General features: G+C 40.2%; 3 protein-coding genes and 1 long non-coding RNA gene across 4 annotated transcripts; 1 reads left to right on the forward strand and 3 right to left on the reverse strand.

Moving 5' to 3' along the window:
• Window positions 1-18,853: 18,853 nt before the first annotated feature.
• LOC140710556 (uncharacterized) lies at window positions 18,854-21,008 on the reverse strand. Its single transcript, XR_012091625.1, has 2 exons — window positions 20,608-21,008; window positions 18,854-19,278 (listed from the first exon to the last, which is right to left on the reverse strand). It is a non-coding gene; the product is annotated as an uncharacterized lncRNA (long non-coding RNA).
• Window positions 21,009-21,294: 286 nt separating this feature from the next.
• Window positions 21,295-101,241, forward strand: RELL1 (RELT like 1). The gene is made up of 7 exons (XM_008017661.3): window positions 21,295-21,489; window positions 57,639-57,863; window positions 59,715-59,786; window positions 68,416-68,473; window positions 71,509-71,745; window positions 75,126-75,264; window positions 98,893-101,241. Exons 1-6 carry the CDS (start codon window positions 21,402-21,404, stop codon window positions 75,259-75,261), a joined length of 816 nt encoding a protein of 271 aa, XP_008015852.3. The 5' UTR covers window positions 21,295-21,401; the 3' UTR covers window positions 75,262-75,264; window positions 98,893-101,241.
• A 15,502-nt stretch (window positions 101,242-116,743) lies between these two features.
• PGCKA1 (PDCD10 and GCKIII kinases associated 1) lies at window positions 116,744-252,900 on the reverse strand. Its single transcript, XM_008017663.3, has 4 exons — window positions 252,201-252,900; window positions 149,941-149,989; window positions 121,442-121,495; window positions 116,744-120,238 (listed from the first exon to the last, which is right to left on the reverse strand). Exons 3-4 carry the CDS (start codon window positions 121,471-121,473, stop codon window positions 119,323-119,325), a joined length of 948 nt encoding a protein of 315 aa, XP_008015854.2. The 5' UTR covers window positions 121,474-121,495; window positions 149,941-149,989; window positions 252,201-252,900; the 3' UTR covers window positions 116,744-119,322.
• A 4,856-nt stretch (window positions 252,901-257,756) lies between these two features.
• On the reverse strand, window positions 257,757-471,899 carry NWD2 (NACHT and WD repeat domain containing 2). The gene is made up of 7 exons (XM_008017665.3): window positions 471,744-471,899; window positions 393,570-393,658; window positions 358,510-358,626; window positions 275,605-275,808; window positions 272,054-272,198; window positions 266,785-267,374; window positions 257,757-262,902 (listed from the first exon to the last, which is right to left on the reverse strand). Exons 1-7 carry the CDS (start codon window positions 471,892-471,894, stop codon window positions 258,970-258,972), a joined length of 5,229 nt encoding a protein of 1,742 aa, XP_008015856.2. The 5' UTR covers window positions 471,895-471,899; the 3' UTR covers window positions 257,757-258,969.
• Window positions 471,900-576,716: the final 104,817 nt, after the last annotated feature.

Below are 576,716 nucleotides of genomic sequence, written 5' to 3' on the forward strand. Positions count from 1 at the left end.
GCAAAATAAGATATGTAAATAAGATACAAAAAACACACATCAAAAACACAAGAAAAAAATCATGAATTGATTATAGTATAAAATTTTTCTTCGGCCAGGCGCGATGGCTCACTCCTGTAATCCTAGCACTTTGGGACGCCGAGGTGGGTGGATCACGAGGTCAGGAGATCGAGACCATCCTGGCTAACAAGGTGAAACCCCGTTTTTACTAATAAAATACAAAAAAATTAGCCGGGCGTGGTGGCGGGCGCCTGTAGTCCCAGCGACTCGGGAGGCTGAGGCAGGAGAATGGCGTGAACCCGGGAGGCAGAGCTTGCAGTGAGCTGAGATCACGCCACTGCACTCCAGCCTGGCAACAGAGCGAGACTCCTTCTCAAAAAAAATTTTTTTTCTTCAAGATACTAAGAAGAAAAAAGTAAAAACAAAGATAGAAACTGAAAGAATATATTTGAAACACAAATGTATCTGACAAAGGATTAGCATTTAGATTAATAATAATAAACTCTTTTGAATAATCAAAAGCCAAGGAACACCTGAGGCTGCCATAACCTGGAAGAGGCAAGGAAGATTCTTCTAGAGGATTCAGAGAGAGCATGACCCTGCCAAGACCTTGATTTTAGATTTCTATCCTCCAGAACTCTGATATAATAAATTTCAGATAAATAAATAAATTTGGCCGGGCGTGGTGGCTCAAGCCTGTAATCTCAGCACTTTGGGAGGCCGAGACGGGCGGATCACGAGGTCAGGAGATCGAGACCATCCTGGCTAACACGGTGAAACCCCGTCTCCACTAAAAAATACAAAAAACTAGCCGGGCGAGGTGGCAGGCGTCTATAGTCCCAGCTACTCGGGAGGCTGAGGCAGGAGAATGGCGTGAACCCGGGAGGCGGAGCTTGCAGTGAGCTGAGATCCGGCCACTGCACTCCAGCCTGGGCGACAGAGCGAGACTCCGTCTCAAAAAAAAAAAATAAATAAAAATAAATAAATAAATAAATAAATTTCTTTTGTTTTAAGCTACCCAGTTTGTGTGTGTGTGTGTGTGTTTTTTTTTGTTATAGCAACTCTAAGAAACTAAAACTGATTTTGGGCAGGGCATGGTGCCTCACGCCTGTAATCCCAGCACTTTGGGAGGCCGAGGCAGACAGATCACGTGAGGCAGGAGTTCGAGACCAGCCTAGCCAACATGGTGAAACCTCATCTCTACTAAAAAAATACTAAAATTAGCCAGGCATGGAAACCTCATCTCTACTAAAAAAAAATACAAAAATTAGCTGGGCATGGTGGCGGGCGCCTATAATCCCAGCTACTCAGGAGGCTGAGGTACGAGAATCACTTGAACCCAGGAGGTGGAGGTTGCAGTGAGCCATGATCGCGCCATTGCACTCCAGCTTGAGTGACAAGAGTGAAACTCCATCTCAAAAATTAAAATAAAACAGATTTTGGTATTGGCAACTGGAGTGCTTCTGTAACAAATACATAAAAATCTGGAAGTGGCTTTAGAATTGGGTAATTGGTAGAGGTCTCAAGAATTTTGAGATCCTTCATGAAAAGGAAACCTACATCCCCTTGAAGAAATGGTGGGTGGAAATATGAATGTTTAATATGCTTCTGGTAAGACCTTAGAAGGAAATGAACATGTTATTAGATATTGGAGGAAAGGTGATCCTTCTTATAAAGTAGCCGAAAATCCATCTGAATTGGTTCTGCAGTTGAGTGGAAGGCAGAACTTGTAGGGATGAATTTAGCTGAGAAGAGCTTAGGGTAAGGATATAGAGATGAATGTTCAATGCCTGCCTAGAGAAGAAAAAGAAGGGGGTAACTCTCATGTAATGAAAAGAGTACCGGACTTGCAGTCAAAAGAACTGGGTTCAGGCCGGGTGCGGTGGCTCACGCCCATAATCCCAGCGTTTTGGGAAGCCGAGGCAGGTGGATCTGTTGAGGTCAGGAGTTTGAGACCAGCCTGGCCAACATAGTGAAACCCTGTCTCTACTAAAAATACAAAAATCAGCCAGGTGTGGTGGCATGCGCCTATAATCCCAGCTACTTGAGAGGCTGAGGCAGGAAAATCGCTTGAACCCAGGAGGCAGAAGTTGCAGTGAGCCAAGAATGACCCTGAGCAAATGTATTGTTTCTGATCCTTACTTTCCCCGACTGCAATGAGTATGAAAACTTTCCTTGCCTTACCTTCCTTGCCCACAGCTGCAGGTCTGTGTGAGAGAGGAGAGCATTAGTCAGGGGAAGTGACCTTTCTTCAGGGAGTTGGAAGATGGGTAAATGTCATCCTGTTGAAGACAAGGGAGGCAGGAGGCCGGGAGCGCCTTCCAAATGGGAGAATGTAAGATGCTTCTGTGGCCTTTGCTGATGTTGGCTGACTCAGCAGTGAAGGAGTTGGTGATGGGATCTGAACTGAATGTGAGTTAGGTAAGATCACAGCTCAGAGACAGTTTTTTTCCTAAAAATGCACAACTTGTGAGTTTCTTCCCAAATATGAACCAAAATCCCATTTAACTACTTGATAGATGTGAACTAAGAACCACAAAGTAGGCTGCTTTTGTACTTCTGCCCCCCCACCTGCCCCCCAGAATGTGGAACACTTAGGAATATTCTGGGGTAATGAGTCTTTCAAATCTCTCTGGTGTTCTGAGTGCCATATTTTCATTATGCCTGAAACTACTTCACAAAATCTGAATAACATAATTAGTCTTTGTCAAACATAATTTCTTAAGAGTCTTTAGATCCTTTGTGGTAATTAAAATCACTGCAACTTCTGAAAATGTATAAGATGTCTTGGTTGTTGGATACCATTTGTATACTGCCATTCAACAAAGCCTATCATTAAGCTAAATAATAGGTAGGTGATATAGCTAAAAAATTTTTAAAAATTAAAAATTAAAGTTGCAATTGCCATTATTAGAGAGAGTATAGATTTTGCACTTAAAGCAAGAAAATGCTTTTAAAAATATTACTTGGTAACCCCAGGTACAACCAAATATATTCTTTTTTCTTTTTTTTTTCTTTCTTTCTTTTTTTTTTTTTGGACCCCGGGTATCAATCCATCACCCAGGCTGGAGTACAGAGGTGCTATCTCGGCTTACTGCAGTCTCAATTTACCAGGCTCAAGCAATCCTTCCACCTCAGCCTCCTGAGTAACTGGGACTACAGGTGCTCAACACCACACCTGGCCAACTTTTTGTATTTTTAGTAGAGACGGGGTTTCACCATGTTGCCCAGGTTGGTCTCGAACTCCTGGGCTCAAGTGATCTGCCTTCCTCGGCCTCCTAAAGTGCTGGGATTACAGGCCTGAGCCACAGTGCCCAGCCTCAGATACATTCTGCTGTTTTCCATTGTGCTGTCCTGTATGGCAGCCACTAGCCACATGTGGTTATTTACATTTAGATTTATATTAATTAAAACTAAATAAAATGTAGCATTCAGTTCTTCATTCTCATGAGTCACATTTCAAATGTTCAATCGCCACACATGGCTGGTGGCTACATATTAGTGCAGATGAGGAACATTTTATCGTCACAAAAAGTTCTTAAGCACAGAACAGCTTTAAGGGTCGAGCTAGTAGAAAGAGCTAGGACGCACCCTCGTTTAAGTTTTGATTGAAATGGGTTTTCCTTTATTCCCATTTCTGTCTACGGGAGCACAAAGAGTATTTAAGATGACTTCTAGAAATACGTCTTTTAAAATGTAGGTATGCAGTTAATGAACAAGGCTGTTTCTCTTGGCATTAGTATTAGACTTAATATTGATGTCTGCTCTAAAAGAATGGTTCATGTTTTACAGTCATTAAAGTCATGTTTTTGGAGGCCATTTAATGATATAAGGAAGTGCTAATGCTATAATATTAGTTCAAAAAACCCACAGACACAATAGGATACCAAAATATACTCAACATGGTAATCTTTTAGCAATTAACTTGTGGTGATTTTTCTATTTTTCCATAATTTTTAAAATAACTTGTATTATTTAGTTAACAGAGGAAAAATATTCTTTTAAATGTACGTATTTGAGGTTTGGAGTGGATAGATAAGTAAAATCCAAAGCACAAAACAGATCCCTGGGGGGCTTCCTTTTCTGTTTTGATGGGTAACTGAAAGGTTGGTGGCATTAAAAGCACTTGGGACTGGGTGCAGTGGCGCACACCTGTAATCTCAGCGCTTTGGGAGGCCAAGGCGGGTGGATCACCTGAGGTCAGGAGTTCCAGATCAGCCTGACCAACAAGGTGAAACCCCGTCTCTATTAAATACAAAAAATTAGCCAGGCATGGTGGCACATGCCTGTAATTGCAGCTACTTGGGAGGCTGAGGCAGAAGAATTGCTTGAACCCAGGAGGCAGAGGTTGCAGTGAGCCAAGATGGCACCATTGCACTCCCACCTGGGCAACAAGAGCAAAACTCCATCTCAAAAAAAAAAAATAAATAAAAATAAATAATCAGCACTTGGTTGGCTAGCAGTTTCCATGAAGGACCTAATAAGTGTGATTCAGAAAATAAGTCTGTGGACTGGAGCTGTTGAAGAAGGTGATACTAAAGCCAATATCAATGTACCAGGCCATCTGCAGACTGCAGTAAGGAACTAGATTCAAACGCAGAGAAATCAACATGTCAGGGCATAGAAAGCAAGCTAGGTCAAAACCTCACAGCTTTATTGCATTAAAAAGCATCAAGTTATTTAAAAAGTTATTTTCTGTACTTAATTTTGATTATTTTAAAATTGCTATCTTAACTTTTTTACAGGTGATTTTGGACAATCTGCTTTTTCACTTTTTCAAGCCTTTTCCTAACATTCAGACAGTACTTACCTATCATTGTGCAGATGAATCAGCCAAATTGAAATTATAGTAATTTTATAAATGAGCTCTAATCTCACACACTCTGCATTTTATTTTATTATTTATTTATTAATTATTATTATTATACTTTAAGTTCTAGGGTACATGTGCACAATGTGCAGGTTTATTACATATGTATATATGTGCCATGTTGGTGTGCTGCACCCATTAACTCGTCATTTACATTAGGTATATCTCCTAATGCTATCCCTTCCCCCTCCCCCAACTCCACAACAGGCCCCAGTGTGTGATGTTCCCCTTCCTGTGTCCAAGTGTTCTCATTGTTTAATTCCCACTTATGAGTGAGAACATGCAGTGTTTGGTTTTCTGTCCTTGTGATAGTTTGCTCAGAATGATGGTTTCCAGCTTCATCCATGTTCCTACAAAGGACATGAACTCATCCTTTTTTATGGCTGCAGAGTATTCCATGGTGTATATGTGCCACATTTTCTTAATCCAGTCTATCATTGATGGACATTTGGGTTGATTCCAAGTCTTTGCTATTGTGAATAATACTGCAATAAAAATATGTGTGCATGTGTCTTTATAGCAGCATGATTTACTGGGTCAAAAGGTATTTCTAGTTCTAGATCCTTGAGGAATCGCCACACTGTCTTCCATAATTGTTGAACTAGTTTACAGTCCCACCAACAGTGTAAAAGGGTTCCTATCTCTACACATCCTCTCCAGCACCTGTTGTTTCCTGACTTTTTAATGATCACCATTCTAACTAGTGTGAGATGATATCTCATTGTGGTTTTGATTTGCATTTCTCTGATGGTCAGTGACATACTCTGCATTTTAGATATATTTTAATGTACATACACATATACAACTGGGTTTATATAAAGATAAATTAAATAGGTTCATGTATAAGTACTTAAATGTTAGCTATTGTAATATATCAAACTACACAATTTTGCTTAACCTTGTTTTCCATGACTATATTACATACATGGATGCTTTGTAGTTACCTACTGGGTCTCATAGTCAGTTGAGAATAATTTTAATTATAGGTGAATTTAAAGGTTAAATTCCTAGTGAAAATTAGAATACTTAAGAGGAAGACTGACAGTCAATCAGTGAAGCACATTTCATCTGGCTGAGACCAGCAGCACTGACTTTTGGGCAGCAGAGCCGGAGAAGGCACAATTTTATGCAGCGGAGAAGAAGTGTGGAGGGGTGAGGGATGGGGACACTTCTTGAGGGTAGGCAGGGAAAGGACTGGAAGAAAGTGAGTTAAACAATACAAAAAAGCACTAAAAGCAAATTTTATCCCTTTTGCAGTGTTGCCCAACACCCTGATGAAGGCAAACCCCTGTCACAATCCTAAATATCATCTTGCCTTGGAGCATCTGTTAGGCAGCTTGGAAAGTGCTATAGACCAGACAAAGGGCCCTTACCATCCATTGAGAGCCTGCCACGTCATCTTTGGGTCATTAGATGATCAAATAACTTACAGTTTTCATTTGAATCTCCCTGTGGAGACAGTGTTTGATGTATTTCACAATATTCTGCATTTTCCCACAATTTAGGTACCAACTGCTTAAGAAAGGTCCAGGAATATATTTCCTCAAGTGGTGTTTTCATCTACTGTTTTGTTCCTTCATGGCCAGGACCAAACTCCTTATCACCTCTGACAGTCCTCAGCTACAGGAGCAAGAATTAAAACAAACTGCACTAAGTTTGCAGATGTCAAGTTTGAATACACGGCTTTGCTGGGAAAATCGGAGTTTATTTATCATTATGCTCCCAACTGAGAAATTAAGTTAAGGCTCATTAGAGAAAGAGGCACCATTTGTTTGTTCTTTACTGCTCCGAGACTTGCCATAATGATCTTGGCTTAGATTGCCATTTAAATTCACATGGCTCATCGCAGGACTGTTAAACTTATTCATATCACAAAGGAAGTCTAAGACACGATGTCAACACATTTACTGAGGCTGGTCTGAAGGTAGTGAGTTATCTCAGCTGGTCACAGTTGGTTATGATTGCACTCCTTGTTCTACTCTTTCCTCCCTTCTCACTACTGCACTTAACTAGCCTTATAAGAAAAAAAAAGAAAGAAAAAGAAAAAGTCCATACATTTATTGAGTGCGTAGTGAGTGCATAGCACTGTGTTCAATACCAGGAACACAGTGACATATATAAACAGCTTCAACATTTGTAGGCTTATGATGTTTCTCCAATCAATAGGCTGACACGATACTGGGACTTTTTATCCCTGGGGAGAAAGAGAAGAGAGGAGACACGGTCTGGTCAGTGCACCTGTTCTGTATCTTGGTCCCTGCAGTAGTGATGATGACGGGACCTTTTGAAAGTTGGGGATGCTTTTCCAGGACCCCTGAGATCCATGGCTGGTCTAGACTGTAAGCATCACACTGGTGTTGCTCAAAGGTTATATTAATATATAGCTGTGAATTCATGCATACGTGCCCATACTTTACTTCTAATGTAGGGCCCGTAGGGCTGGGTTCAAGAGGTTTGCAGTCTTATGCCCTCTTCAATAACCCTTCGAGAACCAGCTTTCTTTTACTAACCCTCCAAGAACCATTGTGTAGAGGCTGAGTTACCCTGCTGCACTGGTTCTGTATTGCTGCTGTAACAAATTACCACAATATAACATCTTAACACAAATGTATGATCTTACAGTTCTGTAGGATAGAAGCCTAAAACGAGTCTCCCTGGGCTAAAATCAAAGCATTGCCAGGGTACTCTCCTGTCTGGAGGCTCTAGAAGAAAATCCAATTTCTTGTCCTTACAGTTTGCAGAGACCTTCTGTCTTCCCAGACTCATGGTCCCTTCCCTTCATCTTCGAAGTCAGCAGCGTAACATCTCTGTGTCTTTCTTTCATATCCACATGCTCCTTTGACTGACTTTACTGTTGTGCCTCCCTCTTTTCTTTTTTTGAGACAGAGTCTTGCTCTTTCACCCAGGCTAACACATTCACAGGTTCCAGAGATTAGAACATGGGCATCTTTGGAGCCACTATGCTGCCTACCACGCCAACCCACAGGTTTTCCTCCCTCAGGGTCATCTCCTCTCCAAAGCCCGTTCCAGAGATTTTTGGAGCAAAGAATATTTCCTGTGGTGCAAGCATGGAAGGGCTTATCTTTGAGGTGGCCCAAAGGGGCAAGCAGTCCTTGGGAGAAAGAAGCTGGAGGTAGCACTGGGTGTCCACAGCCTGTAGAAGATGTGAAGAGTCAGCCAGAGCAGATGTTCCTTCTCTTGTTTGTTTGTTTGTTTTGAGATGGAGTCTTGCTCCGTCGCCCGTGCTGGAGGCAAGTGGCGCTATCTCAGCTCACTGCAACCTCCGCCTCCCGGGTTCAAGCGATTCTTCTGCCTCAGCCTCCCCAGTAGCTGGGACTACAGGTACACCACCACGCCCGGCTAATTTTTGTATTTTTAATAGAGCCGGGGTTTCACCATATTGGCCACGCTGGTCTCCAACTCCTGACCTTGTGATCCACCCATCTCGGCCTCCCAAAGTGCTGAGATTACAGGCGTGAGCCACCATGCCCAGCCTGTTCCTTCTCTTAAAAGAGAATAGAGGGAGGTAGATTTCCAGGGATAGAGGGGCAGTGGGTGGGGGGAGGGGAGGGCAGGGAAGATCTAGAGATGTCTCCAAAAAACCATTAGAATTCTCAGGAGAAAAAAGTCTGCTTTTGGCTTGGCACAATGGCTGGTGCCTGTAACCTGGGAGGCCAAGGTGGGAGGATCATTTGAGGTCAGGAGTTCGAGGCCAGCCTGGCCAACATGGTGAAAACCTATCTCTACTAAAAAATACAAAAAATAGCCAGGTGTGGTGGCAGGCACCTGTAATCCCAGCTGCTTGGGAGGCTGAGGCATGAGAATCTCTTGAACCCGGCAGGTGGAGGCTGCAGTGAGTCAAGATTGCGCCATTGCACTCTGGCCTGGGCAACACAGTGAGACTCTGTCTCAGAAAAAAAAAAAAAAAGTCTGCTTTTAACACATTCCAATACCATTTAGCTCTGATGAGGGTACCAAAGTAGAACTTTCTTGCTCTTTTTCTTTATCTTTCTCCCACAACCCAAGCCTGTGGAGGTAAAACAAACAAACAATATCAAAACCAAAACTGGTTAGCAAGATGGGGAATGAGGAGAAGAAAAACTTGGCAGAAAAGGAGAAAAAAAGGCTGATTTCTTCAGGATAAAGACGGTGAGAAGATTTATAGATTCGTCAGGGTGTGCCTGGTGGATTGACACCTGTGTGTTGGGGCGGACGGAGTAGGATTGGGTAGAAGAGACAGTGAACTGGAATGCAGTTGTAACAGAGGCCTCAGCCTTTCCCATGAGAGAGTCCTGCAGCGGGGTGGCCCTTCTTAAGTTGTCTGACCTTAAGAGGGTGCTCGACACTTCCTCACCCCCATTAACCAGTCATTGGATGAGGGCTGTCCCTAGGGAAGAGGCATGACCTTGGCTGAGGCATTTTCTTTCACTAAGGACAATTTCCAGAGAGCCACTCAACTGAGAACCATCAGGGCCAATCTCAGCAGCTGAGGGATGACTGGGACATCCCTGTGGGCTGTGCACAACGGCATCCACTACACCTTGTGCTGGGACACAAGCAGCGGGGAGAGAGAGAGAGAGTTTTAAAGTATTGCAAGGAACTTGGTTTTCAATTAGCGTCCAGAGTAGTTTTATTATCTTAAAGATTTATTACCAGGAAAATTAAGGGATTTGCTCTAAACTTCATCTATGAGCAAGGAAAGAAATATCCCCACTGAATAAATATTCTGTGTTGCTAAATAGCTAGCTAGATAAAGTTACTTACATTCCTTAAGCCTTGGTTATAATTGCAGCAGTTTCCAGAGAAGCAGCATCTGGGAAGGTTACCTTTGCATAAGAAAATTCTACAAGGGGTATGATTATGCAAAGGGAGGCCTAGACCAGTGGTTCTAAACATGTGTGTGTGTGTGTGTATGCATGTGCCTCGGATCCCTTTGGCAGTCAGTATAGCCTATGGAATCTCATCTCTGAATCATGTTTTCCTATGCATAAAATAAAATACGTAGTATTACAAAGAAAACCAATTCTATTTAAATAATGTCAGCTGAGTACAGTGGCTCACGCCTCTAATCTCAGCACTTTGGGAGGCTAAGGCGGGCACATTGTTTGAGCCCAGGAGTTCAAGACCAGCCTAGGTAATAAAATGAGACCCTGTTTCTAAAACAAAAACAAAACAAAAACAAAGAAACAAACAAACAAAATAGCTGGGTGTGGTGGCGCGTACCTATAGTCCTAGCTACATATGTTAGTGTCATCGATACTGCTAATGTTACTGAGGTTGTTGCCTACATTCATAGTTAAAGGAAACGCCAAACTTCACGTTGAAGTTATTGAAAATAACCTCAATAAAGGGTTGAAAATAAAGGGGTGATTTTTTTTCTACTCAAGTGTACAACCCCCCAAATTCAATTTGCAAACTCCCTGGGAGTCCATGGACTCCAGGTTAAAACTTTTGCATCTGGAATAGGCTCAGCTGATCTTCTACAACATAATAAAGTAATAACAATTTTCAGGGTCTTTTTTGGGGAAGGTAGGCTGATGGTGAGACATGTTGAAGGTCTTAGAATTCTAAGAGAGAGAGAGAAAGAGAAAGGGGAGGAGAGAAAGAGAGAGAGAAGCAGGGCTACAGTAAACAGATAAGTTAAGACCAGGGATCTATAGATGATATTGGCCAAATCATCAGGAAAAGTCTGTTACACACAACTCCTTTTTGTCAGTATGTTGTAAGGGGGAAAGAAATGGGCAACTGTATATGTTTGGGGTGGGGCAACAAAGAGAAGTGCACCCACCCATGTGAGGCCAGAGTGGCTACCCGAGAACTACATCCAGAGGGCAGTTAGGAGCCAGTTGACTATGAATAAACAGCTGGCAGTGTGGGCTGAGTCATGGTGGCCAAAAGACCAACCTTCTTCAACCCAAATATGTTAGAGGCATGTATCTGTTGCCTGAAAGGGAGAAGCCGGATCCTGCATGGACAGGAGCTACCCAGAGGCTAGACGCTGAGGTTACCTCTAGCTAAACAGGTGAATGTGATCCTGTAGGCAACCAAGGGCTAGGGCCAGGAAGGATGTAGCAAAGGAGTGTCTACTGTAAGTAAGATCATAGAAGGAGCATTCTGCCACGGTTGTGGGATAAGATGGGACAGTCACAGGTAGAGACATAGTATGGTAAAAAGAATGATAAATATCTCATGAGTAATTTTAATATTTTGATTACATGTTGACATGGTTTGGCTGTGCCCCCACCCAAATCTCAGCTTGAATTATATCACCCAGAATTCCCACGTGTTGTGGGAGGGATCCAGGGCGTGGTAATTGAATCATGGGGACTGGTCTTTCCCGTGCTAGGCTCATGATAGTGAATAAGTCTCATGAGATCTGATGGGTTTATCAGGGGTTTCCTCTTTTGCTGCTTGTTTATTCTCTCTTGCTGCCACCATGTAAGAAGTGCTTTTTGCCCTCCACCATGGTTGTGAGACCTTCCCCAGCCATGTGGAACTGTAAGTCCAATTAAACCTTTTTCTTTTGTAAATTGCCCAGTCTTGGGTATGTCTTTGTCAGCAGCATGCAAATGGACTAATACACAGATTGAAATGATATTTTGGATATATAGGATTAAATGAAAGCTATTGTTATAACTAATTTCACCTGTTCTTATTTTTTAATGTGGTCACCAGAAAATTCAGAACTACTTATATGGTTGGCATTATATTCCTATTTGTAGAAATAACATGTAGTTATTTCACCGAGACATGACTCATGTCATTAACTCACGTAACTCCTATAGTTATAATCTGGCTTAGACTATACAAACACTTTGTAAGATTCTGTAATCTTCTGCATGTTCCCTCTTTCCTTATTTTCCCTCTGGTTTTCGGGAAATCCTTTAATAGAAAAAGGGCCCATATGTTGTCTTCCTAGTGTCATAGAAATGGGACCTGTGGGGTTGTGATGGTCCATGCTAAACCCAAGGTAGAATGAGAAGATTATCCCCTATAAAGGGACAGATTTTGTAGTAGCAGGAACTAAGAAGCTATCAAAATAGACTAACTTGTTGGCAATGCTGAAAGGAAGAAAAGGAGAATTTGTGTTGTTAACCTGTGCCTTGGCAACAGAATGGCTCATATGAGATTCTCAAGATTTCCAAAGACATTAGCAGCAAGGACTAGGTTGAGAAAGGTTCAGCTCTCTCATATCTTCCTTCCTGCTATCTCTATCTCACACCTTATAGACTACCAGACCCTCGAAATTCTCTCAGTAAATCAGTCCTTTTGTGTCCTAACCAGCCTATCCTGAAGCTCATCACCTGAACCCCTTATCCTCCAAAACCGCAAAATTCCTTGAAAAGCCTCTAGAATACCAGGCTCCTTCCTGGAAAAACCCCAACCATGGATCTATTTCCTAAACTGCCTTCTCCATGTCTACCTCTGAGTTTCCAAGTACGCATACAGAGCATCACTCAATCCTGTAGATTGGCCCATGAAAAATTCACGGGCTGCAGTCCCAGCTGTACCCTCTGCAATGCACAGCAGTGCACACGCTGGACAGCTCTCCCATTCCTTTCAGTAATCGTTCAAATCCTTACAACTCTCAGGGGCCCTGAGGATTGGCAAAAAGTGCCCCTTCCACCAGTTAGTTTATTATGGTATTATGGCTCAATTTGGACAGCTGTGACCTTGGGGTAGGGGGAAATGGGGGATTTCTAGGGTCCCTGTGGGAAGCTTCCTTGGCTGCACACACATTCTTACACACATTCTGTGCCTACATTGTAACAACCCGCCCCACTCCCCACTGTTTGGTTTCCACAGTGTCAGTAGCTTGTATATTCTGTGCTATCTGTACCCTCCTGTCACAGGGAAAAAGAAGCAAGATTGGAGTCTGGTAGATTAATGAGTCAGACCTCCGAGGGTGGGAGCAGTAACCTCAGGGGATGCTTGGAGCGTGATTCATACAGGACACAGCCATGCATGGGTAGTCAGTGACAGCATACATTGCAAACTCTTTTTCCAAGTATATGCATGGTCTTATGTATATTGTGGGATTATATTCAGGAGGAGTATATTTTCTGCTTTTCCGTGACTTGATCAGAAGGCCAGAATCTCTGGCCTTCACATTCTGGGATAAGTTAATATATGGTGCCCTTGTGCAGTACACAACCCAGACACCTTTACTGGGAGCCTTAACGTAGTCTCCTCAAAACCCTTGCACCATTCCTGTCTATTCCATTGTCAGAGGATGGCTGCCTTAGTCCATTTTCAGCTTCTATAACAGAATGCCATAGACTGGGTGATTTCAAAACAATAGAAGTTTGTTTGGCTCACAGTTCTGGAGACCGGGAAGTCCAAGAGTATGGTGCCAGCATCTGGTGAGGGCCTTCATGTTGCATTATCCCATGGCAGAAGGCAGAAGATAAGTGAGCACAGGAGACGGAGTGGAAATTGGGCAGAATTCATCCTTTTTATCTGGAACCTACTCCCTCAATAACTAACCCACTCCTGAGATAAAGGCCTTAATCTATTATTAAGGGCAGAGCCCTCACAACCTAATCACCTTTTAATGGTCCTACTTCTTAATACCATCACAATGGCAATTCAATTTTAACATAAATTTTGGGCTGGGACATTCAAATCATAGCAACGGCTTTGCCGCTATTAATGTGAACTTTCTCAACTTTCTGTTTCCCACCTGCAAATCTATACACGTTGGTGCCCTTCTCTTGCCTCTCGCTTCCATTTCAGAGCATCAAATGTTGGTCTTTGTGAGGTCAACAACTCCTATGCTCTTGATGCTATCATCGAGTTCCTCTGGATCTCGCTATATTAGTTATTCTCCTTGCTCTGATTTCTTCACATATTTCTCTCCAGGTGCCTTTCAGTTGTCCCAGAAAATCGATTTCAATCCACAAAAACCTTCTCTTGACTGCCAAGTCCTTACAGCTTTTTTTTTGTTCTCTTTCAGCCAAGTTTCTGAAAAGAGAATTCTCTCTTTTTTTCTCTTTTCTTTTTTTTTTTTTTTTTTGAGAGAAGGTCTCACTCTGTCACCCAGGCTGGAGTGCAGTGGCATGAGCGTGGCTCACTGCAGCCTCGACCTCCCTGGGCTCAGGCAATCCTCCCACCTCAGCCTCCTGAGTAGCTGGGAATACAGGTGTACACCACGACAGCCAGCTAATTTTTGTACTTTTTGTAGAGATGGGGTTTCACCATGTTGCCCAGGCTGGTCTCAGACTCCTGGGCTCAAGTGATCCTCCCACCTTGGCCTTCCAGAGAGCTGGGATTACAGATGTGAGCCACTGTGGTTGGCCCAAGAAAACTCTCTATTACTATTTTCACTCTTCACCCACTATACTCTGGGCTCCATCTCTATCACTCAGCTTAATGTTCTTCCACAAGGGTCTTCAAGTACCTCCACATTGCCTGATTTGCTGGGTAACTTTTTGGTCCTTATTTTACTAAACTCCTCTATTGGGAAAACCCACTCCCGATGTTTAACGTGGGTTCTTTTCTACTTCCTAAGTGTCTCGGCTGGGTTGAGAAATAAAAGGAAAGAGCACGAGAGAGAAATTTAAAGCTGGGTGTCCGAGGGAGACATCACACGTCGGCAGGATCCATGATGTTCCCCGAGCCATAAAACCAGCAAGTTTTTATTAGCGATTTTCAAAAGGGGAGGGAGTGCACAAATAGGGTGTGGGTCACAGAGATCACATACTTCACAAGGTAATAAAATATCACAAAGCAAATGGAGGCAGGGCAAGATCACAGGACCACCGGATGGGGTGAAATTAAAATTGCTAATGAAGTTTCAGGCACACATTGTCATGTCATTGATAACATCTTATCGGGAAACAGGCTTTGAGAGCAGACAACCTGTCTGACCAAAATTTATTAGGCAGGAATTTTCCTCCTCCTAATAAGCCTGGGAGTGCTACAGGAGACTGGGACTTATTTCATCCCTTCGGCTTCGAACATAAAAGACAGCACGCCTTAAAAGGGGCCATCTATAGGCCTACCTTCAGGGCGCATTCTCTTTCTCAGGGATGTTCCTTGCTGAGAAAAATAATTCAGCGATATTTCTCCTATTTGCTTATGAAAGAGGAGAAATATAGCTCTGTTCTGTCCGGCTCAACAGTGGCCAGTTCAAAGTTACCTCTCTTGTCCCCTGAACATCGCTGTTATCCTGTTCTTTTTTTTAAGATGCCCAGATTTCATATTGTTCAAACACACATGCTCTACAAACAATTCATGCAGCTGACACAATCACAGGGTCCTGAAGCAACATTCATTCTCCTCAGTTTACGAAGAAGATGACGGGATTAAGAGATTAAAGTAAAGACAGGCATAGGAAATCACAAGGATATTGATTGGGGAAGTGATAAGTGTCCATGAAATCTTCACAATTTATGTTCAGAGATTGCAGTAAATAAGGCATAAGAAATTATAAAAGTATTAATTTGGGGAACTAATAAATGTCCATGAAATCTTCACAATTTATGTTCTTCTGCCACAGCTTCAGCCGGTCCCTCCGTTAGGGGTCCCTGACTTCCTGCAATACTCCTCAGTATATCTGACATTGATGATCACTTCTTTCCCCAGAAAACTCTTGATAGATTCTATTGGCTTCCATGATACTTTCCTATATAGAACCTATCAGTCAGTGGGAGGACCATGTCCAACATCCTTGTCTAGGATGAACAGTTACACTCAGAGTCCCTGGCTGGGCAGCCCCATGGTCTCCTAAGTTGAGGGAAACCGATCTATTGCCAGTTTGTGGAGGTCATGCTGAGTAGGGTGTGGGTTAAGGCAGCCATGGGAAGTCTTGGCTTGAGGGTTTCAGGCCTGGCCTTCTTTATATTTGTAAGAGTGCTTTATCCTTATACTACATTTACTGTTAAAGTTTCTGTTGGTTGTGATCAAAAGGAAGCTTGTCTAAGAGAAACATCATGCACTTTAGAGTTTATCCTCTGAAATGTACATTTGTGGGTTTCACTGGTCTCGAACCACGCAGTTTCTTACTGTAATTCTCGCTTGCTCTTTACTGAGAACAACTATATCAATGTTATATCCACCTGATTTTGAGGATCTGGTTGCAAATGGTCTGAATCACTTATCTGCAATTTTGGGGAGACGATGTGCCCATGAAACATAACTCAATGTGGTGATCTAGGTAACTGGACAGAGATTAGGAACACCATTGCTATTGATTAGATTCCTCTGAATTTTACTTTTTTGAAGCTTCCTTTTTTTTTTTTTTTTCAGATAGGGTCTTGCTATGTTGTCCAGGCTGGTTTCGGACTCCTGGCCTTAAGATATCCTCCTGCCTTGGACTTCCAAAATGCTGGGATTACAGGAGTGAGCCACTGCACCCGGCTGAGGCTTCTTAATGTATGATGGAATATATCTAATTGAACAATGGCAATTATTCTCATCTTCCCTTAAAAAATCTACTTTGGTGATAAAATTATTTATTATAAAGTAGGACAAATTCCTGAGCATTTGAAGCTGTCCATCCTCCTTTTGTCGACTATTATGCTCAGCTGTGACCCACAGTTATTGCTGACCTATCCTCGTCTTTTCCTCATGCATATGTATGATTGTGCAGTCTGTACCATGCACATTCTTTTACTGTACATTCCTCATTTCTCCATCAATCCCAGTCCTTCAAGACCCAGCTCAAGATGCACCTCTTCCCTGAAACCTTGGTCAAGAGCTTCTAGTTACAATTCTTTTGATCTTCTTGGGATTCCTCCAGCCCAGTGGTCATCAACTGGGAATGATTTTTGTCCCCTAGAGTCATTTGGTAATATCTGGAGACATGTTTGGTTGTCACAGCTGGGGTGGGAGCTGCTGGCATTTAGTCAGTAAAGGTCAAGGATTGTAGCTACCCATCTTACAGTGCACACAACAGTCCCCCACAACAAAGAATTATTGGACCAACAATGTCCGTAGTGTTGAGAAACCCTGCAGTGTAGCCTGACTTACCACCCCCTATCATTTGATTGCTCATTATGGTATAGAATCTGAGGGCTGGATGGGAACCTTTAGAAATCATCCTATCGGCCGGGTGCGGTGGCTCAAGCCTGTAATCCCAGCACTTTGGGAGGCCGAGACGGGCGGATCACGAGGTCAGGAGATCGAGACCATCCTGGCTAACACAGTGAAACCCCGTCTCTACTAAAAAATACAAAAAACTAGCCAGGCGAGGAGGCGGGCGCCTGTAGTCCCAGCTACTCGGGAGGCTGAGGCAGGAGAATGGCGTAAACCCGGGAGGCGGAGCTTGCAGTGAGCCGAGATCAGGCCACTGCACTCCAGCCTGGGTGACAGAGCGAGACTCAGTCTCAAAAAAAAAAAAAAAAAAAAAAGAAATCATTCTATCACCCTCGTATTTTATAGGTTGGAAGACCAACCCAAAAGAAGCTGCAGAGAGTCACAGAGTAGAGTGAATCTTTGGCAGGGTTGTGTCCCTTGACCCCTGGGCCATTGGCCATTCCTGTTCACTTATGCAGCTGTTCCCTTCCTCCCAGGTAGGTTTAAAACTTTAAAAGCAAAGTTAGAATCTTTTTCTTCAGCTTGTAGTGACTCTCCCCTCCATCCCTTCACCCTCAGCCCAGTACCAGAAACACAGCATATATTTGTTGTCATATCAAAATAGTCCCAGATTGTATAAAATATTTTATCCCCTGCAGACATATTTTTAAAAAAGAAATGTAAGCCTATCTCCTGGATATAACCTCTTAAAAGGAGAGATGATTACATCTAAATCACAGAAGAAATCCTACAGAGACCTTCTGCGGAAGCGTGTTCAACATTAATTAGAGTAAACACCAGCCAAGTGAGGCTTATGTATTTAAATGATGGTGATGAAAATCACCAGCTAGCAGTTCAGAGGAAAACAGGAAAGGTTTCTACTAAGGGGAATGATTAACTGAATCCTTACAGAGAAACTGAAAAACAACAATGAAAATCAGAAAGGACCTCACATTGTATATGTTTGTAAATTTGATCCTATACACTCTGACTTATAATCCATTCCCATCAATCAATAAATTATTCTCATTGAGGAAAAATATGTAAGCAAGTGTTGAAACGGAGTTCAAAAAGGCTAGGTTAAACATGCAATGAAGGAATATCAGAACAATAATTTAGATTGCGAAAGAGGAGCTGGTTGACTAGAGTTCTGCATTTCAGAGGCAGAACAGCGTAAGAGGAGGGTGCAAGTATGGGCCTGAGGGAGCTGATCCTGGATTTGCATCCTGGTGGTGCCAGGGAGAGGCCATGTGACCCAGGTAAATGCCCTAATCCCTCAGCTTTGAAGTGAAGATTGTTAACAATGATTCCCTAAATATAAAATCGTTGTGAGGAATTGATCAAAGAATACAAAAAGAGTACCCATCATAGGATTGGACTAAATCTAAGGGCTGAATGAGGATTATTGTTTTCAATTAATGACAGTTATTAAGAATTATTAAAACTTTACTTTTGTTTCTGAAAAAATGGAAATATAACTTAGTTTTAAAATTTCCATTTTATGTTCTCAGAAGAAATATGACATCCCCTTCATAATAGAGAATAAAAGTTCCATTACATTGGAGTTTTTATTTTTAAAATAAAACTGGATTTTTAGATATACATATGTAGAAGCTATTTAAATTGTACGAATAAATCTGTAGGGTTAAGGATATGGAAAATAATTTAAGCTGGATTTTCTTTCTTTCCTCTCTCCTTCCCCTCTTCACTTTCCTCCCTCCCTCCCCCTCTCTTCCTCCTACCCTTCCTTCATTCCTTTAACAAGACATACAAATGCATGTATATGGGGTATGTGAAAGTAAGACATTTATAGAGAATGTGTCAAGCAGGTGTTATGGAAAGTTTAGGAAGAGAAATTTCAGAGCCCTGGGTTTCAACCCTGGCTTATAGTAGATATAAGATGTCAGGCAGATCACTTAACCATCTCTCATCTGTAAAACAAAGGGCCTGGTAGATAATGGGTAAGGCTTAAGTACTAGATTGTATTTTTATATTTGAAGAGCCGTAACAGACATACAATTCAAATGTGTTGCTAAAAATGATCCCGTCTTTTTTTTTTTTTTTTTTTTTTTTTTGAGACAGAGTCTCATTCTGTCGCCCAGGCTGGAGTGCAGTTGGGCAATCTCGGCTCACTGCAAGCTCCGCCTCCCGGGTTCACATCATTCTCCTGCCTCAGCCTCCCAAGTAGCTGGGACTACAGGCGCCCGCCACCACCACGGCTACTTTTTTGTATTTTTAATACAGACGGGGTTTCACTGTGTTAGGCAGGATGGTCTGGAACTCTTGACCTCGTGATCCACCCACTTCAGCCTCCCAAAGTGCTGGGATTACAGGCGTGAGCCACCGCGCACAGCCAAAAATGATCCCGTCCTTTTAATAGTAAGTTCAATCTGTGGGAAAAGAGTAAAACATGATTCAATTTTGAAATGACATTTTACATTTTGAATAGATTTCTTGATTCAAGCATTTTGTCACATTCTAACTTACAAAACCAGAGCTGGCTGTATAAGTGTGTGACCTGTGCAACTGTGTGTTTAGGAGGGCTCCACAATTGATTTAATGCTGTGTTGTTGCCATCTTGAAATTCTTAATGATTTTTGAACAAAAGGCCCTGCCTTTTCATTTTGCATTGTGCCCTGCAAATTTTGTAGCTCGTTCTGGCTACGACTTCTAATTTATAGTTTAATTTCTAGGTCCGGGATTCTCTCCCTTTTTAGTTAGAAATCCACATGGATTGCTTTCCTCTGCATCCATTCTCAGTGTTTATGTTGATATAAAACTAGCAAAGGCTGCCTGCTAAGCCTGCCAGACTGCAGGATGCGCAGCCAACTGAGCTCAGGACGCGCAGTGCCCCCCTTGGGCTTCAAAGGTCAGGGGCTCCATCCTTCAGCCTCAGCCATCTGTACTGTAGTGGCCTGAGCTTCTGTCACCGGCAATTCCCACATCAACGCAATGTTTGTAATAATAGTCTCGCAGACTGCGTGGAGGGCTCGGTGAGAGAATAAATAGTTCTTTGAAAACTAGAGGCTATCAATCACCTCAAGGATGAGACCCATCCTGTGAAAACCCACAGCCCCCATGCACCCCCTCTTCTTGCTGGTGTTGAGTATTTGCTCAAGTCCTGCCCTCATTTCCTTCAACCAAATGCTTGATGGCCCAGTAACAACAGTCCCTACAGGGCAGTAAAGAGGAACTATTCAGAGAGCGCCTCTGAGTCCTATCAATGCTTGTGAAGATGATTCAACTTCAAAAAACACTTCTGACCTCTTAGCGTGTGCTGTCTGTCCTCCATCCAGGCGCTGAGGGCACAGCAGCGAGCAAACACAATGACAATGAGATAATTACAATTTATCATGGTGGCCCAGACATCGTGGGTTTACTCCCTGGCCTCTAATAGTCACCTCACAGAGCTGATGTGAGGATGTGAGGAGATAATAAGTGCCTGGGCACCTAAAGATCTACTTTGCAGGAGTATGCGCAAGGTGCAATACAGGCACACGATTTTAAACAAAGGCGTTGCTCCTGAAAATACACAGAGGTATCTTCCCCATAGGAGCAGCTTAAATGCAAACAGAGGAAGAAATTTAAGTTATTTATCTTTTCTGCTAGTTTTCAAACAACAGAACGTGACGTCCAGCAGAGCATCACTCCCTAGACCTGCAACCGAGGGGAATGCTAGCTGGATAGACATGCCAACAGCGAAAAAAGACTGGGCTCACTCCAGTGCTGGCCGCTTCTGGCTGTCCAGTGCTTCTCCGGGCGAGCTCCGTCTTTCTCTTCCCACGCCCGCCTAGTCTCAGCTCCGGAGGAAGGTTGCACCCAGGCGACCCTTCTCCAGCCCCAGGCTCCCGCGTAATCACCGCCGGGCTTGGAAAGGAAGCGGGCGTAGCAAGTAGAGGCAGGACCGGGCCACGGTGGGCGGGGAACTAGGGCGGGGCTATAGCCTAACTGCACCGCCCAGGCTGCTGCTGGGTTTGGAAAGGAAGCGGGAGTCGTAGGGAGAGGAGGGGTCAGGCTGAGCTGTGGGCGGGGAAACGGGCGGGGCCATGGATGGAACACGTGCCTTCTTAGGTGGAGTCCGGGGCGCGGCAAGGAGAGGCGGGGCCAAGCCGAGGTGGGTGGAGAAACGGGGCGTGTTCATGGCCTAGCTGCGCCGCAGAGGCTGCTTCCTGGTTTGGAAAGGAAGCGGGATTGGCAGGGAGAGGCGGGATCAGGCTGAGGTGGGCGGGGAGTCGGGGGCGGAGCCATGAGTGGGCCTCGTGCCGTCTTAGGTGGAGCCCGGGGCGTGCGGGAAGAGGCGGGACCGAGCCGAGGTGGGTGTGGTGTGGTGGGGCGGGGCCATGGTGGGCGGGGACGGGCGGGGCCATGGCGGGGCGGGGCCATGGCGGGGCGGGGTTCGCCGCTCCCTGGGGCCGAGCCCAGCCACTCGATCAGCCCGCCGGCTCCGGAGCGGCTCTGCCTTCCCGAGCGCGGGACGCGGCGCCCTGGGGGAGGAGGGCGAAGCGACGCGGCGATGGCTGTGCGGGCACTCCCGGGGTCCACCGTCCTAGTCGCTGCTGTCTTCGTGGGAGGCGCCGTGAGTTCGCCGCTGGTGGCTCCGGGTGAGTGTCCGGTAGGAGCCGGGGCGCCGGGTGCTGAGCCGGTTCCCGGGAGCGCGGAAGGAAGCGAGGGGGTCGGGACCGCAGCCCTGCGGCGCTCCGAGGAGCCCGCTTTCTAGCACAGCCTCGGGATCCTGGCGCTGAACAACTGGCTGTCCCGGGGCGGTCCGGGCAGGGCGCGGTGCGTGGCAACGGCTCTCGTCCCTCCCCTCCCGCCGGCCCCGCTCCCGCCTGCCCTCCCCGGGGCCTCCGCCGAGGGTCTGTGTCCCCCAGCCCTGAGCTGTGCGGGGCGTAGGGACCAGGGCTTCCTCGGGGGCGCTTCCTTCATGGCCGCGCGCCTCGGAACCCCGCGGACCCCTTTTCCACCGCCCTTGTCCTCAAAGGCGCCGCGAGCGGAAGATCGTGACAGAGAGCACCGGGTGCGCTGTCGGCGCCTCCTTCTCCCTTTTAAATACCTTAAAATATCCTGAAACCTAGAGGACTTGAATCTCTTTCCAAGTTTCCATTTATTTTGGTAGTTGATGGATTCTTGTAACAGGTCAAGGAGTTCACATTTCTTCCCATATATCCTGTAGAAATCAGGCTCGGAAAAAGGGAAGGCGCTTTGGTAAACTTAAATATTTTTCTTCTTTGTGTTGATTCCTGTCGTCACAAAAGGAACCTTGTGTGGTCAGGGCAGGAAGCCATCAGCAGAGATGCTAAAGTGTCACCAACGATGAAGCAGTTTTTAATTGAAATCAATCTTAAGAGGAGGTAGAAGTTTTATGGAAGTCCTATGTCATATTCTTGCTTTTATAACTGCAGACACTAGGGATTCCTTACCACCGCTTCCCCTCTTAATTGCCACCTAACAGCCTCAGTTAAAAAAAAAAAAAAAAAAAAAAAACCCCGCATACCTGCTTGGCCATTTGGGGTTACTACAGATTGGAGTCTGACGTCAGCAAGCTCTTCCAAGCTTGATTTCAGGGGTGGCTCCTCTTCAGGTCCAAATAATAAGCAACTAGAAGCCTTTCAACAGTGACTGTCTCCTCCATAAACATCCATAAACTCTTCCTCCTGAGAACATTTCGGTCGCTTAAAACTTTTACACTGACTTAGCAGTTTGGCCTTCACTTTTTCATAGAAACCAGAACAGGTTTGCAAGGGAACCAGGTAGGTAGTATTGTCTCCTGAGTATTTTTAGCAGGCCCGTATTTCCATTAGCCATCCACCTGGGAAAATGGCAGCTAGTGACATGTTTTATTGGATGGGACAATTTTTTTTTTCTTCTTCTTTTTTTGGATACAGGATCTCACTCTGTCACCCAGGCTGGAGTGCAGTGGTACCATGTCGGCTCACTGCAACCTCCAGTTCTCTGGTTCAAGGGATTCTCCTGCCTCAGTCTCCTGAGCAGCTGGGATTACAGGCACGTGCCACCATGCCTGGCTATATTTATTTTCGTATTTTTAGTAGAGACGTGTTTTGCCATATTGGCCAGGCTGGTCTTGAACTCCTGCCCTCAAGTGATCCTCCTGCCTCGGCCTCCCAAAGTGCTGGGATTACAGGCATGAGCCACTATGCCCTGCTGGTTCATTTTGATTTTCATCCTGCGTTTCATTGCTGAGACACATAGGTGCATTATCAGGTTCCACTTGGATGTGAGGTTGGAGACATTCCTTAGAGGGTTGGAGTCAGTTGCTCCAGAATTTGGGGAAGAGTTTAATCTGGGAGTAAAATTATTTAAAAATCAGCACATGATGCATGTCATTAGCCATCATCAGCAGGAGAAATCCATCCCTAGAGTGGGTGTGTGTTTTGTCTGACCTCTGAGCAACACCCAGGTCTCAGGACTGGAATGTTACTGATGAAAGCACTCACCTAATTGCATGACAGCCTTTGTTTTTTTTTTCTTTTTGATAAAAGTTAATGCGGAAGAAGAAACAGGTGCCTAAAAAGGAAAAGATACAGAGCACAAATTTGCCAGTATCTTGAGGCCTGTGTAAAGAGAAAATGCTCTGACCAGCCAACATCTGATCCCCTTGGAACCGAAGATGGTGTTAATGTTTGTACGTTACGCATAGGGAAGTAGAGGGAAAGAAATGGGAAATACTGTTGAATGCCAGCTGTGTGCCAGGCTTTGGGTTGAGTATTTATATGCATTTTTATTTTTATTTATTTTTTTCTTTTTGAGATGGAGTCTCGCTCTGTCACCCAGGCTGGAGTGCAGTGGTGTGATCTTGGCTCACTGCAAGCTCCGCCTCCCGGGTTCACGTCATTCTCCTGCTTCAGCCTCCCAAGTAGCTGGGACTATAGGCGCCCGCCACCACGCCTGGCTAATTTTTTTCTATTTTTACTAGACATGGGATTTCCCCATGTTAGCCAGGATGGTCTCGATCTCCTGACCTCGTGATCCGCCCGCCTCGGCCTCCCAAAGTGCTGGGATTACAGGTGTGAGCCACCGTGCCCGACTGCATTTTTATTTATTTGTTTATTTTTATTTTAAAATTGTTTTTTTTGAGACAGAGTCTTGCTCTGTTTACCAGGCTGAGGTGCAGTGGTGCGATCTTGGCTTACTGCAACCTCTGCCTACTGCAACCTCTGCCTTCTGGGCTCAAGCAATTCTGCCTCAGCCTCCCAAGTAGCTGGGATTATAGGCGCCCGCCACCATGCCTGGCTACTTTTTGTATTTTTTAGTAGAATTGGGGCTTCACCATGTTGGCTATGCTGGTCTCTAACTCCTGACCTCGAGTAATCCACCCTCCTCGACCTCCCAAAGTGCGGGGATTACAGGTGTGAGCCACTGAGCACAGCCTTCATATGCATTTTTAAACTCATTGCTCATAACTGGATGAAGTACTTACTTCCAGTAAGGCAACTGAGGCAAGAGAGGTTAAACAACTGGCTGAACATCACACAGGGACTGTGCCAGTCAGCAGTCAGAGAAGCAGAACCACTAGGAGGTGTCTGTGTATGTGTGTACCTTTATATGTATCTGTATCCGGGATAACCCAGCCTGCTTGATTCCAAAGTTCATTCCCTTTCCACTGTACCCCACTGCTCTGCAGAGAAAAACAGAATATGAGTCAACCTCTGCAGTCTCGCTGAGATTCTAAGATAGTTTAGAACATCATAAAATTATAAGCATGTGGTTATCACAAGTTGTTAAGCAGAGAAAAGCAGGACAGATAGCTTCACGGTGGGTAGTGGCAGTGCCTTTTTCACTTCCTTCCTAGTAGAAGAATCTCATTAAACTTGTCTCTTAGCAGCAGCATTGGAAACTGTATACCACAAGCACCCAAAGGGATGATTTTCCACATCTTGGCTTATTTATGTCCGTAAGTTCTCTGGTTACTCAACCTTCAGTCTTACTAGTTTCTCTCTCAGACAGTGGGCATAGCCCTGGAGTAAGGAGTGGGTGGAAGAGGTCCTGTGGCGGATAAGAGGAGAAATGCATTGTCCTTGGGCTGTGGGCTTCCCTCCAGCATTCTGACTCCCTTTTAGTTGCTAAAAATAAGTTTTATTAAATTCCAGGTTCTCCCTTAGCCAGGTAGCTGCAAAGCTGTACATCCACATAATATACAGTGTTTGGAGAGTTTTGAAAAAGCACACCTTGGAGCTTCGGATTCCACATCTACATTTAATTTAAAAAGGAAATGAAAACTGTGAGAAAACTCTGTCAATTCCCTGCCCCTAACCCCTCTAAACAAAGAAATGAAATTAATCTATTTGGAAGTTTGAATAGTTGAATTTGAATGTGAGACACCAAAGCCCCAAGTGAACAAACAACAAATTTTATTGTTTCTTTAAAAATAATTCTTTGGCCCTAATGTTGAAGTGTAATGACTTATTGAAACAATAGAGAAATGATTTAAAGCTGACAAAAAGAATAAATTAAATCGTCATTGGTATAAACTATTAGGTTGAGTAGTTCCTAATAATTTAGGATACTTCAGTGGTTGTAAAGATTTGGTGTGCTACTGAAAGCAGATATATTAATAATTATATTATTAGAATTAATATAATAATTATTATATTAATAGAATTAATATATTAATAATTCTGGTGTGGTTTATAAAAGCTAAAATCAGAATTTGGTGTTACTACACTGTAGACACTTTACTCTTGTAGGAAAAAGGAATTCAATTTTTATTATTACCTGTTTTGTGGCAGGCAGTAGTCTAAGTGCCTAGATCATTTCATTCTTACAATGAATTTCCTGTCAGTTATATATGTAATTTTATTCCTGTGTTTGTAGATGAGGAAATTGAGCCTCAGAGAAGTTGAAAAAGTCACTCATGTGTAGGTTGGATTTTGGCATGGAGTCCATTGAGTCAGATCTGTTTGATTTTGAAGTCCATGCTTATTATTACTAAACTATTTTTTTGAGGAAGAAAATTCTTTTTATTCTAAGATATTTATAAAGAATCAGTAAGTAACAAGGTCATGGGATGATATGGTGGAAAGAACACCAAGCCTTAAGTCAGGGCCTTGGATTTGAAGTCAAAAATCAGAAGGACGCCGGGTGCGGTGGCTCACGCCTGTAATCCCAGCACTTTGGGAGGCCGAGGCGGGCAGATCATGTGGTCAGGAGTTCAAGATCAGCCTGGCCAATACGGTCTCTACTAGAAATACAAAAATTAGCTGGGTGTGGTGGCATATGCCTGTAATCCCAGCTACTCGGGAGGCTGAGGCAGGAGAATCACTTGAACCTGGGAGGCGGAGGTTACAGTAAGCAGAGATCATGCCACTGCACTCCAGCCTGAGTGACAGAGTGAGACTCTGCCCCCCTCCTCTGCAAAAAAAAATCAGAAAGAGACCCTGATGCCTGTAGCATGTGGTTCTGTCCACCTCCATTTCCTCACTTGTAAATTGGGCATTGTGCCAATGCCTGTCTATCTGTCTTACTGTCTCTGAAAGGTCTGGGTAGATGGCAAAGTGGCATATATCTTTTTATCTTTAAAAAATATAGTATTTTTTTCCTCCAGAGTGCACATTAGGCTTGATTTATATTATGTCATTTAAATTGTCAAATAAATGTGGACCACATATATTATACAGTTTTTATTCTGGCGGTGGTGATAGCTTTGCAATGATAGGGATTTTTAAAAAGCCCAGAGTGACACCTCAGTTTAGAATTTGCTACTGTTGCATGGGAGTTAAGTAGCCAAGCCATCTTTTCCCATTTCCCTTTAGCTACAATAGGTATTTTTGGAAAATTTCCCCAAAGATTTAAAGTTTGTGGGAGGAGGAAGTGAGAATCACCATTGATCCTATTACTCCAAGGCACTAGCCATTGTTAGCATATTTCATTCTGGTCTTCTCTAATTGCTTTTTTTTTTTTGAGATAGCCATTCTTCCGCCTCGGCCTCCCAGGTAGCTGTGCCTACACGCGCCCACGACCATGCCTGGCTAATTTTGTTTTTGTATTTTTAGTAGAGACGGTGTTTCACCGTGTTAGCCAGGATGGTCTCTATCTTCTGACCTCATGACCCACCTGCCTTGGCCTCCCAAAGTGCTGGGATTACAGGCGTGAGCCAACGCACCCAGCCCTCTAATTGCATTTTTAACTCCCATAGGTTCATAATGCAATATAACTTTGTATCATGACGTTTTCAGTTTATGTTACCCAGAAATGTTTCTCTATTTCCCTACACACCCAAAAAAGGGCTGCCTACTGTTCCACTATATGGATTCACTGTATTTTACTTTACTGTGTACCTATTTGGGAGATTTCAGTTGCTAATTATTTTTAAGTGAGTTTTAAAACTCATTGTTTCGGTGAATGCGTCTGTGCGTGAAACTTTGCCCAAATATCAGAGGACTTCCACAGAAAATGGGTTCCTGAATAGGCACTTTGAGGGTCAAAGATGTTCACATTTTTGAGGCAATTGATGACACCAATGTTGATCTGAAGGTCATCCCAGGTTACATTCTCACAGCAATAGCCAAAAAGACTCAGTTTCATATTCTTGTTATTTTCCCTGAAAAACATATTCACTAATTTGTTAGGCAAAAATTGGTACCTTGATTGTTTTACTTTGTACATTGTTGGTAACTATCAGGTTGATTTTGTTTTCTTCTAGTTTTTGAGCCATTTGTAAGGGTGTAATCCTTTATGGACAATTCTGAAATGTGAAAAGCTCTGAAAACAAGTTTTTCTTGTAGGCTTTTGATACACTCTGTAGGTCGTAAAACTTAACTTGAACTAATGTGAGGTTTTTTTTTTTTTTTTTTTTTTTTGAGATGGAGTCTCTGCCTGTCACCCAGGCTGGAGTGCAGTGGTGCAATCTTGGCTCACTGCAAGCTCTGCCTCCCGGGTTCAAGTGATTCTCTTGCCTCCGCCTCCCGAGTAGCTGGGATGACAGGCATGCACCACCATGCCTGGCTAATTTTTGTACTTTTAGTAGCGATGGGGTTTAACCATGTTGGCCAGGCTGGTCTGGAACTCTTGACCTCATGTGATCCACCCGCCTCGGCCTCCCAAAGTGCTGGGATTACAGGGATGTGCCACCGCACCCGGCCTAATGTGAGGTTCTATAGTATATATTATTCTCTCTTGACTATTTGCATGTTTTGCTGAATAATATTAATTTGATTTGAGTGTTATAGGATGTGTGCTAAATGCATTGCATTACTTTCCTAAAATCACAAGGTCTGAACTTCGAAGCACATCTGACCTCCAAGTTTTCAGATAAAGATTATGGTCCTCTTCTGTGACTCATCTGTGTCTGTTGGGAAATAAATATATAAAGCTGCTCAAAGGAGCAAAATTTCCAATGGAGAAAATAAGTCCTTAAATGAGTGGCACTTCAGAAAAAGAAGTACAACTTTGGTATTCTAGTGTGAAATCTGAGAAAATAAGGATACCTGAAAAAACTAAGGTTTTGTTTATTCCAAGTGACTTTATGAATGGGTGCCAATTAGAATGGAAACTTGTTGGCTAGTTGGAGAGTTTGGGCCAATTTCTCCTCTGCTTGCTTCTGCCAGTTACTAACACACTTCTCTTTGTAAGAGAAACTGAATCTACTCAAGGGACTTTCTGGAGGATGGATGGGTAGAGGTGTCAGACATCTTACCTTGGGAATCCTTTTGCCAAACTTGTTGAACTCAGAGGACCTGGTTTTCCATTCCCACCTGCAATACCCCAAGGCCCCCAGCTTCTTTTCTTCACTTGATAGCACTGTCCCAGGATCTCAAACAGAGAGAACCCCCGAGCCAGGTGTCTCCCATTTCCTGTGCCAGCTGCCAGCCCTACTTGATCCCCCTCTCCCATTTTGTTTGTGCACTCTTGTGAATAACTGCATTCCAGCCACTAATAAAAGTGCCTGTTGTACAGAGAGAAAAAAATCTTTAGATTACTTTCCTTATCTGTATTATAGAGAAAATATGGCTGAGCTGCCTTACGGCATTGTTTCGTCAGTTACACGAGATAAAACTAGTGAGTGCTTGGCACATACATAGTAAGTGATGAAAAAGTATATTATTATTGCCTACCCTAAACTAAATACTCACCTATCACAGCTAAAGGATGAGACAAAGTTCCTTACCACTCCAGAATTTTCCTTTTTGGGCCTCTGCCATTACTGGAGGGGTTTCCTGTCACCTGTTCTTCCTGAGCCCTGGGTGCTGGTGCTGGTTGTGTAAAAGAGGGGGCTTTGAGGAGGGGGTGTTGGGCATTGCCTGAAGGAGTAGGGTCCGATGGGCTTGGCAGAGTTCTCTTGGGAGGCAGGGGTTTTGTGGGGCAGAGCCATTAGCCACCAAAACTAAGCAAAGAAGGAAGGAAAGCATTACCTTTATAAGGTGATATAGTCTGTATATTTGTCTCTGCCTAAATTTCATGTCGAATGGTAATCCCCAGTATTGGAGGTGGGGCCTGGTGGAAGGTGATTGGATCATGGGGGTTTATTTCTCATGAATGATTTAGCACCATCATGAGAAGTGCTGTCCTCACAATAGTGAATGAGTTCACAAGAGATCTGTTTATTTAAAAGTGTGTGGTACCTCCCTGCAACTCTCTCTTGCCCCTGCTTTCGCCATGTGATGTGCCTGCTCCTCTGTTGCCTTCTGCCATGATTGGAAGTTTCCTTAGGCCTCCCCAGAAGCAGACGCCACTATGCTTTCTATACAACCTGCAGAACCATGAGCTAATTAAACCTCTTTTTAAAAAAAATTAATTGCCTCAGGTGTTTCTTTTCTGGGGGGACAAGGTCTTGTTCTGTCGCTCAGGCTGCTGGAGTGCAGTGGTGTGATCTTGGCTCACTGCAACCTCTGCCTCCTGGGTTCAAGTGATTCTCCTGCCTCAGCCTCCCAGGTAGCTGGGATTACAGGCGCCTGCCACCATGCCCAGCTAATTTTTGTATTTTTAAGTAGAGACTGGGTTTCACCATGTTGGCTAGGCTGGTCTGGAACTCCTGACCTCAGGTGATCCACCTGCCTCGGGCTTCCATAGTGTTGGGATTACAGGCATGAGCCACCGTGCCCAGCCTCAGGTATTTCTTTATAGCAGTGCAAGAATGGCCTAATACATAAGGGTAGAACATGACATTTTCTTTTGGAAGGACTTTGGAAGATTCACCAATTGGTTTATTCCTAGACAGCTGATCCATAGGTGTAGTCACAAAATTGTGACAGTTTTTCTTTAGTATTTGATGTAATTGTCACACTGACATGCTTTGTGATTATCCAGGGTCTGACTGCTTATTGTTCATCTTCTCATGGCTCTGTGGTGAGTGTTTCGATGAAGGAGACTCTTAGGATGAGGAAGCAGAGTCCTGTAGTATTAGGGCTGGAAGGGACCTTGACTGTGTCCTCCAAGCTTTTATTTAGCAGATGAGGAAACTGAGTTGGCACAGCCAGGACTTAAGTGGGTGTCTTTCCTCATTCTGGGACTCTTCCCATTCTGTTAGGCTGTCTATGGAAGTGGATCCAGCCTTGCTGCCTATGGCGTTTTCTTGGTTTACATATGCCCTTGATCCTCATGCTCAGGGGTCTGGTTTCTCAGCTCCTTGGATGTGGGATGAGGAGAACCAGGAAGAACTTTGACTACCTAACTCATGGGAGTAATTGTGTTATTCTTAGTCATATTTTAGATTCAGAAGGGACCTTGATGGTCATCTTGTAATTAACACCCTGTCTTGGCAGATGGGGAAACTAGCCCAAAAAGGTTCAGTGTCCTGTGGGAGTCAGGAGTGGCTGTAGCCCATAGCAGACGAGCAGACCTTTGGGTTTGGTGAGGGAGGAACTATGTGTATGTCTTGTTCACCATTGTAGGCTTGGATCCAAGCACAGGGCCTGAGAATAGAGTAAATATTTAAATATTTGAATGAAGGAAGGAAGCCAGAGCTAGAATGCAGGTGTTAGGACTCTTGGTCCAAAGCTTTTTCTTTACAATAAAGTGAAGAGTTATTGTTTTCAATATTCACCCACAAATCTTAGATGTAAGCCTCCCCACAGCCCTTCCCCTGCAGTGGTGAGAGGCTGTTTTGTCTCCCAGCCTCTATGGGCCAGATTGCTCAAAGGCAGAAAAATCTGGTCATGGAGGAAAAATGAATGATAATAACAAACAAGCAATACAACCAAGAATGATAATAACAAACAGTCAACGCTACCTTATCAGGTGATATGGTGTGACATTGGTAGCATTTTCAATGAAAAGATTTTCAAAACCTAAATCTCTTCATGAAACTCTTCTCAAAGACAAACTAAACTCAGTTGTGTTTCTACAACCACTACTTCAAATGCATCTATTAATTGTATATGTATCATATTCCTGATATTATAATACTTTATACCATTCAAAACCAATTATTTCATGGCTGCTTTGATTTGCTTATCTATCCAACAGATATTAACAAAGTGCCTTAGAGTGTGCAAGACACCGAGAATGAAGTGATGTGAACAAAATAGACTCAGTACCTGCCTTTATGGAGCTAGTAGGTTATCAGGAAGAGAGTTAATTAAACAAGCAAAATGATGTGTCCCTGAGTCCTTGTCAAGGAAAGTATGACACAGGGCCAGAGTACCTAACCTGGGGCTATGCATGGACAAACTAGACTCCAGTGCAGGTTGGGCATGCTCTCTGGAGGAAATGAAAGTGAAATTTACAGCTGCAAAACTGCAGGAGTTGGTCAGGTGGAAAGAACTTGTGGTCACCGAAGAGAGAGGAGGAGGTAAAATCAAGAAAAGCAACAGCAGTGGTTCCCAAACTTGAATGTTCAGAAGTCCAGCTGTAGGGCTGGTTAAAACAGATTCCTGAGCCCCACCCGAGAGTGCTGAGTCCATAGGACTGGGATGGGTCTGGAGACTTTTCCTCTCACGTTTCCAGGTGATGCTGGCTAAGTATCAACTGTGAGCAGGAAAGTGAAAGAGATAAGAGGAGGTGGAATCCCCTCCCCTCTTCTTGGGGCTATAGGTATCCTGTCCTCTGCCCATCCTTCAAGCTGAGATCAAGGATAGGATTTCCAGGAAACATTTCCTAGGTATTCTCACTGCCTTTATTGCCTCCTGTGAATATACTGTCCACAAGTCAGTGGATACATGTTGCATCTTTTCCATGTTGTTTAGCCCTCAGTTACATGCAATTGTTTCCACCATGTTTGTTTTGTCTAGAGCTTCTTGAGGTGGCTGAGCATAAGAAATGTGTACAAAACATTTGCCTGATCAAATTTAATTCTTGCAACTGCTATGAGGTGCAGGTTGCATGTTATTCCCTGTTCTATGGAGATGTGGAAACGGAGACTTACAGGGAATAACCAGGAAGAAGAGAAGGGGAATTCCTTGCTCAAGTCAGAAGAGGGGAAGTCAATGTGACATGTATGTTCATTGTTCTCAAATGCGCTTTGCATTATGTGAAATTGCAGGTATTCTGTGCCCAGCACCACTAGTAGAAGGAAAGTTTTATATTTAATTTGTTTTTGAGCTTTTTCACTATAGGCTCATCTTCTTAAAGAGAAACAAAGGCATCTTATAAATTGAATGTAGATTTTGTTTTTAGCAGGAAATGATTATCTTAGGAATTCTACAGAAATTGTCCGCTTGCTTTTGGAGTAAATATTTGGAGGGGGTAATTCAATTTACATGTTATTAGGTTTAGAAATGATTTTTATAAAATTTTGGCATGAGGGAGATAGGAAATATCAATTTCAATTTCCTGAAAGACACACGTTAGACAATTATGCCATTACCAATCTTTGAGTGGCTGGATGGATTTAGCTGAGTGGTACAAGACTTACAAAGAGCCTGTACATTACACATTCACAAGACAGGTAGGGTTAAAAACCGACTAAAAAGAATTCCTTTCGATACCAGTAATCTGCCAAGCCTTCCTTCCCCATGCAGAGATGTAAACATAATCTGGCTCTCTCAGATTCCTGTAAGAGGTGGAAGTTTGAAGAATTCACTGGGCTTTTCTATCACAGTATAACTTGGGAACACTAATTTTCAAATGTTCTAACTGTTTTTCATAGCTGGAAGTCCCCAACACAATCATGTGAATTATCCAGTTTATAAAAAACAGCAGCCCGGAATTTCCTGGCATTGGTGAAGTGGCAGATGGCTAATGAGCAGGCATTCCTTCATTTTTCTTTGCAAGTTCGTGCCATATGCTTGTATGGCCTGAATGCTTTTATTGCTCCCTCAGTTCTTTCCATCCTCCTTTCCCTCTACTAAAGGCAAAACACAGAACAACCACCAAAAGAAAAAGGGAAGCATTGGACATTGTTTAAAGCTATGGGATAGAGCCGAGAAGCTGGGTTTTGAAGGAGAAACTCATTTCACAGGCATGATTGTCAACTCAGCCCTTTTTAATAGTCATTGCAGATAAAACTTGTAGATTATTCTTTACAGTGTGCAGTTAATTTAAAAAGGAGGTTTCGCTTATTTGAGATATCGTTAGGTGCTGTGAAGGTATGTAAAATGAATAACAAACTTCGTTTTTGTTCTCCACAAACTTGTGATAGAGAAGGGGGAGATAAGCTATGAATACAAATCATTATAGTATAGTAGAGAATGTGTTTGGTGTAATCAGAGAACTACAGACAAAGTGCTGTGTGGGATCAAAGGGAGGGAGACTTTCTTTCTGATAAGGGGGATGGAAAAGACTTCATTCATAGCCTGAAAGTTGGCATTTTCAGTGGACCTTAAAAGGGAGTGTATGGAATGATGTGCTGAGCAAAGGAAACAGCCTGTGTGCAAAGGCATAGAGGTAGGAATAGAGAAGTTAGTGCAGACTGGGTGTGGCAGAGACTCCTCGGAGGAAGTCACACGAGATGAGGCTGCAGAGGAGAGACTGAGGCTAGGCGACAGAGCTCCTGATACTGCACTTTATTGTGTAGTTGTGGAGAACAGGGGACAAGAAGAGGCCCCCAGGCGTTGCCATGTGATAGAAGAGACCCAGAGGCTGAGCTGAAGGGGACAGGGACCTGTGCTGTCAGCAGGGCGGTTGAGATAGCTGTTCCCATTTCCTTATCTGCAGAAGTGTAGGTGGTAGGAAGGCAGAGGGCGAGCCATCAAACAAATAATGCAGTCCTTTGTAAGTAACACAAATAGGATCTATGCAGCAGAATCGATTTAATGCAATCCATATGATATGCAGATAGAAACAGTTTTTCAAAGTTTAAGGAGTGCTCAGAAATGAGAATCATGAAACAAGTGCTCAGTGTATGGTTTTGGCCTAGCGTGGTGGCTCACACCTATAATCCCAGCACTTTGGGATGCTGAGGCAGGAGGATCGCTTGAGGCCAGGAGTTCAGGACCAGCCCGAAAATCATAGCAAAATCCTGTCTCTACAAAAATAGAACAAAAATTAGCTGGGCATGGTGGTATGTGCCTTTCATCCCAGCTACTCAGGAGGTTGAGGCAGGAGGATCGCTTAAGCCCAAAGGTTCAAGGCTGCAGTGAGCTGTGATGGTGCCACTGCACTCCAGACTGGGCTGCAGAGTGAGACCCTGTCTCAAAGGAAAAAAAAAAGTATACAGTCTTGATGGCTTGATGGTGTGAAAGCCAAGAAGTGTTCATTAATGGTTAAAGCTCACTGATTATGTATTTTTCTTAAGTTAGAGTAAACACCTTGAAATTATACAAATCAGCTTGTCTGTTGAGTTCTTGATTACCGGCACGAGCCACCACACATGGTCCAGACTATTGAATTCTCAACCATTAAACATTTATTTTTTGGAAGTATGTTGGTGTATTTTCATTTTTTGGCCCTATTGTGGGTCTTGTCCTTGTTTACTTCTCTTTCCCAGGCTGGAGAGCTGTCAGTGTTAAGGCAATCTCTAAATAAACCATGCGTATCAGCACTGGGATGATTTGTAAGTCCTGCTTGGCTAAGGGCTCCATCTCTGTCACTTCTGGTGAGTTTTCTCAGTCTCTTAATTTCTTATGATGTGATGAAATAGATTTTGGGGGAGGAAAACTAACCAGCTTCAAAGTAATTCAGTGTACATCCAATGCCGACATATGGAAACAGTAGTTACACAAACTAAGTAGATCTGATGGATCTTAGTTCCTGGGTGGGTGGGAGAGATAGGGATGGGAGAAGACGTGAAGGAGGGAAAGAGAATTATTTTGCTTGAACCATATGGTAGTTGATCTGTTGCCGCCACAAACTTGTGATTGAGAAGGTTGATCTTTTCCACACTGGTTCAGTGCGTCATCTTGATATATTAATGAGTAAAGACTCTTGACTTTGAGTCAATGTGGTATAATAAAAATGATATATTTGATCTTGTCCCTGATTCCTGGGACTCTTAAAAATAACCCCTGGGATTTCTTGAGTGATAGGAACATTGTTTGTTATTCATAATGAGCTCCTTTAGACCATACCTGAGTTTGTGCTAATGTGATCCTTGGACTCTTGGTGGGCCCCCAGGTAGCTTGCGGATGGGGGCTAGTTGCCAGGGAAACCAGCCATGTGATTACAGGTTTAGAACTTTCAGCTGCAATCCCTGATCTCTGGGAAGGGAAAGGGGCTGGAGATTGGGTTCACTCAACAACAGCCAACAATTTCATCAGTCAAACTTGTGTAGTAAAAACTTGGTTAAAACTCTGCAGCAAGGAGGCTAGGAGCTTCTGGGTTGGTGACATATGGATGTGTTGGGAGGATGGCGTTCCTGGAGGGGGCTTGGAAGTTCTGTTTTCATGGCTGTTCCCCAGCCATACCTTGCCCTATCAATCTCTACCATTTGGCTGTATCTGAGCTGTATGCTTCATAATAAAACTTCATAATAAAACTGTATGCTTCATAATAAAAACTTCATAATAAAACATAATACAACTTCATAATAAAAATAAAAACATAAATAAAACTTCAAAATAAAACATAAGTGTAGGGATTTTCTGAATTCCGTGAGTCATTGTTACCCAAAGGAATCCCGATCTAGACCCCAAAAGAGGGTTCTTGGACCTCGCGCAAGGAAGACTTCCGGGCAAGTAAGTCCAAAGAGTAAAGTGAAATCAAGGTTATTGGAAAGTAAAGGAATAAAGAATGGCTATTCCACAGGCAGAGCAGCCCCGAGGGCTGCTGGTTGGCTATTTTTATGGTTATTTCTTGATTACATGCCGAACAAGGGGTGGATTATTCATGAGTTTTCCAGGAAAGGGGTGAGCAGTTCTCAGAACTGAGGCTTCCGACTTTTTTTAGACCCTATAGGGTAACTTCCCAACATTGCCCTGGCGTCTGTAAACTGTCTTGTGCTGGTGGGAGTGTTTCTTAGCATGTCAATGTATTATAATTAGCATATAATGAGCAGTGAGGATATCCAGAGATCACTTTCATTGGCATCTTGCTTTTGGTGGGTTTTCACCGGCTTCTTTAGGGCACCCGTTTATCAGCAAGGTTTTTGTGACTTGTATCTTATGCTGATCTCCTATCTCAATCTGTGACTTAGAATGCCTGACCTCCTGGAATGCAGCTCAGTAGGTCTCAGCCTCATTTTACCCAGCCCCTATTCAAGATAGAGTCACTCTGGTTCGAATGCCTCTGGTAATTCTAGCAAAATGCCAAACTTATTGATGGGGGTCCTAGAAAGTCCCCAATTTGTAGTCCCTAGGCAGAAGTGCAGTTAGCCTGGGGACCCCATTTGCAGCTGGCATCTGAAGTGGGGTCAGTCTTGTGGGACTGAGCGTTTAACCTGTGGAGTCTGCACTAAATGCCAGGTGGTGTCAGAATTTAATTGAATTGTGGGACACCCAGTTGATGTGGGAGAACTGGGTTTTGGAAAAATGGAACAGACAAGTCTTTCCTATTGGGAAAAACCAACTCATAATATGAAAACATTGTGGCTGGAATAATCTCTCTGAAATTGCATAGTTTACTATTTAGAAGATAAACGCTCAAAAGTGTTTTTTAAAATATTTAGTGGGGTGGCCAGGCCCGGTGGCTCACGCCTGTTATCTCAGCACTTCGGGAGGCCAAGGCAAGCAGATCACGAGGTCAGGAGATCGAGACCATCCTGGCCAACACGGTGAAACCCCGTCTCTACTAAAAAAATACAAAAAATTAGCTGGGTGTGGTGGCGGGCGCCTGTAGTCCCAGCTACTTGGGAGGCTGAGGCAGGAGAATTGCTTGAACCTGGGAGGCAGAGGTTGTGGTGAGCTGAGATCATCACACTGCACTCCAACCTGGGCGACAGAGCAAGACTCCATCTCAAAAAAAAAAAAAAAAGATTTAGTGGGAAAGAAAAAAAATTGTCAGGCTGTTTCTTACTATTTATGTGTTTACATGGTGTTTTATAGTGTAATAAAGTAGAAGTTATACTACTATATGGTTTTCTTTGACTGTTGTTTCCTGTGGTTTTGACCAAATATTTCATAACACTGTCTCAGCCTGCAGCCAATGGAAACATCTAAAATGTCAATATGATGGATTGTAGGTTTAGTAGTCTCTTTACTAAGGGATTTCCAGTATCCAGGTTTACTGCTATCTACAATATTAATACTATAGTGACAGTTTCATATGGTTCAACCTTATAGTAATGATGGCTCCTTATTGTCTATTACTTACAGTTAAAAAAAAAAAAAACAACCTACTGATTATGATCAGGACATTTTAGAAACTGCAAAAAGAAAAAAATACTCCATCCAGCAAGAAAACATAAATGTTAACTATACTTGGGAGGTGTTTTTTAACAGGTTTCTTTTTTTCTATGTACACCTCCTCCCTTTTTTCAAAAACATTTTGTGATTGTACTGTGAATAATTAAAATAAATTGTGGGGAATGCTAAGACACAAAACACTAAAAAGAAAAAAAATGATTTATAATCTTACCACTTTGATAACATTTTGATGTCTTTTTTTCTTATAAAAGCTGGGACCATTTAAGCTCTAAATACTGCTTTGTATGTGTTTTTCTTTTTTCACTTAACATTTTAAATTCATAATTGAGATCATTTTGGACAAAGTGGGTGATGACAAATCTGATCCCTTCATACAAAGTGTTTCTATTGTTTTAAGAGTCAAAAGGAAGTTTCGGATTTCTGAGAAGTAACTGTTTCATCAGTGTTATATGTAGATCAGGGTAGCATTTTAATTCAGCAGAATTACTTTTTAGCAATTAGCACTTGATTTAAAAAAAAAGATAAATTGACTTGGAAAGAATGTAACTTTTAAATGTACCTTGTCTTCCTAGTAACTGACTCACTTGGAAATGCCATTCTGTCATTCTAGATTTATTGTTGGGTTAGATGGATGATGATTATCTGAAGGTTTTCTACCTTCTCTAACTCTACTACGTGAACACTGTAGTATCTAGAATAGAGATCAGCTATGGAGAATCCCATTCCATGGAATTTTACTGAATGTTGAAACTGTGAGCTCTCACATTTCAGCAGTAATAGAGCAGAATGTGGAGTTCTGGAGCCAGGCTGCCTGGATTAAAGTCACCTTTGATACTTGCTACCTGTGTGACCTGGCATAGGTTACTTAACCTCTCTGTTCTGTAGTTTCACATCTCTAAGTGGGGTTGGAAATAATAGAACCTACCCCATAGAGTTATTGTAAGGATTAAATGAGTTAATATCTGAAAAGTGCTTGAAATCGTAACTGTGTATACACATTATGCATCAATATGTGACTATTATTAATAGTATTTTTTTTCTTTTTTTTTTTTTGAGACGGAGTCTCGCTCTGTCGCCCAGGCTGGAGTGCAGTGGCGCAATCTCGGCTCACTGCAAGCTCCGCCTCCCGGGTTCACGCCATTCTCCTGCCTCAGCCTCCCGAGTAGCTGGGACTACAGGCGCCCACCACTGCGCCCGGCTAATTTTTTTTTTTTGTATTTTTAGTAGAGACGGGGTTTCACCATGGTCTCGATCTCCTGACCTTGTGATCCGCCCGCCTTGGCCTCCCAAAGTGCTGGGATTACAGGCGTGAGCCACCGCGCCCGGCCAATAGTATTTTTTTTCTATGTGTCTCACTGGTTGCTACTGGTTTTCAGAATTCTATTTGGGTTTCATGCTAGTGACATTCATTTCTCCTCCTTAACATCGACTTCCCTATGTCTAGGATTTTCCTGATTACTTCTGTTTAGTCGTTACTTCGTTTGCCTTTTCTGAAGTGACCGTTATTTTCTCTCCCATTTCCTCCTTTACCTTGCCCTTTCTCTAACAGCAGTAGTGGGGACTTTGCACCAGGGAACTTCAGCTGGGATATATCCTTGGAGCTCCACATTTACTCATCCTCCTTTTCCAGTTCCTATGTTCTCAGAAGCCAGCCCACGTGCCTGTCTTGCAGGAACATTGCCCGACCTAACCTGTGACTAATTGGAAAACCCTCCGTTTAGGACTTTTGTAGTTCTCTGTTTAGTCATTATCTGCTTCCTGTTCCTGGAAGGAAGAGAAACACTGGCTTGCATGCGGGGATGTGGGTGCCTGACTGGCCTTGTGGTGCCACCTGAGCAGCGCTGTGTGGTCACTGCTCACTCACCCCCAGGGCTTACCTTTTCTGCACCCCACATTTAACACTGCCCCTTGCAGTCCAGCTCATGTGATTCCTTGTCCTTTTCTGGATGTTTTAGTTTATATCCCCAGCTGAGCTGTGAGTTTGGTGAGGATAGCAACTGCTTTGCTCTTATTACCACAGATAATAATAATCACAGCAATAATGGCTAGCATTTATCGAGTACTTAACTTGGATAAACCCTAGTAATCTCATATAAGGCCCAGAAACTATTATTATTTTATGGATGAGGAAACTGAGGCACAGAGATGCTAACTGACTTTGCCTGGGGCCTCACAGCTAGGAAACAAATTGAACACAGTGCAGCCAAGAAAAAAGCCAGTTTCTGCTTTCGCTTCCTTGCTTCCTAGGGAGTAGTCTTGCTTCAGAGTTTGGGCCCTGCCTGCAACAGACCTTGGTTCAAATGTTGGCCCAGCCATTCCCTAGATGAGTGACTTCAACTTCAATACTTTGTTCTTGATCGTCTCCATTTCTAAGATGGGTTTAATAATAACACCTATCTCAGAGTTGTGGAGATAAGAAAAGATAATGTGAGTAAAAATTCCAGTAAAGGTTAGTTGCTGTTAGCAGTTGGTGGTAAAGTAGTTGAGCATCCTAGAGGCCCTGGATATGAAACTCATAAACCCCCAACGCTCCACTGGGACATCAGTCACCATCTCCCTGTCTCCCTCTGCCTGGTCGGGTGCTGGGCCAGTCTTCCTTTCTGATACCCTTGCTTCCCTCCAGCCGGCTCAGCACTACCCATTTTTTCCCCATGTGGTTAGTTTGTGTCCTATTCGGCAGGGTGGAAATGACTTGGCTGGACTTCCAACCCTGACAGGTGCCAGTTGTGCCCAGAAACCAGGGATCTAACTCCCCAAGGATTGGTTTCCTGCACCAGCTCTCTGTAAGCTCCAAGGAATTCACTGATTTCCTAAAGGATCACCCCCTTGACCCCAGTTCTTCCCGTTGCTGCCGGAGACAGGCTGAGATGGCGTGTTTCCTCCTATTGGATGGCTTTTTTCCTGCCTCTTGCTACTTAGCCTTCCTCCCATAGTTTAAATAATTTCTAACTTAGTTCTTGGTTGTCCTCTTGCAAGGAATGTACATGAACAGATCTGTTAGGAATCGCAGCCATTTGGAAATTGGGCAGTAGCCTTTGGTGAGGTTGTGTGAGCTTGGATTTAGCGTCCTCTTATGGATCTGGCAGTTGGGGGTGAATTGGAGTCCTGTGAAAATCCAGTTGAGAGCTAGTTCCCCATGCTGGGTTTAGGAATGTGCTGCTATTTATAGCCTTTCTTTTGAATCTTTGCAAACTGGAAACTTCTGTTGATTTTGGTGAATCCAGGAGCATGCTGGTATATTTACATCCTTCAGGAAGGACTTACCCAACAAGGGTGTGAAGCTGTGGGGTGTATCAGTTGTCCAGCTCTGAAAAGAATCTACTTATTTATGTTTGTAAAAGCTGTGGGTATTTGGCAAATGGGGTGTAAGTACAGTGGACATTCTGTTCTACCAAATAGGGTCCTAACAAAACTGCTTATAAAGTTACAGTGAACTTGGGGACTTGATTACCCGGCAGCCCTTCCGCAATGAGAGAATTTGTTTTCACATGTCTGCTGGAGCAGATGTTTCAGGCACTCCTACTGTGTTGCAGGAACTGTGTTAGGGATTAGAGGTACAAACCTTCAGTTCCCCACGTCCACTAGGGGAAAGAGGTGTTTGACTTCAGTCAGGGTTTTCCGGCGAGTTCTGTGTCCTGTTGGGATTCCTGCCTTTGACTGTGGTATGTCTGAGTGGTGCGCTGTTGTAGTGGGTGGGGAAAATGTCCTCCTAAGCTTTGGTTCTTCTGCTTGGCTCATTTCTCTGCCTCCACCCAGTGATATCATGTAGGCCACTGATTTATTTACAGAATGATGATATTACCTAACTTCTTGGGATTAGGGATTTCAAATAAAAGAATGAATGTGAAAGTGCATTGAAAAGCGTGTTATTTGGGCGGAAACTTTTATATCTTGTACTGTGTGTCCCTATTTCATGTGTATGATTGAAAATTTTCTTTATTCCTTTCCTTTCTTTTTAAATATTTTTTCTGAAAGATTTTTAGGTGCCATGTAATTAACATTGCTGGTACAAATTATGTTTGTGGCAACCATTGAATAATAGTTTTTGAGCAATAATGTGAACACATACATCTGTGAATAAGGTGCTTTTCAATAGTTAGAGAAAGGTTTTTTACCTTTATGATAGGTATAGAGGGAGATGAAGTAGTTTATACATGAGTGATTTTTTTTTTTCTTTGAGACGGAGTCTTGCTCTGTCACAGTGGCACAATCTCTGCTCACTGCACGCTCCGTCTCCTGGGTTCAACCGTGGGTTCAAGCAATTCCGCCTCCTGAGTAGCTGGGACTACAGGCACGTGCCATCATGCCCAGCTAATTTTTGTATTTTTAGTAGAGATGGGGTTTCACCATGTTGGCCAGGATGGCCTTGATCTCTTGACCTTGTGATCCACCCGCCTCGGCCTCCCAAAGTGCTGAGATTACAGGCCTGAGCCACTGTGCCCAGTCAATCTTTTTTTTTTTTTTTTTTTGAGACGGAGTCTCGCTCTGTCGCCCAGGCTGGAGTGCAGTGGCCGGATCTCAGCTCACAGCAAGCTCCGCCTCCTGGGTTCACACCATTCTCCTGCCTCAGCCTCCCGGGTAACTGGGACTATAGGCGCCCGCCACCTCGCCCGGCTAGTTTTTTGTATTTTTTAGTAGAGAGGGGGTTTCACCATGTTAGCCAGGATGGTCTCGATCTCCTGACCTCGTGATCCACCCATCTCGGCCTCCCAAAGTGCTGGGATTACAGGCTTGAGCCACCGCGCCCGGCCCAATCTTTTGGTTTTTTTGCAGTTAAAATTAATATTGGGAAATTTTGTGCTATCAAGATTTTTAAAAAATGAAGTCAGCACAAATTTCATTCACCTACAGCTGACTTCAATCTTTTTTTTTATGAAGATGATTTTTACACCACAAGAAGGTATGTGCACGTTCCAGTGTTAATCATATACCATAGTGTCGTTGGAGAGAGGCAGCTTCTTAGTGTTTAAGGGCCTTGGGTGGGTGAATGTTGACCTGTATGCAGCCCAGCTGTGTGGTTCATCGGTGATAGTTTAACAAAGCCACCTAAAGGCATGGGTCACTAGATAAAACCCAAGGCCACCGCCACTTACAGACACTGTTAAGCAGCATGGCTAAGAGTGTGGACTCCGGGATTCCGTTGTCTGGGTTGGATCCTGTCCTCCTACACACCGAGGCTTGTTATTGAACACGTGTGCCTCATTTTCCTCGTCTGCAAATGGGGGTAATGAGAGACACTTCGTTACAGATGCTGCGAGGGTAGAATGAGATTGCCCAGGAAGCATCCAGAACAGTGCCTGACACCGCCAACACCCTGTGAATGCTGCGGTTGACAATTATTTTAAAGTAGCAACTCATTCTTTATGACGTACCACCTTTCAGAAATAATCTGAAGCAATATTAGATATCTGAAGCCCTGTTGCTTTAAGGTCGCTTCAAACAAATGGCTTCTAAATAATTCCATTTCATTCTTGAATGGACATAATGTGTAATTTTAAAGGTTCGCAAGGGCCGTTAGTCAGAGTCTCTCTCCATTCCTGTTGTGCAGCCACCCAGCCCCTTCCCAGGAGACAGGCAGTGCTATCAGTAAATAAAGACTTTGGAAAAGTCCACAAATGGACAGCACCAAAAATAGCAAAAGGAGGAGGGGCAGCGAAAGAGGGAGGGAGGGGCTGGAGAACAGGAAAAGAAGATGGGGAGAGAGTCCGCAGGGAGCCCTCCCAGTCCTTGAGCCCCACGGGTATTTCTTTTCCTCACACCCCTCTCTGAGGACCCCACTGATGGGTGCCGCCATCAGCAAGGGTCTGTGGGAATCTCCTCAGTCTTCTGTCTTAGAGGCACAGTTGGTGGCTTCCTGGCCTGTGTCTCAAAGCAAATAACTGGAGAGCTGACCTTGTTCCAGTCTGGGGTGAGGCCAGGTCAGATGAGCCTTCTGTTGTATCCTGAATGCAAACCATTGTTTGAGATACTGTGGAAGAGTCCAGAAGTTGAGGTCCTTGGCCTCTCAAGACACTGAGATCCTAGAGTTAATATTCTCCCAAGATGGCGCTTTGGGCGAGGTGGAAGGTGGGGGAGGATGGGGGATGGGGGTGGCTGTAGCTGTCATCTGTGTTGGAGTTCTGTGGCTTTAAGAAATAACTTCAAATGGTAAACCTGAGACAGTGTGGAGTAGGCTAAGGACTTTCTCTGACTCTGCAAAGTTATTTTTCTCCCTTCAGTTCAAATTGAAGCCAGGGATGGTAAATATTTAGATTTCTTCTTCTTCTTCTTTTTTTAAAGATGTTTCTTTATATTGACATCACTCGAGTTTCAGTCCTTTGTTCTGGTAGCAACCTGGGGTTCAGGAATGCTCTGAGTGCCCCAGTCTGCTGCCTGTCACGAGTGTCCTGTTCCCTTTTTATGCAGCCAAATTCAGTTATTCTGTTGAGGGTCAGCATAAAGTCTTTTTTCTTTCTGGATCATCTTTGTTACTTCCCTTCTCAACCTAGGTGACATTTAAGAAGGAAGCCCCAGCTTAAGGATAGGTTATGCCCCAAATACTACACTTAAGTAATTAGATTGTAAGTTGAAATGCATTTTCCCATTAAAAATGATAATTATCATTAGTAGTGATAATTTTTCAAGGCACTTGTTAGCCACATGCATCTGAAAATAAGTTTTTATCGCTAGGCATTGCTGACTTCTGCACGTTTTATTGGGGAAGTTGTCTGGGCTTGCATCTGTTCCCAGAGTGGTCTTTGGAACCCAGACTCAGACTCCAGTGCTCATGTCTCGTGGTAGCATTTCAGGAATTTTAACACAATACAGGTAATTGAGGAACTGTATGCAGCTGGGGTTGGGTGGGATTTTGTTTCATGGGTGGGTGGGATTTTGTTTCATGGGTGGCTGGACTTTGGCATGTGGGTGCCATCTGGGAGACCCCTCCCTGCCCAGTCACAGCTGCCTTTTCGCGGAAAGGTGGGGCTGTAGCCCCTGTTTGTCTAGGAATTGATCGGAAGCCAGTAGCTGCTTCAAGTTTCACTACAGAGTTCAGCACTTCTTTATATACTGACTAACAGTGTTCTCCAATTCTGTCTAAGCCTATTTGTTCTCTCTACAACATATTCTTGAGCTTGGGCACATGCTGTGTCTTCATGATTGCTACTGTGGGTAGATGGTCTTAGAGACTCTGACTTTAGTTATTTCTGTAACCAAATAGGAATAATTTGGGGATGATTTTATTTTGTAGAACTTGCTTTGGTTTCTCTTCTTTTATTATTGTGGGCAGTTATTTAAACTGTATTTAAAGAATTAACTTGGCTGGGTGTGGTGGCTCATGCCTATAATCCTGGCACTTTGAAAGGCCAAGGAGGGTGGATTGCCTGAGCTCAGGAATTCGAGACCAGCCTGGGCAACATGGTGAAACTCTGTCTCTGCTAATATACAAAAAATTAGCGGGGCCTCGCGGTGTGTGACTGTACTCCCAGCTACTCGGGAGGCTGAGGCAGGAGAATTGCTTGAACCTGGGAGGCGGAGGTTGCAGTGAGCTGAGATCCTGCTACTGCACTCCAGCTTGGGTGACAGAGTGACTCTGTCTCAGAAAACAAACAGAATTAACTTAAAAGAGGTTGTTTTGCACTAGTAGTAAGCTGCTAGCTACTGACTAGATAATAGGTCCTAGCTCTACCAAAGTAGGACTGAGAGGCAGTAGGTGGACTAGTTACAGCTTCTGTCCTGAAACAGGATTTTTGTCCCAGGCTCTTACCAGTTTTTAACCACGTGACCTTGAGCAAGTGCAGTACCCTCAGCAATCTCCTTACTCTTAGTGTTGTGACAGTCGGAAACCCTTGAGGCTGGTAGTCTAAACTCTAAATGATGTCACTCCCTCCGAGGGGTCTAATCAGATCCATTAATGCTTATGCAGCAAACTAAGTGGAATGGAGATTGTAAATGGCCTCACATCAGGTCAGTGCAGGGTTTGCTACCAGATGAGTTTGTCAGATTTGATGTTGCTGTGAAAGGAGTTATGAAACAATTGGATTTGAGAGCTGTTGGGATTTGGCCTTGTGGACATGGAGGATGGACTTGTGTCTTCATCTCCAGCAGTGTCAGCCCTGAGTGCCTTGTGGATGAGGCTGCAGGAGGTTGGGGAATAGTGCAATTCTGAGAACCACGAAGAGCATCAGCTCCTGCTTGTAATTTTTCAGATGAGGAAACTGAGGCCCAGAGAGGTGAAGTGACTTGTTCAGTATCACAGAGGTAGCTGGTGGCAATGGTGAATGAAGAAAAACCCCTTTAGAGAAATGAACATTTAGACATTTAGCCATCTTGGTAATCTACACCGAAAAATAGGCCCTTCTCAGATACTGTGATTTGAATGTTTGCTTAAAAAAAAAAAAAAAAGGGTGTGTGTGTGTGTGTGTGTGTGCGCGCGCGCTTAAAAGCTATATTCCAGCTAACCTTGATGTGGGTTACCCACTTATCAACCAAGTCCCTTTCCCATCAAGAGTTTGTTGGTTCAGTTTGCTAGGAAACCCTAGCTTCTGAGAATGCGCACCCTTTCCTGGTAAGGAGAGGAAGAATTGCTATCAGAACCATTCTTGATCTTGATCTTGGTCGGCACAAAGCTGCTTGGGAGAGGTTACAATGGCTGCCTTGTCTGGAGTCTCTGGTTGGATTTGAGAGCTGTTGGGATTTGGCCTTGTGGACATGGAGGATGGACTTGTGTCTTCATCTCCAACAGTGTCAGCCCTGAGTGCCTTGTGGATGAGGCTGCAGAAGGTTGGGGAATGGTGGGATTCTGAGAACCACGAAGGACATCAGCTCCTGCTTGTAATTTTTCCGGTGAGGAAACTGAGGTCCAGGGAGGTGAAGTGAGTTGTTCAGTATCATAGAGGGAGCTGGTGGCAATGGTGAATGAAGAAAAACCCCTTTTGAGAAATGAACATTTAGACATTTAGCCATCTTGGTAATCTACACCAAAAAATGTTAGCAACCTCAAGCCATGCCCACTGGGTGTGAGGAATGCCATTTCCCCGCCATTCTGTCTCAGCTCCTCTGACCACTGGGGTCAGTTAGAAATGCAAGTGTTACTTGGAAACAAGCTAGAAAATTGCTTTTGACTTTTTAGGTTGACTTCCAGCCATGCTTCGTGTCTCCTCCTCAGTTCCCTGTTGTAATCTCAACAGGATCTTGGCAAAACACACATACCTAGTGGGTCCTCAGAATACAGCAAACTTACCAAAGCGCACTGGGCCCAGGAAAAACCCAAAGGCCAAACACTGGCCTTTGTGTTGTACATTTTTTATTTGTGGTGCTGTGAAAGAGAATCACACTTACCAGCTAGAGCCAAGCTCTGCCTGTTTCAGTGGCTCTTGCTGTGTGCAGAAGATTCTCAAAATGAAGTGGTGGGCTTGTTTTTGGAGAGGCAGCAAGGCTGTAGGGATCCCAGGTTATGACCTGTGTAAGGTGAGCTGTGATTTGGGAGTTAGGAGGGTGATTGATTGGTGATAAGGGCAAATAGTAGAGTTTTTCGGTTGTTCATTTGTAAAACTGCCTTGGAGCCTGGTGGGAGCATTTTCAAAACATATCCTGCTTCTTGCTGTGCTAATTGGAATCCATAGTTTTGAAGTTTGAGGAGGCTTTATTCTAAACCAAGTTGTGAAATAGGAGAGAATAGGCCATCATTTAGCATTTCAACAGAAAAGTGGCTAAATGATGAAATACTGTTGAAAGAAAAATAATGAAAATGTACTTTAGGCATTGGTAGATGGACAGCACTCTCTCCGAAGTCGTGTTTTAAGTATGCAGACACTAAGAGTAAGAGAAAGCGTGTGTGAGCACGCAGGATCCACACTGCCTGATTTGAATCCAGGCACTGGCACTTGGTAGCCATGTGACCTTGACCTTGGGAATATTGCCTGACCTTTCTGTGCTTCTGTTTCCCCATCTGTAATGTGAGGATAACACTGGTAACCATTTTATAGGTTTACTGTGAAGATTCAATGCTTAGCTTAGTGTTGGTTCATAAATGCTCCACAGTTGTGGTGGTGGCTGTTGTTAGTATTGATAGTGCTGTAATAAACTAGTGTGAATCAGACATCATTGATTCTGGAACCATCTCACCCTAAACTGTTCTCTTTTATACTCTAGCTCTGTCTGCTTTCCATTCTGATCCTGATTTGTTATTCTGCTTGGCTTCCAGCCTGCATGGCACTCCCTGAGTGGGCTCAGACAGTTAGAGATTTGGGGTGCACATCTCAGCTGTGTCCTGAATGCCATTGTGCATTCTTTTCCCTGACACCTCCCTTCGGTCTCTCTGCTGAGCCTACTGTCTGCTGAAGTCCCCTCTTCTGTCCTCACCTTCCTAGTTACCAACAGATGTCATTGCTTCCTCCCTGGCTGTTCCCTAGGCTGGCTTTGAACTCCTGGGCTCAAGTAATCCTCCTACCCAAGCTTCCCCAGTCTTTGGGACTGCAGGTGCATTTTACACTGGCTTACCATTGCTTTTTCTGTTTTTTTTTTTTTTTTTTTTTTTTTTTTTGGTGAGACAAGGTCTCGCCCCGCCAGGCTGACCCACCCTCCCAGTACAGTGGCACAATCATGGCCCACTGCAGCCTCCACCTCCTGGCCTCATTTGATCCTCCCATCTCAGCCACCACCCAAGTAGCTGGGACTACAGGTATGTACGCACAGGCACTCCTAGCTATCTTATTTTTTGGGAATTTTTTTGTAGAGATGAGGTTTCACAAAACCTGTAATGTCTCCTTGCCCTCCCAAAATCCTGGGATTTCAGGCGTAAGCCACCACACCAGGCCTTGCTTTTTATGTTAAAAGACAACAGAGGCACCTGTTCCCGCAACTTTCTTCCACCCACTATAAAGAAAGGCCTCAGGAAAAAGTGTATCCTTTTCTATTCCGATATTTAACTCCCTTCCTTCCTATGGAAATCATCTCAAGGCCATTGCTTCATACTCCCTCTCTGTCTCTCCCTTTTGCTCCTTCCCTTCTACATACAAATACTTTGGTTTCATCCACTTAAAAAATAAATTCCAAACACAAATTTCTTCCCTTCACCCTGAGGGTGAACTACCCTACCCTCCTTGCTTGCTCAGACTGGGCTTCTGGAAGGAGCACAGTGAGCTCAGTGTCTCTGTTCCTGAACCCAGGGAATCCAGCTTGCATCTTGCCATCCAGTTCATTGGAAAACTGCTCCAGCAAGGCCACCGAAGATCTTCTGTGGATTGTTTTTCTTTCTATTTTATTTTTGCCTATTTATTTCATTTTTTTGTTTTACTTTATCTTTAGAATTTTTAAAGAACGTTTACTTCAAGAAACTACAGACAAACAGGGAGTAAAATCCAACAAGGGGGAAGTTAAAAAATTCCAAGCTGCTCCTAAATTAGAAACTGAAGGTTTCCCATGTATTCTTAGGAATTTCTATGTGGCCTGATTTATCTGAGTTCTTCTCCAGCCTCTTTCTAAAGATTTCTCTTGGGTTGTGTCTTCGTTTGTTTTCTGTTGCTATAATGGAATACCCAAGACTGCGTAATTTGTAAAGAATAGAGGTTTATTTAGCTCACAGTTCTGGAAGATGGGAAGTCCAAGATTGGATAGCCATATCTGGTAAGGGCCTCTTGCTGCTTCATGACATCAGTGACAAAATGGAAGAAATCACATGGTGAGAAAGGAAACAGGAAAGTGCCGAGGAAGCTGAACTCGCTTTTATAACAATCTGCACTCCCAGTAACTAACCCCGTCCCATGAGAACTGACTCACTTCTGCGAGAAGAGCATGAACTCCTTCATGAGCATGGAATCCCCAAGACCCAAGCACTTCTTAAAGGTCCTACTACAGCTCAACACTGCTACACTGGGGACCACATTTCAACATGTGTTTTGGAGGGGACAGATCATATTCAAACTTTAGCAGGTTATCTGTTTCTTTCTCTCTCTTTTTAAAAATTGTGGTAAGAACACTTAAGAACACATGAGGTCTACTCTCTGAACAAATTTTTGAGTGCACAATATAGTATTGTCAGATCTCTAGAACTTACTCATCTCGTGTAACTGAAATTTATATTTTATGCCTGTTGATCTGCAACTATCCCTTTTCCCCTGCCTGCCCAGCCTCTGGCAAACACCATTCTACTCTCTGGTTTCTATGAGTTTGACTATTTTAGATACCTCATAAAAACAGAATTATCTAGTATTTGTCCTTTGGTGTTTGGCTTATTTCATTTAGCATAATGTCCTCAGGGTTTGCCCATGTTGTCACATTTGGCAGGATTTTCTTCTTTATAAAGCTGAATAATATTCCATTTTCATATGCCACAATTTCTTTATCCCTTTGTCTATCGATGGGCATTTTAGTGGCTTCCACATCTTGGCTTTTGTAACTAATGCTGCAGAGAACATGGGAGTGCCCTCAAGATCCTGATTTAAATCCTTTTTTTGGATATGTACCCAGAAGTGGGATTTCTAGATCACATGGTAGTTACATTTTCAACCTTTTGAGAAGCCTTAATACTATCTAACATAGTAGTGGCACCATTTTCCTTTGTATTTTAGTTGCACTCTCTTATAGCATCGAATCCAGCTGACTGCTTACCTCTTCTGGAAACTCCTTCCTCTCTGTCCTAAAGTGGAGCTCTGGCTGTTCATCCTAGAGTGGAGCTCTGGCAGTTCTTCCTGAGCTTCTGAGTGGAACAGATCCAGTTGCTCAATGTGTATTTCCATCTGGATGTCCCCTGCTTACCTCTATCTCTGCATGTTCAAAACTGAACTGTGATGTCCTCGAGAGGCCAAGTGAATTCGCTTGCTAGAGCTGCCTAACAATGTACCACAGACAGGGTGGCTTCAACAACAGAGAAGTCCAAGAGGAATGTGTCAGCAAGGTTGCCTCCTTCTGAGGGCTATGAGAGAATCTGTTTCATGCCTCTCTCCTGGGTTCTGGTGATTTGCTGGCAATCTTTGGTGTCCCTTGGCTTGTAAAAGAAGCATCATCCAGATCTCTGCCTTTTTCTTTATGCAGTGTTTTCCCTGTGTCTGTCTCCACATTTCCCCTTTTCAGAGGGATACCAATCATATGGGACTGGGGTCCATCCCAATGACTTCATTTTAACTAGATGACCTATGTAAAGTTCCTATCTCCAAATACATTCTGAGGTATTGGGGGTTAGGAGTTCAACATATAAATTTAGGAGGGGGTAACAAAATTCAAATCATAACACCAAGCAAACTTGTTTTATTTTCAGATATTTCCCATCACAATGAATGGGACCATGTCCATTATGTTGCTCAAGCAGAAACTTGGACATGGTTCTTATTACATCACTTGCCCTTATATTAATTTGGGTTCAAGAACTCAGAGAACCGAGAGGCAAAATTTCGAAATAGGAAACCTAGCATCCCTCAGACCTCACAAAGGGGTCTGTGACTCTCAAATGACTGACAGCCTCTGCTCTACATACTTTTTAAAGTATCTACCATCTTGGTACAAAAGTAGTACATACTCATTTTAGAAAGTTACACAAAAGTATAAAGAAAAAATTAAATTAATTTTGTTATTTTAGCACCCAGAATCACTTAGTATTTTGGTTTTGGCTTTATATCTTCATGTGTTTTTCTTTTTTTAAAAAAACTAGTTGGATTGTAGTGCATGTAAGATTTTGAGTCCAGCTTTTGAAATTCAACATTGGGTCATAGTGTTTTCCCATATCTTCACAAAAAATTTCGTAGATCTTTAAATAGTGCATGTTATTTCATCAAATGAAACACAGTGACTTAGATATGTTCTTATTATCTCATTGCAAATATGCAGGTGTTGCTGGTTTTTGACTTTTATAAATAATGCAAACAACCTTTGCTATTTGGACTAAATAATTTGTTCGTGATTCAGACGTGATTCAGCTAGGGGTGAAGAAGAAGGAGGGATACAGTGTTTCTCAGCAAATTATTAGTGTAAATTGAAGGAAAACTAAACCTACTGTCACGTGCGTCCGTGTGAAGAGACCACCAAACAGGCTTTGTGTGAGCAACAAGGCTGTTTATTTCAACTGGGTGCAGGCTGGCTGAGTCTGAAAAGAGAGTCGGCGAAGGGAGATGGGGTGGGGCCGTTTTATAGGATTTGGTAGGTAAAGGAAAATTACAGTTAAAGGGGGTTGTTCTCTGGCGGGCAGGGGTAGGGGGTCACAAGGTGCTCAGTGGGGGAGCTTTTGAGCCAGGATGAGCCAGGAAAAGGAATTTCACAAGGTAATGTCATCAGTTAGGCAGGAACCGGCCATCTGGATGTGTACACGCAGGTCACAGGGGATATGATGGCTTAGCCTTGGCTCAGAGGCCTGACACCTACTGAAGTTTATAAATGTTTTAGACATTATGTATGAATAGTCACTTTGTTATTTAAAAGCTATTTTTCATTGGATTGTTAAGGTAGATCACAATATATTCTCCACCCTGCATCTTTCCTGTTGGCTATTCTTTATAATGCTCAACAGCGCTGTCCAAAAAAACTTTCTGGGATGTTGGAAATGTTCTTTATCTGGCCTGTCCAGTATGGTAGCAGTTAGCCACACATGGCCACTGGGTACTTGAGGTGTGGCTCATGCAACTGAGAACTGATTTTTTAACTTTATTTAAATTCATTTGGCTTAAATTTACATTTAAATAGCTACATGTGGCTAGCAGCTATCTTACTAAATAATGCAGGTCTTTTATGATTATGACTAAAATGCAGTGCCCACCTTTTTGTAGACACTCTTCTGAATGCTTTACCTATTAATATTGTTTAATCTTCACAATGACACCATGCAGCAGGCTTCCAGTTACTTCTGCTGTATAACAAATAACCCCAAAGCTTAGCGGCTGAAAACAGCAATCATTTCTTGTGTTTAAGGATCTGTTATACAATTTGGGCAGGGTTCATCAGAGACAGCTCATCTTTGCCCCATGCAGCATCAGTTGGGACTACAGGATCTACTTTTGTTATGGCTATTACTGGCTGATAAGTTGATGCCTGCTATTTTCTCTCCGCAGGGAAGCTTAGGCTTCCTCACAGCATGGTGGCTGGGTTCCAGGAGCCAGTGCCCCAAGAAACAGAAAGTGGAAGTTGTCAGTTTCTTGTTGCCTGAGGCTGGAAAGTGATAATGCATCACTCCCAACACATTCTGTGGGTCAGGGAGAGAAGAGTATAAATGTAAGGGAAGGAGATACAGACCTCACCTCTCAGGAGAAGCAGTATCAAATAATTTTGAAGCTGGAAAACAAAAAGTATCTGAGACAGGTCTCAATCAATTTAGAAGTTTATTTTGCAAAGGTTAAGGACATGCCCAGAGAAAAGGATCACAAATCCACAGGAACGATCTGTGGTTCATGGCATTTTCCAAAGAAGATTTTGAGGGTTTCAATACTTAAAGGGGAAAGAGGGAGCAGATGGCCACATTACTGAATCTACTTGTTGCAAGGGAAAAGGAGCGGGCAGGGTGATAGTCAATTATGTCAGTCAGTCAACACTTTACCTAAGATAAGGTGAGCGTGGAGTAGCTAGCTACCTGTGCAGATACTTAACCTTTTATCGGTAGCTGTCTGCCTAAGAACAAAAGGAAAGGCAGTTTCTTGAATGACTCAGCTTTCAGCTTAATTTTTTCCTTTTGGCATATTAAATTGGGGTCCAAGATTAGATTTTTTTTATTTCACAGGGCCATCCTTTAAAATTATCACAGATTAGTCACATTGATTTTGATCCTTTTTATGAGAGGAAACAGAGTACAGAACAGTTAAAATTTCTCACCTAAGATGACATGTCTAGTATGTGGCCAGATAACATGTCTGTTATTTCTGCCAGGTCTGAGCTTTTAATCTGAGTGCTGTCATGCGCTCCGTATGAAGAGACCACCAAACAGGCTTTGTGTGAGCAATAAAGCTTTTTAATCACCTGGGTGCAGGCGGGCTGAGTCTGAAAAGAGAGTCCGCGAAGGGAGATAGAGTTGGGGCTGTTTTGTAGGATTTTGGTAGGTAAAAGAAAATTAGTCAAAGGGGGTTGTTCTCTGGCGGGCAGGGGTAGGGGGTCACAAGGTGCTCAGTGGGGGAGCTTTTGAGCCAGGATGAGCCAGGAAAAGGAATTTCATAAGGTAATGTCATCAGTTAAGGCAGGAACAGACCATTTTCACTTCTTTTGTGGTGGAATGTCATTAGTTAAGGCAGGAACCAGCCATGTGTGTGCAGGTTGCAGGGGATATGATGGCTTAGCTTTGGCTCAGAGGCCGAAAAAGTGCTATGTTGCATCTCCCTGTAATTTATATGCTTCACTAATTTAGATTCATATCTTCAGTTTTTTCATGGCACGATAATTACGAACTTAAGTGAATGACACGTTTGTAAGTCACAGAGCTCTGTAGATACGTAGTGTTTGTAAGGGTTTGCCGCATGTCAAATTCACGATGAAGATGTGGCAGGACGAGCCGCAGACAAAACTCCTCAGACACCGAAATAAAGAAAGAAGGGGTTTATTCGGCCAGGGGCCTCGGCAAGACTCCTGTCTCAAGAGCCGAGCTCCCTGAGTGAGCAATTCCTGCCCCTTTTCAATTCCTGTCCCTTTTAAGGGCTCACAACTCTAAGGGGGTGCATGTGAGAGGGTCGTGACTGATTGAGCAAGCAGGGAGCACGTGACCGGGGCCTGCATGCACCGGTAATTAGATCAGAACAAAACAAGATAGGGATATTCACAGTGCATTTGTATACAATGTCTGTAATCTATAGATAACAGAACCAATTAGGTCAGGGTTCGATCTTTAACTACCAGGCCAAGGGTGCGGCCCCGGGCTGTCTGCCTGTGGATTTCATTTCTGCCTTTTAGTTTTTACTTCTTCTTTCTTTGGAGGCAGAAACTGGGCTAAGACAATATGAGGGGTGGTCTCCTCCCTTAAAGACACTTTCTCAATCACCTGAGTCAGAAGGAGGTGTTTGACTCCAATTCTGAGCCCCTCTGCTTTCATCGGTTTCCCATTGTCTCCCCAAAAAGCATTTATTATCACCCCCAGATTGAAACAGCCAGTGATTCTGAGGAAAGCTCCTTGATCTCAGTGTGCTGCTTACTTCACCTATTCTTGTTGCATGGAATATGTTTTATATAAAGGAATTAATAAAGAAAACTTACTATTTTAGGACCATAAAAGGAGTTAAATAAATATTTCTGGTTTTTATTGAAAATAAGCCATGAGGTTAAACCCTAACTTAGATGGTATATTGCATATATTTAGGGATTTATTTATTATATTGATTCTTCAGGGAGAAATCAGAAAACACAGGCTATTTCAAATTCTGGAGGTTGTCTGATAAAGTAATGAATGCAGCCTCTTACAAACCTAAGAAACCAATTACTTCCTTTCATGTTCAAAGATAATGGATATATTTCCATGTGAAAGAGAGGTAGCCTTTGTTCTGTGGCCTCTGGTTTGCAAATAAACTTCTGTTTGATACTGTTTGCTGCTGTGATGAACTGTGCTCATTTCATACCAGGTATTTGTTCCCATTATGATGCAGGAGTTTGTAACTGGGGTCACTTTGTAAACTGGGGACCTCCCGGCTGGTGAAGCCCTGCCCAGGCCTCACTTGGCCACGCTGGCGTGCTTCAGCTCTCGCCTGTGGTATAGCTTGTACCGGCTTTCAGCAGTTCCCAAGCTCTTGTAGTGCACCCAAGAAGAATGAGGATACACGAAGGGTGAGGAGGGCAGAGAAGAATTTTATTGAGGAATGAAAACGTCCTTCAGCAGAGAGGCAATGTGGGGTTCTGGGGAATGGTTCCCCTACTTGAAGTTCCTCCCGTGTGGCTGCGTCTGGGGCCTTTTATGGACTCAGAACGGGGGGTGCGTGCTGATTGGTTTGTGAGGAAAGTACACCAAAAGGAAAGACAAGTCTTCCCTCTGGTCGGAGGATTTAACTTGTAACTGGGCTTTCAGGCTTTAAACTGTCTTCAGCATGGAGGTGGGGTTTCACCAGGGACCCGCCCCTGTCTGCCTGGGCATTTGGCTGCCTCCTGCCGCTCTCACTTACAATACGGATTCTTTTCTCACCAAAATTCTCTTGAGAAAGCTTATGTTTAAAGGTCTCTAGCTTTCCAATTTCTGGGTTTCTTGAGCAGTGTGTGTGAACCTCCCTTGATGAAGAAAACCTCATTTTATCCCTTCACAGTCAGGATATTCTAAATACTGAAGCTTCGTTTCAGTCAAACCCTGCAGTTTTCTTTGGTTCTCATCTACCTGACTCCCCCACCTTCATTTTGTACTTCTTCCCTCATTTTTCCATGGCATGGTGCTCTGCTGATTCTTTTGCTACACAGTGTATTCTTCCTGAACTCTGGCGTCAAGTGATCTGCCTGCCTTGGCCTCCCAAAGTGTTGGGATTACAGATGTGAGCCACCGTGTCCAGCCTAAATACTAATAGTGGTAGCTAACACATTTATAGTGCTTACTGTGTGACGGGAACATATATAAGGCTAACTTTTTAATAATTTTTAATTTAATTTAATTTATTTTTATTTTTATTTTTTTTATTTTTATTTTTTTTGGAGACATCCTTGCTCTGTCACCCAGGCTGAAGTGTGGTGGTGCAATCTTGGCTCACTGCAACCTCTGCCTCCCAGGCTCAAGTGATCCTGTCACCTCAGCCTCCCAAGTAGCTGGGACCACAGTTGTGTACCACAATGCCCAGCTAATTTTTGCATTTTTAGTGGAGACTGGGTTTCACCATGTTGCCCAGGCTGGTCTCAAACTCCTGACCTCAAGTGATTCGCCCCCCTCTCAGCCTCCCAAGGTGCTGTGATTACAGGTGTGAGCCACCGTGCCCAGCCCAGTGTGTTCTTCCTGCTGTCTCAATTGGCCACATCATGTAATTGTGTGCTCCAGGCTCACTGCTTTCCGGAGTCCCTGTGGCACCCCTGCAGGCTAAGATATCAAACTGCCTCTCATATGTATATTCATATGATACTTTGACATGTCTAAAAGCAACAACTTCCCCTTTTCTCCAAAAGATACCCACTTCACAGCTTCCCTATTCTTGAAGTCGTAAAGTAGATCCTCACTGTTCTTTTCTCTTCTAGTACCCCGTGTGTTCCTTCCATAGCATTTCTCACAATCTGTCACGATTGGCCAGTGCATACTTGTTTAATGGCTATTTCTGATGCCATCCTACAAGCCTCAAGATGGCAGGGGCTGCGTTATATTGTTCATCACTCTGTCCATTTCCCACCTAGCGTGGTGCTTGTCACATAACTGGCATGCATTCAGGGTTTATTGGTGCACTCACTTCCATTTTTATGTTTGCGCCCCGGGCCGAGATCTTGATGCTATCCCTGACTTTTCCCTCTTCTTCATACTCTAGATCTGCTAGTTTACTTCATACTCTAGATCTCCTAGAATGTAAGCTGCATGAGGACAACAATTTCTGCCTGTTTTGCTCAGTGTGATGTGCTTGCATCACAAGTGCCTAGAATGGTGCCTGGCATGTGGGTGACTATTTGCTATGTTGCTTGCTAGTTTACATGTAATAATTTATTTCACCTTCATAACAATCCTAGAAGGGTGTGTAGGTAGTATTAGTATGCCCGTTTCATAAGAAACCAAGGCATCAAGATATTAATTAAGTTCCTGATCATTGTCACAGAGCTGCTAAATGGTGGAGCTGGGCATTGAACTTGAGTGTCCTGAGGCCATTCTCTTAATCACTAAGAACCTTGCTATAATGTAATGTAATGTTTACATAATGTTTGTAATGTTAACATGTAATGTTCATGTGTTCATTCTGTGCATGTAATGTTAACATGTAATGTTTATGTGTTTGTTCTGTGCTGGACCCTTCACTACAACCCTGTATACTCATTCCACAATGAAGAAGCAGCTGTCTTCAAAGGGTTTTTTAAAAAATGACCCAGCGTGGGACCCGGTTCATGAGTAACAGAGTTAAACTCAGACTGTTTGAGCCCAGACCTGGGCTATCTTGTGCCTCTGCAGCCAGACCCACCAGTCTCCATGGCCTGTGGTTTTGGGAGCAGACCCTGATTTACTCTGAACATTACCTGAGAGTCATTAGGTTTTTCTTGCCCTGGACAGATACCTAATGCAGCATGCATGCTTCTTTCTGTAGACAATGGGAGCAGCCGCACATTGCACTCCAGAACAGAGACGACCCCGTCGCCCAGCAACAATACTGGGAATGGACACCCAGAATATATTGCATATGCGCTTGTCCCTGTGTTCTTTGTCATGGGTCTCTTCGGCGTCCTCATTTGCCACCTGCTTAAGAAGAAAGGCTATCGTTGTACGACAGAAGCAGAGCAAGATATCGAAGAAGAAAAGGTTGAAAAGATAGGTAAATAACCAGGGTTCTTTTTATTGGGGGTGAGGAGACAGTTTTAAAATATGAAACCAGTGATATATGCTTTCCATCTCTCTGAGGCAGAATGATCCATTTTAGTGGCAGGTGGTGCAGTGCAGCGTAAGTGCAGATGCGCAGTAATTATACCTAGTTTGAAAACTTGCTTTCATTACTGAATACCTGCCAGGCAGGGCACCCATTCTTGCCCAGTGGCCTTAGACAAGTTATTGTGTGCTCTGACTCTGCTATGTATAATTTCACTTAAATGTATTTTTAATTAATTTAATCTTATTCATTTGACATTTTAATTTAATTTCAACGAGGAAAACAATCCTCACCTTTTGGGGTTTCTGTGAAATTTAGAGGAAAGATGCATTTGGTATTTGGAGTATATGGCCACTCATTAAATATTAATCCTTACTATTATTATGGAATCAGATTTGAATAAGAGTGAAGGAAAAATTAAAATAGGTCTCGCCATGTTTGTGATGTTGCTTTTGCTGGGGGAGTTCTATCTTAAATATTTGTGATTGGAATTTGTGTTCATTAAGTAAACGATCATGTGTATAGTGCAGAAAAAGGTATGGCAAGAACTGGTGCCTTAGTACTAACTTCAGGCTGTCTCATCTTTTTCTCCTAATGTGGAGTCATAAGGTAGTGTTTAGAAAAACCTGGGAGACGAAATCCTGTTTTCTCCGCTGATGCTTCTTTCCCATCATCTTTAGGGATGTTTCCTGACTTGGGCCTTGAGAGGTAGTAGGTGACTCCCCCTCCCCTATTCCTTTCGGCCCCACTAAGGGCAGTTTATGCAGAAAGGTGACACTGGAGTAGGTCGCCCTTCGGGCAAAGCAGGGCAGGCTGGGGGGAGGTTCCTCGTTCCTTGCCAGCTTGCTGGACTGTTGGTTTTTCCCACCCCCACTGACCTTTGAGGCTGAGAAGGAATAGGATTGCATGGTGAGTCATGTATGAGCCTGTGAGCAAACCGAAGCCAAGTGTTTGTCAACAGCAAGTGGAGCCTCCCCCTCTCCTCCTTCCCAGATGCTCTGTAGGTTGGCTTAGCAGCCAGCTTCTGAGCTGTCTAACCAAACATGCATGTTCACGTGGGGGAAAGCTGACCTTTGGATGGAGAAGACATTTTCCTTGTAAATGAGTAGGACATTGCACACCTTGATGTATTCTCTGTGAACTAGGACGGAGTGTTTCAACCCTCCCTTGTTCTCCTTGTGTTATTGAAACAAATTTTGCAGATTGGTTTCAGAGTGGTTTGCTTTTTTTCCCAAAGACCATCATGTACACTCCTGGTACAGAGTCCCCAAAGTAAACTGAGTTTGTGGACAAATAACCAAGCCCTGAATGTAGGTAATTTGAAAGTGTATTTCAGAGGATAGGACAGTCTGATGAACATGGATGGATTATGATCCAATTTAAAAAGGAAATTAATATTGTAAATTGATATAGTAAGTCTACAATTAAAACAAAATCCAAGGAGAATTTTTTCTTCTTAAATGAGCTTTCTTCTTCCCATTTCTCCTAAGGCTTTAAGGAAATGATGAGAGAGAAATAATAATGAGGGTTGGTACAAATGCATTTTCAAATTATTGTCTGGAAAGTGAGTGAGCATTTGAACTTCAGAAGAGATAGACGGACAGCTCCGATACTTTCTCTTTATGCTTGTTATGCATGAGGAAGTTTGGGGCTGGAGGGAGAAAGCCTAGAATCGTAGCACCTTGGGTGATCTCCTGAGGCTCCTGGAAACTGTTCAGTGAGGTCTTGGGTTCTAAGACTGATTGAGTTGATGCTGGTGACCAGTTGTAACCTGTTCTCCCCTCCTCTTTTCTCTTTCAGAATTGAACGACAGTATGAATGAAAACAGTGACACTGTTGGGCAAATCGTCCACTACATCATGAAAAATGAAGGTGTGGACCTTTTAGTGTTCCAAAACAATTCAATATTCCTATCCTTTGTTAAAAACCTGCTTCAAAGAGTCAAGATTTATATAGACTCTCTTATTGACTCCACCTAAGCTTTCTAACACCTCAGCTGCCAGCATTATTCAGCTACGCAAGTTTCACATGAGTGAGTTTTCTAAGCACGAGTTGGTCTAAGCGTTGCAGAGACCCAGCCCTGGAGCTCTGTCAGCTGGTGTTCAAATCCTGGTCTCGCTGCTTACTGGTTATGTGCAATTTGGGGAAACTACATTGCCTTGTTTCATGAGGTACAGTTTCTTCCTGTAAAATGAGGATAATAATATTTACCTCAGCCTGGCACGGTGGCTCACATCTGTAATCCCAGCACTTTGGAAGGCTGAGGTGGGAGGATTACTTGAAGCCAGGAGTTCAAGACCAGCCTGGGCAACATAGTGAGACCCCATCTCTTCAAAAAAAGTTAAAAAGGCCAGGCGTGGTAGCTCATGCCTGTAATCCCAGGACTTTGGGAGGCCGAGGTGGGTGGCTCATCTGAGGTCAGGAGTTCGAGACCAGCCTGGGCAACATGGTGAAACCCTGTCTCTACTAAAAATACAAAAAACTAACCAGGCTTGGTGGCGAGTACCTGTAATCCCAGCTACTTGGAGGCTGAGGCAGGAGAATCACTTGAACCTGGGAGGCAAAGGTTGCAGTGAGTCGAGATCATGCCATTGTACTCCAGCCTGGGTGACAGAGCAAAACTCCATCTCAAAAAAAAAAAAGGTAAAACAAAATTAGCAAGGCATGGTGGCACATGCCTATGTTCCCAGCTACTTGGGAGGCTGAGATGGGAGGATCACTTGAGCTCAGGATTTCAAAGCTGCAGTGAGCTGTGGTCACACCACTGCACTCCAGCCTGAGTAACACAGTGAGACTCTAAGAAAAGAAATAATAATAATAATATTTACTTCACAGCATTTTTGGTACATAGTATACATAGAGGGCTCAGTATAGAAAGCACTCAAATATTGTCTGTTCTTTTTGTGTGTGCTTAAAAAAATTGTGGTAAAATACACATAACATAAAATTTAGTTCTGTTACCATTTTAAAGTACACACTTCAGTGGGATTAAGTACATTCACAGTGTTGAACTTGCATCTCCACTGTCTAGTTCACAACTTTATATCATCCCAAACGGAAGCTCGGGACCCGTTAGGTAGCCGCTCCCTCCTCCCCCGGCCACTGGCAGCTGCTGCTGTGCTTCTGTTTGTCTGTTCTATGTCATCCTTTCTCCGGCGTTAATACTTTGTTACAAAGTTGAACTTTTATGAAACTGAGTATTTTTTCACCCTGAAATGTATTCTAAATTGTCATCTTAAATGGAAGATTAATTTAATCTTGAGTGAAGAAACTCTGGGGTCATTGTTCTGAGCACTGGTTATTCCCTCCATAGCACACCATGCCCTCAGTGATATTTAAGGTGTGTGGGATTCCTTGCCCACTTGCTCCATAGCTGTGGATTCTCACACTTTGAATTCTCATGACAATTGAAAAGCAAACGTTTCCCCTGGGCTTTGTCTTTGCTTTAGTCAGCATGGACTCTTGGACTGTGCACTGATGGTAGAGCTGAGCCATTTTTCTAAACGTTGAAATACACCACACTCATCAGTAAATACCTGCTCTCCTGCCCTCAGGCCCCTCCCCGGGCACCCCACACTCCCAGATCCTCACTACTCCACAAGAGCATCTGTCTGCCCAGCCTGTCTGTCAGTTTGACTCTCTTCAACTGTTTTTGACTTAGAGAAACAGCAGTTTCGTATGGTTGAGCATAATTTTCATTGCCATTTTCAGAATGTGCTTTATGCTTTTGGCATAGATCTGGGTGCTTTATATACGTAATCTCATTTAATCCTCAAAACATCCTTATAAAGTTGGTTCAATTGCACCCATTTTACAGATGAAGAAAGAAGGTTCCAAGTAGTTAAACTTACATGGTTAGTGAGCAGCCCAGCTCTGTCTGTCTGGTTTCAAATTCAGCGTTCTTTTCAACCACACAGTATTGTCCCTCCTCTCTTCTAATGTGCAGTTGTCAGTTTCTACAGTCTATAAAATCAGACAACTAAACTTATTCAGATGATGTTTAAAATAACAAAACAGACCAGAATACTTGGATTTTGATCTCTGTCTTCCAGAGACCTTCCTTCAGGGCATAATAGTTGGTGATACTGTTGTTGAGTACTCAGTCATGGATGTTTCTTTTACATGAAAAAAAGTGCTTTTTAATTTGCCCAAGCCATGCATGAATATGTCCTTGGCATAGGAAAAGGTACCCATTCTGGAAGTGTGCAGCGTAAGGCGTGGATGACCCCCTCACTGCCCCTGTGCCTTTCACATTCCAAACTGCCTTTCTTGGCTGTGGAGAGCTTGCAGGCCTTTGGGACCTGGGCTTCTGAAAGCTGGAGCAGTTGCCAAATTTGTGATGATGCATGAAATGGGTCACTGACAGTTGAATCAGTCGAAATAAGTAAACTGTGAGAACCTTGCCAAGGGCTGAAGTTCTCATGTAGCGACATCATAGTACTCCTGAGGATTTGCTGTATGCTGGGCCTGTTCTGTGGGCTTTCCAGGGACTCTAGGATCTCTACATTTTCTTCCCATGTTACAAACTGAAGCCCACTGTACTTAACTAAGTTGCCAATGTTGCACCACTGGAAAGTGGCGGAGCTGGGATTGGAACTGAGGTGTTCTGATTCCATAGTCTGTTGTTTTAACCATTTACTGTAGTACCTCTGTCCAGGTGGCATGAAAGAGGGATGGAAAACGTAACTCCTTTCAAAGAGGGGCAGTATACAGCTGGGTTAGTTTGTAGAAATCCTTAAGCATTAACTCAATAAATTCTTAAAAGTACCGGCTGGGCATAGTGGCTCATGCCTGTAATCCCAGCACTTTGGGAGGCTGAGGTGGGAGGATCACTTGAAGTCAGTGCTTCACCAGGCTGTGCTTCGTACCAGTAGGTACCACTGAGCAGTCAATACCTGAGGTGCCATTTTTCTCCTCTCTCCTCTGCTCCCCAGTTCTCTTTGCTTTCTATCTTATTCTCAACCCCACGTCCCCTCTTCTCCTGTCCATGCCTTCGTCTGTGTACTTGTGGTTTCTCCAGGGGCTTGTGAGGACAGCTGGTGACTCCAATCCTTTGTGCAGCCCTTGGTTCCCTTCCTGGACTCCCAAGTAATAGCTAATGTTGCTGCACGCCCCTCTCCAGCTGTGGCCTCTTCAGCTTCCAGCCTGCACCAAAACCACAGCCTGGTGATAAGACGCAGCCTTGATCTCTTACCAGTTTATAACCTAGCATGTTTGAGTTTGGCTTTGAGACTGAAATCCTCTATTTTGTGGACCAAATGCATTTTTAAAGTATTTTTTTCTCAATGATTAACATAACTTTGAACTTAGTACCAGTTTGGACTTCCCTGTTGATGTTTTCTGTCTTTGATAAATTGGAATTAATATTAATTTCACTTTCTAGTTTTAAAAGTGATAAGCATACTATAACTTTTCCTTTACATTAAGAAAGGAATAAAATTAAGCACAATCTGTCTGTTACCCTTTTCCCACATGTGTTTAGGTTTTCTTTTCCTAGATTTCATGCATCTGTAAACATTTGCAATCGTGATATATGAATGGTTTCTGCTTCGCATTTTAAGTTTGGCAAATGGGGTGATACTTGACCTGTACTCATGGTAACGTTCTTGTTTATGGTTTAAACACATTATGTCTTTAATGATGGAAATCAATTTTAGTTTAGATAAATATCTCTTGAAGGATGGATTATCAGCTGACTTGCTGGGCAAACACACTTTGTTTGTTTGTCTCCATCCTCACACAACACTTCTGACACAGATGTGTGGGTTTTTTCCATACTTTGCAGTTCTCCAAATCTCTGAAGCCTGCAATTTAATACAGTTCTGACTCTGTCTACCTAGAGTTAGCATCAGATCCCAAAAGACTTCCCCTACTTGGGATGCCAGTTGGAAGCCGGGCTCTGGTACTTCTGACCTATAGTTTGTAAATGGCTGGGATGAGAGATCCACAATCCCCTCCTCTGGTTCAATATTTTCCTAGAATGGGTTACAGAACTCAGGGAAACACTTTATTACATGTACTGGCTTGTTACAGAGGATGCAACTCATGAACAACAAAATAGAAGAGATGCATAGTATTGGGGGTGGGATACAGAGCTTCCCTGCTCTCTCTGGGTGCGCCACCCGCCCGGCACCTGCACCTGTTCAGCCACCTGGAAGCTATCAAATCTTGTCGGTCAAGAGTTTTTTGTTGGCCGGGCGCGGTGGCTTACGCCTGTAATCCCAGCACTTTGGAAGGCCAAGGCGGGCGGATCAAGAGGTCAGGAGATCCAGACCATCCTGGCTAACATGGTGACACCTCGTCTCTATTAAAAATACAAAAATATTAGCTGGGTGTGGTGGCGGGCACCTGTAGTCCCAGCTACTTGGGAGGCTGAGGCAGGAGAAAGTTGTGAACCTGGGAGACGGAGGTTGCAGTGAGCAGAGATATGCCACTGTACTCCAGCCTGGGCGACAGAGGGAGACTCCATCTCAAAAACAAAAACCAAACCAAAAAAAAAGAGTTTTTTTGTCGAGTTTAATTTCCAGTCCCAGAACTCTGCCCTGTCCTCCCCTGCTCTGACTTTCCCGAGGTCCCTGGGTAGGGCTGAAAGTTCCAACCCTCTAATCGCTTGGTCTTAATGACGACTGGCCCCACCCTGAGACTGTCTAGGGGCCCCACCCTGAGTCACCACATTAGTATAAACTCAGGTGTGATCAAAAGATGCCCATTATGAATAACAAAAGACACTCCTCTCAGGAAATTCCAAGGCTTTTAGGAACTCTGTGACAGGAACCCAGGACAATGATCAAATCTATTGCATATTATGCCACACCTGCACACTGACTATTTTCCTAATCCAAAAGGTTAGATGTACCGCAGTGCTAGCTTTTAATTCATCTTTCTAAATAGAGCCGAACTGAATCACGTCTGGGTAGTCCGCTGGAGTTTTCTTGCATTGTATGGATGTTTGGAAAGTGTCTGGGAGTCTGTAGCTGAGTTTCTCTGCTAGGCCCTTAAACTGGCTGCTTGGTAAAAATTGCAGGGAGTACTACAGATATTCCTCAAGTGCTTCTGATTAGTGATTAGTACTTCTGATCCCTACGCAAGAGATGCCTTTGTGAAGTTTTTGCCTTCAGGCTCCATTTATCTTTTGGCAGAAAAGATTCCTTTATAAATGACTGTGAGTACGGAGTGGGTTCTGAAACTTCCTCTGTTTATGCAAACATGCCGTGAACCATTATTCAACCTGTGTCCCTTTGGGTGGGGACTTGGACATTGAAGGGTAGGAAGGAGGGTGTCAGGGTTAAAAGCACCCACCCTGGAGTCAGTCAGAGCAGGGTTTGTGTCCAAGCCTGTCACTCTAGCTGTGTGACTCCAGCCAGTCAGTTACGATCTTTAGGTCTCAGTCTGTATACTTGTAAAATGGGGGTGATAATTCTACCTACTGTTAAGGGTGTCAGAAGCGTCCAACATGTAAGATCTGTAAAGCTTTCAGGCAGCGACTGGCACGTGCCGGCCCTTACATTTTGGTGATGGCAATGTTAGTTTTTGCTTGAGAAATTTGCCTTAGGTGTGAGGAAAACTTTGAAGAGAATAGTGATGGCAGAGACAACCAGACATTTTTCTTGCCTGATTTTGGCTGTTTCATGCATATTAGCAAGCAGGGATTCGGGGAGAAAAAGAGGTCTTTTCTGGAAAACACCGCCCTTCCCTTTTCTTGAGGGAGTTTCCTTGCCCTGTGCCTAGCTCCTCCCATTTTGGGGAAGGCTGTGAAGGGAAGCGTAGCTGATAAAATGCTGGCAAGTGTGGAGAAAGCCGCCTATGGCTTATTGGAGCTGTGAGTAATATGCAAGGAGGAGATACACCTTCAACAGAACTCAGACCATTGCTCTTTTATGGTAACTTCACAACCACATTAAGGCATGTGTTTCAGTCCTAACGGTGGTGTTATATTAGAAAGCCTTCCTGTCACTGGAAACCAAAAATGTTCCCAAGAGACAGATTACTGAAGCTGACTCCCTGGAGGTGAGCTCAGAGACAGGGATGCATGTGTGTACACGCGGGTATGAACCTGTACACGCATGCATGTGCGTGCGTGCGCGTGTGTGTCTCACGTGCCACAGGGTGAGTCCTAGAGACTCCCTTAGCAAACCAAAGGAATGTTTACTAATTATTCCTGGGAGAGAAAGATGAGTTACAGGAATTCATGAATAACTGAGAAACACGTCTATAAGAAGCAAGCTTTAATAATGATTTTAATATAGCATATCTTCCTGAAATTAGTTTGTAATTCGATGTTTCATTTTTTAGGTAGTCATCATTTTACAGGTGATTGATTTTCTCAGGCAGTGATTTAAACGTTTGATCTTAAAAAGCTCACTCTTTGTATGTGCTGTTAGTGCTGTCCCTGTATTAATACCTTTTGGTGGTGTTTTCCCTCTTTTTTATGTTTATAGTTTTGAGGTTTGATAAATGTTGGCAGAGTAAGTATGGACAGCAAATTACTTTATATAATCAGTCCTCCATATCCGTGAGATCTGCACCTATAGATTTAACCAATCAAGGATAAAAAAAAATTAGGAAAAAAAAATGGATGGTTGCATCTTTCTGGACATGTGCAGACTTGTTTCTTGTCATTATTTCCCAAATAAAACAGCGTAACAACTATTTACATAAGATTTCCACTGTATTAGGTACTATAAGTAACCTAAAGATGATTTAAAGTGTACGGGGGTGGAGTAGATATGTTTTATATCAGGAACCTGACCATCTGTGGATTTTGATATCTGCACGGATCTGGGGAACATTCCTGCATGGATACTGAGGACAACTGTATTTTGTATACAATAAAATACAAAATTGTATATGGGATTGTATCCAATATACAAACCTAGTATCTGAAACAACTTTTTTTTGAATCCTCATTTATTAGTCAAACAGGAAATTAACTGACATTACTGGATTATACTTAAATGTGTTTTACAGAGGCAACTGTCTATTGTGCAGGAGAAATTACTATGGATCCATTTTCATAATGTTTTTGTAATGACAGGAGGTCTTATTTAGATCAAAATTTGTGTTTGGAAATGCATTTGGACATCCTCACAGATAGTTGTGAAGGGTAAAGAATTTCTTTTGGCAAAAGATTAAGTGTCATATTAATATTTCTCAAAAGAAAAAAACAAAAACCCGTGTGTTCTCAAGGGTTGCAACGGGGCGATGTGTCCCCTAGAAAGTTAAAAATTGGATCGGGGCCAAACAAACAAATATCTCACTCTCTTATATGTAATGCACAGATATGTATAGTACATAACCAAATATGAAATGTATCTGCCATACTGTACTTTAATGAGACAGTCATTAGGGAAAAATAGTTGAACAAAGCTCTTGGGTGGGGCAATAACAAAAGCCAGGTTGAGAAACCCCGCATTGTAAGCCTTTAACTGTTAACACTTACAGCAGCAGTTGGAACTAGAATTAATATTCCTCCTCTAGAAAAGGCATTTGAATGTTAAATGTTAAAGGTTGCTGTTGGCTTACGTGGTGAATAGTGATTTTTATTTGTTCTTTCCTCTTTTAGAGACTTGTTGTGGTTAGTCATGAGAACAGTGCTTCAGAAATCAATTGAAAAGGTTATGAGCCAGTAATAACATTTGGCCTTGCCAATTAAATAGCCAAGGGAAACTTGAACATTCACTTCAGTCTTTTATCCTGGAGAGCATGACCACTCTACAGGAGGCAGAAAACACATGGCGTGTGGATGTGGGTGTGGGTTGGGGGACTCAAGAAACTAAGAAACTTAGATTAGGTTTTTTTTTTTTTTTTTTTGCTTTTGTTGACAGCCTAGCCTCCCACCTACAAATTTGGATTTTTTTAGAAGTCTAATTTAAGTTAGCATATATTACATAACTTACATGTTGTGATCAATACTTGAAATTTTACGATATCTGGCCAGTCAAGGGCTTATATGATCCTGAAGCTCATCTGGAAAATTAACCTTACCTCATCCCTGATTCGATGTGGGATAGAATTGATGCTACAGGAGGATGCAGAGTTTAGAGCTAATTATTTTGGCACATACAAGTTATTAGACTACAGGTCACTTATGAAATACATTTCACTATCAGTATTTTTCAAAGTATATTTATCAAAATGTTAACTGCAATAGAGCAGCGGCATATAAATGGTCCTTCAGTTTGTTGGAGTTGGCGTGGGGTGGGGGGGTAGTTTCTACTTTATATTGCTATTGATGTGTAGGAAGCAATGCCTTATAGTAGATCTGCTCTCCTTGCTGTAGATTCTCTGTCACTCTTACTAAGTTCCTGCTGGGGGAAAGTTATTGACAGATGGTGCCATGTTATGCAGTTATGTTGGGGGAGACCCTCCCTTCTCTAGGCCCCCAGGACCTCATCTGTGAACTGAAAGAATGGAATTAGATGTGTTTTCAACAGCTTCTCTGGTGTGATTACTCATCTTATTCGTTCTATTTTAATTCTTTAATTTTATTTTTATTCCTTAGCGAATGCTGATGTCTTAAAGGCGATGGTAGCAGATAACAGCCTGTATGATCCTGACAGGTGAGTGCTCCTGCCCTCCTCCTTAGGGCAACATCTTTTCAGTTACTTGCTCAGATATGGTGCCATCTGAAATGCTCTTCTGCTAGGGCAGGTTTCCCAACTTTGGCACTGTAGTTATTTTGGGCCAGGTAGTTCTTTGCTGTGCAGAACCGTCCCATGTATTGTAGGATGTTTGACAGCATCCCTGGCCTCCACTCACAAGATGCCAGAGCACCCCCTGCCCCCACCCTCCCAAGGTGTGACAACTCATAATGTCTCCACACATGGTCAATGTCCCGTAGCGGGGGTGATCACTCCTGGTTGAGCTGTGTTAGAGAATAGTGATGGGAAGAAGTAAGGCATAGAGGTTAAGGGCAAAAACAGAGCCTTGGAATTGGGAGATGTGATTGAGTCCTGCCTGCACCACAATATTAACTGTCTATTCTTGAGGAAGTAAACTGACCACCCTCAGTTTAAGTTCCATCGTCTATAAAATGGAGATCACCACAGTACCAGCTTTATAGGGTTGTTATAAGGAATATAGCATACCTTAAGCATTGAAAGACCTCCATGAACAATGATGATTAAATGAGCAAGCTGGTTTGGAGCTACCTGCTATGTTCTGTTTTTTGTATTACTGTTTTAGGTTATGGTTGTTGAGCAGCATATTCCTTCATAATTAATTACAGAGAACTGTATTTCCATATAAGTATTATTTCTTCAACACGGAGCATTTATTGGACGCCTACTGTGTGCTGGGTGCTGCTCTGGAGCTGGACATCCCCAGACCCTTGCCATGGAGGAACACAGTCAGTGGGGAGTGGAGGCGTGTGTGTGAGGCCTCGTGGTGGAGAGCCTGCAAGTGCTGTAGGACTGGTGGAGATCGAAGGCTCTAGGGGACCCTGGGGGGTCATTGGGGGTTCAGGAAGGTTCATGGAAGAGGTGCCATCTGAACCAGGTGTGCAGGAGGTGGAGACGAGAGTCAGGGTTGGCTGTAGGAATAAGAAGGGCCAGAAGAAAAGTCACCACATCGTGATAGCGTGGGACTCAGCCTATGAAGGGTTCGGTCCAGGGTGGCCAGGCCAAGTGACATGGCAAGGGGGTTGGGTCTTTCTCCGCTTCCTATGTGGGTTGTGCACTCAGCACACCTTAGATGTTTAAGAGGTGTTTGTCAAACTGGCTGCGTTGGATGTGTGTTTTGGAAAGGTAACTCAGAATGTAAGGAGTTGAGTTTAGGAGAGACGTAGAGTCATAGAGACAGAAGAGCTCTGATTGCTCCCACATTCCAGTCCTGGCCACAGACAGTTGGTGTTCTGACCATCTTAGCTCATGGTGTCTTTGTCTCAATCATCTCTGGGCATCCTGTAGTGCCCATCAGTGGGTTTTGTACACAGCTGGTACTTGAGAAATGCTTGTTGAGTGAATGTTGTTAAACTCTTGCATTCAGCTTTCTGATATGTGGTGCTAAGTTGACATTATTTTACTCCAGGAAGGTATGGCTGTGTGTTTTTATTTTAACAGTTAGGAAGGCATCCCTAAAGAGCACCAGAAGACTTCTGTCTGTCAGTCATGTTTGAGGCGGTCTCCTCAACTGTAGGCTCTCCTTCTTTTTTTCAAGTGTGCAGGTGGCCAGTTTGCATCAACGAAAAGGCTGGTTTCTGCCATCACAGCCTCCTGTGCGTCTCTGGGGCTCTTGCCACGGTCCAGGTGTCAGGCTGTGGGTGTCATGCCATCCCCACTCCTCCCACCTGTGAGGAGCTGATTCCGGCTCAGTTTGGCTCTGCTAGGTTCGAACTCCTCCTTTTCTGCCGGGCCAGAGCCTTCACACATGCCTTTTGAAAACAGCTCATATCTGGCCTATATATTTCTGCGTTTTGTATTTCGGATGGTCTAGCCAAATTTATTCCAGATTATCAAAGTGGTCTCTGCTGTTTCTGAAGCACTCTAGTGTATAGCAAGGTGATTAATTGCATGGTTTCTGGAATTCAGCTTTCTAGGTTTGAATCTCAGATCCAGCACTTATTTGCAAGTGTGATCTTGTTGCCAGTGTGAGGCCAGTTACCTCACTTCTCCCTGCCGCAATATCCTCATTGTTAAAATGAAGAAATTAATAATACCTACTTCTTAAGATTTTATAAGGATTAATTCCATTAATATATACATATAAAATGCTTAGAATACTGTTAGCTATTTTATTATGACTGTTATCAACACCATCAACATCTGTTTTGGACATCACTTTTGATATCTTTGCCTAAAGGCTTTCCTCCTTTGATATAATGGAGATTTGATGAAATCTTTTCTCTAAGTTATCTGATAATTTGATGGAATTTGAGTTCTTCCCTTTTCCAGGGCATAGATACTTAGGGAATCTCTTTGTGTAGAGTGATGGGCAGACACTCTGGTATGTGAGAAATTAGGATAATTGCATGAGAAAAAAGATCAGTGTTTTAGAAAGAAACCTAATACTTTAAAGCCAGTGTATCACTGTTAGAAGCAGTGGTTTATTCCCAGCTAATAAATTCCATTCTAGAAGTGATAAATCACTTTTTTTTTTTCTTCTAAAGGCAGGGGCTCACTCTGTCATCGAGGCTGGAGTTCAGGGGTACAATCATAGCTACTGCAACCTTGAGCTCCTGGGCTCAAGCGGTCCTCCCACCACAGCCTCCCAAGTAGCTGGTATTACAGGCATGCGTCGTCATGCCCGGCTAATTTTTTTATTTTATTTCAGAGACAAGGTCTCTCTATGTTGCTCAGGCTGGCCTCAAGCAATCCTCCCACCTTGGCCTCCCAGAATGCTGAGATTATAGGCATGAGCTGTTACGCCTGGCCATGAATCATATTATTATTGCTTAAGATAAGCTGTCATTGCACGGTCATGAGAGCTGAGTACCTGCTGTCTGAGGCCCATTCACAAAGTCCATTTGTACAATTGGAAGATGCTTTGTTTTTTCTTTCAACTTAAACTGCTTCTGTCATCACAGGGAGAGAGATCGCCTTCACTGGTATTTCCTTTAAGTAACCAGTTGCACTTTTTATTTTCCTCCCCACCTTAGTCCCGTGACCCCCAGCACACCAGGGAGCCCACCCGTGAGTCCTGGGCCTTTGTCACCAGGGGGGACCCCGGGAAAGCACGTCTGTGGCCATCATCTGCACACGGTGGGCGGTGTTGTCGAGAGGGACGTGTGTCATCGGTGTAGGCACAAGCGGTGGCACTTTATAAAGCCCACCAACAAGTCCAGAGAGAGCAGACCACGGCGCCAAGGCGAGGTCACGGTCCTTTCTGTTGGCAGGTAAGATCTCTTCGGATGCTATTGGTTTATGTGTGACATGGGTGCTCTGGTGTGTGGACTTGTGCTTACCTGTCAGATGTAGAATATGTTCTCCGTGCCTGGCTCAGGTTATATCACTGGGCTTTTTAGATGTTTTCTGGTGTGAGTCCTAGATTTTTCCACCAACAGAAGAATCCTAAAAGGCGGCTGTTGCTAGATCAGATGGGAAATGTAATAAGATAAATACCTACCTGCTCTAACAGATAAAGCCCAGATTTTCAACTGTATACAGAATAGACATTTATATATAACTTATGGAATCCAGGGCAGGTATTGAGATATCAGCGGGTGACTCTTCAAGTACTTTTCCAGGGTTCCAGGCCCCCTTCGTTTGTGGCTCTGCCAGGTTTGCCAGCCAGAGGAGCAGGTCCGTGGAAGGTTGTTCACGCGGGGTTTTGAAAGAGCTACTAGGCCTGAGAGTGGCTCGCATCATTTTGACTCACACTTCACTGGCTGGAACTCGATCACCCAGCCAAGCTAACGTTCAGGGAACTGAGAAATATCATTGAGCCATGTGCAAGGGAGAGGAGAAGCTGTGGATCTGGTTCACAGCCCTCCAGTCTCTGTCTTGTAAGTTCCATGTGAATTCCTTTGACTGCTTGCTTTTAGTGGGCGGTGCTTTCCACTGTGTCTTGGCTCTCCGGGTCCTAGTGCCTTTCACTTGTGACCCATATGTGAGTTGGAGATCCTGCAGTTCAAGTGATGAATCCATCAGCCCTTACCTGAAGCATCTTTGCAGTGGGATGCTTTTGCAGTTCTGCTGTTGGATGCTGAGTCCCATGCAGGAACTGCATTGCCGATGTTGCATTTGGAAAGACAGTGAGGAGTACTGGTAAGGAACACACATGCTGGAGTGAGGCTGGGTGAGCACTGAGCAAAAGTCGACAGTGCTATTACTTACATGATCCTTCTGTGTCTACTGACAACCCACTGGGAAGAGTGGCCTGAACTCCTTGCTTCTACTCTCCTTCGAGTCCTGGCACCACTACTTGCAAACTGTTACGTTGCTCTGTGCCTCGGTTTCCCCCTCTGAAAAGTGAGAAGGACAGTCACACTCACCTCATAGAGTTGCTGTGTAGACTAAATGAGGTGACGCACTTAAAGGTCTTAAACCAGCTTTGGGTACTTACACACTCAAGAAATGTTGGCCGGTTATTATTTTTATTTTAATTCAGTTGAATTTCATCATTGTGTTGCACAAGCATCACGGAGAAGACGCTGGGCTGTTTGCCACTTACAGCAAAACAGCACAACTCATGACCACACTATTTTATTAAGAAGCAGAGTCATGGGAATTTATGAATGCGAAGCAATGAGAACCTGTAGCTTGTTTGGACAAAGCATGTTTTGTTGGTCTTAAAAAAAAAATCTGCTGAAATTTTCAACTCAGATTCAGCACGACTTTTTCTTTTTCTTTTTTTTTTTTTTTTTGAGATGGGGTCTCACTCTGTCACCCAAGCTGGAGTGCGGTGGTGTGAACTCAGGTCATTGCAACCTCCGCCTCCCGGGCTCAAACGATTGTCGTGCCTCAGCCTCCCGAATAGCTGGGACTGCAGGTGCCCACCACCATGACTGGCTAATTTTTGTATTTTTAGGAGAGATAGGGTTTCACCAAGTTGGCCAGGCTGGTCTTGAACTCCTCACCTCAAGTGATCCACCCATCTTGACCTCCCAAAGTGTTGGGATTACAGGTGTGAGCCACCGGGTCTGGCCAAACGTGGCTTTTTAAAATGCCCCAAATCCAACTCTCTTTCTTGGATATTGGATACTAGGAACACTTAATGATTCCAGGCTGTTTTTCAGCATGTATTACTTAAGAGAGCCTTAGAGTTTGACAGAATAGATTTGTGTTTACAATTTCCCTGTTCGTTCTTTCACTTCTTCAGAGCCTTCTCCTCAGGGTTGGTGATCTTATTCTGGACACAGAAGGAGGATTTATTTCAGATAGTTTTTAAGGGAAAAATTAAGACCAGAACTAGAAAGAAACTGTTATGAAAAGCTCTAGGATTTGGTGATGATATACTAGAAAAAACAGTTAAACTGAATACATTTATTTAACTCTTAATTCTTGATGAAAATCTCTTCCTTAACTTCCTTTAGTCTTTCCTTAATCTGTAATGAAAATTAACCCATTGTGTTTTTTTTAAAGACAAACTCTCGAACCCTAACGCTGATAGAATGTGTTGCTAGGGCCCTTCTGATTTTCTGCATATGTGTGTGAGAGAGAGAGTGTGTGTGTGTGTGTGTGTGTTGAGATAGGACTGCCTGACAGTTGCATATTTTCAGAAGTTCGTCATCATCTGGTAAACATTCTGGTTATGTCAGTCTAATTTGTAAACCAGTTGAGCATTTAACCAGGTTTCTGTGGTTAAAAAAAACTGGCATAGGCCAGGTGTGGTGGCTCACGCCTGTAATTCCAGAACTTTGGGAGGCCGAGGTAGGTGGATCACCTGAGGTCAGGAGTTTGAGACTGGCCTGGCCAACAAGGTGAAACCTCATCTCTTCTAAAAATACAAAATTAGCCAGTCATGGTGGCACATGCCTGTAATCCCAGGTACTTGAGAGGCTAAGGCAAGAGAATCGCTTAAACTTGGGAGTTGGAGGTTGTAGTGAGCCGAGATTGCACCACTGCACTCCAGTCTGGGCAACAAGAGGGAAACTCCTTCTCAAAAACAAACAAACAAACAAGCGCAAACAAAAAAACCCTGATCATTGTTAGAAACCACAACTCTGAGGCTGTTTAATATTTGAGTCCCTGAGGTTTTTTTTTTTCTTATTGAGACAGGGCCTAACTCTGTTGCCCAGGCTGGAGTGCAGTGATGTGATCTTTGCTCACTGCAGCCCCCTCCTCCTGGGCTCAAATGATTCTCCTGCTTCAGCCTCCCGAGTAGCTGGGACTACAGGTGCACACCACCACACCTGGCTAATTTTTGTAACTTTCGTAGAGACAGAGTTTTGCTATACACCCTGGCTGGTCTCAAACTCCTGGGCTCAAGCAATCCACCCACCTCAGCCTTCCAAAGTGCTGCTGGGATTACAGGCATAAGCCACCATGCCTGGCCAATACTTGAGTTTTTAAATGCCTTTTGCACGCTCTGTGAAATATCCGGCTTCGTCTGTGATGTGGTTGAGTAGAGATCAGCTGGAAGGTTGGGCAGGGGCCAGGGGAATGTGCCGGAGAGGAATGCATGCCCCTCCTCGTGAATATGTTGTTTTTCCTTTGTGTCCTAACTTTTGGCTGAGTTCATTTGAGATCCTCTGGGTGGATGATTTTTGCTTTCTTCACAATTCTTGTTTATTAGAAAAGCAAACCCCATCACCTCTCCCCGTTCCCCACTCAGGTTTAGAGTTACAAAAGTGGAACACAAGGCAAACCAGAAGGAACGGAGAAGCCTGATGTCTGTTAGTGGGGCTGAAACCGTCAATGGGGAGGTGCCAGCAACACCTGTGAAGAGAGAACGCAGTGGCACAGAGTAGCAGGTGAGCCGTGGTTTTGGTGACATTGGGGGCAGGGTGGCGCAGGGTGAGGAGAAGGTACTGGGAGCTTCCCAGGTGCTGTGGCAGGGATGGCATTTGGCAGGGAAATGGGAGAGCTTTCCTGGACCCAGGAAGGCTGAGGGGGACTGAACATGATTATTTGTCTGCCCAGAGCTTCTTGTAAAGAAGTCACAAACGTGGTACCTCCAGGGGCTTGGCCTGTGTGGTAATGAGGATAGAGGATTACTTGTGAGGCAATGTGGCATGGTGGGGATTGTGGCAAACTAGAACTCACATCACCCACCATATAGGGCTTGCGTTACCACGAGGCAGAAAGCGCCTAGTGTTGCTGCATCTTCTTACGTAAAAAAAGACAAAATCCAGACTTTTAAAATGTAAAATCACCGATTTTTGATATTGGCAGCTTACATTTTTTTTTTTTTTTTTAAACAACCATGCAGGCCAAATGACGTGTAATCTTGTCACCATTTCCAGGTAAACTGTGACTTGAAAAAGTCTGGAGCAAACAAACCAATCCTTTTTCCTTTTATTCTGTTGGAAACCAGTTTTCTTTGTGTCACAGTTCTGAAACCTCAATACGAATATTTCTCTTCCCACCAAATGTTTTGAGGCAATTGAAAAGCCACAGTGATTTATTTCTTGATTTGGCAATTTTAATTTTGCAGGACACTGCTTAAAAGACAGAAAAACAAAAAAACATGCAGCCGAGCACAGTGGCTCACGCTTGTAATCCCATGTAATCCCAGCACTTTGGGAGGCCGAGGCGGGTGGATCACGAGGTCAGGAGATCGAGACCATCCTGGCTAACATGGTGAAACCCCATCTCTACTAAAAAATACAAAAAATTAGCCGGGCGTGGTGGCGGGTGCCTTTAGTCCCAGCTACTCAGGAGGCTGAGGCAGGAGAATGGCGTGAACCTGGGAGGCGGAGCTTGCAGTGAGCCGATATTGTGCCACTGCACTCCAGCCTGGGTGACAGAGTGAGAGTCCATCTAAAAAAAAAAAAAAAAAAACCACACACGCACCCCGCAAAACCCTGTGATAAATTGATAGCAGCTTGACTTTCATCTTAACTCCTTTATTTCTCTTCCGGCTTGAGTGGTATTTATCCTTTCCATGTTTCTTCTCCCTTGTAAAAGGGCAAGGGTGACAATTTGGGAGGGATCATGCCCTAAATGCTCCATGGAGCCATCAGAGCCTGAACATGATGACAGAAGAGTTTACACTTACATAGGGAGGGGAGGGCGGGCAATGGGGGAGAGGTCAGGCAGGGTCCTTGAAGGTACAGGAACACAGCCAAACTGACATGAACCCTGGAGTCAGACTGCCAGGTTCAAGCTCTAGTGTGCCACGCACTAACCCTGGGACCTAGGCAAGATACTTGAGCTTTCTACGCCGCACTGGAAATTGGAAGTGATGCTCCTTGCCTCAGGGGCCAGAGTGAGATTTCCATCAAGTTGCACGTGGGAAATGCTCCATCCATGCTACTGATTATTATCATGCAATTAATTCATTTTTGGTCGGTGTGGCTGAGTGGAGGAGAGATGTGGCTTTTGGGTGAAGCTTCTCTGATAATCCGCCAGGCTCAGAGGGTTGAAGGTGCTCTGGAAGTAATTTGGAACAACTCTGTGCACCTACATTTTCTGAGACATAGGGACTCTGATCATGTTCTAGTGCTAGTTAGCCCTTGCGGTTTTGCCTGTGGGGAGATCTGGCATCTCTTCCTGAGTTTAGGAGCAAAATAGGAACCTTCTTAAAGAGAGAAACAGTACAGAAAAGTCTACCATTGGCTTCTCAGCCAGTTACTGGTGACCTTGGGGAAGGGAACCAAGAGGAATTTAAGAAGAGGATGATGAAGATGAGTAATAACAGCAGCTAAAGTTAATTCAATATTCTAGTCTTCTAGGCATGGTACTGATGTGTATCTCACATGTCATCATTATAAACCTCTCTGAATGGAGTTAGTACTATGATCGTAGTTTTACAGATGAGGAAACTGATGAATGGGAAAGGTGAGTTACATGTTGAAGGTCATGTATAGCTGGAAAGAGGAGCATTCTGATTAAGGTCAGTGAAGGACTTGGCTGTGTGGGAAGAGAAGCATGTGGCTATTCAAGTCTTAGGTGAGGAAGGCCCAGCCAGCTTAGCTGCAAAGAAAGTATGGGTCATAAGGACAGGCTGAGTATGAGTCATCAACTGGGCAGTGAGTTGAGAGATGGAGCCGATTGCACCAGAAGACCTGGCTTGCCCTCGGTTAGGAACTGCAAGATGATCCTCTTGTCAGACTCACCTCTGATTAGAACTTGACTAACTAGTGCCATGGGTGATTTTGGCCACCACGGCCTGGAGAGCGGCACTCTAGATCTGGGAAGGTCAAAAGAATTAGGATTGCTCAGCTGGGTTTTTTGGCCCGAATCTGTCTGATTCTGACTGTAGAAATTTGGTCTAAGCATCTGAAGTCCTGACCACATTTAACTGATTTACAGTGAGATATTCTCTGCACAGCACGCTGTTATTCAGCAGGATTATATAAACGAGGATTGGATTTGATTAGAAGACATGGGTGTAAATCTGAGCTTCACAATTTGGACGTTGTATTTAACTGCTCTACCCCTGGTTTCCTTGAACATGAAATAAGGTATTAAATTCATTGTTTTAATCTAACAGCCAAGAGAAAGTGTGGGATATAGTTGGCTGTTGGTAGAAGGTAGTCATATTGTATTGTACTGCTCAAAGCACAATGAGCAAGAGTGACCTTCAAAGGGTATGTGTTTTCCGAGCCTCCAACTTGTTGTAATTGATTTTCAAATTAAAAATTAATTTTTTATTATGGAAAATTTTAAACAAACTCAAAAGTAGAATAATATCATGGATGTCCATGATCCCGAGTAAATTAATTATAATACCTACAGTTTTTTGAGTACTCTGTACTTGGCATGCTTTGAAAGGCACATTCTATGTATTAACTAATTTCTTTAATCCTCACGACAGCAGTCGGTAGGTGCTAGTTAGTACCCCATTTTGCAGATGAAGGTCTTAAGCACAGAGAGTTTAAACAACTTGTTTAGAGCTATCAGCAAGAATGTGATAGAGTTAGACTTGAACCTGGGCAGCCTTGCTTCAGGTGTCACAGACTTCATTCAACTGGGTCCAGGACAAGCAGTTTCCATGAGTAGAGGCTGCTCAAATTGAGACCCGCTGGGTGGCCATATCTGATTACCCCAATGAAGTATAGGCCCTGAAAAAGGAAGGAAGGGAATATTCATTGTTTTTTTTTTTAATTATATTTTCATTAACATTTTTCTTGCAGTTTTTTTTTTCTTCTCAAATCTCATCTCCCCAAAAAATATGCTTGGAACATTTAACATGACTTGATTTTCCAACTAGAAAAATCCTGAAAAGTTTCCTTCTGGACCAGGCCCTAAGGTCCTTTCTGGTTCTAGACGAAGCCAGATCCGCACTGGAGTGCAGCTGGTGGAGCAGGAGAGAAGTGCTGTGGGTCTTTTCTACAATCTGATACAGTCTTTAGAGTTGTGTTTTTTCCTGAAAGAGATTTTTGCTCAAATTTGGATTTTTAGCCAAACAATGTTACTGCAGTATTTTGTTTTACTGTAGAACAGTCTCAAATGTTCAAAGACAAATGCATATCCACTTACTGGTTAGGTTTCTTTTTTTCTTTCTGTTGTTTAAGGTGGTTGTTACCAGAAACTAGACTTAATATTCTAAATAGAATGTTATCAAGACTGGGGCAGGATTTCTCTCTCGCTCTTCTGGCTCCTTCTCCCTTTACAAACCCCAAATCTGATGTTGTTCTTCTCCCCTGTTCTTCTCACCCTGCTTTGTTGGCCTGCGTTCTTTTTTGTGGCTACATCTAACTTGCCCTCTTGCCCTCCGCCTGATTTATTTTGGCAATGCGGTTAAAATGGTGTCTTTTTTCTACAGAAAATGTGTTTTGGTTTCTCCTGAGAAGAATAAGCTTTTGTTCTTCAAAGTTAAATAAATCGAATTGCTTTCAGCCTCCAAATGCCACTGCCTTGTCTTCATTGTCACTGGTCTTTGGCTTTTTAAAAATGATCCTATCCTAAGCATTCCATGTCGCATGTTTCTGAAATCTGCACTCTTTTTTCCATTTGCTGATAGTATCCTGTTGGAAACATTGATTTAGTGAGTTTACATAACCATATTTAAAAATTTTTTTATTTAAAATTAATCAGATTTTAATGGACACATGTTGCATATATTTATCATGTACAATGTAATGTTTTCAAATGTGTACACGTTGCGATGGCTAAATTGAGCTAATGAACATATGCATTGCCACACATACTTACGATTTTTTTTTTGTGGTGAGAACACTCCAAATCTACTCTTAGCAATTTTTAAGAATGAATATATTATTAACTGCAGTCACCATGTTGTACAATAGATCCCTTGAAATTATTTATCCCCTCTAACTAAAATTTTGTGTCTTTTGACCAACCCCTCCCCCGCCCCTACCTCTAACCACCTTTCTTCTCTCTGCTTCTATGAGGTCAACTTTTTTTAGATGCCACATGTAAGTGAGATGATGTGATATTCGTCGTTCTGTGCCTGGCTTATTTCACTCAACGTAATGTGCTCCAGGTTTATCCATTTTATCTTCAAAGACAGGCTTTCCTTCTTTTTTTCTGGCTGAACAGTGTTTCATTGTGTATCTATACTACATTTTATTCATTCATCTGTTCAGGGACTCTTAGGAAGATTCCGTGTCTTGGCTATTGGGATTATGCAGCAGTGCACATGGCAGTACAGATATCTCTTTGACATACTGATTTCAATACCTCTGGATACGTACCAAGAAGTGGGATTGTTGTTATTTTTAATTATTATTATTTTTTTTTTTTCATGAGACGGGGTCTCACTCTTGCCCCCGGCTGGAGTGCAGTGGCACATCGCCACTGTCTAACTGAAATTTTATGTCCTTTGACCAACATCTCCCCAACGCTCCCTTCCTGTTTTGCCCCCTTTTTAAATTGGGTTATTTGTTTTCTTGCTTTTGAGTTGTTTGCTTCTTGTATATTTTGGATAGTAACCCTTTATAAGATGTATGGTTTGCACATATTTTCTCCCATTTGATAAGTTGTCTCTTCACTCTGTTCATTGTTTGCTTTGCTGTGCAGAAGCTTTTTAGTTTGATAAAATCCCATGTGTCCATTTTTGTTGCCTGTGCTTTTTGGGTCTTATCAAAAAATCGTTGCCCAGATCAGTGTCATGGAACTTCCCTCCTATACATTTTTCTAGTAGTATTACAGTTAGCGTTACTCTTATCAAAACAAAAATTAATAATATTAGACATCTCTTTTTATTTTTGTTTTATTATTCAGACTATTGTATTGATTTTTATTTTAGTATTTTATTTTAATGATTAAAAGCTTAGTTTTAAACTCCTTACTTTTAATTGTGCTACTTAACCACCAATGGTTTTGGGGAAGTTACTTAATGTTTTCAAGCCCTGGTTTTTTCGTCTTTAAAATGAGATTGTTGCTGGACATACATGATATGATGTATATGTAGTTCATAAATCAATCCTTGGCATGGAGTGTCTGCTAAACATTCACTGCTGTGAATAGCTGTCATGCCCGGTGGTCTTAATGATTTATTAGGTCATTTATCAAGCATCAGCTTTTGGTACTGTGAATTCCTTTTTACATCTTAAGAACATTACAGCTTTGGCCTCTCAGAACATCTCAGAAATAGATAGTATTTGTCAAGTCCCTTGGGAATTTGGGCCATTTTCTTGTTTGCATTAAGGAGACCTTAGAAATAACCATTCCCAGCCAAGTGTGGTGGCTCACGCCTGTAATCCCAGCACTGTGGGAGGCTGAGGCAGGCGGATCACGAGGTCAGGAGATCGAGACCATCCTGGCTAACACAGCGAAACCCCATCTCTACTAAAAAATACAAAAAAAATTAGCCGGGTGTAGTGGCGGGTGCCTGTAGTCCCAGCTACTCTGGAGGCTGAGGCAGACGAATGACGTGAGCCTGAGAGGTGGAGGTTGCAGTGAGCCGAGATTGCACCACTGCACTCCAGCCTGGGTGACAGAGTGAGACTCCATCTCAAAAAAAAAAAAAAAAAAAAAAAGAAAAAAACAAAAGGAATAACCATTACTTTCTTCCAAGAGGTGGAATTAAAATTAGTAACAAGGCGATAGAAAAGTTTTGCTGACAAGTTCTTTTTATTATAAAGATCAGAGGGTGGAATAAATTGAAATGGTGAACTGAGACGTTTTCGGCCTAAGCGTGACTGCCGTGCCGGTGTTCCGCTTTGGAATAAAAGTCTCCTCTTTGTCAAGACTCTTTCATGGCTCAAACTCCCTCCTGAGCATCCGTGGCTGGTCACGAGGTGGCTCTTCTGACCTTCGGCCACCTTCATGTTCTCCTCTAACAGTGAGGAAAGGCTCCTTGGCTCCTTTTTTTGGCCTCTGTGATAGGAATTATAGTAGAAGCTCCTTGGGGACCCTCTTGAAAGCTGTACGGCTTGATTTGCAGTCCTCTCAATTGCTTTTCTTTTATTAATTCTCCAGGAAGCAGGTAATGATGAGAAACTGCAGGTACTACTAGTTAATTTTTTTCTCTCTCGCTGTAATTTTTTCAGGAAAAATGCATCTTTTTTAAAAAGCAAAAGGATCTCAGATTTGATGGGAACTCTTAAACTTGATCCACTGGTCTTATGGGGCAACGGAATATAAAAAGAAACTGCACCTAAAGTAGGCATGGATTAGGCCACCTGGCTTGGTTTTCTATGGCTAAACACATTTCTCAAAGGTAAAAGCAGTGCGATGATGCCTGCCCTACTCCTGTCTGGAAGACTAAGGCCACTGAGTCCATCTTAAATGTGGAGGTGGAGGGAGGTTAGCATCTGCCCTGCACCGGCTCTGTGAAGACTAGGTAGGTAGAAGAGAAAAGCTGAGTGAGGGATGGGACTTTAGAAGCAGTTTTAGGAGTTGTAGGTAATAATATCCTATTTTACAGATGAAGAGCCAGGCTTAGAGGGATGAATGTTCCCCAAACCTCAGGGCTAGGTAGTGAGAGGGCTTGGATGGGAGGAAATTTATACTTGGGAGCTTACATGCTCAGTGGCCGTGGAGTGTGAGGGAGCTTTGCTTTTCTTGGCAAGAAAGCAAACCAGCCGCCCTTTCTTCACGTAGCTCAGCAGCTCACAGAACTCATCATTCCAGCCTTGGGATGTCCTCCTTTGGCCTCCGATGGGATCATCTGATGAGCAGCTGATGGATTTTAAGGCTCTGCCTGGAACAGGTCCATGTCTGTGAGCCATTCAGTTTTCTTCCAGGTAGATGAAGGTCATAGACTTGTAGACTTCAGAGCAGCTGTGATTGCTAGTTCAGATCAATGGAGGTACAATTATATCTTTAAAAAGTATTTCTTGGCTGGGCGTGGTGGCTCACACCTGTAATTCCAACACTTTGGGAGGCCAAGGTGGGCGGATCATGAGGTCAGGAGTTCGAGACCAGCCTGGCCAACGTGGCGAAACCCCATCTCTATTAAAAATACAAAAATTGGGGGGCGGAGCAAGATGGCCGAATAGGAACAGCTCCAGTCTCCAACTCCCAGCGCGAGCGACACAGAAGACCGGTGATTTCTGCATTTTCAACTGAGGTACTGGGTTCATCTCACTGGGGAGTGCCAGAGGATCGGTGCTGGTCAGCTGCTGCAGCCTGACCAGCAAGAGCTGAAGCAGGGCGAGGCATTGCCTCACCTGGAAAGCACAAGGGGGAAGGGAATCCCTTTTCCTAGCCAGGAGAACTGAGACACACAACACCTGGAAAATCGGGTAACTCCCACCCCAATACTGCGCTTTAAGCAAACAGGCACACCAGGAGATCATATCCCACACCTGGCCGGGAGGGTCCCACACCCACGGAGCCTCCCTCATTGCTAGCACAGCAGTCTGTGATCTACCGGCAAGGCAGCAGCGAGGCTGGGGGAGGGGCGCCCGCCATTGCTGAGGCTTAAGTAGGTAAACAAAGCTGCTGGGAAGCTCCAACTGGGTGGAGCTCATAGCAGCTCAAGGAAACCTGCCTGTCTCTGTAGACTCCACCTCTGGGGACAGGGCACAGTAAACAATAACAAACGCAGCAGCTCTGCAGACGCAAACGACTCTGTCTGACAGCTTTGAAGAGAGCAGTGGATCTCCCAACACGGAGGTTGAGATCTGAGAAGGGACAGACTCCCTGCTCAAGTGGGTCCCTGACCCCTGAGTAGCCTAACTGGGAGACATCCCCCACTAGGGGCAGTCTGACACCCCACACCTCACAGGGTGGAGTACACCCCTGAGAGGAAGCTTCCAAAGCAAGAATCAGACAGGTACACTCGCTGTTCAGAAATATTCTATCTTCTGCAGCCTCTGCTGCTGATACCCAGGCAAACAGGGTCTGGAGTGGACCTCAAGCAATCTCCAACAGACCAACAGCTGAGGGTCCTGACTGTTAGAAGGAAAACTATCAAACAGAAAGGACACCTACACCAAAACCCCATCAGTACATCACCATCATCAAAGACCAGAGGCAGATAAAACCACAAAGATGGGGAAAAAGCAGGGCAGAAAAGCTGGAAATTCAAAAAATAAGAGCGCATCTGCCCCGGCAAAGGAGCGCAGCTCATCGCCAGCAACGGATCAAAGCTGGACGGAGAATGACTTCGACGAGATGAGAGAAGAAGGCTTCAGTCCATCAAATTTCTCAGAGCTAAAGGAGGAATTACGTACCCAGCGCAAAGAAACTAAAAATCTTGAAAAAAAAGTGGAAGAATTGATGGCTAGAGTAATTAATGCAGAGAAGCTCATAAACGAAATGAAAGAGACGAAAACCATGACACGAGAAATACGTGACAAATGCACAAGCTTCAGTAACCGACTCGATCAACTGGAAGAAAGAATGTCAGCGATTGAGGATCAAATGAATGAAATGAAGCGAGAAGAGAAACCAAAAGAAAAAAGAAGAAAAAGAAATGAACAAAGCCTGCAAGAAGTATGGGATTATGTAAAAAGACCAAATCTACGTCTGATTGGGGTGCCTGAAAGTGAGGGGGAAAATGGAACCAAGTTGGAAAACACCCTTCAGGATATCATCCAGGAGAACTTCCCCAACCTAGTAGGGCAGGCCAACATTCAAATCCAGGAAATACAGAGAACGCCACAAAGATACTCCTCGAGAAGAGCAACTCCAAGACACATAATTGCCAGATTCAGCAAAGTTGAAATGAAGGAAAAAATCTTAAGGGCAGCCAGAGAGAAAGGTCGGGTTACCCACAAAGGGAAGCCCATCAGACTAACAGCAGATCTCTCGGCAGAAACTCTTCAAGCCAGAAGAGAGTGGGGGCCAATATTCAACATTCTTAAAGAAAAGAATTTTAAACCCAGAATTTTATATCCAGCCAAACTAAGTTTCATAAGTGAAGGAGAAATAAAATCCTTTACAGATAAGCAAATGCTTAGAGATTTTGTCACCACTAGGCCTGCCTTACAAGAGACCCTGAAGGAAGCACTAAACATGGAAAGGAACAACCGGTACCAGCCATTGCAAAAACATGCCAAAATGTAAAGACCATCAAGGCTAGGAAGAAACTGCATCAACTAACGAGCAAAATAACCAGTTAATATCATAATGACAGGATCAAGTTCACACATAACAATCTTAACCTTAAATGTAAATGGACTAAATGCTCCAATTAAAAGACACAGACTGGCAAACTGGATAAAGAGTCAAGACCCATCAGTCTGCTGTATTCAGGAGACCCATCTCACACGCAGAGACATACATAGGCTCAAAATAAAGGGATGGAGGAAGATTTACCAAGCAAATGGAGAACACAAAAAAGCGGGGGTTGCAATACTAGTCTCTGATAAAACAGACTTTAAACCATCAAAGATCAAAAGAGACAAAGAAGGCCATTACCTAATGGTAAAGGGATCAATTCAACAGGAAGAGCTAACTATCCTAAATATATATGCACCCAATACAGGAGCACCCAGATTCATAAAGCAAGTCCTTAGAGACTTACAAAGAGACTTAGACTCCCATACAATAATAATGGGAGACTTCAACACTCCACTGTCAACATTAGACAGATCAACGAGACAGAAAGTTAACAAGGATATCCAGGAATTGAACTCATCTCTGCAGCAAGCAGACCTAATAGACATCTATAGCACTCTCCACCCCAAATCAACAGAATATACATTCTTCTCAGCACCACATCGTACTTACTCCAAAATTGACCACGTAATTGGAAGTAAGGCACTCCTCAGCAAATGTACAAGAACAGAAATTATAACAAACTGTCTCTCAGACCACAGTGCAATCAAACTAGAACTCAGGACTAAGAAACTCAATCAAAACCGCTCAACTACATGGAAACTGAACAACCTGCTCCTGAATGACTAGTGGGTACATAACGAAATGAAGGCAGAAATAAAGATGTTCTTTGAAACCAATGAGAACAAAGATACAACATACCAGAATCTCTGGGACACATTTAAAGCAGTGTGTAGAGGGAAATTTATAGCACTAAATGCCCACAAGAGAAAGCAGGAAAGATCTAAAATTGACACTTTAACATCACAATTAAAAGAACTAGAGAAGCAAGAGCAAACACATTCGAAAGCTAGCAGAAGGCAAGAAATAACTAAGATCAGAGCAGAACTGAAGGAGATAGAGACACAAAAAACCCTCCAAAAAATCAATGAATCCAGGAGTTGGTTTTTTGAAAAGATCAACAAAATTGACAGACCACTAGCAAGACTAATAAAGAAGAAAAGAGAGAAGAATCAAATCGACGCAATTAAAAATGATAAAGGGGATATCACCACCGACCCCACAGAAATACAAACTACCATCAGAGAATACTATAAACACCTCTACGCAAATAAACTGGAAAACCTAGAAGAAATGGATAATTTCCTGGACACTTACACTCTTCCAAGACTAAACCAGGAAGAAGTTGAATCCCTGAATAGACCAATAGCAGGCTCTGAAATTGAGGCAATAATTAATAGCCTACCAACCAAAAAAAGTCCAGGACCAGACGGATTCACAGCTGAATTCTACCAGAGGTACAAGGAGGAGCTGGCACCATTCCTTCTGAAACTATTCCAATCAACAGAAAAAGAGGGAATCCTCCCTAACTCATTTTATGAGGCCAACATCATCCTGATACCAAAGCCTGGCAGAGACACAACAAAAAAAGAGAATTTTAGACCAATATCCCTGATGAACATCGATGCAAAAATCCTCAATAAAATACTGGCAAACCGGATTCAGCAACACATCAGAAAGCTTATCCACCATGATCAAGTGGGCTTCATCCCTGGGATGCAAGGCTGGTTCAACATTCGCAAATCAATAAACATAATCCAGCATATAAACAGAACCAAAGACAAGAACCACATCATTATCTCAATAGATGCAGAAAAGGCTTTTGACAAAATTCAACAGCCCTTCATGCTAAAAACGCTCAATAAATTCGGTATTGATGGAACGTACCTCAAAATAATAAGAGCTATTTATGACAAACCCACAGCCAATATCATACTGAATGGGCAAAAACTGGAAGCATTCCCTTTGAAAACTGGCACAAGACAGGGATGCCCTCTCTCACCACTCCTATTCAACATAGTGTTGGAAGTTCTGGCTAGGGCAATCAGGCAAGAGAAAGAAATCAAGGGGATTCAGTTAGGAAAAGAAGAAGTCAAATTGTCCCTGTTTGCAGATGACATGATTGTATATTTAGAAAACCCCATTGGCTCAGCCCAAAATCTCCTTAAGCTGATAAGCAACTTCAGCAAAGTCGCAGGATACAAAATTAATGTGCAAAAATCACAAGCATTCTTATACACCAGTAACAGACAGACAGAGAGCCTAATCAGGAATGAACTTCCATTCACAATTGCTTCAAAGAGAATAAAATACCTAGGAATCCAACTTACAAGGGATGTAAAGGACCTCTTCAAGGAGAACTACAAACCACTGCTCAGTGAAATCAAAGAGGACACAAACAAATGGAAGAACATACCATGCTCATGGATAGGAAGTATCAATATCGTGAAAATGGCCATACTGCCCAAGGTGATTTATAGATTCAATGCCATCCCCATCAAGCTACCAATGAGCTTCTTCACAGAATTGGAAAAAACTGCTTTAAAGTTCATATGGAACCAAAAAAGAGCCCGCATCTCCAAGACAATCCTAAGTCAAAAGAACAAAGCTGGAGGCATCACGCTACCTGACTTCAAACTATACTACAAGGCTACAGTAACCAATACAGCATGGTACTGGTACCAAAACAGAGATATAGACCAATGGAACAGAACAGAGTCCTCAGAAATAATACCACACATCTACAGCCATCTGATCTTTGACAAACCTGAGAGAAACAAGAAATGGGGAAAGGATTCCCTATTTAATAAATGGTGCTGGGAAAATTGGCTAGCCGTAAGTAGAAAGCTGAAACTGGATCCTTTCCTTACTCCTTATACGAAAATTAATTCAAGATGGATTAGAGACTTAAATGTTAGACCTAATACCATAAAAATCCTAGAGGAAAACCTAGGTAGTACCATTCAGGACATAGGCATGGGCAAAGACTTCATGTCTAAAACACCAAAAGCAACGGCAGCAAAAGCCAAAATTGACAAATGGGATCTCATTAAACTAAAGAGCTTCTGCACAGCAAAAGAAACGACCATCAGAGTGAACAGGCAACCTACAGAATGGGAGAAAATTTTTGCAATCTGCTCATCTGACAAAGGGCTAATATCCAGAACCTACAAAGAACTCAAACAAATTTACAAGAAAAAAACAAACAACCCCATCAAAAAGTGGGCAAAGGATATGAACAGACATTTCTCAAAAGAAGACATTCATACAGCCAACAGACACATGAAAAAATGCTCATCATCACTGGCCATCAGAGAAATGCAAATCAAAACCACAATGAGATACCATCTCACACCAGTTAGAATGGCGATCATTCAAAAGTCAGGAAACAACAGGTGCTGGAGAGGATGTGGAGAAATAGGAACACTTTTACACTGTTGGTGGGATTGTAAACTAGTTCAACCATTATGGAAAACAGTATGGCGATTTCTCAAGGATCTAGAACTAGATGTACCATATGACCCAGCCATCCCATTACTAGGTATATACCCAAAGGATTATAAATTATGCTGCTATAAAGACACATGCACACGTATGTTTATTGCAGCACTATTCACAATAGCAAAGACTTGGAATCAACCCAAATGTCCATCAGTGACAGATTGGATTAAGAAAATGTGGCACATATACACCATGGAATACTATGCAGCCATAAAAAAGGATGAGTTTGTGTCCTTTGTAGGGACATGGATGCAGCTGGAAACCATCATTCTCAGCAAACTATCACAAGAACAGAAAACCAAACACCACATGTTCTCACTCATAGGCAGGAACTGAACAATGAGATCACGTGGACTCGGGAAGGGGAACATCACACACCGGGGCCTATCATGGGGACGGGGGAGGGGGGAGGCATTGCATTGGGAGTTATACCTGATGTAAATGACGAGTTGATGGGTGCAGCACACCAACATGGCACAAGTATACATATGTAGCAAACCTGCACGTTGTGCACATGTACCCCACAACTTAAAGTTTAATAATAATAAATAAATTAAAAAAAAAAAAATACAAAAATTAGGTGGGCGTGGTGGCGGGCACCTGTAGTCCCAGCTGCTTGGGAGGCTGAAGCAGGAGAGTCACTTGAACCCGGGAGGCAGAGGTTGCAGTGAGCCGAGATCATGCCATTGCACTTTAGCCTGGGTGACAAGAGCAAGACTCTGTCTCAAAAAAAAAAAAAAAAAAAAAAAAAGCATGACTTGAGCCCCTACTACATGCCAGGCAGTTGGCTGTGTTTAGGGATGTGGCAGTGTGTCAGACAGACAGTGAAAATCTGCAGGGTGAAAAATAAATCCCAAAAATAAATCTTTGCTCCATCTTTATCCCCCTAACCCCTTTGCATATATCATCTCTTAAACCTTTTCTCAAGAGGACACCACTGTGATCAGTGTTCTCTGTGCTCTTTCAGGATTATGCTGTTCACGTACGTGCTTATGCAATATGTCAGTGTATATAAAGCCCCTCCTTTTGCCTTTCTACACATGAGAGCATGGATACTATACTTGTTGGTATCTTGCTTTTTATTGAAGTTAGTGATTTTTAGGTTCTATGGTTCCCTGACTGTTGAGTTTTTGTCTTACTCACAGATGACTGAGGAAGAACCAGCTTTTACTCTCCCACATTGACTGAGCCATAAGGAGTGAAAATGGTGGACACAGTTAAAAAGCTATATGCCCTGTTTGTCCTCAGTTGTTGGGAATGGCTTCAGTACATTTATGGCCATGATCTGGGAGTTTTGAGCGGACCTAAAAACATACTTTGCTGTCATCAACTATGATGTTTTTTCTAAGTTATTCTTCCATGGCCTTGTTCTGTGCACAGGAGATACTAAAACACATTTATCAGTATTCCCAGAGTTTAGACAACATGGGGGACCAGGGATTTTTGATTTGTTTTGCTTTGAATTGCCACCAAAGCAAGCCATCTCCTCCTAGCACATATCTCCCTGGGCAGGGGCCTGCCCCAGGGCCCCTTCCTGTTGTTGACCAGAGGTTGACCCACTGAGCTAGAGCTTCTCTGTTCTTCCTCTTTATCCCTATCAGCTGTTTGACGTCTGCTCTTTTCACTGTAGAAATTCAGCAATGTTGGAGGCTAGAGACTTTGGAGGGCCTAAAGACAGACTCAAGAGGGCATGAGGGAAGTGGAAAATGAAATGCTTTCAGAGACATTTTTACCTATAATTAGAAAATTGAATTAATGGTTATAATCAGGATTTTAATTTTTCTTTATTTTACTATTATTATTTTTTGAGATGGAGTCTTGCTCTATCACCCAAGCTGGAGTGCAGTGGTGCGATCTTGGCTCACTGAAAGCTCCATCTCCCAGGTTCACCCCATTCTCCTGCCTGAGCCTCCCGAGTAGCAGGGACTACAGGTGCCCGCCACCGTGCCTGGCTAATTTTTTGTATTTTTAGTAGAGACAGGGTTTCACTGTGTTAGCCAGGATGGTCTCGATCTCTTGACCTTGTGATCTGCCTGCCTCAGCCTCCCAAAGTGCTGGGATTACAGGCATGAGCCACCGCGCCCGGCTGATTTTTATTTTTCTTAATTAGTACCTTGAGACCTTGAGTACTATTAACATTAAATAGCTTAAGTTAAAACAGTACCTATTTTCTGTAAGTAACAGGACATAGGATACTGTAGTGGTTCCACCATAGAGGTTCTAGAATCAGACTTCTCGCGATCAATATCTTTTTAGCTTATCTAGCTTTGGACAAATTACTTAGCCTCTGATGCCCCAGCTTCTCCATCTGTTAAGTGTGGATAATGATACTCCTACAACTTTGTAGGGATACTGTTCCTTTGTTCTAAGTAGGTGCAAAATAGGTTAGGTGTTAAGTTGCTACATCAGATGAGCCCTGTTTAAACTTGTAGCCAATAAAAGTGTTAAAATTAATGTTTTTAATATTTCTTGATTCTCTTGAAGCTCAGAGAGGCTGGGTTAGATATCATCTATAAGGTAAAGCAGTATTGTCCATTTGATACTCAAGTGGAGGCTTACTGAAGGCCAGTTAGCTGAACTCTGTGTACCTCACAAGCCAGTAGAGAGGCAATATCAACTTGTTCCATTTTCCTTATTAGAAAGAGATGGTACTATTCAGAATAATAAGTTATTCTGCCTGTAGCTTAGTGTAGACATTAAATCAGAAGTGTGTTGAGACTAGTAGGAAACTGCTGAATTGCATTTAAATAATTTCCAGTTGAATCCTTCTTTTTCCAGGTACACAAAAACTTTTTTTTTTTTTTTTTTGAGACGGAGTCTCGCTCCGTCGCCCAGGCTGGAGTGCAGTGGCCGGATCTCAGCTCACTGCAAGCCCCGCCTCCCGGGTTCACGCCATTCTCCTGCCTCAGCCTCCTGAGTAGCTGGGACTACAGGCGCCCGCCACCTCGCCCGGCTAGTTTTTTGTATTTCTTTAGTGGAGACGGGGTTTCACCGTGTTAGCCAGGATGGTCTCGATCTCCTGACCTCGTGATCCGCCCGTCTCGGCCTCCCAAAGTGCTGGGATTACAGGCTTGAGCACCGCGCCCGGCCCAGAATAACTTTTGATGCCACTTACATTTTACTTGGAATAAGGTGCTCTGATTCTACCATCTCAAAGGCTGGTAAATCACAAGTGTTCAGTTGCTGTCACTTGGGAAACCCATTGTTGCTAAATATATAAGTACGTTGAAATTGCTATGAGAATATAACCCAGTAAAGAACAACCTTCAGACTTCAGTGAGATCTAAATCTAATGTCAGAAGATTCAAAACTGTAAGGAGTGCAGAATTTCTCATTGGTATTATTCAACAAAGAAGATAATATAATTTGCAGGAATATACATTTCTGTCTATGCTAGTTTAAAAAAGTGATTTCTATTTTGAATGGAGAAAAACACCTAGAAACATTATTTTTCCTGAATTGACCCACATACATAGAAAGCTTCTCACTATTGATATTAAAAAATTAAGGTTTTAGTTATTAAGCCCTCTCCTCAAATTGGGAGTTATAATATTCAACTCATGGAATATGTAGTAGTCGATAAACATAAAAAATGCCCAACTTTACTAACAATGAAATAAATCCAAACCGAGATCTCTTTTTGCTTCTCTGGTGGCAAAGATGAATGTTAACACTAGCATGACCATATAACTCACATCCAAAATGAGGAGGTAGCTTACACCTGTAATCCCAGTGCTTTGGGAGGCTGAGGTGGGAGGATGGCTTGAGGCCAGGAGTTTGAGACCAGCCTGGGCAACATAGTGAGATCCTGTCTCTAAAAATTAGAAATTAAAAAATTAGCTGGGCATGTGGCATACCCCTGTAGTCCCAGCTACTTGGGAGGCTGAGGTGGAAGGATTTCTTGAGCTCAGGCGTTGGAGGCTGTAGTGAGTCAGGATAGTGCCACTGCATTCCTGCCTGGGTGACAGAGAGAGACTCTACAGAGAATAAAAGGGACACTGAATAATTATTCTGGGTAAGCCAGACCTCCCGGGCAAACTGGTTCATGTGGTCACCTTGGATAAAAGGGTGCAGGGGCTGGGCGTGGTGTCTCACACCTGTAATCCCAGCACTTTGGGAGCCTGAGGCAGGCGGATCACAAGGTCGGGAGTTCAAGACCAGCCTGTCCAATATGGTGAACTAAAAACAAAAAAATTAGCCAGGTGTAATGCCGCATGCCTGTAGTCCCAGTTACTCAGGAGGCTGAGGCAGAAGAATTGCTCGAACCTGGGAGGCGGAGGTTGCAGTGAGCCGAGATTATGCTACTGCACTCCAGCCTGGGTGACAGAGCAAGACTCTTTCTAAAAAAAAAAAAAATGGGATGCAGGAGGCTGGGTGCGGTGGCTCACGCCTGTAATCCCAGCACTTTGGGAGGCTGAAGCAGGCAGATCACCTGAGGTTGGGAGTTCAAGACCAGCCTGACTAACATGGAGAAACCCTGTCTCTAATAAAAATACAAAAATAACTGGGGGTGGTGGTGCAAGCCTGGAATCCCACCTACTCGTGACGCTGAGGCAGGAGAATCACTTGAACCTGGGAGGCAGAGGTTGCAGTGAGCCGAGATCGCACCATTGCACTCCAGCCTGGGCAATGACAGCAAAACTCAAAAAAAAAAAAAAAAACAAACCAAACAAAGAAATTCCCTCGGTGCAGGGAGATGGACATTATCCCACACCAAAGCAGGGAGTCTACAATGGTCTCGACCTTTGTGGTGGCAATCTGGAACTGTAAAAACTTAAATATGTACTCTTTGACCAAATTATTCCAATTAATAGATATCATGCATAAATGCAAAGATAATGTTCAAAGTTGTTCACTTCAGCATTATTTATAGTAGCAAGTAACTGGAAGCATCTTTAAATGTCTATCAATGAGGGATTAAGTAAATGAATTGTGCCTTATACATTTCATAATGGCCTGCAAATGCCAAAGATTGAAGTAGATGCTGGGTGTGATAGCTCACACCTGTAATCCCAGCAGTTTGGGAGGCTGCGGCTGGAGGATTGCTTTAAGCCAGAAGTTTGAGATCAGCCTGGGCAACATAGCGACCCTATCTCTACTTTAAAAAAATTTTTTTTTAAAAATTAGCTGGGCATGGTGGCATGCACCTGTAGTCCCAGCTACATGGGAGGCTAAAGTAGTGGCTTTAACTCCATGACTTAAGCCCAGGAGTTCGAGGTTCCGGTAAGCCATGATTGTGCCGCTGTACATCCAGCCTGGGCAACAGAGTGAGACCCTGTCTCTTAAGAAAAAAAAAAAGATTGAAGTAGCGTTATATGTACAGACACAGAGCATCTACTATATATTATTAGATTTAAAAACCGAGTTATAAAATATTCCAATTGTGTTTAAAAATGGTACGCAGCATGTCTCATTTTTCTTGGGTCGAAGTTGATTCTTTAAGCTTCCTCCCTGCACACTTGAAGCTCCTTCAGGGCTTGGGCAGTGCCTTTGGATGGTGTCTTCTCAGCCTTTGCCGAGCCTTCAGGTGGCACCTTGTACATAACTGGCCCGCAGTGATTGCTTAACAGGTGTGATAACACGGCATTCATCTCATCGTCAAGAGTCCTCTGCAGATGAGTCGAATTCTAATTCCCAACTACTTTGAAATACATTTAAAAAATGATTCTGTAGTTTTAAAATTTTGCAGTTCAAATAGAGTTACTGATTTTTTTTTTTTTTTTTTTTGAGACGGAGTTTCACTCTGTCACACAGGCTGGAGTACAGTGGTGCGATCTCGGTTCACTGCAACCTCCGCTTCCCAGGTTCAAGTGATTCTCCTGCCTCAGCCTCCCAAGTAGCTGGGACTATAGGCATGCACCATCATGCCCAGCTAATTTTTGTGTTTTTAGTAAAGACGTGGTTTCACCATGTTGGCCAGGCTGGTCTCGAACTCCTGACCTCAGGTGATCCACCCGTCTCAGCCTCCCAAAGTGCTGGGATTATAGGCATGAGCCATCATGCCCGGCTGAGTTACTGACATGTTAATTAATATTTCAGTCTTTAAATGATTTTGTCATATTTGTTTTCTCTCCCATTTCTGAGGTGTATTTTTTTGACCTCCACTGACTTTATAGTGTTGTGTTTGCAGAGTTTACCCTTTGGAAGTGGATTTAATTCTTGCTGTTTTTAATTAGTTGACAAACATTAGTACTGGGTCTTTACACTTAAACCTTCATACGTGCATTAGAATCAATGAAGCACCTTATAGGAAAGCAGAGTCCTGGACTGCAACCCCATAGACTCTGATTTAGTAGGTCTCAGGGAGGGGCCCAAGGAATCTGCAGTTTTTGGTAGTATTTAAGCAGATTCTAAAGCAGGTTCTGCTGATCACTCTGGGAAACACTGATTCTAAAAGATTGCATGGATTAGCCTAGATTAGCATGAATCTATTGGGTTTGTTAAACAAACAACAGCATTTATTAAAATAAGAAGGTATTCCTGTTAATTTATAAAATCTAACACACAGTTTAGACCAGAGCAAGATTTAAAGGACTATAAGCACTGAATCCATTGTGATATGATCCCATTAATCTCTATCTGCCAAGATGCCGATCTACACAGGCAGTACGGTTGCAGGACCATGGTGTCACATGCACAGCGATCATAACCCGCAAGCGTGTAACCGCAGAATGGTCAGTAGAGCCTGGAACAAGATAAATCTCTAACTAAGACGTGTGAGCCTTAAAGGAGCACAGATTATTAGTGAACGATCACTTAAATGTAGCTCCAGGACTTCAGTGTTAATATTGCTGTCATATAACTCTTTCTATAAACAACCTTCTCTATTTATTTTATTTAAAAGTGTTCAAGAAAATTATGAATCCGACTGTGTGACTCCATAGCCTTGTCTTAGAATGAGATGGGAATTCAGTGTTGTGTAAGTGTACTTTTGATCTTCCCAGGGACTGGGCCTCTTTAAAGTACAGGTTTTTAGCATCATTTAACTGTTCATGCAACCACAATGATTCCCCTGAGAGAGACCCTGACAGCATTTCTAGTTTCTGCATTTCCTTTCTGTTGCCCGCCACACAGGTGGGGAACAGAGGAGCGAGGGTACCAGAGGATCTCAGTGATGCTGTGGGTGTCTCTGGGGTGACCAGATAGCAATGCAGTGTGGAGGTAGCTTTGTGGTCTTCCAGGTCTGACTGCCTGGGATGGATTTCCTACTTTCCCATTACTAATTGTATGGCCTTTGGTAAATTATTGAACCTGGAAGCCTCAGTTTCCTCCTATGAAAATGGGAATCATCATTGATTGACTCATGGAGTCATCAGGAAGATGGAGTTAATGACCCTAGAGTGCTTAGCATGACAGTACCTGGCACAGAGAAAGTGCTCTGCAAACGCCAGTGCTGTTACTATTAATCAGATAGACTTTTCCTTCCTTAACACCCTACACTTAGTGATTTTAGCATTTACTGTTCATTAATCCGCTTAGGCTCCTAGTTTCTTATAACATGTTTCTAATTTTTAAAGGGATCAGTTTCTTTTTTTTCTAGAAAATCCTTTTTAACAAGGCATAGATATTTATATGTGTATCCTAATCAGAGACATATATATGGCAGCTTCAGTGGAATATAATGATAGGATAATATAATGGATAATATAATATAATGGAATATAATGATAGGATTATGGCTTTATCTTTATAAGATTATGTCATAACCAATAAACTCTAAAGAAAAAGACAACCTTGTCCTTTGTTCCAGATAAATCTTCTGGGTGGTTCTTTTTTTTTTTTTTTTTTGAGATGGAGTCTTGCTCTGTTGCCCAGGCTGGAGTGCAGTGCCACGATCTCAGCTCACTGCAAGCTCCGCCTCCCGGGTTTACGCCATTCTCCTGCCTCAGCCTCCCGAGTAGCTGGGACTACAGGCGCCCGCCACCACGCCCGGCTAATTTTTTGTATTTTTAGTAGAGACGGGGTTTCACCGTGTTAGCCAGGATGGTCTCGATCTCCTGACCTCGTGATCCACCTGCCTTGGCCTCCCAAAGTGCTGGGATTACAGACGTGGGCCACCGCCTGGCCAGGTGGTTCTTAATTTTTATCTGTCAGTCTTCTTTTATAAGCAAAATGGTTACACTTGGAGATTTCTGAATTGTGTTTTCCATGTAATGGAACTTTGCTTGATTGTTTCCAGCTTGAGTAGTTACTGGTGTAAATTGCAATCACCAAATTTCTCCTGAAGAGAGAGGTCAGGCTTGCTCAGCGTGGTGTGGTCCCATGTGATGGCAGCTGGGAACAGTGAGTGGGTGGGTGTTTCTTCCCTCTCCCACCCACTCCTGTTAGCCTTCTGGTGTATCTGTGCCCAGCCACACGTGATTTCTGACTGCTGCAGGACAATGTGGAAGGTACCTTGTAACACTTACTGTTGTTCTGGGTTAAAGAAGTACCTGGAAGGTCATAGTGTTGTGTCAGTAATGTGCTACCACCTTCTAATAAATGTGTGTTTGTAAGGAGAGACCAGAACTGCAAGGGTTTTAATAAGATTAGCTTTCCCTTTTCTGCTTAGTTTCTGGTATTGGCAGTGAGGACTTTAAGCAGCAATTTGTATTTTTTACTTCCTCTCTCGAAGATATTGCAGACAGTGCAGCTTTTATCAGCTGCAGAAGGCAGCTGTTGAAGAAAGCTAATGTGATTGTTGAGAGCAGAGAATTGGATGATGGTAATGACCAGAATAGTTAACCTTTCGGAGCACACTGATGGCTTTTCCTCGTATTAAGCGTTGTGCATAGGATCATCGCATGTTGAATCCCCAGTAACCCTATGAGAGAATGCTAGAGACAGCCATGGTTTCACAGCTGGCAGTAGGGGTCTGGATTTGAATCCAGGCCCCTCCTTCTTAGCCTAGGCTGTATTCTTGCATGCCCCGTTCTTAAAGCCGGTCAAATCTGTGCAAAACACTCAAAATGAGGAGTGTTTCTAGGTTGCAGTGAAAACTGTTACTGTGATGAAACATTACTTTCTAGGCCTGACATCCCCCACCTGTGACTTTGTTATTTTCCTTGATGCAGAAATGTCTAGTTCTCAGGGAGCACATGAAGAGGAGACATAAAAATAGTGGAATACTATACCTGTTTTCTAGATAATGGCCTAGTTTAAGGTTTTGCCTGGAAAATTCCCTCTCATTTTTTCCTTTTTTTTTTTTTAGGGCCATTTTTATATTTCTCTACCTCTGGCCTTTCTACCTATTTTCCCCCTCTGCTAGAATGTTTATATGAATTGACTCTTACCTGAAAGTCGTTCCAGACTTGACTTTGTTCAGTTTTACAGTAAAAATCTGCAGTTCTTGTACAGTTTTGGCAATTCAGTGCAGGGTATTACTTATTTCATTAGAATTAAAAACTTGATCCTTGCTGTTTTATTGGACAATGTTTCATTTCCTTTTTAGCTAAGGGGATAAAAGTCCTTTGCTCATCATCTGATTTGGGAAATAAATCTCTTTCTTTCTGTCTCTCTCCCTCATTCTTCTGCTTGTGCTCTGTTTCTATTCTCTTATAACCACTGAATATTGTGGATGACCAAATGACAGAAGAGGATAACATAGATAATAATAAGGTACATACCTTGAAGGACAATCTGTAAAATAAGTAAAAAGTATGTTCAAAACATTTCTACCAGCTTCATGCTATTTCTTCATATTTCTGCAAGCTGGATCTGTCTCTGGTTTCGTTTAGCATTTATAGGGTACACAGGATTTTGGCAGATAGGAGAACGTTTTGTTCCTGAACCTCGTGTGGGTTCCTGCATGGTGTGTGTGTTTCAGCATACACGGGGAGCTCTGTAATTTTAGTCCTGTCCTGGGTTATCCCAGTCTGTAAAACATGAAAGGAAAAAGTCACAGAGCTGTTCATTACATGAGAGTTATAAAAAGTCATTTAAAAAGCAGGGAGCTATTTTACAAGTATGGGGCTTTGTTTGTAATGTAAATGTAGACGTTGACAAGGGTTGGTTGTTAGAATGACTTAAAAATACAATCCAGAACCCTGAAGGTACAATAAAGACCTAAGATGGAATGTTTAATCATTGTGTTCTTACTTGAAATCCCAACTGTGCAGTCCTGGTTGGTCAGTAGAGACCTCCAGTCAACTCTCTTCCGTGGGGCTTTAGAAAGACACCTATGGAAGGCACATCACATGGGAAAAGCAGGAGCAAGAGAGAGAAAGGGGGAGGGGCACGTACGTTTAAACAGCCAGATCTCGAGAGAACTCTTGGAATTAATTATATTTTACTTAAATTTCTTTAGACGGAATTCTAGACAAAAAATGTGTAATGGTGGAAGGAATGGGGTGGGATGGGATGGGACAGGGTAAGACTAGATTATAATCCTTCTGTGTTTTTAAATACTCAGGCAGATTAATATGTGATATGATGCTTACCCTTGGTTAAAGAGCTACTTTTTTTGTTTTCTCTTGCAGCAATGACTTGACTTGAAGAACTCTAAGAGACTGAAAACTTACAAGATATGAAGTTGCCTCGGGAATTTTTTATATATTTTATACAATTTCTGTCATGGAGTCAGCAGGCATGTGATTAAAACCTAGAAGAGAATGTTATTGCTGTGCCGTATACAAAATTCAGTTTGCTTTGAAAGAGTCTTGAAAAATTTATTATACTTCCGGGGAAGAAAAGAGCTGTTTTTATCTTCTTAACCACTCCCTGCCTCTACCCTTCCCAGCCCCTAATCCCAGGCCTTGGTGTACACACTGTAGTTTTTCCATTATGATCAGTATGTGCAGTGATACTATTCACGTACAGTCTGAGCTTATGCTCAGGGGTGTGTGTGTATATGTGTATACATGTGTGCACGTGAGCGTGTGTTTCTCTTTTTCCTGTTCCTACATCCTAGATCTTCATACATACAGGTTAGCTGTTACAAAAGATAAAAGATGAATCTTCAGTGGTAAAAGCTCAGTGGCAAGAATCTAGTCTAGCCCTGAGGAGTTGATTCCCCAAGGGACCATGGAGTCAGATGGGACCAGATGCTAGACTTTGGATGACTTGACTACAAATTCAGCATTAACTCCTGCCACTACCATGTCACTCCTACAGCACTTACACATTTTGAGAAGGTTTTTTTTTGAGATGGAGTCTCGCTCTGTCACCTAGGCTGGAGTGCAGTGGCATAATCTCGGCTCACTGCAATCTCCACCTCCCCAAGTTCAAACGATTCTCCTGCCTCAGCCTCCTGAGTAGCTGGGATTACAGGCATGCACCACCGAGCTTGGCTAATTTTTGTATTTTTAGCAGAGACGGGGTTTCACTATATTGGTCAGGCTGGTCTTGAACTCCTGACCTCAGGTGATCTACCCGCCTCGGCCTCCCAAGGTGCTAGGATTATAGGCGTGGGCCACTGCACCCGGCCTTTTTTTTTTTTTTTTTTTTTTTTCCCTAACCTTTAGCTGAGCGATTCTTGGTCAATCCATTGAGTAAAGGAGAAAATGGTTTAAAGTCACACACACACACACACACACACAAATATGTTTGGACAACCCAAGGCCAAGCCAAAAGAACCCTGCTTCTCACACAAGATGGGCCTACACCTACCTCTGGCATGCTTTTCTTTGTGTATTTCCTGTTTTTCCTCTTGTAACTAATGCTCCTTATTTAAAATACTCCAGTTACTTTCCCTTTAGGCCTGACAGACTTTTCTTTTTCTTTTTCTTTTTTTTTTAACTGTACATTTTACAAAACACCTGAAAGGACCCAGAGGCATAAATAGTAGTACATGATTTATGGTAACCCTGGGGCGAGCTGTGGGGGAGGCCAGTTACGAGGTCTCCAAGACCCGCCTCCGTGTCAGTGTTGGGGGTGCCTTGGGCGCTTCTTTTATTTCACATAGAAAAAGCACATCTTTCATTTGTGTCCCAAAAGATGATTTCCGTAAAAATATACTTCAAAGTATTTACTGTACATAGACTTAAGCGATTCTATTTCCAGCATCAAACTAAACATGTCTAACCTTTTAAGTAAATGGGGAATTCGGTTCTATGAGAATTTTTACTGACAACTAATGAACACTGTGTGTGTATACATTCATCTACACTGTGGACCGGAGAAAGTCAGTATGGAAATAAATTTCACTGAGATCCAGAAAGTAGCAATATAGGACTTCTAGTGGTATGTATTAGTGTAAATAATATATGTGCAGCCTAGGCTAATGGTTTTAATTAAAAACAAACAAGCATACTTTTTTGCTTTAAAAATATGCCCTCAAAATGGTGGGGGATAAAATGTAAGATATTCTTTAGCTTTAATTATTTTTCCATCTTATGCAAATCAGAGCACTTTTTTTTTTTTAATAGCAATACAACAGGCAAGAGAATACTCAAAAATATTTAAAATTGTATTTATACCAAGAGTATGTTTTAAATATTTTCTAATACTTGAGCAGTTTTTGTCTGGCAGGCTTCCAAATTTGCCAAAAGTTAAGTGTTCAATATTTTCAACACATACGCTTTTTACTGGTTTATACTGAACTCTCTGAGAATTCCTAAGTGTTCCCAAAGCTACTGATGTTTACAGGTCTTGTGTTTCTTCTCCTTCTTTCTAAGGATGAGGGAATCCGCAGCAGACTTTCTCTAGAAAACACTAATGATGGACAACTTTTTGGTGTCATAAACGAGTTGGCTACTACCTTGATGTAAAAATTTGTAAAGGAAATTTTTCACCATTTCGAGTGTCAAGTGTATTTTTAACTGTCTGGTTTGTACTTTTATGACTTTTGTACTACCAAAGCGGAGTTAAAAATAAAAATGTTAAACGCAGCGTGTTGTCTTGTGAGTGATCCAGTTATTGGCGCCTTGTACACTGGAAGTTCGGTCGTGGCAGTCTAATTATTGAGCTTAATTTTTTACAGTGCTGAGTTTCTTGTGTCTTGAAATATCAAGTGATCATTTGGCTGACTTTCCTCATGGGGTTTCCCGTCCTGCAGTACCCCTTCCCCTAACACACGCATACCTTGCAGATACTGTGGGTTTAGCCCCGGCCTACCGCAATAAAGAAAATATTGCAAGCAAGCCAGCCACATGAGCTTTCTAGTTTCCTGCTGCATATAAAAAAGTTATGTTTATCCTATAGTCTATTAAGTATGTGCAATAATATTCTGTCAAAAAACGTACATACCTTAATTTAAAATATTTCTAAGAAAAATACGATAATCTGAGGCTTCAGCAAGTCATTGTCTTTTTGCTGCTGGAGGATCTTGCCTCCATGTGGAAGGCTACTGACCAGGGTGGTGGTTACTGAAGGTTGGGGTGGCTGTGGCAATTTCTTAAAATAACACAGTGATAAAGTTTGCTGCACTGATTGACTCCACCTTTCATGAAAGTTTTCTCTATAGCATGCAGTACTGTTTGATAGCATTTTATCACAGTAGAACATCTTTCAAAATTAGAGTCAATCATCTCAAACTCTGACGCTGCTTTATCAACTAAGTTAGGACCTTGCTCTGTATTAGGTTTTGGCTCAAGGGAATGTTGTGGCTGGTTTGATTTTTTTTATCCAGGCCACTGAATCTGACTCCATATCAGCAATAAGACTGTTGCACTTTCTTATCATTCGTGTATTTGCTAGAGTAGCATTTTTAATTTTCTTCAAAACATTTGCTTTGCATTCACAGCTTGACTGTTTGGTACAGATCTAGTTTTCTGCCTGTCTCGGCTTTTGACGTGCCTTCCTCACTTAGCTTAATCATTTCTAGCTTTTGATTTCAGATGAGATGCGTGTAACCCTTCCTTTCACTTGAACAGTGAGAAGCCATTCTAGGGTTACTGATTGGCCTAATTTTAATATTTTGTCTCAGGGAATAGGGAGGCCTGAGGAGAGGGAGAGAGACAGGGGAATGGCTGGTTGGTAGAGCAGTCGGAACACACACACAGCATTTACAGATTCAGTTCGTTCATTTTCAGTTCGACAGTTCATGTCATCCCAAAACAATTACGATAGTAACATCAGAAATCACTGATCACAGTTCACCATAATAGATTTAATAATAATGGAAACGTTTGAAATATTTCACGAATTACCCATATGTGACACAGGGACACGAGTGAGTACATGCTGTTGGAAAAGTGCTGATGGCCGGGCGCGGTGGCTTATGCCTGTAATCCCTGCACTTTGGGAGGCCAAGGCGGGTGGATCATGAGGTCAGGAGATCGAGACCATCCTGGTCACCATGGTGAAACCTCGTCTTTACTAAAAATACAAAAACAAACAAACAAAAAATTAGCTGGGTGTGATGGTGCGCACCTGTATTCCCAGCTACTCAGGAGGTTGAGTCAGGGGAATTGCTTGAACCCGGGAGGAAGAGGTTGCACTGAGCCAAGATTGCCCCACTGCACTACAGCCTGGGCGACAGAGAATCCATCTCAAAAAAAAAAAAAAAGTGGTGGTGCTGATGGACCTGTTCACCTTGCCACACACCTACAGTTTATTAAAAACAAAACAAAAACAAGAAAACTCTGCAATATCTGCAAAGCACACTACAGCAAAGTGCAATAAAATGAGGTATGCCTGTTACTACTTTTTAAATTTGAAGATAATTTTGGACTTATAGCAGAGTTGCAAAAGCAGTACCGAGTTCATGTGAACCCTTCCTTCCATTTCCCCGTATGTTACCATCTTAACTATAAAAAAGTGATCACAACTAAAAAAATTAACAGTGGTACGGTACCATTCATTAAATCACAATGTTCTTTGAATTGCATCCGTTTGTCTCACTGATGTCCCCTGCTGTTCTGGGATCTCCTACTGCATTTCATTGTTGGATCCTGTCTTCTCTGATTGTTGGCTGCCTTTAGTCTTTTCTTGTGTTTCGTGATCTTGACACTTGAATGTACCAATCAGTTCTTTTGTAGAATGTCCCTCAACCTAGGTGTTCCAGCTGATTCTTGTGATTAGAAAGGTTTTGCATAAGGGAAGGGACACCATACAGGTGATGCACCCTTCCCATTACATTGTGTTGGGAACATGAAAGTACGTATTACCAGTGATGTCAGCCTTCATCATTGCCCAAGATGGTGTCTGTCAGGTTTCATTTTGATAAAATTACTATTTTCCCTTTGTAATTAATAAATATTAGAGGGAAGATATTTAGAGATTAGACGAATATCTTATTTCTGCTTAAACTTTCACATATTAATTTTACCATCTATATGACTTTTCTAGGGCTACCATAACAAATTACCGAAACCTGGCTGGCCCAGAACACAGAAATGTATTCTTCCACCGTCTAGAAGGCCAGAACCTGAAGTCAAGGTGTATGCAGGGAGATTCTTTCTGATGTCTCTGGGGTATAATCTGGCCCATGCCTCCCTGCTAACTTCTGGTGGGTGCTGGCAATTCTGGCCATTCTGTGCTTTCTTCCCTGTGTCCTCTCACAAGGACAACAGGCATTGGGTTTAGGGTCCACCCTAATCCAGTATGACTTCATTGTAACTTGATTACGTTTGCAGAGAACCCTTTCAGGTTGGTGCCCATGTCCTTTGATGTGGTTCCATCCTTTACTTTACTTTTCTCCTTCCCTCCTCCACCTATTACCCTTCCTTCCTTCCTTTCTTCCCTCCCTTCCTTCCTTCCTTCCGTCCATCCTTTTCTTTCTTTCTTTCTTCCTTCCTTCCTTTCTTTCTTCTTTCTTTCTTCTTTCTTTCTTCTTTCTTTCTTTCTTTCTTTCTTTCTTTCTTTCTTTCTTTCTTTCTTTCTTTCTTTCTTTCTTCTTTCTTTCTTTCTTCTTTCTTTCTTTTCTTTCTCTTTCTTCTTTCTGTTACTTCTCCCTTCCTTCCTTCCTTCCTTCTTTCTTTTCTTTTCTTCTTTCTTTCTTCTTTCTTTCTTTTCTTTTCTTTCTTTCTTTTCTTTTCTTTCTTTCTTTCTTTCTTTCTTCTTTCTTTCTTTCTTTCTTTCTTTCTTTCTTTCTTTCTTTCTTTCTTTCTTTCTTTCTCTTTCTTCTTTCTGTTACTTCTCCCTTCCTTCCTTCCTTTCTTCCTTCTTTCTTTTCTTTTCTTCTTTCTTTCTTTTCTTTTCTTTGTTTCTTTTCTTTCTTTCTTTCTTTCTTTCTTTCTTTCTTTCTTTCTTTCTTTCTTTCTTTCTTTCTTTCTTTCTCTTTCTTTCTTTCTTTCTTTCTTTCTTTCTTTCTTTCTTTCTTTCTTTCTTTCTTTCTTTCTTTCTTCTTTCTTTCTTTCTTTCTTTCTTCTTTCTTCTTTCTTTCTCTTCTTCTTCTTTCTTTTTTTTTTTTTTTTTCCCAAACTCTCACTCTGTCACCCAGGCCAAAGTGCAGTAGTATAACCTTGACTCGCTGCAACCTTTGCCTCCCAGCTTCAAGTGAGTCTTCTGCTTTGACCTCCTGAGTAGCTGGGATTACAAGCATACACCACCACACCTGGCTAAATTTTGTATTTTTAGTAGAGAGGGGGTTTCACCATGTTGGCCAAGCTGGTCTCAAACTCCTGGCCTCAAGTGATCCACCCACCTCGGCCTCCCAAAGTGCTAGGATTATAGCTCCTTTCTTTTTTGAAAGCTCCAGGTTCATCTTGTCTTGTATTTTTCTCGCCCCAGACCTGAAATCAACCACTAACCCAAGGAGCCCTGGTTCCTTTTATTGTACAATGATGTTTAGAAATAAAGAGCACTAGGTGTCCTCACTGATGCTGAAATGTCACAGCTACTAGGCCCCCTGTACACACATATATACATACACACACCAACACATGTGGATACACACATCTTTATGTATTTTTGTATATATCTGTAAAACAAAAGCATGGGTCCACACTGCTACCTCTGACTCCAGTCTTGCTCCATAGTACTCGTTCTAACCTTCCTGCTTTCCTTATTTGTAACTTTCTTTTCCTAGAGAGAGGAAACCGGCTCTTATTATCTATGGTATTTTTACATGTTTATTCAACCCTAGCATACATATTAAGTAGTTTGAAAATATACTACTGTGAGAAACACATTTGCCAACTGAAGTAGTGTGTGTGTGTATGTGTGTTTGTGTATGGTTCTTGTTTTTAGCCTTACAGTATTTAGTCAAAACTGTATTTGCCAAAGTTACTTAGGTCAGCTCCTTTGTTCCCCGTCCCCTTCTGTGTGGTAATGTGACTCATTTGTAACACAAAGTCATTTGTCACCATCTGCATTCTATCTCTCCTTCATATCCTGGTTGAAGTTTTTAAAATGTATATACAGCAGGCTGGGTACAGTGGCTCACGCCTGTAATCCCAGCACTTTGGGAGGCTGAGGTGGGCAGATCACGAGGTCAGGAGATCGAGACCATCCTGGCTAACACGGTGAAACCCCATCTCTACTAAAAATACAAAAAATTAGCCGGGCGAGGTGGCGGGCACCTGTAGTCCCAGCTACTCAGGAGGCTGAGGCAGGAGAATGGCGTGAACCCGGGAGGCGGAGCTTGCAGTGAGCTGAGATCCGGCCACTGCACTCCAGCCTGGGTGACAGAGCGAGACTCCGTCTCAAAAAAAAAAAAAAAAGTATATACAGCAAACTTCACTCTGTGTGGCACCTCATAGGATTTTGATGTGGAGTGTGCATGTGTGTGTGTGTGTGTGTGTGCGCGCGCGCACGTGCGTGTCTCCTTGAAAACAAGATGATCAATAACAGCTTATGCTGAGGAAGTAGAAAGGTTGACTTGGTCATTTGTGACCAAGTCACACAACATGAGAACCAGAAACTCAGAATGTGTGCGTTAGGATGGACATTAGGAATTCCCCCCAACAACCTATTTTATAGTTGAAAGGGGTCACTTGGGGTGACGGGCTTAGTTTTTGGCCTTTTGGGTATCCCCTCTAGTACATGTGTAATGCAGAATGGGGACGTTTGGTCACTAACTGGCTTTCATGTCTTTCTTGGCTCATTAGGGGAGTAGTGGGAAGCTGGCAATGTGGCACATATGACCCTTCTGTTCCCCATGATGACAGACGCTGGCTTTGCAACGCTGGCCCTGAACAATTGGTTCAGCAATCTCCCCACCCGGGCAGCTCCTAGGTGAATTTGCCAGGGGGCCCGTCCACGGCCTTGAATGCTCCTGCACTTCTTTTTCAAATCTATCTTTACATCCAGGCTTCCTCCACCTCCGTGGGCTATAGTGAAAAGGTGGGGAACCCTTCCTTTCGTCTCACTGAGGATAGTAGAGTTGGGGGCTTGGAAACGGGGTCGCGCGATTTAGTGCGTAGAATCACTGAGGGCTTGTTGTGTGGTCAAAGAGGACTATGTTTTGTATCTGAGGTTTGACTTGCCAGTTCTTAGATCCCCCCACCCTTTTGTCTGGGTGGAGCACGTTGGTTCTACCCAAGGATTCCCTCCTTCTCTCCTTATCTTCCCAGGACCATGGTGCAGGACTGTTCTCAGATCTCCCCAGGGACGCTCACTGTAGCTCTAAACACCTAAGGGACACCTGGGACTTCTTTGTCTTGGGCATTCTGTGGCTTGGCCAGGGGGTGGTGTGGCTGCCCACGCAGTTCAGCTGGTGTCCAGCCCTGCGGGTCTTCTCACAGAGCTGGTCCTTCGCCCCCTCTGCTGGCCGAATGGGAGAACTGCACGGCCGTTGGGGGTTGGTGCTGTATCTTCCCCTCCAGCCCTGGTGCGCAGAAAGCACTCGTGATTTTTTTGCTGAACGAATAAATAAACAAAAGCCCACGTTTAAAAACGAAATACTACCATTAGCTATTTTATGAGCGCAAAGGTTCAAGTCTAGTTTTTTTCTAACCCATTTTCTGGCGCTGCCAGGTTGTCTTTATTGTTTTTCTCATCTGACCCTCCAGTTTCTCACCTGGGAGCTTGTGTCCCTGCAGGTGTTACCTGGATACTAGTGAGACTGATTCGGTTCCGTTTTGGAGGGAATCCCGTGCGCTGAATGCTGTCATGGAAGTGGTGTGGTCTCAGAGAAGTAGGCACGACCTTTGCTGTTGCGTTTGAGCCCCAGCTCTGCCACTCACCACTGTGTGATATTGAGAAAGGTATCTTATCTTTCTGAGCCTCAATGCCATCTGTAAAGTGACCTGTCTCACAGGAGTTTTAAGGATCAGAAAAATGCCTGCAAATTCACTGTCTTCTCATCCACCCCTGCCGAGGGCGCGACTGCTCTAAAGGGCTCTACATGCGTCCATCCCCCACAGTCGATCAGAGTGGCTGTGGATGGCCCAGCACACACAACTTTGAGTCGAGTTGAGCCAGCAAGTTGCTTGCTGTGGAACTGAGCCACAGAGTTCCATAGCCTCGTGGGGGAAGCCCATGAGGGTTCCCATGGCTAAAGCTACAGCATTATCCGCCAGAGCAATAAACCATTTTCTCCAGCAAACGGGCTGGAAAAAAATGGTTTATTGCTCTGGTGGCTAAAGCTGTAGGCTAAGGGGCTGGTGGAGACCATATTTCCTGCTGTGTAGTCTTCCTTCCTGGTGTGAGGAAAGGTGGGGAATGTGCAAAGGGAAGACAGACAGTGCAGGTTGCTTTCTTTTTTTTTTTTTTATTGGTTTGAGACAGAGTCTCAGTCTGTCACCTATGCTCGAATGTAGTGGTACAATCATGGCTCACCAGAGCCTCGAACTCCCAGGCTCAAGCAATCCTCCCATCTGAGCCTCCCAAGTAGCTGGGACTGCAGGCACGGGCCATCATGCTCGGCTGCTTTTTTTTTTTGTATTTTTCGAAGAGACGGGTTTTTTTTCACGTTGCCCAGGCTGGTCTCGAACTCCTGAGCTCAAGCGATCTGCCCACCTTGGCCTCCCAAAGTGCTGGAACTACAGGCATGAGCCACTGTGGCCAGTCTGGTTCCTTTCAAGCCCCAGATTCAGTTGTCCCCAAGGCCTAGTCGCCCTTCTGAACTTCAAGAACATTTCAAGGAAATTCTTTTGTTATCTAGTTTGGGTTTCTGTCATTTGTGGCCAACCAACCAAACCAACAAAAAGAACTCATGACTAATGCAGTTATTTGCAGCAACATAGCTGTAGGAGGAGTTACAGAGCCACATGGAAAGTGAAGCTCTGGCATCCAGTCCTGCAGCTGAGACTTCCTAGAGCCGCCTTGAATCCATCGCCAGAAGGCCTGGCCATGGTGCGCTTTCTGTTGTGAAACGCGTTTGCAAATCCTCTTCCTTTTATTGCTTCAGGAGAGTTTCCTTTCACCATCTTTCCTGGATTGGCACAGGGCTCATTCTTATAGCTCCCGATAAGAGCACAGATTTGGCATTCAGATGCCTTTGGCCATCTGTGACCTTAAACTCTTTGGACCCTGTCTTCTAACTATAGAATGAAGATAATATGTGCCTTTAAGGGTGGTTGTGAGGATCATATGAGCTCAGACGTGTAATGCACTTAGTACAGTGCCAGGCACAGTCAGTACTCACTCAGTGGTCTCTGAGACGAAATAGAACAATCTACTGGCCGCAGAGATGCCAAGTTCCAACCTCTGTAGTGGAATAAATGATGGGGATTTTGCCTTTTGAGAGTTAGTTTTTCATGTTTCTGCCACAGTCATATTGTTTATAACATTCGAAGGTGGGCTGGGGGAGGAACCAGGTACAAGATGTAACTGCAAAGCCTGAGGTTCTCCTGATGGCAGGTCTACTGCCTTATTGGAGCGAATGACTTTCTTGCTTTTTTTTTTTGAGACAGAGTCTCGCTCTGTCACCCAGGCTGGAGTGCAGTGGCGCGATCTCAGCTCACTGCAAGCTCCGCCTCACAGGTTCACGCCATTCTCCTGCCTCAGCCTCCTGAGTAGCTGGGACTACAGGCGCCCGCCACCATGCCCGGCTAATTTTTTTGTATTTTTAGTAGAGACGGGGTTTCACCATGATAGCCAGGATGGTCTCGATCTCCTGACCTCGTGATCCACCTGCCTCGGCCTCCCAAAGTGCCGGGATTACAGGCGTGAGCCACCGCGCCTGGCCAACTTTCTTGCCTTGACTGATGTTGAATGAACCCAGATCGACCAGTAACTCAATTTATTTTCATTCCCAAGTTAATCTAGCTGAGAAAGCATAGATAAAATATTCTTGAAATCATAACATTACTCTCAAATTGAAAAAATATATGGGTTTACTTATTACAGATGAGTATCTTAATGTTGACCAAATCAAACAAAAACTACACACACACACACGCACGCACACACACACACACACAAAACCCCCATACTAAATAAAAACCAAGCCAGACACAACCTCTCCAAAATAACCAATCAACCCTGCCAAACCTTCCATAATTTCTGTTTTGTATTAAAAATGTATTTTATTTTATAATATCTTATTTGGGCAAGAGGAAAGATAAAAGAAAGGGTCAATATTAATGCTATAAATATTCCCTTCAAATGCAATGTGACTTAAAATTGAAAGGATAAATTCCCATGTGTTCTACAATTGTTAAATGATGAAGATAATGAGAATAAAAATACACTAAAATTGAAGTGCCCCCAAGATGCATTTTTGCCTTTAGATGATTATTAATGATGTAGGTAGAACAGAACTTACCCAGTTTAGAAATTAGTGTTATTAGAAGTGATTCATACAGCTTTGGTGGGTAGCAACAAAGATCTAGTTATTTAAAAAAGCATTGAGTGTTACTCATAAAAGTGGGTCAATGACCTTCGCTGGATAATAAAATGACATGTAACTTTTTTTCTTTTTTGAGATGGAGTCTGGCTCTGTCACCCAGGCTGGAGTGCAGTGGTGTGACCTCAGTTCACTGCAACCTCCACCCCCTGGGTTCAAGCAATTCTCCTGCCTCAGCCTCCAGAGTAGCTGGGATTACAAGTGCCCGCCGCCACCATGCCTGGCTAATTTTTATATTTTTAGTAGAGACGGGGTTTTGCCATGTTGGCCAGGCTGGTCTTGAATTCCTGACAACAAGTGGTGCGCCCGCCTCGGCCTCCCAGAGTGCTGGGTTTACAGACTTGAGCCACTGTTCTTGGACAAAATTACATCTAACACTTACTGTTTACTTTGTCTGGGTGCGTGCTAAACACTTTTTATCTCATTTAAATCTCATTATGGCCCAGAGAGAGGCATAGCCACCAGCTCCACTATACAGATGATGAAACTGAGGAATCTTAAGCTATGTAGGAGTGGTTCATGGGTGAGGACACAGACATATGGCCCCTGGATCTGCCTCATCCTTTGTAGGGAAAGGAAATTCATGGTCCTAGGATTGCCGTAAAAATACCATTGACAGTAGACAGTCTCGGAGATTTCACAGACAAAGCTGAAGCTGTCCTCACAGGGTTAACGAGAATTCTGGATTAAGCATTAATCAGGCTGTACTTTGGCCCACTTCCTTGTCACCAAAAGTCCTGTAGTAGCACTAGATCCTGACCATCTGCATCCCCATTGTTGCTATAGATAGGATTTCTGACATTAGAATCATAAAGCTTCTGTTAGAATTGCTAAAGGTGTTTTCCCCCAAATTCCAGTGAAACAGCTGACAGCCAACCGATTTGAAGCCCACCCAGACAAATGGGATCAGCATGAGAATACAGTTTCTTCATCACCCTGTCCCATGACTTCACCCTGCACTCTTTGACCAATCAGCTATCACCACACTTAGGCTTACTCCAAACCCTTTACAATGCCTAGCCCCAGACTCCTCAGGGAGTCGGATGTGAGGTTTCCTTCCATCTCCTCGCTCAGTGGCCCTCCCATTCACCTCTCGCTCTGCTGCAGCCCTGAGTCTCAGCTACTGACTTGCTGCACATTGGGCCACAGACCTATTATGGTTACAAGGCCTTGACTAACTTTTCTATTCTTTATTACAATCTTCCTTAGAAGCAGAACAAAACCCCCTTTTATTCCCAATTGACAATACATATAATTTTACATATACAAAATTGGGTTGTCTCACATTTTGCTTCAGCCCTTGTCTTTGTCTGAGGGCAACACAGATGTTGCCACAGAGAGGCGTATTACGTCATCTTTAAAAGAACCCATTTGGGCCAGGTGCGGTGGCTCACGCCTGTAATCCTAGCACCTTGGGAGGCCGAGGTGGGTGGATTGCCTGGGCTCAGGAGTTTGAGACCAGCCTGGGCAACACAGGGAAACCTTGTCTCTACCAAAATACAAAAAAATTAGCTGGGCAGGGTGGCACCACTTGTAATCACAGCTACTCAGGAGGCTGAGACAGAAGAATCGCTTGAAGCTGGGAGGCAGAGGTTATAGTGAGCTAAGATCACACCAGTGCGCTCCAGCCTGGGTGACAGAGCGAGACTCCATTTCAAAAATAAATAAATAAATAAATAAATAAATAAAGGCACCAGTTTGTTGTTCAATCTGGGTTCAGTTGAGATTCTGCCACTGCCTGGTTGTGTGATTCTGGATGAGTTATTTAGCTGTTTGAGCCTCCATTTTCCCATGTGTGAAATGGGGACGGTCATACCTACAGCTCATGGCGTCACGGTAGACTTCAGTGAGGTGATTCCCGTGCAGGACTTAGAACGAGGCTGGCTGCGCTTGGTGTTTAACACATAGCAGTATTGAAAACGTTAAACTATAGTCATACCTATAAAAATACTGAAAACAACAACAAAATACCGAAACCCATAACTTGATGGCTCCCAGAAATTAATTACTGAATACAATTTCTATGTTAATATTTGGAAAATTATTTTGAAGTAGTGTCTTTGCAGATTTTTTTCTCTATACATTTTTTTCCTATAAACTTTTTTTTTTTTGAGACAGAGTTGCACTTTATTTCCTAGAATAGAACATTCAAGGATATTCTTTTGTTATCTAGTTTGGGTTTCCGTCATTTGCAGTCAACCAACCAAACCAACAAAAAAAACTCATGAGTTATTTGCAGAAAAGTAGCTGTAGGAGGAGTTTTATATATATATATATAAATAATCTATTATATATTTTATATATATAGGCTGGAGTGCACCGGCATGATCTCGGCTCACAGCAACCTCTGACTCCTAGGTTCAAGCAATTCTCCTGCCTCAGCCTCCCAAGCAGCTGGGATTACAGGTGAGCACCACCAGCCCTAATTTTTGTATTTTTAGTAGAGACAGGGTTTCACCATGTTGGCTTGGCTGGTCTTGAACTCCTGACTTCAAGTGATCCGCCTGCCTCGGCCTCCCAAAGTGCTGGGATTACAGGCATGACCCACCGCACCCAGCCCCTATAAATTTTAATTTAAAAACCACAACAGTCCTTGATGGTTTGTCACTCGGCTTATGGCTGATGCCATGAAAACCTTAGACCCTAGATCTTGTGTATTCAGAAACTGGTATAGCTTTTGTTTCCTTTCTAAGCATCAACATCTAAGACAGAAAGAGCAGCACATCGGCCGATGAGTAGAGGTTATGGACCTTCTGTGGCCTGTGAACTCTTCCTGATTTATGTAAATTCTGAGGTTTACCATTCTTCATAGCTTTAGGAATATTTTGGAGAATGGAAAAGAATTAGTTGGACTTAGAAATGGAATTATTTTTCTGGGATTTTTCTTAAGTTGGTCATTTATGTCAAGAGAAATTGCATTGTTGTGCTTTCAAAGTAGCCAGATTCTGACTAAACAAGTATTCTAATTAGCCTGTTCCTCAATGGCCTCACTCATTTTAGTTTGGAATGTGTAGTTCTGATTAGGGAGATAAGTAAAATTCTTTGCCTGCCTTTTGGTTTCTAGGTCATATTCTACCTTAGTTCTATATTAACTATTCCAAAATGCTTAAAGGCAGTAAATACAGAAGTCTCCTAGGAACAAGGCTCAGAGGGCAGCACAGGTGAGGAGGAAGAGCTGCAGGTCAGTGGTGTTGAGCGAATTTGCAGGTGCGCTTGTCTTGTGTGTGCTTCACACTCATGTGGATGCTCTTTGTGCTTTCAAAAATATTGGCCCGGGCCGGGTGCGGTGGCTCATGCCTGTAATCCCAGCACTTTAGGAGGCCGAGGTGGGCGGATGAGCTGAGGTAGGGAGTTCGAGACCAGCCTGACCAACATGGAGAAACCCTGTCTCTAGTAAAAATACAGAATTAGCTGGGCGTGGTGGCCCATGCCTGTAATCCCAGCTACTCGGGAGGGTGAGGCAGGAGAATTGCTTGGAGGCAGGAGGCAGAGGTTGCGGTGAGACAAGATCATGCTGTTGCACTCCAGCCTGGGCAACCAGAGCAAAACTCCGTCTCAAAAAAAATATATATATACACACACACACACACACACACACACACACACACATATATATATATGCCCCGTTTTGTCTATTTACAGAGAGCTTTTATATGTACTAGTTCATTTGATCTTCTAAACCAGTGGTTTCCAAAGTAGGTTTCACATACCCCAGGGGTGTGAAAAAAAAATTAATGCTCTGATATGCTGTTACTTCATCTTAGTATTGCTAAATACTATAAAGCATATAACATACTAGAAGATAGTATGGTTGTAAAAGTGCTTATATTAAGGGTGTGTGCAGTACTTTTTATTGATAACTGGTGCAAGATAAAAAAAGGTGTGGCAATCCCTGTTAGAGTCTTAAGTGTTTCTCTAAGTGTGGAGAATTACTTACATAAACAATGTAGACGCCAGGGCCTCACTCAATACTTACTAAGTCTGAATCGCTAGAGGTAGGTCCAGAAATCTGCCTTTTAAACAAGCACACCACATGCCTCAGGGGCACACTGAAGTTTGAGAATGTGTGCTTTCAATTCTTAGAAATAGGAATGATCCCTATTTCACAGATAAGAAAAGTGAGGCTCAGAAACTTTAAGAAACTTAAAGTCAAAAGGTCACACAGTGAGCAAGAGGCACAGCCAGATTTCACCCCAGGTTTGTTAGGATTACAGAGGCCCATGTGTGGGAAGTACCAGGCACGTGCCACATGGGCAGGGCCTCTGAAGACCTGGAGGTCATGACGCATGGCTGCTGGTGTTACTGAAGAGTCAACCTGGGTGCACCTTTTTTCCCCCCATCACCAGGAGCCAAGAGAACAGTGAGATCTGGATGTCATTACACGAATGTACACCCTTTTTCTCCTTCTCCTCCAGGATTTTAAATATTGAGTTCAAAATGACTAAAAAATGAAGTCGGCCAAGCTCCCCATTGCTTGGCCCCAAACATTGGTTTTCTTAAAGTTTTTGTCTCAATTTGGGATTACTGTCCTTAGGGTAATGTGAACTCATTCTAGAGACCAAACCTTCAGCAGCTGCCCAAATTCTACTCTGTCCACTTTTCCACAGACCACCACAAGCCTCAATTATTCAAATAGAGCAAGGTAGGCTGAGAGTGAAGGGCCTGAATAATAATACGATTCCTAACCTCTCAAATTCCTATGGATTTGGGCTCCCACATCCTTTATTACACCATGTCACAATCCAGCACAGTCCTGGCTAGCTGTATGATGTCTCCCCAACCAGACCGGGAAAAGATTTTATTCTTTCAATCAACAAATATGTTTTAAGTTCCCCCCTTGTGCCGTACACTAACTTAGATCTCAGGCCAAAGGCATTTGTTTAGTACAGCTATTTCTGTTGAAAAAAATTGCTAATAGTTGACTCCAAGTGACTAAATGTGCAGGTAAGCATCATCTACGATCAACATATTGACTTGCATAAAATGTTTCTTAAAGTGGCTAGGAGTGCTTCAGAAGTTAGCAGACCACTTAGGTGTGTTTTCTATAACCTGATACATACAAGAAACCTACAAATTTAGTAAATACATAAATGAACAACTTATTGTTCTATTAGTTAACAGGGAAAGAATTTACCATGAAAAACAGATGTCAGCTTGTCTGTGTTTGTCACCAACTCCAAAATAGAGGATTTTAAAATGCATGAGGTTTAATCTAGAGAAAAAAAAATGAAACAAACCCAGAAAGCAACAATTTCTACATTTTCATCATAAAGACTGGTTGTGTGAAAAGCAGTGCCCTTGATGAAGAGTCAAGTCCAAGTCCAGGAAAGGAGGCTACATCCTGTGCTGCAGTAGTGACTGTGCTCTGTCTGCTGCATGGTTGCACACAGATGACCACACCGGGGAAGTCAGGAGATCTTTGCGCTTGTACTTGCATCTGGTGTCTCATTCATTCTTTCTAAGGCCTCCTGCTTGGAGGTACGGATGGGAGAGGTAGGAAGAGAAGAGAATCAGAGAGACAGAGTGGGGCAGAGGGAGGAAAATGACGAATGGCCAGCACTTACTGAGCATAGACAGTTGGGCATGTGTTGTGTAAGAAACCTAAAATTCTCTTCATTCTTTTGGGTATCTGGTTTTTCCAGTTATAACTATTCACTACATCAGCTTTGGTAATGAGGGGAAAAAATTTAATTTCATATTTATATGATAGTTCATTTTCCCCAGTAAAAAGTTACATCTAACTTCTTAGCTCAAGAAACCTATGTGTAATATGTACCTAAAATAATCTTAATTCAAAATCAGGATTTAACATGGTAAATATGCATGTGATGCAATTGCCTAAGGTTCACGGAGAACTGTGAAGTCCGCCCCAATCACAGCTGGTGCCTTCCTATCAGAGTGCGTTGTGCTTCCAAATTGTCCACAATGTTTGAAAAGGTTGGCTGTTTTCAACATCACTTTTCTGACAAGAGGTGGCACTAAGCTGCAGCAAGAAGACACTACACACACAAGCGTGCTCAGACAGCTCGCTGTGAGACAACCTGGTAGATAAGGCTTAAAGCTGGAATTACTTTTCAGCCTAAAGATTTTTTACTTTCCTCTGATTTCCTTTGGGGGAGCCTGGATATTGGAGTAAAGATGAAAGGGGCCAGAATTACTTTTAAATAACTCTTGAAAGTATTGGCCATCTGTCGACCTTTTTGAAGCAGTTATTCATAAAAGAGAATCTTTAAAACTAGAGAGCTGTCAGTTATGGTGAACTCTGCAGCTGTTCTAAGATGTAAAATTATATACATATATAAATGCAAAAGTGTGTGTCTGGGTAAGAGAAAGAGACTTGTCTGCCCTAATACCTTACCCTACCCGTTCCTTGTCTGAATTTCTTCTTTCGTCAGGTTTGGAGATATCAATGGGAAGTTGGAGCAGCAGTAGCTGTCCAGTCCTCCTTCCCCTGGACCAAAGGTGGACGCCCCTTTGGTGCCACACTGAATGTACACACAATCTTCTAATCTTTTGAGACCAGCTATATCCCAGGCGTTTGGGTTTTGAGGCCTCCTGTGGCAGAGACTATAAACCGACTGCCTCGAAACCCACTGTCCATTTCCCCCTCTCAGTCACTGCATTCTGAGTTTATTTCGCAAAGCCATGCACACCACTAGAAAGACAACTTTCCTAGTCTCTTTTGCAGCTAGATGTGGCCAAGTGACCAGATGTTGACCAAAGGGAGTATATGTGGAAGGGATGAATTATACTTCTGTGAGGTCCTTAATAGAGTGGGAGTGGGGTTTTTGACCTATTCTTTTCCAACGTGGAATGTAAATGTAATGACTGAAGCCACAGCAATCATTTTGGACTACAAAGTGACACTGAGAAGGAAACCAAAATGACTGAAGCATGGGTCATTCATACGCCGGTCATTGACACATGGGCCATTGATACGTGGGTCACTGATACATGGGTCAGTGATACCCTGTATCTGCCACCCTGGATCACTAACTCCAGACTTCTTTTACATAGGAGGTAAATAAACCTCTATTTGTATAAAACACTCATCCCATACAACCGAACATAATCCCAACTGATACACTTAGGAAGTCACTGAAGGAATAAGCATTCTGAAATATTAAGTATTTGGTGTACTAAATACAAAAGGAGACAAACCTCTAATGCAATTAACAATGCCAAGAGTTTATCTTTTGAAGGACTCTGAGTGACCCTGTATATAGAGGTCACTTGCGATGGCTTGTCATTACAATACCAAACAAACCCAGGGTAACATATGTTCATTAAGCATTTGTAAGGGTGCCATCCTTAAAGGTGCTGGAAGGCTCAGAAATCATGTTTTATACTAAATAATTATCAAAATCAAATAATGACATTATATACACCTCCCAGTATTAGAGTTTTCAGTTGTGAGGATATAAAAATGTTTTTTAAAGGAATTGTTTTCAACCGGTAAGACATCATTTTTGAGTGCCTAGTGTCCCAGGCACTGTGCTAAACACATCATTTCATTTAATCTTTACAAGCACATACTCTTATTATTCTCACTTCACAGATGGGTAAAGAGAAGGGATACATAACTTGCCCAAAGTCACATGGCAAAGCTGGAAATCAAACGAAGTTCAGTGAAATTTCAATTCTGTGTTACAAAACACCAAACTAAAGCATCTTCCATGTTTATTTTTTTTTCTAAATAGTTTTGAGCATCCTTAATGCCTTTAAATTCTCCATTGAGTTATATTAGAATGGTTGACCTTGTTTCAATGAATTAGAAGGCTGAAATCCAGAGAGGGCTTAATTCATCTTTGTGATAAGATCAGGACACTTAGTTATGGCATCAAGTTTAACTTGAGAGAGAGAAAGCCAAAGTCATGGCTCTGCAAACCAACTTGGTCCCTTCCTTGAGTATAATTTTGTAGTCTAGCTCTTTTTTTTTTTTTTTCATAGAGATGGGGTCTCGCTAAATTACCCAGGTTGGTCTTGAATTCCTGGCCTTGGCAGTCCTATCACGTCAGTCTTCCAAAGTGCTGAGATTACAGACATGACCCACTGTGCTTAGCTTAGCTCTTTTTTTTTTTTTTTTTTTTTTGAGATGGGATCTCGTACTGCCGCCCAGGCTGGAGTGCAGTGGCGCGATCTTGGCTCACTGCAACCTCCACCTCCTGGGTTCAAGCAATTCTCCTTGCCTCAGCCTCCCAAGTAGCTGGGATTATAGGCACCCGCCACCACGCCCGGCTAATTTTTTGTATTTTTAGTAGAGATGGGGTTTCACTATGTTGGCCAGGCTGGTCTCGAACTCCTGACCTCATGATCCACCCGCCTCGGCCTCCCAAAGTGCTGGGATTATAGGCGTGAGCCACCATGCCCGGCCATCTAGATTAGCTCTTTACATTGAAAGTAATATCCAGGGTCACTGATATTCTGAGAAAATTAGAACCACCTTTGAGTTAAGACAGAAAGACACATACGTTGTTATATTTTAATTAGAGTCAGACATTTAATGGCATAAAAACATTGCATATATGGCTTTGCTGTTCTGAAAGTCATGAACTTAAAACCCAAATATGACACAAGCAGTTTTAAGACCATTTTGGCCAGCCTCCCCAGTCCCAAAGGAGATTTAAAAGTAATAATGTAAAAAAGTTAAGGTCAAGGTGTTTTAAAATCACATCTCAGCTAATGACTAACCTGTTGTTTCCTGAGGACTTCTGCTCTACTGTGAAAACTGCTGAGCTTAACCCGCTGTTGAACAACTGGTTAGTTCTTAGTTCCCTGGGTGAATTGTCCCTGAAGTTAAGCCATGCTCTGGGGACACATGAGGCACTTTAATTGGGGTAGTTACTTTTTCCAGGTTGGGTACAATGTTTGGCTCTCAAAAGCAAGGTAAACAGTTTACAGTCAAAAGGAATCCTCTGTGATTGTGTGCCTTTGGGATCAAGGGTTGAGATCTTAGAGTATTCTCATAAACATCTGTACCAGGTGCTCAAAGATGTTTGAGGGTTGTCAAGCAAGCTGTTCAATTTCTGCACTTGCTGTGGATATGGGCACAATGACCCACTCAGATTTTTCTCCTAGTGTCCTGAATGACAGCTCATCGACACAGAGTGAAACTCCAGATATGTGACAAGCAGCATGGGGCAGATGCTGACAATCAGAACAGATGCTGGATGTAAACAACTGGTCAGGCTGCACTGGTGCATGCTGGGAGAATCACCTGCTCTGCATCCAGGGAGCAAATGCATCTGCATGCTCAGCACGACACCAGCTTACCTCCCTGTGCAAATCCCCTCCCCTAATCAGCCTCATCCAAATCTTCTCCTGCAGTAGCAGCTTCTAAAGCCGCAAGGGCCTCTGCCACCGCTGCATCCTCGTCCACAATCTCCCCATCTCCGTCTCCATCGGAGCCATGGGCATCCTCCTGCCTGTTTCCTGAGTCAACCACAGGCATGGCATGAGCAGGACCCTTCTCATTAAAGCAGATGCTTAGAACTTCTGTTTCCACATCCTCATTCAATGAATCCCAGCTTCTCCTCCCAGAGAAGGGCGTATTCAAACCACGCTCCCCCACTGTGGGCTGAATTCCCTCAAGGGACTCATCCTCAGTATGGTTCTTGAAAACACGGTCCTTTTCATTATGGTCAATGTTGTCTCCAGCTGGGCCCCAATGCTGAAGGTAATCTGGGGCTGGTATCTGGAAGACACGGTCTTGTACTTCTAAGGCAAAACTTTCTGTCTCAGAAGGAGCTCTGGAGTCTCCATTTCTCATGACTTGGGTTCCTTCTGAGGCCAGCAGCACACAGTCCTGTTTCCTGGTGCCCCCTCCTTCCAGGAAGGGTTGAGTTGGGGGAACTCCAGTATTTTCAGTACTGGTCCAGGAGCCCCTGTCATCCTGGGCAGGGCTGGGATTGCCAGCGGGCTGTGGAGCGGCAGCAGGGCCGATGCCATTGATGCCGCAGGCATGGTGTTCCCCTCCAGCATCCCCCTGCGGGAGCGGCCCTTGGTGAGGCCAGCAGGGCTCCCGTGGATTAGCTGTCCTGCTGCTGCTCTCAGACTTTTTTGAGCCCTGCCTCTGAGAGTCATTTTTCTGCACCAGGACTTCACTGTTCCATTTGCCTTTTAATTTATCAGTGTCGTCTTCATCTAGCTTGCAGCTGTTGACTTCATTGACATAGCCAGGAGAGGACACTTGAACTGGATCAAAGAGATAGCTGCAGGGAGGACAACGAAAAACCAGTCAGGTCTGCTCCATCATTAAAGATTTTTACCATGGCCCTGCTTCTTTCTACGAAACCTGCTCATTTAATTTCTGTGATTACTCTTTTCAACCTAGATAAGTGTGTCTAAATCAAATAGACATAGTTGGTATAAAAATGTTCGGTGGCTCACACCTGTAATCTCAGCAATTTGGGTGGCCAAGGCGGGTGGATCACTTGCGGTCAGGAGTTCGAGACCAGCCCGACTGACATGGTGAAACCCCATCTTTACTAAAAGTACAAAAGTTAGCTGGGTGTGGTGGTGGGCACCTGTAATCCCAGCTACTCGGGAGGCTGAGGTAGGAGAATCGCTTGAACCTGGGAGGCGGAGGCTGCAGTGAGCTGAGATCACGCCCCTGCATTCCAGCCTGGATGACAGAGCAGGACAGTCTTGAAAAACAAAAACAAGGTTCTGCCGGAAATACATCTTAAGAAGAGAGCCAAAAGGAGGAAGGAGGGGTAGGGGGTAAAGTAAAATACAAAGTGGTTCATAGAATTTTAAAATAAAAAACAATAAATAAAACAAGTGTCCACTAATAGGGCCATAAGGAGTATACCCTCTCAGTGGAATATTATGCAGTCATTAAAATGATAAATATGAAGTCTGCAGTCACAGGAATGATACTTATAATACATATTTTTTGAATAAAGCCAAACATCACACTATGATTACAGTGGAATAAAGCTTATTTATGTATGGGTCTAGAATAGAGCTACAATTAAAAAGACAGTATATTTGTTAAGAAAGCAAGATCATCAGTTACTTTTCTTCCCTTTATCTTAGTTAGAAGTTTATGTTCATGTTACTCACAGTTTTATGAAATGCAGTGTGGACAAAATTAAAAGCACATATGTGATTGGGGTGATTTATTTTCAGCGATGCCATTTCAGGCATCCTCAGAAACCCAGACCAAATTCAGCCTCAGAAAATGATGGTGTTCCCAACATGCTTTGAGAAGTGAGCAAAAAAAAGTTAAAAAAATCTAGGGCACATGTTCTTTTAAATGATATGATAATAGTTCCAAACTCTTAACGTGTTGGCAATGTTGATCATGCCCCAAGCTGGATAAATGCTCTGAATACATGCATGGTCTTTAAAAGTGACTCCACGCTCATCACAAATTCCTCCATTTAGAAGTAGTATTTCTCCAGCTTTACCTTTGTATTATTTTACAGCACCTGCACCCCATCTGGATTGTTTTCTGTTACCACCTGGAAAAGAAAGTGTAAAAGGTAGAGAAAACAGTGAGTGATCTATTAGTAGGAATTAAGTTTGCTTTTTTTTTTTTTTTTCCTAGAGACTCAAAATGTATTAATAGTCACACACTTTGGCAAAAGGGTAACTCCACATGGGTCAGAGAGGGCGCTGGTAACCAGGAACACCCCATTTCCATCACTGCTTCAGCGTTCTCAGACGTTCACTGACACTTGCCTCTGTGTCAGACCTTTCTCCCAACCCTGGGGTTATGTGTTTCATCCCCATTTTACAGATGAGGAGAAGGTGGAAGGATGCTAGACAGAGAAGGGACTTCCGCCGTTTCCTAACCTGTTACCTTCTACAGAGGACACAGGAACCTCACCAGGGCACAGCCCACTGTGCAGCAGCAGCAGGAGCGGGAGGAGATTCTGAGCGGGCTCCTTGCCAGGGCATTTGCTCCTCAAGGGTTAAAGGATGCTGGAATAAGCTGGTGAATCTATTGTGTCCCATGATTCAGACACTGAGGAGCGTGACAGCCTGAATCATTGCACAAGCTTCAACCACACTAAATTTATCCTGTGTTGCTTTTCCCGCCGCTGGGTCAATCTCAATATCTCAACTCTGATTCGTGGACCTGTTCTTTTTAGCTCAAAGACATGCCCCCTTAGGCTTCCTGGCAGAAGGTGGAATTCATTTCCCACCTGCCCACTGTTCCCTGGCCCCTCCCCAAGCTGGGCTTTTCCCGATCATTTCCTTTGGAACAAAATCTTCTCTTCATATAAGACTGACCATGTTCGCCTCTTCCTTCCTCAGAATATCCTAAAAGTGAGTATGGAAGCATCTCTAAGTTATTTTTCATTTCTAATATCTACAGCTTTTATTGTTGTTATTTTTTTGGGACACAGTCTCACTCTGTCGCCTAAGCTGGAGTGCAGTGGCGCAATCTCGGCTCACTGCAACCTCCGCCTCCCAGGTTCAGGCGATTCTCCTGCCTTGGCCTCCCAAGTAGCTGGGTTTACAGGTGGGCGCCACCACGCCTGGCTAATCTTTGTATTTTTAGTAGAGACAGGGTTTTGCCACGTTGGCCATGCTGGTCTCAAATTCCTGATCTCAAGTGATCTGGCTGTCTTGGCCTCCCGAAGGTTTGGGATTACAGTCATGAGCCACTGTGCCGGGCCTACAGCCTTTAAAAAGACAAGCCAAAACAGAATCTGCATCCCCAGTCCCCTGTCTCCATGAAACACAGGCACCAGAAAGAGAGATCGTTCATTGCTGGCTGTGTCTCTGTCTCCCCTGTTGTCCCTCCTTCCTTCTTTCAATCATGGATGAATTTCCAGGGATGCTGCTCCATAAGCTTTTGCCCACAGTGAACATGATTGGTGCTTTTTAAGAAGTATAGATGGCTTGGTCAGTTAAAAGGGACTAGATTTACATTAAAAAAATAAAATCCACAAATAACTCCCTATGGTAGGCTGAAAAATGGCCTCCAAATATCCACATCCTAATTCCTGGAACCTGTAAATAATACCTCATATGTCACCTGAGTCTGCAAATTAAAGGTGTTTGCAGATGTGATGAAGTGTAGGATTTTGAGATGGTACAATCTGCCTAGTTTATCTGTGGACTCTAAATACAATTAAATAAATGCTTATGAGAAGGAGGTGGAGGGACATTTGATTATAGACAGAAGAGGAAGAGGCAATGTCACCAAAAAGGCAGAGATCGGAGCAAGGAGGTCACAAATCAAGGAGCACTGGCAGCCTCCCAAGTTGGAAGAGGCAAGGAACAGATTTACCCCTGGAGCCTCTGGAAAGAGTGTGGCCCTGGTGACACCTTGATCCCTGATACCCACCCCTGGATCAAGCCCACTGATACCAATTTCAGACTTCTGGTCTCTAGAACTGGGAGAGAATATGCTTCCATTGTTTTGTTTTGTTTTGTTTGTTTTTTTGAGACAGAGTCTCACTCTGTCACCCAGGCTGGAGTACAATGGCACGATCTCGGCTCGCTGCAACCTCTGCCTCCTGGGTTCAAGTGATTCTCCTGCCTCAGCCTCCCGAGTAGCTGGGATTACAGGTGCCTGCCACCATGCCCAGCTAATTTTTGTATTTTTAGTAGAGATGGGGTTTCACCATGTTGGCCAGGCTGGTCTTGAACTCCTGACCTCAGGTGATCCACCGACCTCGGCCTCCTAAAGTATTGGGATTACAGGCATGGGCCATCGCACCCGGCCGATTCCATTGTTTTAAACCCCTCAGTTTGTAGTAATTTGCTGCAGCAGCACAGAAAACTAGTAACATCCCCAAATCACTTCATGCTTGAGGACCAAACAACCCTTGTCCTTCCAACTCTTCCTGGGAGGACTCATGGAATGCAGAAGAGTCCCTCGGGCCAGCCCTGTATCTCTTGCCACCCTTTCTTTCCTTACTGTGCTTCAGTTTTCTTCCTAGCATGTGTCACCACTGGACATTCTGTCGTAGGTTTGTTTGTGACCCACCTTTTCCACCCTTCTGCAAGCCTAATCCTCAGCACTTAGGATAGCACCTGGCACACAGCCGGCAGTCAATACATGTGGAATGAATGAATGATTTAATGGCTATAGATTAAAAATGAGAGCACTATCAGTGAACCTGTTGTGTGTCTGCAACCAATCAAGACATTTCCAGTTTGTGCCGGCCACGTCACCCAGGTGTTACGAGGGTGGGCTCAGGAGACAGAAAACCCTGCTACTGTGGGACTTTGGGCCTCAGTCACTTGATCTGTAAATGGGGATAATAATATTTCTACTCTATGGTGTTGTTGGGGATCATATGAGCAAACATTCATAATAAACATAGACCAGGGGTGTCTCACCCACCCCTGTTTGGATACAGCATATTAAAACACCCCCCATCCCTGCCAAAAGAAAAAGATGGAGGTCTAGTATCCAAGAAAGATATAATCTAGTTGCCAGAACCTATGCATACAAACAAGAGTATTAACAACGTCAAGTAGGACTTGGTTCTGGAATAAGGGCTAAATGGCATATTTCTATCAGCTGTGACAAGAGTTGAAAGAAAACCCCAAGTACAACACAGTCCCATAGAGAGAAAAATCACTCTCTATGGAACTGTGTACACATGTGTAACATTGTACCTTTCAGAATACTCTTAGATTACCCCATTTCAAAGCCCAGGATTTTGTCCCCAGCCTCTACTCTTCCTTTACCTTCCTTTTCTGCTAATAATTCATAGATGAGCTGGATAAATAGGACAGGCAAGAAGCAGCACATGCACCTCCTCCCCTCTCTCCACACCTCTCCTCTCCCCTCCCCTCCCTCCACACCTCTCCTCTCCCCTCACCTCCATCCACACCTCTCCTCTCCCCTCTCCTCCCTCCACACCTCTCCTCTCCCCTCCTCTCCCTCCACTCCTCTCCTGTCCCCTCCCCTCCCTCAACACCTCTCCTCTCCCCTCCCCTCCTGACCCTCCCCCTCCACAATTCACTCTGAAATCTTGACCCTTTTCATGCCTGCAATACTTTGTTTATCTTGGACTCCTTAAAAGTAAACAAACCAACAAACAATGACAACTGGTCAGGAGGATAGGTAGTAAAAACAAACAAACAAAAAGGTCAAAGAAAAGGAGAAAAGAGCTTAGAAGTGTTTGAGAAACAAGGAAGGCAGGATTGTGATAATGTAACTGAAGCAATCATAAAACATTACTCATTGAAAAATCTCAGGTCAACTTTACAATGGTGAATTCGAAAGGTGTACAGGGGAAGGCAAAAGAAAGGAGGAAAGAAAAGAGGGAGGAAAGATGAAGGAAGGCAAGAAGGCGAGGAAAAACAGGCAGACACATCCAGAGTGACACCTTGCGCTCCCAGGTCCTCAAAGGCTGATCAAGACTGACCCCGGGGCACCCTCCATCCCTGCCTTCTGCTGCTATAGCCAAGACCACAGGAGCAGGCTGCACCGAATGAAGTGACTGTGGAGATTTAACAGCCACACTCGAAAACTGCCCCTTCCCTGCTTCTGAAGGAAACAGACATCATCTGTGGCTTTTAGGCTCCCCTCCTTCCCCAGGAAAACCACAGGATCTATACTGTTCTTCCAAGCTGTGCAGTTACAAAGGATGTTGTGGTGGTTTTCCTCTTTCAGAATCAGGTTTCCAGTTTGGTTCCTCCCCCGCTTGCCTCCCATTAGGGCACACCACATGGGTTTCCTACAGACCTGGTCCCATACCTGAGGGTCATGCTTCTGCGCCTCCCGGAGCTTGGCAGGGACAGCCTCTTCCTGGTTAGAGTTTCTGTCCTCTCTCACCTCGCCCTGAGTTTTCCTTCCCCAGCAACATTCCTTCTCTAGATCAGACGGATAGGCTCTAACGTCCAAGGCTGTGTGACTGCTGACGAAAAGGGTGGGGACTAATGTACTCACGCCCAACTCCTGCATGCCTGTGTCTACAATTATTCTTCCTTATATGATGTGTCATATAAAGTTTAATTCATTTCTTTTTTCATAAGTCACTCCCACTTCTACATCTTGCGTTGAGCAAGGACTTCTCCTAAGTCCAGGGGCAACAAGGAAATACTCCGGGTCTAGCATGCGATACACGGCAATGAAAAAAATATGCTCTTCTGATGTAAGATTGAGTTCAAAATGAGCAGTCTATTAGCTTTCTTCCTTGTCTCCCTTTTGGCAACAGCTAGCTTAAAGGTAAGAATTCAGTTGTTGGGTACCCTTTATTACAGAACAAAATCAAAATTTGCTTTCTCTTTGTCGTACAAAAAAGCAACAGGTAACGAAGGGCAAATCCTTCACAACCGCTGCTGGGTTTACATAGGGGAAAAACAAACACCATTAGGATGGCTGTGTCCACCCATTGCTGCTGCTGCCTGCTCCTGCAGCCTTGTGTTGGGGGCTGACTCTGTTCTGTGTTTAAAGAAGGTCATGCTAATGCCATGTCAGTCATTGGTGAAGCCTCCTTGCTGGGAGGGTAGCAATGGAGGTGGGGGAAGGGGGAAGTCCAGACAAGCCCAGGAGTTTTCTAACCAGGCAGAGAAATTAACTGAGTATTCATCAGGAAGTCAAGGGCATATAGAAAAAGACTCAACCCATTTGGAAAGAGTTCCCTTTAAATAGTGATAGCTTTGAAGAATGACAGGGACATTCTAAAAGGACACAGGAGTCCACTTGTAGAGGTTTTATTGACCAAAGTGGAACAACTGGAGTATTAAAATAATTACTAATATACAGCATTATAACCCATTGAATAAAACAAGGACTTATGAGTACACACTAAGATACATAAAGGGAAAGGGAACATTCTACTTTACAAGTAGGAAACCAGCTAACATACGAGAAATACTGGAACTAGAAAAATCACCATTTGATAGCCATCATAATAATAACTGATGTCAGTAAGAAGTATCAATGGATGGTAGGACTAGTGGGTGAAATTTTGAGGAGGACAGGACATTTAGTCTCAAAGTAGCCCCCCCATATGATTAAGGATAAAATAGTATTCTTACACTGGAGAAACCTGGCATACAGGGCCTCAACCAAGTAGTCAAAGGTAATAGTGCCACAATGAGACAAATCAATGGCATGTGGCTCCTGATAGGAGGCACTGAGAACTTAGCCTCACTTCTGAGATTTTCTGACAAAAGAGCATACTCTGAGTTGAAACATGAGGGATATTCTGCAAAGCAACTGGCCTGCACTTTTAAAATAATGTAATGTTATGAAAAAGCAAAGAAAGAAGAATGCTTCCAAATTCGAGGAGATTTAAGAGACATGACAACCGATGTACTGCATGTCCTTCTTGCTAAAAGGTCGTTATTGACATAATTGGTAAAATATGAATAAGGTCTGTAGATTAAGTAATGGTATTAAATTGATGTGAATTACTTGCTTTTGAACATTGTCCTGGGGTTATATAAGAGAATGCTCTTGGGGAAGGGCAGAACAAGATGGCCAAATAGAAGCCTCCACTGATCTTTGCTTCACTGCCCCACAGGAACACCAAATTTAACAAACATCATCTACACAAACAAGCACCTTTATAAGAACCAAAAATCAGATACGCGATCACAGTACCTGGTTTTAACTTCATATTGCTGAAAGAGGCACTAAAGAGGGTAGGAAAGACAATCTTGAACCACTGATACCTATTCCTTGGCAGTAGCTGCATGACGTGGAGAGAGAATCTGTGTGTTTGGGGGAGGGAGAGTGCAGTGATTGTGGGACTTTGCATTTGAACTCAGGGCTGCCCTATCAGAGCAGAAAGCAAAACCTGGCTGAAATCAGCTAAGCCACGACCCTACAGTCTACCCACACACAGAGGGAGCATTTGAACCAGCTCTAGCCAGAGGGAAATTATATGTTCCAGCTGTTGGAACTTGAGTTTTGGCAAGCCTCAACCAAGGACTTGGACTAAATCCTAATAAACTTGGACTAAATCCTAATAAACTTGAAGGGTAGTCTAGGCCAAAGAACTGTGGTTCCTAGGCAAGGCATCAGTGCTGCACTGGGGCCAGAGCCAGGGGACCTGGGGGGCACCTGATCTGCTGAGATACAAGAGTGGCTAAGGGAGAACCTGTGTCACGTGTCCCAAAAACCCAGGCAGCACAGCTCATAGCAATGAAAGTGACCCCTTCCTTGTGCTTGAGGAAAAGAGAGGGAAGAGTAAAGAGGACTTTGTCTTACACCACAGGATACCAGCTCAGCCACATTAGGATAGGGCACCAGGCAGAGTCATGAGGCCCCCATTCCAGGCCCTAGCTCCTAGATGACATTAATAGACACACCCTGGGCCACAAGGGACTGCACCTTCCTTGAAAGGAAGGATCAAGTCCTGGCAAGACCCATCACCTGCTGAGTAGAGAGGCCTTGGGCCCTGAACAACCAGCAGGAATACCCAGGTAGTACGCTGTGGGCCTTGGGTGAGACTCTGAGACATGCTGGCTTTAGGTGAGACCCAGCACATTCCTAGCGGTGGTGGCTATGGGGAGAGACTACTTCTACTTGAGAAAAGCAGAGGGAAGAGTAAAGTGGACTTTGTCTTGCACCTTAGGTAACAGCTCAGCCACAGTGGGGTAGAGCACCAAGTGAGCTCTTGGAGTCCCTAATTCAAGGCCTTGGCTCTTGGATGGCATTTCTGGACTGAAGGATGTGTCCTAGTGTTGCCAGGCCCTGAAGGATGTGTCCTAGGCCTGGCAACACTTACCACAAACTGTCTGAGGAGCTCTTGGGCCTTAAGTGAATATCGGCAGTAGCCTGGCAATACTCCCTGCGGGTCTGTGGTAGTAATGGTGATAGGGAGAGGATCCTTTTCCTGGGAAAAGGGGAGGGAAGAATGGAAATGGCCTTGTCTTATGGTTTGAGTGACAGCTCAGCCCCGGTAGAATAGAGCACCAGGTAGATCTCTAAGGATTTTGACTTCAGTCCCTATCTCCCGCCTAGGGCCTGGGATATCTTGTTGCCCTGAACGGAAAGACAAAAGCCTGGCTGGCTTTGCCCCCTGTTGATTGTAGAGCCTTAGGGCCTTGAACAAACATAGGAGCTAGCTAGATAGTGGTTACAGCGGAACTTGGGTAAGATCCAGTGCTATACTGGCTTCAGGTCTGACTCAGCACAGTCCTAGTGATCATGGCCACAAGGGTGCTTGTGTCACCCCACCCCCAGCTTCAGGTGGCTCAGCACAGAGAGAGAAACTTTTGTTTGGGGAACAAGAGTCTCTGCCTGGTAATCCAGAGAATTCTTTCAGACCTTATCCAAGACCACCAAGGTGATACCTCTATGAGTTGGCAAGAATCATAGCATTACTGGGCTTGGGGTGCCTCTAATGTAGATATGGCTTAGATCACAACACACAAGTCCCTTTGAATACCTAAAAAGCCTTTCCAAGAACAGGTACAAATAAGCCCAAACTGGAAAGACTATGAGGAATACCCAGGTTCATTGCCCAGATACCAATGAGCATCCACAAACATGAAGACCATTAAAAAAAAAAAAAAAAAATTACCTCACCAAAAGAACTAAATAAAGCTCCAGGGACCAATCCTGGAGAAACAGAGATATATGACTATTCTGACAGAGAACTCAAAATAGCTGTGTTGAGGAAACTCAAAGAAATTCAAGATACCACAGAGAAGGAATTCAAAATTCTATCAGATAAATTTAACAAAGAGATTGAAACAAAAAGAATCAAGTAGAAATTCTGGAGTTGAAAAATACAAGGGACATACTGACGAATGCATCAGAGTCTCTTAACAGTAGAATTAATCAAGCAGAATAAAGAATTAGTGAACTTGAAGACATGCTACTTAAAAATATATTCAGAGGACACAGAAGAAAAAAAGAAGAAAAAGCAATGATGCACGCCTACAAGATCTAGAAAATAGCCTCAAAAGGGCAAATCTAAGAGTTATTGGCCACAAGGAGAAGTAGAAAAAGAAATAGGGGTAGAAAGCTTGTTCAAAGAGATAATAAGAGAGAACTTCCCAAACCTAGAGAAATATAACAATATCAAAGTACAAGAAGGCTATAAAACACCAAGCAGATTTAACCCAAAGAAGACTACCTCAAGGCAATTAGTAATCAAACCCCCAAAGGTCAAGGATAAAGAAAGGATCCTGAAAGCAGCAGAGAAAAGAAACAAATAACATACAATGAAGCTCCAATACGTTGGGCAGCAGACTTTTCAGTGGAAATCTTACAGTCCAGGAGAGACATGACATGTCAGTGGCATAACATATTTAAAGTGCTGAAGGAAAACAACTTTTACAGTGGAATAGTGTTTGTGGCAAAAATATTCTTCAAACATGAAGAAGTAAATTTCCTAGACAAACAAAAGCTCAGAGATTTCATCAACACCAGTTCTATCTTACAAAAAATGCTAAAGGGAGTACTTCAATCAGAAAGAAAAGGATGTTAATGAGCAATGAGAAATCATGTGAAAGTACAAAACTTGCTGGTAATCATAAGCAAACAGATAAACACCGAATATTATAACATTGTAACTGTGGTGTGTAAACTTCTCTTGAATAGAAAGAGTAAAAAATGAACCAATCATAAATAATAACGAAAAATTTTCAAGACATAGACTGTACGATAATATGTAGATACAACAAAAAGTTAAAAAGTGAGCAGATGAAGTTAGAGTCTTTGTTTTTGTTTTGTTTTGTTTGTTTTTTTCTTGTTGGTTTGTTTATGCAAGCAGTGCTAAGTTGTTATCAACTTAAAATAATGGTTATTTATTCATTTTTTGAGACAGAGTTTTGCTCTGTTGCTCAGGCTGGAGTACAGTGGTGCAATCTTGGCTCACTGCAACCTCTGCCTCCAGGTTCAAGCAATTCTCCTGCCTCAGCCTCCCGAGTAGCTGGCATTACAGGTGTGCACCACCATGCCTGGTTAATTTTTTTTGTATTTAGTAGAGACGGGGTTTCACCATGTTGGTCAGGCTGATCTCAAACTCCTGACCTCAGGTGATCTACCTCCCTCTGCCTCCCAAAGAGCTGGGATCACAGGCATGAGTCACTGCACCTGGCCAGAATAATGGGTTTTAAGATAGTATTTGCAGGCCTCATGGCAACCTCAAATTAAAAAACATACAATGAATACACAAAAATATTAAAATCAAGAAATTAAATTATATTACCAGAGAATATCACCTACACTAAAAGGAAGACAGAAAAGAAGAAATGAAGGAAAGGAAGACCACAAAACAACCAGAAAACAAATAAAATGGCAGGAATAAGTCCTTACTTGTTAATCATAAGATCGAATGTAAATGGACTAAGCTGTCTACTCAAAAGACATAGAGTGGCTGAATGGATTTTTAAAAAGACCTAAGGATCTGTTACCTATTAGAAACACACTTCACCTATAAAGACACATATAGACTGAAAATAAAGAGATAGAAAAAGATGCTCCATGCCAATGGAAACCAAAAAAAGAGCAGGAATAGCTATGCTTATATCAGACAAAATAGATTGCATGACAAAAACTTTAAGATGAGACAAAGAAGGTCATTACATAATGACGAAGGGTTCAATTCAGCAAGAGGACATAACAACTGTAAATATATATGCACCCAACACTGGAGCATTCAGATATATAAAGCAAATATTATTGGAGCTAAAGAGAGGGATAGACCCCAATACAACAATAACTGGAGACTTCAACACCCCACTTTCAGCATTGGACAGATCTTCCACACAGAATATCAACAAAGAAACATTGCACTTATCTGTACTGTAGATCAAACGGAACTAATAGATATTTACAGAACATTTCATCCAACTGCTGTGGAATGTACATTCTTTTCCTCAGCACATGGACCATTCTCAAGGACAGACCATATGTTAGGTCACAAAACAAGTCTTAAAACATTCAAAACATTGAAATGATATCAAGCATCTTCTCTGACCACAGTGGAGTAAAACTAGAAATCAATACCAAGAGGAATTTTAGAAATGATATGAACATATGGAAATTCAACAATAAGCTCTTAAATAAACACTGGGTCAATGAAGAGATTCAGAAGGAAACTGAAAAAATTCTTGAAACAAATGATCATGGAAACACAAGAGACCAAAACCTATGGGATCCAGGAAAAGCAGTTCTTAGAGGGAAGTTTACATATATGCCTACATAAACAAAGAAAAACTTGGAATAAATAACCTAAAATGCATTTTAAAGAATTAGAGAAGCAACAGTAAACAAAACCCAGAATTAGTAGAAGAAAAGAAATAATAAAGGTCAGAGCAGAAATGAAGTTGAAATGAAAAAAACAATACAAAAGATCAACAAGAGATTGGCAAACCTTTAGCCAGACTAAGAAAAAAGAGAGAAGATCCAAATAAATAAAATCAGATGAAAAGGAAGACATTACGACTGATACTACAGAAATTCAATGAATCATTAGTGGCTACTATGAACAATTATATGCCAATAAGTTCGAAAATCTAGAAGACAGGGATAAATTCCTAGACACGCACCACCTATCAAGATGGAAGATGAAGAAACCCAAAACTTGAACTGACCAATAACAAGATCAAAGTTGTAAAAAAGTCTCCCAGCAAAGAAAAACTTGGGACCTGACGGCTTCACTGCTGAATTCTACCAAATATTTAAAGAAGAACTAATACCAATCCTACTCAAACTCTTCTGAAAAATAGAGGAGGAAGGAACATTTTCAAACTCATTCTATGAGGCTAGTATTACCCTGATACCAAAACCAGACAAAGACACATCAAAAAAAGAAAACCACAGGCCAATATCCCTGATGAGTGTCAATGTAAAAATCCTAAAAAAAAAAAAAAAAAAAACAATACTAGCAAACCAAATTCAACAACACATTAAAAAGATTCATTATGACCAAGTTGACCAAGTGGGATTTATCCCAGGAATGGAAGGATGGTTCAACATATGCAAATCAATGTGATACATCATATCAACAGAATGAAGAACAAAAACCATATGATCATTTCAACTGATGCTGAAAAGGCATTTGATAAAAGTTCAACATCCCTTCATGATAAAAACCCTAAAAACATTGGGTATAGTAGGAACATACCTCAACATAATAAAAGCCATATATGACAGATCCATAGCTAGTATCATACTGAATGGGGAAAAACTGAAAGCCTTTTCTCTAAATCTAGAACATGATAAGGACTTTCATCACGGTTACCCAACATAGCACTTGAAGTCCTAGCTAGAGCAATCAGACAACATAAAGAAATAAGGAGCATGCAAATTGGAAAGGAAGAAGTCAAATTACCTTGTCTGCCGATGATATAAACTTATATTTGGGAAAATCCAAAGATTCCACCAAAGAACTATTAGGACTGATAAGCAAATTAAGTAAAGTCACAGGATACAAAGTCAACATACAAAAATCTTAGTATTTTCTATATGCCAAGAGCGAACAATCCAAAAAAGAAATCAAAAAAGAAATCACATTTCTAATAGATATAAATAAAATTAAATACCTAGGAATTAATAAAAAAGTGAAAGATCTCTACAATGAAGACTATAAAATGTTAGTGATAGAAATTGAAAAGGACACAAAAATTAGAAAGATATTCCATGATTATGGATTGGAAGAATCAATGTTGTTAAAATGTCCATACTACCCAATGCAATCTGTAGATCCCATGCAACCTCTATCAATGTTTCTTCAAAGAAATAGAAAAAACAATCCTAAAATGTATGTGGAACCACAAATGACCCAGACTAGTCAAGGCCATACTGAGCGAAAACCAAAACAAAACAAAACAAAAAACAAATGGAGGAATCATGTTACCTGACTTTAAATTACATTACAGAGATACAGTAATCAATACAGCATGGTTTTGGCATAAAAACATAGATACATAGACCAATAGAAGAGAGAACTCAGAAACAAATCAATACACTTATAGAGATCTCATTTTCAACAAAGGTGCCAAGAACATACACTGGGGGAAAGGACAGTTTCCTCAGTAAATGGTGCTGGGAAAACTAGATATTCATATGCAGAAGAATGAAACTGGATCCCTCTCTCGTCATACATAAAAATCAAATCAAAATGGATTAAAGACGTAAATCTAAGACCTCACACTACGAAACTGCTACAAGAAGGCACGGGAAAATCTCCAGGACATTGGACTGATTAAAGATTTATTGAGTAATACCCAAGAAACAAAGGCAACCAAAGCAACAATGGACAATAAAGATCACATCAAGTTAAAAAGTTTCTACACAGCAAAGAAAACAATCAACAGAGTGAAGAGACAACCCACAGAATGGGGGAAAACATTTGCAAACTATCCATCTGACAAGAGATTAATAACCAAAATATGTAAGGCGCTTAACTCTACAGGAAAAAAAAAAAATCTAAGAATCCAATTAAAAAATGGGCAAAAGATCTGAATAGATATTTCTCAAAAGAAGACATACAAATGGCAAACAGTATAGGAAAATGTGCTCAACATCAATGATCATCAGAGAAATGCAAATCAAAACTACAATGAGATATCACCTCAACCCAGTTAGAATGGCTTTTATCCAAAAGATAGGCAACAACAAATGCTGGTGAAGATGTGGAGAAAAGGGAACCCTCATACACTGTTGGTGGGAATGTAAATTAGTACAACCACTATGGAGAATAGTTTTGAGGTTTCTCAGAAACTAAAAATAGAGCTACTGTATGATCCAGCAATCCCACTGCTGAGTATATACCCATGAGAAAGGAAATCACTATATTGAAGAGATACCTGCACTCCCATGTTTATTGCAGCACTATTGACAATAGCCAAGATTTGGAAGCAACAGAAGAATGCATAAAGAAAATGTAGTATGGAGTTCTCACAATGGAGAACTATTCAGCCATGAAAAAGAATGGGCTCTCTTCTTTGCAACAACATGGAGAGAACTGGAGGTTGTTATGTTAAGTGAAATAAGCCAGGCACAGAAAGACAAATTTCTCATGTTCTCATTAAAATTTCTCAATTTCTCATGTCCAGTTAAAACAACTGAATTTCAGAAGATAGAGAGTAGATAGATGGTTACCAGAAGTTGGTAAGGGTAGTTGGAGGAGGGGGTGAAAGAGAAGCGGGGATGGCTAATGGGTGCAAAACAAAAGTTAGAAAGAAAGAATAAGGCCTAGTATTTGATAGCTTAACAGGTGACTATAGTCAATATTTATTTGTACATGTAAAAATAATTAAAGAATATAACTTATTTGTTTATAACACAAAGGATAAATGCTTGAGGCAATGGCTGCTCCATTTACCCGGATATGATTATTATGCATTGCGTGCCTGTAGTGAAACATTTCATGTACCCCATAAATATATATGCCTATGTACCCACAAAAATTAAAAATGATTTTAAACATTTAAAATAAAAATAAATGAAGTAAAATCAGCTTGAAAAATGAAATATCAGTCATAATATTGACTTTAATGTGAAATGGGTTGGAATTATTCAAGAGACCAACCTAAAAAAGAACTGTGTGAACCTGAACAAGTAGTATCTGAAAGGGAAGACTTATATGTGAAAATACGTTCAACTTGATTAACAATCAAAGGTATGCTAAACAAAACATACATGTTTTTGCTTATCTAACTAGAAATGACTTTTGTTTTGTTTTGTTTTTTCTCTGAGATGGAGTCTTGCTCTGTCACCCAGGCTGGAGTACAGTGGCGTGATCTTGGCTCACTGCTACCTCCGCCTCCCGAGTTCTAGAGATTCTCCTGTCTCAGCTTCCTGAGTAGCTGGGATTACGGGCATGTGCCACCACACCCAGCTAAGTACAGATGGGGTTTCACCATCTTGGCCAGGCTGGTCTTGAGCTCCTGACCTTGTGATCCCTCCGCCTCGGCCTCCCAAAGTGCTGGGATTATAGGCACCCAGCCATAAACGAGTTGTTAAAATGTATACTTGGTGTCAGTGTAGGATGTAGGGAAATCTGCTAGTCATACACTACTGGTAGGAGACATTGAAAGCAGTTTGAGAATCTGTATTAACAGTGGAAACTATGCATAATCTCTGACTCAGCAATTCTACTTGTGTCCCTAAGGATAAAATTAGTAGTATGCAAGAAGATTTGGTAATAGCGAAAACTTGAAAAATAATAACAATAAGGTAGCTCTTAAATACGGTATCTTTACTCAACAGTATACCCTGCAGTCATTAACGAGGTACTGGAGAAAGAGGTTTGCATATGTGCAAAACAGCCAGTTACAAAATGACATGTATAATATAATCACAGTTTTGTGGAAATCTATACACCTAGAAAAGAATTGAGACGGGGTTAACAGTGGTTATCACAGAGTGGGGTGGAGTGGACACAAGGCTAGCAGGATGGCGTGCAGTTGAGAGTCAGGAGATGGGACAGACTTGGACACATATCCTGACTCTGCCACTGTGGGAACTGTGGCAACTTGGTCACAGAGTCCTTATCTGTAAAATGGGGATAATGCTACTTCTTAGGGTTTGTTAAAGGATGAAAAGAGATGATGTTGATAAAGTACATAGCACAATATCTGGTACAAATGAATACTAATTGATAGATATGTAGATTTTTAAATCTGCAATGACCAATCTTCTACAATGAACACATTACTTTTGTAATGAAACTCATTTCAAAAAATGTAAACACGTATAGAATTCTAATTAATGATATACATGCTCAAGTGAAAGCAGAGAAGGGAAATATATGATGTCCACAGCTTACTTTGAAATGCCTCAAAATATAAGATGGGTTGGTGGTGGGTATACAGAAGTTTACTACAAAATTCTTTCAACTTTGCTATATGTTTGAAAATATAATACAAGGTTGGGGAGAAGGCAGAAAAAAGAGAATGCCCTTGTTTTTAGGAAATACACAGTAAAGTAAAAGTTGAGCATCCAAAATCCAAAAATCCAAAGTCCAAAATGCTCCCAAACCTGAAACTTTTGGAGCACTTACATGATGCCACACTTGACCTTGTGTGACAGGCCACAGTGAAAACGAAGTAAAAATTCTGTTTCATATACAAATTATTAAAAATATTATATAAAATTACCTTCAGGTATGTGTAAAATGTATATATGAAACATTTGAATGTCATGTTTAGACTCAGCTCCCATTCCCAAGATATTTCATGATGTATATACAAATATTTCATGATATATATGCAAATATTCCAAAATAAGAAAAAATCCAAAATCTAAAACACTTCTGTTCTAACTTCTTAAAATGATTCAGAAAAAAACATTGTGTGTGTATAAAGACAGAACAACAAAGCAAATGTGGTAGATGTTCATGTTTAGGGACTCTGGGTAGAGGATTTATGGGGATTCTTTGCACTTTTCTTGCAACTTTTCTGTTAGTCTGAAATAATGTCAAAATAAAATGTTTTAAAAAGGTGTGAAGTTAAAAACAAAAGTGTGAATCCAAGGTCAGTTCTTAAACTCTGCTTGTCACAACCTGGGCTGGGACCTAACACCTCCAGGAAATCATTGCTGGGGATAATGCTACTTCTTAGCGTTTGTGAAAGGATGAAAAGATTCCCTATATGGCCATGTGTGGCGGCTCACACCGGTAATCCCAGCACTTTGGGACGCTGAGGTGGGAGGATCACCTGAGGTCAGGAGTTCGAGACCAGTCTGGCCAACATGGTGAAACCCCGTTTCTACTAAAAATGCAAAAATTGGGAGGCCAAGGCAGGCAAATCATGAGGTCAGGAGATTGAGACCATCCTGGCTACGGTGAAACCCCATCTCTACTAAAAATACAAAAAATTAGCCAGGTGTGGTGGCGGGCGCCTGTAGTCCAAGCTACTGAGGCTGAGGCAGGAGAATGGTGTGAACCGGGAGGCGGAGCTTGCAGTGAGCTGAGATGGTGCCACTGCACTCTAGCCTGGGTGACAGAGCGAGACTCTGTCTCAAAAAATAAAAATAAAAATAAAAATACAAAAATTATCTGGGCATGGTGGCAGGCACCTGTAATCCCAGCTACTCGGGAGGGTGAGGCAGGAGAATCGTTTGAACCCAGGAGGTGCAGGTTGCAGTGAGCCAAGATCATGCCACTGCACTCTAGTCTGGGTGACAGAGTGAGACTCCATCTCCAAAAAATAAAAAAGGATAATAGTCTCTATAAATGAGACCATGGACAGAGATCTTGGAAGGCAGCTCATCAAAAGTCTACCAACCTATACATCATCCTGTATATGTACTGAAGACCACATACAGTCCCAGGATGAGAACTCTAGAGGCAAATAAAGGGTATGGTTCCTGTCCGCAGGCTGTTGCTGCATCTTAGAGGGGGACTCATACTCCAGAGCTTTGGTGGTTGTCGGTTGTCTGCCTTTCCTACTACACATGAGCTCCTCACGGGCAATGCTTAATCCAACCAGCATCCAGCTTGCATGGCGCACTTCATTCTTACTATTCAAATGAAGGAACAGCTGGTGAATGACAGGTGGGAATGAAGGCATGATGGGTATGAGATATTATAAATTATTCTAATAGAGGGTCATACCCTTTTCCACAGTCAAATCTCATACTACCCAGTGGTCCAAACTACAAGCCAGAGGCAGGAGCTCAGCGAGATGGGAGCGACTGTGGTTCCCCCTTCCCAGCTTGGGAAACAGCAAAACCTCTATCCTGCAATTCCAAGGGTCAAGGACATCCTGCTCCAAGAGTTCTGTTCAACAAAGTTTTAAAGTGGCTGCTGGGAGGTGGCTTGCGTTTATAGAAGTTGGAGTATTTGGAAGGGAGATACAATAGAATGGAACATGTAAATTTCCAACAATTTGCTAATGTTTAGAAAACATAGCTTGAGATTTCACATAACCTGGCCAGCAGGCGAAGCAGACAAATATTTAGTGAGCCGCTACTAGGGACTGAGGCCCTGACCCAAGAGGGATGAATAAAAATAACCACCAGGAGCTGTGCTGCCTTTATAGAAGAAACCAGACACTGCTTGCCCAACATTACAGACAGTGCTAAACTTATAGTTGAAAAAGGACTAGAAGATAAACTCTTTGACAGCTCAATCTTTTTTTTCCGGCAGAACCATTTCCTACTTTTGTGGGCAGGCTTTGAAAACTCACTGGACAAATTTTTCTGATGTGTTTACTTTTCTCCGAGAGAGGCTAAGCTTCTGCTGTTTTGGAGACCTTGAAAGATTATATGCAGACTTTTGTTATCAGCACCATCAAATAGTCCATTTCATGCATTCTCAATAGCCTGTGTGCTAGATAGATGTGTTAGTACGGCCTAGAGCTGGGTTGGATGGGAGATTTGTGTGCAGGGAAGTGCTCCTAGGTTTTCTCCCTAGAAAGGGCTTCCTGGTCAAAATAGGTTTGGGAACAACAGAAGTTAAAGATGAAAAAATTCATGGTTATGAGAAGCAACTGTTTCACTCTGTTTAACCTGATTATTTCCCCCACATTATTGGGCTACAGAACTTTTTTTCTCATAACAAACTTATTAACAACCAACGGGTCTCATGTTTTGTGGAATACTTCTGAAAAATCTACTATCAAAATAAGAGTCCTAATCATCACTGGAGTTTTACTCCCCAAACTAATTATGCTCTACGGCATTTGGGTGAACTTAGCCAGGCAAAGTCTGTGCCCAGGTGTAAGAAATCCACCTCCTTGGGGCCAGGCGCGGTGGCTCACGCCTGTAATCCCACCGCTTTGGGAGGCTGAGGCAGGCAGATCACCTGAGGTCAGGAGTTCAAGACCATCCTGGCTAACATGGTGAAATCCCATCTGTATTAAAAATACAAAAAATCAGCTGGGCGTGGCGGCGGGCACCTGTAATCCCAGTGATTTGGGAGGCTGAGGCAGGAGAATTGCTTGAACCCTGGAGGTGGAGGTTGCAGTGAGCCAAGATTGTGCCATTGCACTCCAGCCTGGGCAACAAAAGCAAAACTCCATCTCAAAAAAAAAAAAAAAAAAAAAAAAAAAAGAAAGAAAGAAATTCACCTCCTAGCCATAATGCCATCACCAATGGCATGTATGTGGTGAAGTTGTTTAATCTCCCCCCCTCACTTTTTTTTTTTTTTGAGACAGGGTCTCACTCTGTCACCCAGACTGGAGCGCAGTGGCATCATCTTGGCTCACTGCAACCTCTGCCTCCCAGGCTCAAGCAGTCCTCCCACCTCAGCCTCCTGAGGAGCTGCAACTATAGGTGAACACCACCACATCTGGCTATTTTTTTTAAATTTATTTTTTGTAGAGATGGGACTTTGTCATGTTGCCCAGGCTGCAATCTCTTGAGTCCTCAGTTTCTTTATCTGCAAAACGAGTTTGTGAATCAAAGCGCTCTTTCAAATCTAACAGTCTAAACGATAAAGTGGGAAAGTAGGGGAACTTCCACTCATTGACTTGATTTCCTTGTTATCGTATGGAATCCTGAGAATTCTGCTGAAGGCAGGCTTGGATACATCCGTACTGCACGTGGGGTGCCACACCCAGCGGTTTGTGAACTATCTCTCTGCAACACAGCCCTCTGGGTCCTATGTCCACACTCACCGCAGGCCATGATCTCCACTGAATGATAAAAGGCCAAGTTCTCTGTCTTATTCCCTCAGCTCTGCAGCTCTTTGGGAAATGCCTCTTCAGCCTCTGCCAGGAGGAACTGGGAGACGGGGACAGAATGTGTGTAACAGCAAAGTCCCTGAGAGGGACGAGTGTCTCAGACCAGGGAGACTCCTGATGGTAGAGGGAGTGACCTCCTTCTCCACTGGGAATGGGCTGGGAGAGGCGCACGCTGCCAGGCAGGAAGGCACAGTGGTTTTCAGAGCACTGGCAGCAACCCTGGGCCTCCTGGTGTACCTGCATTTTAAAGAAAACTATGTAAAAAAATAAGTTTCCAGCAGCCAAAGAAATCAGCCTCTGAGGGTGGAATGTCTGGGTTGAAATTGGTGTTTCTCAGTGACAGGTGGCCCTGAACCCTCTGGAATTACACTAGAAGGGCTGCCTCTCTAGCCTTTACCTAGGCTGGCCTTGCCAGCCCTGTGCACCTGAGACGGGCTTCCACTGTAGGAATGCCAAGGAACAGGCCAGGGCCTGGTCCCGGGACTATTTTGCTGCTGGATTTACAGGATCTTTGATATCCATGTTGAATGTGGAAACACATTCAATGTGGTTTTTTTGTTGTTGTTATTACAACATAGTGATAATATCACTCCTTTTTTCCCTCCTGTGGTCTTTACAATAGCATATCACAGTCATTTTCATGGATTGAAAAACATTTCATGGGGCCCTTTCCTCTATTGAGGATCTGATACTATTTTTTTCCCCTCTCTAGTAATTAGCCTACTCTCCTTAAGACAGGTGTGTGACGAATGCTCACAGCTGTGTGCAGCGTCACTGACTTCACAATGGCTCCACTGCGTCTTAGTATGAACCAGGCACTGTGCTAGGTTCTGGGGATACAATGGCACCCAGGTGCTCCTTGGGAGAGCATATAGTCGTGTGTGTGTGTGCGTGTGTGCGTGTGTGTGTGTGTGAGAGAGAGAGAGAGAGAGAGAGAGAGAGAGAGAGAGAGAGAGATCGATCAATCCTGGTGAAGCCAGATGGCATTTAGATGAACATTCAGGAAGACTGATCACACCACACCAGGAGTTCAGCAGAGTGGTTAAGCGAGTGACTTAGAATCAGAGTAGTCAACAATTCCACTTCCATTGCTCACTAGCTTTGTGACTTCTAGGCAAGTTTCTTCCCCTCTGTGAGTTTCAGTGGCCTAATCTGCAAAATGCAAATGATGATAGCTACAGTTTATGAGGATTGTTCTGAACATTAAATGAAATAAGGATGCACAGCGCTTGCTATAATGTCTGGTATACAGCCAGTACTTAATCACAAAAATCAGTTAACCACCGAGGGTTTACTATGTGCCAAGGACTGTTTTGGGGACTTTCATCTTTCATGTATTAACTCATTTCAACTTTAAAACAACACTTTAAGGTGGGAACCAGTATTTTATAGATAACTAAATGGGAGGTTATATAACTTGCTTGCCCAAGATTGTAAAAGTTGAAAGTAGGATAGTGAAGGTATTATTAAAGTTGTTATTGTTTTTATTACTATAATATTTCTAGCATCCATTCTAGTAAGTTTTTCATTTATTTTATTTTTTTGAGTCCGCTGGATTACGCAAGAAGCAGTTTGTGCTCCAGTAGCTTTTGCAAGAGAGAACTGCATTCTCTAGATTTGGGCTGAATTTTATAGGTGCAGTTGCATCAATTCACCAGCAGATGGCAGGATATAGCGGTTATTTTACTCATCTTAAGAGAAGGACTTGGTACAAGAAAGGTCTCAGGACCAGGCGCGGTGGCTCACAACTGTAATCCCAGCACTTTGGATAGGCCAAGGCTGGCGGATCACTTGAGGTCATGAGTTCTAGAGCAGCCTGGCCAACATGGTGGAACCCTATATCTACTAAAAATGCAAATATTAGCTGGGTGTGGTGGTGCACCTGTAGTTCCAACTACTTGGGAGCCTGAGGCAGGAGAATTGCTTGAACCCGGGAGGCGGAGGTTGCAGTGAGCCAAGATTGTGCCATTGCACTCCAGCCTGGCCAACAGAGCAAGGCTCTGTCTCAAAAATAATAATAATAACAATAACAAAAAGCCTCATAAACAAGAATTATGGGCTGGCATGGTGGCTCATGCCTATAATCCCAGCATTTTGGGAGGCCAAGGTGGGTTGGTCACTTGAGGTCGGGAGTTCGAGACCAGCCTAGCCAACATGGTGAAACCTTGTCTTTTCTGAAAATACAAAATTAGTCATGTATGGTGGTGTGCGCCTGTAATCCCAGCTACTCAGGAAGCTGAGGCGAGAAAATTGCTTGAACCCAGGAGTTGGAGGTGACAGTGAGCCAAGATCGGGCCACTGCACTCCAGCCTGGGTGATAGAGTAAGACTACATCTCAAAAAGCAAAAAACAAAACAAAAAAGAACAAAAAAAGAAACAAGAATTATGGCCCAAGTAGCGTGGGTACTTTGCTATGCGGCAAGGTTACAGAGTAGGTGATGTGGTATTTTAGATGGTTACGGTATTAGTCAGGGTTCTCCAGAGGGACAGAACTAACAGGATAGATATATAGGTAAAGGGGAGTTTATTAAGTATGAACTCACATGATCACAAGGTCCCACAATAGCCCTTCTGCAAACTGAGAAGCAGGGAGAGCCAGTCCAAGTCCCAAAACTGAAGAACTTGGAGTCTGATGTTCAAGAGCAGGAAGCATCCAGCACAGGAGAGAGATGTAGTCTGGGAGGCTAGGCTAGTCTTGCCTTTTCACGTTTTTCTGCCTGCTTTATATTCGCAGCCAGCTGATTAGCTGGTGCCCACCCAGATTGAGGGTGGGTCTGCCTTCCCCAGTCCACTGACTCAAATGTTAATCTCCTTTGGCAACACCCTCACACACACACACCCAGGAACAATATTTTGCATCCTTCAATCCCATCAAGTTGACACTCAATATTAACCATCACAGTTACTGTCACCTTTAAGCCTGATGAGGCCAGGGCTTTCTCTAGCACTGACTGGACATGGGGTTTATTCTGGTCTGGCCAAGCAATGGTGGGGTCAAAAGGCTCCCAGAATTCTACAGAGGCCTCTTCACACAATGACTGCACATCACAACTCCATCTGGGTTGGTCTCTGCCCACTGTACATTTGGACACTAACTCTGTGGAAAAGCCTGGGGGAGGAAGGTGTCCGTGGAGCCCAGGGGGTCCAGTTCCTTCCCCCAGGTTAGACCTGGTGCTGCTCCTCCTCCATGGCTGACCGTGCCCTTCTCCCAGATCCAGGGGCTGCCCGTGGTGTAAGCCAATCTCAGAGCACCCCCTTCTACATGAGGGTACATGGTCATGAGCTGGGAGGGAAAGGTAAGCCACAAAATAAATACAGCCCCATGCGAAGGTTTTGTGGGGAGAAGCCCATTGTTTGTTATCTAAAATTAACTCAGAATATAATGGGTGAAAAGGTAACATTTGCGTGAATGACTAGAATGAAACGGAAGGCACACAGAGATGTCAAGTTCTGCCAGTAGCTTGTGGTCATCCTCTCCACACTCCCCAGCCTCCCAGATCCTCCTATACCCTCGTGGGGACAGTTTAAGGAAAAAGTTTGAGAAGCTATGTCCCTATTCTCTGGACTGTAAATTCCTGGAAGTAGGCTCCTGTTTGGAGTAAACAAGATGTAGTTCATTAATGAATAAAGACTAGCGTGTGTGTGTGTGTGTGTGTGTGTGTGTGTGTACGGGGTGGAATCCTGTAGACAGATAGGAGCACAGGGCACTGGGTCGTGAGGAATCCACCTGGCTCTGAGTGGGGCCTGACAGCCTATGTTTCTAACAAGCTCAACATCAATCATTACTAAGGGATCCACTTAAAAATGTCAGACACCGGGCTGGGTGCAGTGGCTCACACCTATAATCCCAGCACTTTGGGAGGCCGACGCAGGTGGATCACCTGAGGTCAAGGGTTCGAGTCCAGCCTGGCCGACCTGGTGAAACCCTGTCTCCACTAAAAATACAAAAATTAGCTGGGCATGGTGGCAGACACCTGTAATCACAGCTACTTGGGAGGCTGAGGCAGGAGAATCACTTGAATCCAGGAGGCGGAGGTTGCAGTGAGCCAAGATCGTGCCACTGCATTGCAGCCTGGGCGATAACAGCGAGACTCTGTCTAAAGAAAAAAAAAAAAAAAAAAAAAAAGAAAGTCAGACACCCCTGGCATCAGTGCATGGACACTTTCATTTTTATGGCTGCATTACCAGAAGTACTAGTCAGGGTCCTATGAGGATTACATGACTTAAACATGTGACAGGCCTGGCGATGTGTGTCTGGCAAACAGCAGGTTCTTAGGAAATGTTGGCTGCTTGCATGTTCATGGCAATTGTCTGTGAGAATATTCACTTTTTTCCTTTCTTTTTTTTTCCTTTGAGACAGGGTCTCTTGTCACCCAGGCTGGAGTGCAGTGGTGCGATCTCGGCTCACTACAACCTCCGCTTCCCAGGTCCAAGTGATTCTCCTGCCTCAGCCTCCTGAATAGCTGGGATTACAGGCGGCTACCACCACGCCCGGCTAAGTTTTTGTATTTTTAGTAGAGATAGGGTTTCACTATGTTGGCCAGGCTGGTCTTGACCTCCTGATCTTAGGTGATCCACCCGTCCTGGCCTCCCAAAGCGCTGGGATTACAGAGGTGAGCCACCGTCCCTGGCTGAGAATATTCTTTAACCATTGGGTGCTATTTCCTTTTAGACACTGTGTAGAAATGGGCAATGTTTTGACCAAATCTTCCCTGGAATCACATGGGAACTGAAGCGTGTCTCCATCACAGGGAATGTCTCTGATTTTGCTAAGTAGCCATATCAGGGAGATGGCAGACATCTGGAAGAAACTTGAAGCATTTGGACAAAGTTAAGTTCCAAAAATGCTGAGGAAGTTTTGGAGGTGGCCATGTGGAGAGGAGTTTATATAACATAGTCTCGTTAAGGCTGCAAATAGATTTAAAAGGAAGCACAGCTCAGAGCCACCTGCTTGGAATAAACTATTTCAGGGCAATTCCCAGAATCTTACAGTATCCGCTGTGGACTGAATTGTGTCTTCCCCTAAATTCACATGTTGAAACCCTAACTCATTGTGAGTGTAATAAGAGATAGGGCTTTCCGGAGGTAATTAAGGTTAAATGAGGTCATCAGGGTGGCGTCCTAACCTAAGAGGATTGGTGGCCTTATGAGAAGAGGAGAGAGAGCACTTCCTCCTGAGCAACCTCAGGAAGATTAGAAAAGGCTTGTGAGTGAAAGTGAATGGTGCTGGTGAGTCCAGAGCACACTGAGGAGAGGCCGTGTGAGGACATAGTGGGCAGGCAGCATCTGCAAGCCGGAAAGAACTCTCCCAGGAATCGAATTTGCTGACACCTTGATCTTGGACCTCCTGGCCTCCAGGATTCTGAGAAAATAAAGTTCTTTTGTTTAAGCCACCCAGTCTAGAGTATTTTGTTATGGTAGCCTTAGCAGACTACCCAGATAGGGCCCTGATTTGAAAGAATCTTAGAAGTCATCCCACCCAACTATTTTATTTTATGAATGTGCTTCCGGACTCAAGACTGGAAGCAAGAACTGGTCGGCAGACAAGAAAAAACTCACAATTTGTCCCCTACTTGTAGATGAACCTACGTGTGCAGAGTTGGAACCCAATGTTCCTTTAAAGTAGAGTAAAAATAGGTTTTGCACTTGGAAAGACTGAGCACGGTTTAGAGGCCTTAAATACCCCCTACTAGGGGTAAGACACTCTGCTAATTGCTAAGACACTGAGAGGTAGAAGATCTCTGCTGTTTGTTAAATGACTCACCAACTATTCAGGCAATAGGTATTTCCTGAGCACCTATTATATATCAAGCACTGAACTTGATTCCAGGGATGTAGAAAGAGTTTACCGTCCAGGAAAGGAGACAGGTATATAGATGGACGACTAATACAGTGCCATAAGTACTGGATTCAAATATGTCATATAATATGCTATCTAGGACAAGGAGCTCCAGAGTAATGGTAGGAAGATTAGAAAAGGCTTGTGGGCAAAGGTGGGCAGACAGTGGTTCTGGTAGATTCCAGAGCGCATTCCAGGAGAAAAATGTGCACTCCCACTGCCCCGTTCTCAAACAGCATCATCTCTTTCATACCTGGATTACTGACTGCAACATCACCTTACTATCACCTATACCTGCTAGTATGTCTGGCTAATATATTTGCCACAAAGGAGTCATGATCTTTTTAGGCCATGAATCTGGATCATTATCACTTCCCCTGCCTAAAATTGTTCAGCGGTATCTCATGCTGTTAGGATATTTAGTAGCATGCAATAATGAAGATGATTAAAATATCAAATGTACATAGTCCTTCTTATGTACCTGGTGTTCATTGATATGCTTTACATATACACTTAGTTCTCATTATTTGCGGAGTCTATATTTGTGAATTCACCGACTTACTAACATTAATTTCAATACTCATAGTGCTTGTGTGGCCGTTCCTGGGTATGTGCAGAATGGCAAAATATTTTGTGTCATTAGATGCTTATGTTTCTAGTTGAGCTCAAATAAAATGGCACTGTGCCATACTGTAAATGGGTACCTTCTCATGGCCCCATTTGTTTGCATTTTGTGCTTTTTGTTGGTGATGTCACTGTTAAAAATGGCCCCAGGCATAGTGCTGATGTGTTGTCTAGTGGTCCTAGGTGCAAGAACGCTGTGATGTGTCTTACAGAGAAAATGTGTGTGTTAGACAAGCTTTGTTCAGAAATGAGTCACAGTGCTGTTAGCCCGAGTTCAATGTTAATGAATTAACAATACATATGCAAATAAAGTGCTTTAACAACTGAAACACACATAAAACAAGGTTATACATTGATCGGTTGATGAAAATATTGTGACCAGAGGCTTGTAGGAACCTAACCCCATATTTCCCTTGAGAGCGATGGTGCAGTGTTCACTAACTCCTTGTTTGAAGTGACTTCAGAGAACATAACTCCAGTGAATTATGATTACTCACTTAAAATTAATAAGAAACTTATACAATAATAGATGAAGTCTTTTCTATCACATACACAGCTTTCTGGTGCATTGTCCCCCCTTTCTTTCCCTGGCCACATTGGCCTTCTTTCAAGTCTTTAAAGTTGATGTTTTGTTCCTGATCTCAAGGACCTTGTCATAGACTATTTCCTTTGCCTTCTCACCCCACCCCATCTAAACCAGCCAGTTTAAAACCCTGTTATTCCACCTCATGTCACCTTTCACTTTACATTCTTAGCGCAACTTACAGTTTTATTTCATTCATTTTTGACGTCTTTCCTGCCTTCTCAACTATTCAACCCATGAGGGTGGAGCCAGCAAGTTGCCTGCAAGTCTTAACTCTACTTGTTTGCTCTCAGGCAGAGAAGGATGAGCATATGAGGAGGATTGGGAAAAATGCTCAGAGAGGGAGGAGGCAATCAGGCTTTATTATCAAGAAGCAGGAAAGGAGAGAGTCTTGCATCAAACAGTGTCAGATGCCTCAGAGATAAGGAAAGGATGGAACAGTGCACCTGAATTTCTTTTATCAAGGAGGGTGTTAGTGGGAAATGCAGGAAGGTTGTAGAACAGTGGAGGTGCATGCTGGGGTGCAGCAGGTGGAGGAATGCATGGGGCATATGAAAAGGAGGAGAGAGAACTCTTATGGAGCTTGGCTGGGATGGAAAAGATGAAGGGAACAGTTACAGTGGACAAGGATATAGGATTATAGGATGGTTTTGTAGCAGGTGAAAGATAAATACATTTTCTAAGCCAAGGAGGAAAAAGATAGTTGAAAGAGATTGAGAATAGTAGAAAGAATGGGGGAAAAACTAGGATCAAGTCAAGATCACTAGTGAAGAAATACAACTTAGAAAGATGTAGAGATACACACTTTTCCCTTGGAGCCTAGAGGGAAAGAGGCAAGGGTGATTTTAAGTGGAGACATTTCTAGATGCAGGGTGGGAAGCTGGAGGACTGTAAGCTGTGAGTTTCTTGGTGTAGAGGGCAAGGTGTCTGCTGGAAGGACTAGATGTGAAAGCTCAAAGTGACAAGGTTTGGAATGGTGTGTGGTGGAGGGGAAGAGCAACCATTGAAAGGCAGCTGAGCAGTGCTGAGGGTTGGCCTCAGCTGGTCACCAAAAATCTGAGTGATGCCAATGCACGTAGTTCTGGCATTCTTTCCCTCTCCCAGCAGTGCCCAGCAATCCAGGTAAAGGCCCACAGAATGTGGGTTACTACCCTCGTCCCAGGTTGAGGTATAAGGTAACAGGGCTTGGGTCTCGAGAGTGCTGGCAAGCACAGTTGAAGCAATGGACCTGGAGCCTGCACTAAATGGGTAGGGCTGTGTGGCCAAGAGGTTGGCTAAGGAAGAAAAAAGAGTCCTGTGGGCGAGGATCCTAATGAGGTTAGGGGGAACAAAAGCAAGACCAGTGACCTGGCATCCTTAAGCATGAGGAATTTGGAGCCATAAGAGATGGTAGCATTGGCACATTAGTGTCTACAATGAAGGACATGGTCCAGGATGTGGCCATGGAAAGTGAAATGTAGTGGAAGTGAGGATGACTGGAGTGCAGGAAGTCAGAAGGGCTTTGGGCCTATGGTATTGAATGATCTGGAGCAGCTGGGAAGTCCCCAGATGATGGCAACAAGTAGGGAAAAGGACAGAATAGGTCAATGGCATGAACCTCAAAGGAAGATAAGGTTTGCAGATCGGAGGCCGCTTGACCATCTAGAATTTGCAAAGGGGAACAAGAATAATCCATGTACCACTTTCAGGAGACACAGAGTGAGGGGACCAGGCTGGTTCCACTGGAGTGAAATATATAGAAGATTATATTACAAGTTCGGCTAAAGATGGAGATGGTAAAGGGCTTGGGAGGGAGACTCAGAGAGAAATAAAGAGAAGGAAGGTCTGTATTCACAGTACCTGGGTCCTAAACAGGAGAGTATACTGGAATCATCTTGAGGGCCAGTCATTATCCTGGAGCCTCTGATTTAGTGGGTCTGAGATGGGGCCTGAGAAACTGAATTTCTAGCAAGTTCCCAGGTGGGGCTGATGCCATAGGTCCTGGGAGCACATGCTGAGAGCCACTGTTCTGAGGCATGGACATTAACTGGAGAAGCTTGAAACTGCCTGGGGATGGGGGGATAGATTAACTGGAAATCTTTCAGTGTAGACACTTTGTTGAACCATGCATTATCATACTCGTTTTAGAATTGCATCTCTGAAAAACAAACATAAAAAGGAAACAGCAATTCTACTCGAACCTGAGTGAGCCAGAAAGAAAGAGACTATGGGGACTGCTCTGTCTACTGGCTTTAAGGTTTTAGGTATTAAAAACTGTAGCAGAAGACCGAATGATAGAAAATTTAATGGAAAGGGAAGAGAATAGATTTTCCCACCAAAGCATGGAAAGATAAAATAAAATAGCTTACCTGTGTGGAGATTGCCTGTTAGGTTTCTCTCGAAGTTTAACTTCTCTTCCTGCAACAACAAAAAAGTTGAACATTGAGATCTGTGGGTTGCCTCCTTTTTACAGCCAGATATTATCGTGAGTGTGACTGAAGGAAGCATTTCCTAAAGGGCACTGGGCAGTAATGTGGGGAAGGAGTTCCTGGCTTGGAACAGTTTGCCCAGGAAGGCAAGGGGTTTCACATTTATCAGGCTGGGGTTTGCAGCCCAGCTCCTGACACTCAGCAATCAACTCACAGTTAACCACAATATCAGTATGTAAAATAATATTACAGTGAGATTTAAATGGAACATCATATAAACTGTTGATCACACATTAGAAATGTTGGAGTTGTCCAATAACCGAAAGCCACCAACTATGGACTGAATGTCTGTGTCCCTGCAAATTCCTATGTTGAAATCAATCCCCAGTGTGATGGTATTAGGAGGCGCCGCCCTCTGGGGATAATATTAGTGCCATTATAAAAGAGATCCCAGAGAGCTGCCTTGCCCTTTCTGCCTTATGAAGTTATAGCAAAAGATGGTTGTCTATGAAGAAGGTCCTCCTCACCAGATGCCAAATCGGCTGACCCCTTGATCTTGAACTTTCCAGCTTCTACAACTCTGAGAAATTTCTGTTGTTTATAAACCACCCACTTTCTGGTATTTTCTTAAAGCAGTCCGAATGAATTAAAACATTCTAGTTGTTATCACTGTTGATAAACATTACATGACAATGTGCCTCTTCTCTGATGGACAAAGTTTTGACTAAGTGAAAAATCCCACAAAAAACAAAACAACAACAAAAACAAGCAAAGTTTAACGAATAAATGTGTGGTATTTCAATAAAATACACGATTTAGAAAATATCTTTGTTTACAATGTATAGAACTTGAGAAAGTAAAACAAGTGTTCAGATTTTTATCCAATTCTCCATGATTATTAGAATAATTTACTACATATGGACACATCATTTTCAAGAAAGGCTCTTATTCCACTCCCAAGTAGACTATATATGGAGATAATGAGCTCTGTCTTATGATATTGGAATGGTTTTACATCCTTTTAGTGATTTAATTTTATATTCTTGTCAGTGAAATCTTTTCACTTGGTTATTATTTTTTTAAATTGTTCAATAACTCCTTAAGAGCTAATACATTGCTCAAATGTCACACAATTATTCTATTATTCTTATTTTTTATCATAGCACTCACAATTCAATTTAAATATTACTTGATAAGGAAGACAGGAGAAAGGCAAGTTCATGTCTGCAGGGAGATAACCCTGTAGCAGGGGAGAGCAAGGAGGTGAGAAGAGCTTACAACCAACTACAATATCATTCAGGGTACAAACAATGCCATCAAAGGGACATCAACAAAATCCTGAGGCCATTCAGATAGGGAAGAGAGTGTAACTGGGCGGTTTCGAGAAGCTGACGGCATCTGAGCCAGGCACTGAAACAGACAGGAATCATATCGGATGAAAAACTAATAAAGGGGCTGGGTGTGGTGGCTCACACCTATAATCCCAGCACATAGAGGGGCCGAGGCAGGTGGATCGCCTGAGGTCAGGAGTTCGAGACCAGTCTGGCCAACATGGTGAAACCCCGTCTCTACTAAAAATACAACAAATTAACCTGGCATGGTGGCAGACGCCTATAATCCCAGCTACAGAGGAGGCTGAGGCAGGAGAATCGCTTGAACCCCGGGGACAGAGGTAGCAGTGAGCTGAGATGGCGCCACTGCACTCTAGCCTGGGCAACAAGAGTGAAACTCTGTCTCAAAACAAAAACAAAAACAAAAACATAAAAAAAGAGAAAAGAAAAAAGAAAAACTAATAGTGACCAGGTGTGTCAGGAGGGTCTTTTAGGCAAGGGGAATGTGACAGAGATGAGGCAGAAAGAATGGAGTATTATTTAGTCAACAAAGAATTTTGAACTCCTACTGTGTGACAAGCCCTATGCTATGTACAGGAAACTGCAGGCTTTAGGTAACAAAAACTGTAGTGAAAGACTGACAGGTGGTATGTCCTACAGAATGACAGCCTGATGGGAACAGTAAATATTCTGGATTGCTTGATGTTTAAGGAGGAGACTCAGGGGGAACAACGATTTCCATGGAGTATTAGGAGTCACTCTAGGGAGTGAGATGTGAAGAGGGAAGAAGGCAGAACCATAGGATTTGAACATCTACATCTATGGGCTGAAGGGTTCTGGGTGAAAGAAACAGACAAGCAGCAGTAGAAAAGGTTTGAGGTACAGGGCTCTACAGTGCCTCAGCTGAAGAGAACAGCTACCAGCCCAGCAACATCAAATGCTGTGCAGAGGATCAAGACCATTTTTAAAACTGGATCTTTATCTTGACTTTGATTATGCTGTATTCCCTGTAGAACAAATCCAAAATCCACCTCTCGAGCCACACCCTTTGTCTCCTAAGCACCAGACTCATATTTTCCATGTGGGTGATGCGCATTTCTGAACAGAAGACCTTAGCAGTCAGTTCCTCCACAACCATTTTTGGAAAGATAAAGAAACCAGAGGGCATGAATCTTAGTGACATATCCAGGGCCATGCAAGGAATCAGTGGGGAGGAGCCAGGACTTGTTTCCTGGCCTCCTGTCTCAGAGTGTCCTCTGTGAATTGAAAACATCACATAATTCTTGTTTTTGTTTTGAACAAATTACCCAGCTGTCTGTTAGAAGCGACTCTCAGATGTCTCCACATTTAGTGAGCTGTTACTGAGTGCCTAAGGTGTACCACGTGGAGTGCTAAGCACTGAGAGTAGAAAAGGGGAATAGAACACCCTACCATGCAGCTGACTAGGTGGTTGGTAGACAGATCAAAACCAGTGGTAAGTGCTTCCTAGGAAACCAACTGGATGTGGCAATTTGGAGTTACAGGTGAGAATCTACTTAGAGTGAGGGTTGGACCCTTGGAGAGGGTAGCATTTAAACTGGAATCTAAAACATGAGATGGAGCCAGCTATGCAATGGAAAGCTCTCATTAAACCACTGTGTTGTTCAAAAACCTTAAGTGGTTCTGTATTGCCTACCAAATCTTAAATATCCTCAGCTGTGCATTCAAGACCTTCTACAACACGACATCCATGGCCTTCCTAGTGTATCTGGGGAACTCCTCTAGCTACTTTCCATTTCCAGCCAAACTAGACTTTTCATTACTCTTTAATGCCAATGCTTCTGTGTGTTTGCACATATTATTTCCCCCAGTTGACATACCTCCTAACCAATCAATACTTTGCAAAATTCTATTCATCCTTCAAAACTCATTTCACACACCACTTTCTCCAGGAAGACTTAAAAAAATTCCAAAGTAAACATAATTACTCTATTTAAAATATTTCTAGGCCTGGCGCGGGGGCTCATGCCTGTAATCCCAGCACTTTGGCTGAGGTGGGTGGATCACCTGAGGTCAGAAGTTTGAGACCAGCCTGACCAACATGGTGAAACACTGTCTCTACTAAAAGTACAAAAATTAGCTGGGCATGGTGGCACATGCCTGTAGTCCCAGCTACTTGGGAGACTGAGGAGGAGAATCGCTTGAACCGGGAGGTGGAGGTTGCAGTGAGCTAAGGTTGCATCACTGCACTCCAGCTTGGGTGACAGAGCGAGACTCCATCTCTAAATAAATAAATAAATAAATATTTCTAAAGGATCTTTAAGCTCTTTGTATTAGTCCATTTTCATACTGCTATGAATAAATTCCTGAGACTGGGTAATTTATAAAGAAAAGGAGGTTTAATGGACTCACTGTTCCACATGGCTGGGGAGGCCTCACAATCATGGCGGATGGTGAAGCAGAAGCAAAGGCACATCTTACATGTCAGGAGGCAGGGCAGCATGTGCAGGGGAACTGCCCTTTATAAAACCATCAGATCTCATGAGATTTATTCACCATTATGAGAATACCATGGGAAAAACCCACCCCTATGATTCAATTACCTCCCACTGGGTCCCTCCCACAACACGTGGGGATTATGACAGCTACAATTCAAGATGAGATTTGGGTGGGGACACAGCCAAGCTATATCACTCTACCAAAGTGGACAGCTCTGATCACTTTCCGCCTTGGATTATAGTACGTAATTCATTTATACAATGTTCCCTCTATCAGACTATAAACCCTCAGTAGAGAAGGCCATGGTTTCATCAACGTTTATCTGCACATTGTGTCTCCTGGCACAGTGACTTTCATATAGGTGGTACCTTGCATGTTTTTAAAAAATTTGACTTAAAAATATCATTGGCAATTTAAAGATGCCTAATACCAATGTATAATATTATAACACAACAATGCTCATATTTTAACAATTCTAAGATGTACATGTATTCATTTACCTTTTAACATATCTGGAATTGGAATGTACCTCGCAATCATTGGCATATCATGGTTACATTGGCAACATTTTCTATCTTTGTGTTATATAAGATAATGGTACATGTTACAATTGATGGCATCTAATATTTAATGAAATGTGGCATTTAATTCTACAGTTTATTTCAGCAATATATTATGCAAAAATTTCACAAACAATACCCTATATTGAACAAGTATCTACTCTGCACAGTTATACAAAGAAGTCCTTCTGAGATGAAACTAACAATATCCAGGGATAAAGTAAGAATTTTATGAGCTCCAAGAACTATAAAGATCAGGTGTTGAAATAACAATAGCCATGAAATAAGATGCATCAAAGAAGTTCTAATTTTTCCCAGAATGACTTTTTGAAATAATAAATCTTTTCAAAAATAAATATTTTTTGGTATACTGCTGGTGCCTGGGAAATATGTGTTTCCATACATAGAAACAAGTATAAATAACTCATTTGATGGGCTAGCTAGCACTGGCATGACACTGGCTTGTACATGGGGAAGACCTGATGCCTGGTACAGCCAACCAGCACTAAGCATTGTGGGAGTTTGGGAGAAGAAGGAATCCCACTGCAACAAAGCTGCCAGGAAAGGCTTTATAGAAAAATGAGGCCATGAGAGATGGCTAGAAATGAATTAGGCAGAGGCTGGGAGCTGCGGCTCACACCTGTAATCCCAGCAATTTGGGAGGCCGAGGCAGGTGGATCACAAGGTCAGGAGATCGAGACCATCCTGGCTAATACAGTGAAACCCCATCTCTACTAAAAAGACAAAAAATTAGCCGGGAGTGGTGGTGGGTGCCTGTAGTCCTAGCTACTTGGGAGGCTGAGGCAGGAGAATGGTGTGAACCCAGGAGGTGGAGCTTGGAGTGAGCAGAGATCGCGTCACTGCACTCCAGCCTGGGCAACAGAGCGAGACTCTGTTGTTACAAGATGGATATGGCATATGTGGCCAGGTTATTGGGGCCCTTGAAAGTAGGCCCAGAAGACCAAATATGACGTGATTGGCAAACAAATTATGTTCTGAAGTGGCAAAAGACAGGATGAAAGCAATATATTAGAAAGCATGACCTACCAGTAGTAAGCAGAGAAAATGAAAAGGGTTGGGTTCAGAAAGACTTGCTAAGAGTTTACCCTTTGAATTTAATGATGAGATGAAAAGAGCCTTGCATGTGGTGGCATCAAAGGGAATCCAGAGGAAGGAGCAAATTTGGAAGTGATTTTTTACAAGATTTCTTGGAGTTTTGAATTAATTTCTACTGCCTCTGGTTTCTCTTAGCTCATTGGTTTATATGTTTATTACACATAGTATTATACAAGAGTTACGTAGCCTCACTAGCTTTTATGCATAAAATGACAATGATAATAGTACCTTTTTCAGACAGTAGTTAGGATTAGTGAAAGAACACAGTAAGGTATGGAGCACAGTAGTTGGTACAAAGTAATTTCAACAGTGTTGGCTGTTTCTTGATTCATCACTGTTATTGTCATCATCCCCATCCTCCTCCTCATTACCTATTAGTTTTCAGTTTTTCTCCCTGCCACTACAATGGAAGCTCCTTGAATCTAAGGATCAGATCTCATTATCTTTATTTCTTCAAAAAGAAATACAAAGTAGGACTTCTGTAAATATGTACTATATTTTAAGGGAAAAAAATTCCAGATTTCCATGGAAGAAGGAATTTGTATGACAAAAGAAGGAATTATTAGAATTATCCATATTTTTGGAGGCTGACAGAATAGAAGAGCGGTGGTTCCATAAACGAGACAGTTGGCAGGAGGACAATATGCAGAGCTTCAGAGATCCTGAAGTCAGCAGTTAACCTACTGAGCTGAAACGATGAATGGGGGGATGACAACAGAAAGGTGGTGGACGGGACAAACGCATCCAACTACCTCCCATTGAAACAAAGGCAGAAACCCAAAGGGAGAGCAATAGAGGATTTAAAAACAGAAAGCGAAGTCACTGACCTCATAAATCAGCACTCTGGAAAACAAAGGATTAGCCCAATTTAGATGGTAGAATCCTTAAAGTCCCAAGGAAAGTAAGAGTGAATTATGAAGGACTAAAATAAGAAGAGTTTGGAAGGTTTTTAAGAAGAAGTCAGGTTACCAAATCCCTTCCTGCACTCCGTAGAGTGGTTTCTACTTTCCATCTCAGCCAAAGAATACAGGTTGAGTGTCGGGAAAGGGTTAAACGGGGTTTCTGGACTGGAAACAACAGTAGAGGACACAGTGGAGGGCAGGCAGGGGTTTCATACCAAAAACAGGAGGATTAAGTGAACATGTGCACAGGGAATGTTGGGGACTGCAGCCTGCTCCCCTCCTTGGTTCTGTGAGAATGCCTGGCAGCTGCCCTCTAGTTGTCCTCCAGACATCCAACAAAAGTCTCTACCATAAAGATAGAGATTAAAACCAAGCAACCTGGCCAGGTGCGGTGGCTAATGCCTGTAATCCCAGCACTTTGGGAGGCCAAGGTGGGTGGCTCACCTGAGGTCAGGAGTTTGAGACCAGCCAGACCAACATGGAGAAACCCCATCTCTAATGAAAATACAAAAATTGGCCAGGTATGGTGGCACATGCCTATAATTCCAGCTACTTGGGAAGCTGAGGCAGGAGAATCACTTGAACCCGGGGGGCAGAGGTTGTGCCCCTGAGATTGCACCATCGCACTCCAGCCTAGGCAACAAGAGCAAAACTCCATCTCAAAAAAACAAAAACAAAAAAACAAAACAAAACAAAAAACAAAAACTAACCAAGCCACCAACAAAAAGCACTTGGAGGAAACAAAGAATAGAAAAAAGAAAACCCCAAACAACAAACAAACAAAAAACCAACCCCCAAACCAGACCCCAAACCACTGCCAATAACATCCTCATCGTGTTACTTGTTCCCCCAAACGCAAAGCTATGTTTTTTTTTAAATCAGAGAACAAAGAGAAGCTCCTTGAAATTAAAACAAGATACCAAAAACAACTATTTAAATAGAGAATCTAGAAGAAAAAGGTGAAGAAATCTCACATAAATTAGCAAAATAGATAAAGTCATTTAAAATTGAATAAAAAAGATAAAAGAAAAATTAGAAGACCAATCAGGAGGTCCAGTATCCAAATAATAGGAGTTGCAGGAAGAGAGAACAAACAAAAAAAGGGAAGGAATTTGTCACAAAATAATTTGAGAAAATTTTACATAATTGAAGGACATGAGTTTCTGGATTGAAAGGACTCAGCCATTGTCCCATATAATGTTTTAAAAAAGAATCAAAACCAAGATACATCACTGAGATATTTCAGAAGTAGGATAAAAGTGAAGATCCAGTAGGCTTCCAGGAAAAAAACAAAAACAAACCCAATGATATACGAAGAGCTTGGCATCAGCATGATTCTGGACTTCTTAAACATACATACCCACAAATAATTCTAAATCTGGCCAAACTACCAATTCAGTGAGAGGGTAGGATAAAGACATTTTCAGATGTGAAAGGTCTCAAAACATTTATCATCCATATATCTTTTCTCAGGCTATGAGAAACTACTGGAAGATATGAAAAACAAGTGAGGGAGTAAACCAGGAGGCAACGACGAGGGATAGAGAAAATAGGGCATTAAACACAGAAGAGAGGCAAAAGTATTACCAAGGATGACGGTGATGGGAGATCCCAGAATGCTTCCTGTATGTACAAGAGAGGGCACAGCCTGTTCAGATTGGAGAAGCTAAGGCGGCTCTGGTGGCCTTCTTTTAAGAGATGAAATGGACGGAATAACTAAAGTGTCCCAAAGGGAAAGATTTATATAACATGGAAATAATTTGAGGTTGAATCAGTGGTAGGTATACAGAACATTCAGTAAATGAGAAACAAGCCCTTTGCTACCTCCAGAAAAATGCTGTACAGTAAAGGAAATATAATGGCAATCCACTCCCTGGTTCAGCTTTCAATAGTATTTACATAGTTATAAAATTCCTCTAACCCAAATTAAAGGTGGGGGGGTTCGGTGGAGAATGGTAGCATTCCTTATGTATGGTGGGGCTGGAGGTGGTAGCTTCTTCCACTGTGGAAGATGATGCCTATTACTGGGAAAAAACCTACCAAAGAAATCGTAATAGTAGTGTGCATTTAGAGAGAAAGAGGCAAATACCAAAACAATCACTTAAAAGAGCGATTTCATTTGCGAAAAGAAAAATGTGCTTACAGGTGAGCAGACTGGGCTTGACCTGGAGATTTGGGGACCAGTCTAGTCGTAAGAGAAAGTCATGAGAAAGAGTGGATTAGATGATAGCACGCAGTAGCAATCTGGCTTCTGAAAGAGCCAGCTCACATCCATTTATTCAACTTACATTGATTATTAAACATCTAGTGCTATGGGCCAGACCATATGCTAGTAAGGATCACAGCCCAGATAAATAAGACATCAAGTTTGTAATGTAGTGGGGTGGGCGCACCTAAACAATTAGATGCAATGATATAATAAAGATTCTAGGCAAATCACCATGAAAATGGAGTGGGGGTGGTGTCCTACAATCAATCTTTCCGAATATTCTGGAGCTGCACCGTCAAAATGTTAAACACTGACCACATATGGCTACTTAAATTACTTAAAATTAAATACATTAAAATTTCAGCTCCTTGGTTACACTAACGAGCCATACTTCAAGCGCTCAAAAGCCACATGTGGCTAGTGGCTACTGTATTGTATAGTATAGACACAGAACATGTTTCTCATCACAGAAAGTTCTATTGGATAGTGCTTCTTACATGTTCTTAAATGGTGTTTTTTACAGCATATTCAAGTACAACATTAAACTCCTGAAGGATAACATTCCATGGTCTGTCAGCATATAGATTCTTGCTTGACATTTATCCAGGTAACTTATCTGTACACGGAATGGAATTTTTACTTTGTAGGATGTTAGTTTTCAAGTAGACCTACCCCTGAACTAGGAGGGGGTATTTCTTCTCCTGATACTGTTTGATCACCCACAGGTGTTGGGGACAAATGCTGCTGGTGACCAAAAGTCGGTGAGTCTTTGAGAAGGCACTTTTGCATAGTGGTGCAGGATAAATGCACCTGGTGGCAACAATTTAAGTATGCCCTTAGAATGACCCTGTATGACAGATGCACCTGAATGTGTATTCTGAGCTAGGGAATCCAGGAGTGACCAACTCAGAGATTCCTTCCTTATCTATGATAAACATCTGAGACCTGGCCTGTCCCATGGAAGATGTGCTGCACAAGGGATTGAGGCCTGAGTTTTGGGTTAAACAAAGGTTGCCAGGTGGAGGGTATTAAGGCGAGGGTAAGTGAAAATGCCATATAGAGTGCATGCAGTTTGCAAGTTGCCTAGTCCGCTGCCACTGGGCACTGCGGTTATGTTGTCCAGCCTGCCCCCACTGGACTCTCTCCCCTGTGTGTAGGCCCCAAATAAGCCCCATGTCTCATTTGCTGGCTCTAGATGTCTTTTTCAACCTCTTGAACCTGGTGCCTTCCCTATTGACGTTAATAGGAGTTCAGCACAAATGGAAAAGAGGGGTGAGCTCTAGAGCCAGAAACTCCTGAATTTGAATCGGCTCCACTACTTACAAGATGTGTAGCCTTGAGGAAATCTGTCAACCTCTCCGAGGTTCCTTTGTTCCATCACATGAGGTGTACACACAATGCATGAATCAGGGTAAGCTGGTGTCAGAAGCACAAAAGTGGCAGCGGCCTTGTGGCTAATTGTTGTTAATATGCAGCATTTGATGAGTAGGCTGGTAGAGCAGGGCCCCTAAGAGGGGCTGGTAGAGGGCAGAGAGAGCAGACTCTCGTCCCCGCTCATTTCTGCTCATCACCACCCTGTTAAAGGGTCTATCATTGCCCCAAGACTTAAGTACCTCTAACAGGAAGACTTTCTGTGCAAAGGGAAAGATAAGAAGGGAAAAGGGCACCAGCATTTACTGAAAACCAGGACATGCCAGACCCATTTGTGGGTGCTTTAGATTGTTCTATAAGTCCTCCCAACAAGGTTGTGGGGAGTTAAAACATGGGAGGAAGGGAAGGTTTGTGGGTGGTGGAAAAGGAAGCATGGTGGGAGATAAATCCACTAGGATGGGCTGGGGTTAGGTGGGGAGAGGCCGTGAATACCATGCCAAATGCCTGACTCTGAGAGATTTCAGTTCATGATAATAACTGGTGGGAACATGCTGGACTCATCGGTGGGGAAGAACAGTCAAGGTGGACTCAGCCAGCCTGGGACTTCTCTGCAGACAGGTGTTTTTTACTTCAGAGTTTACACCCCAGAGTGGACAGGCTATTTGTGTTACCTTCTTTAACTTCCATGAAAGGAAAAAAAAAAAGTTTTTTTTTTTTCCAAGTGGAGTTAAATTCCAAATATAATAAGCCTGAGTTGGCTCTAACACTGGTTGCAAGAATTAACTTTTCCTTGTAATCTGTAAACGCAGTCAGGTTTGTTTTCCATTGTTCTTTGATGGGTTTCCCTCACTCCCACCCCCACCTCTACATGGGGCCAATATCTGAATAGAAAGCAAAGAGCTCAAGCTGGGCTCCTTTTTCTGAACAAGCTTTGCAAGCTTTGCAACATCTTCCTTGGATACGATTCAGCTGGGGGCCTTCCCTGTATCCCAAGAGGAATTCCTGTGTCCTCACACAGGGGCTCTTTGTTGTCAGAGGTTATGAGAAGTTAACCACGACTTTGCACAAGGAAATATCTTTTCATTGTGTGAAGTAACGATCAAAGAGGAATGTAACTTAAACCAAGGAAACAAAACCGTGATTTATATCTAGAATCTCCACAGAAAAAAGAAAAATCCTAGTTACTTCACTAAAGCACAATCATCTGCGGGACAGAATGTAAGATTCACTCGTTTATCGATTAACGTTAAAGTTTAGTCCTTAGTTTATGCCAAATTCTAAGTATTTTTTAAAGTACAAAAACTTTCTTTTTGCACTTGCTCTACTCAGATCTGGTCTTTCCAAATGCTTAAAGACTTCTGTTCATTAAACATGTTGTATATATTTGCATATACATAATGTGGTTTATACACAGCATACATTAAAACATAGGTAATTATGCACGCATGCGCAAATACATATAACCACACAAAACTTGGAAAAAGAGCGGAAAAAAGGTCAACCATAATCAGAGCAACTGAACCGTGTGTGTGTGCAAATTTTTTCAAGGGTTTATGTCCATCTGCATACAAATTCTACGCAAAATACAAACAATTTCGTGTCCCACTTCTTTTTCTTGTGCGGTTTTTAATTTTTATTTTTTTCACATTTAGTAACAGTAAGGTGTAGTATCTTATAAAATATATAGAAGAGAGGCTTTTGAAGGTTCTCATGATAAAGAAATGATAAATGCGTGAGGTGATACATACGCTAAATACCCTGTTTTGATCATTATACAACATGTCCACTTTTTTTCACTTGGCATCACGTCTCTGGCCTTTTCCATGACTATACGTAATGTTCATAATAATTGTTTTAAATTCTTGCAATTTTTCCAAGAGTGACTGTCATGCCAAACCCCCGTTAATTCCAGTGAGGATGGCAGCAGGTCCGAGAAGCTGAAGAAGAGACCTTTCAATGCAACACAGCGTTTATTTTTATTTTTATTTATTTATATTTTTGAGCAGGAGTCTTGCTCTGCTGCCCAGGCTGGAGTGCAGTGGCCGGATCTCAGCTCACAGCAAGCTCCGCCTCCCGGGTTCACACCATTCTTCTGCCTCAGCCTCCTGAGTAGCTGGGACTACAGGCTCGGCTAGTTTTTTGTATTTTTTTTTTTTTTTTTTAGTAGAGACGGGGTTTCACTGTGTTAGCCAGGATGGTCTCGATCTCCTGACCTCGTGATCCGCCTACCTCGGCCTCCCAAAGTGCTGGTATTACAGGCTTGAGCCACCGCACCCGGCCCTATTTTTATTTTTATTTTGAGATGGAGTCTTGCTCTGTCGCCCAGGCTGGAGTGCAGTGGAGCAATCTCAGCTCAATGCAACCTCTGCCTCCCAGGTTCAAGTCATTCTCCTGCTTCAGTCTCCCAAGTAGCTGGGATTATAGGCGTGTGCCACTATGTCTGGCTAATTTTTGTATTTTTATTACAGACAGGGTTTCGCCATGTTGGCCAGGCTGGCCTCGAACTCCTGACCTCAGGTGATTCGCCCACCTTGGCCTCCCAAAGTGCTGGGATTACAGGTGTGAGCCACTGCGCCCGGCTGCCACAGGGTTTAGAGGGGAACTTACATATTGGGACAGACAAGTGGCAGCAGGCTGAATAGGAGAACCACGGGACCAGTGGCAGCAGAACACGAGAACCACAGTCACTCACGAGAAGCATGTCGTTTATATAGCATTTTTCATGCAACATCCTCCCTTTAACAGCTTCTACTTAACCTTCATTTAACTGAGAAGAAAGGGCCTTAATCCCATGTATGGTCTGTTTTTCACAGGACTGGTTGGGGGCTCAGATGTTTCTAACAGATAAGGAATGAATCTCTGGGTTGGCCACTCCCAGATTCCTTAGCTTGGAACTCCAAACACACATTCAGGTGTGAGTGCTATGTGGGGTCATTCTTAGGGTATGCATAGGTTATCATTGTGACGTGCATCTCCCCTACAGCGACCCCTGACAATTAAGCATTCTTCTCTAGAGTTTAACATTTTTGGAACTTAACATTTTTGGTAAAATCACCCTCCTTGCAGCTTCCAAGTTCAGTGTCTGCAGTGCTGACTATATAACAGGCTGTGATTTTAATGTGTGAGATGATTTTGATTTTCTTTATCTTTCCATTCTTTTCTATTTTTCTGTTGTGAAGTAAAGGTGACCTATGGGACCTGGCAGTTAGAAACTTAAACAGGAGATTAAGTTCCTCCATCACAAACCAGGAAATGCGAATCTACGAGGCATCACTGCTATCAAATTCACACCTCCAGGGAAAGTGGCGGGAAAGTCCGTCCAGCAATAACCTGTCCCAGGCAGAAACCCTCCTTTTCCAAACAGCTAAAGACCCCACCTGGCAGACTCCAGGGAATCAGAGCCAAATTCTCAACTCCTATTAAGTTCATCATGTTCCCTCTCTTTGCAGCACAAGTTCTTCCCAGGTGGAGATGGCAAGGCGTGACTCTTTTAGCATCAGGGGCCCAAGGATGATGATGACAGTCATTCTGTAAATCTGCAGGTACCCCAATGCCCTTTGGATTTTATCTTTTCTAGTTATAAAGTCCTTCTTCTGTCTCAATTGTTTCACACACGTGGCAGAAGAGATTTGTTTCAGATGTATAAACTGTCTTGCACATCTATGTTTATTTGCCAAGAGCAGGTGAGGGCAGAATGAGGCAGAACCTAGGGCCAAGTCACTGCAGCTGTGGCGCTATCAGTTCACACATGCAGGAGGGCTCAGGGAGGTTATAACCTCAAGACTCTTCACTGGGTCCAGGCCCAGTTGTTATACTCAACAGATTTTCAAAACCAAGATTTGAGGCTCTGGTTCTGATGCATGAGTGTGTGTGTGTGACAGGGTTGTGGTGGTAATGGTGGTGGTGATGGTGGAAGTGGTGGTGGTGGTGATGACGGTGAAGATGGTGATGCTATCTGACACTTGAGCATTCACTATGTGTTTGATACTTTACACTCACTATCTTGTTCTCTTGCCAGCAACTCTGTGAAATAAGTATTCCAGTGTCCTAACTTTGTTTTACGATAATGGAAATTGGTTTAGCAAGCCTAATTAACTTGCATAAGGTTACACAACTAGTACATGTTGGAGAAAGAATTCAGAGTTTAAGCTTCTTCATTTATTATATATCATGGAGTCTACAGTATGGCGGATGCAGGCAACAAAGCCTATCACTGCAGAGCTAGGCAGGGAATGTGAGACGCAGGAGGTTGATTAACTTGGGCTTCCTGTCAATGAGAGGACTCAGATGTAGGCTCCTGACACTATCTCCAAATACATGCCCAGAGCCACACTGACAGGACTGAAGAAAGGTAATGTTCATCATGTATCTTTAAACCTCAGCCTCATTTTTTTTCTGTAACAAATCACTTGCTGTTCCTTATGTTATTTCTAGACTAGGAAAATTCTACCACTTTTATGCATGTGTGTAATATTGCAAATTTGTACATGTAAGCATTTAAAATATTCTTCAATTTTTATACTGCTGCTTTATCATTATTTTACTACTTTAACATACTGACAGCCTCAAACACAAGCACAAAGAGTCATCCAGGCCTCTTTTCAACCTCTGAGACACCTTGCTGATGTTCTAGTTGTTTTAGAAAAGCCAGATTCTATGTACACCATACATGTAATGCAAAAGGAAATACTAGGGACAGTTTTCTGTGCAATTATTTAAGGGAAATTCTGGAGGGTAGAATGTACCTGTGTAGACATTGCACTCTTCGTGAGCCCTTAAGTATCTATATCTTATGAGCCTTAAGAACAATCTTATGGGTTGCATATATTATATTGGCACAGGGCAAGCAATCAGTTACCGGGAAGATGTGATTATGATGCCACTAGTCCTCAAGCTTCCCGGTCTGTCTTTTCTTATGGGAGGCAAGGGCCCTGCTGCCATGAGTCCTTCCCTCTGCCATAAAGCTGTGCAGCCATGCTACCAGTGACTAAGACTACATGTATTACCAAAAAGAACCTGAACTGTCAATTAAGTTGTCATCCCCTAAATCTTTCCCATGCTACATGAGGTTTGTAAAGTATTTTGATACCCTGGTTAAGCTATCAGTTTTAGTAGAGAGCAACAGAGAGAACAAATAAATGGATATTGAACAAATAAATGGCTATTGAACAAATAAATGGCTATTGGAACACAACTAGGCACATTCCTTTATGCATTGTCTGTGGCTGCTTTTGAGCTACACAGCAGAGTTGAGGAGTTGCAACAGATACCAAACTGGCAAAGTCCAAAATATTTACTATCTGGTTCTCTACATAAAAAGTTTGCTGACTCCAGCTCTACGGGATAAAGACAGTACCTGAGGAAGAACCTAGGCATGCCAGCAGTCACATGAGTGAGCTTGGAAGTGGACCTTTTCAGACCCACAAAGAGGCACCTGAGTGAGCTTGAAAGCAGATTCTCCATGCCCCAGTCCAGCCTGGAGATCACTGCAGCCCTGACTGACAGCTTGACTGACAGACCTTAAACCAGAGGCACCCCCATTATCCTGTGCCCAGATTCCTGGCCTACAGACACTGTCAGATAAAAAAAAATGTTTGTTGTTTTAAGCTGCTAAATATTGGGGTAATTTGTTATACAGAAATAGGTAACTAATACAATTGCATCTCTTTAGTTGGACTTGCCTTTTCAAGTGAGTGAAATTCTACCTTCCGGGTCAAAGTCCTAATAAGATCTCTGTGAAAGCTGTTGGCCCGCTGTGCCCCTATCTCAAATGGAACCATCAAAGTGCTGTGCTAAGTGTTTACTCCGAGCCTATCCCCTGGCTGTATGGCCAGTTATGTAGTTGTCTGTCTCTGTTTTGTACTCGTGTCATACTTAGTTTTGTAACCACAGAATCTGATTCAATACCTATTAATGGAATAAATATTTATTGAGTGCTTACTATGTGCCAAGGACTTTATGTGCATGATCTCATTTAATCCTCACAACCACTTAGGAGGTACTATTTTGAAGCTCATTTAACAGAGGAGGAAGCAAGGTTAAACAGGTTAAGGAACTTGCCTTATATCTTGTAGCTAGCAGCTGGTAGAGCCAAGATTTAAACCTATATTCTATTGCCTGGGCCCCAAGGCCCTGGAAACACAGCTCCAGTCCCAGCACTGCCACGTTGAACTGTGGACCTAGCAACGTTGCTCATGCTGAGGATGTCAATTTCCTCATCCATAATATGGTGGTGATAATGCCCCTTCCAATCTCTCAGGGTTACTGTGAGGAAAAGCACAGGTCTTGAAATAGTGATTTTTAGTTCTTTGTAAATGTGGAATCAAAATGAGATGATGTACTGATCTTCTCACCAGACACCTCTTGGTTGTGGGAGACCTGAATGATCAGAAATCCAGGTAGAGGTGGAGCGAGGTGGGGCTCTGGAACCTGTCTACTTAAACCCCTTTCCCACTTCCTGCCCCTCCCTCTCTGGCTTTTGGGATCAGTGTGGCCCCCTACTCCATCTGTAAATGGCCCCAAAACAATTTGTGGACATATCCAACAAGGTTTGGATATAGAGAAAAAATATTCAAGTTTTTGAAACAGGGTCTCACTCTGTCACCCAGTTTGCAGTGCAGTGGTGGGACCATAGCTCACTGTAACCCTGAACTCCTTGCTTTAAAGCAATTCTCCTGCCTTGGCCTACCAAAGCACTGGGATTACAAGTGTGAGCCACCACGCACAGCCCTCGATTCTTTCAAAAACACATCATACTGTCACACTTTGGGAGTTTTTACTGGCTGTATGCATGTACAGCCTTCTCCCTGGAAAGCTCTCCTTATAGCATCTGGCTGACTCTGACTTCCCACTCAATGTTGGCCTCTTCCAGAAAGTACCCTGGATGCCTCTAACTGGATTAGTTTTCTCAGTTCTGAACTCTCATGGCACTGTCTTTCACCTCTTAAATAATAGTTGGAATTTTTCGCATTTGAATCCTCAGTATGTAGAAGAGCACCTAGTATATGATAGGCATTTGATCAATTGTAGTTGAATAAAGGAAATAATTTTCACCCTTTTCTAGGCTGTTCTATGCTAATTGTTGCTATGGCTTGAACACTGGCGTCCCTCCAAAATCCGTATGTTGAAACATAGACCCAAGTATGGAAGTGTTAAGAGGTGAGGCCCTTAGGAGTTGATTACATCACAACAGCTCTGACCTCACGGATGGGATTAGTGTCCTTACAAAAGAGGTTGAAGGGAGCTGCCCTCCCTTCTGCCCTGTAAGGACACAGTCACAAGGCACCCTTTATGGGTGAGAGCAAGCCCTTGGCAGACACCAAATCTGTGATGCCTTGATCTTGTACTTACCAGCATCCAAAACTATGTGAAATAAATTTCTATTATTTATAAATTGGCCAGTCTAAGGTATTTTGTTATAGCAACCCAAAAGGACTAAGACAAATGTAAATTCCATAAGAAGCTATCATGTTTAACCCAGTCCCAAGCACACATTGGGTACTCAATAATCAGCTAACTGACTCTAAATACATGGCCTCACACTATTAGATTTAAGACAGTCTGGTCAGATTAAGGGAAGCAGAGTCCAAGGAGTGGCTTTAAGGTTAAGAAAACGCTGACTCCAGCCAAGGCCCCAGCTGTGGCCAAGCCAGAATGGATTTGCATGACTTTCCTGGACCCAGGTTCTTGTGGCTCAAATTCCTGGGCTTCATGATGCTAAAATATTATGGTTCATCTTTCAGGAAAAGTATTGGCTATCTATTCTGGTCAATGCCAATGACTTTGGATTTAAATTGTATCTTTCTTGGACCAGTGATTTTCAAAAAGAAAAAACAAGATGATTATTTCTGTATGGATTACCTGTTTCATCTCGCTTCCTTAAATGCCACTGAAAACTCCAAACAGAAAAAGAGCATTGCTTTTCCCCCAAGCAACAGCAAAATTCCAGGAAGCCAAAAACTTTGATCGGGGTTTCCTTTCAGTGTCATTTACAATGAACTAGGTAAAATGGACATCCTAAGAAAATAAAGAACCTGGCGTATTTTGAATCCCAAAACCAGAAAAAAATTCTGCCTAATAATCACAAGGAAAATGTGCACTGTAGGCATTTCCCGCCATTATTTGGCAATCCACTTACTTCCCTAAGGGAAATAAAGACTTTGCAAACATAGATTTGTCTTCCATTAGATGACTGTTCAAATTTGAGTCAAATATACCTTGCTCAGGTATTATTTTTATCTCTTCCATTTAGGCACTCCAACTCCCACGAAAGGAAATCAATTTTCCAGAAAATATTGGAAGGATCTTTAGTTGTTGTTTTTTCATTCATTCATTCATTCATTCATTCAATTTTTCTATTAACAAGTATTAGATATCTATAAGGGTAAGGTAGGAAGGAGGGCTGTTCTTGGAATTCTGCAGGTCAAAGAATGTTTGCTTATTTATAAGCGAAACTCAACAGAACAGCCCCACCTTCTGCAACGTGGAATGTAATGCGGAAAAAGAGTTTGTGGAAATAATCCAAAACCAATTAAAGTAGATTTAAGTAACTGAGCATATAAAGATATGCGTGACAATTCACAGATCACAAGAGTATTTCTAGAGAGTGGTACAGCGTAGAAGTAAAAGAACACCAGAAACTGATAAGCTCTTAACCCCCTTTTAATTCACTCAACTAAATAAATATGAGACCAGCTGAAATTCCTAATTTTCAATCCTTAATGTTTCCTTAGCTCGAAATATTAACATGTAAAGTATAACTTACTGTGCTTTGGGGAAAAAAATCCTACGCTTAAGCCAAAGATAGTTGGAAATAGATTCTATTCTTTTTATAATTACATATATTTGATTAATTTTTAAATTTTTAAATTTCTATTTTATTTTTCCATAAGTTACTGGGGTATAGGTGGCATTTGGTTACATAAGTTCTTTAGTGATGATTTGTGAGATTTTTGGTGCACCCATCATCCAAGTAGTATACACTGCATCGCATTTGTAGTCTTTTCTCCCTCACCCCCTTCCAACCCTTCCCCCAAAGTCCTCAAAGTCCAGGAGATGGATTCTATAATCTTCATTAGCAAAACATGGTACATATACACACTACAAAAATGCATGACATTTCATAGAAGCTTATCTCCAACTTGCTTTTGGGCAGGTAGTTTGAAGACTTCTTGACAGTGTTCACTCCTGCTAGTGGACGAATGGGAAAAATTCAATATTAAAAGCAGTCAGCATACGCTTTAGCTTCCTTCAAACAACAGGATTAAAAGCTATGTTCCTATTTCAACTATGTTCAAAATGGTGCCTTTGTTTTTGGGGAAGGCATTATTTTTACTCTGTGGTTCTGGCAGGTGCAAAGTTTGTAGACCAGTTGTACCTTACAGCTAGTGGTCTGGCAAATGTTTTACAAGTGGTTCTACAGGAAAAAAAAAATGCTTACTGTAAGTAAAGGATGTGTATCACATAGTTTACAAATAATAGTACAGTACTTTTAAAAATAAATTCCATTTAGATGATTGATTTCACAGAACACTTTCAACGAGTTTTGCCAGCCTCTTCTATCCATAGTCAACCTATAGTTTCAACTGATGAGCAGGTATAGTTCCCACATGAATGTTGGTTCATATTTTTGTTTAACAATTTAGAAGAAAGTGAAACAATGAACATATATGTTGGAACTACACTCATTTGTTAATGACATGAGCAAATTCTTTGGTGAATCAGATAATGGTTTTTGAATATTGGAAGAAAAATTTCCTTTTTCCCATGTAGCAGCTGTAGACTTAACACAATTTTAAGTTTAATTTGCATTAACAATTTCTTCATTCTTAATTGTAGACAAGCAACAAAATGATAAATCAAGCATTGATTTATCGTATTTGCTGATTTCCATGGTGTAAATGCTCCTGCCACAGCTAATTTCAAGCCAGCAATGTTAAATCACCGAACATAAAGTTGGAAATAATGTAGGGCAGCACCCCATTACATAGTATTTCCACTACACAGATATAATAGATGTCAATTACCTCAGAAGCACGGACAATAGTAAAATATTTAGGAAGTAATGAGCGTTGAGTATTTATTTACTTCATTCTTAATATGATTTATTTAATTATATTTTAATATATTTTAATTTTTGATATTCTAAAAATCTCACAAAATTTCTGAAATTCCAAAATCCTGCAGCCAGTCCCAGCTGGCTCTGACAAAAGCTTTCTGGGTTCTGAGCTGGAAGGGCAAATGCATTTCCCAGGCAATTTTCTCTCAGCCACATACCACTAACCTCCAATTAAGAGTGACCCGAAGGCCCAAGTTCCCCTGCTATGAGCTAATCAGTACAAAGAGTATGGGATGTCTGGTATGAAGTTTACATTTAGTAAAAAGCATGTGGGGAAAAATGACTTTAGCATAGTCATGTGACTTTGAGGCAATCCTCATTTTTCTTACCTGAGAAGGAAGGATGTAGAAGGGGAAGAATATAGTTCCGACGGATGCTATAAGGATTACAGACAATGCATGTAAAGTTCCTAGGATAATGACTCAGATAAGGTAGATGCTCAATAATTCAATGTTTATCATTGAGACAGTAACAGGTCACTGTAAAGATTTCATTTTTGGACACATATATGTTGGTCAGGTGAGCTACTTCCTTTCCTTTAACAGAGAAACAGTTTTCTTTTCCCTTTTCTTTTCTTTTCTTTTTTTTTTTGGAGACAGAGTCTCGTTCTATCGCCCAGGCTGGAGTGCAGTAGCATTCTCTCAGCTCACTGCAACCTCTGCCTCCTGGGTTCAAACCATTCCCCTGCCTCAGCCTCCCGAGTAGCTGAGATTACAGGTGCCCACCACCACACCTGGCTAATTTTTTGTATTTTTAGTAGAGATGGGGGGCTTTATCATGTTGACCAGGCTGGTCTTGAACTCCTGACCTCAAGTGAACCACTTGCCAAGGCCTCCCAAAGTGCTGGGATTACAGGCATGAGCCACCGTATCCGGCCTGAGCAACAATTTTCAAACGTGACTGACAGATGAGTGGGTTTGAGAAAAGCCCAGTGGCAATCATTCTTCTTTCAGTATTACCTGGCTCCCAAGTATTTTTTTTTTTTTTTTTTTCCTTGAACATGGTCTCACTTTGTCACCCAGGCTGGAGTGCAGTGGCATGATCTCAGCTCACTGCAACCTCTGTCTTCCGGGATCAAGCAATTCTTGTGCCTCAGTCTCACAAGCACCTGGGACTACAGGCATGTGCCACCATGCCCGGCTCATTTTTGTATTTTTTTGGTAGAGATGGGGTTTCACCATATTGGCCAGGCTGGTCACAAACTCCTGACCTCAAGTGATCAGCCCGCCTTGGCCTCCCAAAGTCCTGAGATTACAGGGATGAGCCACCACGCCCAACCACCATTGCTATTTTCACCTCTTCTTGGAAAAACAACAACAACAACAACAAAAAAGTGAAGATAAATTTATATTAGAGAAGACCCAATGGGTAAATTCCAACAGTAAATGCTTTATGTAGGAATCACAGGTTGTTTATTACGTGCTAGAAGTTAGGAAGACTCAGATGCCTTCTGTATAATTAGCATGGGTAACAGATGCATCCTGCCTAGATGGAAGATAAAATATTTTAAAGAGCTTTTAGAACATTTATCATTACTTTTGAGATTCCAGGCCTTTTTCGATCCTTTACCTACCCTACTTCTTTTTTTTAAAGCAGATATTTAAAGAACAAAGCAAAACAATGCAAATACAAATACAAAAAGGCTTACTTTTTTTAATATGTAAAATTGAGATAATAATACCCATCTTATAGGTTTGTTGTCTTGAAGGAAATAAAGGATTAATCCAGGAATATGTCTAGCAAACTGCCTGGGGTGAACACCGAATGACAGCGTTGTAGGTAGCACGGTACTTTCTTCCCTCCTTTTAAATCAAATCAAGGTTGGGGAAGGGGGCGGCTACAGACAAAAACACCGATGAAGCAGCCAGCTTTCCCCATCTTCTACAGGAGCAGGTAGCAGGCTGAACTAATTCAATATTTTCCCCTCTGGAATACAGTATGTTCTTCCAAGAATAAAAAGAACAGCCCACCTGTGATAGTCATTAACCAGATCAAATCTTGAGGAAGTAAGAGAGTCTAAGTCCCCAATTATCCTTTTATATACATTTATTCTTTATTTTGGATTCTAGGGACACTAAGGGTTAATTGATACGTCATGGACAATTGCATCAAATACTGAGAGTTGCAAGCACAGGTGGGATAATAGAGCCACTGGGAATTAGCCTAACCTTAAAATATAAGATATTTATAGCATCAATAGTACATAATCATATGATTGGGGAGAAAATACAAAGGAAGAAATACATATGAGTCTTAAAGCTAGAAATATTACAAGATTTACTGGCTTATAAAGTACCCAGATGTAAGATAAATATATTTATGCAATGGATTATTGAAGACAATTTAATATATTTCCAGGGAAATCACAGAATTTAGCCTAGAAACATTTTAAGGCATAAGGACTTTAGGTAACATATTGTTAAATTTAGCACAATTCCATGTAGAGATCTGAGTTCTAGCTGCTGTGTCATGCTTTATAAAACTTAAAGCTAGATTTCTGGCTGGAAAACATTCTACATTGAAATAAAAGCACAAATATTATAAGCCAAATATTGTTAAGTTGTCACAGTTAAAATCTCTAACCATGAGTATTGAACCAGATTACCTAAGTACAATTTTTTAAAGTGATAGTATGGGTTTGTGTATATGTACTAAGCTTAAACCAGAATAAAGTAGGACTTTTTTCTCTGATAGTAGAGTTTACACAATGTATACTAGGAGTAGAACTGTTCATGAGAAAAGTTCCTTTAACTATTGTATTTTTAAATTTAAACACTGACTGCTATACAACTGAATGTGAATTTGGAAGGAATGCAAATTACATTTATGGGATCAGTCTTTCTACTTTAACCCTTGAACTCTTGCTACCCCAGACTATAGTGGGATGATTCCTGCCTAGGAGAACAATGAATCAATCAGTATGGGTGTCCTCCTCTCTCCTGGCAATTGCAAAAGAACTGGTTTTTTAAAAATTAAAAAAAAAAATTTTAAGGATTTTTAAAACCCACCTAGTGCCAGGCCTTTGTCCTCATCAGACGTACACTGAAGCTTTTCTGTTAGTTTTTCTTTCTTTACCCCAAAGAGGTGCCCCAAAGGCTCGCCATTCCAAGGCTAAAATCCTAACAGTGTCTTAGAACTTCACACAGTTATGCAATAATTAAAAGCAAAACTGAAAACGCAGCCCTGGGCCTTCTTGGGTGCGATGTGGCTACAGGTTGGCTGTGTGGCTCGTAGCTATTGCTTAACAAAACCAAACAGTGAGCACTAGATGTCGTGGTTACATATTAAATACTAGGAGGTGGATACCTTTCCTTGCCGAGGACATGAATGACAACATAAAATCCCTGAGTCAAAGCTCTTCAGGGTCAAATATTACAATGCTTTTCAACCATTAGTATTCAAGCAGTACTCAGAATAAAAACAAGCCCAGTGCTAACTTCCTGCTCCTAGAGTTGGTGCTCGAAATGATTAAATTCGGTGGAAATGGACAAACTCAATTTTAAAAAGTCTGCAATGAAGCCAGATATCAGCATTTAGGTTTGTACCGTCACACTACAAAGACACATTCTGAGAAAGGCATCATGAGGTGAGTTTTTCGTGTGAACATCATAGAGCGTACTACCCAAATCTAGATGGTGTAGCCTACCACACACCTAGACTGCCTGGTATAGCCTACTGCCCCTAGGCTACATATCTGTATGGTGTGTTACTGTACTGAATACTATAGGCAATTGTTAAAAGTATTTATGTATCTAAACATAAATAGAGAAAAGGTACAGTAAAAAATGCAGTATAAAAGTTAAGAGATGGTTCGCCTAGATAGGGCACTTACCATGAACGGAGCTTACAGGACTGAAGTTGCTCTGGGGGAGTCAGTGAGTGAATGTGAAGCCTAGGCTATTCCTGGACACTACTGGAGACTTTATAAACACTGCACACTTAGACTACACTACATTTATTTTAAAATATTTTTCTTTCTTCGATAGCAAATTAACCTTAGCTGAGTGTAACTTTTTTACTTTATAAACTTTTTAATTACTAAAACTTTTTGACTCTTTCGTAGGAACACTTACCTTAAAACACAAATACATTGTGCGGCTATATAAAATGATTTTCTTTCTTTATAGCCTTATTCTATATACTTTTTCCTCTTTTAATTAAGTTTTTTTTTAATTAAAAAAACTTTTTGTTAAAAGGTAAGACATAAACACACACATTAGCGTAGGCCTATGCAGGGCCAGGATCGTCAGTATCACTGTCTCCCACCTCCACATCTTGTTCTATTGGAAGGTTTTCAGGTTTAATAACATGCATGGAACTATCATCTTCTATAACAATGTCTTCTTCTGGAACACCTCCTTAAGGACCTGCCTGAGGCTCTTTTACAACCAACTTTTTTTTTTTTTTAAATAAGTGGAAGATGTACTCTCTCAAATAATGATAAAAAGTAGAGCATAGTAAATACATAAACCTGTAACAGTCATTTATGATCACTGTCAAGTATGTACTGTACATGATTGTGCTATACTCTTATAAGACCAGAAGTGTGGCAGGTATGTTTACAACAGCATCATCACAAACACGTGAGTAAGGTGTTGTGCTACGATGTCATTAGGCAGTGGTAATTTCTCAGCTCCAGTATAATTTTATGAGATCCCGGTCATATATACAGTTCATAGCTGACCAAAACATCGTTATGTGGTGCATGATTGTTTACTATGGTTCACACTTTATGCTTATCCTGATGAAGTTTAATGCTTGTTAGAACAAAGCTGTGAATTGATATTAGAAAATCTACACAAAATATACCATTTCCATTACTCAAGTCAGCCAGGCAATTTTTTAAGGTTTGTAGTCCATTGAAGTACTTTAGAATCTCAAAGCAACTATGGAATCCTAAGGACCAGTGTTTGTAAGATATAACTATAAATTTTTTTTTTTTTTTTTTTTTTTTTTTTTTTTTTGAGACGGAGTCTCTCGCTGTCGCCCAGGCTGGAGTGCAGTGGCCGGATCTCGGCTCACTGCAAGCTCCGCCTCCCGGGTTTGCGCCATTCTCCTGCCTCAGCCTCCCGAGTAGCTGGGACTACAGGCGCCCGCCACCTCACCCGGCTAGTTTTTTGTATTTTTTAGTAGAGACGGGGTTTCACTGTGTTAGCCAGGATGGTCTCGATCTCCTGACCTCATGATCCGCCCATCTCGGCCTCCCAAAGTGCTGGGATTACAGGCTTGAGCCACCGCGCCCGGCCTATAAATTTTAATAATTAAAAATGATTGATTCTAATAATTAAAAATGATTGATTCTAGACCTATATGTATCTAGCACTGTGCTAGCTATTGTAGAAGAATAAACAAGTATATAACTCACTCTTTCCAAGAATTTCATAATCTGATTAAGAAGCCAAATCCAAACCCGGCGTGGTGGCTCACGCCTGTAATCCCAGCACTTTGGGAGGCTGAGGCAGGCGGATCACGAGGTCAGGAGATCGAGACCATCCTGGCTAACACAGTGAAACCCCATCTCTACTAAAAATACAAAAATTAGCCGGGCATGGTGGTGGGCGCCTGTAGTCCCAGCTACTCTGGAGGCTGAGGCAGGAGAATGGCGTGAACCCGGGAGGCGGAGCTTGCAGTGAGCCCAGATTAGGCCACTGCACTCCAGCCTGGGCGACAGAGTGAGACTCTGTCTCAAAAAAATAAATAAATAAATAAAAGAAGCCAAATCCAACACAAGAAGCAATTTGATAACTAAAGCGCAAAACAACATGGTGCTGAATTCTAGTGTGATAGTAATTCAGTCTGCAGCTGAGCTCCCGCGACATCAAGTATCTGGGCTAAGGATTTGCTTGTCTCCTTTGCTTTGACATCTGTAATTTACTACATCATAAACAGTATGATACAAATGTAGATTTTTGTTTATGAAACCCTAGGGGTAGTCAGAAATGTACACTTCAGGAGTGACCAACTAGTATCTAATCGGGAAGGTCAAACATAGTACTGGTTAATAAATGCAACTCCATTGTCCATTGATTAAGATATGAATTCATGAATGGCAGGAATGAGTTTTCATTGGTGAAATTAATGGCTTATTGATCAGAAAAATAAATTCTAAAAATAGACACTACTTATGAGATTCAAGGTATAAGTAGGCTTCCCTGACCCTGTATGAACAGGGAATAGTCATCGAGTGAAGCCTGCAGTCTACACCCTTTGGTGTGCTGCCTGAGGCTGGATTGGTCCTGTGTCTTGCTGGTGGATAATATGATTCCTGGTGCCTGATGCTGAATTTAAGGGTAATAGACTCCTACTGTGGAATACAGTTAAGCTGACTGCAATATCTTTTCTGCAGAGTGGTGGTAGAACAACCTAAAAGAATAAAGACTTGAGACTTCATGAACGTTTACAGAACAGATTGATGAATTGCTTTGGGCCTCCTTGCTAATAAATATATATGTACGGAGAATTTAGTCTGAAACTTGCTTTCATTATATCCTGGCAGGGACTATGGTGGAGAATGGCTAATTCTCATCCACCTCACTCTTCCCTGTAGCTACTGTTATCTACACTTGATCCAATTTAGTTTGATTTTCAAATGGTATAAAGACCTATTTTGAAGTTAAGTGCAATTTTGGCCCTCACACATTGGCTATGTGGCTGAACGTAAATCCTTCAGGTTCAATTTTTCCACACTAAATAAGGATAACAATACCTACTTACTGGGTTGCAATAAAAATGAAAAACAATTATGTACATAGCCCAGGTAGCTATGCCTTCATTGTTAGTTTTCCTCCTCTGCATTACTGTTCCATTGACGTCCCTTTCCTATCCCAGAGGAAACATACACGTTTGCAGGGGTGAAATAAAGAAATGCGTTCTCTCTCCTCTTCAATGTTAGTTTCTTCGGACTGCGGAAATTTTGAATTGTCAACTCAGTGCCTATAATAACTCCATCTTAAATCTGGACACCGTGAATCATCAGAGAAGCTGAAATCCTTTGGTTTTTCCCTTCCCTTCCCTTTCCTAGTACTGCTTTGACCTTTCTCAACATCACCTCAGTTACTTGCTTTAGATGCACTTAGGATGAGGGTGTCTATTTAACCTACACTTCATTTTAAAAGCCCTGTCTTTCCTAAGCAGTACACCATAAGAAACTATCACAGAGTGGTTATTAGGTACCCCAAGTGGGCCAATAATTCCTGCCCTCTCGTATCAGATCCCTGTGTAATCCCCTTCCCATAGTGAATCAGGGTTGTGGTGAGACGAATAGAACATGGCAGAGAAATGGGGTGAGATTGTCAAGGCAGGCTAGGAAAGGCATTGCAGCTTCTGTTAAAGGTCTCTCCCGTTGCTCCCCCTAGGGGAAGCCAGCTGCCATGCTGTGGAGATGCATGAGGAGCCCTGTGGTGAGGCCCTGGTGGGGAGCATCCAACTTGAGTCACCTTGGAAGTATATCCTCAGCCCCAGGCAAGCCTCCATGACTAAGGCCACAGTCTAATCTGACTGGAACCTTGTGAGAGGCCCCAAGCCACGAAGGCCCGACCAGGGCACTCCCAAATTCCTGATCCATGCAAACTATCAATGCTGATACATGCTTACTATTGTTTTAAATCACTGAGTTTTGGGGTAACTTATGATACAGCAATAGATAATTAATACTCTGAGAATGCAGTTCCTGTTCTTAAATGGCCTCATGATGGAGACAACATAACACAAAATGTTTAAAAGAAAGAACCCACTTTGTACTTCAATTGTTACTCTTGGACACTTTCTCTTCCTGAAATGTAAATGCCAATTCAGCTGTGAAAGAAATACTATGGACAGGTTTGTATCTCTTCAATTCATATGTTGAAGCCCTAACCCCAATGTAATGGTATCAGGAACTGAAGCCTTGGAGAGGATTAGGTCATGAGATGAAGTTCCCATGATGGATTAATGCCCTTATAAAAATAAGAAGAGACACAAGATAATTTCTGCTCTGCTTGTATGAACCACCAAGGAAGGCCACATGTGGATATAACTGGGAAGAGGGCCCACACCCTGATCTTGGATTTCCAGTCTCCAGAACTGTGAAAAATGAGTATTTGTGGTCTAAGCGACCTAGTCTATGGTAACTTGCTATAGCAGACTGAACAAACTAAGACAGGAATGTTATGTATATGTGTATATAACATACAGACTGTGTAATTTCTGATTACTTACAGAGGAAAAAACAGACAGTGTATAACCCTCCCTTTGGTTTATATGAAAACTGACTGGCAAACTGGTAGTGGAGCAAGATGGCAAAATAGGAGGCTCCACCAATCGTCCCTCCCTACAAGGACACCAATTTAACAACTATTTACACAGAAAAAACACCATAAGATCCAAAAATCAGTGCACCCTCATAGTACCTGGTTTTAACTTCCATTGCTGAAAGAGGCACTGAAGAAACAGGAAAAATAAAAAAAGTCCTGAATTGATCCTGCCCTGGGCCATATCAGAGTCCAGTTTCCTGAAGGGTGAGTTCCAGGCCAGGAAGCATTCACTGCAAGCTGACTTAAGAGCCCTTGGGTCTTAAGGAAACATGGGCGGTAGTCTCGCAGTACTCTTTGTGGTCTGAGATGGTGGTGGCTATGGGGTGAGGCTCCTCTGCCTTTGGAAAGGTGAGGGAAGGGTGGGAAGAACCACATCTTGTGGTCTAGGTGCCACCTCAGCCACAGTACAATAGAACACCAGGTAGACATCTAAGACTTTTGACCTTAGTCCTTAACTCCCAGATAGCACCTTTGAACCCACCCAGGGCCTGAAAGATCTTGCTCTCCTGAACATAAGGACACTGGCCTGACTAGCTTTGCCACTGGTTGATTGTAGAGCTCCAGGGCCTTGAGTGAACATATGCAGGAGCCAAGGCAACAGGCCTTGGGTGAGACCCAATGGAATCTTGGGGTGAGATACCAGTGGAATCCAAGAAAATCAGGAGTCACTATACTTATATCAAACAAAACAGAGTTTAAGATAAAAACTATAAGAAGAGACAAAGAAGGTCACTATATAATGATAAAGGGGTCAATTTGGTAACAGGATATAATGATTTTAAATATATATGCACCCAACACTGGGGTATCCAGATCTATAAAACAAATATTATTAGTGCTAAAGAGAAGAATAGGCCCCAATACCATAATAGCTGGAGACTTCAACATCCCACTTTCAGCATTGGAAAGATCTTTTAGACAGAAAATCAATAAAGAAATATCAGACTTATTCTGCACCCTAGACCAAATAGGTCTAACAGATATTTACAGAACATTTCATCCAACAGCTTCAGAATACACATTCTTTTCATCAGCACATGGATCATTCTCAAGGATAGGCCACATGTTAGGTCACAAAACAAGTCTTAAAACATTTAAAAAAACTGAAATGATATCAAGCCTTCTGTGACCACAATGGAATAAAGCTATAGAAACAAACAACAAGAGCAATTTTGGAAACTATACAGATACATGGAAATTAAACAATATGCTCCTGAATGACCAGTGGGTCAATGAAGTGATTCAGAAGAATATTGAAAATTTTCTTGAAACAAATGATAATGGAAGGGCAGCGAGGTCTCCCAGGCCCTGAGTGGGTTCAAAGGTGCCATCTGGGAGTTAAGGACTAGAATCAAAAGCCTTAGATGTCTACCTGGTGTTCTACCGCACTGTGGCTGAGGTGGCACCTAGACCACAAGAGACAAAAACCTATGGGATCCAGCAAAAGCAGTACTAAGAGGGACGTTTATAGCTATAAGTCTCTACATCAAAAAAGGAAGAAACTTCAAATAAACAATGTAATGATACATCTTAAAGAACCAGAAAAGTAAGAGCAAACCAAACCCAAAATTAGTAGAAGAAAATAAATAATAAAGATCAGAGGAGAAAAAAATGAAATTGAAATAAAAAAATACAAAATATCAATAAAACACAAAGTTGGGTTTTTGAAAAGTTAAACAAAATTTGCAAACCTTTAGCCAGACTAACTATAAAAAAGAGAATACCCAAATAAATAAAATAAAAGAGAAAAAAGGGCCAGGCGCGGTGGCTCACGCCTGTAATCCCAGTACTTTGGGAGGCTGAGGCAGGCAGATCACGAGGTCAGGAGATCGAGTTAACCTGGTGAAACCCTGTCCCTACTAAAAATACAAAAAATTAGCCGGCATGGTGGCGGGCGCCTGTAGTCCCAGCTACTAGGGAGGCTGAGGCAGGAGAATGGCTTGAACCCAGGAAGCGGAGCTTGCAGTGAGCCAAGATCATGCCACTGCACCCCAGCCTGGTGAAAGAGTGAGACTCCGTCTCAAGGCAACAAACAAAACAAAACAAAACAAAAAACACATAAATAAATAAGATGTTACAACTGATACTGTAAAAATTCAAAGGATCATTAGTGGCTACTATGAGCGCCTATATGTCAATCAATTGGAAAATTTATAAGAAACAGATAAATTCCTGGACACATATATACAATCTACCAAGACTGAACCATGAAGAAATCCAAAACCTGAACAGACCAATATCAAGTAACGAGATCAAAGTTGTAATAAAAAGTCTCCCAGGAAAGAAAAGCCTGGGACTTGATGGCTCCACTACTGTAATTCTACCAAACATTTAAAGAAGAACGAATACCAATACTACTCAAACTATTCCAAAAAATACAGGAGGGATTACTTCCAAACTCATCCTATGAGGCCAGTATTACCTTGATACCAAAACCAGACAAAGACACATCAATAAAAAGAAAACTACAAGCCAATATCCCTGATAAATACTGAGCCAAAATCCTCTACAAAATATTAGCAAACTGAATTCAACAATACCTTAGAAAGATCATTCGTCATGATCACATGGAATTTATCCCTGGGATGCAAGGATGGTTCAACATATGCAAATCCATCAATGTGATACATCACATCAACAGAATGAAGGATAAAGACCATATGATCATGTCAATTGATGCTGCAAAAGCATTTGATGAAATTCAACATCCCTTAATGATGAAAATCCCTAAAAATACTGGGGTAGAAGGATTATACCTCAATATAATAAAAGCCATATAAGACAGACCAGCAGCTAGTATCATACTGAATGGGGAAAAGTGAAAGTCTTTCTTCTAAGAACCAGAATACAACAAGGTGCCCACTTTCACCACTTACTCAAAAAAGTACTGAAAGTTCTAACTAGAGCCATTAAATAAGAGAAATTTATAAAGGGCATCCAAACTGGAATGTAAGAAGTCAAATTATCCTTGTTTGCAGATGTTGTGATATTATATTTAGAAAAACCTAAGGACTCCACAATAAAACTAACAGAACTGATAAACAAATTCAGTAAAGTTGCAGCGGGATACAAAATCAGCATACAAAAATTAGTAGCATTTTCATATGCCAACAGTGAACAATCTGAGAAAGAAATCAAGAAGTAATACTGTTTACAATAACTACAAATACAAGTAAATACCTAGGGATTAGCTTAACCAAAGAAGTGAAAGATCTCTCAAATGAAAACTATAAAACATTGGTGAAAGAAAGTGAAGAGTACATATAAAAAGGAAAGATATTCCATATTCATGGATTGGAAGAATCAATATTATTAAAATGTCCATACTACCCAAAGCAATCTACAGATTCAGTGTAATCCGTATCAAAACACCAATGACATTCTTCACAGAAACAGAAAAAACAATCCTAAAAATTTACATGGAACCACAAAAGACCCAGAATAGTGAGAGCTATCCTAAGCAAAAAGAACAAAACTGGAGAAATCATATTCCCTGTCTCCAAGTTACACTATAGAGCCATAGTAACCAAAACATGACACCGGCATAAAAACAGTCACATAGACCAATAATACATCAGAATAGAGAACCCAGAAACAAATCCACACACCTACAGCAAACTCATTTTTGACAAACGTGCCAAGAACATACACTGGGGAAAAGACGGTCCCTTCAATAAATGATCCTGGAAAGGCTGGATATCCATACGCAGAAGAGTGAAACTAAATCCCTCTCTCTTGCTGTATACAAAAATCACATCAAAATGGATTAAGGACTTAAATCGAAGACCTCAAACTATGAAACTGCTACAAGAAAATATTGGGGAAAATTTTCAGCACATTGGTCTGGGCAAAAATGTCTTCAGCAATACTCCTAAACACAGGCAACCAACACAAAAATGGACAAATTGGATCACATCAAGTTAAAAAGCTCTGCACAGCAAAGGAAACAATGAACAAAGTGAAGACACAACCCACAGAATGGGAGAAAATATTTGCAAACTACCCATTTGACAAGGATTAATAATCAGAACATATAAGGACCTCAAACAACTCTATAAGAAAAAATATAATAATCTGATCAAAAAATGGGCAAAAGATTTGAATAGACATTTCTCAAAAGAAGACATACAAATGGCAAATAGGCATATGAAGAGGTGCTTAACATCATTGTTCATCAGAGAAATGCAAATCAAAACTACAATGAGATACCACCTCACCCCAGTTAAAATGGTTTTATCCAAAAGACAGGCAATAAGAAATGCTGGTGAGGATGCTGAGAAAAGGGAACCTGCATACACTGTTGGCAGGGATGTAAATTAGTACAACAACTATGGACAATGGTTTGGAGGTTCCTCAATGAACTACAAGTTGAGCTACCATATGATCTAACAATCCCACTGCTGGGTACATACCCAAAAGACAGTAAATCAGTATATTGAAGAGTTATCTGCACCCCTGTTTGTTGCAGCACTGTTTACAATAACTAATATTTGGAAGAGACCTAAGTGGCCATCTACCTAAGTGTCAACAGATGAATGAAGAAAATGCGGTACACATACACAATGGAATGCTATTCAGCCATAAAAGAGTGAGATGCAGTAATTTGTAACAACTTAGATGGAACTGGAGATCGTTAAGTGAAATAAGCCAGGCACAGAAAGACAGACATCACATGTTCTCACTTATTTGTGGGATCTAAAAAAATCAAAACAATTGAATTCACAGACAGAGAGTAGAAGGATGGTTATCAGGGCTGGGAAGGGTAGTTGGGGATGGAGTGTGAGCGAGAGATGGGGATTGTTAATGGGTACAAAAAAATTAAAAGTATGAATAAGACCCAATATTTGATAGCACAAGAGGGTGACTACAGTCAATAATAACTTAATTGTACATTTTCAAATAATTTTTAAAATGTAATTGGATTGTTTGTAACTCAAAGGATAAACGCTTGAGGGGATGGATACCCCATTCTCCATGACGTGCTTCTTTCACATTACATGCCAGTATCGCAACATCTCATGTACCCCACAAATATCTGTACCCACAAAAAATTAAAAACACTTAAAAAATGAAAAGAAAACTGACTGGCAGACTCCAGTAGCTACATGAAGAATTGATTCAACCCATTAGGTACCCCAGGTTCAGGGCATGCCAGTGATGTCACCGTTAGTGACTAATTCATTACACAAATAATACATGGTAATTGCAGAAGAATTAGAAAATACAAATAAAACAAAAACATAATGAGAACCATTGAAACACAGTCCCCATTAACCTGTGGTTACCACTAGCCTTTATTTAGATTTCACTTAAAAATATACCATATTTTCTGTGCCAAAAATATACACAGGCACTATATCTATATTATATTATATATATTTATTATATATTTATTTATTATATATATTATATATATTTTATATATATATATATATTTTTTTTTTGAGGTAGAGTTTTGCTGTCGCTTCCCATGCTGAAGTGCAGTGGCACAATCTCGGCTCACTGCAACCTCCACCTCCCGGGTTCAAGTGATTCTCCTGCCTCAGCCTCCTGAGTAGCTGGGATTACAGGTGCCTGCCACCAAGCTCGGCTAATTTTTTGTATTTTTAGTAGAGACAGGGTTTCTCCATGTTGGCAGGTTGATCTTGAACTCCTGACCTCAGGTGATCCACCCACCTCCCAAAGTGCAGAGATTACAGGCGTGAGCCACCATGCCTGGCCTCCTTTATAATTTTTAATGGCTAGATTATAATTCTTAGAAACCTTGGATCATTTTTAAAGTGTGCCATTGAAAGTTTATGCCAGTGTATCTTCTCACATGCAAATATATGTTTACTCATTTCCTGTAAGCAACACTGGGGATCAGAGTTCCTTAAAATAAGCAATTAATTTCTCAGAAGCCAAAATTTAATGATCTGTTAAGTATATCAACAAATATTTGCTTTTAAAGAGGGGAAAGAATTTTAAATGCATGGAACTTTATAAATTGTTCATTTTACTGTGGCATGTCATGAGAGCATTCATGTGTTTCTGGGCAATGTGACTTAGTTAAGAGAAAGCTATTTGAGCTCGTGGTATGATTTAGGTCAGTGGGCCCCAAAACAGGGTGCTTGTACCTCTGGAAGTTATTAAGATGAAACAGTGAGGATTGAGAAGTACTAGAACTTCTACTGATATCTGTTTACCTCATCTGTTAAAAATTTCTATTGGATGCATCATATTGTTTATAAAATATTATGGCAGTGTATGTGTATTATGCAAACATACACGTAGACATATACTCATGCCACATTTTTTACTCATGGGTTGCACAAATTAAACATTTTGGAAAACATCAATTTCAGTCAGTACTATTCAAACTTGAATGGGTTCAGGAATCTCCTGGGGTATCTTGTTAAAATGTAGATTCTGACTTGTCAGGAGTAGGGTGGCATTAAAGGCTATCTTTTCTCAAGTTCTGAAGTGATACCCAGGCTATGGGTCCACAGGCCTCTGAATGAGAGGAACAAGATTTAGACCACAGTTCCTTTAGTCTCTACAGTGCCAGGTGCTTGCTTGCTTAGAGATCTTGTCACAAGGATGATGACTTCAAGTGACTCTTAAATTCCATACCTAAATACTTTGTATGAATCAGTAAAGAATAAATCAAGTTAAAGGACTGTGTTACAATCACTTGGTTATGCAAATTTTCTACAATTGACTTGAAAAAGACATTTTACGTAAAAATTTATAGAGGTATTATGGTTTGTCATAATAATTAGAGGTTTTATGTTGGCCTAAGCAATGATGTGTTAAGATTTTGACTCAGTTATAAAATGAACTCATCTGAGATTGCCAAACATTGCTCTTATAAATAGGTATTAGAGAGTAAAAGTAGTGAACTTCATTTGGCTCAATTTTTTTTTAATCATTCTGATATATTTCAGTAATCCCTGTATTTATTTTCTTAAAGCATTTTGCCAGTGTAGAAGGGACATTTTTTACTGCTGTCTCAACTTACAATTGTACAGGACGGTGTTTTTCAAACTGAGGATGGTGAGCCACTAGACTGCTAACATAGTTCAGTGGTAATCATCAGCATAGAAAACAGTAGACTACAGTATACCAGAATATACTGCTGTCCTATAGTATAGTACCAGTGTGGTATAGTGTAGTATGGTACAAGGTAAGCAGATAATGTTTTCTACGAACACCCAAGATAATTTCTCCTATTTGATGTATTCTTCTTGCAATGTGATGTTGATGCTCTACCTATTGAGTGGTGGGGTCTTTGTCTCTTCCCTGTAAACCTGGGGGTAGACCTTTGTGGCTACTTCAACCAATAGAATATGGCTGACATGGGCTGCTGTAATAAAGTACCATGATTGGGTAGCTTATAAACAACAGAAATGCATTTCTCACAATTCTGGAGGTTGGAAGTCTGAGATCAGGGTGCCAGCATGGTTGGGTTCTGAAACTAAGTCCAGGTTTCAGACTACTGTCTTGTTGTATCTTTATATGGCAGAAAGAGAGTGAGAAAGCTCTCTGGGATCCTTTTACTAAGAGCACTAGTGCCATTCATGAGGGTTTTACTCTCAAGACCTAATGACCTCCCTAAGGCCCTACCTCCTAAGACCATCATATTAAGGGTTAGAATTTCCACATACAAATTTTGGAAAGACATAAACAAGCAGTCCATAACAATGGCAACAGTGACATGAAGTGTTTTCTTAGGTTGGATCATAAAAAATGCCCATACTTCCACCTTCTCTTCTTAGAAGGTTTGCTTTTGAAACCAAGAAGTCCATGGAGAGGACCCTGACCCACAGCCCTGGCTTAGCTACCAAATGATAGCCAGCATTAAACTGCCAGCAGTGCAGATCAGCTATCTTGAGGCTGGATCCTCTAGTCCCTGCTGAGCTGCCTCATCTAATGCCAAGTGGGGTAGGAGAGATCAGACGTCCTATCCCTACCACCTCTAAGTCCTGCCTGAATTGCACATTTGTGAGCAATTTTTGTTTCGTTTTCAAGCAACCAAGTTTTGGGCTGGCTTAGTATGCACCAATAGAAATCGTACCATATAATTTTATACATTTTGTTTCAGGTGTCTGTGGGGGCTGTATGTGTGTGTACTTACAGTGTTGATATAAAATTTATTTCTTTTAATTTGTAGGTCTCAGTCAAAGGATGGGATTGGGAAAATCGTGGAAAGAGAGGATTTCAGAATTGTTCTTTTATCTAGATCCAGTGAATGCTACTCTGCCACTAGACATAATCTTAAATCTTAAGATATATCATCTTAAAATAAATACCTTGAGTTAAAGTAGATATCTTTAGTTAGAAACTGCTATGGTTTGAATGTTTGTCCTCTTCAAAACTCATGTTGAAATGTAACTGACATTGTAACAGTATTAAGAGGTGGGCCTTTAAGAGGTGATTGGGCCAGGAGTGCTCCATCATATGGGCAGGATTGGTGCTGTTATAAAATCTAATTTCTATTTTACAACAAAGGTCACAGAGATTCTGAGAGATGACATTAGCATCTTATGCTCACCATTAGCTGGTCAGTGCTAGCACCTGATTTCAAAATTAAGTCTAATTCCAAAGCCTTCTCTACTTAGCTGCTCCCAGGTGCAGCTGAAAGAATTCAATGTACGTTTTGACTTTCCAGCCTCCTAAACCATAAGCCAATAAATTTCTGTTCATTATAAATTGTGCAGTCTCAGGGTTTTCTGTCACAGCAGCACAAAATAAAGACAGAAACATTCTGTTTACAAGGATGTGTTGACTTTTGCTGCGCAATATACCATTTTTCGATTATGAGGTTCTCAATTCTGAATGGTTGCTAAATGGACTCTCCCATCTCCTTCCATCCTTTACTCCCTACAGATATGAATCATCATGACATTTTCCTCAAGTATCACTCCTTATTTAGTCTCCATACAATTTCTGACCCTACCATTATATCAAAACTGTTTGTACAGAGTTAGTCTGTGATCTCAATCACCAAATCTAATGACTTGTTGTCTGTCCTCAACTTTTATTATGGACTGAATGTTTACGTCCCTCCAAAGTTAGTATGTTGCAGCCCTAACACCCAGTATGGCTGTATTTGGAGATGGGCATTTTATGGAGATAATTAAGGTTAAATGAGGTTACAAGGGTGGTGCCCCAATCTGATAGGATTAACGTCCTTAACAGGAAGAAACATCAGATGCACATAGCAGGGAAAGACCATGTGAAGACACAGTAGAATATGCCATCCACAAGCCAGGAAGAGTACTCTCACTAGAAACTAAACGATGTCAGAACCTGAGTCTTGGTCTTCTCACCTTCCAGAACAGTAAGAAAATATATTCCTGTTGTTTAAACCACTCAGTCTGTAGTATTCTGTGTTGGCACCCCTAGCTGACTACACAACCTCCTTAAATTCTTTTAGCACCGAGGAGCAGCTAAGTAGAGCAGGCTTTGGAATTAGACTTAATTTTGAAATCAGTGTGACCAATAGTAAGCATAAGGAGTGAGTTTAATCCTTAGAGTCTCTGTGATCTTTGTTGTAAAATGGAAATGAGATTTCTTTTCTTTCTTTTTTTTTTTCTTGAGATAGTGTTTCACTCTTGTTGCCCAGGCTGGAGTGTAATTGGCATGACCTCGGGTCACTGAAACCTCTGCCTCCCAGGTTCAAACGATTCTCCTACCTCAACCTCCTGAGTAGCTGGGATTACAGGCGTGTGCCACCACACTCAGCTAATTTTGTATTTTTAGCAGAGACGGGGTTTTTCCGTGTTGGTCAGGCTGGTCTTGAACTCCTGACCTCAGGTAATCTGCCCGCTTCGGCTGGCCTCCTAAAGTGCTGGGATTACAGGCATGAGCCACCACACCCAGCAGGAAATGAGATTTCTAATACAAAGTGCTGTGTTAGAAATCAGTACCTTTGGCTAGGAGCACTGGCTCATGCCTGTAATCCCAGCACTTTGGAAGACTGAGGCGGGCGGATCACGAGATCAGGAGATTGAGACCATCCTGGCCAACATGGAGAAACACCGTCTCTACTGAAAATACAAAAAAATTTAGCTGGGCATAGTGGTGGGCGCCTGTAGCCCCAGGGACTCAGGAGGCTGAGAAAGGAGAATTGCTTGAACCCAGGAGGCGGAGGTTGCAGTGCACCAAGATCATGCCACTGCACGCCAGGCTGGCGACAGCAGAGTGAGACTCAGTCTAAAACAAAAACAAAAACAAAAACAAAAAGAAATCAGCACTTTCTGGGTAGGACAGCTACTGCCCCATAGGAAACATTTGGAAATGTGGGATGCGACTTGATTTTTAGTATCTCAGTGACAGGAGGACACTAATGCCATTTAATGCTTATGTGCTAATCAAACTGTAATGTGTGGGGAGTGCTGGAGCAAGATGGATGAATACAGGGTTCCCCTGGTTGTCCCCTGCAGGAACACCAAGTTTGACAACTATCTACACAAAGGGAACGCCATCATAGGAACCAAATATCAGATTAGCACTGTGCCTGGTTTTGACTTCATATCTCCGAAAGAGGCAGTGAAGAGGGTAGGAAAGACAGTCTTAAATTGCTGACACCACCATTCCCCCACCCTTCAGCAGTGACCACATAGTACCAAGAATCTGTGCACTTGAAAGAGGCAGAGCACAGTGATTGTGGGGCTTTGCATTGAACTCGGTGCTGCCCTGTCAGAGTGGAAATCAAAATCAGGCTGTACTCAGCTGATGCCCGGCTACAGGGGAAACATTTGGACTGGCCCTAGCCAGAGGGGAATTGTGCATCCCAGTGGTCAGAACGTGAGTTCCAGCAAGTCTTGTTACTGTGGCTGGGAGTGTGCTCAGGCCCTAAGTGACCTTGAGGAACAGTCTAGGCCAGAACGACTGCAAGTGAAATGGGGTCCTCACGACTCTGACCAGTACCCTATCCTACTAGCGCTGAGCTGGGCTCAGAGCCAGTGGACTTGGGTGGCATGTGGCCTACTAGACACTAGCCAGGGTGGCTAAGGGAGTGGATATATCATGCCCTCCCACCAACTCCAGGCAGCATAGCTTGCATGTTCAAAAGAGACCCTTTATTTCTGCTTGAGGAGAAGAGAGGGAGAGCATGGACAACTCTGTCTTGCGTCTTGGATAGCAGCTCAGCCACAGTACGATAGGGTACTGGTCAGAGTCGTGAGGCTCCCATTCCAGGACCTAACCCTTGGATGAAATTTCTAGACATACTCTGGGCGAGAAGGGAACCCATTACCTAGGAGAGAAGGACCCAGTTTAGGCAGGATCCACCACCTACTGACTAAAGAGCTCTTAGGCCTTGAAGAACCAGCAGTGATACCCAGGTAGCATGCTGCAGGCCTTGGGTGAGACTCAGACATACTGGTATCAGGTGTAATGCAGCACATTCCCAGCTGTGATGGCTTTGGGGAGAGACTCCTCTACTTGAGAAAAGCAGAGGGAAAAGAAAAGTGGACTTTGTCACCTTAGGTACCATCTTTGCCACAGTGGGGTGGAATATCAAGTGGGCTCTTAGGGCCCCTGATTCCAGGCCTTGGCTCTTTTTTTTTTTTTATTATTACACTTTAAGTTCTAGGGTACATGTGCATAACGTGCAGGTTTGTTATATATGTATACTTGTGCCATGTTGGTGTGCTGCACCCATCAACTCGTCAGCACCCATCAACTCGTCATTTACATCAGGTATAACTCCCAATGCCATCCCTCCCCGCCGGCCTTGGCTCTTGAATGGCATTCTTGGACCTGCCCTGGAATAGAGAAAAGTCCACTGCCCTGAAGGGTGAGTCCCAGGCTTGGCAGCACTCACCACAAGCTGACTGAAGAGCCCTTTGACCTTAACTGAATATTGGTAGTAGTCTGGCAGTACTCCCTGTGTGGTGGTGATGGCAATGGGGTGAGGCTTTTCTGCTTGTGAAAGGAGAGGGAAGAATGGGAATGACTGTGTGACCTGGTTTCAGTGACAGCCCAGCCACAATAGAATAGAATACCAGGTAGATCTCTAGGTTTTTGACTCCAGTCCCAGGCTCCCAGATGGTATCTCTGGACCCACATTGTGTCTGGGGGAACTTGCCACCCTGAAAAGAAGGACATGAGACCAGCTGGTTTCATCACCTGTTGATTGTAGAGCCCTAGGGCCTTGAGCATATAGTAGCCTTGCAGTGGTTACATCAGGCCTTGGATGAGAACCAGGGCTTTACTGGCTTCAGGTCTCACCCAGTGCAGTCCTAGTGTCAGTGGCCACAGGGGGCACTGTGTCACACCATCTCCAGCTCCACGTGGTTCAGCAGAGAGAGAAAAAGACTCCATTTGTTTGGGAGAAAGTAGGGGAGAGAACAAGAGTCTCTGCTTGGAAATGTGGAGAATTCTTCTGGATCTTATTCAGGGCCACCAAGGTGGTACCAGTACGAGTTTGGAAGAACCACAGTGATCCTGGGCTTGGAGTGCCCCTTAATGCAGATATGGCTTAGGTCACGGCACCCAAGTCTTTCTAAATACCTATAAAGCCTTCCCAAGGAGGATGGGTACAAAAAAGCCCATATAGCAAAGACTATAATAAATACTTAACTCTTCCATGTCCAGACACCAATGAACTTCCATAAATATCAAGACCATCCAGGAAGATATGACCTCACCAAACTAGATAAGGAACAAGGAGCCAATCCTGGAGAGATAAGAGATATGTGGCCATTCACATAGAGAATTAAAAATAGCTGTTTTAAGGAAACTCAAAGAAATTCAAGATAACGCAGAGAAGGAATTCAGAATTCTATCACATAAATTTAACAAAGAAATTAAAATAATTGAAAAGAATCAAGTGTAAATTCTGAGTTGAAAAATGCAACCAACATACTGAAGAATGCATCACGGTCTTTTAACAGTAGAATTGATCAAACAGACGAAAGAATTAGAGAGCTTGAAGACATGCTATTTGAAAATGCACAGTCAGAGGAGACAAAAGAAAAAAGAATAAAGAATGAAACATGCCTATGAGATCTAGAAAATAGCCTCCAAAGGGCAAATCTAAAAGTTATTGATTTTAAAGAGGAGGTAGAGAAAGAGATGGGGGAGAAGGGTTATTCAAAGGATAATAAGATAACTTTCCAAACCTAGAGAAACTTATCAATATCCAAGTATAAGAAGGTTACAGAATGCCAAGCAGACTTACCCCAAAGAATACTACCTCAAGGCATTTAATAATCAAACTCTCAAAGGATCTTTGGGAAGGTCCTTCCCAAAAGTCAAGGATAGAAAAAAAAAAAAAAAAAAAAAAACGGATCCTGAAAGCAGCTAGAGAAAAGAAACAGAAACAAATAATGTACAAAGGTGCTTCAATACATCTAGCAGTAGACTTTTCAGAGGAAACTTCACAGGCTAGGAGTGGCATGACATGTTTAAAGTGCTCAAGGAATAAAACTTGTATGCTGGAATAGTATGTCCAGCAAAAATATCCTTCAAACATGAGGAAGAAATAAAATTACTTTCCCAGAAAAACAAATGCTGAGGGATTTCATGAATACCATACCTGTTCAACAAGAAATGCTAAAGGGAGTATGTCAATCAGAAAGAAAAGGATGCTAATGAGCAACAATAAATCATCTGAAGGTACAAAACTCATTGGCAATCATAAGCACACAGAAAAATACAGAATATTACAAAACTGTAACTGTGGTGTATAAACTATGTTTAGATAGAAAGACTAAAAGATGAACCAATCAGAAATAGTAACTGCAACAACTATTCAAGTCACAGACTGTACAATAAGATATAACTAGAAAAAATGAAAAGTTAAAAAGTGGGGAACAAAGTTAAAGTATAGAGTTAGGGTTAGTTTTATTTTTGCTAGTTTGTTTACGCTATGGTTGTTATCAGCTTAAAATAATGGGTTATAAGACAGTATTTGCAAACCAGATGGTAACCTAAAGTCAAAAAACATACAATGGATACACAAAAAATAAAAATCAGGAAATAATACCACCAGTGAAAATCAGGTTCACTAAATGGAAGACAGGAAGGAAGAAAAGAAGAAAGAGCAGGCCATCAAACAACCAGAAAACAAATAACAAAATGGCACAAGTAAGTCCTTACTTATCAATAATAACATTGCATATCAATGAACTAAACTCTCCAATCAAAAGACATTGATTGGCTGAATGGATAAAAACCAAGATTCAATTATCTGTTGCCTACAAGAAATACAATTCTTTTATAAAGACACACATAGACTGAAAACAAAGGAATGGAAAAAAGATATTCCACGTTAATGGAAACAAAAAAATAGCAAGAGTAGCTGTAGTCATAGCAGACAAAATAGATCTCAAGACAAAAATGATAAGAAGAGACTAGGAAGGTCATTAGGTAATGATAACGGAGTTGATTCAGCAAGAGGATACAATAATTATAAATATATATGCACCCAGGACTGAAGAACCCAGATATAGAAAGTTAATATTATTAGAGCTAAAGAAGAGGGATAGACTCCAATACAATAATAACTGGAGACTTCAACCACCCACTTTCAGCATTGGACAGATCTTCCACATAGAAAATCAATAAAGAAACATCAGGCTTTATCTGCACTATAGACCACATGGAAACAATAGATATTTACAGAATGTGTCATTGAATGGCTGCAGAATATAATTCTTTTCCTTAGCACAAGGATCATTCTCAAGGATAAACCATATGTTAGGTGACAAAACAGGTCTTAAAACATTCTAAATAATGGAAATAATATCAAGCATCTTCCCTAACCACAATTAAATAAAATTAGAAATAGGTAAAAAAAAGGAATTTTGGAAACTATACAAACACATGGAAATTCAACAGTACAATCATGAATGACCAGTGTTTCAATAAAGTAATTCACAGAAAAAAAATTGAAAAACTTCTTGAAACAAATGATAATGGAAACACAACAGACCAAAAACTATAGGATACAATGAAAGCAATACTTCGAGGAAAGTTTATAGCTATGAGTGTCTACATCAACAAAAAAGAAAAATGTCAAATAAATAACCTAACAATATGTCTTAAAGAACTAGAAAAGCAAGAGCAAACCACCCCAAAATTAGTACAAGAAATAATAAAGATCAGAGCAGAAATAAATGAAGTTGGAATGAAAAAAATACAAAAGATAAACAAAACAAAAAGTTGGTATTTGAAAAGTTAAACAAAATCGACAAACCTTTAGCCAGACTAAGAAAAGTAGGGAGAAGACCCAAATAAATAAAATTAAACATGAAAAAGGAGACATTACAACTGTTACTGCAGAAATTCAAAGGATTATTAGTGACTACTATGAACAACTATATGCCAATCAATTAAAAAATCTAGAAGATATGGATAAATTCCTAGACTCACACAATCTACAAAGATTAAGATATGAAGAAATCTAAAACCTGAACAGACCAATAACAATTAATGAGATCAAAGTTGTAATAAAAAGTCTCCCAGGGCAGAAAAGCCATAGACTTGATGGCTTTACTACTGTAATTCTACCAAACATTTAAAGAAGAACTAATAACAACCCCACTCAAACTATTCCAAAAAATAGTGGAGGAATACTTCTGATATGGTTTGGCTGTGTTCCTACCCAAATCTCATATTTAATTCCCATGTGTTGTGGAAGGGACCCAGTGGGAGATAATTGAATCATGGGGGCAGGTCTTTCCCATGCTGTTCTCATGGCAGTGAATAAGTCTCATGAGATCTGATGGTAGTATAAGGGGGAGTTTCCCTGAACAAGCTCTCTCTTTGCCTCCCACCATCCAAGACATGACGTGCTCCTCCTTGCCTTTAACCGTGATTGTGAAGCCTCCCCAGTTATGTGGAACTGTAAGCCCGATTAAACCTGTTTCTTTTGTAAATTGCCCAGTCTCAGGTATGTCTTTATCAGCAGCATGAAAATGGACTAATACAACTTCCAAACTCATTCTACAAGGCCAGTATTACTCTGATACCAAAACCAGACAAAGACACATCAAAAACAAAAAACAAAAATAATGACAGGCCCATATCACTGATAAATATTGGTGCAAAAATCCTCAGCAAAATACTAGTAAACCAAATTCAACAACACATTAAAAAGATCATTCATCATGACCAAGTGTGATATATTCCAGGGATGCAAGGATGGTTTAAAATGTGCAAATTAATCAATGTGATAAATCATATCAACAGAATGAAGCACAGATGTAATCACTTCAATTGATGCCAAAAAAGCATTTGATAAAATTCAACATCCCTTAATGATGAAAACCCTTAAGAAACTGGGTGTTGAAGGAATGTACTTCAGCATAATAAAAGCCATATACAACAGACCTACAGCTAGTATCATACTAAAGCGGGAAAAACTAAAAGCCTTTCCTCTAAGATCTGGAACATGGCAAGGATGCCTACTTTCACCACTATTGTTCAATATAATACTGTAAGTTCTAGCCAGAGAAATTAGGCAAGATAAAGAAATAAAAGGCATCCAAATTTGAAAGGAAGAAGTCAAATTATTTTTGTTTGAAGATAATATGATCTCATATTTGGAAAAATTTAAAGACTCCACCAAAAACTATTAGATCTGATAAATTCAGTAAAGTTACAGCATACAAAATCAACATTAAAAAATCAGTAGTATTTCTGTGTGCCAACAGTGAACAATCTGAAAAAGAAATTAAGAAAGTAATCCTATTTACAACAGCTACAAATAAAATAAAATACCTAGGAATTAACCAAAGAAGTGAAAGAGCTCTACAATGAAAACTTTAAAACATTGGTGAAAGAAATGGAAAAGGACACACAAAAAATGGAAAGATATTCCATGTTCATGGATTGAATCAATATTGTTAAAGTATGGATACTACCCAATGCAATCTACAGATCCAATGCATTCCTTATCAAAATACCTATGATATTCTTCACAGAAATGGAAAAAAATTTTTTTAAAATTTATATGGGACCACAAGAGACCTAGAATAACCAAGGCTATCCTGAGCAAAAAAGAACAAAACTGGAGGAATCACATTCCCTAACTTCAAATTATGCTATAGAGCTATAGTAATCAAAACAGCATGGTAGTGGCATAAAATGAAACACACAGACCAATGGATCAGAATAGAGAACCCAGAAATAAATCCATACATCTACAGTGAACTCATTTTTGATAAAGTTGCCAAGAGTATATCTTGGCAATGAATGGTACTTGGAAAACTGGACAGCCATATGCAAAAGAATGAAACAAGACCCCTATCTCTTGCCATATACAAAAATCAAATCAAAATGGACCAAAGCCTTAAATCTACGACCTCAAACTGAAACTACTATAAGAAAATATTGGGGAAACTCTCCAGGACATTGGACTGGGCAAAGATCTATTGAGTAATACCTCAGAAGCATAGGCAAGCAAAGCAAGAATGGACAAATGGGATCACATTAAGTTAAAAAGCTTTTGCACATCAAAGGAAATAATCAACAAAGGGAAGACACAACCCACAGAATAGAATAACATATTTGCAACCTACCCCATCTGGCAAGGGATTAACGATCAGAAACTATAAGGAGCTGAAACAACTCCACAGGAAAAAGGTAAATCTAAGAATTCTATTAAAAAATAGGCAAAAGATCTCAAACATTTCTCAAAAGAAGATATACAAATGAGAAACAGGTACATGAAAAGGTGCTCAACATCACTGATCAGAGAAATGTAAATCAAAAACATTACGAGATATCATCTCACCCCAGTTGGAATGGCTTTCATCAAAAAGAGAGGCAGTAACAAATACTGGTGAGGATGTGGAGATCAGTACACTGTTGGTAGGAATGTAAACTAGTACAACCACTATGAGGAACAGTTTGGAAGTTCTTCAACAAACTAAAAATAGGTTATGTGTGTTGCTCCTGGAATCTGAGGATACCCTGGCAGATGGTGGGGCGGCAGTGCTGGCTTGGGGTGAGATGGCTGACTAGACACAGTCAGGTGGAACAGCTGTCACTGAGGGACTGGGATGATGGGCACACTCCTAACAGAGCTTCAGAGGGAAGGCACTGAGGGTGTATGGAAGGAAGACACTGAAGCCAAGCTGAAGAGGGAGGAAGCTGGGAGTTCTGCGCAGGTTAACTGCTCACCGTGACTCCTTCCTGGCTTCCAATGACTCTGGGGGAATGAGTGAGTTGAACTGGCAAGGAGCAATCTGCTCTCACAATGGGCCTCTGGAATTCTGGCAGGAGGAGACCCCTTGGCCATCACAGATACTAGAATTGGCAGGGAGAGCTGCTAAGAGAAGTGGTAGGGACAGCACACCAGCTATGCAGAGCCCAGAATGTTTGGTGTAGGAGCATCTGTAGTGGTGTATGACCAGGGACGCCCATCCCCCAGGCTCGGCTTGCTTCCATAGGAGACTTTAGCCCTTGGGAAACTGTTGGACCTGAACTCTTCAGAGTGGTCTTGCCCATCAGACAGGGCTGGTCTGACCTCAGCAACCCTTGGTCTCCTGGCCTCTCTTGGGGTCCCACCCTGGCCATAACTGCTTGCAATATAGCCCTGGGTGCCCTAGGGTGCCACATCATAGCTCCTGTGTTGGTGGACCGTGCCTGACTGGTAGAGAGCTCCAGCAAGGAAGCCCCCGTGACCACACACCAGCCTGCCCACTCCCTCCTGCAGCTGCAGTATCTCCCTGGCCCATAGCCCCCTTACATTGCTGTGTCAGCATGTGAACATGAGGATAGATTTTGCCTTCCTTTCTTGCCCTGCCAGCACCCATGTGCACATGCACCTTGTGCTGCCTCTGTTGCTGGCAGGAGTGTACTCTGCCACCCCTCCCCTGCTGTATTGCCATTTCAGTTAGAGCCTTGGTGAGCACAGGGCCTGCCACTCCCACCCCCACCAGCACCCTGTGCATGCACCAACACCACCACCAGAGTGAAACTAGACATGGAGAACACTGGAGACTTCCCCACTCTGAGTAGCCACAGAGGGCACACACAGACCTGCATCCACCAGCACTCCACCCACGTGCTACCACTACCACCAGCACAACTGTGTGCACAGTTGCCAACTGGGGGGCCTCCACCTTCCTGAGCCACGCTGCCTCCACCACTGCTGTGAACACTTGCATGGAGGCAGGCCCCCTGGCACCCACTTGCACCCTGCCATAGGCAACGGGCATGCACTCCGCTGCTTGCCATTGCCCCTGCTGCTAGCACGTGTGAATGAGGATGGAGCCTACTGCCATCACCCTGTGAAAGGCTTTGGCTGGCACCACCCATCAGAGTGTAGTGACTAGCGGTCCAAGCACACCTTGGCTCCCTCAGTCCAGTGGTTTCCTAATGTTGAGGAGCCAGAGAACAAAGTTGGGGTCTGATACGAGTCCCTTAGAGCATGCAGTCCAGGAGATGGGAGCTGAGTGTTGGCTTCCTAAAAACTTCCAGAAATGAAGCCAATTGACTAAACCTACCTAATACCACAGTCAAACCCTCAAGGTAATCAAAAACAGCAACTTCAAAGCTTGAAACACCAGTCCACAAAGATGAGAAAGAACCAGTGCAAGAACTCTGACAACTCAAAAAACCAGAATGCCTTCTATCCTCCAAACGACCACCTTACCTCTTCAGTGAGGATTCTGAACTGGGCTGAGATGGCTGAAATGACAGAAATAGAATTCAGGATATGGATAGGGAATGAAGTTCATTGAGATGCAGGAGTACATTGAAACCTTTTTCAGACAAGCAATGCTGAGGAAATTTGTTACCGCCAGCCCTGCCTTGTAAGAGCTTGTGAAGGAAGTACTAAATATGTAAAGGAAAGACTATTACCAGCTACTACAAAACCACACTTAAGTATATAGACCAGTGGCACTATAAAACCCCAACCTTTTTGGCACAAAGGACTGTTTTTGTGGAAGACAATTTTTCCACAACCAGGGGTGAGGGATGGTTTTGGGATGAAACTGTTCCACCTCACATTATCAGGCATTAGTTAGATTCTCATGAGGAGCACACAACCTAGATCCCTCACGTGTGTAGTTCACAATAAGGTTCACACTCTTATGAGAATCTGATGCCCCTGCTGATCTGACAGAAGGTGGAGCTCAGGTGGTAATGCTCGCTTGCCCGCCTGCCCACCACTCACTTCCTGCTGTGTGACCTGGTTCCTAAAAGGCCATGGACCAGTACCGGTCCATGGCCTGCAGGTTGGGAACCCCTGCTATAAAGCAACCACACAAACAAGTCGCATAATAACTGGCTGACATCATGATGACAGGATCAAGTCCTCACACATGAATACTAATCTTGAATGTAAATGGGCTAAATGCCCCAATTAAAAGGCAGAGTGGCAAGCTGGAGAAGGAAGCAAGACCCAGTGTTATACTGTCTTCAAGAGACCCATCTGACATGCAGTGATGCTCATAGGCTCAAAATAAAGGGATGGAGAAAAATCTACCAAGCAAATGGAAAACAGAAAAAAATAAGGAGTTGTGATCCTAATTTCAGACAAAACAGATTTTAAAACAAGAAAGATTTAAAAAGACAAAGAGGGAAGGGCATTACATAATGGTAAAGGGTTCAACTCAATAAGAAACTATCCTAAATATATAGACACCCAACATAGGAGAACCCAGATTCATAAAGCGAGTTCTTAAGGACATTCAAATAGACTTAGATTCCCACACAATAATACTGGGAGACTTCAATACCCCACTGACAGTATTAGACAGACCATTGAAGCAGAAAATTAACAAAGATAATTCGGGACCTGAAGTCAGCACTGGATCAAATGGGCCTGATAAATATCTACAGAACTCTCCAGCACCAAACAACGGAATATACATTCTTCTCATTGCCACATGGCACATACTCTAAAATCAATTACAAAATCGGACACGAAACACCCTTCAGCAAGTGTAAAAATAACTGAAATCATACAACTACTCTCTCAGATCACAACACAGTAAAATTAGAGCTGAAGACTGAGAAATTCACTCAAAATCACACAATTACATGGAAACTGAATAACCTGCTCCTGAAGGATTTTTGGGTAAGTAATGAAACTAAGGCAGAAATCAAGAAGCTCTTTGAAACTAATGAGAACAAAGATACAATATACCAGAATCTGGAAGCATTAAGAGGGAAATTTATAGCACTAAACACATATATGGAAAAGTTAGAAAGACCTCAGTTTAACAACTTAACATCACAACTGAAAGAACCAAAAAGCCAAAAGCAAAGTAACCTCAAAGCCAGCAGAAGACAAGAAATAACCAAAATCAAAGCTGAACTGAAGATTGAGACATGAAAAACCATTCAAAATATCAATGAATCTAGCAATGTGTCTTTTTGAAAAAAATTAATAAAATATACAGACCACTAGCTAGACTAAAAATGAAAAAAAGAGAGAAGACCCAAATGACATAAATAGAAATGACAATGGGACGTTACCACTGACCACACAGAAATACAAATAACCATCAGAGAATATTATGAACACCTCTATGTACACGAACTAGAAAATCTAAAAGAAATTGATAAATTCCTGGACACAAACAGCCTCTCAAGACTGAACCAGGAAGAAATTGAATCCCTTAATAGGCTAATAATGAGCTCCAAAATTGAATCAGTAATATATAACCTACCAATGAGAAAAAGCCCAGGACCAGATGGATTCACAGCTGAATTTTATCATATGTATGAAGAAGAGATGGTAGCATTCCTACTGAAACTATTCCAAAGGGACTCCACCCTAACTCATTCTATGAGGTCAGCGTCATCCTGCTACCAAAAGCTGGCAGAGGCTCAATAAAAAAACTTCAGGCCAATATCATTGGTAAACACTGGTGTAAAAATCCTCAACAAAATGCTGGCAAACCAATCCAGCAGCATATCAAAAAGCTTATCCACCATGATCAAGGAGGCTTTATCCCTGGGATGCAAGGTTGGTTCAACATATGCAATTCAATAAATGTGATTCATCACATAAACAGAACTAAAGATAAAAACCACATGATCATCTCAATAGATGCTGAAATGGCTTTTGATAAAATTCAAAGCCCCTTCATTTTAAAAACTCTCAATAAACTAGGCATTGAAGGAGCATACCTCAAAATAATAAGAGCCGTTTATGACAAATCCACAACCAACATTGTACCAAATGGGCAAAAGCTGGAAGCATTCCCCTTGGAAACTGGCACAAGACAAGGATGTCTTCTCTCAGCACTCATATTCAACATAATATTGGAAGTCCTGGCCAGAACAATTAGGCAAGAGAGAAATAAAGAGCATCCAACTAGGAAGAAAGTCAAACTATCCCTGTTTGCAAACGGCATGCTTCTATATCTAGAAAACCCCACAGTCTCAGTCCAAAAGCTCCTTAAGCTGATAAACAACTTCAGCAAACTGTCAGGATACAAAATAAACATACGATACCTGCAAAAAAATAAAATATTTAGGAATATACCTAACAAAGGAGTCAAAAGACATTTATAAGGAAAACTACAAAACACTGCTGAAAGAAATCATAGACAGGAGCAAGATGGCCGAATAGGAAAAGCTCCAGCCTCCAGCTCCCAGCGCGAGTGACACAGAAGACGGGTGATTTCTGCAATTTCAACTGAGGTACCAGGTTCATCTCACTGGGGAGTGCCAGACAATTGGTGCTGGTCAGCTGGTGCAGCCCGACCAGCGAGAGCTGAAACAGGGCGAGGCATCATCTCACCTGGGAAGTGCAAAGGGGAAGGGAATCCCTTTTCCTAGTGAAGGGAAACTGAGACACACAACACCTGGAAAAATCGGGTAACTCCCACCCTAATACTACACTTTACCAAGGGTCTTAGCAAATGGCACACCAGGAGATTATATCCCACACCTGGCTGGGAGGGTCCCATGCCCACGGAGCCTCCCTCATTGCTAGCACAGCAGTCTGAGATCTAACTGCAAGGCAGCAACAAGGCTGGGGGAGGGGCACCCGCCATTGCTGAGGCTTAAGTAGGTAAACAAAGCCACCTGGAAGCTCGAACTGGGTGGAGCCCACCACAGCTCAAGGAAGCCTGCCTGTCTCTGTAGACTCCATCTCTGTGGACAGGGCATAGCTAAACAAAAAGCAGCAGAAGCCTCTGCAGATGTAAATGACCCTGACAGCTTTGAAGAGAGCAGTGGATCTCCCAGCACAGAGGTTGAGATCTGAGAACGGACAGACTGCCTGCTCAAGTGGGTCCCTGACCCCTGAGTAGCCTAACTGGGAGTCATCCGCCGCTAGATGCAGACCAACACCTCACACCTCACACGGCAGGGTACACCCCTGAGACGAAGCTTCCAGAGCAAGAATCAGACAGCAACACTTGCTGTTCAGCAATATTCTATCTTCTGCAGGCTCTGCTGCTGATACCCAGGCAAACAGGGTCTGGAGTGGACCTCAAGCAATCTCCAACAGACCTACAGCTGAGGGTCCTGACTGTTAGAAGGAAAACTAACAAACAGAAAGGACACCCACACCAAAACCCTGTCAGTTCGTCACCATCATCAAAGACCAAAGGCAGATAAAACCACAAAGATGGGGAAAAAGCAGGGCAGAAAAGCTGGAAATTCAAAAAATCAGAGCACATCTTTCCCCCAAAGGAATGCAGCTCATCACCAGCAATGGATCAAAGCTGGGCGGAGAATGACTGACGAGTTGAGAGAAGAAGGCTTCAGTCCATCAAACTTCTCAGAGCTAAAGAAGGAACTACATACCCAGCGAAAAGAAACTAAAAATCTTTGAAAAAAGAATGGATGAATGGATAACTAGAATAATCAATGCAGAGAAGGCCATAAACGAACTGACAGAGATAAAAACCATGACATGAGAATTACATGACAAATGCACAAGCTTCAGTAACTGACTTGATCAACTGGAAGAAAAAGTATCAATGATTGAAGATCAAATGAATGAAATGAAGCAAGAAGCAAAGTCTAGAGAATAAAGAGGAAAAAGAAATGAGCAAAACCTCCAAGAAACATGGGATTATGTGAAAAGACCAAATCTACGTCTGATTGGTGTGCCTGAAAGTGAGGGGGAAAATGGAACCAAGTTGGAAAACACTCTTCAGGATATCATCCAGGAGAACTTCCCCAACCTAGTAAGACAGGCCAACATTCAAATTCAGGAAATACAGAGAATGCCACAAAGATACTCCTCGAGAAGAGCAACTCCCAGACACATAATTGTCAGATTCCCCAAAGTTGAAATGAAGGAAAAAATGCTAAGAGCAGCCAGAGAGAAAGGTCGGGTTACCCACAAAGGGCAGCCCATCAGACTAACAGCAGATCTCTCGGCAGAAACTCTACAAGCCAGAAGAGAGTGGAGGCCAATATTCAACATTCTTAAAGAAAAGAATTTTAAACCCAGAATTTCATATCCAGCCAAACTAAGTTTCATAAGTGAAGGAGAAACAAAATCCTTTACAGACAAGCAAATGCTTAGAGATTTTGTCACCACCAGGCCTGCCCTACAAGAGACCCTGAAGGAAGCACTAAACATGGAAAGGAACAATCGGTACCAGTCATTGCAAAAACATGCCAAAATGTAAAGACCATCAAGGCTAGGAAGAAACTGCATCAACTAATGAGCAAAATAACCAGTTAATATCACAATGACAGGATCAAGTTCACACATAACAATATTAACCTTAAATGTAAATGGACTAAATGGTCCAATTAAAAGATGCAGACTGGCAAATTGGATAAAGAGTCAAGACCCATCAGTTTGCTGTATTCAGGAGACCCATCTCACATGAAAAGACACACACAGGCTCAAAATAAAGGGATGGAGGAAGATCTACCAAGCAAATGGAGAACAAAAAAAAAGCAGGGGTTGCAATCCTAGTCTCTGATAAAACAGACTTTAAACCATCAACAATCAAAAGAGAAAAAGAAAGCCATTACATAATGGTACAGGGATCAATTCAACAGGAAGAGCTAACTATCCTAAATATATATGCACCCAATACAGACCACCCAGATTCATAAAGCAAGTCCTTAGAGACTTATAAAGAGACTTAGACTCCCACACAATAATAATGGGAGACTTCAACACCCCACTGTCAACATTAGACAGATCAACGAGATAGAAAGTTAACAAGGATATCCAGGAATTGAACTCAACTCTGCACTAAGCAGACCTAATAGACCTCTACAGAACTCTCCACCTCAAATCAACAGAATATACATTATTCTGAGCACCACATCACACTTATTCCAAAATTGACCACATAGTTATAAGTAAAGCACTCCTCAGCAAATGTAAAATAACAGAAATTAAAACAAACTGTCTCTCAGACCACAGTGCAATCAAACTAGATCTCAGGACTAAGAAACTCAATCAAAACTGCTCAATTACATGGAAACTGAACAACCTGCTCCTGAATGACTACTGGGTACATAATGAAATGAAGGCAGAAATAAAGATGTTCTCTGAAATCAATGAGAACAAAGATACAACATACCAGAATCTCTGGGACACATTTAAAGCAGTGTGTAGAGGGAAATTTATAGCACTAAATACCCACAAGAGAAAGCTGGAAAGATCTAAAATTGACACCCTAACATCACAATTAAAAGGACTAGAGAAGCAAGAGCAAACACATTCAAAAGCTAGCAGAAGGCAAGAAATAACTAAGATCAGAGCAGAACTGAAGGAGATAGAGACACAAAAAACCCTCCAAAAAATCAATGAATCCAGGAGCTGTTTTTTTGAAAAGATCAACCAAATTGATAGACCACTAGCAAGACTAATAAAGAAGAAAAGAGAGAAGAATCAAATAGATGCAATAAAAAATGATAAAGGGGATATCACCACCGACCCCACAGAAATACAAACTACCATCAGAGAATACTATAAACACCTCTACGCAAATAAACTAGAAAACCTAGAAGAAATGGATAATTTTCTGGCCACATACACTCCCAAGACTAAACCAGGAAGAAGTTGAATCCCTGAAGAGACCAATAGCAGGCTCTGAAATTGAGGCAATAATTAATAGCCTACCAACCAAAAAAAGTCCAGGACCAGACGGATTCACAGCTGAATTCTACCAGAAGTACAAGGAGGAGCTGGTACCATTCCTTCTGAAACTATTCCAATCAATAGAAAAAGAGGGAATCCTCCCTAACTCATTTTATGAGGTCAACATCATCCTGATACCAAAGCCTGGCAGACACACAACAAAAAAAGAGAATTTTAGACCAATATCCCTGATGAACATTGATGCAAAAATCCTCAACAAAATACTGGCAAACTGAATCCAGCAGCACATCGAAAAGTTTATCCACCATGATCAAGTGGGTTTCATCCCTGGGATGCAAGGCTGGTTCAACATACACAAATCAATAAACGTAATCCAGCATATAAACAGAACCAAAGACAAAAACCACATGATTATCTCAATAGATGCAGAAAAGGCCTTTGACAAAATTCAACAGCCCTTCATGCTAAAAACTCTCAATAAATTCAGTACTGATGGAACGTATCTCAAAATAATAAGAGCTATTTATGACAAACCCACAGCCAATATCATACTGAATGGGCAAAAACTGGAAGCATTCCCTCTGAAAACTGGCACAAGACAGGGATGCCCTCTCTCACCACTCCTATTCAACATGGTGTTGGAAGTTCTGGCTAAGGCAATCAGGCAAGAGAAAGAAATAAAGGATATTCAGTTAGGAAAAGAAGAAGTCAAATTGTCCCTGTTTGCAGATGACATGATTGTATGTTTAGAAAACCCCATTGTCTCAGCCCAAAATCTCCTTAAGCTGATAAGCAACTTCAGCAAAGTCTCAGGATACAAATTTAATATGCAAAAATCACAAGCATTCTTATACACCAGTAACAGACAAACAGAGAGCCAAATCATGAATGAACTTCCATTCACAATTGCTTCAAAGACAATAAAATACCTAGGAATCCAACTTACAAGGGATGTAAAGGACCTCTTCAAGGAGAACTACAAACTACTGCTCGGTGAAATAAAAGAGGACACAAACAAATGGAAGAACATACCACACTCATGGATAGGAAGAATCAATATTGTGAAAATGGCCACACTGCCCAAGGTAATTTATAGATTCAATGCCATCCCCATCAAGCTACCAATGACTTTCTTCACAGAATTGGAAAAAACTGCTTTCAAGTTCATATGGAACAAAAAAAGGGCCCGCATCTCCAAGACAATCCTAAGTCAAAAGAACAAAGCTGGAGGCATCACGCTACCTGACTTCAAACTATACTACAAGGCTACAGTAACCAAAACAGCATGGCACTGGTACCAAAACAGAGATATAGACCAATGGAACAGAACAGAGCCCTCAGAAATAATACCACACATCTACAGCCATCTGATCTTTGACAAACCTGAGAGAAACAAGAAATGGGGAAAGGATTCCCTATTTAATAAATGGTGCTGGGAAAATTGGCTAGCCATAAGTAGAAAGCTGAAACTGGATCTTTTCCTTACTCCTTATACGAAAATTAATTCAAGATGGATTAGAGACTTAACTGTTAGACCTAATACCATAAAAACCCTAGAAGAAAACCTAGGTAATACCATTCAGGACATAGGCATGGGCAAGGACTTCATGTCTAAAACACCAAAAGCAATGGCAGCAAAAGCCAAAATTGACAAATGGGATCGAATTAAACTAAAGAGTTTCTGCACAGCAAAAGAAACTACCATCAGACTGAACAGGAAACCTACAGAATGGGAGAAATTTTTTGCAATCTACTCATCTGACAAAGGGCTAATATCCAGAACCTACAAAGAACTCAAACAAATTTACAAGAAAAAGACAAACAACCCCATCAAAAAGTGGGCAAAGGATATGAACAGACATTTCTCAAAAGAAGACATACATACAGGCAATAGACACATGAAAAAATGCTTGTCATCACTGGCCATCAGAGAAATGCAAATCAAAACCACAATGAGATACCATCTCACACCAGTTAGAATGGCAATCATTAAAAAGTCAGGAAACAACAGGTGCTGGAGAGGATGTGGAGAAATAGGAACACTTTTACACTGTTGGTGGGATTGTAAACTAGTTAACCATTATGGAAAACAGTATGGTGATTCCTCAAGGATCTAGAACTAGAAATACCACATGACCCAGCCATCCCATTACTGAGTATATGCCCAAAGGATTATAAATCATGCGGCTATAAAGACACATGCACATGTATGTTTATTGCGGCACTATTCACAACAGCAAAGACTTGGAATCAACCCAAATGTCCATCAGTGACAGACTGGATTAAGAAAATGTGGCACATATACACCATGGAATACTATGCAGCCATACAAAATGATGAGATTGTGTCCTTTGTAGGGACATGGATGCAGCTGGAAACCATCATTCTCAGCAAACTATTGCAAGAACAGAAAACCAAACATCACATGTTCTCACTCATAGGTGGGAATTGAACAATGAGATCACTTGGACACAGGAAGGGGAACATTACACACTGGGGCCTATTATTGGGAGGTGGGAGGGGGGAAGGATGCATTGGGAGTTATACCTGATGTAAATGACGAGTTGATGGGTGCTGACGAGTTGATGGGTGCAGCACACCAACACGGCACAAGTATACATATGTAACAAAACTGCACGTTGTGCACATGTGCCCTAGAACTTAAAGTATTAAAAAAAAAAAAAAAAAGAAATCACAGACAACAAAAACAAATGGAAACACATCCCATGCTCATCGATGGGTAGGATCAATATTATGAAAATGACCATACTGCCAAAAGCAATCTACAAATTCAATGCAATCCCCACCAAAATACCACCATCATTCTTCACAGAGTTAGAAAAAACAATTCTAAAATTCTTAAGGAACCAAAAGACAGCCTGCATAGCCAAGGCAAGACTAAGCAAAAATAACAAATCTGGAGGCATCACACTACTTGATTTCAAACTATAAGGCCATAGTCACCAAAACAGTGTGGCACTGGTATAAAAATAGGCACACAGTCCAATGGAACAGAATAGAGAACCCAAACATAAACCCAAATACTTACAGGCAACTGATCTTTGACAAAGCAAACAAAACCATAAAATGGGGAAAGGACACCCTATTCAACAAATGGTGCTAGGATAATTGGCTAGCCACATGCAAGAGGATGACAGTGGATCCTCATCTCTGACCTTATACAAAAATCAAATCAAGATGGATGAACGACTTAAACCTAAGACCTGAAACTATAAAAATTCTAGAACATAACATTGGAAAAACCCTTCTAGACATTGGCTTAAGCAAGGATTTCATGATGAAAAACCCAAAAGCAAATGCAATAGCAACAAAGATAAACAGCTGTGACCCAATTAAACTAAAGAACTTTTGCATGGCAAAAGGAACAGTCAGCAGAGTAAACAGACAACCCACAGAGTGGGAGAAAATCTTCCCAATCTATACATCTGAAAATGACTAATATCCAGAATCTAGAGTGAACTCAAACAAATCAGTAAGAAAAAAACAAACAATCCCATCAAAAAGTGGGCTAAGAACATGAATAGACAATTCTCCAAAGAAGATACACAAATGGCCAACAAACACATGAAAAAATGCTCAACATCACTAAAGATCAGGGAAATGCAAATCAAAACCACGATGTGATACCACCTTACTCCTGCAAGAATGGCTATAATCAAAAACAGTAGATGTTGGTGTGGATGCAGTGAGCAGGGAACACTTCTACACTGCTGGTGGGAAAGTAAACTAGTACAGCTGCTATGGAAAACAGTGTGGAGATTCCTTAAAGAACTAAAAGTAGAACTATCATTTGATGCAGCAATCCGACTACTGGGTATCTACCTAGAGGAAAAGAAGTCATTATTCGAAAAAGATACTTGCACACCCATGTTTATGGCAGCACAATTCATAATTGCAAAATCGTAGAACCAACCCAAATGCCCATCAATCAACTAGTGGATAAAGAAACTGTGGAATATATATATGATGGAATACTACTCAGTCATAAAATGGAATAAATTAACAGCATTTGTGATGACCTGGATCAGATTAGAGACTATTATTCTAAGTGAAGTAACTCAAGAACAAAAAACCAAACATTGTATGTCCTCAGTGATATGTGGGAGCTAAGCTATGAGGATGCAAAGGCATAAGAATGATACAGTGGGCTCTGGAGACTTGGGGGAAGAGTGGGAGGGGGTGAGGAATAAAAGATAACATTTATGGTGCAGAGGATACTGCTCAGGTAATGAGTGCACCAGGATCTCACAAATCACCACTAAAGAATTTACTCATGTAACCAAATACCACTTGTACCCCAATAACTTATGGAAAAATAAAAAATAAAAAAAAATAAATCACCCCATCTCTACTAAAAAATACAAAAAAATTAGCCAAGTGTGGTGGTGGGCGCCTGTAGTCCCAGCTACTCGGGAGGCTGAGGCAGGAGAATGACATGAACCTGGGAGGCAGAGCTTGCAGTGAGCCGAGATCGCACCACTGCACCCCAGTCTGGGTGACAAAGCGAGACTCTGTCTCAAAAACAACAACAACAACAAAAAACAAACAACAAAAATCACTAGCATTCCTATACGCCAACAACCATCAAGCCAAGAGCCAAATCAGAAATGAACTCCCATTCACAATTGCCACAAAAAGAATAAAATACCCAGGAATACAGATGATCAGGGAGGTGAAATATCTCTACAAACGAGAACTATAAAAAACTGCTCAGAGAAATCAGAGACAACACAAACAAATGGAAAAGGATTCCATGCTCATGGACAGGAAGAAAAATGGCCATACCAGCCAAAGCAATTTATAGATTCAACGCTATTCCTGTCAAACTACCAAAAACATTCTTCACAGAACTAGAAAAAACTATTTTAAAATTCATGTGTAACCCAAAAAGAGCCCAAATGGTCAAGGCAATCTTATGCAAAAAGAACAAAGCTGGAGGAATCATGCTACCCAACGTCAAACTCTACTACAGGGCTACAATAACCAAAACAGCATGGTACTGGTACAAAAGCAGACACACAGACCAATGGAACAGAATACGCAGCCCAGAAATAAGGTCATCCACCTACAACCAAATGATCTTTGATAAAGCTAACAAAAACATGCAATGGGGAAAGGATCCCCTAGTCAACAAATGGCGATGGGAAAACTGGCTACACATATGCTGAAAATTCCTTATGCCACATACAAAATCAACTCAAACTGGACTGAAGACTTAAATGTAAAACTCAAAACTATAAAAACCCTAGAAGACAACCTAGGCAATACCATTTTGAACATAGGAACATGCAAAGATTTTATAACAAAGATGCCAAAAGTAATCACAACAAAAGCAAAGGTTGACAAGTGAAATCTAATTAAACAAAAGAGCTTCTGCACAGCTAAAGAAACTATTAGCAGAGTAAGCAGACAACCTATAGAATGGTTGTCTATAGGTTATGAATTGTCTACAGAACACCAGGTAAAAAATTTTTTTCTGCCAACTATGCATCTGACAAAGGTCTAACATTCAGCATCTCTAAGGAACTTAAATCTACAAGAAAAAAAGAAAAATAACCCCATTAAAAAGCTGGCAAAGGACATGAACACTTTTTTTTAAAATTATACTTTAAGTTCTGGGATACATGTGCAGAATGTGCAGGTTTGTTACAAAGGTATACATTTGCCATGGTGGTTTGCTGCACCTATCAACCCATCATCTACATTAGGTATTTCTCCTAATGCTATCCCTCTCCTTGCCCACCCCACCCCCAGACAGGCCCCGCTGTGTGATGTTCCCCTCCCTGTGTCCATGTGTTCTCACTGTTCAACTCCCACTTATGAGTGAGAACATGTGGTGTTTGGTTTTTTGTTCCTGTGTTAGTTTGCTGAGAATGATGGTTTCCAGCTTCATCCATGTCCCTGCAAAGGACATGAACTCATCTTTTTTCAGGGATGCATAGTATTCCATGGTGTATCTGTGCTATATTTTTTAATCCAGTCTATCACTGATGGACCTTTGGGTTGGTTCCAAGTCAGTGCTGCAATAAACATATGTGTGCACGTGTCTTTATAGAATGATTTATAATCCTTTGGGTATGTACTCAGTCATGGGATTGCTGGGTCAAATGGTATTTCTGGTTCTAGATCCTTAAGGAATCTCCATACTGTCTTCCACAATGGTTGAACTAATTTACACTCCCACCAACAGTGTAAAAGCGTTCCTATTTCTCCACACCCTCTCCAGCATCTGTTGTTTCCTGTTGTTTTAAGAATGATTGCCATTCTAATTGGTGTGAGATGGTATCTCATTGTGACTTTGATTTGCATTTCTCTAATGACTGGTGATGATGAGCTTTTTTTCATATGTTTGTTGGCCGCATAAATGTCTTCTTTTGAGAATTGTCTGTTCATATCCTTTACCCACTTTTTGATAGGGTTGTTTTTTTCTTGTAAATTTGTTTAAGCTCCCTGTAGATTCTGGATATTAGCCCTTTGTCAGATTGATAGATTGCAAAAATTTTCTCCCTTTCTGTAGGTTGCCAAACAAGACACTTTTCAAAGAAGACATATGTTCACCCAACAAACATATGAAAAAAAGCCCAATATTACTGATCACTAGAGAAATGCAAATCAAAACCATAATGAGATACCATCTTGTACCAGTCAGAATGGCTATTATGAAAAAGTCAAAAAAAAACATAGGTGCTGGTGAGGTTGCAGAGAAAAGGGAACACTTATACACTGTTGATAGGAGTGTAAATTAGTCCAGCCATTGTGGAAAACAGTGTGGCAATTCCTCAAAGACCTAAAAACAGAACTACCATTTGACCCAGCAGTCCCATTACTGGGTACATACCCAAAGGAATATAAATTGTTCTATCATAAAGACATATGCACACATATGTTCACTGCAGCACTGTTCATAATAGCAAAGATATGGAATCAACCTAAATGCCCATCAATGGCAGACTGGATAAAGAAAATGTGGTACATATACACTATGGAATATTATGCAAGTGTAAAAAAGAACAATATCATGTCCTTTGTAGGAACATGGAGCTGGAGGGCATCAGCCTTAGCAAACTAACACAGGAACAGAGAACCAAATATTGCATGTTATCACTTATAAGTGGGAGCTAAATGATGAGAACGCATGGATACATAGAGAGCAAAAACAGACATGGAGGCCTACTAGAGGGTGCAGGGTAGAAGGGAGGATCAAGAAAAATAACTAATGGGTATCAGGCTTAATACCTGGGTAACAAAATAATTTGTACAGCAAACCCCCATGACGCCACTTTACCTGCATATGACAAACCTCTACATGTACTTAAAAGTTAAACCAACCAACCAACCTAAAAATAGAGCTACCATGGAATCCAGTAATACCACTGCTAGTTATATACCCCAAAGAAAGGAAATCAGGATATCAAAGAGATACCTAAATTCCCATGTTTACTGCAGCACTATTCACAATAGCTATAATTTGGAAGCGACCTAAGTTTCCATCAACAGATGAATGGATAAAGAAAATGTGGTACATAAACATAATGGAATACTATTTAGCCATAAAAGAATGAGATCCTGTCATTTGCAACAACAGGGATGGAACTGGAGATCATTATGTTAAGTGAAATAAGCCAGGCACAGAAAGACAAACTTCACAAGTTCTCACCTATTTGTGGGAGCTAAAAATCTAAACTCATGGACATGGAGAGTAGAAGGATGGTTACCAGAGGCTGGGAAGGGTAGTGGGGCCACGGAGGATGGGGAGGTGGGGGTGAGAATGGTTAATGGCTATGAAAAAATTGTTAGAAAGAATAAATAAGACCTAGTATTCACTTTCCTGATATTATTGGTAGTTTCAAGGATAGTTTCTTTCATCTGCAACAGTTTCTAAGCCATTTTATAAACGAAATATAGTATCCTATTTAATCATTCATGCCATGATATCTGCTTCTCAGTAGAGTGGCAGGGAAAGGGGAGAGGGTTACAAATCCTCTATCACCTGCTGTGATTCCATGGATAAAGCAGATACCAATAAATGTTTGTGGAGTAAGCCTAATATGATCATAAAACTAATACGCTATGAAGTGGCAATTAAGAAAAATTTGTGTTCACAAATGAATTAGCTTTTTTATGATAATTTAAAAAATATTATTAAATACTGTAATTCACCATGAATTAGAACAGATAATTACATGTCATTGGACCTCTGTGTAGATATGTTGGTAAATACTGTCTTTATTTAAACGTGACTTGGTGGAACACCAGGTAAAGACAGTGGATTGAACACACTCGGCAAGTTTGGCTTCTTTCCGAATCTTATTAAAAGCAGAATAATTACAGATGTAATGTATATACATATATATACACACACATAAATACATATATACATATATACACACATATATATCTATACACATATACATACACACATATGCACACACATATCAATAACTAGGAGAGATGATAGTAACAGCATTTTGGAAGCTAGGAAGTAGGTAGATGAGTGGTCACAGTGAACCTGAGAAAGCTGAACCAGGGCTGGCAGTGGCACCAATTTACAGCAGAGGGTCCTCAAAAGGCACTAGGATCGGTAGCAGCGGCAGGTACCTCAGGCAGAGGTAGAGGCTGAGGCCAAAATGAGGAGTGGCTGAACTGTGTTTAAGAAGCAGCTGACATGCTTAGTCTTCCCTTGCTGCCAGTCACCTGGGGGAGTACGCAAACCAGAGGGTGTCTGAATTGGGAGATGTACCAGGCATATCCAAGGTGGGATACTATATAAGATAGGAAGATTAAGTAAATACGCCCGCAACATAGGGAGATCACCCAAGTCTCCTTTTCACCTTCATTCTTCAACTCCTGGCAGCAAGGTCCATACCTTCCAGGTAAGTGTTTGGAAGAGCTTTGTTACAGGACCCAACCAACCATGCAGAAGTACCTGAAGACACTGACATTGGAAGCTCCCTAACAACTGGCTCAGCCAGATCATTCCAGTGAGAATCACTATCAATGAGGCTGGGCGCCTCCTCTGACTAGATCCCACGCTCCTGTCTCAGAAGATGTTCAGAATTTCAGTTTTAGTCCCCTGCTCTTACATATGAGCAGAACACCAATGACTATCAGGTAGCTGGGGAAAGCCAAAAACAATCTGGAGGGACCAGAAACTATGGAGAAAAAAGAAAAATTTAAAGATTATTGTTAAAAAATTCAGTAGTGGCACACGTCTATAAAACCCAGCTACTTGGGAGGCTGAGGTAGAAGAATCGCCTGAACCCAGGAGGTGGAGGTTGTAGTGAGCCAAGATTGCACCACTGAATTCCAGCCTGGTAGACAGAGCAAGAATCCACCTAAAGAAAAGAAAAAAAAAAAAACAAAGAAAAAAAAAGAAAAGAAAAAAAAAGAAAAAAATTTACAAAGATAAAAATATAGACCTGTGTCCATATTTACTTAATGAAGCAAGAAAATAATGCTTCTACAAAAAGGCCATTCAGAGAATAAAAAAGGACCTCTTAGAAAGGAAAAACAGGATAGCATTATATAAAAACCTTCATCAAAGGAATGTAAATTAAAATGGAAGAAATTAGAGTGAAAAAACAAATAAAAAGATAAGAGGACAGATAAAGGCAGATAATCCAAGAATTCTAGAAGATCTAGAAAGTGAAACAAAACAAAACAAAAATCCACAGAAGAAAACATCAACAAAATAATTCAAGAAAATTCCCCCAAACTGGAGGGCAGATTTTCTAGATTCAAAGGACCACTGAGTGCCCACTAGACGAAAATAAACACACACCAAAGGATATTACTGTGAAAATTTACAACATAGGATGAAATACCTGACAAGAATTGATAAGATATCTGATAGGAAACTGCTGGACTCACTGAACATCTTGAAAGAATATTAACAACTGGCAAATACTTTATTACTAATGAAAAGGAAGTACATTAAAAAATGCACAAGAAAAACAGATAAAACCATACAAACAAGTTTAAAAAAAAAAGCTCCAGGGATATTGCATTCCCACAAAAATATAGTTGAGCATATGCTCTATTTCTGAATATCATATATAGTCATAATAATGTGAATAATGTAAATCGAATTATTTTTCCAATCAAAATCGAGATATAATTATAACACGAGGATGGGAATTAACTGCCTGCGGGGTGGACAGAGAATAAAGAGCTAAGTCAACATATTCCATAGGGGAAAGTCAATGTACAAGGCCCCAAGTAAAAAAAATAGGAGGAACACTTGACATTAAGGTGTCAGGAAGTAAATACCAGGCAAAGAGTGGAAAGTGGTTTTTTTGAGGAAGGTGGATTGGAAGTGGGCTGGCTGGCTGAGGACTGCTCTTTTTCTTAAGAAACTTTATGAAATCTGCAGGCCCTTTATAGTCTAGTATATAACTTTGACAAAATTTTAAAAAATGAATTAAAGTGTAATAGTATATATAGAGCTAAAAAGTAAAGACTTTACCGAAATAGAATCTATGTGATTAGATACTCCCTTCCCCTTTTGATAAATAGAATTGTACTAGATAATTTCTAATGTCCCTTGAACTCCACATTTGTTTCTTGTATTTCTTTGTAAATGTGTCTGTACTTTTGAACACACACAGAAATCTGGTAACTGGGAGTAGAACCCCCTGATTATTTTGATCATTAAAATTTGATATGTATTATACACACACATGCAAAAACCCAATCTGATCCCATCAAATGAAGGTGGCAAAGTCATCTCCTGATTTTTAGAGAAACAACGGAGGCTGCCATTACTATCTTCCTCTATCCAGGTGAGGAGAAGCCAGGAGAGACCAAAGTACCCTTCTGTTTAGACTCTGGTCTGTGACGTATGGTGATGCTGACCTAAAAGTTAATATTTACCAATCTCCATGAGTTAAGCTCTGCTAGAGAACTTGGCAGGGGACAAAGAAAGGAAACTACTACAAACATAGGTAGAGGTTTGCATTAAAGTCAACGCTCATCTTGGTAGCATGGGCCAAGTCACTTCTACACATTTCTAGTACATGAAGAGGAAGAACATGAGTCTAGTCTTTTAACAATACCAATATGAAAGTAGGGGAAGTGGGCTCTACATTTAAGAGAAAAATGAAGATTGCTGGGTTCAAACCTCCTGTTACTAACTTTGTGGCTTTGTGTAAGTCAATCTCTATTCCTATGGTTCCTTACCCATAAATTGGGGGATATTAATACCTACTCCATATGGTTGTTATGAGAATTATGTATTAACATACATGAGAGCAAGGAAAACTGAGTATACAGTGCTGAAAATTGAGTTTTGATTACCTTCTCTAAAAATAGATTCAAAGAATATAATTTGATTCACAAGAATCTGAGATTGATTCATGACACACTGTTTTTCTATCCTCTTTCTTTTCTTTCCTTTTTAAGTTACATAATCTCGTGTTAAGAATAAGAAATCTAAGAGAAGACAACTTCCCATGACAAATTTGGTTCAGTCAATCTCAGAAGGTAAAAGAACATATTTTGCATTGGCTACAGCAATCCCATTTGGGACAATCTCAGGTTACATTCATTTGCACTAACATTTTGGATTGACACTAAAGCTTTCCTTTGCTTGCCAGATTTATCTGTGCTGGAAAAACCCTGCTAGTGTCAGGTCAAGGAGTCTAATCGTTGATTTAGGGAAACTTATTTATTTTTTGTCATCCCAAGTCTTCAACAACTGGCACACAGAGAAAGTGCTCAATAAATATTTTTTGCATTAAAGACAGACAAATATATTGGTGTGCTCCTTACATAAGTTGCAGAACCATACCTCAGAGTCACTCATAACTCTCTCACCCAAAAATGTGGCCTTATTTTTCTAATTTTTGTGTTTATGCTAAAACTTTTATAATTAAACAACTATATGAAATGGAATGTTATATAATACTATTGTATGTGTAATTTACATTTGAAAAATTAATTAAGAAGACTATCATCCTAGGAATGTGCTATTTTAGGATGGTGAGCTATTTATGCCTAAAATCTCCCCAAAAGCTAAGGTAAAAAAACAGAGACATAACAATGATATAGAGCAAATATTTCTCTCCTTCCCCCAAAATGAGATCACAGCATACATAAGAATTTAGGGTATGAAAAATTGTAGAATTTTTTATACATGACTTTTATTTCATTATAGTAAGAACACTTAACAGGAGATCTACATTCTTAAATTTTAAGTGCACAATGCAGTACTGTTAACCACAGACATTAGGTTATACAGCAGATTTCTAGAACTTACTCATCTTGCATAATTGAAACTGTATACCCATTGACCAGCAATCCCCATTTCCTTCTTCCCCTAAGCCCCGGCAATCTTCCAGGACCTCTGCATATACCAAAATCCATGCATATTCAATTATCACAGGTGGCCTGAGGAACCACGCTTAGGAAAAGCTGGCCTTTGGTATATACATGGGTTTCACATCCCAAGAATACTGTGTTTTTTAAATGGGTTTGGTTGAAAAAAATCCACTTACAAGTGGACCCATGCAGTTTGAACCTGTGTTGTTCAAGGGTCAACTGTAGGACTAAGGGAGGTTTACACTGGAAGAGTCAAGCTGTTTGGTTATCTTGATAAGAGATGGAAGAAAAGGGAGAGGTTAAAGACCAAGGAAAGGGGTGAGATAATCACTTGAAGAAGGTCTATCAGCAGGCCAGAGGTGATGGAACAGGATTTGTGAGCCTGGGAGAAGAGACAGGTGAGGAATAAGGTAGACTGATGCTAGTGTCTTCATCCAGATTTCCCAGGTGCTCTGGCAGGAGAGTTCCCACACTGACTTAGATTAAGACAGTGGGATGCAAGAAGAGAAAGGTGGAAGGAAGTAAGGCAGAGGTTGTACTCTGGCTATTTCTGCTGCTTCTGTTGGCAAGCCTGTGTAGACCCACAGGTTTTTGTTAGCAGTGTTCCAATATCCAAGTGCTTTGTGGATGTCAAGAGGCAGAATGCCGGCTGTTTGGGTTTGTTGTTGTTGTTGTTGTTGTCTACATGGATATATCACATGGCATGACTGTGGGGCCACCAGCTATCATGTGACAAGCTCGAGTTGCCTACAATGTTCCAAATCTTGATTCTCCCACTAATCCATATGCCAATGTGTCTTAATACACTGGTTTGAAAACTAGCCTTTTAGGAAGTACACTGCCTTTAAGCATATGCAAAATAAATACATTTAGGACCTAAAAATGAACTATTATTGTCCTGTTTTGCTATCGTTATGTGAAAAAAATATTCTGGACTTGAATGGACTTGGAAATTGCTCTTCCAATAACATTTAAGTCCAACAGGCCTGGATGTGAAGGCTATGGAGCAACCCTATGACCTAGCAATTTTCCACTCCTAGATATTTACACAAAAGTGCACATAAAGACTGGTACAGGTGTCTTGATATTAGCTTTATTCATAATGGTCGCAAACTAGAAATAATTCAAATGTCCAACAATAGTAAAAAACACTGTGGTATAGTCAAACAATGAAATACTACTAAGCAATAAAAAAGAATGAGCAATAACATATTATACTTCTGAGCAATAAAAAAAACACGCAATATCAATGAAACACAAAAACAGGCTGAGTAAAAGAAGCCTTACACAAAGGAGAACATATGTATATATGTAACCACACAAATGCATGATACAAATGTATGATTCATGAATATGAAGTTTTGAAGAGGCTAATTTATGGTGATTTTAAAATATTAGAACAGTGATTGACTCCATGGGGCTGGGGACAAGGATTGATTATTGGAAACAGCAAGAGGGTTTTCCTGGGTAATGATAATGTTCTCTATAAATCTTGATGGAAATTTGGGTGATACAGTTAAAACTCCCCAAATAATACACTTTGTATATTTCACTGTATGTAAATTATATCAGGGTAGGGTGAAGAAGGAAAAGAAGATAAACATAAAAAAATCTTTTAGTTAAGGCAATGAATATTGAAGTGCTGGGGTGAAATGAACTGATGTCTGCAACTTGCTCTGAAATGCAGTTAAATAAAAAGATGGATTACTGGATAGAGGGATGGTTAGATGGTTACATACGTGATCAGGCAAATATGAAAAATGTTAGTTGTAGATTCCAGGTGGTGAGTATAGTTCATGTACAATTCTTTCAATTTTTCTGTAGCTTGAAAATGTTCATACAGAAAAAAAGAGAGTGTGTGGGGGTCAATCTCTTTTTGCCTTTTTGAAGTATTTCCTTAACCTTTAGGCAAAGAAAGCTACTTCAAAACAAGCAAAGCATTTCACGTGGTTCTTGGCCCATTTTAATAAATGGATCTTAAGATGTCATTCGTACCATCTCCACCCCAGTAATAACCACCATCAATCACTGTAGACATCACCTTTTCTAGATCACAGTGGTGATTACTTTATACATGCTATCTCTGTGTAGAGAAATTAGTAACTTTCCTTATGGTTTAACAAAAAGCTCTAGGCTGAGACACATTTTCAGAACTTCCAGGCAGCCAGGAACTAGAACAAACAGGTGTCCAAGAGGAAGATAATGTCTTTCACAATATTTTTTTTTGAGACGGAGTCTCGCTCTGTCACTCAGGCTGGAGTGCAGTGGCCAGATCTCAGCTCACTGCAAGCTCTGCCTCCCATGTTTATGCCATTCTCCTGCCTCAGCCTCTCGAGTAGCTGGGACTACAGGCGCCCACCACCTCGCCCGGCTAGTTTTTTGTATTTTTTAGTAGAGATGGGTTTCACCGTGTTAGCCAGGATGGTCTCGATCTTCTGACCTCGTGATCTGCCCGTCTCGGCCTCCCAAAGTGCTGGGATTACAGGCTTGAGCCACCACGCCCGGCCTGTCTTTCACAGTATTTTTAGCAGAATGCATCATTCAAATATATTATAAAGGTATGGGACAATGTACGTGTGTGTGCATGTGTATGTTTTGGGGATGGTGAGCTGAAGCAAGAAGAAGGAAAATTTATTCTAGAAAGAGGATAAATACTAAAAGTCCCAAAAAGGAACAGTAACTTCAATCTGAATTATATTTGGAAAGAAACCTTATTCCTTCCTCTTTTTTTCTCTTTCTTAAGCGCATGTCTGATGCCATATGATACTATCACCTGGCAAAGGGGTGACAATGGCTGCCTGAGTTTGGCAACGCCGGTTCTTTTGTGCCTGTCTTTTCTCAATAAACCTTTGACAAAGGCTCGGTGTTTGAAAGGTTGGGCTGTTTCTTGTTTGGTCTAAGTATTTCTTGCTCGACAGAATGATTAAATGTCTCTGAATGTCAATAAATAAGTGGTTTCAGTGAAACTTTTTGAAATACATTTCCCTAAAGGCTGCTTGGTGGCAGGCCCGGGATTGACTTGGTTTTGTGTGAAACTAGGAAGTAAACAATGTAATTACCAGGCTGCCTAGTCCCCATGGCTCCTGATACCCACAAAGTCTCACATGTGAGAAGAGATTAGGGGAAAAAAATCTTCCCTTAAAAGTAGGAGTTAGAGGCTTTGAATTTCACCTTAGATGGATAAAATGACAAGGTGCTAAAGTGGCAGAAGTTGGATTTGAACTGAGATTTCAGGAGCAATGGTGTAGATGTGGCAGCACCAGAAAGAATATATGAGTTCTGTAAACATCTACTAGGAAAAAATAAGGCAATAAGTCTACCTTGAACAAAGACATATCCGTCTTGAATTAACTTATTCTGTGTTATGAATAGAGGCAATAATTCAAACCTGATTCATGAAACAGTGCCTATTGGCTTTGTACAGGGGGAATCTGCCAGAGCTAGACTAGCTGTGATAACCCATGTCTAACAAGTTCAGGGAAATCTGCTCAGTTCCTTCTATTTTCATGGATTCCTGTCCTGCTATTAGGACAGGATGGTGGGCTTTTAGAAAAGCCAGGTCAAACAATCTCCTCTTGGGAAGTAGATGACTGACATGCAAACTAAGCATGTTTTGACAATTATGTTGGAATAAGACAGTGGATATATTTCATAAAATGACTCAGTTGGTGACATTCAGGTTCCAAAAATCTGTAGGCAGATTCTGAGGCTTAACAGGATTTAAGAGGAAAACACAAAAATTCTGGCTCTTTCTGTCTTTGTTTGTTTGTGCTGCTACAACAGAATACCTGAGATGGGATAATTTATAAAGACCAGAGATGTATTTCTTACGGTTCTGGAGGCTGGGAAGTCAAGGTCAAGGGGCCCCCATCTGATGAGGGCCTTCTCGCTGTGTCATCCCATGGAGGAAGGTGGAAGGGCAGGAGAGCACCCGTGACAGAGAAGGGAAGGGAGCCAAACTCATCCTTTTATCAGAAATCCCAAGATAACGAACCCACTCCCAAGATAATGGCATTAATCCATTCATGAGGGCAGAGCTTTCATGACCCAATTACTTCCTAAAAATCCCACCTCTCAACACCGTGGCTCTGGGGATTAAGTGTCTAACTCATGAACTTTAGGGGACACATGCAAACCATAGCACCTCCCTTAACATAAATAGTACCTAATCAGAAAATAAGCAGGAAGTTTTCATTGGTTTGTTACTCATTTGGGACTTAATTCCAATAAAGATCATGTGATGACATTTAAAAGACTAGGTGAAACTAGAAACATAAGAAACCTGAAGTCAAAGCTCCAATGACTTTGGGGCTGGTGGAGAATACAGAATATAAAATAGCATGCAACATAATAAAATATTCACTTCTTAGATGGAATTTATGAGTTGTGGATACAATACATCCATACTCTTTTGACTCTCTAACCATTTTTCTTAATCTGTTCAGGGTACTTTAACAAAATACCATAAACTGGGTGGCTGATGAACAAGACAAATTTATTCCTCACAGTTATGGAGGTTGGAAGTCCAAGATGAAAGTATCAGCAGATTTGATGTCTGGTGAGCTCTTACTCTCTGGTTTACAGATGGTGCCTTCTCATTGTGTCCTCACATGGTGGAAGGGGCTAGCTAGCTCTCTGGGGTCTCTTTTATGAGGCCATTTTTGCATTGCTATAAAGAAATACTGGAGTCTGGGTAATTTATAAATAAAAGAAATGTGATAAGCTCATGGTTCTACAGGCTATTAGAAACATGGTTCCAGCATCTGCTTCTGGGGAGGGCCTCAAGAAGCTGATAATCATAAGGGAAGGCAAAGGGGAGCTGGCATATCACGACATGCTCCCCACAAAGGCCCTATCTCCTTGATATGGTTTGGCTGTGTCCTCACACAAATCTCATCTTGAATTGTAGCTCCCATAATTCCCACATGTTGTGGAAGGAAGCTGGTGGGAGGTAACTGAATCATGGGGACGGTTTCCCCCATACTGTTCTCGTGGTGGTGAGTAAGTCTCGTGAGATCTGATGGTTTTATAAAGGGTCTCCCTTTTTGCTTGGTTCCCATTCTCTCTCTTTGCTGCCATGTGAGATGTGCCTTTCATCTTCTGTCATTATTGTGGAACCACAGCCACATGAAACGGTGAGTCCATTAAACCTCTTTTTCTTTATAACTTACCCAGTCTCAAGTATATCTTTATCAGCAGCATGTAAATGAACTAATATACTCCCAATACCATCATCTTGTGGGTTAGGATTTCAACATATGAACTTCGGGGAGACACAGACATTCAGACCATACCATTGCTTTACTAGCCAGCTGATAATGGGACGAGTGATGATCTTACTTTTACATGAGCAGAGTGTTTCATTTTTGTTTTTAAAGGCAGAATGATCCTTCAACATAATTCTCTCAGCCATCCTCTAAGGAAAGGAAACAGAGAAAAGTCAAATGACTTACATTCTGAGTGGACAGTGGTGTAAGAATTTGAACTTTAGTTCCCATGCATCTCACAAACTGCTCACCTCCCAGCCCACACAGATGAGACCTGGCTCTGTGGATGCTGGACTTCTGATCTGCTGGCACAGGGAAGCAGAGCAGAGTGGTGTTCACCTGGACTTAGGTGCTCTTCTGCTTCAAGGTGAAATGCTGGTCTCATATCATTAGGAAAAAAATCCAGATGCACTATCTCTCTTCCACTAACACCTCCATCTTTGATATCTGGGTGTAGGAGTGATCAGGAATACTGTTGGCTCCTTTTTCCTTATCCTTGTTGGTATGTTACAGGTTTACTAATAGTGAATCTAAGTAATATAAATCTTGCCATGTATTGGGACTCACCATGAAGAGTGCTGAGGATGGAGACATAGGATGACTCTTTGTGACACTGGACCCCCAGACCTTGCCTATGGTATAGGGTGTGGAGGAATGAAGATGGCACTGGCTCTAGAAAAGAGATTTATGCCTCTAGGGTGGTGATGGGCTGAATTGTCCCCACAAAATTCATATGTTGCAGCCTTTATTAGTCCATTGTCACGCTGCTAATAAAGACAGACCCGAGACTGGGTAATTTATAAAGAAAAGAGGTTTAATTGACTCACAGTTCAGCATGTCTGGGAAGGCCTCGGGAAACTTACAATCATGGAAGAAGGGGAAGCAAACATGTCCTTCTTCACATGGTGGCAGGAAGAACGAGAGCCAAGTGAAGGGGGAAGCCCCTTATAAAAACCAACAGATCTCATGAGAACGTACTCACTATCACAAGAATAGCATGGTGCAAACTGCCCCCATGATTCAATGACCTCCCACCAGGCCACTCCCTTGACATGTGGGGATTATGGAAACTACAATTCAAGATGAGATTTGGGTGGGGACACAGCAAAACCATATCATTCTTCCCCTGGCCCCTCCCAAATCTCATGTTCTCGTATTTCAAAACACAATCATGCTTTCCAACAGTCCCTGAAAGTCTTAACTCATTCCAGCTGAAGCAACAGTCTGAGCTGTATGTTGGCCCCTTTTAGCCATGGCTGGAACTAAGCAGCTGAGATACAGGGCACCATGTCCTGAGGCTGCACAGAGCAGGGGAACCTGGGCCCAGGCCTAGCCCATAAAAACAATTTTCCCTCCTACACCTCCAGGCCTATGATGGGAGGGGCTGCCATTAAGGTCTCTGACATGGCCTGCAGACATTTTCCTCATTGTCTTGGTGATTAACATTTGGCTCCTTATTATTTATGCAAATTTCTGCAGCTGGCTTGAATTTCTCCCCAGAAAATGGGGTTTTCTTTTCTATTGCATCACCAGGCTGCAAATTTTCCAAACTTTTATGCTCTGCTTTCTCTTGAATGCTTTGCTGCTTAGAATTTTCTTCTGCCAGATACTCTAAATTATCTCTTTCAAGTTCAAAGTTCCACAGGTCTCCAGGGCAGGGGCAAAATGCAACCAGTCTCTTTGCATAGCAAGAGTGACCTTTACTCCAGTTCCTAACAAGTTCCTCATCTCCGTCGGACACCACCTCAGCCTGGACTTTATGATCCATATCATTAACAGCATTTTAGCCAAAGCCATTCAACAAGTCTCTAGGAAGTTCCCAACTTTCCCACATTTTTCTGTCTTCTCCTGAGCCCTCCAAAGTGTTTCAGCCTCTGCCTGTGGCCCAATTCCAAAGTTGCTTCCACATTTTTTAGTATCTTTACAGCAGTACCTCACTACCCCGTATCAATTTGCTGTATTCGTCTGCTCTAACATTGCTAATAAAGACATACTAAAGATGGGTAATTTATAAAGAGAAAGAGGTTTAATGTACTCACAGTTCAGTTTGACTGGGGAAGCCTCAGGAAACTTACAATCATGGCAGAAAGGAAAGTAAACATTTCCTTCTTCACTTGGCAGAAGGAAGAAGAATGAGAACCAAGCAAAGGGGGAAACCCCTTATAAAACCATCAGATCTCATGAGAACTTACTCACTATCATGAGAATAGAATAAGGGAAACTGCCCCCATGATTAAATTACCTGCCACCGGGTCCCTTCCATGACACGTGGGGATTATGGGAACAATTCAAGGTGGCATCTGGGTAGGGACACAGCTAAACCATATCACAGCCCTAATCTGCAGTTCCTCAGAAAGTAACAGTATTTGAGGATAGAGACTTCAAAGAGGAAACGAAAGTAAAACAAGGCCATTAGGTAGGTCTTAAACCAAACTGATATCTTTATAAAAAGAGGAGATTAGAATATGCAGACAACACACAGTATGAGGGATAACGATGTGAAGAGTCGGCAAAAGGGTGGCTATCTGCAAGCCAAGGAGAGAGGGCTCAGGAGAATCCAAACCTGCTGATACCTTAATCTTGGACTTTTTTTTTCTTGGAGACAGGTCTCTCTCTGTCGCCCAGGCTGGAGTGCAGTGGTGCGATCTCAGCTCACTGCAACCTCCACCTCCTGGGTTCAAGAGATTCTCCTGCCTCAGCCTCCCGAAAAGCTGGGACTCACAGGTGTGCGCCAACATGCCCCGCTAAGTTTTGTATTTATTTATTTATTTATTTACAGACAGGGTTTCACAGTGTTGGCCAGGATGATCTTGATCTCTTGACCTCATGATCCGCCCAGCCCTAGCAGACTAACACAGGGTTTCAAACAAAAATGTGAAAAAATTTGAAATTATTTTCAATAAAAAAGCCCATCTTAGGCTAATTCAGTTGTCTCATGTACGTTTTGAGGAAGTTAGTAATTGTTGCCACAAAGAGAAAAGGGTAATCTAGGTTCAAACAATTTGGGGAAATACTGGATTAGATAGCTAGCCAGGTTACTTTGCTGTAGGACTCCTCAGAGCCTTTAATATGCTGATGTGCGTATTATTAGCACGATTTATATGACCGGTGTCATCCTTGACACCTCTGACAGAGCAGGAGCATCAGCATCTTGGATAAGCCTCTTACTCTAAAGTTCACCTTAATAGAAAACTGCCTAAATCCAAAAGGCATCAGGCTAATGGCTAAGGTCAGCATGACGGTAAACCACAAATAACATTTCCAACCAGAAACATTCCAAACTCCTCCCTTCCCAGAGACATGCTAGCCCCGAGATAAAGCCCCCTTGGGGCGGGAAGATGTTAGCCCAAGATAACCCACCTCTGGGCCGGACAGATGTCTGCCCAAAGTAACCCTCCGCCCAGAGAGATTCCAACCCCGCCATGAACTTCTCCGCACACATAAACATTCCAAGCTTGTGACAAGCCCCCTCACCCTAAAACCAATATATATTCTTAGTCTGTAAGAGAAAGCGCTCCTGACCACATCGGCCAGGAGCCCCTTTCAGTATTTTTTTTTTAGTACAGTCTCGCTTCTCCGCTCAGGCTGGAGTGCAGTGGCCCGATCTCAGACGACTGCAATCTCCGTCTCCTGGGTTCAAGCAATTCTCCTGCCTCAATCTCCCAAGTAGCTGGGATTACAGGCACGTGCCAGCTCACCCAGCTAATTTTTGCATTTTTAGTAGTGACAAGGTTTCAGTATGTTGGTCAGGCTGGTCTCGAACTCCTGATCTCAAGTGATCCACCTGCCTCGGCCTCCCAAAGTGCTGGGATTACAGGCAGAAGCCACAGCAACTGTCTTCCTCTCAGGTTTGAACTAAAGAAAACCTGTCTTTGCCAGCTGAGTTTCGTGTTTCTTTCCTCTTTAACTCTTACAACCTCCCTTTCCTCTTACTTTCCATTTCTAATGCACTGCCAATTTCTGATGACTTTCTCTTTTAAATATTCCTTGAATTCATTCAGTTCTATCTGAATCCCCACTGCAACTTGAAATATAACATTGCCTAACACTTTTATTTTATAAATACTTCATGAATTCACTTTTTTCTACCAAAATGACCAAATTCCCTATGTCTCTTGTTTAGTCTACTGCAAAACCTTTCTGACTGGTCTGCCCATTGGATGCTTTCCAACGAGTTCTCCACAGCAAAAATGAAGTAATCCTGTCTAAGTACCGGTCTGATTATACCAGCTTCTTGTTTTTAAAGATATTTCAGTAGATTCCCTTTGCTTCCAGGATGAGAAGAAAAAAATCCTACCCATTCCTTCAAGCTCATCTTGAACTATTTTCGTCTTTGGGCTCCAAATTCACAGGTCTTCTTATAATCAACCTCACACTGTGTTGCTGCTGCCTGCCACCAAGGCTTTGCACATGCTGTGCCTCCTGTCTGGTTAGCGCCCACTGCCTCCCTCAGATAAATCTTCCTTTACTTTCCTTATTGGATCAAATCTTTCTACTACTGATTCATATTATACTTGTTACTACTGAAAATTTGCATTTGTGTGATTATTTAGTTAACTCCTGAATCTAGCTCTTCTAGACTAAAAACTCCAAGTCTGTAGAATACTCATTAATTTATGAAAGTTTGGGGAGGGCATATCTGAAACACAATGTGAAAAATGTTTACAAAAAAATAAAATGAGCAAAAGTAAAGAAGAAAAGTTTGGGGTCCTTAGGAACATGTAGTTACTTGCTATAAATAGGCACCCTTTGAAATAAAGAACCCATCTGAGAAGCTGAATATAGAAGAGATATTAATATTGCATCTAAGTTCTGGAGATGAAATTAGATGTTTAATTTCTTAAAAAACTTTTGATTTTGAAAATTTTCAAACCCAGAAAAGACTTGAAAGACTAGTACCATGAACAGGCATATCCCATTAGTCAGCCTGTTTAATGTTTTGCTCTGAAAATGCTGCTCTGTAGACATGACATTTTCTGCTTCACTGTAGACAGTGTAATTCTGATTTTACCTTCAGAAAGCCATAAGACTAAGTAATTAGACTACTAATGCCAATTCTGAAGGAAGAAAGGCTACCTATGCCTATTGGCAGGTAATTAACCAAGATATATTTAAGACTTGACTTTAAATAAGGTACTGTGGGGAATGACAAGATGTTTACGGGACATACTTAAAAATTTATAGCCATTTGAGAAAACAAGACACCTTCACATGAAAAAATAACCAGTGATAAAAAAAGTGACAAATATTGAGAGAGGGGGAGGCAGAAAGTGGCCACAGAGTTAATGGGATAAGACTGCTTCTAGTTACTTGTCTTTGCAGAAATGCATTCCCTATGGACAACAGCACATCTTGTTATCAATTAATTTCCTTGACCAAAAGACCAACTCAGGAAAATAATTTTGAAAGGCACATTGTAAATAAGCATTTTCCCTGTGAACAAACAGAAGCGTAAAGAGTCTCTTTATCTGAGTTATATTTACATTATTTTAGTTCCTTGCTTGAAGTACGATCTAAAACAACGGGAAGTATTTGTTCCTTTAAGGGCCAACCTCTGTTTGGCGGACTTCAGCCAAATAATTAATCCATTTTTTTTTTCTAACAAAGAATAGGCTACTATATTCACTTGTCACATCAAGTCAAACCTACATTAAGAGCCTTGGGAGAGTATGATTCCCAGTGAACTGGCTCCAGGCCTGGAGATCTGGGCAGCATTTCTCTTATCAGTCATTATTTTCAGAGGGCTTTGTCTAGGCTAGGGAAATTGGAACTAGATAAATAATAAAGAAGACCACAACCTGGTCCAAAGGTAATAACATAGGAAGAAAAACATTGTGTAAATTGTGGGGCAGGGTCAGGGAGATCACTAATGGCAGCACAAAGTAAGTGCGGGGGTGTTTTTAAAATAAAAATTAAAAAATTACTACATTTGGGCATTCTCCAACCCATATAAGACTGGAAATCACCTTTGGAAAGATGAGCTCTTCAGGTCCAAGTGATCATTTTAGAGATGATTTTTGTAAAGACGCTGTTTCTATATGTACTTGGTGTAAGAACTCGGTTCTCTCAAACCTAAGTTCTAACATCAAATTTTCCAACCTGGAAAGGAGCCAGGCAGGGATACTGCTCTCAGATCACAGGATTATTTATGTTTTTAATTTATGCTTTGAACTCATATTTTTCTGGGTTTTTCCCAATCTGTACATATTTTAGAATTAGAAAAAAACCTAACTATTAAACAAAGACCAGGGTTGAAGTTTCTTGTTTTTACCCACAGGAAGATTGCTACTGTAGGCAAGGTAAATTCCCAGACAAAAGCTACTGGGAAGTCAAAGCCTAGGGATTGGTTGGCATGTCTGTGATGGGGTAATTAACAGATGTCTATTGATCTCTTGTCTAAAAACTTTTAAGTTTAGAAGTTACTGAAATTCCTTAGAAGTCTACAACTTTATTATTATTTTTAACGGCTATATTGAGATATAATTCATATGCCTTATAATTTACCCATTTAAGTATTTCAATATTTTTTGCACATTCAGAGTTGTGCCACCATTACCACAAAAATTTTAGCACATTTTTATCACTGCCAAAAGATATCCCATAACCATCAACTTTAGCCATCTTTCCCAATCCCCTTGTTCTCCCCAGCCCTAGGCAATCGCCAATCTACTTTCTGTCTCTGTATTTGTCTAATCTTGACCTTGCATATAAATGGAATCATACAATATGTAGCCTTTTGTGTCTGGTTGCTTTTCCTTAGAATGATGTTTCCAAGGTTCATTCATGTTGTAGCATGTTATCAGTACTCTGTTCCTTTTTACCGCTGAACGATAGTCTACTCCATGGATGTATCACGTATTATTATCTACACATCAGTCAGTGAACTTTAGGTTGTTTCTACTTTTGGGATGTTATGAATAATGCTGCTGTAAACATTTGTGTATGAGTCTTTCTGTGACACAAACATATGTTATTTTCCTTGGATATATACCTAGGAGAATTGATGAATACTGCAATTCTGTGTTTAAATTTTAAGGAATTGCAAGACTGTTTCCCAACATGGATGCACCATATTACATTCCCATCAGCAGTGTATGAGGGTTGCAGTTTCTCCACTTCCTTGCCAACACTTGTTATTGTCCATCTGTCTGATTACAGCCATCCCAGTGGGTGGCCAACATGAAGTGGTACACCTGCTGTGGTACCTGCTGTAGGAAAGGTAATTTTCAAAAATTCATTATTTTTAACATGTTTTATTAAAAACTATTTTAATACAGAAGTCATAGAGGTTAACATACAACATTTCTTCATATGTATGTACTGATTTGATTCCTAGCTTCTAAACCAACAATGATCCCATCTATGTGTCAGCACAATGATTATTCCCGTTTTACAGACAAAGACATGGAGGCTCACAGAGGTTAAGAAGTTCTAGGGCTGGGATTTGAACCCAGGGGTTCTAAAAGCACGTGCTTTTAGCCACAGTGTTATCCTGTTTCAACAGCTACTAGGTGCCTGTATAAACATGAGCAGGTAAGATGGCAGAATGAAGGTATTTGAAATATATGGATTTAAAGCATCTAGTAATTATTATGAAGATGCTGAAGGGATATGGCTTTGGATTACGGCAATAGCAAGATGTTGTCTGTTAATAGACTAAAGAACAGAGAAGTGATTTCTGTGACTATAGAGCAATTTAAAGGAAGAGTTGAGATTAAACAGTCCCACATCTACTTTACTGCTTTGGGTAAATTATTGTTTTTATCCTTCCATTTGGAAAATGAGAACATTAGTGATGATAAGTAGAACCAAACCATGTGCTAAATATATTTACCTTTTGGTCCTTACACTTGCAAGAACGAGACAAGTTTCTCTTGAATGATGGATCATATTCTCCCAATGGAGCCAGATACATTATTTTAGTTTTTGTGATTTTAGCAAAATCACAATAGAGCCAGATATATTATTTTAGTTTCTGTGATTAAAATAATTATTTTAAAATAAAATATTTATTTTATTTTATTTAATAAAAATAAAATATTTATTTTATTTTATTTAATAAAAATAAAATATTTAATTTTATTTTATTAATAAAAATACAATATTTTAAATAATATATTTTAAAATAATGTATTATAAAATAATCATTTTAAATAATGTATTTTAAAATAAAAAACATATTTAAGTTTTTTTCCTTTCTTTTCTTCCTTGTAGTTGAAGAAAAATTATTTCACAAAAATAAAAATTATTTTGAATTTTGGCCACAGTAAAAAGCAGTTCTGGGAATTCAAATTCCTTATGCCCTAGTTAAACGTCATTAATCAAAAGCTACTGCTCACTAGAACCCCTTTCTAGAAATCTATTCTGTAATACTCCATATATAATTCTTACATCTTTATCTAGGATATTTCCAATTTTCAAATTTCTATATGTGACTTAATTAAACAAAATAGCTCAAGAGAACTGATATTCTAAAAAATTCATAAATGTTGCTAAAAGTGGTATAATTTTATAATTTCCCGAAGAGAAACTAGACAAAAGTTCCTGTAACATTACAAATCTTAAAAGAAACAGGGTAGTTTTAAGTGTGACAGAGTTAATTCATAAACGAGATATATAGACTAGAATACTCATTTTTAAAAAATGTTTATTTTGAAGCAAAGGATCATTATCTCAATCTTTAGCTTGTACCTGGCAGCCTGTATTTAAAGGGTTTATTCTCCACGGTGATGGGGTGGGGTAAGAAATAAAATTGCAGTTCCAGTTTTACCACTCTTACTAATTTTGTGCTGGGGTTGAAGTGCTCCACAAGAAAAAAGGAGCATTGTTTCTACGAACTGTGTAAAGGGAAGGGAAGGAGGAAGTGTTAGAAGGATGATTTCTCAATTTTATTTCTTAAAAGGCACTCGTGTGGTTGCATTTCCTCCAAATCCAACCTTTTGCCTTCAGTTTGATTAAAATGCATCCTTCTTGGTCTAACTATCTGGAAAACTCGAGGCGGCTTTTTCCTTCACTATCAGTAGGTCAAGCAAGAAAGTTAGCAGAGCTGATTCTGCTGATGTACCTTCCATAACTGACAGTATTCATCTTTGAAATGATGAAGCCTTGGTATTGTGACTGAAAATGTGAAGTCTTTTATAAGCAAATGAAAAAAAATCCACTAATTTTTTATAAACACACTAAATTCTGAGTTTTTGCATACATGCAACTTGATCTTCATAGTTATATCAGTAATACCACTGCATAAAAACGTCAGTCAGAGGAAATCTAATTTAATGTGAAAATAGCTACTCTGAGGAGAGGTGGGAACACTGAAGAGGTTCTGGAGCTACACAGACCTTCACAAGTACCATCTCTGTCACTTACTAGCTTTGTCATCCTGAATGACTTGCTTAACCTCTCTGAGCCCAACCCTTTCAGCTAATGTGCACAAATCACCTAAAGTACCTGGTGCATAGTAGCTGCTCAATGAATGTTAGCTATTCCTACCCTTTTGACAAAGAAACCATAAGCTAATACCAAAATGATAATAGAGTCTTCCCTTTCCACTCATCCTAAAGCAGGTATTCATGACATTCCCTATTTTATTTGGGCTTCATATTTATCAGCTGAGTTTTTGAGTACCTACTTTTGCCAGGTAGTAGACACTGGGGGGTCAAAGAGAGGCAACCTTGACAGGTGTCTTAGTCTGCTTTGTGCTGCTATAACAGAATACCTGAGGCTGAGTAATTTATAAATAACAGAAATTTATTTATTACAGTTCTGGAGGTTGGGAAGTCTAAGGTCAGGGGGACTTTTATTTTATATGAGGGCCTTCTTGCTGCAACATCCCATGGCAGAAGGTAGAAAGGCAAGAGAGAACCCATGAGAAAGAAAGAAGGGAAGGGGGCCAGAGCTCTTCCTTTTATCAGGAACCCACTCCCAAGGTAATGGCATTAATCCATTCATGATGGCAGGACACCTGTCACCTAATCACCTCTTTAGGATCCCACCTTTCAAAACTGTTGCATTGAGGATTAAATTTCAAACACACGAATTTTGGGGGACACATTCAAACCATAGCAATGTCCAAGCCAGTCTTTGCCCTAGAGAGGAAAGAGCACTTGATGATGTCATCAGCTGAGATAACTGCAAAAAGGAGAGCACATCAGTGGGCTTGAAGGTGGAGCACTGATAGACAGCATTTCAGGTGAGTTGAGTTGGATGGGGTCTGGGGATATGCAAGCAGATCTGCCCTACAGGAAGTAGTTTTTAATGGATCTGTAGCTGTGTAGGAGGGCAGGGCTGGAGAAAGGCATTTAGACATCATGTATGTGTGAGCCATGAGTGGTGCATATGTTCTGACACTGCCAGAGGTTGGCCAGGGAGCCCAGAAGGTGGGGAAGAACTGTTGGGGGAGAAAGGAGACCAAGGGCACACTACTGCTTGGGAGTGGGAGATAGCAAAGAAGTTTTCTGGGTGTCCCCTACAACCTTCAAAAACATTATTTGCAGGCATTATACTTCGGTTTTTAAATGATTAAAATAACAAATCTAAAAATGTGTTTTTCTTGAATTGAGATAAATTATAAATCTTACATTCTATTTAAAAGTCTCTAAACTCTGTCAATCTTCTTAAGACTGATATTTTAACTTGGTTAACGTAACAGACATTAAACATTTCAATATAGCATTCAATACAGCAAAATTACCTTAACATTTTTAACTTAAAAATACAAAATCTAGAAACCCCGTCTCTACTGAAAAAAAAAATACAAAAAACTAGCCGGGTGAGGTGGTGGGCGCCTATAGTCCCAGCTACTTGGGAGGCTGAGGCAGGAGAATGGTGTAAACCCGGGAGGCGGAGTTTGCAGTGAGCTAAGATCCGGCCACTGCACTCCAGCCTGGGCGACAGAGTGAGACTCCGTCTCAAAAAAAAAAAAAAAACAACAAATCTAAATCAATCATAAATGACATATTTTATATTAGATATCACAAGGCTAATCATATTAACACATTATCTAAAACATAATGAATATTTAAAATATTAAATACTTTCCCCCAAACTTATATACAAGTATAAATATTTTGGATTTTATTTAGTCCGTCATATTTACACTTAAATTTTAAGTTTTCCCATAGTTAGAACACTGTATTATAAGGAAATAATTTTGCTTTCCCCCCAAAATTTGGGGTTACCTTCTTAGTGCATTTTCACTAGCAAGTTAGCCTGGGATTTAGGATCGAATTTTCCCTATGTATATTTGCTTTAATGAAGACTGTATATCTTACAAAGGGTTCAGTGTTCTCATCTAAGTCCCCAAGATTTATATTACTTGTTATCTAATTCTCAAGTCATCTTTGATTCTGTAACCTTCCACAGATTACCTTGCCAGTTGACCTGAATCAATGAATCTGATTACTGTTTAATCCTACTCAGAATTCTTTGTACATTCTTCCTTGCAGACATAACTCATAGATAGTACAGAACATGCAACTGGATTCTGCATCATGAAAACCTCAGGGTCAAACTTGATAATTGGTCAACAGGGACTGGTCATAGAAATAGGAGAAGAATCAGGAGTAAGAAATGTAATAGCATAATAGCATCCAAGGAAAGGCAGAATTTCAAAAAGGAAGACATCCTCAAGATCAAGTTTGAAATGTAGCAAGGAGGTTTATAAATTAAAAGGGTGAAATATGACCATTAGAATTGATCAGTGATGATTTCATGTCACGACGTGGACTAAAACCAAGTAGCAATATGTTGAGTGAACTGGAAGTAAGGAATTGGGAATTGCAGTTAAAGGCAGCAATTACTCAAGAACTCTTTAGGACATTTTATTTTATATTATTTTATATTTAAATAAAGGAAACAGAGAGATGGGGCAGTGGCCAACAGACTCAAAGGAAGACATATTTATCTTGTAAGAAATACATTTTTTCAACACCGTTTACCCCCACTTTTATTTGGTTAGAGTTGACAGATTCAGGACAAAGACAGAATTAATTGGTGAAGCAATATCCCAGAGGATGGAAGAAAAAAGTTAAGTCCACATGAAAAAGTTGGCCTTGAACAGGAAAAGAAACACCTTATCCTCTGAGAATGGAGAGAATGAGGAAAGGATTGATGCAGATGTAGATAAATTTGTGGATATGGGCGGGGCAGGAGGCTGCAGTCGCTCAAGCCTAACTGCATGAATGTCACAAATTCTAGCCAATGTCTGGCAGAGACGCACACAGTATGCGGCTTCCCCATTTCCAGGAACCGACAGAATGTGGACTAAGATGATGACAGCTCCAGGAACCAGCCCAGAGGGAGCCACTGGAGAGCTTCCCCATAAGGTTGCCATTCATATTAATCACAGATCAAAGAAGAGAAGAAATCCTAGATCCTTCTATCCAACTCAGGTTCTCACTTAAAGAAAATGAGGCCAGAGGTTAAGACAGGCTCAAGGGCAGTTGCCAGCATCTCTTAAGTTAGAAACCAGGTTTCTAGCCCCTAGAATGAAGTCGCCCTTTATTTTTAAAAATTAAATATATATAGCCATTTTTCTCCACCTTTTCCCCTGGCCAACTTTTCTTCATTCTTCTACTTTCAGCACTTCACTTTCTCTGAAAAGCCTTCTTTGCCTTCTCCCTCCCCTCCCGTCTCCCATTTAAATTATTTAAATAGGATCCCACTTAAGGATATTATATACCTCTTTGATCTTTCCTTTGTTGTTCCACAATGTAAATTCTATTTTTATTTAAGGATTATTTCATGTTCCTCTTTCCCAGTAGATATTATAGGGATTCTGTTCACTTCTGTATCCTGATCATCCCAGAGTATAATGCCTAGCTTGTAGTTAGTGCTCAATAAAATTACATTTATATATTAAATTTTATTCATTATAGAATACATTTACATACTGTTAAAGCAAAATAAGCAGGGGGTCAAAAGGCTGAGGCTGTCTCTGTGCTTTGAATTCCTATATAACAAACTGTAACCTAATTTAGTATGTAAACAGACAAAAACTTAGAATATTTTTTGTAACAAATAGCTGGGTTTCAGCCAATCACATGCAGCCAACTGATCAGACCATACTCAACTATGGCAAATACCTAGCTGTAACCAATCAAGTTATTTCTGTATTTTACTTCCAACTTTAGCCAAGGTAAGCTCACTGCTCACTGCAGAGCAGAACTTGGAATCTCTTTTGGTTCTGAGTGCTACCCAATTCATGAATGGTTCTTTGCTTGAATAAACTCTGTGAGATTTAGTTAATGTTTTTCTTTTAGAAACATCAGGTACATGGTGTGGGAGTAGAGAATTCAATAATTTTATTTGCAAATTAAAGTTCTCTATTTGTGAAAAATATGCTGTGGGCTTTCAGGAAGGCTGACATACTTTCTAGTATATGGGAGATGTTCAATACATATTTGTTGAGGCAATAATAATTTCTGAACTATTGAAATTTTAATTTATGGAAGAAAAGCACACATAGCCATTCAAAATAATTTAAAGATATTTTTTACATCTTAAAAAAAAACTTCTTAGGCAAAGTAAGATTATTCAAACAATGTAATTTATAATAAATATTAGGGTTCACCAAAACTTTGAAAATAACTGGTTTACAATGAAAATACTAAACATATAACTAAGGTAGCTCCTGTGATAATTTGTAACTAGAGAACCCAATGTTTAATTCCTAAGGTTTCACACTTTTGAAGCTTCTGAGACATCTCTTAAACCTGACTTTCCGATATAAAATGAACTCACCAATTTTTGGTGCAGAAAATTCATGCATTTGCAATATTTAATAAGAAAAGGCATCATCAATGAAATGCCTACACCCTTTTCACAAGAAAGGTAATTTGCAAACATATGCATGAACATTAGTACCATACAGTAGGCAAATATTTTTCCATGTCCCACCCAAAGCAAACAAATGAAAATAGAAACTTCAAGGACAATTATAAAATATCTTTAAATTTAAAGACACAGCACCCTTTTATCCTTTGGCTCCACCTGCACCTTTATCAGAAACACACATTTCTTAATCAGTCCCAACTGGGAATTTCCAGCAGGAAAACAGTCTCAGTTGATTGTGAGGTAATTGATTTTTTTTTCTCACATTTCTTTACTCTCAAAACTTTATGAATCAAAAAACAAATGGCTAGAAAGTACTAATTTGTTGGTTGTGGATATTAAGAAACAAAAACAAGTTCCCTGGTACTAGCTCTTAATTATATCTACAGACGCTACGTTCTAACTCCTTCATGGCAGTTTTAATTTGGGAGATGTTCAAGACATATATGTTGAGTGAATAATAATTTATCATTGAATCAGTGAATATCAAAACGTCCCAGTGTTTATCTCCATTATCAAAATGTTCCAATGTTTATGCATACAAACTATATCTCCCAAAGTGTCATAGTATTGGCATAAAAATGCTTTGCCTTATCCATTTGGAAGAGAATATGATCAACGTTCTTGTGGCAAAGCAGATAATGGGTCTAGGTGCAGATATAGAAGGGTCAAGTTATGGAGAGCATCAATCTGAGTTTCAGGGCAGACTGACTCAAATAGCTCATCCGGTTGTCCATCCAACATATTTTGCATTTTACTAGAAAATTCAGTAACTATATGTCATACCAAGAATACTATAAGTCTGATAGATTATTGCTTGGTCTGGGCATAGCTGAACGAAGTGAGAAACAAAAAATTTTCTAGGTAGTTCTGAGGGTGCACATATACAGTCCAGGTGTGGGTTATATAGAGATAATATCAGCTCTTTTAATAACCCTCCAGGACACAACAATCTTGTCATCTTGGAATTTTCTACATGTTGTCGTTTAATTTTCCAATTCTAAGATCCACCGGGGTGTGGTTCAGTCACATTCCTTCCTGTTCTATTTGCAATGAGGGTCTACTGGCTGCTCTTCTGTGCTTTCTCTCCTTGATTACTACCACACAATCTCTATGTGAAGTTGGTATTCAAGAAGCTTGTTGAGAAATAAATTTCTGCATTTGCGAAAAGAACAAGGTAAGCTTACTGAAAGGCAGACTTATAGCTGACTGAGGAGAGAATAATTAATGCTTTAGATTTCTCCCTATATCATTTAGTCATTCATCGCTTAATAATGGGAATATGCTCCAAGAAATGTGTCGCTAGGTGATTTTGTTGTGCAAACATCAGAGTGTACTTATACAAACCTAGATGGTAGAGCGTACAGCCTGTTGCTTCCAGGCTACAAATATGTACAGCATGTGACTATACTACTGAATACTGTAGGCAATTGTAAACATATCTAAACATGGTAAATGTACAGTAAAAATATGATATTATAATCTTAAGGGACCAACATTGTATAAGAGGTATATGACCCAAATGTTGTTATGAGGCACATGACTGTATATCGAAATTCTAGTTTAATACAATTTAAAGGAATATCACAGTTATGAGGCTTAACTGTTTTCTCCGAATTTTAAGATAAAAAGTATAAATGCATTACATGGATACTTAAATATTTAAGGCATTGTGAACCCACACAGAATTAACTATAGGAAAAGAAAACTGGTTTGAAAGACTTTAGAACTGAATCTTACACAAACATGTATGTGGGGGGGGTTTACAGAGTCTAAAACATCAAGCAGATGGTAATGTAAAAAATGGAAATGTTTACGATATGGAAAATGTTCAGTTGAAATAAATTAATAAAACACTGGAAACAGACACACCAAATTTGCAAAACGGGAAGCAGAGAACAGAATAGTTTCCTAGAGATAGCAGCTCATTTAGATGATGAACACCAGATGCCAAGTGGAGCTCAGTAGAGACAAAAGTGTCATGATTAGCTTCAGGGGAGGAGAAGAAAAGGAGGAGGCGCTAGAGGTGAGAGAGCCTAACACAGCCCTTTGCAGGCTGGGGCAACTCCCTAATTGCCCCTGGGGAGCTACAAGGCAAGGGACAAAGTAGCCATGATTTCTCATTTCAGTCAAAGGAGGAGGTTTGCGTCGCTGAACACTGATTCATAAGCCTCCATCTGGTTGAACCCCGCAACATGAGGGGTTGACAATGTGAAACACTGCTCCGGGCCCATAGTCAGGCCAGGGTTGGCTGTGTCTCTGTGAGATATGAAACAGTCCCTGAGACACACTCTGTGAAAAGGGCCTATGAGAATTGTAGGATGAGAAAGTGTTCAATACAGTTGTGGGAAACTACTGACATTATCAACAGATTAAAGTATGCCTTGAACAGCGACGCCATTTCCTTCCAGAAGTTCAGGATATTGGTATTTTGTTGCAAGTGGGAAGGTACCTACTGATGCGTCCTCAATCCAAAGTCCATTTCCCCAGCATAACCAATTAGGCAACTAACTTATTCCTACTGTATGTGTGAAAGACAGAGAGAGAACATGAGCGAGCTCCTGAGAGTGCTGTGTAAGTACAAACCGCAGATGGGAGTCTTTCTTTTCCTCGAATTTTAGTGTTGCCTCGGATCTGAAATCTAACTGAAGCCTGTCAATTGTTGTAATGCATGCTTCACAATGCATGAACGTGATGCTGGACACTGACTCTCTGAGTTTCAAGCACAAATTTACTGGAGGAGAAGGACAAATTTATTTATGAGGCATTCCAAGTAAAGTCAAATTATTCACAGATACAGTGAATGCTAGAGGAGACTTTGCTTGCAGGAGAAAGAATTCTAGACTACAAGTCAGTATATCCCTGGGTTCTAGTCTTGGTCTTGCTCTTAACTTAGGGTTATGTGACTTTAGCTACACCGTTAGTCTTTCTAGACCTCAGTTTCCTCATGTGTGAAATAAGGATGTAGAACTAAATGATCTCTAAAGTCATTTTTGGCTCTAACAGTCTAGAAGATATTCGGAAGAGGGAGCAATCATTTTAGAACAGAGGATCAGAAGATTCCATGTTAGAAGACGGGCAGTTTGCTCTTCTGCAAAGTCTGCTTTCTCCGACTACAAAAGTAAACATGAGAGCTGCAAAAAATCCAGAGTACAGAAATGTCAAATATAGTTTGTAAATGCCCCATAATCTTCACTGTTATTTGTTTAAAATTTATTCTTCCAGCTATTTTCTGTTAAGAGCTAATTATAATCATTACTATTTTATTAAAATGAAACACTAAGTGCGTTTTTCTTCAACAAATTTTTAAAAACTTAAGACTATATCCTGAATCTTCTGTCATGTCATCACACATACAACTCATTTTTAAATCAGTGCAGAGTACTGCACTGTATCTACATATTGTACTTCTTTTTTTGAGACGGAGTCTCACACTGTGTCACCCAGGCTGGAGTGCAATGGCATGATCTTGGCTCACTGCAACCTCCGCCTCCCGGTCTCAAGCAATTCTCCTGCCTCAGCCTCCCGAGTAGCTGGGATTACAGGTGCCCACCACCACGCCCAGCTAATTTTTGTATTTTTAGTAGAGATGGGGTTTCACCATGTTGACCAGGCTGGTCTTGAACTTCTGAACTCAGGTGATCTGCCCACTTTGGCCTCCCAAAGTGCTGGGGTTACAGGCATGAGCCACCGTGCTCTGCCTACATACTGTATATATTGATGATATATGGATTTTTTTCCATCACAAATACTACTGCAAGAAAACTTGCATACCCAAGTCCTAATATTTAGTCTTGATACTTCTTCCCTCACTTCCCATTTCCTATCCATTACCAGGTACTGGTGATCTCATCGACTATCCTAGGAACCCTTTCACTTCTCACTCTATAACTGCTTCTACTTTATTCAAGAGGAGAGTCAACATCTTCTTCTGCAATAGTCCCTTAATTGATCCCCTCTCCCCAAGTCTTGCCTTCTTACTTCCCACAGTGCACCCAGGGATGCAAATGTTATTACTCCTCAGTTTAAAACCTTCAATAGCTTCTCACTGTTCTTAAGATAAAGACCATCAACTATAAGGTTGTATTGTCTGCAATTTGCTTTATGATATGTCAGCAAAGACGGTTTGGAATTTATGAGTGTGTTTTTAATCTGTGCTTTAGGTTGTAGATTAAATGAGTTGCCCAGCAGGAATATATATCCAGAAATGGTTAGTAAAAATGTTATCAGAAGGCAGAGATGGCTTGTACAGGTACACTAGTTTCATTATTTCCACTCAACACAAAGGACTTTATGCATTTGCGAAATGGATGTTAGAAGTTATTTCTCCTTGGTGAAATCAGTTTTGTATGAGTGTAGACTGGCTAGAAATAGTGTCATGAGAGGCATTCCCACTCTTGTATCAACGATGTAGATTACAGCAATCCAGTATCTTTTACCCTTCCTAGTGTTCCTAGTGCTTGTTTCTGAGAAATGGCTCATTCAGTGGCTGGTTCAAAGGATTCTTGCTGCTTAAATTAAGCTCTTAGGTGACCTCAACTCTTCTGCTAGAAGAGTGTCACATTTGTCTTTCATGAACTTTCCATGAAGATACAGTTGGAGAAACCAAAAGAATAGAAGGAGGGGCTTCACCAAGCTTACAGGACAGGATGTACGATTGTTTTTATTCCTGCTTACTAATCAAACTTGGATTGTGAGGGTGAATCGAACCTGAGACCAAGTGTTGAGGCTGTGAGGATGGTTCCTTTATCCTCACCCACCTCCAAATTCTGGAGGTTTTAACATCCACTGAGAGGAACCTGGTAGATATGAAGGACCAGGTTAGCTGAAGTTGGTTTTTAGCATGTGGCCTGCAAGGCCTGCAGGATGGGGCTACTGTCTACCTCTCTTGGTACTCTTTGTGCTGAAGACATTTCTCAGAACACCATACCCCCGGGGCATTTCAGCATGCCCTTCGCCCTCCCCTCTCTGGGGCTCCCTTTGCCAGGTGAGAGTCTACTCAGCCTGTGGATCCCAGCTGCACATCCCTTCCTCAGGGAAGCCGTCCACACTAGCATGGTTATCGCATTGATACCTGTCTCCCACTGAGATTGTGTTCAGGTCCATTTTGTTCACCTTTGTATCCTCATCACCTGGCACAGTGCTTGGCCTCCACAGATACTTGTTCAATAATAGGGCATTTAGGTTTTATTCTACACATTGATAGAAAAAAAAAAAAAGCTTTTTGTGGCACTAGGTTCACTAATTGGAATGGACACTCCAGTATAAGAACATTTTACAATAATATTTTTTCAAAACTCCAATTCACAAAATGAAGAATGGAGCATATACTAAATATGAAAAGTGAGGCCACAGCCCTCCCTTTTAAATGCCAGAAATGCCACCTTTGTTATTTTGAAAACTCTTCATGGAACTGAGAATAAGAAAAGGTCATGTTCTTGAGCTTTAATTTCTCCATATTTTACAGTTTTCTTTAGTCTCCCTACTTATACCATGATCATTTCAGCATTTAAATAAGTTCTTTCTCTGTGAACTCCATTGTTGCTTCCTTTCCACAAATTCAGTCCTTGGCATCCTCTCTGCCTCACACTCACACTATACAAACATGGAATCGATTATACGTTTTACCCTAAAGTTCTTTACATGCTTGGGGTATAATTATATTCAGAAACATTTAAAACTGTCCCTGGACAGATATATAAGTAGACAATTTCATAATGAGGAAATTTACATCTCTAGTTAGAAATTCAGGGGAAATCCCAAGAGTTTAAGCTTGAAAGTTTCCTGCTATTTCGTGTGGCTTTTATCTAAGGTCAAGGCGAGGGGAACTGGGAGAAGGTGTGTGTAGTTTGAGCCCCTGCCGCATTCTTTCTTTCCATCCTGTACCTCCCATCCTGCTCTAGTCCTGATGTATTTTACATTTGAGAAAATGGGAGGCCACAGAGGCTGAGACTCAGATTATTTAAACATTTACTAAGGGCGGACTGTGCTAGGTAGATGCAAATTAGAGGAAGTAGTTAGCGTCCCAGTTTTACAGATGAGGAAGCTGAAATCCAGGAAGATTAAGTAAAATTCCTGAGGTCCCACAACAAATGGCAGAGCCAAGATTCAAACCTGATGAGAGTCCAGCTCTCATTACAGTCTCTTCTGGGGCAGCCTGACTCCAAGTGGGCCACAGCTTCTCCTCTTTTGAGACTTACTCAAGAAGTACAGTGGACCAAATGGCTTAGTGATGGAAGAAAATACAACCCCAACACCCAGTTTCTTTCCAAGGGGCTCACAGAAACTGAATAAAGGGTAAGCACCTGCAGAGATGAGTACTGATTTAATGCAAACAAATGTGCATATGATGCTGTCATCTGTGTTTGGGAGGACGAATCTGATAATTTCTGACTTATGGGCATGGGTGTACTTGTGCCTCGCCTAGTCATACCTGCCATTAGGGGACCTGCGATGTGCTCCAGCCATGAATTCATGAGTTTTTGTTTGTTAGCTTGTTTTGCTTGTTTGTCTAGTTAACTCTTAAAGGACAATTGCCTGTCAAGGGTTGCAGTTTCAGTAATTTTATTCTCTAAAGCTATTTTATTTTATTTACTTACTTTTTGGTTATATAAAAGTAACACTCCTTTTGCCCCATTAAATCTTTGAATCTAGGCAGATTCCAAGGCAGAGGATATTAAGAAAAGCTCCCTCACCAGTGAACTGTGACTTCTCTATCTGCCTTTGTTTTCAGGCTCACATCCCCAGCGCCACAACTTAGCCCTGTGCTGTAGCACCAGGAAATACTTCTGTTTTATCTTTGAACAGAGAAAACATGGCATCAATAGTAGTGCCTGAACTCATTTTACAGCAGGGGGATCAGGCTGGGTGGGGCCTCTGCCTGGGCTGCAGTAGATCTCTGCTGTTTTTACTATGTCCACCCCTAGAACACTTGGCTTCCTTCGCCAAAACCAAATCCTGGTGAGCATCATAAAACTTGTCTTGTCAAGTTTAAAAGAGAATGCAGATAAATTGTAAATCCTATCTTGATGGTCTAGCCAGTTAACTCTGTTTTATGATTCTCTTTGGAAATGACTATATCATTAAATGCATTTGTCACATGCCAGTTAGCCAGCAAACCAGGATTCAAACTCAAGTAATGGCGGCTTTAAAATGTGAACTCTTTCAGCTTCCCCACACTGCTCACCAGTGACTGGGAGACGCTGCCACAGGGATAGGAACAGCTTTGAAGTAGTTGAGTGAAAAAGCACAGGACAGGAGGGTTAGAGACATGGGTCCCAGCCCTACAACAACCTCCAACTTATGGGGGTATCCTTGAAGAGGTCCCTTTCTCTCTTTAGGCCTCAGTTTTCTTATCCATAAAATGAGGGGTTTGGACCACTGAAGACCCCTTCCAAGTCATGATTCTGCCATCTACGGACATTTTTTTTTTTTTTTTGAGACGGAGTCTCGTTCTGTCGCCCAGGCTGGAGTGCGTGGTGTGATCTCGGCTCACTGCAAGCTCCGCCTCCTGGGTTCATGCCATTCTCCTGCCTCAGCCTCCCGAGTAGCTGGGACTACAGGCGCCCGCCACCACCCCCAGCTAATTTTTTGTATTTTTTAAGTAGAGATGGGGTTTAACCGTGTTGGGTTAGCCAGGATGGTCTCGGTCTCCTGACCTCATCTATGGACACTTTTAAAGCCTCAGCTTTGTTGCTTAAGAAATAGGCTTAAAAACCGAATTGAAAAAAAATCAAAATGTTTTCATCTTTCAAACAAACAAAGGAAAGGACTGCAAAATTGCTCACATCATTTGAAATTTGAAGTGTGGTTTGTTGCCATTGGGATCAACATATGGATTCAATGAAATAAGAAAATCAGGCAAGGGAGGAAATCAGTTTTTAATGAAGGATTTTCAATTTCCCATGAAATAGTTACTTCAAAACCACCACTATAAACTTTGAAGCATCTTTCTGAATTTAGCACAGTGTATATGAAAAAAGTCAAACCAAAGTAAACTAAAGACTGATCAGTTTGATAATCTCCTCCAAAGACCAAGTAGAAAACCTCAAAGTGCTTTAGTTGGACAGATAGAGAATTGTGCTTGGAGCCAGCAGACCTGGGTTCAAGTTTTGGCTGAATCACATCTCCAAGTCTGTGTCCTTGACTGTGAAATGATCATCATAATCCTACCTACATAGATATCACAGAGTAGTTGGGAAGGCCTAACAAACAGAACTACATAAAGAACAAATAATTGCCTGCCAAAAAAAAAAAAAAAAAATTCCCCCACTATTTACATGGACATAGAGATTTGGAATTTTAATGTTTGAATTACCTCTTAGCAAAAGTTGAAAAACTGCTATAATTAAAAGGAATGGGGGAAGCTGCCTTTAAACAAACAACAAAACCACAATCACTAAAAAGTATCCTTCTTTTACAGTAGCAAAGAATTGCAAAGATAACATCCCAGCCTGAAGGTTGGGAAGCACAGTTCAGAACTTGACAGACCAGAATCATCTTCACATTTTCTCTTTATTCCCTTAGAAAATCTGGCATTGAGTCCCATGGGAGGTGCTTTGAAATGCCTCCCAGATTGCATCCTTCTCCTCTGTTTCCTCCATCTTTACCTTGGTCTGAGCTCTCTTCACAACACAGCTAAATGACAGCAAGGCCTAAGAACAACCAGGGTCACTGCTGCCAGGCCAGCCTCAGTACTGCCTGATTAACCTTTCTAACAAGCAGACTTCATCAGGCTCCACAGCGATTCCATCAGTCTCACATGACTTCCTTCTAACTGCCAAAAACGCGCCTCTACTCTAGTCCAGCAATCCCTCCACTTGCTCTCATACCTGTGGCATTGATTCCAGCCACAGGGTCCCAGCTGTCACTATTCTCCCTGTCTGGAAAGCTCCTCCACCCTCATGTAAGGACCTCTTCAAGGAGAACTACAAACCACTGCTTAAGGAAATAAGACAGGACACAAACAGAAAAACATTCCATCCTCGTGGATAGGAAGGATCAATATCTTGAAAACAGTCATACTGCCCAAAGTAATTTATAGATTCAGTGCTATTCCCATCAAACTACCATTGACATTATTCACAAAATTATAAAAAAACTAATTTAAAATTAATATGGACCCAAAAAAGAGTCCATATAGCCAAGACAATCCTAAGCAAAAAGAACAAAGGTGGAGGCACTCACTCTAGCTGACTTCAAACTATACGACAAGATTATAGTAACCAAAACAGCATGGTACTGGTACCAACACAGATACAGAGACCTCAGAAATAAGACCACCTATCTACAACCATCTAATCTTCGACAAACCTGACAAAAACAAGCAATGGGGAAAGAATTCCCTATTAATATATGGTGCTGGGAAAACTGGCTAGCCATATGCAGAAAACTGAAACTGGACCTCTTCCTTAAACCATACACAAAAATTAACTCAAGATGGATTAAAGACTAAATGTAAAACCCAAAACCATTAAAACCCCAGAAAAGAATCTAGGCAACACCATTCAGGACACAGGCATGGACAAAGATTTTATGATGAAATTGCCAAAAATAATTGCAACAAAAACCAAAATTGACAAGTGGGATCTAATTAAACTAAAGAGGTTCTGCACAGCAAAAGAAACTATCATCAGATCAAACAGGCAACCTATGGAATGGAGGAAAATTTTTGCAATCTACCCACCTGACAAAGGTCTAATTTCCAGAATTTATAAGGAACTTAAATAGATTTACAAGAAAAAAACAAACAACCCCATCAAAAAGTGGGCAAAGGACATGAACAGATACTTCTCAAAAGAGATTTATGCGGCCTACAAACATATTTGAATAAAGTTCATCATCACTGATCATTAGAGAAATGCAAAGCAAAACCACAATGAGATACCATCTCACACCAGTGAGAATGGTGATTATTAAAAAGTTAAGAAACAATAGATGCTGGCAAGGCTGTGGAGAAACAGGAATGCTTTTACACTGGTGGTGGGAATGTAAATTAGTTCAACCATTGTGGAAGACAGTATGGCAATCCCTCAAGGATCTAGAACCAGAAATACCATTCAACCCAGCAATCTCATTACTGGGTATATACCCAGAGAAATATAAATCATTCTATTATAAAGATACATGCACGTGTATATTTATTGCAGCACTATTCACAATAGCAAAGATATGGAATCAACCCAAGTGCCCATCAATGACAGACTAGATAAAGAAAATGTGGTGTATATATACCATAGAATATTATACAGCCAAAAAAAGGGAGCATGATCATGTCTTCTGTAGGGACACAGATAATGCTGGAAGCCATCATCCTCAGCAAACTAACACAGGAGCAGAAAACCTAACACCACATGTTCTCACTCCTAAGTGGGAGTTGAACAATGAGAACACATGGACACAGGGAAGGGAACAACACACACCAGGGCCTGTAGGGAGGGAAGGGGGAGGTAGAGCATCAGGATAAATAGCTAATGCATGCAGGGCTTAATATCTAGGTGACGGGTTGAGAGGTGCAGCAAACCACCATGACACATATTTACCTATGTAACAAACCTGCATGTTCTACATATGTATCCTGGAACTTAAAATTAAATTTAAAAAAATAAACAAGCAAAAAAAGAAAGAAAGGTCTTCCACTCTCCTTCACCTATCTTAATATAACTCATTTCTCCAAGCTCCCTTTAGGGCAGGACTCAGCCTTCACTGTGGTTATGCAATCATCTGGGAGATCCTGTTAAAATGCAGGTTCTGATTCAGTAGACTGGAGGTGAAGTCAGGACTCTGCATTTCCAACAAGCTCCCAGGTGGTTATGATGCTGCTGGTCCATGGACCTCACTTCGAGGACCAAAGCTTATTGGCTTAGTGGAAAAAAAATGGAAGGGAAACAGTTTTTTGAGATACGTGGACATGGGTTTAAATGTCATCTTGATTAGGTTTTAGCTGTATGACTTAGGGCAAATAACTTCCCTTGTATAAAGGGAATATTACTTATTTCACATAAATGATGTGATGCTCTTTTGAGATATTAACAGATACTATTCCAAATAGGGCTTTCTCTTGGCTCCCCTGAACTCATCACTTCATCCTCTATTAAGCTTCTCTGATTATCCAGTCTTATTTCTCTTTACTTGGAATTTTATTGCTTAAATAACATGTGTGCACATGCAACTACATATAAATGAGACCATATGTTCTTTGAGGGCATAAGCATGTTTGATATTATTTCTTTATTATTTCTCTTAGCATATAAATCAAGAAAAAGTTTTACTAAAGTTTGATTTTTTTTTTCATGCAAAACTCTTGAGCTGTATGATACTTAGTAATACCATCACTCGTCACCGCACCATAATGTAGGGAGGCAGGGCTCCGATCGTGGTTCTGAGCACAGGCTTTGGAGTCAGACACACCCAAGTCCCAGTGTTGGATTCATCACTCATCATCTGTCCTGCCTAATCCAGACTAACATGTCTGGTTCTCAGTTTCTTCACCTGTAAAATAGGAATTCTGCCTAACCTTTAGTGCTATTGTGAGAATTAAGCTAGACAAGTTACATAAGGTACAAGGTGTATATTATAAATTGTGAAAAAAGGCCATGATTCTCCATCCCTCCCTGAATCCATGCCATTTTCTAATGGAACTCTGCAGTTCCTCCCATTAAAAAATGGGGTCTTTTTCCACCCCTTGAATCTGAACTGGCTTCTTGAGTTGCTTTTGAAATAGACTGGAGTAGAAGTGAGCTGTGTCAGCTTGAACCTAGGCCTCAAGGGGCCTTGTTTCCATTCTCTCTTGCAACCAAGTTGAGCCAACATGTGATGAACCAGGCTAGCCTGCTAAATCATGAAAAACGTGAGGCTCAGCTGCTCCCTATGTGACGTGGCTGATGGTCTGCCAATACTCAGAGGCAGAGCTGCCTTGGTGACCACGGATGCATGAAGGAACCTGGAAAAGACAGTAATTTTCTCACCCAAGCCTACCCAAACTGCTTATCTACAGAAGCACAAGCTCAATAAACGGTGGTTATTTTAAGCCATTATGTTTGGGGTGATTTGTTACACAGCAATAGATAACTGATACTGAATATATAAGTAATTTCTCAATAAACAGTGGCTATGTTTTGGACAATATTATACTTAATATAGAATGAGTTTTTATAGTACTAACATTTGTGCTTCTTAGTCAGAAGTAGGAAGATGACTAAACTAGGAACTGGGACTCTGAGATTCTGGTCCCAGCAGCTTTTCCAACGGGCAGCTGTATGACTTTGGACAAATCATTTAACCTCTTTGAGACTCAGTTTCCTCATCTGTAAATTAAGGTGGTTAGATCAAGTATCTTTTAAGGTTATTTTCCAGCTCTAAAAAGGATCAAGGGTCCATTTTACCAAAATGCAGTACTTATTCCTTTCTAACAGATAGTTTTGAACACGATTGAACGTTTTTCTTGTAGACTTAGGGTTTAATCACAGACCACCTTCACTGTATTGTCTTTGCTGCCTAGCATTTGGCTGTAACCACATTTCATACTTATCATAAGAGCTGTACATTGAAACTACAAAGTAGATCTCCTTGCTGTGGACCACGAACCCAGGTAGCCAAGCTCATTAGGAACCAGAAACGAAATAATGCCAAATAAGTTCTAGTGGGAATCTTAAGTACATGGCTCTTAATAAGAATTTGAAGGTGCGTGGGACTTCTTTTATGCATTTCTAGATTACAATACATATTCTGGAGGACTAAGGTTGTTGACAATCTGACCAAATAAAAGCGATACTATTTTACAGCTATACAGAATCAAATCTCTGTATTTGTTGCATGTTAGGAACCAAGATATATATGATACTCAGTTATCAAATGAGGGAAAAGAATTAACACCAAAATCAAATTTCAAAACTCCTGAGTGTAGACATCTACTCTACAACTAGCGATCAAGTGAATTAATAAATTTAAAATATATCCAAATACACGTTGTATTAACAAGCTATGCCTGTGGCAATGAATCAATAACCAAGGTGACTTTTGTTCACTTAGAGGCCTCTCCCATGTTGCTAATACTCTTACAAATATAATACAGTCCTCGCTGTGACATACAGCAGGCCACGTGGTGGTGAACTGAAAACAATAAAAAAGAAAGGTTGTTCTACTGTCCATTTCCACTAAAGTTAAACAATCAAATGTCAGGGTGTTTTGATTCCCAGAAGGAGTGAAGCTAAATCAGAGAATGTGTATATAATATGAGGGCAACAGTTTACTTTAGCTTTGCCTTCAGATGTAGATATTTAAGTCTGGAGAAAGAAACACTAGGTTGTTGAAAATGTGAAATATAATTGGCTATTTATCAGAAACTTTTTTTCTGTGATTAAAAACCACGAGGAGCTCTAGAGGAACTAGAATCCACATGAAGAACATTGCAATGAAACGTGGCTTACATTTACCTACCTGGAGAAAATGTATTTTGAAATGACATGTAAATTGACGTCAGAGATTCAAGTTACCTAATGGGTTCTTACAGTTAAAACCGTAAATACCAGTGCTTCTTTAACTATCTTTTGAATCAATTCACTTCTCTCCCTCCTCTAATGTAAATTTTTGCTGCAGCTGCCTTTGGTCTTTGTTATCTTTACTGTTTCATTCTCATTGCAGCCTGCATGAACTCTCTAAAATAAAGATATGCTCTGCTTAAGATCCTTCAATGGTTTCTCCCAAGATATTAGGATCTCTGAAGACAAGGACTGTGTCCCCAAAACTCATCGACTATCTGGTGTCTCTGGGTCTACACACATGATGTCTTCAAGGCCAGGTCAGGCTTTCATTAAAGTTTGGAGAACCACTCGTACACTGAACAGAAGAGTTCACCACTTGTGATAAAGTTTGAGATACAATATTCCTTTTGTCATTTGTTAATATTCACTGCAGCTCAGGAACATCTTTTCTACAATGCCTGACAACAGCGAGTCAGAGTTTTAATTTTCTGCTTCAGGACACATATTCATTGGCTTGGTGTTTTACGTATGTTTTAGGAAAGGATTATTTGATAATCTACAGTCCTGAAGATTTTAACTAACCTCTGTGGGACTATGATATTCTTGGGTGAAAAGGGTACAAGTAGATGAATGATTTCATTCTCAGTTTATTCTCTTAAATAGCAGTCAGAGTAACAAAGGCTACAACTAGAGACACAGGATGGCTCAGTGGTTAAGAGCAGGCACTCGAGAAAGGCTACAAATGAGTGAGCCATCTGACTTGCACATAGGTGAAGACTCCAAGTCTGCTTCCCCTAGGATGACCCCTTTAACTTTTCCCAACTCTTTTCTACACACCTACAAAGTCTCTCTGTAAGCATGTAGTCTAATGACCAAAAAGAACAACCAGAAAGAAAATCTGTCTAATGACCAAGAAAGAAAAGCAGGACATAGGTACTAGTTACTATTTAACCAAGACTCTAAAAGATCCCAAGATTCAGGGTTATCAGAAAAATTGTGTAACTAGGGGAATGTGAAACACAGTCCACGGAGAGGAAACCCAGCTACTGGGAGGCTGGTATTCAATTATTTGGAAACTGGCGTCCATTCCAAGAGGCACAGTGAATGGGCTTCCGGGCACCAAGAGCTGGCTGTTCTAGGAGGAAAGGGGCCGGCCCTACCTGGGCTCTGCCCTTGGGCTGCCACTGGATTCTGGCCAGAGCTTAGCCAGGTTGTATTTCTAGGCTCAGAGAGGGTCTGGGTGGGAAGTCAAGGGAATCATTCCATGTTTAGGATAATGGAACATGTTGAGTTGGCATGCAAGTTTTTGTCTTCAATCCCAGATATCCAAAAAGCTCTTTGAAACACAGCAAAGACTGGCCCTATTTCTCTTTAGGTATCACTATATATCTAAATCTGTGGAACCATTCAGGACCAGGATCATACGTGCTGAATAAATGCACGGAGCAGAATCAGATAGACACAGAGTGGGCCAAGAAGAGAAGTCAGCCACACCTTCCCTTCCTGTCTCAGCATCTGTTCCATTTCTGCTCAGTGACCCAGGCAGCTTGCTGTTAGCTGACTATTCACACTTTAGGGAAATACAAATAATTCCGGAACTTAACTTTACCTTTGAGCTTTAAATTGTTTCAATTAGGTACCTTGTTTCAATTATCTGCCTCCTGACAGTGTTTCACAGCTGGGACCAGTAAGGTGGTATGATCTTTAACATCTGTCTTATCCTTCCTAAAACAGTATTAACTGAAGGATTAAATGGGGAAGGGGGAAGGGTAGGCAGCAAATACAGACTCTATTATGTTTACAAGCAGTAACCCTTTCCATTTCTTTCTATTCAACTCTCAAATGCTTCTCATCTTTTCTCCAGATATTATTCCTCGTAAGAGCTTGCTTGATTGCAACCACCAAGGACATCCACAAACCAGGGCAAGAAGGACCATCAGTAATTCTTCCCCATAAATAGTGGCAGGAAGAAAATAAACGCCCTATTCTTCAATAATTTGTACCATTTCTGGAGCACAGACTTCCTCTAAATTCAGAGCAAACATCTATCATGGGGCAGGTATCTATGCCGCCATGGAAAGTAACTTCAAATGTACTAAGTCATCAGAGGGAGTTTTAATTTTGTTTTTAAGGTCAATCGCCATGCTGGGGTAAAAAGCATTGATTCTTGCCTTTTATCACTGGAAAAATTCTTGACCAGTACTTTGTGAAAATCTCGCCTCATCAGGCTGCCAAGGTCAATGCAACCTAAGTAACCAGCCTGGGAGATGCTTGCCTAATTATTAAATATTTAGCAAACAGTTTGTGACTATTTAACTGTTTGCACCTGGCACCCTCTTTTCGCTACGTGAGGCCTCCTGGCACCATGACCTCTTCCCCGACCCCTGCCCGCCGTCCAGGCCGCCAGCACCCCTGGGGGGCAAATACCGGGGACCCAAGGACATTTCAAAGAAACAGCAGAGGTCACATTCCATTTCCTTTTTATTAAAAAACATACTTAAAATGGGGGAGGAGGGCACAGATCTAAGGGAAAATCTCTGGCAGTGTTTTCAAGTTCGCATGCACCATTGAAAGTTCATTAATTAGGGATTTAAAAGCAAAAATGTTTCACACAACCAATTAGTCGCCAAGCTTTACAAACACCTTGGTCTTTAGCTTTGGGAATCTGTAAAAGTCCACCTTCCCTCACCCCAGTTTTGCCCCTTTTAGAGCCCCTTTGTTGAATTACGTGACTTTTCCCGAAGTCATCAAACTTCGAATTGCGACTCTAATTTTTTTTTTTTTCCCAGGGCAAAAGCAAATCAAGAAATTAAAATTAAAAGTAGGCGCCTCGGAGTGAAGTAGGGGAAAGCGCGCCCTAAAGCCAAGTTCCGCAGGACTCAAGCCCTCCTCGCGCGCGCGGGGCGGGGGATTGTCCCTACCTGAGACCGGACGGCGGTGGCGGTGGTGGCGGCGGCGGCGGCGGCGGGGTCGCGGCGCCCATGGCTTCGCCGGCCTCGGGCGGCCGCGCCGGGAAACGCTAGCGGCTCCGCGCTGCCCGGAGCCCGCCGAGCTCGCAGCGGCCGCCCCGGCGCTGTCATTGGGCCCGCGCGTCACGTGGCCCGGGCTGCGGGTGAGCCTCCCCGACACGCGTAACCCTTTACCTGCACGCCCCGAGGATGCGGCGGGGCTAGGGCTCGAACCCCTGGAGTCCGACGTCCGACATCCCCGGGGCCGGGGCTGCCGTCCCGGGCACACTGAAGCAGAAAATCCACGCGCTTGTTGTTCTCCGAGCACAAACGACCGTGCCAGACGCCTGCCATCCCTGGAAACTCCGTGATGCCTACTCCAGTGTTGCGCTGGAGAGAAGGGAGTTTCCTATGACCAAGGGACTGGAGTACGGGGATAAACAAATGCACCCCCTGGCAAATAGATGTGTACTCCCAAACCCCGCGAACTTGCATTTTTCTGTTTCCTTCTTATTTCTGGCATTCGCCGCCTAGACCTGCTGTGAGCTCCATGGCCAGCCCTGTATGAGCTACATGGACCTAGAAACAGCGGGGGCGCCACCACCACGATAAAAACCAGGGAAGTTGCACACCCTGGCCAGCACGCTAAAGGTCACAGTGGGAGTTCAATGAACTCCTGGTTCCTCGTCCCCTCCTCACCCCTCCCCCACCATCCCTTTCTTTTCCTGAGGTCTCATGACCTTGGCCACAACACTGCATCCAATCCACTGAGCTCCACATTCGTGGCTGTTAACAATCCGTATACCTAAGGTGGGTGGAGAACTGACTCTGCTTAAGGACTGGACATTCTTTTCACCTGTGCCCCAAAGCAAATGCTGGGCTTGCCAAAAAATATGTTAAGCAACTGCGCCACCTAGCTTACTCTCTTTTCTCTTCTTTTCAACTCATCCAGCAAGAGAATAAAACAGGATATTGCAGAGGTATCTGGACAGAGTATTATCTAAGGATGGACGTGGTGTCCTTGGGGTTTCAATGTATCTACTTTAATGATTCCAGCCCCATTCCCATGATGTTTGCCAGGCTTTTGAAAATTTGAAGACTCAATTTTTTGAATCCTTCTAATTTTGCAGTGCTGGGATTGCACGCTGTAAAGTGGTAGATTTTTGCAGGAAGTTATATGTGGTTTACATTCTTTATAACAATGAACGGCACTCACGTCCAACTTATAGTCGACACTTAATTGTCTCTAGGATATTGATACATTTATCAGGTAGATTATCTGTCCAAAAAGGCTTTGGTGTTTGTATTGGGTTTCATTGTATTTATTTATTTATTTATTTATTAATTATTTGAGACAGGGTCTGGCTGTTGTGCAGGCTGGAGTGCGGCGCGATCTCAGCTTACTGCAACCTCCTTTTCCAGGGATCAAGGGATTCTCCCACCTCAGCCTCTGGAGTGCCTGGGACTACAGGCGCATGCTACCATGCTCGGCTAATTTTTGTGTTATTATTATTATTATTATTTTTTGTGTGTGTGTGTGGAGACTAGGGTGGGGGTGGGCTCTCCTTAACTTGCCCAGGCTGGTCTTGAACCCCTGAGCTCAAGCAATCCGCCCGCCTCGGCTTCCCAAAGTGCTGGGATTGCAAACTAAGCCACCGCGCCCAGCCTGTCTTGGGTTTTAAAGTGCAGTTCCTAGACTAATAGCATCAGCATAATCTGAGAGAATGTAGTAAAAATGCAGATTCCTGGGCCCCACGCCAGACGTATTGAGTCAGAAATAGCTGGGGAGAGAGGGTGAAGAAATCTGTGTTTTAGCAAGTGGTACCTACTCTAGTTTGCGAATATGCACAAGTAGTTCCCCTCATCTATTAAACAGTAAGGGCTGGCACTCTGTAAAACTAGAGGTGCTGCTTTTATTTGTATTCCCTAAATTACCAGTATTCTGTAATTTGTCATGTTGATACACTGAAACTGAACCCTCCATGTGTCCATACAATGTGTAACCTGTACTTCTTGCAGATCTCTTGGAATGCCAGATTGTCTGAGGGGGCCCTTGTAAAACATATGGAAGAAAAACCTATGGTTTCTTAATGCACACCAGGGTGAAAACACCATGATTCACTTCATTTTTTAGGTGTGCCCATGTTTTCATTAACATATAAATAGTTCCCAGCCAATGAGTCATGAAAGATAGGAAAGCTAGTTTGAGTGGATTTATCAACATGGTTCCAAATTTGTGAAAGAGTTCTAAAAAAGAAACAACATTTAAAAAATTATGGTATCAGTTTATGTTATAACCCAAAAAACTCCCCACACCACATTAGGCATTGTAGTATGGGCTCCTGAGGAAGAAAGAACTGAGTGGAGATTTCTCCATGGGATACATAGCATATATCTAATGGGCTAGATGGTGTCTTATTTTTAAACTCTCTAGGTCCAAGTTTATTTTATGATTTTCCCCCACTTTCATCCCCTGTGCACTTTACATTCGTAATTCTATCTACTCAGTTTCAATTGGAACTGAAATTATTTGAGTTTTCCCTCTCCTTCATCAAACACCTCTATCCATTAAGCCCTGAAATAAATCTTGAATTGCCCCTACTCTAAGCAGGTTCTAAAATCAGGTTCTAACACTTTCTAACTGAGATCATTGCCATGGTCTTCACTGGTCTTCCAGCTTCTGGTCTCTTCCATCTCAAAGCCATCTGACAAAGTAACTGCCCTTCCCCCAACTTTTTTTCCCAGCTCCCTGTTGAAACCAGCACAATTTTCCAACAAGCCAAATGCTCATAGCACTGAAGCTTGAGCAATTTAAACCTGCTGCCTGTTAACCAATTCCTCTTCCTTAATTCTCCCTAATTCCTATTTTTCTATAGGAGGTTACAGTGAGATGCTAGACACCTGCTGCCTATTGATCAGCTCCTTTTCCTTGCCCTGCCTGTTTTCTCCCCCCATATAAACCCCAACTTTAGCCAGGGGAGATTCAGATTTGAGTCTTGTCTCCTGTCTCTCTGGCTGATATCACCCATAATAAAGCCTTCTTCCCTGATAATACTCATTGCCTTAGTGATTGGCTTTCTGTGTAGTGAGCAACTAGACCTAGGCTGGGTCCCTGGCTTTCAGTAACACTATTGACTACTGAATAGTCTAAAATCCTGACAGCATTTGCAGTCACCTGAAATATGCTTCAATGCCCATTTTTGTTCATGCAGCTTCCTTTACCTGAAATGTCTCTCTGACATTGACAAGTAAGTCCTAATCATTCTTCTAGCCTCAGCTCTATCTCCTCTGGGTCAACCTTTTTGATTCTCAGGTAGCGTTAATTGCTCCTCTGTAGTGTATCCTCAGCACCTGGCTCTCACTCTTACTAGCTTTGAAATCAGTCTCATCTGGTTTAGCTGTGTCTCTTCTAGACTGTAGGGTTCTGGATGGCAGGAGTCATGCGTGACTTTTCAAATAATTCCAGGATATAGCATTAATGCCTCGGGCAGAGCAAGCATACATTGTTGACTGTTGTGTTCTTGACCCTGGGAAAGAAGATATTTAAACAAACTCTATTTATTTGAAGTGCTTTTTTGCAAATATTTATTAACTTCTCTACATTTCCTTTGAGAACTAAAAGGAGAGGGGTTTAACCTTTTCAACCTGAAGGATATTACCTTTTGGAAGTAATGGAATCATCTTCAGTGGTGGTAAATTTTAAACTCGTTAGTCTCAGCCACATGATGTAGGCAATAAACCAGAATAATTTCTTATTTTCTTAACATCTTAAAGTTTCTCTGAGAACAATTATTTCATGACAACTAGATACAAGATTTCAGATAGTTCCTATGTATTATCATTTAAGCTCACCAATACTGCTCTGTTTCTGTTTGTAAAAAATATTTTTTGGTGCATGTGTGGATTCTCAGATCCAAGAGGCAAGAGATGGAAGAAAGGGCATGTGGGAAGGCTTCCCTTGGTCCTGCTTGTTCACCCAAAGGGAATTTATGAGAGAGATGACTCCTCAGCCATCATCCTTCTTCTCCTTCCTCCCTATCCTTCTATTAATGACTTCATCAACTATTTCTGTATACCTGAAAAACCTGAGAGTTTGCAGCAACCTTCAGTGATTTTCAGAGCTAGCCCAGTCTCCCACCTGCAAGTTAGAAAACATCTTGTAGGTCATTATTGATCTCTAAGTGCCTACTAAATACTAAATGCTCTATTTTGATGTACCTTGAGAAAGTTAAGGAAAAAGACACTGAGACTGCACTGAAATCTTGTTCAGCTATTCTCCCTGGACCCCTGTTTCTAGGTTTCCTTACCTATAAATTTGGAATACTAACAGTACCTACTTCACAGGGCTGTTGTGAAGATTAAATGGCTTAGTACATGCAAAGCTCCAAGTACAGTGCCTGGTGCAACGTAAGCACTCAGTAAGCATGAACCGTTATAATTACTGGAGGTCTCTAATCACATCTGCCAAAAATGGGGGAGAAAAACAGCACGCCAATCTAAGTAGTTTATCTTTTATTCATACAAATAATACATACACAAGACTGTATATTGTTTGAAGACTGAAATAATTTTCTAGTGTAACAACTCTGTAACAAAATTTAACTAAATGTAACATTTATGAAAATATAAATCTCTGATTGGGTAATTCTTCCCAACAATACAAAGTTTACATAAAAACATTCAATATGAGCTATCAGTTGCAAACAAGTTAGGAAAAATCATTCAAGTCACTTGTGTACTCTATTGGCTTTTACGTAGAACATTCACATACTACATTTAATCCATCTAGGCATTTAATTCTTAGAAATGTGTGGCATGGAGGTTCAACTGATAATGACAGGAATGAGAATGTGTTGCCTAAAGAGCTCAAAAGCGTAGACGCATATAATCAACTCCAGGTGATCTGTATTGGGTTGCCTTCTCTGGGCTACCACCTCCCTGGCTAGTAGCTAAACCAGAAGTAACATACTGCAAAAAGTCTTTCACTGTGGAGCTGGGTATTTTTATCTGAATCACATCTTTGAAAGCTTACATGTTAAACTGCTTTCCAAAGGGAAATACAGTTGACTTGGATTCTCTATGGGTTACATGAATTTATTTTCCCCATTAGCATCAATAATCATGATGTTGCTGAAGTTTTTCTTATACTGCTTCCCAATGTCCCTATGAGGGCTACAGCAGAAACTATCACTACCTTTATTTTGCACTCCACAAAAACAACACACTGATGAGGTTAAAGGCCTGTCTAGGAATACACAATGAATTTATAGCAGAGCTGGACCTACGGCAAATCAGTTGCTAGTTCATTATTCTAGTAAATTGTTACTTCTCCACTTTCTAAGAAAACTAAACTAAACCAAAAGCGTGGATACCTTTTGAAAAGTTATCCAAGGACATGCCATGAGGAGGATATGGAAGAAAGAACACTCATCTTCACCTTTTGAGATGTAATATTTTCTTTTAAACAGGTGAAGTAGTTTTAAAAAATATTTAATACCATTCCACAGCTTCTGCTTTGAAATGGATAACACTATAAAAGGCTCAGAAGAGTCCTTAATCAGGAAGAGTAACAGATAAAGAAGCATACAGATGGCATGTAGAAGTAAGAAAGTGATTACAAACAAGGACAATAAAGAACCTTTGGACACCCTTAAGATTTATGGAATATTTTAGCACAAAGACAGGCATATTCAGTTTGTCCCAGAGTATTTGGTCATCTATCTGCATTTTACACAGGAAAGAGAAGGAATGTGAGTAAGGCAAACGTCATCAGTATCTCAGAGATGGCATGTTGAGAAAGCTTGCTTCCTATTCACTGCAGGAATTTAGGGAATATTTATGCTCCCATACAACTGACCAAATAGTACAGACTTCTGTTAGTACAATGATGTAAATGGACAGGTGTTTTGACCAGATTTGTAATGCCCTTCCTGTAATTCTTCTTTACACCAGCACAAATATGCATTTCAAAAAGATGTGAAAAGATTGTTGTGTCTTATTAAACGTGTTCTTTTGCAACCCAGTAAATAGTTTAAAAATCATATATTCTGTTATACAGAAACCCTTGCATGCAATTGTTGCAACTGTATTTTAATAAAGACTGACTCTCCATGTTCAGTAGCCCTATGATAGTGGTAGTTAGTTCTTGTCCCAGTCCAGTCCACAGTCTCACATTTCAGGTCATATCTCTTGGGAAACTGGGAATACACTTAGGTATTTTTGTTACATTATTTTGCACCTTTAGACCATTCACTGCAGACTAGGTGTACACAGTTGTCAGGACTGTAAAATGTAAAGAGAGATTAAGGCTATGTTTACTTATCGCACAATCATTTGAAGTCAAGCATCTCTTTGTCTTCATGATTTCAGCTGATTTTTGTAGAACTAATTCCCATCCAAATGATCTGTATATAACTCTAGCCTCTCTCATCTTAACCAATGGGATGAATTATGCTGCCTCACCACACAGCTAATTTAAAAACTTTTAGCCACTGCCTTTCAGATGAAGTAACCATTTAAATACTACTACTACAAATTCTGACATTCCTGGATACACTTTGACAAAAGGACCGCACCCAAGACCAACCTCCTATTTGTCCATTTCATGAACATCTTAATAAAACACTGGAATTCCAGCATTGGTCCTGTCTTTTAAGAAATGAATAGTTTATCATTTGGGGCACATTTTTTTCTTTCTTCTGTATGTGGATCACATATTTCTGCTTAGCTGGAAAACATTTTGTCAGTTATCAGGGGCATAGCTGTGGCCCCTGGTTTCTAGGGCTGAGCACACCCGCTCATAACAAGAGTTGTGTTTCTTGGAGGGTGTTGCTTCATTGGACTCAGTAGAGTCGCTAACTGTGATGGGGCTGTCTCTTGCAAAGACCTCAGTGGACTCTCTCCATAAGCAATCCACAGATATTTTAAAACAATAACTGTTACACTTTGGCCTGGAGGTGTGTGTTGCATTGTTGAAAATTTGTCTGCTATTTGAAGTGGCAATTTTGATTTTCAGTGCAGCATCTACACGGTCTACTACCGTGTATATCCCTATACTCCCATCATCAAAGCCCACAATGATGTTCAGGTGCCTCTGAGAGAGTGCAAGGAAAGTTGGTGTTTTGTAAAGGGAACAAGCACCGATATTTTTGCCATCTGCCAGTCTCATTACAATTAAACTGAATATTGCACCATTTTCATCCTCCTCCTCCCCATTTCGGAAACAAATGTATACCAGGTAGCGACCATCCCGAGACAACCTCTGCCGCCAGATGATCCCAGAGGCGTGAACCACCCGCAATTTACCACTGTGTAAATCTAGCACGTTGATGTTTTCATCTCCCCTGGATATAATGCCTAGCTTTCCATTGGGAGAAATTTCAAAATCCTCCAGATTTTTCAAGAAGTTGTTTGGAAGTTGCACGCGCCGACAGATCACTTCATCTGTCAGACTCCAGATGTTCACAGTCTCGGCCGATGTGATAAACACGACGATATCAGGACAGTCAGGGATTAATTTAAAATTCACGATGGTGGTCCCATCTTCACAGCAAAATTTCTTGGTGATACTTCCTGTCCAGAGACTGACTGCCAACACTTTGCTTTTAGTCATTCCCACTACGAAGGTATTTGCAGAGGTAATAAAGGCATTCTGCAAAGTGGTCAGAATGTTGCAGACCCTGTGGCCTGTGGCGAGCCTCCAAACCCTGGAGGCATTTTCCTCGCAGAGCGAGACCACAAACTGGTCATTGTGTGTAATCAGCAGCTGAGATATTCTCTGCCCGTTAATTCGAAAAAGGTTTTCACCACTGCTGGTGTGCCAGACATACTGGCTACTTTTGTCATCTGATGTCACCATTACATCTCCAGTGGATGTTAACACACAGTGTTCAACTATTCCTTCATGCTTGAACACTGCTTCGATGAAGCCACTGCTGAAGTTCCACTTATGAACACAATCGGATCCATCCAGGGAGTAAATGATTTCCCCTCTAGCAGGCAACAATAGACTTCGGATGGGTTTTCCAGTCTTATCTATGTTGGACATAGCTGTGATTATATCTATATCCCAGATGGAAAGAACACCACTGGTTGATAAAGATAGTAGCATATTGTGGTGACTGGATTTCACTAACTTAACAATGGAACCTGAGATTTCCCGCAAACTTGCCATACACTGTCCCGTGTCCCGCCTCCAAAAAAACACAGCTGAGGTATTTTCCATGGTGGCGATGATGCAATCTCCATTTTTAGACAGCACAGCAGATATAAAGCGTTCGTTGTGCTTGGCTCTGAACTTTTCAGCCACCTTCCACAGACCAGTATCTAAGAGCTCAATGCTGAGGGCTTTACAGATCAGAACTGCACTTTGGTCTTCTGAAAGCTCAATGCTGACCACCTCGCTGTCTTCTCTTCGGCAATCAAAGTCATCAGTCAGCTGGGGGCTGGAAATGTCCTCGGTATTCCAAACAGAAAGACTTCCTTCACTGTCTACCATGACCATTTCCTGAGCCGTGTCCAATATAAGAAGAAACTTCACAAATCCACCTGAAAATTCTGATGACACTGTACATAACTTTTCTCCACTCCCTAAATGAAATATGGTGGTTGTGTTCAGGTATTGGCCACAGAAAGCATACAGACCATCCAGGGAGCACTGGACACACGTCACTTCATACCAGCAGTGGAACTGGTAAAGTGGCCATCCGTACAGCAGATCGATGACAGTGACGTCTTTGCTGGCTTCGAGCCATGCAAGGGCGTGGTTGGCGGACAGTGTAAATCCATTGATGTAGGTGGCGCTGCTTCCATGCTTAGTCCCCTTGATTTCTACTTCAGACAGGAGACAAGAATTGACATTGTCATAAATCAACAAGGTGTTATTTGTTGTAGCCACCACAAGGTACTTTTCATCACTGGTGAGTTTCATGCCCAGGATGACAGACTGGGCTGTGGTGATCTGCCTGAGTAGCTGTCGAGTCTCTACATCCCAGGTGCTGATGGAACCATTTTCTAAAGCTGTGAGGACAGTGCTGGGGTTACAGGTAGGCAGGATCTCTGTGACATGCAGGTGACTGGATGATAAGGGAAGACGCTCTGGGCTGTATGTCACATCCATGGATGAATGCAGTGGTACAATGGAGCAATATTTGGGCCCGTCTTTGTCACACTCTAAAAGAAGATGTCTAAGTTTGGGCAGGGAGCTGACAACAGGTAGCAGTCTTTGCTGAAGCTCTGCTGAAAGGGAGCCGGGAAATGCAATGACCTTATTTTTGATGCTGCGGAGGGTGCTGGCCAGGAACTTCAGCTCCTTCTCTTGCGAGTAGTTGTAAGCCAGCTCAATGTCTGAAAGCACTTTGTCAAACTGGCCAATTTTGATCATGGTATAAAGCCAGCTGAAGTTCATGATGATGCCATAAAGCAGGTCATCGGTTTTTCCACACCTTGTCAAGTGGTACAAAAGCTCAGACATTTTCCGATGATTGACGAAAAAGATGTCAGGTTCCAGGGGATTACACTGGAAAACCCAGGGCTGGTCTGGAGCCTGCCTGTCAAAGGAAGCCTGTTCCATGAAATGCTTTTCTTCCTCCAGCAAGCTTCTGCTCTCCAAGTCAAGGCAGCCATTCAAGTAGGGATCCTCGAGGCAGAAGGCTTTCCTCCTGCCCCCTGACCAAACCCCCAGAAAATAATCTGCTAGGATGGTGTGCATTTCACGCAGGTCATTGTCATCCTGCAGATATAGCTTCTGGGCTATGAGATGCAGGTGTCTGTTGGCCCAGACTAGGAGTGTGACATTTTTCACATGTCTTTCTATTAGGTATCCACTGAGACCCTCCTTGAGCCTTGCAATGTACAAATAAGGTACTCTCAGGGGATTGCTGGGTCTGGTGTTTTCATTGAGCTCGCTCATTACACTGTTGTCTAGGGCTAACACATCCTCCAATTCCATTTCACTAAGACCCATTTTGGCCATGGTGATGTAGCCAAGAGCCCTAGAGACCAGTTTCTGACCACACTTCTTCTCCAAGGACCAGAATAACTGCTCTATACTTTCATGAACGGTGACAGCGAGGGAGGATTCATCGACATCTTTGTGAGATCTCCAGTGTCTCACCTCCCTGAAGGTCAAGTTCACAAACATTGGCAGTGTGCACTTAGAGAATGCATTGTTCACATAAATCTGCTGGCCTGATGTGACCTTCCTTTTGACACGCAGCAGCTGGTGTTTGAGAACCTGGCTACACATCTTCCTGTCTCGGGGAATCAGCTCGATGTAGTTGTCTTCTTCATGGATAAGGCACCTTAGTTTCTGCAGGATCCCGTGTTTGTTGGGCAGTGTGGAAAGGACTATCCGGACAAAGCGGGGCAGGTGAGCTGGGAGCCACCAAAGCTTCCTGGCGTCATCATTCTCTGAGAGCTGCTCTAGTGCATCAAATATTATGACTAGAGGTCTCTGCAGTGAAGACTCATTCAAAAGATTTATAAATAAGTCACAGAGGTCATGGATCTTCTTAGGGTAGCTTTGAACCAGACACCGGTAGTTAACTGCCAATTGTTCACAAACACTTAGAAGGAGAGTCCTAAGGTCAGAACTCATATCCGTCGTTCCTAGAAATCTCACGATGACTACTGGGTCAGATTCTGGTCCTGTGTCCTCATGTAGCCAGCCATAAGCCTGAAACACAAAAGTGGAGTTTAGAATGGTAATATGTATACACATGATCATATGTGATAACATTGCCTCTCTCCAGAGCTCAGACTTCTGGTCAGCCCTACCGTGCAGAAAATAGCCTAGGACCCAAAATTGGAAAAACCTTTTAAGAAGGCCAAAGAACTGCCACGAAGCTTGTGTACCAAAATCTACAGATAAAACCCTCAGGATTACCCTTACTGAGTGTACTAAAATAGTGATAATACTATTTTTCACTCATTAGGCAACATTTAGCTTGTATTCCAAAAGATACGAGGTGTTTCATGAATTATAAATATGAATATCTAGTATGGTCAGCTTTGTATCACTGAATGAATATCCATTTCCTGGTGCAGCTGTTGGCACACAGTAGGTCCTTTGTAAGTGTTTAATGAATGGATTAAGTAATGATTTGCATGTTATATTAAGTTAAATATATGCATTAATTAAGAGCATATAATGTCACATATGGCTAACCAAATTTCCAATTAATTAGAAAGCAATAAAAATATTCAGTACTGAAATTACTCTGAATATAATCTTTTATAATTTAGAGATAATTTTATGGTGTTATAGGATCATAATTTTGATTATTATTTATCTATTATAAAATCCACATAACGGTGGTTAAAAGAGATTTGTTAAATGTTGTGCTTTGTAACAAATAGTTGATTTTATTTACATGCAGCCATCAGTCCTCACATTGTTTCTCTGAAGGGTGGATGAGCTTACAGTGTCATTCAATAGGAGACGACACGGAGGCCCAAGCTGGATAAATGACTTCTCAGAGTTAAATGGTCACCAAGAGACAAAACCTGAGTAGAAGTCACACTTGACTTTTCATTCTTTCATTTCTTAAAAACTCTGTGGCATTAAAGGATAAAATATGTGATGAACCCGCTAAGTTCAGTCTTTCTGTTTTGAAAGGTCAGGATAAGAAGAAATATGCCCCCAAGGCATAAAATACTCCAATGAGTATTTTTAGGAAAATAAAGTCTTTCAGTTATCCTTGGAATTTACAAAGGATATGCCTTAGATAAGGCAGAGTGATTTTACACATTAGGAGGGAAGTTTGTGAACTTTGGTTCCTCAAGAGAGATAGTTCAGGTTAAGGCACGAATAAGATTAGAAAGATTTATGGAGGACAGTTTTATAAGGAGCTATTAAGGAAAATAAACTCTTTGTTGCTGTTGTTGAGCCTCAACCTTTGAAGCTGATTTCAAGGAAGATAATCTTGTCATTCAACACTATCCTTTGGTGGTAAATCTGAAAGCACCTGTTTGTTTGTACATTGATTGCTTATGATAACTATAGGCATCCTCCTCCCAGTCACATGTTGCTGAACACGCGATGTCTGCAGAGAGCAGCCCTACCATCACGAGTTCATGCTCATGGAAATGCTGGGTGACACATGAGATAAAAATGAGATATTTATCTGCATCCTCAAAGGGACATGAGGTCACAGGACAGTACAGGTTGTTGTTGACAGTGAGTCAGACATTCCCCAGGAGAAAGGTAAATGAAGCGCAGGCAGGGGACGTAAAAAGAGGCACAGTTTCTTGGAGGACCCGACTCCTGGATAGACAGACTCAGGCTATTGGACAAAATATCCAGAAGAGCAAGAGCTCAGAAAGCCATTCCTTAAACTGACCAACTCTGGACAGTTACCACACTCTGCCTCGCTGGGACTGCTTATCTGTGCAGGGAATCAGCACGTCCCACGTAAGTCTTGACCTCTTGTGCTAGAGCATGTGGAGATGCATCACATGAACCTTTGACTTAGTCAAATTGAACAATATTTGTTTCCTCCAACCACCTGTATGCTCCTTTCTTCCACAAAGAAAAGGGCCCTAGGGTGAGTACCAAATGGCATATGTGAATGTTTACTCATTTGGTTTCAGTTCTCATGTGCCCCTCGTGGTGTTACTATCTTGCTTATTTGGAATAATTCTGAGGTTTGAAGATACAAATTCGTGTTCAAAGGCACACAAACATATGCATACACAATTTGTGTGATGCAATGTGGACCCTAAATACAAACCTGCTACTTCATCTAGTGCTTAATTAAAGAAAAAGCTGTATCTTCTAACACAAGCAGAAAACCCAGCTGGGCTTGATATATTAAGAAAAAGCAAATTAGACTTCCTATGGACTTCTCAAAGGTAAGTGGAATATACCTGATTTCACCTATGGGCTTACTTTGGAACCTAATCCTCACATACAGTGCAATGCAACTGTCTCTGTTCTTGTCCTCAAGAGGACCGATTTGAGATTATGTAGCACATGACAGGTTATGAGAATATTCATGAACTTAAAGAAAGTTCTGTTCTTAAGAGAGTCACCATAGGAAGAACAACGCAGAGCTTCAGAATTAACACCATAATAAAATAAACCACCACACTTTGACACTAAGGGAAGAGGAGGTTAGAAATAATGGAACTAGTTTCATCCTGTTTAGGCTGAAGAACCAACTCAGCAGATACCACATTCCAGAGTGAGGTTCCAGACCATCATGCAGGACTTGAAAGGGAGGTTCTGAAAACCAGTTTTGCTACTGTTAATAGATTACCAACTGCTAGCCTGAAAAAGAAGACTGGAGAGGCAGGGAAAAATGGTGGGGATCAGGGTGCTGTGGGTTGTTTCTCTCACCTCCCCCTCCCTAAAAGGAGGTCAGAGAGATGCCTGTCTTTGACTTCTAGCCAAGAGGAAGGGACTTTAGTGGACCACCTATGGAATGCCCCCTACAGCTTGGGGATACAGGCATCTGGTACCTAGTGACATGTGGAAACCATGAAGGCTGAGTGACTGAGGCTGCCTAGCTGCTGTGATGGAGAAGTGAGACAGAGCTGCAGGGCTGGGAGGGACTGGCCCGGAGGTCTAGAGTTCCTCAGAGCAACACAATACCTGAGTGTTTCCCATGTGCTACATGTGGACAGCAGGCTGCAGCGAGCTGACAAGCATTTCTGTTTGTTTCGTTTTGCCCAGGTCCTATCAAAGGAGTGTGCTGGGCTGTAGAGAGGATCTTAGCAGAAAGGTACTGAAAGCACATTGCTGGATGTCTAGGAGCTGAGGAAGTAACCAGCTAGAAAAAAGATGCATTCCCCTGTGTCTAGGCAACTGTAGGTAAGAGATGCTCAGGGAAGACAGGGCAGAGGTACGGGAGGAGAAGGACCTCCAGGAAGCCATGAAAAGGTCTCCAAAGAGATGGGAGGCAGCTTTAAACATGTACTAAGAACAGAGAGTTCACAGCCCAGTTCGGAACAGTACTGGTTATGTAAGAACTTTCTGACCACCTTACCTTTCCTATATACCCTAAACTGTAACTTTATAGGAATCATAAATGTCATTGGGATTAGGAAAGAAGAGAAAGAAGTGCCACATGGAAAAAGAAAGAAGATCCCCATTTCCCATTGTAGGTGCCTTGTTTATGAGAGGCCCCAGATGGGGAAGAAAAGTGTAGACCGATGTTTTCATTTTCACCTTAGACTGGACATATTCATTACTGAACTGAGACTGATTTAGCAGACAGGAGTGGCCAGAGGGCTTGTCTTTGTCTGAAAGGGATGAGAACAGTTATTGAGATTGGCCTGGGTTTTCATCCAAATGGGGTGACGGGTGGCGGGAACATGAGTCTGAACAGTGAAAGAAAAAAATAAACTAAACTTGCTTTCCAGTTGTATTCCATGAGTTTTGCTCTCTCAATATAACTGTTACACCAGCAAAAAAGAAGCACTGAAGTATTCACTCCTAAAAGACCAACTCTAATTCATATAGGAAACGCAGAAAGTAGAAATGAATTTGATTAATTTACCATTTGCCAAAAGTACAAGCTTTTACAAATATACACAGGAAAGAATAGGCTTTTACCTTCTTTGCTACTTCAGCTAGCAGAAGGGTCTTCCCAGTGCATGGCCCACCATATATAATAAGAGGGTTGATGTGTCCAGTTTTGCTTGGAAGAATGTAGTTATGCACTATGTTTAGAGATTCACATTTGTACTCGTAGAAGGAGGCATATGTTTTACATAATGATGAATGTTGAAGGATTTCGTCATAGAGTGTATCAGTTTCAGTGTCAAAATTCTGTTGTACCGTTGCCTGAATTATGTCAATCATGTCCTCATAAAATTGTTTACCAAGTCCTTCGATGTAATGATTTTCTATTTCTTGGGAGTAGCCTAGTTTCATGTCACAATGAGTAACAGATGTGTACACTCTCAGATTAGATGATGCAACAATAGTAGGAATAAATTCATCCCTGAGTTTTATCAGCTTCTCTTGGGCTTCTGGGTCCCGAATAATCCTCGGTTCTGTTCCAGTTATATCCATGTATTTTCCCATCTCTGGGATTTTCACAAAGCGCTCAATGTTAGCAATTTTCCTAATGTAGCAAACACACTTCTTTAGAAATGCTGGAGTTTGTTTTCCCAGAGCAAAGTCAAACTCATCCTCTATAGCTGAAAGAAAATATAACAAGGAGTTTATTGCTTAGAACAAAGGAGCAACACACCCACATTCTCAATAGTCAATGCTTAGTCATTAGTGGTAAATTATTTTGCTTATGGTTTATAGCGAAGTAATCTTTAGAATAATTGCCTGATTTCTTATTTGTCTTTTCCTGATCAGCCAGCAACCCAGGAGAACAGGTTTTACATAAAATTATCTAATTTTCTCCCCAAGTTTTGGAAGAGGCTGGACATAAGCATAATAAAGAAAGCATATCAAATTTATAGTGGATATTTCTAATATCTACTATTTCTAATTGTTGCTCAGTTTTCCTCTCAGACTTCAGAGGTTCTCAGTGGGAACAGCAGGGACCCATTTGGGCCAGGAAAGAAAGAGGAGGAGGCTGAAGGATGTAGCTAGTTAACCGTTCCTTGTCAGCCTTTCCTTAACAAAGTGACCTCACCATTTTGTTTGAGGTGTATTGAGTCGTAGTCAGATATGATCAAATATCAATACAAAAGCACAATTTTTTTTTTTTTTTTTTTTTTTTTGAGACGGAGTCTGGCTCTGTTGCCCAAGCTGGAGTGCAGTGGCGCGATCTCGGCTCACTGCAAACTCCACCTCGTGGGTTCACACCATTCTCCTGCTTCAGCCTCCTGAGTAGCTGGGACTACAGGAGCCTGCCACTAAGCCCGGCTAATTTTTTGTATTTTTAGTAGAGATGGGGTTTCACTGTGTTAGCCAGGATGGTCTCGATCTCCTGACCTCGTGATCCACCCGCCTGGGCCTCCCAAAGTGCTGGGATTACAGGCGTGAGCCACCGCTCCCAGCCCAAAAGCACATTTTAAGGCAAAATATAATCATATTCTGATGACTGATTAATCTGGGTGATCTATGTCACTGTTATAATATCCATCGGAACAAATACCAAAAAAATGACTTAGTACATAACTTCATTTCTTCTAAAATATAACATATTATGGCTTACAATACATATATTTGCATATAAGTAAATATACATTATAATAATTTGTGTCCCCATAAGAAAAATTTAAACTGGATCAGTAGTAAAATGTGTAAAAAATGTGTAAAATAAGCTAACGGAAATGAATTACAAAGCAAGCAGTCTTAAAATTGGCTGCTCTTCCTTTCTTCCTCCTTCCCCATCTCTTTCCTTTCTCTAATTGCTCTTCATTGAATACCTTTTATATTACAGGTGTGACGACAGCTGCTTAGGATACAATGGTGAGAGAAAACAGAACATTGAGAAAAATAATCCATTATGGAGTGCTATAAACTGAATGTTTGTGTCTCCCAGAAATTTATATGTTGAAACCTAATCCCCAGTGTGATAGCATTAGGAGGTGGGGTGTTTGGGTGATTCATTCATGAGGGCAGAGCCTTTATGAATGAAAGTCATGTTCATATATAAAAGAGATCTCAGAGAGTTCCCTTGCCTCTCCTGCCCTGTGAGGACACAGCAAGAAGACAGCCACATGGAGTGGGAAGCTGGCCCTCATCAGACACAGAATCTGCAGGTGCTTTGATCTCAGATTGTGAAATTTCTGTCAGGGAGGCTCTGAATACACAGTGCTGGTCTGGCCATAAATTGAAAAAAATTATATGCTGGCCATAACTCCAATGTCAAGCAAAATCTAGAATATATATACATATATTCTATAATGTAACTATTAAGAAGGATGAGAATTTTATTTTAAAATGATGCCTTTCAGTGGGACTCTTGTGATAACATTTTTTCAGTAATGACAGCCTTTCAATGGAAATTTTTAACTCAAATGAAAAAGATATTTTTGTAGCTGCCAGTGTCTAGTAAGCTGTGTCATGAGCATCGGTACATTTTACAAAGGATTTTAATTGAGCACGCTGGTTAAGGAAGCCAGTTAAAGGAGCTTATAAACATATGTCTACTACTCTTTTTAAGGAAGAGTAAGAACTTGCTATAAAGTAGATAAGGGAAGATGCCAGAAATCTGGACATCATGAGCTACTAACAGCCTTGGATCCATCTCTTTTCTAGTCATCTGTGTAAAATGCTAGCAGGTTGGATTAGCAGCTTGCTACATTCTGAGAGCATCATGAAGAGAAAGGAAGCGGTCAAACTGTAGTATCTATATATAATGCATTATAATCAGAGATATGCTCTGCCACCTTTGACTCCCAGGAAGCAACTCAACTCTAACTTGACGTTGTTATCACATTTATGGAAAGAATGTATCAAGCAGAAGTGTTGATCATAAATGGAGCAAAAAAAGAAATACAGATAAACCAATTTGGCAGAGCCCATCTAAGCTTGGCTCGGGGGGGAAAATGCTGTACACAGAATGCCTGGTATGGTATAGACTTAAATATACCTAAATAAATGAGAGCTATGATACAAAGGCAACTCTACAGAGTTACTTTTAGAGGCAAAGTGCATGCTTATGATTTTAGGGGACTTTTATTCATAATTTCTGATGCCTATCTATAAATATTATAAATTTGAGAATTTTAGGGCATAATTAGAATGTTATATTTATTTTCTGTTTTTACATGTTTCTTAATGTCCTGAAATTTAACCAGTGATAGCACCCACTGAAGGTAATGGTAGAAATAGGTTTCCAGTCCTGGTAACTATTATCCATGAGAAATTGATTTCTTTACGATTCCCAAGGCCACTGAGTTTTGATGTTCTCAGAAGGGCACCATTTTAGAGTCTTAATTTGTTTCTCTTCCTCTCCTGTTGTTTAAAAACGTGAAACAAGAAGCGTGAAAAATTACATTCAAAGATAAATAATACACCTTTAACAGGTTCTATCCAGTATTCTTATTTCAAGGTTTCTAAAAATATAATGTATACTATATCCATTTGAAAGAGTTGGCACGTCAGCAATTTTGATTGTGCAGACATGATCTTAAAAGGAGTTTGAACATAAAATAAACAACATTGTCATGAGCATGTATATATTCAGGAGATATAACCCCAAGCAGGAAACAGCCCACTTGCAGTAGCTCATGTGAAATTTCTCATCTTCACATGGCTATCCATGTGGACAGAGTTCTTCACTATGGGGAAAGCTTGGACAAGTGTTTGCCAGTGAAATAGGAAACACTGGAGCTGTGTGATTGTGAATAAGAGGATAACTTCCCCAAACTGGTGTCTTTTACATAAATAATAGGAAAGCTTCACTCTAGGTACTTTTTTCTAAGACAGCTCTTGAAGGAACAGGGGTGTTCTGTCTTTGAAAAAGGTGAAGAGCCTGAGCCTCAAAGATGGATCTAAAGTTTCCAAAGGAACAAGGATAAACCCTAATCTATATATTTAAATATAGTACTTATTCCTGACGATTGTGGTATTTTCAGGAAGACTTTAAATAAGCCCTAATTTTTAAATTTATCAGAACGATTTGTATCTTCTCTGAGCTTCACACGCATGTATTCAGTGAGAATGATTACCGAGTGCCTTTTAGGTTTTCACGAAAGCTTTGCGGCACCATTCCAACACCAGTCTGAAGAAGTAGCTATTACAATTTTTCCCTTTATAAATTTTCACTATCAACTTTCAAAATAAATGCTTACAAATCTGACTACTTTTACCTACTTGTGTTTGTTCCCTGTAAACTATGACTGACATATTCCTTCAGTTCTGTAGTTTCCTGAGCAACTTCTAATGATAAAGCTTCCTTTCCATGTTTGAGAAAGGCCAACAGGTGAGCCTCTGTACACAGAATGCATGGTACGGTATAGACTGAAATATACCTGAATAACTGGGTAGGTTTTTATTTTAACGTTAAATTTGAGCCTACCAAATCCCTGTGTCACACCGTCCAATGGCTCCATCTCACCCAGAATAAAACATAAGGTTCCCATTATGGCCTGTGCTCAAGTTCTATCCTCATCTCTCCCTCCTTGTAAAAGTTCAAACAAACAAACAAACAAACAAACAAACAAGCAGCAAAGCTACCTTTTCTTTTTCCTGCTCCTGGAATTAACTAAGCACATTCCTGTCTCAGAGGTCTTGAACCTGTTGCTCCCTCTGCTGGGAATTCTCTACCTTAGATACATAGGACACTGTCAGCTCTGATTTTCTTCTGTAATTCAGGTCCAAAGTCAACTCCTTTTTGCCCACCTTATCTAAATCTGGACCCCCACATTCTTTATCAGTCACTATTATCCTATGACTGTGCTTTATTTTATTCACAATACTTATCAATCACTTTTGATATGATCTTGTTCATTTATTTGATTACTTGGCTATCACTTATGAATATTTTCCTCCCTCTAAAAAAATAAGTTGCAGGAGGCCTGAGACCCTGTCTTTTTACTCGGCGTTGTCTCCCTAGTGCTTGGCACATAGGAACCCAACAGGTTCATTAATATTTGCTGGATAAGCGGGTGAATGATGAATGAACAGCTCAATGGAGAAGTCATGGCAGAATGTGGTCAGTTATATCCGGGGCCACCCCTGGCTTCTTTTAAAATCACATTTTCTAGAGAAGCCTTCGAGTTAAGGAAAGACTTTTCTATGAATTAAAACAAAAGAACATTTGCTTCTCCAGAACATAGGAACATTTAGAAAAATTAAATTTCATCAGGCAGTAAATGAGATTAAATTTGCAGGGCATTAAAGGGAAGCAGTAGATGTACCTATTAATGACCTATTTCTTATTTTACTGAAGGTGTGGGAAAATTACCTGAGAACAGGTACCTCCTAGCCTGGCTGTGTTTCATTTTACCCTTTTCGTGTAACAGCTTTACAGCAGCCTTGAATATCTTCTTGATCTCATCTGATACCTCTTGCCATGTCTTCTCATTTTCAGCGTTGGCAGAAGGCTGCATCTATAGAGATGTAAAAGGGAGAAATTAGTCTTACAATCATCAAAGAAAAATAATATTTAAGAACAAGAAAATTTATATTATTTGAAGGCCCACTATGTGCCAATACTATGATAGGTGCTTTACAGACAGTGTCTAATTTAATCCCCTTGATAACCCTGAAAGTTAGAAATTATTTCCATGTTGCATGCGAACTTGACCAAATTACACAAGGGTGTCACCCAAATAGGGTGTGTTTATTGGACTTTCTTATATACCATGCTTTTCCCATTTGAGTTTTGATACAAATGCCATAAGAAAATAATCTCTGGTGTCCTTGAAAGGGGAGAGAAAGTTAAAGGGGAGGTGCTCTTGTGTTATATCTAATTGTCTTTATTTAGTTTAGCTTCATTTGTTTTGATGGTCCACTAGGAGATAAAATGGGAGGAATGCCTACCAATAAAGTAACATTTACATAGTCTTGATGATAATCTTATTAATACATTCATTTATTCAATAATAATTTATGCAGAAATATCATATGGGGTTTTAGGAATAATCTCAATTTCCCTAGTGGATCATAAAAATAAATGAAGAAACAATTAAAGCAAATTAAATAGTAACATATGAGAAAATCCCCTAGATCATGGTATAAACTGGTTTCTTGGGGTGTCAGGTTCTTTGCTATCTATATTTACTCGTGGCATCTTTAACTGGGAAATGGTTTGGGTTTACCCCAATATTCCAACCCAGAGAAACAATATTGTTACAGATAATTACTTTGAATAATACGTGTGAGGGCAAAGAAGAAAAATCAAGGATTCTGATCTAATTTCCTATTGTACAGAGAAAATGTGTTATGTTGGATACAGAATGACAAATACACAGATCCCGAAGTGGAGAACCGTGGGTAACCCACAGCTGTCCTCTTGGAACTGCCTGGGTGCTGACTGAATCAAGGACATTCTCTTTGGCAGAGGGTTGGATATCTATGCCTTCTTTGCAGTCTCCCTAAATATTCTACTCAGTGAACAGGTTCACCCCTCCTCTCTTCCTCTTTCATTTGCTTTTAAGGGACATATCAAAAACTTGGGAGCCAAGTTGGAAAGTAGATAACAATGTTTCCATCATGCTCAAGCATGAATCACTCCATCACTCTCCATAAGATGCATGAATATAAATGGACTGTTTAAAATGTTAAAGAAAAAATATTAAGTTAAAATTTAAAAAGAGACTATAAATAATAGCTAGGTAGATTTTACAAAGGCCTTCCTCCCACAGAAAACAAATGCACACGTGAACCTTTCACAAAATAAAAACTGTAACTGTCAAACTTGAAAACTCAATGTACAGACAGAGTGAACAGAGCTGAAGAAAAAATTGGTGAACTGGAAAAATAATCTGAAGTTATCTTCTGGAAAGCAGCACAGAGATAAGAAAATTGATCATGTGAAACTGATCATGATTATGATGATATGATTATGATCAGTTTCACATGATCAATTTTCTTAATGTTTTTCTTCTTCACCTTCACATGTATTATTCAAAGTAATTATCTGTAAGAATATTGTTTCTCTGGGTGGGAATATTGGGGTAAACCTAACTGATCATGTGAAATGATCCCTTTTCATTGATTATGTGAAAGAGAACTAGAAGCCGTAGAGGACAGACTGAGATGGCTGAAGGCAAACATAATTAAGGAGCACAAAGAAAGAGCAGAGGGAATAGAAGAGAGGCATTGTTTGATGAGATGATGACTGAGAATTTTCTAGAATTAAGAGACTACATGAATTCGCAGATACAGGAAGCATGACATATACCAATCAGAATAAATGGACACATTATAGAAAAGTGGGCAAAACAATAACTTTTCAGATAAGTAAACAAAGGGAGCTTCATTAATGGAACTTTAACCAATTAATATTAAGAATTAATAATTAATTATGTCATTAAATTATTAATTATTTAATAATACCAATATTAATAAGTAAAAATCAGTATCATTAGTAAACCTTCTTTGATGGAACTTATAAAGGATATACGTCAGGAAGAAGGAAGATTAGACTAGAAGGAAAGTCAGAGATGCTAAATGGAAAGGTGAGTGACAATTTATAGTTTCTTAGTTTTGGATTTAGTTTTTTTTCGTTCAATTTTTAAAGGTGCACAATGTGATGTTTTGATACATGTATATACTGTGAAATGGTTACCACAATCAAGTTAACTAACAAATCCACCACCTCACATAATTACCTTTGTTTTGGTGGGTGGTAAGAATACTTGAGATCTACTCTGTCGGCCAATTTCAGGTTTATAATTAACTATAGTCACCATGAAAGTTTGTGCCCTTTGACCAACATCTCTCCATTTCCTCTAAATCCCAGACCTTTGTAAACACACTTCTACTCTCTATTACCATGAACTCAACATTTTTAGATTCCACATATAAGTGAGATCATACGGTATTTGTCTTTCTGGGCCTGGCTTAATTCACTTAGCATAATGTCCTCCAGGTTCATCCATGTTGCTGTAAATGGTAGGATTGCTTTCTTTTAAAAAGACTAAATAATATCACAGTATGTGTGTATATAAATGTTCCTTAATTTCCTTCTATATTGTCTTTATCTTTTCATTTGCTGACAGACACTTAGACTGTTTCCATATCTTGGCTATTGTGAACAATTCTGCAATGAACCTGGGAGTACGGATATATCTTCAAGACATTGATTTTATTGCCTTTGGATATATACCCAGAAGTGGGTAGTCCTATTTTTAATTTTTTGAGGAACTGCTATATTGTTTCCCACAGAGGCTGCCCCAATATGCACTCTCACCAACAATGTACCAGGATTTCTTTTTCTTCACATCCTCTCTAACGCCTACTATCTTTTGACTTTTTGATGGCCATCCTAACAAGTGTAAAGTGACTTGGCATTGTGGCTTTCATTTGTGTTTCCCTAAGGATCAGTGTGGATTTAGTTTTAAAAGGAAAACTTGGGCCGGGCGCGGTGGCTCAAGCCTGTAATCCCAGCACATTGGGAGGCCGAGACGGGCGGATCATGAGGTCAGGAGATCGAGACCATCCTGGCTAACACGGTGAAACCCCATCTCTTCTAAAAAAATACAAAAAACTAGCTGGGCAAGGTGGCAGGCACCTGTAGTCCCAGCTACTTGGGAGGCTGAGGCAGGAGAATGGCATAAACCCGGGAGGTGGAGCTTGCAGTGAGCTGAGATCCGCCACTGTACTCCAGCCTGGGCCGCAGAGCGAGACTCCATCTCCAAAAAAAAAAAAAAAAAAAGGAAAACTGGGGGCCTAGGGCAGAGTAACTTTCTGTCTACTCTGTCTTTTCTGTGCAGAACCACCCCTGGATGATATAAACGGTAATAATGTAGTAATGGACAGATCCATAGGCTGGAGGGAAAGGCAGCTTACTGCATTTCTATTGCTTTTCAGCATTTCTGCCTTGGGTCTGAGGTAATAGGCTGCTGGCACCGAGTTCTCATCTCGACAGTACCACTCCTCCAGCAACTTGGTCTCCAGCTTTGCCTCTATGGCGGCATCCAAAATCATTTCAAACTCTGAGGCTTCAACTTCTCCAGGGATTCGGATATTCCCATATTTTTCACCTAATAGTCCCTGTGTATCAACAAGAAAGTTCAATTTAGTGTATCACCAAGAAAGTTCATTTTAGTATTCACATCACATGGTCACTGTATAAATATTAATCAATAGATAACAAGATACATTGCTCCATCAGTTTTCTCTTTTGGTCACAGTGGATAGTTGATTTCCTAAGTAAAATTAGATCAATTATATTACAACAAATTATTCATAGGCTGAGAAATGAGACTCCATATCGCATCAGATCAATTCAAAATAAAGAATTTTTGCAGCCAATTTACTTTCTCAAAGTTTACATAATACAACAAAAGCTGATCTACTCTGAGATTTGTTTGTTCATATCAAAGAAAAATGATGTGCTAGACCTTAAAAGTGTCAAACATGTAAAGCCTCAAACCAAATAACTGCTCTGTCAAGAATTGATAGCATAATCCTAAGCTTCAGATTCACACCCCTACAATAAAAAGAAGTATGACATCTCTGAATGTGATACTACTAGTAACCCCACTGGTAACTAAAAAAAAAAAATTCAAAATGTAAACAAGAGAGCATTTTCTCTCTATTAAATTGGTAAAAGAAACCTCTCACAGAAAAACAATGAACAAATATGTACTCAGCCTTATGTCAAGGTGTGAGAAAATAACCATAGAGTGCTGATGGGCGTGTAAAATGATCTAGCATTAGAAGCCTAATCAGGCAATATGTATTTAGAGCCCTAAATATCTATATAACTTTTTACTTTGCATTTTTTTCTTCTGAGAATTTGTCTTTAGGAAATAATTAAGGATGCAAATACTTCCAAAAATACTTATGCTGAATTGGTTTCTTTGAAAGAATTGCCTAATAACCTAAATGTTCATTCAAAAGATGTACTAAATTGTATCATACAAGTATATTGACTTAGCAAGATGTTTACAAATACATATTAAATGAAAAGTGTAAGTTATAGAATGGTATTCATAAGATGATTCCAGGCTGAGTGTGATGGCTCTCGCTTGTAATCCCAGTACTTTGGGAGGCTGAGGCGGGTGGATCACTTGAAGCCAGGAGCTCGAGACCAGCCTGTCTGACATGATGAAACCCTGTCTCTACTGAAAAATACAAAAATTAGCCAGGCGTGGTGGCATGTGACTGTAATCTCAGCTACTTGGGAGGCTGAGGCACAAGAATCGCTTGAACCCGGGAGAAGAAGGTTGCAGTGAGCCAAGAATGCACCACTGCACTCCAGCCTGGTAAACAGAATGAGACTCTGTCTCAAAAAAATAAAAGATGATGCTAGTGATTTTGATATTTATATATATAGAGAAGAGAGAGAATATTATGTACATATGTTAGAGAGAATATCACATATATATGCATACACAAACATACATAAGAAACATTTTATAAAAATGCAAAGCAAGGTTATTAATGGCTATCTTTGGGTGGTTTCAAATTTACATAGGTCATTAAATAAGTTTATTATTTTTTATTAAAAACCTTTTTTTGGTATACATATATATTATTTTGTAGTGAGAAAAACAGCAGGTATTTAAACATCTTAAATTTAGTGGTGTAGGCCGGGCATAGTGGCTCACACTTGTGATCCCAGCACTTTGGGAGGCCAAGGCGGGAGGATCACCTCAGGTCAGGAGTTTGAGATCAGCCTGGCCAAAATGGTTAAACCCTGTCTCTACTAAAAATACAAAAACTAGCCGGGTGCATACTAGTAATCCCAGCTACTAGGGAGCCTGAGGCAGGAGAATCGCTTCAACCTGGAAGGCAGAAGTTGCAGTGAGCTGAGATCGTGCCATTGCACTCCAGCCTGGGCAACATAGCGAGACTCCATCTTTAAAAGAAATTAGTAGTACTGCCGATTTGCTTTGTGGAGCAACACTTTCAAGGTTGTTGAAACTGTCTGCTTAAGCCAGTGGTTCTCACAGCGTGGACTTGGAACCAGCAGCATCTGCAACACCTGGGAACATGTGAATTCTCAAGCCCCATCCCAGAGCTACTAAAAAATAAACTCTGGTTACAGAGCTGAGCAATCTATGTTTTAGCAAGTCCTCCAGGTGGCTGAACTTCTGGTTTAAGCTAATAAAACTATTAGCTTAGATAGCACTTGGCATTTCAATTAATCTTCATCTTACCTAGTAGACATAAGGAGGGAACACAAAGGACCTCTTACATAAGCCTACCAAAGCAATTTGTCTGCTTTATTGTATCCATGAGACACTTTCCGTTCAATCTGGGGGCACTTTTGTTCTTTCCTCTTGTTGATTAACATTTTAGCATAAACATCAAGCTGTGTTTATCCACTGGAAAGTGAATTTCCGTTTTGGTTTCCCTAGGGGGCACTTCTGACTACTTCTCCTGCCTATCCAGTATTCACAGTGTCGTTTTCATCAGATATAGGCAGCTGAAAGAGTAAGAGAAGTCCTTGGTAGATCTGTGTCCACATAAATTCATGACCTAAACTCTACGACACACTAGTAAGCTCTCTGAGGGAGAGGCCAGAGCTGTTTATTCCTAGCTATAGAAAGGATTAAAACACACAGTTGTTGACTAAATGAATGAACCAAGACAGAGAAAGAAATCATTAAAGTTTGTTCTGCTCTTCTCTGAAGCTTCTCTCTGTAGTCAAGTAAAATAGTTCAGCTCTCAATAGGTGGAGTAACAATTTGGGAAGGTACCAGTTTTGTGAGCAATACTCATTTCAGCCGTATTCCTTAAGCAGGTACTGTATAAACATATCTCTGGTTGGACCATGTCCTCTCTCTCTCTCCTTAGCACATAAACCATCTCATATAAGTGGTTTAGTAAGGTGACTGAGCACCTGAATTCACTGCCTCAAGCTCAAGCCTCCTCAGTACTAGCCTCAATGACCAGAAAGGAAGTAGATCTAATTTAGCAGTTCTTTTTGGCTGCAAAAGTCCCTTTGGAAGGGGCTAGAATAGAGGGATGCCACATTATTGGTATCCATTATTTCAGCATGATATATGAGGGTTCTACAGAGGGTGTGCTAATCCCAACCCACTGTATTCGCCTGAAGGCCAATTAAGAGCACTTCTATTTAATCTACATTGGGCCAATCTTGATAACAGGTTTATATAACAAAAATGATGTATCTCAAGTTGTTTCCCAAACTTCTCTAATGGTTCCCTCTTCCAAAATCTCTTATGCTAAACAAATTGGCATGGTCTTTCATTTTACCACACATACAGAGGAACATTATCTTTTTTAGGGTAACCAACCTGGTGATTATCCCATTATCTTGCCTAATTCTGGACAGTCAGCACTCTTAGTTGGGGCTGTATGCCACTAAGAATGAGGTTTTAATGCTGGGATGTGCCATCAAACAGACCCACATGGGCGAAATAGGGAATAAGAGAATGTCTAAGCAGTAGACATTGGTAGAATTCAAAAAAGTATACAGATGGAGTTTGGTCATTGGTGGAGGACCAGGTAGACAGACAGCACACTAAATATTGGATTTAGTAATTGAAAACACTCCATCTAGTAGCCAATTCAGTCTTGGAATATCATGGACTAGTTACTACAATCCAAGGCAAGACCAGCTGGGTTTTGGGCATGAGGCAGGGAAGAGGACAAAATAGAGAGTACAGAAACAAGATCTTGTTCCTGGACAGCACCATCATGATTGCACAGCAATGTACTGTTGGTTCTTCAACTTCTTTCTGCTCTAAACAAGGCTGGTCCCAGAGACTAGGGTTCAGTCAACTCTATGGATCGGTTTCTAAAATATGCTTCACAGATCATCTACATCTGGATCACCCAGGGTACTTGCTAAAATGTAGGTTGCTAGGTCCATTCTCAGATGGAAAGAACATTGTGAGTGAAGATTCCAAGGAAACTGCATTTTAAAATGAGGTTCCAAAGGAATTCAGAATTTGAGAGCCATTGCTATGGGCAGTGCAAATGTGGTCTCATGAGGAACGGTTAGCAAGTACTGAAGGGGCAGAGCCTGGAACACAGTGGATCATTTCAAAAATCAAGGGCTATTTAAAAATAATCATTTCTTCCAGTTGAGCACCTGGCACCAAATACTGTAATTATGTAATAAATATAGTAAGGCAAAATGTTCCTTAAAGATTACTAAAGAAGAAAAAATATCCTAATCCCATACAAATAACAAATATATATTGAGTGCCTACTATATATAAAGTGGTAATAGAGAACTTCAGAAAAGTAATAATGTGCTACAGGCTTCAAGTTACTTATTGGATTGTTCTCCCTTACTCTTTTCCTTCTCACTATTGATTCTTCCTTTAGGTGGAATGCTCATAAATCATGAATCAGTTAAATTTTAGGAGTCTAAGACAGGATTCTACCTCAGTCTTATCTTGCTATTTGACAAACAGCAAAAGTGAATTTTGCTTCCACATTTTTCAGTAAGATATTTTTGGTTTGTGTATGTGTGTGTGTGTAGTTACAGTTGTAAAATAACACACAAATATTTACAAATAAGGCAACACACAAATATTTTACCAGGACCAGAGTCAATTTACAGAAGGGGGCAGTCCAAATCTGTTGCAAAGTCCAGCTCATGTGGTCAATGGACCAGAGCAGAGGTGGAGATGGAAGACCAAGTTCAAGAGGCTAGCAGTTAAACTCTAGGCAGCAAGATGGATTCCACTGTTTTGTTTCCCAATTAGACTATTCCTTAGCTCTGCAGCCATGGGGAGTATCCATGAATGACTTTAGGGCAGCCACATCAGCTATGAACAAGAAGACATCCTTCTCTGTTCACTGGCAATAGAGTATTCATTCCAGTCACTGAAAGAGAAACAGATTTTCCACATCCTTCTGACCCCAATTCTCAAACAGCTTGCTTTTTGCTTAGTTAAACCAACTTTGCCAGTTTGTAGGGAAAAACTTGGTGCAGAGATGAGAGGCTACATTCAATTTTGCATTGAAGTCCATTTTTACGAGTTGCACTATTGATCCATCTGCCTACAATCCTAGACAGAAGAAATGCATATGACTGAAATAATTTTCTATTTTTTATTGAATAGTTTAAACATTCTGTCAATACATATGTGAAAATAAACATATGGGATCTTGCCTGTCTGTAGAAATCTATAGTCACCTCTCTCCCATCCACCTTACCAAATGTGGAAACACATTTAAATTGGCCTATTCTTAAACACTGAAGACACATAATATCAGCTAGGCAGAAAGCAACAATACAACACTCAAATATAATCTGGGGAGTTACGTCCAAAAGGCTGAAAAAATCTAAGAAAAATTTCTCAGACTTAACAAACACTTCCTGATGTTTTGGAACTGGATAGAGGTGGTGTTTGTACAACACTGTAAATGTAGTAAATGCCACTGAATTGTTCACTTTAAAATGGTTAATTTTATGTTGTATGAATTTCACCACAATTAAAAGTACTTTCTGAACTATTGAGCTCTTTAGAACTAGGAACTTAAATGTGAAAAGACTCTCTACTTCTTAAAATCTCATTTTCCTTCTTTACATGCTGATATAGCTACATCTAAGCCACTGCTTTCAAAGGCTTAGAGATAACATTTTCCCTCCTCTCAATTGATTTTTTTTCTTTTCCATTGGGCAAATATTGATTTCTCTCCACTCTGCTCATCATGTGCAGTTAGCTCTGCCTGGGCTTGCAACTGAGAATCTTTGGGGTCTGAGCCTACGGCATGCAGTTTGTATTGTACCAAACAGAATACAGGAATAAGTATTCTTGAAGGTGTTGATGAGCTCAGTGTGTCCTTGACTTTACTCTGTGGTGGGATGTCAGGAAAGACAGGTGAGGATAGAGTATTTGGGGTTATGGATGCCATGCTTTGCTGGGCATGAGGCAGCTGCTCCCTGGACTGCTGCTTATGAGCCATTGCTCATGGGAGAACTGTAAAGGAAAAGAGATCTTCACTCATCCTCCTCCACAAACTGGTGCTATAACAAGCTGAAGCACATACTCTTTAAATGCCCTATTCCCACAACCCAGTCACCGGAGCAAGGCAGGTGGGCCTATTTCTTTCTATAAGGTTCTATTTATTACAATAAAACTTTATGATTTTATGCATAATTTTCCTTCATATATGATCTCATTTGACACTCAAGCATCTGTGAAGTAGGGAGAGACACCAAGGCTCCCAGACCTCAGCAGGCTTGCCCAAGGCCATGTTTCCCAGAAGACATGGTAGTACCAGCATTTGAATATGGGGCTTTAAATTCAATATCCCCATTGTTTCTACTTCATCAAGTTCTTGTACTACTTCCCCTTCTGAGAGTATCTTAGAGCAGCTCATTTGATTGTGATACCTCTTGTAGCCAGTACCCTTGGCAGGGCTACCATGTATGAATGTGCAGGCTGTGCACTGCACAACTCCAGGGGGCACTGTGCACAAGGGCTATGGCATGTTCAGTGTTATAGCCCTGGGTGTTGGTATTCTTTCTACCTGATTTATTCTTTTGGGTGGGAGAACAATGGTGGTTGTGATGTCTTCCCTGGAGCTCATGGTCAGTGTTAAGAACTCTACTGTGGAGTGAGACCACCTGAACCCCGCCAAAGAGCCAGTAACACCTTATTCACAACTTAACATTATTTTCTCAATGATTTTTTTCTCTAAATTTGTAACACAAACATAGGATACTTTATTTAGAAGTAAATTACAACTCAATTACTCAAACTTTAAGTTTCTCATGTCACAAGTAGAAAGAGGAAATGGAGAAATGGGGATGTGATGGTTAATTCTGTGTGTCGACATGACTGGACCACAGGATGCCCAGATATTTCACTTAACATGATTTCTGGTTGGGTATGTGATGTTGTTTCTGGATGAGATTAGCACTTGAATTGGTAGACTGAGTAAAGCAGATGGCCCTCCCCAACTGCGTATGTATCATCCAATCCATCGAGGGCCTGAAGAGAACCAAAAGACAGAGTAAAGGAAAATTTGTTCTCTCTGCCTGACTGTTGAGCTGAGATATTGATCTTCTGCTCTTGGACTGGGACTTATTCCATTGGCACTGCTGTTTCTTTGGCTTTCGCAGTTGGACTGGAATTTATACCACCAGCTTCCCTAGGTCTCCAGTCTGCAGATGGCAGGTCGTGGGGCTTGTCAGACTCCACAGTTGCATGAGCCAATGCCTTATAATAAATCATCTACATATATTCGATTGACTTTGTTGCTCTGGAGAACTCTAATACAGGGGGAGATGGGAAAATGATAATAAATTGCAAAATAATGATGACAAGTGATTAAAACATTCCCTGTTAAAATAATGTCCATATTAAAGGTAATCTAGATAAGGTCTTTAAAAAAGGTCATATTTTTGGCACCAACAGACATGAGGGTAATATTTTTGGAAAACTGTTCATTTCTCAGTTATTACAGATACACGCTTGTATGCAGGGTTGCCAGGAATGAATGTTAGCAGATATATCTAGCACATTAAGCATTTTTCATTCCAAAACATTCAATTATCCAGATATCCATGATGGTTCTGATGGTCGATAATAATTTGATATTTACTGGCATTTCTCTATGGGCAAAAAAAAAATCAATTTCCCACAATGTGTATACAGTGAGCCTGTGTTTCACGTATTACAAATATGAGTCTCTGAAATAGGATATATCAACAAAGGGATACATTCATGGGTACAAATACTTAATCTAATCTGCAGATAAAGAAAGAATATTTTGAGGTTAGTAGAAGGCAAGGCATTAGGAGTGACGTAAGCAGATTGTTTTGTCTGAGTTTCAGCTTTCATATTTGTTAACAGAGATAAAACTGTTCCCTTGTATATTTATCTGGCCACATACCTCCTCTGGTGCATCATGAGAGTCAAACAGGTGAGGGTGAAAGCACTCTGAAACGTAAAGCACTTGGCAATACATGAAGTATCACTATAGAAATACAGTTTATAGAGAAACACATATATATGGCATACTGATACATATTTACACAGAATAGAAACAAATGCTGAGAGGTACAGCTGGATAGATAGAAGAATAAAGTATTTCTTGATTGGAAAGACAGAGGCCAGAAGGGAGGAAAAAATGCACAAGTAGTTGCTTACACGTGGTATGAAGGTAAGAAAATGTGTGGTCAGATAAGTACAAACTTATCAATGTTCCAGGGGTGGAGAAAAAGAGCTTTAAAATAATTATGCTGGGTTAACTGCACTAGCTAGTTGGAACCCCAGCAACAGATGTACAGAGTCACCTTTATAGAGAATACAGGCAGTATTTTAATGGCAGGCGGCAATCCACATGTAAAACAGAAGTTTACAAAAATGAAGCTGTTTGTATTATAATCAGTGTGTTTGTAGCTATCTTTGCAGGAATTGAGTTACTTAAATTCGGTTTCTCTATAAAGGAAGGCCAGCATTGCTATGGACTAACTTGTATCTCCTCAAAATTCGTATGTTGAAGCCCTAACTACCCATGTCACTGTGTTGAAGATGGGGCTTTTAAGGAGGTGATTAAAGTTAAACAAGGTCATAAGAATAGAGCCCTAAACTAACAGAACTGGTGCCCTTACTGGAAGAGAGACACCAGAGCTCTCTCTGCCAAGTGAGAACACAGAGAGAAGATGGCCCCTATTCTAGTCTGAAACAGACAGCCCTCACTGGAACCTGACCATGCTGGCATTCTTATCTTAAACTTCCAGTTAGACTGTGAAAAAAATATTTTTGTTGTTTAATCTACACAGTCTACAGTATTTTGTCCTTGCCACCTGAACTGACTAATACAAGCATACAGATGAACAAAATGAATGTGATATTGTCAACATAAGGTCTGCTGTGTTTGGCACTGATCATAAAATGAGGCAGTCAAGTCACAGATTAGGTAATTTACCAGTTTCATCTAACATATAGCAGAATAACTAAACTGATGCTTCAATCATGTTTCTTTGAGAGCTAACAATTCTCAGCTTTCTCAAAATCACATTATAGTTTTACCTTTCTTAAAACCTACATTTGTGGTTTAATTATAGTTATTAAATTTACACACATAAACTCACTGCTGAACTCCTTATATTAATAATAATTCTGCTCCTTTTTACTTATTGCAAGATGCTTTTGCCTGCAAGGAAGTTCATTACTTGGTAAACACTGAACACATCCATTATTCTTTAGAAGTATTAGAACAAAGGGAACAGTCATAAGGGTGAAAGAGCTGCCTAACAGAGCCACATGGAATGGAGCCATTCTGGAGTTTGCTGTTAACTTACATTACTTCCAAAGTACAGATTACAATCCTAACCCTGGCAGTTGCCTTACAAAATTGAGAACTGTGAAATGTGTCAGGATTACTGGAATTCTAAAATGCTAGAGAAAGAATTCATTGCGAAAATGAATACAAATGGAGCCGAGTTTTCAGAGGGGTAGTGGAGACAGAGTTTGGGACATATTAAAAATGAGATGTCAAATTAGCCAGGCATGGTGGTATGCACCTATAATCCCAGCTACTCGGGAGGCTGAGGCAGGGGAATTCCTTGAGTCTGGGAGGCGGAGGTTGCAATGAGCTGAGATCCCACTAGTGTACTCCAGCCTGGGTGCCAGAGCGAGACTCTGTCTCCAAAGGAAAAAAAAAAAAAAAAAAAATGTGACATGTCTGTGTTATTCAAGTGGTGCTGTCCATGAAGAATTAGAGATGTGTGGATCTGTGGACCAAAAGATTAAGCTGGCTGAAATAGTAGTCCTGGCAGTTATCAAGGATTCATTCAGTCAATACTTATTGAATACTTAACCTTTTAGGGTGATCGGCTCTTTCTGTGTGCTCAGGACTGTCCTAGTTTGAACACTCAAAGTCCCAGGAATGGCCTCCACCCCAGTCCCAGATAAGCCAGGACAGTTGGTCATGCTAAGACAGTCATGGTTCCTGCTCCTTTTGTGTCTTTTTTCTTTCTTTCTTTTTGTTTTTGAGACAGAGCCTAGTTCTGTCACCAGGCTGGACTGGCAGTGGCATGATCTCAACTCACTGCAACCTCCACCTTCTGGGTTCAAGTGATTCTCCTGCCTCAGCCGCCCGAGTTGCTGGGACTACAGGTGCGTGCCACCACATCAGCTAATTTTTGTACTTTTAGTAGAGACAGGGTTTCACCATGTTAGCCAGGATGGTCTTGATCTCTTGACCTCGTGATCCACCCATCTCAGCCTCCCAAAGTGCTGAGATTATAGGTGTGAGCCATTGTGCCCAGTCTATGCTTTTCTTCTAGGAGAGCAGTCAGATACCTGTATGGATTAGATAGTTTGAGGGGCAACTACAGAGTGGAAAGAGGGTGGAGCTAAGGATCACCAACCTTTAGCATGGCCACAGAAGCAGAGGGAGTAAGAATGGAAAAGTGTCACTGAAGTCATCAGAGAAGAGAATAATACTCAAAACATTTATACAGAGCTGTTATAGAGCAATGGAACAATGGACAAAGGACATGAATAGGTAATTCATATATGCAAAAAGATAAATGTAACTATGAAAAATAATAATGCTCACCCTATTAACAACCATAGAACTGCAAATGAAAGCGCAAATGTGATGAGATCTTTTTGCTTATTAAACTGATAGAGGAAAATAATGAGCACACCTATGGTTCCTAGGCAACTAGGAAACAGGCACTCTCAGACAGAGAGCCAATAAAAATGAATATAACATTTTGAAGACATAGTTTGGCAGTAGATATAAAATTTCACTTTTAGAAATTCATCCTATTTGCAGAAAGATTTGTGTGCAAAGAAGTTCAACAATTTTTAGCTTATGTCTTGGCCTTATTCTGTAAGAGATGTTTGATTTACCAGTGTTAATAGAAACAACAAAACTGACAGTAAAATTTCCCAAGATGATGAATTCCCAGAATGTGTGGTACATGAGTCTGCTCTAAGTTTTCATTTTTCTAATTCTGAGAAACTAAAAAATAGAGAAACAAAGAATAAACAACCCAGTTTGACAGCTCAACATTTTGTCATATTTTCAAGTGGTTTTTTAAAAATTAGTAGACTACTGAGAAGTGTCTGTTTATATCCTTTGCCCACTTTTTGATGGGTTTTTTTTTTCTTGTACATTTGTTTAAGTTCTTTGTAGATTCTGGATATTAGCCCTTTGTCAGATGGATAGATTGCAAAAATTTCCTCCCATTCTGTAGGTTGTCTGTTCACTCTGATGATAGTTTCTTTTGCTGTGTAGAAGCACTTTAGTTTAATTAGATCCCATTTGTCAATTTTGGCTTTTGTTGCCATTGCTCTTGGTGTTTTAGATGTTAAGTCTTTGCCCATGCCTACGTCCTGAATGGTATTGCCCAGGTTTTCTTCTAGGATTTTTAAGGTCCTAGGTCTTATGTTTAAGTCTTTAATCCATCTTGAGTTAAATGTTGTATAAGGTACAAGGAATGGGTCCAGTTTCAGTTTCTACATATGGCTAGTCAGTTTTCCCAACACCATTTATTAAACAGGGAATACTTTATCCACTGCTTGTTTTTGTCAGATTTGTCACAGATCAGATGGCTGTAGGTGTGTGGTGTTATTTCTGGCCTCTGTTCTGTTCTATTGGTCTATATATCTGTTTTGGTACCAGTACCATGCTGTTTTGGTTACTGTAGCCTTGTAGTATAGTTTGAAGTCAGGTAGCATGATGCCTCCAGCTTTCTTCTTATGCAGCCAATAACCATGATAAAAAGCTCATCATCACTGGTCATTAGAGAAACGCAAATCAAAACCACAATGAGATATCATCTCACACCAGTTAGAATTGTGATCATTAAAAAGTCAGGAGACAACAGATGCTGGAGAGGATGTGGAGAAATGGGAACACTTTTACACTGTTGGTGGGAATGTAAATTAGCTCAATCATTGTGGAAGACAGTGTGGCAATTCCTCAAGGATCTAAAACCAGATATATTTGACCCAGCAATGCCATTACAGGGATTTATAACCCAAAGGGTTATAAATCATTCTACTATAAAGACACATGCACATGTATGTTTATTGCGGCACTGTTCAAAATAGCAAAGACCTGGAACCAACCCAAATGCCCATCAATGATAGACTGGATAAAGAAAATGTGGCACATATACACCATGGAATACTATGCAGCCGTAAAAAAAGGATGAGTTCATGTCCTTTGCAGGGACATGGATGAAGCTGGAAACCATCATTCTCAGCAAACTAACACAGGAACAGAAAACCAAACACTGCATGTTCTCCCTCATAAGTAGGAGTTGAACAGTGAGAACACATGGACACAGGGAAGGGAACATCACACACCTGGGCCTTTCAGGGAGTGGGGGACTAGGGGAGGGATAGCATTAGAAGAAATATGTCATGTAGATGACTGGTTGATGGGTGTAGCAAACCACCATGGCATGTATATACCTATGTAACAAACCTGCAGCATGTTCTGCACATGTACCCCAGAAGTTAAAGTGTACATATATATACACACACATATATATATATACACACACACAGACATATATATATATATAGACTATTTTTTGGGAATAGTTTTAGACTTAAAGAAAAATTGGATAGTACAGTCAAAATTAAGTGGAGGATACACTCTAGTTTTCCCTATTTTTAGCATCTTACATTAGTATGGTATATTTGTTATAATCAATGAACTGATATTGGTACATTTTGATAAACTAAAGCCCATAGTTTATTCAGATTTCCTTAATTTTATACTTACTATCTTTTTCCTGCTTCAGGATTCCCTCTAGGATACCATATTACACTACTTTTGATTTATCCTGAGGTTCCCTTTGGCTACGACGTTTTCTCAGGCTTTAGTTGCTTTTGATGACCTTGACCATAAAGAACAGTGTGGTCACATATTATGTAGGATACACCGCTACTGGAATTTACCTGATACTTTTCTCACTATTAAACTGGAATTATGGATTTTTGGGAGAAAGATCACAGAATTTAAGTGCCATTTTCATGATATCGAGGGTATTTACCATCAACGTAGTTTATGAGTGTTGACACTGACCTTGAGCACCTGGCTAACACAGTGTTGGGTTTCTCCACTTTCAAGTTATTCCTCTCCCTTCATTTGCATACTGTACTCGTTAGAAGGAAATCATTATGTGTAGCCCACATTTAAGGGGTGAGAGTTATGCCCCCCTCTTTTAGGGAGATTATCTACATCATTACATAATCTACGTAATTTGAAATTATTCTGCATAGAAGACTTGTTTCTTCTTCCTTATTTATTAATTTATTCAATAGTTTATATTAGTATGGACTTATTGATACTTATTTATATTTTGGGTTACAGTCCAATACTACTTTATTTTATTGCTCAAGGTTTTCCAGCTTTGGCCATTGCGAGCTTTCATTGGGTTCCTGGGCCCTTTGACTTACCACCCTTCCATCCTTTTTTTAAAGAACTCCTTACTTCTTGGTACTACAAGATACTCCAGTCCCAGAATAATCCATTTATCTAAGGAATCCTTATTCCTTTTATTAGAGAATGTTATTAGAGATCAAGATCTGGGTGCTAGATGTTGTTGTTGCTACTTTGCTGTCATTTCTTTTAGGTCTTCTCTATTGACGGAGCAAAGAATTATATTTGTGTATACTAACCTGTGTATATACATATATCCATAAATATTTCTATCTCTGCTGTATATTATTAATCTTAATCTATATTAAGTTAATCATGAGTTCTCATAAGCAAATATCTCAAACTTTGACTCATTACCATGGCTCATTCTAGCCTCCTCCTGTTGCTGATCTGTACATTCAACCCCACCAGTGAGAAATCTGAATCCTGCCATCTGCCAATTACTTAATTGTTCAATTCCAGGATACATGTATAGTCATATGAGAATTGTTAGTCTCCTCCTTGTGGGAAATGATTTAATCAATAAGAGCACTGTATTTATTTACAGTTCCTTTTGCCTTCAGGCCTCCAGATTCCCTTATTTCCAATAGATTTTTTTAAAATAAAGGAAATATAACATAAAGTTGAATTCCCTTTTGACCTGCATATCCAGGCTGATTCCTCTCCTCCTTCCCAAGATGCAACTATTTTTATACATTTGTTAAATACTCCATTAGTCTATTAGCAAATTCCATATAAACAAATATATGCTATATGTTTTTATTTTAAAATTTACATACTTTACATGAGACATATTCTGTACCTTTAAAATTCATTTTTCTGCAATGGTTCTATGTTGATAAGTTTAAATCCAATCTATTCTTTTGTATAACTGTGATATTCCATCCCAAGAATGTTCCATATTTTTGCCATCAATTTTTTTTACTGATGAATATTTAGATTCTCCCAATGTCTTTTTTGCTTTTATAAATATTACCATACTAATGATCCCATCATTAAGCCAGCAATTTTTTTTTCCTTTTTAAAAAAAATTTAAGAGAAATATATTCTAAATTTTATTTATTTTTTATTTCAATAGGTTTTTGGGGAGCAGGTGGTATTGGCTAAGTTCTAGTATTGGTATTGAATCAGTTCTTTAGTGGTGATTTCTGAGATTTCTGCACTCATCACCTGAGCAGTGTACACTGTACCCAATGTGTGGACTTTTATCCTTCATCCCCCTCCCCCGCTTTCCCCCGAGTTCCTCAAGTCCATTGTATCATTCTTATGCCTTTGCATCCTCATAGCTTAGCTCCCACTTATGAGAACATATGATGTTTGGTTTTGCATTTCTGAGTTACTTCACTTATGATAATGGTCTCCAACTCCACCCAGGTGGCTGCAAATTCCATTATTTCCTTCCTTTTAATGGCTGAGTAGTATTCTATATGTATCTCTCACATTTTTATCCACTTGTTGATTGATGGGCATTTGGCCTCATTCCATATTTTTGCAATTGCAAATTGTGCTGCTATAAACATGTGTGTGCGAGTATCTTTTTCGAATAATGTCTTCTTTTCCTCGGGTAGATACCCAAGAATGGGATTACTGGGTCAAATATAGGATCTACTTTTAGTTCCTTAGGGAATCTCTACACTGTTTTCCATAGTGGTTGTACTAGTTTACATTCCCACCAGCAGCGTAAAAGTGTTCCCTTTTCACCACATCCACACCAACATCTATTATTTTTTGGTTTTTTGATTCCGGCCATTCTTAAAGCCAGCAAATATTAAGGGTATTACATGAGTGGAAATGACACCAATTTATATTTATATATTTTATGTACATATATAAAGGCATATAAATATTTTTATTTTAAAAATATATATAAGTTCCATGCTCAGACCTGATTTCTCACTCCATAGTTAAAAGCCTGGACTCCAGTCCTGTTTCGGTGCCGGGGGATCCTAGTTTTCACAGCTGCTGTCCAGCTGGCTCGGTTCCTACACCGGCCTGGATTCACTGCACAATGCCTGGCCCACAACAGGCTCTCACTTCTTTTGCTGCCTTGTTGGGGGCCAGCCCTAGTCAGTGTGTCTAAGGGTTCTTTCAAGGCTGCCTGTGTGTGTACAGATCCTGCTGAGGCCTTTCAGCCATGCTTGGAAACCTTACAAAAAAGCTGAGTTGCTCATAACATCCTGCTGATCTGGCGTTTCCAGGGAAGTTTCTTCTTTTTAACTGAGGACACAGCAGACAGGCCTGGGAGGAAGGTTGGCCTGTGCACCATGGGCCTGAGAAGTTGACGGAGGGAAAGCTGGCTAAGTGTTGTTTAAATGGTGACACCAGCGTCATTAATGGGTATCAATTCTGAAGACCTGGGTTTATGAAGCGTTCTTTTCAGTATGTGCTTAATCCTTAATTGGACTTTCACATTTATAAATTCTGGATATTGAGTATCTTTTGCCCTTTTGTTTTGTTTTGTTTTGTTTTTTAGAGACGGAGTCTCGCTCTGTCGCCCAGGCTGGAGTGCAGTGGCCGGATCTCAGCTCACTGCAAGCTCCGCCTTCCGGGTTTACGCCATTCTCCTGCCCCAGCCTCCCAAGTAGCTGGGACTACAGGTGCCCGCCACCATGCCTGGCTATTTTTTTTGTATTTTTAGTAGAGACGGGGTTTCACCGTGTTAGCCAGGATGGTCTCCATTTCCTGACCTCTTGATCCGCCCGTCTTGGCCTCCCAAAGTGCTGGGATTACAGGCGTGAGCCACAGCGCCCAGCCTCTTTTGCCTATTTTAAAGTAATGATTTATCTACCTGGCATCACCAGCTTCTCCACATGAATAGGGGGAATATGAACGAATTCTAGACCATTCACTCATTTGATCTTTAGAACCACATTGTGATGCACTACCTCCACTTTAAAGCAAAGAGATCTGAGAGTGAGAGAGGTCAAGTAACTTGCAGAGGAATCTGACCCCAGGTCTCCTCAAACTTCGAAGTTTATGCTATTTCTCCCATACATGCTTTTTTCAGGGAGATTTCCAAATAGCCCTTTTATCCCTTTCAACTCTTTAAAGCAAATTTCAATTGAAAACAAATACCTAAATTGCCTTTTATACTTTCATTTCATCCCAATATATGTCTTAAATAAAGGACATTGAATGTAGTTTAACTTTTATTAATATGGAGGCACCAACAGTGGGTCAGAGCAGAAGCTCTCTGCTCTGTGACCTCAGCCAAGTTACTTAACCCCTCTGTGCTCCAGTGTGCTCTCTTATCTGTAAAATATAGAATCCAACAATGTCAATTTCAGTGGATTTCCCTGTGGATTAACGACATTAATGTAAGTAAAGAAATTGGAATAGTAACTGACACATAAATGCTCTATAAAGGCTAACACTCTTATTATTGATGAATTAATCAATAATCCATCACTGTATAATCTGTTGATCAAATTTTTTTTTTTTTGAGACGGAGTCTTGCTCTGTCACCCAGGCTGGAGTGCAGTGGCCGGATCTCAGCTCACTGCAAGCTCCGCCTCCCGAGTTCACGCCATTCTCCTGCCTCAGCCTCACAAGTAGCTGGGACTACAGGCGCCCGCCACCTCGCCCGTCTAGTTTTTTGTATTTTTTAGTAGAGACGGGGTTTCACCGTGTTAGCCAGGATGGTCTCGATCTCCTGACCTCGTGATCTGCCCGTCTCGGCCTCCCAAAGTGCTGGGATTACAGGCTTGAGCCACCGCGCCCGGCCTCAAATTCTTTTATACTTTTTTGGTTCTCCAAATGTCAGGCTATAAGATGCGATTTTTCCTGCTGTCACTGTACCCACTTCCAGCAGTCTTCCTTTACTAGATCAAATGTGCAAATGTGGAATAAGAAACTAGGCAAGCCAGCTTTTATAGAAGTGTATATTAAGTAAGTCTGAATGATATTCAACAAGGTAAGATTCATGGCTTTAGTAGAGTCTTGTTACAGCGACTTCTGGAACAACAAGGTAATTTATCTTTGTTTATTTCTGGGTGTTGGGGTTTTTTTTTTTTTTTTTTTTCCAGGGCTGGCTGAGGCCACTTAAAGCTGATCTCTAGATGAAGAGGGTGTACTTCTCTATGATGTGAAGAAGTCTAGTGTAGGCGGTAGTGATTTTTAAAAAGAGCTTATTGTGAAAACTTTTACACATGCTCAAAAGTACAGATAATAGCATAACAAGCCCCCGGATATCTATTACCCAGTTTTACCAACTATCAATACTTTGATAATCCTCTTTCAGAATCCTATCATTTGATCACAAAAATTCCTTCATCATGAATTTTTAAAATAAAAGTTTTAATGTAATCTTAATGATACTATTACATTCAGCAGATTTAAGGATAATTTTTTTCTTTTTAAAAATTATACTTTAAGTTCTAGGGTACATGTGCAGAACGTGCAGGTTTGTTACATAGGTATACACGTGCCATGGTGGTTTGCTGCACCCATCCACCCATCACCTACATTAGGTATTTCTCCTAATGCTATCCCTCCCCTAGCAACCCACCCCCTGACAGGCCATAGTGTGTGATGTTCCCTTCTCTGTGTCCGTGTGTTCTCATTGTTGAATTCCCACTTATGAGTGAGAACATGCAGTGTTTGGTTTTCTGTTCTTGTGATAGTTTGCTGAGAATGATGGTTTCCAGCTTCATCCATGTCTCTGCAAGGGACATGAACTAATCCTTTTTTATGACTGCACAGTATTCCATGGTGTATATCTGCACATTTTCTTTATCCAGTTAATCATTGATGGGCATTTGGGTTGGTTCCAAGTCTTTGCTATTGTGAATACTACCACAATAAACATATGTATGCATGTGTCTTTATAGTAGAATGATTTATAATCCTTTGGGTATATAACCAGTAATGGGATTGCTGGGTCAAATGGTATTTCTAGTTCTAGGTCCTTGAGGAATCGCCACACTGTCTTCCACAATGATTGAACTAATTTACACTCTCACAAACAGTGTAAAAGCATTTCTATTTCTCCACATCCTCTTCAGCATCTGTTGTTTTCTGACTTTTAATGATCACAATTCTAACTGGTGTGAGATGGTATCTCATTGTGGTTTTTATTTGCATTTCTCTAATGACCAGTGATGATGAGCATTTTTTCTTATGTCTGTCGGCTGCATAAATGTCTTCTTTTGAGAAGTGTCTGTTCACATCCTTTGCCTACTTTTTGATGGGGTTGTTTGCTTCTTTCTTGTACATTTGTTTAAGTTCTTTGTAGATTCTGGATATTAGCTCTTTGTCAAATGGATAGATTGCAAAAATTTTCTCCCATTCTGTAGGCTGCCTGTTCACTCTGATAACAGTTTCTTTTGCTGTACAGAAGCTCTTTAATTTCATTAGATCCCATTTGTCAATTTTGGCTTTTGTTGCCATTGCTTTTGGTATTTTAGTCATGAAGTATTTGCCCATGCCTGTATCCTGAATGGTACTGCCCAGGTTTTCTTCTAGGATTTTTATGGTCCTAGGTCTTACATTTAAGTCTTTGATCCATTTTTTTAATAAGGTGTAAGGAAGGGGTCCAGTTTCAGTTTTCTGCATATGGCTAGCCAGTTTTCCCAACACTATTCATTAAATAGAGAAATCTTTTCCCCATTGCTTGTTTGTGTCAGGTTTGTCAAAGATCAGATTGTTGTAGATGTGTGGTGTTATTTCTGAGGCCTCTGTTCTGTTCTACTGTTCTATATATCTGTTTTGGTACCAGTACCATGCTGTTTTGGTTACCATAGCCTTGTAGTATATTTTGAAGTCAGGTAGCATGATGCCTCCAGCTTTGTTCTTCTTTCCCAGCATTGTCTTGGCTATATGGCCTCTATTTTGGTTCCACATGAAGTTTAGTTTTTTGCAATGCTGTGAAGAAAGCCAGTGGTAGCTTGATGGGGATAACACTGTATCTATAAATTACTTTGGGCAGTATGGCCATTTTCATGATACTGATTCTTCCTACCTATGAGCATGGAATGTTTTTCCATTTGTTTGTATCCTCTCTTATTTCCTTGAGCAGTGGTTTGTAGTTCTCCTGGAAGAGGTCCTTCACATCCCTTGTAAGTTGTGTTTGTAGGTATTTTACTATCTAAATAGCAATTGTGAATGGGAGTTCACTCATGATTTGGCTGTTTGTCTGTTATTGGTGTATAGGAATGCTTGTGATTTCTGCACATTGATTTTATATCCTGAGACTTTGCTGAAGTTGCTTATTAGCTTAAGGAGATTTTGGGCTGAGACAATGGGGTTTTCTAAATATACAATCATGTCATCTGCAAACAGAGACAATTTGACTTCCTCTGTTCCTATTTGAATACCCTTTATTTCTTTCTGTTGCCTGATTGCCCTGGCCAGAACTTTCAATACTATGTTGAATAGGAGTGGTGAGAGAGGGCATACTTGTTTTGTGCCCATTTTCAAAGGGAATGCTTCCCATTCAGTATGACATTGGCTATGGGTTTGTCATAAATATCTCTTACTATTTCAAGATATGTTCCATTGATACTAGTTTATTGAGAGTTTTTAGGATGAATGGGTGTTGAATTTTGTTGAAGGCCTTTTTTGCATCAACTGAGATAATCATGTGGTTTTTGTCATTTGTTCTGTTTATATGGTGGATTATGTTTATTGAGTTGCATATGTTGAACCAGCCTTGCATCCCAGGTATGAAGCCGACTTGATTGTGGTGGATAAGCTTTTTGATGTGCTGCTGGATTTGGTTTGCCAGTATTTTATTGAGGATTTTTGCATTGATGTTCATCAGAGATACTGGCCCTAAATTTTCTTTCTTTCTTGTATCTCTGCCAGGTTTTGATATCAGGATGATGCTGGCCTCATAAAATGAGCTAGGGAGGATTCCTTCTTTTTCTTTTGTTTGGAATAGTTTCAGAAGGAATGTCACCAGCTCCTCTTTGTACCTCTGGTAGAATTTAGCTGTGAATCTGTCTGGTCCTGGACTTTTTTTGATTGGTAGGTTATTAATTACTGCCTCGATTTCAGAACTTTTTATTGGTTTATTAATGGATTTGACTTCTTCCTGGTTTAAACTTGGGAGGGTATATGTGTTCAGAAATTTATCAATTTCTTCTAGATTTTCTACTTTATTTGCATAGAAGTGTTTATAGTATTCTCTGATAGTAGTTTGTATTTTTGTGGGATCTGTGGTGATATCCCCTATATCATTTTTTATTGCATCTATTTGATTCTTTTCTCTTTTCTGTTTTATTAGTCTGGCTAACCATCTATTTTGTTGATCTTTTCAAAAAACCAGCTCCTGGATTTGTTAATTTTTTGAAGGTTTTTTTGTGCCTCTATCTCCTTCAGTTTTGCTCTGATCTTAGTTATTTGTTGTCTTCTGCTAGCTTTTGAATTTGTTTGCTGTTGCTTCTCTAGTTCTTTTAATTTTGATGTTAGGGTGTCAGTTTTAGATATTTCCTGCTTTCTCTTGTGGGCATTTAGTGCTACAAATTTCCCTGTACACACTGCTTTAAATATGTGTCCCAGAGATTCTGGTATATTGTGTCTTCATTCTCATCGATTTTAAAGAACACCTTTATTTCTGCCTTCATTTCATTATTTGCCCAGTCGTCATTCAGGAGCAGTTTGTTCAGTTTCTACGTAGTTGTGTGGTTCTGAGTGAGTTCTGTAATCCTGAGTTCTAATTTGATTACACTGTGGTCTGAGAGACTGTTTGTTATGATTTCCGTTCTTTTGCATTTGCTGAGGAGTGTTTTACTTCCAATTATGTGGTCAATTTTAGAATAAGTGTGATAAGGTGCTGAGAAGAATGCATATTCTGTTGATTTGGGGTAGAGAGTTCAGTAGATGTCTATTAGTTCTGCTTGGTCCAGAACTGAGTTCATGTCCTGAATATCCTTTTTAATTTTCTGCCTTGTTGATCTAATATTGGCAGTGGGGTGTCAAAATCTCCCACTATCATTGTGTGGGAGTCTAAGTCTCTTTGTAGCTCTCTAACAACTTGCTTTATGAATCTGGTGCTCTTGTTTTGGGTGCATATATATTTAGGATAGTTAGCTCTTCTTGCTGCATTAATCCCTTTACCATTATGTAATGGCCTTGTCTCTTTTGATTTTTGTTGGTTTAAAGTCTGTTTTATCAGAGATTAGGATTGCAACTCCTGCTTTTTTTTTGCTTTCCATTTGCTAGGTAAATATTCCTCCATCCCTTTATTTTGAGCCTATGTGTGTCTTTGCATGTGAGATGGGTCTCCTGAATACAGCAAACTGATGGGTCTTGACTCTTTATACAATTTGCCAGTCTGTGTCTTCTATTTGGGATATTTAGCCCATTTACATTTAAGGGTAATATTGTTATGTGTGAATTTGATCCTGTCATTATGATGCTAGCTGGTTGTTTTGCCCATTAGTTGATGCAGTTTCTTCATAGTGTCGATGTTCTTTACAATTTGGTATGTTTTTGCAGTGGCTGGTACCAGTTGTTCCTTTCCATGTTTAGTGCTTCCTTCAGGAGCTCTTGTAAGGCAGGCCTGGTGGTGACAAAATCTCTCAGCATTTGCTTGTCTGTAAAGGATTTTCTTTCTCCTTTTCTTATGAAGCTTAGTTTAGCTGGATATGAAATTCTGGGTTTAAAATTCTTTTAAGAATGTTGAATATTGGCCCCCACTCTCTTCTGGCTTGTAGGATTTCTGCAGAGAGATCTGCTGTTAGTCTGATGGGCTTCCCTTTGTGGGTAGCCCGGCCTTTCTCTCTGGCTGCCCTTAACATTTTTTCCTTCATTTCAACCTTGGTGAATCTAAGGATTATGTGTCTTGGGGTTGCTCTTCTTGAGGAGTATCTTTGTAGTGGTCTCTGTATTTCCTGAATTTGAATGTTGGCCTGCCTTGCTAGGTTGGGGAAGTTTTCCTGGATAATATACCGAAGAATGTTTTCCAACTTGGTTCCATTCTCCTGGTCACTTTCAGGCACTCCAATCAAACGTAGACCTGGTCTTTCCACAGAGTCCCATATTTCTTGAAGGCTTTGTTCATTCCTTTTTATTCTTTTTTCCACAATCTTGTCTTCATGCTTTATTTCATTAAGTTGATCTTCAATCTCTGATATCCTTTATTCTGCTTGATTGATATGGCTATTGATACTTGTGTATGCCTCATGAAGTTCTCGTGCTGTGTTCTTCTGCTCCATCAGGTCATTTATGTTCTTCTCTAAACTGGTTATTCCAGTTAGCCATTCGTCTAACCTTTTTTTCAAGGTTTTTAGCTTCCTTGCGATGGGTTAGAACATGCTCCTTTAGCTTGGTGGAGTTTGTTATTACTCACCTTCTGAAGTCTACTTCTGGCAACTTGTCAAACTCATTCTCCATCCAGTTCTGTTCCCTTGCTGGCAAGCAGTTGTGATCCATTGGAGGAGAAGAGGTATTCTGTTTTTTGGAATTTTCAGCCTTTCTGCTCTCATTTCTCCCCATCTTTGTGGATTTATCTACCTTGGATCTTTGATATTGGTGACCTTTGGATGGGGTCTTTGAGTGGACGTGCTATTCTTGTTTGTTAGTTTTCCTTCTGACAGTTAGGCCCCTCTGCTGCTGGTCTACTGGTGTTTGCTGGAGGTCCACTCCTGACCCTGTTTGCCTGGGTATCACCAGCAGAGGCTGGAGAACAGCAAAGATTGCTACCTGTTCTTTCCTCTGGAAGCTTTGTCCCAGAGGGGCACCTGCCAGATGCCAGCCAGAGCTCTCCTGTATGAGGTGTCTGTCAGCCTCTACTGGGAGATGTCTCCCAATCAGGATACACAGGGGTCAGGGACCCACTTGAGGAGGCAGTCTGACCCTTAGCAGAGCTCCAACGCTGTGCTGGGAGGTCTGTTGCTCTCTTCAGAGCCATCAGGTAGGGATGTTTAAGTCTGTTGAAGCTGTGCCCACAGCTGGGCCTTTCCCCGGGTGCTCTGTCCCAGGGAGATACGGGTTTTATCTATAAGTCCCTGACTGGGGCTGCTGCCTTTTTTTCAGAGATGTCCTGCCCAGAGAAGAGAAATCTGGCAGTCTGGCCACAGCAGCCTTGCTGAGCTGCAGTGGGCTCCACCCAGTTTGAACTTCTCAGCAGCTTTGTTAACACTGTGAGCGTAAAACCGCCTACTCAAGCCTCGGCAATAGTGGACGCCCCTCCCCCAACCAAGCTCGAGTGTCCCAGGTCAATCTCAGACTGCTGCTGTGCTGGCAGCGAGAATTTCAAGCCAGTGGATCTTCGTCTGCTGGGCTCCGTGGGGGTGGGACCCGCTGAGCCAGACCACTTGGCTCCCTCGCTTCAGCACCCCTTTCCAGGGAGGTTAACGGTTCTGTCTTGCTGGCATTCCAGGCACCACTGGGGTGTGGGAAAAAAGAACTCCTGCAGCTAGTTAAGTGTCTGCCCAAATGGCTGCCCAGTTTTGCGCTTCAAACCCAGGGCCCTGGTGCAGTAGACACCAGAGGGAATCTCCTGATTTGCAGGTTGTGAAGACCATGGGACAAGTGCAGTATCTGTGCCGGAGTTCCTCAGGCTGTTCCTCACAGCTTCCCTTGGGTAGGGGAGAAAATTCCCTGACCCCTTGCACTTCCCGGGTGAGGCGACACCCCAGCCTGCTTCTGCTCACCCTCTGTGGGCTGCACCCACTGTCCAACCAGTCCCAATGAGATGAACCAGGTACCTCAGTTGGAAATGCAGAAATCACCCATCTTCTGCGTCAATCTCGCTGGGAGCTGCAGATCGGAGCTGTTCCTATTCCACCATCTTGCCCTATCAAGGATAATTTCTTAATTTAACTCCACATTAGGTCTACATTTAGATTTTCCTAGTTGCTTCAAAATTTCTTTTAGCAGCTGCCTTGAATTAAGATCAAGATGAAGTCCATATATTGTCTTAAGTTTGTAGGCTGTTACAAGGCATTTTATTCTATAATATCCCCACTTCCTCTCACATCACTAATTGGTTGGATAAGCAGGTTGTTTATCCTGTTGACCAGTGGTTTTCAAAGTGTGGCCCCTGGATCAGTGGCATCAGTATCTCCTGGGAACTTGACAGAAATGCAAATATTGTCCCACAGAATCACAAATTTGGGAGTAGGGCCTAAGACATTTCCATTTAACAAGCCCTCCAAGATCTCCTCCTTGGGTACTAATGTTGTTGAATATCTCACAGTGTAGATTTAGCTGGGTGCCACTCCTCCTGTTGTCATTTGCCTTCTTCAATCAGCTTCCCTATAAGCTGGTAGTTAGATTTAGAGCCTTAATTATGTTCAGGTTCATTGTTTTCTTTACGTTCTGGGATACATGTGCAGAATGTGCAGGTTACATAGGTATACATGTGCCATGGTGGTTTGCTGCACCTATCAACCCATCATCTAGGTTTTAAGTCCTGCATGCATTAGGTATTTGTTCTAATGCTCTCCTTCCCCTAGGCCCCAACCCCGCTGACAGGCCCCAGTGTGTGATGTTCCCCTTCCTGTGTCCATGTGTTCTCCTGTTCAACTCCAACTTATGAGTGAGAACATGCAGTGTTTGGTTTTCTATTCCTGTGTTAATTTGCTGAGAATGATGGCTTCCAGCTTCATCCATGTCCCTACAAAGGACATGAACTCATTTTTTCTTTTTTTCTTTGAGACGGAGTTTTGCTCTTGTTGCCCAGGCTGGAGTGCAGTGGTGTGATCTTGCCTCACTGCAACCCCTGCCTCCTGGGTTCAAGCGATTCTCCTGCCTCGGCCTCCCAAGTAGCTGGGATTATAGGTATGCGCCAACACGCCTGGCTAATTTAGTATTTTTAGTACAGACAGGGTTTCTCCATGTTGGTCAGGCTGGTCTCAAACTCCCGACCTCACGTGATCCACCGACCTCGGCCTCCCAAAGTGCTGGGATTATAGGCATGAGCCACTGCCCTCATTTTTTTTATGGCTGCATAGTATTCCATAGTGTATATGTGCCACATTCTCTTTATCCATTCTGTCATTCATGGGCATTTGGGTTGGTTCCAAGTCTTTGCTATTGTAAATAATGCTGCAATAAACATACACGTGCATGTGTCTTTATAGTAGAATGATTTATAATCCTTTGGGTGTATACCCAGTAATGGGTTTGCTGGGTCAAATGTCATTTCTCGTTCTAGATCCTTTTTTTAAGGCAAGAATTCTTCACAGATGGTACAGTGTCCTTCCCACTGTATCAATTATGAGGCATATAAGATCTGTGTGACTCACTGTTAGAAATACTGAGACAGGCCAATGCTTGGGATGTGTTGGTCTGTTTCACTGGCTGTCTAGATCCATTCTTTCCTTTGGGATTGCAAGACAATGATTTTCTAATATCATTTACTCTGCATGTATTAATCATTTTCTATCTTTTTTTTTTTTTTTTTTTTTTTTTTTGCAGCTGCTGCTGTTGCTTATTTTAGGACTATGACAACCTCCATGTTCAGAGTTAAAAGTGGCATGACAACGTGACTTCTTGCTTATAAATTTAAGAAAATCTTTAGAGAATTTTTTCATCACCCTTATGATAAACCCTGAACAGTTTAGAAACCACTCATTTAATTAGTGAAGAAATTACAATTTAACAGTTTCAATTCTGGGTTCTGGTTCTAAATCAATTGCCATCTACCTGTGTGGCTATGCTAAGCCAAATTGCCTGATCAACAAAGATCTGTTAAGCACATCTAAACCCCCTGGTCCCCCTTTCTCTACAATGACTGTAATATCACATATTCCTACCTACCTGGCAAGGATGTTAAAATGTTCCAAGATAACATACGTCAGAGCACTCTGGGTGAAATTATAAAAATGTGTCCCTTAGACCTGACTCTTTACGAAGTAGAGCAACGTTTTTCTCAAACAGTTTTTGACTGAGACCTACAGCAAGGAACACATTTTATATTAAGACTCTGTTCAAACTCACATTAGAAATGGAAAGTCTCAGTTGTCACCCCAGACCTATAGAATCAGAAATTCTGGGAGTGGATTCAGTAATCTGTTTCACTAAATAATTGTTAACTTTATTACATGCAATTCACCCTGATGTTTTCTATTCTATTCTATTCTATTCTATTCTATTCTATTCTATTCTATTCAACTAAAAAATTGCTGATGGCAACCTACTAGATAGAATGATTTATTGATCTACTACTAGACTACAACCCACATTTTAAAAATGTATAATCCTCCCAAGAAAACCTCTTCCCTTACATGGTTCCTGAGTCGCTCTCTAGAAGATTGCTTCATTCTTATAATTTGTCTCCCTGCAGGCAAGTGCCTCTGATCTCACACATGATTACCTACAAAGTCAAGATGATGCTGTCATAAAGGTATAAAATGGGTTCCCAGAGGGGGGTGACATTGATTTGAACTACAGGAAAATCTTTACACTGAGGATATTCATTTATTTGTTCATTGATTCATCATTTCAGTGAAGAGGAAGGTACAATAAATGGAAGACAAGATTATTGCCTGATATGATTTGGATCTGTGTCCCTGCACAAATCTCATGTTCAGTTGTAATCCCCAGTATTGGAGATGGGGCCTGGTGAGAGGTGACTGGATCAGAAAGGCACTGTCTTATGAATGGTTTTACACTATCCCCTTTGGTGCTGTTGTCATGATAGTGAGTGAGTTCTCACCAGATCTGGTTGTTTAAAAGTGTGTAGCATCTTCCCCTCTCTCTATTGCTACTGTTTCACCTTGTAAGATGTCTTGCTCCTCCTTCACCTTCTGCCATGATTGTAAGTTCCCTGAGGCCTCTCCAGAAGCTGAGTGGATGTTGCCATGCTTCCTGTACAGCCTGTGGAACCATGAGCCAATTAACCTCTTTTCTTCATAAATTATCCAGTGTCAGGTATTTCTTCATAGCTGTGAGAGAACTGACTAATACACTGCCCTTCCTGAGGTCATAGGCTGGATCAGAAAGAGGGATATGGGACAGGCAAGCAGTGGTGAAAGAACAAAGAGCATGGTAATGTCTGTAAGGGCTCACAGAGTTCAGAGAAGATGGAACTAATCAGAAGGGTGACTATGGATGGAGAAGAAAGCAAAATTCGAACTGGCCTCCACTGGATAAAAAGGATTTCACTGGGTATATTGGGATGAGGGTAGGAAAGGACCTTCTAGATGGGGTATGCAGCTAGGCAAATGCTCATAGTTACTAACAGGGAGGGGTGCTTTTCAGAGGCAATTAGAAGCCTGGCAATAATAACAACAGAGCTTTCATATTTTAAAATCAATAATCATATCACTTACTGAGTACTTCCTATGACATTATAAGTTAGATACTGTTTGTTATTCCCAACGTTGAGGAAGTCTAATTAGTCACACAGCAAGTATATGGCAAAATGGAGATGTAAGCGCAGGTTTACATAACTTTGAAGTTTAAAATCCTGTCCATTATTCTCTATAGCATGACTGGGATGAAGCTCACGTTAAGAGCCAGCATGTACTGGTGTGTAATGGTATTTAAGGGAAGAGTGGCTCAAGTGGGGACTGGCTGAGGAATGTGGACCTAATTCTATAGGTCTCTCATTCTTATGATCTTGATGAACTACAAGATACCAATTGTTTTGAAAAGGAAGTACTAAAGTTTGTCAGTGAAAATTTAATTAGGGCTACTATCAGTATCATTCTTATGAGCTTTCATTTTAATGTACATTCCTGAATTGAATCTAAAAGTGCTTCAAATCCCACAAACTGCACATGACTTGAAGCCTATCTCTTTTATGCCATAGACTACAAAAATAGCTAAGTCTGCCCACAGAAATGTTTCACAAATGTGAACCCCATTTTTGCAGTGTATGTTTTGCAGAAATAAGTAGTCGCTGCTCTCTGCTATCAAAGATGATCTATGAATTATAGCTTTGTCCTAGAGAGGATTTGAGCTTTAAATCAGGTCTAATGATGCTTCATGCAAGTAAGCATGGGAGAAAGAAAAATGCAGGCAAAAGTCATTTTTTTGTCAGGAACCCACTCCTCAGAAATCATCTCCACTGGGGAAACTGGATCTGACTCCTAGGAGTTTGTTTCCCCTGTACTAGGAGCACCAATGTTCGTATAGTTGGGTAGTTTCCCTGGGGACCCTAGATCTTTGCACATGTGGCTGCTTTAATTATTCTGAACCCTTCATGTTCACCTGAGCTAAATTAGGTATTCAAAAACCTATTACAACACTCTCTCTTATTGTTCCCTTGACCCATGTCGCTAGGTAAAAATGACCTTTTTAAAATTTTTCTTATTTATCATGTTTCTTTCCTTTTCTACTATAAATTACCAGAATGAAGGGTCCTTGTCTGTCTCACTCATCACTGTATTCTCATGCCTAGAACAGTACCTGGTACATAATAAGGGCACAATAAATATTTGTTGGATGAAGAGAGGGCAGTTCGTGAGAGTGGCATGCTGTGGGCTTAGAAATTTTCTCCGTACTTTTTCTTCTAGTAGACTTTGTTCTTGGTGACTCCACAAAGAGATTAGGAAGAAGTGAGCTGCCTAGTCTCTCTCAGGGACTTAATTACTAGGGTTGGGATCTCTTAGTTATCAATAAATCCTTGAAGCATTCAAAGTATGGTTGTCTATGCTATGAAAAATGGTGCATCAAGCATAAAAACTAGATTTTATATAGCAAAAGCTGACAAAAGACAATAGTGATAGTCAAAATAACAAAATCTTAGACTTGGTAGAGACTTTAGGGAGAATGTAGTTTCCTCATTTCAGAGATGAGGAAATTGAGTCTTCCCAAAGGGTTAAATGACATCACAGAACCCATGCAGCTAAGTTTGTGAACAGCCAGGGTTAGAACTTATTAGCATTTCTAATCCCAGCCTGATCTACTTTACACACATAAATGCCTTCTTCATATGAGAAATTCAAAATAAGGATTCAATTCACCAATAGATAAAAATTCTAGATATGGGGGAAGTACACTGCATTTAAATAATATTACAGAAGACAATGTCTGATGAAAATGAATCAACATTGTCTTCTTCCCTATAATACCTCTGTGATTATCCATTTGGTTAACAGCACACAATGTAATTCAGTGCTTCAACATCTAATTTTCATAAATCACCATGTTTGTTGCTGGGGAAGATAAAAAGAAAAGGAAAAAGACACTGTTCCTGATCTCAGACACATAGAACTAACCATAACGGAAGGCAGTGCTATAATGAAAGTGTAAAATAGGTACTACTCTAGTGGGTTTTGTGCTGCTATAAAAGAATATCTGAGACTGAGCAATTTATAAAGAAAATAAATTTATTTCTCATAGTTCTGGAGGCTGAGAAGTCCAAGGACATGACAGCAGCATCTCCTCAGCACCTAGTGTGACCCTTCTTGCTGTGTCCTAACATGGCATAAGGGCAAGTTAGCACACAGAACAGAGAGAGAAACTGAGGCTGAGCTCATCCTTTTTATTGGGAATCTACTCCTGAAATAACAAATCCACTCCCAAGGTAATCCACTCCCAATTTATGATTAATGAATTAATCACCTCTTAAAAGTCCCAGCTCTTAATATCATCACAATGGCAATTAAATTTCAGCATGAATTTTGGAGGGTCCACTCAAACCATAGCAAGTACACAGAAGTGGGGATCATTGATCTGCACTGGAACACAGAGGAAGGTTTTTCATTGAGGACAATTTCAACAGGAGGAGAAAAGACACTGCAGATGGGAAAATAGCAAGGGCAGAAGTTCAGAGGTCTGAAGAAGGGCATGGATGTTCAAAGAACCAGAAAGGTGTGCAGAAGATACTTCTTCCAGAAAATAAAATAGAAGGCCTCAAGGTGGATGGTAGAAGACCTTCAGGCTTATATTAATTTCTTTTTTCTAATTCTTTTTGGAGATCACTGAGTTTTTGGGTAGGGGACTAACATAATCACATATATCTTTTAATGAAATAATTCTGCCATAAAATTCTGGGAAGAAAGCAGCTGCAGCTGGAGGGATCAATGAGCAGCCCAGGTAAGAGAAGATGAGGGATGGAATAGAGTCATAGATGGAAGACAATGTGTGAGTCTGTAAACCACACAGGGATAGGGAGGAATCAAAAGTACAAGAGAAAGAGTTAACTGGCAGAGAAGATCCTGGGGCAGTGAAGATCAAGGTGGTATCTCTGGAGAGCAGTTTTTCTTGTTAAGCCAGTTGGCAAACTGGGCCACATGGAGGTAGGAGATCTTCTCAGGTGGAGATGGGTAGGCACACCCAGGGGGCTCATGGAGGCTGTCCTCTGTTTCTCAATAAGAGGGAAATAAGATCTCTGGCCAAGGAGGAAAGAGAGCACAGATAAGTTTAGGGACTGGATAAGTGAAAAACAGCTATACAAAATTGACATTATAAGCTGTTCTAGGAGACATGGCCCTTAATTTAACAAGTAGTTTATTGATACTTACATTACCGATATCTGTTTTTAAAAACAAGTGTTATGATCACTTGTTCTGTTTGTACAAAATGTCTTGTACAAAATGACTATACAACTTCAATAAATAGCACAGGTCACTGAAGAATCCTCAATAATCCTGCTTTCCAAATGCTGTGGTTTGGATATGGTTTGTTTGGCCCTCCCATGTCTTGTGTTGAAAGGTATTCCTTTATTGTAACACAAATGGATTAAGATATCAAGTAAAGTCTGTTTCAGTTGACGTTTAAGCATAACTGTAAGAACCACAACAAAACGAAATAACTATTGTTCTTTAAGGAAAGACCATCTGGCTTTTCCAATTCTCATTTCAAGAAATGCAAATTGATTGACATGAAACACACACACTTTCCATTTTGTTTGTAATGCAGTAATGGTCAAAATAAAAGCAAAATTCCCTATCACAGCTTCCATAAAATGCCTATTTGTCAGTTACTCATCAAGAGCAGGCACATAGGGAAATTAGTCACAAAGTTGAAATGAAATGAAATGTTTGAGAATTCTTAGCTGGCTTTCTGAACATGGGCAAGAATCAGGTACATTTTTATATTGAAAATGGTCCTTCTAAGTGAATTGATGATGAGGGGGAACTCTGTGTCATTCAAGGGAGGAAATATATGTCACCACTCCAGTTTTCTGACTACAGATGGGCAAGTCCTCTTCACTGAAGGCTGGTTAACAGCCACAGGCAAATGGAAAAATCCATGCTGAAGGAGCCTGATGCCCTCAAACACAACTCACAAAGGGAATTTCTCTTTATTTTCCCACTGGAAGGATTGCTGGGGAAATTGACCGTTAGCTCTGAGCTTCTTCATTACTTAAGATATATAGGACAGATAGCAACACACTTGGAGACTAATACTAGGAATATTAGAATGGATGGGAAGGCAAACTAATGGTAAAGGATTTTAAAAGAGGTAATTTACTCATGTGTATCTGTTTAGAGTCTGTTGATATCCAAAGTTGCTGAAGCTTCTAGTTTTGAGATGGTTGGGGATACCGAGTCTATAATCTTAACTCCAGTTACCTGCTACTTACTGATTTAGAAAATATGGGAGACAGAAAAGAAGTGTTCAAAAGTTTCAGAAAGGAAAACCCAGTCTAGTGATACTCAAACCTGAGCATGCATCAGAATCACCTGGTGAGCTTGTTAAAAGACCGGGCCTCTCCCTAGAATTTTTGATTCTTTAGTTCTGGGATGGGGCCAGGAAATCTGCATTTCTAAGCAACTCCTAGGTGATTAGATGCCACTGGTATGGGACTATATCTGAAGAAGCAGCATAAAGTTACAATCCCAAGTAAAAGCATAGAGTTTAGGCCTTAAAGAAAGACTTACAGAAATTAAGTTTGTTCTGGAGAAAGAGGATAAAAAGGAAAACCATGTTTTTTACCCCAAAAGATTGAGTCAGAGGTCACTTCACATCAACAATAGGAAGAATTGAAGAAAGAGGTCTTAAGTGGGAAACAGAGCTATTTTAAAGCCAGGAATAAGGGAAATATTGGGCCACCAGGTGAAATGAGGGATTTTTCAACTGAGTGATCTCAAAGAGAAATCCTTCATTTTAATTCAAAAGTAGTAACTTTAAGATATGTAGCTACTAAAATAAGTGCATTTGAAAGAAGTCAAAAAATTCTTTTAAAAATACTTATCTTAACCAAGATGTTTGAAATTAAAAATAATATAAACTGGGGTTAAGCTGAATCCAGGCCTGTTCCTACTGTATTTTTGGAGCCAGAAGATGGCCAGAGAGGCTTAATAAGTGAGGTCCTTTGCCTCAGCCACCCATGAAATGAAAATGTGATTGGCCCTGCTGGTGTGACAAACTCCTTATCTAGATTTTTCTTTTCTTTTCTTTTTTTTTTTTTGAGATGGAGTCTCGCTCTGTCGCCCAGGCTGTAGTGCAGTGGCCGGATCTCAGCTCACTGCAAGCTCCGCCTCCCGGGTTCATGCCATTCTCCCGCCTCAGTCTCCCCAGTAGGTGGGACTACAGGCGCCCGCCACCTCACCCGGCTAGTTTTTTGTATTTTTTAGCAGAGACGGGGTTTCACCGTGTTAGCCAGGATGGTCTCGATCTCCTGACCTCGTGATCCGCCCGTCTCGGCCTCCCAAAGTGCTGGGATTACAGGCTTGAGCCACTGCGCCCGGCTAGATTTTTCTTGAGGGAGTTGGGTGGGAAAATTACAAAGCCATAAGCATTGACTTTCATATGTGGACTTCATCTGCAATGTCTCTAAATGCGCAATTAAAGACACAAGCCGCCATTTAAAAACAGCATTAAATATGTTCCTTTCACAATTCAGTATTATAAAATTTGTACCTTTCTTGACGAACTGTCATGCTTCCTTCCTTTTTATCATATGATAAAAAATGTGAAATTTACTATGTTCCACTTTTTGTCATGGCAGCCAGGAAATCCCATGTTATGTCTTCTGTTCACATCTGGCATTTTCCCTTGAAGGCATTTCTGATATAGTTGCTTCTCCCTAGCTCCTTATTTCTTAGTCAGCATTCATTTTTGTCTCTTTTAATGTGGGGGGGAAAAAAAGCAAAGGCAAAACTAAAAACTTACTATTTCTTTTAATATAAGTTTCTGTCAAATTCTTTTTGGTATAGATATGATTACATATAATGAATTAAAAAAATATAATCCTGTTTAGTCACAAATATTTGCAAAGCATGTAAGAGTCTTTTTATAAAGATAGGGCTGACCCTAAGGCAGGATGTCCTTTTTAGGGGCCAAAGGTTGTGGCAAAGAACATAGGCTTTGAATGCAGACTTCTGGGATTTGAAACCTGTCCCTGCCATATTGGTTGGTGATCCTGGATAAGTTATCTATTTTTTTAAACTGTTACTTTCAGTTCTGGGATACATGTGCTGAATGTGCAGGTTACACAGGTATACATGTGACACGGCTTGCTGCACCTATCAACCCGGCATGTGGGTTTTAAGCTCTGCATGCATTAGGTATTTGTCTTAATGCTCTCCCTCCCCTTTCTCCCCACCCCCCCGACAGGCCCCAGTGTATGATGTTCCCCTCCCTGTGTCCATGTGTTCTCATTGTTCAGCTCCCACTTACAACTGAGAACATGCAGTGTTTGGTTTTCTGTTCCTGTGTTAGTTTGCTGAGGATGATGGTTTCCAGCTTCATCCATTTCCCTGCAAAGGACATGAACTCATTTTTTTTTTTATTATACTTTAAGTTCTAGGGTACGTGTGCACAATGGGCAGGTTTGTTACATATGTATACATGTGCCATGTTGGTGTGCTGCACCCATTAACTCGTCATTTACATTAGGTATAACTCCTAATGCTATCCCTCCCCCACCCTCTCCCCACAAGAGGACTCGGTGTGTGATGTTCCCCTTCCTGTGTCCAAGTGATCTCATTGTTCTGTTCCCGCCTATGAGTGAGAACCTGTGGTATTTGGTTTTCTGTTCTTGCGATAGTTTGCTGAGGATGATGGTTTCCAGCTGCATCCATGTCCCTGCAAAGGACATGAACTCGTTCTTTTTTATGGCTGCATAGTATTCCATGGTGTATATGTGCCACATTTTCTTTATGACTCCGGACAAGTTATTTAACCCCTCTAGGCCTTGGGCCTTGGTAAAATGGCCTTAACTGAAGTACCAGCCTCCAAAGAATCCAGTGAGGATTAATTGATGTTTTGAATAGAGTGCTTTGAACAATGCCTGACCATGGTAAGTATTTGTTAAATGTTATCTATTTTAATTAAAAGCTGTGGTGATGAAACTGTGCAACTCACTTGGTTGTGGAGTTAAATGGTGCTGCTTCAATGTCAATGCACGTTTCTGGGCAATGAGAGATCTGTTTTCAATCTAGAGTTGATTGGGAAGATAGGCTTCCACCAAATGGGTGCTCACAATGACACCCTTCTACAGCCATATCATGGCCCATGCAGAACCCAAAGGCAGTGGACAGAGAGAATAACAGAAAGATGCAGTAGAGGAGGGAGGGGGAGAGAGACAGAGAGAAAGAGAAAGAGAAAGAGAGATAGAGAGAGAGAGAGGCTGTTCCCAGGGTAACAAGTTGCTAGGGACAAACATTTGGCAAGGGGTGCTGGCGAGAAATTTCCTTGTTCAAGCAATTTCCTTCAACAACGTCTAATGAAAAGGCTCTGTACTTACAATGAACCTGAGAACGTTGGGGAATTGGTAATAAGGGCTCTGAAGTCACCTTCACTCCAGAACGAGCTACTTTATGGGGGCTGGCGAGTCTGACTCTGCCGGGCAGGCTGGCGGCTAGAGACCAAGATGAGAGCTAGGGTTGCAGCTCAAGCCTGAAGGTAACATGCAGGCGGAATTCCTTCTTCCTGAGGGACCTCGGTCTTTTTCTCTCAAGCCCGCTTCAACTGACTGAATGAGACCCATCCGCATGATGGAGGCTAATCTGCTTTACTCAGAGTCTACTGATTAAAATGTCAATCTCACCTAAAAAATACCTTCACAGAAAAATACAGACTGGTATTTGACCAAGTACCTGGGTACTCTGGCCCGGTGAATTTGACACATAAAACTAACCCTCACAGGGGTTTTCCCTAAACTTCAGGATTTTCATTAAAACCCGAAGGAAGGGCAAAAGGCTATTGCAATACTGTAATGAGAAGCTCCTAGACATATCTGCTGGGCTGACTAAAAAGTGGCCACCCTATTCCTGAGACGCTCATCCCTATCACCATCTTCCAGGCTATCTCAATGGAGACTGGAAAGGGATTCATTCCAGGAAACTGGAGGAGTCGCTTCGTTTTTTTTTTTGTTTTTTTGAGGCGGAGTTTCACTCTTGTCACCCAGGCTGGAGTGCTATGGCATGATCTCGGCTCACTGCAACCTCCTCCTCTTGGGTTCAAGCAATTCTCCCGCTTCAGCCTCCCGAGTACCTGGGATTACAGGCATCTACCACCACGCCCGGCTAATTTTTGTATTTTTAGTGGAGACGGGGTTTCACCATGTTGGCCAGGCAGGTCTCGAACTCCTGACCTCAGGTGATCCACCCGCCTCACCCTCCCAAAGTGCCGGGATTACAGGGGTGAACCACCCTGCCCAGCCTCGCTTTGCTTTTTACTTTACTCAGATTGAGTTCCACTTCTCTCATCAAGGGAGGGAAGTTCCATCTGTAGAGACCGGGCAGGTCCCATTTGACTCCCTGACTGAGACCTGTTGAGCTGAAGAAGTTTACAGAATCCTCTCCAGTGAACACAGCAGGTGGAACACACTTAGAGATTTCTTTAGAGAACCTGAGATGGGGCTTTAAAGAATAGTGATGGCAACAAACTATTGAGAGCTGCCCATGAAGTCAGGATAAGGCAGGCTGTGCCTCCAGAGATGGGCACGGCCCGGAGGTAAGGAGTGTGAGTTTCCTGTGGGTGAATTAGTAGGCATGACAGAGCCAGGCTCCAACCATCTTAAAGGGACTTCATCCAACAGGGCCACATGCCAGGGCGAGGACTCCACCAGTAAGAAGAAATAAGGTGGGTTGCTGGGGTAGGAGTGGAACTGGGATGGAAGTCCCAAGAAGACAATCACATAATATTATTTGTGTCAGGATGGAGATTTCCACTAAAAGCCTCCTCACAAATGAACTCCATGAAAGAACTCCCCGTATTTGTGCACCAGTCATGATGGCATGCAAGATGGCAGGCAGGGTTGGCCATATTTCCCTTAGTTTTTGCTCCTTGTCTTCTATTTCCCCTTCCCTTTGATTGACCTGCAAAACCAAGAAATAGTACTTTGAGGTTCAGAAGGCTGGGAGTGGGATGAAGGAAGAAGAACAAAGAGGGCTGATCTGAGAACTGACCAGGCCCCCTCCCCATTATGGATCTAAGGAATTGAACCAAGGAGAGGCAGACTCTTTGTTTTTTTTTTTGAGATGGAGTTTCGCTCTTGTTGCCCAGGCTAGAGTGCAATGATGTGATCTCGGCTCACTGCAACTTCTGGGAGAGGCAGACTCTTTAAATTGATGTGGGATGTGGTACTGACACTTTGATTTGGACTGGCTTGGACTTAGTACTTGAAAGTGGGTCTTGATAGCATCTGTCTGAGACAAATTCCTTCCCCAGTGGGAAGGAATCCAGCAAAGCACATTTATAGGCAGTGATGCAAAAAACAAAACAAAATAAACCCCAAGTTCTCTGTTCTTTCTCCTATGTGTCCTCAGTTGAGCTCAGCCCCTTCAGTATACTGGTTGTATAAATTTACGAAGACTTAGCTCCATCTGAGTCTAGCATGTGTCACCGTTGTTCTGATTTATCATACACTTTGGAAGGCTGTGTGGCCCTCCACATGTAAGGGTACTATCTGCCTGTCAACTGAGGGCTAGGAGGAGAGTGAGGTCTCAGTTAAGAATTAACATAAAGGGGCCAGGCACACTGGCTCACACTTGTAAGCCCAGGATTGGGGGGGCAGGTGGATCACTTGAGGTCAGGAGTTTGAGACCAGTCTGGCCAACATGGTGAAACCCCATCTCTACTAGAAAAAAATTAGCTGGGCATGGTGGTGTGCACCTGTAATCCCAGTTACTTGGGAAGCTGAGGCAGGAGAATCACTTGAACCCAGGAGGTGGAGGTTGCAGTGAGCCAAGATTGCGCCACTGCACACTCCAGCCTGGGCAGTGGAGGGAGGCTCTGTCTCAAAAAAAAAAAAAAAAAAAAAAAAAAAAAAAAGAAAGAAAGAAAAGAATAATCATAAAGGTTCCCTATAGAGGCAAATAGGCCGATTTGTATAATATTCTGAGTAAATGAGACAATCAGGGAGAAACAGAAATTTCCTATATACATGAATACATCTCTACTACAAACACTAGTTAGTAACTTTCCTGTTCCTCTAGGGTTAGACTAGCTTTCAGGTAAGCTAAATAAAAAATAAATTAGTGATGCTGCAGAACACATATAACACTAGTACTATGGCTTATACATAGCCCTTCTTTTAATTAATGTCAGGGGGCAATCTACTCCTCTTACTTTATTATTGTAATTTGTGAGTCTTATCAGTAAGTACTTAAATGCCTGTTTCTGGGGATCACTGTCATTTATTGTGCTAGATACTATACAAAGCAATAGAGTTGATTTTTCAGTTTGTATTAATTAATAACTGTTATTTATGTCTAGCATTTGCTCTGAGCCATACTGGCATGAAATAATTTCATTATCTCCCTTGCAAAATCTTGGTCTCACTCTACGGAGACTTCTAGTTTATGCGAAAACAACACAGATGAAAATATAAAGAAAATATGGCAAAGAAGAATCTTACGATGAAAACATGCTAGACAGATAACAATGAGGTGATATTATACTTTTACTTAAGTGCTTAGTGTGGTTATCTTAAGGGATGGAAAATATTAGGCAGATGACAGCCACAAAGATTTCCACATTCCCACTGCAGGTTTCTCTTCCCCATTTAATTTTCCATCTTTCTTAGAGGATGTCTGAAAGAATTAACACTCATGTTTGCAGGTCCATCTTTGCCACTGGAGAACCATTCTTTTCACAATTGTATGCCAAAGTAAAGAATTACCTTTCCAAGGATAGCCTTGTACTCCCAGCCTAGGAGTAAAGGAATCAGACCAATTCAAGTGGCCCAATGGAGCTGAGCCTTAAGAAGCAGAAAGTTCTGAGAGGAGAGAGGGACGTTAAGTTAACAGGAAATCCGCAGAAGTCCATGTTACATCAGGAGCTGTGAAGAATATACATAGCGGAAGGGAAGTTAGGAAGCCAGTAACCCCAAATTCAAGCCAGCAGAGGGCTTGCTGCTGTGGAGAATTCAGCTTTTCAATGTATTTGGAAAGAAAGATTAAAACAGTGGTCCCTACTAAGAGACGTAATAGCCCATTAAGGAGTCTGTGGTAGTAGTTGCATCCATTTTGCATTTCTTAGTATGTCTGGACCACCTTCTTTGGAAACTTTCCAGTTGTACTTATATTGAGTAATTATGGATTTTCTCCACTCCTTATCACATGTTTTGACATTTCTTCCCATAACAACACATAGCCTAGGAAATAACAAAAGGTCTTGATTAAGAAAATTAAAACTACTAAAACTTCTTGAGAACCCCTTCCAAAATCTTAAGGGTCAATCATTTCTGTTGTAAAATTTCTGACAGAGAAAATATATAAAAGGCCCAACAAAATAATGATTATTCATAGCATGAAAGACAGTTTTCTCTGAATCCCATCTTTTATTTGATTCTGATCAAGGTCAGAGTTTTCCCCGCAACCCCCGGATGTTTCCTGCTAGCCTAAAGTGAACCCTTTGTTTTCTAAGAAAAGGGCCCAACATTCATGGCTTGGCCTCACTGCCTGCTGCCTTTCACTTCCTCAGGCGCCATGGGTCAGAGCCAATGCATTCAGAGAGGGGAACCAAATGACAGCCTGCTCCCAGGCACTGTTCACTTGAGTGTGGCTGGAAATGATTTTATGTCAGACCGAGATTTGGGTCACGAGAATTTCTGAAGCGTCCACAACATTCACAGACATCCTAGGGTGAATAAGAGACTGCCATGGTCCTTGGAAATTCTCCAAAAGAGAGATCAGCTCCTCTAGTTTTAAGATGACTCTAGAAGGGTCAGAAAACTGGGACTGGTGGAGACAACGTTAAGTTGAATAAATTGCCAACTGCTGAGTCAGTCTTCACTCAGAGGCATTTATTGAGTGCCCTGTGGTGTGCAGAGATCTGTAGGAGCAATTAGCAAAGGCTAAGCTCAAGCTAGCAAAATGAGTAACACAGTTCAGTGAGGTCCACTGCTGGTGACTCCCTGCCCACTCACACTCATTTGATCCTAGTTTCGCTAACTGTACTCCAAAATATTCTTCCATCATCTACACCAGTGATTCTCCATAGAGGTTGGAGGCAAATTTTGCTCCCCAGGAGACATTTTGGGCTGTCACAGTTTGGGGGGGTGGTAGAGGGGTTGCTATTGGTATCTAGTGGTTAGACACCATGAGATGCTGTTAAATATCGTACAATGTGCACAGTAGCCCCTGCCACAGAGAATTATCCGGCCTGAGGTGTCAGTATAGCTGAGGCTGGGAAACCCGGATCTAAACGGTCTACTTTAAGCTATTTAGTGATCATGTTTTATCATCTATGTTCTAGTCTTCAGTTTTGATGGGCGCTTATTAGGCTCAAGCCTCTGTAATATACTCTTAGGTGTATGGATTTAAGAGTTTGCTTTTACCTTTATTCATGTTTTAATTAATTAATTTTTTTTTGAGACAGGGTCTCATTCTGTTGCCCAGGCTGGAGTGCAGTGGTGTGATCTTGGCTCACTGCAACCTCTGCCTCCCAGGTTCAAGCAATTCTCCCACCTCAGCCTCCCAAGTAACTGGGATTACAGGTGCACCACCAAACCCAGCTAATTTTTTGTGTTTTTAGTAGAGACAGGGTTTCACCATGTTGGCCATGCTGGTCTCGAACTCCTGATCTCAAGTAATTGACCCTCAGCTTCCCAAAGTGCTGGGATGACAGGCATGAGCCACTGTGCCCGGTCTGTGTTTTAATTTATTAAATGAACATACTTAAGCCGATGAAAATATATGCAGAATATAGTGATTTTCATTATCTCTTAAATTTGGTAACAGCCTTTTATAGCTGGGAGAAGACACTGGAGCAGGAGAGCGCAGGACTTGTGGGGGCCAATGGGGTCACCCAGCGAGGTCTCCATGTCTCAGCTTCCTCATCTGGATGATGATGAGGATGGCTTTACGTGGAAGGTCTTTTGGGACTCTGACACTGTATCATTAAAAACTCCTAGTAAGAGAAACCCACATACCCATTTCACCCATGCATACGTCTTGACCAAATATTTCTCTCTTTCCCCACATACCAGCATATCTTCTCAAAGATTCTCACTTTCCATGATAAAAGGTTTTTACTCTAATTTAAACAAGGCCATTATTTTTTATTTTTATTTTTATTTTCTGACACGGAGTCTTGCTCAGTCACCCAGGCTGGAGTGCAGTGGCATGACCTTGGCTCACTGCAAGCTCTGCCTCCCGGGTTCACGCCATTCTCCTGCCTCAGCCTCCTGAGTAGCTGGGACTACAGGCGCCCACCACCACATCTGGCTAATTTTTTTGTATTTTTAGTAGAGACGGGGTTTCACCGTGTTAGCCAGGATGGTCTCGATCTCCTGACCTCGTGATCCACCCGCCTCGGCCATTAACCTTATATCTTCAAGCCTTTAGTTATCTCTAAATCCCCCCCTTTCTCCTCATTCAAAAAGCATCTTTTGGAAGCTTCCGCTGACCAAAATACACCCACTGCTTCCTCCAGTTCATACATGAGCATTATCTGACCAGCTAGCTGCCTGCAGGCACGTCTACATGTAACACATAAGATTATATTCTGTCTGATCTGTTTCTTATGTCCTTTCTATCCTAAAAATCTACATGTGTCTTCTGTCTCAGCAGATAACAGAGTTGAGAATGAGCACTATGTCATTTAATTAATCATCATACTTTACAAGCTGTGGAATTTTTGATGGACAGTCACAAGTGCTTTCCTAATTATTGGCAAGAGACGAGGAATCACCAACCCACACATTTTCTGAGTGGAAAATAAATGGAAAGGTACAATAATTGAACTGTACTCTGAGATGCAGGTGGTAAATGCTCCCAAACTGGATGCTGGTGAAAAACAAAACAATCAGTGAGGCAGAGTATGTTGAGGACACAGAATCTAATTTTAATGAACTCTAAATGAACATTTAACAGATAAACTCTGCAACTTTTTTGAAATATAAAAAGCAAATGATAACTTGATTTGGTGAACAAACTAGATAAACATTAGATATTCTCCGTTTTGTCTCCCTTTCCCTTTCTAAAAGTCTTCCAAAAATGAAATAAAATATTTACTGAACGTCTTCCAGGCTCCAAAATATCTGTCAAGGTTCTTCATGAAGCTTCTCTGCTAATGAACAGCATGACTTTTGGTAAGTCACTTAAGCTCTCTGGATCTCAGTTCTCTCATGCACAAAACTAAGAGTCGATCATCATCTCAAAGGTCTTTCCTGGCTCTAATTTTTGATGGATTTAAGGCAGTAAGTCTCAACTTCAGCTGCACAGATAATGGCCTGAGGAGGTTTTAAACATCATGATGCCCAGGTGACACTAGACCAAATAAATCAGAAGCTCTGGAGGTGGGAGAAAGCAATGGTATTTTCATAGCTCCCCAGGTAATTCCAGTAGTCACCCCTGATTTACTAGAAACCAAATTTCTTAGACCAGTGACTTTCTGAATATTTTAAAAATAACTCACTGTCAAAAAGAACATTTCAGATTATGCCCAAGCACACGCACATCAATGTAGTTTAATATTTCAGTAAAATCATTTCATGAAATGTAGCTGTAAAATTTTATAAAACAGTTTATATGCACTTTGATATTTTCTACTGCATTTTATTCATATATATGTACACATATTTAAATTTCATGACCCATACAGATCAAAAAAACACTGCCCTAGCCAATTTGGCCACTAGATGGAACTCTCGCATTTAAAGAATGGAAAGTGCAACTTCAGACTGAACTCTACAGAGCAAAATTAAAACAAAACGCATATGATTTGGCCGGGTGCGGTGGCTCATGCGCCTGTAATCCCAGCACTTTGGGAGGCCAAGGCACGCGGGTCACCTGAGGTCAGGAGTTTGAGACCAGCCTGGCCAACCATGGCCAACATGGTGAAACCCCATCTCTACTAAAAATACAAAAATTAGCCAGGCATGGTGGTGAGGACTGTAATCCCAGCTACTCCAGAGGCTGAGGCAGGAGAATCTCTTGAACCTGGGAGGTGGAGGTTGCAGTGAGCCGAGATTGTGCCACTGCACTACAGCCTGGGTGACAGGGCAAGACTCTGTTGTGTCAAAAAAAAAAAAAAAAAAAAAAAAAAAATATATATATATATATATATATATATATGATTTAATACTAATTTTACATCCAAGGTTATTTATAATAAAGGAGCATAGCTGTTAGAAAAATGAAAGTTATATTCACAGCGGCTGATGCTGATGAAGGGTGAGACCCCGTCTATGTTGGGTTTCACTCTGACACATTCACCACTACATTACCAGCTGTGAGGCAGGCATTCGATTCCTTTTCCAGCTGAGGAAACTGAAAGCCAGAAAGACTAACATGAAAAACTCTCAGTCAACTGCAGTCACTGTCACTGTGGAGTCAGCAGAGGGGAAGGATGGATTCGAAAAGTGACAAAGAGGCAGAGGCAGAATTTAACTCCAAACGTGTTGGGCTCTTGCTTCTCGCTCTGATAAACTGTAAAAGACTGAAAGTTTGTAATATTAATACACATTAAACCTGTACAAAAGAGGAGCACACTGGATTATTTTTTCTTTCCCATGAATTCACGCTTCAAAGTGCGTACATTCAAAGAAAAGGAAAATTACCAGCACTGTGAGGAGAAACAGAGTAGCCTGAGGCCTCTCTGATGAGAGGCCCCTGGGGCCAAGGAATGAGCTTTGGTTTTATTCAACAGGTTCCCAGCATGAAGAGCACATGGCGGGGCTTTTGCATGGCTAACTCCTTTGCTTCATTCCTCCCTTTGGGCAAATGTCTTCTCCTTAGAGGGGTGTTTCTTTTTCTTTTTGTATACTTTATACTAGGGTACATGTGCACAACGTGCAGGTTTGTTACATATGTATACATGTGCCATGTTGGTGTGCTGCACCCATTAACTCGTCATTTACATTAGGTGTATCTCCTAATGCTATCCCGCCCCCCTCCCCCCACCCCATGACAGGTGGGTGATGTTCCCCTTCCTGTGTCCAAGTGTTCTCATTGTTCAATTCCCACCTATGAGTGAGAACATGCGGTGTTTGGTTTTTTGTCCTTGCAATAGTTTGCTAAGAATGATGGTTTCCAGCTTCATACATGTCCCTACAAAGGACATGAACTCATTCTTTTTTATGGCTGCACAGTATTCCATGGTGTATATGTGCCATCCCATTACTGCATATACACCCAAAGGATTATAAATCATGCTGCTATAAAGACACATGCGCACGTATGTTTATTGCGGCACTATTCACAATAGCAAAGACTTGGAACCAACCCAAATGTCCATCAGTAACAGAGGGGTGTTTCTTGATGATCATCTGTCATTGCTGCCCCCTCCTCCATCCCTTCTCGTGGCTTTATTTTTTTTTACCACCTTTTAGTATTAGCAGACATTATGTTAAATTCCTTTTTATTTATCAACTCTCCATGTTTCTGCAACTAGACATAGACACCATCATAGAGGTTAAAAAGTCAGTAACCCATATCAGGGACTGGAGGAGGGGGCACTTGGGGGAGTTACTGCTTAACATGTACATACTGTCTGGGGTAATGGAAATGTTTTTGAAACAACTGTTTTTGTGGTGATGGTTATGCAACACTGTGAATGTAATTAATGCCACTGACTGGTACATGGTTAAAAATGGCAAGTTTTATGTTATATATATAACATAAATATATATTTTCCACAATAGAAGTCAAAATCACTTAAAGAAGTCAGTATCCAAATTCAAACCAGCAGAGCAACTTAAAAACTATAGCTGTCAGCTGGGTGTATTGGCTCACACCTGTAATCCCAGCACTTTGGGATGCTGAGGTGGGCAGATCACCTGAGGAGTTTGAGACCAGCCTGGCCAACATGGTGAAACCCCGTCTCTACTAAAAATACAAAAATTAGCCAGGTGTGGTGGCTTATGCCTGTAGTCCTAGCTACTCAGGAGGCTGAGGCAGGAGGATAGCTTGAACCTAGGAGGGGAAGGTTGCGGGGAGCTGAGATCACACTGTTCCACTCCAGTCTGGACAATAGAGACTCTGTCTCAAAAACAAACAAACAAACAAACAAAACACTATGCTGACTACTTACTATGTAGCAAGCACTTTACATCTATTAAGTGAATCCTCATCACAAGCCCATATGGTATGATTATTAATAATATCAATCAGATACTATTATTGCTTCCATTATACAGATGAGGAAACTAAAGCACAGATTGGTTCAGCAAGTTGCCTAAGGTCATTCAGCTCATAAGTACCAGAGGTAGGATTTGAACCGGGCCCATAATCATTTAATAAGTAGTTGTTATAAGAATAAATATTTCAAGGCTGAGGTGGGTGGATCACCTGAGGTCAGGAGCTCAAGACCAGCCTGGCCAACATGGTGAAACCCCATCTCCATAAAAATACAAAAATTAGCCAGGCATGATGGTGGGTGCCTGTAATCCCAGCTACTCAGGAGGCTGAGGCAGGAGAATCACTTGAGCCTGGGAGGCGGAGGTTGCAGTGAGCCGAGATTGTGCCATTGCACTTCAGCCTGGGTTACAGAGTGAGACTCCGTCTCAAAAAATAAAAATAAAAATAAAAATAAGTAAATATTTCAGAGTGGTTACTCTGGCTGCTGGGTGGAGAACAGGCTGTGGGGATGAGAGGAGCTATGAGGGATGTGTAGGGGAGGCTACAGTAGAAGGTGAAAGATGGTGAAGGTATGGAAGGTACAGACAAACAGATGGCTCATATATATTTAAAAGAGGGTGACAACATGATATGCTGATTGAGTTGATTTGAGGAATGAACGAGGAAGCTTAGAAAACATTTTCTAGTAGTCACACTTCAGGATGATATATGCAGCTCGTGTTAATTTCCACTGGATGATGATGACCTAGGATAATGTCCTGGTTTATTGCTTGAATAATGTGGTTAACGGTAATTCATTTACCAAACTGATAAAGATAGGGTGGGTAGGTTTGTTGCTCCATTTTGCATTGCTATCAAGGAATACCTGAAGCTGAGTAATTTATAAAGAGGTTTACTTGGCTCATAATTCTGCAGGCTGTACAAGAAGAATGGCACCAGCATCTGCTTCTGGTGAGGTCTCAGGAAGCTTTCAATTCTAGCAAAAGCTGAAGAGGGAACAGATGTGCCACATGGCAAGAGAGGGACAGAGAGAGAGGAGGGAGGTTCCAATCTCTTTCACAACCAGATCCAGATTGTGCTAATCCATTACTGTGGGAAGGGCACCAACTCATTCATGAGAGACCCACCCCATGAACACTTCCCACTAGGTCCCACCTCCAATATTCGTGATCACATTTCACCATGAGATTTGGAGGGGACAAATATGCAAACTACATAAGTAGGAAAAAAGAGGGTTTACAAACAAATATAAAAAATTCTGCTCTGGACCTATAGACTTTGAGATGCTTGTGAGACATCCAAGCAGATATAGGGAGCCCAGAGCTCAGAGCAGAGGTCAGAGCTGGGACTGCATATTCAGGGCGTGCAGTTGATTCTGAATGCTGAGTTAGGATACAGGAGACCTTCTGAAGAGCCTGTATTTGCAGAGTACAGTAAGCACCTAGAACCTACCCTGGGACACTCCAACATTTAGGGCTTGGGTAGAAAAAGGATGCCAGAAAGTTCAGAAACCATGCTACACTTCTATACTCAATTTTCAAGCTAGGAAAAGACCTATACATTCATGATGGTTTCATGTCAATTTAATTTTGTTTGGAATTTATGTGTGTTTGTGTGTGTGTGTGTATTGTTTATTTCAATACACACTTAGGATTGCTTTTTTATTCTTCTAGACAACATTAGCAGAGTTTAGCTGTAGAAATCCCTGGAAATCTTCCTTTATAGAGAAATAACAAAACTCAGTATGATGAACAAGTACCACAGATAAATCTCACAAAATCCCTAAATGCCCAAAATCAAGGGGAGAAATAAAGCCTCTTGAACCCTCACATGACAACAGCTCTGTGGCAACTGCCTTGGTAGTGTAATGTGCTGAGGAAAGGACACATTTTCAGAGATGTAGAAAACTTTAATCTCCAAATTAAGTATTTCTTTATAGAACTCTTAGACAACAAAGAATGGTAACATAGTTAAGAGCTTAAACTCTGTGGTCAGGTACATGTGAGCTAATGGATATATTTAGAATTCCTGGCATGTGGTTAGCACTTGGTAGACATTATTATTATTGATAACACCCCAAATCCATCTTTCCTCCCAGTTAATTTCTATCATACTAATAGGGATGTATATATCATTAATAACATCTTGTCCAACCAGTTTCTGTGTTTCCCATCCTTGTTCTCATGAGGTAGCTTATGCTTTCCTGGTGGACATGTACCTCAGCCTGGTGTTAAGGTGGAACTTTTGTTGTGCTCCTGATGTTTCTGTGTGAGGGGACCCTCACTCTAGTAACACTTTCCGGTTTTTCACCCCTCTTCAATCAGTCCCCACACAGTTGGGGAACGATTCTCAGGAGGCTCTGGGAGATGTAAATAGGTATCTCTTTTTGGTATCTACCTGTGGGCAGAGAGAACACTGCTCTGTTCCTCTTGAGCAGCAAGTTTCACAGGATCAGGACCCTTTGTGGGAGTCCAGCTATAGGAGGGTATGTCAGGGTTGTGAAATTTTAGCAAACCCACTTACATGATGATTTCCAACAGCTAGATTCACAGAAAAGACAAGTTTTTAAATTGTCACCTGTCTGACTCCTATGCTTCTCAGCTGGTTCAGAATTTAAGCAGGGGAAAGAAAGATGTCATATTTACTGATCCCCTAAATTCCCAATATCTGTTATTCAGTTGGAAACTTGAAAAACCAAGAGTAGAGAGGCTTCTCCTGCAGTCAAGGCAGTTGGGGCTCTAGGGTCAGCTGGGATCCGTCACGTGTTTTAATCTTGGTAGCTGGCAGGGGTCTACATCATTCCATGCAGCTGGGTTCTGCCACTGGCTTTTTAAGTTTTATTTTAAATTGACATAATAATTGTACGTGGTTATGGGGTACAGTATGATGTATTGATACATACATACATTGTGTAATGATCAAATCAGGGTAATCAGCAACATGGGCTAATTACCATTGGCTTTTAACTGGTGTGGCCGAGCAGAAGACTTCAGGATTTAGCAAGTGTGGGCCCTGTAGGATTCCAACCCTGACTTAGGGTGGCTTTATTCACAGGTGAATGGCTGTTTTTGTACAGGCAAGAAAATATTTTTATGTAGGTAGGGCTGTAGTTGCCAGCCTTGGAAAACAGTCAGAATGGAGGCCAAAATATGGAAAGTTCTTTGGAATAAAACTCTTTTAGATGTATCTGGAGGTTGAATGACTTTGTGCTGCTGTTTCTCAGCTCTGCCTGTTGGCCAGAACTTGCAAGAGAAGACATAGCTGAGCTCTATGTGCACTGCGAACACCAGTAGTTCTAGCATTAAAAGACTAGCGCCAGTCCCAAGGAGGCAGCATTATTTTGGCTGTCTCAGAATCCATGAACTACCTTCAGGGACAAAAGAGGGAATATGGCTTGTCATTATGCGGCATGCCAAAGTCTCTGAAGAGTCACCTAGGAAAAGTAGTATTGTATATTCAAAATAAACAAACAGAATATGCCATCTTCTTGGGTTGAGGTAGAGAACAACTCAATAAAATTATTACAAACCCACGGGCTTATCCCTAGGAACCAGGGAATGAAGGAAGAATACAAATGCTTTGAAGAATGTGCTTCAGTTTGACAATGGTATCAGCAGCAGTGGAAGACTGGAAACAAAATAAAGAAGGCAAACTGATTAAAAGCTAAAGAAAAGACAGATTTTTCCAGAGGGAAAGACAGGTGAGATAGAAGACAGGTGAGATAGATATAAACTCTTTAAAAGCCAGAAGATGTGCCTAAGTCTGTCTGCTCCTAAAAACGGGGAGGGAGAGCATCAGGATAAACAGCTAATGCATGTGAGGCTTAATACCTAGGTGATGGGTTTGTAGATGCAGCAAACCACCATGAGATATGTTTACCTATGTAACAAACCTGCACGTCCTGCAGGTTTTTATTTAATTATAAATAAATTACATAACACAATAAAAAAGGGGTGAATAAGAAAAGTGGAGAGATCTTTAATCTGTTACTAGATCAGAAAGGGTGACCTGGGCCCAGGGAAACCCAAAAGACAGAAGGCAGGATCTCAGAAGACAACTTGGAATTACTCCTCTAGAGGGCGCAAAAACCAAGAAAACTTTTGCAAACTTACTAAAAACGTTCAGAGTCCACAGTAAGAGCCATGGGAGACTCACACCCTGATGACTGGGTCAGTGTACAAAGTAGTTACCTATGTGGGCAGGTGTGATATGAAAAAGCTGCGGAAAGCAGCATAAAATACTCAAAGAATTCCTAGGTGAGTTTTCAGGTGATAGAGCCAGCGTACGAGGCATGCAGGTGTTTTCTATGCCCTGAGGGACTTGCTTGAGAAACTTATGAGATCAGAACTCAAAGGGAAGACAGAGACAAGATGAGACATATTTATGTGAACAGACAGGCTAATAATAGAGCAGTTCAGGTTTAGGTTCTATGCTTATGTGATAGGAGAATATTACCCAGGTGGTATTCTCCAATCTAGAGAAAGGCACAATTTATTTGAAAAGTAGGCGTCTCTGGCATATCAAGAACATAATTTCACATTTTTCACCACAGGAGAGTCCACATGATGAAATCTAAAGAGATAGCTTAGAAAATCAAGTCATTTTGGCAGTAAATCAAAGCAGGAGAGGGAGAAGGCCCTCAAATTCAGTAAACAGGGCTAGTCCCATATGTATTAGATAAGGGAAGAAACCAAGTTAAGGTTAAATTGTCAGAAATTCCTGGGTCTTCCTAAAAGACTGCTATTGCAGAGAAAGATTACACCGCGAAATGCACCTTAGGCTTCAAACAATCAAAGTCTGAGGGAAGATAGTGTTTTAAGGAGAACACGGCAGAAGAAATGGTTGTCAGCAGGCTCTCGAGACAACAGCAGCACTTTCAGCTCAGGAGTTTTCTTCAGGCTGCCAGGTGCGGTGGCTCATGTCTGTAACCCCAGCACTTTGGGAGGCCGAGGTGGGCTGACTGCCTGAGCTTAAGAGTTCGAGACCAGCCTTGGCAACATGGTGAAACCCCATCTCCACTAAAAAAAATCCAAAGATTAGCCAGGCCTGGTGGCATGAGCCTGTAATCCCAGCTACTCGGGAGGCTGAGGCACAAGAATTGTTTAATGCCAGTGGGTGGAGGGTGCAGTGAGCCGAGATCACACCATTGCACTCCAGCCTGGGTGACAGAGCCAGAGCCTGCTTCAAAAAATAAACAAATAAAAAATAAAAATAAAATTTCAGGCAATTCTCCAGCTGGAACAAATTTGTGGATTCAGTGAAAATCATTCCTCACTGCAGCAATGGGGTACTAGAAACCTGGACTCACAGGGGAAAAGGGGAGAGAGAAGTGTGGAACATTACCACTGAGGAAACTCTCAAATAGAACTTGATCCTGAGGTTGCCACCATTCCAAATGTTGAAATTTGCAAGGCAGGAATGTGTCAATGTCATGTCTTCTGATGGAAGACAGTACACCTAGGGAAAAACGTCCTCCTTAATATGGTAAACAGAGTGCCATATTAAGGTAAACAGTGTTCAATCAATCTTTTGATGGCAGCATTCTCTTAAATAAATCTAGGTTCACTGGAGTGCAGGTGTAGTGAACCTAAATAATCTAGGTTCACTGGAGTGCAGGCGCAGACCAACTGGCATCCTGGCAAGGTGGAAACCGGGACTTTCCTGATCACTGTCTTTCACTTGCTACCACTGAAATCTCTGCTATGGTTTTTGGCAACACAAAGTGTGGATTTGGGAAACACAAGGATGCCTGGACTAACTTCTTTAGGGCTTGGGGCTAACTTGTTTTCTACATTTCATGGGTGCTTGCTGTGTTTTCTTATCTCTTCAGAAACTTAAAATTTTATTTGTGAGATGCTGGAGCAGTGACACGCATCCGGGAGGACAGTCTAAGCTTGCCCACAGTGTCACGAATGCCTTTGAATTAGATTGAACAGATAAAATATTGAGATCAATTTTGAAATTTAAAAAAATCTTATCCCACAAAAGCAAGAGAATTTTCTCTTCAACATCAATTATTTTGAAATGTGACTTAACTACTTCGTAGTTTAATTCTTCGGAACATTAATTTTTAAACTTTAATTTCTCCCTTTGTAATGAGATTTATATTCAAATATAGAAGTGTTTATAGTATTATCATTTCACTTCTGCAACAGATGGGCTGTCATTTCAGTTTGTTACAGAACCTCTGAAGCTGGAAATGTGGTTACAGGTAAATGGGGATGGGAAATAGAAAACAGATTGACTTTAGATACAGAGTAGCTTTGGTATTAGTTTCATAATTGTGTATTTCTGTCATGTTTGGAGCTTTCAGCAGATAAAATAAACACAGCCAAGGGAGGATGCCCAAAGCAGCAGTAGTGGGCTCTGAGGGAGTGGCCTCATGGAGTTGGAGGCAGTCCTGCCCTGACAGATGTTAACCTTGCACTCCAGGTGGCAGCCATACAGAGGGATAACCCAGAGTCTCAGTGGCTGATCCCAGTGACGCTGAGAAAACACAAACCTGGGGATGTTAAATGGGATTCGATATCCCACTCCAGGTGTTTTTATTTAGAGGAGCTCCATTAGATTAACACCCATGGTTTTTATCCACCTTCACTCACTCCACCCAGGAGAGCAGGCGTTACTGATGATGATGTGGGGAGAGGAAGTGGGATATGAGTGACTCAGCCCTCTCTACCTCACTCTGGGCTCTATCTGCTCAAATCCATGCTAGCTGTTCTGGCAGTTCAGCTCAAATCCTCCACAGGGCACATTTCAGGCTTCTTGGGGTGGGGCTAGGGCTTGGCGGGAGGGTTGAAGTGTTAGGATCACCAGTGGGTGGTTCATTCTGTCTCTTGAAAGATTAAATACTTAAAAAAAAAAGATTAAATACTTTTGCTTGACATTGGGATATAAGTCATTTCCTTCAATAGCTTTATCATAAAAAAGGTGAGATTTTAATCTCCATCTACCTGATTCCTGGAACCACCTTTCAACTGGTTCTGAATTTAAACAGGAGAAAGAGCATTTCCTGATTGGCTAAGTCCCTAAATCTTGGCCTTCATCAAGACTGGGGGGAACGTTTATCTTAAATAGTTTGTCAGAATCAATACAGAATGTGGATGAAGCCTCCAAATTCCTCCCGCCTGCTCATATTCTAGCTTCGTCACTTGCTAGCTGTGAATACTTAAGAAATTTTAAAAAACTCTCAAAATAGCATTTGTAATATGAAAATAATGTAGTACTTACTTCACAAAAGTTTTGGTAAAACAAAATGAGATAATGTAGACTCTTCATGAAATCCACCTTTTTTTTGGCTTGTGATTCCTTAGCATATAGTTCCTAATAATAACCATAGCTAGCATTTATTTAAGGCACACTATGGGTAAGACCCTATGCTAAGCAACATAAACACAATATCTTATTTGATCTTCATAAAAATTGTATAGTAAGTTTTAATATTATTCAAAGTTTATAAATGAAGGAATTAAAGCCTAGAGGGACAAAAACATCTGTTCAAGGTCACACATTATATGACTGATAGAACAGATATGTAAATACTGATGGTCTGATTTCAGAGTCCATACTCTTAAATAGTATAGTCTCTCCCAAAATAACATCTGCCATTTATTGACTGTCTACTGCAGCACACATTAGGAGCTGTATCTCATATAATTTCCCCAATCCTAGGTAGGTTAAGAGTGCGGACTTCATCATCAAACGGATGTGGTTTTGAATTCCAACTACAATTTTCTAGCCTAGTAGCCTAGTAGCCCTGAATAAGTTAATCTGAATGTTCATTTTTCATCTGTAAATCAGGATAACAATACCTGCAACTCACAGGGTTGCTGTGAAGATTGAGAAAATGCTTAGTGCTTGACTCACTAGAAGCAATAAATGAAATGCATTAATTCTTATTCTCATTTTAGAGATGAATGTAGAACAAGTGGTGGAGCCAAGTTCAACTCCTTCTTGCCTTTCCTTTTCTGTTGTTTCCAGTAATTTCTGCTCTTTCCAGTGCTAATATATATGTGAAATATATATATACACACACACGTATCTGAAAGAGAACATGGGGTAAACCAGTGGGCTTCCAGTTGTATTCCATGGAGCCAGTTAGGGCCTCTCGGGGTGGAATGGAAATAGGTACAGATAGGAGAGACGTCCAAGTGCCCATTAGTCCCTCACTAAGAACAGTTGTGCCTACATTGGTAATAGAGTTTGAGGAAATGTTTATTTAATCAAGGTGTTCCTTGGCAAAACAAAAACAAAACCTCCCTGAGAGCCACAGGCTTGCAGTCAGGAGGCCTTGGGTTGGGACTACATCATTGTCTACTCATGTATGGTCTCGGTCAGTTCTGCTGCACAATTCTGTGCCTCAGTGAACTCACACCAACAAAAGGCATTATAAAATCTGAATACCTCCTGGAGGTATTTAGAGGATTAAATAATAAAACATATGCCATGTGCTTTTTGAAATACAAAAGCATGACACAAAAGGGAATGTACCCTGAAACTAGACTATTGGGGTTTGAATTCCAGCTCCCCAGTTACTGTGTGACTCTGGGAAAGTTATTCAACCTCTCTGTGTGTTTGTTCTGTGAAGTGCAGACAACAGTACCATCCTCATCATTCTGTTGGACAGACTAAATGGCTTAAGTCCTTCTAACAGAATGATGTTGGATGTGTTTGATATATTTATTCTTAGTCTTATATTTGACCAACTATATTAGCTCTGACCATCACAATTCTTCCTGTGAAAAGCCTGCAAAACAGACCAGAAAGTGTTATCCTTAGGTATAACACTGGATACATTTATGAACCCTGTCATGTGGTTTTCCACTGAATTACCAGACCACTAGAATGAAAGATTTTGGGGGGAGTTGAGTAGGGTAAGTGAGGAGTCCAGATTATCAAGGATTTGGCAAGTTTCAGATTTCCTTTATATAATTAGCTTGAAAGTCGTTATAAAATGCGAACTGAAATTGGAAGTAGCTTTATAACCTCAACACAAATGAATTCGAGCAATTCCATTAGTTTTATAGTGTCTAATTGTAAAACCATCAGAACAAATGTTTGTTCCCAAAGCAGCTTTCAAACAACAAATGAGTCCTTGTGAATTTCAGCAAAAAGCCCGATTCTTTCAACTTCTCCATTTCTAAAGAAACCAGTTGTGGAGCCCAGCATGACAGAAAAAGCCTATTTTTTTATTGTTATGATTTACAAAATTACATGTAGAGAGGACACATGGGGGAGTGTATGGAAAGAAACACTTTCACAAGAGTCACCAAATTACAAGTCCTTCTGACTCAAAGGTCACTCAAATTAAAAAAAAAAAAAAATTGAGGGAAACAAGGCAAAATACAAGAACCAGCAGAATGGTGATTGTATAACAAGCTGAGGAATGGTCCTAACATCCCGGCAAAATCAGGTTAGAATTTGGCTGGCATTTGCCATTGCTACATGGGAAAACGGAGTTCCTTCCTTTCTTGAAATTGTGGTCCATCATCCAAAATGGACAACTGATGCCCTGTCACAATGTTCACTTTCTTAACGAAAAGTCTCCAATATTATGATTTTGGGGGGACTGTTTTTCATGTTCTCTTTGAGAAAGTTTAGATAATAAAATTGAACTTAAACTTGTCCATAAAGATGACTGTCATATTTCTTTTATTTCAATTCAGCCATCAATATAGGAGAGCAAAACAGAACATTTAAAGTTTTCCAAATCAAAGTCACTGTTAATATTTTTTGAAGTGCTTGTGGCAGGGATGTGGAGCACACACAGGAACTTAAGTTGGCAAGGGTGAAATACGGGTGAAGGGCATACAGAACCACAGAGTATTTTCTTAATCATAATCAAAATTAGGATTAGAAATCTATTTCTTAATTATAAGAAATTCTAACCTAAAATGTTTAATGATTAATTTTTAATTGATAAATAATAATTGTATACAATTACAGCATACAACGTGTTGTTTTGCTATATGTTTACAATGTAGAATGATTAAACGAGGCTAATTAAAAAAATCCATTACTTCACATACTTTTTGTGGTGAAACATTTAAAAATTGTTTTAAAGTTATTTTAAGTTATTTAAACTTATTAAACTTATAATACATTTAAATTATTTAAACTTATATACATTTAAGTTATGCAAACTTATTTTAAATTATTAACTATTTTAAATTACTTTATTTTGAAGATGTCTTTCCTCCTGAACTTTTTTTTTTGAGACGGAGTTTTGCTCTTGTTGCCCAGGCTGGAGTGCAATGGCGTGATCTTGGCTCACCGCAACCTCTGCCTCCTGGGTTCAAGCGATTCTCCTGACTCAGCCTCCCGAGTAGCTGGGATTAGAGGCATGCGCCACCACGCCTGCCTAATTTTTTTTTGTATTTTTAGTAGAGACGGGATTTCTCCATGTGGGTCAGGCTGGTCTCAAACTCCCAACCTCAGGTGATCCACCCGCCTCGGCCTCCCAAGGTGCTGCGATTAGAGGCGTGAGCCACCATGCCCAGTCTCTTGAACTTTTATAACAACTTTGGTCTGACAGTGAAAACAATAAGAAAAAAATTATGTGGACATTTGCAGGTCTTTATAAAACCTTATGAGTGAATTTCATTTTTTTTGTTTTACTAAGCTAAACATTGAGTTATATTTTCAAAAAACATGATCTTCTCTTTCATCGGCAAGAGAAGCAAGTGAGTACTTCATTTGCTGAGGCAATGCTGAGAGGTTGCTACAGCTTTGCTCATCAAATCATGTAGCGATTGGGGTGGTCACTACTCTTGCATCTGTCATTGAGTTTGGCCTGTATGGCACTGGCCTATAATTGAGTCTGTCCTAAAGAAAGCTGTCAGCAAACAGTTAATACTCTAAAAGCTGCCTTTGAGAACCCAAATTTGAGTATTTCTAAGAATTCTGCAATAGGAAAATGATAAAATGTTTCAGAGGTTAGATGGAATAATGACATCTCATATCACAAAATGTTCTTTGAATTTAAGTAATTTAACATTCAACCCAATACAGTAGATATGTATTCCTAATACATGAGGCTTTATGCTAGGTACTTGGGACAAAGGAAAAAGATAAAAATTCCTCCTGAGAATTCACAACGTATTGCGGGAGAATGATAAGCTCATGCAAAACTCTAATATAAGCATAAACAGAGGTCCTTGTGACTGACATGAAAGCGTGGACCGATATTTTTAAAAGTCACCATGTTTTAGGCTATTTGTGCACTAAACACATTGCATATATTAATACTGACAATAAACGAAGTATTAATATCAAGTAGTATTATCAATAAAGATGAGGAAAGGAAGGTTCAACGAGATTAAGGTTTGTAGAATCAGGATTAACCAAGATTTCTAGGAATGGCTGAAACTTTCCATGTCAGCTTTTGAGAACAATATGTCTAATACAACCATGTTCCACCTCCTACAAGCTGGAAGCATTAATCTTGCTCTAGAGCCTCTGACAAAAAAAGAGAGACTGTGTTCTTAACCATTAGCTCTGTTGCTTTCTCTGAGGCAGGAATTAATAAAAAATTCCAATGGCTGATACATATATAAAAAATATTTTTAAGTGTTATTGGTAGCCAAAAAATGTGAAATAAATATGATATCTCTTCTTTCACCTATCTAATTTAATTTACAAATGTTTTAAGTAGTGACACTATTCAGAACTGATAATGTTGCTATGAGATGGACATTCTCATTTTCTCTGGGTAGAAACACATATTGCAAAATCCTTCCAGAAAACAAGTACAGAATCAAGATGGTTCACAGGTATTCATAACTTTGACCTAGTAATTCTGCATCTCAGAGTTTACCTTCACAGAAAATATTAGGCAGTTTGATTTATATGAAAATGTTAAATTCATTAATATTTATAATAAATGCTTGACAATGACCTTCATATCTAAAAAAAGGGAATGTTTAAATACATAACAGTTCATTCATTTGCTAGAATATCATACACTTACTAAAATCATGATTTCAAAGCATATTATCATTGGAGAATACTTTATGATAAAATACTGGAAACGAGTTCTCTAAAGCCACAGTATAATGCAATGGTTTAAAAGTGAATTCCGGAGTAAGACCCCGTAAGTTTATACCTCACCTGTGACTGCTTGCTTGGCAACCTTGGGCAAGTTAACCTTTCTATGTGTCAGTCTCTTCATCAGGAAAAAAGACGTTACAACAATAATGTCTATGGCAGAAGATTCTTAATGAAATTAAATAAAAACATACAGATAAGCACTTAGTACAGGGCCCAGCATATTTAAAATATTAGTTAAAATATTAATGGTGATAATTGATGAATGATGGGATTATAGGTAATTGTTATATATTCTTTATAATCACTTGCACATCCAAATTCCTTTCAGTAAACATTAATTTTACACTAGGCATGACTATAAAGATTACAAAGTTGGTTATATCAGGTTTGGGAGTCAGGGTTATGCTAGTTTAAAAAATGAGTAAGATAACTTTTACACTTTTGCCTATCTTCACAATGGAACAATGTATTTGGCCTTGCGAATAGTTCTTCGAAAGCACAGAAGATTACACAGGTAGAACCACTTTGCCTATGTTTTGGAAGCAAAAGGAAGTTCACAGAACAACTTTGTTACCAGTTTATCCAGATTTTCTTGAAGGTACTTTGGTAATTAACATATCTCAGAAAAGCATTCATATCATTCAGTTCAGAAACTCTCTCAGCACAGAGTTTTACAGAGTATTTTCCCATAATTTAAAAAGTTTTCTTACTTGTAATGTTTATAAAATACTATATATGTAACTTAGATGCATGCAGTCAGTGCTAAGTATTAGCATTGTTGCTGTTCTTACTTCTATATCTGTGGCTAAATAACTTTATTCCTAATTTGCTTGTATATATTTCCATTTCATTAGATTCATCAAAACTTTGTTTTTGCTAGTAAAAAATCATTTGTTCAGACTTTTCTTCCAATTATTTTTGCTTTTGAACTTGACGTTTTCCTGTCTTCCCTGAAAATACCTGTAATTCTAGGATTAGATTTCCATTCTCTGTCATCTCATTCCTTTTTCCATATCTTTCTGCATACCAAGAAACCATCTCATGTGTATTTGTGTATTCTCTGTATCACTGACCTGATTTTTATCATGTTAGTTCTATTCTTGTCTTCCCTGCAGTCCACCTGTATTAGTCTGTTTTGCATTGCTATAAATGAATACCCGAGGCTGGGGAATTTGTAAAGAGGGCTTTTTCTGGCTCCTTGTTCTGCAGGCTGTACAACAAGCATGGCACCAGCATTCACTTCTGGTCAGGACCTCAGGAAGCTTTTACTCATGGTGGAAGACAAAACGAGAGCAGGTGTGTCGTCACATGGAGAGAGAGGGAGCAAGAGAGATAGAAGAGGTGCCAGGCTCTTTAAACCAGCTCTCGCATGAATAGGGCAAGAACTCACTGACTACTATGGGGAAAGCACCAAGCCATTCATGAGGGATCTGACCCCATGACCCAAACACCTCCCACTGGGCGCCATTTCCAATACTGGGGATCACATTTCAACATCATTTGGAGGGGACAAGCATCCAAACTATATCACCACCCATCCCTACCATCTAGCTGTCTTTGTACATTGGTCTATTCTCTCCACACGATTTTCAGTCTTGAGTCTTCTGCATGCTACTGAGATACCAAGATGTCTTCTAAAGTCTTTTGTTTCCGATAGCAAACCATTTTCAGATACATTACCACCTTCTTAGTTCACCTTTATCTGTAAAACATTTTCTAAAAGTTTTCAAAATCCAGACTTGATGTTTGTAATACACAGGACTTCTGGCTTGCCCTTTTGTCCTGATCTCTGACCATTTAGGTGTTGGTCAGCTCTTTTCCATCTGTTGCTGGAGAACAAATTGGTGTCCTTTCACCTAATTCAGAAACCAGCATCTAATAGATATTTAGTAGATTGAATTGGATCCTCTACCCATCACTGTTGCTAATTCTCTAAACATCTCCAGTGATGAGACGTATAAATATTTAGAATTTCCATAATGCAGTGCTATTAAGGTATTACAAACCAGTAATGGGTTATCAGTAATACCCAAGCCAAGTTACAATAAGCTACTAAACCTCTATTATATTCCTTGTTTATGGTAATCCACAGCCCTTGAATTTGTACTGATTGAGCTTTGACAACCCTTTTAGAAAGCTGTACATATACAGCAATGAACAGTTGCCTGCCTGTTGTACTTCTTGATACTGGCCTGGATATTTAGGCAAAGGGTGGGTAAAGAGGTTAGAATGAAGCATCTCTTATCAAGTGATAAGGAAAATATTTACAAAGAGAGTAGTTATGACATGAACCTCATGGTCAGTCTGCCTGGCTTCAAATCCTAGCTGAGTGTCTGTTTCCTTATCTGCAAAATGGGACTAATATTAGCGCCCACCTCATGAGTGCCGTTGTGAGGTTACATGAATTACTATATGCAAAAGGCGGAATAGCACCTGGCAAATGCATGATGCAAAGTAAATGTTTGCTATTATTGTCCACAGTTTGTGAATCTTATTTTAACTCCATAGATCTTAAAAATAGCTGAATTTCCTCCTAGATTTAGTCTTGATTTTAGCATTGTGAATTTTCTTTACATTGTATCTTATCTTCACAGTTCAATATGAAGCTGGGAGAAGCAATACTGCATAGGACAGTCAGAGGGCATTCACAATATAAGTCTGTATCCTTTAATTCACATTCTCCCCAAGGATCAGAGAGATAATAGCTTTTATAGGAGACTAAGAAAGATGAACTAATAATTCCTACAAATGAACAAGAGCTTTCTATGCTGCACAGCACACTGGCATGTAGGTGTGACTTAAGATAGGTGGCAGTAGATCTGGGAGCCAAAGGGAAAGAATGACAAACAGGGATTGGAACTGGGGGAAGGGTGGAAGTCAAGAATGCTATCCTTTGACCTTGATATATATGAAAACAAATCATATTAAAACATTGAGTTACTAGTAGCGGCCAGTATTCCAAATGGAATTTGAGACCTGTTGGTCCAGATAACTTTGTAGTTTGAAATGAACATATCTGCATTCAGGGAAAACAAAAGCTGAGTGAAGACAAATTGGAAAGTAACAGTATAGGGTAATTAGTATGTAAATTCTAGCCCCAGACTACCTGGGTTGGTGCCCACTTCGCTCCTTACTGTACTAGCTGTGCGTCCTGGCAAGAGTCAGAAATCTTTTTTTTTTTTTTTTCAGTTGTTACCTCATTTGTACTATGGTTATAACAATAGTAACTTTCTCATAAATTACTAGGAAGAATAAATGAATGGATCCACATAAAGTACTCAGAATACAGTTTAAGTATTCCATTTATGTTTTATATATTTATACAGATCCTTAACTCACCAAGTACAATAAGTCAGCCATTCAAGAAATAAGTGTGTTTAGTTTGAACACAGTGTTGAGGTAGAGACAAGTAAAATGAGGTACAAATATAAAGGTACTTAAATGTACTATAATTATTCAGGAAAAACTTGATTTTATCTAACAATGTTTTAAAGACTCCATCATAGCATATTTTCAATATACTATATAAAAATGATACTAATTGCCTTATTTAAATACACCATATTTCAAGAAACAGAAATGACTTCCTGATCTCCTGAAATTTATTTGCATTCCTTTTTTCACACTTTAGGGGTGTTTATACCATGAATACAGCTCTGCTTCATTCTAGAAAAAAATTGTTAAAACACAAAAAGTTTGCCGTTGTAAAGTTCATTACTTTGCATTAGAAAACTTTTAGGGAAAAGCGTTCTGCATTGCAGGGCAAAATTAGATAGAGCCTGAATACATATTTTAACATCTTCTCCAGGGGAATAAAAAAGTAGAAGACATTAAGTTCAGTCCATTGGTCTGTGATATCAAAAAAGAGAATTGGGTGAAACACTTGGTTCCCTCAGGTAAATAAAAACCAATTGTGTTAACAATAATTATTGATTACACACGATGAAGGAAGAACAAGGAAGCCTCTTGCTTCAATTTCCTGAGAAACTTCAATATATTTAATCCAAATAAGAGCAAAGTCATTTTCATATCATTGCTAAAAATTAGCAGGCACAGCTTTGTTTTCTGAACTTTACTAAAGAAACTAATAGTTTTAACCATCTAGGAAAGCAAATTAGAAAACTGGTTATGATTAATAAGAAAGATGTACTTATTGCTTAACATATTGAACTTCTGGCTGGGTGTGGTGGCTCACGCCTGTAATCCCAGCACTTTGGGAGGCCAAGGAGGGAGGATCACCTGACGTCAGGAGTTCGAGACCAGCCTGGCCAACATGGTGAACCCTGTCTCTACTAAAAATACAAAATTAACTGGGCGTGGTGGTGCACATCTGTAGTCCCAGCTACTTGGGAGGCGGAGGCAGGGGAACTGCTTGAACCCAGGAGGTGGAGGTTGCAGTGAGCCAAGATCGTGCCACTGTACTCCAGCCTGGGTGACACACTGAGACTCCATCTCAAAAAAAAAAAAAAAAAAAGAAAAAGAAAAAAAGTTGAACTTCTTTGGCAAATAATTTGCCTTCTGTAAGTTTAACCTTCTGGTTTACTCCAGATTGGTTTAATGTGTGGGTATATAAAAGCAGCTGTGGTGGTCTGTGTGGGGGTACCAAGCCCCTAGATGTGCTTATACTGTGTAAGTTCCCGCGTGAAAGACAGACTAAAAAGCAAACACCAACTAAATTTAGTCTGTAGGCTTGTTCTTTTCAGATCAGCAAGAAAATGAGGCAAAATTAAGGCCAGCACTAATATTTTATAATCGATCTTAAGCCTCATCATTCCTCCTGTCTTGAAATGAATTACAGAGATAGATATGACAACTAATCTAGATTCTTTAAAAGCATTTCTCATCTGACACATTTTGGAGAAAGTTGAGTCCAGTACTTCACTGAGACTGCTATAGGCGATTAAGACACAATTGCTTCCCTGCTGTTGGTTAATCAGGGTCACCTCCATATTTATAACTGATTCAAGCCGGAGACCAATTAATATCCATTTTCATAGGAACATCATTCAAACCCTCTTCCAAATGCTTACTCAGCTGCTTATTCCAAGGCTCAGTAAAAATCCACAAACACGCTGCCATTTTGGGGCAAGAAAATAATTTTACTCTTAGGGAATGTACAGCAGTCAATTCATTTGTGTAAAGGGATACATTTTAAGTTATATATAACACTGCTGGTGGTGTATAAATATTCTAGTCCAGAAATACTAATCTTAAATACAGGTTGGGAAATCCTTAAATATTCATTGCTATAAATACCTATTTTTGTATAACAATAGGCAAGTGTAAATGCTGAACTAAGCAGAAATAAGCAGAAATTCCCTATTCTCCAGTCAAAATTAAACAGTTAAAACTATTATTTCTTCCATAATCAGAGATATCATGTGTAAACAAGGTAAAAATAATATATTTAAGTTGCCTCAAATTATTCGGTTCAGATCTGCAGAATGGTTGTGCAGGTAGTTTCACAACTGTGGCAAAACTGGAAAGGAGTGAGGAGCAATAATAATCCTACAATTCCATCTGCACATCCAGCACAGATGCTAAAGAACAGAACAGAAAGAAGGGAGGAACCTCTTGGTGCTTTGGGAGCTGCTAATGTACAGCTGAGAGTACAGAAAGGGCCATAAAATGGAGAAGTCCCCCAAGGCCATTCCATATCTGTGCATATCTCCAAACTGGGAGCAGAAGACCTGCTTTGACTGCCCACGTTCAGCACATTCTCTGCATATTTCCAAGCAGGGAAGAGAATCTTTGACCTCCACTTTCAGTATTTTCTGTGTGTATTTGCAAGCTGGAAAGAGAATACCTACTTTGACCCCCCACCTTCTGCATTTTCTTTGCATTTGACCTATTACATCACACATTTAGAAAATGACTCCTTCCTTGATTGTTTAAAGAAGGAGAGTGAAAACCAATACAGGAAATGTTCATCGAATTTTGATGCTCCACACTGATTTTATGATTCGACTTGTTCTTTATTCACTCTTGGTTACCAATTTTACTCTCCTCCCATACCACCTAAGATGGAAAAGAAATATACAAAACCCTCATGTAAGCCAAATACCACATGTTCTCACTTATAAGTGAGAGCTAAATAATGTGTATCCATGGACATAGAGGCAGGGAGAGGTGGGAGAAGGGTGAGGGATGAGAAATTATTTAATGAGTACAGCATACACTATTCAGGTGATGGTTACATTAAAATCCCAGACTTCACCATTAGGCAATATATCCATGTAACAAAACTGCACTTACACACCTTAAATTCATTAAAAAAAAACCCACACAGATTGTGAGACACAGAAAATATTATTCATGCTTTCTGGTTAATACAGATTTTATTTCACCAAATAATTACCTTTCATAAATTTTGGAGCATAGGTTTCTTCATAACACATGTTTCAGTGTGTATATTTAAGTATCTATAATGGTGTGATGGAAGGAAGAGCTAATAATCTGGGCATCAGCATAATCACCTTAGACTCAGCCTTCTCCCTCAGCCCTCACTTAAACAGTCAACAACTTCTTACCAATTCTGTCTCTGAAGTATCTGTAATCTATGCCCACCTTTCTATTTCACCCCCTTAGCCCATCGGGGTATCTTTCACTTGGATCATGACATTAGCTGGGTTGCTAGTTAGGTTTCTTGCCTCTAGCCTCTTGAACTCACTGCCTTTAGTTACGGATCTCAACAGGATGTCCTCCTCACTGCTAACAAGCCTAAGCTAAAATTTAACTTAGAAGGTCTGACCTCAAATTATGTTTCTTGCCTCATGTTCCACAATGCCCTGCCACTAACCCTATATTCTACCTTCATCCAGAACTGCTGGACTCTGGACAGTCAAGGTACACTCACCTCCCCTGCCCTAGATTTAGAGATGGAAAGATCTTAGCCCTTCCAACCTTACTGAAAATATAATTTCTTCAGGAGGTCTTTTGTGACACAAAGAATCAGAATAAATCAGTTTCTCCATTTGGCTTCCATAGTAGCTAACTAATATTATATTATCTCACTTATCAAACAGTATCATATTTAACCACACACACTTCTTTCTGTTTAAGTGGGTGCTTAAGAGGTCAAGGGTAGTATATGACTTACCATTAGCTCAGAGAACTTAGCACAGTCTTATATATGATAGGCACTATAGAAACTTGCTTGTTGTGTTTTATTGGACAACAACGTGAAATATGCATTTCTAGAAGCATATTGAGACTTTAGGTTGGTTGGATATAGCAGATCTGGACCTTGAATTGTAATTAGATTCTAGGTAAGTGCAAAGGGAGAAAAATTAAGAAATTTTTGTTGTTTTTACAGTTTGCATTTATGGCATTTTCAAGCACAGATTTTGGCAGCTTAGAGTTTCTCAGTCCAGGGAAATTAGATGAAAAAGTCCAAGTTTTGGCTGAAGCAATCTTAGTAAAGCCTGCAGCAACACAGCTTCCTTCCCTACCAGAGAGAAGTATATCACACACTAGGCTAGTGATTATGTTATCTGAGTCATTCAACTGTATGTGAGAAAATGCCACCATGAAAACTCAAACAGGACATTATAGTTCAATCCCTCTACTTTTGTAGATAAAGAACAGACAGGGAGAAAAGGACTTGGGTTCTAGACTTCATTATAGCTTCCAATTAAACCGTTTAGGGTCTGCTGGTAGGAAGAATGTTGGCTTTAGAATTAAAGAGACTTAGACTGAAATCCTGGCTATTATCCCTTACGAGTTAGACATCAGGCAAATTGCAGAAATCACCGAAGTCTCAGCATTCTCATTGATAGAAATGGAGAAATAACGGCCCCATGGGTTGGTATGAGAAAAAGAGGAAAAGGGCTCAACACAGTATCTACTGTATTTTAGGCATTCAGAAAATAAAAATTCCCTTCACTTCTTTGGGTTTCAATTTTACCTGTGTATAATCAGGATTTTTAACTATTTAGTTACTAGATTATCTTAAGGCTCTTTCTAGCTCTGAAATTCTGTCATCTGTTTATCCTTAGAGGAACAAATAGCACTGAGAATTTGTAGAAGCATTTTAAAAGCTGTTATACTCTGATGAATACTGCCCTTTTCTTCCAATTGCCTTGGGTTTAATTCTCCTTTTTTTCCTATCCTCTTGACAGATGGACACTTAAATAATTAATTTTCAAATTCTTATCTTTTCTAATCATGTGAATTTCAAAGTATGGATTTCTATTTTTTCTAAGCATTAAAAAAATAGAAATCCATACTTTGAAATTTGTATAATGAGCTGAATCCACAAGTTTTGATACAGTTTTCATGTTAGTGCAGTTAAAATATTTTTAGATTTCCCTTGTGATTTTTCTACTTTGACCCACAGTTTATTTAGAACAGTGTTAACTCTCACGTATTTGGACATGTTTAGTCATCTTTCAGTTATTTTTTAATTTTTAATTCCTCCAAGGTCAGAGCACAACTGTAGCATGATTTCAACCCTTTGAAATGTGTTGAGACTTGTGTTGTTACCCATCATATGGATGGAACATCCTTTGCACTTCGGCAAATGTTCTGTGAATTGAAATGAGGTATATTCTGCAGTTATTGAATGTGGCATTCTATAAATGTTAATTAGGTCATGTTATAAATCATGTTATTCAAATCTACACACTTATGGATTTGTTTTCGTCTTCTCTTAGATACTGAAAGATGTTTGTAAATATCTCCAATTATGACTGCAGATTTGTCTATTTCTCCTTTTAGTCAAGATTTTTATATTTTGAAGCCATGTTATTAGGTGCATACACATATAGAAATGTTACATTTTGGCGATCATTAAAAAGTCAGGAAACAACAGGTGCTGGAGAGGATGTGGAGAAATAGGAACACTTTTACACTGTTGGTGGGACTGTAAACTAGTTCAACCATTGTGGAAGACAGTGTGACGATTCCTCAAGGATCTAGAACTAGAAATACCATTTGACCCCAGCCATCCCATTACTGGGTATATACCCAAAGGATTAGAAATCATGCTGCTACAAAGACACATGCACACGTATGTTTATTGTGGCACTATTCACAATAGCAAAGACTTGGAACCAACCCAAATGTCCATCAATGACAGACTGGATTAAGAAAATGTGGCACATATACACCATGGAATACTACGCAGCCAAAAAAAGGATGAGTTCATGTCCTTTGCAGGGACATGGATGCAGCTGGAAACCATCATTCTTAGCAAACTATCACAAGAACAGAAAACCAAACACCGCATGTTCTCACTCATAGGTGGAAATTGAACAATGAGATCACTTGGACAAAGGAAGGGGAACATCACACACCGGTGCCTGTCATGGGGTGGGGGAAGGGGGGAGGGATAGCATTAGGAGATATACCTAATGTAAATGACGAGTTAATGGGTGCAGCACACCAACATGGCACATGTATACATATGTAACAAACCTGCACATTGTGCACATGTACCCTAGAACTTAAAGTATAACAAAACATTTTTAAAAAATAAAAAGAAATATTACAATTTTCTGTTGAATTGAACCTTTTATCATTATGAAACATCCTACTTTATCTTCTTAACTTAAAACCTACTATATGATATTGATGTAATTTTCTTTTGGTTAGTCTTTCTATGGCACATATATCTACACACACACACACACACATAGATACATACATATGTATACATATATATATACACATAAAAGTATATATCTGTGTGTGTATATATATACTTTTATGATTTTGGTCTCAACCGATTTATGCCCGTTCCTTTAAAGGGAACTCCTGCAGACTGCATACAGTTGAACCTGTGTTTAATAGGAAGATTTATTTACAGTGAATAAAATAGTTGAGTCATCTTTCTACTTGTTTCATCTATTCTTCAGTCTTCCTTTTAAAATCAGTCATATTTTCTTGAATCTTTGCATGTCTTGTAATTTTCACTGTATTCTGAACTTCATTTTAAAAATAATGGTTACTTAGGGTTTCCTTTCCTATGTTAGACTGATAGGGCAATGAGAGGCTTATCACATTCCCATTAGTAACCGAACGGGGCTGGGGCTAGGTTGCAGTTTTAGATTGAGTTTACTTTGAATTAAAATGCCTCAAAGGCAACACCAGTTAAATGTTTGTGCTACGTTCTAGTGGACTTCGTCTCCTGTACACCAAGATATTATTGGAGACTTTATTCTGCCTTTCCATCCCAGCTTCCTAGCCTCCCATGTTGCTCAATTCTCTGCAAATATCTCATGGAGCAAACTCCCAGTGATTTTGGGGTTCCTCTATCTGTAAAGCCAGCTTACCAAGAAATGACTCATTTCCTTCTGGAAATTGACTGTGTCTAATCTTGTTTGTCTCCACGGCCCTACTATCTTTTTAAAAATATGATGTTTACATTTTACCTTTTTAAAAAGTTGTTGCTGTCCTACTTAGAAGTCCTTTGGACTACAGCTATAAAAGTGAACATTTTTCTTTACCAATTAAATTATAAAGAGACTGAGTACTCTCCCATTCACATTTTCTCTGTGCTTCTTTTTATCATATAAAAATATGCTTTCTTACACCAACTAAGCTTAAGCTACGGAAATAGCTTATATGTTAGTAAAAGTTTACTGTGGAAATACTTAATATATTAGCAATAATTAATTCAATGGCCTTCTTGGCTTTCACCAGACAATTAAATATTGTTGAGAAGAAAGCTAATCTTCCGTGTTTGTCCATTCTAAAACTCTTTTGGTGATATCAAGTCACTAATTATTGAAACCTATTTCAGAGCTATAATAACTGGTTGATTTCAATTGGACAAACATTTTTATAAGTATAGAAATCTTTGTTTCTCTGGACTATATGAGGAAAATACCTGGAAAATCTGAGGCTTTAGATTTTTATTTAAATAAAGTTTGTAAGAAAGATCTTTTTAAGCTAGGTTGTTTAATTTAGATGAATTTCCAGTTCAAATCGATGACTATTTTCCCATTTTAAAATACATTTTGGTTGGCAGAACTGTACTTAAAAAGGTTAGAACTAATTGATACAACCCCCCCCCCCCGCACTTTAAAATACAAATGAAAATTAAGTACTTATTTTAATTTTTCATGTGTGTATTCTGTTTTGTATATCTAAAATGATAAAGCAAACATATTGGAATATGGATAAATGTGAAATACTTTCCAAAGCCAAGTGGTTTAAAAAAAACTGTAACTATTTCAAATGATTTATGAAATCTTATCCTATAGTTTTCTTCCACTGAAAATTATTTAAAGAAACTAAACTGTAAGGAGACATAATTTAACCTGTAGGAGAGCGGTGAGAAGGTGAGAAGGAACTGACCTATATGCTATAAGTTTGAGTGTCACTCACTGATATGCAAAAATAGAATGTTAGTCTTTGTCAGTTACAGCTACAAACTTTGTCTTCTCTTAACTCTTCTGCCTAGTGAAAAAACAAACTTCCTGAATAACAACAGATTTCACAGTTCAGTAGTTGTCATATTTTTGGTTTAAAATATGGCCCAGTTCAAAATGTAGCTCTCTGGGCTTCTTTCTTCTTTGTGCATGCTGGGCTTAGGGTCCACTGCCAGGGGCTGCCTGTGGTGGGTATGAGCATGACCCATTCTCTGTTCCCTGCTAGCTGTGCCACTGATGGCTGTGTGTGTGTGTGTGTGTGTGTGTGTAAGTGGAGGTAGAAGTCTGTTTTGACATCTGCTTACGCTCAAGCAACAATGGTGATACGCCCATTCTTTTGGTCTCTGCTGCTTCTTTACCCAATGCTGACAGATTGTGTTTGTTTATATATGTGTAATCTCATAGCCCTGATGAGGATGCTATATGAGTGTTGGCTCACTGAGAGCTCAGGGAGTTGACAAAGCATACTGCAGGCAAGATTCCTTTTGTCCTGATTCTAAGACATGGGAACACCCCTCTAAATGTGAAGCCAAAGAAGAACCTTTTACCTGCCTCCATCAGCATTGCATGGATGGTATCAGGCTTGGGTCTCCTAGGGTCACCTGCCAATGCTTCTCCCACAGCAAATTTCCACCTCATCCACATGGATTGAGGAACTGTAGTGAGATGCTATGAGCATCCTCCAGGGATGCCACACACATGGTGGGATGGGGATGGATTCTCCAATACTGTAACTAAGGTTTTCAAACTCTAGTTGCTCAAGACAGCACAAACAAAAGTTGTCTACTTTTGTTTATTTGTGTTTGAGACAGAGTCTCGCTCTGTAGCCCAGGCTGGAATGCAGTGGTGTCATCTTGGCTCACTGCAACCTCTGCCTCCTGGGTCCTGGTTCAAGCAATTCTCCTGCCTCAGCCTCACGAGTAGCTGGGGTTACAGGCAAGCGCCACCATGCCTGGCTAATTTTTTTGTATTTTTAGTATTCTACTATAAATGGGGTTTCACTATGTTGGCCAGGCTGGTCTTGAACTCCTGACCTCGTGATCCACCTGCCTAAGCCTTCCAAAGTGCTGGGATTACAGGCGTGAGCCACTGCGCCCAGCCATTTGCTTTTTTAATATATAATTTCAACTTTTATTTTAGATTCAGGTCATACATGTGCAGGTTACCTGACTGTATTGAATGATGCTGAGGTTTGGGATACGACTGATCCCATCACCCAGGTGCTCAGCATAGTATCCAATAGTTTTTCAACCCTTGCCCCCTCCTTCATTCCCTGTGCCACTGATGGAAGCATGTGTGTGTGGCTGAGTAGTCCCCAGTTTCTACTGTTGCCATGTTTATGTCCATGAGTACCCAAATTTTGGTTCCCACTTATAAGTGAGAACATGTGGTAATTGGTTTTCTGTTCCCGAGTTAATTCACTTAGGAAATGGCCTCCAGCTTCATCCGTGTTGCTACAAAGAACATAATTTCATTCTTTTCTATGGCTGTGTAGTATTCCATGGAGTTTATGTGCCACATTTTCTTTATCCAATCCACTAGACATGGACACTGGACACCTAGATTGATTCTTTGCTATTGTGCTGTGATGAACCTGTGAGTGCATGTGTCTTTTTGGTAGAAAGATGTATTATTATTTTTTGTTTTGATATATACCCAATCATGAAATTGCTGGGTTGAATGGTCGTTCTAAGTTCTTTCAGAAATCTCCAAACCACTTTTCACACAGTGGCTGTACTAATTTACATTTCCACCAACAATGTATAATCATTCCCTTTTCCCTACATTCTCACCAGAATCTGCTGTTTTTTGAGTTTTTAATAATAGTCATCCTGACTAGTGTGAGATGGTATCTCATTGTGATTTTGATTTGCATTCCTCTGATGATTAGTGTTGATAAGTATTTTTTTCATACGTTTGTGGGCCACTTGTATGTCTTCTTTTGAGAAGTGTCTGTTCATATCTTTCGCCCATTTTTTAATGGGCTTATTTTTTTGCTCATTCCATTGTTTAAGTTCCTTATAGATTCCAGATATTAGACATTGGTCAGATGCATAGTTTTTGAACATTTTCTCCCATTCTATACATTGTCTGGTTACTCTGTTAATAGTTTCTTTTGCTGCGCAGAAGCTCTTTAGTTTTATTAGGTAACACTTGTCAATTTTTGTTTGTGTTGCAATTGTTTTTGAGGACTTAGTAATAAATTATTTCCCAAGGCCGATGTCCAGAATGGTATTTCCTAGGTTTTCTTCTGGGATTATTACAGTTTGAGGTCTTACATTTAAACCTTTAATCCATCTTGAGTTAATTTTTGTATATGGTGAAGGATAGGGGTCCAATTTCATTCTTCTCCATATGGCTAGACAGCTATCCCAATATAATTTATTGAATAGAAAATCTTTCCCCATTGTTTATTTTTGTCAACTTTGTCAAAGATCAGATGGCTGTAGGTGTGCGGCTTTATTTCTGGGTTCTCCACTTTGTTCTATTCATCTATGTGTCTGTTTTTGTACCAGCACCATGCTGTTTGGGTTACTGCAGCCTTATAGCATAGTTTGAAGTTGGATAATGTGATGCCTCCAGCTTTGTTCTTTTTGGTTACCATTGCTTTGGCTATACACCTCTTTTTTGGTTCCATATAAATTTTAGAATAGTTTTTTCTAGTTCTGTGAAAAATGACACTTGTAGTTTGATAGAAATAGCATTAAATATATAGATTGCTTTGGGCAGAATGAACATTTTAATGAATTGATTCTTCCAATCCAGAGTATGGGATGTTTTTCCATTTGTTTGTGTCATCTGTGATTTTTTTTGGTAGTGTTTTGTAGCTCTCCTTGTAGAGATCGTTCACTTCCTTGGTTAGATGTGTTCCTAGGTATTTTGATTTTTTTTGTGGTTATCGTAAATAGAATTGCATTCTTGATTTATCTGGCTTTCAGCTTGAATGTTATGGGTGTATAGAAATGTTACTCATTTTTGTACATAGATTTTGTATCCTGAAACTTTAATGAAATTGTTTATCAGTTCTGGGAGCCCTTTGGAAGAGTCTTTATGATTTCCTAGGCATAGAATCACATCATACATGAAGAGAAACAGTTTCATTTCTTCTTTTCCTATTTTGATGCCTTTTATTTTCTTCTCTTGCCTGATTGCTTTAGCTAGCACTTCCAGTACTGTGTTGAATAGGAGTGGTGAGAGTGGGTATTCTTATATTGTTCCAATACTTAAGGGAAATACTTCCAGTTCTTGCCCATTAAGCATGATGTTGACTGTGGGTTTGTCATGGATGGCTCTTATTATTTTGAGGTATATTCCTTCGATGTCTTGTTTTTACTGAGGGTTATCATGAAGGAATGTTTATTGAAAGTTTTTCCATGTCTATGGAGATGATCATATGGTTTTTGTTTTAAACTCTGTTTATGTGGGTGTGTCACATTTATTGGTTTGCATATGTTGAACCAACCTTACATCCCAGAAATTAAACCTACTTGATCATGGTGACTTAACTTTTTGATGTGCTGTTGGATCTGGTTTACTAGTATTTTGTTGAGGATTTTTGCATCTATGTTCATCAGGACTATTTGCCTGTAGTTTTCTTTTTTCATTGTGTCTTTGCCAGGTTTTTTCTTTTGCCAGGTATCAAGGTGATGCTGGTTTTTAAGAATGAGTTGGGGAGCAGTTCCTTCTCCTTAAGTTTTTGGAATAGTTTCACTATAATAGGTATCAGCTCTGCTTTGTGTATCTGGTAGAACTTGTCTGTGAATGTATCTGGTTCTGAGCCTTTTTTTTTTTTTTGGTTGGTAGATTTATTACTGATTCAGTTTTGGACCTCAATATTGGTTTGCTTAGGGTTTCAATTTCTTCCTGGTTCAATATTGGGAGACTGTGTTTCCAGGAATTTGTCCATTTCCTCTAGATTTTCTAGTTTGTGTGCATAGGTGTGTTTATAATAGTCCCTGAGGATCTTCTGTATTTCTGTGGGATCGGTTGTAATATCACCTTTGTTGTTTCTGATTGAAGTCACCTACTTCTGTCAACTTCTGACAAGAGGCAGTCTTGAATTCAGGGTCCAGGATCAATGCTCAAACTCTATAAGTAGTTCTTTTGGGTACTCCACATTTGGAGCAATGACAAGAAGAAAACCCCCTCTTCCCTATTAACAGGCACCATGGAGAAGGATGGGGATGAGATAATGAGAGAATTAGCATCACATGACCTCTGCTGTCTCCAAAAGGCCATACTCCTCTCCAGCTACAAAAGGATTTTCTATGGAGTAGGGAATGCGACCAAGTAGGTGTGGGAGATTCTGTTGAACATTCCACATTTTGCAAAGGCTGAAGCAATTTTTTACACCTAAAAGGTGATGAAGATGATTTTGTTACTCAGCTGTGAGTTGTCTCCCTGCTAGGGGCAGCCCTGGTCAGAATCCCTCCTTGGGGATAGGTAAAGCTTTCAGTCAGTAAATGTGATCAAATTCATATCTAGAAAAATAAAATAGGAGCAAGATGGCCGAATAGGAACAGCGCCAGTCTCCAACTCCCAGCGCGAGCGACACAGAAGACTGGCGATTTCTGCATTTTCAACTGAGGTACTGGGTTCATCTCACTGGGGAGTGCCAGACGATCGGTGCTGGTCAGCTGCTGCAGCCCGACCAGCGAGAGCTGAAGCAGGGCGAGGCATTGCCTCACCTGGAAAGCGCAAGGGGGAAGGGAATCCCTTTTCCTAGCCAGGGGAACTGAGACACACAACACCTGGAAAATCGGGTAACTCCCACCCCAATACTGCACTTTAAGCAGACAGGCACACCAGGAGATCATATCCCACACCTGGCCGGGAGTGTCCCACACCCACGGAGCCTCCCTCATTGCTAGCACAGCAGTCTGTGATCTACCGGCAAGGCAGCAGCGAGGCTGGGGGAGGGGCGCCTGCCATTGCTGAGGCTTAAGTAGGTAAACAAAGCTGCTGGGAAGCTCGAACTGGGTGGAGCTCACAGCAGCTCAAGGAAACCTGCCTGTCTCTGTAGACTCCACCTCTGGGGACAGGGCACAGTAAATAATAACAAACGCAGCAGCTCTGCAGACACAAACGACTCTGTCTGACAGCTTTGAAGAGAGCAGTGGATCTCCCAACACGGAGGTTGAGATCTGAGAAGGGACAGACTCCCTGCTCAAGTGGGTCCTTGACCCCTGAGTAGCCTAACTGGGAGACATCCCCCACTAGGGGCAGTCTGACACCCCACACCTCACAGGGTGGAGTACACCCCTGAGAGGAAGATTCCAAAGCAAGAATCAGACAGGTACACTCGCTGTTCAGAAATATTCTATCTTCTGCAGCCTCTGCTGCTGATACCCAGGCAAACAGGGTCTGGAGTGGACCTCAAGCAATCTCCTACAGCTACAACCTACAGCTGAGGATCCTGACTGTTAGAAGGAAAGCTATCAAACAGGAAGGACACCTACACCAAAACCCCATCAGTACATCACCATCATCAAAGACCAGAGGCAGATAAAACCACAAAGATGGGGAAAAAGCAGGGCAGAAAAGCTGGAAATTCAAAAAATAAGAGCGCATCTCCCCCGGCAAAGGAGCGCAGCTCATCGCCAGCAACGGATCAAAGCTGGACGGAGAATGACTTCGACGAGATGAGAGAAGAAGGCTTCAGTCCATCAAATTTCTCAGAGCTAAAGGAGGAATTACGTACCCAGCGCAAAGAAACTAAAAATCTTGAAAAAAAAGTGGAAGAATTGATGGCTAGAGTAATTAATGCAGAGAAGCTCACAAACGAAATGAAAGAGACGAAAACCATGGCACGAGAAATACGTGACAAATGCACAAGCTTCAGTAACCGTCTCGATCAACTGGAAGAAAGAATGTCAGCGATGGAGGATCAAATGAATGAAATGAAGCGAGAAGAGAAACCAAAAGAAAAAAGAAGAAAAAGAAATGAACAAAGCCTGCAAGAAGTATGGGATTATGTAAAAAGACCAAATCTACGTCTGATTGGGGTGCCTGAAAGTGATGGGGAAAATGGAACCAAGTTGGAAAACACTCTTCAGGATATCATCCAGGAGAACTTCCCCAACCTAGTAGGGCAGGCCAACATTCAAATCCAGGAAATACAGAGAACGCCACAAAGATACTCCTCGAGAAGAGCAACTCCAAGACACATAATTGCCAGATTCACCAAAGTTGAAATGAAGGAAAAAATCTTAAGGGCAGCCAGAGAGAAAGGTCGGGTTACCCACAAAGGGAAGCCCATCAGACTAACAGCAGATCTCTCGGCAGAAACTAACAGCAGATCTCTCGGCAGAAACTCTTCAAGCCAGAAGAGAGTGGGGGCCAATATTCAACATTCTTAAAGAAAAGAATTTTAAACCCAGAATTTTATATCCAGCCAAACTAAGTTTCATAAGTGAAGGAGAAATAAAATCCTTTACAGATAAGCAAATGCTTAGAGATTTTGTCACCACTAGGCCTGCCTTACAAGAGACCCTGAAGGAAGCACTAAACATGGAAAGGAACAACCGGTACCAGCCATTGCAAAAACATGCCAAAATGTAAAGACCATCAAGGCTAGGAAGAAACTGCATCAACTAACGAGCAAAATAACCAGTTAATATCATAATGGCAGGATCAAGTTCACACATAACAATCTTAACCTTAAATGTAAATGGACTAAATGCTCCAATTAAAAGACACAGACTGGCAAACTGGATAAAGAGTCAAGACCCATCAGTCTCCTGTATTCAGGAGACCCATCTCACACGCAGAGACATACATAGGCTCAAAATAAAGGGATGGAGGAAGATTTACCAAGCAAATGGAGAACACAAAAAAGCGGGGGTTGCAATACTAGTCTCTGATAAAACAGACTTTAAACCATCAAAGATCAAAAGAGACAAAGAAGGCCATTACATAATGGTAAAGGGATCAATTCAACAGGAAGAGCTAACTATCCTAAATATATATGCACCCAATACAGGAGCACCCAGATTCATAAAGCAAGTCCTTAGAGACTTACAAAGAGACTTAGACTCCCATACAATAATAATGGGAGACTTCAACACTCCACTGTCAACATTAGACAGATCAACGAGACAGAAAGTTAACAAGGATATCCAGGAATTGAACTCATCTCTGCAGCAAGCAGACCTAATAGACAACTATAGAACTCTCCACCCCAAATCAACAGAATATACATTCTTCTCAGCACCACATCGTACTTACTCCAAAATTGACCACGTAATTGGAAGTAAAGCACTCCTCAGCAAATGTACAAGAACAGAAATTATAACAAACTGTCTCTCAGACCACAGTGCAATCAAATTAGAACTCAGGACTAAGAAACTCAATCAAAACCGCTCAACTACATGGAAACTGAACAACCTGCTCCTGAATGACTACTGGGTACATAACGAAATGAAGGCAGAAATAAAGATGTTCTTTGAAACCAATGAGAACAAAGATACAACATACCAGAATCTCTGGGACACATTTAAAGCAGTGTGTAGAGGGAAATTTATAGCACTAAATGCCCACAAGAGAAAGCAGGAAAGATCTAAAATTGACACTCTAACATCGCAATTAAAAGAACTAGAGAAGCAAGAGCAAACACATTCGAAAGCTAGCAGAAGGCAAGAAATAACTAAGATCAGAGGAGAACTGAAGGAGATAGAGACACAAAAAACCCTCCAAAAAATCAATGAATCCAGGAGTTGGTTTTTTGAAAAGATCAACAAAATTGACAGACCACTAGCAAGACTAATAAAGAAGAAAAGAGAGAAGAATCAAATCGACGCAATTAAAAATGATAAAGGGGATATCACCACCGACCCCACAGAAATACAAACTACCATCAGAGAATACTATAAACACCTCTACGCAAATAAACTGGAAAATCTAGAAGAAATGGATAATTTCCTGGACACTTACACTCTTCCAAGACTAAACCAGGAAGAAGTTGAATCCCTGAATAGACCAATAGTAGGCTCTGAAATTGAGGCAATAATTAATAGCCTACCAACCAAAAAAAGTCCAGGACCAGATGGATTCACAGCTGAATTCTACCAGAGGTACAAGGAGGAGCTGGTACCATTCCTTCTGAAACTATTCCAATCAATAGAAAAAGAGGGAATCCTCCCTAACTCATTTTATGAGGCCAACATCATCCTGATACCAAAGCCTGGCAGAGACACAACAAAAAAAGAGAATTTTAGACCAATATCCCTGATGAACATCGATGCAAAAATCCTCAATAAAATACTGGCAAACCGGATTCAGCAGCACATCAAAAAGCTTATCCACCATGATCAAGTGGGCTTCATCCCTGGGATGCAAGGCTGGTTCAACATTCGCAAATCAATAAACATAATCCAGCATATAAACAGAACCAAAGACAAGAACCACATCATTATCTCAATAGATGCAGAAAAGGCTTTTGACAAAATTCAACAGCCCTTCATGCTAAAAACGCTCAATAAATTCGGTATTGACGGAACGTACCTCAAAATAATAAGAGCTATTTATGACAAACCCACAGCCAATATCATACTGAATGGGCAAAAACTGGAAAAATTCCCTTTGAAAACTGGCACAAGACAGGGATGCCCTCTCTCACCACTCCTATTCAACATAGTGTTGGAAGTTCTGGCTAGGGCAATCAGGCAAGAGAAAGAAATCAAGGGGATTCAGTTAGGAAAAGAAGAAGTCAAATTGTCCCTGTTTGCAGACGACATGATTGTATATTTAGAAAACCCCATTGTCTCAGCCCAAAATCTCCTTAAGCTGATCAGCAACTTCAGCAAAGTCTCAGGATACAAAATTAATGTGCAAAAATCACAAGCATTCTTATACACCAGTGACAGTCAAACAGAGAGCCAAATCAAGAATGAACTTCCATTCACAATTGCTTCAAAGAGAATAAAATACCTAGGAATCCAACTTACAAGGGATGTAAAGGACCTCTTCAAGGAGAACTACAAACCACTGCTCAGTGAAATCAAAGAGGACACAAACAAATGGAAGAACATACCATGCTCATGGATAGGAAGAATCAATATCGTGAAAATGGCCATACTGCCCAAGGTAATTTATAGATTCAATGCCATCCCCATCAAGCTACCAATGAGCTTCTTCACAGAATTGGAAAAAACTGCTTTAAAGTTCATATGGAACCAAAAAAGAGCCCGCATCTCCAAGACAATCCTAAGTCAAAAGAACAAAGCTGGAGGCATCACGCTACCTGACTTCAAACTATACTACAAGGCTACAGTAACCAAAACAGCATGGTACTGGTACCAAAACAGAGATATAGACCAATGGAACAGAACAGAGTCCTCAGAAATAATACCACACATCTACAGCCATCTGATCTTTGACAAACCTGAGAGAAACAAGAAATGGGGAAAGGATTCCCTATTTAATAAATGGTGCTGGGAAAACTGGCTAGCCGTAAGTAGAAAGCTGAAACTGGATCCTTTCCTTACTCCTTATACGAAAATCAATTCAAGATGGATTAGAGACTTAAATGTTAGACCTAATACCATAAAAATCCTAGAGGAAAACCTAGGTAGTACCATTCAGGACATAGGCATGGGCAAAGACTTCATGTCTAAAACACCAAAAGCAACGGCAGCAAAAGCCAAAATTGACAAATGGGATCTCATCAAACTAAAGAGCTTCTGCACAGCAAAAGAAACTACCATCAGAGTGAGCAGGCAACCTACAGAATGGGAGAAAATTTTTGCAATCTACTCATCTGACAAAGGGCTAATATCCAGAACCTACAAAGAACTCAAACAAATTTACAAGAAAAAAACAAACAACCCCATCCAAAAGTGGGCAAAGGATATGAACAGACATTTCTCAAAAGAAGACATTCATACAGCCAACAGACACATGAAAAAATGCTCATCATCACTGGCCATCAGAGAAATGCAAATCAAAACCACAATGAGATACCATCTCACACCAGTTAGAATGGCGATCATTCAAAAGTCAGGAAACAACAGGTGCTGGAGAGGATGTGGAGAAATAGGAACACTTTTACACTGTTGGTGGGATTGTAAACTAGTTCAACCATTATGGAAAACAGTATGGCGATTCCTCAAGGATCTAGAACTAGATGTACCATATGACCCAGCCATCCCATTACTGGGTATGTACCCAAAGGATTATAAATTATGCTGCTATAAGGACACATGCACACGTATGTTTATTGCAGCACTATTCACAATAGCAAAGACTTGGAATCAACCCAAATGTCCATCAGTGACAGATTGGATTAAGAAAATGTGGCACATATACACCATGGAATACTATGCAGCCATAAAAAAGGATGAGTTTGTGTCCTTTGTAGGGACATGGATGCAGCTGGAAACCATCATTCTTAGCAAACTATCACAAGAACAGAAAACCAAACACCGCATGTTCTCACTCGTAGGTGGGAACTGAACAATGAGATCACTTGGACTCGGGAAGGGGAACATCACACACCGGGGCCTATCATGGGGAGGGGGGAGGGGGGAGGGATTGCATTGGGAGTTATACCTGATGTAAATGACGAGTTGATGGGTGCAGCACACCAACATGGCACAAGTATACATATGTAGCAAACCTGCACGTTGTGCACATGTACCCTACAACTTGAAGTTTAATAATAATAAATAAATTAAAAAAAAAAAAGAAAAATAAAATAAATATGTACCATATGTATTTTACAACTGTTACATTTTATTAATATACACATAAGAATGAATTAAAATCCTTTAACATTTGATTGTCTGAATGAAGCCTTAATACTTTTTTCATTATTATTGGCGTTTTCAAAGGGAAAAATTATAATAGCACATAAATGCCTAATATACATGAAAACTTTTTATTCTCATTTGAAAATAACTTAAGTCACAGTTTAAGTTATTTGGTCTAAAATTACTGGTTGTTAGCCTTTTTTGGGTTTACGAAGAATTCATACATATATCATCACATTTGGTCCCCACAACAACCCTTTGAAATTGATTCAAAATTTGCTTTTAGTTTATTATTATTTTCCCATATTTATAGATGTGATCATTAAAGCACAATTAAGTTAGTGACTTCTCCCCTGAGAACCAGGGCTCTTACTTGACTGTAAAATGAAAATTCTGGGCTCTTCCCACTGTACTTGCCTCTCTCTACACATGTATTCAAATGTTGTTCTTCTTGGTAAGATGACGTATGCTTTACAATATGTCTCCCAAGCTAGTCCTTTGAGAGCAGGACCAGACACATTCCAGGCCCCCTCACTCTAGCACCCTCACCTCTTTGTGGTCAAAAACATGTGTGTAAAACAGCTGTCCAGAATCACAGCACAGTTTGCATGTCAGCGGAACCTCAGCCATTATCTAAATGACAACTTTTAGTTGATGAAGTCGAAAAAGGCCAAGCACGAACAATACTGAAGACCAAGTTCCCTTTGGACCTCAATTCCCTAAGTGTTTAAAAGGAAAGCTTCATCCTGTCCTTAATTTATTTGGATCTTACATAAAGGCTAAAGTTTGTGAAGCCTTTGAAGATACAAAAACATTTTTTTTTTTCCATTCGGTAGTGGTGAATTTCCTTGCCAAAGACTTCAGCGTTAGGGGAAGTATTATGCTAAGCTCTGCATCCCACAGGGGTCATCATGACTTCCAAAAATATCCACAAGGGAGCACTAGGTGAGGAAACTGGAGCTAAAAAGTAACACACACACACGCCAGTTGTTACCATAGTTACAACAGGAAAGGCCATAAAAGGTGTACTTTTATTTTGTTTCTATAAGCAGTGAGATATAAGCCTTGTGTGATTCAGGATCACTGGGGTGAATAATCCTAGCTCTATCTGTAGGGTTTTGTCACAGTTTCCCTGAGTTTAAACATGTAACAGGGCAGCAGAAGGAGGGATAAATGATTTGTGTATGCTCAATAAAGATGTTGCTACCGTTCTATCAGCTAACCTTTGCTCTCTTAACCTGCATAAACTTGCAGTCTTTATTTATTCTCCTACCAGCAAATTACTGGAATTCAGAGTCATGTCTAATTTTAGTTAGCTTAGGGATGGCACTCGATAGGGTTATAAAAGGGGGAGAACATCTCTCTCATTCCTGAATTTCCGAGCCTGGATTATGGTAAAGCTGTGGAGATCACAGTAATTGAGATTTCCCAGGACACTCCCATAGTGGGTTATGCTTCCCAAATCTGACTTTCTAAGCATAACGGAATCTGGCCTAACCTGTCTTCCAATATTTGAGTCTGTTCTATAGCACCCCTGTCAGAGTGGTTTGTGTTCTTCACTTTGATAAAAACTTTTTTCGTGATGCGTCACTACAGTTTGAGCCAGGTGATTTCATCTTTAGACAGCTGTGATAGATAATAATGATACAATAAGAAACAATCAAGACTTTTTAACGGGTTACTATGTGTGAAATACTATAAAAGTGCCTGTAATTTCATTTGATTCTCAGAATGACCCAATGAGGTAGATAAGTATTATTATCACTTCCATTTTACAGACAAAAAACTAAGGCTTAGCATAGTGAAGCAACTCCTGCAGTGCCGCACAGCTATGAAATGTCAGGTCAGAACCCAGGGAAACTGGATCCAAAAACCTGAGAGAGAGCTATATCCTTTAACTTCTTCACCCAAAGCTGAAATCTGCTTCCTTGTTCTATCCTCCGATGACCCATGGAAAAAAAATCTCTTCCACTACTTGCTCTTCAGATACTTAACCCAACTTTCAGGCCTTTTTTTTTTGCATTCTTTTCAGGCCACAGGACACTGTTTTCAGGTGTTCATTCCCCAAATCCCCTAAATCATTTGGCTTATTGTAGTAGCTGTCTAAAGGTCTGGCTGCTCTGTCCCCTCTTCCTCACCCAGCCGCCAAGGCCATGCTGAAAATACAAGTCCAATCACCTCATTCCTCTGCTCAGAACACTTCTGCAGTTTTTCCTGTCACTCAAGGTAAAACCTTAAGTCAACTTGAAGATTATATAGAATTGTCTACTGAAATTACCTTTCCAAAATCGATGGTTCCCAATTATGCTGAGCCATAACAATAGTTTTCTTACTCTTAAAAATAAAAGATGACAAGGCCCCATGATATGTCCCCCACATCCCATGCCCTCCTCCCTATTCAGACTTGTTCCAGGCACAGAGGCCTGCTTGCTGTTCCCTGAACATGCCAGCCCCTCTTCCTGGAATTCCTGACTTGGAATATCCACACCTGGTTCTTTCCTGCCCCTCTTTCCATCTCCCCTTCAGAGTCACCTGATCAGTGAGGCCTTCTCTGACTGCTTTATCTTAAGTAGTAAATCTCTCCCCTTGCTGGTATTCTCTCTTTTCTTTCATTTCTCTATTTTTCTCCATAGCACTTATCACCATCTGACTTACTGTTTATCTTACTTATTTGGTTTTTGCCTGCCCTCTCCCCCTTCCACCCACATTAGAATGTAAGCTCCAGGAAAGCAAAACATTTTATCTTCTTAGTTCAGTTCTAAGGTTGAATCATAAGGAACTGGCCCACAAAATAACAATTTTGTTTGAGTCAACCTATCATACCCCCAGCACTTAAGAGCAGCCCTTGGCAGACAGTAGCACTCAAGTAGTTAGTGAGTAAACAACTTACCTATATATGGAATACTACAAACATTATACGATACAGCCTTTATACACTTTACTAGCCTGGGTAAGAAATTTACCATCAGCTGGTCAGATTTGTGATACCATCTCTGTAGGTCTTCCTGATCCTATGTGGAGCCAAATATAGATGGATATGCAAATAAATATTAAGAACACTTTTGCTGATATATTGAACCTAGTTTTTAACAGTACGATGTGATATTTTTTTCACAGCACTCACTAGTAATTTTAACACTCATCTGTCAGTCTTAGAGCAACCTATGTTCAAAAGGGCAACTTCCCTTATCGATTGGTAGGATCTGCTTGGATTCAAGGTTAAGTCTTTCTTAAGCTAAATTAAGGCAGTGATTTTGCACAATCACCTGCCATAGTATGGCCTGTTTATCTTACTACCACTGTGCTTACATAGAGGAGTGAGTGTTCTTGAGAAAATAATGATGAATTAATAATAATGTTCCACTTGAAATCTCTCTGTTGATCTTTAGCTTATAATGAAGATGTAGCTGAAAATTATTGTAGAAACAAACTTTTTCACAGGGCACCATTTGCTACTGGTAGATGAGACACAGTATATTTGATTCACTTTAACAATGTTTCAGTCATTTTGTTAAAAACTGCCAGAAATTCTAGTGTTAAGAAATAGAAGCACTATGATGGAATAGATTGTAGAATAAGATAAGAAAACCTAGGATAAAGATTGTAGGTCTGAAAGAGTAATCCTTATTGTTGATCACAAGGTGTTGTAGAAATCGTTGTCAAACCCAAGTCATCCCTTTGATTACCATTTCAAGTTATTCACCGTTAATTTGCAGCACTTCTTACGAAAAGTTGAAGCTTTTTGTTCTCACACACTGAGAGCCAGGAGACAGCTTAAAATGTTTAAACAGACATAAAAAAGCCTTTTCCCCCTTCATTTAAAAAGCCCCTTATGAATCACCAATCAGCAATAATTCTCACATTCATCTCAAAGTTAATATAAAGCATTAGTTTTTTTATACCCACAACAAAACATGGACCTGCAGAAGTTTTCAAGCAATCCTCCAGCAGCTTCATGCGGGTCTTCTGGAGCTCTGGGCTGTCCCAGTCATCTTCCTCCACTCCCCAGTACAGATCTATGACCTGGGGACAAATGGATGAAGAGCATTAATTTACCTGTGGGCTTTGTTCTTATTTACAATGTCAAGCTAATGTGACTTTTAACTTTTCTCTTTGCAGCACGTTTTCTCTTACAGAGGGGAGGTGATTTTTAAGATCCATTTAAAGAGATTTTTCATTCCATGATGGGTTGGGAATGAACCTTATAATTTCTTATTTTGTTTCTGATTACAATGCTGACATGGGCCCAGAGAAAATGAAATGCTAACTGTTGAAGGTTTTGGAGCATGGGCTTTTGTTGTCTTGAAATGGAAACAGAATTTTAAGGTTTGAAGCAGCTGGGATGAGGTTACCATAGTACTTGAGACAATTAAATCACTATACGTATATAATGTTACCATAAGTATTAATACGAGAAAGGAAAACCATAACAAATATTACTATATACTGATTGTAAGTCAAACACCTACATTTCTTAAAAAAAAAAAGCCCTGTCATTATCATGCTTTATCATATGAGGAGAGATATTTTGCTTATGTCTGTTTTATCTGTAAGTAGTTCGGCTTTCATCAACATATATCTGAAAAACATGTACTGGCAAAAATGAAAGGTATGCCTTACACAGAAGCGAGGATAATAGGATCCTCTATCTCCCTACTTCAAAGACTATTAAGGAAGATTCTGGCAGTCTATAACAAACTTTTACAAGTTTGCTCTTTGAAAAGTGCTATGGAGAGCATCCTGGGTTTCATTACCTTCACTCAACTGCTATCTGCATAAAGTAAATGTTACCAGTTGTAGCTTTGAAAATTTCTTCTTTTCCTTTCCTTGCTTCCCACAAGTGGAAACAATGACCCTCCCTACTCTTTTCCTCCTGCTTGCACGGCATTTGGTGAGATGGAAGCTCAGAGTATGGGTCCTCCCTTGTGGCCCCAGCAGATCTTGGGGACTCTGTGTGCTTCCCATTTCTTGGCTATGGGCCCTCACAGATCTGGCTTGTTCCAGGTCTTTGTCTAAGTGCATTTGAGTGTTTAAGAAGGCTGATAACACGGCGAAACCCCGTCTCTACTAAAAACACAAAAAACTAGCCGGGCGAAGTGGCGGGCGCCTGTAGTCCCCGCTACTCGGGAGGCTGAGGCAGGAGAATGGCGTAAACCCGGGAGGCGGAGCTTGCAGTGAGCTGAGATCCGGCCACTGCACTCCAGCCCGGGCGACAGAGCAAGACTCCGTCTCAAAAAAAAAAAAAAAAAAAAAAAAAAAAAAAAAAGAAGGCTGATAGATAAATGGCAGCTCTTTAAAAAATATTCTCATGGCCCATTCCATGGGTTTCATAATATAGGAAAATATCAGCATTTTGATTTTGGGGGCTCTATGCTTTAATCTATCTTACAAAGTTTAATTACACAATACAAAGAAAGGGGACATCAAAGAAGGTAACTTCATTACCCAATTTGAGAGCCTCTAGCTGGGGCTACTTAAAAAGTAAAAATAAATGGGTAAAAATTAAAGAATTCAGTTCCTCAAGTGCTCAGTAGCCCCATACTGGTTCTCATGTTGGACAGAGGAGATACAGAGTATTTCACATCACAGTAAGTTCCACTGGACAGAGCTGTAAATTACTGAGCTTCAGAAGGGCACAGAAATCATCTAGTAATAAAAGAATAAACAGGGATACAAAATAGTCTAATTTGTTAAATAATGGACAGCCCATAATTTGCAAAGGGTCATGTTTCCAGAAAATGAAAAAATAAAGAAAATATTTATGGCTTATCTGTTGTTAATCTTTCTGGGTGTTTTCTGTGCCACAGAGTACCTTTTGGTAAATTAATGTCCTGCCACACTAGGATTTGTTTCTAATGTTTCAGAATACAAAAGATGAACTTTTCCACCTCACCATCCTTGGGAAGGATATCCCAGAGCTGCTGCAAATGCTGAGAAAGTGTCTCCCTCAGTGGAAGCAGAATCCCTTTCACATGCTAATCTGGTCTCCTGTCATGAGAAGGACAGTAAGAGCCTTGGTTGAACAATGGGTTAAGAAAAGCTGGTAAGTAGACTGCCTCTCTAGGCAGGGTTTCTCTGAAAGAAAGGCAGCAGCCCCACTCAGGGACTTGTAGATAAAACTCCCAACTCCCTGGGACAGAGTGCCTGGGGAAAGGGGCGGCAGTGGGCACAGCTTCAGCAGAGTTAAATGTTCCTGCCTATCAGCTCTGAAGAGAGCAGCAGATCTCCCAGCACAGAGCTCAAGCTCTGCTAAGGGACAGGCTGCCTCCTCAGGTCAGTCCCTGACTCCCATGCCTCCTGACTGGGAGACACCTCCCAGTAGGGGTCGACAGACATCTCATACAGGAAAGCTCCAGCTTTCATCTGGTTGGTGCCTCTCTGTGAAGAAGCTTCCAGAGGAAGGAACAGGCAGCAATCTTTGCTGTTCTGCAGCCTCTGTTGGTGACACCCAGGCAAAAAGCATTTGGAGTGGACCTCCAGCAAACTCCAGGAGACCTGCAGCAGACGGGCCTGAGTGTTGGAAGGAAAACTAACAAATAGAAAGGAATAGCATCAACATCAACAAAAAGGACGTCCACACACCCCATCCTAAAGTCGCCAGCATCAAAGACTAAAGGTAGATAAATCCATGAAGATGAGGAACAAACCAGCGCAAAAAGCCTGAAAATTCCAAAAACCGGAATGCCTCTTCTCCAAAGGATCACAACTCTTTGCCAGCAAGGGAACAAAACTGGATGGAGAATGAGTTTGATGAATTGACAGAAGTAGGCTTCAGAAGATGGGTAGTAACAAACTCCACCAAGCTAAAGGAGCATGTTCCAACCCAATGCAAAAAAGCTAAGAACCTTGATAAAAAGTTACAGGAACTGCTAACTAGAATAACCAGTTTAGAGAAGAACATAAATGATCTGACAGAACTGAAAAACACAGCATGAGAACTTCGTGAAGCATACACAAGTATCAATAGCTGAATCAATCAAGCAGGAGAAAGGATATCAGAGATTGAAGATCAACTGAATGAAATAAAGCATGAAGACAAGATTAGAAAAAAAAGAATGAAAAGAAATGAACAAAGCCTCCAAGAAATATGGGACTATGTGAAAAGACCAAACCTAAGTTTGATTGGTGTATCTGAAAAGTGACGGGGAGAGTGCAACCAAGTTGGAAAACACTCTTCAGGATATTATCCAGGAGAACTTCCCCAACTGGTAAGACAGGCCAATATTCAAATTCAGGAAATACAGAGAACACCACACAGAAACTCCTTGAGAAGAGAAACCCAAAGACACATTATCATCAGATTCACCAAGGTTGAAATGAAGGAAAAAATGTTAGGGTGCAGCCAGACAGAAAGGGGGGGAAAGGGAAGCCCATTAAAATAACAGCAGATGTCTCTGTAGAAACCCTACAAGCCAGAAGAGAGTGGGGGCCAATATTCAACATTCTTAAAGAAAAGAATTTCCAACCCAGAATTTCATATCCAGCCAAACTAAGCTTCACAAGCAAAGCAGAAATAAAATCCTTTATGGACAAGCAAATGCTGAGAGATTTTGTCACCACCTGGCCTGCCTTACAAGAGCCCCTGAAGGAAGCACTAAATATGGAAAGGAAAAACCAGTACCAGCCACTGCAAAAACATACCAAATTGTAAAGATGATCGACACTATGAAGAAACTGTATCTATCAACTAATGGGCAAAATAACCAGCTAGCATCATAATGATAGGATGAAATTCACATATAACAATATTAACCTTAAATATAAATGGGCTAAATGTCCCAATTAAAAGACACAGGTTGGCAAATTGAATAAAGTGTCAAGACCCATCAGTGTGCTGTATTCAGGAGACCCATTCATGTGAAAGGACACACATAGGCTCAAAATAAAGGGACGGAGGAATATTTACCAAGCAAATGGAAAGAAAAAAATAAAAGCAATCCTAGTCTCTGATAAAACAGACTTTAAACCAACAAAGATCAAAATAGACAAGGGCATTACATAATGGTAAAGGGATCAATGCAACAAGAGCTAACTATCCTAAATATGTATGCACCCAATACAGGAGCACCCAGATTCATAAAGCAAGTTCTTAGAGGCCTACAAAGAGACTTAGACTCCCACATAATAATAGTAGGAGTCTTTAACATCCCTCTGTCAATATTAGACAGATGAACAAGACAGAAAATTAACAAGGATATTCAGGACTTGAACTCAGCTCTGGACCAGGGGACTTAATAGACATCTACAAAACTCTCCACCCCAAATCAACAGAATATACATTCTTCTCAGCACCTCATCGCCCTTATTCTAAAATTGACCACATAATTGGAAGTGAAACATTCCTCAGAAAATGCAAAACAATGAAGTTGTAACAGTCTCTCAGACCACAGTGCAATCAAATTAGAACTTCGGATTACAAAACTCACTCAAAACCACACAACTACATGGAAACTGAACAAACTACTCCTGAATGACTACTAGGTAAATAATGAAATGAAGGCAGAAATAAAGATGTTCCGTGAAACCAACGAGAACGAAGACACAATGTACCAGAATCTCTGGGACACAGCTAAAGCAGTGTTTAGAGGGAAACTTATAGCACTAAAATGTACACAGGAAAAAGCAGGAAAGATATAAAATTGACACCCTAACATCACAGGTAAAAGAACTAAAGAAGGAAGAGCAAACAAATTCTAAAGCTAGCAGAAGACAAGAAATAACTAAGATCAGAGCAGAACTGGAGGAGATAGAGACACAAAAAACTCTTAAAAAAATCAATGAATCCAGGAGTTGTTTTTTGGAAAAGATGAACAAAATCGATAGACTGCTAGCCAGATTAATAGAAAAGAGAGAAAAATCAAACAGACACAATAAAAAATGATAAAGGGGATATCACCGATCCCACAGAAATACAAACTACCATCAGAGAATACTATAAACACTTCTACGCAAATAAACTAGAAAATCTAGAAGAAATGGATAAATTCCTAAACACATACAGCCTCCCAAGTGTAAACCAGGAAGAAGTTGAATCCCTCAATAGACCAATAACAGTTCTGAAATTGAGGCAGTAATTAATAGCCTACGAGCCAAAAAAAAAAAAAAAAAAAAAAGTCCAGGACCAGATGGATTCACAGCTGGATTCTACTAGAGGTACATAGGGGACCCAGTACTATTCCTTCTGAAACTATTCCAAACAACAGAAAAAGAGGGACTCCTCCCTAACTTATTTTATAAGGCCAGCATCATCCTGATACCAAAACCTGGCAGAGTCACAACAAAAAAGAAAATTTCATGCCAATATCACTGATAAACATCAATGCAAACATCATCAATAAAATACTAGCAAACCGAATCCAGCAGCACATCAAAAAGCTTATCCACCACCATCAAGTTGGCTTCATCCCTGGGATGCAAGGCTGGTTCAACATATGCAAATCAATGTAATCTATCACATAAACAGAACCAATGTTGAAACCCATATGATTATCTCAATACATGCAGAAAAGGCCTTTGATAAAATTCAACACCCCTTTATGCTAAAAACACACAATAAACTAGGCATTGATTGAATCTCTCTCAAAATAATAAGAGCTATTTATGACAAACCCACAGCCAACATCACACTGAATGGGCAGAAACTGGAAACATTCCCTTCGAAAACTGGCACAAGACAAGGATGCTCGCTCTCATCACTTCTGTTCAACATAGCATTGGAAGTTCTGGCCAGGGCAATCAGGCAAGAGAAAGAAATAAAGGGTATTCAAATAGGAAGAGAAGAGGTCCAATTGTCTCTGTTTGCAGAAGACATGATTGTATATTTAGAAAACTCCATTGTCTCAGCCCCAAAACTCCTCAAGCTGATAAGCAACTTCAGCAAAGCCTCAGGATACAAAATCAATGTGCAAAAATCACAAGCATTCCTATACACCAATAATAAAGAAACAGAAAGCCAAATCATGAGTGAACTCTCATTCACAGTAGCTACTAAGAGAATAAATACCTAAAAATGCAACTTACAAGGGATGTGAAGGACCTCTTCAAGGAGAACTACAAACCACTGCTCAAGGAAATAAGAGAGAACACAAACAAATGGAAAACATCCCATGCTCATGGATAGGAAGAATCAATATTGTGAAAAAAGGCATACTGTCCCAAGTAATTTATAGATTCAATGCTATCCCCTTCAAGCTATCATTGACTTTCTTCACATATTTAGAAAAAACTACTTTAAATTTCATATGCAACCAAAAAAGAGCCCATATAGCCAAGACAATCCTAAGCAAAAAGAACAAAGCTGGAGGCATTGTGCTACCTGACTTCAAACTATACTACAAGGCTACAGTAACCAAAACAGCATGGTACTGGTACCAAAACAGATATACAGACCAATGGAACAGAAAAGAGGCCTCAGAAATAATGCCACACATCTAAAACCATCTGATCTTTGACAAACATGACAAAAATAAACAATGGGGAAAGGATTCCCTATTTCATAAATGGTGTTGGGAAAATTGGCTTGCCATATGCAGAAAACTGAAACTGGATCCCTTCCTTATACCTTATACAAAAATTAACTCAAGATGTATTAAAGACTTAAATGTAAGACCTAAAACCATAAGAACTCTAGAATAAAACCTAGCCAATATCATTCAGGTCATAGGCATGGGCAAAGACTTCATGACTAAAACACCAAAAGCAATGGCAACAAAAGCCAAAATTGACAAATGGGATCTAATTAAACTGAAGAGCTTCTTCACAGCAAAAGAAACTATCATCAGAGTGAACAGGCAACCTACAGAATAGGAGAAACTTTTTGCAATCTATCCATCTGACAAAGGGCTAATATTGAGCATCTATAAGAAACTTAAACAAATTTACAAGAAAAAAACAAACAACCCAATCAAAAAGTGGGCAAAGGATATGAACAGACAGTTTTCAAAAGAAGACATTTATGTAGCCAACAAACCTGAAAAAAAAGCTCATCATCACTGGTCACTAGAGAAATGCAAATCAAAACCACAGTGAGATGCCATCTCATGCCAGTTAGAATGGTGATCATTAAAAAGTCAGGAAACAACAGATGCTGGAGAGGATGTGGAGAAATCGGAATGCTTTTACGCTGTTGGTGGGAGTGTAAATTAGCTCAATCATTGTCGAAGACAGTGTGGCGATTCATCGAGGATCTAGAACCAGAAATACTGTTTGACCCAGCAATCTCATTACTGGGTATATACCCAAAGATTATAAATCATTCTACTGTAAAAACACATGCATACATATGTTTATTGTGGTAGTATTCACAATAGCGAACACTGGAACCAACCCAAATGCCCATCAATGATAGACTGGATAAAGAAAATGTGACACATACACACCATGGAATATTATGCAGCCATAAAAAAGGATGAGTTCCTGTCCTTTGCAGCGACATGGATGAAGCTGGAAACCATCATTCTCAGCAAACTTACACAGGAACAGAAAACCAAACATGATATATTCTCACTCATAAGCGGGAGTTGAACAATGAGAACACATGCACACAGGGAGGGGAACATCACACACAGGGGCCTGTTGGGGGATGGGGTACTAGGGGAGAGGTAGCATTAGGAGAAATACCTAATGTAGATGACGGGTTGATGGGTGCAGCAAACCACCATGGCATATGTATACCTATGCAACAAAATTGCATGTTCTGCACTTGTATGTCAGAACTTAAAGTACATATATATAGAATTAACCACAGCAAAGTACCTTAAAATTCAACAGCAACAGCAACAAAAAAAAAAAAAAAAAAGAAAGAAAGAAAAAAGAAAAAGAAAAGCTGGCAAGTGTAAGAAGGGATGGCTTCACTGGTTGGTCTCACAGCCTGGAATTCACTTGGCTTTACCCATGGGTGTGGTCACCATGTCAAGGTCAGTCCCCAGGGGTGCTAGGACCTCATGTCTTCTCTACCAGTTTTTTGATCCATGCCTCTGGGACAGAAGGAGAGCAAGAATCAGGGCAGGTTCTTCTCTGCGATGTTTGTAGGGCTTATCCATGGAGGAGGTGATTTATGTGGGAAAACTAAATGGCTAAGGCCATTAGTATGTTAACGAACTTGTTAAATATTGAATGTTAATGAACTTGTTAACAGTTGAATATTAAAGACCTAGGCTTGTTTAGAGTTAGCCAACTGGAATCCAACTTACTCTTATTTTTTGGTTCTCTTCGGACTGGGTTGAGACCAGAGCACCACACAGTTTCTTAGTTTCAGATCCTTATGGGACTGCCACTAGGGATCATACTCCATTTTTGTATGATTTTAAAAAGCACTTCTTCCTCTAGTCACTTTACTTCTAGCTACCAGAAAATTGTTATAACATACTGAAATCATTATAGTGAAATCATAATTGTTATAACATACTGAAATCATTAAATCATTATAAGACCATCTACCAATAACTCATCAAAATAAATATACAAATCCACTGCAATGTGTATGGCACCCTTTAGTTGTGCCATGCACAACCCAGGAACTATACACATAATCTTGTCTCGATTCTTTTGGCTGACACTGTTTGGATGCGGTTGAGGAAGGTTTTATTTAGAGCAAATAAAAAATGGTAAATATGAAGGTTAATATAAGAAAAGCTATAAATATATACTTGCTCTTCTCTGATCTTCTTTAAATGTCATACAATTATATAAAGTAATAATTATAACAGTATGCCATTGAATTTGTAACATACCTAGCTGTAACAGGGATAACAATAATAGCACAAAAGGGAGGAAAAGGAAATACAGCAATATAGAACTAATCTTTCTACAGTTCACTAGAATTAAATTGGTTTAAATTGTAAACAGATCAGATGGTTGTAGATGTATGGCATTATTAAATTAAATTGGTATAAATTGTATAATTTTGATATATTAAATTGGTATAAATTGCATAATTTAATTGGTATAAATTAAATTGGTATAAATTGTAAACAGATCAGATGGTTGTAGATGTGTGGAGACTTAAATATCCTACATTCAATAAAGGGATGAACACCTAGTAAAAAGAAATAAAATTAGAAGACTTAACAATACTATAAACAAACTAGAACATATGTCTATGAAATAATCTACCCAGAAACAGCAGAATTTATTTTTCTCAAGCACATACAGAACGTTCTCCAGGATAGAATACATATTAGTTCATAAACAAGCCTCAATAAATCTAAATAAATTTATATCATACAAAGTATGTTCTCTGAATATGGTAGAATAAAATTATAAAGCAATCATAAAAAAATTTAGGAAATTTACAAATTTGTGGAAACTAATATACTCCTAAATAGTCAATGAGAAAGAAGTCACAAGGGAAATAAAAAGGATCCTTTGAGATGAATGAAAATAAAGGTACAACATACTAAAACTTATGGGATGCAGCTAAAATAGTACTGAGAGGAAAATTTATAGCTATAAACTATAAATGAACTAATCAATGAATTGGGTAAGATTGTAGGATGCAAAATCAATAAACAAAAATATATTTCTATACACTAGCAATGAAAAAAATCTATGATGAAATAACAATTCAATTTAAAACAGCATCAGAAAGAAATAATTCAATTTAAAGGAGCACCAGAAAGAAACAATTCCACTTATAAGATCACTAAGAAAACTTAGGAATAAATTTAACAAAAGAAATGCAAGATTTATACTTTGAAAACTACAAAAAAATTGTTGAAAGAAATTAAAGAAGATGTAAATAAATGAAAGATCTATGTTCATAGATTGGGAGACTTAATGTTGTTAGGATGGCAATACTCTCCAAATTAATCTGCAGATTCAATCCAATCACCAAAACAATCTCACAAAAGAAGAATAAAGTTGAAAAACTTACACTGCTAGATTTCAAACTTACTACAAAACTACAATAATTAAGACAGTATAGTGCTGGCATAAGGATAGACATAGCAATCAATGGAATAAAATAGAGAATCCAGAAATAAATCTTCACAAATAAGGTCAACTGATTTTCAACAAGGGTACTAAAACAATTCAATGTCATATCCATAAGCTTTTCAACAAATGGCGTTGGGGCAACTGGATATTCACATGCAAAAGAATGAAGCTTAGCCCCTACTTCATACCACGTAAAATTAGTTAACAGAGATCATAGGCATAAATTTAAGAGTCAAAACTACAAAATTCCTAAGGAAAAACACAGGAGTAGTGTTTTTTTGTTTTTTTGTTTTTTTTTTTTTTTTTTTTTTTTTGAGACAGTCTCCCTCTGTCGCCCAGGCTGGAGTGCAGTGGCATGATTTCAGCTCATTGTAACCTCTGCCTCCCAGGTTCAAGTGATTCTCCCTGCCTCAGCCTCCCAAGTAGCTAGGATTACAGGTGCCCACCACCACGCCTGGCTAATTTTTGTATTTTTAGTAGAGATGGGATTTTGCCATGTTAACCATGCTGGTCTCAAACTCCTAACCTCAGGTGATCCACTTGCCTTGGCCTCCCAAAGTGCTGGGATTACAGGCAGGAGCCACTGAACCTGGCCAGGAGTAAATCTTTGTGAGCTTGGATTCAACAATAGTTTATTAGATATGACACTAAAAATACAAGCAACCAAATAAAAAATAAACTGAACCTAACTCAAAAATTTTTTTTAAATTATGATTTAAATGACACTATCAAGAAGGTGAAAGTAGTAAACACAAAATGAAAGAAAACATTTGCAGATCATATTTGTATGGATTTTTTTGTCTAGAATATATAAAGAACTCCTACAACTCAGTAATGAAAGGACAAATAACTCGCTTAAAAATGGGCAAACGGGGGGGGGCGGAGCAAGATGGCCGAATAGGAACAGCTCCAGTCTCCAACTCCCAGCGCGAGCGACACAGAAGACCGGCGATTTCTGCATTTTCAACTGAGCCTCTGCTGCTGATACCCAGGCAAACAGGGTCTGGAGTGGACCTCAAGCAATCTCCTACAGCTACAACCTACAGCTGAGGATCCTGACTGTTAGAAGGAAAGCTATCAAACAGGAAGGACACCTACACCAAAACCCCATCAGTACATCACCATCATCAAAGACCAGAGGCAGATAAAACCACAAAGATGGGGAAAAAGCAGGGCAGAAAAGCTGGAAATTCAAAAAATAAGAGCGCATCTCCCCCGGCAAAGGAGCGCAGCTCATCGCCAGCAACGGATCAAAGCTGGACGGAGAATGACTTCGACGAGATGAGAGAAGAAGGCTTCAGTCCATCAAATTTCTCAGAGCTAAAGGAGGAATTACGTACCCAGCGCAAAGAAACTAAAAATCTTGAAAAAAAAGTGGAAGAATTGATGGCTAGAGTAATTAATGCAGAGAAGCTCACAAACGAAATGAAAGAGACGAAAACCATGGCACGAGAAATACGTGACAAATGCACAAGCTTCAGTAACCGTCTCGATCAACTGGAAGAAAGAATGTCAGCGATGGAGGATCAAATGAATGAAATGAAGCGAGAAGAGAAACCAAAAGAAAAAAGAAGAAAAAGAAATGAACAAAGCCTGCAAGAAGTATGGGATTATGTAAAAAGACCAAATCTACGTCTGATTGGGGTGCCTGAAAGTGAGGGGGAAAATGGAACCAAGTTGGAAAACACTCTTCAGGATATCATCCAGGAGAACTTCCCCAACCTACTAGGGCAGGCCAACATTCAGATCCAGGAAATACAGAGAACGCCACAAAGATACTCCTCGAGAAGAGCAACTCCAAGACACATAATTGCCAGATTCACCAAAGTTGAAATGAAGGAAAAAATCTTAAGGGCAGCCAGAGAGAAAGGTCGGGTTACCCACAAAGGGAAGCCCATCAGACTAACAGCAGATCTCTCGGCAGAAACTCTTCAAGCCAGAGAGTGGGGGCCAATATTCAACATTCTTAAAGAAAAGAATTTTAAACCCAGAATTTTATATCCAGCCAAACTAAGTTTCATAAGTGAAGGAGAAATAAAATCCTTTACAGATAAGCAAATGCTTAGAGATTTTGTCACCACTAGGCCTGCCTTACAAGAGACCCTGAAGGAAGCACTAAACATGGAAAGGAACAACCGGTACCAGCCATTGCAAAAACATGCCAAAATGTAAAGACCATCAAGGCTAGGAAGAAACTGCATCAACTAACGAGCAAAATAACCAGTTAATATCATAATGGCAGGATCAAGTTCACACATAACAATCTTAACCTTAAATGTAAATGGACTAAATGCTCCAATTAAAAGACACAGACTGGCAAACTGGATAAAGAGTCAGGACCCATCGGTCTGCTGTATTCAGGAGACCCATCTCACACGCAGAGACATACATAGGCTCAAAATAAAGGGATGGAGGAAGATTTACCAAGCAAATGGAGAACACAAAAAAGCGGGGGTTGCAATACTAGTCTCTGATAAAACAGACTTTAAACCATCAAAGATCAAAAGAGACAAAGAAGGCCATTACATAATGGTAAAGGGATCAATTCAACAGGAAGAGCTAACTATCCTAAATATATATGCACCCAATACAGGAGCACCCAGATTCATAAAGCAAGTCCTTAGAGACTTACAAAGAGACTTAGACTCCCATACAATAATAATGGGAGACTTCAACACTCCACTGTCAACATTAGACAGATCAACGAGACAGAAAGTTAACAAGGATATCCAGGAATTGAACTCATCTCTGCAGCAAGCAGACCTAATAGACATCTATAGAACTCTCCACCCCAAATCAACAGAATATACATTCTTCTCAGCACCACATCGTACTTACTCCAAAATTGACCACGTAATCGGAAGTAAAGCACTCCTCAGCAAATGTACAAGAACAGAAATTATAACAAACTGTCTCTCAGACCACAGTGCAATCAAACTAGAACTCAGGACTAAGAAACTCAATCAAAACCGCTCAACTACATGGAAACTGAACAACCTGCTCCTGAATGACTACTGGGTACATAACGAAATGAAGGCAGAAATAAAGATGTTCTTTGAAACCAATGAGAACAAAGATACAACATACCAGAATCTCTGGGACACATTTAAAGCAGTGTGTAGAGGGAAATTTATAGCACTAAATGCCCACAAGAGAAAGCAGGAAAGATCTAAAATTGACACTCTAACATCGCAATTAAAAGAACTAGAGAAGCAAGAGCAAACACATTCGAAAGCTAGCAGAAGGCAAGAAATAACTAAGATCAGAGGAGAACTGAAGGAGATAGAGACACAAAAAACCCTCCAAAAAATCAATGAATCCAGGAGTTGGTTTTTTGAAAAGATCAACAAAATTGACAGACCACTAGCAAGACTAATAAAGAAGAAAAGAGAGAAGAATCAAATCGACGCAATTAAAAATGATAAAGGGGATATCACCACCGACCCCACAGAAATACAAACTACCATCAGAGAATACTATAAACACCTCTACGCAAATAAACTGGAAAATCTAGAAGAAATGGATAATTTCCTGGACACTTACACTCTTCCAAGACTAAACCAGGAAGAAGTTGAATCCCTGAATAGACCAATAGTAGGCTCTGAAATTGAGGCAATAATTAATAGCCTACCAACCAAAAAAAGTCCAGGACCAGATGGATTCACAGCTGAATTCTACCAGAGGTACAAGGAGGAGCTGGTACCATTCCTTCTGAAACTATTCCAATCAATAGAAAAAGAGGGAATCCTCCCTAACTCATTTTATGAGGCCAACATCATCCTGATACCAAAGCCTGGCAGAGACACAACAAAAAAAGAGAATTTTAGACCAATATCCCTGATGAACATCGATGCAAAAATCCTCAATAAAATACTGGCAAACCGGATTCAGCAGCACATCAAAAAGCTTATCCACCATGATCAAGTGGGCTTCATCCCTGGGATGCAAGGCTGGTTCAACATTCGCAAATCAATAAACATAATCCAGCATATAAACAGAACCAAAGACAAGAACCACATCATTATCTCAATAGATGCAGAAAAGGCTTTTGACAAAAGTCAACAGCCCTTCATGCTAAAAACGCTCAATAAATTCGGTATTGATGGAACGTACCTCAAAATCATAAGAGCTATTTATGACAAACCCACAGCCAATATCATACTGAATGGGCAAAAACTGGAAATATTCCCTTTGAAAACTGGCACAAGACAGGGATGCCCTCTCTCACCACTCCTATTCAACATAGTGTTGGAAGTTCTGGCTAGGGCAATCAGGCAAGAGAAAGAAATCAAGGGGATTCAGTTAGGAAAAGAAGAAGTCAAATTGTCCCTGTTTGCAGACGACATGATTGTATATTTAGAAAACCCCATTGTCTCAGCCCAAAATCTCCTTAAGCTGATCAGCAACTTCAGCAAAATCTCAGGATACAAAATTAATGTGCAAAAATCACAAGCATTCTTATACACCAGTGACAGTCAAACAGAGAGCCAAATCAGGAATGAACTTCCATTCACAATTGCTTCAAAGACAATAAAATACCTAGGAATCCAACTTACAAGGGATGTAAAGGACCTCTTCAAGGAGAACTACAAACCACTGCTCAGTGAAATCAAAGAGGACACAAACAAATGGAAGAACATACCATGCTCATGGATAGGAAGAATCAATATCGTGAAAATGGCCATACTGCCCAAGGTAATTTATAGATTCAATGCCATCCCCATCAAGCTACCAATGAGCTTCTTCACAGAATTGGAAAAAACAGCTTTAAAGTTCATATGGAACCAAAAAAGAGCCCGCATCTCCAAGACAATCCTAAGTCAAAAGAACAAAGTTGGAGGCATCACGCTACCTGACTTCAAACTATACTACAAGGCTACAGTAACCAAAACAGCATGGTACTGGTACCAAAACAGAGATATAGACCAATGGAACAGAACAGAGTCCTCAGAAATAATACCACACATCTACAGCCATCTGATCTTTGACAAACCTGAGAGAAACAAGAAATGGGGAAAGGATTCCCTATTTAATAAATGGTGCTGGGAAAACTGGCTAGCCATAAGTAGAAAGCTGAAACTGGATCCTTTCCTTACTCCTTATACGAAAATTAATTCAAGATGGATTAGAGACTTAAATGTTAGACCTAATACCATAAAAATCCTAGAGGAAAACCTAGGTAGTACCATTCAGGACATAGGCATGGGCAAAGACTTCATGTCTAAAACACCAAAAGCAACGGCAGCAAAAGCCAAAATTGACAAATGGGATCTCATCAAACTAAAGAGCTTCTGCACAGCAAAAGAAACTACCATCAGAGTGAGCAGGCAACCTACAGAATGGGAGAAAATTTTTGCAATCTACTCATCTGACAAAGGGCTAATATCCAGAACCTACAAAGAACTCAAACAAATTTACAAGAAAAAAACAAACAACCCCATCAAAAGTGGGCAAAGGATATGAACAGACATTTCTCAAAAGAAGACATTCATACAGCCAACAGACACATGAAAAAATGCTCATCATCACTGGCCATCAGAGAAATGCAAATCAAAACCACAATGAGATACCATCTCACACCAGTTAGAATGGCGATCATTCAAAAGTCAGGAAACAACAGGTGCTGGAGAGGATGTGGAGAAATAGGAACACTTTTACACTGTTGGTGGGATTGTAAACTAGTTCAACCATTATGGAAAACAGTATGGCGATTCCTCAAGGATCTAGAACTAGATGTACCATATGACCCAGCCATCCCATTACTGGGTATATACCCAAAGGATTATAAATTATGCTGCTATAAAGACACATGCACACGTATGTTTATTGCAGCACTATTCACAATAGCAAAGACTTGGAATCAACCCAAATGTCCATCATTGACAGATTGGATTAAGAAAATGTGGCACATATACACCATGGAATACTATGCAGCCATAAAAAAGGATGAGTTTGTGTCCTTTGTAGGGACATGGATGCAGCTGGAATCCATCATTCTTAGCAAACTATCACAAGAACAGAAAACCAAACACCGCATGTTCTCACTCGTAGGTGGGAACTGAACAATGAGATCACTTGGACTCGGGAAGGGGAACATCACACACCGGGGCCTATCATGGGGAGGGGGGAGGGGGGAGGGATTGCATTGGGAGTTATACCTGATGTAAATGACGAGTTGATGGGTGCAGCACACCAACATGGCACAAGTATACATATGTAGCAAACCTGCACGTTGTGCACATGTACCCTACAACTTGAAGTTTAATAATAATAAATAAATTTAAAAAAAAAAAATGGGCAAACGATCTGAGTAGACATTTCTCCACAGAATATATACAAATTTCCAACATAAAAAGATGCTTAATATTATTAGTTATCAGGAAGCACAAATCAAAACTACAATAACACTTCACAAAGTGGCTATAATAAAAAAGACTGACAATAACAAGTGTTGGCAAGAATGTGGAGACATTGGAACCCTCATACATTGCTGATGGGAATACAAAATGGCTCAGCCACTTTGGAAACAGTCTGGCAGTTTCACAAACGGTTAAACAGAGAGTGACCACATGACCTGATAATTCTACTACTAGGCATATACTCAAGAGAAATGAAAACATATGTCTACATAAAAACTTGTACACAAATGTTCATAGCAGCATTATTCATAACAGCCCAAATAGAGAAATAATGCAAATGTCCATCAAGTGAACAGATAAATAAATATGACATAATCCATACAATGGAATACTATTGAGGAATAATTAAGTAATGCAACGAAATACATTGCATGCTACCACATGGATGAACCTTGAAAGCATTAAGTAAAAGAATCCAGTCACAAAAGACCACATATTGCATGATTCCATTTATATGAAATGTACAGAATAGGCAAATCCATAGAGACAAAAAGCAGATTAGTGGTTGCCTAGGGCTAGTGAGGAGGAGAATGGGGTGTCTGAGGAGTCATAAAGGGCACAGAGTTTCTTCTTGGGGTTATGAAAATGTTCTAAAATAGATTTTCCTGACTATTACACTGCTGTGAATGTTCTAAAAGCCACTGAATCATACACTTCAAGTGGGTGAATTTTACATGTGAATTATATCTCAATAAAGCTATTTTAAAAGTAATACCATACACATCTATTTGCATTGCAAATACAAAGAACTAACTACATGTGAACCAAACGATGAGGGTAAAAATGTCATAACAGCACTTTCATTATCTATTTTCCATTATTTCAAAAGCCAAAGTATCATATCATTTGTTTGCCACTGATGGAAGTCTTTTGTAATAGTTTTGCATCTGTTATTTCCTTTTAGTTTGGCCACCAGTACTGCCCTCATCCAGGCCTTCATAGCTCCATGTCTTCTTACCTCAGTAACTTTGTTAAAAAACATTCTCTGGCCTCCAGCTTTTCTCCCTTAAATTGTTCTTTCCCATATGTGTTGATGGGAAGAAAATGATGAAAAAGATAAAAATCAAGCAACCGGGAAGACACTGAGGAAATAAATAAATGAAACAACCAACTCCCGCAATACGAAACACTGTTTTGGGCAGACAGCTATGCCATACATCTGCATGATCAATAACTGGCAAAAAACACTTGGAACATAAAAGTGCTCAACAAGACAAGATTTATTACATACTTTAAAACATTCAGTTTAGCTTTTAGCCTAATGTCCAGGCACTGCAGAGTCTAGAATCTAATTTACTATTTATTGGAATACTAACTTGTTGACAGCACATTTTATGTGTCTTTATTTATTTCATCATTTAAGCATAAAACCTTAGGAAAGTAATTTGATATTACCTTTTTTACTTAAAACCATCTCACTTGTTTTAAAAACTTCTTAGGGAAGCTAATTTATCATGCTTTTTATAATGTGCTAAATTGGTCTAAAAACAAAAAGCCAGCAAATAAAACCCTAACAAATCTTAGCCCTTGAAATCAAACACTGTCATTTAAATATCAAGATTACCTAACAATAAAGCAATCTGTAAAAAACAAATAACCCTAAATTTTTTTTCTCTAAAAGCAGTGAGTCAAATTTGAATTCATAATGGCTTTGCACTATCATTTCTTCATATAGGCTTAGATAACAACTTAAATGCCTCCCAAAATATTTTCTTTCTCAATTTTCCCACACCATAGACTAATAGCTCAATGCAAAATGGAAATACAACTATAGAGATAATATGACTGATTTTTGAAAACAAGTTCAGTACTGAAACGAAGGCTATTCTTCAAAGGTATTACAATGGAAGGCTACATACTTATTCCAATGAGTCTGCCACTGCTCAGGGGACTTCCTCTTTAGGAATCATCTCATTTTGTACACAAAAAAATCTTGTCGCTTTGTACTGGAATTTTGTTGTGATTAAAAATGGTATTTCTCCAGCCTTATTGGCCTTTACATATATAACACATAGATTTTAAAAGATCTGTAGCTCTTTCAAAAAAAAATAAAATATTTTCTTATTAATAAAAGGATTAACATCTGTTACCACTAAAAATATTCAAGAGTACAGATCAGATTCAGAAAGCTTTGAACAGCAAGAAGATTGTTGTATCAAGGACATAGCTTTCTAAGGTCAACACATTGGTGAATATAGCACTCATTATAATTTGTTTTAGTATTTATGTCCCATTTCTAGAATGCTTATCTCACAGAAGGTAGTAAGCAGAGAAGTCTTAAAACTCAGATTAGCGTTGTCAGATACTATTTACCAATGGTAAGTTATGGTTTATACACGTGGTATAAGCCATTCTCTGGGTAGAATGACTTGCCCCATATGCAAATATCTCAAGGAAAATCCCAGGTCCTCATCTTCAATGGCTACATTTCACTAGAACTATTGTGATTACTGAGTTAGGTCACTTGCAATTATTCCCTTGATTATGAGACATATGATGGATATATAGGAGGGCATGATTAAAATAGGCAATTCTGGGAAAAACAGGTCCTCAGTCAAGCCCAGAAAGGACTGACTGGCCTCTGGTGTCATACACGATCACCAGAAAGAAAGAGACCAACAACATGAGGTTGGATAATGCTTCATCCAAAGCCTTCTGTAGACAACTAACTGTGTAGACCTGATGCCCCGTGTCTTGAGAGATTTAGCCTCTGGACATTCCTAATATAACATGAGAGTAAGGAAGAACTGAATCGTTGACCATGAACCAAGGCAGGACCTCTAACTATCAAGGCTTAATGAACATGGAGAAAGAGAGAAGGGACCAGGAGTTTTGAGAGGCAGAGAAGAACTGGCAAGATGGAAGTTGTGTGTCTGTGGTAAGTTGGAAAAATTTGCTGCATAAAGGAACTTGAACCAGGCTGCCAGTGGGGACCAGCTTCCTTCAGTGGCAGGGCACCTGATCACAAACCGTATGCCTTTGTCAGTCTGTTCTGTGTTGCTATAAAGGAATACCTGAGATTGGGAAGTTTATAAAGAAAAGAGGCTTATTTGGCTCATGATTCTACAAGGCTGTATAAGCATGGCACCAGCATCTGCTTTGCTTCTGGTGGGGCATCAGGAAGCTTTTACTCATGGTGGAAGGCAAGAGGAAGCAAGTGAGTCACATATGAGAGAGGGAGCAAGAGAGAGAAGGGAGGAGGTGTCAGCCTCTTTAAATAACCAGATCTCCTGGTAACTAATAGAGTGAAAACTCACTCATTACCATGGTGAGGGCACCAATGCCATTCATGAAGGATTCACCTCTGTGACTCAAACACTTCTCACCAGGCCCCATCCCCAACACTGAGGATCACATTTCAACATGAGATTTGGAGGGGATAAACATCCAAACCATATCAGTGCCTGAGTGAAAAACCCAGAGTTAGCTCTATTCCTGTCAGTGGGATTTTGGCAATCACTGTATCTGAGTGTTCTCTGAGTATACATGTACCTGTATTATGACTTCAGCTCCCTAAAATATCTCCCTGCTAAAATTCTTGCTCCCTCTCACCCATTAGCCACACTGCAGGCAGATGGATCCTTTTAAAAATCCAAATCTGATTACCATAGCTAAGATTTCCTGTTACATAGTCAGAAGCTACATAGAGCTACTTATTTACTTCTTAAACTTGCAAAATAGGTAAAACTATTAATATTATTCTGTTTTACAGATGAAAATCTGAGGAATAGAGAAGTTAAGTAACTTGTCCAAAGTCACACAGGAAACAAGTAGTAGAGGTGGAATTGGAACCTGGGTTCTTAATGCTATTTTACACCTTCCCTGCTTAAGCTTCCTATCATCCCAAAGAGTGTCTAGAATCCATGACCTGATCTATGAGCTCCTCTGTGATCAGGTCCCCGCCTAACACTTCAACCTCATTTCATGTCATATTTCCTTTATTGTTTGTGCTCTGGCTATACATATATACTCTCACACACATGTGCATGTACAACATGTATAAGTATATAGCTTATATATTTACACATGCATATATATTTATATCTCTATGCAAATATAGATATAGATTCTTCTCTACTTACAGTGGGGTTACATCCTGATAAACCTATTGTCAGTTGAAAGTACAAGTTGAAAATTCATGTAATACACTTAACCTACTGAACATCATAGCTTAGCCTAGTCTACCTTAAAGGTGCTCAGAACACTTATGTTAGCCTACAGCTGCGAAAAGCATTTAACACAAAGCCTATTTGATCATAAAGTGTTGAGTATCTCATGTAATTCAAAGAATACTGTGTTGAAAGTGAAAAACAGAATGGTTGTACTTGAAGTGCAGTTTCTACTGAATGTGTCTCACTTTGAATGATTGCAAAGTCAAAAAATCACAAGTCAAACCATTGTTTGGTTGAGGACTGTCTGTATAAATTTCCAAAAATGTGAGAATGAAAGAGGCTGTACGGTATAGTGAGGAGGATTGGACACTCAGGCCAAACTACCTTGGTTCAAATTCTGATCCTGCCACTTATTTGCTTCAGGGTCAGAAGCAATTTACTTCTGTATTTCTAAGTTTCCTTACTTAATAAAATGAAGAAGGTAAGATTGATCTCCTAGACTCATGGCAAAGATTGAGCAAGTTAATGTATACACAGCACTTACAGTAAGTGCCTGGCAGGTAGTAATTTCTACATACTGTTGGAATTGTCTCCCAAATTTGCCTGTGAAAGTATGTTCTCTCTGCCTAGAATATTCTTTTAACCTAGCCATCTCCCACTGCCCAACCTTGAGGATTCAGCTTAGACATCAACTCCTCCACAGGCCTTCTTGATGCCTCCAGATGGGCTGAGCTTCTCCCCAACCTTTACACATGCCCAGTGTACCCTGTATTTCCTGGGCTTCAAGTACCACCCTGGTCACTGTTGTTTACAACTGTATGCTCTGTGCGACTGTAAACTCCATGAGGGCAGGCACTCTGTTTTCAATATTATGGTATCATTGCACTCACAACTCTGCCTGGTACAGAGCAGAGGCTCAATAAATGTCTGAATAATAAATGAAGCTCAGGGGAAAAAGTACCTTAATCTGCCCCTGGGGCTCTGGGGTAGATGTCAATGAGGAGGTAACACATGTATCTGGACTTGAAGGACAGGTACATGGGACACTGTCCTTCAGAGAGGTTAGGTGGGCCTGTTGATGCACAGAACAGTTCTGCAAAGACAGAAATGTGACATGGTCTGCCCATGTAGAATTGGTAATGTCACAGCATCATAAATGTGGAGACTTAAAAGAAAACTTAAAGATCTGGTAGAAGAAATACTTATAGATAAGAATACTGAAGTATGTTACTTTTTCAAGGGACTATATCTAATTATTGACAAAGGGGACCTCTTAAATGAGTGCTCTTTTTATTTTATGAAGACTTATCAAAAGGTTTCCCTCTCTCCTATAATAAAATATGAGGCTGGAAAGAAATAGGCCATTATCTTCAGTGAAAAAAACAAAACAAAAACAAAAACAGAAATTCAAATACCACTTTTTCTAACTTACCAGTGGGAGCTAAATAATAGGTACACGTGGATATAGACTGTGGAATAACAGACACCAGAGACAGAATGGTAGGATGGTGGGAGGGTAAGAGGCGGTGAGAAATGAGAAATTACTTAATGAGTACAATATATACTATTAGGGTGATGGCTATGCTAAAAGCTCAGACTTTACCACTACTCAATATATCCATGCATTAAAACCATACTTGTACCCCTACATTTATACCAAGAAAGAAAAAGAAGTAACTGCCACGTGCTCGGAATTTGAGAAAGGTCTCATGGTGACTATACTCAATGGGGACACGTAGTCCCCTGCAAATGGACAACACTCTCTCATTCTATTTATTACCAGATTAATCCCCTTGGGTAATTTTCAGTGTTGGTGTAATCACACAGCCACCATTTAGCAGAAATAAATGCTCAGCAAAGTTTAGCTGCTCCAGTAAATTCTAGAGCCTCCCACAATGTCATTGCTGTATACTTAGGAGAAGCATTAGGTAGAAGATTGCCTATGAGTACAAAGTAAAGGAAGAACAATAATACTGCCTTGAGAAGTCTGGCATGAGAATACCAGAAGAGCCATTCCAGGCAGCAGAAATTGTGAGTTGACATTTACAATTAAATTGGGGCAATGAAAGTCAACCACGACATAACGCTTTCCTTTCACCTCTTTGTCTCCCTTCCCCATCTTTATAAGCTGCCTCACTCACATGGATGGGAGAAGGATGATGTAACATGCTTATAATACTTCTGGGAATGTCAACTTGGTAAGGTTGGTCCAGGTTTTGATGGACATGACTGAAATGTGAAGAGACCTAAACAGGTTGGAGCACTGGCCCTGTGAAATGATGTGTGATTCAACAAAGAGACATGCATTTCAAAATTTCACTGCCAGAAGCAGCATCCATTTGATTAGTAGAAAATGGAAAAGGGATGATTAGTTACTTGACAATGTGGAGAAAAGACCAAGGGTAGCACAACAAATCCTGTCAACTATAAAAGCCAGTTACATATTTTGGTAACTTGTGGAGCAAGATGCATTTTGAGATTCTCAGGCAGGAAGACAGCTGAGAGACAGAGGCAAAAAAAACAAAAACACATGTCCAGAGAAGGAGATTGGGCTCAACAGAATAGTTGAGCTGTAGTGAGGGAAGAAACGTTGGAAGAAAGGTGTTACAACTGACAACAGACTTGCAGTGTGACAGTAAGTGATTGTCCAATTCAGAAATTATTAGTAAGGCCAAGCTAATATAAGACCCACAAAATTTAACTTAACATACAATTTTGATGTGTTGGTTAAGTTAAAGATTTCTAGTTTCTTTATTTGTCTAAAACTAGTTGGCGATTTGTGCCCAATTCTTCATCCTCTGGTTAGCAGGATAAAGTAAACTTTTAGTTCTATTCCATTTAAACCAGAGTTCAAACTGTTGTTTTCAAGGAACTTTATTTTGTGCTCATTTGCTCTTGGATCAAGATACAGAGCCTCTCAAAAAAGCTTGGTTTCCTCATTGCTTTGCTTCTTTTCCCTAAGAAGACATCTGAGCAACCTCATATCCTAAGGGGAAAAATGAAGCTCTTGGGCCCAGCCCCCAGTGATGCGTATTGGCAGTCATGGCTGGGTTTGGGGCACTGCCAATTACATGATCACACACAATTTATTTGTAAGGTAAAAATCCTGACTCTGACATGTAAAAAATGTGAAAATCTGTGCATCTTACAATCAACGAATCTGGTAAATACCATTCAAGGAATATTGTTTGAACAGCTGTGTATAGTTTGGACCAGAGCACATAAACACCACAGGTAGATAAAGATCAGAAAAAGATTTCCATAGGCATTCCGCTATTAAGAAACAAAAGCTTATGCAAAGACAGAGATTTTCAAAATGGAAAGAAAAGGCAAGCTTCGAAGAAACACTGTGGCAGATGAGTCAACTGGAACAGTGGCAGCTTGGATCTAGTTTTAAAGGATGAAAGAATGGACTAAGCCAAGAGTTGAAAGTCTTGAAGACAAGGAAGTAGTAGCACTTGAGAATTCAGAAAGGGAAAAGGAGGATGAGTTCTGCTTTAAACATATTAACATTAAAAAAAAAAAAAAAAGTCGGAGAATTATCCTCACACAACTATGGAGAGGAGAGAGCTGGAGATGTTGATGCTAAGATTACTCATGTACAGGAGGCAGCTTAAGGAGAAGGTTATACTCTCTTTGGGGGTTTAGGGAGGAAGAAAATCAGGTGCACCGGCATGGACCTGTGCTGCCCAAGGAGACATGGAGGGATGGAACCTCAGCAATGAAGAGGTGACAAACCCCAGACCAAAGGGGCTGCAGGAGACACCTCTGCCCAGGATAAGCATCCACCCCTTTGGTGCCTTCAGGTGGCATCCCATTGTTATCCTGAGGCAGAAAGTAGGTGTGGGCAAAATCTTCCCGCTAGGGTGAGCTGCAAGTTTCTCACACTTCCTTAAACACCAAGGAAGCTGACACTTGCCTCTCAGAGTGAAGGAAAAGGGCTGGGACCAGCACAAAGGGGAGTTCCCACTCTGAGACCACGTTGTCACGCTTAATTGCAAAGGCGTATTTGGACAATTTGTTTCTAAAGCTACATTTTACAAAAGGTAACATATGACACCCTCTAAAGATGAGGACTGTTAATTTAAAATTTGGAAATAAAAGGGGTTAGAGTTTCCATCATGTGCCTCTCTTGATTTCAAATCAAGTTTCAAGATTAATACAGCAGGCAAATGCATCACTGACCATAGGTTTTAGTCTGTTGCCTCATGTATAATAGTCACTTAGTCCTGGCTCTACAGCAGTTTTGGCGGCATTAAGTATTTGTTTTAGTTTATATACCCCTTATTAACACAATGCCCCAACATGGTGAGATAAAAGAAAAAGTTATTCATTTGACAGGTGGAAATTTTATTTTCTTTTTTTGAAATGGAGTTTCACTCTTTTGTCCAGGCTGGAGTGCAGTGGTGCGATCTTGGCTCACTGCAACCTCTGCCCTTCCGGTTTCAAGCGATTCTCCTGCCTCAGCCTCCCTAGTAGCTGGGATTGCAGGTGCCCGCCACCACGCCCAGCTAAGTTTTGTATTTTTAGTAGAGATGGGGTTTCACCATGTTGGCCAGGCTGGTCTTGAACTCCTGACCTCGTGATCCACCTACCTCTGCCTCCCAGAGTGTTAGGATTACAGGCGTGAGCCACCGCGCTCGGCCAAATTCATTTTCTTAATCATTTTCTGGATTTTTAATATTTTTTTTTACACATACAAATGAATTTCCATTCACACTGTGGCTCCTCTAGTTAAGACCTCCAGCTGGAGGCTCTCAGCTAGACTTCTGTCACCATTATCCCATCAGGATGATCCCACCCAGACAGACCCCACTACCATCTAGAGCTCTGCTGTCCAGCCTGGGAGTCACTGGCCACATGCAGCTGGTCAAGCACCTGAAATGTGGCCAGTCCAAATTGCAATGTGCTCTGAGTGTAAAACATACTGAATTTTAAAAACTCAGGTTAAAAACAAGAATGTAAAATGCCTCATTAATAATTTTCATATTGACCATGTGTTAAAATGATGTTTTAGATATCTTAAAATATTAAATGTAAAATATTAAAATTTTAAAAACCATGTTGGAGAAAGAATAACAAAGACTAAGAAAAACCAGAAAGAATAATGAAAATATGAAATATTTGGAAATGACCTTCACAAAATAAGCTCATTTGAAAAAAAGATGACTATATTCTCCTTAGAGCTAAAAAAAGACTTGAGTATAAGCAGGAAAAAAAATAAAAAAAATTTGGCAAAAAAAGTTTACGTTTCATTTTACTTTTTAGAACATGGCGAGGAGAAAATCTAACGTTACCTATGTGGCTTGCATCTGTGACTCACATTATGCTTCTTTTACAAAGTGCTGGTATGGACTCTCAGCTTCTGGGTCTTAGTCATTTAATCAGTAAATTGAAATTGATCAACCACCATTCATTATAGATCTAGTATGAGCCATGTACTATAACAAAGCAGCCCCCAAAACTTTTTGGCACCAGGGACCAGTTTTGTGGAAGACAATTTTTCCACAGACAGAGGGGTGAGGCAGGGGCATGGTTTGGGGATGAAACTGTTTCACCTCAGATCATCAGGCATTTGGTTCTCATAAGGAGTCCACAGCCTAGATCCCTTGTATGCACAGTTCACAGCAGGGTTCGTGTTCCTATGAGAATCTAACACCACCACTGATCTGACAGGAGGTGGAGCTTAGGCGCTAATGCTGGTTCACTGCTCACCTCACGCCCTGCGGCTCAGTGTCTAGCAGGCCACGGTCCAGGAGTTGGGGACCTCTATTATAACAGATTCTGGTAATATCAAGACATAAATAATGTGATTGCTAACTTCTAAGAGCACCCAGTTCATGGGGGAGGAACATTTAAAATTAATTAATTAAAACAAATATGACAAGCTGGTAAAGATTAGAAATAAAGTACTCTGGAATCTCATAGAAGGACTTCACTATATTTTAATGAATGAGGAGAAATTTTCATTTGTCTGGGAGGCAATTTAGGCCCCTGCCCCCTACCCCCTAGTCAGAGGGCACAGTGGGTGAGAAAATTCAGGGGGGAAAGGAAACACATCTGGTGAACCAAATGTAGTTTGCAAAGGCTAGAACAGGCTGCCTGTGGGAACGAGACACAGATAAGACCTCGAGAGTACACAGAGGTAAAAAAGAACTTGCACACTGCGCCAAGAAGCATAGACTGTATCTTGTGGACAAGGGTCAGATTGGTGTTTAAAAATACCACTGTAGCAACAATGTGGAGGATGGACCAGATGGGTAAAGTAAATTAAGAGTTTGGTATTAAGGAGGAGAAGGCAGAGATGAAGGAAATGGGAACAGTCAGGGTACCCATGGCAACAGTCAAGGTAACAATAATACAGATCTGAACAAAAGAAACAGATTGGAGAAGTATTTAGGGAGGTAGAATTGGCAGATCTTTGGGATTTAATGGATGTCAGAGGTAAAGAAAAATGAGGTTTATGAACTTCGTGACTAAGACGAACGTAAAATACCAGATGCCCACTAATGAAGGTGTCTATCAGAAGGTATTCTTAAAGAGTGACATAAAGTTCAGGGGCTGGACACAGATGGAAATTTCTTTTGAAATGGAAGTGTCCTAAGTATTCAGATCAGCTAAACACCCCCTTTAGAGGTCCCTGCCCTAAGTGGATTCAATCTTGGCTCACTGTACCAGCGGCCCACATGGGACAGATTTATGAGTTCAGAGAGTAGAGGGGGAGATTATTTAGAAATCAGAAAAGATGTCTTGGGAAATCTAGGCCTTCAGTTAGATTGTGAAGGACAGGGTGTGGGGTGGCTAGGGGTGAAGAAAGGGTATGTCTGATAGGAAGCAAGCATTGAAATAGATATAGTGACTAGAATGTGAGAGTTAGGAATGAGCAATCAGGAAGATGTGCTCCAAGCACAGGCTGAGGATGGACTGGCATGGATTATTTATGTGGGGAAGAGTAGAAAATGAAGCTGGAGTTACATTAAAGAGAGATCTTATAGGCAGCAGGAAGCCATTAAAAACTTTTAAGCAAAGAAACTGACAATATGGCATTTGTTGAATGCCTTGAGGTGGCCTTATATGGGTTAAATCTGTTTGGTGTTCTATAACCTTGTACTTGAATACTGGTCTTTCTATAGGTTTGGGAAGTTCTGTTATTATCCCTTTGAATACACTTTCTACCCCACTCTCCTCTTTGAGGCCAATAATTCTTAAAGTTGCCCTTTTGAGGCTATTTTCTAGATCTCATAGGCATGCTTCATTCTTTATTATTTTTTCTCCTCTGTATCAATTTTCAAATAGCCTGTCTTCAAGTTCACTAATTCTTTCTTCTGCTTGATCAATTCTGCTGGTAAGAGACTGATACATTATTCAGTATGTCAATTGCACTTTTCAACTCCAGAATTTCTGCTTGATTCTTTTTAATTATATCAAATTACTTGTTAAGTTTATCTGATAGGATTTCATATTCCTTTTCTGTGTTATCTTGAACTTCTTTAAGTTTCCCCAAAATGGCTATTTTTAATTCTCGGTCTGAAAGTTCACAACATCCCTGTCTCTCCAGGATTGGTCCTTGGTGCCTTACTGAACTCATTTGGGGAGATCATGTTTTCCTGGATGGTCTTGATATTTGTTGGTGTCTGGGTATTTAAGAGTTAGGAATTTATTGCAGTCTTCACAGTCTGAGCTTGTTAGTACCTGTTGTTCTTGGGAAGGTTTTTTCAGGTATTCAAAGGGACTTGGGTTTGTGAGCTAGGTTTTTGGTCACTGTAGCTGTATCTGTATTAGGGAGTACTCCAAGCCCAGTAACATGTGGCTCTTCTGCCTTGGTGGTCTTGGATAAGATCTAGAAGAATTCTCTGGATTACCAGGCAGAGACTCTTGTTATCTTCCCTTACTTTCTCTCAAACAGAGTCCCTCTCTCTGAGCTGAGCTTCCTGGAGCTGGGGGAGGGGTGACACAGGCATCCTTGTGACCACCACCACTGGTACTATGCTAGGTTAGACGTGAAGCCATCACAGCCATGAGTCCCATCAAGGCCCTTGGTAACCACTGCCTAGCTATTGCCTATGTTCACCCAAGGATCTAGGGCTCTACAGTCAGCAGGTGGTGATGACAGCTAGGCTTGTGTCCTTCCCTTTAGGGCAGCAAGTTGTCCTCAGCCCTGGCAGGTTCAGAGATGCCCTTCATGAGCCAGGGCCTAGAGTTGGAAACCTTAGAAATCTACCTGATCCTCTATTCTACTGTGGCTGAGCTGGTCCCTAAGCCACATGACAAAGTCCCTCCCACTCTTCCCTCCCTTTTCCATGAGCAGAGGAATCTTTTCCCATGGCCACCACTACCCCAAGCTCACAGCAAGTACTGCCTGGCTACTGCCAAGATTCACTTGAGGTCCAAGGGCTCCTCAGTCAGCTTGTAGTGAATGCTGCCAGGTCTGGGACTCTCCCTTCAGCGCAATGGGCTCCCCGCTATCCCAGGGCAGGTCCAGAAATATCATCTGAGAGCCAAGGCCTGGAATTGGGAACCCCAAGAGCCCGCTTGGTGCTCTACCCTACTCTACTGTGGCCGAGCTAGTACCTAAACTGCCAGATAAATTTCCCTTTATTCTTCCTTCTCCTTTTCTAAAGCAGGAATCTCTCCCTATAGCCACCACAGCTGGGAATGTGCTGGGTCATGTCTGTGACCAGCACTTCTATGAATGTCACCCAAGACCCATGGTGAGTAATGCCTGGGTATTACTGCTGATTACTCAGAGCCCAGGATTGGTCCTTGGCGCCTTACTGCACTCATCTGGGGAGATCACGGCTCTTTAGTCAGCAAGCGATGAGTCCTGCCAGGACTGGGTCCTTTTATTTTTTAAGGCAGCAGGTTGCCTTCTGGCCTAGGGTATGTATAAAAATGTCATCTGGGAGTTAGGGCCTGAAATGGGGGACTCAGGACTCTGCCCAGTGCCTTATCCCACTGTGGCTAAGCTGGTGTCTAAGTTGTCAAAGTCTTCTCTACTCTTTCCTTTCCATTTCTCAAGTGGAAGGAAGGAGTGTCTCTCCCAGAGCCGTGAGCTGCACTGCCTGGGGTTGGGGGAGGGGTAGTGCAAGCACTCCCTTGGCCATCCCAGCTGGTATCTTGTTAGTTTGCATGCACCCCAAGTCCACTGGTTCCAAGTCCAGCCCAGCACCAGGGCTTGCCTAGGAGTTGGAGTCCTTGTGGCCTAGACTGCCTTTCAAGTTCATTGAGAACCCCAGAACACTTTAGCCCACGGTGGCACAGCTTGCCGAAACTCAGTTTCTGATAGCTGGAAGGGGTGATTCCCCTCTGACTACGCCTGGTCTCAATGGGCCTCAGTGGGCACTGACTGATTTCTGCCCAGTGGTGCTTTCTGCTGTGACAGGGGCAGTAAATTCCAATGCAAACTCCCACAATCACTGTACTTTCCCTTCACCAAGCACACAGATTCTTTCTCTGCACCAAGTGGCTGCTACTGGGGGTTGGGGGAGGGATGGCACTCGAAATTCAAGACTGTCTTTCCTCCTCTCTTCAGTTCCTCTTCCAGTGATATGAAGTTAAAACCAGGTATGGGATCACTTATCTGATTTTTGGTTCTTACGCTATTTCGTGTGGATAACTGTTTAGTTTGGGGTTCCTCCATGAGGGAGGACAATCAGTGGAAGCTTCTATTTGGTAGCTTGCTCCACGGTGCTTCATTGACACAGTATGACATTTACATAGGATGACTCTGGTGGTATTGTATAGAAAAACTCAAGTAGGGTGACGGTGTAAGGCAGTTCTGCTGAACACACTTTTACTAAAACCCCACTAAACGCCAAACTCTGTTCCAGGCCTGGGGACTTAAAAACAAACAAGAACCAGTCTCTTCCTCAAGGACTTGCAATCTACTAGGGGTAAGTAGGAAAATAAACCAATTAGGATGCTTTTTGTTCATCCCATTTTTGAAGCAGTGAGGGTTAGACAAGGACCTCAGCAGTGGGGATGGACAAGAGTTCTGAAAGAAGGAGTGGATGATATCTCTGAGTATAATCACAAGCTCCTTATTTATTGGCATTTGCAACTACCTGCTTTCTCCCCAGTCTGTCTTTACTTTTTTCCAATTAATCCTCCTTGTTCTTATTTTCTATCCTCTTCTCTGTAGCTGGAGGCCCTTAATAAATACCTGCAAATCAAATAACATATTATTTAAATGCCATGTCTTTTCCTGATGCCCTGGGTGTTCTTTGCTAAGTGGGCTTGATGTTCTTTCCACTGAACTGTTTCCATCTCTGAACAATCAACCTATATATGTATATATCACATATAGAATTAATTGAAGTTTACATAATCGGAGTCTAGTGTATTTTCATGAAATATCTTCGTTGAAATGAAAAAAAAATAGGAAAACAGTACAAAATAGCCTGCTAAACAGGCACATAGATAAAAGGTATACGGACTTGCTTATAATGCATATTAATTTAGTTGACATTCTATTAATTTCTATTCTATTCATAGTCTATTAATTTAATTGAATAAAGATTTAACTAAATGGATTATTATCTGCAGCTATTTGGCCATTGGGATAAGTTGAATAAGACAATTCCAGGCCTGAGAACTTTTGGCACTTATAGGCAGGTGATGAAAAGTTTACTTAACCAGATGATGTTTCATTATCTACACTGCTTACTTTGGTTCTTCCTGTTTGCACTATTTTCCTGCTTTGACCATTCCTTTGTACTGTATTCTATTCATAGAACCTGAGTAAACCTCTTCATGGTAAGTCATATCACCTCACTCTTTCCCTTTCAACTCAATAAAAATTCTAAGTTCTTAATCTTGGCCCATGAAGTCTCATATAATCTTACTTTCATGCCATCTGTAATTATTTCCTTCACTCACACTTGGCTTCTTTACTGTTCCTTTTTTTTTTTTTTTTTAGACAAGGTCTCACTCTGTTGTCCAGACTGGAATATAGTAGTGTGATTGTTCCTAGAATATTCTAAACACACTTCCACCTCAGACCCTTTCCCTTGTTCCCTATGCCTGGATTCCTCCCCACAACTCCAGACATCTGCATGACCTGCTCTGTAACTTTCTGCAGATTTCTGCTCAAATATTGCCTTATCACCGAGTCTTTCTCTGACTACCTGGCATTCCCTAACCCTACTTTCTGTGATTTTTAAAATAGAATCATTTATTCAATAAAATGCATTTATTACTCCTGGAGTCTACATTGTCTGCTTCACCCAACAATGTTAGAAGTTCCTCAGAAGAGGGTCTGGTTAGTTTGCTCCTTTATTCCCAGCACTTAGAATGTTGGTTGCCATATGGTCAGCACTCAACAAATACTTCTTGAATGAATTGGATGGATTATCGGGAGTTATGCATCGAATTTCAGAGAAGCAAAGAGGAGGGTACATGGCCTATCTTGGGAGGTGTGGGAGGGATCAGAGAAGGCTTTCTTTCACAAGTTATATCTGGGCTGGGTCTTCATTCATTCATTTTTTTTCACATAAGCATTCATTCAACAAATTCTCATAGCACTTTCCAAAGTGCCAGGGACTATAGAACCAGGAATGCAGCTGTTTTGAAATTCCATAAAAACAGACAAGCCTCTGTTTTTATGGAACTTATAATCTACTGGGAGAAAGACAATAAGCAGGCTAATACATAAACAAACAAGAAAAAGTATCTGATACTGGCACATGCTATGCAAAGAACTAAAACAGTATGATGCAAAAGAGAGGTGGTTACTTTAGACTGGGTCACTAGAAGAGCATCTCTAGAGGAAAAGAGGCATTCTGGTTTTCGGAATTTTCAGCCATAAAGAAACATGCACATGTATGTTTACTGCAGCACTATTCACAATAGAAAAGACTTGGAACCAACCCAAATGCCCATCAATGATAGACTGGATAAAGAAAATGTGCCACATAAACACCATAGAATACTATGCAGCCATAAAAAAGGATGAGTTCATGTCCTTTGCAGCGACATGGATGAAGCTGGAAACCATCATTCTCAGCAAACTATCGCAAGGACAGAAGACCAAACACTGCATGTTCTCACTCATAAGTGGGAGTTGAACAATGAGAACACATGGACACAGGGATGGGAACATCACATACTGGGGCCTGATTGAGGGTGGGGGACTAGGGGAGTATAGCATTAGGAGAAATACCTAATGTAGATGACGGGTTGATGGGTGCAGCAAATCACCATGGTACATGTATACCTACGTAACAAACCTGCATGTTCGGCACATGTATTCCAGAACTTAAAGTATAATAATAATTAAAAAAGAAAAGCATCTCTAGGAGTGACATTTTGGTGGAGACCCAAGGGACAATAAGAAAGCTGCTGTGTGAAGATAAACGGAGTGAGTATTCCCGCAAGAAAGAACAGCCAGAGTAAAACTCTCAACTATGAACGGGCTTAAGGTGTTCAGGGATCCAAAAGAGTCCCACAGGGCTGTGGGTCAGTGAGAAAGGGGGCACAACATGGGCTCAGATAGGAACAGTCAGAAGAATGAGTAGAATCCAGGAGGTGAAGCAGGGGAAGAACCAGACTGAAAAGCATTGTAGTTGAAGAGAATGGCATGAGCAAAAGCAAGCAAGCATGAAGTAGATTGATATGTTTGAGTAAATCTAGGAAACCATATGTTCTGGGTTCAGTGCACAATCAAAGATGGAATTGGGGATACTGTGGGGGTACACTGGCTGTTCATGAAGCTTCTGGCATCATATTTTTTGTTGCAGTAGAGAGAAGAGAACTGTCTCTCTAAAAAGTATATCCTCAGGGAGTGATATAATTAACCCACTATAAAAGACTATACTTAAAAGGTATATTCTTAGAAGACTCAGATATTATGTATGTGAACTCCTGCTAAGCCTAGAGCTTGGAAGCAAATGTAACCTTGCATATTTTATTTTATTCTAAACACAACCTCAGACATGTAAGCTGTTGCCATTCCTATTTTAGACACTGAACTGAAGGATGGGCAGGTTCAGTCACTCCCAGTACCTGCAGAGAGCTGGGGCTCAATTCTACGTCTCCCCTGACCACTGCGGTCTACTCTGCAGTCTAACATCTCCTCAGCTGATTCAGTGCACCTGCCTAGAGTAATCCTGTCAATTTATTCTATGGGCCTCGCCTAGTACAGTTTTCCTTTGCCTGTATCTATCTTCTGTGCCTACCTCTAGTTCAGAAAGTATACTTTTTTTCTCTTTCTCCTTCAGCTAATCCTAGTCAATACCATGGTTTATAGAAGCTGTTCTATAGCTCGCTGACTTCCTCTGTTGACAAAAATGATGCAAAGACAAACTTAAAAATGGGATTATATGCTTGGACACACTTCTTCCTCTATGGTAACTGAGTCCCCAAGGAGTGTCTAAGTTTTGGGATTCTTGACAGATTGGAAGTTCTATAACAATTGGGACCCTGTTATCAGTAAAACCAGATTCCTCAGAGAAGGTAGTGCTGAATTCATGACAAAGGAATTTAATTTAGGTTCACAATTTATCAAGTAAATGGTGACTTATGAGTGACAATTCAATGTGCGTGTCATCATGGCCTGGTGGTGACTGACATTACGCATTGAGATTGAAGCCATTTCGAGACTGTTACTTTATGCATCATATTAGAAGGCATCAGGAGTATACCAAGATAAAACATTTATCTGGGAGGAAACAGACAAACAGTGAAATGTTCTTCCACTAACTATGGTGCATTTTGCACTTCTGCACCACAAACCTCTATTACATATTCATCACTTGACAATGTGACTGTGTAGTTTAGATAGCACTGGAGAGTTAGGATTTCCATCATAAATTAGGCTGAAAAATTCTGACTAAATAATGTTATCTGTTGCAGGAGCCATTTTTTTCCAACATTTGGATGCTCAAGATACATCCAATGTTGTCAAGCACTTTACCTTCAGATGGCAAAATCAGAGGTATATTAAAATATCAGGATGTTCATGAACATTAGCAATGACGTGTGCCATTACTGTCTCTTGAAAGCTGATATAATTTTTTGGGGGGAGTAAATGGTGTAGCTCTGAAATGATTAGGAAAAAGGATGTTCTACAATGTGAACAAAAAGTTAAAGGCAAGATAGAAGGCAAGGCCAGGCCAGGCTGATGAAAGGAAATAAGTTTGAAAAAAGTTGGTCCCCATTTTTAAGTGCAAAATATTTCTAGAAACCATAGCTTAAACTCAGGTGCTCAGCAACCTTCATCTCTTTGATAATAGTGAAGACTGTCAAAAAAGCAAATAAATATGGTTGAAAGAAAAAGATGAACCCATACCAGGAAAGGTCCAAGAAGCACAGCATAAAAGAACTAAACATCAAAAATGACTAAATACTTTCCATTTGTCAGTGTTTCTTTTTACCCATGCTTGAAGAAATAATTTTTTTCAGGGCCTAAAACTTGTCTTTTACAACACTCAAGTTGTGACAAGAAACAAACACTAGTTATTTAACTGGACATAATTGTGAATGAAATTAACACGAGAATTACCTGAAATTCCAATCCATAGTTTTCTCTGCAGAATTCTCTCAGTTTAGGATATACATTTTCTCTTAGTGCCTGTCTTTCTGCTCCCGTATCTGTAGTAGAAAGACAAACACACAGCAAGTGAGTATGTCCACATATGTTTCTGGCAAAAAAATGAAAACCTAAAAATAAATGCTAACAGTAATATAATCAAGTTGAGGTGCTGGGTTGTGAAATAACAGGGTATTTGTCTCTTGGTATAGACCTGCCCCCTAATTCCACAGAGATCCATCCATCAGGCATGCACGAGCAGTGGCAGGGCTGAAAATTCACAGTTGATTCTTTATGCCCACATAGACCTTCACGTTGAGCTCTTAAATAGTTATGACCACAATGTCTTTGGAAGGGGCAGAAGGAAACACAGTAGGGTTATCAGGGTTTTAGCTCCACAAAATATACAAGTTTTAAAACACACGCACACACATACACACGTTGACAAATTTACTTATTGATTTCTGAAAACATCCCAGATGATACCATTGCTACCTAGAGTATTCAAATATATTATGACAGTTTATAAAATTTAGCACAGTATGGAAACAAGCATGAAAACCTATCATAGCAGATCCCACCCACTGTAGATTCAATTGGCCAGTGGTTTAATAAAATAACGTCTCCCACCCTGGGCTTAGGGACTTACCATTATATCGGAGATAGAAACTATTTTGCACATATCATACTACGTAAACCTTCTGAAATAAAAAACTTTTTATTTAATCTCCTATCATTAATACAAGAAGAAACACAGAACCTGAAACTCGAAGAATCACAAAACATGTATGCATTTAATGTCGAATGTTTTGCACAGCAAGGAATTCCAGAGTCATCTGTGCTGAACAATTCTGCATCAATAATGGCACTGTAAGATTCTAAGAGCAAAGAGGCTATTCCTTGCCCAGCTACCTTCAGTGAAACATGAATATAGTTTTCAAAAATTAGGTTAATGTGTAATCTTATGAAAAGTACCATTTGCTAAAAGTACCTCTATCCCAGTCATAACTATGAAACATCCGCATACCACATTTATAACAAAGATAACAGTTTAAAAGAATTTCCCTGTTATTCTCAGACACATGTGTCCATGAAAATTTAACCATACGCCGTGTTGACCTACTCTATTTTCCTACTGTTCTCAAGCCTATTTTGAGAAGCAAATAACCAATCATGAAGGTCTGAAATGCAGCTGCAGCCTGGCAGAGTGACAGGAACCAGTGTTTACACAGAAATCAAAGATTCAGAGAAATACAAGGTCTTCGGGATTGCCCTGTGATCTAAACAAATAGGGTGTTTTCCAGCCTTAGATTCAATATGGTTCTAAGTTCAAAGAGAAGAAGCAGGACACCCATCGGAGGAGCTGTACATTAAAGCGGGGCCCATGCAGTGCTATGGCACTGACGGAGGCAGTTATATTAAGCTTTCACATAATTTGTATAATCTTGAGATCAGAATGCCCATCCTCCCTCGCTCCATTTTAAGAGCTGAAAATGCTAACTTCACAATAAAGCTGATAATATTCAATAAATCTAAAAGCCCTTAGCAGATTTTCAAAACCGAAATAATGAACAAGCCACTTTAAAAAGAGACAACTATTGCCAGATATAGAAGGTAAAAATATATTCAAAAGGGTTAAGAGATTCTGAAAAATAGTATCTAAATTATACATAAAATAATTATGTAATGATATAAGAAACAGAAATTTATTGTTTCTTAAAAACATGTTAACTCATTTTGAGGTGCTGAGACTTGACTGCACAACTGTAAGGAGGATAGGAGAAATTTAGTACCTAATTTTTTAAAAAATTTCAACTCTTATTTTAGACACAGGAGGCACATGTGCAGGTCTGTTACCTGGGTATACTGCATCCAGGCAGTGAGGACAGTACCTGATGGTTTTTCAACTCACACCCCGCTCCCTTCCTCCCGCCACTAGCTGTCCACAATGTCTATTGTTCTCATGTTTATGCCTATGTGTGTTCAATGTTTAGCTCCCATTTTCAAGTGAGAACAAGCAGTATTTGGTTGTCTGTTCCTGCATTAATTAGTTTAGGAGTATGGCCTCTAGCTGCATCCATGTTGCTGCAAAGGACATTGCATTTTCTTTTTTTTTTGGCTGTGTAGTTTTCCATGGTGTATATGTGCCACATTTTCTTTATTTAATTCACCACTGACGGGCACCTAGGTTGATTCCATGTCTTTGCTATTGTGAACAGTGCGGCAATGAGCATACAAGTGCATGTGTCTTTTTGGTATAATAATCTATTTCTCTTTGGGTACACATCTAGTAATGGGATTTCTGGGTCAAATGGTAGCTCTATTTTAAAGTCTTAGAGACATCTCTGAACTTTTCCACAGTGGCTGAGTTAATTTATAATTCCGCCAATAGTGTATAAGCATTCTCTACTCTCTGCGGCCTTGCCAGCGCCTGTTGTTTTTGAACTTTTTAGTAATAGCCATTCTGACTGGTGTCAGATTGTATCTCATGGTGGTTTTGGTTCGCATTTCTCTCACGATTAGTGGTGATGAGCATTTTTTCATGCTTTTTGACCACTCGCATGTCTTCTTTTAAGAAGTGTTGCCTGTAATCCCAGCACTTTGGGAGGCCGTGACAGGAGGATCACAAGGTCAGGAGATCGAGACCATCCTGGCTAACAAGGTGAAACCCCGTCTCTACTAAAAAATACAAAAAACTAGCCAGGCGAGGTGGCGGGAGCCTGTAGTCCCAGCTACTCGGGAGGCTGAGGCAGGAGAACGGCGTGAACTCGGGGGGCGGAGCTTGCAGTGAGCTGAGATCCAGCTACTGCACTCCAGCCTGGGCTACAGAGCAAGACTCCGTCTCAAAAAACAAACAAACAAACAAACAGTGTCTGCTCATGTCTTTGTCTATTTGTAATGGGGTTATTTGGTTTTTGCTTGATTTAAGTTTCTTACAGATTCTGGATATTCGATCCTTGTTGGATGCATAGTTTGTGAATATTTTCTTCCATTCTGTAGGTTGTCTGTTTACTCTGTTAATAGATTCTTTTGCTATAGCACCTACTTTCTAACATTTAGTGAGTGCTTCCTGCGGTCCAGTAGTGTGCTAAGTACACTTCTATTTGCATTTCCTTAGTCACTGCTGACCACGACCCTATGAAACAGGTAAAACATTATTAACATGTTTTTTAAGCAAGGAAACTAAAGGGCAGAGGGGTTAGAAAACTCGCTCAAGAGCATACGGCCACTAAATTAGAAAACCCAGATTTGAACCCAGAAAGTCATACACCATAGTTTGCTCTAATCAAGGAAATATACAACTGTGAAAAGAATCAGTCTTTACAATGACCGATGGAATAAATGCATGAAATGACTAAGTGATGTTAAAGTCCTAAAGCTTATGAAATAAAAAAAAAATTGTATTATCCTTGATGGATTCTTTTCTTTCTATAATACACCCTCCAAGAGCCAACACATCAATAAGTTCTCTCACTCTACCACTAAACAAATCCTACTTCTGTCCCTTCTGCTACCAGATGCAAGCCATACTCACCTTTCATTCAGATTCCATCTCCCTGTTTTCCTACTTGCCCTGTTTGGTTCATTTTCCATGGAGCAACCAGACTGATTTTTCCAAAATGTCAATCAGATCACATCACTACTTTGTTTAAAAGCCCCATCAGCTCTTTACAGACCTTTGAATGAAATGTACACTCCTTATGATGAATGTTCTCTCTCTCCCCAGGCTCATCTCTTACCACTTTTCCTGTTTATGTCCCTCCAGCAGCACTGGCTTCCACTTGATTCTTGGATTATATTCCCACTCGCAGACCTTCACTTTAGCTATGGTGTCGTCCTGGAATGCTTAGTCCTGTGATCATCTCATGGCACCTCTTGTCATTCAACTGGCAGCTTTAATGCCACCTCCTCAGAGAGGCCTTCTCTGAGCACTCCATCTATAGAAGTCACTGAATCACCTTCTACTTCCTTAATTCTTTGTGGATTACTCATTGTTTATTTGTTTACTATGTGCCTCCCTCACTAAAATTTAAGCCAAAGGGAGCTGAAACCTTCTTTTGTCTCACTCACGGCTACATCTCTAATGATTGCAGTCTTGCTCAATTAATAAATGAGTGAATGAAAAAAGCCACACATGCACCAGTGACAAAAATGAACTGATAGGCATGGTTTCCCTGCAATTGCCTCCAGAAACAGAAAGGCCTCCTACATTATAATTCATCATTCGACGGGTTTAATAAAAGCAGGATTCTGAAATCTTGGGAAATGGTGGTATTTAGATAATTGGTGTCACGAGGTAAATGAATGAACTGAAATTTTTTTTCTCTGGTTTCTGTGTTTGTGGCAGAATAGGAACTCCGTTATTTTGAGCCTTTCTAAATATGTGAAGGAAGCATATACACATATCCAATGGGCATTCTGTGCTCTTATTTATATTAAAAATTGACTTAGATTTTTCCGTATTTGTATGAATATATGATTGGCTCTGAAAATGAAAAAGTAATTAAGATAGGAATGGATTAATTATGATGAGTGAACAGATAAGCTGGCTTAATTAAATAAAAAACTGGATTCATACCGACAGCAAATCCGGATGGTTCACAATTAAAAAAATTAGAATGTCGTGGACAGGAAATATTAGCTCACAGAATCTCACACTTACAAAGGGCCCTCTTTAAACAGTGTAAATCAAATATGAGGTATGTCTTAATTTATGTTTTATACATAGTCATCGCATCTCTTTGTATCTGCCCAGTTCCTTAATGCTTTGAAAAGGTGCATTAACACTTTAGCAGCACTATCTGTTAGGTATTTAAAGGAGCTGCTTTCTGAATGATTCCTTTGTGATTTCAGAGTTAATGAAGGTCTCTGTACAGTGTCTGAGTTACCTACAAGAAGTACATTAGCTGGGGGAGAATTAATAATCAATACCATTATCCTTATAATATCTTTTCACTTCAACAAGGGTTTAGATTAATTCCAATTTTTTTTATTTCTGCAATTTTTTTTATTTTATAAAATAATTTATTTTAATTTTTATTTTATTTATACAGTTCTATCTTCAACAAACCAAAGGCATGGACTTTAGTCATTTTTTTCTTTCTTTTCTGAGACACCGTTTCACTGTTTCCCAGGCTGAAAGTGCAGTGGCACGATCTCGGCTCACTTCAACCTCCACCTCCCAGGTTTAAGCAATTCTTATGCCTCAGCCTCCCTAGTAGCTGGGATTACAGGCATGTGCCACCATGCCTGGCTAATTTTTATATTGTTAGTAGAGACGGGCTTTCACCATGTTGGCCAGGCTGGTCTTGAACTCCTGACCTCATGCACCCACCTTGGCCTCCCAAAGTGCTGGGATTACAGGTGTGAGTCCGCTCGTCCAGCCTAAACTCGTTTTTCCCATGTTCTTTGCAGCTCAGAAAATCTGCTTAGAATCCACTATAGATCCTCTGCTAAAATTGTCTTGTTAGCATGGTTTCCAAGGTCTCTGTACATTTGCTCTTCCCTGGATTCTTTCTCTTTTCCTAGCCTCTTAGTTAATGATTCATAGGGACAGCCTGTTCGACTTCTGGGGTTGTGTTTAGGTTAATTTCTTGTTTGGCAGCTCCCCAGGAGGCTGTCTACTCTCTATGGCCCTCAAATAATTCCTTTGTATCCATCTCGCCACCCATACTCTTCCTTATATCAATGCAAGCAAATCTTGTCAATTTTATGTCATAAACACTTTTCTAATTTGGCCACTCTTTATTTTTACACTAACCTTCTCTCAACCCAAGAAGTAAAAAGTCTATTTGCTTGACCTGTTATCTGTCCCTCTCTCACAGAGCTGCCAGCAATAAATGCCAAGACAAAATGAAAACAAAAACTAATTTGATTATTAAAGACCTTGCTGGCATCTGGTGGTCCAGAGGATAAAGACTAGAATGCTTAGCAAGTGTAAATATATCTTCTAGCTAAGTTCTATCTTCTACTGCTGATCACCATGTATCCTCTAAAGTCTAAATTTTCAGCCATTACTTGCTCCTGAGCTTTGCCCTTACACAAACTGCTTTCCATGCTCAGAAGTTCCTATCAGATGAAAGATCTCTACAAGGAGAACTATAGAACACTGCTGAAAGAAATCACAGATGACAGAAACAAATGGAAAAACATCCCATGCTCATGGATTGCAAAAATCAATATCATTAAAATTCCCATGCTGCTCAAAGAAATCTACAGATTCAATGCTATTCCTATCAAATTACCAATGTCATTTGTCACAGAACTATAAAAAACTATTCTCAAATTCTTACAGAACCAGAAAAGGGCCTGAACGGCCAAAACAATCCTAAACAAAAACAACAAAGTTGGAGGAATCACATTACCCAACTTCAAACTATACTATAAGGCTACAGTAACCCAAACAGCATGGTACTGGTACAAAAACAGACACATAGACCAACGGAACAGAACCTAGAAAGCAGAAATAAAGTTGCACAACTACAGCTATCTGATCTTCAACAAAGTTGACAAAAATAAGCAATGTGGGAAAGGACCCCCTATTCAGTAAATGGTACTGGCATAGCTATTTAGCTATATGCAGAAGAATGAAACTGCACCCCTATCTTTCACTATATATACAAATTCACTCATGATAGATTAAATATTTAAATGTAAGATCGTAACCTATAAGAACCACAAAAAACCTAAGAAAAACCATTCTGGACATTTGCATTGAGAAAGAATTTCTTTAAGTCCTCAAAAGAAACTGCAACAAAAACAAAAATTGACAAGTGGGATCTAATTAAATAAAAGAGCTTCTGCACAACAAAAGAAACTATCAGTGGTATAAAGAGACAACCTGTAGAATGGGAGAAAATATTCACAAACTATGCATCTGACAAATGTCTAATATCCAGAATCTCTAAGAAGCTTAAACAAATCAACAAGCAAAAAACAAATAAGCCTAGTAAAAAATGGGCAAAAGACATGAAGAGGTACTTCTCAAAAGAAGACATACAAATGGTCAAACATGAAAAACTGTTTCACACATCACTAGTCAGCAAAGAAATGCAAATCAAAACCACAAAGAGATGCCATCTGATACTAGTCAGGGTGGCTATTATTCAAAAGTCAAAAAACAACAGATGCTGGTAAGGCTGCCGTGAAAAGAGAATGCTTACATACTGTTGGTGAGAATGTAAATTAGTTTATTCACTGTGGAAAGCAGTTTGGAGATTTCTGAAAAAATGTAAAACAGAGCTACCATTTGACCCAGCAATCCCATGACTGGGTACATATCCAAAAGAACATAAATCATTCTACCAAAAATACAGATGCACTTGCATTTTCATCACTGCACTATTCACAATAGCAAAGACATGGAATCAGCCTAGGTGCTCATCAATGGTGGACTGAATAAAGAAAATGTGGTACATATACACCATGGAATATATGCAGTTATAAAATATAATGAAATCATGTCCTTTGCAGCAACATGGATACAGCTGGATGCCATTATTCTAAGTGAATTAACACAGGAACAGAAAACTAAATAGCACATATTCTCACTTATAAGTGAGTGATAAACACTGGTTACTTATGGATATCAAGATGGCAACAATAGAAACTGGGGACTTCTGTGGGGGAGGTAGGGAGGGTAGTAAGGGTTGCAAAACTATTGGGTACTATGATCAGTACTAGGGTGATGGGATAAATAGTACCACAAACCTCAGCATCATGAAATATACCCAGGTAACAAACCTGCACATGTGTCCCTGAATCTAAAATGAAAGTTGAAATTATTTTAAAAATATACTTGGGGCTGGGTGCGGTGCCTCACGCCTGTAATCCCAGCACTTTGGGAGGTCAAGATGGGTGGATCACGAGGTCAGGAGATCAAGACCATCCTGGCTAACACAGTGAAACCCCATCTCTACTAAAAATACAAAGAAAAACTAGCCGGGCGAGGTGGCGGGTGCCTGTAGTCCCAGCTACATGGGAGGCTGAGGCAGGAGAATGGCGTGAACCCGGGAGGCAGAGCTTGCAGTGAGTGGAGATTGTGCCACTGCACTCCAGCCTGGGTGACAGAGCAAGACTCCATCTCAAAAAAAAAAAAAAAAAAAAAAAAAAAAAATATATATATATATATATATATATATATATATATATACACACACACATACATACATACTTGGTAGTCTAGGCATTAACAAAACTATCTTCTTTTAATGCTTGTTTTAATGCTTTTAATGCAATGTTACTTTAATGTTTGTAAATCAATTAATAGAATATACCATATTAATAGAATAAAGAACATAACCATATGACTGCTCAATATATGCAGAAAAATAATTTGACAAAATCAAATACATATTCAGGATAAAAACTCAGCAATGGCCAGGCGCGGTGGCTCACGCCTGTAATCTCAGTACTTTGGGAGCCCAAAGTGGGTGGATCACGAGGTCAGGAGATCGAGACCAGCCTGGCCGACATGGTGAAACCCCGTCTCTATTGCAAATACAAAAATTATCTGGGCGTGGTGGCAGGTGCCTGTAACCCCAGCTACTCAGGAGGCTGAGGCAGCAGAATCACTCTGAACCCAGGAGGCAGAGGTTGCAGTGTGCTGAGATCGCATCACTGCACTTTAGCCTGGACGACAGAGTGAGGCTCCATCTCAGAAACAAACAAACAACAAACAAACAAACAAAACTCATCAACAAGGAACAGAAAGGAACTTCCTCAACTTGATAAATAGCATCTTCAAAAATCCCTACAGCTAGCACCATGCTTCAAGATGTTAGGCAATGTTTTCCACCTACAACTAAGAACACCGCCTCAAAACTTCTATTCAATATTTTACTAGAGGTTCTGGTCAGTGCAATAAAGAAAACAAATTTTTTTTCCTATTAATTTATCCAAACCTTAGAAGTTTCCAGTAAAAATTCACTGTGTTATTTCTACACCTGAACACATTTTAGGGTAAGAGGGGTAAGCTATAAAAGATAATGGTGGATTTCTGTTTCTGGTAATATTGAGGAAAATAAATTTGCACAAACACCACACTACAAACAATGGTAATTTTGTATAAAACATTTAAAAATCTATCTTTTTAAATGTGTTGCATACGTAGAAGAAAACTAAATAACACAGACAGGCCAAAGGCACAGTGAAAGCAGAAATCTTGGAAAATAAGAGATCTGAAGACAGCTTTAGATTATATTGTATTACATCTTAGTGACTTTTAAGTATCATTTTGTCATTTGTGGGTACATGGTAGATTGGAGACAAAGTACAGGACCCTACTCAATATGATAATGGGATGGGATAATAACAGGTTTCTAACAGGGAAAATATGCGAAAGACCATCACTCCAAAGAGGTGTATCTTCAGTGTGGCAGTGAACCAGAAATAAATCTTTGCCAGTTAGAAAACTTGAAAGATGTTATTAAGATAGCTGAGTAGAAGGGCCTGCTTCCTCTACACAAAAAGGCTAAAGCAATAAGTAGATAACTACACGGTGAGCTGCATGCCTAGGAAGAACAACAGAATACATGGGAGAACAACAGAATACAGTAAAGAAGTGACAGAAGCATCTCTGAGGCACTGGAACTTGGGAAGAGAGCGTAGAGAAGGAAATGAAGAGCCCTTGGATTGGCTTAAAGCCAAGCGGCACTCTCCACTGTGAGAAAAGGCAGGAGATCCCTAGCAGTCCACATTCCCACCATAGACACCTGCAATTCTAGCTGCAAGGGAGCCCTACAGTATTCACAGGCTTTGAGACTAGTGTAGGGAGGGAACTCATGCTGAGTTCCCATCTCCTCCCAGCCATTCTCTGGAACCCAGGCTACTGCATTATGCTGCCAGTTTGAGAACAGAGCCACTGCTAAAATGTACCCTGTCCAGGAGCCCCAAAGGGCTTGCCTCTCTGCATTTCTGAGCTGGTATCATTATTTAATCCAGAAGGCTACAGGGCTGTGATTCCAGTTGGACCCCATGGTGTAGCTGTGAACTTAGCACCTGAGGCAATGCAGTGGCCTGTACCCCAGGGAACAGGTGATCTAGTACATCAGGGAGGCCATCTTCAAGACAGAAGGAGCCAAAGCATGTGCTCCCTAGAACTTGACAGCTGACGGCTTAATGACCAGCAGAACTGCCACATGTCCATGTGCACTCCCCAAAGGCCCTAGGACTGGCCTCCCTGGGGCCTGCTGCCACTGTCACCGGCAATGCTGACTCCTATAGTGGTGGAGCTGCTGCACTGCCTGCAGGGCCTTCTCCATCAGGGACTCAAGGACTGGCTGCCCCAGGATGGGGTCCCAGGACTGGCCCACCAAGGGCCTGCCAATGCTGACAACTCTGCACACTTCTGCAGCAGAGCTCCTGTGCTCTCTCATGCAATCCCCCATCTGAGGGCCTGAGGACTGTCTTATCTGGTACCTGCTGCCACTGATGGCCCTTCCCACTATAGAAGTAGAGTTGCCATGTGCCCCCACCAGGGGCCTAAGGACTGGCACATTTAGGGCCCAATACCATCAGTGAAACTACTTGTCTAGTGGGGAAGCCACAGCATGCTTGCATTCCCCTTAGAAGCCTGCGGACCAGCTTGCTGGGGCCTTTCATTGCCTTTGACTTTGCCCACTGTAGTGTCAAGGCTACTGAGTACCTGTACCCTCAAACAGGCGCCTGAGGACTGGCTCACCTGAGAATTGCTGCCACTGGTGACCTACCAATCTAGTAGTGAAACCACTGCATGTCCCCTCCCCAGGGGCCCATGAACTACGCTGCTGCCCAGGGACTGCCACTGTCAGCAACCACACTCTCCAGCTGGGAAATTGCTATGTGCCTGTGCATGCTCCCCAGGGACCCGAAGTCTGGTTTACCTGGGGCCTGCTGCTGCCACTAATGACTGCTATCCTGACCAGCATACCCCTCCAAGTGCTCCCAAACCAGCCTGTCTGGTAGCTCCAGGCCCCAGCCAAGCTGCCTCCACAAACACTCACAACCTAGGCCATTAAAGCACTCATAGGCACCACTGACACTGATTATACCAAAGAAACACATGGACACTACACTACTGTGCCCACCCAGAACCAAAGTCAAAGTACTCTATTCAATTAACACATCTGCAGGAAAAAGTCTTTCCCCACGAAAGCTATGCCATGAAATTAGAAGATGTGACTGTTCTGCCAGATGTGCAGATATTAACATAGGGATATAAAAAACATGAAAAAGCAAGGAAAATTAACACCTCAAAAGGATCAAAATAATTTATTAGTAATACATCCCAAGGCAAAGGAAATTGATGCAATACCTTAAAAGGAATTTAAAACAATGAGCTTTGGGAACCCAGAAAGATATAAGAGAATACAGACAGATGATTCATCAAAATCAGAAAAACAATTCATAATCTAAATGAGAAATTCAATACATAGATATCATAAAAAATGACCAAACAAATTAGAAACTAAAAAAAATCAATGAATACATTTTTTAAAAAAATCAAGAGCTTCAACAACAGACTAGATCATAAGAAGGAAAAACTTCTGAACTTGGACAGGTCTTTGGACAAAATCCAGTCAGACAAAAAAAAAGAATAGAAAGCCTACGAGACCTATAGGATATAATTAAGTAAACAAGTATTTGCATTATGGAATTTCCAGAAGAGGAAGAGATGGGGAAATGAATAGAAAACTCATTTAATAAAATAATTGCTAAAAACTTCCAAGTTTTGGGAAGAAATACAGATATTCAGATGCAGGAAACTAAAAAGTCCCCAGATACACTCAACCTCAAAGATTCTCTCTGAGAAACACTGTAGTCAAAAGTCAAAGAGAAAATGGGAATTGTAAAAACTGCAAGAGAAAAGCATCAAGTCACATATAATGAAATCCCCTTCAGAATAATAGCATATTTCTCAGCAAAAACCTTACAGGCATGGAGAGAATGGGATGATACATTTAAAGTGCTGAAAGAAGAAAAAACCTGCCAGCCAAGATACATTATCCAACAAAGTTATCCTTCAGAAATCAAGGAGGAACAATGTCTTTCCCAGACAAGCAAAGCTGTGGGAATTTACCAGTAGACCTACACTACAAGAAATACATGAGAGTCCTTTATCTGCAAGCAAAAGAATGATAACTACCATCACAAAAACATGTGAGAGAAGAAATCTCACTGGTAGAGCAGATACATAAATAAGGAATAGAAATAATTAAAGAAAATCATCAAACTGCAGCCAACATTGGAGTTAAACTATACCCTAGACCAAATCGACCTAACAAACATTTACAGAACATTTCATCCTAAAGCTACAGAATACATATTACATATTCTTCTCATCAGTACATAGAACATTCTTTTTTTTTTTTTTTTTTTTTTTTTTAAATGGAGTGTCACTCTGTCACCCAGGCTGGAGTGCAGTGGCACGATCTCAGCTCACTGTAACCTCCACCTCCCGGGTTCAAGTGATGATTCTCCTGCCTCAGCCTTCCGAGTAGCTGGGAATACAGACATGTGCCACCACACCTGGCTATTTTTTTTTTTTTTTTTTTTGAGACGGAATCTTGCTCTGTTCCCGGGGCTGTAGTACAGTGGTGCAATCTTGGCTCACTGCAAGTTCCACCTCCCAGTTTCATGCCATTCTCCTGCTTCAGCCTCCTGAGTAGCTGGGACTACAGGCACCCGCCACCGGGCTAGGCTAGTTTTTTTGTATTTTTTAGTAGAGACGGGGTTTCCCCGTGTTAGCTAGGATGGTCTCACTCTCCTGACCTTGTGATCTGCCCGCTTTGGCCTCCAAAAGTGCTGTGATTACAGGCATCACCCACCGCATTCGGCCCAGAACATTCTTTAAGATAGACCATATGGTAGACTGCAAAACAAGTCTTAACAAATTTTAAAAAACTAAAATCGGCTGGGCTTGGTGGTTCACGCCTGTAATCCCGGCACTTTGGGAGGCCGAGGTGGGCGGATCGCGAGGTCAGGAGATCGAGACCATCCTGGCTAACGCAGTGAAACCCGTCTCTACTAAAAATAGAAAAAAATTAGCCAGGCGTGGTGGCGGGCGCCTGTAGTCCCAGCTACTCGGGAGGCTGAGGCAGGAGAATGGCGTGAACCCGGGAGGTGGAGCTTGCAGTGAGCCAAGATCAGGCCACTGCACTCCAGCCTGGGTGACAGAGGGAGACTCCGTCTCAAAAAACAAACAAACAAACAAACAAACAAACAAAAAACTAAAATCATATCAAGTATCTTTTCATACTACAACAATATGTAACTAGAAATCAACAGCAAGAGAAACTTTGGAAATTGTACAAATACATGGAAATTAATATGCTCCTGAATTGGTAAAGAAATTAGGAAAAAAATAAAAGTTTCTTCAATTGGGAGGCCGAGGCGGGTGGATCACGAGGTCAGGAGATCGAGACCATCCTGGCTAACACAGTGAAACCCCGTCTCTACTAAAAATACAAAAAACTAGCCGGGCGAGGTGGCGGGCGCTGTAGTCCCAGCTACTCGGAGGCTGAGGCAGGAGAATGGCGTAAAACCCGGGAGGCGGAGCTTGCAGTGAGCCGAGATCGCGCCACTGCACTCCAGCCTGGGTGACACAGCGAGACTCTGTCTCAAAAAAAAAAAAAAAAAAAGTTTCTTCAAGCAAATGAAAAATATCCAAACCTATGGGATAGACCAAAGGCAGTATTAAGAGAAGTTCATAGCAATAAATGCCTACATCAAAAAAGTAGAAATATTTCAAATAAACAACCTCATGTTGTACCTTAAGCTATTAGAAAAGCAAGAACAAACCAAACCCCAAATTAGAATAAAGGAAATAATAAAGATCAGAACTAAATGAAATAAAGACAAAGTACTAAAGATCAGTAAAAGAAAAAGTTGGGTTTTGGAAAAGATAAACAATACTGAGAAACCATTAGCTGTACTAAGAAAAAAAAGAGAAAATTCAAAATCAGAAACAAAAAAGGAACTACTACAACTGATACCACAGAAATAAAAAGGATCTTTACAGACTATTATGAATAATGAATAATTCTACACAGACAAAATGGAAAATCTACAAAAAATGAATAAATTTACAGACACATATAATTTACCAAAATTGAACCAAGACTAAACAGAATACCTGAACTGACTAACAAATGATGAGGTTGAATCAGGAATAAGAAGTCTTTCAGCAAAGAAAATCCTGGAACCAAATGGCTTCACTGCTGAATTCTACTGAATCTTTAAAGGACTAACACCAATTCTTCTCAAACTTTTCCAAAAAATTGAAGAGAAAAAAATTCTTCTACATTAATTCTATTAATTATTAATTATTCTATTAATTCTATAAGGGTAGCATTATTCTGATATCAAAACAGCACAAAGACAGCCAAAAAAGAAAACTACAGACCAATACCCCTGATGAACATAGATGCAAAAATCCCCAACAAAATACTAGCAAACGAAATCAAACAGCACATCAAAAAGATTCTATGCCACAGTCAACTAGGATTTATCCCAAGGATGCAAGGATGTTTCAACACATGCATACCAATAAATGTGATATGTTACATCAACAGATGAAAGGCTAAAACCACATGCTAAAAAAGCATTTGCTAAAATTCAACATCTTTTATGATAAAAACTCTCAATAAATTAGGTACAGAAAGAATGTACTTCAACAAAAAGAGTTTTCTGAAACTGAAAGTCATATTTAAAGAGGAAACAGAGAATAAAAGTTTGGAAAATTTGCAGCCTGACCATGTAGTAGAAAAGAAAGACCTGTTTTCTGGGGAGGAATTCAAGGTTGCATAAATCTGCATAAGTAAAGAGGAGCTGAATGTTAATAGCAAGACAATGGCAAAAATGCCTCCAGGGAATTTCAGGGACCTTTGCAGCAGCCCTTCCCATCACAGTCCTGGAGACCTAAAAGGGAAAAATAGTTTCGTCGCCTGGAAACAGGTTCCCCATGCTGTGTGCAGCTTAGGGACTTGGTGCCCTCTGTCCCAGCCACTGCAGCCATGGCTGAAAGGGGCCAACATAGAGCTTGGGCTGTGGCTTCAGAGGGTGCAAGTCCCAAGCATTGGCAACTTCCACGTAGTGTTGAGCCTGCAAGTGCCCAGAAGTCAAGAACTGGGGTTTGGGAACCTCTGCCTAGATTTCTGAGGATGTATGGAAATGCCTGGATGTCCAGGAAGAAGTTTGCTGCAGGAGTGGGGCCCTCATGAAGAACCTCTACTAGAGCAGTGAGGAGGGGAAGTGTGGTGTTGAAGCCCCCGCACACTGTCCATAATGGGGCACTGCCTAGTGGAGCTGTGAGAAGACAGCCACCATCCTCCAGACCCACCAACAGCTTGTACTGTGCACCTGGAAAAGCCACAGACACTCAACACCAGCCCTTGAGAGCAGCCATGGGAGCTGAGCCCTGCAGAGCCACAGCGGTGGAGCTGCCCAAGTCCATGGGAGCCCACCCCTTGCATCAGTGTGGCCTGGGGTCAAAGAAGATTATTTTGGGGCTTTAAGATTTAATGACTGCCCTACTGGGTTTCAGACTTGCAAGAGGCCTGTAGCCCCTTTGTTTTGGCCAATTTCTCCCTTTTGGAATGGGAGCATTTACCCAATGCCTGTACCCTCAATGTATCCTGGAAGTGACTAACTTGTTTTCGATTTTACAGGCTCATAGGTGGAAGAGACTTGCCTTGTCTCAGAGTTTGTACTTGGACATTTCAATTAATGCTGAAATGAGTAAAGACTTGGGGGCCTGTTGAGAAAGTATGATCATATTTTGCAATGTGAGAAGGACATGAGATTTGGGAAGGACCAGGGGTAGAATGATATGGTTTGGCTCTGTGTCTCCACCCAAATCTCACATCAAATTGTAATTGCTAGTGTTGGAGGAGGGGCCTGGTGGAAGGTGATTGAATAATGGGGGCAAACTTCCCCCTTGCTATTCTCATGGTAGAGTTCGCGTGAGATTTGGTTGTTTGAAAGTGTAGCTAAGTAGCACTTCTCACTCTCGCTCTCTCTCTCTTCTTCCTTTTCCAGCCATGTATGAAGTGCCTGCTTTCCCTTTACCTTGCACCATGGCTGTAAGTTTCCTGAGGCCTCCCTTCCATGCCTCCTGTACAGCCTGAAGAACTGTGAACCACTTAAAACTTTTTCCTTTACAAATTACCCAGTCTCAGGTAGTTCTTTTCAGCAATGCAAGAATGGACTAATACAGATGCCTACTTTCAGAACTCTTATTCAACACAGAACTAAAAGTCCTAGTCAGAGGCATTAGACGAGAAAAAATAAAAGGCATGCACATTGGACAGTAGGAAATGAAACTTTCCCTGTTTGCAGATACATAGTCTTATATACAGAAAAACAAAAGGACAAAAAAAAACCTCTATGAAATAACTCTTACAATTGGCAAACCAATTTGGTAACACTGTAGGATAAAAAATCAACATATAAAAATCACTAGGGTTTCTATACACCAAAACAAACTAGCTGAAAAATAAATCAAGAAATCAATCTCATTTATAATTGTAACAAAAATAATAAAACATCTAGGAATTTAAACAAAAATGTGCAAGATCTCTACAATGAAAGCTAGAAAACAATGATGAAGGAAATTGAAGAGGACATACAAAAATGAAAAAAAAAATCACATGTTTTTGAATCGGAAGAAGACTGTCAAAATCACTATACTACCTAATCTACAGATTCAATGCAATCTCTATCAAAATACCAATGACATTCTTCATAGAAATAAAAGAAATGATCCTAAAATTTATATGGAACCATCACAAAAATCTCAAATAGCCAAAGCAACCCTGAGCAAAAAGAGGAAAGCTGGATGCATCACACTACCTGAATTCAAATTATACACCACAAAACTGTTGTAACAAAAACAGCATGGTACTGGTATAAAAACAGGGAGACCAATGTAACAGAATTTCAGCTCCCAGAAATAAATCCATGTATTCACAGACAACTGTTTCTCAACAAAGGTGATCAGAACATACAGTGGGGAAAGAACAGCCTCCTTCAAATAAATGGTACTGTGAAAAATGGATGTCCCTATGCAGAAGACCAAAAACTAGACCCACATCTGTCACTACATACAAAAATCAACTCAAGATAGATCAAAATGTAAGACCTGAATCTATAAAACGACTAGAATGAAACAAAGGGGAAATACTTAAGGACACTGATCTAAGCAAAGATTTTGTAGATATGACTTCTAAAGCACAGGTAACAAAGCAAAAATGACAAATGGATTAATATTAAACTAAAATGTGTCTTCACAGCACAAGAATAAATCAACAAAGAGGCTACCTGAAGAATCGGTGAAATATGTGTAAACTATTCATTCAACAAGAGATTAATATTCAGAATACACAAGGAACTCAACAGCCAAAACAACAAATAATCCAGTTAAACAATGGGCAAATGAGCTGAATAGACATTTCTCAAAAGAAGATACATAAATGGTCAATAGGTATATAAAAGATGCTTAACATCACTAATCATCAGAGAAATACAAATCAAAACCACAGTGAGACATTCATCTCACCTTAGTTAAAATGGCTATTATAAAAAGAAACAAAAAATAAAAAAATGCTGGTGAGAATGCAGAGAAAAAGGAACTCTTGTACATTGTTTATGGGGATGTAAATTAGTATAATCATTATGGAAAAGAGTGTGGAGGTTTCTCAAAAAAACTAAAAATAGAACATATAATTCCGCAATCCCACTATTGGGATTTATCCAAAGAAAAGGAAATCAGAATATCAAAGAGATATCTTCACTTCCATGTTCACTGAAACATTATTCCCAACACCCAAAATAAGGAATCAACTCAAGAGTCCATCAACGGATGAATGGATAAAGAAATTATGGTATATATACTCAATAGAATACTATTCAGCCATCAAAACGAATAAAATTCTGTCATTCATGGCAACATGAGCAAACCTGGAGGACATTATAATAAGTGAGACAGGTGAGCCACAGACGGATAAACATCACATGTGGGAGCTACAAAAGCTGAGCTCATAAAAATAGAGAGTAGAATTGTGGATACTAGATTCTGGGAAGAGTGGATAGTAAGAGGGGATAAAGAGAGGTTGGTTAACAAACATGGAATTACAGTCAGATAGAATAATTTCTAGTGTTTTATAGCACTTTAGGGAGACTATAGTTAACAATAATTTATTGTATATTTTCAAGCAAGTAGGAGAGGATTTTGAATATTCCCAACACAAAGAATTGTGTTGGGATATGCTAATTACTTTCAGTCATTACACTTTCTAACAATGTACTTTCTAACAATGCCTTAATCTATTCCAGCAAACAAAGTTCCTCTTAAACCATACATGCACACATAAAAATCAAGACAATATATGTGAGCTCCAGCTCAAACAAAAGAACAAGCTGAATCACATACAAAATTATCTGAAATACAAAATTATCTTAAATACAAAATAAGCACTTATCTGTTTAAAGGAATAAAAATAAGCATTGTATAAAAGAATACAAATTAGAAACCACAAAAGCCAATAATGCAGATTTGGAAAAGAAACTAATAAAACCTCTAGAAATAAAAAACATTAAAATTAAAACCCAATGGAATGCTTAAATCACTGAAAAAATTGGTGAAGAGCAAGACAGATTTGAATAAATTATACAGAATTTATCACACCAAGAGAAAGAAATGAAAAATATGAGTATAGGAGATAGGCATAATATATGGAGACAATCTAATATACATCTTTTGAATTCCAGAAACAAATGGACAAGAGAGATAAGGTAGAGGCAGTATTTGAAGAAATAATGGCTAAATATTTCCCAGGTTTGTTGAAAGATTCCAGTCCTCAGATTCAGGAAAGTCAACAAATTCCAGGCACAATGAATAAAAAGCACTGCATTTAAATATCAAAATTCCATTTCATAGTGAAAATGAAGATTACTAAAAACAACAGATCTTAAAAACAGCCAGAGAAAATATGCAGATTACCTACAACATGACAATTATATTTTCAGCGGACTTTGCAACAGCATTGGAAGCCAGAAAGACTATAGATTATCTTCATAATGCTGAGAGAAAAATCCGCTGTCTAGAATAACCAACCAAATTATGTGTCAAAAAAAGATCAAAAGAGGACCTTTTTAGAAAAACAAAAAGTGAGTTTACTGCACTCTTCCTTTAGAAGGTAGAAGAAAAATTGTCTCAAATGTAAAGTGTGAAATGCAAAAACTGGTAGTGTGCAAACAAACTGGTAAATATATAGCTAAGCTTAAGTATTAGCTGCATAAAATAATAATTTATGTCTTAAATATGTCTAATTTATGGAGTTATAAAAGACAGAAGTAAAATTCTAAATTAAGCATGTAAATCAGGAGTGATGAGAGTTAAAACCTCCTAAATTTCTTATATTTTAAAGAAAATAAATATTTTGAGTATTTTTATTCTTTGCTGGGTGTGCTTATTAAAATTTCTAGGGTAGTCATTAAACTAGATATTAATGTTACAACCATGCATGCTACTGAAGAAAGTTATATACTTTTTGTGCTTTATTATGACAAATCGAGACGTTTCTCTTTGTGAAATAGGTAATATTTTATACAAAATAATTTATAAGTAAATAAAGTTACTACAAAATTGGTAATTTCAGAGTTTTCAGCTTTTTAAATTTTGGGAATAAAAAAGCCTCTTAAAATTAGCATAATTCATCTGTAATTCTTTTCTTTTCATGTTAAAGTCTATGTAAAGAAAACCTAGTATGATCTATATGAGGCCTTTCAGATCTACTCATTCGAATAATATATAGTTGGAACTTTACACGCCACTAGCATGAGTTCACTTACACAGTTCTCAACAAGGGCTTGCCATGTTAAAATTAATTGATTACTATAGTGTTGCTTCCAAAACAAAAGTCATGCAAGGCACAGCCCTGCCCTTAGTCTCATGATATAATGGGGCAAGACAGCATTGTTTCCAATAATGCATAGCAAGGTCTGAAACTGAGTATAAGCAAAGTGCTACTGCGGCACAGAGAGGAACAATTAATTTTGTCCGATGATCAGGAAGAGTTTCTCAGAGAAGACTACAACTAAGCTGGGACTTGACATATAAATAAAACTTTCCCAGGTATAAAGGAGGAGATACCTTCTAGAAGACATAGCAGCATGAACAAAGGAAGAAGGCTTGAAAGGGACACGATGCATTTGAGGAAGTCGCACAGTTTGTTACAGTATAGTGTATGGGAGTTAAATTACAATTAGGCTATCAGTGTCTCAAGTCTTTTGAGGTTTCTCTGTGTGCTGAAAATTTGGGGGTTTAACAGCAATTGTTTCTTATAATCAAATGGAAAAGAAAGCATATATACAGAAGAACATACAGAACAAAAGCAATTCATCATACATTTTAGTTTACAGGAAAAACATCTTTCATCAAGTGTCCAAAATGCAGCTATCCTTTCACTGAGAGGGGATTACTTGTACTTGGTTCACCTGCCCACATTACAGTAATTCACCAGTCAGCAAGTCCTCCACTTACAGAGGCTCCACCCTGCACCCAACACTCTGCTAGGTGTTAAGAGAATCAAAGGAAAGATTGCTCGGTCCCCATTGCAAGGGAACTTGCATTTTCGACAGGGTCAAAACTGAGATACCTGTACAAAACAGAAAACTGTTCAGTATTAGACAGGGTGGAGCACATTCTAGATACAAGACTGATTTTGAGACCCAAGTTGGGGAAGATTTCAGGGAAGTTATGACTTGAAAATGAGTAGAATTCAGATATAGAATACAGTAGAAGAGCTTTCTCAACGCAGGAAAAGACATGGAGTTTATTACAGAAGGGGGTTGGCGACAGTGAGCAGAACTTCCTTGGAAAAGAGAAAAGTAAAGGGATCAAATTACTGATGGTCTTGAAAATGAGGAGTCTGAATATACCGAGGCAGGGCAGGGTGATGCCATGCTACAAGGGATGTTACAGAAAGGAATAGAGGGAAACGTTTTGTATTGCAGATTTGACAAAGAAACTGGAATGGGGGGATTGCTTTGAAATAGCTGCAGTAATCCATATATGTGGTGAGCAGAACTTTACTGCAGTAGGAAAAGGAAGAATGCAAATGAGAGATTTAAAGAGAAATTGAATGATAAATTAGATACACAGGAAAGAGACTCCATAATATGGCTGGTAGTAGGAATTCAGTCTGAAGACTGTCTTGGTTAAATATAAAGTGTATGCCCTGCAACTAGTTCACAAGCCATTACAAACCTCAGAGAATGGCCATACAATTTATATCACCTAGATTAAATTCATATACAGTACTTACCCATAACTTTCCAGTAAAGCTTGTCTGTACCACCACTCTCATCATCATCATAACAGGGTGATTAACGTTTTCTAATTTATAAAATAACTGTTTCCCTTGCAACCAACAGGTATTTTGCGAGGAAACAGTTTGAGGCTATATAAATAGGCTGTTACTCCCCAAACTTTCATTGATGATCCTTGTCTGAATAAATTATTATGGTTGTCAAATCATGATTGTTTCCAAAATTTCTTTTACATTTTTCACTTAGCTAATGAAGAGCTCTCTCTTTTCCTATCCACCTGCCCATCCACTCAACTCTCTACCCTACCCATCTATCTACCTATCTACCAACTTCAGTAGAGATGCTTACATTAATTACAAAGGAAAAAACAGCAATTAATAAGCAAAAAGATGTCTCTGACTGCTATCAAATGGAAGCTGGCCTGGCTCTTGTAGTTAGGTGATAGCGTTTAGCTGAATATAAATAACTGTATACAGAACAAATATTAGAGAAAGTCATTTTGTGATACTGATGAAATAAAATAAAAGCAAGACCACTCCATAAGCCAACAGACATGGCAAAGACTTAGAATACTGCCCAAACCACAAACAAGGACCAAACATGTGCCCTCTCATGGCACGAATGATTGCTGCTTCTTTACCAGATATGGGCTCAGCTTTGCTCCATTCCTCTGACCCTCTTAGATAAAAATTATTAATATAACCAATCATGAAATTGTTGCTGTTTTCTGATAGCACGCAATCTAGAATGAAACCACACTTCCTTGAAACTTCCCCCAAATAATCACACATAAGCCGAAATCCAATAATAAGCACTTCTTTTCTGAGCATCTCTTACTGAGATGCCCACCAGTTCCCCGTGGCATGTTGCAGTGGCCAGGAGACCATCTTTGTTCAACCTGGGGATGTTCCTGGGGGTCTCTGGCTGGAACATCAATGATTTTGTGGTAGAGAATCTTGGAAAAATCCCTCTCAGCTAAGCATTCAGTTAGCATTACTAGAAATGGAACAAACCTACAACATGTTCCTCCCGATATGATGTACTCAGAACATAGCACCACTCTTGCAATCTTCCTGCCAAAAACAGCATAATCTAAATCTAATCATAAACAAACATCAAAGCACACTGAAGATATTCTACAAATAACTAATGTATAGTCCTTAAAAACATCAATGTCAAGAAAGAAAAAGACAGACTGAGGAACTGTATTAAATTTACAATGGTTAGAGGAACATGACAGCTGAATGCAATACATGACCCAGTATTGTTGAGATAATGGGTAGTTCCAAATACGATCTATAGATGGTAATATTGAATTCATGTTCATTTCCTGATTTTGATACTTGTATTTTACGTATGTAAGAACATATACTTATTTTTAGAAAAGACACATTGAAGCATTTAGCTGCAAAGGATATGAAGATATGTTAGAATTACATATAGTCAGTCTTCCATATCTGCAGGTTCCTTATTTACAGATTCAACCAATCACAGATAGAAAGTATTTGGGAAAAAATACAACAATAAAAATAATACAAATAATACAGTATAACTATTTATACAGCATTTACATTATATTAGGTAGTATAAGTAACCTAGAGATGATTTAAATTATATGGAAGGAGATATGTAGGTTATATTCAAATATTATGCCATCTCATATAAGGGGGACTTGAGCATGTGCAAATTTTGGTGTCTGTGAGGGATCCTGGGACCAATCCCCCATGGATATAGAGGGATAACTGTATTCATATATACTGTGTGTGGTACACACGCACACAGAGGAGTGGGGGATAAAGCAAATGTGGCAAAATGGGAGCCTGGGTTAACAGTGTACAGGAATTCTTATTACTGTTCTGGAAACTTTTCTGTGAATCTCAAATTATAATTGATTTTCATTATTTGCAGAACTTAAGTTCTATAAAGTTGCTGTGAACACTGTATTGTGAATACTGAACCATTACTCTTGGGAGAAATACAGGGCTAGGCTCCTGTGAGCCTTTGATCACAACACTTTCTTTCTTTTTTATTTTAATGGCTTTTAGAGTACAAGTGGTTTTTTGTTACATGGGTGAATTATATAGTGGTGAATTCTGAGACTTTTGGTGCACAAGTCACCCAAGTAGTATACATTGTACCTAATAATGTAGGCTTTTTTATCCTTAGGTCCCCATCCACTCTGGCTCTTGAGTCTGTAAGGTCCATTATATCACTCTGTATGTCTATGTACTCATGGCTTAGTTCCCACCTGTAAGTGGGAACATAAGATTTTTGGGTTTCCACTCCTGTGTTACTTCACTTAGAATAGTGGCCTCCAGCTCCATCCAAGTTGCTGCAAAATACATTATTTTGTTCCTTTGTATGGCTGAGTGGTATTCCATGGTGGATATATGCCACGTTTTCTTTATCCACTCATCAGCTGATAGGCACTTGGATTGGTTCCACATCTTCACAACTGTGAACTGTGCTGCTATCAATGTATATGATCACAATATTTTTGTCAAGCATTCAATAACATAACCTTGTTTTATGTGTGTTTCTGTTTAAAGGCACCTTATTTAATACATATTGTTGATTCATTGACTTTGGCCAACAGCACTATAACTCATGCCTGAATGGAGCTTATCTAGCACGTGTACTTTCTCCCTAAGGCACCCTATAGCCTTAGGAACACTAGCACTTCAGCACCAAACTTGGGGGCCATGTGAAATGGTGACATCTATTTTAAAAAACAGAAAAGGATGAACAATGTGGCATGAAATAGACTTAGGAAAGGGCACCTGTTTGTAGTGTGAGAGCTGAAACAAGAAGCAAAGCATTGCCTTGTTCTACTCAGTTGGGAATGTGTGCATGTCAGGGGACTCAAATTTTACATTGCCCAGTGGATGTCTGTGAACAACCCTGAAGGCACCATGAGTACTGATTTTGGTTACAAATAAATTTTAGTAAGTGGACAAATGTACAAATGTTGAATCTGTGAATAATGGGGATTGACTGTAAATCCAAATAAAACATTAAGGAAATATACTTTCAGCATGAAGACTAGAAAAATGGTAGTACAGTAATGAATCATGGTCATTGGATAAGGGAGTTGTCCTGAAAGGGAAAATGCTATTTAAGATATTATAGGTTGGGACGCTTGTCACAGAAATGCCTTAGACACATTTGGAAACCCAGGAGTTGATGAAGGCCAAGTCAGGGTAGGAGATGAAGTTAAGGGAATCACTGGTAACCTAGCAGATAGATGATTCCACGAGAACAAAGGAAGAGCCAGATTTTGTGCCTAACCTATAAGACAAATGATTATTAAATACTTATAGAGAAGACAGACAGAATCAAGGCTAATGAATCAGGAATGGGTCAGAGTGAAACCTGCTTTGGTTTTGGCAAAGATCATCAAGATACACACACACTGAGCTAAGGAGCAGCATGAGATAGGTGTCAATGAGATGACTTCAACTAAAAATGAAGAAAAGTTAACTCTGTAAGATATTTCCACATAGAAGAGCTCCTTTAAAGAGATGGATTCACAGTTATTGGAGGTGTTCAAACACCAAGTACAGGATCATTTACTGAGATTGAAACATCTAAGGAATACTTTGATTGGATAATCTTCAAAAACTTTTCTGATTCTTGTGAAAAAATAAAAATAAAAACTTGGGACACCAACACACTCTGACCAAAAAAAAAAAAAAAAAATTAAGCTGAAAGCTGAGTCATGCAAGCTGCTGCCTTACCTTGAGTTCTTAAGCAGAGAGCTATAGAGAAAAGGTCAATTATCTCCACAAGTAGCTGCTCTATGTTCACCTTATTTTATGCTCAGCACCAGATAAATACATAAGCAACTACTCCCCTGCCTGCTCCTTTTCTCTTGCAACATGTGGATTCAGTAATGTGACCATACCCTCCCTCCTTTCCCTCTTTGCCACTATTCCACTTTAAATATTTAAGTCCTCAAACATTGAAGTCAGTTCTGGAGAAGGGCGCAGACCACAGACTGTTTCTGTGGTTCTGTGTTTGTTTCTTCCAGACGAGCCCTTTGCCTTGGCAAAATAAACTCCTAATTGATTGAGACTCATCTCAGATACATTTGGTTTACACTCTAATATTCTATGACTAATTTTTGCTTACCCTTTGATGTCTTAATAAATGATTTCTCTGTATTTCATCAATCATGAAGCAAGTCTGACCTTATCCTTAAAAACGGTTAAACCTATCGAATTAAGGTTTTCTTTTCCAAAAAATTTTTGTTACAGACAAAACCACAGTCCATTTCACTGGAATATCTATAACATAGAGAAGGCAGAAGCTACATCTTCTTTGTTAATGTTTTCCACCTTTTCCCTTAGGTTGCCGCTGCTATCTTATTAATAAGCAGGAGGTGAGATGGACATTTGGGGTCTGTAATGTATCCTTCTGAGCTGCTCCTATGGCCTCTGGCAAGTCAGCATGTAGTCCTACAGGGGCGGAAAATGAGAACATGGGTGGGGCTTGAGGGTATGGGGCATATAAAATCAGACATTTCTGAGAATTCCACACTAACCTGTGGCCTTTGGTACTAAGGATTTCTCTGAAATAACCTACAATCAACTGCCAATTAGTGGCACACTAAAGATAAAAATGTCCAGACAATAACTCTAATTCTCGAACTACGTGTATGTACTCTTTCAATGGCGTAGGGAAGGCTTGGGAACATTAGAGACTGTTACAATAAGATTGGAAGCTCTCACATTTGTCTTATTGCATCAACTCTGTGGTTCCCTCCCGTTATATTCCCTCCCCTGACAACAAAGAAAGTCTTCCTCTCCATAAAGGAGTGGGGGGGTGGGGACTTCTTGATTTGTGGAACACCTCTCGTCTGTCTTCTAACTATAGCCTATAGTGAGCCTTACCTATAACGCTTTAATTATGCTTTTTACTAGTTTAGAACAGAGAAGAATGTTCAGTGATAGGTCTCCTCTGAATTTTAAAGTCCAAGCCTTTTTTCTTTCTTTTTTCTTTAATGCAGTGTTGTCCTGAGCTTAACATTTGTTAAGTACTACCCAGTACCACATAGTTTGCAATAACTGGAAGGAATAACAATAGCTGAAGGCTTACTCCACATTATTAAGAAAACACTTTAAATCCTTAATGTTGTTAGTAAATGCATATATTCCTTCTTCGTATAATTTCCTTTCATTACACTGTCAACAGTCCTCCAAATACAAATGCCATCCACCATCTGGTTTCATAAAAACCAAAATGTACGAACTAATTACAAGAGAAAATTAATATACTGTATGTGGCTAGGGAAAAAGTTAATTAAACCATTTTGGCAACATATAAAATATCAAAGTGGTAAACATTCATATGTTATAGTTGATATTTATCAACAGATTGTGAAGACACAAAATAGGTATAAAATAATTTCCATAATAACTGCTTTTGGGAACAAGCATGGTTTTGATTTGCTGTATACCACTAATGAATTAAATTACTAGCAAATATGTTTTGCAGCTTGCCATGTGCAAAGTACTATCCTAGGAGACATGGAGGATATGAGTAATCTGCCCACCCCTGCAGCTAAGCAGGTTAACATCTAATTGGCAAATAGACAATGACACAAATACCTATAAATCAGGAGAGCACGTGGTGCTAAAAGTTAAGTCTTTTTTAATGGAGAAAGAGAAAGATGAAGAGGTTGAGGCTGATTTTGACTAATTGATTCCATGTGGAAATTGAGGGTGAAAAAAACAACAAATATTGGCTTATTCAAACAAACCATTTTGTTGAAAAAGAAAGTGGTAACATTAGTCCCAGTACCTGCCCATTTACAATTGACTAGACATTGTCCAGTGGATGACATTTTCAAAAAAATAGATGTAATCAGTTTAATAGGTATAGACGTTTTAGAGCAGAGGCCCCCAACTCCCAGGCCACGAACTGGTACTGGTCCGTGGCCTGTTAGAAACCAGGCTGCAGAGCAGGAGGTGAGCGGTGGGCAAGCGAGCATTATAGCCTGAGCTCCACCTCCTGTCAAATCGGTGGTGGCATTAGAGTCTCATAGAAGTGCGAACCCTATGGTGAACTGGGCATGTGCGGGATCCGGGATGCACACTCATTATGAAAACTTAATGCTTGATGATCTGAGGTGGAATAGTTTCATTCCAAATCCAACCCCCTGCCACTCCCTGGTCCATGGAAAAGTTGTTGTCCATGAAACCAGGGGAGATCAATGCTTTAGAGAATGCAATTTTGATCTCCATGTATGTCAGGATTCCACAGTATCTTCATATCTGTTTGAATGGGATCCTGGGGCAGGAGGTGAGCTGGGTAAAATTCTTAGTCCACTGAGGCTGCTATAACACAATATCTTATGGTGGTGAAATTTATAAATAATAGAAACTTATTTCTCACACTTCTGGAAACGGGGAAGTCCAAGATAAAGGCACTGCAGACGTGGTATCTGATGAGGTCACTCTCTGCTTCATAGATGGTGCCTCCTGCTGCGTCCTCATGTGAAGGGGACCTAGGGGCTAGAGCACTCCTTTCAGCCTTTTTTGTTTTTGTTTTTGTTTTTTGAGACGGAGTCTCGCTCTGTCGCCCAGGCTGGAGTGCAGTGGCGCAATCTCGGCTCACTGCAAGCTCCGCCTCCTGGGTTCACGCCATTCTCCTACCTCAGCCTCCCCAGTAGCTGGGACTACAGGCGCCCGCCACTGCGCCCGGCTCATTTTTTTCTATTTTTTAGTAGAGACGGGGTTTCACCATGGTCTCGATCTCCTGACCTTGTGATCCACCCGCCTCGGCCTCCCAAAGTGCTGGGATTACAGGCGTGAGCCACCGCGCCCGGCCTTCAGCCTTTTTTTTATAAGGTCACTAATCCCATTCATGAAGCCTCTGTTCTCATGACTTAATCACCCCCTCAAGGCCTCACCTCTTAATACTATCACATTTTCAACATATAAATTTTGGGAGGTTGCATTCAGATCATAGCAAACTCATTGGTCCCAGCCTCCTGCATGGATCTTTGGAGCACCTAGGAGTTTGCCCTGACAATGGATTGCCTCAGGGAAGGCACCTCACAAGCGGGGCCAAGGGGAGAAATGTACTGAGGCAAGGCCTTTGAAAACATGTGAGGATTGTTAAGTCTAGTTTTATTACCTCTCTAAAAAAAACTTAATGATGTGTGACCCTGTTCAGATAATTAACCCACTCAAAGTGATCTTTCCTTCAGGAGCTTCCATATCTGAGTCAGCTTACATTCAGACAATATTTCTTATATGTTCAAAAAATGACAAATTGCAGAGAAGAGTTTAAGGCATGGCCCATATGAAGGGTATATAATGGATGGTGCCTTAATTTTAATGTTTTGGGATAAGTTTAAATATTTTGATTACCATACATTTATGGATGTATATAACTGGTCTTATCATTGAAAGGGTGAGTTATCTTAGTTATATATCATATGAAGAACACTGATACAGTTTTACCAGAAATACTAAAAACAAAACAGAAATTTTAGTAAACCTATCCTCTCTAATGCATTTATAAATAATATATTAATATTATTATTATTAGTGTGAACTTCTAAACACTACTGGCAGTAAAGGCTGTAAAGGTTTCCTTTTAATCCATTAAAATACATGTTCACTTTACTCTTTCCCAAAGTATCAATATTGAATGTTATAAAAATACTTTTAGTATTTGCTTTCAAATAAAATATTCAATGCTCAATGCTTTCATGGAATATTTTCTCTTAAAAATCCATTATACTAAAAGTAAATATCTGTATGGAACCTACCAGACTGATGTAATTAAAATTAAATTTACAAAAAGGTAATGGAGATTATATCAGCAATAGCATGCAATTCAATGCAGCAGCTGAGTCACTGTAGAATTTTTTCCCTTTATAATCTTATCTGGGATGAACAAAGAGGTTAAGTCCCACAGCAATCCTTAGATTAGGCTATTATTTTTGTTATGGCTAGTCATTTTTTTATTACAAACTATTAAATAATGCAAGAAAATCAAAGAGATACAAAGGTAGGAAGTTGGTTACATTTATTTTTAAACTGTTGAACTAACTACTCAGGGATGACCTGTTAGTGAGTGTGGTTATCACTGAATGTCCTGGGCTGATTTTAGATTTCCGAAGGAAAATGTTCACTTCAGACCTTTGGTCAAAGGATCCCTATGATTCCTTTTAGGTTTGCTCTCGGGGGTTTAAGACTGCATAGAGCTGCATACTTTAAGAAGTCCCATTAAACCAAAACCTCGTCATATCATTCCTTAATTCTAGGACTCCTTAACTCTAGACCACTCAGAACTGCTTCCTGCTGAAACAACCATACAGTCAACTTCCGGTCAAACTCAGAAACTAATTTAAAAAGTTAGTAATTCATCTGTGGAGTGAAGAGCAAAAATGATGGTGGCTCACCCTGCCAAATGCTCTTAGACTCTCATGAGAAATGTCATAGGAACCTATCTGACTGAGCCCATCCCCTTCTTCAGCTTTCACCTTTTGTTGCATCCCTCTTTGTTCTCTACATTCCATTTCCATTTTTCCAACATGCCACCTTTCTTTTTAGGTGGTTTACACACGTCTGTGGCCTAACTACTGTATGTGCATTTTACCAATGCATGCTCTTACTTGTCCTTTGTAATTTGCTTAAAGGCAGTTTCTCTTGGAAACTTTTCCTGACTGCCTATAACTTCCCAGAAGGACTAAGTTATATCTGCCCCAACAAACTCCCATAACACTCTGCACTTCTGTGGTATCAGCACACTTACAATCAGTAAGGATTGCACTTCTAGACTGAAGCTCTTGAGGGCAAGAACCATGTCTATCTTGTTCAGGGCCATATCCCCACTGCATGGCACAGGGCTATCCACAGAGCAGTGGCCCAATACATTTTTAAAAACATAATTAATAGTTCATAGTTATTGGTTTATGTGTCAGTCTCCCTTACTGATACTTCTGCATGTTTTATCTATCTTGGTATTGTCTACGTTTATCCTAGAATCTGGTACAGAGTAAGCCCTTTAATAAATGTTGGCTAAATTTATCTCTGAAATGGTGTGCATATCTAACTTCTTTAAGGACAGTGCTGTGCGAAGACCCTTGAGGCCCTCCTTTGCCTTTTGCTTACTTGCAACTATGAGAAAGGGCTTAGAAGATGGCTGGATTGTTAGGCAATAGGGCAAGTAAGCCATCAGAAGAGAAACGAAATAGTCTCAGAAAGTTATACGGATGTGAAAATGAAAAACAGATTGTTCGTTTGACCTTCTGGCAGGGTACCTAGGTATATAGTCAAATCTAACAAACAACTCTGGAGGAAAAAAAAAAGCCTTTGCTGATAACTGGTTGCCTGAAACTAATCGGTTGGAAGAAAATCATAACAGTGGTTGCCTCTAGGGGTGAGGAGAGGGACTCACTAGGAAGGGATATGAATGAAATTTGGGGGATGAGAAAAATGTTCTATATATTTAGCTAAAGGTTTGGGTTATATTGATATAGGCATTTGACAAAAATCATCTCATAGTACACTTAGGATTTGTACATTTCACTGTGTAAATTTTACCTCAAAAGACAAATGAAGAGAACCGTAAACAAATATTGAAGTATATTTAATGATATGCATGCTAAAGTGTTAAGAGTGGAATGCGCTGATAATTGCCATTTACTGTGAAATATATATAATAAAAATAAAAGATGAATGTAGAGATAAACACATGATATGGCAAGTATGTAAAATGCTAATTGTAGAATCTTGGGGGTGGGTATATAAGTGTTTACTGTATAATTATTTCAACATTCCTGTAATTTTGAAAGTTTTCATCATAAAACGTTGCCAAAAAATGGTTGGTTGGCCTCATGTGGTTGCGGGCACATTGGTATCCAAAAGCTAAGTACTGACTTGTCCCAAGGGAGTGCTTCAGCTATAAAAAGTCAGAAATTATATGAAAATTTCCAATTTATATCATCCCAAACTAGATTATCATTTAGGGTAGTAAAATTTGAATACTACAACCATGTTGGTGGTATTTGTTAAAAAATTCAACAATATTTAGGCACTAGCTTGAATTAGAGGTTAAGAGATTCATTATGAGAAGTCACTGACAATCTTAGGGATTAAAGAGAATAAGATAAAACTAAAATACTAGATGGAAACCATATGTGCAATTAAAATAAACATAATATTTAAAATGTAAATAAAATATTTTAAATGTATATATTCAAAATATTTTAAAAGTCAATTACTAGTATATTTTATAGTTCTAGTCAGTTATAGGCAATTTATAACTGTTGTTTCCCTACAGCTCAATGTTATTTAAATAACAACTGATTCATTCAGTATAATCATGTCCATTCCATTATGTTCCTAAAAGGATTTGGGTTCAGTTGATCTGGTTTTAAAAAAAAAAACACAAAAAACAAAAAACAATGAACTACCCCCAAACTCAGATCTATTGTTTAGCATTGTGTAATATATGCAAATGGGTAATTTACAACAACAATTTCTACTTTTCTACAAATTCTGCCACTGTGCATATGGACCCTGACAGAGGAGGTGGAAGAGATTATGAAGTCTGAATTCTCTCCCAGAATGTAACCACTAAACCTCCATGGAAATAATAGTTTGCTGATTAAATTTCTGCACATGCTGTCCTGAGATATTAATACATAAATTAGGTTGACAACTAGAAACACTATGAATAACATGTTCAATTTGACAGCTTGGCTATTGTAATAAATTTAACAACTGTTTCTCCCTCTTGCTGTATTCATTTTCACCTTGGGGTTAAGTGATACTGGCTAAAGTAATCCTGGAACAAGAGGCATTTGCAGAAGGCTGAAGTGTGAAATTAATTTTCCTTGCCCCGGTTTTATCTTTGTTGACATAAAGGATCCACATAAAATATTTCACACTAGAAAATACTCTATCTTCTTTGTACTGATTTTAAGTTTTACTTTTAAGTTCTGGGATACACGTGCAGAACGTGGAGGGTTGTCACATGGGTATATGTGTGCCATGGTGGTTTGCTGCACCTATTGACCCATCCTCTAAGTTCCCTTCCTTCGACCCCCAAAAGGCCCTGGGGTGTGTTGTTTCCCGCCCTGTGTCCGTGTGTTCTCGATGTTCAACTCTCACTTATCAGTGAGAACATGTGTTTCATTTTCTGTTCCTGTGCTAGTTTTCTGAGGATTATGGCTTCCAGTTTCATCCATGTCCCTGCAAAGGACATGATCTCATTCCTTTTTATGGCTGTGTAATATTCCATGGTGTATATGTACCACATTTTCTTTATCCAGTCTATCCCTGATGAGCATTTGGGTTGGTTCCATGACTTTGCTTTTGTAAATAGTGCTGCAATAAACATATGTGTGCATGTGTCTTCAGAGAAGAATGATCTATATTCCTTTGGGTATATATCCAGTAATGGGATTGCTGGGTCAAATGGTATTTCTGGTTCTAGATCCTTGAGGAATTGCCACACTGTCTTCCACAATGCTTGAACTAATTAACATTCTCACCAACAGTGTAAAAGTGTTCCTATTTGTCCACAGTCTCGCCAGCATCTACTGTTTCTTGACATCCTGCCATTCTGACAGGAAACAGTATCTCACTGTGCTTATGATTTACATTTCTCTATTAATCAGTGATGTTAAGCTTTTTTTCATGTTTACTGGCTACATAAATGTTTTCTTTTGAGAAGTGTTTATTCATATCCTTTGCCCACTTTTTGATTTTTTTTTCTTATAAATTAAGTTCCTTGTAAATTCTAAATATTAGACCTTTGTCAGATGGGAAGATCGCAAAAATTTTCTCTCATTCTGTAAGTTGCCCATTCACTCTGATGACAGTTTGTTTTGCTGTGCAGAAACTCTTTAGTTTAATTAGATCCCATTTGTAAATTTTAGCTTTTGTTGCAATTGCTTTCAGTGTTTTAGTCATGAAGTCTTTGCCCATGCCTATGTCCTGAATGGTATTGGCTGGGTTTTCTTCTAGGGACCCAACAGTTTTGGATTTTACATTTAAGTCTTTAATATATTTGGAGTTAATTTTTGTATAAGGTGTCAGGAAGGGGTCCAGTTTCTATTTTCTGCATATGGCTAGCCAGATTTCCCAGCACCATTTATTGAGTAGGAGACCTTTTCCCCATTGCTTGTTGTTGTCACGTCTGTTGAAGATCAGATGGTTGTAGATATGTGGTGTTATTTCTGATGTCTCTGTTCTTTTCCTTTGGTCTATATGTCTGTTTTGGTACAAGTACTATATTTGTTTTGGTTACTGTAGCCTTGTAGTATAGTTTGAAATCAGGTAGCATGATGCCTCCAGCTTTGTTCTTTTTGCTTAGGATTGTCTTGGCTATACGGGGTCTTCTTTGATTCCATATGAATATTAAAGTAGTTTTTTTCTAATTCTGTGAAGAATGTCAATGGTAGTTTGATGGGAATAGCATTGAATCTATAAGTTACTTTTGGCAGTATGGCCATTTTCACAATATTCATTCTTCCTATCCATGACGATGGAAGGTTTTTTTTTTTTTTTTGAGACGGAGTCTTGCTCTGTCACCCGGGCTGGAGTGCAGAGGCCGGATCTCAGCTCACTGCAAGCTCCGCCTCCCGGGTTTACGCCATTCTCCTGCCTCAGCCTCCCGAGTAGCGGGGACTACAGGCGCCCGCCACCTCGCCCGGCTAGTTTTTTGTGTTTTTAGTAGAGACGGGGTTTCACTGTGTTAGCCAGGATGGTCTCGATCTCCTGACCTCGTGATCCGCCCGTCTCGGCCTCCCAAAGTGCTGGGATTACAGGCTTGAGCCACCGCGCCCGGCCAGGTTTTTCCATTTGTTTATGTCCTCTCATTTCTTTGAGCAGTGGTTTGTAGTTGTCCTTGAAGAGGTCCTTCACATCCTTGTTAGCTGTATTCCTAGGTATTTTATTCTCTTCATAGCAATTGTGAATGGGAGTTCATTCGTGATTTGGCTCTTTGCTTGTCTATTGTTGGTGTAAAAGAATAACTGTGATTTTTGCACTTTTTTATCCTGAGACTTTGCTGAAGTTGTTTATCAACTTAAGGAGTTTTGGGGCTCAGATATAAAATCATGGTATCTACAAACAGAGACAATTTGACTTCCTCTCCTCTTATCTGAATATGCATTATTTCTCTTGCCTGATTGCCCTGACCAGAACTTCCAATACTGTTGAATAGGAGTGGTGAGATAGGGCATCCTTGTCTTGTACCTGTTTTCAAAGGGAATGCTTCCAGCTTTTGCCCATTCCATATGATATTGACTGTGGGTTTGTCATAAATAGCTCTTATTATTTTGAGATACATTTTATCAATACCAGGTTTATTGAGAGTTTTTAACATGAAGGGGTGTTGAATTTTGTCAAAGGCCTTTTCTGTATCTATTTGAGATAATCGTGGTTTTTATCTTTGGTTCTGTTTATGTGATGGATTACATTTATTGATTTGTGTATGCTGAACCAACCTTGGATCCCAGGGATGAGGTCGACTTGATCATGGTGGATAAGTTTTTTGATGTGCTGCTAGGTTTGGTTTGCCCGTATTTTATTGAGGATTTTCACATCGAAATTCATCAGGGATACTGGCCTGAGGTTTTTTTTTTTTTTTTTTTTTTTTTTTTTTTTTTTAACTGTTTCTCTGCCCAGTTTTGGTATCAGGATGATGCTGGCTTCATATAATGAGTTAGGAAGGAGTCCCTCCTTTTCAATTGTTTGGAATAGTTTCAGAAGAAATGGTATTAACTCCTCTTTGTACCTCTGGTAGAATTCAGCTGTGAATCCATCTAGTCCTGGGCTTTTTTTGGTTGGCAGGCTATTAATTACTGCTCCAATTTCGGAACTTGTTATTAGCCTATTCGTGGATTCAACTTCTTCCTGGTTTAGTCTTGGGAGGGTGTATGTGTTCAGGAATTTTTTCATTTCTTCTAGATTTTCTAGTTTGTTTGAGTAGAGGTGTTTATAGCATTCTCTGATGGTAGTCAGAGTATTTCTGTGGGGTCAGTGGTAATATCTCCTTTATCATTTTTTATTGTGTCTATTTGATTCTTCTCTCTTTTCTTCTTTATTGGTCTAGCTAGCGGTCTATTTTAATTTTTTCAAAAACCAGCTCCTGGACTCATTCATTTTTTTTTTGGAGGGTTTTTTTTTTGTGTTTCTATCTCCTTCAATTCTCCTCCGATCTTAGTTATTTCTCATCTTCTGCTAGGTTTTGGATTAGTTTGCTCTTGCCTCTCTAGCTCTTTTAATTGTGATGGTAGGGTGTCAATTTGAGATCTTTCTAGCTTTCAAATGTGGGCATTTACTGCTATAAATTTCCCTCTTAACATTGCTTTAACTGTGTCCCAGAGATTCTAGTACATTATCTCTTTGTTCTCATTGGTTTCAAAGAACTTCTTGATTTTTGTCTTAATTTCATTATTTACTCAGGAGTCACTCAGGAGCAGGTTTCTCAATTTCTATGTAATTGTGTGGTTTTGAGTGAGTTTCCTAATCCTGAGTTCTAATTTGATTGCACTGTGGTCTGAGAGACAGTTAGCTGTGATTTCAGTTCTTTTGTATTTGCTGAGGAGTGTTTTACTTCCAATTATGTGGTCAATTTTAGAATAAGTGCCATGTGGCACTGAGAAGAATGTATATTCTGTTGAATGGGGTACAGCATTCTGTAAATGTCTATTAGGTCCACTTGATCCAGAGCTGAGTTCAAGTCCTGAATATCCTTGTTAATTTTCTGTCTCATTGATCCAACATTGAGAGTGGGATGTTAAAGTCTTCCATTATTATTTTGTGGGAGTCTAAGAATCTTTGTAGGACTCTAAGAACTTGTTTTGTGAATCTGGATGCCCCTGTATTGGGTGCACATATATTTAGAATAGTTAGCTCTTCTCGTTGAATTGTTTCCTTTACCATTATGTAATGCCCTTGTCTTTGTTGGTTTAAAGTCTGCTTTGTCAGAGACTAGGATTACAACCCCTGATTTTTTGTCGTTGTTTTCCATTTGCTTGATAAATTTTTCTCCCTTTATTTTGAGCCTATGTGTGTCTTTGCACATGAGATGGGTCTCCTGAATGTAGCACACTGAGGGGTCATGACTCTTATCCAATTTATCAGTCTGTGTCTTTTAATTGGGGCATTCAGCGCATTTACATTTAAGGTTAGTATTGTTTGTGTGAATTTGATCCTGTCATCATGATGCTACCTGGTTATTTTGCATACTAGTTGATGCAGTTTCTTCATAGTATCATTGGTCTTTATATTTTGGTGTGTTTTTGCAGTGGCTGGTACCAATTTTTCCTTTCCACATTTAGTGCTTCTTTCAGGAACTCTGGCAAGGCAGGGCTGGTGGTAATGAAATTCCTCAGCATTTGCTTGTCTGGAAAGGATTTTATTTCTCCTTTGCTTATGAAACTTAGTTTGACTGGACATGAAATTCGGGGTTGAAAATTCTTTTCTCTATGAATGTTGAATATCGGTCCCCAATCTCTTCCAGCTTGTAGAGCTTCCGATGAGAGGTCTGCTGTTAGTTTGTTGGGCTTCCCTTTGTAGGTGACCTGGCCTTTCTCTCTGGCTGCCCCTAACAATTTTTCCCTCATTTCAACCTTGGGGAATCTGATTATTATGTATCTTGGGGTTGATCTTCTCATGGAGTATCTTAGTGGTATTCTCTATATTTCCTGAATTTACATGTTGACCTATCTTTCTAGGTTAGGGAAACTCTCCTGCATAATACCCCGAAGTGTGTTTTCCACCTTGTTTCCACCCTCCTCGTCTCTTTCAGGTACTCCAATGAATCAAAAGTTCAGTCTTTTTATGACGTCCCATATTTCTTGGAGGTTTTGTTTCTTCCTTTTCAATCTTTTTTTTTTTCTCTAATCTTGTTTGCATGCCTTATTTCAGCAAGGTGGTCTTCAAACTCTGATACCCTTGGTCGATTCGGCTACTGATACTTGCTTCACGAAGTTCTCGTGCTGTGTATTTCTGCTCCATCAGGTCATTTGTGTTCCTGTCTAAACTGGTTATTCTAGTTAGCAGCTGCTCTAACTTTTTATCAAGGTTCTTAGCTTCTTTGCATTGGATTAGAACATGCTCCTTCGGCTCAGTGGAGCTTTTTCTTACCCATCTTCTGAAGCCTACTTCTGTCATTTCGTCCCCTGAATTTTCTGTCCATTTCTGTGTTCCTGCTGGAGAGGTGTTGCAAGCATTTGGAGAAGAGGCCCTCTGGCCTTCTGGGTTTCCAGCATTTTTTTCAATGATTCTCATCTTTGTGAGTTTGTCTAGTTGCGATCTTTGAGGCTGCTGACCCTTGGATGGGGTTTTTGTGGGGATTTTTGTTGTTGTTGATGCTGCTGTTGCTGCTTTCTGTTTTTCTTTCAATGGTCAGGTCCCTCTTCTGTAGGGCTGCTGCAGTTTGCTGGGGGTTCACTTCAGGTCCTGTTCTTCTGGTTCACTCCAGCGCCTGGAGATGCCACTCAAGATGCGTGCCTGTTCCTTCTTCTGGCATCTCTGACCTTGAGGGGCACAAATCTGATGCCAATAGCATAGCTCCTGTATAGGGTGTCTGACAACCCCTGTTGGAGGGTCTCACCCAGTTGGGTGGCATGGGGAACAGGACCCATTAACGAAGCACTTTCACTGTGCCTTGGTGGAAGGGATGTGCTTCACTGGGGGGAAACCCATTTGTATGGGCTGCCCAGATTCCTCAGAACCACCAGGAGGAAAGGCTAAGTCTGCTGGTCTGCAGAGACTGCGGCCACCCCTCCCGCTAGGGGCTCATGTCCAGGGAGATTCGGGTTCTGTCCCTGAGCCTCTGGCTAGAGTTGTTGGAGTTCCACCAGGGAAGCCCTACCCAGTGTGGAAGGATGTGTCAGGGTCAGGTCTGAGGGGGTGCACTGGCCACAGTATGCCACAGCTGTGTTGGGCTGTGAGGAACACTTCTTGGGGACCAAGCCATCCAGTCTCCCTGGCTCCAACAGGGGAGAAGTGCAGCTGGGAGCTATAGAGATGGATGCCACTCTTCCCCAACCCAGGTTGTTTAGTATGTTAGGCAGTTATGAGCCCCAGTGCTGGCCACTGCCCCCATCCCAAAAAGCTCAAATGGCTTAGGCAGCCGGCAGCCACAGCTGTGGTGCCGGTTACCCCTTCCCCTGGAAGCTCTGCAGACTTAGGCAGATTCCAGCTGAGAGGCTGTTGAGAATCTGAGCGGCTCTAGGGTTGGGACCTTAGGCTCCGGTAGCGTGGGTTTGAGAGTGGGATCTTCCGATCCGTGCGTTGCACAGTTCCATGAAAAAATCACGGTTTCCCCAGCTGGATAGCATACTCACTCACTGCCTCCCTTGGCGGGGGGTTGGGGCTCCCCAACCCATGTGGCTCTCAGGTGGGCCACAGCACCATACTGCTCCTTCTTTCCTCTACATGGATCACATCAGTTACCTCGTCAGTTCTGATGAGAGAACCTGGATACCTTGGTTGCCAGCAAAGGATTCCCACACTAGTTACGATTCTTTTAGATGGGAGCCTCTGATTGCCACTGTTTCCAGTCGGCCATCTTGGCCCCACACCCCATGATTTTTTTTTTTTTCAGTGTGACTAAACTAAGTTAAGATTTGTGAGAATGTAAGCAGTAAAAATTCATATTCATGTATTAAGACCCTCCTTAGGAACTGTTCCAGGTACCTTCCCACACACTGGTTCACCAAATCCCATGAAAACTCTGTGAAGAAGGTATCATGATTTCTATTTTACACATGAGGAAACTCACAGTTGCTAAGTAACTTGCTCAAGTGCACACAAGTTGGTTACTGGTCAGTTCATGGCTTAATCCAGACTACACACTACAGGGCTTGTGTTCTTTCTACCAACTCCAACACTGATTTTTAACTTTTTGCTTTCTCTTTCCCATGCAATAATCTTTGCACATGCATATTTCAATGGAAATTGGACCTCCATTTGATTAAAATATAAGTGAATGTCTTGTGAAGATACTTTCCCATTCAGGGTTCCAAGGGTCCTTTTCCCTGGAATGTAGCATGGCAAGCAAGAGTTAACATACTTCTCCAAGCTAACTCAGGCATTAAGGAAAACTTGACCCAATAAGCACAAGTGTAATTTGGATAATATTTCAACTCTAGGATATTTTGGGAATTTCAGCATCATTACTGTTACTGTTAACAGAAATGATAAGAAAGTAAGGATGAGTCTCTAAAGCTGATCCTAGATAAAACACCATTACATAAAAAATGATTAACTTACGCAATCATATTCGAAGTTATTTTTAAAGATAGCAATAAAAGTTTATCTGAAAATAAACATTATGCCTCTTTAAGTGATACTCTGAGATGTTACATCCTACTTGTTCAGTCAACCAAACACAGAAAATTGTCCTCCTTGGAACTGCATTGGTAAGACCTTTAAATGCCTCAGGTGCACACGTATGGCCTAACGTCAGTTGACGTCATGATTCTAACACCAAGTTGCTTCAAAATTTTCACACACATCTGAGTCTTCAAAAGTCAGAGTGAAATTCTTTTCAGTATAAGTGACACTGAAGTAACTTTTAAAAATTTCAATCATTTGAATGGAATAGTGATGCTCCCTATATAATGAACACCGCAGAATTTTCTACATACACATTTTTGATTAAAAAAATCAAGTTACTGTAAACTTTTGCACAAAATGTTCAATGGAAGGAAGATAAAAATACATAGACATATATTAGCACCCTAAAGTAAAAATATATTAACCAAACATAATTTAGAAAGTATTATCCAGCTCAAATGAAACAAAAAAGTGTATATGCTTTTTCAAAGAAATTAATTAAATGTTAAGGAATAGCATCCTTCATTTGGACAGCAGTTGATAAAATAAAATATGTGAGAACAATCCCCAATCATTTTTCAGTTGATTCCTAGGTACTTATAAAAATTATCAACCAGGACTGCCCTATTGTCTTTTTCTATATTACTATAAATATATTATCATATTGTGTATTATTAGAAGGCCTTAGAGATCAATCAACTTTAAAACGCAGGAGAATTTTTAGAATGATTGTTTACAAATATATTTTGGCAGCCCTAGTGTTTTCTCTAACAATTCCAAAGCTATGTAAAAACAACCAAATGCTACTGAATGACAGGGAACACATGTTAGAGATAATTTAGGAAAAAAATGAAAGAAAAGAACTATTACCATAAAAGTTACATAGTGTGTTGGAAAGTTCACAAGAGTCATGTGAACTAAATTTGAGTTCTGCCAATAATTACTGTGACTTGATGTAGGCTTCAGTTCCTCACACGTGAAATGAGGATGTGGGAAGTGAAAGGGGCTGGGTGCAGAAAGGAATGTTAACATTGTATGGTACTGACAGTTATTTACAGTTTCAAGATTAAAAAAAATCATCCCTACCTGTCCTTAGACATGGAAGTAAGTATCTAATTGTGAAGTATGGTTAGAAGAAGCAATTCATGGGTAAAACAAATACTCTGGGTGGCATTCCCAAAGGCAGGGAGGCCAAGTACCCTACAGAGGCATCCCATCATTTCTGCCGTCAGCCTTCTCTGATACCCCTCACCAGAGGACTCCAGCACAAGGAGAGTGCACAGCTGAAGAGGCACAAATGTGAAGGCTGGTTCTGGAGGAAAGTCAGCTACAAGGGCTATCACAGCATCCCAAGAAGCAGATACTCACTGTGTTTGGACAGAGAGAACTACATGCACCTCATCTGTTCCACTCTTCCAAATTGAACAATGTCTTCTTTTCACTCCCTAATTTTAAGTGATTCATGCTAAAAAGGAAGTCTCGGCCGGGCGCGGTGGCTCAAGCGTGTAATCCCAGCACTTTGGGAGGCCGAGACGGGCGGATCACGAGGTCAGGAGATCGAGACCATCCTGGTTAACACGGTGAAACCCCGTCTCTACTAAAAATATACAAAAAACTAGCCGGGCGAGGTGGCGGGCGCCTGTAGTCCCAGCTACTGGGGAGGCTGAGGCAGGAGAATGGCATAAACCCGGGAGGCAGAACTTGCAGTGAGCTGAGATCCGGCCACTGCACTCCAGCCTGGGCGACAGCGTGAGACTCCGTCCCAAAAAAAAAAGGGAAGTCTCCTGCAACCGGACCATAGAAGAGCCATTAGATACATGGGGTTACTCCAGGCTGAAGGAGATACTGGAAGTGCAGGGCCCTGTGGGGGACTCCAACAGGCACTGGTGGAGCCAAGGAATGAGGGTCCCTCAAGATGGGCTGTGGGGTCCTGAGGCTCATTGAATATTCTGGACTCTGGGGATAGCTCTATGGTCTGAATGTTTGTGCTCTTCCAAAATTCATATGTTCAAATCCTGTCATTCATATATTCAATTACTCTCACCTCAAGGTGATAGAGGGAGAGGCTTTTGGGAAGTAATTAAGTCATGAAAGTAGAGTTATACTGAATGCGATTAGTGACCTTATAAAAGAGAGAGTTCTGTGGCTCCTCCTACCATATGAGGATGCACCTACCATGTGTCACTTGCGAACCAGAAAGCGAGCTCTCACCAGAACCCGAATCTGCTGGCACCTTGATAGTGGATTTCCCAGTCTCTGCCACTGTGAGAAATACATTTGTGTTGCTTATGAGCCACCCAATATATGGTATTTTGTTATAACAGTCCAAACTGACTAAGATAAATGGGCTATACTGATTAATAACAATTCAGTATTAATGACCTTCCAGAGGATAGTGTTAAATATTTTTAAAAAGGAATTTATGTAAAATGCTTTTAGCACTTCAACTGCATAGAATGTATACAGTAAACAGATCAAGGGCCACCTCCTTAAGTGATGAGAAAACTGAAGCCGCAAGAGCTTAGGAAACATTCCTCAGAATCCAGATTTCCTGACCTCACTCAAGAGCATGTACTACTACAGCACACAGAATGGCCCTAAATATACTCCCAGAGACACTGGTTTTCTCTCAGATACTACTGAGATATAAGTAAGAAAAATCTTGGTCAAATTATTTGAGCTCCCACCACTACATATATATTTCTATGTGATCCTCTTTAATAAAAGGTAAGTCCCATTTTCTCAGAAATACAAGACTTATGCACTGTGGGTTCTTACCCTGTTAAGAGTTAAATCACTGATACTAATGGTACAAGGCTTTTAGAAAGATGTAAAACTCCTAAGTTCAGGAGGTTCACAATTTTAATAAACTGTTGTAATAATACAAGTGTACGTTTATAATTTATGGAAACATTGACCCCTATAATTATCATAAGACAGAACAAAAATTTCCCAGTGTCACTAAGAAGCCTTAGGTAACATATACAGACATACTGAATTTAAAAAATTAAAACAACATTAAAGAGAACATAACTGCTATCTTTCAGAAATTATTGTGTCTGTCAAAAAAGCTGGAGGGTCCTCAGGGTAATTTTTTCCTAAAGCCATAATATATTGATTCTTATATCCCTTCATAGTTGGATAAAACAGATTGCTGTATATTAAAATATTACCAATATGAATTCTTTTACACATTTTTACTGGGAGAAGGCTTTTCTCTGGTTACCCAATATTGGATTTAGGAGAGTTCAGTAGAAATGATGGTATGGTGACAGCAATGTGCCACAGCTAGTGGCTCAGAGCCTCATGTTAGACGGGACAGGGTGTGAGTCCCTGGTGCGGCAACACACCAGCTCTATGACCTTGAGGACAGTACTAAACTTTAAGCTTCAGTGTCCCCAGTAAGACAATAATTGTACTTTCCCAAAAATCTGTAAGTGACATAGTAATCATGGAAGGTCCTGGGTGTTATAAACAGTACCTGTTATAATTACATTATTTCCATCTATCAGTTGAGTTGTTTCACACAACGACGCTAAAATAAAAAACTATAATATAACTTTGATGATTGTGGAAATGGGAGCATTGAGAGGTTAAATAACTTCTCCAAGGATTCTCATGGTGTAGCTTTACTCATAATCTTTAGTAAATGTGTGTAAGCAGAACTCAGCAAAGAGAGGCTAACGCCCCCAAACTTAAGACAGAGATAGGTTCTCGAAGCATGCCTAGCATAATAGCTGGAGCTAAATATCCATCAAATAAATACTGAATATGAGTGATGGAACTGTGGTTGACTATTTTTACAACTCAAATTGTGCAAGGATTCAGACTGACTGGAAGGTCAATGAATCTGATTTGCTGAATTACTGTTTATTTAACAGGGAGGTGGTTTACTATTTTTATACCTACAAACTCTATTTACTGTGCAAAAATAGTATCAGAGCAGACTAATAGTCTCAACATGCTTTTCTAAGCACTTAAATTACTTCAAGGCTGGGAAGTAAAGCAGGCTCAGGGGAAAAAAACCCATTGTTATTCTGCATTTTTTTCCTTCCTCAAGAATAAAATATAGCTATAATGCTATCATTTTATAAGCAGTTTCTTTTTCAATATAAATAGTGGAATGCACACCCTATTCTTAAGGTCTTGGGGTATTTAATTTTTGTAGACCTTTTCATTTTTAATAGCCTTCTATAGAAAGCTGTTGCTTTTTACAAGAAATATGCTAGTGATTTAAAGTTGAGAGGCTATTGAGTTATGTTACTGAACACTACAGGTCTATGCATAATTGCTCTAAAATACTGGCTGATATAAGCAAAGTTATACTCACTATAATGAAGAGAAATCCTGAAGATGGTATATGTATGGAAGAGATGGATCTTTCTATGTCTTCCTAGGGAATCATAAATATCATGAAGGCTTTATGAAGCTATGTTTGGCCATACTTTCTCAGTTTAGATACTGGAGTGTTACTGTGTTTGTGTATTGAATACAGTTTAAATTATTTATAACTGTTATGTCCACATATTTGTTTAAAATAATTTGATAATAACCATGATTACTGAAATGTTAGATAAAAATATATAAGAAAATGAAATTTTTTAATATTGATCTCATCATTATCTTAATAATGTTAAGCTCCACACTACCTAGCTCAAATGCCATCTCCATGACTTACTTATGGTGTGACCTTGAGCGTGCTACTTAAAATTTACTGGCCTTGCTTTTCTCATACATGAAATGGGGATGCAAACAGGATGAATATCATAGGGTTAGTAAGAGAAAGAATGATTTAACACATATATAGTACCAAAGCGGAGAGATGGGTCCCAGTCCCCCTTCTCCTCTCCCTTGTCTATCTTCTCTAATTTTCCTTAATAGGTTCATAGAGACATGGTTTAAGGATCTCTTTCCTTTCATGCCATGAGGGCTATGAGGACTGGAATTGAGTTTTTATCTTACCTTTATATTACCTATTTTTAACAAAATATCTAGCACCTAGTAGGTTTTCAAAAAAATGTAAAATTCTACTAAATTCCCCATATGGCCCCAGAAACACTTTGTGTGGTTCAAAAGAGAGGGGACCACAAACTGTTACATGAGGACATCCACTGGGTGGTTTATCAGAGGTGGGAGGAGACCCTTCCTAGGAAAATCTGAATTGGAGTCCTGCAATTGACATGTACGTTTTCCTCTTTTGTGATTACATTTAATTTTTTTGTGGTTGCTTTTAACCATGTCCCTCCCTTGGACTGTCCCACAGAAGCAGCATTCCAAACTAGCAACGAGGGTTAGCTTTCTTCCTTTTGTCCCTCCAGACCCACCCTCTCCACCTACCCTCTCCCACAGCCAGGAGGGTGATTTGTACAAAGGACACCAATGGGTTTCCTACTCCTCCAGCTTCCTGTGATGTAGGGACCCCGTGAGCCACAACACCAGGCCACAGGGAGAAAGGAGAGGGAGGTTATGGTCTTTATTCCCCAGGGTTGTAACCTGTAGAGACAGCTCATATTTGCTATGCTATATCCCCTTAGAAGGCTTTCTCTGATTCTGTAAATGCACTTTCTTCTGGGTCCTTTGGACCTGGGGTGGTAACAACTCTATTATTGTTAGCCCCAGGGTGCTGTACTATCCCTTGAAATTTCTTTCTATTCTTCTCAGGGCTTTGCTGACAGTCCTATTTCTTAAACTCTCTAGAGTTAACCTAGCTTGAGTGTACCATCTGCTTCCTGCAGGAACCTTGACAGACATAGAACAGAAGTCTTTAAACAATGTTGTTTCAATCAATGTCGCTTCCTTATAACAATGATGAGAAAAAAAATATTGATTCCCGGCAGGAGTCTGCACGTTCTCCCTATGTCTGTGTGGGTTTTCTCCTGGACATCCTGTGTCCCAAAGCTGTGTCCATTAGGTGAACTGGCATGTCCATGTGGTTCCAGTCTGAATGAGAGTGTGTGTGAGTCACCCGGTCATGGGATGACCTCCAGTGCAGGGCTGGTTCCCACCTTGTACCCTCAGTTGCCAGGATAGGTTGTGGCCACCCAAGATCCTGAACTGGAGTGAGTAAATAATGATCTTATTAATCCTTATTAAATACATGTATAGCTCACATTTATTTCAGTGTTTAATATTAGAAGTGTTTTGGTTTTTATTTAGAAGTTTGGTGATGTTTTTGTGACCAGAAATATGTCACAGGAACTTAACTCTTATTTATATCAATTCGCCTATGGTAAAACAGTCTCATTATGTGTTCTTTCACTTAAAGCATCAGTTTCTGTGAATCTATTGATGACATTAGGGGAGGACTTGCTGTACTCTGGATATATAAATGGAAAACTCTAACAACGAGTGTCATGTTTTCTCTGGCTCTGCAGCCATTTAGCAACCACTTGTTCTCTTTTATGCCAGGTTGGGACACAAAGACTTTACCCTCACTCTTGTCAATCTCTCTATGAATTATTAAATGATAAAGGAAGGCTTCTCTATTCATTCTTCTTCTCCTCTAGGGAATTCTCTTATGAGAAAAGATCTCTACCATCACTTAGGGATAATTTTCTACTTCTTGTTTTTATTTTTTATTTTTGGCTTAGTTTTATACCTTTCAGAGGCAGTTCATTTGATTATATTCTAGAGTTCATGTTTCGGCTTAGCTATAGGTGATAATATAATCTGTATGTAAAGTGGTATCTTTTTCAAAAGGAATTTTGCTCTGCAATACCATAACTGATTTTTTGCCAGGGAAGAATAAACTTAAAAACATGTAACTAACAAGATACATAAGGTAAAATATTTTCAAGATAATGCAGATATAATGGAGATGCTTCTACTTTTGAATACTTTTCATTGCATATTTCTTGCAATTCATTCTAGATGTTATAGTAACTTCAGAACACATTTGGAAAAATCAACTGATATTCACTTACAATGAACTTCTGTCTCTACATATAGTTTCTAGAGATTTCACTATGGAATTATGGAAATGAACAGTAAATTACTATGTTAACTTTTTACTTTCCTATAGATCTAGTCTTAGTGTTAGGTAATACTTTTTTGTTGTTCCAAAACCAACTCTTCCATTTGGTGAGGAGGATTTTCCATTGAAGGCTCTACTCCTCCATTATCCATTTATTTTGGCTTCCAAATGGACTAATATTTAACAGAAAAGCAAACATTTGAAATACAGAGCTAGAAATCTATAAAGCAAGGTGAATAAACAAAGGAACTTGCCACAGATAGACCTAAAACCAAAAAACTTCATAGCAAATTGTCTTCTCCATTTAAAAGTATGTGCTTTTTAATCAACCTTGTGTATTTCTCTATCTTATTTTATGCTTTCTTTGCATTCTGTCTTCCTTTTGTGGACATTATTCTTGATGTTATACTAAAGAATCAAGTATAATGGAGGTGAACGCTTATATAATACTAAGTCAGTTTTGCACTGTCTTCTATAGGGGGTTGAGTATGCTGCACTTGGCAAAACTGTGTACCCTTCTCTTTTAAGGAAGGAGATTTAAAAGGGTGAAGAGTAAAACATGTTGAATCTTTGGTAGGAAAGTCAGAAATTGGGTTAAATATTTACCTTTTAGGTGTATGTGTTTTGGGAAATGGCCCATTTCTCTTTGGCTATGGCCTGGTCCAGTTTATCACACTGATAAATGGCCCAAGAAAACGGTGCTGGTTTCTATGAAGGTTCAGGGGCTGGCGGATTGATCAAAACCCTCACAAATGCAGCAATGCATTTCAAGATTGATTCAAGTACTGCTTTTCTGATATACCACTTTTCATCAATTTCTAGCTACATATCCCCTCACATTTGAAGGAAATGTGAAGAAAACTTACAATTAATGGTGTCTCACAATTGCTGTTGTCCAGTATGGCTGACATGAAGGTTCCACCAGGTTAGGTAAGCCACGAGGCTGGCACTTTATCTGTGCAAATAAAGGGGCTCACCTGACTTCGAGTGGTAGATGATGTCCATTCCCAGTGGCATGTTTCAAGGACATAATAAACTCAACAGTGGACAAGTAGGAAGTACCAATTGTTCTTCTCACCCAAGGTTCTAGTCATGGTTGGAGAAACCATAATTATGGCTGAAAGCACATGCAGAGAGCACCAGAATACCAACTCAAGCTATTCACACACTCCTAACTAAGCCTAAGGTTATGTAAATGGACATAAAGACCTTAGGGCACAGACAAAGGTTGGAGCAAAATTTCAAACAGTCTGAGCTTTAAATGCATTACCCACCCCATACAGACAGTCATTGACAGAAGACTTACTCACAAGGTGGTTGAATATGACCTCTCGCCACCAAACTACACAGATATATGAGATGACCCCTAAAAAAATAGATCTAAAAATTAAAGAAAATACTTACATCTCTGTCAGTATACAAACTGAGCAAAGATATCAGTGGAATCACACTGTAGGGGAGACAGATTTCATAGAAGTAGCTTAGGCAAGTTACTAAACAATAAACAAAAAAGTAGAAAAAACAATAATCTTCAGGGAAAAATATCAAAATACAGAACTATTACAATATGTTAACTAGAATGACCAGTTTTCACAAAAAAACTTGTGAGATATGCAAAGAAACAGGAAAGTGTGACATATACTCAGGGAAAAAAGTAGTCCGTAGAAACTGTCTCTAATATCCTTGATATTACAGACTTGAAAGAAGCATTATTAATCTAAAAAAAAGGAAACCATTTTTTAAAATGGCAAAGTATGTCAACAATAAATAGAGATCAAGAGGCAGCTGAATTTTTTAAAATTTAGAGTTGGAAATTACGGTAACTGAAATAAAAATTCCCCCAAAATCACAATAGCATACTTAAAATGACAGAAGAAAAAAAATCAGTGAAACTAAAGAAAATATTCAGTCTGAAGAGCCAAGAATAAAGACAAATGAACCCAAGCATCAAGGACCTGTGGGACATCGAACATAGTGAAATATGTGGGAGAAAAAAGAAGAGAAAAAAAGGCAGGGATAGAAAATATTTTGAAGAAATAATAGCTAAAACTTTCCAAATTTGATGACAAATTATTTTCTGTATTAAAGAAGCTCAATGAGACACAAATACAAAGAGATCCACACCTGGACATGCCATAGTAAAACTGTGGAAAGCCAAAGACAGAAAACTCTAAACACAAAGAAAAGCAAGACATCCCACACTGCAGAGGATCGGTGCAATTAATGGCTGACTTCTTATCAGAAGCAATGAAGTCTAGAAGGCTGTGGAATGACATAATGAAAATGCAGAGGGCAATAAAAAAATCTGTTAAACCAAAAATATCTATATTCAGCAAAAGGATCCCACAAAACAATGACAGCAAAATTCTACAGATAAATGCTGAGAGAATTTGCTGCTAGTAGACCAGCCTTAAAACAAACACTACAGAGAGGCCCTCAGGATAAAATGAACTGACATGAAAGTAACTTGAATTTATTGTGTGAACTGAATAACACGATCAACCAACTCAACCTAACTGACATTTAGAGAGCACATCACCTAATGTATGGAGAATATACCTTCTCTTCAAGCTTACATGGAGCATTCTCCAGGAGATAACGTATGCTCTGCCATAAATGCTTATATTAGAAAGGTGGTTTACACTCAATAATCTAAGTTCTTGTTGTAAGAAACAGAAAAAGAAGGGCAAATTAAACCCAGCACAAGTAGAACGCAGGAAACAAGAACAGAAAGCAATGAAATCAAAGGCAAATAATAGATAAAATGTAATAAAAAAATAATGGTTGTTTTAAAATAAGATTAATAAATAATATTTATATCATTTGAAAACTGATTAAGACAAAAGAAGAGAAAAATTATCAGTACCTGTATCGGTAGGAGAGGGCATGCCACTAGGCATCCTATATATACCAATAAAATAAAAAAAGAATATGCACAACTTTATGCTAACAATGTCAACAATTTCAATAAAATAGACAATTTCCCTAAAAATATGAATGTAACAGAACTGTTACAAGATAAAACAGAATATCTGAATTGTACTATATCAAAGAAACTGAATTATAAATTCTCAAAGAAAACTGCAGCCCAGGTGGCTTCAGTGGTATATTTTGTCAACTATTAATGAAGAAATAATATTCATCTTACACAAGCTATTTTTTTAAATAGAGGTGGTAGGAACACTTCTCAACTCATTTTATGAGGCTGGCAATACTCTGATACCAAATGCAGACAAACACATTATAAGAAAACTACAGAACATATCCTTCATGAGAAAACAAACACAAAGATCCTTAAAATATTAGAAAATTAAATACAGCAATATATGCAAAGGTAATATTAATACATCATGACAAAGTTAGGTTATCAGAAGAAGAAAAATGCTTTAACATTTGAAAATCAACAGTGTAATTCACTGCAGTAACAGAATCAAGGAATAAAAAACATATAATCATTTCCAATCGCACAGAAAAGACCAGGAATAGAATTCAAATCAACTCATAATAAAAGTCCTCAAAAAACTAGGAATCTATGGGAACATTCTCAATCTGATAAATGGGCGCCACAAAAAACCTACAGCTAACATGATTCCTTAGAGTAAAATACTGAACTGGAGAATTTGCTACTAGTAGACTTGCCTTATAACAAATTCTATAGAGAGTCCTTCAAGATAAAAGGAACTGACATGTCAGTGACTTGAATCTATTGGGTGAACTGAATAGCATGATCAACTCACCCAGAGACTGGAAAGAAGAAAAAATATCTGACCATCACTTTTGTTTAACAACTTATTTTGGAGTAAAATAAGTGAATGTAATACAGCAAGAAACAGAAATAAAATGTGTAAAGATCTAAAAGGCAAAAGTGAAACTCATTCTAGATGATATGGTTTTGTTTCTAGAAACACTAAGAAACTTACAAAAGAATTATTTGAATTCATAAGTGAATTTAGGAAAATCACAAGGCATGTAAGGCCAATATAAACATCAACTCTATTTTTATATACTAGAAGTAAAAACTGATACAAGATAATTTCACTTAAAATACCATACAGAATTTAAAATACTTAGCAAAGATGTGCAAGACCTCTTTCCTGAAATCTACAATACACTGTTCAGATATCCACATTCATGTATTAGAAGGCTCAATATTATTTGGATATCAATTATTCCTAAATTCAACTTCAGATTTAATGGAATCCCAATCAAACTCCCAGCAGGCTGTTTCATAGAAATTGACAGATTTTAATATTTACATGGAAAATTAGAAGATCTTGGATAGCCAAAAGAATCTGGTGGGAAAAAACAGAGTTGATGGACTTACACTATCTAATCTCAAGACTTACTATAAAGCTACAGTAATCAAGGTCGGGTGGTAATGGAGTAAGGATAGACCAAGTGACCAATGGAACAGGACTGAGTCTAGAAATAGATTTCACACATATACAGTGAACTGATTTTCAACAAAGCTGTCAAAGCAATTCGATGGGGGAAAAGAAAGTCTTTTAAACAAATGGCACAAAGACAACCAGATAAATGTATAGCAAATGAATCTCAGCCTTTTGTCTTATACCACATGCAAAAATCCAGTCAAACTGGATTGAACACTTAAACCTAACAGCTAAAGTTATATAGTTTCTAGAAAAAAAACCATAAGAATATAATTGCTACTTTGAAATAGGAAAAGATTTCTTTGCACTAAAAACCACTACATTTTGAAAAAATGATAAATTAGTCACCAAAATTAAAAACAACTTCTTAAAAAAGATATCATTTAGGAAATAAAAGGGATATGTACCAGACTGTGAGAAAATATTAGTATGTATATATGACAAATGACTCATACCCAGAATATATAAACAATCCTACAAATCAATAAAAAAGACAAATGACCCAATTAAAAATGAGTCATGATTATTCCCAGTGTGAGTACCTGGATGTTTCAGTTGAAGGTGCTGTATTTACTTGCTCCTCTCATTCCTCTCCGTGACAGCCATGCACCCTAGCTGCTTGTAGTAGGCCATCTTGGGATATGAGAAGAGACTGACTTGACTCTGGACAGGGAAGCTAACCAATCTGAACTGCTATCCTTTGGGGATACAGTATAAATGCCTTTTTTGAATAGAGAATGGCCTCACTACTTTGCAAACACATTATTACTATTTGAAGTTTAAATAGGATATAGTTATTCATTCAAAAATTAATTTTTAAATACCTCTGTGCCTGGATATACTATTTGATTTGGTGCATCTTGAATTATGCCAATAATTATTCCTGATATGAGCATGGTTAACTTTATTCAAGTTGTATAAAATAACTTCTATTATTTTATAATATAGAATAGTTATTTTTTTAAAATGAGTCAAAGATTTGAACATACACCTCACAAAAAGATACATAAACAGCAAATAAGCACAAAAAGATGTCCTAGCAAACTATCACAAGAACAGAAAACCAAACACCGCATGTTCTCACTCATAGGTGGGAACTGAACAATGAGATCACTTGGACTCGGGAAGGGGAACATCACACACCGGGGCCTATCATGGGGAGGGGGGAGGGGGGAGGGATTGCATTGGGAGTTATACCTGATGTAAATGACGAGTTGATGGGTGCAGCACACCAACATGGCACAAGTATACATATGTAGCAAACCTGCACGTTATGCACATGTACCCTACAACTTAAAGTATAATAATAATAAATAAATTAAAAAAAAAAAAAGATGTCCAATTTCAGTACTCTTCAGAGAGAAGCAAATTAAAGCCTCGATGAGATACCACTTCATACTCACTAGAATAACAACATCAAAAAATATAAAATATCTGAATCCCACATATATTGCTGATGGGAGTGTAAAATGGCACAACTGTTTTCAGAAACTGACAGTTTATAAAATTAAACATGTAGCTACCCTTGGAGCTAGAAATTCCACTACTAGGTATTTAATTAACAAATGAAAAAATACAGAGATTCTCTAAAAATGTTCATAGCAGCTTAATTCATGAGAGCAAATACTGGAAACAACCTAAATGTCCATAAAAAAGATAACGAAGTAACAATGTGTGGTATGTTTATAAAACAGAACAGCACAGTACTCACCAATAAAAACAAACAAATTATGGATAAGAATGAACTACTGATACACACTATAATAAATCTTCAAAACCTTATGCTAAGTGGCAGGACCCAATGTAAAAGGTACCTATGATTCCATTTCAATGAAGTTCTACACCAAACAACTATCAGTGGTGAGGGAGATCAGGAGCGGTGCTTTCATAGGATGGAGAATGACAGGTGAAGAGCACATGGGTGGATCTCTGGCTTTATTAGGGTGTGGTTACATAAATGAATACATTGTCAAAACTCAAGTTGTACACTTAAGATGCATTTTATTGTATATAAATCTTATCTCATAAAAAGATTGTAAGACTGTGAACTAAGCTTCCATTTTTTTACTTTAATATTTTAGACATCAGTTTTGCATTGCTCCCTAATTAAAAGTACAACTAACCATTTAGTAGCATGAGAGGAGACAAGCATCTGGATGTCCCGAACCAATGGTGACTGGTGTCATTTTCCGTATGTTCCATTTTTATTTTAAAAACACTTATTTGTGATCATAGCATGATTATGTGTTCTTTAATATAAAAAAAACAGGCTATCATATTTAAGTGCTACAAAACCAGTGAGATAAGCAATAGCAATAAAAATAAATCTCATAATGACAAAGGGATTTCTCAAGGACTAGGCTTAAAAATCACTGCTGTGGGAAATTCCCTCTAACTGACCTTACTTGGCTAAAGATGGACTTTGATCAATTACTGGAAATAAAGCCTGGGAATTTATTTCCATTTGTCAAATAACCTTTAGCAATATTTAAATAATTTCAGATGCCGCTGGGCTATGCAGGGTGTTTGGGAGAATCCTGACCCAGATACTCACTTGCCTCTTATGCTTGATTTAACACACCTGCCTCATAGCTTGTCCACCTGCCTCCAGTCCCATCCCATCGACTAATTACACATACAACTGCCAGAATAATTTTCTTAAAACACTGATTTCCTCACGCCAACAGCCTGCTTTTTTTTCTCTAATAATCACAAAATAGCTTTTTCAAGGCTCTTAGCAATTACAAAATACATCACGAACGCCAATGAATGATCTTTCTACATAAAAGTACTATATTTCAATTTACATTTATAATTGTCTTATCAACATTCAGGGTAGGTACTATGATACTGCATATTCACTAGATGCTTCCTGGCAAGGTTCTCTCCATGGTGCTCAGAATCTGTAGATGAATACAATAGAGTCCTGGTTCTTTCTTTATTAATTAACAATGAATTTGGGAAACAAGCTAAAGACATTAGACACAGAGAAGGAGTAACGTAAAAGACCGATGATTAAAGGTTAATAGTTAAGCAGTAATTTCCCTAGAAGTTCATTCAGAATGGCTTCCAGGAGGAGGTAGATTTTGAACTAAAACCTTAAAAGTTCACAGGTTTTGATGAGTAGTGGACAACAAGAATAACTCTCCAGGAGAGAGAAGATACACGGGCTTCATTTGGGGGGATGTGTAAAAACAGGATACAAGGAAGAAATCAATGGGCTAGTAGAATGACCCTAAATTTGTAGGTAGGTTTCTGGCAAATCAGGCCCTTGAGTTCAGACTTTATCCCACAGGTGGTAAGAGTAGTTTGATGTTTCTGGGTTGAGAAGGAATGTATGAAGATTGTCTTCCAAATACAAATCTATTTTCTTTGTACAGAAGATTCCTATAGGAAGCAAGACAAGCCACAGGAGCAGGTAATAGTAGTACCAGCATGAGAAAAGTGGATAATGTATGAGGAATCAGTACTGGAGGTAGAACACCGTGGTTCCATAACACTGGGGTCAAATGGCTTTCACCATTCTAATCATATACCTCTCAAATGTTCTATTTCTGTGTTTGTCCCCCTTATCAGACATGAAGTTCTTGGAGGCAGAGCTCACTTATTATTAATTGTTGTAATTGTATCAATTACTGTTTAATTATATTGTAATTAATTCCTGGCATATAGTAAGTGCTCACATTTTATTTTGTCTTGAAGAACACATTAAGACCAAGAGGTACTTCAAAAAACACCAAAGGTTTCCAGCTTCATCCATGTCCCTACAAAGGACACAAACTCATCCTTTTTTATGGCTGCATAGTATTCCATGGTGTATATGTGCCATATTTTCTTAATCCAGTCTGTCACTGATGGGCATTTGGGTTGATTCCAAGTCTTTGCTATTGTGAATAGTGCCTCAAATAAACATACGTGTGCATGTGTCTTTATAGCAGCACGATTTATAATCCTTGTACCCTAGAACTTAAAGTATAATAATAAAAATAAAATAAAATAAAATAAAATAAAAAACATGTAAGGCTAGCAAGTGGGCAGTGAGACAAGCATACTTGAATAGAATACAGTGGGAATTTCTTTTTGAAAAATAAATTGAGAAAAGCCTTTGGGGGAAAAAAAAAACACCAAAGGATTCCTATTATTTCAAATTTACAGGCCATAACTTTCAGTAGATCTACATAGCTTATGACTAGATGCATCCATGGGTGAGTTCCTCAATTCAAAGGCCATAGCTTTGTTATCAAAGATGTTACATTTGCTAAAGAGGCATATTTTAAGATGTAGGCATCCCTTCACGGTATGTACTAGGGTCCTTAGAAATTCTGAAAAGCTGTGTGCTCTGATGCGGTTGCTATGATCAGGGCTGGCCCTGTTTTCCTCTAATTCCTCCTCAGCACTCTCTTCCCTCATCATTTTACCTCCCTCTTTGAAGCAGTAGCACCTTATTATGAGTCACAGGCCTTAATATGCATAAATAATCATAGTAAACCACCAATAAATAATTAAATGAATAAATGACAACGAATCATTGCAAGATATGGAAAAACTGCTATTCTGCAATAATTTTTAATTAGCATGAACATTATTTATTCCTGGCAGTACAGTCATAGAAGAGGTGCCAGCACCAAAAGATCATTTGTACTTAGACTACAGTTTTCTTTTTCCCCTTATTCCCTTTATGACCACATGAGTTTTGTAATACACTATTCTCTTTGCTATATGTCCTTTTCCTACCTAAATTCGACTTATCTTTCAAGTCCCAATTTAAGCTGTAATATTTTCTCAAGTTATTAAACTCCATAGTGCACTTAATTTCTCTTAATTTTCAGCACTTATTTTAATTAACTTTGAGCTGCCTCGAGATATCTCTTGTGTTAAAGTATTATTTTCACCCCAATTCAACGTTTTTACTGTACATTTACTATGAGTATTGCATAGAATAAGGTGCTGAGTGGGAGGGGGTGGTGTGAAAATGAGAAAGACATAATCACTTGCTTTAAGAACTCAGTATGTCAGCAAGAAAAACAGGACAAAATAAAAGTGGTATAATTAATGATATAAATTAGGAAAAACATAAACAAAATATAATGGGGTTTGAGAAGTCACACTAAGTTGGTAGTGACAGTAAATAATTCCTTCCTGTTAAAAGATTATTTTCCACATTTCCTATCTCTAGCTTCAATATATGACCATCTCACCACAGCGATTGGTCTAAGTGTTGGACATGTGACCTCAGCCGAGCCAATCAGAGTCTTTCTCTCAGAATTTTTTTCAAACTCTAGCTGAAGGAGGCAGTCTCTTTCTTTCTGGCTAAAAGTTGTAAAACTGTAAGCTTGAAGTAACCTGTAGCTACATCAACTACGGCCAAAGTTAGAAGAGTTGATCTGACAGAACTTGGGTATGCATGCAGAGAGAAGTAAAAATAGTCCAGATCATGTTCAAGTTCCTGATCATAGCTGTTTCTAAGGCCAGATCCACCCCTGCTCTGTGTTTAAACAATTCAATTACTTGAGTTAACAGTGGCTCCAGATCTTGCTTAAATGTATTTGTTGGGCTTCTGTCACCTGCAATCAAAATGTCTAGACTAATTTGGGAAAATCAGAAATATTAAATGGAGAACACAGCATTTGAGATTGGCCTTGAAGGAGGGGTAAGAATCTAAAAAGTGAAGAGGTTATAGAAGAACTCACCAACGAAGACAGAGGGTAGGGAAAGGGCAGGACGGTAGCCAGAAAGAATGAATTTAAACATCTGGTAGGGAATGAAGCTAAAGAGGAAGACTGGAGTGTTCTTAAAGAATCTTGAAATTTAGCCTGCAAATATTTTTCTTTTTTGTTTAAGGTTTCAGTGTTGTAGTAAGCTAAATAATGGACCCCTGACAGATGTGCACAGCCCATCTCTGGAAGCCGTGAATGTTACCTTATATGGCAAAGGGGACTGACTTTGCAGATGGGATTAAGCTAAGGATCTTGAGATGGGGAGACTATTTTGGATTATCTGGGAGGATCCAATATCATCACAAGGGTCCTTACAAGAGGGAGGCATAAGGATCAGCATGAGAGGAGGAAATAAAACCACGAAAGCAGAATCAGAGAAGGAAATGTGGCAGTGGAAGCAGAGGTCACAGAGAGAGAGAGACAGATGGGAGGGATGTCACGCTACTGGCACTGAAGATAGAGGAAGGGGCCATTAGCCAAGAAATGCACGTAGAGTCTAGAAGATGCAAAAGGCAAGGAGACAGGTCGTCTTCTAGTACCTCCAGAGAGAATGCAGACTTGTCAATACCTTGACTTTAGACCAGTGAAACTGAATTCGAACTTCTCACCTCCAAGACTCAAGACAATAACTTTGTGCTAACTTGTTATAGAAGCAATAGAAAACGAATACAAATGGTTTTGTTCATTAATTTGCTTTTTAACTTTTCAGATGTCAATGTTAGTAACTATATTGTAAGCTTCTGAATGTCAATCCCATGTCTCATACTTCTGTGTGTCTTTACACAGAGACTGTGCAGTTAGATCCATTAAATCTTGTCTAATTTACGGCAGTAAATATTAGAAGTAAATCATTTTATACCTGGATCTTGAGTTCCTTATTTTTTTCTTAAAGAATGATTCAGTATTATCATTCATATCACAAAGTGTTCCTTTATTTTCTTTCACCTCCCTCACTTTTTGGGGAGCTTTTTACAATCAAGTCACAGTACAGGCTGGAGTTGAGCTTTAGATACGTTTTTGATCTGATTTTACTACTGTTTCAATTTATGTCAATTTGCACACTACATGGCTGGGATATTAGTTTCCTGGCTCATTCTACACTATAGATTCTGCAGTAAGCACCCTCTAGCATATGCTAATAGTGTAAATGTTATGGAAGAAAAGTTATGCCAGAAGCAGACTCTACATTTTACTTTTTAACTTGTACATGTCATTTTTATTAGACAGTGGTATTATGTTGTGAAAATATTTAAAAAACACATATCCTTTATATAATCAGCTTTTTATACAACTAAAATGGGAAATTAAATTAAACTGTAACTGCATTAATAAAACAGGGCTAGATTCTGTTTTGCTTCTGATTTTCTTACAGAATAAAGACTCATTTTTACATTTTACTTTTGAACTTTTGAAAATGTCTGGTTGTATGTTAAAAGCATTTGTTTTTCTTTGATTTTATGAAGCAGGGAATTTTATAGTGCTATTGCCTTAACAGCTTTCAAATACAGATTGAAATATCTGTTTGACATATGGACACAACCAGATATAAATACATTCAACCTCCTTGGGCAAAAAATCTCCAGAATACCCAGTTTACTGGCTGTACAACAAAATGACCTATTTAGGAAAAAAGTCAGCTGGTTATGAAAAAATTAAAAAGATGAGCAAAACAACTTCAGGAGGGAGGTAGAGAAACATCATTTTACTTACAGGAGAGAAATTACCAAAATCACACATCCACCAAACGGAAAGTAAGCTCTTCTGAAATGTTAGGGATATATGAGTTTTATTTCAGCTATTTAACCTACTCAAATTCTTCTTCCTATTATGTCAGAAAGGTCTGATTAAAAAGAAAACCACCCATTACATCTGAAATCAGCCAGACACTAAATTAATCTGACAGTTTTCTGTTCAAATTGGGATTGGATAGACAGATTGAAGGATTCTGGGTCCAAAAATCTCTTTTGATTGAATGGGTTGGTCAGTCCAATCTGAAATGAAAGCAGAAGCTACTAACTACCTTGTTGTCCCTCTCAGAAATCTCTATCTTAACAGGCATCAGATACTATCCTAGTGCTCTCTTTAATTACCATCTTATTTAAGAGATGCCCAGAAAGTATTATTTAATCTCATTGTTCACAGGCATTGAATAAATGGTCTGAAATAAAGGCAATAGTCAACTGCTTCCAATGACCATCTAAAATTCTATTCCTAAAGTATCACTTCTTTTTTTAAAAAAATAACTCAGGGTCAGTTCTAGTCTATTAGTAACTCTTGTATTTAAATAATTTATCTTAAAATTTATAAGGACTGAATATTCTTCTCCTTCCCTCCCTCTTCTCTTTCTGGCACATACTCACTTTACTAAATAATTCTACTTCTACTCTAAATCATCATAACAACAATTAGCATTAATCTGTCTGGTATGTGCCAGGCACAGTGCTAAATGCCTTCAATACATTATCTCACTAGCTCTCATAAAACCTTAAAAGTCTAACACTATTATAAGCCCCATTTCAAAGATGAGGAAACCAAGGCTTAAAGAGGTTAAGGAGGAAATCACCCTGCTACAAAGTGGCAGAGTCCTGATACCCCACCTAGCACTTTCTGATCCAGAGTCAAAACCCAAACACTCCTTGCTACCGTTGACATACTGAAAGCTTGTATAACCCATGTTCCCTCAGTTGCCAAACCAGACTGAGCAAGGGAAAGTGATGGACAGTTCTGGTCATGCATTAATGTTCCTGGAATAAATAAAAAATAGTCAGTAGGATTCTTGATCATCTTGGGTACCTGCTATGAAAATGCAGCGTATGTGTCTTCCTTGTGAGCCATTACACTTTCCTGCTGCAACTACAGGTTCTAACAACATAAAATGCCCTGGGATCTCAGCAGCTGTGAAAGCTGGACCATGCAGCTCCTGTTGTCCCCGGTGGGGGCAACATCACAGCTGCTGCTAAGCTGCAAAATGCCACAGGTGACATTCACCTAGGACTCTGCTGAGGCTATAGCTACCTTGAGACAGATACAGTAGGACTCGTGGTCCTGGCTCCATGAACTTTATGATGGGCTCCCAAATGGTTGTTGCCTTCATTTCCCCTCTCAAATAATTTTTAGTAGGTTTTCTAGGAGCTTTGGTTGGAGGATGTCGCAGTGAATTCACCTGGGGCTATATCAAGAAGCACCCTGTACCATCATGTTGTAGCATCCAGAGACCAAGTTGAACTCTACCTCTGCAACCTCAGAGAGGATTTTCTGTCTTCCCTGGCCACATATGAACAGAAAACCTTTCCCTCTTATTATGAATCTTATCCTCGAGGGTTGGACCACTTTGCCACGTGCTCCTCTATAGATCCAATACAACGTCTCTCATCCATTTCCATTTTATTTCCAAGGTACCTGGGTAGTTGAGAAGATCGGCTTAGGTTCCACATTTCACTATCCTCCCAGAACACTGAGTGAATTGCTGAATTTCTGGAGTGGGTGGGGAAACCCAGATCAAATATAACACAGCTATTAGAAAACGTACATCCCAGTGAATGCCATCTTACTTTTTTCCCCAAGAATATTGGCCAATCATCAGGGAAATGCAAATCAAAACTACAAGGCGATATCACCTCACCACTCTTAGAATGGCTATTACCAAAAAGACAAAAGGTAGTGTTGGTGAAGGTATGGAGAAAACAGAAGCTGTATACTGTTGGTGGGAATGTACATTGACACCGTCACTATGGAATCTTCTCTTAGAATCATTTTTTAAAATGAATTGACTCAATGAGTGAATGTGTTCCTTAAATGAATAGTGAAAATCCTTATCCTTTGTGGGTAAAGTTGGCTTCTATGAATTACAATGAGATAACATGCTGGCTCCCCATGATCCAGCTTCCACAAGTTCCCTGATCTCATTTCTTACCATAGCTGATGCTCCATAGGCACACACAGTTACAGTTTCCTGGATGTCTGTAGATGGCATCTATTCTGGTTGGCTGGTTGGCTGGTGTCTGCCACGCAGGGGCATTAAATTTTTTTTTGAAAATTACCCTTGTCTCCATCTACTTTCCAGTACAATGACCTTGCTCTTCCTTGAACATCCCAGTCGTGCTCTGCCACAGGGCCTTTGTACTTGATACTTCATTGGGTGGAAATGTTTGTCCTCCATATATCTGGTTGGTTCCCCCCTTTACTGTTACTATTTCTGTTCAAACAATATCTCATCAGGCAGACCTTTTATGACCACCCATTAACTGGGAGAGAGGAACTGCCCATTACACTTTCTCTTTATCTTGCTTTGTTTTTCTTCACAGTAGTTATCACCACCTTCCACAAACTTTACAAATATTTTAATTGATTTTGTATATTTACTTTATGGTCCCCCCATCAGAATGTGAGCTCCATGAAAGTAGGGGCTATGTGTATGTTTATTTGATAATGTAATTATTTAAACATAGTTACTTAACATAGTTAAATTCTACCTCTTCAGGGTTTAGAACAGCGTCTTGCATGCAGAAGTCCCTCAGTAAACACTTGTATGATTCTTGCGAATTTCATGGAAAATGGGTGTCTGTGAAGAAAGAAGGCATGCCTACTTTTGTGGCTTACAACTTACTTGTGATAGCAATTCTTCAAAAGCACTTTTTAAAATGTTTATTATAAATACGGCCTCCTCAGATGTCAACCTTGACAGACAGTTGGAAATAAACACTCTGGTTTAACATAAACAAACAGAATATAAATGTTTCCTAACTGTATCATCATGTTACACGTCCTTCCCTCTTCTATTGAGTGGGCAACAAAGATACCGCCAGCAGATAAGCCTTTGTTTAATGCATGCCAGCTGGTTGAGCCATGCCTGACGTGTCCTTCTTCACTAGCTGAGTCCTCAGCATCTCCTAGATAAGGAGAAAATGGAGCTACTAATTATAATGGGGATTAGTTCTAGTTAATGTTTAATGAAAACTCACTGTGCCAAGCATGTGTTAAACACTCTACAAGCTTTACCCTCAGATGAATCCTAAGATATTTCCAATTTTAGAAATAAGGAAATTGATGATTGGATAAATTAAGTAACTTGTTTAAGGTCACTGAGTCAGAAAATGGCACAGAGCAAGGTCTCAAACCCACTGCTTCCAACTCTACAGTTTGAATTTTCAACCTCTACTGTTCAGAAGTCCCTGTATCATGTGTTATATGTGCATACATAATGGATTCTATTACACAATTCAGGATGAAGATCAGATCCCTTCTATCCAAGGGTTCACACTCTGTCTGCCTTATCCCAAACTCAATGATTAAAAAAAATCAATCTAACAGTCTTATTTGTAGGCCTAAGGAAGATGTCTTTTATACCTATTTTACCCTACTCATACCTTCCAGTTTGAATAAGGAACAGTTGGGAAGGTGTTTCTAAATCCTGGAGATATTCCTCACAAACTTGATTGTACTCCTTGTTATACTATCCACATTCAAATAATAAATAGTTTACATGTATTAATACATTGTAGTTTCAAAACTGCTTTCCCCTCCATTATCATGATAAACTATTACAGGAAAGACAGCTGGTATTATTACTATTTTTCAGGCAATGGAGTAGATGCACTCACAAAGTTAGGAAGAAAGAGCAAGATCCCACATTTTCTCTCCATAAAATAAACCGCCCAAGTAACACTGTTGGGGAGTTTCAGAGAAATGGAATAATGTAATACTGCAGCTTTCAAAGAGGCCCCGGAGAACCTGTTTGTCAACCACCTCATTCTGCAGAGGAGAAAAATGAGAGTCCCAGAGAGAATGCCCACGGTCACAGAGCTACTGTATAAACCAGAAGTAGAAGCCAAGATGTTTCAGTCCATTTCATGCCCTCTTCCCCTCGTGGTGTCTCAAGGACAAGCATGTCACACCTCATGCACCCATGGCATTATTCGAAAACAAGAACGCTCTCTAGTGAAAATGCTCCAATTACTCCCTTCTAAATGGCTGTGACACAAGCCTGATGGTACATGATTTAAATGGAACACAAAATGAAACTGCCCATAAAAATAATGTTATAGAGAGTGGCAAGGTTCCTAACTTGTCCCCAAAGTCATAATGCAGCCAGACCATGGTACAAACACTATTTGATTTCTCACTGTTCCTGCAAGAAAGGCATGGGAATTTAAAACTTCACTGCTGTTCTCTAGTTTCATGGAAATCTCATCTCTCTTCTTCCCTCAGTGGCTCCTTCCCTGGAGGGTAGGAAGACATCCATCTCTTCCCACTCGCTACCTTTTCTCCTGGCACTATGGTAGAACTTGGGGAGTGACACCCATGGATTGCGGCTGTTTGGGAGCTCTGGCCTCCAGGGGTGGGAACTGTAGGGCTGCATCTCTATAACCATCCCTGTGGTGATCCTGCTGTCCTCTAGGTGAGGCCCTGTCAAGCTGGGGTAAAGTAACAGGGTAGCTTCAGGCATAAAGTGGTTGGTATATTGACAGATGGTTACGTCTACTGGCAGCAACAGGGACAGGGACATGAGAGGGATAAGATCTGTGACCTAGAGAGGGCCCTGCTGTATCCGGCCCTGCAGGAATTTCCAGGACTCAGGTCAGGAGGAAGACACTTCATGCCATGACCTCCTCTTCACTGTCTCTTAGGTATTTAAAAACTCAACAAGTACTGGCCGGGCTTGGTGGCTCACTCCTGTAATTCCACCACTTTGGGAGGCCGAGGCGGGTGGATCATGAGGTCAGGAGATCAAGACTATCCTGCCTAACACAGTGAAACCATGTCTCCACTAAAAATACAAAAAAAAAAAAAAATTAGCCGGGTGTGGTGGTGGGCACCTGTAGTCCCAGCTATTCGGGAGGCTGAGGCAGGAGACTGGCGTGAACCTGGGAGGCGGAGCTTGCAGTGAGCCGAGATTGTGGAACTGCGCTCCAGCCTGGGCAACAGAGCAAGACTCCGTCTCAAAAAAAAAAAAAAAAAAAAAAGAAGAGACTCAAAGACACAGTGACAACTGTCCATTTTTATGCTGAGATTCTATGAAGACTAAAAAACCGTGTACAAATATGGTTGGACAAAAAGCGTATGACCTAATGGGAACAGACTAAGTGGGGAAACCCAGCATGGTCGGTCTGTCCAGATGCTTCTTGGCCTCGCAGTACAGCATTCCTTCCTCCGAGATATGGGGTGGGACGCTTTCTGGACTTTCTTCATTAGTAGGCCTGAGGAAAATGTCTTTTATGCCTATTTTACCCTACTTATATCTTCCAGTTTGAATAAAGAACAGTTGGGAACAAAAAACCTCAGCAAGTATTTATTGAGCACCTATTTTGTATGCTAAACGCTAATTATACCATACCACAATATTGGCTTAGAAGGCAGTTTAAGTCTTACATGTTTGGAAAAGTTTTAAGCAAAGAGCAATGCTTTGCTTTTATATAGGGTTCACTGTATGTTTACTACAGCAGAATTTAATCTGCAGAACTGCATGAGATACAAAACATAGAGTTGCATTTCTTTTCAACAGATAGGAAAACCGAGACTCGGGGTTCTAGAACCTGCTCCAGGTTACACAGCTCATAAACACTAGGCGGTGCATAATCTAGATTCTGGTGCTGTGATTCTAACATGCTCTGGTATCAAATGAAACTCATGTCCTTGAAATCTGTACTGCTATCCACCTTACAGGTGCAGGTGCTGGCAGAGAAGAAATTTACATACACATTTTGAGGTCCATGGAGCATTAAGAGTACACCCCTTGCGCTTACCCACCCACTGGAGCAGCCTCTACAGCATGGGTCTGCCTTGATCCTACTTGTGATATCAGGAAAAGTGAAATTCATGTTTTCCCTTGACACAGTTAAGACTAATTTTCCAAAAGAAAAAAGGTGAGGGAAAACAAAACAATCATACAACAAGCATAAGGGACAAAGAATGAGTTTCTAATATTTTAAAAATCTCAGCAAAAGAACCAAAGCATTTAGCTGAGCCCTATATTGCCTCTTCTTCAGATAAGCACACTGGCTGCATTGAGGAAAGCAGGCTCCTTGCCTCCCTCCACCTGCTGACGCTCAGACTGTCTCACTGTCCTGGAGAGGCTGGACTGTCTCAGTTTCTAGCCCTTTTCAAATTCCAACCTTAATCGCAAAACCCATTTCTGTTTCAAAACTCCTGGATGCCTGGGCCTTCTCCCTCATTCCATTTTACTCTGAGATCTGCAAGCTTGAACTAACAAATAAATGATTAACACTTTCTAGATTCAAGTCATCATCCACCTATGCCCAGTCCCATTCATTGACTCACTCAAAAGACCCATCTCTAGCAACCACCTCCATCTTCAAACATCTGCACCTCTAGGAGCACAAATGCTCTTTAGTTGCTATAATGTGAACTTTCAATAACCATTACAAGAACACAATAAGAATGATCAACTTACAGTGAAAGTTGGTTAGGTCATTCAACAACAGTAACTACTTGGAATTAAATCGTCTTTCAATCATGCATGAGATTTATACCAAAATCCTGGCTAGAGAATAGTGACTGCTCATTTTTATCCAGTGTGGTCTTTCCCACATAAATGTGGGTACCACAGGCTCTTTGGAACTATGAGCAAAACTATGCAAATCTGAACTTAAGCAAACTATGCATTACAGTCTAAAAGATTAAAAGGACCAGAAAAATGATATATGAACCTTTATGTCAGTTTAAAGCAACATTAAAGGAATTTTTTGAAAGAAATTATAATTTTTTAGTATAAGAATTTAGCACATGCAACTTTAAATGGTGAAAGTGCAAACCTTTTATTCTTTGAATGTCATTTTATTGAACTCTGCTGGCTACCTGTGGTTTCAAAAGAGTTGTCCTTTCTGGTACGTAGCTTTTTGAAAAATCAGCCAGTTTCTGCTCTAGCATTTAGAGATGTAACTTATTAACTTAGTATGTTATAGTTTGGGCTGAATTCATGTTTATGTAATTGAGTCATCATTTTAAAAATCTGGTGTTTTTATGTAGTCCCTTCTAGCTAAAAGCATATATGATCATACAGGGGGCATGATTTGAGAATAATGACCCATTTTGTGCTATAGTTTTTTTAAGAAGGAAGGTATTCAAGGAATTCTCATTTCCATAAAACTGTGATAACTCTATATTCTAGAGCTTTTAACAAACTCTGACCTATAATTTTTAAGTCCTTAGTATCTTTCAGGCATTGTTTTAGATGCCTCAGTGTAGTATTTCATTTCTTTCTCACCACTGCCTTGTGAGGTAGGGGTTATTGCTCCAATTTTTCAGTTGAGAAATGAGTCTAAGACGACTAAATATCTTATCCAAGTCTGGGAAAATCTTGGGATTCAAATCTGAATCTAACCTTCAAATTATTCATTCTTAGGACACATTATAATGTTTGTTTTCTTTTATTAATTTATTTATTGCTACATAACAAACCCAAATCAGTGGCTTAAAACAACAGTCATTCCTTTTTACCCTTGCACCTGCACCTTGGGCAGGTTTAGGCGGGAAGGCTGACCACACGGCCACAGTCAGTGGAGGAAGCTCAACCGGGGTGAAGATCTGCCTCCCAGATGGCTCATTCTCCTTGTTGGCCAGGTGGTACTGGCTGTGGCCTCCTTTCCACAGGGGTCCTTCCATGGGTCAGTGAGGGTCTAAAAATCAGTGTTTCAAAAGACAGAAAGTGGAAGTGGCCAATCTCTGAATGCCTGGGCCCCAAATCTGGTACAGTGACACCTCTCCTATATTCTATTGGCCAAATCACAACCCAGATTCAAGGGAAGAAGTCACAGACCCCATCTCTTAATAAGAGAGTCCCAAATTTCAAGGGCCACATTGCAAAACCCTAAATTTCCAGCATGGCAGCGATTTCACTAAATTGTGAAATCTCCCAATTTGTGAATACTCTTATCCTTTTTTGGGTAAAACCTCCAAATGGTAGCTTCTTAGAGGAGAGAAAGATCTTTGGATCTTTCTTTTTCCTGCATATTCTTATTGTTACTGAAATTGCTTCTGTAAATAGATTTAGACTTCTGAATTTTAAAACAAAATGGCTCATAAAGGAATTTGTTATTTTCAAGTCTTCTTTTCAGTGTTCATAGCAGATTCTCTCTCTCTCTTTTTTTTTTAAAGCACTTGATAACTTTGGTTAACTCCTTCCTTATCACACGGTGACTTCAGTAGTTTCTGAATTCCATTTTAATTAGAGTCTTCTAGAATATCATTAACTGAGTGAGATCTTTTCTGAAGCTACTCTTCTTTGCTTAGCAACAAACTCATATGCAGGTTCCACCTCATGTAAGTAGATTTTTCAGTCTATTTAACAGTTTCAACACATTCTTCTCCCTTTAGAAAGCTGTGATTTTACCAGTTCTGTCATCTGGGAATTTCTCGCCAGTTATTTCTTGGGCAAAATTTTCTTATTTTCCTCTGACTTGTCTTCTCTGCTTTGCCCAAATAAAACAAAACAAAAGCCTTCTCTTGGTTGTTTACACTGCTGCATTCCTCTACCCCCAGTGTCCACAGTCACACAGACACTGCACACATAAGGATACAGACCAGTCCTCATTCCACAGCAGACAGTACTAATCACTGCTCTTTTCCACTGAGCCTGAATATGGTCCCCAGCTTTCTTTCTAAAGCATTCCAAGCACTGCTACTGATTCAGAAATTAGACTTACCCGACTTCCAGGATATGTCCTATTCTGTCAGGAACATTTCTTTTCCAACTATGATAATTAAGTATTTCTCATCTTTCAAATATTGTTCAAAATCCCTTGTTCTAACTGAATCACCCTTCCTAGCTTCTGCATCCATCCTCTGACATACCTGGAACCACAGCTCGTGCCACCTGTAGTGGGGGCTGGTCCCAATCCCTGGGCTCAGTAGTAACCTTAACCAGGAAATGTTTAGTATTATTTCTGTCCCAACTCTCTGGGACTCAGGGTCATATCACTCACACTGCAGTTCTGGCCTTAGGTGCTAATCCCAACAGCAGATTTGTACATTGTCCCAGGACCTCAGTCCTCCCTTATGATTAGGGTCTGGGATCCCATTGTTTTTGCCAGACACTTTCTGCTGCCTTATTCTCCTTCACAAGTCCCCACTTCAGAAAGGGAACTTTGTGTCCAAGACATTCAGACTCTGCACCTGCCAAAACTCCTTCAATTTTTATCTAAATAAACCTTACTCTTCTGACACTCAGATAAATTAAATACATTTCAGGCCAGGCTTTGCTCACTCACTGGGTAACCCTTCAGATTCTATTAGGCTCCTTGGTATCAAATGCTTTCCCTTTCAAAAACCATGCTCTCCCTTGGATCTGGACTCACTCTTCTTATACATGGCAGGACCAGTTCCCCACTGGCCACCCCTCTACAGTAGGTGGGTGATTTTTAGGTCTGATCCTTCTCAGTCTTTCCCTTTTGGCTAAATTTGAACAGCTCATGCCACACTGGGATATCAGATACAACCTGATTCCAATTATTCCAATCAGCCTTTGTATGTAAACATCCCTTTCACAACTGCAGTGTCTGTAGTTTTTATAGTTGTTTGTTCTGCCTCTTAGATGTGTGAGTCTGAAGAATAAAGACAGCAGACCATACTGTTTTACTCCCTTTCTAACATTCCACACCCACCAATTAGGTGTTTGCTAGTGCACAATGGGTATCTAATAAATACTGCAGTTGATGCTAAGAATAAAACCTGAAGGAGACATTCTGCAGCAAGAAACTCTTTGAATGACACTGTATGTAATAGATCAGATTAAATATTATGAAGGATACGCTTTCAATTTTGCGGTTTCATCGGAGTGAAATTCTGTAATACTCTAGGAATAAGACACCTGACATCTGCGCTCTGCTCCTTGTTTTGAGCATGCCATTTCACAGTCTTTGAAATAGTTTGGATTGAAAATGAGATTTCAAGGAAGTATTTCATTAGAAGAGGGGTATTATTCTCTTTGAATTGCATCCAAGCTGCAGTTTTTCATCTTTTTTATTAACTTTCTATCACATAACTCTCTTTTCTAATTATACATTAGCCAACACACTTCAATGTGCTGAATGAATCCTGTTTGGTTTCAACAAAAATAGAAATGGAAGCTAAAGCTTTGAAGAAGTGATGCAAGCCACCGCTACAAGTTTCACATTTATTTAAATAACATGACCATTACGAGCAAAACTTAAAAAAAATTGAGTTGAACTTTAAGCTACCCAGTTTATTAGCTGCTTTATGTTTATAAACAGATTATCTTTAATGCCTGAATGCTGGTATTACAGATCTTCTGCAGCTGTTTTGGATAGGAATTCATCAATGTTTAGAGCTCAAAGTTGGTCGCTTTTTGACATTTTCCTACTGTATCAGTGAAATACATATTGCCAGGGATTTCTCAACAAAATGGAACTTTTAGTATTTCAACAAATGTTGATATGCCCAGCCTGATTTTTTTAAACTTTTAAATTCGAGATATAAGTGCAGGTTTGTTATACAGGTAAACATGTGTCATGGGGGGTTTGTTGTACAGATTATTTCATTATCCAGCTATTAAGCATACTACCCACTAGTTATTTTTCCTGATCTTCTTCCTCCTCCCAGCCTCCACCCTCCGAAAGGCCCCAGTGTGTGCTGTTGCCCTCTATGTGTCCACGTGTTCCAATCATTTAGCTCCTACTTATAAGTGAGAACATGTGGTATTTGGTTTTCTGTTGCTGTGTTCGTTTGCTAAGGATGGATTAAAAAAAGAAGAACCTTAGGCTTACTTTATCAAACCTAATTACTTCCTATTACTCTGTAGAATCATCATTTGCCATTTTAAAAGGTGCTTGTGTGTTTTTACTTTTTTAATTTGCCAATGATCTATTGCTGCATATCAATCTACTTCAGAACTTAGTGGCTTTAAACAACTTATTTATAGAGAAATATGTGACTTTTCCCAAGGCCATGCTAAGAACTTACCTTACAAATGTATTCTGGTACTGAGTATCTGAAACATGTGTACAGATACATGTATATCGTTCCTGCTATTATCTTTAGTAGCTTGTACCTCACTGTCTTCTTTATATGAGATAATGGGCTGTGATGTAATGAGGACCCCCTGGACTCTCTTTACCTCATTTAACCTTCCCAGACTGGAAAGCAAGGGAAGAAGAAACCAGGCAATTCCTGCCCACCTGCTCACTCCTACCCCTTGGGACCTGACCTGTTCCGGGGAGCATGGCTTCACTCTCTCCTCCAGGCTCCTTGTTTTCTGGAGCAGGCCACAGGATGGAAGGTCTCTGGAGGCCCACCACCTCCAATGAGTGGCCAGAAGAATATCTAATTCTGCTATTTAGTATTAGGATGCATGAAGGCATTCTCCATTATCTTTATCAGGAAAAATGGTGATATTTTGATCTATCTGCAAACTCTTTAGTGTTTTCATCAGAAACTGATTTTCAGTGAGTTCAGAACTTGAGAGGGGAAGAAGGGTGCTATTTACTGAGTTATTCTCAGTCTTCAATAATACATAGTAATAATGACAATAATTACTAAAACTTGTTGAGGACTTACTATCATACTTGCAGTGACACTGGATTATGCTCTTGTTGTCTCACATAATCTAATTATAACAAAGGGAGGTCAAAGAAACTGCAAAACATAAGGCGGGGTTGTGGTAATTTTTAAAGTCAGCTACTATTTATTCCTCCCTCCCCCATATGCACACACCTCTTCTCACATTAATAAATGGGGTCTAATTCTCCCCACCTTGAATCTAGACTAGCCTGATAACTTGCACTGATGACAGAACACAGCAAAATAAACATTCTGGGACTTCCAAGCCCAGACCTTAAGAGGACGAACAGCTTCCACTTCCTTTCTCTAAGGAAGCCAATCCCCTATAATGACTCTTGGGCTGGACTCCTGAAAGATGAGAGAAAAGCTGGAGATGGAGAGAAGACCCTCATGGAGGGGAAATGGGTTGCCAGACATGTAAATGAAGCCTACTGGGACCTTCCAGTCCGGCCAAGTCTAGGCTGAGCTGAAATGACTGACTCAATTCAATACCCTGTGGAACAGAAGAACCACCCAGTCAAGCCTTGCCCAAAATACCAACCACAGAATTGTGAGAAAGAAATCATTGTTGTTTTAAGCCACTCAGGTTTTGGGTGGGTAGATACATAGCAATAGATAACTGAAAGAGAAATAAAATAGAAACCTTCACACACTGTTTTGAATAGCAAATGGTATGCTTGCTCTAATATACACTGCTTACAGCAGAATTTTAAAAGATCTATAAGCTGATTTTTTAAACTGCAAAATCATATGTATAGTTTACCTTTATAGTCCAAGTCATCCTTTCTTCCAAATGTCATTTTAAATGAGCCACCTTCAAGGGCAAACAATATCACCTCAAGACATCAGTTTCACTTCTATACAAAATGATAAAAGCTTTCTGCTGAATGATAAAGACTATTTCTTTCTATTCCCTGTGGAGAGCTCATCATTACTCTGCCTCATATTTGATTATCATGCAGAATAGTTTCCATGCCCTGGTTCTATTCATTATGTGGGGAGCCATACTAACCCCTCATTCTGACCCCCTCCACACCCCGAGTTGGTTTACATAACCCTCCTTGGGTTCTGTAGAGCATAAAGCTCTACATAAAGCATAAAGCTCCTTTAATGCTCTGTTCATATCATTAGCACAGTGCTCGTCACATATATATTATTTATGGAAATACCATAAGAGCAGAGACCTAGTCTGTTTTGTTCACTTTTCTGTATGCTAAGCACCATAACAGCACTCCATATAGAGTAGCTGCTTCATGAATATGTACTGCTTGAGTGAGTGAATGTGTCTGCTTCCCCCTGGCTAGATACTACCTCTTGGTGTTGATTATTCATTATCTCTTCCTTCCATTATCTATCTCCTTAGTACTGCAGGGGCTAAAAACCTGAAGTTTCTAGACTTGCTTGTTGCCAGGGTCCAAACGCAATTCTGGTTCTAGCAATGCACCTGCATAAGATCTGGAGGACAAAGTTCCTTCACCAGCAGTCATAGTGGCTAATATGCAGGTTTCAACAAATGTGTTTCTGCAGAGGCTGAGCAGCTACCCAGTACTCAGGGGCAGCTGTGATACCGGCAATGGCTTCTACAGTTTCCTACCCTCTGGGTGGCGGCTTTGACAATATGAACTAAATACCCAGTGGTGCCCCTGACTTTTGCTCCTCCAACCCCTATAATGATTTTTGGAAGCATCTAATTCCATGAAAGATCTGGGTTAGTTTGTATTTTACTACAGCCATGTGCCACATAATGACATTCCAGTCAAGAATAAACCACGTATGTAACAGTGATCCCATAAGATTATAATACGGTATTTTTACAGTACTTTTATTATGTTTATTTATTGAGATGGAGTCTCTGTCACCTAGGCTGGAGTGCAGTGGTGTGATCTCAGCTCACTGCTGCCTCTGCCCCCCAGGCTCAAGCATTTCTCCTGCCTCAGCCTCCCAAGTAGCTGGGATTACAGGTGCCCACCACCACACTCAGCTAATTTTTATATTTTTAGTAGAGACGGGGTTTCACCATGCTGGCCAGGCTGGTCTCAAATTCCTGACCTCAAGTGATCCGCCCATCTTGGCCTCCCAAAGTGCTGGGATTACAGGCTTGAGTCACTGCATCCAGCCAACAGTACCTTTACTATGTTTAGGTATGTCTAGATACACAAATACCCTTCTGTTACAATTGCCTATTCAGTATTCAGTACAATAACATGCTATACAGGTTTGTAGGCTAGGAGCAGAAGGCTTTACCATATGGCCTACGTATATAGTAAACGGTATCATCTAGGTTTGTGTGAGTACACTCTACGATGTTCATACAATGACAAAATTGACTAATGACACATTTCCCAGAACATATCCCTGTCATTAAGCAATGCATAACTGTACTGAGTTCTAATTTATATGCCTCTATAGACTGCATTCCTTGAGGGCAGGACATATTTATATTTGCTTAAACATACCTGCACAGTATCTGGATCATGGTAGAATGTAATAAAGATAATAATAAAATAGCAAACATTTATTTAATATTTACTACACGCCCAGCACTGTCCTAAGTGCTTTACATCTATTAGCTTATGTAATCTACTCAATAACTCTGTGAGACAGGGGATATCATTGACTTCTTCTACAAATTGTGAAATTGAAAACAAGGAAGTTAAGCAACTTGCTCAAGAAATCACAGCATTACATAGTGGATTGAGGATTTAAATGCAAGAAACCTGGCTCCCAAGTCTAGCTATATATATTTTATCCAATAATTTCTCCGCTTGAATAATGTCTGATTCAGGACTTAGAAGATATAACCACTAACATTTTAGAACTCATTTACTATAAGTGTCCTATGTGCATTTATCATAATATAGCAACTCAGTATATTCCCCTTGACAACTTAGCTTTTAAAGATGTTCTTGTATCAAACTGGCTGTGTATATGTGTGTGTGTGTGTGTGTGTGTACATATACACACACACATACACGCTTTTTGCAGTATTTTTTTTCCACTACTCATAATGACAATAAAAAGGGAGTCACAGAAATAATCAGGATAGTAGGGAAAGTAAGAAGAATAATGGTGAAGAATACTGATAGGTTTCATGTGAATTTCTCAATGCAGATATTTCTGCCTTTTGGATGGGGAAGCAAGTTCAAACAATTGATCACTAGTTGTAGCAAATGAACCCATGTACACACATAAAGGGAAAACATGTTTCTTGCTGTTACTTCCACTGTAATGGAGAACAAACTTTCCTATGGAGACTCCAAAGGCATGAAGAGTCTGGGAAGATGCAAAGCCATGCAGACAAAAGAAAACCAAGTGGTAATGGTATGAACACCTGATCAACACTGTGGACAAGAGTTCACGACTCTCAATAGTGACCAGCACAGAAATCTGAGTGGACAGAAAAATGCATTAAGTGTTCGAATATCTTTTTCTCCACTTCAGATATCTTTTTGCATGCAGAGGGTAATGCACTAGTGTAGGATGCTGTCAATTACTCCTTAGGGGAGGAGAAGTATCTTAATCTGATGGCTGCAGGTGGAAGGAAAATCTGACCATGATAGCCCAGCCTCTGCTTCCTCTCTCGTAAAATTGCCATTCTCCTCTACTTCTCCACGTGTAGGGATCTACTCTGTCCACGAGCCAGGGAGAGTGGTCTGTGCTCTGCCCACTGCTAACAGTGACTGGGGGTGAAGCCTGTCTAATTCTTGGGTTCAATATTGGGAAAGTCCTTTGCCCAGAGTTAAAACCATATTCTCTAATAAAAGTCCATATCTTTTACCTGCAATTCCAAAAATCTTCAAAGCTTTGAAAATAAAAGATTTCCTCCAATCCATCTGGTAGCAAAACCTGAAGTGACCTGAGTCCTTGATGGCCAAACCCGACCTTGACTGACATGAAGCTACTTACAACCTGCATCACTCCACTTGGAGCTTTGCTATCTGATACAAAAGCCACATGAGTCTACTTAAATTTAAATCCATTAAAATTATATAAAATTAAAAATTCATATTCTTAGTCATACTAGCCACATTTCAAATGCTCAGTAGCCCTATGTGGCTAGTGCTACCATATCAGATAGACATTTCCAGCATCACAGAAAGTTCTGTATAACACTGGCTTAGACTGAACTCATGTTTCCTTATATACCTATTCATATCCGACATGGGTTGTTACCCCAGGCCCCACATATTAGACAGTATATAAGTATTTTTCCTCAAAATCTGAAAAAAGAGATTCCAAAATCACATCTGGCCCCGATGATCACAGATAATGGATTGTGGACCTGCATCATTTTCATCAGTAATAAAAGTGATATTTTGGTTTTCCTTCTGTGTTAAGACTGTACCTTCCTATAAATTGATAAAGAATGAAGACAGAGAAGAGGAGGACCTTTACACTCTAATAACAGGAATCTGGCAAGTTCCTCTCATCTCCATATGCATGGGCTATTTAGGCTAATCACAGTAAAGGATTTTATGTGGGTTTTAAAATCATCTTTCCAAGGAGCTATAAGTGCTGTTCTGGCAGAAGTACAGTAGCTAAATGACTAGAAAACTTCCAAGGATTGATGAAGATGTCACAGATGGAATTTCTATGTTGGGTGGGAGGTGGAACTAGATGAAGTCCAAGGCCCATCCATTTAAGAAAATCTAGGATAATGCTATCACCTCCCCCACATGGGTCCTTCTCCAGCATCTTCCACAAGGTGGAGACTAGTCAGAGGCAGATACACTTCTGGACAAGAATGTGTCAATTGGAGTCCAGCACATTCTGAAATTTCCTTGAATGCCTGGGGCTACCTCTTGGTGGGAGCAAAGTGGGTCAGCATAGCCATGTTCCCTGCCAGCTGTTCATACTCTTTAAGTCTGACAGTCAGAAGATGCTGGACAGTGCTTATCCCCCCTATCTGGATTGTCTTGTCCATGTGGTGTGAGATATTTCACAGAGATCTGTCAAGAGCCTAGGCTGGATAAAATAATATCAAGAGAAGTGTTTTCAGGGTCCTGTAGGCTCTACTCTGTTTCGCTCTGCTATATTAATTCAGGCAAGTGGTATAATTTGATACAGCCTCAGTAATCTCATCTGTAGAACAGATGGAGCACCCCTGGTCCACTACCCTACCCTCAGAGGGTTGTTTGAGGATAGAAATCAAAATTAATATATTGAATGAACTAATACATGGGAAAGTAATTTTTTCATTCTAAAGAAATTCTATGGCCGGGTGCAGAGGTTCATGCCTGTATAATTCCAGCACTTTGGGAGGCTGAGGCAGGTGGATCACCTGAGGTCAGGAGCTCGAGACCAGCCTGGCCAATATGACAAAACCCTGTTGCTACTAAAAGTACAAAAATTAGCCGGTCGTGGTGGTGGGCACCTGTAATCCCAGCTACTCAGAGGCTGAGGCAGGAGAATAGCTTGAACCCAGGAGGCGGAGGTTGCAGTGAGCTGAGATTGCGCCACTGCACTCCAGCCTGGGTGACAAGAGCGAGACTTCGTCTCAAAAAAAAAAAAATTCTATTCATTCTATTATCTATTCCATTCTATTATCTTCGTTACTGATGGGGAAATTCCATGCAAGCCTTGTACAGCATTACCTATTAAAACAATACTCCAAGCAAAATCCTTGCTGGGTTCTGAGTATTGCTATGAGTTCAACACAAAGCAGCTTTTATTTAGAACATAAATTGGATTTCCGCTTGTAAAGGAAAGCATGAGATAATGTTCTCTGTCTTAATTTGACAGTAGAGAGGCTCTTCAGTATTGGCCAAGAATCTAATATTGGATCGTACCAAAACACAAGCATTTGCTTTCTAAATTGCATCCATAAAGATCACACGGTCAAGTGCTACCTCTGACAGAGCATTTACCAAGATTTTAAGGCTTCACATTCAGATCATTAAAAATGCCCATCTGTCTTTTTTATTTAATATGCCATCAGCTCTCCAATTTGGATAAAATCTGAGATCCTGCCCCTATTGAAACTTCCCAGGTAAGCTTCACGTTTGTTTTGTTTGTTAAGATCCTTGTGGAAGCTGTCCAGTTCAAACCTTAGCCAAGGGGCATGACTGGCTCCTCCCTCCTGTTCGCTTTCCTAGGGTTAATCTATGCTAAATCTTTTATTTCAAGAAACTAGGGAATTTGAAGAATAATATGGACAGGCTTAAAAAATGACATTAACCTTGAGTACTAACTCAATATTAAGCTGATAGTATAAATTCAGTATCGTTTTTATCTTAGAAATTGCAAATCTAGAGAGCAAGAAAAAATTACACATATTAACAGACTTTTTATTGTATTTTAGAAGCAGCATTTTTAAAGGAAAAGAGTGATTTAGCTAGCTTCACGTCAGCAGCAGATTGAAACACATTTCATATGACTTTATTTTAAAGCTCAGAACTAAAAATGTCTAACATTTAAACATTTTCTACCAAAATTCTCTCACTTAAAAATGTTCTAGCAATATTTTAAGAAGTAATCCTGAACACTTAAGTTGCAAATTTCCTTAAATAGGCTGAATATCTCCATTTCTTTCTCCCTTTAAATCCAGATTTAGGTACAAATACTAGAAGACATCTTGGAGATAGAATGATTTTTTTTGAGTGTACTGTATCATCCTAAAAGCCTCCTTAAGTTCTTTGAAAGTGAGCTGTAAACTGTTAAAAGGACAGTCATGCCGTCCCCCCAAAGCATATCGTTTTTCTAATACGAATTAGTGCATGTTATCTTTTTGATTCTCTCCCCAACTCCTTCTCATAATGTAAGCTTTACCTCAGAATTCTGCTAGTGCTATTTCTTTTCCGAAACGGTAATTTTCTAGGAAGTTACTTTTGTGGGTCTTCTCCGAAAGCTTTTTCAAGAAACCAGAACCTTGGGTTTTCAAACTAGAATTATATCCAACGATCGTTTGAATGTGGACGTTTCTCCTTCACTCCTCGACCCAAAGGCTTGTTAGAGTGCAAAAAATGATAATTCTCAAACCTCTCACCTCTGTCAGTCTCCTATAGACTCATAGCCAAACATTTTTTTTTCCTAGAAAAGAGTAATTCCTGCAGTTTTATCCAGCCCCAGTCAAATACATCCTTCCTTCCCCAACCCCCCACTTACTGGAAATGAAATCTAACGTTGAGAACTAAGGACTGGAAGGTAGTGATGAGCCAGGATTTGACCGCCCAGCGTTCAACCTCTGTGGTTGTGAATGCAACAAGAAATCAACAAGTTTTCATGGAGTGCCTACCAGGTGCCTTAAGCAGGAACATGACTGAGTAGGCCAGGTTCTAGATACAGAAGACCAAGCCCTGTGACCCAACGGAGAAGATGAGCTCATCCTGCGCGCTCCACCGCGAAGCCTGTCCCGGGACCCACAGAGCGTGTCCCCCTGGACCTCCGGTTCACAAAAGTCTGATTGGCCTCTGCAAGGGGCACCATCGCACCTGCAGGAGGAGAGTCTCAAGGAACTCGCCTCGCCTCAGCTGGAAAAAGTGGCCACGGAGGGAGCCCCGCACTCAGGAACCCGCCTCAGGGAGGAGAGCTACTGTTTGCGTTTGCGGTCATCTCGGAGAAGAAACCGCTTAAAAAAGGGCGGGGGAAAGGAGGTGGTGGTGGCGGCGGCAGAATGGTGCTTCCAGGAGGGCCGGCTAATGCCTTGCATGTTTCTCGGATTGACCCAGGGGAATAACCCTGGGTGGAGAATGGGTGTCCTAATAGAAGTGAGCAGGCAAAACCGACCAGCGAGGGGAGAAGAAAAGTGATTCAAATTAAATTCCCACGCGCTCAGGGCGGCCACGGCTTTAGCTGGAGAAAGGGAGTGCAGGGCGCACCGGGCTGGAGGGCGGACACACACACTCCCGCTCCCGCAGCGCGGACGGACAGAAGGACGGACGGGCAAACCCGAGCGAGAGACGTACCTTCAGGGTTGGCGCTGATGAAGACCCGGACGCTGCGGCCGGCGGGCACGAGGTGAGAGGGCAGGGCTGTGAGGTTACCAGAGAAAGCTGCCCGCCGGAGCGCAGAGTCTCGGGGACAGGGCAGCTTGGTGCCCGCGCCTGCCGGCCACATCGCCCTCTGGGAGGAACAGCCACTGCCGCCGCCGCCACCTCCTGCTCCTCGGGTTCCTGCCCGCGGCTCCGCGGAACTGCCGGGTCGATCTCTGCAGGCGGCGCCGCTCAGAGTCGTTCCGAGCCCGAAGCGCCACTGGCGAGCTCAGTGGCGCACAGCACCCGCCGGCGACGAGCTGCCATACGGACCCTCGGGCCCCTGTCGCAGAGGTCTCTTGCCCCTCTGGGCCTCCGCCTTTGCCCGCTGCCAGGGCTCAGAGCAGCAGCCAGCTGGAGCGGGAGGTCAGCGTGGCTGCGGCTACGCGCGCAGCGCCAGTTTGCGCCGGGAAGCGCCGGCGGCCATCTCCCCGCCCGCGCCCACCGTGGGAGGAGGGGGCCGCCAGGCGGCAGGGACAGTGCGAGCGAGGAGAGCAGATGAAACTTTATGTACGAGAAGGCGTCCCGACTTTATCCGAGTCCGCCTCTCTCGGGCACAGAAATAACCTGCGGCTTAGAGGACGGCCGGGGCTTGGGCGCGGGGGCCTCGGGAGTGCGCAGGGGTCTCCCAGGCTCCTCTGTGGACAGCCGAGGGCTCCTGGCTGCCTCCGTGGTGGAGGACAAGAAATCAATTAGCCTGAGATTTCTACTACGCCCCCTCCAACTCTCCTAAAGGTCACACGAGCCCTGAGAATTTTCGGGAATCCACACTCGCGGGCGTCTGCGCGTCTCTGCCCAAGTGCAGGGAATCCAGTCTCAAAGTTCGACGCACACAACCCCAAGCCAGGCCCGGAGAGTTTGAAGCATCAAGTCTCCAGATTGTCTCTGGCGTCCTGGAGGGAGGGTCGCTTCATCCCTATCTCTCCTGGCGCAGGTGGCAGCGTCCTGCCGCTCCGCTTGCTCCCCACGCGCGTCTGAGCGGGGGTTTTTATAGCCAAGCTGCGCAGTTCACGTGCTCCACGCCGCGTGGTCCCGGAACCTTTCCGGGAGCGGATCTCCGCGGGTAGCTCCTCTGAGGCCTTTAAGGCTCCTAGGGGGCCTTTCTGCTCCCATCAAGGCGCACTCACCAGCTGTTATGCTCGCCTGGCGGCTCCCGGTCCCGTCGCCCGCCAGGTTGCTGGATCCCCGCGCGGGCCGGTGCGCACCTGGGCCGGGCGGGAGGGTGTGGGTTCTCGGGAGCGCCCCCCTGCGCAACGTTACGCAAAGTGCAGGTGGCCGTGGATTGGGACCGGGGTGCGAGAAATCAGAGCTGGCTGTGGACAGCAGCTTCTTGTGCGCACTTCAGCCGCTTTTCCAAGTCAGTGCAACGCGTGGGTCAGCTCCACCTGAAGCTGATCCAGGGCGGCCACAGCGGACGCGCGGCCGTCCTCGGGTTCCAGGCTCAAGGTGGAGGGCGCAGGGGTCCAGTCCATGTCTTAGGTGACATGAGACGCAGAGGGACCCAAATGTGAAATCGCCGTGTCCCTTCCACTCCACTGCACCCATGGAAATACTGCATAAGCCAGGACAGGAACGAAGACCTCGCAAAATAAAGTGTAAATGTGTTGGAGACTAAGGGCGCCGGGAGAAGAGAGTGTTTGTAGCCTTAATTGCAGTTTAGTCTCTAAATCACTTATTCTGGGCTTTTGGGCAGGGACACCTGTCTTTTACGGAAGAATAACAGTTTTTCCAAATCTTTGAGATTGGGGAAGAAGGGGTGGGCGGGCACAGGGTGAGGCAGTTCAGACGCATGTGTTCTCTTCTTGCCTGGATGCTCCTAATCTAAGCAGCCTGGCCTCCTCTGGGCCTGCACTTCCTCTGGGGCCTGCTGGTGGCAGTGAAGTCCCATGCACTGCTGTTCATTTTTTTTACCCCACTCCAGCCCCAGCACACACGTTCTGGGGTAACCTCTTTGGAAGAATTGGGTCTCTAGGTTTGTAAGGCTGCCTCTCCACTGCTGAGAACCAGGGGGCAGACAGCAGCAGTTCTTACTTTGTGATAATTTGATGCAGCCCATAAAGAAGGCTTGAACATACCCAGCTATTTAATTGATTCAATTTCTTCACTCCAGACTCATTCTCGGGTGGAAATATTCTCCAGCAGGAAGGGGGTCCCTGAAGGATCCTCTGTTGTCTCAAGAGGGATGGACTGAGAGCTGTGGAAAGGTCACAAATATACGGTGTTTATTGCATATCATCGTATGTGAATGTACAGTATCTATTACTGGAGAAAAGAGCGAGGATCACTTTATGCCTGATCTCAATATTGTTTATAAAAGATTAATTAGAAGCTGCCAGATTAGCAGGGACCTGACTTCCTGCCTTTCTTTTTTCCCTTCCTTCTTTGTTTGTTTCTCTCTTCTTAGAAATAGGATTAATGTTTGTGTCTTCTGACCTTTGCTTCAGATTTTAAAGTGTTGCATTTTCTTTGGATGACTTTGGGATTTTTGGCAGCCTCTATAACCTAATTAACTGTTCTAGACAGGCCGAAGTTTAGCATCTGCCAGTGTCACTGCAGACCAAGGCTGCAGAGGAGAGAGAATTTCATATTGTCTGTGGGCCACGCTGTAAAAGGCTCTCTGCACAATCAACCTTGCCTCAGCTAGAGAGGCTGCTGTCTTTGGAGTATTCTGCCTAAGGAGGATACCAGTTACTCATCTCCCTCAAAACACACACACACACACACACACACACGCATGCATGCGTGCACTTGCAAAAACAGTCTTCCTCCACATTCTTTGGCTTGCAAGCATCTGAAATCCTAACGCCAGATAGGCTTGATTTCTTAGCACACAAATACCAATAAAGGAGGTGTCACCTATGGTGGTAACACTTTATTATAAACTGAGGAATCAAAAAGAATGAGAGAGACAGAGAAACAAATGAGAGGGAGAGGGCATAATTGTGGAAGGCTGACCCTCATTTTCAAGACAACTTTGTTTTTTTTTATCTGATTAAAATATTTTCTAAACGTTTTCTTCTTGTCAGTAAATATTGGGAGTTTTTGAACCGTGACAGAAGCTGTGATACCTGGATCCTGGCTCTACCATTAATGAGTTATGTGACCTTGAACAAGTCATTTCACTTTTTTGAGCCTTGGTTTTCTTATATGTAAAATGTGATAACGTTTCTTATGTGTAAAACATTTTACATATAAGAAAACCAAGGCTTAAAAAATGCAATGACTCAAACCAAGTCAAATGACTCAAAACCAAGACTCAAAACAAGTGAAATGACTTGTTCAAGGTCACATAACTAGTTAATGGCAGAGCCAGGATCCAGGTATCACGGCTTCTGTTCCAGTGCTTGTTGCAACATACCACCTCTATTTTCTAATTTTGCTCAGGTCTGGCCCTTGAGGACATCTTTGTTAACCTGGACAATGGGTGCTCAGGCCTGTGTTCACAGGTGTGGAAGGCTGGATATCATTTCTGCTTTCTAGATAGGAAAGAAGATCATTGTTTGCATGATCACACAGGACTAAACTCTTCTAACTTCTAGGTTGTTGATCTGATGACAAAACTTCCAGATTCCTTGTTTCTTTTGGGTCCTGCTCTTTCTTCATGAGACGACAGGTAAATCTGTGCCATCCCAGACATGGGCTGGAGAATTTAAAGCATCTAGAACTGGGAAGGTGAAAGTACATGAGAAATGAGTCTGGGACCAAAATTGAGGTCAAAAACAAGCATTCCCCTCTACATTCTCTCACCTTACCACCAATTAGTAGGCTAGAGAGGTGCCTTGTCCTTATAAAACAATGAGTCCTAGCCCTTTATAAAACAAGGCTGCCCAAAGGTAAAATTACCACTAGGTTCATTCTACTCACTGAGCTAGGAGGAGCCTTGTGATCATGAAATGAAACCCCCTTTAATATGTAGGTGATGCTCAAATTGGAATTTTATTAAAGGAGTGGAAAGAAAATTACTTCCTAATAATACTGATATATGAGGATTTCCCATATTCTAGACCCCGTGTTAAGCTTTTATTAGACATCTCAGTTAATCGCACTACAAACAGGGTCTGGGCCCAGCACCTCCTATCTCCACATCTGACATCCCTTCTTGGACACTACTGTTCCTGTACATCTTTTGTTATGTGCACACTTTACCTTTTGTAACATATGTGCACTTTGCTTGCTCCAAAGTCTATGATATACACATGTACCTCACCTACTTCCCTTCACTGTAATGGCTGATGATTTTTCACCCAGCTGCATGGGTATGTCACATGTCCAGTTCATTCCTTGTAGATGCTGGGGGTAGTGATCAGAAGGCACAAAACTAGAGCCCCTGTGACTGACTGTGACTCAGGAGAAAAAGTGCCCATCACCCAACCTGTATTTGCCTGCAGGTGCATTCCCATGTGTGTACATCAAATATCCTGGCCAAGAGACCTGTGGATCATTCTTCTATGAAATAAATGTGTTCTGTTATGGACAGAAGTGAAACAGAGCCCCTAGTGGTATGAAGAAGACCACATTAGCACATTATGCCCCTCTTACTATCTTAGGGACTCCAGCCAATGAAGTCAGTGATGTGCTGTTTGTGCTTGAAGAAGACTATCAGACTTAACATTACATTCATACAGTGGCTCTCTGATTTTGGTGATAAATACTTGAGTCTGCTTTGCTAATGTGAGAAATAGATTATTCAGGGTCACTCAAGCCAGGGCCCCACTTTTCAAAGTTCCAGGTGGTAAGCTAGATCATTAGTAACCCACTTATTTGTTTACAAAATGGAACTTTTCAGTCTGTGTGAGAATTTGTCAGCATAACAATTTGCCAACAGAGATTGTTGATTCAGAGGTGTCTGCAGCATGGTAGAATTCACAGCAGCACAGTTTTAAATAAAGTTACACCTTTCAGAAAGTGCTATCTGATGTTTTAATGACTCAGAAATTCTAACTTTACCTCCACCCCCTTCCAAATCTGCGTAATGTATTTTTTGAGCAGCCTTCCTCTTACAACCTTCTAAACACATTGCTATCAGAGCACTATGCATGCCACACAAAGTAGAAGAAAGTTAAAGAAGTTTGAAGTAAAAGTTTGTAGATTATTTGGTATTTCTAAATTAAATATTTTCATTTTGTAATTGCTAAGGTTTTTTTTTTCTCCTTCATGTCAATCTCAAATACAGTACCTTCCAAAACCCTCTTCTTGCGTGTTTCATCGTCTGACACTTATTTGGAGAGCTTCTTTTTATAAAGCGCCTTCATACATGTTAGCTCATTTATTTTTATTCTAACCTTCTGAAATAGGTTCTGCATTATTTCCCTCCCCTCTCCAGTTTTTAATATGAAGCTCAAGTGATTTTAGTGGCATGTTTAGGTTCACTCAGTTGCTGGATAGCAGAGCCAATGTCAAAACTAGATCTCTGAACACGAAGCCGTAGATCATTTATAATATACCACGTGGCTGCCAATGTATAACAAGATCCATTTAGCCAACTTAATTAAACATCATTTGCACCTCTCTATGAAATTTATACTGGTGGGTAGGCAAACCAAATAATATAGGATATAAAACACTACTTGGATGGCAATGTTAGCTACATTGCCTATTTACATTGACATATTTTTATTGAGCAGAAGCTAACTTCCACATCTTTTAATTCTGCTAACAACTCAATTTTGTAGATAAGTACAAGAGGCTGAGACTTTAAATGACTTGTCCAAATTCAGAGAGCTAATAGGTTGCCAAAGCTAGAATGTGAACCAGATTTATCTCACCCTTATACTAGATAGAGTCTTCTAATCATGTAACACTAAGTTCACATGAATAAAAAGGAAAGCTTGCCTTTACAGTATTCTGTATTGACATGGCCCAAATATCTTAAATATATTGTCCAGGTCAATCATTGTTTTCTTATTTTTTAAATGCTTGCACTTAGCTAGAATAGTATGAAGCTTGAATGTATTTTGAATTTGCTTTTCTTTTCAAAATACTTTAATGAGACAAAGTGTTTTTATTTGCATATTTTTACAATTTGCATATTTTCTGCAAAAATTGAATAGAGATGATGATTCTGTAACAGTCTCTCTAAATATGTTTCTTTGGATTCTACTTTCTGAAAAACTACTATGACTTTGCCATCTTCCTTTTCTCACCATTCTTGTAGCTATGCTTTATGTTTATTATTTAACAGGATTTATTTCTTCACAAAATAATGGTCTCCATCACAATCCTTTAGCCTGAATTAGTTATACAGTTGCACTATGCATCTTCTTGGGTTACCGCTTATAAATGTAAATTATCTTATCACCTAAATTTAGAAAGCCATATGCAGAAATTGACAGGTCATTTACATTCAGTTGAAAGAAGAGGATAGGCAGCCAATTATATTGTGTTGAAGCCTTGAGAAACATTTTACAAATCAAATGATTCAAAAACAGGTTTTAAATTCCTAACTCCTGTCACTTCTTGATAAGTATGGGAAGATCATTCTGCTATCATTTGAAAGATTTGGAATAAATTTGAAATGTAGGAGACTGGCATTATTCCTCTCCAAATAAATGTAGTGTAGCTTTTATATTATAAAAATGTATATTAATGTATCTTTTTATTTACAAATTTTATCATATATTTTTATTACAAAATATGATTGTGTATAACATTTTAAGAGATGCTAACCTATTTGATCTATAGATCCTGATCTATTCCTGCATTAGTCAGAATTTTTTCGTGGCAAATAACCAAAACCAACAAGTTTCTTTTCAGAATACAGGAGTTTATGCAGAACACATGACCAGAAAAGAATTGAGTCTCAAGACAAATTGGAACCAGGAATAGGAAATGTCCTTAGGAAAAATGGACATTATTTTACTGTTTTTCCACATCTCATCTCTGGTTCTTTCTAAGCAACAAGAACATCTCTTTCCCTGCAGCTCTCTTTTTCTCTTGTGTGAGCACAGGCATGCACACACACATACCCCCGTATAACTTTCTTTGATAGTTAATACTCATGAGCCACATGGAAAGACTGATTCTTTTTTGAAATCTTTTTCAGGAACTAGTGAACAGCAAAGTAATTGAGTAAACATACTAGTGTTGGCTTTGAGTTGATGTTTGCCTGTGGCTCTTTCCACTCTTCCAGGAAGTTAGCATACCCCAACGCAAATACTAGCGTAAAAACTTTACTCAAATCTTACCTTTCGTTTTTCTCTGTGATCAAAAAATAATTACTTGTACTTCATATTAGCAATGACATCATTGGGTTTGTTCCTCCAAACTAATCTTTCACTGGAAAGAATTTTGTAATTCTTTCTTTTTATTTAAATAAGTGATTTTTGGAAAATGATTTAAACACTACTTGTTACTACTACTGCTAGTACTACTACTACTACCAGTACTACCACCAACACTACTTTAGGCACTTAAGCAAAATAGTTCTACAACGTTCTCCTTGGAGGTGGGACTCTACTTGAATCTCTCCCTACTGTTGGTTTCCACCTACCTAGTGGGTGTTTACTACTGGATAGCACAAGTGCCATTTGTCCATCTGTCTCAACTATCTGGGTTGTTTGCTGCAGAAAATTGCCCCCAAGTACTTGCAATATGCTGAAGTTTACCTTTCTCAACTTCAGGGTCTATTTATCCCTGATCTTTCCCATTTTGAGATTTACAGAGTAGCATCATTCCAATATTAAGTCATCTCTAGATCACTGAATGTGGTGTGGATGCTCAGGAGTGTAAACTAAGTAGGAAGGAGTGAGTCAAAATAGAATTTTGCCACCTGATATGGTTTGGCTGTGTCCCCTACCCAAATCTCATCTTGAATTGAAGCTCCCTTAATTCCCACATGTGGTGAGAGGGACCTGGTGGAAGGTAATTGAGTCATGGGGGAGGGTCTTTCCTGTGTTGTTCTTATGATAATGAATAAGTCTCATGAGATCTGATGGCTTTATAAAGGGGAGTTCCCCTACACACATCCTTTTGCCTGCTGCCATGTAAGATGTGACTTTGCTCCTCCTTTGCCTTCCACTGTGATTGTGAGGTCTCCCCAACTACATAGAACTGTGAGTCCATTAAACCTTTTCTTCTTTATAAATTACCCAATCTCAAGTATGCCTTTATTAGCAGTGTAAGGACAGACTAATACACCATCTCCTCTGAATAATTGTGTTAATAAAGATGTGACAATAAAGTTTACTGAACATAATCCAATGTATGGCTCAACCATCCTTTGAAATCAAGTGCTTTTTATATATACGATTTAGATAGAAAAATAAGGAATCACCCATGTGTCCTACACAAGGTTCTTAGCTGAAAACAGCAGAACTGGTGCTGATTAACTTAAGCATATAAGCAATTTACTGGAAAATTATTAGACAGTAATGGTAATGTTGAGAGCTAGAGAACCAGGCTTGGAAAATGAGAGGGGACTAGAAGAGGTCAGCAGATTGGATCCACAGTCAAAATAAGCATCACAGGGACAGATAATGTAGGGCAGCCTTGCTGTTGCTGCTGTCAAATCCTGAATACTGCACTGTACCCGTTACCACCAGTACCACCACTGGCATTATTGCCACTGAGCCCTAGATGTTGCCATCCCTATTGTCCTACACAGTTCTTTACTCTGGCTTCTGGGGCCAGAGAGCCTAGGAGAGTGAGTATCTGTCCTGGACCAAGATTCAGGCTGTGCAGGATTTTTGAACACTGGAAGGGGTTTTAGAGGTTAGATCGTCAAAATCCTCACACACCTTTCCCCAGAAAATATATGATACACTTCCTCTGGTCTTATTAATATGTGGCTCAGAACATTTCAATGCCATGAACAAAAGATGAGTTGAATGTCTTTTGTATTCCTAGTAATAAAATCAGAATAATAATGCCTGACCTCTCCAAGACTCAGATGCCTGGCAAAGCTTACCTCTCCTGTACAACCAAGAGCAAGAAAGTGAGCTAAAAACAATCTTCTAAGCAGCCAGACTCTATGTTACAATGTTCACATGATGACTCTCACTGTCTTGACTCATGGGAGATTCCCAGAGGCTCTCTGTCAGACTCTCTTTACACTTACTGTACACACAATTCAAACAAACTGGGTTTTCCCAGTTGGCAGAACCACAGCAGATTAGAGACACCAAACCAGAAGAAGAAGGGCTGCTATTAACACGCACACTGCTGGAAATGAGAAATCATTGCTCATAGCAAAGAGTCAGGAAGCATATGACAGCAGAAGTGATATGTATTCACACATACACGCACGCACGCGCGTGCGCACACACACAAACCACATTCAGTGATCTAGAGATGACTTAATATTGGAATGATGCTACTCTGTAAATCTCAAAATGGGAAAGATCAGGGATAAATAGACCCTGAAGTTGAGAAAGGTAAACTTCAGCATATTGCAAGTACTTGGGGGCAATTTTCTGCAGCAAACAACCCGGATAGTTGAGACAGATGGACAAATGACACTTGTGCTATCCAGTAGTAAACACCCACTAGGTAGGTGGAAACCAACAGTAGGCAGAGATTCAAGTAGAGTCCTACCTCCAAGGAGAACGTTGTAGAACTATTTTGCTTAAGTGCCTAAAGTAGTGTTGGTGGTAGTACTGGTAGTAGTAGTAGTACTAGCAGTAGTAACAATAAAGTAAACATTCATTGAATGCCTTTCATGAGGCTAAATATGGTTCTATGTGTTTTAGAGACATTAAGTCATTTAATTATAAACTTTCATCCCATGAAGGAAGCTACTATAATTATCCCTATATTACAGATGAGGAGGAGGCTGAGGCTAGGTGCCATAAATATACTTTTCTGAGGTCATACAGTTACAATGTGGTGTGACCTGGACTTCAATCAATGCAGGCACTTTGTTTCCAGAATCTGGGTTTTGACCTTTAGGGTATACTCCATCTCTAGATGCTAGATAGGATACCAATACAATTACCCAGGCAAAGGAGAACTAGTTCAAGACAAGGAAACTAGAAGAAAACTCAGGGCCGGGCGCGGTGGCTCAAGCCTGTAATCCCAGCACTTTGGGAGGCCGAGACGGGCGGATCACGAGGTCAAGAGATCGAGACCATCCTGGTTAACACGGTGAAACCCCGTCTCTACTAAAAAATACAAAAAACTAGCCGGGCGAGGTGGCGGGCGCCTGTAGTCCCAGCTACTCGGGAGGCTGAGGCCAGAGAATGGCGTGAACCCGGGAGGCGGAGCTTGCAGTGAGCTGAGATCCGGCCACTGCACCCCAGCCTGGGCAACAGAGCTACACTCCGCCTCAAAAAAAAAAAAAAAAAAAAAGAAGAAGAAAACTCAGGTTGCAACATTTGTCTTAAAGTCTTAAAGAGACATAAAGTAATATTCAATGAATGTTCAATTTGCATCACATTCATGATCTCATATGATCTTCCATATGCCAGAGTAAATTGTTACTCACTGTACATATGAACAACCTGAGTTATAGAGTGGTTAAGTAATGTGTCCATACTCACAGACTTTGGAAGCAATGCGGCTGGGATTCTATTTCCATGACTGAGTGTATGCTTTAAATTCTACTATAGGATACATTGCCTTGGAACAGTGCAAATGACAGTTGCAAGAATGACCTATTAGAAAACTTGTCTATTCATATATTCTTCAGTTTTATTTATTTATTCATTTATTCATCAAAGATTAGTTGAACACTTCTATGTTCCCAGCAAAAAACCGTTTCCCAGGAGATCCAGTCTAGTATGGGACTCCAAAAAGATAGTGCTTATGTGGGGCGAGACTCTACTAAAACGACCATCAATCAATTTGGAGGCTTCTTACACACGAGTAATACCAATAAGATAAATATACACTGGAAAGGTCATTAGTTGACACTCTAGAAAAAAGGGCTGCATGTAAGTATAAGGTCACTGTGACATACATTATAAGGACTGGGGAATAAAAGGGATTTGGTGAGCTCTACTCACTCATGGCAGGTTGGGGGTTTTGGAGAAAATCAATAAATGTTGTTTCGTTTAGAAACACTTAATAATTGAACACTTAATGGCCCGAACACTTAATAATTATGGCCTCAGCCTAGTAAATCTCTTTCCCTAAGCCTCATTTTCCTCCTCTGTGAAATGGACACCAGGATGCCTAGTTCACTGTGGTGAATGATAAGCATGTTAGTAAAGTGCCTAGCACAGTGCCTAGTACCCAGCAAGTGTTATTACTGTTAGAAGGAACTAGATTCACAGTTACTCATTCAAAAGGGGACGATGGCAACAAAACAATGTTGGATTTTTAAAACTTCATGTAGTGTGTGTTATCTTGTTTATAGCCTTAAAGTCTAATAACAAACAAAATCAAACAGATCAGTCAATCCAAAGAAACTTCTTCTGAGGAATTTTGGAACCCTGTGTCTTGTTTTTGTGTGGTTGTGTGCAAGGATTGCAGGATTATCAGTAGAAGCTGCAGTCATTGAGCTCTACTCTATAGTTGGTATAATTGATGTGAAAATCTAGGTAAGAAATAAGTTACAGCCACATGAACAAAGCAGGAGAAGCATATTGAGTCCCTAGGACTCTGGCAAAGAAGAAAAGAAGATCATAGACCCCTGAAGGCAATCTTGCAATTTGAAAGTGGAAAAATAATATTGTTCTTCATACTGGGTTCCAAGGTGAAAATGGAGCCAGGAGCAGGGCTCATCATTAGATTTATGCTTAACAGCTTGTCAATATTATCTGGCTTGGAGTGAAAGGTTGGAGAAGTCTGGGTAGGTAAGTTGTAGGTACTGCTGAGGCTTTAAATGTGAACACTGGAAGGATCTGGGAATAGGCAGCACTAACTACTTTTTAGCTCTCATACCTGCTATTCCTCTCTAGGATTTTGCAAGAATCTTCTCTCTCTGTCTCCATTTTCAATTTCCCCAGTACAGCTTTTGCAAATATTCTGTACCTAACTTGTATTTCCTGTCTTCTCTTCCAGTCTTTATTTAAGAGTTTACTCTAAGTCAGGGTATAGAACTTCATATTCATACTGAAAGAGTTCTCTTCCATTCTTCAAGGCTTATGCTCTCTATCCAGGTCACTTTTCCAAAAGCCTTCCCTGATTTTCCCAATGAAATGGAATCCATCTCGATTCTGTTCCAAATATTTGCATTATTGATATATAAGCAAGATTATGCTGTAATAACATCTAACCTCAACATCTCTACAGCATTATACTTTAGGTTTTTTGTTTTTTGTTGTTTGTTTGTTTTGTTTTGTTTTAAGATAGAGTTTCACTCTTGTTGCCCAGGCTGGAGTTCAATGGCGCCATCTCGGCTCACTGCAACCTCCACCTCCCGAGTTCAAGCGATTCTCCTGCCTCAGCCTCCGAATAGCTGGGATTACAAGCATGCGCCACCACACCTGGCTAATTTTGTATTTTTAGTAGAGATGGGGTTCCTCCATGTTGGTCAGGCTGGTCTCGAACTCTTGACCTCAGGTGATCCACCTGCCTTGGCCTTGGATTTATGCTTAACAGTTGCTTAATCCCAAAGTGCTGGGATTATAGGTGTGAACCACCACATCCAGCCTATACTTTAGGTTTTAGCCAGAGCAATCAGGAAATAAAAAAGAAAGAAAAAGCATTAGATTGGAAAAGAAAAAGTAAAACTATCTTTATTTTCAGACAACATAATCTTTTTTTTTTTTTTTTTTTTTTGAGACGAAGTCTCACTCTGTTGCACAGGCTGGAGTGCAATGGTGCGATCTCAGCCCACTGTAACCTCCACCTCCCAGATTCAAGTGATTCTTCAGCTTCAGCCTCCTGAGCAGCTGGGATTACAGGCATGTGCCACCATGTATGGCAAATTTTTGTATTTTTTTTTTAGTAGAGACAGGGTGTCACCATGTTGGCCAGGCTGGTCTCAAACTCCTGACCTCCAGTGGATATGCCTGCCTTGGCCTCCCAAACTGTCAACATGATCTTTTATGTAGAAAATTCAAAGGACTCCACTAAAAAACTACTAGAGCTGGTAAATGAGTTTAGCAAGGTTGCAGGATGCATGCTCAATATACAAAAGTTAATCACATTTCTATATACTAACAATGAATACAAAAAATAAAAATTTATTTACAATACCATCCAAAAAATTAAAATACTTAGGAATAATCTTGGCAAAAGAAGTGAAAGACTTGTACACCAAAATCTACAAAACATTGTAGGAAAAAAATTAAAGCTTTAAATAAATGAAAAGGTAGTCTATGTTCATGGGTTGGAAGACTCAATATGTTGTTACAATGGCAATATTTGCCAAAATGATTTACAGATTTAATGCGACCCCCACTGAAATTCTGGCTGGGCTGTTTTTTTTTTTTTTTTTTGGTAGAAATTACAATTCAGTATAATTTCTGAAAACAGTATAATTCATATGAAAATGCAAAAATCTAGAATGGCCAAATCAATCCTGAAAACAGAATGACAATGCTGGGGGAACTTCCACAATCAGATTTCAAAATGTATTACAAATCCTCAATAATTAATACAGTGTAGTATGGGCATAGGAAGAGACATTGGGAGAATAGGATTGAAAAAATAAAATTGAAAGTCGAGAAGTAAGTCTTATGTTTATGGTTGATTGATTTTTGGCAAAGGTGCCAAGATAATTCCATGGAAGAAAGAATAATCTTATCAACACATGGTTCTGGGACAACTGATATCAACATGCAAAAGAATGAATTTGGACTCCTATCTCATACCATACATAAACATGTACTGGAAAGAAGTCAGAGATCTAAATGTAAGAGCAAACACTATAAAACTATTACAAGAAGTCATAAGAGTAAATCTTTGTGACATTGAGTTAGGCAATGATTTCTTAGCTATACATCCCAAGCACAAGTGGTGAAACATTGGAGAACAAGAGTGAAACACTGGAGTCTACCAAAATCAGAAACCTTTGTCTTGCCAAGTTGTCATCAATAAAGTGAAAAGACAACCTAAGGAATGAAAATCCCAAGTCCTGACAAGGGACTTGTATCTAGAATATATAATGAACTATCTCAATTCAATAGTAAGAAGACAACCCAATTATAAAATGATCAAAGAATTTTAATAGACGTTGCTCCAAAAAAGATTTACAAATTGTCAATAAGTACATGAAAGGATGCTCAACATCATTGCTCATTAGGGAAATGCAAATTAAAGCCACAGTAAGGTGCCACTGCATCCTGCTTGAATGACTAGAATAAAAAATCACACAATAACAGTTGTTAAAAATTGTTGATGAGAATGTGAAGAAATTGGAAATTTCATGCATTGTGACATTTATACATTGGGAATGTAAAATGGTACAGTCACTTTGGAAAACAGTTTGGTGGTTCCTCAAATTGTTAAACACAGCTACCATGTGGTCCAGAAATTCTACTCCTAGAGAAATTCCAAGAAAAATGAAAATTTACATTCACACAAAAGGTGTTCACGAATGTTTGCAACAGCATTATTAACCAATGCCAAAAAGAGAAAATAATGCAAATATCCATCAAATGATGAATGGATTTCTAAAATCACATATACTGCAATGTAATAGTATTTAGCAATGAAGTATGATATATTACTGACAGATACTACAACATGGGTGACCGCAAAAACATTATATTTAGTGATAGAAGACAGTCACAAATACCACATATTGAATAAGATAATTTTTGTGAAATGTCCACAGTAGATAAATTTATAGAGATGGAAAGTAAATTAGTGATTGCCGATGGCTGGAAGGATGAGAGAGAAATGAGGAATGGCTGCTGATGGATATAAGATTTCTTGTTGACGGAACCTGAACCTCCTAAATGATGTTGCTCTGAAGAAAATATTTTAAAATTAGATTTTGCTGATGGCTATACAAGTTTGTAACATGCCGAAACTACCGAGCTGTACACTTTAGATAGGAAAAGTGTATTTTTTAATTGAGAATTTATGTTCATAAAAATTACAGTGATTTAATAAAGAAAAAATTTATTTTGCACTCATGATATGTATTCAATGAAGGTTGGGAGAGAGGTTTTGCTTATAGTGGACACTTTAAGACCATGGCTGATAGAAAGTCTACTTTATCATGTAATTCTGTGGTCCCTAAGATAAAACAAAAGGAATGTGGCAAATTGCCTATTGACCCTTACAACTTTGACATAGAAGCCAAACACATCACTTCAAGTCAATTTTCATTGGCCAAATTAAGTCACACGGTGACATACTTCAGAGAGAGCAGACAATTTCAGTTCCACCATATACCTGGGGAAAGGAAAGAACTGAATTATTCACAGAGAGTCCTAATGAACACTACAATGTCCAGCCTCCTTTTCTAGATTTTAATTCCTGAGAAGAGTGACTCCATGTTTCCTCACTGCAACATAAAACCAGATTTCCTTTCATTCTTTTTCATTTTCTTTTTTTGTCATTTTGAAAAGATGGAGGTATTTAAAAGAGTAAGACTTAAAATAAAAAATTTATAAAGCATATGTGTCAGTCTACAATAGTGCTCTCCCCACAGTAAATGTTTCATACTTGTGAACAAGTGAAACAAATGAATGAGAGAAATAGTCAAACAACAGTGCCCAGTAGTGAATGATTGAGAGCCCAATGTGTGAATCAAGGGTGAGTATTGCAGGAGTTCAGAAAAGAGGAGACCAAGGTGAGCTGGAGCAGAAGTGACTGAATAATCGGTGTTCCCAATCCATATCTCTTGTGTCAGTACAGATGGATCACTAAGAACTGCTGCAGTGACCCAGATGGATGGTGTTATCTGTGTCACGGTTTGTTTTCTTCCCAGATATGACTTGGGCAGAGCCCTGCACACTTAATGAGGACGGAAAAGAATAGGATCTGGAATCACTTCACCTTTCTGAACCTTCGTTTGCAAATCAAGATTGTAAAGTGTAGCTGTATAACACCTTAAAGATCTGTGATAAAACATGCTCTTAGTATTGTGGGCAGAATCCATTAGAGAACAAAACAGGACTCTGTGATTAGGAAGTTCCTGGATATATCAAAGATTTAATAGCCAGTCTGGAGGTAAATCCTATTTCTGCTGAATTCAGTGATTTCACAGAATGTTTCAAAGAAGACCCCCTTCTTTCCAACAATGTATCAGGCGGTAGAGTTATACATACACTTGAGTCATTTTTAAATTATGCAGAGGTTGTTAAACTAAAAGGAGGATTGAGAGTGCTTTAAAGTCATGGCTAATTCTTTCATTGGATATGGGATTTCAAGCAGAAGTTTACTGCTGGCAGAAATCAAAATCTCTGTTTCCTTCATCTTCCTGTTAGACATCTCTCTTCACTAATTTCAGTTCTTCCAGAAAATATATTTTCTCTCAAGAAGCCTTTTTATGTGTCCATTATCAGTTCTGGTTGTTACAATGATCGAATGAACTGGATGGTGGCCACATCTCCACTATCTGGTTTGCAGACAGCTGTAAACATGGAGAGAATGGTTAACCAATTCTCATAAAAATATTACTTATTATTTTATTCCTCAGTTTAAAAAAAAAATCTCAGTTAAAAGTATTTCTTTTCTTCTCCCACCAGAAGGGAACAGTAAGAATTTCAATTAAAAAGTCAGGAAAGAAAAAATACACACACACAACACTTACCACTAGTACATGTAAATCTTAGTTTAAGCTATTTTAAAATGAGAAAAAAATAACTAAGAGATATGGGAGCGGATTTCATTTTTGAAAACTACTTTTATGATTATGGAAAGAATAGGGGAATAGAAATGATTTTGAAACAGGAATAGCAAACAAATCATAAATTAGAATTTATATTTCCTATTTTAATAGTTACGGTATTTGGAAAAATATAGAATGTCTTCCGGGGTGAAAAGCAAGACCATTTCCTTACCATAACCATTTATGTTAGCTTTTTATTTACTGAAATTACACACTACTTGGCACAGAGGAGGTGCTTAATAAATGGTTCCCCAATGAATTGCCCACACTATGGCAAATGATCTCAAAATACATTCAGAATAGCAGATAGGCTGTTGCATCTAGCAATGACACATGTACCTGCAGTAACACCAAGAAAGCCATATGTGGAGCAGAACATTTTTAGTACTTCCCTAAGGGAACCACACCTACTGCTAATTCTGAAAAAAGAAAATAGCGTACAGCCTAGAGTTGCAAAGACAACAATGAATAATATTCCAGAAATATCCATATAGGACTTCCGATACATATTGATGTATGCTTAGACATTGATCTGTTCCCTATTTACTTGTTCTGTCAGAGGGGAAATGACAAAATCAGCCCTGTGACACTTTGTACCTTTTGAATATACAGTTTATTTCAGCAAGAATTCCTTGAGCATCTTTTACCTTCTTAGTACTGTGAAGTGCACATGTCATCACAGGATAAAGAATATTGAAGCAGGACACTGAGGAAAAACAGAGGGAGGGAAAAAATGACATTAAAATTTTAGTCCTTAAAAAAATCAGGAGCAACATTGATATTTACTTCATACATCCTTATTTTTTAATTCTCTTACTCCCATCTGGCTCAATGACATGAAAATTATAGTAAGTGAAGTGAGCTCCCCATCTGTTAAAAATGTAGAATAAGACACTTAATCTGTGGGCAAGCACACAGAGTACCAAGAAATGTCTCAAACTGAAATGATAAGAGCAGGATCCTATAATTAGTTAAGTATAGCTGATATAGATTTCTGTAAGGTCTCTATTTTATGGATAGATAGGTTTGCAACTATTTCTATAGGTCTAGTGCTATTTTCTGATCTCAAGTGAGATGAAACCCACTAGGCAACTTGTATGATGCTCACCAATTAGGGAGACAATTTGCCATGAATTGTAAGTAAATTATACAATAGATATCAGCCACGTATATGATATGGTTTGGCTGTGTCCCCACCCAAATCTCAACTTGAATTGTATCTCCCAGAATTTCCACATGTTGTGGGAGGGACCCAGGGGGAGGTAATTGAATCATGGGGGCCAATCTTTCACATTCTATTCTTATGATAGTGAATAAGTCTCACAAGGTCTGATGGGCTATCAGGGGTTTCTGCTTTTGCTTCTTCCTCATTTTCTCTTGCTGCTGCCGTGAAGGAAGTGCCTTTCACCTTCTGCCATGATTCTGAGGCCTCCCCAGTCATGTGGAACTATAAGTCCAATTAAACCTCTTTTCTTCCCTGTATGGGTATGTCTTTATCAGCAGAGTGAGTATATATGTTGTTCACCTTTCATTCCCTGCTCCCCCACCCCATGACTTCCATTCTCATGGTTGCAGGATTGGCTTCAGTTGCCATGTTCATATAACATTAATCCAGCACCTCTCCCATTGATAGTTTGAGTGGACTTTTCCAAGTCCTTTCCCGGGGAATTTGGGTCACTGGACCTGTGATAGGTAAATCCAGGAAGCACCAGTGGTCGTTTCTGACAAGTGGACCACCGAAGTAGAGGAAGCTGGTCTAGACAAAGAGTCAGAGTGGGGTTGAGAGCTACAGTAAGCAGCAGAAGGAAAGAAAGAACTAGAAGGCGGGAAAGAAGAATGAGTGTGAGACAGGAAAAGAGAGGCAGCAGACACAAAAGGGCTGCAGCAGAAAAGAGGCAGAAAAGGATCCAGGGAGCTCAAACCCGTAGGTCAAATGTTCCAGCCTTTTCGTTCCATGGGAAACTCTTTTTCTCTGTAATGAAGTCCCCCATATTTGTCTAAGAACCTCATATAGTTTCTGTTATTTGTAACCATGTCAATGTCATATCTCCAAGCAATCATTTTGTTATTTCTGGGTATTTATCTCCCCCTCTTCTCTCTTACTTAATCCAGGAGGGGATTTTTCCCTCTATCAGTCACACCAAGTAGAAACAATAATTCAAAGAGGTCTTGTACCTAATTTACAGATAAGAAGCATGCCTGAAGTTCCATTTCTCCTTTCCCTACAGTGGAGTGATTAGATAATGCTGCCCCTGGGGGAGGGGAGATAAAAGGCAGAAATGTCTAATGATCTCATGAGAGAGGAAGAATGGATTGGAAGGACAAAGGGGAAAACTTTCAGTGACAGAGCAGGGATTGCAGAGTGGAAGGACTGATAGGTTGGGCACCTGCCTGCACACCCATTCATTATCTAGTAAGTCCTCTAATTGGATGGTAGGAGATTTGGACCTCTGTATGGGGTTAGGTGCATTAAGAGATATTTTGCTCCTCATCACATCACAAACTAAACAAGACAAGTGGAGCAGTTTCCCTATAAGTGGGCAGCAGAGGATCCACCATGACTGTTAACACAATTGCAGAGGATTATAACTAATACAGATATCAAAACTCTATGTCCATTAGCAGAGTGAAATGCAAGTGATTATCTAGATATTTCCCATAATTAAATGGAAAGTAGATAGTACTGAAAACCAACACCAAACTTATCATAACATTCAGGTCAAGGTCTATGATTAGGGATTCTCAGGGGATGTCTGTTTTCTGTTTGAGGACATGCTCACTGGAAGGTATACTTGAAGTAGAGTCAGTTTAGCTAAATGTCAAGAGGAAACTCAATTAAAATAGGATTTTACTTGAGGGGAAAATGATGCCATCCTCTTTCAAATCTGTAGCTGAGAAAGCAAAGATAACTCAGACATCCCTGGGATAATTGAAGCCCAAATGTGCCCCTCTTCCATTTGGATTAGCCTGGCTCTTGGGACTCTGTATTAACAAGAAGTATTAAGAAGCATATGGATGTTTTAGTTAATCCTGCTGTCTTTGTGTCTCTAAGAAATAGATCTTTGATGAGACACATGCCTGGCCCCGTCTGCTTTTCTCTGCTGTACTCATCTAGAAAGAAATGACAGCTGAAGTTAGGCCCTAGACAGACAACAAGTCCACCAGCTTTTGTTATCAACCAGTGGCCACCTTTGTCACACCTTTGCTCACATGACTGCTGGCCTACCTGATATCCCCAGCCTTTCTTATTCATTCTCCCTATTTCTTTCAAACTCCACAGCCCTGCAGACTCTGATCATGTGCTCAACTCCCAGGCTACTGATACTCTGCCTACACTAGCCATGGAGGATGTCATCTGTTTCAGGGGAAGTGGGAGGTCCCATCTGCTCAAACACATGACAGGGAACTCAATTAGGTCGCGAGGAAGTGGGGCAAGGGGAAGCCTGGAATTAGGCAGAGGGTGGAAGGAATTCAGCCAGAAGTTCAAGAGTTTGGCACATGATATAAAAGGCTTGTTAATTGTCTAGGCACAATTCTAGGCACTGGAGACACAGAGATGAACATGAAGCTCACTTTTTTAGTGGAACAGACAAAAAATAAACAGCTTCAATAAACAGATGATGAAGATAATTTAGATATTATAAGAACTATAATTTTTAACAGGAGGGATGGTATAAGGAGTTTTTCTCTTTTGTTGTGGGGCAGAGTGTCCGATTTAGAAAGGGTGGTCAGGAAGGTCTGTCTGAGGAAGTGACTGTTGAACTGAGACCTGAATGATGAAAAGAATTCACTCATGCTGTGATTTGAGGGAAGAACATTTCAGGCAGAGAAAAGAGCAAGTGTAGGAGGCCTGAATTTGGGACAAGCTTGCCCATGTTGCAGGGTCTGTAGAACTAAGAATCGACTAACGAGGGAAAGGATGGTCTTGGATGCCTTGAAGGGAATCAAGGTAGAGATCAATTTTTGAAATTTCCTGCGGGCTCTGGTAGGGTGTTTAGGCAGTCATCGGAGAGATTTAGGCCCAGAAACTACGTTATTAGCTTAATGTTATAAAAAGCAGGGTCTGGCTGGTGTGTGGCAATGAACTGTTGGCAGGCAATAGCGGAATCAGAGAGACTCCAGGCAGATTGATGGCTTAGACTAGAGATGTTGAGTAATTTGCTCAAAGACACTCAGCCAATAAATCAAGAACAAGTGGCAGAGGGTCAGTAAGAGTAGAGGAGTTAAAGAGAAATGCACTATTTCCTTTTGACCCTGTTATTCTCCCTGACCTAGATTGTCAGCCAATATTCTGAATCAGCCAGTGTTCCAGCACTCCAGCCCTGCGGAGAAACCAAGGGAGTAGACATTTGCCATTTTTTTCAGCAGTCTGGGACCTTTGAACATGCCTACTTTGGGAATTCTCTATTTTAAATGTCTGCATATCCCAATGAACAAGATTAGAAACTAATTTTTATAGCCTTTTTGCAATTTTAACATAAGCACGTGATCTAGGTACTTTCAACCAGAGATGCTTACAAGTAACTCATAGATTTAGAAGGGAATGATGGGGAGAAGCAAGTGCAGAGAGGATCCCATTATGGCAAGGACAGCTGTAGAGATATGTGGCCTCCAGAAGCAGTGGGGGAGGTGACTTTGCAGATGTGTCCAGGGCTCGGTATTGCCGATGCCAGATACAGTGTGGGGCTTCTGTTGGAGACATGCTTCCAGGTACAGTGGACATTGTATTTGGCCACAAAACCTCCAAGCCTGGTTCTCCATCCTTCCAGAGATGATAAAAGCTATCTAGTGTCCTCAGTACATTTATTTTCTGCTTAAACCAATTGGTTCTTTTTGTTGACTCCTTCAGAACCATGACTGATACCTCCATTTTCTGATGGAATGCAATTGCAGGGTTGAAGTCAGAGGCGAGGGAATCCTAATTAAGTTTAAAGGCTATGGTTTCAGAAGACTCTCCCTTGCCCAGGCTTGCCTGCAGGTTCTACAAAATTTTCTCCTTTTCATCATAAACTAGAATCTGAGAGCTTATTAACATGCCTAAGGTACTTCTCATAGGAAAAGGCAAAGTGAAATTTGTCAGTGGGCTACAACTGGACTCACATACCCTGCCTGTTACAAAAAGCGATTTTTTTTCAAGTGGATAGGGCAAAGCGAAACCCAAGAGCCATTGTTTGCAAAGCACTGAGTGAACTCAGAAGCCAAGTACTGAGTGAACACAACCACTTGCAAAATAATTTCTGTGAAATAAATTCTTTCTGTGAAAGACATTATTTTGCAAATGGTTGTGTTCACTCAGTACTTGGCTTCTAAATGATGTTACCAGAGAATGTGAAGTTTCTGACTCATCAGCAATATTTGTAGGCACTTGTCCCACTACAATTGGGAATCACAAAAATGAGTGAAAAAAACATCCTCCCAACTAACTTTTATGAGGACATCTAGCAAATCATAAGAATAAGAATTTAAAATATGACACATGCACCCAGTTCCCAGGGTTCAGAGTAGCTACACACATAAATTATAAGGAAGTAAGAGAGAAGAAAATTGAGAAAGACTTTCAACAGGATTTAAGAATACATCTTGTAATATTAGTTTTAATTATTCATTTTTCCAAAATACATGTCTCTCAAGTTAAAACTGAAAATGTACCATAAATCTGAATCTCAAATGTGGTTCTCTCTTTTTAGGGGGTTGTTTTCTTCTTGGAGTCTGAGTTCATTCCTGATGATGAGCTAAGGGCTTCAGGACACAGATTCCCTCAGGCCACAAAAAGAGAAAAGAAATGCATTTCACTGACCACCATTGGCCAAAATCTTCCTCTTTGGTGCTATGTCTTTTTTAAATTAAAAAAATTTTTTCTGGTGCTATTTCTAAGAAGCAGTATATACTGTAGTAAAAATGACCTGCTTAAAGTCTTTCAGAAATTGATGTCTGTTTATTGGTGACAAGTATTTAGTTATATGTCTGGCTTTATAACTAGATTGTGAACAAGACTGAAGTCTCATCATTTCTTCTTCACTTTTCTAGTTCCTCTACCTCAATTGTCAGCAGTGCTGTGGGCACTGGCTTTGGTGACTCAACTGTCACTAGGATCAAACTTGTAATATCATCCTCTAGGAGGAAAGGGCAAGGAGAAAGAAGATGCTTTGTATGCGTGTGAACACCTTAATGTGGGATCCTCCATATATCTCCAAAGTGTACTTTTTCTCCACTTATGATATTCTTCCCAATGAATTCACTTATCTATTAATTGATTATTAATTAATTGATTCTAGAGAGATTGCCAAAATGCTTTGGAGGCTTGCTTCATGGATTAGTACAGGCTTTGGAAAGGCAATGCCTTTGAGAAAAGCCTTGAAGGGTAAGAAGAACTTCAAAGGAAGGAGATGGCCATTTTTGGATGAGCAAAAGTAAGGAAGTAGAAACGTCAGTGGATTGTGGTGAACTTTAGATGTATGAGGTTTGTATTAGATATAGGGCAAAATGTAGGAAAGTAGATGGGACCAATCACAGCAGCCATGTGTTCGCTAAGGCCTCCCACAGACTAGGTATTCCATGAATCATGCTTTGCATAGAGGTTGAACTTTGTTGTGAGGACAAGGAGGAGTCATTGAAAGTTACATAAAAAACATTTTTGGTGCTCCATTTAACATGAACAATATTCTAGGTACTTTTTTCCTCTTCACAAACTCTATTTTCACCTTCACTACCTTTCTTACCCCACCTTTTCAAACACTGCCATTACATCTGAATCTGTAATCTGCCTTTTAGCGAAGTTTGGCTTTGCATCTATAATTCCCTTAGAACTGTGTGCTGCCATTTACTTTTATTGATATGTTGCTATTACAAGACATTCTTAATCAAAAGATCATTTGCATGCAACCTGAGCATCACGCAATATACTTATGTAACAAACCTGCACATGTACCCCCAAAATCTAAAATAAACGTTGATATTATAAAATAAAAGAAAAAGATGACGAGCTCCTTGAAGTGAATTCAGGAGAAGTTCTTCGGGTTACCTCTACACAGTGAATATACTCTAATGTTTTTGACAAATGTCTTAGCTTACTTATCTGGACCCTTTTAGCTCAGAAAGATAGTACAGCAGGAAGCAGAACATAATTTCACTATCTGCTCTATGGCCAATCAGATAAGACATGCAAAGATAAGAATACTCAATGTGGCTTGGAGTGCTGATGACATGGTATAACCTAGAGTGCTATAAATTTTGGTTGGAATTTAGATAGAGTTTGATGGCAGATAAACTTCACAAACACAATTTATTCTTGGACCCATTTCCCCACTAATCTTCACTTCTATTCTGCAAGCAGATCTTTCCAAACTCACAGCAGCTCAGTGTGGAACTGATCAGCAGAGGTGTGGACTGAGCTACCTACTGCAGGGATTTATGTTATTAACATTGGTTCAGGTGTCAAATACTAAAATCATTTCTCAAGCTACTTTTGTCAGAATTTCTTATCCTGAGTTATATTGGATTTGAATATACAATTCTTTGTATATATATACAAATTTGAATATACAAATCTTAAGAGTTACAAGATAGAGGTATGATCATCAACTTTATCTTGTCATCTGAAACAAGATTGAAACTCATCAAAATCAGATAATGTTAAAAATAATAATATTTATATGGAAATTTCCAATTTACTAAGAACTTTTATATGTAGTCTTTTTTTTTTTCGTATCTTGTAATTACTCTGGTTGATTACATCAGTTTCAGAGCACAGGTGAAGAAATAGGCTCAGAGAGGTTAAGTGCCTTACCTAAGGTGACCCAACTAATTCTTATTTTGGGCAGAACTAGGACTCAATCCCAGGTCTACGTATTCTGTATACCCATGTTTGTCAACCTGTAGTTCATTTTATCAGTGATAAGTTATTCATTTAGGCAATACGATAGGCTAATTTACATTAAAAATAGATTTTGTTTTTTCTGCTTTGTGAAAGTTAGTACTATGTACAGGAAAAGAAAAGTCATGAAAGCTATAATATGAAAGGAAGGATGGACGAAAGAAGGAAGAAAGGGAACAACTCACAAAACAGATGGTGCCTTTTAAGTAGGAAGTGATTGTCTAGTCCCTCCCCCTTGACTTCACAGTGTGACAGTGACCACCCCCAAGCCATTCTCCCTTCGCATATATCAACTAAATTGAGAAGCTGATGCATTTCATCCACAGGCCAATATATTGAAAACCATCAGTGTTGTTTGCTTTGATTGTGTTATTTTGTAGAGATGAGAGACGGTGATCAGTGAAATGAAAAGTTAATTGAAGTGGTTCTAGTACTATCCTTCTATTAAGCATAGATCCCAGCAGGACTCTCAGAGACATCCAAAGAGATAGCTGGCAGAGTGTCTGAGAGAGTATTCCACATGGTGTGTCCAGACCTATGACTCTCCTGTTCCCTTTTAGCATTTATTGTATACCTGTGTGAAAACAAATCTAGTCACTTTTACAGATACACCAAAAAAAGTTCAGAAAATTTTTTTTTCTGAATGAAAGAAAATCTATGGAGCTAAATATGATGCACTTAGTACCAATAATACTGCCCGCTTTGGGATGTAAGAGGTCAGGCAGCCTGGGCACCGATACCTCCTCTGCCTCTAACTAGCTTGGTGATCTGAATAACTGACTTAACTTCTAATTTTGCTTCCACAACTGAAAAATAAGAGTGACACTCTTTCATTAAACCTAAGTACAGTAAATCAGGATTTGAAAGGATGATCAGAGAGTGCTACATATCTTTGCTCTGACCTCCCATTAAGCCAAAATAGAAATATGGACCAACTGGCACAAAGGAATAAGAAACTGAAATAACTCACACTGGGAACGTGGGTCAGAAAGAACCTCTGGCCTCTATGATAATAATTTTCTGAGCTTCAGCTTCCTCGTTTATGTAATGAAGACTTGGGACGAGGTAGCCTTTAACAGTGATTCCAGTTTTTCCTTTCAAAGTTAGACTTTATGGCATTAGCGTTCCGTTGGATTTGTGTAAAATGGCGGTCTCCTGGAAACCCTACAAAGCTGTGATCTAACACGATAGGTTTTGCAAACACATGCAGGGAGATAAATTTTTTTCCTGTGCGCCTGTATATACACACACATGAATGGGTTTATTTGCCTTTCAGCCTTTTTCATGTATATAAGTGATAAAAACACAACTTTAGTCTTCACATAAAATGTACGCCAGACATTTATTGTTTAGATAATTTAGTACTCCATGACCCTGAGGTTATTAGCATAACTGAGAATTTGTGTTTGGATTGTATTTTTTACAAGTACTTTAGTTCAGTATCTAGTTACATCTTCACTATTGTATACCTATGATGTATAGATAAACAGCATTGATATTATATGCTTTTTCTCCAGACAATTTCAAGAGAAATTGCCCATGAGAAGAAAACATGTTTATTACAGAGTTTTCTCCTATTTATCAGAGAGAGAAGGCATTCTATTTTTGGTACTGAGCATCCCTCCCTTCCTCCGCCGCCAGAGACAAGAAAATGATTAATGAGTGAATTCCACATTCCTGTCAGCAGGAATCCAGTCCCTGTGTAGGGGAAGCCTAAATAATTGAAGGGAAGAGGTAACGGTGATAACACTAGTTATAACTAGTCAGAGAAGCTTTATTTCTGGGCATTCTGCCCAGTTTAAAGGATCGTTTACACATGTCAGAGTGTGGTTTGCTTTGCTAATTGGTAAGCAAATCTTACCAGTCACAATCACAGCTCAGGGCTCCCAGAAAGGTTATAGAGGGAGGCTGGAAAGAATTGCACGTTCTCCTTGTTCTTAAAAACTTCTGTGATAACAGTTGCAATAGAGGTTTTACCTAATGGGAGACAAACTACCACCGCGTCCCAGATGGACACTATATTTCATTTATAGGCTCTGGAGTGGAGAGTCACTTGAATCACAATAAAAACTATTGGATAGTTCCATATTTTGTGTTTGTGTGGGATTTATTCACATCTTTTTTCCCTCTTTTTATAACAGGTAAGAATATATTGAGTGGTTAGTGGAATTGGGGCAGTGGAGAAGACATATCTGAGAAAAAAAACCACTTCACTAACTCATTAAAGCACTTTAACAGAGCCTATTTATGCAATTGTATGAAACTGAAAATAGATTGACCTATAGCCTCAAAAGGAAAGGGGCAAATTAATCTGTGCAAAGGCAGCATGAGAGGAAGAGGCAGAGTTATAATGTCTAACAACTGGGAGATGGGCATTGGACAACTTGAGATGAAGGATCTGCCTTACAACAGCCTGAATGTGGTCCTCTCTCCAGGTTTTGGATCTTGTTACCTATTTGGACACGTAGATAATAACCTTGCCTTCAACAGTAACTTGAACTATGAAAGAGATGACTTGTACCCATTAACACACATACGTACATTAACAACAACATAAGGAGATGTGAGGATGTAAAAGTGGTTGGTGCTGGATTAAAGAAAGATGAAACCAAATGTTACTATGTAAAGCAAAACCAACACCAGCCAGGACAAAAACAATACATTACTGGCTGAATATCAAGGGAGGATGATACCATAAAAATCAGCAAAATAATGGCGGCTTCTTTGGAAACCCATCTTCTAATGGTAGCCCTCAATCTGATACCATCTCTTAAGGAGGAATTATTTAGAGGACTTTGTACTTTTTGTAATCTAAAATTTACTTGCTGTGTGTAACAATTTTAGTGAAAAATAGTCACCCCGTTTATAATAGATACCTAAAAATGGAAACTTTGCAAGAGGTTAATAATTCTAGAATATTTCATTAAAATCACATTGGAATGTAACATTGAATTGCACTGAAGATTAAAACATAAAATAAATTCAGTGAGTTAACAAAATGTAAAGAGTTGCCTTAAGATTGAGAATGTTAACAAGGAGTCTGGCTTTTCAGTTTGAAAACCTAGAACTCATTTTAAGATGCAAGAATCAATGTATTTGAGAAGGGAATACATTTTAGGTTTATTTCTTTATGTTTTATATCTTTGTGTTTAATATCTTTACAATATTTTGAAAAACTCAAACCAACACAAAAGAAGCAGCTTATAAAATGTTGCACATACTGAGCGATTTGGAAAGAACTCGCTTTTATTTTTGTTGCATTGTGTGAAGCAGGTATACTAATAACCAGTCCCAAGGGAAGACTCCCACTGTGTAAAGGATAGCAAAGATCATCACTATGCCAACTACCAGGAATAGGAGTTTGAACACATCCACCCACTGCATCCTGGCTACAGTTTTACCGATTGCCTTAGTCTGGTGAGACAGAATACACTCACATGTGACAAGTTATATGAAGCAGATTTATTACTTACAGAGACGCAGCAAGGGACAAAAGAAACCTAGGATCTATTGTAAGCCAGTCTTTCAAGCTTCAGGAAAGCTGCCTGAGGTGGATGGAGTCTTGCCTTTATGTGCCTCATCTGTAGGACACCTGAGGGTCTCCAAAAGACAGCCCACCCCAGGTTACATGCCTCAGGGGTCACAGGACTCAATGGATAAACTCTGCCGGGCACACCATTCCCAAGGGAGGAAGGAACAAAGTTTGGGCTGTTGCTGGCTGTTTGTTCTTCCCTAACTCAAAATGTTACATTCTTCCAGGAGGGACAGGAGCAAGGCTTGGGCTGCTGCAGGCAGCTCCTCTCTATCTCAGGATGTTTCATTTCCAGCACTTTCTACAGTTGTTCTGAGAACTAGAGGCAAGATGAAGAAAGGCGAGAAACTGGGTTGGCCAAAGCTGTCTAGAGACAACTCAGCACCATGTAAAAGGAGATTTTAAAGTCCTGATTCAGCTTAGATACACAGGAGTTAATATTTATAAATGTAAGATTTAAATGAAAAAAAATTAATTTAGCCCATGATCTCCCATTTTTGTCTGTTACTAGTATATTTCAAGTCAAAATATTTTTAGGTATTCTCACCTTAATTGTTGCAGACCTAAGGGAAAACAATAATTAATACATCTAAAACTATGCGGTCCATCTCTAGGACCACGCCAACCAGTGTATCCCCAGATGGAGGGCAACTCTCTGCCCAGCCAATGGATCAGAGATGTCCTCGTAGGACAGAACTTTGGAAACATGCTTTACATTTCCTGTTTGAGGACTATTTAACTTCAACCTACCCATAAAAATCTGAACATGAAAATCTCCTTTGATTTGAAGCAAACAGTCTTCAAGGTGGAAACTGGTAGTTAAGGTACAAAGCACATAATTTGTTCTCTATAGTTGGGTTCCTTCAACTTTAACTGGATATCCAGCTCAAGGTTTTCCTCAAACCCTGAGTTCCCATTCTTTTTGTGATAAGCTTCAGTGGTCAGCCCTCAAGTTTGATCAACATTGCTCTGTATATTGTCATTAGAACTTTGCTTAGTGTTCTATTATATCCTGAAGTCTACCCAATGCCTCTTTAGCAATTACTTTTCCTTAGGCCTAACGAGCTAATTTTGTATCTTCTCTGTTCTTAAAGCAGTAGTGAAAAAAGCAGACTTTTGAAGGCATATACCCGTATCCCAATCTGTCCCCATCACTTATAGTTGTAGGACTTTGGGAAAATTTATCTGTGTTTGAGATTCTTCATTCCTGGTGTAACTTACTAGTAATAACTTCCTTATTGCTAGTGTAACTAAAGTTACTAATGAACTAATACAGCCACTTTGAAAAGCAATTTGATATTGTCTTGTAAAGTTGCTGAATATTTGCATTCTCTACAACCCATCAGTTGCTTACCTATGTATACAAAGAGACACACATGAGAATCTTCATAAGTTTCACTCATGTCTGGATAACATGCTTTTGGGATTTAAGATGGGCAAATATTTAGTATGTCTTCTAGCATCTCCTCTCCTAATCCTAAATACCCATGACAGACATCACTAGTAAATTCCAGTAGTCTTGCCTGCTGGGTCCAGGCTTAGCCTCACAATTTTTTTCAGCTTAGCCCTGCAGGCAGACACCACTGATCAACCGGAATCTTGAAAAGATACTTTTCTGCCTTCCTGGCCTCAGGACAGTTGGGTGAATTGGTATGAAGTGTATTTGGCAGTTTACTTAAGATGGTTTTGAATGTAGGTAATAAAAAACAGAATTTCAAAGGCTTATTTTCTCCCTCTTTTTATATTATTTTATCCTCAAAGACAGGATAATTTCACTAGTACTACTTTCTAGTAGTATTTTTCTCTAGCCTTTTGGAATTAAGTTATATAATGATTTTAGAATGACCAATTATGTTCCAATCTCCTAATATTTTTAACTTCTTGTCAATGTACTCAGATTTATTTTGCTTTTATAACTCATATTGATTCATTACATAATGCCGCTAATTTTTAACTGTCATTCAATTATTTTATGACATTTTCTTTTTAGATTATCAATACTACCTTCCTACAAATTGCTTTTTGCCTCTTTTGTATTTAGCAGCAAATGAAAAACAAAAGTCTCATAGGATACAGGGAGGGGTTATCGTCACATCCTATAGATTTACTCATGATTTCCAAAATGAGAGGGAAAATTGCCCAATCCATAAATTTCTTCTCCCCGAATCTTGATACATTATCCTGAATCAAAGCATATATTGCAGTTCTTTCCCACAAATAAGTTTAGAAGGAGAAGCACTGAGTCACCAAGCAATAATTTTAAATGATTAGGGCAAGGGGACAAGAACAAAAAATGTGGTTTCACATATAAAATGAGAATTCTCAATGCTTCCTATGGCTGATGGGCTAGGCTTTTTATTTTTGGGGTTTAAGAGACCCTGGTTAATAAGGGATTACTATAGAAACAGTGTAGGTGGCTGAGTGTCAATTTAGTTGAAAGACACTTCCCTGAAGAAAGAAAGAAAATCTCCAAACCTTTAGATTGACTTTGTCACTGAAGCAAAGTTTCTCAACAGATTGTCTTTCAATTAAAAGAAGCAAGTTTAATGCTTGGGAGACCAAGTGGGTTAAACTCATGCCCCTGGAGGCAGAGACCATCTACATTTCATCCCCAGAATAATTCATGGGCTGTGTTTGTTTCCAGGATGGTCTGGATCCAAGCCCTGAACTGGATGAACTAAGGCAGCAGGTGAAGATGCCAATTAGAAGACCTTTCCTTGAAGATGTCTGCCCTTGCTTTTAGGAATCTGCTCTAGACTCCTCAAGGTTGTTTCTTTTTAAACTTCTATGGAGTACTTGATAATGAAGTTCACATACTTTGAGAAGTTCTCTAGTACTTCTAGAAGCTGGGGCAAGAAGAAAAGCAGACTTAGTTCCGGGGCACATTGCACAAGATTCTCAGAACTGTAGAGCTCAAGAGTTCTGGAAACCAAACTCCTTCGGGAATTAAAAAATTTGGAACAATATTTGAAATATTTGTGAAGATGGCAAGTTTTTCTTATCTTTTGATACTCATGCTGGTAGATCTGATCTTAATTTTAATAATGCCATGCTATTATAAATGTATAAAGGAATCCAAGGTATATGCTGGTGAGAAACTATAAGAGGAAGTAGCAAAAACTTCATTTTACAAATGCTGAAATTGAAGCAAGTAAATTTTACTCATTATTCCAAAGTTAACACAACAGTGTAGGATCATAACCCAGGATTCCTGACTGTCAGATTCCTGGCTTACCTAACTGGATACCTGGCGTCATATCTCTCACAATCTTTTCTTTCTTTCTCTTAGTCTCTCTTTCTTCACACCTTTTTCCTCCCAACCCCTGTAAGAGGTAGGTTCGCATCACGGTTAAGAGCATGGACCTTAGGATGAGAAATATTAGCTCTTCCACTCTCCAGTAGTGTGTCTAAAGGCACTGTCTTTGATATTCTATTGATTCATGTTCCTCGTCTATAAGAAGGGGCTGGTAATGGTACCTATTTTATATGGCTATTGCTGAAAACTAAATAGGCTACTACAGGTAAAATGTCTTGCCCAGAAGAAGGCCCCCAATACATGTTAGATATCATATATTCCCATAGCCTTTTCTGTGAAGACTTCCTTCCTTCCTGCCTCCTTTTTATCCACAGTTACTATCAACTCTCTAACCTGTGTTTGTTCCCATTAGGTACGCCTCTTTCTGGATCTCCCCTGTAGAATTTTACTATAACCCGTGGTCTGTACTTGTTTTCCAATGAGCAGACAACTTTAGACAGAGAAGTTACAGGGCAGGTTGTGATGACAACAAGATCCCCTGGAGCTCGAAGAGGAAGTGTTGAAAAGGACAGGATTGGAGGCAAGAAGGTTGGTAAAGAGGCAATGGTAGCTGTGTGACAAGGGCCAGCTCTGGGAGAATGGCAGTGGGGATGGAGAACAGGACAACAGGAAAGGGGCAAAATGAGGAGGCAGAATCTACAGAATCTGGTTATTGAGGGTAGGAGAGAGGAAGAAGTTGAGGATGATGTCTGGGTTTCTGACCTAGTTGGGCCTGGACATAGAGATTGGAAGGTCAAAGCTGTAGTGGGAACAATTGCAAGTAAGGGAATAGGGGAGACTGCCCAAGGGCAGTAGCGTGCAGAGGAATAAGAGAAGAGAACAAAGGCAGATTTCTGAGAAGTTTCAACACTTAAGAGCTGGGCAGAGCAAGAAGAGCATAAAGAAACTTGGAGGAGGAAAAGACTAAAATAGAGAAAGTGAGGTGAGATAGAGTGGTAAGACCTGAGAGAGACCGCTCTACAGAGCTATGAGTTGTACTTTATCAAGGAATTAGGTTTTACAAAGGTGTTAAGAAAACAAGAAATAAATATTCATTAAACATTTGTAGAGGCCCTAAATTTCTAAGCTTAGAAATTCCGCCACCCCACCAATCACTTTAGAATAGACAGCTTTATAGAAACATAAAGCTAAACCTTTAAATATCAAATAAAGCAATCAAAACAAAAAGGCTAATATCAGATTGAGGAAAAATGTTTGCGGATGTTTATGGTCAGGAAAATATCATCTTTAGAAAAAGAGCTTGTGCAAATTATTAAGGAAAAATCGCTAAGAATTGGACAGATCAATAAGTAAAAAACTTGGGATAATTCACAAAACAGCAAATATAACAAGTAAGTATATGGGGAAAAGTTTACTGTCACTAATAGCAAAGAAATCTATTTTAGAACAAAGAGGCACTATTTTCCTTCTATTAGTTAGCAAAGAAATTCTTAAATGACAATGTAACAATTCTAGCAAGTATTTGGTTGAACCAGTATTCCTAAGGATTGTTGGCACTCTATATTGGTATATACTTTTGGGAAAAATATTTGTTAGAATGAATCTGGAACCACAAATTGTTCTCGTACACAGTTTTGCTAATGTCTCCTGAAAATTCAAATGATAGCATATGTGTATAAATATTTTTGTTAAATCACAGAATTATAAAAATTAGAATTTACCAATAAGACTGTTGTTAAATAACATCGAATGTGGCCTGTTATAAGGCTGGTATAAGAAAAGGTTAAAAATATTATATAAAAACCGCCTAAAATGGTGATATAGTATTTGTGACTTAAAAACAGGGTATATAACTATACATATGCTGAATACAGCTACATAGAATATGAATATTACAAAACTAGAAAGAGTTATACTAACATGTTGACAATGGTTGTGTTATCGTGGTTGGGCTAAGCATAATATTTCTTCTGTTTCCTATCATTCCTGCTCTCTTGTTAGATTGCTTATATAACTAAAATAAATGTCATCACTAAATAGTTATTGGGCCTTTATTTATTTTTCTCATTTTCAGGCCAAATGAGAGCAGTTTTTTTGCTTCCATTTTTGATGAGATATGCTTTCCTATTGTTAAGACTATCTTGGTAATCATGAGTTAAGTAAAATCATTTTGATGTTACTATTTATTATCAAGTGACAGATTTCTTTAAAAGGTGACCCACTGATGATGATGACAATGATGGTGATGTTGATGATACTTATGATTATAATGATGATACAATAAACTTAGGTGAAAGTTTAAAAATTTCAAAGCTTTTTTTGCTTATCTAATTTGATCCTTGATATAATTTTAGGAGATTCACCAAACTGCTATCATCATGTATAGTGAGGTGTTATTAATTACTGACTGTGTGCCTTTGGGCAAGCTAACCTCTGGATCTAACACTATCTTCATCTAAACATTAAAATAATAGTACATGCTTCAGTATTTGATAAAATTAAGGTAAAGCAATAGGCATTGAGCCTGCAGATAGTAGGAACTCAGCATACATCAACTCCAATTCTCTGAATCAAAGGTGGCCCTAACCAGGCAGTATCGGTTAGCCGTGATGGATATAAACTGTGCTGTTACCACTTCAGATGAGAATCAGCATTAAAAACTGGAGGCTTATTTTCAGAGTTCCTGGCCTGCCACCTTGTGTGTTCTCAGGGCTGCACTTAGGAGTTCCATGAAGTAGGTCAAGATGATCCACTATTGGGAAAAAACTTTTCAAAGTTTGCAGAAATGTCAACCAAAAGCATTGGCAGATCCACTCTCTAAGTTAAGTTTTCCATCCTGCATTTTCCTTAAACCTTTGGCATTTGCTGTCATTTATCTATGCTGACATAATATGATATCCAATTTAGCACATCATTTTGTTTTTGGTATTTTGGATTTATGAAACAATATTTGATAGTCTTCCTCAAAGAGGTCTCTGGCTCCTGGGTGCTCTGCTTCCTAATCATGTGTGAAAACTAAAGGTTTAGGCCAGTGTATTTGGAATGTGCAATATGTTTTAGGAAACACTAAAGTTTTACAACTGTGAAGATTACTTTCAAATACAAAACGTTAGACAAAGACATGAAAATACCTCTTGCTTAAAAATACACATGTCAGCCAGGCGCGGTGGCTCACGCCTGTAATCCCAGCACTTTGCGGGGCAGAGGTGGGCAGATCATGAGGTCAGGAGATCGAGACCATGGTGAAACCCCGTCTCTACTAAAAATACAAAAACTTAGCCGGGTGCGGTGGTGGGCACCCGTAGTCCCAGCTACTCGGGAGGCTGAGGCAGGAGAATGGTGTGAACCCGGGAGGTAGAGCTTGCAGTGAGCCAAGATCACATCACTGCACTCCAGCCTGGGCAATAGAGTGAGACTCCGTCTCAATTAAAAAAAAAAAAATATATATATATATACACACACACACACACACACACACACACATACACACACACACATGTCAGGAGCTTTTTGGTGATTAGAAAAATCAACACTGCATCCTGAAAACTATAAAGCATTGAGTGTATGTGTATGTGTGTGTTTGTAAGTGTATGTGTATGTGTATGTGTATGTGTATGTGTGTGTGTGAGAGAGAGAGGAGACAGAGACAGAGAGAGAGAGAGAAAGAGAGAGAGAGAAAAAAAGAGATAGACAATTTGGATATTTGTCCCTGCCCAAATCTCATGTTGAATTGCAACCCCCAAGGCTGGAGGTGAGGCCCAGTAGGAGGTGTTTTGATGATGAAGTCAGATCCCCCATGGCTTGGTGCTATCTTCCTAATAGTAAGTTCTTTCTAGATAAGGTCATTTAAAAGTATGTGGCACCTCCACTGCCACCCCCTCTATCTCCCTCTTGCTCCTATTTTCTTCGTGTGACATGCCTGCTCCCACTTCAACTTTGGCCATGAATAAAAGCTTCCTGAGGCCTCCCCAGAAACAGATGCTGGCACTATGCTTCCTGTGCACCTGCAGAACCATGAGCCAATTAAACCTCTTTTCTTATACATTCCCAGTCTCAAGTATTTCTTGATAGCAATGCAAGAACAGCCTAATACTGTGTGTATATGTGTGTGTGTGTGTGTGTGTGTGTGTGTATGGCATTGTTACACTTCTTTGCTGATGTATCTATTATCTCTTTTTAGCTTCTTTATTTATCTCTTCCATCTGTTTAACTGAATTATAAATCCACCAAACATAGGGATTATAGCTGCCACCCATTGGGGGAAACTGGATAGTGCTCAGCAGTTTCCTACACAAGTGTAAGCATCTGGAGAGGTAAAATTTGGTTTATGTATTAGTCTGTCCTCACATTGCTATAAAGATACTACTGGAGACTGGGTAATTTATAAAGGAAGGAGGTTTAATCGACTCACAGTTCTGCATGGCTGAACTCACAGTTCTGCATGACTCAGGAAACTTAGAATCATGATGGAAGATGAAGGGGAAGCAAGGCATGTCTTACATGGCAGGAAGGGACAGAGGGAGCAAGGGAAACTGCCACTTATAAAACCATCAGGTCTCATGAGAACTCACTCACTATCATGAGAACAGCATGAGGGAAACCACCCCTGTGATCCAATCACTTCCCACCAGATCCCTCCCTTGACACGTGGGGATTACAATTCCAGATGAGATTTGGGTAGGGACGCAGAGCCAAACCATATCAGTTTACTATCTTGGCTTTACCACCTTTTTGACTGTGAGAACAAGGAAAAGTTACTCAAGTTATTTTGCCTCTCTGAGTCTCAGTTTCCTTATGTACAAAGTAGATCTAATAATACTAAACAGAGTTTCTGTAAAGATTAAATGAGAGAAGGGTACCTGTCAGAAGGGAGTCAGTCAGTATACAGATTTCTTTCCTTTCTTACTTTGTAGACATTTGATGGAAAAAATGCCTAATAATGGATTTATTGTACCTGAATAAAATGTACATGTATTCATTCTATTACAATGACAATAACTTCTTAGCAAATGTTGCATTACTGAATTGCTGTGGATACACTGAGCCTATATTTAACGAATCACCGTAGAGTTTACCCTTTGGCTTCACAAAAATTAAAGGCCTTTTTATCTCAGAGGCCTAAAATCAGGTACATATGTGCCTTGTGATTAATAACACATGCTTATTAGCAAACTCAAAGCCCAACTTGAGGGCTTGCTGTAGGTATTATAGGCGAAAGCTCTTGAGTGCATTACAAATGCCATGAGTCATTTAGTTAATTCTTTCATTGATCCTGCTAAATTATCCTGCATAATGAGGCATCATTTCAGAATAAGAATATGATTCTGGCATGGTCTGGACAATTGACCAGCTCTTCATGTCTAGACAGGGGCTGTTAGGGGGCAATAACAGACAGTGAGCCAAAACTTCCCTGACATCTAATTCATCAAAAGTTATTTTTACATGATACAATTCAGTATTCTGTTTCCCTTTATTGGGTGACGTATTTCCACTGGAATATCTGACTTCATCTTTTTCTCCTTTAAACACTTTAAGTCTGACTATTGACTTTGGATTATTTTGTACCTAATTCTTGGGTTGGCATAGTGTTGACTGAAAGGCCCACGGCTCCCCAGTTTTCCCTTCAGGTAAGTGTGAAATTATTGACATTCAAGGCAGGCCTTCAGATCAGTGTTTATGAAGTTGCTGATGTATGCCTATTTTCATTCTCTTAAACTACCATCATGGTAGTGTGGAAGCGGAGGGAGGGAGGAGAGCCCTGTTTATGACATTTTGAGACTGAGAATTAACATTTGATAATTTAAGTCTGACTTTCCAAAAGCCCTAATAGAGCCTTCCAATATTATTATTTCTCCAGCCAGTTTTCTCTAATCGTTCTAGAATATGAAGTCCACTAGAACATAGGTCTCACAAGGCCAGACATTTTTGTGTGTCTTTTGTTCACATATGCAGAATAGCACCTGCCACATGTTAGGTACTTGATGGATAATTGCTGAAGGAAAAGGGTCTAAAAATAAGAGAGAGAGGTGAGGATTCTTTAACAGGCTGTTTATTCCAGTCTCATTTTTCCCTGCCCCCTTGCACTTCCCTTCACCCAGGGAATTGAGTTTTTAAAGGTGCCAGAGAGGGCACAAGACTATTTCTTCTTGTTTGTGGCTTGAAGGATGGATCTCCCTCTGCAGATGGTATGGTGATGATACGGTTTGGCTGTGTCCCCACCCAAATCTCATCTTGAATTCTCACGTGTTGTGGGAGGGAGCTGGTGAGAGGTAATTGAATCATGGGGTGAGTGTTTACAATGCTGTTCTCATGATAGTGAATAAGTCTCACGAGATCTGACGGTTTTGAAAGGGGGAGTTTCCCTGCACAAGCTCTTTTCTCCTGTCTGTTGCCATGTAAGATGTGCCTTTCACCTTCTGCCATGATTGTAAGGCCTTCCTAGCCATGTGGAACTGTAAATCCAATAAGCCTCCTTTTTTTTTTTTTTTTGTAAATTGTCCAGTCTCAGGTATGTCTTTATCAGCAGTATGAAAATGGACTAACACAGATGAGTTCCAATAGCACAGAGGGGTTCACAGTCAGGACTGTTTTTCATGTAATACTGAGAGGAAGGCTGTGAAGCCCTTCATTCTGAGGTGACCTTCAGAAGGGTCTTATCTCCTCTGCTGGATATTGCCTCATGTATGAACTGATTATGAATACCCAGTGGTGGTGGTCTTTTTCTCTTCATCTCTCTGGGTCCTCTCCACACTTTTCTCACCTCTGGACCTCGTTACCTTGACAGGCAGCTTTTACATAGGACTATAGATAATTTTCTCTCCAAAGATTTTCTCAGCCCTCATAGTTTAACATACATTTAACATAACTAAAAAATGTCTCCCACATAAAATTCAATAGTGTACAAAAATGAAGTTTCTTTATTCTGTTCCATTGGTCTATGCATCTGTTTTTATGGTATGGGATCTAAAAATCAAAACAATTGTAGTCATGGAGATAGAGATTAGAAGGATTATTACAAGAGAGAGGCTGGGGGTTAGAAGGATTATTACAAGAGAGAGGATTATTACAAGAGAGGATTATTACAAGAGTAGTGGTGGACTTTCGGGGGAGACGGAGGTGGATAATGGGTACAGAAAATAGAAAGAATGAATAAGACATACTGTTTGATCACACAACAGGTTGACTATGGTCAATAATAACTTAATTGTACATTTAAGAAAGCTAAAAACATGTAATTGTGCATAACACAAAGGATAAATGCTTGAGACTATGGATACCCCATTCTCCATGATGTGTTTATTTCACATTACATGCATATATCAAAACATCTCATTTACCCCACAAATATATACACCTACTATGTACCCACAAAAATTTAAAAAATTTTAAAAAATAAAGCGAACATGATTTGCACTTTCAAGTGATTTATAAGATGCTAGCCTTATTAAGTTTTTACTTGCCTAAATTTTCCTAAATGTTTATAAATAATGATCTTATATTTGTAAACATAATCTCCCAAATACCTTTGAGCTGAAATTGGAGTCATTTTAAAGAACTACATGGAGAAAAGATGAGGCTTCCAGTAAATTGGAGAATTTCTCCCAAAAGCCTTATTGCCATGTAGGGTAATCTTACCAAGAAATGTCTTTGAGACATAATTTCCTCATCCATGTAAAGAATACAATAATCTTGCTCAATAAAATTAGTTGAATGAAGTATTTATTGTTCTAATGAGAATAGACATTAATGTATTAGTGACTCATCATATACTGTATGCTTTTATTCTGGGAAGAGGGTTGCAGAGTGAAGTGAGAGCTTATTCTGAGACAGAAGAGATGGGTTCAGTCTTGATGAAGTTATTCATTCTGCAAGTGAGATGGGCACCTCTTGGCTTCTACCCAACCATCTATTACTCAGGACCATAACTTCCCTTTGGAAATGTAAAGTTCCTTTGTTTTAAAATACGTGGTTTGGGTCAACCAATCTCAGTACAGCATCAAAGATACTCCCATGGGGTTGTTGGGAAGACTAAACGAGTTACTATATACAAAGCAGTTAGAACAATGCCTGCCTGGCATTTAATAAGTACTGTTGTTAAACAAACCTATATTTTCTTTGTTTAAAATAATTTCTGTAAGATATTAGAATAACACAAATCATTGGAATAAATTACATCCTGGTGCTTTATCATAAACTCTACAGCCTCTCTTCTCATTTATGAACTCATTCAACTAATTAGCCAATCAGTTTTTATGATGCAGCTGGTACATGCATTACTTTAGTTAGGGCAGCATACAAAGGCAACAACAACATGGTTTGTATTTTCATAAATCTTACAAGACTCTTATCTTATTCAGGATTTTCACTCACCTAAAGGGTTAGAAGTCAAGACTACTATATTTGCTGCAAATGAATTAAATGTGTATTATCGTAGCAGAGAAATTGCCCATTTTTTTTTAACCATTCATGGTTTAATTGAGTACAACTAGATGATTTGATACCTGTATATTTTATGGGTTTTCTTCTTCTCTATCCCAGTGGCTATTATAGAGAGAGAAAGGAGGGAGTTAAATGGAGGTCTCATATATGGATTAAATTGTTCAAGGGATCTTTTTAAGTTGAAGCACACAAGCAACACTAAATCCTACTGTTTTCAATTATATCACATGTTCTCACAAAAGCATTCCTCAGCTCCTGTAGAACAAATGTGTGTTTTTTCATTTTATTTTATAGGAGGACATATAAAAGCAATAGGACATTTGGCTTTCCTAATAATAGCTGCACATTTGAGAGGGCCAGATTTTTGAAAGTGAAGGCTGTATCTATTTTCACACCTTAGTTATATCTCTTTTTTCATTGCTCTGTGTAATTTATTGGAGGAAAATCTAGTGATAACAAGCATATATAATTGCCCCATAATATTGCTGAAATATGTTATAAATGTATAAAATGGGAGTTAGGAAACATATAAAGTTTGGAAAATCATGTTCTGTGGTTCTGGGAACCAATATGTGAATATTTGTTTTCTCTGCTTGGGAGGATCTCTCCCTCATTTCTTTTTCCTGGCAAGCTCCTACTCAATCCTTCAACATTCAGCTTGAACATCATGTTCCCTAATCTTTTCCCTTTCTCTATGAACTCCCTACTTTGAGGATACCATCCTCAGAACTATAACTGTACTTTGTATGTACTGTTATACATCACTTAACAAAGGGAATGCATTCTGGGAAATACATTGGTAGGTGATGTCATTGTGTTAACATCATAGAGTGTACTTACACAAACCTAGATAGTGCCTACTACACACCTAAGTTGTATGGTAGAGTTTATTGCTCCTAAGCTACAAACCTATACAGTATGTGACTGTACTGAATACTGTAGACAAGTATAACACAATGGTTAAGTATGCATGTATATAAACTTATATGGTTTGGCTGTGTCCCCACCCATATCTCATCTTGAATTCCCATGTGTTGTGGGAGGAACCTAGTGGGAGGTAATTGAATCATGGGGACAAGTCTTTCTTGCACTGTTCTCATGATGGTGAATGAATCTCATGAGATCTTATGGTTTTATAAACAGGTATTTCCCTGCACAAGCTCTCTTTTTGCCTGCTGACATCCACATAAGATGTGACTTGCTCCTCTTTGCTTTCCACCATGATTGTGAGTCCTCCGCAGCTATGAGGAACTGTAAGTTCATTAAACCTCTTTCTTTTGTAAATTTCTCGGTCTTGGGTATGTCTTTATCAGCAGTCTGAGAGTCAGCTAAATTGGTACCAGGAATGGGGTGCTGCTGAAAAGATACCCAAAAATGTGGCAGCAACTTTGGAACTGGGTAACCAGCAGAGGTTGGAATAGTTTATAGGGCTCAGCAGAAGATCGGAAGATGTGGGAAAGTTTGGAACTCCCCAGAGACTTGTTGAATGGCATTTCTCAAAATGCTGATAGCAACATGGACCATGAAGTTCTGACTGAGGTAGTCTCAGATGGAGATGAGGAACTCACTGGGAACTGGAGCAAAGGTAATTCTTGTTACATTTTACCAAAGAGACTTGTGGCATATTGTACCTGCTCTAGAAATTTGTGGAAATTTGAACTTGAGAGAGATAATTTAGGGTGTCTGGCAGAATAAATTTCTAACCAGCAAGCCATTCAAGAAGTGACTTGAGTGCTGTTAAAGGCATTCAGTTTTATAAGAGAACCAGAGCATAAAAGTTTGGAAAATTTGCAGATTGACAATGTGATAGAAAAGAAAATCTTATTTTCTGAGGAGAAATTCAAGCCAGCTGCAGAAATTTGCATAAGTCACAAGGAAACGAATGTTAATCCCCAAGACGATGGGGAAATGTCTCCAGGGCATGTTAGAGGTCTTCATGGCAGCCCCTCCCATCACAGGCCCAGAGGTCTAGGAGGCGATGTGGTTTTGTGGGCCAGGCCCAGGGTCCCTATGCTTTGCGCAGTCTAGGGACTTGGTGCCCTGCATCCCAGCTGCTCTAGCCATGACTAAAAGGGGCCAAGGTACAACTCTGGCCATTGCTTCAGAGGATGTAAGCCCCAAGCCTTGGCAGCTTCCACATGGTGTTGAGACTGCAGGTACACAGAAGTCAAGAATTGAGGTTTGGGAACTTATGCCTAGTTTTTCAGAAGATGTATAGAAACACATGGATATCCAGGCAGAAGTTTGCTGCAGGGGCAGGGCTCTCATGGGGAGCCTCTACTAGGGCAGTGCAGAAGGGAAATGTGGGGTAGGAGCCCCCACACAGAGTCCCTACACTGGGGCACTGCCTAATGGAGCTATGAGAAGAGGACCACCATCTTCCAGATCCCAGAATGGTAGATCCACCGACATCTTGCATTGAGTGTCTGGAAAAGTCACAGACACTTAACACCAGCCTGTAAAAGCAGCCAGAAGGGAGGCTGTACCCTGCAAAGCCACAGGGGCAGAGCTGCCCAATATGATGAGAACCCACTTCTTGCATCAGCGTGACCTGGAAGTGAGACATGAAATCAAAAAGGAGATCATTATGGAGCTTTAAGATTTGACTGCCCTGCTGGATTTCAGACTTGCATGGGCCCTGTTAGCCCCTTTGTTTTGGTCAATTTCTCCCATCCGGAATGGCTGTATTTACCAAATACCTGTACCTCCATCACATCTAGGAAGTAGCTAGTTTGCTTTTGGTGTCACAGGCTCATAGATGGAAGGGATTTTTCTTGTATCAGATGAGATCAAGTTAATGCTGAAATGAGTTAAGACTTTGGGGGACTGTTGAGAAAGCATGATTGGTTTTGAAATGTGAAGGCATGAGATTTGGGAGGGGAGGGGCCAGGGACAAGATGATATGGTTTGACTGTGTCCCCACCCAAATCTCATCTTGAATTCTCATATGTTGTATGAGGGACCCGGTGGGAGATAATTGATTCATGTGGATGGTTTCCTCCATACTGTTCTTGTGGTAGTGATTAAGTCTCATGAGATCTGATGGTTTGATATGGGGAAACTCATTTTGTTTGGCTCTCATTCTATCTCCTTGCCTTCTGCCATCCACGTAAGATGAGACTTGCTCCTCTTTGCCTTCCACCATGATTGTGAGGCCTCCCCAGCCACGTGGAACTGTAAGTCCATTAAACCTCTTTCTTTTGTAAATTGCCCAGTCTAAGGTATATCTTCATCAGCAGCGTGAAAATGGACTAATACAGGGGTAATCATTGGTTCTTCCCTGTGTGTACATTAATAGACTTGTATCTCATTTATCCTATTAATCTCCCTCCTAAAGTAAGGGACAAAGACTTGCTTCTTCTTCCTGCTTGGAACATGAATGCAGTGCCTGTAGGAGCAGAAGCCATTTGACGCCACAAGGACTAAAACCATAGCCAGAAATGACTGAATAAGAAGATGGAAGAATTATGGAAGATACCACTGAACCATCTACTTCTGGTTGCTTTCATTGGGCTTTCTTATGATGCAAGCCAAATAGGCCTGTTATGTGTATATGCCATTACAATTGAGTTTTCTATTCCTGTCAGCCAAATAGAACTGATACATCATGTGCAATAAGATAGGCTGGTTCATACTGCAGTATATGAATAACCTGGAAATCTCAGCAGTTACACATAAAAAGAGTATTTCTTGTGGCAGGCCTGATGGGGTTTTAGGTCATTCTCTAAAATACCCATGTGTTAGCTCAGTCTTCCAGGCTGCTGAGCTCTTATTGGCAATTTCATGTCAACGCACACTCCCACGATCGTAAAGAGATGGGAAGGAAGCAGAGACAAAGAGTAAAACAAGTGCAATTAAATACTCTGGCCAGAAGTGACCCACATCATTGGCCAAACCAACTCACCAGGCCAGGACTAACATCAAGAGTATAGAGAAGAACAATATCCCTGCACACCTGAAAGAGGAGACTGAAAACATTGGTCAGCAACACTGATGTCTACTGAAGATATCAAAGATCTTCATTGTCAGTTGAAAACTAAAGGAATGATGTTACTGAAAAAGTGCTATTCCTATCAAACTATTTAATACCAATGACATTTCTCACAGAGTTAAAAAATACTATTCAAAGATTTACATGGAACCAAAAAAGATCGTGAATAGCCAAAACAATCTTAAGCAAAAATAACTAGAAAAAGCTAGACACATCACATTACCCAACTTCAAATTATGCTACAAGACTACAGTAATCCAAACCACATGGTACTGGCAGAAAAACAGACACATAGACCAATGGAACAGAATAAAGACCCCAGAATGAAACACCTACAATCATCTGATCTTCAACAAAGTCAACAAAAACATGCAGTAAGGGAAGGATTTCCTATTCAATAAATGGTACTGGGGTAACTGTCTAGCCATGTGCAGAAGATTGAAGCTGGACCTCTTCCTTTTACCATATACAAAAAGCAACTCAAGATGGATTAAAGACTTAAATGTAAAAATCCTAGAAGAAAACTTAGGAAATATCATTCTGGACATAGGCCCTGGCAAAGATTTCATAATGAAAATATCAAAAACAATTGCAACAAGAACAAAAATTGACAAATGGGACCTAAACTAAAGAGTTTCTGCACAGCAAAAGAAACTATCAACCGAGTAAACATACAGCCTACAGAACAAGAGAAAATATTTGCAAACTATGCATCCAACAAAGGCCTAATATTCACAATCTATAAGGAACTTAAATAAATTAACAAGCAAAAGATGACCCCATTAAAAAAGGGGCAAAGAATGGGAACAGACAATTCTCAGAAGAAATACGTGTGGCCAACAAGCATATAAAAATACTCAACATTACTAATCATTAGGGAAATGCAAATCAAAACTGCAGTAAGATGCCATTTCACATCAGTCAGAATGGATACAATTATAAAGTCAAAAAATAACACATGCTGGCGAGGCTGCAGAGAAAAGGGCATAAGTGTACACTGCTGGAGGGAAGTTAAATTTAGTTCAGCCACTGTGGAAAACAGTTTTGTGATTCCTCAAAGAACATGAAACAGAGCTACCATTCAACCCAACAATCCCATTATTGGATATATATCCCAAAAAACAGAAATCGTTCTATCATTTAGACACATGCACACATATGTTCACTGCGGCATTATTCACAATAGCAAAGACATGGAATCAACCTGGATGTTCACCAATGGTAGACTGTATAAAGAAAATGTTGTACATATATACCATGGAATACTATTCAGCCATAAAAAGAATGTGGCAACTCCAATAGCGCTGGAGGCCATTATCCTAAGCAAACTAACACAGTAACACAAAACCAAATACTGTGTGTTCTCCCTTATAAGTGGGAGCCAAACACTGAGCACACATGGGTGCAAAGAACATAGACATTGGGGCCCACTGGAGGATGGAGGGTAGGAGAAGGGTGAGAATTGAAAAACTACCTATCAGGTACTACGTTTATTACCTGGGTGATGAAATAGCAGTCTGTATACCAAACTCCTGTGACATGCAATTTATCTATATAACAAACCTGCACATGTACCCTTGAACCTAAAATAAATGTGAAACAAAGATCAGGCAAAGATGTTAGGAGAGTTTGATAAAATAATTGTGCAAAAAAACCATATTCCTAGTCCTAGTCCTAATCTAGGCCTGGTCCAAATCCCTGTCCTAGCCTAGTCAATAATAAAATCCCCTTACGTTTCCTACGTGCTAATGGTTCAGAGCAGAGCTTTGCCAGTAACTGTCACGGAAGCAAGTGTGATGGATGGAAGAGGGGCATGACACAATGGAACCTGGAGACATTCTCATCCACCCACTGGTTATTTTCCACGTGTGCTCTGACTTTTCTCCTCCCTACTTAAAATCTGCTGTGATTTTAAAGATCAAATAGAAAGGAATGCCACTGATCTGTAATTGCTCAGGACACTTCCCAGCTGCCCTCTCAGCAGGTCCTTCTGTGTAACTTGTTTTCTCATGATTGTAACTCCAGTAAAGTGATTTTTAAGACTCTGGGAGTTTGGGAAATGGAATTGAGTTGAACCGTGACTCAGAACACCAGGCTATCATGTGAACTCAATGCAGAAGCTGTCACATGCTACAGGGGAAATGACTCCAGCTGTGAAAATATCAGCCAATAAAATGTGCTTTTCTATATATAGTGCTCTTCTGGGTTATTATGGATATTCAATGAGAGTAATAAGGAAGTGAGGAGCAGTGTGGGGGAAAAGCAACTCTATCAGAGGTTTAGATCTGCTGCTGAGTTTTGTATTGTAATGATTTTCACGGTCGGAACTTCTGTTACAGCCCTGGTATTTTCTAGTTGGGTGGCCTTATCACTTCCCCTTTCTAAACCTCAGTTTCCTAATCTGTGCAGTGGGGTTGGGAGGGGATGATACCATTAATCTCACAAGATTTCTGCGATGATGGACAATTGCAAGAGATTCAGAATTTGTCAGTGCTCACTCCTGTTCCTTGTAGGTTTCTTCTTTCACAGCAGGGAGAATATTTGTGGGTAAGATGGTTTAGCTTTTTCAGGATGAGAATAATTATTTAACATTTTTTTTCTAAAAGTTCTTCTTTTAAGCTTTTGTATTTCTTTAAATTATTTCAGACTTAAAGAGAAAATCGCACTTTCTTTCTTCTTAGAAGTCTGTAGAAAACCATGGCGATAAATATAAATATTTGAATTCATTTTTCTTCTGGGAGGATTTTGAATACCAGGTTAGAGTAAAGAGAGAAGATGTTTTGATTAAATTTCAGACTTGCTTCGTCTACTGGAAGCATGGCTCAGTGGTGCCCGGAAAGAGTCATGAGTTCAGCAGAAAGAAACACCAAAGAGATGCAGGTGGAAAACTTTTGGCTAGGCTGGATGGATACCGGCAGGGATGATTCCTTGAAGACTTCTGATGAGCCTGTGATGGGTTGTGATCACATCCAAATGCAGTAGCTTGTATTGGGCCATGCAGATTAGGTTCAGAAAATGTCCTTAAAGAAGGCAAAGGTGCAGAGAGAAAGAAGAGTTGGAGGATGATACAGGATGACAATAATAAAAATAATTACAGCTAAGAAATACTGAACTACAACAATGTGCTAATGATAATGTGCTAATGGCTAACATTTATTTAGAATTTAGTATGGGTTGGGTGTCATTCTAAGGGGAGCTGATCATAATCCCAAAAAAGACAATCCCAAATATTGAAATCCCAAAAGATCAAAATCCTGAAAATGTAATTCTGAAAAAAAAATTACAAATTATTTAGAAGATATTTATTTCCATTTTCAAAGGATATTTATTTAAGGAACATATGAAAACATGACAGACCATTTCATAGTCCACTTTACACAACAGAATAGTCAATAATAACATACATATTTTTACAAGCAGGTATGCCAACATCAGGTGTACCAACAATCAGGTATATAAACAATCAGGTATACCAACAAGAGTTATGTAAGTATAACAGTTATGAGCAGATGAACCATATTCATAAAGAAATAGGTCAAAAAGGGAGATGTGTAAACACATGTCACTATGGCTGGTGATTGTGTGCACTCATCTTCAGAAATGTGGTCATCTGAAATAGTAACACACAACCTAAATCTTTTGACAAGACTGATCGAAAACTGTGATAGGTCACCAACATATGCAGTTGCCCAAACGGCTGAAATCTTGAGAAATTTTGTCTTTTGCAAATGCAGATGCAGATGTGCAAAAAAGACATCTCTTCACTTATTGAAGAAGTTTCAACAGTTTTACATACATGCACTATGCTTATACACAAAGGCAACCTTGTGGTAATGCACTGTTGTGGAGTGAAATTTGCAAAAAATGCATGAAATAAATTAGAACTCTCTAAAAGTCTCTGCATAATTTACACCACCAGTATTGGAAATGATGGAAAGACAAAATACACAGCCACTCCTAGCTCCTTAAACCACACTTAATTTCCAGATAACAACCGTAACAAGATAATAGTTCCTCCTGATCCAACCATCCTATGACTGGTTTTTGGGATTGTAGACATTAGGGATTTTGATCTTTTAGGACTTCAACATTTGGGATTATGGTGTTCAGGATTGTGTCTTTGGGGATTAAGATCCACACTCCATGCTAAGTGCTTTATCACTGCTGTCTCATTTAGTCTTCAAAATAACCCCATGTGACAGTTCCTATCATTATCCCCACCTTACAGAAAAGAAGACTGCAGTTTCTAAAGTTTAAGTAACTTTTTCAAGAAAGTAAATGGTCAACTCACAATTTGAACCCAGCTCTGCTTGATTATGAATTCTGTTTCTCCCCTTCTCCCCGAGCTTTGCTGTACCATCTCTATGTTAATGAGGTTGCAATAGTGTTTTGACTCCTCAGAGAGAGATCAGACATGAGACAGCAAAGGAATAAAGCTGGAGCAGTTAAGGGAGGGGCATAGACATGGGAGAGTTTAAATTATGTAAAATCAGCTTGCTCTGAGGCTGTCTTGGTTAAACCCATCAACATGGAGGCTTCTCTGGCCCTTTCTTGGTCCTAATTTCTTTGCCTCCTGTTTGGCCACTCTGGTTGACAATGAATTTCACTCCCAGATACAACAGAACCAACCAAAACTTCATTCTCTTAGTTGTCCAGAATGTGATTTAAAATGTGATGAATACTGAGATCAGGAGTTGACCCCATTTAAGAAATATAATGTCAAAGTTGGCCCCTTCCATTCCTCTTGACAGGGTGCTAAGGGAAAACAGTTATAATGCCTTTAAGCTAGTACCCACTTCATTTAATGCCAGAGAAATCTCATAGACAGACAAAATTACAGGAACCAAAAGTAGTTTCAAAGCAGTCCAAGTCATTTATACATATCCTCATGTTTCCTAAGCATCATGATTCTTAGAATCCCCACACAATTCTAAGTATCTCCAATTTCCTGTTGCAAGTACTGCTTTCATATCCTGCAGCTGTTTCTGTGCCTCTTATTTCAAAACTCCCTTGAAGATTTCACTTCTAGCCCAAGTCTACATGCTCTTGTCCTTTCTCTCTTAACCCTTGTTCTGTACCCTTTGATGGTGGAGGACCCAAAAAGAGTAAGAGGGTCAAAGCTGAATCTGATTAGCAGTCTACATGAGGAAGAAGTCTGGGAAAACTCTTAACATTAATAACTTTTGTCCCATCACCACCATAAAAGTATTTGTTGACCACCAGCACGTGAAGAGGTTGGAAGGGAGGGCTCAAAGTGGGTAGAGCCACTGCTTTCACATATGGTGTAGAGAGCATTGTGGCACTGGGAGACCAGTTTGCCCTCTTTGAAATGCAAGTTCTCAGTTTCTGATTATCCAGAGAGTCATGAAAGGCTGCTAGTTTAAATTTAATTTTGCACTGGAGAATTATTTTAATGTAGGCAGGTTCATCGAGTCAGCTCTCAATCATGCTTAAATGCTTACTGAGGGACATGTTTGGCCTCTAGAAGGAATTCGTACTCAGTAGTTTAGGAGAACCCCCACTAGGATAAATGGAAGCATTCTTCTCTCACACAAAAGATAAAATGTATTATTGCTTCAAGTCAAACACCTACAGTGTTTGTCTCATTTACCTATGTAATTGTATCTCATTATGGTTCTTTTAACCCTAGCTCCTCTGCAGTCTTGTTCGGTGCAGAAGGCAAATGTTTATTAACTTGAGGCCAGATGGAAAGCTTGATAAATTTTAGTTTTATGCCCAAGAGAGCATTGTTTGAGAAATCTACCTGACGTTTAGCAAATTGAATGCACACCTTGATTGCAATACTTTTCTGGTCAGGTTTAGTGCATCATTTTTTGAATAGCAGTCAAGTTGCAAAAGTTGTAAGTCATCTAAACATTTTGTGGTGTGAACTTGTAGATCGTTTTAGAGCTATGTGCACATTTTAAAAAGGAATATGATAACTGTGTTTTAGAAAGAGAGACTTATTTGTAGGAAGCCAGGTTTGTACTGCTGGAGTGGAAAATAAAGAAAAGAAAGTTGACCTAGTTTACTCTCTCACCCATATAAAAAAGGGAGACACACAAGCTGACTCAGAGTTTAATGATCCCATAAAATAATAAGATTTATATGTTGGCTGAGATACTGCGATCATAGATATGTCTGATTTTATAGAATAAGCTGCAGCAGCACTAATAGTAGTAAAGGAAACCATAAATGACTAAAATAGCAAAGTAACCAGAAACATCCCTGTGACGAACATTCCAACAGTTTCCCCAGAAAACCTTTTATCTTTGCGCATAACATGCAAGTAAAAAGGAGAAATTTGCATTTCGTGTTGGAGGCACCAACTGATCATTTATGTTCAGTGTCCATTTCTCTCCATTTTCCTTTAGTAACAGCACCTCTCAGGTTTTGACTGGGCACATTGCTGACCTGTGCAGATGGAATTTCTTAGCCTCATTTGTGATTAGATAGGGCCATCTAACTAAATTCTGGGCAATGAGATGTGAACAGATGTGATCTGTGCAACTGGCAAACAATGCCCTGTAAATGAAGATGCTTGCTTGCACTTTTCTTTGACTCTTTCCTGTTTGCTGGATGCAGTCATGATGATCAGAGTGACCGTACACCTTAGAAGCAAAGATGTAGGTGGCATATTGAGAATGGTGGAGCTTCCCTTCTACACCTTGACCATTCATTCCTGGGTTGTTGCATGAGAAAGAAAGAAATTTCTATCTTGTTGGGCTGTGTATTTTGTATCCTCTTTGTTATAATAACTTGATTGTGCCATTTTTAATACAGAATTCTAATGGTTCTTGCTGATTCTTTTGGAGGAGGGTGTCAACGAGCAATAAAATCCTCTCTACAAAGGCAGTTGGAAGTACAAGGATCTTCAAGTTAGTGTACTGTCCCTTCTAAATCATAGTGTTTAAAAAGTGCCACAGAAGAGAAGAAAAAGTACTGTGAATTCTGTGTGAAATGTTGAGGAAAACTTCAGCGAAAAAGTGGCATTTGCACTGAGGTTTCAGTGTCATGTGTATATTTGCCAGCTGGAGAAAATCTAAACAAAGACATGGAAACATGTAGATAAAAGTATAGAGTTTCTGGTGAGATTGTAAAAGGAATTTTATGATGCCATATTTGCAAGATTGCTGTACACTTTGTTGAGGAGTTTGGATTTATTCCACACACAATGAAGAAGTGTCTAACAATTGTGGAATTGAAAAGACCAAATCTGTGTTTAGAAAAAATACTCTGGCAGCACGGGAGGAGACATTTGAAAAGAAGAGAAAGTGGAGGCAGGGAACCATGGCTTCCAAATTCCTGTCATTCACTTAATTTTTTCAAGGGTTCTATCTGTCTGCTATCTATCTATCTATCTATCTATCTATCTATCTATCTATCTATCTATCTATCTATCTACCTACCTGTCTATCTATCTATCTATCTATCTATCTATCTATCTATCTATCTATCTATCTATCTATCTATCTATCTATCTACCTACCTACCTACCTGTCTATCTATCTATCTATCTATCTATCTATCTATCTATCTATCTATCTATCTATCTATCTATCTATCTCTATCTACCTATCTATTATCTATCTATCTATCTATCTATCTATCTATCTATCTATCTATCTTACATTAAGTGTATTTTTAAAATTTGGACTCAGTATGTTATATTTTTAACACAGTAAAATACATCTTTAAAGAGTTTGTCTATGTCCCTCTTTAAACTATCCCATATATCTCCATGGTATGCATACCACGCTCAGGACAAATATGCAGCTAGGATGGCTTCCCAGTTGTTCCAATATTGAGATACTGCCTTACCAGTTGTTATATAGCTGCTGCCCTGAGATCCCGACTGTCACCCACTGCCACAGCTCTGGCTACCTGATGCACCCCGAGGAACCCAGGACCGCTTCTTGATTTAGCATTTAGATATCTCAGGGCTCTCACCTGCCCTACAGCTGGCTTCTGCTCTGATTGGTTGAGCCTAGCCATAATTAGTTTTTATAGATTTTATATAGTAATCTTGGAAGTACATTACAGATCATAGATTATTTTGTCTATAGCAATAGTAGGAGGAAAGAAAAAGAGGGAACAAATTTTAGATACATTTGAACATAAAATGTAGGGAATTGATCATTGATTTACTGTGGGAATGAAGAAAAGAGTTAAAAATTCTGGGATTTTAGTTTGTATAAGTACATGGTTGATGATATCATTAACTAGAAACGAGATATAGGGTACATACACTTGGAGAAGGGAGATAATATGCTTAGACATACTGAGATTGAGATGCCATTGCAACATCCATGTGGAGATGGTTCAGAATGGGTTGGATATGGTGGTGTGCTGGTAAATATTTAATCACTTATTCTCAAACAATAAAGAAAAAAAATTTTTTCCTGTAGCATTTGCTGATATCCATGGAGCACATACTCCCACCATGTCCAAGTTTAATACCAATGTGATGTCAACAATGCAGAGTTGGGAAGAGATGGGCACAGTCTGCTCTTACAAGACCATTCCAGCATGTTATTGGTTGGATATACAGGTCTGGATCTCAGCATGAGGTCCGAAGATGATAGATCGATTTGGCAGGCAACAAGCTGTGTACTTTAAAACCTTTAAACTGTGTTGAGTTTTGCTTTTTGCTCCAGAACTTGGTAAATTAAAAAAATATATATATTCCATTTTGCTGCTAAAAGGCATATATATTGTGCAGATGTTGTACGCAGTGTCTATCTGATCAGGTTTGCTCATTCTATACAACTTTTCCATGTCCCCATTGAATTCTTTGTCTGCTTGTCTTACTAATTACCGAGAGATGTATATTAAAACTTCCTTTTGTTGTGGGTTTGTTTTAGTTGTATATATATTTAGGACCATGCTATTTTAAGTGAATAAAAAGTGAAGTATCTTTCAAGCAACTGAAATTTTGATTATTGACTAAAGATAAATTTCTTTTTATCTCTAGAAATGCATTTGTGTTAAAGTCCATTTTATATGATACTGACATGACTACTCCAGCTTTTTTTTACATGATATATTTTAACTTTTCTGTATTCTTAAGCTTTAGATATTTATGTTAAAAATGGCATATATTACTTTTTAAAAATTAAGCCTGATAATTTTTGTGTCTTAATTAGAGTGTTTATTTTATTTGCTTTTGAATAAGGCAGGGTCCAATCCAGAAACAGAAACTGTGCAGTAAATTGAATAGTGAAGATTAAATATCACGCATAAACTATTTATAGAGGATTAGCTACTAGGAGAGAATAAAAGAGAACTCTAAAGCTTACCCTAGGGCTGAGGGAGAGAATCCAAGGAACAACACATTTGGTAGACTGCATCCCTCCGTGCTTTGCCCCACCCAAGACTAGAATTTAGCCTTGAAAAGCATATTGCTGCAGCCTACTGGCTGGTCATGAAAGTCTTTGGGTAGCCTTGGGCCTAAGTTGGCCCACAGTTGGTTAGTGGGCAGAGTACCATGGACTGGGACTTGTGATAAGGAAAGATTAGCAAATACAAATAAACTCGTTCATATCACAAGCAAAGGGAAAATATGCAAAACTACCATATAGCAGTATTCTTTTATCTGCTGTTTTGCTTTCTGTGGTTTCAGTTACCTGTGATCAATTGTGGTTCAAAGTATTAATGGAAAAATTCCAGAAATACACAATTTATAAGTTTCAAATCTGAGTAGCATGATGAAATTTCATGCCTTTCTGCTCCGTCTTGGCCTAAATGTGAATCATCCCTTTGTCCAGTGTATCTATACTGTCTATACTATCTGCCTGTTACTCACTTACTAGCTGTCTTTGTTATCAGATTGACTGTCATGGTATTGCAGTGTTTCTGTTCAAGTAATCCTTATTTTACCTAATAGTGACTCCAAAGTGCAAGAGTACTGATGCATGCAGTTTGGATATACCAAAGAGAAGCCTTAAAGTGCTTACTTTAAGTGAAAAGATGAAGGTTGTTGACTTAATAAGGAAAGAAAAAAATTGTATGCTAAGGTTGCTAAGATCTACAGTAAGAACAAATCTATGACATCGTGAGGAAGGAAATTCATCCTAGTTTTGCTGCTGCACCTTGATAGGGTTTGGCTATGTCCCCACCCAAGTCTCATCTTGAATTCCCATGTGTTGTGGGAGGGACCTAGTGGGAGGTAATTGAATCATGGGGGCAGGTCTTTCCCATGCTGTTCTCATGTTAGTAAGTAAATCTCATGAGATCTGATGGTTCTGTAAGGGGGAGTTTCCCTGCACAAGCTCTCTTTGCCTGCTGACATCCATGTAAGATGTGACTTGCTCCTCCTTGCCTCCTTCCATGATCATGAGGCCTCCCCAACCATGTGTATCTGTAAGTCCATTAAACCTCTTTCTTCTGTAAATTGCCCAGTCTCAGGTATGTCTTTATCAGCAGTGTGAAAACAGACTAATGTACACCTCAAACTGCAAAAATTATAGCCATAGTGAGTGACAAGTGCTTAGTTAATAAGGAAAAGGATTTAAATTTGTGGGTGGAAGACATGATCAGAGACATGTTCCAACCGATGGCAATTGGATTTTTTACTATCTGTGGTTTTAGGCATCCACTGGGGGTCTTGGCACATATCCCCCATGCATAAGGGGGACTACAGGAGTCTTCATTTCTGTAGTTGCTCGTGAGGCCACAGTTAATATCTTTGGCTTCTTTCTTCTACTACCCACTACCTATTCCCCTTCCTCTCAGCCAGAACTTCAGCTGGCCAGGGTTCTTGGTCTCTGGTAGAGTGACACAAATCTTCATTTTTGAAGGGTCTGAATTATCAGTTGTCCTGCCCCTTTTTTTTTTTTTTTTTTTTTTTTTTTTTGAGTTTGCCATAGTTTTCCATCATTAATTTTTATTACTGGGTGTAGAACTACTAAAAGGTGTCCTGGCAATGCCTGGGTTCTAGGTATAGTCCACATTTTTGTTGTTGCTGTTGTGTAGAAACAACCTGATTTCTGCTTGGAAATTAGAATCAATCACTCTAGGAGCAGAGTTAACTTTCCCGCCTATTTTGTCAGTAGCATAAAGAGCCCCAATGGCCAGGTGGTGGTCCATCTAATTCATTCTCTAACTCCCTCGGTGGTAGTTCTGGGAGAAGCCTCATTGTCAGGAAAGGCAAATCTATTGCCAGAATGTGTGTCTATTTCAGTGAGAATGAATCTGTGCCCCCTCCATGATGGAAGCAGTCCAATGTAATCAATCTGCTACTAGGTTGCTGGCTAGTCCTCCCTGTCCCTGGGAATGCTACCATATTGGGGATTCAGTGTTGGTCTCCAGTTTTGGCAGATTAGACAATCATCAGTAGCATTAGCCAGGTCAGCTTTGGTTAATACAGACATAACCTTCATCCCTGCCACCATGGCCACTTTGTTCCTGGGCCCATTGAGAAAGCACTGTGTCTTGGGAAAGGGGCTTACTCACATCCACTAAACACATCATTTCATCCACCTAATTAAGAGCCTACTCTGCAGTAGGAACTCATTTGTGGACACTAGGGGCCCAAATATCCTCACAGTTTGTGTCCATTTTAACATTTCCATTCATATAGCGATTTCTCAGGATTCTTTGGCACCAGTTTTCCAATCTTATTCCTTCCAAGTCACTGGGCAGAAAAACTATCATCAACTTTCCATGAATGAGTTATGGATTTGTATTTCTGGCCACCTCTCACTTCAGACCAAGTGGAATAATAAAGTACTATTTGAAGTTCTGCCCAAGGACAGGATTTCCCTTTGGCAATGCCTTTCAGGGTCACCCCTGAGGGGGAATTATAGCATTGTAGCTGTTCACTTTGTGGTGGTACCTAAATATTACATAGACAGAAGCATTTGTAAAGCAGTCTCAACATTTTTTTTTTTGTTTCTTTTTGTGTGTGTGTGTGTGTGTTTTTTTTTTTTTTTTTTTTTTTTTTTTTGAGATGGAGTCTTGCTTTTGTTGCCCAGGTTGGAGTGTAATGGCACAGTCTCGGCTCACTGCAACCTCCACCTCCCCGGTTCAAATGACTCTCCTGCCTCAGCCTCCTGAGTGTCGGGGATTACAGGTGCCCGCCACCATGCCCAGCTAATTTTTGAATTTTTGGTAGAGATGGGATTTCGCCATGTTGAACCAGGCTGCTCTCGAACTTCTGAACTTAGGTGATCCGCCCGCCTTGATCTCCCAAAGAGCTGGAATTACAGGCGTGAGCCACCACGCCCCGCTGGGGCTCAACTTCTTCTTCAGTCACTTAGTCATTAGTAGCTCCCCCTGGAGGCCAACGGCATGAATTGAAGGAGAAGAGGCAAGAAAGGGACCAACTTGAAATGAGGGGCTAATGCGAGGTTCAGTTGTGTTTAATGCGCTGTTTGTCTCATTCTTAATTGTAATTATTGTATTTTTAAGTTTTAGAATTTCTACATGATTCTTTTTCAAATTTCTGTCCATTTTTAGCATTACTTGTTCTCTGAGTTTTATTTTCAATCTTCTCTTTATCTTAATGACCATTGAAAGCATATCTGTGTTTAAAGTCTGTGCCTGATAGTTCCCAATAGCTGGAGTATTTGTGGATCTGCCTCTGTTGGCTAATATTTCTGTTGTTTCTTATTTATACTGTTTTATTTCCTCATTTATATGGTTACCATGGACTGTGTGCTTAACATTATATTCAAAGACTAGTTTATAGAAATAAGTTGAAACCTAGTAAAATGTGATCTTACATGAGAGGGAATTTACATTTTCTTCTTTCAGTGCCTAGAAAACTGTCAGTCTGGAACTTAATCCAATTTCAGTGATTTAGGTTTTCTAGGCCACCCAACTGATACAAAGCTGGCATGCAGGCCAGGCAAGAAATGACTTACTTCTGTTTCACCTTTGTTTCTAAATGCAACCATTGAGAGTCCAAACCAAAACCACATGGAAGTTATCAGATTCTTCCCAGAAACTTTTTTCCCTCTAGCCCTTGAGGCCACCTAAAAACTTGTTCAAGCTCTTTCAGATCTACTGTGGTGGCTATTCTGTATTTGCTCTTGCAGACCCAGATCCCACTTCTTTCCACTCTACTTTTTGTCCTGAAAAGTGGAAGCATCAGTGAGCTTCCTTCTCCCCTGGATTCTGGTTGGGTTTGGCCAGCGGGGGCACCTTCAGCCAGCAGAAGGATGGAGGGAATGTGAGAGCAGGGTTTATTCCGTCAGCCCCACTCAGCTGGCTCCTAAATTAGTAGTGGCTGCATTTGACTAAAGCCCCAAACTCCTGCTAGGCAGCCCTTTCCTACAGCTCTCTCTTAGCTCTGTAACTCCTTCCTTTCCTTGCCCCTTTAGTGCTAAGGCTGGGAATGGCAAGCAAACAACCTGTTGTTAGTTCTGAGGCATTTCCTCATCTCTCACTGGTTTCCCTTAATCCTATCCACACACTTATGAATTGTACTTTCACTGATTGTTCGTTAATTATGCCACTCGAATGTGCCAGGTCTTTCTTGTTGGATCCTTTATCGATAAAAGCCCCAAGTTTTGCGCTCCTCTGTCTGGATTTCCATCTTCTTACAGTAATACTTATTTAAATTGCCAGTGTGCCAATGTTCTCCAGCTGAAAATTTACATCCTATTTTCCAATTTTTCTAAGTACTTTATCAGTGGGATAACTAATATGTCATTACTTAATATACCATTATTGGAAGTAAAATTTCCCTCACTCTTGCTTTCCTTTATTCTTCAGCATATATGATTTTGTTTCTAAACAATGCTAAATATTGTATATTTTACATAAATAAATGGAAGCATACTGCATATAGGCTTCTGTGATGTTCTTTTCTCATTCGATGTTGTTTTGGTATTCTTCCATTCTGCTTTGCATAGCTATGATTAATTCATTGCTTTGTTCAGCTATTCCAAATAACACCTACCTATCTCCCTGTGGTTTATCACTCTTCATGTTCACTTTTCCTGGTTTCTCAGTTTCAATGCTCATGTTGGCTCTATATTTTATCCTCTATCCTTTATCTATCTCTGTTGTTTGACATGTTTGATAGTTGATTTGGTACAGTTTCCGCAGCTCTGCCTTTCATACCCCTTTAGGACTTGATGTATTCATTTCACGCATTACTTGGATAAAATATTCCATTCCATCCCTCATCTGCTTATAACTTCCCTAAAGACCCTATTATCTGGATTCTTTTTCTTTCATATATTTAAATCAATACTCACTTTCTCTCTGTCTTGATAGTCAAAAACTAATTTAACCAAAAACAAAAACAAAAACAAAAAGACTTGATGTATTGTAATTGTTTCTTGCTTTTGTTTAGGGGAATTATTATGCTTTCCATTGATAAAAGATAACATATTATAAAAGGGGAAGGACACATTGGTTTAGAACTAAGTGACTTTAATATTTGAAAGTTCATATATATAAAACATGTGAAAAGAGGAGTAATAATACTTTTACAAAAGGATACATCATGTGATGAATTTAAATTAACAAGCTTCCTTAGTGCATTTGACATTTAACTTGATTTATACAAATTCAATTTATACTGTTGGTCAGGAATAAATCTATTAAGTAAAGCAAGGTGCACCTGAAATTGTGTTTGGAAACTGTCACTCTTTCCATAGCTTGCCCTTTACGTAATAACAAATAATACTAAACTCTTTCCCCCAGAAGGAAACAATAAATTTTTATGACTTTTAGATTGCTAGCATCTTCTATGGAAAGGCAAAGATATACAGAGCTGAGAGAATTCAGAAAAAGCACAATGAAAACGTAGCTTTAATTTCTAAAAATTGCAGGTGTTAAATCTTAAGAACGGATTATGTGGTGTGGGTGTTCAGAGCCTCAAACTCTTGAATGGAAAGACAGATCTCATCCTGTTCACGTGTTGGTCTTGAGCATTTGCTCTTTATAGCTCGTATTCGGATGGCACAAAGACTCTGTTATAAACCATTAGTAGCCCAGCATCCCAGCTAAGTTTGGTTGTCAGCTGGGAATTGTTTGTGAAGCAGTGAGATAACACTGATAAAATATTTAAAAAAGAATATGTATTCAATCTGAACTTTTAAAAGTATCAGTAAAAAAGTTTAAAAAACTGATACTTTAAAAATATAAAATAGTATCTAATCAAAAAATTCTCCCTAATCAGTGTAATTTCTTGTCAAAATTGTTCTGTGAATTTTTCACAGTACAGATAAGTTTGCTAAATTGAATATAAATATTGAAACAAAAGTTGTATATAAAAATGTCAACTCCAATTTGTTTTAAGGTATACTGAAAATTAAGATTGGATGGAGAGGGATTTTAAAGTAGGCAAAAGTCTCTGGGACATATGGTGGGTTGGGGGAAAAAGTTATTTCATTCTTAGCGATATTGATCTTTGAATATTGACTAAGGAAAATGTGGGAATAGTTTAAATGGTAAAATCTATAAGAAAAACAAAACCAAACAGGATTTGAAACTTTTGAATGATTAGAGAAGAAAAAATCCTTTAGGAATTCCCCAAAATAGCAAAAAAGCCCAGAAAGTAAAAGCATAAAACAAGATATCATAAGACCAAATAGTTCAATTATGACAATAATGATAATCTGTTAAAATCTTATTAAATGGGAAAAACTACAGAGCTTCACTAGATCAAAGAATATGAGTAAAAAGTTATTACCTTTTTACTTCCTATTTTTTAAATCCGATTCAAAATAGGGAAGAGTTTTCCATTTATAACATTTCTGAGGCTGGGCGCAGTGGCTCACACCTGTAATGCCAGTACTTTGGGAGACTGAGGCAGGTGGATCACCTGAAGTCAGGAGTTCGAGACTAGCCTGTCCAACATGGTGAAACTCCGTCTCTACTAAAAATACAAAAAATTAGCTGGGCAGCGTGGTAGTGGGAGCCTGTAATCCCAGCTACTTGGGAGGCTGAGGCAGGAGAATCATTTGGACCCAGGAGGCAGAGATTGTGATGAGCTGAGATCGCACCATTTCACTCCAGCCTAGTTGACAAGTGCAAGGCTCCATCTCACAAAAAAAAAAAAAAAAAAAAAAAAGAAAAGAAAAAGAAAGTATCTGAAAAGTCAACTTAAAAACATGAACATATTTGATTATTTATATAATATTATTCTATACTTCTCCTTTCATTACAATAAAAATTCAAGACAAATTAAAAACTGAAATATCTATACCAAATATGAATGTTATAATTCCTAATATACAAAATTCTTGCAAATCAAGATTAAAATAAAAAGACCCTAAAAATTGGCAAAAAGCCATATCTGAAATACCAGTGGTGAATAACTATAACACAATGTATAATTCACTAATAATCACAGCAATGCATATGTAAATGAGTTATAAATTCTCATTTATCAAATTGGCAAAGATTCAAAATGGTGCTGTTCAATGCTAATAAGAGTATGCACAGACTGATACTGTACTCTGCTGATTGAAGCATTAACTGGTACACGCTTTTTAAAAGCAGTTGTCCATATATATCAAGAAGAGTAAATTTTTCTATTTTTTTACTCAGTAATTTCCCTTTTAGGAATCTATCACAAAGAAATAAGTAGAGGTACAGTCAAAGGTAAATAAATAAGGGCATTTATTTTGGCACAAGTTATTACAGCAAATATTGGATCTGGCCCTGATTTTTAAAAGTTAGGAGAATATGATACATAGATTATGGAATATTATTAAAGGACTATAAGTCATTAAAATTATATTTCCAAATAATGATGTTCTGTAATGGAAAAAACAAGAGACTGATCTTTCTGCAGTTTCCTGAGTATCTCTGGACATTTGTTCTTTCGTTTCTTCTTTTATACATTTTCTAAAATTTCTTCAATGATCACATATTACTTCCACAATTACCAACATTCTTATTTAAATAATGCTCAGTAGCTTCTGTGAGGGCTTTTGTATCTGTTTACTGAAGTGATAACCCCAGAAAGTTAATGGAAATGTGGATATAACCTTTATGCACAACCTTCCCATTCAACCTTGTCCAGTGGAGGATGTTGACTGTGTAATTGTATGGCTGACTTTCCTACTGTTCTGCTCACTGAGGTCAGCAGATATAACTGAGGCAGTGGCATATGAGCAAGGATGTTTAAAAGCCAAGCGATCCAATTCTTTTCAATATCGTCTTGTTATATTCCCCTTCCCAACAATGTGAATATCAGAGTTTTGAGATGCTACGCTAAGCTGCTTATGTAAGCCTGATTCTGGTTGCTGTAAGTACTTGATCATAAAGTACTTGGGTTGTAAGTCTTTAAGGTATTCTTGAGGTTACAAATATCAAACTTGAATTATTTTGATGCTACGAGTCAGAGGAGACATCAGGGGTGAAAGGCAGAGTCTCCAGGGGTAGGGAGAGCAGCTCCGGTACATCATCTTCTCCCTCACTTTCGCTCAGCCCACTTGTCTTTTGAGAGTGTTGAGAAACCTTGCAAGACCATCCTGTGAGGGAAGCTTTATCAAAATCTATCAAACATCAGATTGATTGCATTTTGTTGAAATAAAAATGGCTTTGCTTAAATATTGTTTTCTCCAAAAATATTTTCTGTTGATAGGTGATGCCTAATGATCAGTCTGACTTGTTTTTCACATTCAAATCGTGAGATTTTATTAGGAAAAATCAACCTTCAATGAGTAGACAACTTGGATGAAATAAAAAGTCTTCTACCTCCCTTCTTCCATTCCTACTTCCCTTCATTTTCTCCTTCTTAACGTTTTTCCTTTTGAGTCTGTGTTTGAGAAGTGCTGTCCCACTGGTTGGCAAAATTATACTCATTCTCCAAGGCAAGGAAACTTCACTAGTGGTTTTCTTGCCTCTCAGCCCCCTGGGAAGAATAAGAGCTTCTCCTTTTGTGCTCCTACAGGACTTTGGAAACGATTCTGGCAATGCCTCACGTTTTATCAAAGCTGAGTTGGGTCTTTTACACTAGACCATGAGCAAGGATCATGTGTCCTAAGTTTTATGTCCCCAAAGCTCAACCCAGTGACTGGCACAAAGCTGGTCCTTTAAAGTAGTGAGGGAGTTCTGTTTTTCTGGAGATGTGCTTTTGAAAAAATTGAGTCCTTTCTGTTATTTCACTTGTGGGAAAACTTCTGAGAAATGTAAGAAAAAAAATATCTAAGAGTTCTGTAGTCTATTCTTTCTAGATATTTAAAGAAGAACTAGAAATAAACAATGTCCTTAATAGAAAAAAGAACAGTAATAATCAAGTTAAACAAAAACAAGTAATAAGGTTTAAAATTATGCACAGATTTCTTTGTTAGGTTCACTTTCCACTTTTATAAAAAATGTTTTAAAAATGTATAAGCTCTTTGGTAAGCCTTAAATTATAGCTGAGCTTCTTATATAGAATCTCTCTTCTTGTAGAAAATATTTTTTCCTTACTTGGGCATCACATTTCCCTTAGGGAGAGTAAAGCACATCCAGGCAGTTATATCTTCTCTCCATGAATAGAAATAAAGAGGTACACAAATATTTTGATAGGTATTCATTACTAGTCTGTAAAGGACATGCATTGTTGGGAAATAATATGCATAAAATTGGCTATGATTTTTAAGAGCTGTTTTTGCATATTTTCATAAGCTTTTATAACAAAAAGAAAGTAGTAGGCTTTTGGAAAAATCTAGATATATTATTTATCCATTGAAAGAATCTTGTAGTAGGGCCAGATTATAAGGGAAAGCAATAGAGGTTAGTGACTAAGCCTGCAAAATTTATCTTAGCCAGGCAGCCCGCTGTCAGCCTGCCAATTGGTTAACACAGACATTTAAAGAAATTTGCTTTTGGTAAAAGACAGCATAAAAATCTTCAGTGAATTTAACAATGCAAGGCATGGTGACCAATTCTCTCCCAAGGAGCTGCTGAATGGAAAGTGCTGTTTTTATGGAGGAACTAAGAAAGCATTGGCTAAAAGGCAATTCTTGAAAAGTGAGGTTATTTTATCCATCCATTGCTTGTGTTTTAAAACATATCTCTTATTTGATTAGGTGTGTTTTATGTTGCATAAAAATCATATACTATTACTGTAGGAATCAAAGAGCAGAAACAGGATAGTCAGGGAGACAATACCAATATTCCTTGGACATCAGGGTAGAGGTTACATCCCTGCTATAGTAACAATGAGGAAAAGATCAATTGTAGAAGCTGCAGGGATAGTCAAGTGGCTTGAGGACAGACAGTTATTATTTATATGGGAGGGGGTAACACAGAGAAGAAAGGGACCCTGACTGGGAGCAAATCTCCAACCTGAGCTCTTCCATACAAAGGGCAGAGTAATGACAGACTAATCAATTTTAAAGATAGTGAAAACCCTTTTATATAGAAAATCACTCAATCTGAATTTCCAGATAATGACTTCATGCCCTACCTTGTAGTATATGTGAATGTAAATTTTCCTTCTTCATATAATATTTATCATAACTACAGCAAGATGATAATTTAGGTGGTTGGATACTCACCATCTCTCTCGAAAACTTAATTGGTTAAGGATTTGGCAGACTGTTCGTTCCAAGTATCCTGGGTTGCTGTAATTTTGTGTGCTTCCAGATTTATCTCACTTATTAAGAGATCTAGAAACTTGTTGACCAATTTTTCCAGAGTTGAATTTACCCAAGGATATTTATAATGCTATTCTCAATCAAATGACAATTTATTTAAATTATTAAACAAACATTTGTAAAGTCCACTGATCTTGTTGCTGAAATATAGCAATGAATACAACACACAAAATCTCTGTCTTCATAGATCTCATCTTTATTCCCTCATTGATAACACCATTAATAACCATCTACCTATGAGAAGCACCAAGACATAAGTTACTTAAGATCTTGAGTTAGATTATTTTTGAACTGATCTGTTTCCTATAATATGGATTATTTTGTTTGTTTTTTGAAGAGTAAGTCAAGATAGAATATTAGTCCAATAGCAAGGTCTCAGGCTTCAGACTACCATCATTCAAATCTCAATTCACTTCTTACTAACTGTGTGATTTTGTGCAGCTTACTTAACTTTACTGCACCTAAGTTCCTAGTTGTAGAATGGGATGATGATAAATTTGTGTGACTAAATAGCTAATAATTGTTAGCAGGTATTATGATGACTGATCTGCTTGTACATGGAGTTGTAAGAATTAAAGGAGATTGAATATGAATCTCCAAAGAAACAGCAGAGGACTAGACATGTTATTTATACTACTCCTTCATTTAAAGATATTTAATAAGTGCCAGGAGCTAAGAGCAAGGTGGTTCTTGCATTCAATTAGCTCATGCTCTAATGGAGGATAACAGGCACATAATAAGAAAAAGTAAAGTATTGTGGTTCAAGAAATGTTACTATTGAGGCCAGGCGTGGTGTCTCATGCCTGTAATCCCAGCACTTTGGGAAGCCAAGGCGGGCAGATCACCTGAGGTCAGGAGGTTGAGACCAGCTGGACCAACATGGAGAAACCCCATCTCTACTAAAAATACAAACATAGCCGGGCGTGGCGGCACATGCCTGTAATCCCAGCTACTCAGGAGGCTGAGGCAGGAGAATCGCTTGAACCCAGGAGACAGAAGTTATGATGAGCTGAGATCACACCATTGTGCTCCAGCCTGGGCAACAAATGTGGAACTCCATCTCAAAAAAAAAAAAAAAAAAAAAAAAAAAAAAAAAAAAAGGAAAGAAGGAAGGAAGGAAAGAAATGTTACTATTACTCTTCAAAAAACAGGGTGAGAAAATTTTGAATAATGTAAATAAAATAGATATTTAGACCTTTACAGCTCAGTAAGAGTGACAGGGCATTCTTAGACCATTTTATGTTGCTTATAGGAGAATACCTGAAACTGGATAATTTATAAAGAAGCAGAATTCAGTTTTTGCTGTTCTGAAGGCCAAGAAATCTAAGGTCAAGGGACCACTTCTGGTGAGGGCCTTCTTGCTGGTAGGGACTCTCTGCAGAGTTCTGAGGCAGTACAGAGCATCGCATGGCACAGGGGCTGAACATGCTCATGTCCTAGCTCAGATCTCTCTTCCTCTTCTTATAAGGTTACCAGTAACACCTTTATGATAATGTATTAACCCATTAATTCATTAATCCATGAATGCATTAATTCATTCATGACTCAATTATCAGGGCCCTCAAGACTCAATCATCTCTTAAAGGCCTCACCTCCCAATACTGCCACATTGGATTAAATTTCAACATAAGTTTTGGAAAGGACCAATATTCAAAACATAACAGGCACCCACAGCAATTAAGTGAGAGAAAAGATTTGCAGACAAAGTGCTGGTGGCATTCAGGAAGTTGTTCCTTACAGCTAACGGGGCCAGGAAGGTTGTTATTAGAAAAGGGACATTTAAGTCCTGAATGCTGCAGAGTATTTTTAAAGTTTTTTTTTAGTTAATTTTCCTTGTGATTGTCTTCGAGAGAGAGGCTTAAAAAGCTGTTTGGACACTCTGGATGCATGGCCACAGCTTGTTGACTGGTAAAATTTATCATAGGGTGATTGGGTGGGGAGTGACGAGTTCACTGGAGAGATTTCAAATAACTGCAGGTTTTTTCTATTGCGCCAGTTAGTTTCACCAGAGAGAAATCCTCCAGCCACTTGCTTGGGGTATGAAAGCCTGAATTCCAGTGTTCTGGGAGCTGAATGAACAGAGGTAGCTGGGACCATCCAGGAGAAAGTTTTCTCTGACCCCCCGTTTTCAGTCTATGCCTTCTCCCTGCCCTCTGTTGTGCTTGGTTCTTGCGTCTCTCTGGTTCAGTGTTCCTGGAGAGTAACAGTGGGAGGCAGAATTGGAGAAATGGTCCCCACAGATTCCCATCCTCTGGTTATTCCATGAACAATAATCTAGGTATTCCTGTGAGGGGACTTTGCAGGTGGAATTAAAGATACTAATCAGCTGATTTTGAGAAAAAGAGATTATTCCGAATTATCTTGGTGGGCACAATGTAATCATATAAACCCATAAGAACAGAAGAGAAATGAATGAAAGCACAAGAGGAAAGCAGAAGAGACAGAAGATATGCAGCAGAAGGGAAGTCAGAGAGATTTGAAGTGTGAGAAGTACTTGATACTGTTGCTGGCTTGAAGATGAAGGCATCACTAAGGGCAGCATTCAAGAGACAGTCAACAAGAAAATGGGACCTCAGTCCTACAACTTGAGTGAGCTTAGAAGTGGTTTTTTCCCAGAGCCTCCTGATAAGAGTCTTGCCAGTAGGCACTTTGATTTCAGCTTTATGTAACCCAGAACAGAGAAAACTGTTGAGCAAACCTGGATTTATAACCAACAGAACCGCAAGGTAAAAAATAGGTGTTTTGGGGTGCTAAATTTGTGGTATTTTGTCATGGCATCAATAGAAAATAAAACAGTAAGAAACTGCTCTTGTCCTGCTAAACTAGGGAAAGGGTTGCATTAGTCTGTTCTCATGTTGCTAATAAAGATGAACCTGAGAAAGAAGTTTAATGGAATCAAAGTTCCACATGACTCACAATCATGGTGGAAGGTGAATGAAAACCAAAGTCACGTCTTACATGGTGGCAGGCAAGGCAGCTTGTGTGGGGGAACTCCCATTTATAAAACCATGAGATCTTGTGAGATTTATCCACTACCATGAGAACAGTATGAGGAAAACCACACCCATGATTCAATTATCTCCTTTTACACATCAATTTTTTGACCTTTACGCATGGGAGTTATTACAATTCAAGGTGAGATTTGTGTGGGGACACTGCCAAACCATATTAGGGCTATAATTGCCTGAGAAGTGGATTGAGGGGTGAAAGGATGGAATCTGAAATTTATGTTCTTATTATACAGAGTTTCAACTAATCCCCCAGTCTGCAGTCTGGGTACCTCTTACCCAGTCTTCAGAGGTACACAGTACCTCCAATTTTCAAGCTTTTCTGGGGCTCTGCAGAGCAAAGCTTACTTATAGTTGGCCTCCCTTTGGCAGACACAATTTTTTTCTTTTGAAAATCAGTCATCACTCACATCCCATTCCCACTTGCTATAGACTGAATATTTCCATCCCAAATTCTTATGTTGAAATATAATACCCAGTGTGATGATGTCAGGAGATGGATCTTTGGGAGGTGATTAGGAAATAAGAGTGGAGCCCTCATGAATAGGACTAGTGCTCTTATAAAAAGAGCCCCAGATAACTTCCTTCCCCTTCCACCTTGAGGACACAGCATGAAGACTGGCCCTCTATGAACCAGTAAGCAGGTCCTTATTAAACACCAAATTTTTTGGCATCTCAATCTTGGACTTCCTAGCCTCTAGAACTGTGAGAACACATTTCTGTTGCTTATAAGCCACTTTATGGTAGTTTTTTTTACAGCAGCTCAAAAGGATTAAGACACCTCCTTTCCAATTTTGTTGACTTTTCTCATCTGTCATCACTTCTTTTCCAGTTCTCCCTGTACTTAAGAATTTATTTATTTAAAAAAATTTCTATATTATCATCTCAGTGACATTTTGGGAGATGAAGTTATGGTGGGGGTAAGTGCACATCATCTTTATATGGAATTACAATACTCTGTATAAATTATTTGTAAGACATTATTGTAATAGAATTACAAAAGGAAATGTTATAATAGAAAGCTGTAGAAGAGAAGAAAGTTATATAATATATAAGAAAGTTATAAAAGAGAACAAATATAAGCAGACATGAGGATGGGAAATCTTGGGTGTAAGCGGAAAGATTAAGTAGTTGATTTTGATTAGAGATGCCCCAAGAGTAGAAGAAAATAAGTTTGGAAAAGCTGTTGAAGATAAATCATCGAAGACTATGAAGGCCAGAAGTTAAGAAACTTGGAATTGATTTCTGGCATTGGGAAGCTTTCAAAGTCTTCGAAAAGAAATAATTAAAAAATTGCTTTAGATTTATTAATTTACCAGCTATATATAAAAGGATTAAAGTATGAAGGACTTGGAGAGAGAGAGTAATGAATCAGAAGGCTCTGACAATTTTCTGAGAGGGTGATGAGTTTGAACTTGTGCTGTCTAATACGGTAGCCACTTGCCACATTTGACTGTTGAGCATCCGAAACGTGGCTGGAACAACTGAGGCACTGAATTTTAAATTTAGTTCAACTTAAATTTAAAAACTGCTACTTAATTCAGTTATTAGAATTTTTTTTCATATGTAAGTAGAGCAACATGGATATGTGAATCTATTTTTTTCAACTATAAATCTTACAAAATCTCAGTGTAGTGAATTTCCAGTGAAATTCATCTGAACTCAAATATGTGGTGGGTGTAAAAATACACACCAACACACCAAATATTTAGAATACATAGTTAAAAGTGTAAAGCACCTCATTAGTAACTATTTATAGGATTACAGTTTATAATATTTTAGGCATATTAGTTTAAATATTATGTATTATTAAAATTAGTTTGAATTGGTTTTCAGAAACTTTTTACAATGTGGTTATTGGAAAGTTTGCAATTATATATGTGGTTTATATGATATTTCTATTGGGCATGTCTCGTCTGAATAATTTGTGGTAGTTTTCAAAAGAGAAAGTGGAGCCTCATTTATTAAGCACTATGGATGTAGAATAGAATAAATTGTTAGAACTTGGGTAAATTCAAGCAGAAGTAGTGGATGGGGCTCTGGCAATGTAGAAGGTGAAGAAACGTGGTTGGGGCAGAAACATACTCTTCCATGGGAGAACTCAAGCTGGGGGAGGAGAGACTCATGCAGATGCCCTGGAGAGAGTTGTTGGCTGTTTGAGACTTGCAGCCTTAGGAAAAACAATAGTATTACAACCGATATTAGAAATTGGTTGTAGCTATTGTTAGAGTATCCAAGTGTGGGGACTGAGCCTAATAATATGGAATCTAGATATGACAAGGGAAATGGTAGGGTTCTGGCAGATATATCAATATGCTCTAAAGGAACAGGGAAATAATGAGTTCCATGGAAGGGAGCTGAGAAGACCCAAGCGATGTTATCAGAACCCATTTCACTGGGATTAAGGTATGGGACAGATGTCAGTTCCACAAGGTAGGAGTATTAGAAAGAGGATAAGTGCTTTGACTTGACCAGTAGGTCACATGTATACTCAGGGATCAGCATTGCATAATTGAGTCCTAGGTTTATTTGGCAAGAAAGAAATCTGAACACTTAGCAGTTATGCCTGGGTACTGACCCTGGGTGTAAAAAGAGTACAAATTTTAGGCAGGTACCGTGGCTTATGCCTATAATCGCAGCACTTTGGGAGGCTGAGGCAGGTAGATCACCTGAGGTCAGGAGTTCGAGACCAGCCTGGCCAACATGATGAAACGCCATCTCTACTAAAAATACAAAAATTAGCTGGTTATGGTGGCAGGCACCTGTAATCCCAGCTACTCAGGAGGCTGAGGCAGCAGAATTGCTTGAACCTGGGAAGGCAGAGGTTGCAGTGAGCTGAGACCATGCCATTGTACTCCAGCCTGGGTGACAAGAGTGAAACTCTGTCTCAAAAAAGAGTGCAAATTTTAAGATCCCATGTATTATAGAAGAAGATTAGCTGGAGACTTAACACACTTCTAAACTTTTGAGATTGACTACAGAATTGGCGAGGACATCTGTGGATTCAGCAGTAAAAATCTAGGCAGGACTAAAAAGGCAGTAGAAAGTGGGGAAAGAAGCAATCACCATTTTGGATAAGAGGGAGCAGGGAGCAGACAGGAGAAGATGATTATTATCTGGTTCATGCCAAGACAGAAAATAATAACAAAGAGATAGGATTGGTTTTGCCTGGGAAAACAAATGATTTTTATTTATCTTATATGAAATTTATTTATATACATTTGAAATGTTGACAAGACATCAACTAGAACTAGAGAATGGAAAGGTTATCAGGATTGGAGGCTCAAATTTGAAAGTTTTCCTCATTTGATAAATTATTTGCAGTGAGGTTACCAAGTCTGGAGACAATGAAAGTTTAGAAGCCAAGGACAAATTCTTTTGGGAACCCACCAGTTAGCAGGTGGGAGGATGCAAAATATGAGAAGTGTTTTACTATTTTTAAGAGTCTTTGCCTCTATTATGATCAGAATGCTAATCATTAATAAGTAATGAGATGTGACTGCCAAGTGATCAAAATGTTCATTTTGGCACATCAATGAATTCTCTCTCTAATAATCAACAGAAAGCATTGGCATTGATTTGGAATGTATAATTGGAAATATATGATGAGGGGAAAAAGCGTAAGATGGTTTTCAAGGTTGTTTTCACCAGGATTATGGGAGCCCAGTGAATTACAGTTTTCCAATATATGGAAAAATTTTTAAAGTATTGGCATATATTCTTTATGAGCTAGACATAGAAACTTCTCCCCAAGTCTTGTTTTTGGAAGAACTAACAATATCTCCCTCCAACTTGACTCTTTCTAGATTCCAGAAGTGTTTCTCCTTTCTGTCTGTAATGACTTGCAACATCATCTATCATTTCAACAGACTTTCATGGCATGTTACAAATTTATTTTACCTTGATTATCTCTTTAGTTGGCATAAAGGAACTTCTTAACTTCACCAAAGCAAATAATATTATGTGATGGTTACAGTTGGGAAGGTTTCCTGTAAACATCTCGTTTCGTTCTTGTTGGGGGGTAGGATTGGTCTTTGTCAACTTCATTACAGAGGTATGTTGATTTGGCCAGGAGAGGTTATGTTATGCAGTGATATCAAAAGACAAAATCAACAGACAACATCAAAATATCTCTGGCTTACAAGAACAATGGCCATCAAGGACACATCCACCATGATGTTGTTCTATATCACCTTCACTCTGGGACTCAGGCTGATGAGTCATCCTATGCTCAGAACATCGTCAATTGCGGCGGAAGGAAAAGTGCACAGAGAGGCCCACACTGGCTCTTGAAGTTTTCAGTGGAAAAGTCATAACTCAAATGGTTTCATCTAGTTTCTCTAGAGTGAGAATCTTTATATAGAGAAGGGCAGCAAATATTCATGAGTCTATCACAGATGTCCCTTTGGGATATCCTCACCCCTTTCTGTCTGCTGAATCAGTTTTCTACTGTCCAAGACATTAGAGCCCAGGTACAATGTTTTGATTACACTTTTCAGTCAATAAAAGGATAACTTGATCCGTTATATTGAACCAACATGATATTTTGCCTAGGATTGAGATGATGGAGTTCCCTTCAGACAATAACTTGACAGGGAGGAGGAACATAGTTGAGGCAAGAGAATGTCAACTGCCATGGGCCTATGCTGATGCAAACTTTTCATCCTCCTTCCTGATGGTGTTGAAAATAATGCATTCACCAGATCAGCTGGGACATAGTCAGACATCACATCTGGCACAGCTGATGTAATTGGGGCTACCATTTGGTTAAGTTCATGGTAATTGCCAGCCATCCACCACAATCTCATGGGATTTTGCAGAGGCTATGCTGTGTATCCTTTAAAATTCTTGAGGGTGTTGCTACTCTCTGCTAATCCTACCTGGTATCTGCGATTGCTTCTGATTTACAATCTTCACAGAGGAAAAGGGACTGTTTCAAAAGTTTGGCTATTCCTATCATAATGACTCTTATTACACAGATCAGACATCTATTGGGAGAGCTGCTACATGTATCCACTCCAATACACTCAGGGACTAGAAAAATGGTAACAAAATAGATCCTTGAATTTCTTAGACCTACCATGATGTGGACCTGAGCTAGGACTCCATTTATACTCTGCCTCTATTTGCTATTTTTTAACAGATGAGGCATAGTGATATTTTAATTTGGTTGATGTCAATCACCACTCAGATCCTGTAACCAGTAGTATTCAAAAAAAAATATTTTTCTTTCCCCCGTTTGGTTCATCTGGTTATTAACTAAATAATAAACGGAGAGAAACTCTCTAAAAGAAAAAGGTACTTATTTGGGAACAGAGTATTGCAATAGGAATACACGTGCCATAGTAAATTATGTGTGTGCTCAGGGAAGTACAGGATGAAAAAGATCTTAAAGGAAAAATGAGGAGGATTATATACTTGTTTTGAAATTATTGTTGTTGGCTACAGGGATTAGGGATCAATAATGGGTGATGCCAGTCTGAGGTTAGACAGGCAGTTGCTGGGCAGATATCCTTGCTGAAGAATTTTGTGTGTGTGAGGTTGTGGTGACCTTTGCCCAAAGTTGTGTGTTTTGCAGTCTGCTGTGTTAGTTTTGTTATTGGGCATGCAAACATATAAGCGTGAGAACCCTCTCTTTACTGACTTTCCTCAGCTCTACTTGTCAGAGTTTTTGTTGGTGGTGGTGTTTGTTTTAACACATGTGCCTCCATTTGATTTTGACTTTACATAGTAAATGGCTGTAGATTGCTTTGGGGAATGATTTTGAGAATCTTAATCATGTGTACTTTCTATAGCATTATGGGGTCTTTATTTAATGGGTTCCAGCTTCACCTTTAGTTGATGGGTTTTGGAACTGAAAACTACCTCATGTCTGGTAGGTCTAAGAGAGACCATGGTTCTCCAATGCAGTAGCTGCTCATCAGCTCTTGACCAATTTGTTCATGTAAGACAAGCTATGCCCTTGTGGGCTGCCCAAGTCATCTTGCTCTTAGGAATACAAAGGTCTATTAGCCCCTTGTTGCCATCCTAGTTTCTGCCACCTGCTGTAATAATTATTTCTATCATTTTTCTGATGATTAAGGATGATATCTGACCTCTGGAATTTTACAGTATTATCATCCCCATTGCCTTATTGACAGTAAGTAGTGCAGTTTCATGGCAACGTCTCCTGCCATCGACCTTGGCTGAAGAGGACAGACATTACCAACATTCTCAGTAATGTCAGTGTTTGCCTCATTAAGGCATTCCTTATTGATTCAGTGAAGCAACTGTTATTTTTTTTTAACCTCTCCCTCAGGATCATACAGCTGATAAGTTCTCTGATCTCACATAATAATACATTCTTGTTTGCCCACTGCTCTGAACTCACTGACTCCTTCAATATTCTGCCAATACAACTCTGGCACTTTCGTGTCTAACAATCTGTAGGTAGCCATCCAAGTAACCAGTGCAGACTATCTTCAAGTGTTACCACTCCACAATTTATATGCTAAAGCAGTGGTTCTCAGAACTGGGACTGTATCAGAATTCCCTGGAGGGCTTGTTAGAACGCAAATGTCTGGGCACTACACCACAGTTTATGTTTTAGTAGTTCTTACATGGGGCCTGAAATTTTGCATTTCTAACACGTACCCAGGTAATACTGCTGCTGCACTGGTCTAGGCACAATATTCTGAGGACCATTTGGCTAGACTGTGAGGTCATCATCCAGCCTTGTAATCTCTCTGTTTCCCAACTCGTTGTTAAATTTTGTCTTCTTCACATGTTTTGCAATGTTGGTGACACAGATGTGCAGTGTTTTATAAAGCTCAGATGAACATATGATAAGCAAGTTTTGGAATATATTTTTGTTTGCTCACTTACAGTAGCACTAAGTTGATTCATAGTAGAGTAGTCCCTCCTTATCTGCAGTTTCGCTTTCTGTGGTTTTTAGGTACCTGAGGTCAACCATGGTCTGAAAATAAGTGAGGATAGTGCAACAAGATATTTTGAGACAGATATATGAACAGATAGATAGATAGATAGATAGATAGATAGATAGAGACCACATTCACATAACTTTTATTATAGTGTATTATGATAATTGTACTATTTTATTATAGTTATTAATTTCTTTCTATGCCTCATTCATAAATTAATCTTTGTCATATGTACATATATATGCAAAAAATGTCATATATATTGAGGTCCAGTACTATCAGTGGTTTCGGCAACTACTGAGCGTTTTGGAACACATCTCCCATGGGTAAGTGAGGGCTGCTGTACTTACTTTAGGGTAAGTTACAATTCTGTAGTGACCCCTAAAATTCCTCAGTTTTTTTTCCTCAGGCTAGATGAGTGATTGTGGTAAATGTTTTCCATTTCAGTGAGGCCCAAGGTCTACTCTGATTGGACTTCAACTGGCTTCCACATTTAAGAGAGACTAGATCCTCGATAGATATTCTAGAAATTCATATTTTAAAAAGAATAAACCAGATAACATCTTACCATATCCTAAATTGACAATTAGCTCTATATTGAATTTTAAATATAATATTTCAGTCACTGAATGAATTCCAGGATAATAAAATGAGCCAGAATAGAGTCTTAGAAGAAGACTGACAGTGAGCAATTTTCTGTCCAATGAATATTCAGATTAGGCTCCTCAACCCAGCTTACATCTCTCTCCTCATAAGTCAGCTTGTCTAGGTACAGGCTACCAAGGATCAATTGTGAATTTTAGATGTTCAGCAAGCCGTCAGATGGTACTTAGACGTTTCCAAGGAAACAGCTTTGCTTATCAGCAGTTGTCTCCACAGAAAGACCAACTTTAAATACACCACCTCCTGGATATAGAAGCAATCAGCTATCGTACTTGTACCACTTACAAGCCCACAAACCATATTTAAACTATACTATAGGCAAAAATAAAAGCATCTCGTGATCTTCTTCCTTAGAAATATAGGTACCATGAAATCTTATATAATTGAGATTCCTTCATTTTTAGTATAAATAAAGGACTTTTGCATAAAACTCTTAAAATATTGAATAATGTGGCTTAGGCACAATAATTGAATTTTATTGATTTCTCCTGTGTCTTGGCATAATTTTAAGCAATATTATTTTAAAATTTTATGTTTAGAACTTTATGACATGTTTTAATCTGTAAAGCTGATTCCACAAGTTAATTAATTGCAATTCTATAGCAAACTTGGGAGCACAGTGTAAAATTTAGACCATGATTCATAGAATATGAAATTTTAGTAAAAATTGAGAACCTATGTGCCTATACAATGTTTACAATTGCCCATGTGGAAGAATATTACATGTATTCAGAGGAATGCTAAATGAATTAAATGCATACCTCTGACAGTGTGGAAACACTGTCATCACAGTCCCTCAAGTCTGCAGTAAGCATATTTACATGGCTTCAAGTCTACTCGCAGCCCCCTGAAAGGTTCCATGGGTGATCTGGTTCTCTCTAAATCCACTGTGGGCCTCTATACATATCGTTCCCACAGAGAAAATAGACTTGTAGAAAATGCACTTTAGCATTATTGATTGGTTAACCTTTAAAATAGCCCCTTGTCTTAAGATTTTAAAGCTTCACTTTTTCTTTGCCAAGGAATGTGCTAATAAGCAAGATAAAAGGGCAGAGAAGCAAGCAGTGCCGGTTTGGGAAGGTGATTTTAGACTTAATTTGTTTGCTTTCCAATTGGGCCTAATGTTGGACTAATGTACTTAATCTGCCTGGGTTGTAACAAGGAAAAATATGTATGAATTTATATTTATAATTTTGAGGACTTTACAAAATCATTTGAAAGTTAAACTTGTTGGTATATGAGACACAGAACAATAAATGAGTATATAAACAAAAGCTACACTGCTTCCTCAGAGAAGGCTTCATGAAAGGACAGAGACCGAGTTGGGCCTTGAAAAATATAGGATATTTTTAGTATGTATGTTTACTAATAGGAGTTATCAAAAATGCAAGACTTGCAAGACTGATCCTAATACCTCTTTAATAATAGATGTTTCCTCAAGATATTTATCAAGAAGAAATAACTGGAAAGGTGAGCAAAGATGTATGTATATGTTTGTTCATAATATCTTTGTTTATATCCATTTAAATGAGGCTCTGTAGGGAATTTATAATTAAATTATAATATCACCATTCAACTGGAATATTGAAGGATGAGGTAGACCTTTGTTTTTATGTATTGAGTGTAAATAGCAAGTTACAGAGGAGTAAAATGCCTTCACTAGTTTTTTTATGCTCTTTGAAAGCTTTACTTTGATATGGTGAATACTTTTTCTTTATAGCAATAATAACTACTACTGCTATTACTACCTCTACAACTCTTCCAGGCTTCCCATATTGCAAGCATTGTATATCAAATGTCACATATGCTATTTTGATAAACCTCATAAACACTCTGAGCTGAATATTATTTGATAGATGAGTAAGTTGAGAAGTTAAGCAACTTGCCCAAGTTTGCACAGTCATTTGCTGGCAGAGGTGGGACTCAAACTCACCTATCTTTCTCAAATATGTTTTACTTTCATCCTGTCATTTAATTATCACAGCAATCCTATGAGAGAGACTGAGTAATTATCGTTTATACATTTGTGGATAAATATAATTCATTTTTACATTTACACATCTTCTATCAAGAGGGACATCAATTTTTGTAACACTCTAGTGTTTTTTTCTTTGTTTGTTTGTTTTTTTCCTTAACTACTTACCTCTTTCTGTGGAGCTGGAGCAAGACTCCTGATTGTTAAGTTTGGGACAGGACCTAGGTAGGAGTGGTATCACTCCATCCTCCCTCTTCCTTTAGGAACTCAGATAAGGGGGATGCATTCAACTCTCCTTCTCCATGCTGTAAGGTGTTTTATTTTCTTTAAAATTTAATTTTGTTTCATCTTACATTCTAGGATACATGTGCAGGATGTGCAGGTTTGTTACATAAGTAAATGTGTGCCATGGTGGTTTGATGCACCTATCAACCCATCACCTGGGTATTAAGCCCAGCATATATTAGCTATTTATCCTGATGCTCCCCATCCCCCTGCCCCTCCAACAGGTCCCAGCATGGGTTGTTCCCCTCCTTGTGTCCATGTGTTCTCATTGTTCAGCTCCCACTTATAAGTGAGAACATGTGGTATTTGGTTTTCTGTTCCTGTGTTAATTTGCTGAGGATAATGGCTTCCAGCTCCATCCATGTCCCTGCAAGGGACATGACCTCCTTCCTTTTTATGGAAGCATAGTATTCCGTGGAGTATATGCTGTAAGTTTTAAAGGGATAGACTTCTTTGCAGGAGGCTACTCATTGTCTAATGCTGCCTACAATGGGTCAGCTAAGTCTGTGTCATTCTGGGGTTCATTATCAGAATGTATATCCTGATAATGTTGTTTCATAAGTAAGCCACATCTGCAATGTATTATCAGAAATAAAAGTGCTATTTAAATTTCCCCTTGTGTGAATTTTTTAATCGAATTCCATGGTAGTTGAATCAGAACCAGGAAAGAGTAAAAAGGGTACATGGATTGGGTCCCCTTTAATGTGGAATCAAAGTGAACTTGATTATTTGGCAGCAGGCAAAAGCAAGGTAAGAACACTGAACAGTCCTCATTACGAACTTGTTCTTAGAGGTTAAATTTATAATTAGGTAAGTACAGGAGGGTGAGACCAAGTTTGGCAATAATTCACTGGAAAAACTTAGCGGCTTAATTTGATCACAGATACCATGATTGGAGACTACTACATGATTGTGAGGGTGTGTAAACCAGGATGGTGAGTGATTTGAAAGCAACATTACTTCAGCCATTCAGAAAATACTTCTTGAGTGTCTTTCATATGTCATAATTAACTTAGTGTTTATGAGTTTGGTCTTTGGAGCAACATTGCCGTTCTGTCACTTAATTCTCTATATGAGTTGACTTGAGTCAATTCACTCAGTCTCTCTGAGCTTCCTATTTCTCATTTGTACAACGGGGATAAGAGTCACACCCATCATATAAGGTTTTGTGAGAATCTGATGAATTAATAACTGCTAAGCATTAAGAAAGTGATAAGCATGTAGTAAAATCTTGATAAGTATTAGCTATTGTTACTAATTTTATTGTTATTTATTTTATAATAATAATAAAAATATTGCACCTATGAATTTAATTACCCCCCATATGATGACTCCTAATCGAATGTCTCTAACTTTGACATTACTGTTTTTCCCCTCCAGGTTTGCTCACTTAAAATCATCTCTGAGCTTAACATATTGGAAACTGCTTTCATGTGTGTCCCTGAAACTCGCTCCTCTTAGAGTCTTCCCTATATGAATAAATGCCATAATTGTCTATTGGTTTGTACAAGCTAGAAACATAGGTGTCACCCTGAATATTCTTTCCTTTTAACTGCCACATAAGTCCTTCATCAAATCCTGTTAGCTTTACCTTCCAAAAGACATTTGTACTTTTTTGCTTTCTAACTGCAACATCAATAAGCCCTCCATTACACCTTGCCTGAACTACAGATGCACCTTGATGTGCAATGAGGTTACATCCTGATAAACCCATTGTAAGTTGAAAATATGATGAGTTGAAAATGCATTTAATACACTTACCCTGCCAAATATCATAGCTTAGCCTAGCCTACCTTAAATTGCCCAGCCCACAGTTGGGCAAAATCATTTAACATAAACCCTACTTCATAATAAAGTGTTGAATATCTCATGCAACTTATCAAATACTGTACTGAAAGTGAAAAACAGAATGGTTGTATGGATAGTCGAAGTATGGTTTCTACTGAACGTGTATCACTTTCACACTATCGTAAAGCTGAAAAATAGTAAGTTGAACCATCATGAGTCAGGCACCATCTGTATTGCACAAATTTCTTGAAAGCTTTCACTGCATCTCATCTTATACTCAGTCCATCCACTCTGAACAAAAGTCAGAGTGATACAAAATCATATCAAATCATGTCGCTTGCTCATTTAAAGCCTGTTGGGGGCTACTTGATGTTCTTAGCATAAGACTTAAATCATTGATGATATTCTAATATCTCAGTATAACCTGACCCTTTCCTGTGTCTCTGGGCTCAACTGGCGTCATGCTATATCTTGTACTTTGAGCCACAGCTACACTCGCCCTCTTTTAGGTTCTCCAATACGACATGAATGTTTTTGCTTCAGGACCTCTGTGCAGTGCACATGCTGTTCCCTTTACCTTGAATCCCTTCTCTCCTTCACCCAGAAATATCCATAAATCTTTCAAGTCTCAGCTTAAATATATTTTCCACAGGAAAAGCTTCCATGTATCCTAGTCTAGATCAGGACCGTATTCATATTCTCAATATGCCTTATGTTTACTCCTAAAATTACTTATTGTAGTTTTAATAAAACACTTATATAGCTATTGGTTTAATGTTATGAATATCAATGCTTTTCCAGCTAGAAGGTAAATTCTAGGAGGGCAGAGATCATGTCCGTGTTACTCATTCTATGTCTTCAGGACCTGCATGATGTCTAGCAAAGAGATTGCACCTAATAAATATTTATTAAATGAATGAATAAAGGAATGGACAATGTGATATCTGAGCTGAGTTTTGAAGAATATGTAGGAGTTAGCCATGTGAGTGGAGATGAGGAGAGCCATAGGGAGTACTGGGAGTAAGGACAGCAGATGGAGGCATACAACAGGCAGGAATATGAGAGTGGCAAGAGATGAGCTGAACACTCAGGCAGAAGCAATGAAGAGCATTGCCTATTGTCCTAAAAGGTATGGATTTTACCCTCAAAATCCTTGGAAAGTAAAAAGCAAATAATTAAGTGTCTGGATCTGAATTGAGCTTTAAATAGTTAAGTGTCTGGATCAGATTTTGACTTTGGCATAAAACATGTAGCAGAAATTTAGAGAATAATTGGAGAGGAACAATTTTTGAGACAGGGAGACCAATTAGAAATCTGTTAAACTAATTGACTGGAGAAATGATGTCACCATGAAATAAGGCAGTTGTAAGGATGAAAAGGAGATGAATTCCGAAGGTGTTAAAGGGGTCAAATTGAGAAGACTTCATCTGCTTGGATATGGAGAGTAAGAGTGGGAGACATGGATTAGTCCTTGTTTGATATTTTGGAAAACTAGATGAGTAGTAGTGGAATTCACAAAGATAGCAGATATTGTGTGAGAGACAAATTCAATGGTGGTGGTAAAATACTGATTTGCTTTTGTGTTGTATTTGAGGCACTTGAGAGGCATCAGTAGAGTTGCCTTGTGATGGTATTCACAAGGTAGCTGATATCATAAGAGTGGATGAGATTATCCCAGGAGCAATGTAGAGCTTCATTTCACAGTTCAAGAAGCCTTTGAGTATTCAGTAAATATTCTTAGTCCTAAGAATATGCACATACACATACAAAATTGTGAAGACAATTTAAGGGGTTTCACAGGCATCATGAAGTCTTTCTGTTCCCTTAGAACTGAGAAGAAAATAGGGGAGGAAAAGTTGGATAAGTATCAAGATGTGAACAAGCAAGATAAGTCCAAGAAGATTGTAATTGGTTGACCAGAGAGATGGCTGAGAATCGGTAAAGAATGAGTCCAAGGAAACAGGAGAAAAGGAGTTTTAAAAAGGAAAGCGTGATCAGGAGTGTTTAGAAGTTTTAGAAAGGTGGAGCGATACAACTGAGAATAGTAGTTTTAGTGGTGTTGCAGGGATGAGAGCCCAATTATCTCCAGAGTTAATGGAAAGTAGGGAAGTAGAAAGAAGCATACAATGCACATTTCCAGAAACTTGATGTTATTTAAGAAGATAACTAAGACAATAGCTGGAGAAAGCATAGTTTCAAGGAAAGAAATATTTTTTATTTTTCTTATTCTAATTTTTAAATGGCTGCATAAAAAATGTGTCTTTATTGAGAGTAAAGAGGCATTAAAAACTTATTTGAGGAATATTTGGGGATTTGTTTTTATTCAGAAGAAAAGAAGATGTAAAATATTCTGAAAGTGGAATTCAAATATTTGCTTTTTAATTTGTGCGCGAGTCAGCAACTTAGTGCAGTTCTTGAGTGCGGAATAGGACCAATGAGATCCTGCCAAGAAAACAAATGCATTGTCATAGGAAGTGCGCAAGCAAAGTCTGGTGACAGCTTGTTAGGGATAGTGTAGAGAGAAGTCCCATGTAAGTAGAAAATGGAGCTACATGAACAACCATATCCCTTTCACCTCTGGGATGATGCAGTTCTTTTTCAGGAATTCCTAGGGAGAATCAGAAAGCCTTTTATCCTTCTTGTTTGAGGAAATTTGTTGCTCTAAATTCAGAAAGGCAAGTTGCATTGCACAGAGCATTTGAATAGTTTTGGGTTGATATGCCATGGGAACTCTCTGTCACATCCAGTTACTAAGAACATGTGATCCATTACATTTAATTGAAGGCGATAGGTTAGCTTCTGCCTGGGAGTTTGCTAATGATGATGTGTTATTTTTCCCTTTGAAGCCATCTGACAAATTTTGAGATCCTAGAATAATATTTACCACTTGTAACTTAATTTTTAAAAATAAATTATTATTTTCACACTTGCCCTCCTTCATGTATAAAATATGGATATGAATGGCAGAAAGATTAAGAGTGATTCTAAATCTTTCATGCAAACATTCAAGAGATGTTCACGACTGGGCACGGTGGCTTATGCCTGTAATCCCAGCACTTTGGGAGGCCAAGGCAGGCAGATCACCTGTGGTCAGGAGTTCGAGGAAACCTGGCCAACATAGGGAAACCCCATCTCTACTGAAAATACACAAATTAGCTGGGTGTGGTGGCATGCACCTGTAGTCCGAGCTGCTCAAGAGGCTGAGGCAGGAGAATCACTTGAACCTGGGATGCAGAGGTTGCAGTGAGCAGAGATCACACCACTGCACCAGCCTGGGTAACAGAGTGAGACTCCATCTCAAAAAAAAAAAAAAAAAAAAAGATATGTTCACAACAAAAATCTTTAAGAATATACTAGAAAACTCCAAGAATATAGTTTTATCACAAACAGTTTCAGAATGTGAGATTTCTGAGAGAATACTATTTATAAGCTTAAAGTATTGTTTCATTTAAGATAAGCATCCAGATGCTCATGTTGGACACATTTCAATGAATTTGACAAAATAGAATTATTAAACACCCTCAAATTAGTGTTTAATAATTGGGTGACCCCAAATAGCACACATCATTATATCAAAAAAGAGAGAATATATTACATTCCCATGTTTATTTTACGTATTTGTGTGTATGGGTAATAGATGGGTCTGTAAACCATTACTCAATATTATGAACTGTAAAACAGCTTATAATGTCTAACATTGCAGAAGGAAGGACACGGAAGAGAGAGGCTGTCTTTCACCCACATTTTGTAATGGAGCTGATTTACCTGGTCTGCTGAATTTGGGCACTGAGATGATTACATCAAACATCTATTAGGTCTGCCCAGGCAGGTATCTCCAAGTAATGTATTTAACTCTAGACTTCATAAGAATAGCAAACAGATTAGTTAATACACACTAAAATCACATATTTGTGAGCATTTTTTCATATAACTACTGAACGAATTTGATAGCTACCATTCCCAGCTGACTAACTCACTAGATAAATTCCATATCCAGAAGTAATTAGTGGGCGGGTACTTGCCTTTCAACAAATCAGTTCTGTTTTTCTTTCCCATCTTATGTTTATTAATTTACATAACAAATGTTTATTAGATACTGTTATAAGCTAAATTGTGTTCCTCCAAAATTCAAATGCTGAAGTCCCAACCCCTAGTACTTAAGAATGTGACTGGAGCTAGAATCTTTAAAGAGGTAGTTAAGGTTACATGAGGTCATTTGGATGGGCCCTAATCCAAAATGACTGTTGTCCTTATAAGAAGAGGACATTAGGATACAGACACACACAGAGGAAAGACCACGCTCAGATAAAGGGAGAAGAGGGCCACTTATAAGCCAAGGAAAGATCTCAGAATGAAAGGAACCCTACTGACACCTTGCTCATGGAATTCTAGCCTCCAGAACTGCGAGGCAATACATTTCTGTTGTTTAAGCCACCCAGTCTGGGCACTTTCTTATGGTACCCCTAACAACTTTGTTCTGGTAGTCTTAGCAGCTAATACAGATACCAACTATATGTTTAGATATTGTGAAATCCTTCAGTACAGAACTCAAACTGTAGCATGCATGAGAATAACTTGGATACTCTTTGAAATAGAGAGTTCTGAGCCCCACTGCCAGAGATATTCAGTAAGTTTAGAGTGGGGCCCAAGGAGTTACATTTCCAATCAGCTTTCAGGTAATGGGATGCTCCCAGTGGCACCATACTTTGAATAGCATTGGCTTTGTAACTACAAATGCCTTTCAGAAAGGGCAATAAATTAAACTTCACCAGTGATTTGACGGAATCTTTCATGCAAGCATTCAAGATATGTTCAGGGATTTGACTGATAAAGCTTAATTTATTACCCTTTTTGATTTGATTTTAAGGATGGCTGTCTTTAACAGTCACTGATTGTTAATTATGCAGGATTTTTGTAATCTCATTGTTAAAGACAGTCATCCTTAAAACTGGCAATGGGGGGAGTGTCAACATCACAGAAATTGGCAAATGCTACAGAGCAGGACTTTTATTGCTGGAAAGTCAGTTTCAAAACATTTTCCAGTACCCCAGTGCCTGGAAGTAAATAGACTTGTTAGATTGCTCTTCAAAATATATGGAGAGGAGTAGGGCCAGGCATGGTGGCTCATGCCTGTAATCCCAGCACTTTGGGAGGCTGAGACAGGTGGATCATTTGAGGTCAGGAGTTTGACACCATCCTGGCCAACATGGTGCATCCCCGTCTCTACTAAAAATACAAAAATTAGCCAGGCGTGGTGGTCCACACCTGTAGTCCCAGCTACTCGGGAGGCTGAGACAGGAGAATTGCTTGAACTCAGGAGGCTGAGGTTGCAGTGAGCCGAGATCACACCACTGCACTCCAGCCTGGGCACCAGAGAAAGATTCCATATCAAAAAAAAAAAAAAGAAAAAACAAAGAAAAAAATAAATAATTTTATATATATACATATATACGTATATATACACGTGTGTGTGTGTGTGTGTATATATATATATGGAGAGGAGTGGAAAGCTAAGTGCATGGGACTGTAGGGAATCCCCTAACATGAGAAAGATACAGAGAGTGAAGTCACAAAATAGCTCATTCCTTAGGTCAATGACTTCAAAGAACTTCAGTGTAGCAATTTTGTTATTACATTAACATTCAAATGGATCCCTTTTAAGCAGACAGGTTGGAAGCAAACAGGCCATTGGAACTTGAATCATTGCCTGGTGTCTGCTGGCTGTTTGAGTTTGTTATTTAACCTTTAAAGCAAAGTATTTCTTTTTTATGTAAAATATAGGTGGACAGGATAATTTGAGCTGCCTCTTGTGTCTTTGAGATTGTACATTTCTAAGTGCGGTAGCCTAATGAAGTGCCCAGTGCCATGGCTCAAATTCCCACTCACTTCAAGTGATTTGATTTGTTTTTTCCCTTTTAAACTACAGAATCTCTGAGGTCATGATTGTGTAAACATCTGAGATGATGGGATCATGGGTTCATCCTAATTACATCTCCAGTAGTTGTGAATATTAAATGGTACCATGTACTAACAGAGGTTTACAAACTCTACTGAGTTATAGAAGTGCAAGTTCAAATAAATACCAGTCTTTAATTTGAGACTTTGGCTGGAGGGCTGGTAGGAAAAATTTAGGAGCAGAGATTTCTGTAGTACTCTAGAGGTTAATGTGACTGTTCTTGACATACCTTCCTATGCCTGCAAGAAATGGAGAAGTGAGCCGTAGGGACTTACTTTAGCAGAAGAATTCCACAGAAATTTTTTTCCTACGGACTGAAAATATGCCCATGTTCATATGTCATATTATTTGCATTAAGTTCTTCATTATTCATTATTTCAACAAATATTTATTGAGCTTTTACCATGTGACAGTCTAGAGTTAGGTGCTAGAAATGGAGAATGATTAAGTTAGATATAGTTCCTATTCAAAGAGTGTTTACAAGCCTAGAGAAAAAGAAAGTTAGATGACTTTTGAAAAAAATTATAGAATTTCATTGGAAAAACACTCCATTGTCTCTTGTCTCTTAGGATTTTCTATACTTGTGTGTGTGTGTATATATATGTTTTCTTCTCCCCATATATACACATACATTCTAAGAGACCATATACATTTATATGGGGAGAAAAAATATGTATCGCTTAGAATGTGTTACATATAATAACAGCATCTTTGAAAATATTTATGTATATTTTTATATATACCATATATATTTTTATATATACCATGTATGTATATATAAATATAAATATACCATGTATGTGTATATATAAAAACATATATTTTAATAAGACGTTGTTATTTTGAGTGAGATGGTAAGATGATCAGTATTTGCGTGTGGAGTATGATACAGAATAATTTTATATATTGTACTAGTTGTAGTAACTGTGTAGGCACTACAGTTATTCTTGCTTAAATGTAAACTGTGGAGTATCTCGTTATTCAAAGTCTTAACTGATGAAGCATCCGTTTTCTCATGTCTGGGAGAGTGAAAAATGACAGCAGGTACCTGGAAAATAAAGATGCCCAAAGAGTCCAGCCAAAACAATCTGAACACTTGAATACTTTTATTTTGAATAACATATGTTTTTAGCAATGTAGAGTCTGTGTTTTTTTTGTGTGTAAGATTATTAAAACTGGACATTCACACAGCACAGAAGAAAATTAAAAATAGACATAGTTGAAATACCATGAACCAAAAAACAACAAGCCAGGGCCCAAATCTGTGTTAGTCATGTGTTTTATTTTCTGTATTTTAGGATGCTTTGACATGTTGAAGCCTCCCTGACCTCAAGGCTAACTAGTTCCCACAGACAGTAAAAGGATTTACCTGTGAACAAACTTTTGATATGCAAACCAACCAATCCAGAGCCCACACTCCGTACTACCTCCTCTATCTGGCTTCTCTACTCCAGGCGACAATATTCCTCTGCCTTAATCATCCCAGGGCAAGGTACCAGGCAACTGGGGACTACCCCTATGGAGCTCTCCAAAATGACTCAAACGGCTAAGCCTAAACAGCTGACTCTGCCTCACTCATCCCTGCCCAGGAAAACCACCACCAAGGCTTTGCCCTTGCTCCTTCTGCCTCATGACTGAGCCTGGCGCTTCCCTGTGTGGCTCTGCATGGTGTGGTGCGTTGGTTACGGTTCTCCGGAGAAACAGAACTGTTACCCATTGAGGGTGTCCAGATTCTTGGTTTTTTGAGTAAAGAATTGGATAAAACACGCAGCAAGGAAAGAATGGAGCGACAAAAGCGGAGATTTATTGAAAATGAAAGCACACTCTATAGGATGGGAAGGGGCTCTAGCAAGCGGCTGAAGGGCCCCGGTTATAGAATCTCCTGGGGCTTAAATACCCTCTAGAGGCTTCCATTGGGTACTTGGTGTATACCCTATGTAAATGAAGAGGCTAAAGTGAAAGTCACTTACTCAGTGTACACCGTATGTAAATGAAGAGAATGAAATAAAGTTACAAAATCATTTACTCAGTATAAGACCTATGTAAACAAAGAGGATATTTCTTTTCATAGCTGAAGTGTTTCCATTTGATTTAGTACTGGGAAGTTCTTAAGTTCCCTGCCTCCAGGCCCTATTCTCCTGCCTCGGAACCAATATTAGCTCACACATTTATAGAGACCGAGTAGTTCTGCAATCTGCTGTCTGCAAACTTGACACAAAGAAAAGCTGATGATGTAATGTGGAGGCTTCAGGGCCAGAGGCCAACTGTGTAGGTTCCAGTTTGAGTCTGAAGGCCTGAGAACCAGGAGCTCTGGGGGCAGGAGATGATTGATGTCCCAGCTCAAGTAGTCAGCAGAGGGAGCACGAATTCTACCTTCTCCTCCTTTTTGTTCTATTCAGGCACACAACAGATTGGATGAGGCCCACCCACACTGGAGAGGGCCATCTGCTTTACTGAGTTCACCAATTCAAATGCTCATCTCTTCCAGAAACACCCTCACAGACACACCAGAAAGAAGGTTTAATCGGCTATCTCAGCATACTGTGGCCCAGTCAAGTTGATACATGAAATTAATCTTTGCACATGGGATCCCTCTCCTCTTGGGAGCTGTAACAAACTATTTTTCTCAAGGCAATTGCCTCCTCCACTGTTGGCCTCATCATACGTGAATAAAAACAAAATATCAGGTACATTCAGAAACAAAGTCACATGAGTGAAGCCGTCTTAGGGGGAAGTCAGAAGCCTTAGTGGGTTAGGAACACATTTGGTCAAGTAGAAAAAATAACTGAATAAGGAGTGAGCAATCCAACAGAAATTGTCTGGTAACAGAATGGTGGTGACAGAGGAAAAGTACATGCATTGATAAATAGTCATAGAAATGGAAACCAGGTCTATTCAGGCATCCATCTATGGGCTATTTCTGATGACTGCACAAACTGCAACCTGCATATTCCTCAATCAAATCCTGAGGGAAGGACTTAAAAAAATTAGCTCTGCTTAATCCTAAATGAATTAATAGATAATGCAGATCCATCTAGAAAAATCTGATAACAAGCAGCCAGTATGCGCAATGTACAGCTGCCATTGGGAGGGTAGCTGTGAGGAAGCAGCTGAATCTCCTGTATTCCATTCACATCTGCCGTATGAGGTGCCCAGCATTGCTTCAGTAGTAGCTTTACTAGTGATCACTCTTTTACATTTACAACTATGCTATAAAGTAGTACAATAACTACTCCACTATTTATGAGAAAACAGATAGAGAGAAATTAAACTTGCCCCCATGTGCACAGTGTAGTTTTCTATATTGTAGAAACTCAATGTGGGTGCAAACATATTGATTCTAGTTCCCATTAGCCTTTAAACTGCTGTCTCCTCCTTCCTTCCACCTAGGGGATGCTCAAATTTTAAATGTCAGCATCTCTTGTGAAAATTTCTCTCTGCTTCCTCTCTTTTTGCTTTATAGGAAATGAAGCATTCTTATATCACAGCCAGTATCAGTTAGTAGTGGCGTAAACAGATTGCAGTTTATTTGTCTTAATGCAATAAAAATTCTGTAGAGGCCATGCTGGGTTACTGATTGATATCATTAAGAATTCTATCTTTTTCCATAGTTTTACTCTAGTGTCCTTAGATTTAGGATTTTTTTCTCATGCTTTCTGCCCTGAAGTTGCACAATGGCTGCTGTACTTCTTGACTGTTATCCACGTTCTTGGGAAGATGGGAGAAGGACAAAGGGGCAAAGAGCTAAGGAATATATCCTAGAAAGATTTTGCCTCTGTTCAGAAGGCAATGATCTTCTGCTTTAATCTCATTTATCTATTGCACACACCTGTAGGCACAGGAGTCTGGGAAATCAAGCATTTTTAGCTGGTTGCATTGCTACATTAATTAAAATTGAGAGTCTACCAGCAAGAAAGAAAAAGCATATTAAAAATAGTTAGGCACCTGGCAGGGTCTACACATAATGCTTAACAGTGTGTATTTTGATTATTTAAACCTGTTTATCTCTCCTGGTAGGCTGGCTCTGTGTTACATCTGTGCATCTCTCCTCAATATACTCTATACTTAGCATATTGCAGAAACAGTACAATTTTGTTGAATGGATGACAGTGATCCTTAAGACCACAGGCATTTGTTGTTGTTGTTGTTGTTTTATCTAAATCTACGTTTTGAAATTCTCAACTCAAATTTTATTGTGCAACTTCATAAAGCACTGAACGTCCTTTCAGAGAGTAAAAAAATACACAATGCCTGAAAAAAAAAAAAAGACTACTGAATTAGAACTGCCGGAAGCACAACTCAGACGTTCCAAAATGAATACACTCTAAATTTGTCTTTTAGAAAAACACACACACACACGCACACACACACACACACATATGCAATGAAACAAATGGTGTACATGCAGAGACAGTTGGGAGACCATGGAAAGAGGTATTGCAGCCATCCAGCAGCTTCTCTGGTTGATGCTTTTGTGATCCATGGGTAGACCATGATTGTCAGGGTAAATGATGAGAATGGTCCATGCTTTCCTTGGACTTGGGTTTGCATAGACATTGCCTAAAAGAAAGAATAATTACATTCCCCATTATTTTTAATCTGTTGGGGAAAAGTTTTCCTCTTTTAGAAAACATCTGTTGGGGTTTTCTAAACGGTGACTTACCTGAAGAGGAAGATTTCAAATGTTGACAAAATATTGGCAGAAGTCTAGTTTTTAGCCAAACACTTCTGGGAGGTAAAATGACAATGTGGAATCCAAGCCTTAGTGCTTGACTTGACACTTTTTGGGAAGAAAACTAAGCTGGGTCCAAGTGATAACAAGTTTAGAAGAAAACTCTGGATGTTTAATGTGTCCCCCACTGCTGCTTCCATGTTCTTCCTTCTTTTCTCAGGCATCAAAGTTAATTTTTTTCTCAGAGACTTTCCTTTTTATACACATATATGTGTGTAATAGACAGACGTTCCCTATACCACTTTTATCTAGTGTCATTTGCATTGAAATAATGTGTCTCTCTCCATGACTATTTCATGAATTTTCTAACACTCATGTAATTGTATCAGATGATACTTAGTGTTAGGTGATAAAAGTTAATTAGAAACACTTGTCCACACTTAAATTAATACTTTAGAAAACTCTGGCAATAAGTTGTTTCTTGTAATTAATCAATCTGATCACTCTTCCCATTGGTGTCCAAAGATCTGAAGCACAATTTTCCCTTGCCAGTTGAGCACTGAAGACAGGTAGCTATGATGTAATCCAGCTGTTGTATAAGTTCCCTTTTGCAAGTTGATGTATTCATATGTGTTGGGGGCTGGGTTGGATGTAACTTTTACCACTCTCCACTCTGCCTTCCACTCTGGGAGACTGGCTTCTCTGGACCACATCAACCATGCTCTCCTTGATTGTGATGGTGGTGGTGTTGCTAGTGGTGGATGGGTGATACTGGCAGGATAATCAACGATGAGTAGAGAGAGCTTGGAGTATTTGTTCTCCTGGTTCCTTCCCTCTCTGGCCATGGTCTGACAGTTGCTTGTTCTTCTCTCCTAAAGCCACAGCTATTGCCATGTTCTGGCAACAACAATGCCCTCTGCTTCCCCTTGCTGCTTAGGCCTTAGAGATGTCAACATACAACCTGCTCTTGTGAGGTTCAGGCTGCATCACTGCGCCTTGTTTCTCTCCTTTAGCACTGTGTTAGCATTGTGAATCGTCTTTCCACCAATCCCTTCAGACTACTGTTTGAAGTGTGTCATTGCTTTCTTGCTACATTGCTTTTCTGCTTTCAACTAATAAAAGAACACCCTCTGTCACTAACCTTAACATGAGAGATCTTCAGTACTATTTCTCAGAAGAGAAATGGTGGATACATTCTTCTGTTCATTTATTCTATCTCCCCACAGGAGGAAGATGGGGAAAGTCTTAGTGTGTGAGCACTGCCTGGTGTCTTGTTTGGTCTTGCTCTGGGATCAGCATGTCTACCAGTAGTCTGTATTCTCCTTTTTTTGCTGCTGTGGAGAAGCTCCCTGGAGCAGAGATTCTGTGCCCTACTGACAGCTGTGACTGAGTAGGGGTAAGTTCTTGGAGGCACAGTTTGGGGTCTTATATCCAAGTTGCCTTCTCTGGTCCATATTTATTAATAATTAAGTTGATATTTTGATTCTTGTCTGTTTCCTGTATGTAATTCTCAATTTGTTCAGAATCTAGAGGGAAAGGAAAGGTGATTGATTCCACTGTTTCAAAGCTCAAATAAAAATAGAATCTTATACGGAGAAGAAAATGAGGAGACATTGCCAGTCTCCTCATTTTCTTCTCCATATTTCTTGCCACAAAACCTTAATGACTTCCACAAATCTATTTTGTTGGCAGTTAAATAACTGTACATACCCATGATCGTAAACCAGATTTTCCACTTCAGACCTTATCATTTCACTTCAGTGTTTGTAATGCTGAGGTTATTAAAAACACTAAACAATGAAGAAAACTTTAGAAACACTTATATCCTACAAATAAATTTAATATTTTTATTTTATCAGGCAAGTTGATTTGACTAATTAACTCTGTGATCTTAGGCAAGTCAAGTAAATCCTTGGGACTGTGTTTCCTTGTCTGTTAAGCAAGAGGTTTAAATTAGAGGAAGACATGTTATTCAAATAAAATTCAGTATGAAGTGTAAATATGTAAGAGAATGTCAATGAAGATTACATTAGCATAAATGTATATGTTGAACTTTAGGACTTTTATTTATATAATTATAAAATAATCATTTTAAAACCTTGTTAGGAATGACAACTATAGTCTTGTACCAGCCTTAGTCGTCTTCTTCTTTTTCTTCTTCTTCTTCTTTTTTTTTTTTTTTTTTGTTTTTTGAGATGGAGTCTCGCACTGTTGTCTGGGCTGGAGTGCAGTGGCATGACCTCAGCTCATTGCAACCTCCCCATCCTGGGTTCAAGTGATTCTTCTGCCTCAGCTTCCCAAATAGCTGGATTACAGGTGCCTGCCACTACGCCCAGCTAATGTTTTGCATTTTTGGTAGAGACGGGGTTTCACTATGTTGGCCAGGCTGGTCTCAAACTCCTGATCTTGTGATCCACCCGTCTTGGCCTCCCAAAGTGTTGGGACTACAGGTGTGAGCCACCACACCTTGCCCAGCCTTATTCTTCTATTCAATAATTTGGTTTTGGTCGAACAATATTTAGAAAGGTCTGATTTCTTAAAGATCAACAGCTCCAAGTGCAAGCAGTTTTTAAAATAGTTTTCTTTCAAGCTTATTATATTTTTAAGTAAATTAATCAAGAAGCTTGAAAAAGGGGTAGCTAAATAGTTTTTGATTCAAAATTAAGTTACCAATAATGACTATCAACTATTTAAATTTCCACCCTGACTTACTTTACGTAGCATAATGTCTATCAGGTTCATCCACATTGTTGCGAATGGCAGAATCTCCTTTTTCAAGGCTGAATAATATTTCTCTGTGTGTGTGTGTGTGTGTGTGTGTGTGTGTGTGTGTAGCATGATTTCTTTATCCATCTGTCTATAGACACTTAGATTATTTCTATGTCTTGGCTACTGTGAGTAATGCTGGGATGATCTCACTTACATGTGGAATCCAAAAAAGCCAAATACATAGAAACAGTAGAACTATGATTACCAGGGGTGAGAAGATGGGAGAAGTAGTGAGACATTGGTCAAAAGGTACAAACTTACAGTTATCAGATGAATACGTTCTGAAGATCTAATGTATAGTACAGTGACTATAGTTCATAATAATGTATTATATACTTAAAATTTGCTAACAGAGTAGATTTTAAGTATTCTCACTACCAAAAAATAGCAACTATGTGAAGTAATGGATATGTTTATTAGCTTGATGTGGTAATCACTTCATAATGTATATGTATAACAAAACATCACAGTACACCTTGAATATATACCATTTTTATTGTCTGTTATATCTCAATAAAGATGAAAAGGAAATAAATTTCCAGTCTGTCTTCTAACACTGTAAATAGTGTTTTCATGGAGAATTTCTACAACTCAATAAGTCAGCATCACACAAACAAAATGGTAAAATAGGCCATTGACATAAAAGGAATCCTGCATGATTAACAACACATGAAAATATGCTCAGTCTCATTAGTGACCAGGAAGATATTTAATAAAATTGAAAACACAAAGCACTAAATATTTAGGATTCTGTTTCTACATACATATTTTAAAGTAATCATTGCACATGGGCACCAGGAAACATGTTCAAGAATGCTAATTTTAGAGTCAATTATAACAGTTACAAATATGAATAACCTAAATTCCATCAAAGAGGAAGGAAGCATTGTTTGTGTGATGGAGTACTATAGAGATGTTAAGGAGGATGGCCTAGATGGATATGTAACAACAAGGATATTTATTGGACATGTAATATTGGAAGTGGGAGAAAGAAAACATGTTTCAGATGACAAAGTATACAGTGTTTATATAAATTGCAAATCACACAAAGTAATACTGAGAGACAGAGCAAGATGGTAGAATGGAAAGCTCCACCAATTGCCCTTCCCTCTGCAAGGATACCAAGTTAACAACTACCTTCACAGAGAAAAACACCTTCACAGGAATGAAAGATAAAATGAGCACTTACATTACCTGGTTTTAACTTCATATGGCTGAAAGAAGCACTGAAGAGATAAAAAAAAAATAGTTCCGGCCGGGCACGGTGCCTCACGCCTGTAATTCCAGCACTTTGGGAGGCCAAGGTGGGCGGATCATGAGGTCAGGAGATCAAGACCATCATGACTAACACATGACTAACACAGTGAAACCCCGCCTGTACTAAAAATACAAAAAATTAGCCGGGCGTGGTGGCGGTCACCTGTAGTCTCAGCTACTCGGGAGGCTGAGGCAGGAGAATGGCGTGAAAACCAGGAGGCGGAGCTTGCAGTGAGCCGAGATTGGGCCACTGCACTCCAGCCTGGGGGACAGGGGGAGACTCCGTCTCAAAAAGAAAAAAAATATAGTTCCGAATCACCGACACCACTCCTCCCCGACACTGGCAGCAGCTGCCTGGTGTGCAGAGCATCTCTGGGCACTGAGGGAGGGAGAAAAGAGCAATTGTGAGACACTGAACTCAGTGCTGTCCTGTTAGGGCAGAAAGGAAACCTGGACCAAACTCAGCTGATGCCTGCCCACTGAGGGAGCATTTAAACCAGCCCTGGCCAAAAGGGAATTGTGCATCCCAGTGGTTTGAGCTTGAGCTCCCATAAACCTCACCACTGAAGGCTAAAGTGCTCTGTATCTCCAACTAAACTTGAAAGGCAGTCTGGGCCATAAGGACTGTAACTCTTAGGTGAGTCCTGGTGCTGAACTAGGCCCAGAGACAGTGGACTGGGATTGCACCTGACATACTGAGACATCAGCTGGGGAAACCAATGCAGCGCTGGCATCACCCCTCCCCTAGCCCCACATGGCATAGCTTGAGGCTCCAAAAGATACCACTTCCTTTTACTTAAAGAGAGGAAAGACTGGGGAGGACTTTGTCTTGCATCTTGGATACCAGCTCAGCCAAGCAGGATAGGACACTGGTCAGGGTCATGGGGCCCCTGTTCTAGGCCTTTGCTCCCAGATGATATTTCTAGACACACCCTGGATGAGGAGGGAACTCACTGCCTTAAAGGAAAAGACTCAGTCCTGGCAGCATTTATCCCCTGTTAACAGCCCTTGGGCTGTGAATAAGCAGCAGCAATACCCAAGTACTACATCAAGGGCCTTGGATCAGCCTCTAAGACTTGCTGACTTCAGATACCAGCACAGCCACTGGGAAGGAGAGTACCAGATAGGCTCTTGGGGTCCCTAATTCAAGAACTTTACTCTTGGATGGCATATTGGACCTTCCCTGGGCCAGAAGGGAATCCACTGTCCTGAGAGGTAAGTTCCAGGCCAGGCAGCATTCATGACAAGCGACTTAAGAGGACTTGAGGGAACATGGGTGGTAATCTGTCAGTACTCCTCATAGCCTAGGGTGGCAGTGGCAATGGGATGAGGCTCCTCTACCTTTGGAAAGGGAAGAGGAGAGTGGGAAAAACTGTGTCTTGTGGTTTGAGTGCCAACTCAGCTGCAATATAATAGAATACCATGTGGACTTCTAAGGTTTTTGGCTCTAGTTCCTGACTCTCAGATGGTACTTCTGGACCCACCCAGGGCCTGAAGAACCTTGCTGACCTGAAGGGAAGAACACAGACCTGGCTGGATTTGCCAACTGCTGATTGTAGAGCCCCAGGGCTTTGAGTGAACATATGCAGTGGCCAGGGAGTGGTTACAGCAGGCCTTGGGTGAGACCCAGGGCTGTGCTGGCTTCAGGGTCACTGCTGACCCAGTGCAGTCATAGTAGTGGTGGCCACAGGGGTGCTTGTGTCACTCCACCCCTAGCTTTATGTGACTCAAAACAAAGAGAGAGAAACTCTGCATGTATGGGAGAAAGTGAGAAGAGACAATACAAGTCTCTGCCTGGTGTCTAGAGAATTCTATCAGATCAGGTCCAAGACAATCAAGGTGGTATCTCTATGAGTCTACAAGAACCACAGTATTAGTAGGCTTGGAGTGTCTCCTAAAGCAAATACAGCTTAGATGACAACACCCAAGTCCTTTTAAATATCTAGAATGCCTTCCCAAGAAGGATGGCTACAAATAAGCCCTGACAGTGAAGGCTATAATAAATACCTATCTCTTCAATGTCCAGACACAGACACTGAAGAACATCTACTAGCATTAACACCATTCAGGAAAACATGACCTCACCAAATGAACTAAATAAGGCACCAGGGACAAATCCTGAAGAAAAAGAGATATGTGACCTTTCAGACAGTGAATTCAAAATAGCTATGATGAGGAAACTCAAATAAATTCAACATAGAAAGTTTGTTCAAATGTATAACAGAGAACTTCCCAAACCTAGAGGAAGATATAAATATCCAAGTGCAAGAAGGTTATAGAGCACCAAGCAGATTTAACCCAAAGAAGACTACCTCAAGGCATTCAATACTCAAACTCCTCAAGGTCAAGGATAAAGAAAGGATTCTAAAAGTAGCAAGAGAAAAGAAACAAATAACATACAATAGAGTTCCAATACATCTGGCAACAGACTTTTCAGTGGAAACCTTCCAGGCTAAGAGAGAGTGGCGTGACATATTTAAAGTGCTGAAGGAAAAAAACAAAACAAAACAAAACAAAAAAACCAAACTTTCACTCTGGGATACTACATCCAGCTAAAATATTCTTCAAACATGGAGGAGAAATAAAGACTGCCCTGGACAAACAAGAGATGAGGGATTTTACCAATGCCAGGCCTGTCCTACCTACCAGAAAAGTTAAATTAAGTGCTTCAATCAGAAAGAAAAGGACATCAATGAGCAATAAATAACCACCTGAAGGTGCAAAACTCACTGGTAATAGTACACAGAGAAACACAGAGTTTTATAACACTGTAAATGTTGTTTAAATGCACATGGTGTGTAAACTACTCTTATCCTAAGTAGAAAGACTAAACAATGAACGAATCAAAAATAGTAACTACAAATTTACAAGATGTAGTTAGTACAAAAAGATATAAATAGAAACAACGAAAAGTTAAAAAGTGAGGGGATGAAATTAAGGCATAGAGTTTTTGTTATTTTTCTTTTTGCTTGTTTATACAAATGGTGTGAAGTTGTTATTTGGTCAAAATAATGGGTTATAAGATAGGATTCGAAAGCCCCATGGTAACCTCAAACCAAAAAACATACAATGCATACACAAAAAATAAAAAGCAAGAAACTAAATTATATCACCAGAGAAAATGCCTTCCCTAGAAAAAGACAGGAGGGAAGAAGAACATAAAACAACCAGAAAACAAATAACAAAATGGGATAAGTAAGTCCTTATCAATAATAACATTGAATGTAAATGGACTAAATTCTCTAATCAAAAGCTATAGACTGGCTGAATGGATAAACACGCAAGATCCATTTATCTGTTGCCTACAAGAAAACACTTCACTTATAAAGATACACATAGGTAGTTGGGCACAGTGGCTCATGCCTGTAATCCTAGCACTTTGGGAGGCCAAGGTGGGCAGATCACAATGTCAGGAGATTGAGACCATCCTGGCTAACATGTTGAAACCCCATCTCTACTAAAAATACAAAAAATTAGCTAGGCCTGGTGGCAGGCGCCTGTAGTCCCAGCTACTTGGGAGGCTGAGGCAGGAGAATGGCATGAACCCGGGAGGTGGAGCTTACAGTGAGCCAATATCGCGCCACTGCACTCCAGCCTGGGTGGCAGAGCGAGACTCCATCTCAAAAAAAAAAAAAAAAAAAAAAAGATATACATAGGCTGAAAATAAAGAGATGGAAAAAGATATTCCATGCCAATGGAAATCAAAAAAGAGCAGGAGCTGCTATAGTAATATCAGACAAAATAGATCTTAAGACAAAAATTACAAAAAGAGACAAAGAAGGTCACTATACAATGATAAAAAGATCAATTCAGCAAGAGAACATAACAATTTTAAATATATACGCACCCAATACTGGAGCATCCAGATCCATAAAGGAAATATTATTAGAGCTAAAGAGAGAGGCTCCAATATAATAATAGCTGGAGACTTCAACACCTCATTTTCAGCACTAGACATGTCTTCCAGACACAAAATCAACAAAGAAACATCAGACTTAACCCATACTATAAACCAAATAGATCTAATAGGTATTACCATAACATTTCATCCAAGAGCTACAGAATACACTTTTTTTTTTCTCAGCACATGAATCATTCTCAAGGATAGACCACATGTTAGGTCACAAAATAAGTCTTAAAACATTAAAAAACTTGAACTAATATCAAATATCTTCTTGGACCACAATGGAATAAAACTAGAAATCAGCAACAAGAGGAATTTTGGAAACTATACAAATATAAATTGGAAATTAAACAATATGTTCTGGAATGGCAAATGGGTCAATGTATTAGTCTGTTCTCACAATACTATGAAGCACTGGATGACAGTGAGTAATTTATAAAGAAAAGAGGTTTAGTTGACTCACAGCTCTGCATGGCTGGGGAGGCCTCAGGAAACTTACAATCATGGCAGAAGGCGCCTCTTTACAGGGTGGCAGGAGAGAGAATGAGTAGCAAAGGGGGAAGAGCCGCTTATAAAACCATCAGATCTCATGAAAACTCACTCACTATTATGAGAACAGCATGGGAGAAACCGCCCCCATGATCCAATCACTTTCCACAAGGCTTCTCCCTAGACACAACACATGGGGATTATGTGGATTCCAATTCAAGAGGAGATTTGGGTGGCGACACAGTCAAAACATATCATTCCACCCCTGGCCCATCCCAAATCTCGTGTCCTCACATTTCAAAACACAATCCTGCCTTTCCAACAGTCCCCAAAGTCTTAGATCATTCCAGGATCAACCCAAAAGTCCAAGTCTAAGATCTCATCTGAGACAAGGGAAGTCCTTTCTGCCTATGAGCCTGTAAAATCATAAGCAAGTTTGTTACTTCCAAGATACAATGCGGATACAGGGATTGGATAAATGCTCCCATAATGAATGGGAGAAATTGGCCATAACAGGGGCTACAGGCCCCATGCAAGTCCAAAATCCAACAGGGCAGTCAATAAATCTCAAAACTCTTAAGTAATTTCCTTTGACTCCATGTCTCACATCTAAGTCACAGTGATTCAAGAGGTGGGCTCCCACGAACTTGGGTAGCTCTGCCCCTGTGGCTTTGCAGGGTACAGCTCCCTGTCCTGGTTGCTTTCACAGCTGGCATTGTCTATGGCTTTTTCAGGTGCACAGTACAAGCTGTCAGTGGATCTACTATTGTGGGGTCTGGAGGACAGCGGTCCTCTTCTTACAGCTCCATTAGGCAGTGTCCCAGTGGGGACTCTGTGTGGGGACTTCAACCCCACATTTCCCTTATGAACTGCCATGGCAGAGATCCTCCATCAGGGATCCACCCCCTGGAGCACACCTCTGCCTGGACATTCAGGCATTTCCATACATCCTCTGAAATCTAGGTGGAGGTTCCCAAACCTCAGTGATTATCTTCTGTATATCTGCAGGACCAGAACCACATGGAAGCTGCCAAGGCTGGGTCTTGCACCCTGTGAAGCAATGGCCTGAAATGTACCTTGGCTGCTTTTTAGCCAGGGCTGGGGCATCTGGGACACAGGGCACCAAGTTCCAAGGCTGCACACAGCAGGGGAACCCTAAGCCTGGCTGATGAAACCATTTTTCCCTTCTAGGCCTCCTGGCCTGTGATGGGAGGGGCTGCTGCAAAGGTCTCAGGAAACATTTTTCCCATTGCCTTGGTGATTAACACTTGGCTCCTCTTTAGTTATGCAAATTTCTGCAGCTGGCTTGAGGCTTGAATATTTTCCCCAGAAAATGGGCTTTTCTTTTCTACTGCATTGTCATGTTGCAAGTTTTCCAAACTTTTGTGCTCTCTCACGTCTTGAATGCTTTGCTGTTTATAAATTTCTTCTGCCAGATCATCTCTCTCAAGTTCAAAGTTCCACAGATCTCTAGTGGCAGGGGCAAAATGCCACCAGTTCCTTTGCTAAAGCATAACAAGAGTGGCCTTTACTCGAGTTCCCAACAAGTTCCTCATCTCCATCTGAGACCATCTCAGCCTGAACTTCATTGTCTATATCACTATCAGCATTTTGGTCAAAAACATTCAACGAGTCTCTAGGAAGTTCCAAACTTCCCTATATCTTCGTGTCTTCTTCTGAACCCTCCCAACTGTTCCAACTTCAGCTCGTTACACGATTCTAACATTGTTTCTGCATTTTTGGGTATCCTTATAGCAATGCCCACTACCTCAGTACCAATTTACTGTATTAGTCCATTCTCACACTGCTATCAAGAACTGCCAGAGACTGGGTAATTTGTAAAGAAAAGAAGTTTAATCAACTCACAATTCTGCATGACTGGGGAGGTCTCATGAAACTTATGATCATGGTGGCAGGAGAGAGAAGAGCAAGTAGCAAAGGGGGAAGAGCCCCTTATAAAACCATCAGAACTCACTTACTATCATGAGAACAGTGTGGGAGAAACTGCCCCCATGATCCAATCACCTCCCACCAGATCTCTCCCTAGACACTTAGGGATTATAAGGATCACAATTCAAGATGAGATTTGGGTGAAAACACAGTCAAACCATATCAATCAATGAAGAAATTAAGAAGGAAATTGAAACATGTCTTGAAACAAATGATAATGGAAACATAACATACCCAAATCTATGGGATACAGTAAAAGCAGTACCAAGAGGGAAGTTCATAGGTATAAGTGCCCACATCAAAAAAGAGGAAAAACTTCAAATGAACAATCTAAGGATGCATCTTAAAGAACTAGAAGTGCAAGGGCAAACCAAACTCAAAGTTAATAGAAGGAAACAAAAAACAAAGATTAGAGCAGAAATAAATGAAATCAAAATCAAACAATACAAGAGATGAATCAAAAAGTTGGTTTTTTGAAAAGTTAAACAATATTGACAAATCTTTAGCCAGACTAAGAAAAATGGTAGAAGATCTAAATAAATAAAATCAGAAATGAAAAAGGAGACATTACAGAAATTCAAAGGATCATTAGTTGCTACTATGAGCAACTATACACCAATACACTGGAAAATCTAGAAGAAATGAATCAGTTCCTAGACACCCGCAGCCTATCAACATTGAACCAGGGAGAAATTCAAAACATGAACAGACTAAAAACATAATGGGATCAAAGCTGTAATAAAAAGTCTCCCATTAAATAAAAGCCCAGGACCTGATGGTTTCATTGCTGAATTCTGCCAAACATTTAAAGGATAATTAATACCAATCCTACTCAAATTATTCCAAAAACAGAGGAGGAAGAAGTACTTCCCAACTCATTATATAATGCCAGTATTACTCTGATATCAAAATGAAACAAAGACACACCAAAAAAATAAAACTACAGGCCAATGCCTCTGATGAATATTGATGCAAAAATCCTCAACAAAATACTAGCAAACCAAATTAAATAATATGTTAGAAAGATTATTCATTATGACCAAGTGGGATTTATCCCTGGGATTCAAGAATGGTTCAATATACTCAATTCAATCAATGTGATACATCATATCAACAAAATGAAGGATAAAAACCATATGAACATTTAAGTTGATGATGAAAAGCATTTGATAAAGTTTATTATTCCTTCATGATAAAAACCTTAAAAAAACTGGGGATAGAAGGAACACACCTCAACATAACAAAAGCTATATATGACAGACCCACAACTATTTTCATACTGAAAAATTGAAAGCCTTTCTTCTAAGATGTGGAATATGACAAGGACACCCAGTGTCACCACTGTTATTCAATATAGTACTGGAAGTCCTAGCTACAGCAATCAGACAAGAGAAAGATATAAAGGGTGTCCAAATGGAAAATGAAGAAGGTGATATAGTCTTACATTTGGAAAGAAAGACCTAAAGACTTCACAGTAAAACTATTAGAACTGATAAACAAATTCAGTAGGTTGCACAATATAAAATCAACATATAAAATTCAGTAGGATTTCTGTATTCCAACAGTGAACAATGTGGAAAAGAAATTTTATAAGTAATACCATTTATCATAGCCACACATAAAATTAAATACCAGGAAATTAATTTAACCAGAGAAGTGAAAGATCTCTGTAATGAAAACTACAAAACACTGATGAGGGAAATTGAAGAGAACACCAAAAAAAAAAAAAAAAAAAAAAAAAAAAAAAAAAAAAAAAATTCCATGTTCATGGATTGGAAGAATTTATATTGTTAAAATGTTCATACTATGCAAAACAATCTGCAGAGTCAATGTGAACCCTATCAAAATACCAATGACATTCTTCACAGAAACAGAAAAAGCAATCCTAAAATTTATATAGAACCACAAAAGACCCAGAATAGTCAAAGCTATCCTAGGCAAAAAGGTCAAAACTGGAAGAATCACATTACATGACTTCAAATTATACTACAGAGCTATAGTAATCCTAACAGCATGATACTAGCATAAAACAGACACATACATCAATGCAACAGAATAGATAATACAGAAACAAATACAAACAACTCTAGTGAACTCATTTTTGTGAAAGGTGCCAAGACATACCTGGGGAAAAGACAGTCTCTTCAATAAATGGTACTGAAAAAAACTGGATATCCACAGGCAGAAGAGTGAAACTAACCCCTATCTATCACTATATAAAAAATAAAATAAAAATAAATTGAAGACATAGATCTGAGACTCCAAACTATAAGACTACTACAAGAAAACATTGGGGACAATCTCCAGGACATTTGTTTTGGCAAAGATTTCTTGAGCAATATCCCACAAGCACAGATAACCAAAGCAAAAATGGACAAATGGGATCACATCAAGTTAAAAAGAATCTCCTCAAAACAAGGGAAACAATGAACAAAGTGAAAAGACAACCTACAGAATGGGAGAAGATATTTGCAAGCTACCCATCTGACAAGAAATTAATAACCAGAATATATAATATAAGGAGCTCAAACAACCCTGTAGGAAAATATTTAATAACCTGATCAAAAAATGTGCAAAATATTTGAATAGACATTTTTCAAAAGAAGACATACAAATGGCAAACAGATATATGAAAAGGTGCTCAACATCATTGATCATCAGAGAAATGTAAATCAAAACTACAAGGAGATATTATCTTCTACCAGTTAAGATGGCTTATATCCAAAAGACAGGCAATAATGAATGCTGGCAAGGATGTGGGGAATAGGGAGCCCTCGGACACTGTTGGTGGGAATGTAAATTAGTACAACCACTATAGAGTACAGTTTGGAAGTTCCTCAAAAATCTAAAAATTGAGCTACCATATGATCCAGCAATCCCACTACTGGGTATATACCAAAAGAAAGGAAAGCAGTATATTGAAGAGATATCTGCACTCCCATGTTTGTTGCAGTACTGTTTAAGATAGCTAAGATTTGGCAGCAACCTAAGTGTCCATCAACAGATGAATGGCTAAAGAAAATGTGGCACATATACACAACGGAGTACTATTCAGTCATTAAAAAAAAAAAAAAAAGAGAGATCTAGTCATTTGCATCAACCTGGATGGAACTGGAGATCACTATGTTAAGTGAAATTATCCAGGCACAGAAAGACAAACACCACATGTTCTCATTTATTTATAGGATCTGAAAATCAAAACAACTGAACTCATGGACATAGAGAAGTAGAAAGATGATTACCAGAGTCTGGGAAGGATAGTTGGAAGGTAGGAGACAGGGAGAGAGTGGACGGTTAACAGGTGCAAATAAATAGAAAGAATGAAAAAGACCTACTATTTGATAGCACCATACAGTGATTACAGTCAATAATAACTTAGTTGTACATTTAAAAATAAAGAGTGTAATTGGATTGTTCATAATTCAAAGGATAAATTCTTTGTGGGATAAATATGCCATTCCTCATGGTGTACTTATTTCACATTTCATGTCTGTATTAAAATACTTCAGGTACCTCATAAATGTATACACATACAAGAAAAGAAAGTAATACTTTATAATATTCATGGTTTTTGGATTTCAATTTTATCTGCAATACTGTATTTTATATAAACTTTTGTTTATTTTGGGTGGAGAATATCTGTTCCATTACTCTCTGTACCCATTTATTCCCTTTAAATCTTTAAAAATAGAAAGCAAAGCCAAGCATACAATTACAGACTGTATATATATTATCAGGTGCCACAAATCTGAAACTTCTGATGAAGTTTCTGAAGTATTTGTACTCTAATTGTGATAAAAATTTAAGCTCAAGTTTTGTTGCCATGCAAACGCATATGGGCGTATGTCCTATAGGAGTGTACTTGCCTGTACAGTTTTACAGGAATAGATATTCTAGATCTGAATTAAGAAAACTTAAAAAACAGAAGCATAGTGGAACATAGTCACCGTAAACAATGAACTATCTACAAGGAGTTTCAATGTATGCAAGAGCAGTTGTATTCTAAAGTCTGCTAAAAATGTGCTAACTTGACAAGATAAGGTAGTTCATTAATAATGCTTTTTGAATATTTACATTTCTTTGCATCAAGATGCAATTTTTTGACTTCAATCTTTCTAAAATAACATTTCATAACGTTATATATAATGTTTTCTTTTTCTGCAAAAATTTCTCAAAATTGTGCATCAATAGGTGAGTCACCACGTGTTCATCATAGAAGTCTAGATTTTTCTCTCCTTGAACCTGTTTCTCCTCCAGTCTTCTCCATTGGAGTATATGACAGCAAGATTCACCCAGGTGTTAAAATTTTTAAAAATGCACATTTAGTCTTTTTGCTTATTTATTGTTGCATTATGTATTTTTTCCCTAGTGATTTGTAGGAGTCCTTGATACATTCAAGGTACTAATCCTATGTGTTACAAATATCTGTTGTCACTTTGTGGCTACTTGTTTTCATTTTTATGGTGCTTTTGGCTGAAAGAAGCTCAATTTTAGTGTGAAAACTTATCAATGTTTTCTTCATAATTTGTGCTTTATAAACTTTAAGAAGTCTTTCCTTACACTAGGGTGTTATAGGTAATAAGGTTATTTTCTTACAAAAAATTTAAAATTTTTCTTTTATATTTTTAATTTTCTCTATCTTTGGACTCCAATTTTATTGTAATTCAGATACCGTTGTCCTGGCATCAATTTTGAGTAGTCCCTTCCCACTCGATCTGCATTTCACTGTCTTTATATATGAAGAATTCGTAAAGGCCAGTATGTTTCTAGACTTTCTATAATCTGTAACTTTAGTTTTTTCTTTTTATCTTTTCCTGTGCCAATACCACTCTGGTTTAATTACTATAGTTTTATAATTTGTTTGGATGTCTACAAGAGCAGTGATTTTCAAATCCTGATGAGCTTCAGAATCACCTGGGAACTTAAAACCACAAAGGCATGAGTCAGCTTATCTCAACAAACTTACGTCTCAGAGTTCTTTATCATCTCTTCAGGTGATTCTGCTACACACCAATGCCTGAGAACCACTAGTCTGGGGCAAGTGTCCCTCAACCTCCAGCACACACAGAGAGACATTTATTCGTCTTTTCAAACAGTCAAGCTACTCTTGCTCTTTTCTCTTTTACTTATTTTTTAAAAATATATCTTTGTCAGTTTTACATAATTTCTGTTGGGATTCAGATGGGGACAGCATTAAATCTACAGATACTTTGTAAAAACTTAGTCTAAAATTGCTTTTTCTTGTTACAGGATACCATGAAAATTGATCTCTGCCTCACCACTCCACTGGAAAAGACATAAATTCACAGCTCCCATTAACAACTGTGGTATACATTTTCATTGTGAAATACATATTTGAGAAATAGTAGGAAGGAAAAAAATTGCATGGAGAGGAAGATGCTCTGTCAGCAGAGTTGCATCAATGTGTTGGTTATAAGAATTGCATTGCTAAAAAAATTCAGAACTGATTAAGGAAAATGTGGGCCTCAAATTCATCTTTCTCACAAATGCTAGCATACATTAAAACTTGTGTATGCTCAAGGATTATATCACAATACATTCAAATTAATCCATAAGACTCCAGAGTGAATAAAGTGCTTAAGTTACATCAAGACAAATATTCTCACCTTACTGATTTCCAGAAAAGAGTCAGTAGGAGTATTGATTGACTTGACAGCTCTTTTACTTCTCAGGAAGCAAAACAAATAGTGCTTAAAACTAGAAAGATGTAAAACACCAGCATCTGTACCTCCATGTCCTGCTGCTCAGAGATTAGAAACCACATTAACTAGATAAGGAAACAAGTTTTCCTGAGCTGTATACGGAATTCCACAAATTCTCATGAGGTGCAAGATGTTACAATTTGCCTTTAGTTATCGGCATCTGCATTGAGTTTGGGGCAATCTTCTAGTCTTAACTCCTTTCCTAGAACTGATCATGCAGCTGATATAAGAGGCA

This window comes from Chlorocebus sabaeus, chromosome 27 (assembly GCF_047675955.1).
Source record: "Chlorocebus sabaeus isolate Y175 chromosome 27, mChlSab1.0.hap1, whole genome shotgun sequence".
NCBI lineage: Eukaryota > Metazoa > Chordata > Mammalia > Primates > Cercopithecidae > Chlorocebus > Chlorocebus sabaeus.

What these genes read in the sequence shown, in the direction of transcription:
- RELL1 (XM_008017661.3), top strand. Translation starts at nt 21,402, where the DNA reads ATGGCTGTGCGGGCACTCCCGGGGTCCACCGTCCTAGTCGCTGCTGTC. An exon ending in AGCCTGTATGATCCTGACAG is followed by an intron (nt 68,474 to 71,508) that starts GTGAGTGCTCCT and finishes TCCCCACCTTAG; the next exon opens with TCCCGTGACCCCCAGCACAC. An exon ending in ACGGTCCTTTCTGTTGGCAG is followed by an intron (nt 71,746 to 75,125) that starts GTAAGATCTCTT and finishes TTCCCCACTCAG; the next exon opens with GTTTAGAGTTACAAAAGTGG.
- PGCKA1 (XM_008017663.3), bottom strand. Translation starts at nt 121,473, where the DNA reads ATGGGGTGCAGGTGCTGTAAAATAATACAAAG. An exon ending in TGCTGTAAAATAATACAAAG is followed by an intron (nt 120,239 to 121,441) that starts GTAAAGCTGGAG and finishes TCCTCCCTGCAG; the next exon opens with CTATCTCTTTGATCCAGTTC.
- NWD2 (XM_008017665.3), bottom strand. Translation starts at nt 471,894, where the DNA reads ATGTGGCCGGCAGGCGCGGGCACCAAGCTGCCCTGTCCCCGAGACTCT. An exon ending in CATCAGCGCCAACCCTGAAG is followed by an intron (nt 393,659 to 471,743) that starts GTACGTCTCTCG and finishes TTTCTACTACAG; the next exon opens with ATACGGGAGCAGAAAGACAG. An exon ending in TGAAAAGCAATAGAAATGCA is followed by an intron (nt 272,199 to 275,604) that starts GTAAGCTGCCTT and finishes ACATCTCTATAG; the next exon opens with ATGCAGCCTTCTGCCAACGC.